At 41.8% G+C, this 571,313-nt stretch overlaps 13 protein-coding genes across 27 annotated transcripts; 6 read left to right on the forward strand and 7 right to left on the reverse strand.

The window, feature by feature from the left end:
- Window positions 1–21,430: 21,430 nt before the first annotated feature.
- On the forward strand, window positions 21,431–114,090 carry LOC141017408 (zinc finger protein 521-like). 4 transcript variants are annotated; one of them, XM_073492116.1, is made up of 8 exons: window positions 21,431–21,491; window positions 29,175–29,228; window positions 37,227–37,427; window positions 62,662–66,161; window positions 66,335–66,419; window positions 95,233–95,364; window positions 101,685–101,800; window positions 112,604–114,090. In XM_073492116.1, the coding sequence occupies exons 4-8, from the start codon at window positions 63,018–63,020 to the stop codon at window positions 112,631–112,633; spliced, it is 3,507 nt and encodes a 1,168-aa protein (XP_073348217.1). In that variant the 5' UTR covers window positions 21,431–21,491; window positions 29,175–29,228; window positions 37,227–37,427; window positions 62,662–63,017; the 3' UTR covers window positions 112,634–114,090. The 4 variants fall into 4 exon arrangements, with proteins under 4 accessions (XP_073348217.1, XP_073348218.1, XP_073348215.1 ...); XM_073492117.1 differs by having other exon boundaries at window positions 21,441–21,491; window positions 29,172–29,228; XM_073492114.1 differs by lacking the exon at window positions 21,431–21,491 and adding an exon at window positions 21,772–22,225 and having other exon boundaries at window positions 29,172–29,228.
- A 10,241-nt stretch (window positions 114,091–124,331) lies between these two features.
- On the reverse strand, window positions 124,332–129,693 carry LOC141016184 (histamine H3 receptor-like). Its single transcript, XM_073490417.1, has 3 exons — window positions 129,447–129,693; window positions 127,893–128,059; window positions 124,332–125,115 (listed from the first exon to the last, which is right to left on the reverse strand). The coding sequence occupies exons 1-3, from the start codon at window positions 129,691–129,693 to the stop codon at window positions 124,363–124,365; spliced, it is 1,167 nt and encodes a 388-aa protein (XP_073346518.1). The 3' UTR covers window positions 124,332–124,362.
- A 12,666-nt stretch (window positions 129,694–142,359) lies between these two features.
- LOC141016183 (oxysterol-binding protein-related protein 1-like) lies at window positions 142,360–164,780 on the forward strand. 3 transcript variants are annotated; one of them, XM_073490414.1, is made up of 28 exons: window positions 142,360–142,480; window positions 142,805–142,942; window positions 143,019–143,104; window positions 143,192–143,266; window positions 143,463–143,574; window positions 143,663–143,748; window positions 144,288–144,432; window positions 144,554–144,621; window positions 145,520–145,564; window positions 145,887–145,960; window positions 146,843–146,906; window positions 147,071–147,172; window positions 147,283–147,402; window positions 147,523–147,601; window positions 148,182–148,288; window positions 155,064–155,232; window positions 157,395–157,587; window positions 159,523–159,598; window positions 160,272–160,406; window positions 160,525–160,622; window positions 160,737–160,919; window positions 161,027–161,134; window positions 161,404–161,493; window positions 161,721–161,847; window positions 162,336–162,452; window positions 162,621–162,744; window positions 162,836–162,926; window positions 163,523–164,780. In XM_073490414.1, the coding sequence occupies exons 2-28, from the start codon at window positions 142,819–142,821 to the stop codon at window positions 163,623–163,625; spliced, it is 2,901 nt and encodes a 966-aa protein (XP_073346515.1). In that variant the 5' UTR covers window positions 142,360–142,480; window positions 142,805–142,818; the 3' UTR covers window positions 163,626–164,780. The 3 variants fall into 3 exon arrangements, with proteins under 3 accessions (XP_073346515.1, XP_073346516.1, XP_073346517.1); XM_073490415.1 differs by lacking the exon at window positions 142,360–142,480 and adding an exon at window positions 142,561–142,634; XM_073490416.1 differs by lacking the exons at window positions 142,360–142,480; window positions 142,805–142,942; window positions 143,019–143,104; ... (11 more) ...; window positions 148,182–148,288; window positions 155,064–155,232 and adding an exon at window positions 155,910–155,926.
- A 619-nt stretch (window positions 164,781–165,399) lies between these two features.
- Window positions 165,400–175,993, reverse strand: LOC141016811 (tetratricopeptide repeat protein 39C-like). Its single transcript, XM_073491361.1, has 14 exons — window positions 175,582–175,993; window positions 172,566–172,614; window positions 170,557–170,685; window positions 170,261–170,375; window positions 169,757–170,162; window positions 169,220–169,388; window positions 169,018–169,111; window positions 168,825–168,932; window positions 168,628–168,737; window positions 168,416–168,539; window positions 168,217–168,314; window positions 167,956–168,060; window positions 167,800–167,838; window positions 165,400–166,188 (listed from the first exon to the last, which is right to left on the reverse strand). The coding sequence occupies exons 1-14, from the start codon at window positions 175,731–175,733 to the stop codon at window positions 166,099–166,101; spliced, it is 1,788 nt and encodes a 595-aa protein (XP_073347462.1). The 5' UTR covers window positions 175,734–175,993; the 3' UTR covers window positions 165,400–166,098.
- A 2,977-nt stretch (window positions 175,994–178,970) lies between these two features.
- Window positions 178,971–243,487, reverse strand: LOC141017055 (laminin subunit alpha-3-like). Its single transcript, XM_073491673.1, has 77 exons — window positions 243,224–243,487; window positions 242,265–242,417; window positions 229,823–229,940; window positions 226,998–227,116; window positions 226,749–226,919; window positions 225,740–225,840; window positions 224,433–224,548; window positions 223,629–223,747; window positions 223,052–223,142; window positions 220,273–220,404; window positions 218,172–218,222; window positions 218,005–218,052; window positions 216,781–216,915; window positions 215,748–215,882; window positions 215,226–215,360; window positions 214,085–214,137; window positions 213,497–213,596; window positions 212,548–212,600; window positions 212,322–212,427; window positions 211,665–211,764; window positions 211,411–211,567; window positions 210,692–210,830; window positions 210,329–210,471; window positions 210,072–210,175; window positions 209,739–209,895; window positions 209,291–209,454; window positions 209,061–209,169; window positions 208,890–208,987; window positions 207,745–207,943; window positions 207,487–207,613; window positions 207,059–207,207; window positions 206,226–206,341; window positions 205,768–205,979; window positions 205,476–205,680; window positions 204,100–204,244; window positions 203,841–203,981; window positions 203,361–203,522; window positions 201,239–201,340; window positions 201,064–201,147; window positions 199,102–199,332; window positions 195,333–195,446; window positions 194,569–194,687; window positions 194,396–194,476; window positions 194,207–194,307; window positions 193,519–193,572; window positions 193,259–193,410; window positions 192,661–192,771; window positions 192,451–192,562; window positions 192,107–192,274; window positions 191,795–191,991; window positions 191,491–191,607; window positions 191,104–191,258; window positions 190,804–190,945; window positions 190,599–190,698; window positions 190,398–190,514; window positions 190,139–190,309; window positions 189,890–190,041; window positions 189,613–189,804; window positions 189,383–189,531; window positions 189,078–189,240; window positions 188,858–188,985; window positions 187,941–188,085; window positions 187,741–187,836; window positions 187,472–187,629; window positions 187,246–187,366; window positions 187,017–187,157; window positions 186,760–186,890; window positions 186,281–186,415; window positions 186,037–186,157; window positions 182,095–182,228; window positions 181,727–181,907; window positions 181,479–181,637; window positions 181,210–181,375; window positions 180,237–180,391; window positions 179,901–179,994; window positions 179,678–179,797; window positions 178,971–179,257 (listed from the first exon to the last, which is right to left on the reverse strand). Exons 1-77 carry the CDS (start codon window positions 243,485–243,487, stop codon window positions 179,115–179,117), a joined length of 10,239 nt encoding a protein of 3,412 aa, XP_073347774.1. The 3' UTR covers window positions 178,971–179,114.
- Window positions 243,488–245,321: 1,834 nt separating this feature from the next.
- On the forward strand, window positions 245,322–255,673 carry vps4b (vacuolar protein sorting 4 homolog B). Of its 2 annotated transcripts, XM_073491005.1 has the most exons (13): window positions 245,322–245,791; window positions 247,435–247,546; window positions 247,786–247,886; window positions 250,143–250,254; window positions 250,607–250,757; window positions 250,919–250,977; window positions 251,147–251,266; window positions 251,356–251,512; window positions 251,643–251,791; window positions 253,398–253,479; window positions 253,564–253,783; window positions 253,884–254,024; window positions 254,118–255,673. In XM_073491005.1, the coding sequence occupies exons 1-13, from the start codon at window positions 245,771–245,773 to the stop codon at window positions 254,217–254,219; spliced, it is 1,527 nt and encodes a 508-aa protein (XP_073347106.1). In that variant the 5' UTR covers window positions 245,322–245,770; the 3' UTR covers window positions 254,220–255,673. The 2 variants fall into 2 exon arrangements, with proteins under 2 accessions (XP_073347106.1, XP_073347107.1); XM_073491006.1 differs by lacking the exons at window positions 245,322–245,791; window positions 247,435–247,546; window positions 247,786–247,886 and adding an exon at window positions 248,992–249,203.
- Window positions 255,674–256,019: 346 nt separating this feature from the next.
- On the forward strand, window positions 256,020–262,366 carry kdsr (3-ketodihydrosphingosine reductase). The gene is made up of 10 exons (XM_073491062.1): window positions 256,020–256,428; window positions 257,435–257,524; window positions 257,722–257,778; window positions 257,918–257,983; window positions 258,076–258,171; window positions 258,672–258,863; window positions 259,175–259,258; window positions 259,346–259,429; window positions 259,556–259,657; window positions 259,742–262,366. The coding sequence occupies exons 1-10, from the start codon at window positions 256,240–256,242 to the stop codon at window positions 259,859–259,861; spliced, it is 1,080 nt and encodes a 359-aa protein (XP_073347163.1). The 5' UTR covers window positions 256,020–256,239; the 3' UTR covers window positions 259,862–262,366.
- Window positions 262,367–263,091: 725 nt separating this feature from the next.
- On the forward strand, window positions 263,092–291,929 carry bcl2b (BCL2 apoptosis regulator b). Its single transcript, XM_073491554.1, has 2 exons — window positions 263,092–264,095; window positions 287,931–291,929. Exons 1-2 carry the CDS (start codon window positions 263,547–263,549, stop codon window positions 288,066–288,068), a joined length of 687 nt encoding a protein of 228 aa, XP_073347655.1. The 5' UTR covers window positions 263,092–263,546; the 3' UTR covers window positions 288,069–291,929.
- Window positions 291,930–294,684: 2,755 nt separating this feature from the next.
- Window positions 294,685–324,609, reverse strand: LOC141016644 (5'-AMP-activated protein kinase subunit gamma-2-like). 3 transcript variants are annotated; one of them, XM_073491134.1, is made up of 16 exons: window positions 324,361–324,609; window positions 321,870–321,935; window positions 318,056–318,311; window positions 306,855–307,081; window positions 303,537–303,588; window positions 302,237–302,343; window positions 300,809–300,890; window positions 299,798–299,856; window positions 299,661–299,706; window positions 299,520–299,574; window positions 299,280–299,406; window positions 298,909–299,074; window positions 298,781–298,818; window positions 298,519–298,665; window positions 298,328–298,421; window positions 294,685–296,099 (listed from the first exon to the last, which is right to left on the reverse strand). In XM_073491134.1, the coding sequence occupies exons 1-16, from the start codon at window positions 324,436–324,438 to the stop codon at window positions 296,068–296,070; spliced, it is 1,632 nt and encodes a 543-aa protein (XP_073347235.1). In that variant the 5' UTR covers window positions 324,439–324,609; the 3' UTR covers window positions 294,685–296,067. The 3 variants fall into 3 exon arrangements, with proteins under 3 accessions (XP_073347235.1, XP_073347237.1, XP_073347238.1); XM_073491136.1 differs by lacking the exons at window positions 306,855–307,081; window positions 318,056–318,311; window positions 321,870–321,935; window positions 324,361–324,609 and adding an exon at window positions 304,100–304,151; XM_073491137.1 differs by lacking the exons at window positions 306,855–307,081; window positions 318,056–318,311; window positions 321,870–321,935; window positions 324,361–324,609 and adding an exon at window positions 303,929–304,009 and having other exon boundaries at window positions 295,974–296,099.
- A 3,036-nt stretch (window positions 324,610–327,645) lies between these two features.
- On the reverse strand, window positions 327,646–398,711 carry kmt2cb (lysine (K)-specific methyltransferase 2Cb). Of its 6 annotated transcripts, none has more exons than XM_073491605.1 (61): window positions 398,367–398,711; window positions 391,904–392,104; window positions 382,974–383,062; window positions 381,054–381,201; window positions 379,458–379,664; window positions 377,982–378,091; window positions 377,724–377,833; window positions 376,932–377,094; window positions 376,626–376,797; window positions 374,749–374,863; window positions 372,449–372,624; window positions 371,918–372,291; window positions 367,948–368,028; window positions 366,002–366,729; window positions 364,045–364,167; window positions 362,046–362,162; window positions 361,591–361,695; window positions 360,542–360,646; window positions 360,260–360,441; window positions 359,718–359,882; window positions 359,515–359,621; window positions 359,299–359,370; window positions 358,969–359,181; window positions 358,297–358,419; window positions 357,894–358,019; window positions 357,662–357,792; window positions 356,331–356,523; window positions 353,492–353,584; window positions 353,163–353,210; window positions 351,925–352,065; window positions 351,789–351,821; window positions 350,595–350,744; window positions 350,364–350,505; window positions 349,937–350,172; window positions 349,663–349,736; window positions 348,333–348,530; window positions 346,151–348,103; window positions 344,564–344,877; window positions 342,866–344,442; window positions 342,641–342,752; window positions 342,332–342,494; window positions 342,173–342,233; window positions 341,809–342,041; window positions 338,896–340,563; window positions 338,451–338,642; window positions 336,743–336,907; window positions 336,519–336,648; window positions 336,194–336,341; window positions 335,888–336,072; window positions 335,633–335,769; window positions 334,793–335,075; window positions 334,234–334,373; window positions 333,592–333,702; window positions 332,376–333,492; window positions 332,155–332,291; window positions 331,905–332,047; window positions 331,592–331,766; window positions 331,367–331,483; window positions 331,204–331,277; window positions 329,587–329,695; window positions 327,646–329,487 (listed from the first exon to the last, which is right to left on the reverse strand). In XM_073491605.1, the coding sequence occupies exons 2-61, from the start codon at window positions 392,101–392,103 to the stop codon at window positions 329,395–329,397; spliced, it is 15,087 nt and encodes a 5,028-aa protein (XP_073347706.1). In that variant the 5' UTR covers window position 392,104; window positions 398,367–398,711; the 3' UTR covers window positions 327,646–329,394. The 6 variants fall into 6 exon arrangements, with proteins under 6 accessions (XP_073347706.1, XP_073347709.1, XP_073347707.1 ...); XM_073491608.1 differs by having other exon boundaries at window positions 348,432–348,530; window positions 397,974–398,711; XM_073491606.1 differs by having other exon boundaries at window positions 336,743–336,904; window positions 397,974–398,711.
- Window positions 398,712–422,982: 24,271 nt separating this feature from the next.
- LOC141016763 (A-type potassium channel modulatory protein DPP6-like) lies at window positions 422,983–515,757 on the forward strand. The gene is made up of 27 exons (XM_073491302.1): window positions 422,983–423,647; window positions 423,741–423,816; window positions 482,712–482,826; window positions 485,269–485,367; window positions 491,902–491,996; window positions 492,110–492,184; window positions 492,268–492,320; window positions 492,756–492,837; window positions 496,461–496,581; window positions 500,976–501,130; window positions 502,612–502,709; window positions 502,915–503,041; window positions 503,825–503,863; window positions 503,965–504,072; window positions 504,154–504,245; window positions 504,323–504,370; window positions 505,547–505,659; window positions 506,371–506,418; window positions 506,512–506,610; window positions 506,735–506,804; window positions 511,960–512,154; window positions 512,241–512,295; window positions 512,409–512,511; window positions 512,603–512,658; window positions 512,791–512,863; window positions 512,974–513,047; window positions 514,437–515,757. Exons 2-27 carry the CDS (start codon window positions 423,760–423,762, stop codon window positions 514,581–514,583), a joined length of 2,397 nt encoding a protein of 798 aa, XP_073347403.1. The 5' UTR covers window positions 422,983–423,647; window positions 423,741–423,759; the 3' UTR covers window positions 514,584–515,757.
- Window positions 515,758–517,922: 2,165 nt separating this feature from the next.
- Window positions 517,923–555,038, reverse strand: arhgap21b (Rho GTPase activating protein 21b). The gene is given in 25 exon segments (XM_073491020.1): window positions 517,923–520,991; window positions 521,107–521,138; window positions 524,466–524,571; window positions 525,399–525,566; window positions 525,676–525,765; window positions 525,867–525,940; window positions 526,059–526,095; window positions 526,097–526,138; window positions 526,269–526,427; window positions 526,539–526,681; window positions 526,774–526,919; window positions 527,053–527,114; window positions 528,101–528,400; window positions 528,500–528,625; window positions 529,433–529,478; window positions 529,599–529,701; window positions 530,070–530,216; window positions 533,653–535,234; window positions 539,708–539,762; window positions 539,848–539,926; window positions 540,411–540,503; window positions 546,127–546,148; window positions 546,320–546,499; window positions 553,646–553,845; window positions 554,835–555,038. Coding segments are annotated over 24 exon segments (5,427 nt in total). The 5' UTR covers window positions 553,718–553,845; window positions 554,835–555,038; the 3' UTR covers window positions 517,923–519,428.
- A 2,374-nt stretch (window positions 555,039–557,412) lies between these two features.
- prtfdc1b (phosphoribosyl transferase domain containing 1b) lies at window positions 557,413–566,254 on the reverse strand. Of its 2 annotated transcripts, XM_073492102.1 has the most exons (10): window positions 566,172–566,250; window positions 566,003–566,085; window positions 565,645–565,751; window positions 564,048–564,231; window positions 563,538–563,603; window positions 561,144–561,161; window positions 559,383–559,465; window positions 559,110–559,156; window positions 558,888–558,964; window positions 557,413–558,140 (listed from the first exon to the last, which is right to left on the reverse strand). In XM_073492102.1, the coding sequence occupies exons 2-10, from the start codon at window positions 566,048–566,050 to the stop codon at window positions 558,093–558,095; spliced, it is 678 nt and encodes a 225-aa protein (XP_073348203.1). In that variant the 5' UTR covers window positions 566,051–566,085; window positions 566,172–566,250; the 3' UTR covers window positions 557,413–558,092. The 2 variants fall into 2 exon arrangements, with proteins under 2 accessions (XP_073348203.1, XP_073348204.1); XM_073492103.1 differs by lacking the exon at window positions 561,144–561,161 and having other exon boundaries at window positions 566,003–566,254.
- Window positions 566,255–571,313: the final 5,059 nt, after the last annotated feature.

The raw sequence follows: 571,313 nt of genomic DNA on the forward strand, positions 1-571,313 counted from the left end.
CACAGAAATATCCAGAAGCGGTATTGAAATTGTGAATTTTTAATGCAAATTCACTCTAAAGCACGCTGCAGTCGCCTTGTTTGAAATGTCGCATGTTACAGAACTCCTGGATTTAGTACAACAGTAAGCTGTAATTTCCATTTTCGGATTACATTTTTATTTGTCTGCAAAACCTAGAATTACCCTTCCCTCCATGGCACCGCGGGGCTATTTGAGCCATTGATTTAAATGTATCACTTGCTGGGGTGTCATGCAAGTCAGTAATTATATTTGACTAGTAGATCAGAGAGTGGATACACTGAGATAGAAACACAAACACAGTTATGTGCATCTACGTGCACAGACATAGTTTTAGTAAAGACCTTTTTGATTGGTATTCCCTCTTTTTAACCGACCACAACACACCTGTATGACTCATGCGCCGGCTTGACCCCTGCACTTTTACTTTTGACACAAATTGTGATTTAAAATGAGTTTTCCAGTTTCATTTCACCTCTACTCCACGTTTAAATGTCACACCCTTCCCAGAGAGCTGTTCTACGCTTAAAACCCATTGCATGATTAGTGTTTACTGATCAGTAGAACCCATGCATCTCTCCTAACAACACATTTCACCAGCCACGCTCACACAGACGGAGACACTTTGGAAACTTTGCCTCTTTTTTTCTCAGCCTGCCCTAACAGTGGGAAGCCTGGAAGTTCTCTGCCCCAGTTCTCCATGTCCTTGAGAGTTGTGCCTTCGGGCCGGGGCTGGTGGGGTCCTGCGGTGCACAATGTGTGCTTCTCACTCAGGCTCCCGCTGTACTCCGCCGCCCCTGCATGGCTCTGGAGAGTTGCCAAACTCTGAGGGGTTGTCCATGCGAGTGGGGGAGCGCGCATGTTGCCACAAAACCGCTCCAAACATCTCACTTCCTTCCCCCATGACAGTCGACCGGATATAAATCACTTTCCCGGATTGGCCGACTACAATGGGATGCTCGGGAAGATGTTGTTATGAATAATCAGACTAATTGCAATAAACAGTGTGAAGTGATGTGCAAATGACTGAGGATCTTGTTTTTTCACATCCTGCTTTTTGCAAAGGTTAAACCATAGGGTAGAGTGTGTGATGCCAGCTCAGTGAAGTCAGCAGAAGCCTGTGTGAGATTCGTTTGAAATGCGAAGAAAATGAAATTCTTTATGATGAAAATCATGGTAATATGTTTCAGCACTACTTTACTTTTGTTTGATGATTAAATTAACATAAGAAGAGACAATTATAGAGGCTGGTCATAATTTGTAGCTGTATGTGTTTGACAAATCTCTTTATATTTTATTCAGTACATATGCAATGTTTTTTTTGTAATTAATATGGATATTGGCCGAGAGCAAAGATAAAGATCCATTTTCTAATATTTTGTCCTTGGATTGTGCGCTCAGGGAATTCACTCCCCTTTTTCTCTTTCGTTTCCCTGGCTAAGGCATGGGGAATTGGTGGGATAAGAGGCTATTCCCTAAATAGCCCATGGCAAGAGGTATCCTGATTAGCATGCTGCCTGCTCTCTGGCAGCAGTCCTCCAGGCCACCAGCGCTATCACTTACGTGCTGTTTGTATTTGTAGTTGATAGTGTGTGCTGTTATAATTGGAATGAGCTCAGGAACCTCGTTTGCTTTTGATCCGCTGCCAGCCACTCAGAGTGCTACTGGGCCACAGCTCTCACCTCAACGCTCCCAGTGGATTATGGGAAACTGCAACGCTTATGTTCTAAAAAGCGCCTGACAGCATCTCACTCAAGGTCGAACAATACAATGGTAAGTGTGGGGAGTAGAACAAAAAAAAAGATGGAGGAAAAAGTTGAATAGATATTTGATGCAACACTGGGTATTGAGTTGGGAACTGGGAAAATGGTATTTAAGACTTGTGAAACTAAGAGGCAAATATCAAAGGACCTGTAGGATTGTTTGGGTAGTTTCAATAACACACAAGGATATGTGGAATTATAACTCTCAGAGGCTTCAGCGTGAATCTACATTTTTATGAACCGTAAGCTGAGCCAGTATATACAGGGTGAATCTGTGCAATCAAACATATAAATACAACATTGGCCACTTTCACAGCAGAGTTACTAATAACAATATTATAATCCTTAAGAATTCAGTCCTGGTTGGTTTGGTCAAAGCTGTGGTTATTGCTGGTACCTTACTTTAGAGTAACTCCTTTATCTGTTTGGAGTGCAACCAGATGTTCTTGTTTTGTGACGATCCCTGTCATCCCTGACATCAGTGACAAACACATGACGCTTCCTGTTACTGCTTCACAATAAAAGCCACCCCATGTTTCGCTGGTTTGAATGCTTTTAATGTGAAGAAAGCAGAAGGACGCATTCTAAGTGCAATTCAAGTAACTTGACACAGCTGATACAGCAACAGTGAGTAAGATATAGTGACACTGCATGACATGTTCCATTGTTTTCTGTGAAACCTGAGCGGGAATGGCGGACCCCGCCACTAACAATGAAAGCTACTATAATGAGAGAAAATTACAGAATGCAGATACACTAAATACCCATCAAAAATGTAAACAAAAATGGAGTTTGATGGCATGAAACTATAATTATCATAATCATTACAACTTTAAAGGTCCAGTGTGCAGGATTTAGGAGCATCTATTGACAGAAATTGATTGTTTTCATTAGTGTACGATCACTTGAAACTAAGAATCATCGTGCTTTTGTTAACTTAAAACGAGCCTTTTAAATCTACAGAGATGGCGGGTCCTCTTCCACAGAGTCCGCCATGTTGTCGCCGTCATGTTTCTACAGTAGCCCAGAAGGGACAAACCAAACAAAAAACTAAAAAGGGCATTTCCTGTTTTGTTTTTTTGTTTTAGTGGCTGCCATAGAGAAAAGTGGGGTGAGGGGTGTTCAGTTGATTGCAATCTGCAACATCACCACTAGAGGCCACTAAATCCTGCACACTGGAACTTTAATAATTGCTTTGTTATATTCAAGTGTCCAGCCTGCTGAGCCAGCATGAAACTAAAGCAATTAAATGGAATTCAGTCGTCATTAATTTTATTATTCTATTTTATTCTGTATTCCATTAATAAAGCATATTACAACAAATCCTAATTACTGGACGACCAGATAACTTCAGTGCCGAACACATCATAATACTGTGATTCAACAGGCATGACCCAGGTTTACTTTCCACTGTATAACTCATCTGAAACTAATATGTCAGATGTGAAGGAGACTCTCAAATTGATGTATGCCTGTGGTTCTTTTTCTTTCACTCCATGGCATTTCTACAGTTTGATCTGCCGACTCAGCACTTTTGCAGAGTGGACCAACTCCGGGGGACTTATGGGAGTTTGATGCTCCCTCGCTGCCAAATGCCAGCAGGCCGATGAAAAAAGATACCTGAAACTTCTAAGCTCAATATTTAATCAAGCGCTGGGTTACATTTGCTGTTTGATTAGGTAAGAGAATTCCACCTCCCAGAGTCTTTGATTGCTTTGAAAATATTTGGCCGAAAAATTAATACTCCTCTTTGAACTGTGTGCTCTCAGCACTAATATCCGAGCACCAGGAACAGTTCATAATTGTCATGGTTACATTTGTATTCTGTTATAGATGGCACTGACTTACTGTTTTTCCTCTTCCTCTCCTTCGTTCCTTCTCCTCTTTAGATTATTAGCAGCATTAATGTTCATATTATTATCATTATTATGGATGTTTGTTGTTGTTGTTGTCCTATTCAGCAGCCTCATTACTCCCCTCCTTTTTTTTTTTGACCATGGGTCCATCTTGTCGCATCATAATCATCCAGGACTGCAGAGATCCACCTGAGAATAGCCCTGATGAGCTTGTTCCAGGAGGGCATTACCACTGGTTAAGTACAAACACCTGCTAAAATATTGGCAATTAGGACATAATTAGCTGCTAATGTATTTCTAATCCGAAGCGGGCCATAGATTTGTCTTTTTTTGCGTAGACTCCCCTTTTTTAATGTTCTCCGTTGTTATTGTTTTCCTCAGGTATTTGTATCCCGAGAACATTGACTAAGTGCCCTAGTTCATCATATGCAAATGGCTTATTAATTACACATGCATTATGCCCGTATTCAGAAGACATCAAAGGGCCTGCGAGTCTTCAGATGGTCCCCCTCTGTAACACACTCAGGTTACAAATGCCTGCGTGTGCACTTTCCCTGCATGTCTTTTCAGGCAGAATAACTACATCCTCAATTAAAAATTTTCACAGGAACCTCTTTTTTCTTGCCTCCTAATATTTGAGAAACACCTCCGGTGGTCTGTGGTTTGTTTGGTAACCGCAAATTGCAAATAATCATTTGAGCCTAGATTACATAGCATTATTAGAAAGCAGTGAGACAGAGAGTGTATCTTCGTTGCAAAGCCAAACCAATATTTGCTTTACTAATTGAGAAGTGTCTATAGTCGTTTAGTGTATGACCCCGCTTAGTTGTCCCAAATCTTTTCTATTGATCAGCTCCTTGATCACCATAATAGTTGTTTTGGTATCAATGCCTTAGCCTGAGCTTCAGACATTTCTGTTCTGTGTGTCTGCATGTTTGCTCTGTCTATTCCTCCCTGGTGAGTTCTCTGTTAACGACCCATACAGCAGGTGTCAGAGTGTGATTTATACAACCTATAATGCCTCACATTGATTAGCAATAGAGCTCTAATGGGATGCCAGCTCTCGAACCAGGGTAAAAAAAAAAAAAAACATTGCACGCCACACCTTCTTAGTGCTGTTCTATATCATTATGCATCCTATTTTTTGCACAAATTGCTGCAACCAAACCTGTCCAATGAGATGGCGTGGAGGGAGTTTGTGGTGTGCAATCACCGTAACCCTGGGCAGTCCGCTGTTATCAGTCTCTGGTGGGCTGCTCTGACTGGGTGCTGCTAGCATAATTAGCACAGCGCTCACTTTGATGATAAAAATGGGTAATAGGGCATTCATTCCCTCCCCTGCCTACCTGATTTTACCATCGTTTATTGATCTAATTAAAATAATTCTGCTGTTAATGGTGTGGTTTTTTTGTTACGGGAAGGAAGTTTTGATTACAGACACTCACAAAAGATTACGTGTGCTGATGATATCAACGGCAGACGCACTCAGAAGACATTTAATTTGAAGGTAGATTTCTTGACGAGAGTTTGTTGCATTAATGCTATCAGTGCTTAAACGTTTAGACTTGGGGCTGAAAATAAATGTCTTCTGAAGCCACTCCTGAGCTGACAGAAGATGTTCAAACCACCCAAGACAGCTGAAAATAAATCTCTCATTGAAGATATTGCAATTATGCAGAAGTGCTGTGGTTTACTGATACTGATGTAGAACATTTTTCATCCTCATGTATAGGAGAGTATGATGTACATCAAAGCCACCAGGTGGGGCTGATTCTTTCATAAATGAATCCCACTTTTGGCATTTTTGTTCAGGATCAGAGCAGAAAATGCTTAAGTGAGGTGTATTTCTACGGTATTTCTGTATGGCACCTCCAAAACTATCATTTCTCATTAGGAGACCAAACTGTTTGTGGTTGTCCTCATTACTAAAAAGATAGAGCTCTACCCCCAAAGGTAACTTCATCAACACCAGAGACAAATCTATCTTAGGTGCTCTATTTATATTTCTGACTCACTGCCACAAAGATTTATTCTGCACTCCTGTCAATCCATCTCTCTAATGGGCAATGGCATCCTTTTTAGTTTAGATGGCTGGTGTGTGTGTATGTGCATGTGTGTGCGTACACGCATGCATGCACATCCTTTAGCACCAGGATTTTTTTTTTCTTATCAGATGTGCACACAAAAACAAGTACCTCGAAGTCACAGAGCCCGCCTCTTCTCTAAAGAGAGTCATCGTTAGATTGAGACCTCAGATGTCATGTAATTAAGATGATAAAAAAAAAGCTATTTGCACTTCCATGGGTTATTAATGTGGACTAATGATGCTCAGATCAACTATAAGATGTCTGCTTGTTATGGGGTTAATCTCCTCATTCTCGCAAAAGCCATGAAGATAAACATCTTTACATAGAAATGGGCTCATGGAAATCCCACGGGGACCGCATCCCAACTTCATAAGAAAGTTTGAAGGGCCAAAAATAAAACTGCTGTGCAGACGGTCATTTTTGCAAAAATCTTTATACAAAGCTAAGCAACCAAAGCATTATTAGTGAATAGAATAATCTTGGCTTCTTAATACATGAACAAACACATAATATATATGTGCCTGAAGGTCTATTGAATACAGTCGAATGTAATGAGGGTATAACAAAGATCACCATTTAATCTACATAACCACAAAACACACTTGTTTTCAGATATTTATGTAGCTTAAGTTGAACTTGCATTATATCACAATAGAGATATAAAAATTAGACCTTCTATTTGTAATTAGGCTTAATGCATATTTTTTAGAGGGGGATTATGTTTCAACCCACAAGGGTCAGATAATTATTTATAACCTTTAGGGGAGCTTAACCCAGTATAAGACTCACTAAAACTGTAGATAGTTTTTCTGTCTAAGAAGTGCAGATATGATAAGTTGTTTGTTGTCGCTGAAGGTCACGGCTCTAAACTCTAAATCCAAGTTTTTAATAACTTCTGAGTTTCTCAAAAGGGTAAAGTCATGAGGACGAACCTGCGCTTCACCTGAGTGTATGGGTGGTAGAGATCCTCCTGACACATCGGATGTGTAAATGTCATGCCTTCTGATGACTTTATCATGAATGCTGTGATCATTACATTGTCATTAGTTAGCAGACATGGTTGCACCTCGTTAATGCACACCAGCAATCTGAGGAGCAGCAGATAATGTTGTGTGGTGGTGTTGTTTAATGAGGGTCCATATTTGCATACTGGCCTCCACCCCCACTTGCATTCCCACCCCACTCTCATTTATAAAAATAAATCACATTAGAACATCACCAGCTAATAAAGTCGACTCCGGCCCACATCCCACGTCCCAGTGATGGCCAAGTCTCAGCGTAGGAAATACACAAAGCAGTCTCTCAGGATTAGAGGAAACCTATTATAGAAAATTCTCATATGGCAACATTCTTCATATTAACACCACGCTGCTGAAGTAAATTATGCCAGTTGTTCAGCATGCCACAATCAAATACTCTATCAAAGGATCTCCTCTGGAAGTTGGAGCAAATGTTGAAAGTCAGCCTATCAAATAATGCAACCGCTTAGAGAAGTCAGATTTAATTACATATCGCATCACTGAAAATAGAAGTAAAATAGGAATGCGTTTGATTTTGAAGGAGTTTGTAATCTTGATTGCACGTAATTGTACAGGATACCACCTGAGGCGAGCCATTCTTCGCTGCCATTTCTGCATTATTGAAAAGCTTTGATTCTGCGAGGAAAAGATTGGCTTTGATTATGAAACAAATGCAATTAATAGCAACGCTGGCATTCTGAAGTCAAGCGGCTAAGCCTGCTTTATATGCTTTCCTGATACCATGCAGTGGTGACTATGAACATCACTAGCACAAACTTGAGAGGTCAAGAGCTACAACCTTGTAAGAGTGTTTTGTCTCGTGTCCGTGTGTCTGTCCAAGTGTGCACATGTTTGTGCCCCCCAAGTCAGAGCCCGCTAAATAAACAGTGTGTTTCCTGATGCCTAACGGTGTGCACGGCCCATGCACCGCTGATGTCAATCCGCCCAGGACTACCAGTGGCCCCACTCCGCTCACTTACTTACTCTTTGGCTCACTCCATCCTTCCTTCATGCTCAAATTGACACTTGGTGCAGAGGCAGGCAGACAGGGGGCCTCTCCACCCTGCGCCTCCAGAGATGTGGCCCAGCTGTCAGCCGTCTAATCCAGTCCAACCTCCCCCTGAGCCAGGCAGGAACTCCAGGCTGCTCCCCCTCATCCTCACGCCTAGAGGCACAGCAAACAACTCAGCCCTCGTCAACACTACAAACAGCAGGCCGGGAGGGGAGCACTTTGCTAGTCAAATCAGTCTTGACCATTCTTCATAAATCAGGTACAAGCTTGTGACGGCACACCCCGAAAGCCTGATGATTGTGTGCGAAAGACAACAGGTTTTTGACGTTATTTTGACATTGTCATTATCATCTATCAAATAACACTTTGACAAGAAACTACTGCAAGAATTTTGTTTTGATATTTAATGATGCCGTGCTGTTTGTAGCACCGAAGCCCTGCAGACATTTTAATAATTTTTGTTTTAATCAGTGCTCACAATCTGAACAAAGAATCCCCTGGCTATACCGTCTCCTTTTACATCATAGGTGTTACTGTTGGCATTGTTACTATGGAAACAACTGTACAAAGAAAATGGCATATTGGCAAATTTAGATACAGTGCTGCAGGCATGAATGAGACACTATCCAACACACTGCTGTCTTTTAGAGATAAACTAATTTGACCTGACTTTGCAACCCTATACAACCATGGACAGTTTGTTAATACATAAAAGCAGTGTTTTAAAAATATGGATTTTATTTTTGTGTGGTTTGTGAGTGCTCATGGCGTGGGCATGTGTGTTTTCAGGAGTATGTCTGTACCTTTTCGTGGGGCTCCCCATGGCATTCCCAATATCAGTATTCCTGTAGATGTGTTTGATGTGTTTGAAGCCACGTAGCATACCTTGGAACATGACAGTAAACATGGCAGAGGCTCTCCCTCAGTGGAGCAGTGATGCACATCACCCCTCAGAAGTGTGTGACGGGTGTACAAACCAAACCCACCGGGCCACGTCGTCTCCTGGGATTCTCCCTTACTATGCTGCGCTGACTGGCTGCATGTTGCTTGGTGCTACGCTGGCTGTTCAGAATAATTCCACCTTCAGTCTGGAAAACAAAAGAGCAAAGTAAAACGGGAGGCAAACAAAGAGGGAGAAATGCAAAACATGGACGCGTGACAAGTTATGGCACCCACTTAACTGGTTATCTGACCCAGCAGCAGTAGATGTCATGATATATCCTGTTCTAATGTTTTCCCTGTGTTTCATCCCTGGAAAATCACTAGTGTATGTTTCCTGCATGCATCCCTGGGGAAATTAAGAGGCACACTATGTATCTCATGAGGATTCCCCCAAGAATGAGAATAAAGCAGGCAGCATGAAAGAGTAGTGTTGGTGTGAGGGAGTTATTGGTCTGGCAAAGGGATTGCCAACACATCAAAATAGCATGGGTGTTGAACAAGACAGAAACTTGCACCATTTACACCTGCCAGCGAGAGGGAGAGAGAGCGAGAGAGGGGGAGTGCCATCCTGACATGGAAAATTTCCATAGCCACATACGCACCGCATGATGTGAGGTGCAAGAGTTGACGCTTCATGTCAGACTGAATTTCATGAAGTGACATGTACAACATGTTCACATGACAGAGGGGCTTTGAATGTTGTTTTTGGGTTGGTAAGATAAGTCATTTGTATACAGTAGCAGTTTATAATGTCACACAGGCAAAGCTTTGAAAAGAGAATCCTATGATCTGAGACAGAAACATTTGAGTGCTTCAACAATTCAACAAAATAGTCAATAGTGCGAGATATTACCAAGCTTTTCTCCATGTGCTTTGACAATGAATACCAACAGTGCCAAGAGCAATGCTACAGCATAATGAGACTTTATTAGTCAGAATAGTGGAAAATTGTCTTTGTACCACCTGGGACATACTGTAACAGCAGACATATGGCACTGATTAGTAAACATCCATTCACAACATCTTTAAAACACTAAAGTACCTGCTTTTAGGAGGGAAATCACATCTACAAAATTATAAAGCAAAAAAAAGTTTTTACCTTTCAACCTTATATCTTTCATCAAGAGACCGTGACATGCAGTTAAAAGCTCTGGTGGATCTACAAATTAAATTGCACGTTGTCTATTACTACAGCATACAAATATGCCATATAATAGCCAGGAAATAAATATTAGAGAAAGGATGAATTTTCTGGCAATACTTTTAGGTTCAGTTTGTGTGTCAGCAGGATTATGGAATAACTACCGGTATGGAAATGAGCAGCGAGGGCCAAGGAACAAGTCTTGAAGCACAAATCACAGGATGGATGGAGGAGTATTTGACCTTGGTGGAATGAATGCCGTACATCCTAAATTCCAGCAGATAGTAGTAAAGTTTAATAGTGATGAAACAGCCAGTTGTAGAAATATGATGACCAGTAATCGTCTGATGTAGCCTGTACATGTATTGTCACAGTTGTTATGGAGCACTTGGGAACAGTGGCCTCACGCAAGAACCGGTACAATTGTAACATCACCACAATTGTTACAAAGCTTTTTCTCAATCAATCATCATAGTAATCAAACTCTTACTCACATTAAATGTAAATGTCTGCTATAAACTCCCCCAGACATATTAAGGAAAAAAGTTTGAATTTTGCAGGGATGGAAAAGCTCCAGCTTAAAACATACATATACCATATGGCACAACCATATTTGAATAAAATATTTGGAAAATATATCCAGACATGTTTAGTGGTTGTGCTTGCAGATTTGCATATCATAATAGAGTGTACTGTTAGCCTTGACTGAGGTCTGTGCTCCCTGATTGACCTTCAAATTCTGTTTTCTGCACTACACAAAACAGTGTGCGAACTTCTTCCTGCAAATATATCACTTTAGTCCATACTGATGTGGTCTTTACTTGTCAGTACGGCTGCTAACAACACAAGACCATGACTTTTAAACTACAGGGCAAGTTTGTTTACTTTGACTCTGTGTTCCCCTGCAGGGGCTCAGCCTGCCAGCTGCTGTCAATCAAACACAGACACCCACATGCCCCTCCAGCTGACTGAGAGGAAAAAGGAGTATTTCTGGTATTTACAAAGACCTTTATGTCTTCCTTTTAATAATTAATATGTTATTGACGATAAATTTGATCTAACAGCAACATTATTTTTGACTGCAAAAAGGGATGACTACATGTGATGTTAGTTGGAAATAAATGACCCAAAGGCAGTATATAAAACATCATCCAAAAAAATCTTACGGATCTTAAAGATATAAAATGCAAGATATGTGTATGCAAGCACATTTCTGCATTTAAATGTCTAATATCGACGACACCTTTGTTAAAGATTGTGTTGAGTCAATTATCCCAGATGTTTCCAGCACAATTCAAACACAGAGATATCTCTTATTTTATTCAAGGTAACAGTGCATTTCATTTGGTTGCCTATTGCCACAACTTCCAGGGTGACATGACTAGATACAACAGAGTGTGAAGAAGGAAGCTGAGCTTGACTAAACATAACATAAAAAAACTTTAATACATCAACTTGTCCATGAACATTTGTGCCTCAGCCACGCCAAATAGGCTTTTGTCAGCATTGGTGGTTGTTTAACAATGAATAATACAACCTCTGTGGTCCCACGCTACATCACAACATCAAACTACGTCATTTGTTTCCATTGTTTTGATTGACAGACCCCTAGCTGTAGAAATTACGTACTGTGCAGTAATTGGTGAAACTAAGTTTCAGAATACACTGATAAAAATATCCTGCTTGATCTATTTTTTAAAAATGAGGGCAACTTTTGGCATTAGATTATCATGTATATCAAGCAAGACATTGTCAGTCATTGTATAAAACGCTTAACTTTTTGTATTTATAAAAAATACATTTGCAACTTCATTTTTGCATTTCTCTGGTCCAGGGATGCCCATAGTTTGGCCCGCCACAGGAGAAATGAAAAATAAAATAAAATAAATTAAAATATGTTTCTAATATAAATCAGTTTATGTCATTTGATGTTTTGTGAGGTAAAAAATGCTCCATAAATATGAAGGGTCCCTAATTATCTATTATTTTTTACAATCTTAGCATGGCGGGCAGAGTGACACTTGTCTTGAAGTCAGTCAGTTAAGGCAATTTCAGATCCTAGTACCATTTTTGCATCATAACAGTTCAATACAACATGATAGGGGCTTGCATTTGGCCGCTTGTCCACCATTAATTTGTAGTTTTCGCCCCTTTATGGGTAAAAGTTTGGGCACCCCTGCTCTAGTTTTTCGTTTAGTTAGTTTTAGTGTGTGCTCTACTTAACTGTAAGAGTTCAAATGTCTATTTTTAATTGAAACCTATTTAATTTCTAAACTTTCCTTATTACTTGAAGTGGTGTCTACTAATCATACAAACTTAATTCTAGTGTTAGTATCACACATTTAATCATGCTACGTTTACACCCACTCAGATGTATGTAGCTGTACCCTAAATCCATATCAAATGTTTGCAGAAGATATGCTATCTTTATAGCATACCATTTTTGAAGTTAGCATACAAGAGATACATTTACTTACTTAATATATTTCACATGCAGTACTTTACAGAAATGATACGTCAATCAATCTGCGATTTCCAAATTCAAAGAGACAGCAAAATGTTTTTACAATAATCTGGTATTCTGAGGTGTTCCTGGAGCTGTTTCAACCCGCCATTCACATCAGTTTGAATTTTTTTCAGCCGTGAGTAGCTCCTCCAATCCTTTGGGGTATTGCATTGTCGGAAAATAGTGGCGTCCATCAACAGCATGCTCAAAAATCAGTGGGTTTTTTTCATATGCATTGTGACTGTTTTGGGTATACTTTCCCCCCAGTGTGAACACACTACATACTCAAAAGCTGCTCAGAATGAGTATGTAGTATGGATTCATGGGACAGATACAGACACAGCTTTCTTGTTATTGTTTACAGTAGGTGATACTTATTTGACTGTATTTCAGTTTCAATGATTGCCAAGAAAAAGTGAACGCAAGAAAGAAAGCCAGACAGGACGAAGTGAAGGGATGCTTCGGAGGTGTTGGAGGAGGAGGGCAGTTCATTGAGGTCAGGATGACAGTAAAGAACAGATGAGATGGGGCGGCTGAGGAGTGTTTTGTAGGTGGGATGTTGTAGGAGGGGGTGTTGGCGGGTTGAGGAGGGGAGTGGGGGGGGGGAAACTAGGCCAGTGTCCAGACTCAGAGCACCAAAGGCCCCGCGTCCCTGGATGCCCCGTGTCAGCCCTCTGACAGGAGAGATGGGACTTTAACACAGAGTTTTTCACCACCAGACGCTCCCCGTCTCCTCTGAAGAATACCCCTCCTCCCCGACGCGCTCACCAGTCAGAGTTTGAGGAGAGAAATGCACTCGTTACAATAAGGAGGGCACGTGGCATGGGACCTGAGGCTTTGAGTGCCGCCTCCTCCACACTCTCAGTAGAATAAGGATCTTTCCTGCAAGTACTGTGCATTTCCAAAGTTGACGTGCAGTAAATAGAATTTTTGAGGCGAGTTCACACTGCTGAGGTGCATGACCATACAATATGTTTCTCTTGTTGTTGGCTGTATAAAAATAACAGCCTCGTTGAGTATGAATACATGACTCGCTGATAGATGAATTTCAATATTCCCCCTCATCCCTGCAGTCTTTTCTGCTCGCTCCTACCCCACAGATAAAACAGACTTATTGTCAGGCTTAATCAGGTGGTCTGTTACCTTGGCAATTAAAGCCTTGTTAGAGATATAAAACCTTGAGACTCAAATGGAGAGTCCCTGGCGAGTCAAACCACTGAGCAAATCCTTAAACCAAACAACCTTCCAGTGGGAACACTTCTTCTCTGAGGATAGATGTTTAATTATCTCTGCTTGTTTGGGGGGGAAAGGAAGTAAAAACTGTTTCACTCCCTCTTGTTTGTCTTAAAAGCTCAGGAGTATTTATTGGAATTAATTTAAGTGGCAATCAGTGTGCTATGTTTGATCATCACAATGTATTGACTGAAGACAGACAATATGGGGAACCATTTGTGTTGTCGTGTTCACAATGAACAAAAAAATTTAATCATGGATTTGGAACATTTAGTTTTATTTCTGGAATAATAAACTGATTTAGTTTTCTAAATTTACCTTAATGAATTAGTTGTGTAATATATTGCTGCTAAGGGTTATTCATCATTAATTCCCAATTGAAGCAAAACACCTATTCGATGTTGGCTCTCCTAAACTAGGCCAGCTACTTTCCCAAATGAATATTCTTTTTTTGAACATAATGCTACATATTTGAGCAATATGATGTGATAATTCATCATTATTTAATGATCTCCCTCAGACAGTACATCACACAAGGTGCAGTCAGCGACAACAGCTGTGCCGTGATCTTGATGAGCGAATTCTCCGAGATTCAACCCGTGTGCGAGCTCAGCCCCACGTATAACCCTCTGACCTCTTCGTTGATGTCCAGCATGACTTTTTCCTCTCATTTCTGCTTGTCTCCTTTCATCCCACACTTTGTCTGTTTCTCCTTACCTCTCACTGACACACTCCTCTAAATGGGCCTGGCACGCGTCCCACTGTCTAACGAAGGTATGTGTGTGTGGGCGGTGTTTAGGGAGGTGAGACCTTCTCTGGGACACACTAATCAGCTCCAAACCAAGGCCTGGGCAGGGAGGCACTGGACAGGTGAGTGGAACCACTCGCTACACCCCCCTGGCTGCTCCTTAGCAAGAGGGTCAAATCAGCTCCATCCTTTATGGGCCAGTCACTCCTTCATCTAGCCGTCCCCAATCAACTGGCTTCCATCCCTGGTCGCTGGTCCCTTCCTGGTGGCCTCTGAGGGAGGAAACAGCGAGCAGCTGCTCTACCAAGGGAGCCTCCTGAACGTGCCTCCTGCCAGCCCCGTGTGTGTTAACCTTTTCTTTTAATTAACACCGTCCCAACTCCCAACTCCCGCCACCGTGGTCCGGAGAGAGGTTTTCGGGGGCCTTTGCAACTGTCAGGGAAGTGGGGAAGTCATCAGGGAGCGAGGAAGGTGGTGGGCGGGTGGGTTGTGATGAAGGTGAGAGGGGTGAGGAGGAGGAGGAGGGATGAATAATGCGTGTATGGCCTGGGAGTGAGGGGTTCTTCTAATCCTTCCGAGCCCTTTTTTATCCACATGCCTTCACACGGCTACAACACTCCAGTCATTCCACACAGCTGCCTATTTTCCAGGGACGATCCCGAAGTAAATTGGACATGCTGATGAGAAGATGGCTGCTCTTAATTTGCCCTACAGCTCATTACTCTGCAAGAGAGTCAAAAAGCTTTCATTCGAGCTGTAGTCATTGACTAGGCAATTGTTCCCATTTGTAGAAACTCACAAAGGCATTAAGTTGAGGGGTGATACACGTTTAGCACATGTGATTCCATTTCATGGAGTTTAATCATCAATATAATCAAAAGCAGTGGCTAATTAGCTCTAGCCATGTTCTTCAGCACAATGTTTTTTTTTAAGTCTGAAAAATATGTGTGACAAAATTATTAAATTCAGTGTGAGATCCAGTGAACCCGGTAATCATACATTAACACCACTGCGAGGTGATTCTGGCTGATCTGTGTAAAATGTCCTGTATGACAAGGGGCTCTGTAGCACAGTTACATGCTGCAGCTCAGTTAACTAGCAGCACATAGAGAGGTGAGCAGGCTTGATCTCATCTTACAGAGAAGATCTCCTAATGAGAGAGTGGTAATGAGCAAGAAAAAAATCACTCTCATTTCAGCAAAAAAAAAAAAAAAAGGAAAAAAGAGTGAAAAAGTGTTGAAAGGTTTGCAATCTCTTCCTTTCATCTTGTGTGCCAGTGCCAAGTGGAAAATGTCCATCTTTCACCGGGAGATTTTTATGTTCTTCTTGGCTCACGGTAATGCCCCTGTGGGATTCTCTTTCTTGGCATGTTCATAGTGGTCACCATTTGCTGGAGACGGGCTGTGGAGGTCAAAGCCATTTGAGAAGGACATAAAACCCCTAGAATGATTTTTGATCACACTATGAAACCGTTCCATTGTGGTTAAATGGTATTCTTCATGCCAATAACACATCTTTGTAGAGGTTATTGTCACGACAATCAATTTAAAGTTGGTCTAAGAGAATATATGTAAAGTCGATAGCTGTGCGCTTGGACATTATGCCTGTCAGTGAGTGTAGATGTTGTAGTTTTACCAGTCATCCAGCTGATGACGTCAAAATGTCTTTCAGCGCTGGATCCTGTGGCGCAGGTGATATAACCGTCGCCAGAGCCACGATAACACCCTACAGCTCGGGTCGTGATGTTGCAAGTTAGGCCTACGTGAGTCTAACATCTTGTGACCTCAGTTTTATGATGGAGTAAGTAAGGGGAAAACTGCCAGGACCTTCTCCTCATGAAGACCCAGAGCAAGGGCACTGTCTCCCCAGCCCCATAGATCAGCCAGCCCTGAATGTCAAACCGCACAGCAGCCGCTGCAGTGCCAGGAGTCCCCCTCTTGCTCCCTCTCTGGCCCGTGATCTGCTGTCTGGTGACACCACTGCGCTAATGACCCGGTTTGGGAGTTGCTCCACGGGGCTCCTTGGCTTGGGAAGATGGAAGTTGTGGATATCCAGCTGGAAGGTCACCGTTGACGAGGACCGCTCACTCTACATTCCCTCTACTTTGTTGACATCCTTCACTTTGCAAGGATGGAGAGACACAGAGGCTGTCATTGACCCTTTACTTAAACAGGCGTGCAAAGTTGGGTAAGCTTCTATATTTTTGCAATCTACCAATCTCACACTGGAGGAAACTGAGCAACAGCAAAGGGAGAAATCTACTTTCTGAATGAAAATGTCTAAAAACAACTACCTTTGTTATATATTGTGTTGAGTTGTGTACTTACATTATCCCAAATGTCTCCAACAATGTTCAAACCCAAAGTAATCCACAGGTTACTCAAGGTAATATCGCCCGTCGCTAGTTCCAGGATAGGGAAATTGATAAACAAGACTAACAACGTCAGATAGATTTTCATCAACAGTGGCTGTTCTTTGATGGCGCATTCACCGCAAGCAAAGTGATCATTTGTGTTTATCCGCCCCCAAACAGCCAGATCACTATACTGTACGTTAGCTGCAAGCTGACGTTAGTGAGCAACGGCACATACTCACCAGAGACTCCGCATATGTTCATGAAGTAAATTTCCACTCTAGCTCCAGACGGTATCGTAGATCATTGCTGCAGTCAGGTTGATAAACAGGAGTGACGATAAATCCACATTTTAATCCCAAAAGCGAAAAAGTAATCTTTGAGCTCTCCCCCCATCGGTAAAATCAGAGCAGAATCAGATGTGACCTCTGGTGTTAAGTTTCCAGAGGGTCTGGCTCTGGACCAAACTCTCTATTTCAAAATACTTCAAGATCAATTTGACAATGTAGGCCTGCATGTGATATGAAATTCTAACAAAATATATGGAAAAATAGAAATCATTCCTTTTCTTTTTATTGTTGTTTGTAGTTTCAGTAGCTAACTACGCAAAAAAACACAGAAAAAAGTAATTTAACTACTTTGTATGTATGAATGTAGATGAGGCTACTGCAAAATGTGGTTAAACTTCGCCTCCCTAGCGTTTCCAACAACTCCCATTGTGTCCCTTTTCCTCAGAGCAGCAACTACCAACAACACAGGACAGAAATGCCAGTTTATTCATTCATTTACTCTATAATATACATGTGAAAGCAGACAGAAATGGTGCCAGGTTACCAGCCTGACTGGATCGCCAGTCGGCCTTCACTTTCATGGAGAAACTTCGTGCCCGGTGGCAGACAAAATAGCGTAGTGAGAGCGAGGCTTAGAGGGAATCTAAACGCAGATGGTGTCATTATTCTATAGCCATTAGATTGTGCAATCCACATTTACTTCATAATGATAAGTTAAAACAAAAAACTTGTCTTTTGCCAGTTTAAACTACTTCAACTAACTCACGGCTCCTCAACACTGCAGGCGTGGTTCAAATCAGGACTATTTTTCTTATTCTTATTTGATTTCCACACTGTTTTGGTCAATATATGCAGCAGTTCTTGGTCGAGACAGACACAATGTTTATATGAACAGCATACATATGATAGGGTTTTTGCTCCAGTGTTTAATTGCCCAACAATTTGGATAACAGTGAAGTTGGAAAGCTGCACTCACCCTCGCTTGCCAACTCTGAAGCCTTCTGATTGTTAGCTCTCCGTGTTGTTTTTGTTCTTTTTTTAATCAGTTTAGTATGTCTCAGTGCTCAGAGAGGGCAATGTTTTCAGTCACTCGCTATCTTGACTTTTTTTCCTCAGCCTCAGGAGTTTGGCTCGCTGGAGCAGAGTTAAGGTCCCCGGGGAGCGCTCCTCTGGTGATGGGGGCACTGCCTCGACCTCACTCATGCCTGGTGTGGGTGGCATCCAACCAGGGAGACACACAATGGAGAGCAAGACTGGAGATGGTGATGCTTCTAGTGGACTCTCCCAGGACTCAGCCTTATTCTCAGGGTCATGCATTCCAGCAATCTCTGTAATTATAAGCAAGTGAGAAAAAAGTTGAATCTTCTGCCTTTCTCAAAATGAACGTGCCCCCCTCCTCAAGGGAAACATTCACATCTCTGAGTTCTAGTAGCTGGATGGGTTTTAATGAGGCAAGTCAAGAGTGTGTGTGCATGCATGTGTGTGTGTGTGTGTGTGTGTGTGTGTGTGTGTGTGTGTGTGTGTGTGGTTGGTGTACATGCATGTCTGTGTATCTGCCCTCCTCTAACGAGCGTAATTGACCGACTGTGCTTTTAAGCTGCCGTTTTTCACCATTTGCGAGAGTATTCTACTAAATAGCCTTCAGTGATTATTATTTCTACAGGAGACACTTCATTGGGATTAAAACTTTCTCTGAGTTTTAAAGTTCAGTTGCTACTTGTTTTTTTTTATGTTTTATTATTGGACAACATGCTGTAGGAGCCAAATGGGCAAAGGGCGAGCAGGGCCACAGGTCAGCAAGAACTGCTGAAGGGTCCCACCACCCGAGGGCCACAGATTCCACTGGGGAACGTTTCGCCCTGCTGAGAGGCAGAGTGAAATCTCTGATGCTGCGGCACACACGCTTGCTGCGGCGTCTCGATGTCTAACTAAAAGCTATGGGTGGTGAAAAAATCTCCACTTAACTGCTCAGTTTTACTACAAATACTGCAGCAAGAAGCTTAGGTGATCTGAAAACAGACTGTGCCTTTGTGCGTTTGATAGAATTTTCAAAGGATTGCAGTCTGCACGCAGCATTTTTGAAGGACGACACAATTAGAGATTCGATGAAATCGTTCATGTGAATGACTAAATATGAAGGAGCACCAACAGAAATGAATCAGTAGCTTAATTTAGCAGGATCATATAGGTACAAGCTGAATAGAAATTTCCTCGCTGGTGTTGTTTTTATGCCAGACATGTCACGTTTTTTATTTATCTTTGTTTGATTCCCTTTTTCCCTCACGCCCAGAGGTGAGACTTGAAACAAAACCATTTTTGTTGATTTTCATTGTGCCTATTTGCTCCCAAAAATGTATATTTGATTCTCCTCTCCATATTTATAAAGTCACCCCCGAGGGACGAGCGGTGTCAGACAGTTTTTGGAGCATCATGAGCAACATTCCTCACATGAGGTTTCTTCCACTTGAAGAGGGGAAAAAAACAACTTCTGAGCAATAGTGTACTGTAACTTAGAGACTGAACTGTGCGAGCACTGAGTCAAGTCAAGCCTTTTCCCAGTTACTTTGTCACTAATGAAAGTAGCAAAGAGCCCTGGAGGACTGAGGAGCACTGTTTGTTTGTGTTTGAGAGAGCATTCGAGAGGTACAGGGGGGGAGGCAAGGTGGTGAAACTTTGGGAGAGCCGCCTGACAGAGCGCTGAGACAGAGAGGGGGAACTTTGGAGCATTGTTAAGATTGAAGTTTTAAGGCAACTGAGACCTCCTGACAGATTCCAAGCACCTACAAATAGATGTTTCATATGTGTGTGTTTACCAACTTTAGTGTAGTTTGCGAGGGCTTTGAATTTACCAAAGCGCATCACGTCAATCTGTGTCATACTTTGTTTTATTGATCTTTTCGCACACATTTCATGGCAGCGTGTGGGTGGGGGGAATTATTTGAAAACCACGAGGGTGCAGGCAAAAAATTACAAGATACAAATTGAGCAAACAAGAGTGGAAAAGCCTTGGCATCATATGTAGGTCATAAGTCCCCGCTTATTACGTTAAAGTCTCACTGATTAGAGACAGAAGATGCAAAGCAACAACAAGGCCTGTTTAAAATGAGAGGCTAATAATGACAGCTAATGGATAGCTCGTCTGTAGTCGGTGGAGTTTTTCATTACGTTCACACGACTTCATGCGAGGTGATTACCTTAGATGTCTGTAACAGTATATGGCCTCATTATGAACTCCAAAGTGATACCCTATAGAATAAGAGCGGCCTTATTATGTACTCACATCATTAACTTTTATAGTTAAAGTTAACTTTTATGGGGAATTTTCTCCAACAAAGTTAGATTCCAACACAGTAAAGGCTATCAAAGGTTGTTGTTAATTTTCTTCTCCTACACCAGCCCGTATTTGGGAGTTGCCCTATCGACTGTTTCTCTCCTTCCCTAGGTGTGCGGCGAAAAAAAAAAAAGAGGAAAAAAACCCTCGGTCTCCTCTTACATTTGTCTCTGTGAATCAGTCAGGAATAGACTGAAAGTGGGAAAAAGCCTTTTTGCGTGACTGTGATTTTTTTTTAGACGAGGGGGGTGGGGGGGCCCTGGCAGAGGCTACCTCCAGGCTGCGGTAGGGGCAGAGAGCAGAGTGAGAAGCCCACCGCAGGACTCCTCGCTGGATCTCATTTTCACATAGCAGGGGTAGGATGGGGGCCTGGACGTCCACATGCACATGCAGGTGAGGGTGTAGAGAGGGAGAGGGAGAGGGAAACCATGAAAACAATTTTTAACACAATAATAAGCCTTACTTTATAAGTTTGCAGGTTAAAATTAATTAATAAAGGTGCACTTGAGTATACCTGAAAGGATTAGTATCCATATATACATATACAAGTCCTAGATAACATTAAAGAAGAGGGATGAAGCTATGTTTGACTCAACAAGAAAAAAAAAATCCACATTTTACATTAAATCTGACTTTTTTTCATACTATTATTAATATTCAAGTAATTAAGGGAGGCGTAATTGTTTAATTCTTAATGAAATATAATAATGAATGGAGGAAAAAAAAAAATCTCCATCCATAATAAACAGATCGTCCCCGATTTTCTATGCGTGCCATTACATGTCATATATGTCAACAGCCGCAGTGAAAATGTCTCTCTGCTTAACCATTTCTACCAGAAGGGGGACCAGTCCGTCTGCCGTAGACGGAGAGTGGCCGACGGCGAGCTGAGGCAGAGGAGACGCCAGGGTGAGCAAGCCGACTTTGGGTTTAGAGTTCGACTCCGGATCCGGGGACCAGCAGATCCAGCATTCCGCATCTTGCCATGATCCCTAGGATTTTAATCATGCCTCTCTGTCTGTGTGTGAGTGCAGGCAGGCTGACAATGATTTCCTCAGTGATTACGTACAGAGCGAGTCCCTGCGGGGTAGGGGCCCCCTCTGGAGCCATCCTGATGGCTTTGGGGGCCTTGCTTCCATTTTCCATTATTATGTGGACTACCGGAGCGACAGCGCAGTCCAAGACCTTGCAGGTTTGTGATGAGGAGGGAGCTTCCATCTTCTCTCTGCTTCTTCATCCTCTTTTAAGGGCAATTTAGACGTAGACTTAGATCAGATTCCGAACCTAATTCATGATTAGCTGACTGGAGTGAGAAAAGGAAGAGTCTATAATAGTTTTGATGCTGTTAGGTGGATATGAAGTGAAAAGTGTTATTATCATTTTTCCTCCTTTTTTGGGGGTTTTGTTGCAATTTTTTTCTTTTTTTTTCTTTTTTTTTTTGCACTCTCACAGGAGGCGTTTTGCTGATGTCTTTCTCACGCGGATGCATTTGAGATGAGAGGCGAAAAGCAAATATTCCGCTTTTATTCCTAAACGAACATCATGCCTGCACGCGTGTGCGTTTTCCCGGAGAATGGAAGCGCATGACGGGATCACTATATTCTCACACTTTTCCCGATACCGAGCTCAACTAAATAGAGTCGCCTATACCGATCGGGCTAATTGGATTTTATAACATCCACCTACTCATCACAAAATAACAGCAAACTCGTGTGTGTGTAGACCGCGCGGCACAGGGGGGGCTAAGTTGCATCTTTTTCTGTGATGGTAAAAAAGCAGCCGCGATTTCGGCCAGCGAAATTTGGAGAGACTATACCTTTAGACTATCCCGTCATACACAAATTATCAGGCAGAAACTGAGCAACTTCAGCGTTTTTCTCTGTAGGATGTCGCGCCGCAAGCAAGCTAAGCCAAGATCACTGAAAGGTAAGTGATAAGCCTATTTTTGGATGGCTCTCAGAACATTTTTTTATTTTAAGGTGATGACAAGTCTAGACGAGCATGAACTGAACTTATCGCTCACTGAAATGTAACTGTCTCCCCCCCCCCCTCTTCTTGTTCTTCTTGTTCTTCTTTTTTTTTTTTTTTACGCATTTCCAAGTGTTCCTTCTTCCTGCTATGTTGCGCATGAAATCGACTGCATATACGTACTTGGCACCGGGGGAAAGCTGGTCGGCTTCAGCTCAGACTGTTGTTTGTAATGATAGTTAAAGTGCAAGGGTAGGGCATGGGTAATTTAGAGAGCAACAGTGCAGCGCGCGTCGCTGGCAAAACATCTGGATGTGTTAAAGACGCTCCTGGTCGGAACTTAAGCCGTCTGATGGAATGGGGTGCAGAGTCACGTGACCCCCCCGTCTGAGAAACTAAAGGAGGAAACATTTTATATGTTGGGGGGGAAAGGGAGGGCTGTGATGTGTGTGTGTGTACGCACACTAACAGTTAAAAGAGAAATTAAAGGGCAGCTTTAGTGTCGACTGCTAATCGGGGCACGTTCATTTAAAAAAAAGTTGTAAACATCTGGATTTATCAGCCAGGAAGCCTTAAAGCTTAAAAACAACTGAACTTTGTGATGTTTTTATTATTATTATTACAAATAAAATCCCGGCACAGCAGCTGATTCATGTGATTTTTTCAATTTTTTCTTACTTTTCTCCCTTTTTTTTAGAGAAAAAAAAAACAGCTGGACTGGCGGTAATTCGATCGTGCATTTGTGTCTGAGTGTACATGTGTGTGAGAGGGTGAGAGAGGAGGGGAGGGATGGAGGGAGGGAGGGAGAGGGGAAATAGAGACAGAGCAACATGCTTGAACACACACATGCACACACACACACACACACACACAGACACACAGACATATTCACACACTACTTTTCTCTGTAGCATTTTGCTGGGGGGAGCTGCAGGGTTTCAGAGGGTTGAGCTCCAGTTCATCTGGCAGGCATTGTATTTTGCTCAGCAAATAATTGTCCACAATTTCACATTCCCAGCTTGTGGTCGGTGGACCCCTTTCTCTCTCCCCCCTTTCGTTCTCGGAAGTCTTCATCTCAAAGGAAGATTACATGGTCTGCGGTAGTACATTCATGCAGCCACCATTTTAAATCAATACCCAGGAGAGGGTGGAAATGTGAGTGCATGCACATCTTAAAATTGTCACATTCTGTTTCCAGACCTGCACTGCTCTATTCGCAGTAAACAGCTCTATGCATAGATTTCCTATTTTCCTCACACCAGATTGGCATTGACTGTTTTTTTTCTCTTAGTTGACATGACATTTGCTTTTCTCAAAAGACACATCACTTATATATAATCGTCTCCTGCCAGCGTGCCTACATGCCACAAGTGTGTGTGTGTGTGTGTGTGTGTGTGTGTGTGTGTGTGTGTGTGCATTCAGAGGAACATCTGTCAAGATTTGTGTACATGAATGTGTGCGAGGGAGAGGGATAGAGAGTGAGCAAATCAGTATGCAAATGAAGTCAGAGTGATGACATTGTTTGTTTTGTTATTGTCACTAAAATTTAAATTGGAAAAATGTGGTGCACAAAACATCCCCGACTTTTATGTCTCCATCCCGGCTGCTGAAGCGGAGCTGTAATGCAGATACGTCATAGATATTTCCCTGTTTTGGATCAGACCCAGGGAAGGCCAGGCAGATGTTATTTATTGTTCTTTGTCTTATGTCTTTCCGCGGGGACAGAGATACACTTATACAGATGTCCACAGTAACTTTGCTTGTCATTTTTTAAAATAGTTGCCTGACACTGTTGTCCTCATTGTTGTTTGTGCAAGACAGGATTTCATTTTTTATCATTTTTATCCTCAGACTTTTTTTTTTTGGTATGTGTTGTCAACACAAAAGTGGCACCTTTAAATCCGTGCTTGTGTGTGAGCCTGTGTGCCTTTTCATGAACGGAGCGGGGTTGCAGAGTTCAGGTTTCACTTTTATAGGTTGTCTTCTGCCGACTTGAGGCACTGGTCAATGTGGACGGCGCTTTTTTTGCGCAAGAAAGAACACTTTGTTCTGCGGAAGGGAAAATAAACAAGAGGTGCCGATGGTACATGGAGGGAAGGGAAGGTAGAGCGGGCATCAAGTGCGGCGTTTTAGGGACTGGTATGGACATGAAGTGTATGTAGAGGAGATGAGAAAATAATGCTGTGACAGTTGGCACTCTTTTTTTTTTCTCCCCTCTGTGCACCCCAACACACACACCCACCTCCTCTGTATTGGCTGGTTGTGGGAGTCAGAGGTTATGTTTTTGGTCCCATCGAGGAAAAGGGCAACATTACAAGTCCCGTTTCAATTAAGTCTGAGAGACAGATCCGGCTACGTTATTGCTTGGGGAATAAATGGCACAGGACGAGACCATACATCATTCGCTTATATGCAAACACTTCACCCCAGCCACTGACATTTACTCAATCCTGAGCCTTCCACATTTCTCGACTGTAGGCACATTGTAATTTTGTTTTGATGTGCAGAGGCTTTGGGTCAGCACATTGCCTCAGTCGGTGGTTGAGCAGCGAGGAAGGAGGATCTCGCTCCAAAATCCTGCATGTAGAGTGTGATGACTGCCACGTTGCCTGTCCTACAGCACTTCCTGAATAATGTGAGTGAGGCTGGGTTTGATATTTTCATTCGGAGCACAAATGACACTCACAAGCCTCCAGTCAGTCCTGATGTGTTCATTGGCTGAGTTGGAAGTTTCCAGGTCTGTCATCCGCATATATAAATATATTTTCTGCGCCATTTACTTTAAGTACAGCGGTTGTCATGAAATCAGCGCTGTGTCATGTACACCTTAAATATTTGATGCTTCTGAGGAGCTGAATTTTGCCGCCACATGAGTGAACTCTGGAGCTTTGCTTGGCTATACATGAAAGAAAATATTATGTCACACTTTAAATGTAAAAGACACAGAACAGGATGATTTGTGAGATGTGTTTCAAGGCCTATTAAAAATACAGCTTATAAGTTAAAATTCCTCTGCTCGGACGTAAAGTACATTTTTATTTCCTTTCATGTCAGGAAACTGAGAATAAAACTACTATTTAAATTTGGCCTACCGAGAAAAATAAAATGTACCTTCTTTTTTTTATAAACCCACATTTGTCATAATTTGAGCTTTTGCCTGGAAGAAGGAGCCGAATGACGTTTTGCAGAGTCGCATACACTCGTCACTCAAAATAGCTTTTCATAAGCACAGGCCTGTGCAACTAAAAAAAAGTATTTTGGTCCGAGGAGCGACTCAAAAACTCATTCGGCTCCTTCTTCCAGGCACACGCTGTATTCAGTATGATTTTAAATGTGTAAAAAAAAAAAGACCCCTTCTTAATTTGAACAATTACAAATGCAGAAACACGGCGTAATCCGCTCTGATTTTTCCTCCCCTGTTAAGATGTCTATGAACAGTTGCGTCACTCTTCAGTTTATAGGAAGCTGCAGTATTCCAGTCTGTTCACAATTAATGATCTGTGGCATAACACCCATTAACACTTTTCTAATGTGACACAAAAATATGGTTAGCATTATCATTAAGGAAATTATGATGGAGCCGTGGAAAAATCCCATTAGCACGGCTGTCAGTGCTCTTGACATGCGGCTCAGCGTGTTGGACTGGGGTGTCGCGGGAGCTGGCCGATATCTCTTCTTACTCCATGGCATGTGTCTCTCTTGTTGTCATGGATTGTCTGCCACATGGAGAAAGAGTTCTGATTCAGAGACAGTGATTGATTCGCGCCACTGTTGCAAATGAAATGATACGTTTCCTCGGCTTATCTCATTTTCCTGTATGAATAGCATTAATATTTTTTGGAAGCTACATTTGCAGTAATTGCATAATGAGATTACTGATTCTTTTTTTTTATTCCTACTAGTGGATTTTTTTTTTTTTTTTTTCGATTTGCAAACAGTACATGGCAACATTCGAAGGATTACAAATATTATGCAACGTGATTAACATGCTCCTCTATTGCAAATTATTTATGACACTAATCACCAGTTCAAATAATGCTCATTAAGAAAGTTATTCATGTGCAGTGTGTGTCCTCCTCCCTCCCTTCCAGCCCTAATTGAGGAGGGTTGACCTCTTGACCCGAGCTAAATTGAGTTGTAGTCCCTGTGGCGAGCGTCTCCTTCCCGGTCAGTCAGGGCGGATTACACAGCCATTGTGTTCGGCACTGTATCGTCCAAGCTGGCTGTAACCAAGCAGATGAGTCACGCATATCCAGGAACACACTCAGGGCTTTTTGTGTGTGTGTGTTATGTCTGAGAATTGCTGCGAGATGCCCATACACACAAGCATGCACACACACACACAAGTAAAAGCAGGGGAAATGTACAGTATGTTTATGTGAGCACACTCTCTAACAGGAATTCATTTGATGGATGAGGAAAGGTCCAACCTGCTGAGAGTTTGTCATGTTTTTGCTTATTCATGTCGATGAAATCATTAGTTTTACGAGGGTGTTCATGCGGTGATCAATCTGTTTTGTTTATAATTTTGTAATTTTTTTTGTTTTTGTTTTGCTCCCTAATCTGTAGAGAATTAATTCAACCTTAAAAAGGAAATGCCCCGTCTTGGGGATTATCACTCGGAATAAAATGACAGCTACTCTACAGTCATTTTTGTGTGTGTGGCCAGTGTGTTAATTAGTGGCCTTTAATGCGGTGCCACTTGTTGTGTGGGATTACTTTTTTTTTTCCTGCTCGCCGTTTTGAAAATCAAAGGAGCAGTGCTGAAACGGTCCCATGTGTGTTTGGTATTGTATCAACAAAACCTAGCAGCATGATTACAGTTTGTCACTGACAGAGTGATACACTGTACCTTGTCAAACATTAATTAACTGATAGCAGTGACGAATTAACAGCAGTGTGGACTGGGTTGTATTCAGGTATAGTCTTTGTGAGGTGATCACAAGCTTTAGAGTGCATTAATTAAAAAACTGTCCAGCCATTTGTATTTGCACTGTGTTATGATTGCTGATCAAATGTCCAGCTGCTACGAAACATCACAGGAGTTTGCCCCTCACTTGACGGCTCGCCCCTCCGCCATCGCTCCTAGCCAGCTATTAATTATCTAGCAGACAGGTGCAAATGAGAAAAAAGCATTTGCACTGTGATGGAAGTTGTTTACTTTTAAATGACAAAACTTTTAATAAGTTCACTGTGGTGACAAATCGCTGCAAACTGCCATAATATTTAAGTTCTTATGGCATTGTAAGATAGAATTTTCTGCCTGAACTCCCCCGTCTCACCAACAGGGACGGTAATCAAAACAAAAACTCCAGCTCCCACCACCAATCTCTGATAGAACCATGGGGGATTTATTAGGACCCCCTATCCCTAGCCCATTTAAATGATCCTGGATGCAAGGCGCTCAACAGCGCTGGAGAAACTCATTAAACTCTCAGGGCGTCAGTCACTAAGGCCTCCTTTAACAGGACAAGGTTCCTGCGTTGGCTGATGCAGTCCTCTTCGCTGGCTCAGAGGGATATACCTCCACGGCGTCCAACTATGTCTATTCCATCACTTTTTAATTGATTTAGTTAATTAATTGCCAGACCCATGACCGTTTGTTTAGCATATTAACTAAAAATTGTTACTAAGGGGAATATTTCTGATCATTTTTTTGAGTGAATAGTGGCATTTCAAATAAAAGCGGCTTCCCTGGGTATTCGGTTTTGGCTGGACAAGGCCCGACAGCGAAACATGGTTGCTCCGTCGTTTGCCATCTTCATAAGAAACAGCTCAACACTTTCCTCTTCATTTTTCACTGAGGTTTGACACCCTGCTTGACACTGACTCGTGCTCCCCTGAGGGAAAGGCTTCTGCCACCATAGGATCCTGCCTTAATTATGCAAAGTACAGGATATTTTGTGCGATTTTAAAAGTGCGCCAGTTTCTGCTTTGGCAGTCACTGCCACACTCCCCTACTGGGAGGTCCTGTCAGACTCCCCCTTCCTCTTTGCCAGGAAAATGAAAGGCTAGAGAGAAAAGACATAATGGAGAATGCATTTCAACTGCAGGGGTGGAAGGCAGAGGCGTAAGAAGTCCTCAGTGAGACCCCTCATTTTACATGGAACAGGTGGGAGACTCTTTTGTTCTCTTCCCGCTGTTAAAATCCATTTCATTTCTTGTACTTGACATGCCACAAGGAACTCTCACCAGTTCCCAAAAAGGCTCCAATGTAAAAGGTTCCTACCTTTTACTAAACAGAAGTCATGTTTTTCAAGGCCAGCGCTGTTGTCAAAAAAGTCAAAAGTGGTTTAGTTGCCATGCGCCTAATGAGCAGATCTGAGTGCCGATCAAGCCGTCAGTGTTTTGTCAGCCATCCTGTTAAAGAGCAAAAGCACTTTGCGGCTTTGCTTTGGCTCGTATGACATGTAGTGTGAATATGTTTATTTGATAAAGGTACATTTTCTTTGCATTTAAGTTTGGATCAGCGTGGGGAAGGTCCATGTTTATTCTGGAATCTACAAATTTTCTTTTTGATACCCGTCTAATTTAGCTAACCGTGGCACTGTACAACCTCCTCGCTCATGCAGTCATCAAGGTGTTTTCTACTTGGTCACTGTTGATGTTGGGAGGACGTTTCATGGGAGACCTTCATAATTCATCAAGTCATTACCCAGTCCAATATGTTATTTACGTGGGTGGTTGTTTGCCTTGTTGCCAAACCTCATACATATGAAAGGCTTGTGTGGATTCCCAAACCACAGGTTGAGCTGTCGAAAGCTGTTGAAATCTCCTGGAGTTTCCATACAGAAAATCTCAATAGTAAATAATAAAAAAGAAGGAAATCTCAATGTGTCTAACTTGTTTTTCACTGTTAACTGTTTCTTTCCCTCTTTTTCTCCCCGTTCTCTTTTTCTGGCAGTAGAAGACAATGTGACAGAGGACCAGCACAGTCCCGGGCAGACTGCCATTCCAAGCGGTAATGCTCCATTTCATATTTCATCATTTTCGGCTGGAAAGTGGATCATGTGTCTGTGTGCGTGCGTGTGTGCGTGTGTGTGTGTGTGTGTGTGTGTGTGTGTCTGTGTAAAATCTTTGTTGGGCTCAGAATGACATAAAGTATGTATTTCCTGTTTTTGAGGTTTTTCAGAATGTAAACTGCATGGTTGCATGTGTTTTTATAGCGGTGGCAGAGCGGTGGAGCTCCTTTTCTTTGTTTGTGTGTTTGTGTGCATGCATGCATGCAGGTGTGCTTAAAGCTGTCCTTCTGTGTGTTCCTGCCGATTTTTTTTTAAGACTCTTTGTTTCCCAACCCTCTGTATGATGTAGAATAGAGCTACCCAGATGAATGTGTCCTGTCTGCATGCGTGCCATTCACAGTGGCCCTCCAGGAACAGAGCGGTAATTCAGGTCAGGCTAGCAGAAAGCCCCCTATGAATGAAGCCTGCTCCTGATGCACCACACTGTATATTTTCATTTCATTTGTCTCTGGTAAAGGTTAAGTCTCAGGCGTGGTTATTTTAAACCCGATATGGATGGTTTTGCCCAGCAGGCTGGGGACCCTGGATACTCCTAGGCTGCCACATTAGTCCGGCATTTACCCATAGCTTTCAGAGTGCAAAATACAGATAGATCCCGGCTTTTCTCAGCAGCCTTTGACTACAGTATTCTTGTTTTAAGGGTCTTTAAATGTAGATTCAAGTTTCTTGAAATGCAGCAGCAGCAGGCCTCACACCTCAGACATCTCGGAGCACAAATAGTGCAGTTTCTGATCTCTTTCTCGTGTGTTTCTGCTTGACCCCTGAGCGTGTAATGCATCAGATATTGCGGTAAACACGTTACATTTTTGCTCATCTCTGGAAAAAAAAAGCAGAGCGATATCTATCTGCTGCTGTGTTAATGTGTATCGATGGCTATTGGTGGGTGGTTCTGTGGAAAAGAAACTGCCTGTTTAGCCCCTCTCAACCCCAGCTCAAGGGATGAAGGACTGGGCATAAAAGGCAGACTTGCCTCGGAGACCTCCTGTCATCCAGAGCCAAAGTAGAGCTAATGAGTGTGCCTGATTACAACGACCCCCTCAGACACACGAAGCTCCCCTCTCCTCCCCGTCCCTCCACCACCTCTATCTCCAGAGTGAGGGGAGACAGCCGCCACATGATCGATGTCTGCCTGTGGAGAAATCAGGAGGGCGCACAAATTAATTTCTCACTTTCCTCATTTGACTTCGTCTGACTGATTTATTTTTTAACCCCCTCGACGAATGGTCAACGGGAGAAGCGTTTGTGTTTGTGGCAGTAAACTTTTAGGATGCTGGGGTTTTTCTCTCGCTATTTGGCCAATTTGTCACCTCTAACTTTTTAAAATGCCCCTCTGCCGCTTGTGTGTCAGACGGTCTTTTATCGTGACAGCAGTAATTCATCCTTATGGTTGGTTATGGCCCAAACAAGCTCTTTTTAACGTCAAATTGAAAGGCAGTGGAAAAGCTTACCTGCTTTTCATGCATTTGCCACTTTGACAGACACGGCCACAATAGCCATTAGTCTCCTGACAAGCTAAGGGCTTAATCAGACATGGTGTCAAGATCTGCCTCATAAGTAGACCCCCAGTCGTGCTCTTCTGTGACTCTGCAAGCGTTCTGCAGACCCTGCATCCTGTTTCTCATTCATGTTTGATATGTGGCAAAGGCAAAGGAGAAATGCTAACAAAAGAGACCCTCTAAAAGACAGACAGTATTATGCATGGTATAGAGGGGCAGGAACAGTATGATATCTGAGATTTAATGAGGCAGTGTGCTTTTTTACACAGAGAGTGTCGAGCAGGCTTAAGATCTGCAGCTTGGCTTTACCACTGCGCTGCCTGTGTGTAATTATAACCACATGCTCCTCGCTTTTTCTTCTCTCTTATATATACATCCCTTTCTTTTTTCTCTTTCTTTTCTTTTTTCGCTCTCGGCTATGTCAGATCGAGGCTGCTTTTTTGGAGCGGGGTGTCAGCTCTGTCAAAGTGGAGTGGACTGAGGCAAACAGAAGTGTTCTAGAGATCTGAAGGGGCGTCTGGGTGGCAAGGTGCCGTAGCGTAGAGTAGCGTAGCGTGGCGGTGTGGTGCGGCGCCTGAGACTGGAGCTCTGGCTTAGGCTGAGGCTGCCCCACAGATCAATGTGCTGCAGGAGCACACTACAGCAGGAAGAGGAAAGGACTCTTTCACTCCAGCACTTCAGAAAATCATATTCTCTATTATTCATTTCCTTTGATGTTTTACTGCACTAATGGCATAGCAAGGCGCTCCGTTCAATATTATCACTCCCTGTGAGAGAGCGTGTGAGACAGGGTGAGGGAGAGAGAGAAGGAGCATTTGGTGTGTTCAAATGTTGTTCCCCAATTCAACCGCTTTGATTTCCGTTCTTCTTTGGATGCTTTATTTGGCGTCGAGACTTTAACGTCTGCGTACCTGTGATTATATCTGCTGCTGCTGCCTTTCATCGCTTGTTTTTGCTTCTCCTGTAATTGTTTGGCATCTTTGCTACTCTCATTTTTGCACGCATCATAAAATTTTCATAAATATACTGCATGTTTTTTTTTTGTAACATACACAACAAGGTGGGCAACATTTTCTGCCATCACTTGGCGCTCGTAACGTGCTTAGCGTTTTGAGAGAAACTGCTTTTGACAAACACCTCTGCTAATCTACTTTCAGATTTCAATGCATCATGCATCAAAATATTAAACAGCAATTAGTCCTTAATATGAATCTGGGGGACTTGAAGCAGATAAATCAAATTGCACGCACCAACCATATGAACACAGACATCCCCACCGCCCACCCACCCCCATGCAAATTCTTGACGATCGTTAACAATCTGGCAAGTGTCGAGCTCACAGTCTCGTCGTCGGATCATGACATTCTTTAATGATGGGGGATCAGTGGATGTGACGGTCTAAGTGGAGAGCCCCCAAATCCCATCCACACAGAGGAGGATACACTCGGAGGCACATGTGGCATTAGAATGTAGTGTGACCTATATATGGCGGGTGCTCTGCAAAAGTTTTAGATTTTTAAATAATGAGGTGCCGGCAACCGTGTGAAGGTTATTCAATCTTAATGTCCTCCTATTTCTGACAGCCTCCCTCACTCTGATAAAGGAGCGTACTCACCTTTGATCAGGCCCGCCGACATGTGTCGACAGAAGCTGCTCGCTGGTTAAAATAAATTCTTAATTCGAACTTGGGGGTGGGTGGTTGTAGGGTGGGTTGCAGGGGAGGAGGGGCATCATAGGATCAGGATCTCTGGGAGATGATGGGGAAATGAGGAGATGGGTGAGCTGGTAATGATGTTTTTCGACACTGAGGTCTTTCATTGCACAAAGACAGACTGAGGCTAAGCCCTGATGGAGCCAGACATACTGTATCTACAGGCAACGAAGAACATCGCCCTCAGTGATTTCACACTTCACTTGCTCAGTGATTTGGGGCCGTATCTGAATGAAGTTCAGTATGAAACACTGACATCCATCACATGTTGCATTCCAAAAACTGCTTTTGTACCCAACAACAACTTTTCCTTGTCTGAGGCGCTTAATATTTTATTTCATCTTTAAGATAGGGTTAGACAGAAAATCTCCAGTGAGGTTAAAAAGCAGGGTTCATGGTAAGAGTTAACTTTTCAGAGCAAGATTCGACCGATTTCTTTGTATTTTTTTCCCCTTGAGAATTCCTGTACATTCACCCCCTCCCTCCTCTCCCCATGGTCAGCGTCTCCACCTGTCTCAGTGTGTGGGCCAGACAGTGGGGGTACAAGCGCAGTCTCCCCTGCTGGGGACCACGGGTCCCTGGTGGGGCTAATGGAGCAGAGAAAAGAATATCAATTAAAAGGTTATAAATATTTAAGAGCAGAAATATTCAATAATATAAGGGTGGGGGGTCCAGGGGACTCTTCAACTCACAAGATGAAAGTTGTGGCGTGATAAATGTCACTGGGCTCCATAAGAGACAAGAGTGTGTATGGTATGATGGATGGACTCGGACTCAGACAGATATTACATGCCTCTAAAGATGTCAATCACCATTCAGATTTCCACTTTTTATTAGTGCAGTACTAATGTGGTTTTAGTACCTTAAAGATTGAAAATTCATCTTTAAAACTCTTTCAGTCTGATCTTTATTATATTCCCAGTATGAATAATTTCTCAGTCCGAGCTACGATCATCCAACTTCGAGCTGACCTTATCAGAATATGGATCAGCGGTCAATGAAGCTTCCCTCTTGTCTTCACCTTCTCCAGCGACATTGTCAAGCTGATTAACAAAATTAACAAGCGCGTTAGGCACGATGAAAAATTTCTCAATATGCCACACATCTTCTCCCCCACCATATTCCACATTTGATTGTCAAGATTTCCAAGCGTGCTGGTATTGATCTGCTGTCCAGCCTGTAGAGACTGGTAGAAGAGGATGTCCTGATCTGATGGATTACTGTATGAGGCCCAAAGGCACAGGAACCTCAGTATTGACGTGGCTCCTTTAATCCCAGGGTTGGACGTGACCTTGCCATGTCAAGCCACCCCCTCATTCCCCGCTCCCCCAACCATCCCCCCCACAAACATGTAGCAGTTTACACTTCCAGCAAAGCATCACAGTGGTGCACCGGAGGTCACTCGGCTCGACCAAGAGCGCCGACCCAGGTTGGATTCACTGGAAGTTGCAGCTGAAACTTGTCACTCGAAACAAGAGAAAACAAGGGAGTGAAAATCAAACTCATGCATAAAGCTCTTCGGGTTTTAATCTCTCAGTGTGTCCAAAATCGTTTGTCATTTAGTCGTTAGCATAGATCTAATACCCTTAAAACAGCAGCTGCGGTTACATGAACGATAGTACTTCAACCGGATCTGATCATTGTGATTAGAGATTTAGGCAGATGCTAAAATTAAAGGGTAACCTCAACAATTTTACACATTAAAGTGTGTTTACGGGTCTTCAGGAGTACTACTTCATACTGTATGTAAAAAAGTAGTATTAGTAAGTAGTACTTATTCTTCTTTCTTTTCACAAACCTGGCGCCTCCATTTCCCAAAACCCAGCCACTGGAGGTTATTTATCAGATTACATGCATCTTCCTCTCGAGCCACAACAGACTTTTTTTTTTTTTTTTTTTAAATATGCAGTAGCACTCCCCAATACCTTTAAACACACTTTAATGGTTTAATTGGTGGAATTACCCTTTAAGTGATCTAATAAGATGTAGGTCTACATGCCCTTAATCGATAGCAATCAATTAAGCACTAAGTTCCTGTAAATTCAGCATACGTCTTATTGACAAAGCAACAACTATTTCAACTTTTAAGGTGATTTACCGGCTAGATCAAAAATACAAGTGAAGGTATTAAGTGGTGTTATGTTATGCTATCCCAATGCTTCTGTCCCTACCGTAACCTTGTTCATGTCACCTAGCATTACCATCACATGGAGCAGAAAGAATATATTTATTTCAACCAGAGAGAAATGATCAGTTTTAGCATTAACATGGATGTCAGCCACTAATATTTTCCTATTGAACTGATTATCGAGGATTTACACGACCAGTCTTAACCTGACTGAAAATTCTTTCTGATCGGGGCCGGATCAGGGTAGTCTCTCCTAGAGCCCGACTGATATACCGGTTGGCCGATATCAGCCTGTCACAGATATATTGATACCAGTGTATATGTTGTTGATATCGACCATTTATGAAAACTTTTTGGTTTTGAAGAACACAGTGAAGATCACGATGCTTGGGGTGATTTACAATTATTAAATTTCAGGGGAAGTTTGACGTCATGTTAGACAAAAGTTTATTGTTACTCGTGAACTTTGTAATATCCTACTTCCATTCATTTTTTTGTCACAAGTGTTTGATAACCACATTTGTGTGTATACTGGCTGATATATATATATGGGAATTATTTTATGGTATTGGCATCAGCCCGAAAAACTGTATATCAGTCTGGCTTTAGTCTCTTCTGATTGCGGTGGTTACATGAGGCATTTTCATTCTGACTGGGCCATTATTGTCTGTCAGGGCAATATTAGGGTCCATGTAAGTGCAGCTAATGTGAGGACATCAACCTAATGAGCATCAGAATAAAATGCATCTGCCTTCTGCACCGAGAAATGCATTTTTACATTTCACTTAAAAACATAAAAATGCTTGAATGTAGCCATCAGTTGTTTTATCTGACAGGCCTGAGCTGTAATATTAGAGAAATTAATGATTCATAAACGCCGTTGGAAAAAGTCTTGGAAAGAGTCTTAACCTCCTCCACAGGCACCTTGTAAAAAAAAAGACATGAAGTGTTCACATCACATTTCGGTGCATATTGTGAATTCCGCGCCTGTGTGTGTGGATGAATCATAAGTCTATATTGTGTGGCTTTTGGCCTCAGTCAGAAGTGTTTCCCCCAGAGCAAGAAAGGCCTGCATCTGTGAGGATTGGGTTGGGATTTTCATTTTCTTGAAACACCTTCTGTTCTGTTCTGCATGGTCCCACCAGGGACCACAGTGCTGATATTTTTAGAGGGCATGTTCCGAGAGCCTCAGTCGCCAAGAGGGAAGGACAATGGAGGGTGTGATGTTACATCAATACTTGGCGCAAGAGGGGGAAAGGAAAAATCCTGGGTGGCCTTGATGAGTTCTGGAACGTCTTTCCTCAAGGAATTACACAGAGCACCCTACAGAACGAGGACTTAAAATGGCCGCCCATGTGTATATACACCCGGTATATATACACCCACACCTGCACGTGTCGGTGCCACACACTCCTTTGTCCTGAGGCACTGTTAACTGTGTGCTAGGCGAAAAGAAAAAACAGGCTTCCTCCTAACGTTTTCCCCTCCAGAGTTTTAGGACAAGCTGAGGAACACTTGCATCAGTGGGGCTTAAAATGGCTGCCAGTGAAGTGCAAGGGCTCTTCTCCCCCACAAAGCCTTAAACCAGGGTGACATGATTGTTTGATTGTAAGTATGGCTTTTTAATCAGTCTTATTGTGAAGTGTAATGGTCACAGCAGGAGGAGAAAGAGGGCTGCAGGCTATGCTGCCTATTTATAAGAAGCTGCTGCAAGACAGATTTGCTTTACCGTGCTTCTGAGCGAAGATGTTTATGGTTCGCTGCGAGGTTTGATTTGTCGTCCGAATATTTTAGCATCACGTGAAGAACTTTAGATTATGCTGGTGTTGTGAAAGATGATTCCTAGTCCGGGTTCAGGGTAGTCAAGTCACCCACCCCTGGCACTGCTGCAGCACAAAGCCAACAAGAGACAAAACTGCAGATGGATTGAAGAATATTGATGTGCGCGACCCGCGGCTGCCTGCGAGCAAGGCTGAATAATTTAGGGAAGTGTGTCGTGACGACAGCCTAACACACACCAATCTCAGCTTTGTGTGTGTCTTACTGTGCTACGCTCCATACATCCACTGTTCTTCTGGCCTAGATGTCTGGGTAATATGGCAAGGTCTGTCTCCTTGGATCGACGCTGACTGATGCAATTCAGCACTCACTGGTGGAATTTCATATTTCTTTGGTCGAGCCAAAACTGCAATCCAGGATTTATTAACTACACATATTCCCATCAGTCTAGTTTCATATACTGAAGTTTTGCTTGGGTGAAGCAGGGCAAACACAACGTAAAACCATTTTCTAATAACAGAGCTGTGTGTGTGTGTGTGTGTGTGTGTGTGTTAGATTTGTGTGTGCGAGCATTGTGCCACCCTGTCTGTGTGTGCCTGTATATCTCTCACCCTCACCTGCCCAACAGTTCTGTTATGGCATGAGTGGTTGAGTTACAGAGGCCCAAATTGAACCTGCATTTTTATTACAGCTTTTATTATTGTTTTTATTAAATCCAGAGTCTAGAAATCCATTTTATTGTCACCCAGAGGAAGCTGTAGTGCCTCACTGTGTGGGTCACCCCTCTGACTATGTGGTGCTGTCATTTCCTGTGGCTCGGCAGATCCAGAGTGCGCCCTCGAGAGGGCGGCGGAGGATGGTGAGACCGGGCGTCTGAGGAAGAGGCTGCTCTCTCCAGAGGAAGGAGAGGAGGGAGAGGAGGAGGACGAGGAGCCCGCGCTGCACAGCTGCGACAGCTGCCGGCAGGTGTTCGAGTCGCTGAGCGATCTCACCGAACACAAGATTAATCAATGCCAGCTGACAGGTAAACAACGTTCAGCCCACCGAGCCTCCCCTCCACTCTGCCACTCAGCTCTTCTCCCACTCCCACACTCGCTCTACGCCTTCACCAGAGAATATGCCACACTATGTGTGTTAGTACACTGCACCAAGGGGAGCAGCAGACTACCAGTCTTCTTGGTAGATCTCCAACAACACAGACACACACAGGCCTCACACACATCGCACATTATTTAGATGTGCTGTGCATCAATATGTACAGACGTGACATACAAATAGGCCTCCATGTGTCCTCATAATAGATCACCGTAGGCTACAGGATGTGTATTTATAGTATGTGCATTGTGTCCTTGCCTGTTTCAGTGTAACATTTTATACAGCACTATACTAATTCTAACATTTCACTAGAGAGCAGCTATGAGGTCCCAGAGTAACCAGACCACCAACTGGAAACAGATCCTTGCTCCAGGAAAGTCCCTTAGCCGGTCCCAACGCTAGCTAGCTGCAGTAGTAATACGTAGTGGGACTGAAAGAGAAGGATGCCATTGGCAGACTGTGTCATTGACCTGTTGATGGATGAATAGGGCTATAAATACCCTGACAAGGTGGCAGACAGAACTAATGATGTGAACTGAAGGTTTCCATGTGCTTCTCCTGGACTTGCTGTCCTCCTTTACACGTCCTGATGGGCCGCGTCGAGAAACACCATCTGACACACATTTCCTGATGTTTGGGCACAGACCCTGTGTCTTCTCATCTTGTTCAGAAACAGAGCACGAACAGCCTAAAATGTAATGATCCCGTTTCTGATGTAGTACAGAAGCGAAGTCAGTCAAGTCAAGTACACACAAGGCATGCTAAACAGACATTAATTGGTTCAGACGTTAGTCGATACATAAGGCAGCTTTTTACCCTTTTTGGTGTCGTAAAGTAGCTACAGTTTATTATCGTGTTCTGCTTAGAAGAACACTGTGTAGTCTCAAGTCTGTTTACATTCAAGCACAGTTTGATTTCATATTTTGCAACCCACAATCAGCAAACCACAAATTATGGGGTAGATATCCCACGAGTTTTACAGAGATTTTCCATTAACTGTAAGCAGTTCTCCCAAACTGGGTCTTGTGTTTGTTAGTCCGTGTATATAACCATGCATACGTGCATCCTGTCATGCCCCCGTCAGTGTTCATTTAAGCACAATTGCATGCACGTCCGTCGTAATAGAGTGACTTTGCACGTGCAGGTGCTCTTGTTTACAGGTACGTGCGCCTCTGGTGTGCTCATGTGTGCGCAAATAAAACGTGACGCTCAGTCGACGAAAGGTGTGAAAATCAATGCACTGTTCACTTTCCCATTACTGTCATCCAACAAAAGCATTCATTGGTTTGAGAAAAACTAAGTGCTGAACCTCCTGTCACCCTTTTTTCCCCCGATGTAACACCCAATTCCATCAAGCCGACACAGATTCAGTCTGTTTGGGAAATAAAAACACAAAGGGCATTATTTAAAACATAGGGGGGACTGCTTGAATTGAAATGATCTTTTAATTAGAAGTATTCGGCGGTGTAATACTCTGGAAATAGTAATGTGATTAAAAAATGTGTATTTGATTCAGGGGCAGGCCTTTTATGTCGTCAACGTGGTCATGACTGACTCAGCCATATTCCTGCTATAATTAAGGCTGGCTTTTATAAATGTCAATCTTACGGACAAATAACTCTTAATTGCTCAATGATGAAAAAAAACACAGTTTGGATAAGAGCCCCCGTGGAAACCAAACAAAAGAATCTAATTGCCATTAGGGTATTGTGATTGTGCAGAAACACTCTATTAGTATTCAAACACAGTGGGAGAAAAGAAACTTCTAGATGGCATACTAAGTACTTTGAATGTGTGCGTGCGTGTGTTTGTGTATTCGCCGGAATATGGGAATATGGGAGGAGATTTCCTATGTGGCATTATGTAGACATCCATGACCAATTAATCTGCCTTACATCAAGTCTCTACTCACAGATGGATCCTTTATTAGAACCATTTTCTAATCAACCAGCAGCACCTGCTAAACCCTCCATTTTTACAATTTCAAATGTTTTATTTTTGGTAAACAAATTGCAGAGCTTGACTGGAACCAATCCACATATGGAGATTTGCTTGCTGTTCCCTGACAGAACTCGGCTCGTTTTCCCCCCCAGCTGATGTCCCATAAGCGCATACAGTGTATTAGTGGAGCCAGACATGCCCATATACACCCACTTCCTCACCTGTTTTATATCTGGGCCTTGTTATATGCTGTGTCTGGGCTCTACAGTAAAACACAAGTTTCACAACAGGAGTGAGACAAAACAGACTGAATAAAGTCTAAACAGATTCTAGCTGCATGTCGACCACGCCCGATGGACGGAGAGAAAGAGAAAGATGTTACATGTCACCGCGATCAATGGCGGCCATTGTCTCCCCCCCGTCTGGCAGAGGTATAACACCTTTCCATGCACTTAAGCCGTGACCACTGCAGTGCGCTAAGGGAGCGCATGGGTATGGATTGCCTCGTGTCCCTGATGCGATCGGTGCTATTGATCGCGCTAATGCTGGACTGCGGAGGAAGGCGAGAGTCTGAGAAAGGGAGCGAGGGAGAAGGAGGGAGATGGGGAGAGAGGAAGAGAGAGAGAGAGAGAGTGCTGAAGGAATGCGTCCCCAGGGAGCCCGTCTTGGGCTGGGGCAGGGCTTCAGGAATGCTCCCCAGGAGATCCCAGTGAAGGCTAGGGCAGGGCTGGAAGAATGCTCCTCTAGAGAGTTGAGAGTGGAGGCTGGCTGGGGCAGGGCTGGAGGAATGTTCCCCCAGAGCACCCCTTTAACTCTGGAGCAGAAGTGGAGGGGCTCCACGGGGGGAGAGCGCTCCCCCGTCCACCCTCCGGCTCCAGGATGGCTGCGGATCAGGTTTCCGTGTGGGGATCAGCATCCTGCCGACAGGGCTTTAGGCTGCCCTGGGGAGGAGACAGGAGGCTGAAGGCATTGCTATTCCATAGGCCTTTCCAAAAACACTTCACGATTGCTTTGTCTCACTGTCTCACTGCATTGTCTGTACTGTATTGTTACCGATCCTTCATGGGGAAAGAGAAACAGTGTCTGTAGTTTGACTTTTGTTCTCAGTTGGCACAAGACATGTTCATATGATAGATATGAGATTGCATCGGCAGGCACGGAAGCATGCCTTCAGACCTGCTCGCCAAAGAAATACCCCGCTCCTCAGCTCATTTCAACTCGTGTTTACTAGCTAGCCCACACTGTAAATAAAAATAACACATCTAGCTCAGAGTTTAATTCAGAAGATTGCATTTCCACAAAGCCTTTCACTGTCAGTTCTCCAATTCCGCGTCTCTGAAGGTATTTGAATAGCCCAGTGCACACATGGGCTGTCAGCCTGGTGGCCATTCTTTCATTACGGGTCCAGCTCCCTTGAGCAACACCTTTTCTTGTGTCCTTCACTAGAGGAGGGGCATGGCTGCTCCCCTTAGAGAGATCCGTGCCCTGCTATTTTAACCCTCTGTGAGATGACCTTTTTAATAAGTGTCTTTCTCTGTTTTCCTGCCGGCCACTGTGCGAGCAAACAGAGCATGTCTTCTGCTTCCCTCAGATAAAGGAATCAATCAGAGAGGGTGCAACAGAGAAAGAGAGAGAGATAACTGGGCCATATATGGATTTATATTATGTAGATTTCCCCTTTCTTCTTCCCTGTAGACATTGCAAAATGCACTCAGCTTCAATAAAATACATTTCAGATTTATGAGAAAAATACAAATGAAATATTAATACTGTGTGAAAAACAATAAAATCCCCGCACAATGCAGGAGATGGTAATATGATAGAAATAGTTTAGACAAATTTCTAATATGAGGTCTCTGTTTGCGACAGGGAACTAGACAAATTTTTTAAACCCGCTGATATATGTTCTCCTCCTTCCACTCCAAACCACGACATGTTTGTTTGAAGTGTTCGGATTCATTTACATCAAGTCTTTGGGTCAGCAGCATGGAAACATTCAGTAATACCCTCAACTATGAACAGGCTCCTGGCAGTCCATGTTTTCTACAAACTGTTTCCAACAGGCTCTATTGGTTGTACTGGGTTTCCTTTTTTTTCAACTAACTTTGTGTATTGATCCAACAGCTGCTTTGTGGCTGCCAAGAAGAATGTGCCAAACTGCAAAGACTTTATTTGCTTCAAAAGGCCTCACATAAGAGGAAAGCGACATGAGCAAGACCTGATTAGCCGAACTCTGAGCCACTGCCGTTCATCAGAAATTCTGCTGTGTTTTTGCCGGAGCGTCTTGCGACATCCTGGTACAAAGAGCAGCACACTGATTACAAGGCTTTGAAAGGAGGAGAGGCGGTCAGGGGAGAATAGCTACTTCTGGCACAACGCAGCCACTGAAAAGAGACCTCATGCTAGAGTGAGCTCTCAGAATTGGGCTTGAGTCTTTCCTGTCTGTGTGTTTGTGTGGGGGGCAATATTCAATGTGTCTATGGGAGAAGGAGAAATAGGTGGGGAGAGACAGAAAGGCAGAGACGGAAAAGGGGAAGAAAGGGAGTATTAAAGTAGATGTTTGACTCCATGGCGTAGCATCCCCCGTGCGTTTCCTCTCTGCGCGACAGTGCCAGTAACGTTAACAGGAGTGTCATTAGGAATTCAAAGCATATGCCCTCGTGAGGACGCCCTCCTTCTCTCTCCCTTGTGCTTCACACAGCACACATTATGCACTGTATAAAGTATTTATTGGTCTTTGTCAGACTAGGACTGCATTTTCTGCAGGAAAAACAATCAAAATAAGAATAGAGGAGCCTGTATTTTTGTGTTCAAGGCAGAAATGACAATGGTCAGAACTGAGAGCCACATCCCCCTCTATCTAACACACGCTGTCTCTCATGGATTTGCTTGCCCAATCAGTCATCCGCTTAGGCATGCAAACATACACACACGCACACACACACACACACGCACACACACGTATTAACGCACACACGCGCACACATGCTCGCAGCACCTGCGTGCTTGCACTTTGCATTTTAGACGACACATAATTCATCGCCCAAGAGGCTAAACACATGCTGTGACTTCATCCAGTTGACCTCTTTCTTAAGTAGGTAGCCACAATAGCAGGGGATGACATGTGGACAAAACAGAGATAATCTTATGTCCTCACCTAGAACTACACGCGCTGAGCGAACACACTATATCAACGACTCTGTTGTTATTTCCCCCTCCACTATGTAGCATCCCTTTGAAAATACTGACTTCAGTCGTGTGACAAAGACCTGGCCATGGAGCGGTTGTCTCGGTTTCTCTTGCTCTCTTCATCTCTCCCTGGCCCTGGCTCTGCCTGCTCTTTGTTCACTCTCTTCCTCAGCCTGCAAGTCTTTTTCAGCGGCACAAGCAGAAGAATGGCACATTAAATCTTAATAGGACTGCGTCTGGCCGTGTTGAATTGCAGAGCGTGTTAAGCCGGCGCTTTCCTCCCCCTTGGCACACGCTCGTGGAAGTGGAAAACAATTGAATAAAAGAAACCGCTCCCTCCCTCTGTAACACAAGTGACTTCGGCTGCCCTGCTGAAGCTATGAGACTGAACCGACTCTGGCTCACAAATGGCATAAGCTCTTACTGAGAAGCTGTAACATAAATGACATTAGTCCTTTTCAAAATACGTACGCTGGAAGGTAGACATAGGATTTACCTGACCACCCACCATGTAGCTGTTGCGTATTCCCTTTTCAGTGACAGGTGGAAAATACTGCCTTAAAACAAGACAGGAGAGATGTGAAATGTATTAAGACATGGGAAGGACAGAGAAAGAAAGGGGAAGTTTAAATGGAAAGGGGGCTGGGCAGAAAAAGACAAAGAGGTAGAGAGAGACACAATCAAGGTAGGGGAGAGTCAATCTTAGCAGCAGCAGCAGCGATGTGAGTCCAGGCCTGCTTTGTAAGGCAGTCAGAGGTGGTAATTAGCCAGTGATGAGTTGACTGGTTGTGTGTCCAGTGCACGGCACTGCTGGGTGGGGCTGTGGGAGGTAGATAAGGCCAGCAGTGGGCTTATCTCTGAGAAGGACAGGCACCAGGCCTGCCAGGCAAATCCACCCACAGACCAGCCGCATTTTATTAACAACATCATTAATGCCAGACAGGTTATGTGCGGTGGCTCGGAAGAGAGACAGGAAAAAGTAAAAAACAAATAAAGTCTCAATTCCTGCTTGGCCGGCCAGTCTAAAGTACATAGGCACCGGTTGACGTGTTTTGAAAGCAAGGAGCTTGTGGAGATGTTTACCAGGTAGGCAGCCAACGGAAGGGCACGGAGAGCGAGCTTGGATCTTACCTCTGGGTTTTGCTCACTCTCCTCTGGGTCCCTAGAATTCAAATGATTTTCTTTTTTCTCTTTCAAACGTGGGACTGCTCACCAGAATAATGATGAAGCAGATACAGAGAAACATAACTAGGCACAAAGAAAAGGCAAAAACGTATTTTAAAAAACTTTATGGATAGTCTGGGCTCGGATTTCTGACAAATACTTTGTGAAAGCTTGAGTTTTTTCCTCTCTTCTTTGAGTATGCATGTCAGGTGTGCATGTTATGATTGATTTTTTACTATTAATTCATTAAATACAATGTTAATGAGAAAATACAAAAATGCAAATACCTTAAGAAGGTTTTCTTTATACTTTCGTTTTGCTGTAATCTGATTTCCTCCAATCAGGTGGCACCTGAACAGGTGTCTGGCATGTTGTGAACGTTCTCCCACTCTGGTTTGATTTTATAAACAGTCGTGTGAAGTGCGTAACATGAACAAACACTTGGTTTGTAATTAACACTCTGTATTAGCATATCAAATGCCAAAGAGCTTTTCAGTGGCATGTTTCCCTCCGTTAATTTACACCAGGAGTCGGCAGGATGTAACATGGCTCCGAGACAAAGAAAAGTTCAACCAATCAACATGTACCTCATTCACAGACACCTAACAGAAACATCTACAGGCTTTTGAATCCTGTTAATACTCCCTAATGAAAAGGTCAGAGAATTTTTTGCTTATGCCTGGGTGGAAATGTACTGCACATTGATCCCCATAGGGCTTTTTCCTTAGATGGCTTTTGCCAAATTCGCCAGTAATGGGAGGAAAGGAAGGAGGGAGATGGAGGGCGGTGGAAAGAGTGACCAGTCCGACAGGTTTATGTCTCCCAGCAGGCTGAGCTCCGTGGAGCGGGCCCACAGGAAGGAGCGGAGCCAGCTGTGACGGCATCCTGCTAGCCACTGTGGTTTAGTTTAGGAACTTTGGGGCTACACTATCACCGACTCAACATTTCCCCCTCTCCTCTACCCCTCCCAGGGGTTGTTTTTGTTGGCCAGGGGGTAGTGTTTGGGTGGGGGCCGCTATAGGGCTCTGTGGAACAACCACTCCTATACTTCAGGATACGGCGAGTACAGCCACCCACAAAGACAGGGATTCTCAAATATCGTGTGAAGTAACACGTTTGTTCCTTAGTGCTAATTGCCATTTTCGGACTGGAAGGTGGGTTCATAAATTTAGTTTTATGGGCAGGATGGGTGTCGTTTAAGGCCTCCAAGGCCACCAGCTGGACTACACTTTGGCAGAGGGAACATTGTGTGTCGGGGCAGAATGTAATGGCTTGACAGTAAAGCCATGCTGTCAGGTAATACAGAGATGTCCTCTTCATGTTAAGAGCAGTGGACAGTAGGGGGGGTCCACCACTGCTGAGAATGTAAAGGTCATCTAATCTATTCCACCTCCAACCTGCCTGGCTGATCGATCATCCTGGAGGAGTCAATCGATTTGATCAGAGAGCTTCTCCTAAGAGATGGCCTCCCAAAGAGTGGCTGGGATTCTGGCTAGCAGAGCGTGCCAGCTTGGTACATGTCTCTGTGATAAACCAAGACATTAAAATCCCTGATTAAATAGTAACTCACCACCTGTGGTAGCCATTCTCTAAATAAGCTGCTGATTTAACACAGCAAAGAAACACAGAACTGTTACCGTCACTTCATCGTCTTAGCAGGCTCATTCTATATGCAACGCATGTCCAATAAAATCAGATCAACAAAATCCTGCAGGACTGACTGACAGTCAAGAGAGATTGGGCTGTAGTAAACAGAGTGGTAATCTTTATATTAGGACATTATGTGCCCCCAGTCAAAGCATGATGCATCTTTCTCATCATGAACTTGGTTTGTAGAACATACCCCACAAACAAAGTCAACAGACAAAACCATCGTGTGATTGGATTTTAATCCAATTGCATTATTATTCAGGCCTCCCATTGGCCATTCATTACTCTCACATGGAGCCTGTGTGGGTTGTTATCACCCAATCAGGCTCAAGACTGTATTCTGGAGAGCATGCTTTCGTTTGCATCCTTTAAACCCTGTGAGCCTTCCCTCTCTCCGGGCCCGCCAACGGAATACCTAATTCCAAAGTAAACTGATTGCTCTCTCCAACAAGATTACGCTGTGATGATGTTAGCCAAATGAGACCGCTATTCGGATGCAACCGGGGCAGGCAAGGATGCTTACTGCAGGATGACTGATCAGCATGTTAAGAGAAACGAGGTTGGAGAAAAAAAAACGGAGGAGAAAACGAGGGATAGAAATCGAAAAGAGTGTGAGAGAGTTGTGCGCGTGGGGGTGAGCAGAAATGTAATTTGCTTCTCACCTCAGGCGACTGGGCTCTGAGGCCAGTAAATATGCAAACAAGCTGAGCCTGGCCATCAATATGAAGACCCTAGATGATTACTAATCTCCACCACAGAAGTAGATTGAGGTCTGTTGAGCAGCGCCAACATGAGGGAAAAAAGAGGGAGTCCAAACCATATTGGCATTATGCGCAACTTGGAGTTGTGGGTATATTTGACCTTCAATTTGAGATGATATACACTATTTATGATGCATACAAATCAGCCATACAGCACCATTAAAACTATTGGTGTCTTCAACCTAAAGGATTGTACTGTATATACAATTCAGAAACTATTACCCTAACTTCTCAGTACCTTTGAACCTTCCTCTCACCTCACCTTCGCTCTTTTCATCATGGAGAACTCCTTGTCTGATGTGAGCTCTTAGACGTGAGGCGCAGTAGTTTACCAGCCCATTGTCATTCCCCATCCGTAATCCGGGATAAAAAAAACCTATGGGACACGGACCAGGCTGGAGTCATTAGGTGTGTGCGTGGCTTACCCAGACAGCCAGATAAACCAGATGCCTCGGGATGGCCAGGGGTCATCTCTCTGTGAGAACACGTTGTTGATGTCCTTGTTTCTCTCTCTACCTCTTCTTCACCCGCACTCCTTCTCTTCTCGTAGCCATTCCTCCTCTTGCTTTCTTTCTCCCCCTTGATTGTTCTGCACAGTCATCTCAAACACAGAGGTCCGTGTTGGAGCTTAGCAGTCGAAGAACCTGTCAGCTGAAGGGAAGGGGGAAAGACAGACAGGGGAGTTGTCTGTGGCCCTAGGTTGAATGCCTGAGGGTGCACTACGTGTGGAGGGTAGTTAGTGCAGAAGGACGCACCGCAGTCTGCAGGTGAATCCTCTCATTTTGAGAGACTTAATGCATTTGAATCATCACCTCTAGGGGGGAGTGTTATGACTTTCTGTTACAGGAGGAACCTTGATATGAAATGCAGCAAAAAGTTGTCTGTTTTTTAATTTTTTTTTTATTTCTAAATACAGCAGGAGGGCCACGTAAGAGGAATATATATTCCAAGAATGTCTTCTCAGTCCTAAACATAATTGACTATTCCTTGTATTTTAGAGTGTATTTCCAGCATTGAGCTTTACCCTCTGCAGTGAGCGCACAAGGCTTGAGGATGTTTACCTGGCATGGTGCCTGTTGTAGCTGCCCTCCTGTTGAGGAAAAGCAGGTCAGGCTATAGCTTTGTGTTTGTTTGTTTGTGCATGGAAGAATTTTTGTAGGTGTGTATGCGAAGTGTGTGTATGTGTGTGTGTGTGTGTGGATGAGGAGGAGGAGGAGGAGGAGGGGGAGATCATTAGGATGGAAAGGGTCAGAGAGCGCGTTACATTCAGCCTGGAAGAAAGCAAGATGTATCTCCAATGTAAGCATTTATTTTTCAGGATAAGGTGGGGTAGGTTGGGGGGGTGCAGGGGTTGATGGGTAACTGGACTCTCGATCCAACTAAACCGTCCATCTGCTCAGCCATCAATCTTCCCCCTCTCTATCCCTCTGTTCATTTACTCATCCAGCCATTTATCCTTCCTCGCCCGTGGCCAAAGGGCCATGTCTCTTTGTGGCCCTGATAATCTGGACCAATTTCCTCTGCAATTTATTTCCCAGCCAACCACCCACCTGGTCAAGCAGCATCAAGCTTCTCAAGGTAGAGCCACTCATCCCAGCAAGCCCCTTCCCACCAATCATATCCTGTTTTTTTCCTCCTCAAGCCTTTGTCGTTTGAAGTTTCAGTACTGGCATCCTTTCCTCCTTCCTTTACTGTAAACTCTGACACCACTCAGCCGCCATTGTTTAACATCCTTCTCTGTCTTTATTTCCTATCATCAGCTTCCATTTCTATCCGCCCCCCCACCCCTCTCTCTCTCTGCTGCCTCCTCTCTTTCTCTTTCTTTCTCTCTCCCTTCCTCCCTCCATCCTGTCATGGCTCCTCAGTATTCTGCTGCTGTCTTGTGTGGAGTGATTTTGCCCAGACACGTCTGGCTCTGGGTAAAGTGCGGTCCCCAGAGAGCGCGCTCCGCAGCCCCCAGGTCGCCGGCACCATGAATACATTATGATCCCCATTTCCATCCTGTTGCCACGGCAGCACTTTTGGAGCCGCAGGGCGATTAAGACGTGTGCTGTCGATATCCTGATAGGAGCAAAAGTTGGATCTGGAAGCTGGCCTTTGATCAGAATCCATCCTCCCGCCTGCTATTGGTGGTTTCAGTGCAGGATGACAAAGAGATCTTTTGGCTTTTTTTGATTGGTTTGACAAGCTCACCTGCATACATGTACATAAGCATACCATGCATCCTCCAGCTCTTTCTCCCACCTCTCCGCTTTATCTCCGTCTTTCCTGCCTGAAACCATTTCCCTCCCTTATTCGCACTTCCGTTGCTCCTCCCCGTCACCGCAGTTCAGCTAAGGCAGCATTATACGCAGTCTCTCTCTGCTCTCTGATATTCTGCTTCCCTCACAAAGGAAGCAACTCCCTTACCTTTTATTGTTTCCTTTTTTTCTTTGGGGGATGATGTATAAAACATGGTGCCTCAGGTAGAGGATGTTGGGTAGGAAGCCATGTCCCCCTAAATGGCCAGCCGTGTGCATGCGCCTAACACTTCACTGAGCAATCTGTCAACATGTCAGCAACACATGTTTTGTAAAAAGCCTCTGGTGGGAGCCAGGGGAAAAAAGGCACTCCTGCCAGACCAGAGAGGAAATGCTTTTTTCTCCTCTATGCAGTGGATTTTCTATTGCTGGTGCTCAGTCCCACGGGCCCCCCAGCACCACCCTCCCCTCCCCCACACATACACCCGTTGTCTGCACTTCAGAAATTTGAACTGGGGACCCTCGAGGGGGTTTACTGGGAGGGTGGGGGTAGGCTGCGAGGGAGGGGCTCCCTCTTTTTCAGAGCGTATGAAATTGTGAAGGTATATTGTGGCAGGTCCCCAAGCGGTCTTTTCTAATACCTGAGTTTCTGGCGAAGCTGGAAATTACCAGCGGCTCCCCCGAGGGACGGCTTTATCCACACCAGGAAGGGGAGCAGAACTCAGTGGGGAGGTTACTTAATGCATGGCTGAAATAAAAGAATTTCTGAGAGACAGAGGCTGAAAAGCTAGCTTTTTTTTCTCCTTCTTCTTAAACCCCCCCTCACCCCCGTTCCCTCTCCCTCTCTCTTTTCCTCCCCAGTAGTATAGTTTACTACTCTCTGCCTTCTCTTGAAGGGTTCTAGTTTAATAAACTTTCAGAGGATCCTGCTGGTGCAGACAGCTAGACAAATACCCTTGTGTGTTCTCTTTTGTCGGAGATACAGCTTTTTGTTATGTTCTTGCAAATTTGATTTCTCCCTCTGTCTTTCGTTTTCTCTGCCGCCCTCTGTCTCTCTCCCTTTCTGCATTTGTCTTCATCTCCCTCGTCCCTCTCTCTCGCTTTCTGTCTCTTTCCTCAATACACACACACACACACACACACACACTACACACACACACACACACACACACACACACACACACACACACACACACACACCAAGTCAAACTCTGTCTCTTGTGGTTGAGTTTATTGTTTGGTCTGTCTCTTCGTTCTCCCCCTCTGTGCTCCCTTTTGTTTTCTGTATGTTTTGTTGTATTGTGCAGAGAGGCTGAGATGCAGATAGAATGCAGACAGTTTGCCCTGGGTGAAGAGTGCGCACACGCACCCTCGGTATCTCTTTAACAAAACACATTCATCTGTTTACACATGAACAAATGTCGAAAACTACCTACATTTTAAGCGCGGGGTGTAAGGTGTTTTTCATCAAAGAGATTAAATGTATCATGTTTTGCAATTTACTCATCCCTCTGTGTGGCCTTATTTTCCATTCTCTGTATGCCAGGGTGCCCTTTTCTCTGGTAATCAGCACCTGTATCTGATGTCCACGGATCATTAATCTTGTCTTGTTCACAACCTCAAACAAAAAGAAAAAAACACAACACAAAAATCTCATCCCATGTATGAAACGCCCCTCTCTCTCGGTTTCTTTCTCCCTCTCTCTCTCTTCCTCCCCCTCTACTGTTGGTAAATAATTCAACCTTTTCCCTGTAACAAGTGCTGGCCTTAATAGGGAGCTGTACCTGTAGTTGGGATAAACAAGGCAGCCGGCCTCACCAGTGAAACAGAGGGATTTGGGCTTCATGAGGGCAGAGGAATAAGTCGTTTCCTTGTGAAAGGCAGAGTAGACTGGCTGACATTAATTAAACCCTATAGGATAAAGGTTATCTGAGGCCCAGCAAAGCAGAGACCGTGCATGCGGGATGTTATGTCTGCCGAATTCTAATCAAGACTTCTTATTAAAGCGACACGTGTGAGCTCAGGCATGTATAATATGTGTGGTATGTTTGTGCTATTATGTTCCAACATCTGTGTATCTCAGGGATCCGCTGATATAAGGGGGTGACAGCGTTTCATCCAACAGAAGAAAGGCGTTAACATTTTTGACCTCCCACCTTCAGCAGATGCAAGCTGACAGGGCTGTAATTATAATATATATTGGGGAGGCACATCAACCCCCTCCCCCCATTATATTGATAAAAAAAATACAATTATTAAAAATACTTAATGGAGTCATAATTATAACGTAAAGGTACAGTAGTGGCATCTGGCGGTGAGGTTGCAGATTGCCCACCTCTCACCTCCGCTAACTACGCGAAAGGTCTTCTCTAGAGCCGGATCGCTACTACAAGGAAAAATGTACACAGCATTGAGGGCATAAAATTTGATATTTTTGTTGAAAGATAAATAAAAGACGGATTGTGTGGCGTGAGTTGAGCACAACAGCATCTAATTTGATTTACTCCTGGAGGATGCAGGTCGGAGAGGAGAGCGAGGAAGCACAGCTGGTACTGGTCTATCGATATTGTGGAAAATGAGTATTGAAACCATTTCAAATGTTCTGAATAAATGTTTTTGGTTCATCGATATTTTAACACTAGTGAAAAGTAATACTTGAGTAAAAAGTCTACAAGTATCTGATATGTAATGTATAAGTATCGGAAGTAATTTTCTGGCAATAAATATATTTTGTATATATTAATATATACTGTATACTATGGGTCGATGCAATTTAATATTCAGCATTTTTCCAGTTACCAGAATCAAGGTGCTTCTTTTGTTTGCCAATAAAATAAATTAATTTATATATGCGCTACTTTGGCTCTGATGCAGCATGCAATCTACAAAGTAACCAGAGACTTAAGTTACAAAATAGGTAGTGGTGTTAAAAGCACAATATTTGTCTCCAAAATGGAGTGGAGAGGAAGTATAAAGTTGCTACTCAAGTACAAGTACCTAAAAAATGTATTTAATTACAGTACTTAGGGTAAATGTACTTGGTTACTTTCCATCACTAGTGTTACTGTACGTAGGATACATCGCTGTCGATTGTTATTGTGTTAAGTGTTACAAAGCAGAGGAAAGGACAGGAGAAGACTATAGAGCAGGAAAGAGGGCATGAGACGACAGCAGAGGAAATCAGATTTAGTCCTTCTCACTCTTGACTCCATGTCTTTGGCCTTGCAAGCTGATAATCCAACTGAATATACTTTTTCAAAAAATACAAAGAGCAATCTAGCAAGCACCTCTGATACATTTTCACTCTTCTTCACATTCCTAAAAATAAAGTCTGAGATAACTGGCTAGAGACTTCCATGTTTAGAAAACATTGTGTTGCCCACCATGCTCTGTGCCTCCTCACCAGAGATCCTCCCATGGTGCACCTGTGACTGAGTCACCTGACCCGAGCTTCAGCATAGTGCTCGGGTGCCATGGCTCATGTTTTACAAATTACCCAGGGGTTTCTTGCGCCAACTCTGTGCCCATCTTTTCCTCCCTTGCCGTATGCATAGTGCGTGGGATTATATTCCCCAACTCCAACTCCTCCCTCAGACAATGAAGAGCCGCAGAGACGACAGTCACCTCACTAACCCAAGAACGCCAAGGAAAATACAAATTAAGATGGGGAGAATGCACTGCTCTGACCTATTGGCTGCTTCTTTTGTTTGTGCTGGATGTAGGCTGGTTAAAGGAAGAAAAAAAAACAGCACAGATCCTGTTACAAGACGGATAGGGCTCTGTGTGTAATGTGTGTGTCATCAGGACTCCAGCGGTAATCTTAGAACATCTCTTTCTCTCACTCTCATCCTGACTCGTCAACTTATTTGCATGCCAAATGTAATTAAAGGTCACCTTATTGGTAATATTCTCCTGATATTTAAAGTAGCCAAGTGAGATAGGCGCTGGAGGAGTGACGTGGGTTTTATTACCATGCTATTGTATGGCGTTTCTATATTAGAGCTACAGTAACACTAGCTCCTTTCACAGTAATGGCATAATAGTAATGTCTTCTCCTTTCATATACAGATAAAGGCCGATGTCCTCTCGTCTACAACAGCCCAATGAAAAGTAATTAGCTGATATGGATGGTGCTGTCAGTGATAACTGATATTGGGGGACTATTACATTCACTCTCTCGAACGATGATCCTCGAAAATGGGTTCATCACAGTAAGCTGCACATTCAGATAGACGTGAGATTAGCGCGTATAAGAAGGAAAAAGTCCTCATTGCTGCAGGAGGGTTGCGTATACTCTCAGAAATGAAGATACTTTAATGAACTGCGGTCTTTTCCTTTTTATTAACACCTCTAATATTTGATTTATTTGCTTAATATTTTCAAGCTGATTCCGTATGTAAAGTCATGCCGAGCACCTGAGGCCTTTCCTAAAGTTTACTTGTATCGAGTGGATGATAATTCATATGGGGGGGTTTGTTGGCAGTCGGACCGAGTTCCTCTCCTGAGAGGAACATAAATAGCCTCCTAGGTGGTGGTGTGTAACTAAGTAAATGGTTACTAAGCCAAGCAGTGCTGGGCCTATGTAAATAGGCAGAGGAGAAGTATCCATTGAGGTGCTGGAGTGAGAGGAGGGAATTCAAGGGTAAGATGAACCTCAGTAATCCCTTTTTCTATCCTGACCCTGAAAGTTTTTCACCGAGCACGTCAGCATGCAAACTTTTTAGCAAAACAATCCAAGGGAACTTTTTTTTTCCAGCTGATAAATAGATAAACAGGAATAAATCAATGTGAAGTGATGAATGAATAAGTAAAATGCCCCGTAGTCATTTGTCTGGTTGTATTCAGGCCTCATATTCTAGCCCTGTTCAGTAAATGAAGATGAGGGTGAGGGCAGCGAAGGAGCTGCTTCATTCGCCAAGGCGTGTGCACGTATCGGCGTGTGTTTTCTTAATGCTTAATAGTATTAAGATATGATGATGAGCTGCCTGGATACCAGCGGAAAACAATAGAAGGGGGAAACAAAGCAAACCCCTAAATCTGTCTGCCATTTGCGCTCACATACTGTACACACATGTCATGAGTATTCTGGCACAGTTACTGGGCCAGGGAAGTGCTGGTCTGGGGCCTGGCCCATTCTCCAGAGACAACCCCCCCCCACCGCCTCCCTCCTCGCCTCCTCCCTCTCCGCCCCCTTCCCCCTTCCTGTGCAGTCTGTGGACACAGTCTGAGGCGACAAGGTTGCACAACAGCTCGCGAAAAAACCTCCACTTCACAAAAACACGATCATAAAAAAACACAGCCTGCCATTAGAAATCAGTTTAAGAAGAAAAAATAATTAGGAGGACTGTGATAATTGTGTCAAGGGGGAGATAGATCAGACGAATTATGGGAAGAACCAGAAAATCTTGCCGTGGCTTTGTTACTTTGCTGTTGGTTCATTTCAAAATTGATCCACCCTTCCATCTGTCATCCCTTTTCCTGTGCTCCTTCTTCAGCTCTCCATTTCTTTCTCTCTTCTCTTTCTTGGATTCAAGAGCGGAGGAGCCTTCTGGCTTTAACGTGGAGGGGATGAAGATGTTTATTCATCTGGAGGGTATTAGAGCCATGATTAAGGAGAGGAGGGAGTAGTACGGCTGATGCGACGTCTGCAGCGCTCGTTCGTGGGCCGCCTGCGGGATTCTGGCCAACGCGCGAGGAAAACAAGAAATGAAGGGGAATGAAAAAAACTTGTAGTGAAATTCGACTCTCCCGGGAAAGGACAGAAGTTTAGATTTTAGCCGTCTCGCTCGCTCTCTCGTTCGCAGTCTCACTCCTTGTCCTCACAGCTGAGCTAATTATTAATGAATGCGGTTTCTGTTGAACCTTGGAGAGGTGTCAGCGCTGCAGTCACTGAGGGTTAAGAAATCTTGACATTTAAGACAGGGATGCATGAAAATACATCGTCTTGCTTGAGTTGATGCTTGTTTTTCTTCCCCTCCCGCTCTCCTCTCCAAGATGCATGTTTTCTTCTCCCTCCTGGGCTGTCTCCAGTTGTTTTACCACTGACAAGCTGGGATGGCGTTGAGGAGATATCAAATAGAGCCACAGTGTATTAATCAGGGGAACTGAAGGCCGTGGGTCAAGAGGCAGGGTCAGGCTTTTTCTGATAAATGCTAATGCTAAAGCTAACACAGAAGTCGAGGGTTGTTTGGACATGTGCATGTGATTTTCGTCGGAGAGAGAAAAAAGAGGTGTTGATATAAGACTTTTTTATGGCCATTTGGCAGACAAACTGAATATCCCCAGTGTACTGAAACATAGATCCAAGCGTCTGAAGTTATTCTTAAAAAGTGAAGTCTCACCCAAGTTTTATGGGTCACCATGAGGTAGTTTGATTAAAAAGAATTAGACCCTATTTTTCCGAATTCAGTGTGTGCTGCGCTTGGTTTTAAGTAATGGATAGCGCCTCTTGAAACTTGCAGAGCAAACCCTATTTTAATGAAGCAGCCACACAGTAACTCAGCATATTTCTGTACGCACAACAATTTTTTCTTCTCCAAGATGATCACATAAATCACATTTCCGTGAGTAACTAAGAGCGGGGGAAAATAAGAAGAGCATCCAAGTAAACTCTCGTGCAGGGAGGAAATGCGAACAGTAGTACAACACGACACTGCAGCATCCCTCACTGTGGCTGACTGACTGACTGGCTAGCTGACTGTCCACTGGGTCCTGCGCCTGGTCTGCCGCAGTGTTGAGGGAACAGCACACACACATACACACACACTCACACAGAGGCTCCCCTGCCTATTGAAGCCCAGCCCAGCCCAGTCCCGCCTGGCCCAGCACTCCCTTAGAGCCAGAGCAGTGAGGCAGGCGGTGAAGGGGGCATGCTGGGGGACAGATTGTCGTCCTCCTCTCTCCCCCTGGGAGGCTCACTGTGGCTGCTGGTCCAGCCAAGACCTGGGGAACAGCCTCCTTCCTGTTTGTCTACCTGAAGTGGTCAACTGTCCTTCCTCTCCACACCACGAGCCGCTGTGTCCTGCAGGAGATGACAGCATAACCACCACACACAGACTGCTCCACCCACACCTACACCTCCGCTCTACTTATGAATAAACACTGTACAAAAAAGATTTCACTTTACTAAAATGTAGTTTTGCAGCTGTGATTGTGTCCATGCAACGAATTCACATTTATGTATAATGTAAAAAAAAAAAAAAAAAACCCTACATCGAGTGTCACAGAGGAGGTGACCCCTGCTGTGAAGTGCTGTGTCACTTTTAATAATTGAAACACTTCAAATCAAGTAAAATTCAACTGAAACAATGAAACATCAACATTAGCCCTCCGGCCCACCCGCTGCACTCTGAACAGTAACCTATTATGAATGCCAAAATCACCTTTCTTGAATAATGGTGTAATTAAATATCACCCTTTTCTTGCTCCCTCTGTAATTCTTCTCTCGCTTTTGAGAAAAAAATGACTTAATTTTAAAAAGAGGCAGAATGAAGCCCTGACTTAACCCTTGCTTTCCCGCAGAAAGAGCCAAGACGGCCGAGCTACGGACTTTATGTAGTTTAGGAGAGGAAATTCAAACTCTGTATTTTAATGTTATGAAGAATTAATGAAGAAATAATACAAATTCAGAAATATTTATTTTTTTCTTAACTGAATAAACAAGCTGTTCTCAGAGGAAAATAAGGTCCCCAGAACACTGTTTGAAGCTCGAAAGGTGGCAGGGTCCGCCAAATATAAAGTATGAAATTGTGTTGTCCTTTAAAGTCAGTTTGTTTATTCAGTCACGAAAACAAAGAGAGTTTGTTTATTTAGATTGTTAAGGCATAAAAAAATCAGTCAATGAAGATCTTCCTCTACTAATTACATCTTTTCCCCCAAAAACGACATACTGCACCTTTAAGTGTCTGCTCAAATGAAATGTTTATTATATTTCTAAAGCAGTTAAATATGCATCTAACAGCATCTTTAAAGGTCTGTTCGTCCATATCTGGCATTCATATGATGTGTTAAAGTGCATTTGTGACCTCAGTGACCTCAATGTGTTATTATACAGAGGATAAGAAGTGTGTTACTGTACCACCAAACATTGCAATTATAGATTGTTACATGAGTCCAATTTTCACAGGAAGAAAGGAGGCACAAATATCCGACATTACAATTGATTGGCATCATTAGTATGTATTTCCGTTTGGTGTGAACACATCAGTGTAGCAGGGGCACGTCTCAGCGATAACTAATGGAATTCCACTCCTCATCGTGTCGTGCTATCACGAGTAGAAAAAGCCTATAGTAAAGGATGACTGGCCGCCCTACTTTTCCTCCTCTGGCCTTCCATTTGTCTAACTTTCCTGGGACGCCACTGGGGCACTGTGATTTCTGGGACAGTGACCAAGTGCTCCTGTCTGAGCTGGGGGACGTGGGTAATGTGGACAAAGTAGTTGACAGTTTGCCGCTTCCCCATGGTTGAGAGACAGAGCCATGAGGGCCAGAATAATGGACACCCAGACCACAGAGTCAGGACAGCGCTTGATGTTCCAGCTCTTTGTGTCAGGCCCTGTGTGAAAAAATCCCCATTGACTGCAGTTTGGTGGAGGATTGGCTGGGGGTGCGTTTCTCTTCCAAGAAATGTGTGTACATGTTGTTAGGCCAGAGTAACTCGCGGCTACGGCACCGCTGAAGCCCCGGGAAGTGAATCCGTATTTCATGTACAGTTTTTCTACCTCGTTCAGTAAAAGATAGCATCCTTGTACGCTGCTGCTGCTGCTGCTGCTCCAGTCGTCTCGCACAACCCCTCCTTCGCATCCTGTAGCATAGTGGATTTGATTGATCTGTAGCAAGGGGGGGCAGGGACCTGACATTTCTCAGTGATGTGTAAAAAACATATTGTGTTTGCTAAGAAAAAAAAAAAGAGGAGAAGAGAGAGAGACAGGCTGAGTATACACACAACACACACCCACACACGCATAGACAAAACTACGAATGTGAGGTTGAGTGTCTAATAGTAAATAGCAGCTCCTTTAAATACCTCCGCTTGTGCTTATTTGTGTGTGTTAATCAGCTTCACGGTGCAAAAAGCCACATCTAGCCACCTGGCACTTTTGTTGACAGCCACTGGGAATTATCAGTGTTTCATTTTGACTGGATTTGATGTCTTAAAACAGGGATGTAGCAGGACTACTGTGAGTAAAGCCCAGCACTGGGCCTCTTCCAATAGCTCTGTGTCCTCTGAGCTGTTCGGTCCTGAATCAACTGAGTGATTTGTTCATCTGACTGGAATTAGTCCCAAAAAAAATCGACCACCCCCCTCTCTCCCTCTCTCTCTCAGTCAGGGAGATTGGAGTCCTAGCTAATGTAAAAATTTCGCTCAGCACCTCCTCTATTAGATCTTAAGTGGTTGTGTCACAAACAGGGCCGTACATGATAGTGCGCTGTTCAGACACACATTGCTATTTGGGCATCAGAACAGGAAAAGCGTTGAGATGACACATGCATTGTCTCATGGGAGAGGCTCACTACTTTTCCCAGTAACTGTAAAAAGATCCCCTCTCTGAATATGAAGTGGGGTCACGGTGTTACATCAGACAAGTTGTCAGCTTTTTGTTTATTCATTGAATCCCCAATCCCCAATGTGCCACAAATACACTCACACAAACACATCTCTTATGACAACCACTACGTACAGATCTCTGGTACAACACACAGGAAGATAAGGTTTGGCGGCTGAAAGCACGGCCATGCTTTGCTTCACTGGAATGGCTTTTGAACAAAGTGTAGCTTGCTGTAGAAGCGGCAGATGACTGATAGCAAAAACACTTTTCTGATAAGATAAGGTCCTGGACCTGGATAAGAGTTTGGCTTCCTAAATAGAAGAGATGTACTCTGTTGCTGTTAGGCAGTGATAAGCCATCTTGAATGGCTTCCAGGACCTCAGACACAAAGGTCCGGGCGCCAGCAGCGAGTTATTCCCAAACCACGGCCCCTGAAAGGTTTCAAGAGGGAGTATTACTGGATTAAAAACAATAGAATGGCAAATGCCTGTTTAGTTAGCACTATGTTAAAAAGTGAGCTTTGTCCAAGTTTTTCTGTGATGAAAAGTAACTCAGCCTTTAATTCTGTAAGCAAAAGTTTATGAATTTTTGCACTTTTCAAAATATTGTTTACGAGGTGCTTCACAATGCCAGAAAAAAAACTAATCAGATTCGGAACAGCCGTCAATGCAATTATAGTTTCGAACTAAATGAACGGAATTATATTCTGCGTATATTTTTTGTGGCATTTTTATTTGAAGACATCATTTGAAATTGGCAAGACAGATGTGTGTCTGTGAAAGTAACAGAATACCTTTGCTGAACACTGTGCACAAAGAATTTTATGGTATTGGCAAGAGGCCATTTCTGTTTTAAGGGTTTAACGCTGCCTTATATAAAAAACAAATATCCTAGCATTTAACAGGAGAACTAATTATACCTTGTTGTTTGTCTCTTTCTTTTTTGGCATGTATGCATGATAGGCATTAAAGCATGATGTAGTTTTAGAGAGAAATTTTAATTAGAAGAGAAAGAGAACTGAATCTTTTATGCCTAAACAAACAAAACAACCAAACTGTCTCTGTTTTCACGACCGAATGAACTGAATAAACAACAAAATGTCATACTGAATTACTTTGTTTATATTTGGCGGACCGCGCCACCTTTCTAGCTCCACACAGTGTTCTGGGGACCTTATTCTCCTCTGAGAACAGCTTGTTTATTCGGAAAAATATAGATATTTCTGAGTTTGTATTATTATTCATATTGAAAATATTTAAATTCTGAGTTTGAATTTCTTCTCCAAAACTACATAGTGCCCCTTTAAGGTTTTCTCTAATCCATTGTCAGAGAAATTATTCTCAACAAAACCAAACTCTTACATTGATTTTTGTTGCAAACTTTTTGCATATAACTATCTATAACCAGCCATAAATATACGTGAATTCAATTGTAATAATTCTTATGCATATTATCTAGCATTCAAAATTTAGAGACAATATTTGCCACCATATGTGTTCTACTCCAAAGGGAAATAATGTCATCAAGTAAATTAATGACTTCCTCTTCTACAGATATATTTATATATCTCGCAAATTCTCAAATACATTAATTGCACAAACTAAAACACTCTTCAGGGGATTTGAAAGCTGTGCTGCTGTGTACAGAATCGGCAAACCTACCTGTTCTCAGCATTAAGGATCTTATTTGAACAGGAGTATTTACTCTGGGAAAGGGTGCTATAAATGAACATAGAGGAAGTGGTGCACAAAGAGTAGTTCAGACTGGCTTGGAGGAAACTGAGACCTGCGTGTGAAGGGGGAATTTTTAGTGGTTAGTTTTGCAGTACAAGAAAAAAGACATTTTTATAGAGCTGTTTCAAATGTCTTTATCAACCTTACATATATGGATTCCTTGAATTTGTCAAGCTCTGTTTTCAATTCTTTCAAAAGTCTTCATACTGCAGTTTATCTTCCCAGTTGGCTAAATATTGCTATGGCACATTTTATGCCATTCCCTATAGAAGCAGTCCAAATGAGGTTGTTTTGTTCCATATAGGAGACATTTAAAAGAGAAAGAGGGAGGGGGTAGGGACAGAACTCCCAGAGAGGGACAGGCCTTAAGATGGAGGTCTTCCTCCCAGGACGTGACAGGCTGTTGGCTGGAGGATGCTCAGGAAGGCCTTGGCAGACCAACAAAGACAGCCCTTCAGCTGCAGGGTGTAGTTTTTCAGGCCCCAGCATCCCCTTTGGCAGCAGCACAGAGAGTGCTGGCGTGCACAGGCCCCCGGCCCGAGAGACAGGGAAGTAAGGCCCGTTCTTTTATTTACTCAGGCTGCTGCTGAGGCCTGGGCATTTCTTGTCTGGGTGAAGAAGGAAAAAAAACAAGTCTCTCTCTCTCTCTTTCCTCTTGAGGTCTCCTGAGGAAGATTGCTCTTTCATCTACAGTTGTTCACACACTTGTTTCGGCCATTGGGCCCGTAGCTCTGTATTCTATGTGTGCATGTATTTCTGCACATGTATATATGTTTGTTACTGTGAGTGTGTGTGTGCAGTGTGTACACGCTTGCTCTCTTGTGTGTAGTGTGTGTGCGAGAAAAACTGTAGTAAGTCTCACTATGTGGGATAATTGTACCCGCCATGTACAGTTTCAACTATAGAAGCCGTGAAACAGATGTGATCTTTCTTTTTTCTTTTTGAATCAGGCGTTTTGACAGCCATTACAATAAGACAAAGGATTTACTGACAGCAGCAGGAACATATTTAACATATTTAATTCATATTCGTACGCTGATACCTTGAGTTTAGGTTCTAAACAGATAAAAGGGAAAGGAATGAATTACAAAATTACAGTGCAATAGTAACATTATGGCATTTTTTATGAAGCTTCTGTAATATTTCTCAAACCTACTGTTAACATAGCTATTTGCTCATCTAAACATTCTGCTAGTTGAACTCAAACAATGTCTGCGACTCCCACATGTCCCCCACAGATACGATTTTATGTATGTGTGTTATTGGAGTAAAGGCACTAAATAAATAATGTACATCAAGTAAACAAACCAAAAAAAAAAACAGAGTGAGGTTGTCCTGGCAGCTCAGTAATGTCTCAAGGCAAAGACATCCTCATTTAAGACCGTAGAATTTAATTTAGCCTTTGTATACAGGCCCATTTATTTGTTTGTTTTATACTATTGTCTCGAAGCCAATATGTTTGACTGTAAGGCATTGGCTGGGGTCATTCTTCTTGCACTGTCTTCTCCTCCTATACCCTGAGAGGCAGTGTAAGAGAGGGCAGATCCGCCCCCTCTGTGGAGGAGGGCATAGCACTGAGTCACCCATCCTCCCTCAAACCAGAGAGAGAGAGAGAAAAAACATTGAGACATGTATGAGAGATAAAGCAAGTAAATCAAGCAAGGTTTGCTCCTTGAGTGAGATGTGTGTGCAGAGTGGGCGCCTTGCCAGGGGTGGGAGGTTTCCGGGAGGGCCACGGTGTGGAGGTGGGCTCTCAATGTGCCGCTTTCAGCAGTTTGGAGGGGCAAGGGAATGGCCTCCGACCCCATCTGTTTCCTGAAGATAGGCCTGATGGGGGTAAGTGCTCAGAGAGGGCATGATATCCTGACAAAGGGCAGATCTCCCAGCAAAAACAACAGAAAGGGGGAGAGAGAGAGAGAGACTTAGATTTGTCAGCTGAAGGGGAGTACAGAGGTTGGATCCTGGAAAGAGCTCGTGCTTTTCCTTCGTCCCTCTCATAAATCTTTGCAGTTTCCTCTTGTTTTTCCCATTCCAAGTTTTGGCCTTTTGACACAGTTTTTTTTCTTCTGAAGGGGTTGGGATTACGTTGTTTTATTTAGGTAAGGAAGTTCACAGCACTTAGAATTCGGCAGCGGGAAGAAGTGGCCTGTAACCTTTTGAACTTGTGGAAAGTGGTGCTCTGTGTTTTCCATTCATATCACTGTACAGTGAACCAGTGGAAAGGAATGTCGGCAAAGAAGTGGCTTGAACAGGGACTCATGAAAGTTATTGTAAAAAGAATGGTGCTCCCTGGTCATTCTCTGCACCTGCTTGTCCTTGAGTGAGACAGTTAGCCACTCGCTTGTCTTCCCATTTCCGTTTCCCTATCCCCTCCTTGATTTAATCTTCTCCTTCACTCCTGAGAAAAGCTTTTCCCTGTTTTTCTCTCTCTCTCTTGTCTTAAGGTCATTTCAAGGGCTCTTGTTTTTTAAAAATATTCTAGTAATTGTTCAGGAATAATAGAAATGTTTTAATTTACCTCATGCCGGGCTTACATTCTAAAGTACACAAATTGTCTTGTGTTGGCTTTAAATGTCAGAGAGATTGTGTTTTGAGTCACAGTGGGCTAAGCCATTACATGGCCACATACAAGGTTAATTGTAGTAAAAGTATTTCCACTCATTCTCTTCCCTAATTATACTTAAAATTGCATATTTAAATGTAACTTTCTAGATAACACCTAAGGAGAGGTATTGTTTCGACTGAAGAAAAAAATGTCCAAGTTGAAAAGTATTCTAAGTTCATACACCACAATGTTATAATTACAAAGAGAAATAACACCATGGTGGCCCACCTTTTTTATTCAAAAGAGTGAGATAAATGAGTTGCTAATACATTCTTACAGAACACCTCTCTAATTCACTTTCTCCTTCCTTTTCCCGCTTTGTTCCTCTCCAGACGGTGCTGATCTTGAGGATGACCCATCGTGTTCTTGGCCAGCATCATCTCCCTCCAGTAAGGACCAGACTTCTCCAGGACACTGCGAGGACTATGATTTTGGCGAGGAGGAAGGGGGCCCTGGGCTGCCATACCCATGCCAGTTCTGTGACAAGTCCTTCAGCCGCTTAAGCTTCCTCAAGCGTCACGAACAGAGCCACGGCGATAAACTCCCTTTCAGCTGTACCTTCTGCAGCCGCCTGTTTAAGCACAAGCGCAGCCGAGATCGTCACGTGAAGCTACACACCGGTGATAAGAAGTACCATTGCGGAGAGTGTGACTCTGCCTTCTCCCGCAGTGATCACCTCAAAATCCACATGAAAACTCACGCCTCTAACAAACCCCACAAGTGCCCTGTGTGCCGCCGAGGCTTCCTTTCCTCCAGCTCACTCCACGGCCACATGCAAGTACACGAAAGGGGCAAAGATGGCAGCAGCTCAAGCCTTTCTAGAGGTGATGAGTGGAAAGTGAAAGAAACTCGCAAATGCAGCCGTTGTGAGGAGGGCTTTGATGTCCCAGAGGACCTCCAGAGGCACATTGCGGAGTGCCACCCTGAATGCTCACCATCCGAGGATGGAGGCCTGGGTGCCACCCTGCAGTGCATCTACTGCCATGAGCCCTTCAGTGATGAGGGCACCCTGCTGACTCACATTGACCAGGCCCACAGCCGAGACAGGAAGGGCCACAACTGTGCTATCTGCTCTGAGCACTTTCTGTCTGTTGAGGACCTCTATGCTCACATGGACATCCACCAGCTCCCTGAATCAAGTAACCACAGCAACAGCCCTTCCTTGTTAACTGTAGGCTACACCTCTGTCTCTAGCACCACTCCTGACTCCAACCTTTCTGTCGATAGCTCCACGATGGTGGAGACAGCACCACCTGTGCCCAAGACAAGGGGTAGGAGAAAGAGGGCTGCTCAGAACGCATCAGACATTGGAGGACGTTCCTCTAAACAGCCCAAGGTCTCCTACAGTTGCATTTATTGCAACAAGCAAGTTTTCTCCAGTTTGGCTGTACTTCAAATTCACCTGCGAACCATGCATTTGGACAAGCCAGAGCAGGCTCATACTTGCCAGTTCTGTTTGGAGGTTCTGCCCTCTTTACTTAATCTAAATGAACATCTTAAGCAGGTCCACAATGCAGAAGACCACGCTGCCCTGTTAGCTAGCTTGCCTGATGCCCTCCTTCAGTGTAACTTCTGCCCTGAGGTGTTGAGTGACCTCAACGCCCTCCAAGAACACATTCGCTGCTCCCACGGCTTCCCCAGTCCGGTGGCCAAGGAGAGCAATGCCTTCTTCTGCCCCCAATGCTTCATGGGGTTCTTGACGGAGGCTACCTTGGAGGAGCATGTCCGTCAGACTCACTGTGATGGGGGAAGCCTGCGCTTCGACTCCCCCTTGGCTGTAACTCCCAAGGAGTCTATAGTAGAGGTGTACTCCTGTTCGTACTGCACCAACTCCCCCATATTCAACAGTGTTCTGAAGCTCAACAAGCACATCAAGGAGAATCACAAGAACATTCCACTGGCACTGAACTACATAAACAATGGAAAGAAATCGCTGCGCACTCTCAGCCCTTCTTCTCCGATATCTGTGGAACAAACTGCCATGCTGAAACAAGGTGGTTCACGCAATACCAGTGAGTTCATCTGTAACCAGTGTGGAGCCAAGTACACCAGCTTAGACCTTTTCCAGACTCACTTAAAGACTCATCTGGATGGTCTACAGCCTCAACTCACCTGCCCACAGTGCAACAAAGAGTTCCCCAACCAGGAGTCCCTGCTGAAGCACGTGACAATTCACTTCACTATTACCTCCACTTACTACATCTGTGAGAGCTGTGACAAGCAGTTCACCTCAGTGGATGACCTGCAGAAGCACCTTCTCGACATGCATACCTTCGTGTTCTTTCGCTGCACTCTGTGTCAGGAGGTTTTTGACTCTAAAGTGTCTACCCAGCTACACTTGGCTGTAAAGCACAGCAACGAGAAAAAGGTATACCGCTGCACCTCCTGCAACTGGGACTTCAGGCATGAGACTGACCTACAGCTACATGTCAAGCACAGCCATCTGGAAAACCAGGGCCGTGCCCACCGCTGTATTTTCTGTGGGGAGTCCTTTGGCACGGAGGTGGAGCTGCAGTGCCACATCACCACCCACAGCAAGAAGTACAACTGTCGCTTCTGCAGTAAGGCCTTCCATGCCATCGTCCTTTTGGAGAAGCATTTGAGGGAGAAACACTGTGTGTTTGATGGAAAAACACAGAACTGTGGTGCTAACGGCTCTGCTATGAGTGGTGGGGATGGCCAGCCTAAAGAAGATGCTGAGCTACAAAGTCTCATAACTAACAGCCATGGTCCAGTGGCAGCAGGAGGAACGGTGGTGGAGTCCCACAACAGCCATGATGGAAGTGAGGAGGAGGTGGACACTGCAGACCCCATGTATGGGTGTGACATCTGTGGGGCATCTTACACCATGGATTCGCTCCTCACTAACCACCAGTTGAGGGACCACAATATACGCCCAGGTGAGAGTGCCATGGTAAAACGGAAAGCTGAAATGATCAAGGGCAACCACAAGTGCAATGTCTGCTCCCGTACCTTCTTCTCTGAGCCCGGGCTGAGGGAACATATGCAGACCCACCTTGGGCCTGTCAAACACTATATGTGTCCCATCTGTGGGGAGCGCTTCCCTTCCTTGCTCACCCTGACTGAGCACAAGGTCACCCATAGCAAGAGTCTGGACACAGGCAGCTGCCGCATTTGTAAGATGCCACTGCAGAGTGAAGAGGACTTCCTGGAGCATTGCCAGATGCACCCTGACCTGAGGAACTCCCTGACAGGTTTCCGCTGTGTGGTGTGCATGCAGACAGTCACCTCCACATTGGAGCTCAAGATCCATGGTACCTTCCACATGCAAAAGACAGGAATGTCCAGCAACCAACCAATGGTCCGCAACAACATGAACTCTCACAACCAGCAGCAACACCACATCCAAAAACCTTTCAAGTGCGCCTCTTGTCTGAAAGATTTCAGGTCAAAACAAGAACTGGTGAAACTGGACATCAACGGATTGCCTTACGGACTCTGTGCATCCTGCGTGACAGCAGCTGGCTCTAAGAGCTCCAGCCCAACAGTGAATGGAGGACGGCAACAGCAGCAGCAGGGTGGAGCCATCACTCCAGCAACTACAGCCGCATGGATCCAGGGGGAAAGTCTCAGCCCTGGAGATGGGAAAGGCAAAGCCGTCTCTTCATCCTCTTCATCCTCTTCAACATCCTCATCACATGCTGCCAAGACACGATGCTCCAGCTGTAATGTGAAGTTTGAGTCTGAAGCAGAGTTGCAAAACCATGTCCAGACAGTGCATCGGGAACAGGCTGGGGACAGCAACAGCGGGCAGCTCAAGACCCCCCAGGTGTCCCCCATGCCGAGAGCCAGTCCCTCACAAACTGAAGAGGTATTGTTAATTAGTGTTGTATTGAATGAAGTTCAATAGTTCATGCTGAGGTTCACAAATTGTTCTGCATTGCTTTGATACATTGGTGAAAGCGAAGTGATTTCTAGTTTGTAATGATATTTTTTATTCAAAGCTGACTTTAATAATCCCTTTCCTCTTGGTCTTATTTATAGAAGAAGACATACCAGTGCATCAAATGTCAGATGGTGTTCTACAGTGAATGGGACATTCAAGTTCATGTGGCCAACCACATGCTGGGTAGGAGATAACTCTTTTTGTTTCATTCATTATGCTCTCTGTTGCACTCCTGGAACAAAGTCATAAAAAACAGTGCTTGTGTAATATCTATGTAAATATGTTTTTCTACATTTCCCAAAGTATTTCTACGATGTAGCATAGATTTAATCAATGTGGCTTTTGGTGTGTGATTTCAATTTTAGAGGGAGTTATATTGTGTGTCCGCCATCGATACAATATACAAAGCATTAAGGAAAATTCACCAAATTTCACAACAAGTATTTGATAATTTTGAAAAAATTTCAGACGTAGTCTTTTCATACTTTTTTACAGGTGAATCAAATACTAAAGACTGATGTGATATATGTAATAAAATATTTGACCCTGTCTCATTCAGGCTCACAAGTATCTGGATCACATCACCAAATAGGTGGAATTATTTTAATATTTTGACCATTGACTGCATCCCCAGTGTTGTGCATTTATAAACCCATCATCTTCATTTCCCCATGCATGTGAATGGTATAATATAGTTCGTGTGCATGCTTGTGGAGCACAATCTCTCCACTTCAAACCACTCTGTATGAAGGTAGTTTGAAGTAGTGGAAACAACAAGATTATTTAAATATTAAAATCCCAAAACAGATTTAATTCAAACTGTTTAAAATTCCAAATATAATTCCACAGTTTTAAAAAAAAATCTCCACATTGCTACTGTATATTATTTTGTTTGTTTGTTTATTGTGCCTTTTCACTTAAGTCTGTTCAGATGACTGAGATCTGAACGCAACATTTGATAAAATACTTTCATGCTCCCTGTATTTAATGACGTCAAATCAACTGAAAAAATGGATATTTGATTTTGTTACACTGTGTATGACAAATTTATTCCAAATTCTCATTTTCTTTCACAAGATCCCTAAACAAAGAGTGCTGGTGTAAGACTAACCTCCACAAAATGTCTTTACTTTTGGTCGTCATTTGTATGCAGGCAGAATAATTTGTAGAGAACAGACAATTGGAAAACAGGTTTTCTTGCCTGCAGTAAGTAGGCGTCTGAATTCCGGTCTCACGTTCCTTTATTCATTCATTTATTCAGCTCGTTTGGCGGCTCTTTCATTACACTGCATTATCTGTTGTCTTCAGTGGGAGAGAGACTCATTGATCTGGAACCAAACCGCCTCTCTGTTTGGGACACGCTTCTAGGCGCAGGTGAATTTAAACACGGTGGGCAATTCTATCAGGACCGGTAGGCAATTCTATCAGGGACCCACTGTTTGTGCATAAACAATCAGAAGCATGTGATTTGTGATTTTGATGCTTCGGTGTATTTGCAAAGGAGAGAGACGAGCTCAGAGTGTGTAGGTGTGTATTTTGTATTCATCTTTGCGATCTGCTCACCCACTATTCTACTGGGGGTGCCTAATACAGTACCATGCCAGCATTAGTCCTTTCTCTCGCAAAGGCAGGCACGGAGCACACTGGGAGGGTAGAAAACAAACCCCCCTACTGGTTATTTTATGTCTGTCAGGCGCACAAGCACACAGTTCCCCCATAATAGTGGAATTCAGACAGCTTAAGATAACAGGAGGATAGGTGATTGGGTTATTGTCTGATGTCTTACTTCTCTGATATGCCATTGCTTTGTATTCAACATGATCACGGGTTTCATCAGACTCCTCAAAAGGGTTTCTGTTAGATGCATTTGTTTTGTGCTTTCTGAAATATGGAGAAAACAAAACTCGTCGTAATGAAAATTTGGTGGAAAGATGAGGTTGTGACAAAAAGGAAACTGAATCGAATAAACAGGAATAATGAAAATATGTTTAGCTGGAGGGGAATAAAGAAAAACATGTGCACCGGGTTAGTCGTGTTGATCTTATCTTTTTATATAGCTTCTCAAGACTTGGCCATGTTATCGTAGAATGGGGTTAAATTCAATCCAGCCGGCCTGTAATCACTGCAAAGCCAATTTGGGCCAAAAACACAGAAAAAAAATACTCATTTGGAAAAGCTCTAAATACCTTCTCTTCTGAAAAAAGGGACACTTTCTCCTTTTAATGGCCATCTGCACAGGAGAGGGGAAACAGGGGGCTGGGGTCATCTCCGCTCAGCTGTCAGCGTTATTAGCGTAGGTAATGGAGCAGACGCTGGATTCATAGGGGTGTTGTTTTCATCCATGCCCCGCTCCATGGTGTCAGTTCACACTGATAACTCTATATATAGTGATGTGCCGTGACATAACCATAGTGCTAAGTGTATGGAACAACAAAACCTGAGCCTGTCTCACCCAGACAAGTTCATATTAGCTGCCTTTGTAATACAATAGTCTCACTAAACCATGTGCACTCAGCCTTCACCCACACCTCCTCCCAAGTGCTCGTGGATGCCTCTTCTGTAAGACTGCCAGCACATTTTGATGCATGGATATTACAGATGATGACGGTCCTGCTTCAGACATAAAGCGCAGCTCTGGTGCCCAGCTACTCAACATTTACTATGATAATAGAGGTAAATGAAAAGGAAGGAGGTGGCAGTGGGTGCAGACGGGTGTGTAGCAGACCAGCCCCAGCCAAGCCTGTGAACGGCCCCACGTGTTTTAAGATGGAGGCCGCAGCCTGCTAGGGCCCAGATGGATCAGTACACATTTGCTGTACAGCTGGTCGCTCTGTTTGGGGACCTGGTGTGATACTCCTATGGAGAAAAAAATGATATCGCCACCATCCAAGGAGCAATTTAATAGCAGGCCAGAAGACAGCTGGCCACTCTTTAGTTTAGAGTTTTTTTGGCATGGCTCACTTACAGAATTGAGGGTGTCCGATTTTTCTCCAGAGACAAACAGATTTATACAGCTTTCAGCTGCTGCAGTCACTATCAAATCTTTTTATTTCTATTTTTCTTTCAGATTAGAAAACAAATCTGCCCATCAGTCCAATTTGCCATCTTGATGTCTGCAGTAATTGCATTGGAAAATGTATTTAAAATCACAGTGCTTTTCACAAAGTCGTCTGTCTTTTTTAAGAGGACCTTTGAAGGTCTTTCATTGACACAAAAGACTGTTTGGTTTTATCAGCATGCCATCATGCCACCCCATTGCTTCACTTTGACCCCACTGTAAACTATGACATTTGGAGCCTCATGGGGGGCACGTTTGGCCCATTTATCGCACTGTTTCAAATGTCCCTGTGTGGATTTTCAGAGCCCTGACATGTTTTGAAGCAGAGGCTCTGTCTTAAAGGGGTTTTAAAGGTGAAAAGGGTTTTTGCTTTTCTGTTATATCTGCTCTCAATCCAATTCTCGTCTCACTCCTGTCCATTCCAAGCAGCTACTGCCAAGGTGGCAGAGCTCAGAAGGACAATTGTAAACAAACAAACCAAACCACATCCCCGAAAAGTGTTTTTGGGGTCACCTCTACGGATTTTTTGGGCTGGTGACAGCACTGAGCTTGAAGCCAAGTCAGGGAGGAGCCTTCGCTCACAGAGAGGAGCCGGTGGCCTGGTCGGCCCAGGCAGAGGGGGGCACTGGAGGGGTGGAAAGGTTCGGGGGCGGAGAGGGAAAGGCACATTTGCTGTACAGCTGGCCGCTCTGTGTGAAGCAGGCACTGTGGGCCGTTACAGAGCTGGAGAGGAGAGGGAGTGAGAGGCCTTTAGCTCTCCTCTAGTTTCTCCTCCTCCTCTCTGTTCTCTCTTTCCCCCTCTGTGTGTCCACTATCTCTTCGTTTCCCTCTCACTATCTAGCTCCCACATTTTCATATTAACCCCGCTCCAACCTGGCAAAACACACTGCATTGGCTGTTAGTGGGGAACAAACAGGAGGCACACTGTAACAGTATTTGAAAGCATTGTTTTGTTTCTTGCTAAGGGCCGCAAATTATCCCCGACACATATCCTCTTGTCTTTGGCCCCTTGAGCAACTTGGCCAGTGTATGCTGATTACATGGTCTCCATCACTGTCTCTGCCCTGGTGGCAACACATTCACTATTAAATTAAGTGCCTTTTTTTACTCTCCTCTTGCATAAACAGAATATTTTATTTTTTATTCTTTGTTTCTTTTCCTATAATCCTCTTTGATTAGGTGTGTCTGATGGTGTTCCCTCACTTTCTGGGACTCATTCATAGAGCACATACACATGTAATCTGCTAACAAACATGGCCAAACACTCCTCATTTGACTCCTAGGGGGCTGGATCAGAGTCAGAACTCAATAGACAACACGGCACAGGAACAGGATCAATCTTATGAAATAAATAAGAGAACAGGCTTGGACCAGCCAGTGGAAACAAAGGAAACCATGCGTGCCCTATACTGAGTGTGATATCTGCCTGCTTTTATTAATTGGTGATTAATAACGCCTCTCTGTTCGTTAACGCAGTCACCTCCCGTGCAGCCAAGTGTGTTGCTGCTAATATGCAATTATGCGCACCTTACTGCTCGTTACATTATACCTCTCCCTGACTAATGTGGCGTCCATGAGGAGAATAGAAAACAGAGTGAGCTGCAAAAAAAAAAAAAAAAAAAAAAAAGCTATCAATAAGATTCTCACATTTGCTGTGTTACCTACCTTTCTGGATGGAAAACAACACCAAAAAAAAGAAGTTTCTTACAAATTCCTGGATGTAACCAGGAGACTGCATTAAAAGTTTTACAGCATTGCAGAGGACTGTTTTGCTCTTCCTGGTGTTTTTGTTGTAAAGCAGAGGTAATTGACATCACCATGGGGATGCTCTGTTGCTAGGCCAGACAAGCTCAGTCTGATGTGGTCCTTATCTATTGATTTTCCTGACATTTCCCCGCACTTCACAGACTAGGCCAACATGTGAGAAAATGTCTGATGCTCTCAGTTCATACAGCCTGTTTGTACAAACTCGGAGCGAACACTCGCTGGCCCTTACTGCATTGCAATTGGTAGGTTGATGTCACCATGGTGAATTGGGTTGAATTCTCTAAGCGATTGGTCGAAAATGTGCTCATTTGTTGAGTTGATAAATTAAAAACTAAATGCGGTAATACAGATTTGCAAAATCCTTCAAATTTTCTTTGAATTTGAAGACATCATCTAATGATGGGTTCATTGCTTTAGAAATCCTCCCATGCAGGTCTAGAGCTGAATAAATGTAGGCTCTTCCTGTGCTTCTAGCTATGTTTTATTGATATACAGGAGGGATGTCTCCTTTAGAGTGTTAATGCCAACCCTTGTTCTGAAGTGAAGCCCATAAATACTAGATGATCAGAATTAACCTCTGCATTACTCCACCTCCCCATGGTCTCCGAGATGTCACCAAGGCCGTAGGTGCATGCGCACCCCTGGTCTGATGGGGTTGCTTAGCAGTCTGACTGGAGGGGGGCTTATGGGAGAAGTGCAAACAGACAGTCCTGCCTTAGTAAAGGTCAGAGCTGCAACCTACACCTCTCAAATCCCAGCCTGGCCCTGATGGGACCCGGGTTCCAAGCGTGCCTAGAGATGCTTGCGGTAAGGGAGAATTGCAGCGAGAGTGAAGTTGGACTGCATTGCTTTTAGAGGCTGTCAGCACCAATAGTGGTGTGACAGATCTGATCTAACTTTGTGTAGTGGCTCTTACCTAGTGTGGTTTCGGAATGACATACATGCTGGGACAGCAGTAGTTGTCATATGCTACTGAATGGGCGAGAGTTTCGATGATGTTCTCGAAATTGTTGTGATGTACACTTCATAGGCGGAGAGAGGTTTAAGAATACAAAAACCCAGAGTAAAACCCAAAAAGTTTTAGCTCTCTTTATAGAGCACAGTGGTGGTTTTTGCAAAGTACCATGTAACGAATGACTATCCTCATCGAACTTTGGCTGTGTGAATGGCAGACAGGGGAGGAGAGGGGAGGGGGATAGGGTTCTGAAAGGCCCCCCAGCGTCAAAGCCTTAATAATCATGTGAGCAGCGCTGGACTTCATTACCCTCCTGTTCGACAGGCCGAGTGCCAGCCTGGATTGCTGGCTGGCTGTGGCAAGGTCAACGGCGGAGGAAAAACCAGTTACTGTGTTACTCTGGAGCGGAATGGAGAGGGGCGGCCATCTGTCAGCTCAGGCCTGCCATACCCGCAGAGCAAATGGACACGGGCGGCCAGAGGAGAGGCCACAGACACCCATAGAGCTAAACCCAGTGAGCATAACACGGAGGCATGGACGAGGATCCAGCCAAAGAGATGGGCCTTGATACCACTAAAACACATATATACACACACATTGCGGAGGAGATAAGGCTATCTCCAAGAAATTTGGCAGCAGGTTGTGTGTGTTTATGCATGTTTGTTTTTAGTGTCAGCGCACTATTGGGCCCCTACTGTTTTAAGTCCAGATGGCAAACCATTTGATAAAAAGTTGATAAAAGTTTTGCTTTGCTTGCCAATGTTAAATGTTTTAATAATAGCGTTCCTTTATTAGACGAACTCCTGAGGAATCCTGGTGCAGGAAAATATTATCACCGCCTTTGGACCACATTTTACATGTGTTCCTCCTCACGACAGTACAAACAACCCCTCCGCTCTCTTTCATATCAGACTCTTGTTTTAGTGTTTCACCTTGCTGGCTGTTTGTCGGCGTCTGAGTCGCACCGACCCTCTCTGTGAGGACCTTTACGATGCCCTCTGGCCAAAGTGGAAGAACCCTGTGGAATGTTCCAAAGCTCTCTAATAGGTTTCAGGTGCTGCGGGCCACCGGCCAGCCCCCCACCATCACCCCACTCTGTGTGTCTTGTGTGATAGGACTCCCTGCTCAACAGTCAAAGCACCGCCATTTCTCCTCTAAAAGGGACAGGGCAGAGCTACGAAATGGATACCTGTTATTGTTTACTGCAAAATCTTTCTGATACTCGGTTATTTACTCTTTCTTTGGTGCACTTTGAGCCTAGTGCATCTTCTCTAACAGGTCAAATAAAAGTGCAGCCGTTCTCTCTTGCACATGCGGTTGAAGTTGAGGCACAATTTGCATCTCAGCACAGCTCAAGTTCCTCCTTGTTTTCCCTCCGACCCCCCCGGCTCGAGCGTCAACGCGCTCCGGAAAACAGGGAGATGGTCCTGGGCGATTCCCCTCCCCACATTAATGGAAATCACACAGGAACTCCCTGGATGAAAGCTTTATTAGTTATTAAGGTTTAATGTTGATATCAGTGCTTATATGTTTACTGGAGTGCACGGTGCTGCTGATGTGGAATTGTCAGTGAGGTGCAGATTTAGTAAGGAATTAGTGTACACCCAGGATTTAATTAAGGGGATCTATTTCCATCTTGTTAGAAAGAGATAATGTGAGTACTGCATGCATCATAGGTTACCATATTAAATGCTGCTTCCTGTAACGGCATTATATCCACTGCAGTAGTGCTTGTAGATTATAGAAAGGAAACAACATTATAGATCAGGCTGGAAGAATTGTAGCGTAAACACAAAGCTTTAAGCACATAATCTCTCACTTCTTTTTGACATTTTTGAATTTTAAATAGTACTTAAAAAGTGTATTTCTCCCGTGCCTGTGCGCGTCTTTCCATGTGCAAACACACGTGATGTTCATCGGAGGTAAAAACGCTCACACACTCGCACTTTTTTCACACGTCTCGTTCCATTTCCAGCTCGACAGCGGAGTGTGAACACCGAAGCGACATGGCCTCTTTGTCTCTCCATTTGTCCCACCGCTGCCTAGAGACGTAAACCTTAAGCCACTCACTCTCTGATTAATCTTTAACATTTATAATTACTAATTAAGTTAGTAAGAGACTTTTAATGTAGTCCTCCTTCAATGGGGAGCAGAGAGGACAACAGATCATTAGCTTCAATAATGAACGCGGATGAGACAGATAATGGCCTATGATAGGTGAATACTGACAGTTATATTAAATGAGGCGAGTATATGGGAAATGCTGTGAGCAAGTGGCTCTGGGTGGATTCAAAGGCACGAGGAGACGATGTAGTGAAGTGCTCCAGTAATTCCAGAAAGGCCTTAAAGCATGAAGAGGAAGTTTGAACTAATTAAAACATATATCCGTAATGTCTGTAGCAGCATGCAGTATGTATCGTATAATGTATGTCTGCGGTGGTAATTGCGTCAACCCGGGTTTCAAGTACAGATTTTATTTATTCATTCACACTGGTTTTCATTGAGTTTTTGGTCTCCCTAATGTCTTCGGTGTATCTCATTATCACATTATTACATTAGTGTCTGCATTATCCTGGTGGCTGTAAGTTGCTGCCCATTAAAAGAGTCATTTCATCTCCGTTTTCTTTTTTCTTTTTTTTTTTTTGTACCTTAACGACGGTGCTACTCTGGCACATTCCGCGAGCCTCTCCCACTTTGGGGAAGGTGCTTATGCCATAATGATTATTATCATTAAGAAGATATTAATGTGCTTAGTGTTTGCGACCCAGCTGCTCATCATGGCCTGAGCTCCCCGCCGGCGAGGGGAAGAGAGCTGCTGCCAAAACGGACAGTGCACGCAGGCCACCGCCCACCTGTCCAGAGGTTTCAGGGTTAGTGGAGGTCACACCTACCTTCCTCCCCGCCCTCTGCTGAAGTGGAGGAGGGATGGCTCGGAACATAAAATTGGAGGAGATGAATTATTGTGCTGAAGAGCGCTAGTCAATGAGTTCAACGTGCTCATATACATTATCAGCACGCATATTAATTATAGTTAGTTACGTTACTCTGCTGTGAAGGGAAATGTATGTTCTCCCTGCAGAGATCCAACCACATAATTATTCATTGAATTTCAATCTCGCTATTATTCAAACCAAACTAGATTTTTTGCATTAAAGACTTTGGTAAATAAGTTGTTAGATTTCTTAATTGACTGAATGAAAAATCCTGTGTTACAGTGGCTGGATGTTGGGTGATGACTCCTGTTTTTCCACACAGATATAGACGGCGTGGGGATGATTTCAGCCTGGCTCAGCCTCCTCTAGTCTCTCAGTTTCAAATTGCTGCTTCATTAGGGCTTGGAAAAGAAACCCATGGTTACATTTAATCAAACGAATCGGTATGGCAGACCCACATAATCAATCACAATCCTTATCCAATATGCTACATTCTGTAACTACCAAGCTGGCTTGGAGAAAAGTCAATTACGGCCCCTCTCTCTGCTCCTCTGCCGGCTTTGCTGTGATATTATACTGTTGCTGCAGTTGTTTTCATTATGCAAACATGGGCCGTCTCGCACATACAGCCTCTTCCTATTCATACGGTCATATCCTATTTCTCCTTTTCATACTGCTTGTTCTTGTATGATACATGGGCTGAGGGTTTGTTGGGGAGTATGCTGCGCCATATCTGGAATAATCAAATTAACTATTAATGATTTTTGCTCTCAAACTAACACTTGTGTTACACAGTGGGCTGCAGTCAGTGATGTTTCGTATTTCATATGTTTCGTGTCCATACAGATCTGTTCTCACTGTCTCCCTCTGTATGAAACCGTTTACAGTTTGTTTCTGTACACTTTCTCACCCCGTATCCCCGAGCACATTCATGTGCATGCAAACATGCACTCGCTGCACGCTAAGGAATCACATACTGTACACATACTCAATCCATCAATCCTTTTTTTTTCCTCGCCTTGTGTGTTCTTTCTACTGACGTTTTTCACTTCGACGCTCAGCCTCGCGCGCAATCAACGCGCTCCACATAGCACACACGAGCGGGGAAGCGCACACACGCACGCACACACAAGGTAGCTAGGTTGGTGGGGGCCATGGCTGCAGCTCTTCTGCGCAGTCCCAGAGTGGCTCCCGGGGCTCGGCTGCCAGTTGTTTGCCAGCGTCTCCGGGTGGAATTCATTCAAATTAAAGCGGTGGAATGAGGCCCGAGTCCCAGAATGCCTCGTCCCTCTCCTTCATCAGCATTCCGCCGATGAGAGTAATTAAAGCAGAAATTAATTCTGCTGTAAGCAGAGGAGCCACAGAATAACTGATATTAGAGGCTGGATGATGAATGCTTGGCATCAAGGGAGGTCTCAGGGGAGGAAAGGGAAATTCACAGATCTCTTTTTCTTTCTTTCTTTCTTTCTTTCTTTCTTTCTTTCTTTCTTTCTTTCTTTCTTTCTTTCTTTCTTACTTTCTTTCTTTCTTTCTTTCTTTCTCTTTCACCTTTTCTATGATTCCACTTTCCCTATATTTTCCTCTGTTTTCCCATTTTCCTCCTGTTTTTATGTCTTTGGTTTATTTTGTTTACAGTCCTCTCGTGCTATGTTTCTCTCTATGTGTCTGCTTACCACTTGCCCCTTCTCTTCTTTACATGTCTTCCATCCTCTGTAACAACGTTTGTCCTTCTGTGACGCCTAAAAATTGCCACCAAGAGCGAAAGCCATTGGTTTTAAGCATGACTGAAGACATCACCACTAAGCCTCAGTAACAGAATTTCACATTCTGTCAGCACTGGCGCTCTCATTTTCAGTCAACAGGCATATTAGAGTGTACTGATGCTGCAAATGCTAGAGCTTTGTTGTATGTCAACAGAAGCAAAAATGGAGAGAGCTTCCAGGTAAATTCTTTAATACTAGGGGTTTTCTATTAAATGTCTATGAAAACATATAAATCAAGGTAATTGTTAATCAGAATGTGCGCAATAATAATTGAATTAGACTGTGTACATAGAGTGGCTTGGAGCTAAACACTGTGTATTGTTTCCAAGACAAGCTGCCTTTTTTTTCTCAGGCATAGTTTGAGACCGAACCTTGAAGCTCTCCAGATGATGTGATATTCTACCCAGGATGATTCAATGATCCCCCACGTCCCCTGACGCTTTATTTTTGGAATAGCACATCTTTAGCAGGAGCAGTCACAAGACTAAAAGACAAACAACTGAACTCATGAAACACTGAGGGTGGATGAGGCTGTCAGCGAGCCTGTTTTCCTCTCTTAGAATCAAATGGAATTGAACAAAGGTTAGCTCTATGGGGCTTTATGGTAATGTGATATACGATGCTGCCATGGAATTTGCCAATGCATGTCTTAGCACTGTCTGACTCCGAGGAGGGAGTGAATGGTAATTACGCTGACCTCTGCCCCTCCCTCTCTTATTCTGCCCTCTGGGTAAAAAGCCTGAGGAGGTAATAAACAATAGATAGATTTGTCTTGTTTGTATTGCAGCTGCCGCACTCTTAATGACACATGAGATTGGTCTTTATTTTGAAAATAATGCATGCCCAGATTTGCAGGTATTGCATTTTTAATTGGTTTGTTCAAGAATATCTCAGTCAGATGTAAATGAATGGGAGCTCAACCTGAGACTGTTATTAAGAATTTAGCAGGCCGGCATTGGAGTTGAAACGCAGAATGAATGACTAGAAACAATAAAGGGCCCAAATGCAGATGAAAAACCAAACCAACCTCAGACCTGTTGAAGAGCCAGGATGGAAGGCTGAAAAGCAGAAGGAAGATTTATTGGTACCCAAAAGTCATACTTTACCGAAGCGTCAGTATTTGACCAAATGGGAGTGAGACTCAACAATCAGCTATCTCACAAATTGGGCCTTTAATATCAGATATTTTAAGACTAAGATTTTCTTGAAATAACAGTAAAGAAAAAAGGAAATTTTCAGCAACATATATTTACATCAGGGCTGGGCAATATACTGTATCAATATTATTTTGTTATCGTGATATGAGACTCTAAAGCTTCTTAGATTTTGGATATGTCCTAAGTGTTGTCTTTTCCTGGTTTTAAAGGCTGTAATTATCTGAACTTACCAGACTGTTCGACTTCTTCTAATACTTGTGAAAGTACCACATCCCTACAATATTGTCACAATATTAATATCGAGGTATTTGGTCAAAAATATTGTGATATTTGATTCTGTTGCCCAGTCCTAGCATTTATTAAGTGCTTTTGAGGAGATTTCAAAATATCAAAATATATATTGTGTATCGCGATATAGCCTAAAAATACCTTGATTTTATGTTAAGACTATATTGCCAAGCCCTAATTTACATGTATGTCTACACTTTATACTGTGGGTTGACAGATTGTCGACCAGGTCAATTATCGGATCCGATATTCAGCATTTTTCTGATTATCTGACTTTGTTTTTTGTTTTTTTTAATCACATTGCCGATAAAATGTATTCGTTTAAAAATGTGCTGCTTTGGCTCTGATGCAGCTTGCAATCTGCAAAGTAGTTTATAATAAAGCTGTGAAATAAATGCGAGTAAAAAGTTCAGTATTTGCCTCAAAATTCTACTTACAGTAAGTAGAGTACTTGAGTAAATGTACGTAGTTACATTCCATCACTGCATGCAGATCATTTTCATCAGTGATTCCCAAAGTGTGGGCCGTGAAAGTAATGCAAGTGGGCCTTGAGAGGTCATTAACAATAAATCAGATTAAAAGTTTTCAATATTCAGTTTTACAAAGGATTTAAATGACCTGGTATATATTTTCTGACCTAAATTATCTGTTGTTGTGTTGAGGTCTGTCAATTAATGTGTGCCATCTACCAACATTAACCTGCATCGCTGCTGGGTGACATTGCAGAAAAGATGGATGGATTAAATTATAGATTTGCTTTGCATTGCCTTCAGATCACATTCACATAGAATTGTTCTGTTAATGACATAAAAAATATTTAGGGAAATATTACATCTTAGTCTTGTGTGTTGATCAGAGTTGTGATTAAAATTCAAATGAGGTTGCATCATTCCTAAGCTTGGGAATGGCTGATTGACATGATAAGTATACATAATGGTTTCATTCGAAAATACAACTTATACTTTTTTGAATTTGCTCCATGAAGTTCACCAGGAAATCTTGAATAAAGTTAAATTATTGCCCTAAAAAAGTAATTTTAACTGTAAGTTAATTTACAGTTACAGTAAAAAAAAAAAAACACACTCAATAACCATGCATGATGTGGAGAATCTTATTGCTGGCATTCGATATAATAGAGAAATAGGTGGATTTCATTTAAAATGGCGGCTGTCTAATATCACAGTGGCACTCTTCAAATCTCGAGTATGAAAGCTCAATATTATTCCACCCCCAATCCTCTGTGTCATTTAGCTGTTTCTCTTTCCACTCTCCTTTTTTTTGGTTCGCCTGCTTCCATCTTGAGCAGAAATAGTAATCACATAGTAAAGGCATTTCCTCTAAATGATTTAGTATAGGTGCCTTTTTATAGACACAAGGTTTACCTATGGACGTTCCTAAAAGCTTGGTACTTAGCAGCAGTTTTAGAGTGAACCACTACAGTGGATCATATTGCTGTAGCGCATGATATTTCGCTCTATCATTCACAATGGCGGTGCCGTTATGAAAAGGGAGGACATGTCTTGATGTCTGCCATCCTGGAAATGGCGGCGGCGTTGTTTTGTTTGTCTACTTTGTTCCGTACACCAATAAAAATACACTCAAAATGAAACCTCTGTGTAACGATGACCTTAAACGCAATGACACTCTTTCCCATAACATTGTCCTGTCCAATAGTCCAGAACTCCCCAAGAGGCTTTACAGCAAGTCTAGGAGGAACCAAATGAGAGAGAAATCGATTACTTCCCTCTCTCCACTGTCTCTGCCCTGGCTGAATTACTGAAACAAGATGCTGCACTTAGAGGAGTCTTTGGAGAGGCGGAGGGAGAGAGAAAAGAGAGGTGGGTGAGAGAGAAACACTTTTAGGGACATGGGTGCCATTTAGACTAGGGCCATATTCTCTCAGAAAGCCACTAAAAGCAGTGAATGATCCTCTTCCTGTCCCCGGCTGGGAGGCGGTTAGCCTCCTGTGGTTAGGTGAATGCAGGACATACACTCTGGTTTGAGGTCAAAGTAAGATCATTAAAAAGAATATTAATTCCTGGAGTCAAAGCATGAAAATCATACGCATATGACTGCATCATTTCATCCTTAACTTGAGCTAAGCATATCGCAGTTATGGTGCAACTAAAATCATAAGACCAGGCCGTGAGGACCCAATCTGATGTTGTTTTCAGATTTCCTAATGTCAAATGGGTGTTGTTTAACATCCACACCAGGTTTTATTGTCTGAACTATGAAGATGAAAATGAATCCCGCTCGTTTGGTAGACAGAACGTGGTGCTTAAGGGACCCAATCCCTGTAAGTGCCATTAAGTGGAAATTGCCGTTCACATATTCCAGTGGTTTGATTAATTACGCTCTCTCATGTGCTTTCATAAAGGCCCAATGAAATATGGGGAGCAAATTGCATTGTGTTCCTGTATCCTGTTATGTAAAAGCAGTTTAATTATTGACACATGTTTTGCCACCTGGCTGGGGGAAAGGATGGTCGGACATGAATAGAAATCATACAATAGATATTATGGACGGGTACAGCTCGCACTCGAGATGCCATGTGTTTCCCTATCTGCGACTCGATTTATGTCCTCACCTCGCCTCAGGTTCCTCCCGCTGAATCAGAGGCGTGATCAGCTGGATACGTCGCACTTGTGAGGGAAAGCGTTTTGTGAGAGTGACTGCACTTTTAAACCTGTTTAACTTTGTGCAGGCAGGACGGCTTTTTGAAAGGTCTCTTCTAATAAATATGTAGTTAAGGAGATATTTTGTGAAGGCTACGCAGACTCTCTGGGGGATTAAAAGATCACTGCTGGCTTTGTGTGATATCTTAAGATAGCTCTTTTTGATCAGAGTACAGGCTTAGACGCTGCTTAGTTACTGACACGCTGCTACTTTGAACTCAAGGAAGGAGCATTAGGAAGACAACAAGCAAATTTGCAGTTTTAACATAAATGTCTTTATTCCCTTTTTTCTGCCTTTTTTCTTTGTTCCTGGGCAGTGTTTTCCGAGCGCAGTGCCCTCTGCTGCCGCGGAGACTGAATAACATCAGTGTCTTGTAGCCAGTACTACTTAGGCTTCCCACTCTATTCTGTATTCTACAGTGTATGTGGAGGTATTAGCTCATAAAACCCTCCTACTGTCATATGAACCCACTGCCGTCCCTGAGCTCTATATGAACAGCAGGGCTCTGATACTTAGTCCCAAGCTGTTCCTGTTTGCCCAAAACGATCAGGCCTGGCCTCGTGCTCTCTACCTGATCTAGTTGACTGGGCTGTGTAAGTTAGGTAGGCAGTCCCTGTCTCCATCCCCCCTCCTCCCTCCCAATATGCACTTGGACCCGGGCTCAGGCTGCACCTTTTGTGTTCCACAGGGATAGGGGGGCCAGATGGAGGAATTTGATTAACCAGCAGTGGAGGACCAAATGTTCAATTGGATACAGAACCAGTTGGAAGGCGGGAGGGAGCGAGGGATGAGGCAGGGGTAGAGGGAGAAATCTAAAATGGCTGGTCATGTGCGCCGGCCAACACTTTCCAAAGGGGAGCCCAAACAGACACTGAGGTGTAGTAATGCAGAAGCCCTTTTCCAAGTACCAGCTGGGCCTTTTAGGAGCCTCTATCCCCACAGCAGACACTCGGCAGCCTCCGAGCAGCTTGACTTTACCATATGTGGAACTTTTTTATGCTCCACCTGGTTTCCCCAGGGGACCTGTGCCGCTGGGACGCCGGAGGCAGGTGAATTGCTCTTAATGCAAGGCACTGAATCACTGGGCCAACAACATGAGGGAAGTGCCTAGGGAGAGGAAATGGATCTGCAGAAAGACTGGCGCGGACTGGCGCGACCTTGGAGCTAGTGCCCGCTGCGGAGCAGAAAACGAGGCCGCGTGACGTGTCGCTGTGCCTCCACCAGGCACACACCTCCACTTTAATATTATCCACGCTTGTATTTCTTACATAACATTATGTATCATTTCACTAAGTGCTTTTTTAAAATGGAACTTAATCCATTTGTGAAGTGAATGCCTCTCTCAGCTTCCATTTAGAGCCTTTGCCTCTCCCATTTCCCTTTTAGCTGTTTCATTCGAAGCTGTTTCATATAAAAATCTATTGATGTAGATCTCACAGTGTTGGTTTAGTAAATGCAGTATGACTGTACTCTGCTATACAGTCACAATCTAATCTTAGCAAACACTAATTCACTCAGTAACATCAGCTGTTGCAGCTCTGTTTTTTTTTTTTGCTGTGTATTTAGTTTGAGAGTCCAGACCTTCAGGACAGGTAGGTCAGATGAGGGAGATTTTGCTGGACAGTGGGGGTGTGGTCACTCTCCTGCCTGCACCTGTCTCACTGAGTCTGTGGCACAAAGCCAGAGGTCAGGGGTCACCACAGGGGGCTGTCAAGGTCAAAGGTTTATCACTCTCCGAGGGGTCCTGGAGCCATCACTCAGACCCTACAGCACACACGATCTGCCCAGTTGAGTTTTTTTCTTCCCCCACTTTTTCTAATCCTTCCAAATGGCTCGGGCAAAACTCCTGACAGCAGCAAGAGAAACAAACTGTGGGGTGTGGAGCTCTAAGCCATCAGCTGGAGATTTCACTTTGAAAAGATTCCCTTTTACTCACTGCCCTTTCCACCAATCAGAAGGCCCGCCAGAGTCCAGGCACCCAGAGCAGCTGCCCTCTGACCCTGCCAGCGGTTGTTGGTTTATTTTGTTTGGGCGTTTTAGAGAGGATGGGGCTGCTTTTGACAGGTCAGGCAGCAGGACTTGGATGAGGTCTTTAGCAAAGACAGCCAGAGAGGGAGAATTTCACAGCTCGAGAAAAGACTCAAGCTACCCCTGGCTGGTGTTGCGGTTCCAGTATTACACTCATATTGCTGGAGAGGTTGTCATATTCATTGAGACATGTGGAAAATGGCCCATTTCAGGGGGAAAAGAGGGGCCATTCATGCAAAGTCAATTCCATCAAGCAGACAGAAATTCCTCGATACCCCTGTTTATGCAGCTGTGCCCTCCGATCAAATTACACCAACCCTCCTGCAACACCCACGCCTCCTCCTACCCCTCCAGCCTCCTGTGAATGTGCCAGGAGCCTCAGATAGGTCTCCCACTCACCGGGGAGAATGGGAGAGGTAAAGAGACATGTGGGGGCACGTAACCCAGAGTTCCACCTATCTGCAGCGGTAATTGGGGCAAAGCCACGGTGCTTCCATGGGTCAGAGGAGGGGCCTGTCATGCAAGGGGCACGCAGGGGCAAGCAAAGGAGGCACATCCCCAGAGAAGTACTAACCGTCATGCTGTAGCACCAACTCTGACAGACCGCAGGGAATGGACCCGCCGCATTGAGCCTGTCAGCTGTTCCAGCAGCGCAGAGCGATCGTGGAGCCCTCCACTGGGACTGTATTACTGAAGGCTTTTCTTCTCTGCCTCTGTTTTATTTTTTTGGGTGGGGAGGGCAGGGTTTGCGAGTCAGTGTGCGAGAGGGGGTGTTGAGGGGTATAATTGAGAGCACAGAGGGAGCTTCGTCTCTCCATCTTATGATTTGGAGGTGAAGACAAGCGCCCTCGGGGGCCCCCTGTCAGAGCTTTTGGGCGCGCTCAGTGCAGACTTCAATAAAAACACACAAAAAGAATTCCCCCACAAGGGCGCCCGGCTGAATTGCTGACGCCAATGTAAAAGATTCCGTTTTCTGTGAATCATTTAGTACGCGACCCTGAGCTCTCTCTACACAACGTGACAATAACAGGAAACCCCCCTCTGTCCTCCTTATCGTGAAAAAAAATGAAAATTGCACAAAAAAAAAACCCTGAATGCCGAATTACTTTTTTTTTTTCACACGTACAATTTCACACATCGATCACCCTCTGCCACTCCTCCATTTTCCTCTTCCCCTCCCACCTCTCGCTCCTCTTTTCTTTTCTCCTCTCACTGTATTCCTGTCATGACAAATGTCAAACACAGTCCGTTAGGAGGCTGTTTTTTCTTTCTGGTAACCAAGAGCTTGCCAAGTCGAATGTGCGCTGGGACAAGACTGCTGCGGAAGCATCACATTGGAGCATCAGCATCAGATATTTCTGTGAAAGTAACAGAAATGTTTGAAGGTGTTGTCACAAGCTCACAGGTTCCTGCTGTTTGTGTGCACCAGAGGGAAATGGCGCCTTCTCACCCCTTTTGTCTCCACCCTCCCTATTGTTGTTTTTAAACTTATTTCTCTGTTTAGTTGTTATCACTTTTATTGTAGTTAAGAATCTCAGCATGGCTGTTTTTTTTGTGTGTTTTGACAGAGGGGGTCGGTGTTGTAGTCAGAGTTAAAATTAGAGGAGTTGCTTTTCTGTGTGACTTGGAGACATGTCATCTTCTGGAAGCGGTGGGGAGTCTGTCAGTCACAGCCATGGTGTGTTTTAATCATCTCTGTCCCACTTGGAGAGGCGCTGACGGTTAGAGTGAGGGTTCCCTCCCCTGGACAATACCAGTATGCTAGAATCTCATACACTCTGATGTCAGACGTAGCAACCAGTTAAGAAATATGAGACGTTTCTTCCTCAAGTTAATCCTGCAAATTCAATGGGGGAATCAAGCGATGTCTGGTGAATTTGAAGACATATCACAAGTGCGTTTGAAGGTTTTTGTGATCTTTCAAAAGATGTGACAGCTGGAAGGAGATTGGCAACAAAATAGCAGGAGTTTGTCACTATAATAAAAGAATGAAGCTGATAGAATAATCAAAACCCAAGACATCTTAGAAGCTTAATGAGCGAGGGCTCCCCCCAAGCGAGCAATAATAATAGTGTTTTGTAATTCTATAGCCCTTTTAATAATACTCTGAGGAATTTTAAATAGACATTTCTTTGTAAAGCAAAGTAGGTTAGACTGCAAATTATATTTTCCATAACGTAGCAGAGATGATGGGAAGTGTGTCTTTACAGTACGCTGCTGACAGAGTACGAGCACCCCAAAAGCTAGGAAACTGTGCAGCCGATTCCTTTAACCCTGTGCAGATTGGCCAACACGCTCCACCCATCCTGCTCACTCTCCTTTAACCCCAGCCCCCATCTGTGCATGCTCCCTGCAGACTCCTCCAAAGATACGGCCTCTCGTTTCTGAGAGCATCCTCTGACAGTCTTAATGGACAAGTAGTCTCTCTACAAGGCCAGGAGAGCTCTCGCTGAAAAGACCACTCTGGGCAAGTCTGGGATAAGTACTGTTTTCTCTCGTCTCCGGCCCACCTAAGGTTGCGTTTATGGGCAGGAATTAAACGGAGTCATCAGACAACAGAGGACACGGAAGAGAGGGGAGGGGATTCTTTTGATGCTGCACAAAAGCTGTACAATTGATGAATTTGGCCATGAAATGTGTGAGAGCATCTGATAGTAGGATATATATATATAAGTAAAAGTTGTGAAATATGACTCTTAATCATAACATCCTTCCTAATTGCAGCTGGAGTGAGGAGATTAACATTTTAGGATGTTCATCAGAATGACGCACACGACTTAAATTGAGCTTTAAACAGAAGTACTTAGAAAAATATTCCTACAAGCCCCCAAGCAATTAGTCCAGCTGCCTGCCTTTGTCCACCTACCCATTGTGTTCTTTGTAAAAACCATTCTCTTATACCTCCACTTACTCCATCCTTGGAGACGCCATTGGAAATCCAGGGCTCGGAGTTGAACCCACAGTTGGTTTAAGTGTAATGAAATGTATGTCATGTCTCTGGCTCGCTCCCTCTGGCTTCCCCTCACCCCTGGCCCCCTGAAAGCACTGCCTTTGACAGGAAGGCCTCTGTGGCTTCTTCTGCAGTGATCTTTCGCCCCTTCAGGTCCCATTGACTATTTCAGGACGTCCCTGCGATTCGAGGGTGGACTCAACCGTTCACGCGTGCTTCAGAACATCGAGTGAGGGGGAAAATAGACAGATAGATGGAGTAGAAGCCTTGTGCAACCAAACCAGCCCTCTGGGAAATCCTACCCTTAAAAATACAGATAGTCTCTTATTAATGTTTTACGGTATGCTTATTGAAAAACACCCAGTTGGCAGGGCTTATTACACCGCACATGCTGTGGATCCAGCTTTCTACTCTTTTAGTTTGCAGTTTGAATTTTTTTTTTAGGTTTCGTGTTCTGTCATATCACATAATAGAAACTATGGCAACAGAAGTCAGGTGCGGTTTTTGCAGAAGGACCCAAGCTGAGCCATTTCAGATGATGCACATTTAAATTTGAACATATATTGACTCAGTTCCTGGTATCTGTTTATCTATCATACATTCAATCTTTATGCAGATGAGGGCGAACAGATCATGCATGGAACACTTACCTTGCATCTGTATGTGTGTATGTTTATGAGGCTGTGTATGCGATTTACCTGACAGCGCGAATGCGTGTTTGTTTCCCCCCGTGTGTACATCTGTGCGTGGAACGTGTGTCCGTGCATGGATATTGCAGCTTGGCGAGAGTGTGCATGTCCACTATATTAGACAGAGCGTGTGAGGGGTGCCTCAGCATGTGTGTGCTGCTGTCTGTTCGGAGCTCTCGGCGCCAGCAGGGAGCGCCATTCCAATTTACCCATCAGCCGCGGAGGTAGGGGGTAAAAGCGCGGGGCATCGCTGTCGGAGATTTCACATTCGAGGGACGAGATTACCAGTCAGGGGACCCCTGTGTGGAGGTGATGAGGGAGGGAGACTGCAGGGGCACAGTGTGGGGGAGTCGGGACTGTTGGGGGACGGGGGTAGCGGTGAGAGGAGGGAGGGCAGCACGACTCAGCGCCACCCTGGAATCCGTGGGCTCTCTGTTTTCTGGGGAGCGTAGCTGCCAAACTGCACATCTGTTTGACACCAGGCGCTGTGGTATGGCAGTCAGGGGCTGTCTGTCCTGATTCACATCTCCTCGCTCGCTAGTTTTTTCTAAGGATCTGGACAAGCGTGTGTTGTGAAGAAAAGGAAGAGGATGCAGGATTATTTGTCTGTTTATTTCATTCTACCTACTGTAACCACACGCACAAGAAAGATTTGTGCATCTTAAATCATTGCATTGTAAAATCATAGAATAGTTACCTCAGAGCAGTCTCCTGTCGGCCGTGCTCGCTCAGTCTGTGTTTGAGTGTCGGCCAAGTCAGCTATGGCTGCTCCAGAGGCCCTGAAGCCTGTTGGGGAGACGGGACATTCCAAACAGCATAACTCATTCCTTACACCCTTTCTGCTGCCATTAGTTAATTATATGCAGGTGTTTTCCTCTCTCAGTTTTTTTTTTTTAACTGTAGATCTAATAAAAATGTAACCATAAGTGCATAAAGCCAGATAGACAGAGAAAAGGAAGGGGGAAACAGTGTGGAGGAAGTGGCTGAATGTGCTGTGTGAAGCAAATTATTGCCCCCATGTAGATTCATCAGTTCTCCCTGCTGGATTAAGGAAGGGCCTTTCTAATGAAGTTCGCCCCGTCAAAATGAAGGGACTAATTCTGATTTAGCTGAGGTAATGAACTTCCCCTCTCCTAGTGAGAGCAGCACCATGGGGCGAGGAGAGAGGGGTGGTTGTGCAGGGGGGAGGGGGGGCGGGGGCAAAGGAGAGTGGCAGCAAGAGAGAGAGAGAGAGAGAGGAGGCAGGACGAAGACGAGACAGGAGAGACACATGGAGAGAGGACAGAGAGAGAGGAAGCTAGGTGGAGAATGAGAAAAAAATTATGCAAAACGCCTGTCTCGTATTTGCTGAGATGTATTAAATTTCCAGTGCGGGTGCCTGTGTTATATAAAATTATGCTAATGTCTCATGGCCCGCTGCGAATGGCGGCTTGCTGGTCCTGAGCATGCGTGGCTGGCCGCTACATGGAGCGCACTCAGTGGGACTCAGCTTTTCTATTAAGGAAAACCTCTAGACACCTGATGATGAATTCTCTCTCACCAAATGTTCCCCCTTTTTTGTGTCGAAAATATGAGCGCTTTTCTAAATGACTTTGGAGAGCCCGGCGTGGCACTCGGCGGCCTGCGTCGAGCAGGGGGGGAAGGGGGTATGAGGGGGGGGGTCCCTCTGCAGCAGGCTAAGGGAGTCAATTAAGGCAAGCACTGATAATTATAAGCCGGCAGAACGCAGGGGCTGGCTAATTGTACAGTGTTCCATGCCGTGAGCTCAGCCAAGGGGCCTCTCCGCAACGCTCTCTTCCCCTGCTCCTTTGTGTGGACCACAGACCCCATAGAGCCACATACCTCAGCCTGACAATGCCACAGTGAGGCGAGCGAAAAAAGCCGGGCATGTGCCCGTAATTAACTTTTTACATTCAGGCCACTCACTCTTTTGAGAGCTGAAAGAGATTCCGGTTAGATTCACACCTCATTTCTTCTCTCCTCTTTGCGAGCCACAAAGTTTTTCTTTTGCCCGTTTTTACTGTTTCTTTGCTTGTTTGTAATTTTTGCACTTTTTCAATGAGCACAAGAGTCTTGGAAAGTCAGGGCGTAGTCACTTGACCTTTATTTCCTTCTAAGAAGAAAAAGCCCAGCAGTTTAGAATAGGCATGTATAGAGTAAATTAGAGCATTTCAGTGCAGAATGGTGTTTGTGTGGCTGCAGGGGGTCCAGGGCTCCCATGCAATCCATCTCAGCAGCCTGCACTGTTTGTCCCCAATGGACCTCCATACCTGCCTGCAGCTGCAGCGCCTACACATCATTCGTTAACAAGTATTCGGCTCTTGCCTTTGTTGTTGTGGATTTCTGCCTTCTCTCTTTATTTTTTTATTTTCCTCTGCCTCTTTGACCTACACACTGTTCGTTTGACCGAGTTTCAGCCATTGTGGGTTTCAGCTGTAAGAATAGCAGGTAACGTGGTCCGGGCCAAATGTAAAATGGAAGACTATCCTTCAAAGTGAAGAGTAGCGCCAAATCTTGCTGAAACACCAGCTTTGACTAGTTTTACCTCGGCAGGCAGCAGGGTGATACATGAAATTCAGTGCAGTTTCAAATCTACAAACACATTCGGTATACACAAAAATATATGAAATATACAGTCTTTTTACCCGAAAAAAAATCATATTTTCATACTTGTGTTTTTCTTACTCTTTTGCATCAGGATCAGAGTGATTTACTTACGTCACTAGAAAAAAAGTATTTTAAAAAATATGCTTGTAGAAGGATAAATGTCAAGATATTATCTATAAATTCTACTGGCTTTTTCACAGGCTTAAGTGATGTGAAAGAAGTATAATTTCACTCTCATTTCCTCTTTAATATTATGTCGCTGTTTGCCATGTTGCCACAGCACAATTGAGGGATAAAGGCTTATAAATGCTTATGTAAGCCATGCATAGAGCACAGCAGGTTCTTCATAAATGCCAGATTCCTTTAAGGAAGTTGCACATGCCTTCATTTTATGCAAACCTATCATTTACACACCCAGCCTCAGGTCTTCTTGTATAAAAGGATAATAATAATAGTGCAGCATAAAACTGAGCCTTTTGTCTCCTATATCTCTAATATTAATGCTTCACCAACAAGGCTTCATCTTCTTTATTTTCTGCCGCAGAGCAAAAAGTCTGAGTATCGCTAAACACATGCACAGGGGCTCTTGGCAAATAACTCAAGTGGAAATGTCTGCTCAGTGCGTTTATTTTAGGCAGAAGAAGTGTCCTTATGTTTTCGTCCCCCATGTTTTGTGAACTCCAAAAGGTGTTCTAGTCGGCTAAACCTTTTGTAACATCCATTCAAGCGTTACGCATGTTTATCTCGACACAAAAACCTGTCAGTTCGCTGCTTCTACCTCTGGCCCGGTAGCCAGGGGAGCTGTGAGGCGGTTAATGTAGGCGCTGAGTGGCTGATCCTAGCATGAGCCTAGCCCTGCTCTGATTAGCACCTCCAACGAGCTGCCATGCATCAGAGCTGACATTCTCCCAGAGACGTGTTCCTCCGGAATCCGTCGCTCTGGCTGTGCGCGGGCGTCGCCGATGCTGACATGTCACAGCCAAGAATCTCGCCTCAACCCTCCTTCCTCACTCTGGAGGTGGGAAAACAGCATCAGTCAGGCACCGAACCTGGGACCCTGACGTGAGGACACAGAACCTTTTACATGCCCACTTCCCCACAGGCAAACTGGAGTAAAGCATCTCCTTTCATGCTGTGGTAGTTTTCCAATCTCTTTGATTTTATTAGCTAGCACTCGACCACATTTCCATCACTGTTCGTGTAATACATTAACTCGTTGATAGAATGGGGTGAATTTTCAAGGTGCCATGATTAAATCTAGTCCTTTAATTTTTTTACATTTTGCACTTGATTCGTTCTGTCCTTCTCACACTGCGGAGACAGGAAATAGATATTAGTAATGTTCCCCCCAGGCGCCAGTTCTCCAATCAGCTCCGGTCCAGGGGGAGTCCATCCCTTTGCGCTCCCACCTACCACCTTCCTACCCCCATCATCAGCAGCGTTCTCCAGGCCTTAATGGGCCTTGTAGTAGTTCTGAAATGAGTTTGTTCCTTATGAGCAGTGCTTCCACCTCAAGAGAGCACACCACACGGAGGTGGAGTCAATTTGTATTCACCCATAATTCCCTGGGCCTTAATCACTCTGATTTTCCCCCCATTATCTGTTAATGGATAGTTCCCGCGGAGAGAAGAGAGAAGTAAACCCACCTACTGTTTACAGGCCTGAAGCTGTCTACTCTGCTACCATCCACAATCCCACAGTGGGTTGTATATACAGCAGCGAGTCCACTGAAAACCAAATCTTCTCAGTTTATTAACATACAGCTCCAACATCAGGCTGAAACAGATGGTAGAACGGAAAGCGAACTCTTTCTAAAGGTGAAATTCCTCATAAACAAGATCGCTCCAAGCAGGTATTTCTGCCTTTATGGCGATGTTTGGCAGTTTAGAAACTTGCTATTACACCGGCCTGTTAGTTTGACTGGACGAGCTTCAACTGCTATGTTAGTTCCTTTCTGCTGCTTTTCCAAAACAACCCATTCCAGCCCACTAAATATTCTCAATTTGTTCCCCCACTTGTTTACTCATTACTTTCAGCAAAGAAGTGCCTTGATTGATGTCCTTAATATCATTTGTTAGAGTGTGCTGCTTTGGCGACACAAGCAGCATGGGTCCCTCTCAGAGTGAGCTTCAGAGAACCATTTCACTAAACCCCGAGAGAGGAGTGTAAATCTAAGTATCAGATTTTTTTTTTTTCTCTTCCGAAGCCAAATGCTAAAAGTGATCCTGAATTCCCCTCCAATTCAAGCGGCTCCTCAGCAGAATTGTTTAAATAGAGTAAGGGGCAGCAGCGGCAGCGGTGGTGGTGGTGGGGGAAGCGGTGGTGGTGGTGTTGGAACGGAATAAGCCGAGGGAGAGTTTTTAATTAAGCAATGCCCTGCGTTATACTTAACTACACACTATTATCAGAAAGTTGGACTGTCTTAGTTACTTTAGTTGCAGCCTGTCAGTTGGTTGGCTCTACGCGAACGAAGACGTCTATCAAATTCGCTGCCTTCAACTTACAGAATTCAATATGCTGCAGCTGGGTTACATAAAGAGTTCACTAAACTACGCAAGCCAGACCTGCAAGCCCCAGTGTCCCAAACAACCTTCAACAGCACATGAACTTCAGCCCGGATAAAAAAAGTAAACAGCGCCGAGAAATAAAGACCATTCTTTTTGAGAGTAGTTCCTCCTCTCTCCCTCTCCCTCTCCTGTCCTCCACATGGGAGAGATATTAGGCGTTTGTGTTTTAAGGAGCTGTGAAATACATAAACCATGAGCCACAGGAACGCAAGGCCCTGTGGATATGCAGATGGGCTTACTTTGCTGGTGTCAGGGATGCTTTAGAGGGAGCAGTCGCAGGAGCAGTTCTCATCTAAAGGATTTTCTTAGGAGTGCAGAGGGACAGGGTGGTGGCAGCGGAGAACACTCGGGAGACTCGGAAACAGAGAGTCGGAGGAGGGAGAGAGAGGGAGAGGAGGGGAGAGGGAGAGAGCTGACAGTCCCCCGTGGCCCTGTAACTATATCCAGAGTCTGCTCGGCGCGCAGAGAGGGGTGGGGGCTCACGCAGGGCCGTGCTGATTGGGCAGCCCAGGAGAAGGGCTGGGGGAGCGACAGGAAGTGACCTCAGTCCAATGAGGCAGCTATAGGGGCGAGCGAGCTGACTTCCTCCCTTGGCTCTCACTAAGAAACAGGCTGCCAGCTTGATTCAACCCCTGTTACACTGCTGAATACAAACCCAGCCCTACTCAGACTGCTTTACAGGGGATAACAGAGCACAATTTACTCATTATAAATCTCTATTTCTCTCTCAACCACTTTTCTCTTTCGTTCTTTCTTTCTTTCTTTCTTTCTTTCTTTCTTTCTTTCTTTCTTTCTTTCTTTCTTTCTTTCTTTCTTTCTTTCTTTCGATTACCCAGCACTCTTTCAGTTTAGGGTTGTAATTAAACACATAAAGAATGTAGTTGAACTTTATACTTAGTAGAATTTAAACACATATCACTTAATATATAGTCATCCTGTATAATATACAGTACAAATTAAAAACTTTTTTATCATTGATGAATCCTATTAAAGGTCCAGTGTGTCAGATTTAGGGGCAGAGAGGGACTGTAATAGTCATTAGTGTATCATCACCTGAAACCAAGAATCGTTGTGTTTCTGTCACCTTAGAATGAGAATCTTTTATATCTACAGAGGGAGCGGGTTTTCTTCTAGGGGAGTCCACCATTTTCTACAGTATCCCAGAAAAAGAGGGTGAGGCGAGGGGTGTTCAGTTGGTTGCTATCCAACACTGAATTATTCTTACTAACAAGTGTTGCCTGTGTTTATAAAACTCATCAGCTCCCTCGTTGTCCACAAACAGTTAATCCCATTAATCCATGAAAAGTAGTTTTTAAAAAAAAAACTACAATGCCCAGCTGTTTTCATGAATTACTGAACCACTTTTTTTTTTTTTTGAGGAAAACAAACAAGATGGGTCAGTGTGGGGAAGTTGGAAAGAATTCGGAGTAAGACTAACACATTGTCGTTTTATGTATATTTAAGTTATTGGTTGGCAGTCAGAAAAACATAGAATAACACCAACCTTATTCTTCAATTTTCTGTACTGTATTAACATCCCTTTGCCATTTTTCCCTTGGTGCACCTGCTCACAGACATAAACACACACATGCACGCACACAAGGTCAGTCAGGCAGGTGCAGAGTTATCTGCATAATGAAGCAGGCCAGGTCTCCAAAGGGACAGCGTTGTGCACTAGGGTCAAACGAGGGCTGCGCATATGGCAGCAGAACAGATCTGTGAACCCTGCAGCAGGCTTGACCTTAGTGTACACCCTCACACAGACAAGCAAACTGAATGGTGATCAAAGAGGGCACTGATCCTCTTGCACGGCTGCGTGGATGCCCTCGTGCCACCCTCCTCCCCCTGTTTTGCTGATGCCTGCTGCTACACTTAGATGCACATGTAGGCTACACAATATCTCATCTGTCAAATGCGCAATTGCAGAACACACCATTAACTTGTTCCCTTTTAAATGAGCTACCTTGATCAGCCTTTATCCTCTACCAGACAGTCACGTGAGAACTTATGGTTTCTAATATTTAATGCTGTAGACACCGACTTATGTATTCAATATGTTTATGCTATTGAGAGAAGACTGTAAAAAGAACTTGAGAGTTCAATATGCACACAATCCTATTGTTTCTTTTGGCACAGCAGGAGATGTTTCCATTCCCCTCTCTTCCTGGAAATATCAGGGGTCAGTGGGTTGCAGTTGTCAGAGTAAGTCAGGATCAATCTATGGGTGCAGAAATACTACCTCTTTTAATACCTCCAAATAAGAGACAAGTTTACATGTTTACCGTTATCATACAGAATTTTTAACTATTAAAACAGCTTCTGTCATATCAGTTGTGGTTTTTAGCACAACTTCCAAACAGAAAAATAGAAAGTTGATGGTGAGCAACGAACAGATACAAAACATACAAACCTAACCTGAAACAAAAGGTGAGTTTCAGATGAGTTTTTAGTAAAAGAAGGGAAGTTTGCTAAATTTACAGAGCAGGAGGTGCCTTGTCCGTTGCAGGTTACTATGTTAATGCACATCACCGGTTTCCAGCTGACATATTCTGCCAGATTTGCCTAAAGCGCCTTCGATTAACCCTCCACTCGGATCCTCCAGGGCTTGAGCCGGGCACAGCTGGCTAGGTGGATTGCGTATTTGTGCTTCTGGTACCCAGGGCCTATGTGGTGGGCACTGGGCTGTAGAGACCTGGGGATAAACCCTAGATGAGTCCCTGGTGTATCACCCCAACCCCCACTCCCCCCCTTTTGCAGTAGCTGGCCTAATGTCAGGTTTGGCAGGAGTTTGATAGAGCACTAGTCTGGCCCCCGTGGCAGAGTGTATAGGCCTTTTATTGACGCACTGGAGATGGGCAGTTCTCTGGAAATCTGAGTCAGCAGATCGTTGTGCTGCAAACGACAAGTGTGCAGGTTCACAGTCTGAACGACATTTATTTAAGCTATCAGTGGCCTCGGCTGAGGTGTGTTTAGATGGACGTGGAGGGAATTCTAATGCCAAGCAGATAAACTGGGAATCTGTCATGCTCTGTGTTCAAAATGTTGACATGTGAGCATGTTATAAATGAGACTCGACAGTGATCAGATGGTTTGGTGACATTAAATGAGGGTTTTGGAAACTATGTTTTGAATGATTTTTTTGTCCCTCTGCATTTGATTTATTTTGATTCACCTTCTGCCTTACTTTCATTTTGATTTCTTTGGAATCCGTTTTCATTTGCAGACGCTGAAAAAAAAAAAATGATTTTGCGATGTATGTGACTTAATCAAAAAGATGACGCTCACCATGTTCAAAAGTGTGAGGCCTCGTCTGAGCGATTAGGACCCCGGCTGGCCATCTAATTTCTGCCCGATGGGAGCAGATCACACGTTATATTTCTTCCTGTCTGAGTCATGAAAATCACAGAAGGGACTCTTTTGCCACAAATTTGTTCAATTCAAATTTCATGTGAAAGTAAAAAAAGACAGAAAAGAAACGAGGCCTCTTGACATTCACGCTCCGCTTATTTTCCTTCTTACGATTTTCTGTGTGTTTTTGTTGTTTCTTCTCTGCAGAGGAAGGACTGAACCATGAATGCAAGCTCTGTAGTCAGTCATTCGACTCACCGGCGAAGCTTCAATGCCACCTGATCGAGCACAGCTTTGAGGGCATGGGAGGAACCTTCAAGTGTCCGGTCTGCTTTACAGGTGTGTACAGTGCATGTGTTTGTACGCATGAGCGCGTTTGTGCATCATGCATTAGCAACCCAATGGACCTGATGAAAGGATAAAAAAGTTGTTTTTATTCGCATCTTAACTTTCCAAAGACTTCCACTCACAATATGCAAAGCTTTGCATTTCCATGCACTTTTTGTCTTATGTGAAAAGCCAAATGGGTTCTAAATGAGTTGGGAAAGGTCAAGCAAGCAGCTCGGCTAAAGCTGAGAGCAGTTTGCTGCATGTGGCTTTTTTATTTAGTCAAATTGCCTCCAAATCAAGGCTAGAGGAGTGTCACGAGGTGAGAGGGGGGAAAAGAAAGAGAGCAGGGGGGAAGACAGTGTGAGCTGAGAGGAGATGGGGGGATGGAGGAGTGGGGAAAGAAAAGGAGATGTGCTAATTGTGGATGGCAGTGGTGCTGATAGCTGTAATGATCTCATCTGTCTCTGTGCGTGGAGGTGGAAGGACCGGACTCCTCCTGAGAGGATAGCGCCCTCCTTCAGTGTCAACAGGGTTAACTATCTCTATAATGAAATCTGCAAAGTCGTTAACTTCAGCTCTTCACTCTTTCTCCCTTCTCAGCTCTTTACTCTTCCTCGCCATTTTTTGGGTCCTCAGCTCATTTCCGTCTTTTGCGCTTCCTGCACCCCCCTTTGTCCATCCGTCGCCCAAAAAAACTCATTTGTATCTCCTCCAGTTATTACACCAATTAACATCATTAGCTCGCATTTTGAATTTTTTCTCAAATATCCGCATTTTTTACCTCTTCATCCACCTCACTGCTCAGCTCCCTATTCATTTTCCTCATCTCTCCTTCCCTCCACTCCCCTCCCTCCACGGCGCTCTACTTCTCTCATTGCTGTTTTGGCCTTATCTCTCTTTTAGCAGAAGCCTATTGATATATCCCCACCCCGAATCCCCCTCCACCCCTCACAGGGGTCTGGGCATTTAATATACAGAGCATGCCTCCTTCATCTGAGCCTTCATTTTCCACCGCCGGCTTTGACAGACAGGTCCCCCCTCTCCCTCCGCGTCCATATCGATCACGGCGCATGAGAGAGAAGGATGCTGGGAGGGGAGGAGGGAGGAGGGGGAGACAGAGTACACCCTCAGGACAGTGGTCGCAGTGCAGACAGACAGATGGGCGAAGGGCTACGGCGGTGGGGAAGGCAGGCTGTGGAGAGTGCGGATGGACTGAAAGGCCTCCCTCTGTTGGGGATGGAGGGGACAGGCAGACTGGAGTCAGAGTACTCAGAGGGAAAGGAGGAAGTGAGAGTTTGGCTGACAGCTGTCCTTGAATATATTTCAGTTGAGCCTGGCATAAAGTAAAGAAAAGACATTACTTTTACACCCTAACATAAACTAACTATACATTGTTAGGTGGGGTAAGCAGGCTTAATGTGATAGATTTCATTGTTACCTTTAAGATATGCAATGCGGTTTTTCATTTAAAAATTGTACTCCCACCTGTCTCTTTGAAACTGTGTTTATATATCACTTTATTTGCAAAAGCAATTACATTTTAAAGGAAATGTACAGACACTTTTTATGATTTTTGTCAAAATTATGCAAATGAGACTGAAAAATGTTCACTGACACATTATTTCATTTGTTTTCCAACAAAATTTGAGAGGAAAGAATGATCAATTTAAGCATTTCATTAGTACAACTTTGTTAGGGAAAGATGGTTAAATATTGAACTAGTTGCCTTTAATTCAATCAAGCCTAATCAAATATCAAACTCTATAACCCTGTATCACTCTAAATTTTAAATGAACCTAACTGCTTAACCATAATTTAGACTCACCAGATCTAGGATCAGCATCAAATTGTACTCACTCACAGATACCAGCCACCTAAATACGTGTGATGTTTTTTCATCAAGTTCTGTCCCTTTATCTGGATCCACACCAAAAGTTAATGGGGTCTGTTCTGGGCAGAGATCCATCCTCCATCTAAGTTTCGTGGAAATCCATTCAGCAGTTTTTGTGTAATCCTGGTCACAAACCAACAAACAAACGTACATGAGTAAAAAAACAAGACATAATGTCTTTCTTTTATTCAAAATTATCTGGAAACCCCATTTCTTTCTTTCAACATTAACCAAAGTGCTTACGATGTATAAACCTCATATATGTGACCTTTAAAAAGTAACTGTCAAAACAAATAATCAATGTATAAACATAATTTCTAGGAGGGTTGAAGTATTTAATTGTATTTAAGTATAAAATCTATGAATAAATCATTATGCAGAATTACTCTCCATATACAGTATACAATCTATATCTTACTTGATTGTTATGTATTAACATATAAACAGTGTTTTTATTTCATAACTTGCTCAAACTGGAGCTAATTTGAACAATTTTATAAACCTTTAGGTCATTTAATCTATACCAATGCATCATATTCTATTTTTGTATGTTTTTAATCTGAAAATTAACAGCAACTGGGAATAAAAAGTAGGTGGTATCTCTTGGACATGTAGCTGAGTAGAACTACAAACTTATGTTAAGTACAAGTGCTGTACTTCAAAACTGTACTACATGGGAAGATTTCGTTTTAGCCGGTTTTGTTTTGTCAGTGCCGTTGAGATGCTGTTGATGAACCACTGCGTGCACCATTGCAAAAACTTTATTTACAGATTAAAAGGATCCCTATTACAGACTTAATGAGTCTGAACATAAAAGCCAAACTTTGATCAAACTAGGTGGCGGCAGTGATGGTGGCTGGGTCACTGAGTTCACTCGATTAACAAGGTTACTCTTTGTTTAAAAGATCATCCCCACTCGATGCCCGTGTTTTGGTTTGATCTACCCCCGCGTGACCCAAAACTCGGTGGGAGGTGGGGAGTGATTGTCATTCTTTGACACACCTGATTATCCTCAATCCACATCGAGGGGAACGAGGAGAGGACAAATCATGCCACAAAACAGACCGCCGGAAAGTGTTGGGGGGGGGAGTAAGTCGTAGACGCTAGACGAGGGGAGACAAAATAGAGGAGAAAAGGAGACAAAACTTGGAGGAAGCCGAGAAGGTTGCAACTGGCAAGTTTGGATGTGAGATGAAAGGGGGGAAAGAGAAGGAGGAAAAGAGAGCTGTGTAGGGGAGGGAGGGTAAATGGAGAGAGGTCCATAAGCCCCTGGATGATGAGAGAGAGGCTGACTCTCCCAGGACAGATTTGACAGGTTTCAGAAGTGGGGGAGCCTGCAGCTAGAAGTGTCTGCCTGCACCCTTAGGAGCAGCAGCGAGGGCTGGTGTGGAAATTGTGATTGGGAATATGTGCTTAAGACAAACAAAACAGAAGAAAGTGTGCCTGATGAAAGTCGTACGTGTGTGTGTGCGTGTGTGTACGCTTTTTCGTCAACTTATGTCACAGCAGGAAGTACAAACTTGAAAAACTACAGGATGCTCGGCTTTCAAATCCGCAAGAGTCTGACAAATACAGTAGTTTAATTGGCTTTTTGTTTAGCTGCTGCCCACGTTCTGCTGGTGCGTGTCGTTAGAATTATCCCAACACCCCAAAAACATAGGCTTAGCTTTAACTCAAAATTACCAGTTATCAGCTTGCAGCTCCAAATCAACTTGTTTGTGTTGCCTCAGAACACTTGGATCAGCCTCTGCATTGTGAACTCTTGGATTAAGCAGAAACGAACACATGTAGGCTAGACGAATAAATAAATGAAAAGGAGAAAGGGGGAAAAAAAAGGATAAACTTTTTTTTCCCTCCCCTGCACAAACAGCTTAGTATTGGTGCAGTGCAGCCTGCAGAGAGCACCACCCTGCCAAAATAAAGATGAGCTGGGGCCTGTAGTAAAGGAGACGTCTGCCATGGGCGGCCCCTGAGATCTAATCAGAGGGCTTAATATCCCCCACAGCGAGGAGACCTTGGCCCCTCAGCCCCCTCAGCCCTGACACCCCTGACGCCCAACCCGGCTCAGTGCTCTGTTCAGCTCCGCTCTGCTCTGGCTCCACGGCCAACAAACTCCACAAAGTTCTCTCTCTCCCTCTCTCTCTCTCTCTCTCTCCCTCTCTCTCTCTCTCTCTCGCTCCCTCCCTTATTCTCTCTCACTCTCAGCAGGGAGAGACACAATGGCCAGCCACTGATCCTGTTTGGATGTGGTTTTGGATTATTTCTTCCTCGTTTCTCTATGTCCTCATTTTAACCCTCTTGGAAGACATGCCGCTGTCTCTCCTCTGAATGGGCAATGCCATGGCATATCTCATATGTGACTCGCGCTGCCAAATAGCGATACTCTGTCCCCTCATTTCCCTTTATTACAAGTTGCATGCTAATTTGAAGAACGATGATGAAGACAAAGAGAGTCTTTATTTTAAAACGCTGCATTTCCCAATCATTTTTAGCGATCATAAATATGGCCCAAGCATTTTAAAATGTCTAACTGTTGTACATAAATTAGCTGATAAGTTGTTGAGCTTCCATTTAAGTCTTTAAGTCCATTCATTATTTATTGTTCTTACAGGAGACCTGCCCATTAGTGCATTTTAGGCTCTCACACTTTCAATCATCGCACACTTGCATATGAATGAATGCGGAGCTATAAATGCATATAACTGATTAAATGCGTGTCTTACTGGAGCTGGATCAGATACACATGTAAACAGCCAGAAACAGCTACCATGACATCTCAGTTGTGTTGTGCCCTATTGTACAGTATTTGAAGGCCCCCCAAGTCTCAAATCCATTTTTATTTTTGCTGTATTGACTTTTTCCTCCTCTAGCCAAAGACATAATGAAGGCTTCCTGCAGCTGCTGTGACCTGCTTCTGTACAGTATATGCAGACAAAACACAGCAAAAGAGAAAAGCTATTGTTTATCAGCGCTTTTTTCCCCTAGCAGAGCATGTATCCCCCACAAAGAAAATTGTCATCTTTCTCAGAGCATAACAGAGGCACAAGTGTGCGTGATAGCCGAGGCCTTAACCTTGAGGGTAAATGTTTTGTAACCGACTGTAAAAACCAGCCATCTATCTGGAATTATGTTTGTCTTCATATTGCTGTGGTCATTAGTTTCAGAAATGGACCATGGAGTTGTTGTTTGTTCATTAGCGGAGGTTTGTTCATTTCTGGTTAACATGCCGCCATGTTCCAGAGACAGCTGTCATCCAGGCATTAGCAGTCTGCAGGCATCCCCACCAGTGATTCTGCTTTGAATCTAAACTTTTATTTCCCAGGTCAGGAGTGTGACATTCAATGAAGCCGAGTTCGTCTCAAGTGTGCACGGCTCAATAATTAATAACCGCTCTCCCAGGTGAGCTCAAATTGGGACACGTTAATGTTGCAGAGGCCCCGCCACGGGGCTGCAGCGACCCCAAAGCCATCTTCCGACAGACACCTCACCTTTTGTGGCTGTGCTTTTTCTTCCCCCCTCCCTCTCCTCCTGGCCCCACGGTGCACGCATTAGAAGAAAAGTTATTTTGAGCCGTAAGAAATTCAAATGAAGCCCCCACATGCTAACTTTTCCGGAGCATCCAGACCTTTGAGATTAGACAGCCATCCTTAAAAGCACAAGGGTCCGGGATAACAAACGGCATGTTTGAAGTGCTCCTTGGAGGATGCAGACACACACACACACACACACACACACAAACACACACACAAACTCAAGACACACAATTGCATCCCCCTTAGCTTCTCAGTGTGGACTATGACTTAATTAAAGCACAAATGTATGGTATATGTTTTAAGTGCCAGCGAGTTGTGTGTTTATATGACGGTGAATGGAGTCTGTGTCTGCATGAATAAGTAGTGCAACATCATGAATATTTATATTGTCAATATAATTAGCTATGTAGACTAATGGAGGCCATGTTTTGCACTTGAAGCCATGCCAATTTTTTGTGGTTGTTTATTTTCCGGCTTGTTGTCCCCACAGTAGCGCTAAATAAAGAGCATCATTATTCCCAAAACATTATGCATTCACTCACTCTAGTGCCATGAATGTGACCACTCTAGTTTCACTGTTAACATCTAAATTGTTCTCTGTGCTTTTTTTTCAATTATATATCTCATAACAATGTTTTTTCTCTTATTGTTGATAGTGCATTCATTTGTTTGTAATTAAGTAATTTTCCTTGCCATTTGACATAGTCTGTCTTCAATTTTTATTCAGGCAGATGCAATTATGCTGTTGCCTTTGTTCCCTTAATGCAGGCAACGAGGCCCTACTCTAATTTGCACACAGTCGACAATGAGTAGCAGAGTAGAGGCATCTTAGAGCGGAAGTTTAAAAAAAAAAATTTACTGACATTTATCTTCTCCTCTGTCCCCATGTCTCCTCTCCCGTGCAGTGTTTGTCCACGCCAACAAGCTCCAGCAGCACATCTTCTCAGCCCACGGCCAGGAGGATAAGATCTACGACTGCTCGCAGTGCCCACAGAAGTTCTTCTTCCAGACAGAGTTACAGGTGAGCCTCAGGCTGGCTGAGCGCAAAAAAAAAAAAAAAAAAAGGCCACCAGCCCGAAAGCGCGACCGCTAATCACACACGACAGCTTAACAAACACTAAACACCGCTCGCCTGCACTCCGGCTGTCCCCTCCGTCCCGGCTGGGATGAGAGACTCAGAAGGAATTATTTCAGTCCGTTTCCAAAACTCATTTGTGATGTGCAGATATGATTTGATTTGCTTATTAGACCAGCGGAGCACTAAAATATCTGGAATTAGAGGATTAGTGGAATGTTCGTTTTTGAAGAGGTAATTACATACAGTGCAGAGGCAAAAACACAGTTGAGTCAATATGCCTGCATCTCCCCTCCTAATCACAGAGGAGGCCTCATGGCTAAATATGAGCTTTGTCCTCTGGGAGACCGTATCTGCCCTTCAACAAAGTTAGTAGTTGGACTTATGAACTCGCAATGTTCGAGAGATAATCCATTTTCTAGCAATCTTTCTCCCAGGTCCTTTGAGGGCCTGAAAAAATGAAAGAGACCTTATTATATTATTTCACTGCGGTGGTGTTTTCAAGCAGCTCTGTTTTGTTTGGGGGATCCTCTACCGTGCACATGGCGCACTTCTCATATCCAGATCTTTTTTCTATCGCCTTCTGAAACTGAATCATTAAAACATGAGCAGTCTATAAGCACCACGTTCAATCCAATCAGTGAAATTGTTCTTAATTCGCCTTAAAGCACAGAAAGAAAACCAGACTGCATCCTTCAAGTGCATCTACCTTAGAACTTGGATTAGCAGCAGTATGTATTAACGGGTAGCCAGAGGAAGCATCCAGGGCTCGGCCGCCCATTGATCGGCAACGATTTTCATATTGAGATTCAGGTTGTAAACACAGAGGCGTGTGTCTGCCAGGAGGAAGGTGAGTGTGATCATTATCTGCTGGTCATTTGAGCACGGCAACCATGAATAAAACAATCCACCGTCCACCAACATGCAGCTCCACCACCGAGAAGGTTATTTAACAAGCCTCGTGCTCCACCGAACTGCCAACGTGGAGTCTTTTCATTCATGCCAAGGCCTCCTCTTTATCACATTTTCATCTCTCATTGGTGCTCTCTATACAGCGAGGGTTGTTGCAGGTACCTGTAAACAATCTCAAATAACCTGGGGATGTTTTCCTACTTTTTTCGTTTGACATTTTTTGGAATGAAGTGATCTCCACCTCCCGGAGGTGTTGTTTCATGCATGATTATATTGTTTTACACTGTGTGTGAAGAGACAAGAGTAGAACATGAAAGACCTATGGCACTTTGTTGTGAAACGGGGGGTTATGAAAGCCGAGCAGGAATGAGCTTTGGGGATAAGGCGATCATTATGCTCAACCTGTGTCACGCTCTAAAGGCAGTCCCATGTGAGTGAATGCTCACACTGTATCTAGTACATATATAATGTGCACACATACAGAGACATTCACAATGTGCTGAGTTTATTAACTGTGACCAGCTCAAAGTTTCCATAAGTTTTTCAAAGATCCAACATTATCTTAAGATGGAACTCCTGAACGTAGTGTTGGATGTAAGCTTATAGTTAAGCCTTCAACAAACAGTGCAGGTTGGAGACTTGTTTTTAGTAGTTGTTTGTTTGCAGTTGCCATTTCCCATGCATCACACTTCAAAATGTCTCACTGACACGGGGCAGTCGTTTGTCAGTCTGTCTGAAGTGGAGCTGTCTTCCAGCAGCGAGAGAAGTGGAAGCTCTCTCTCTTTGCCAGGTCTTGAGTTTGGAGTTTCTCCCTGTTTCTCCCTGACACTCTGGCCCACTCGCCGGCTGCCTGGGCTCCTCATCTCTCACAGTAGTCGGAGGGGTCAAAGGGCCAGTGCAAGCTGGGAGATGGAGCAGCGAGAGGGAGAGCTGCCACGGCAGGTAAAAGGAAGCAGGAACGATATTTTATTAATTTGCTGCTGAGATCCTGAAACAGACCAAAGGCTGTGACAGGTATCCAGTGCACCGCTCCACATTCTCCCCCACCGCCTCCCCCCGTGAACTCTACCCTGCGAGGGGCTAGCCAATTTTCGCCAGCCTGTCGAGATGGATGATGGGAGAGCATCCGTCTAATCAGCCCTCCTAGGACCCCCCGCCCAGCCGCCCCCCTCAGACTGGCCAGATTGACTGACTCCTGGGCCTGTGTGCCCCAGAATCCAGATTCCAAAGGAGAATAATCTCTCTTGCTCTCCTTCTTTCTCTTCCTCTCCCCTCTTTCTTTCACAGACAAAAAAATAAGCACTGAGATGCATAGACCACCATTCCCCTCGTAACTCTCCAGAGGCCTCCCCTCCACCATCACACACGCTCACACAGCCTCCACCCTGCGCATTCCTCTCCCTCACCCCATTAAAATATGGAGCAAAGTCTAGATATTTCATGAGGTGCTGATGGGGAGGGCAAGCGGGCTGGCTGTGCAGCGCTCATCCTGACCCTCAACTACTGCCCACCCCTTGAGCAACTAGGAGACGAGGAGACTTTCCTGCATCCTCTCTCCCAAATAAGCTCCACAGTCCTGTCATTTTAAAAGCAGCTACCCCTTATGAGAAAGAAAAATCTCTCCAGGTTCTCGCGAAGGCCACATTGCAATGTGAAACTTGATAATAAACTTCCTTCTCCCCTCGCGTTGGCTTCAGATACAGTAGCTTTTCACATTTGCAAAGGGAACTGAGCCACTGACAATGCTGCTAGGCTGGATTAATTAGGCAGATTCATTAACTGATGGGTGCGCAGTATTAGCCACAGCTTAAATCTGACATTTCTCTGAGTGCAGTTCATTTGTGGAGAAACGCGCAAGTTCAGCTCCTCCAGCGATGCGGCGGTGGCGTACACTGGAGGGGCCGCAATCGGAGACGCTCCTCTCCCAACGATCCCGATTCCTCCATAGACGAGAGAATGAGATTGAAGTTACACAACAGCGAAGATGACATTTTCAGCGTGAGATTCCCTTGTTTCTTTTAAGCTGGGCTTTCTTTTCTCTCCCCCCCCCTCTTTCCATCCTCCAATTTCATTATCATTCCTTGGAAGTGACACGAGATTGTAAGTCATGTGTTAAGTCGACGGAGGAGTGGAAAGGAAGGACCGGGGTGCCGTACGACTGCTCCCTCTCTCCTCAGACGCCCGCAGGACACGTACCTTAATTGGAGTGTCTTTTAAAAGGATTCCTTCAAAGACAATCCGAAGCTCCCTGGCCTTAATGAGTGCCGAAAGTGACAAGAGCACATCTGCATCATGTTCTACTTCCACACACAAATGAGATCCTCCTCTCCCCGTGTGATAGCCATTATTGCCAAGCTGTGACCAATTCCACTGTTTTAATTAAGCATATTTATAGGCTTCACGGTCAGCAGGTGTAAACAGCTATGCATGTCATAACGTGCGTCAAAGACTGAAAACGAGAGATGGACAGTGGGAGAGAAAGGAGGGAGTTTTATAATATTATAATGCAGGAATTACTAAAGTTGATCCTCTCTCCTCAATATTTCTTTTCTGCTTTCCTTTTCATGAAATCTTAAGAATCCTCCTCACGCAGCACAGAGACTTAATTCCCCAGAAGTTTTTGCTTCTTGTTTTTTTTTTCTTCCATGAATTTTAAAATATGCCCCGAAAAACGCCCTAACTGCCCCGCGTCCCAAAAGTGTCTCACAAAAAGCGCAGCTACGTGTGTTTGTCCCTAAGCGGCTCTCAAACACCCCATATCCTCTTGAATATCTTGATCTGCCAAGTGTGACAGCTCTTCACGCGTTTGAAAGTTGTATATATATTTTTCTCCCTTTTATATGACAACTTGTTTTCTTCTTCATCACCCCAGGTGCTCAGAATTCTGTCACCGTTTCAAAAAGTTGCACTACAAAATAAAAGAACAATGAATTAGAAAACGGAAAAAAAAAAAAAACAGCTGCTTGTGAGGCGCCATCATTAATATTTAAGCTTATTTATAATTATGTACAACACTGTACACACACTGTAAATGGGGACATAAACACCCTTAGATGACGAGTGATGTATCACAATAGTGGTGTTCTAGTTTTGTAGGTGGATCAGAATTAGACAGCATGACAGACCTAATGATCCTGGGAGGATATTCTCTTTCTCAGTGCGGGCGTGTGTGTGTATACATCTGTGTGCGTGCTGTATGTATTTGTCTTTGTGTCTGTCTCTCCGAGGGTCTGATATGTGCATGCAAACACTTTGTCTGGAGGGAGACATGACAAAAACTCCCAGAAGCCTTTGAGCTGTTCTTTTTTTCTTTTTCCTGTGTTGCACCACTGGGGAAAGTTAAATCCAAACAAAGAGGAGACGCTCGGCGTACTGTGCTAGAATCCATCACCGGATCTCTCCCTCAAACATGTCTCCTTTACTTTTTCTTAGTTGACTTTTTCAACAACTTTGATAATGCCATTTTAAGCGCTTCTCAGGCAGGAAAAAAAAAATAAAATCACTACAGGTTTAATTTGCTGCCTGTAGTGATTTGATTTTCAAGTGTCTATTACGCCGTTGATGTTAACAAAATGCAGCAGAGGCCAGAATAAACAGCATTAGAACAATTATTCCCTCTCGAATTTTCCATGTTCGCGCAGCACAACAGCAAAGTAATTTAACTCTTCAGTTAGGAATTTGAACGACACTGGTCAATTAAAAGCTAATTTTCTGATTCGCTCCTCCATTTCGGTGGGAAAACATGAGAGTGCACATCGACTCTCGCCTTCTCATGCGGACGCGGAAAATGCGGGAGAAAATTTAGTCCTCAAAAATCTCCGTATTTGTGAAGTGGCATATCTAGCAGCACAGGAGAGGAGAGGGAGGGAGGGAGGGAGGGAGGAAGGGAAGGAGGGGGACGCTCTGTAGCATCCCTAGTCAAAGTCTGTCCCTGACTGAAGTGGTTAAATGTGAGAGTAATTGTGTTTTGTTTCTGGGACTGACATGTGGAACCCCATGGACCCCATCTCCCTCCCAGTGACAGGCAGAGATCCTCCCCCCTCGCTCTGTCTAATTAGAGGATGTAGCCCAGGGCTCATGTCCCAGGAAGACCCATCCCCCTCCCAAGATGGCTCCCCTAAGAAAGCCCTTAATTGGGTTCTTTAGTCATAGTCTTCATTTTGGCTGGAAAGGCATCTGTGTGTTGCTATCACCTCAGAATACAGTTTGTATCGCTCTCTTGTGTTTTTTTTTTTCCTCTCCCTCTCGCTGGCCCTCTCTCTATTGCTCTCCCTCTCTCCCCTCTCCCCGTCTCCCACTCTCTCCTCACTTAATGAGGCCCCATAATAACACAGCAGTTGTGCAGTTGTTTTGCTACCTCAGTCAAACAGCAGGATCACTGCATAGTGTGTTTCTAGTACCATTCACTTGTCTACTTAGACAGGGTAATGAGTATCATTTGGAGCTACAAAGCACCAGCCCACAAAAAGGGTGGTCCGTCATTTCTGGTTACACCTCAGAAGCATTTGCTCGGGGTAGTTAGACATCTAATCAAAGCATTTGAAACATTATAGATGTATTATATATTTCTTTTTAACAGCGCGAAAATGACCGGACACAAAAATGACACACATGGAAGACATTGAAATCCACGGCCGAGTGCTGTTACTGTATGACCACGACTCCCCGGGCACCTCACTTCAAACAAGACAGTCTGTTACCAAGGAGACCAGGCCGGTTGTGGCACAACAGTGTTTGGGGTCAACCCTCCCTACGGCCTGATAAGTGATGACTGTGGAGAATGCCAACTGCCGTATTATTTATTTATTTGATTGTGTTGTTCATTGGCTAAACTAGCCAGCAGTAAGCCTGGCCTGAGGTCAAAGCAGGAAAGGATTACTCCCTCAGTGGACTGGTCAACAGTAGGGAATGCACAAAGGGAGGACTGAGTCAATACTGGACCGAGTTCAACACACCATTAAACATCAAGGCAGAATGCAGCACTCTTGTCCTTCTCCACAGCAGTTTGGAGCGATAAGAAAACACATGGTGTCAGATTTTTTTTTTTCCCCGAGAAACAATGGGGGTCGGTATTGATTGAGGTCCATTGTTCATCTTCCAATCACAACGCCAACATAAATTAGCCGAAAATATCCGAGTGGTTTCATGGCTTAAAGTCACCCTGCAGTTCGGAGCCTGGAAGAAAGACCACAGGTTCTTTGTTTTAGCATCGTTTGATGACGTTCTCGTCTGCGTTAATTAAATTCCTGAGTGATGAGTACGGGTGCGCACAGGTCTCAGTGGTTTTGTGCACACTCCCCGTGCTCCAGATGCAGCTTTGCAGACTTTACTGTACGTCAGCCATGCGGGGTAAAAGAGAGGAACTCGGCACAGACTGATAAGACTTTTAATCAGAGCTTAGAGAGGGGGATGTTTACAGTTTAGACGGTTCCTTTGAATTTTTTTTTTTTTTTTTTGATTGCAGATAAACTAAATAAGACACTTTAGCCACAGGGTTAAAAATGAATGCACTTAACTCTTCTGATTAAATCGTTTCTTTATTGAGTAAATCCTTACTTTAAGTAATACTTGACAATAGCAAATTAATGGTTTGCTGCTGGACAAGTTTGTCAAAGGACATAAATAAATGTCTTCATCATTGAAGTAATCATTAACGAACTAATTTAACTGCAAAATGTTAAATATTTTTCTCCACAATATTCTCCAAACTGTCCTTTTGAGTCTTTTTTTTTTTTTGACATATTTTGAAAACAACATACAAACCACGTACAAATCAATACCCAAAACCCAACTTAAACATGCGCCCACACTTGCACACAGACCAAACTCTCCTTAACTGGGACATTTACAGTGTGATTGCTACTTTACATACCATTATGACATCTGGGCTCAAGTAAGAGTACAGTTACATTCCTAATATATTACTCAATTTAATGTCTTGCTGAATCAAAAAAATACTTAAGTAAAAGTACAGAGTATTCTTCTCAAACAGTACTCAGAGTATTAGTTACTTTTTAACCATTGTAACGAGTTAAACTATAGAATTAAAAAAATAGTACCCAAAAAATTACTTAAAATGACAATAATTTGAGTAGCTGTAATTAGCTACTTGCACCCCTGCATTTTATTGCAGTTCTTCCGGCCTTACTGTGCAGATCAATTACATTTTGGGTTTGATTCTTACTGCACATGAGACTAAGATACTGACATACAAAGAACTTTGTCATTTAAGCAATGTAATTAAAGGATTTGATATTAGTTAAAAGCTGCAGTATGTTAACATTAACGCATTTATTTATGCTTTTAGTATAGTATAATTTCATGCATTAATCTTAATGTGGGTGCAATTTGAATGCAATTAATAATACATGTAATACTTACAAATAAATTGCTAGAATTGAAGCTGCAGTACTTTGAGTTTGAAGGCTAAATAATGCGGCAAATTCTGGTCAGCTCACCTAATTTGTTTGAGAAGCCCTGAAAAAACTAAAGCTTAAAAAGTCGTTATTGCTCACTCAGCTCTGTAAGCGCTCGATGAAGGCTGGGTTTAATGCTACATGCGAGATAACACCAGGTAGAAGAGCAGACACAGTGTGCATACTGTAACATGTGCTCTGCAGGTATTAACACCGCGCTAATCAAACATAGTTAGCGTTGCGATTAAGCTTTACATCTCCTCTCTGTGATGTTGGACAGTGTGAAGATTGTCTTTAATACAGTGAGATCAGATGAAAGAGAGGACGTGTCTGCTGGTCTATTGGCCTTCCTTTTGCAGAGCTGATGTAAGAGATGCACCTCTGTTGCCTCACTGGAGACCGGGTGCTATCGATGGAGACCAGAGCAATGGGGAACGACATAAAGAATGATTAGTTAATAAATCAACTCCCCGGCCTCCTTGCACTTTCCTACTCTCTGCTGCTCTTCCCCAATCGTTCTCTTTTTTCCTCCTCACCCTCTCCCTCTCTGCAGCCGCGTTAAATTCCTAAGACATGTTGCACCTGTTTGCATGGGTACACAAGACCCCTGCCGGATGTTCCCCCTCCTCCTCCACCACCCCTGAGGGCGTTGCAGTAGGGTGATGTAATCAGATGAAAGTGGTGGTTTAACGGTGGCACAGAGCCGGTGAGAGAATAGGAGAGGAGGAAGAGGCTCGCTCCGAGCCAATGCAGCCAAGTCTTCATAAGGGAGAAGCGGGTGCGCATTATTGATCAGAGCAAAATTTAATTTAGTGGAGAATTGACTGCTATGGTTTACCTGAACACTGTTGGTAACTGGGCCCTGCAGCAGGCCTGTGTGGCCAGCAGGTGGTTGAAAGGATCGAGGAGGAGATTAAGGGTTGGATAGAAGGGAAGGAAATGGATGATAAGGGGAATGGCAGAGTTTCAGGGGGAATAGGATGGCATTGAAGGAGGGAGTCAGGATGAGAGCTAAAAGGCTTAATGGAGGGCATCTAATCCTAAATTGCAGTGATTCTGGTGTGACACCATTAGTGACATCCTCCTTGCCGGGGCAGTGGACATTCGGGTCATTTTCCCACACAAGATGTGAATTTCACATCTAATTTGACATTTGTGGTTGGGTACTGTAGGTATTTAACTTACACAGCGCTGGTGCAAAGGTACTTGAAGAACTTGACAAGGATGGAGATTGGAAAGTGAATTTCCGCCCTCCCTCCCTTCTCCCACCTTCCATAGTCATACACAGAACAGTTTATAGCTACTCTGCGGAGTTCGGTATCCACAGAGATAAAGGTATCAGTTTCATTTTCTTTTAACGTTTTTTTCCCCCCCTCTTTTCCTCTATTTCCCTTTAGTCTGCATGGCTGCCACAGCCGCTGAAGTCGTTTAACACCGTCCTTGAGAAAGCCCTCAGTGAGAAAACTCCTGGCATGTTTAAGAAAAAGGTAGAATGCAGTGTGTGTCAGACAGAGCTGGGACATGCAGTGGGGGGAGCCATTCCCCAGAGGGGTTATTTTCCCCTCTAATAGCTGTTACGAGCCCTACATTATATCCAAGGAGCTACGTTCCTTTGGGGTCCACAGACACACACACACACACACACCTAGACGCACTGGCACACTCACACAAAGGCATGCACACTCAGTCGAGCACAAATTTTCTCTCTCTGTTTCTCTCTCTTCCACACACACACACACGGGCACACACACTCAGTCCTAGCCGCTTTGCTCTCCTCGTGTCAATATCCTGCCATTTGAAGTCACGTACTGCAGGGGCTTCTGGGAGTCGCCGAGGAGCCAGGCTGACGGGTAATGGGCCGCATTCATTAATAAGGTTGCCGTGCTCCTGTCCCTCCTCAGCAACGCCAAGGATGTCTTCACCGGGGGGTAGGGGGGGGTTGGTGGAGTGTAAGGCGGGGAGGAGGAGGTGAGGTGGGGCGAGAGAAAGAGAGAGAGAGAGAGAGAGAGAGCGTCCCGTGGGGAGTCTCCTCCCAGACTCACTTAAAGGAGCTTTATTTCAGCAAGAGGGGAGAGAGGGAAGCAGAGGAGCTGTCCGGGGCCGCCTCTTTAAAAAAGGGAGAGCAGGGCCCAGGCGAGCCACGCTAACCCTTACAGGGGTCACACTCCTGCTCCCCGTCAAACAGCTTATTACCCCACCTGTCGGGGAGTAATCGCCCTAGCTGAAAGGAAAGCTGTCGAGGTGTTTAAACGCTTTATATGGAGGCGGCCGAAAGGGTAAAGAGGGAAGGAATGAATGCAAGGGGGGCTAATAGTCGTCTCCTAGCACTGCCCGAGGGATTCTGCACCAACAGGACTGAAGGTGACTGCTTTGGTAAACCTTCTCACTGAGGTTGCAGTAATCATTTCAGATCTCGCTTCCCGTAGCCGAGCAGTAAACACGTCATTTCACATACTCGTGCACTTAATCCTGCTCGATGAAATGTATGTGTGCACCGGGGTGTGTGTGTATCTGTGCATGCATGCGTGCTGATGACTCTGTGACAGGTGTGTCTAGTCCATGCCAGTTTAGAGAGTCCAAGGCCGTGTTTTAAACAGAGCGCAGCAAGTGGGGCATGTAGTTTGCATTAAAGGGATTAGCAGTCACTTCAAAAGATGACCTGGATTCAGCCCACCAGGGACACCAGTTACACACCCCCTGGTCCACACTCCCTTTAAAGAACCTGGCACAGCTGCCCCACTACAACCACTCTCAACGGTCTGTGTGCGTGCCTGCATAAATTTGGGAGATACAGCAAAACAGGGCGATATTGTCAGCTTGTTATCCTGTCATGGTAAATTGTGCACCGTTACATATTCGCAGCGGGGTGGAGGATCAAATCATCAGCGGCCTCACCTGCACCTATTTTTCAACTTTTTTTATTTTTTTCCTGCCCTGTACGTTAGCAGCACATTCAATACACGGAGGCGCTGTATAAACAAGACTCTCAGGATGATATTCCATCAGGTGTGTCAGTGCCTTGTTATGGATTTGTTTCCATGGACACAGCCTTTGATCGGGAGGCAGGATTTCTGAAGAATGGGATGTTATCTGTCAGTGGTCCAGTGCCTTTGTGTTAGACTAAGACTTAACTACGTTTAATCCCAAAGCCAACTGCTATTGATCCACAAACAGATTTGCGTTGCGTGTAAGTTAATTGGATCTGGGTAATGACGAGCTAATAAAGATGATGTTCAAATGCCGAGATAATCACAAGCCATGCTTGTCAATCATAACATTTCAAGGTGTAGAACGTTAGTGTCCTTGCTATGGAAGATTAATAATGTTCCAATGTCCTTTTAATGAAAGGGAAGGAAAATGAAAGATCCATTTGTTGTATGTGATCATAATGTTTCCCCTGTCTCTTTTTGTGTCCTTGCAGAACCACACGTTGACTCAGCACAGCAGCTAACATGGCAAAGATCAGTGCCGCGGCCGAGAACAAGGATCGCATGACGCGAAGAACAATGTCTGACCGCCAATTACTGCCGGTGCAGTTTCCCACTGACTGTCTTGCACTGAACTTTCGATTCAGTTACACCACATGGAATCATGCCACAGCAAGAAAAAAGAAAAGCAAAGCAAAGAAAAATAAAAGAAAGAGGGGGAAAGAACATGAAACGAACCCTCTCCATTCTTTACTAACCATTATTTCAAAAATAAAGAAAAAGCCAACTTGTTTGTACATAGAATTCTTCATGTGTTGCTTAACTACAGCTATATTGCAATCTTATACAGTATTTGCCAATGTACAGTTGAAAATGTTTGTCCAAAAAAAGGAGAAGGGGGTAAAAAAAAAAAAAAGGTCAATAACATTGTCGAACAGACCAGATGGGACTCAACCAGTTGTGTAAAGGAGAAACAGGGTGACACGGAGAGCATAGGAAGCTGTAGGAACCGGCAAGTGTTGTCAGGAGGACTCTTTTCATCAGCGCTACTCCTACCGCGCAGTATGTCACTCTGTCTCCTGACATGGTCAATCATTACGGGGGTAGGAAAGCTTGATTCACCAGCATAGGCTGAGGTCTTGTCTGCGTGTCCGTCGTAATATGGCTGCCAGAGGACCAGCTGAGAACGGCGGTGCGACTAATCTGCACTGCCTGCGCCGGAGTTCAGACGAGAGAAAAAAGGAAAGAAAAAAAAAACAACAGAGAGAACAGAAAAACAGGACAGGATGCTGATATATGCAAACGCAGTGACACAGATTTGGAAAAGGCTAGTTCCTCTGGTTGGCTCGTGAACAGAGGCGTGAAGCTCCCATGTGGCTCTCAGAGCATGGGGAAATCTCCAGCCCACTGACTCAACCTGTACATTTCTGTTGTTAATGTTTACTGCTCGTTGAAGCCTGGAGATTACTGGAATTTTTATTTTTTTTTTATTTTTATGTTTTGTTATCTCTACATATTTTTTCGCAGTGGGGGAGTTAATCCATTCGGATTTGGGGTCATGAAGACAGAACACAATTTCAGTCTGTCTTAGGGATATGCCCTAGTTACTAAACTCTGTCCATGGCTCTCCTGGAGAGTGCCCGAGTACTCCTCTTGTTGCTTCGCAGTGTCCCATTGCTGTCTGCTCAAGCTGGAAGCCACTGTGGCATCATACGAAACTTTAAACCATTCTGTTCTGTAAATGTTTTGCATTCAATGAACCTGAGATGCACTTTTGTATAAAACTTTAATGTTTTGACCTTTTGATTGAGAATTGTTCGTACACAGTTTACAGGAAATCACCATCTCCTGCAGCAAAAGGACGGTTATCTCTGATGATATTAAAATGTATTGTACAAAATATGGAGTTCTGTATTTGGCAGACCTCGTTTTTTTGTGTTGCACATGTGATGGAAATATTAAAAACTGTATGAGGAAATGGCTTCATTGTCCCTTCATTATCTACCTAAAATACTTGTGTATCTGTGTGTAAGTGTGAACACAATTAGCCCATCAGACGAGACCTGTGACAGCATAAACACGATCATCATCAAAAGCTTACACTGCTTTTTTTCCCCCCCTTGTATCAAATTGCATCCTATTTTCCCCGCTCCCTCGTGGCTCTCGCTAACAAACATCTGAGCATCTTAAGGGAGGTCTGTGTTATTAATGACTCCATTACCCATCACCCTGTGCGGTCCCATTCTACACACCCTTGCGCTAGGTCTATTTAGGGAGCCTCCAGCGCTCCGGGAGACCGAGGCAAAGATTCTCCTGCCTTTGCCGGATGGGACAAAACCCTGCAAGAACATCTGTCTGTCCCAGCAAATGATTCATCAATGGTGACACGCGAGCAGCATAACATTTGTTGAAGCTTTCAGTTTTGTTTTGAAAAGGATCAGCGCTGCAGCACATAGCCTTGTAACTAGGTTACACTGTGAGTAACAAATGAGCGTAAACTGATGCTTCATTTGAGATACACAGTAGATACTATCTTTCATTAAATGCTGTGTGTATAAAATAAAACCCGATAGCAGAATAAATGTTGACAATATGCAAACAACAGATTATGTCGAAACTCTACGTTGCTTCATGTTGCAACGTTTCTCTTGCTTTAATTTTATTGGTTTATCTGACAGGGATGATACATGTTGGCATTGTTACATCTAGATAAAAATGCAACCGATGCAATGCATATACTGTATGACTTCTAGCTTTGGCTAATTTGCAGTTCTTTTCAGGTATATAAAACACATAATACAACACGCTAATACAGGCATTGACAATAAAACATTAAAACAGACATCAGACGAGACAAGCAGCCACTACAACCAACGATTGTGCAGTGATTTAGGTTCCATTTTTAATTTTATGTTGTGACAACGCTGTGCTTACGGTCTGATTAGGTTTAGGCAAAAACAACACTTGGTTAGGGTTAGGAAAACATCTTGTTTTGGCTTACCTGGTTGTGTCAGATTTAAAGCTCAATATTCATCTATGTTGCTACTATACATTTGTTCAGGTTCAATTTCAACCCTGTGCTTCTGGTCTGCTGAGGTTTAGGCACAAAAAACACTTGGTGAGGAAAACATCATGTTTTGGGTTAAAATAGCCGGCTTTAGTCGCCACAAAAACGACTGTAAATCTCCCCACAGAGTTGAACTGCGGTCATTTGCTTGGCAGCCATGTGGCTTGTACTAACACCACTATCATACCTTCCACCTACCGATGTGAAAGTCAGTTAATAAGCATATAATGTGAACATGATATGCCACGTTGGGTACAAATGTCAACCTTTGACTTGGACGTATCTGGGCTGAACACAGCGGGAAAATGTCCTGAAGTCTTGTTAAAAATATCTGGTTTTGTTGCCACTAACATGGCAAAAAATGTCCTAATATCTCATTAAAAATATGCAGTGGTTTCACGTTTACAATGTTGAATCGCTGTCTCGAATAATGCTCTCTCACTTGGCAGACGTCTCGGTCACCGCCATCTCCTCTTCCTCTTGACATGAACATCAGCTCATATACATATAATCTTAACGTTATGTGACATGTAGAAATGTTATAATACGATGAATTTAATGCATCAATGGTTTGCAGAAACGTAAAATGCCGACATTTTATTTTTGCGACTGGGCTGATAAGATAAAACAAACTTAACCATACATTGTTTGCATGATTAAACATAATTAAGAATACTAAGGGAAGCACAATATTAGTCCTGTATATACTGTTTTGATCCATTATGTGTAAGTGTATAATATAGATGGATCACATACAGCATTTTATAGTACATCCGTGCAGTCGGGGTTACTATGGTTTCTATTATTGGATTTTCTTATTCAAATCAAATGTGCATGTTGTCTCTGTCATCTGTTAGCTTGTATTACATTACTATGACAACAATCAGATGAGGGATGGACAAGATTTCCACAATAGAGACACAGCCCCTCATCCAAGTCAGAGATGGTACGGCCCAACATTAACTGTCATACTGAATGCAAGCTGGGCATCCATTAAACAACTTTGCTAGCATCTCCCTGTGCCAGGCACTTTTAATAAGCTTCAAGGGCATTTGAACGGGTCCAGAACTTTGCTTTGCCAGAGATGGACTGGCCCACATCATCCATTACATTAAATTGGGTGGCGGCCTCCAGCTCATATTTATGATTTAATTAAATTCACTTGTGAGGCGTATCAGAAGCAATGCGGCCTCCCTTTTAACGCCAGCCTAAGCAGCAAAACACACACACACACACACGCATGCATGCAGCTACACACACTAATGCATACACAAGCGCTGCGTTTCTGACACTCGCCCAAGTGTGAGACTTTGTGGGCGCTTTGGCAGGAGCATTCTCGTGGGTTCATTTAAAGCAATATAATTACACAGCCCCCAAGTATTCTTCCATCAGAAAGCGGCAGAATGGATGGCTTGTTCAGAGATAACTTAGCCTGGCCGATCCTCCACGGTGTCGTCGCCTGAACATAACCTCCATGCAAGTGGCACTCGATGCTGCTAAGAGCCTGGCCAGTCCTTAGTGGAACTGGGCAGTCGGGCCAGATGTTTGGGAGTAGCTGAAATGCCATTGTTCTTGCCCAGGATGTGTGTGAAATGGCATTTTGTTTTTGTTTTTTTCATTTGACAGGCTAATACTCATAGCCCTCCGGAGGGAAAGAGGCAAGCTGTGTTAAGACTTTATTAAAGAATTATGAGATCCTACTGAATCTGCGCAGTGCATGTTGCAATCCGGGAAGCCAAAAATGTGCCACTTTATCCGATACGAACAACCTGCACGAATGTAAGTATGCATTCAGCGGTTGTCCCTTGTGTTCCGGTGTCCTTGCTATAACTCTTCTTTGGTTCAAAATTTAGTTTGGTGAAAACTCCACATTGTTAGGCTGCGCATTCCTCCCACTGAAGGAGACCTCAGAGACCTCTTATGGCATTCAATATGTGCGCCCAAGCGTGAGATCCAGATCCATTTGGCCGGGAGATCCGCTGGGAGTGTCTGGGGTAACCCAATCTCTCACACCGGCACTCTCCACATCCAGAGAGCCATCTTTTCACTTCAGAACTGTGTCAGCAAAATGGACGCCTCAGCCCTACCACTGTGTTTATGGATGGAGCACAAGGGCATTTGCTATTGTCTTTTATGTACGTGCCGTGTTATTTTGTGTACAGCCTGTTTCTGTGTCTTTGGAATATAATTGTAGGAATGAGAATAACAGTTTAAAAAAGACAGTTGTGGAATCCCAAACTGTCCTCCTCGGAGTAAAGTTACTTCTGCAAATGTATCAGACAGTTCTCAGATAATAATTAGAGAAGGGGCCTGGTGCTGTGAATATCACCTTCAGAGAATACTCACCCTTCAAAGAAAATGTAAACAAATTGTATTTTAAAATAAAACACTCATTCACTGTTGTTATTTGAAGGGAAGATGCATTTTTCATCCCTCCGTCCTTTTCATTGTCTCAGGGGACTTGAGCCCATCCCCGCCAGCACACATCGGGCACGAAGCAGGGTACACCCTGGAAAAAGTCGCCAGTCTATCACCGAGCTAACACACACATAGACAAACAAACACACTCTTCACACTCTTCCCTCCACTGTAGCCCCTCCTAATGATCCCCCCTGTCTCCTGAACTGGGAGAGCTGAAGGTGAGTATCCCCCTCCAGTCATCTCCCTCTGCCTCACCCAGGCAAACACTTGAAATAGACAAGGCACTAGATTCTTTTTTATTTTGGGGTATGAGATGGGGGAGGATTTTCAAAAATGTATTAAACGCAAAGCAATAAAATATAGACCAGGTGGGGTCAAATTCACTGCAACTCTCCAGGCTCTTGCAGCCAGTGTGGCCAGTGTGATGATATGAGGACAAGGAGAGAGTCTTAACAAGAGGAGGAGAGGAGAGGGAAGGAAAGTATCAATAATGCAGAGTACACCGTATACAGCTGACAGTAAAAATGGAAAACACACAGCCTGAGAGAGAGGAGGGCACACCGAATTTCTGGGCTGAGTCCCCTGTATCTAAGTGGCAGAACATGAATTCATTGGTTAAATGATTTGAGTTCATTGTGGCGGCTGAAGCCAGTTCAAACGTTCCAGTGCTGTGGGTGTGCGTGACCAAATGTGCGGAAAAGTTAACACAGATTTCTGGTGCGTTCGGTGTCTTTAGCCATGTTTTATAATGAGCAGGGAGCTCTGTATATGTACATGTGTGATGATGTGATGTGAAATCCTCTTTGCTCACTGACATCTGCCATGTGTTTATTTAATGAACCCGTGGCAGATCAACTCTGATGAGGAAAATGTGGAGAAGGAGGCCAACAGACGAGCTTCCTTTTTGATTTTATTTTTGTTAATGTTGAATCTATTTATTTTCCGGGATGTCACTTAAACACACATCGTCTTTTTCACATTCATTTTCTCTTATTGGTGATGAACTAAAAAGATGCTCCATAATGGAGACCCCTGGGAGAACAAGGTCTTCATTCTCCCATTCTGTCTCCCATCTCTTTCCCTTTCTCTTAATTCTATCCCTTTTTTTTACAAATTTTAAGAGCTCTTGCTCCTCTGTCGCCCCTCCTCTCCCCCTTGCATCTCTTGTATTGTAAACAGCTCACAAAAGCATGACAAGGTCTCTGCTCATGTTCCCCCTGCCTCCCTCTCTGTTCTCCCAGCTATTTGTTATTGTCTCCTCGCTATCGTGTGTGTTTGTCTCTATCACGCGTTCTTTATTCTGTTTTTCCTCTGCGTCAGAAAAGCAAAAGTTAATTAAATATGGAACGAGATGGAGCAGCATCTCTTTAAACCATCATGTCATTAAAATGGCATCCCTGGGAGATCAGCTTAAAAGGAGTCGGAGAACAATGTCTTCTCCGTCAGATATTTATGGGCCTGGTTATGTAAACATGCTCCCTTTATTCTCTATGTATATTTCATGTAATTATCACTTTTTGTAGCGCTTCCCCCCTGAGATTCGTAGAGGCAAGAAGTTACTAGGGGAATGTCATTAGAAGAGACTATTGTTACAGCACTGCTATGATACTGCACCAGGAAAAAGGCAACATTCCCGTCCTGGTGAAACCTTTTATCTATATTTGACTTCATCATATAAAAATCATCAGTGTCTTGTAACAGTGTTTCTGCAGCTCACACTAAAACTCGTGGCCCTTTCTCCGCAGCTGCCCATCTTTATTAAAACCAAGAAACACACTGACGAAAGCATTCAACAGTATTTCTTCCCACCAGGAAATTCACATTGATGATTATTTACAGGTTTGCAAAAAAAATCACACTCAGGCCCATCCACGTATCCATCTGTTAGGAAAGCTGAAGATCTGGAGTGAACTGGATTCCTTCAGCACCAGAGGCCAGCGACTGATGCTTGAAGGCCTGGGTGCCAGCTGACGGAAGACGCTAATTAAGAGGGCTGGGGAGCCGGTGGGGTGCCTTATGAAACAGGGGCACCTGGGTTTCACAAGAGGGGGCCGGGTATCCATCGCATCTCATCTGTGTTGCACAGAGGAAGACTAAAGTCCGCTCCGGCACTCCGCCGCTGCGCCACGTAGCACTCCTTCGCTGGAGTGTGGTGTCAAAAAAGCCCTCCTCCCCCAGTGTGTGCCCTCTCATTGCTTGTTTGCCATCACAGAGGGAGATGTTATTGCATGGCATGATGAAATTGTATATGTCAAGGTGCATTTCATTCAAATGTGCAAAAAGAAATAGCTGTGTATGAACACAAATGCACATATATTAATGTACACACACTCACACTCAAGCAGGATCTGGGCTCCCACATGCATAACTTAATGTCCCTCTCCTTTCTTTTGTTCCTCGAGTCTTCTTTGCTGCGGGGTCAAAATGTCTCCAAGTAATCTAACTAGCTCCGACTTAAGGGACAATATAAGGTCTGCCATGAGTTCTGTCATTACTGTTTTACCCACCACAGGCGGATACGGCTCTCGACCACCACTGAACCTGCCATATTGCTATCCAACCTGACCCCACAGATGCAGTAAACCTAAGTGAACCACAGTTTCAGAAAGTCGACAGCAATAACCACTGCAGAATTGCTTTTAATCAACGTCTGAAATGAGGGTGACTTGAAGCGTCGCCCCATGCTGATTAAATGTAATTGTTTAATTGCCAAGTGCTGGGAACCCATCCTAAGAGGATTCCAATGGAATTATTTAATCTCTAGTCAGGAAGTACACTGCAGGAAAAAGGCAGAGGGAAAAACGGAAGAGCGGAAAAGGCAAAAAATCAAGCAGAAATAGTCTGTTATTTTTTTCTTTTGGAGTATGTCCCTCATGAAATATTAACTCTGGTTTACATTTAGTTAGCTGAGAAAGTGAACAGCCTGCACAGGGACGAAAATGTACTAAGTGATGCTACAACTTCAGAAGAGGTCACAGTTTTGACCTGTATCTGCAGACTAAAGTGGTTTGGTCTCGTCTGTCGGCTCACTTGTATATTCCAGCTTAACTTTAGGCTATTAGTGTAGCATATTGGTCATTGGCTTGTTCTAAATCCCACCGTCCTCTGTGTTTTCCCTCAAGCCAAACATTACAGTGGCTTCATTCCACATCCGTCCCCTTTTATTTATCTATTGCGCTGACCAGAGGTGTTACACAGTTTGAAAACAGGATATTTCAGCATTAAGTCATCCTAACAAAGTGCTAAAGGGGAGAGAGTTTAACTATTCAGAGACTCTCATGGGGGAGTTATATGGGCCCTCTCCCCCCGCAGATCACTGACTGACTCTGTGCTAATGGGGCTCTATAAACTTAAGGGGCACAGGTGTACTCAATTTGGGGTCACAGCTTTTAGATACATTGCTTGAGGTCACAGACATCCAAACCTCCCATAAACACGATCACTTATACACACTGAATAGGATTAAAAGGACACACATACACCTTTGCATGAGCATATAATTAAAATCCCTCATCTGTATTTTTCATGTTACGACCAATTTACGCTGGCATGATCCCCAGAACAGCCTCAGTCCGGTTTGGCACACATGCCATGACATTTTAATATATCAACAAAATCAATAGCAGTAGTCCCCCTCGTATAACTGCACACAGTGCAAGCGCTCCTCGCAGTGATACGGCTCTTGCTGTCACATTCAGATACACAGGGAGTAAACCCAGGCTCGCCATTCTGCTGATAAATGCAGTTCTGTCACCCCCAGGGAAATGTGCCTGCATCCCTCTGGTCAGACGTGTGCTTCTGTTCCCCCTCCACCACACCACGGGCGGAGAGGGAGCAGAGGGGGGGTTTAGCACAGGCCTGTTCCCTGCAGCTGTGCCCTTATTCCCAGCACCTGACCAGAGGCCCAGATGTGCACACGGGCAACAGCAACAATTTGAGCAATGTAAGTCCCCTGTGGGACCCAGGCACCTGCAAACGTAACCCCGCTATCCAACATGATGGCGTAATTACAGGTCTAATAAGTCTACATCTGGAAAGAACTCATTTAATCGATCAAATCAAACCTACCCAGACTGGGGAACAATACAAAAATGGTATTGCACGCTCAGCATTTCATCTGCACATCAAACAAAAGCCACTCTGCACTTGGCACTGACCCAATTAGCCATCAGGTAGCGACTACATCACACAATGCTGCCACTTAAAATGCATCAGATAGCTTAATCTATTTATTTATATTGTGCATAAAGATCCTCAGCAGGTAACAGAGATGTGTTTATTTTTGGAAAAACTTAAATAACCAAATAGATGATTATTTATTTTTTAGTTATAATACGGTAACTTTCTGTTGAGCCAGGAGAACATGAGCTACGACATTAATATTTAAGTAACACAAACAATTGCCAAGTATATATAGCAAAACAGCATTTAAAACATTTGCTTAAGCATATGACATACTGTAACTGTCCGAGTTTTGCAATTACAAGTGAACCAATGTAGCAGTCAAAGGTCTCACTGTGAGAGCACCATCCAGTTTTATAGATCAATGATTATCAGGTTACATTGCTCTGCTACAATCTGAATCAATCAGGGTCCTAGTGCGAAAAAAATACACACATTTAAACACAAATGATGAAGTCAAACATTTAATGGAAACCGTGGCCAGTCTCAAACACTGTCTTCCCTCTATGATGAACTGGAGCTTAATGCTCAAGCACTGCACACACAGGAAGCTGTGAAGGTTAATGGTGACATCTAGTGGCGCAGAAGTATACATACACCTGCTGATCGCAGTCAAATTATATTTCGGCATTGTTTGTAAACAGATTACTTCTCTCTGTCTCTTACATGAGGAAGAAGAAGAAGAGTGTTTGTGGTACTGCTGTCGAGGGCTTTAGTGGCAATAATCACTCACATGTAATAACAGTCAAGAAATAAAAATGTTTACTTTTGGTTGTGTTACAGTACACAAGCCATTTGTCTTTTAATGAGGATTGTGCAGTAAATGTGCTCACTGTGTGGAGATATTGTTGTTTTACTTCCTCCACGTTCGTGTCCTTTATTCTAATTCTGTCCCTTATTACCTCCACTAAAGAGTTTGTTGGTTGTTTTGTTTGTCAACAGGATTGCACAAAAACTACAGAAGCAAGAACAGATCCCATTATCTTTGGTGTGGATCCAGATACCGGGACTGATCCATTTTCTTTTCTTTTTTTACTTTCTTTAACATTGTGCTGTAGGGTGTTTTCATTAATGGATGGATTTTGATGAAAAATATCTGGCATATTTAAATGGCTGGTATTTCTGAGTGAGTACAATTTGTTGTGGATCCAAACAAAAATCTGGATATAGCGTATCTAAAAAGGGACTGTTTGGCCTCGGCGGAGGTACACTCTCTATCGAGTTCCATTCTAGTAATTTTATCTGCCTTGTCTGGTTATTATCTTTTGAAAAGTATGTAAAATTTTTAGAAAAAGTGCTATTATTATTATTATTATTATTATTATTATTATTATTACCTCTGCCAAGGAGGTCATGTTCTCACCCATGTCTGTTTGTTGGTTGGTTTGTCAACAGGATTACACAAAAACTACTGAACAGATTTCCACGAAACTTGGATGGAGGATGGATCTTGGCCCAAATCAGACACTATTGACTTTTGTTCCGCATCAAGATAAAGGGACGGATCCAGGGATTTTTTCTTACTTTCTTTAACATTGCAACTTTTCGTTCATTTCTCAGGGAATAACACATGGATCTTGATTTAAAAAAAAAAATCAATTAGTGAGTACCAATGGGGACCGTTAGGCTTTAGGTTTTGCGCTTACTGACTGCCATTTTATTAGTCATTATTATTATTTTCATATATGTATCCCACAACTGATTTATTGTAAAACAATATCCCCCCAAAAGAGAGAAAAGAAAATGTTCAGCTCGGTTATCACACATCCTTTTTCATACATTTATGCTTAATGGCACTTTATGTTTTTATCACTGTGCTTCTGCATTATTAAGAGTAGGCTAAACTCTCTAACAGCAGAGGGTGACAGTGATCTGTTTTACTTCAGCTGAACCTGGGAAGTCACAGTGAGGGCAATACTTATCTTTTTATGATTATTATCATGCATCCCATAAAGAACAAGACATGAACAGCAACATGAACGATGAATTGCCTTCTATCCTGTTTGGTATACATTCAATTCTAATATAAAATCTAGTTGTGTTTCATTATCTACAGTCTGTCTATTACATAACTTACAAAAGTTTAACAATGCATGTGACAAAGAATGAGGCCGTGAGTCGAGGGAATGCATTTCCTGACCTTTTGTCTAAAGATACTTACAGTACATGAGCCACAGCTGGCAGGTCTCATTATTTCATTGTCTGCATTGTATTTCACTCTTTTCTGCCAATGTTTTTCTCTCCCAACACAACAATGGTAAACTTGTCCAGTTCTTATAGCATGTGATTCTGTTTTATTAATCTTCATAATATTTTTGTTGGTATATTCAGATTTTTTTCAAGACAGCTTGCTTTAGATGTGAACACAGTGAAGTGATTAACATTGCATTACGTTATACTTCACAGAACCAATCTTATACATCCAAACACTGGAAAGCACAATTGAAAACTATTAATTATGGTCTATATGACAAACTGTGGTGCACACAGTTTCATCTTGTGAAACTGTGGAATATATGGGCTACATATGAATATTTCCATCCATAGTTTTGGCACACTGTTCACCCCCTATCCATTCACTCCTCACTGGCCAGGACGAAGCACAGATGACGGGGGAGTCGTATGTCGCCGTGGGCAGAGAATCTTGCTAAAGGCCCGGCGAAAGCTACTGTGGCAAAGTGGGTACAGGAATGGGTTAATAGCAGAGTTGAGCCACAGGAGCCAGAAGGTGACCTCGTACCAGTGATGCTGGATGCACCGCCCTCTGCAGGCAGCACGGATGATCATCAGTAGGGTGTACGGTGCCCAGCAGATGGCAAACACACACACTATGATGGCCAGGGACTTAGCAATTTTCTTATCCCTGGACAGACGGCTAGGCTGGGCAGCCCTGCTGGTTGAGGGATCTAGTTTACTCAAACTGGGAGAGGAGGTCTGGGAGTGGATAGAGCCTCTTACAGCCAGTTTCGTCCCTAACCCCCAGTTGTGGGACAGGGGGATACCTTCCCCCTGGGCAGAGGCAGGTTCGTTCAGCTGAAGGTGGAGCTGGGCCTCCCTGCTGTGGAGCCTCCTCCTGCGTATGCTGAGGTAAATGCTGAGGTTGAAGAAAGCCACCGAGATGAAAGGAGAGAAAAACTCCAGCATGGAGGCACTCAGCAGGAAGTACCAAGAGTAATAGAACTCCGCGAAGCACTCATCCTTTGGCACGCGGCTCCTGCCCATCGCCAGCTCCCAGAATATGATCGCCGGGCCATACAGGACAAAGGCCAGCACCCAGACAGCAATCATCTTGATTATGGCTTGATGAGTCATGCTCTGTCTGGCACGGTAACTTACCTGCAATAAATATAAGCATAAATCAGAAAATGCACTTCGAGTAATGCTGCCGTTCAATTTTATGTGCGATTGCTGAATCCCATCATTATTGTAGAAACTGTTAGAGGGCAAAATAACAATTTATCCTCCAATAGTACAGCCATTAAAAGGTAGGCGATGTTCATCTAACACTGGTGGTGGTGGTAGAGGTTTAATCCTAGCACTTTTAAAAAGCAACGCTGATCTCCTTGACCTGATCACAGCACAGGGATGCAATGAATAAAGAGGCCAGCATTCAACCAGAAGCCATAGCTTTAAACCACCATGTTCACAAGGGCTGAACAATTCATCAAAATATTGTCGAAATTGCAATTTAGCCAAGTGCAATATCCAAATCACAGGAATCTGTTACAACATACCATTGGTGTTGCTACAGAGAAGCCCTGGTTTACAACTCATATCCTCCTGATGTAAGGGGACATGGCTGTCTGGACTACCACCCCCACTTAAATGTGACTCATATCAATGCAATACATGTCAAAATAATTGCAATATATTGCAAAATATTTTTTTTTTTTTAAATGCTGTTCTGCCTAACCCTCAATGATGTATTCAGCTGCTGGAAGATAACTGTGGCTACTGTCTGGGTTTCTCAGCTTTTGAGTGGGATCACACATGTCTTGTTTAACCACTCAGGGGCGGCGTCCTGAAAACGTAATAACCCCATCACATCCTGCAGAATTGATTCGTCAAGGAAACAGGAAGTGGTTTCTAGGCCACCAGACAGTGGTTGTAGCAAAGCTACTTTTGCTGTTAATGTTCAATGTGTCACTTTTGCTTCAGTGCTCTCTGTTATGATTTATTAGCCTTTTCACTGAACTTTTTTGGACACATCTACATGGTCAGTAAATCAAATATAGGGTTACACCTGTTTTTCACTGAAAAATGCAGAGGACAATATTATAATGCATGGCTGCAACTTGCTTAGATTAGACAAAAAATCATATTGCAGTCTAAAACATCTTTTTAAATAAGATGAGATAAACACAGGAGAGTCAGGCGCCCCAAAAATTACTTTACTTTGGGGATTAATGTCTACAAAATCCTCCAGTTAAACCCTTCAAACCGAAGGACACTGATGAGCCCCCAGCTGAGATTTGTACCATCTGTATCTTCTGAAAGATGCATAACCATATGTTAGTGAAATCACACTGAACATACGAACTATTGTTTCCATAACTGTGACATGTCACATGGTGCTCTGCAGAAAAGTGTCTGAATGAGTGTAAAGTCTATGGAGCACCTCTTGTGACTACTCTCAATTAGCGTCACATCCTACGTCCCTGTCCACATTCTTGTTCAGCGGGCAGTGCACTTTATGCCCTCTCCAGCTGCTCTGAAGATGTGCCCCTGCTCTGAATGACAAAAAATTAACTGCAGTTCATCTTCAAAGGAGATGAAAAATGGCTCCACTTATGTTTGTATAAATTAATTGGCATACAGTACTTCTTGCCCCCTCTTCATGTAGAGATGCGGCACTCGACGGAGAAGAATCAGGTGTGCTCATGAATCCAATCTGAAATTTTGCATTATCTTTTTAAATTGTTAGACTCCTCCTGAGGGCTTCTGGGATTCATCTCAATTCGTTCTTGTTATCATAAGTAACACATGACACAGGATCTTGTCTCTGACACTCTGCAGTTAGCTGTTAATGCGCTGACATGTCATCTAACTGCCAAATATATGCATCTAATCTGACTCCATCTTTTCTTCTACAAGACAAACTTTGTCCTGTGGCTGTTGACAGTCCTTTGTCTTTCAATGTTCAGAGAGAAATGCTTTTAGGAAAATGCTGCTTTGGCTGCCAGTGGCCTGTTTCTGGTATGATTGATCTCTCCAGGTTGGAAGGACCACAGCATAGAGAAGGATCTCTATGATCAAAGCTAGCTAATTAAAGAAGAGGCTCTCTCTCTCTCTGGTGTTATTTGTATTCATTGCTCTGATGTTAAGTGTTTGCTTGTGAAAGGAAACAGAACACTCTCTTTGTCTGCTATGCCAAGCCTCGTCCCACCTTTCAGTTAACACACCAGTGTATAGGACACAGTCAGTCGGCTAATGCACAGATAAGCTTCAACAAAAGGTTCAATGAGCCTGACAGCAGCAGAGGTTTGGAAATATATGTTAACTACTAGGCAGTAGAGTTAACTATTATTGCCAAGACAGGCAGAAAATAGAAAATCGACATCACTGGCGCTGGATTTCAGAAAAATAAAGCAGCGTGGAGCTAAATTATTTTTAACTGCTGAAGCAGAAATTAAAAGTACTTAAGTTGAGTTGTCTAACATTGGATTTTTGACAGTCGTGTGTTGTTTTCGGAGTATTTTCTGAAGCCCAGTCCCTCCCAAAGTCGAAATGTGACTTTTTTTATCTTCGTCATGGGGAAGGGCTATAATTAGGGGTGGCACTGGGCCTGGATGGGTCAGGAATGATTAACCTCTGCAGATGGGCACATTTGGGAGAATGAGGTTGCACTGCCCCTACCAATGACCTGGGAGACTCACCAGTCTGAAATTAAGCCACAGACCACAAGCAGTGAACAGTTGTGTGGCTACAAGTGAACTTTTAACATCATATCTTAAAAGCGTCATGGGGGAAAAAAGTTAAACTAATACGTGAAACTGATCCACAGCAACATATTCTGGTTTCATTTGACTGAGACTGCATTTCTGATTCGCCTGGCCACTTTTCTGTGGGTCACAATCTTACTTTCACTTTAAGGCTCAAGACGTTCCACTCACCGCTCTGGTGACTGACAGGAAGCGGTCGTAGCTGATGAGGACAATGTTGAAGACAGACGCAGAGCAGAGCAGGTAGTCCATGACCAGCCACAGCTTACACAGCCTGCGGCCCAGAGTCCACCTGCCTGTGAGGATGTACGGGATGTAGACTGGGATGCAGAAAGCCCCTACAGGAACAGGTATTGGAAAACTGATCAGAAAGCAAAACATATACACACTTTGTCCTGAATTTGTTTATTAAATTCAATCTTGAAACGGGCTACAGACTAATTGTTCACACTGGTTGCACTGGTGCGCCTAACAATTACAAGTAGGTGCACCAGCACATAATTTAGCACCAACACCCAATAATACGACTTAACATTTCTTGGCACATTATATAAATGATTGTGAAAAAGGTGGAAATAGATGTTTTTCTCCATTTAAAACACACACAATAAGGAACTGCAATAATCTTAATTGTTTAACAAATAAACCTCAGGCGCACTGGTGCAGCCAAAGAAAATGTTTAGTTGCACTGACAGATTTGTGATGCATGTGTCACCAAAGTCATCACACCCTGGGGCCCTGTTTAATAATAAACCTTCATTAACACTCACTGAACAATATTTGATATTTATTGTCACTTTATTGCCCCAAAAGTTCAGAGAGATCAGTGTTAGTTGTTTTGGTTTTATGGATTAATAACTCTGGATTGGTTGAGTATTGACGTGTGCCCTTCTGGCAGCAGAAAGAGCTCAGCAAGATCTTTCACTTAATGTACATAACTAATTTTAATCCAAAATGTCATATACGCCCCTCCGGTCCCACCCCTTCAGAATCAGAATTCCTTTATTTGTCCCGCAAATGGGGAAATTTCTTAGTCACAGCAGCCAAAGGACAGTGTCACACTTAAACAATAATAAAAAGTAAAAAATAAACAACATAATAAGAGATAAGAAATAGAATTAACTCGTATATACATAGGGTCATTACACACTATAATGATGTATAAAATAAGCAGATGTTAGTATTTACTAACAGAGGCATGTGTATAAACAGAAAACCACTGACAATATAGTAAAACACAGTTGTTATAATAACTGTAATATAAAATAACAAATAATAGGAATATGTCTTCATAGGAGAGGAAATTACTGCACATTAATGAACTCTTACAGGTCTACTCTTTTTATAACATTATAGTGTTATAAAAAAATGTTTATATATTGCTTATAAATGCTAAATAGGGCGAGACTAAAGCTAAGTGTTACTCCTTCTTTCACTTTACTGAACTTTAAAGGAAGGAAGCTGACTAATAGTGATGAGTGAGAGCAGATCATAGAAAGATTGTGTTTACAAAAAAATAATTAAAGTCAAAGTGTATTATTTCTTATTTGTTGCAGACCTACTGAACTAATGCACTTAGTAGCACACATCTACAGTTCAGGGAGACTGATACTGAGAAGCATGGATCCATACAGCCCTAATAATAGCCTTTATGACAGCAGTAAGACATTTTACTCCATCTTCTGTTATTCTATTTTTTTTTTAAAAGACTGAGGTTGAACTTACCTACAAGAAAATCCGATATTGCCAAATTCAGGAAGTAGTAATTACACTGTCTCCTCAAACTCTTGTCCACTTTAAAAGCCAGAATGACCAGAGCGTTACCCAAAACTATCACAACAACCAAAGTCACCATCATCACCATCAAAACGACAAACATGGGTCCTGAGAACACGAAGCTGCTCTGCACTCGAGTTGAGGCATTGCCAAAATAGTACCGACTGGAGTTGGAGCCACTTTCCTCCTCCGACATGGTCCTGGTGTGTCGTTAAATCCTCAACAGACCAGCGCTGACAGTAACGAGCCAGCAGCAACAGGTGCCAGGCGATAAGACGCTTCTGCACCCACCACCCCCCATGTATCCTGTCAAAGCGTCGTTTTTCCTGCTGCACCCGAGCTCAATGCCGCGGAAAATCCACCAGAGAGCGCACCACGCTCTCCACAAAGCGCCGTCTGGACAATTACGCATTTGACAGCAGCGTCTGCAGGTTAAGATTTTCTCTGTCTGAGTTTACTGCTCCGAGCAATGAAAGAACAGATTGTGTTGTCACATATTCTGAGTAATGCAGATTATGGTTTCAGTGAGCTTCAAAGAGTAGAAACACCAACAACAACAAAAAAGTTTAGGTTTCTGCAAAATACTGTGATGTTATCCCAGCAGCATCAGTGCAAGAACAGCAGACCTGATTATTGTCTACACTGAAATGTAAAATAAGACTGGCAATTGTGAATAATTTGGCTGACGTCAAGGAGTGTTTTCTTTTGACGTCAGTGTATTTTTTTTGTATTTTATTATTTCCATGCTGTGAATCCAGTCTCCAGGCTCCAGCATGTTTTTTCCCTGCTGAAATCCATTCTCACAAAACTCATATTTGATGCATGAGCCCCGCACCATACAAGCAGCCTACCAATTTTGCCTTTAAATGAGCACGCTGTGGGTGTGTAGAGAATACAAGACGAGGCATGCTACAGGCATGGCACAACCGCACTGTGAGGACCCTTCTCTCACCTAATCCCACAAGGTATTAAAGGATAAAGCGTCCAATTTTTCACGTCAGGGGGTGTTTACTGGTTTTGGGGAGAACTAGTTGCATATCCGAAAAAAAGTTGCATAAAACCTTTCCTTGCTCCGTAGCATGAACGTGTAATGAGAAGTGGATACTGAGTCAGAGACGGCCCGTTTATTCCTATGACAGCTGCTCAGTGGCACATGAAGCTAAAAAAGTTCGACTTCCCGGGTATAGAACAGGATGTTGAACCCAAAGATGGAGAACTGATCGTCTAGCACATATGCCAAAAATATGTGCAGTAGATTTTCTCCCGCTAGCCCTGCTCACGAGTTACCCCCTGCCTTTACATTGTTATGATGTCACAGACTTTTAAATCACATTTCTTGGCTATACAAAAATCAAAAATTCACACCAAAGAGTCGTCATTGACCTTGTTTGCAGTTCGAGGTGTCATGTCAACAGTTTTGCCGGCCTCTCTTTTATATGCAGGTCAATTGGGAGCGGGAGTTTTTACACTGCAATACCGCGTGTCGCCACAGGGAAAAAATTGGACGCAACGTTGAGTGGCGGCCTGGCTTGCCGGACTATAATACATTCATGAAAATTACTCGGATCGGGTGAGCCAGACATGCAGTGTTTTTCGGTCCTGGTGCTGGGGCCTCCCTGCCCTGTGTGTTTTACACTGTATGTCTCCCTGCGCCAACTCACCTGTTTCAGATGAGTAGCTCGTTAGCTGAAGCCTCATAACGACCCGTTTATTTGGATCAGGTGTGTTCAGGCACAGCTAAAACATGCAGGGCAGGGAGGCACCAGGACTGGGATTGAAAAACACTGCGTGAGAGAATTCCGGCTACCTTCCAGTTTAGCTCCCGGCTAACTTGAATGGGCATAAAATGATTTAATTGTGCGAGTCAAATTATGATAGTGAAATGATTCATTTCGTGGGAGGCTGTGATCCTCAAAAAAATGTGTCCACAGTTTTACAGCTGCTTCTTTTACAATGTATGCTTATTAGAAAAAAGTCTTTTTTGGCCTCAGTGCATCACGTGACGTTGTAATTACACGGTTTGGCCACTACTTGGCTTTAAACCTGGCGTTGTCCTGGGGACTCAGTCGATAGCCACAAATTTGCATTGAAGAAAATTACCTTTGAGTTATAACCACACAAAAAAACTTTCCCTTCCTTTCTGATTTATATAACGGGTTATCCTAAAATAAATCTCATATTTTTGTTAACACTTTTCCTCCCTTCCTCCCTGGCCAGCAGCCAATACCTTTAATCTGACTGACGTGCATAAAGCCAGCAACAGCATGATGGACAAAACAGGAGCGAGTGGGAGGCTCACATACTGGAGGTATCTCTCTGAAGCTCTCATCAACACTCCTTGCGAGTTTTTACCAGTAATTAAATAATGAGCATCCTCGCCTATGGCACCTTAAAGTCCAGTATGTAGGAGTTGGTATATTTCATGTGCCTGTGTGGCTACCTGTTTGTTTATATATATGTATATTTAAGCTCCCTCTGGCACACAGTGGAACAAGCTGAAGGTCTTATTTGCATTCTGATACTATCCTGTCGTTCCCCCAGCTGTGGTCCAAGAGAAATGAGAAACACTACAGAACAGTAGAAGTGACTGAAGGAGCCGAGCTTGAATTACTGTTATTTTCTCACAAATGGAACCGCCACCACTACCTTTCAGAGTTAGCCACATCACAGTTGTAAGACAGGAGTAAGTGCAGGCACAGACACACGGCAAGCGTAGGAGTTTGAATGAATTCAGTCATTCAGTCTACTTGTGCATGTGGATCACAATGAGTTTAATTAAAGAGAAATGTCTGTCCAAATCAGCTCTTTAGAAATTTGACCATGACTGCTTTTGCAGGCTCTCTTAATTGGGTGGTGTCATCATATGCTGTAATTTGCTAAGCTAATGTGTCAGTTTTGACAAAAGGGAAATGACAGAGTGCTTCATCATATCACAAAAATGAAACTTCAGTCATCATCTACTCACCCACAAAATATTTGTAGAGCCTCACAGCAAGACAGCGTTGCAGGATTCTGCTAAACAAATGAAGTAAATGGGGGCTTGTTTTTAAAAACGTAGCTCATCAGGCGTTATCCAAGTCTCCCGGAGATCCCAAATTGACTTGAAAGGAAGTTATTTACACTCTTTTTTACAGCCCAAATCTTTACAGCTGCTAAGCTAAAAGCGTTAGCATTCACCTCGCCTGAAGTGTGTTGAGGGTGTAAATCTTGGGGCATCAGGAGACTTGAATTACAGGGGTTGACCTGTATTTAGCCTATTTTTTCATTTTTAATTTGGATAAGATAATGACTGAATTTAAATTTTTGGTTGGTCTCCCTTAAAGGCTAAACTCAAGTGTTCAGGGAATTTCCAGCTGCTGGTACAAAAAAAGGCTTGTGATAGTAATTTATCCTACAGAGATGTCAGTTATTCAAACGTGCAACAAAAGCAGGGAGATGTCATGGAAACCTGCATCATGCCGTCATGGAAACTAACAACACTATTTACAAGATTTACACCAGTGCTGCACTATTGAAGTGCATTTATTTTTGAAAGGAAATGCTGTTTTTCTTGTCTGCCATCATGAGGTGCATTTGCACGACTCATAATGTAAAGATCATGCAGGTGTCTCACCCCACATTAATATTACATCATTACTCCAAAGGTCTTTTTATAGGTGTTGTTGATGACATATAGAGCGGAACAATGAACTGTAGGGAACATCACCTCCACAGCCCCTGTATGATTTATTTAAATACAATCATGCTTTGCCTGTGTAGAATATGTTAAGCTATGACATACATATTAAACAAATGTGAAAGTGTGTCAGGGAAGCAATTAAACTGGCAGGTGCATTGTCGCTGGATTTGGAAATACAAGTGCAGTGACTCATCTGAAAATGGAGGGCACTCAGAAACAAAGCAGTGCCACAGAGGGTACACAGAGGCTCTAGTGTTGCCGATTATACAGCGCCCTGCTGTGGCTCTCCATTACTCGAGTACTCAAGTGTTTGCGTTTGGATGCTGGGCTGGAGTACTGATGCTATCATACTGTAACAGTGTGCCTATCCGCATTAATCACAGCTAAAATTAAACAATCACATGTACAGTGCACGTGCTAGTTCCCCCTTAAAACCCCACTGGAGGCTTTGCTCCGTATTCATAGTACAGTATTTTATTTTTTCATAAACAACAATAACTGCTGCATACTATTTTATATCTGTTTTTTTGTATACTTATATACTACTGATGAGTGACTTTTAGATACTAGACAAAACTGAAGCTAAACACGAGAATGCAAACATTCAGTCCTGATATTCATAATTGTTGTGAATAAAAACACTTAAACTAAAAGCCTTTTGTTAAATTTGGTCTCTATCCTTGAGAGAGTGAAAGAAATTGCAATTACAGACCTTCCGCTGACTATACTTAACTAGCTGACTGTACCTGACTTGGATCATTTCTCTTTGTGTGAGTCCAGGCTGCCCTTGAGATTTGACTTTTGATTTAATTGAATTTGTGAGGCAGCTGGATTGAGCCTCCATATATTCATTTGTGGCCAAATACACAGTGGTTTATACATATCACATCCTATGAGGAACTACTGGCAGCTGTGGCCGTGGTTAAAGTGTGACGACAAGCAAGAGAAGTGCGTTTCCACTTGTCACCACTCGTTAGTTTATGATTATGATTACATATGCTAATGATTATTTTGGACAGCTTCCAAGTACAATTTGTCCAAATATTTGGACCGTACACAATAACAGCAAAATAAACATCGACGGCCGTCTGGCATTGTCATTAGCAAATGTAATCATAATCATAAAGTAACTTCATAAAATTTCCGGTTTTACCAAAATTCTGCATGTTGTTTGGTGGGTTTGTAAGTGGTGTTGTCGTACCTAGCTCTCCAAGATGGAGGACGCGTTCATGCATGCGCTACTCAGATTCGGCGGCTACTCAAATCAGTTAGTGACAATGAGAATGTTTGGGTTAGCACCGCAGCTGCTAGCATCAGATCAAGCATCAGAACTGGAGAGTGTTTCTTAAATTAAAGCAGAGCACAGAACGGCATTGAAGTTTTTTCTCGATAGAAAAGATGTTTTCCAATCTTCTGACAACTGGCTCCACCAAGAGTTTGATTTACCAACAGGCTCCACTGGTGGTGCTCTCCTACTGTTGATCTGATTGATTTAAGTTAGCTCTTGATTGACGGTGATGGACAGATGGCTCGTCAAATAGCCTGCCAAGTGTCTGCTCTTTTCAAAAGAGTTTCTAGCATTGCCATTCCAGATGGATCTGTATAACAAACCATCTGGGGCGTCAGCTTATAGCCATCAAAATCAAATTTTCAAAATGTAATGTTGCAAATCTATCAGTAACACCAATAAAGGTCTCGTGGATGGCATTATAACTATGGCAATAAGCACAGGCTTGAATGTTTAATCATCACATTTCACCCACCTCTGGCCATTTTGCCATTCAGTGATACTCTCATGTTCAACAAACAAAAGTATGAACACACATTATTTTGGATTACCTATGTAATGAGTCCTAATCTCATTGTGCAAATTTGTCGTGACTTGGCTCCGTTCAGTTCTGACTAATGCTGGCAACTACGTATGCTCTGATGCGAACGTCACATAAGACAACAAGCATTTACAAAAATTTACCGATGCTGAAGTGAGGAGCATGACTACTTGTCCTAACAAAAATGGGATCTGATTGTTGTGAATCTTCTGAATGTTATACTATATTATATATATTCACTTGCAATGGAAGGTGATGGGAAATTAACACAAAATAGCAATGCACTTAGGATGATAGAGGAAACGTTTTGTAAAGAAAAGCACACTCCAACTGTTGCACATGCAGGGCTGCATCAATATGCTGGGTTTGGGCTAATTGCCATTTGAACACAACAGAAATATCCCCTGGTAGTCTCAGTCTCCACATCACATCAGAGTTGTCACAGTTTACACAATAAATGCTGATCATTAATGAGAGAACTGAACTCGTAGTTGGATGGCTTCACAGTCTCACAGTCTGCTTGGCAGAGCTGCTTGTGAGATGAAGGGCGCTGGCATTTACCTTATGCTCCAGATCCACCAACAGAAGCTCATTGAAATGCTGTGGGTGTGCCTCTTCGTGACTGTATACTGACTTGTTAAATTTTTCATCTCATTTTCAAAAGCTCCAAGCTGCTTAATCCGTCTATCGCTGCACCCGCCCTCTTGTCAAAATTGAGCCAGTCGTCACATTGTAAACATCACTGAGCGGGAATCATTCCTGTAAGAATGATGTTCACGTTAAAAGGAAACCCTACATGGAAAGATGGAAAGTGGAAAGAATGCATCATGTTTCAGCTAACAATGAAACTAGCAAAAAAATGAATTGCAGCCGACACATTTTGAGCTGTTTGGATTATCTGAAAAATTAAGGCAATTGTATTAATGCAGTCAGTCATTGTTGCAAAGGGACAGAATTGCAAATAAAATGCAGCATGAAATGTAAATATTATGTAAATAATATGCAAATATTATTTTTAAATGCTCTTTTCCACTATGATGCATGCAGCACTGTTGGTTTGTTCTACTCAGAGGCTTTGGCGAGACTTTCTGCTTCCACTTACTTTTTAATACATTTCACTGATTGTTATGCAAATTAAGGAATTAAGAATGCTTTAAGATGAGGTTGTTTACTTTAATTTTCTCGCTAAAGATGAGACACACGAAGAAAAAAAAAAGGTAATTTATCCCAAAATAGTGTCACATCTATTATGTAGTATCAAGGCGGTATTAAAGCAATTATTTTAGAATAATATTCCTCCTATGAATATAAATGCGCTAGGATCTTAACACCTATCAGTGTTATTGACAATCCCCCTGTGAAAATAATAGCTAAACCTGACAATCCACTGGGGTTCATTCAAAGAAGAGACAATGCATTTGGGAGCATTTTAGACTAACAATGCGTGTGTCTGGAGATGAGTCATATTTGAAGTGAAAGTTCCTTCATCAAGCGTTGTAAACTTTGCGATAAATGTGGCACCTGGGCTCATTTCCATATAAAAGACTATAACATAGGAAACAGAAGATAAAAAATAACTAATTACTTGCACCATTTAATTCCTAAAACAACTTCAGCATCAGTGGTGCAATTTAAGTACAGTGCTGTAAAGTAGTTTTTAAAGGCCCTGTACAGCTTATTTTGCCTGATTGTACTTCACTTGGCCGTGTACCAACTGAGATTGATCGATACATGTCTGATCCTCCAATTAGTTTTGTTGTGTTGATGGTGCTTTGGTGGGGGAGCTTACACCTTTATCATTGTGAGGATACGCTCACACATGCACCTCTTCGCTTCACGTGGAGTTCAACTTTGGTGAACTCTGATGTCGCTTCGGCTGGTGAAGGTCATACGCCTGAATTTGTGCATGTGTGACCTTACCCCTATAGATTCATTAAAGCCCCATACACAGTCATGGTGCATCCACACAGGTGTTTTCACCTAATCTACCTGATTGAAGCTCTTCTCACGACTGTGTGGGTGTTCACAAGCTGCGCTCAAATGTCAACTGATGCATATTATTCTTATATAGAGTTTTAATGGCACTACTTAACTCCCAGCAGAGCTCCAGCCAACATCCACCTGTCAAGCGGACAAAGTAATCACAAACACCCATGTAGCTGTGCAGGGTGTGAAACAACAATAAACATCAGCACAAAATATTCAGTTTTTTACCCTTATTTTGAAAAAGACAATATTCCCACTAAGCTGTTTATACATGGCTAATGAAAGTTAATATTCCACTAATAACCATTTCCTGTCCGATTCATGTGCCCTACCATGTCGTTTATCATATCAATATATGGAAAAGTAGAATGGCTGGAGCTGCTTGTGCCATTTTGTTTCTTTGAGTCGAAATAACATTTTTTCTACATTTTCCAGCAGTGGTGGACTTCTTCAAGTCTGCCAGCACAGCCTCCCCTTTTCATTCCAACAGTCTCCTTTAATTCAATCAAGTTTAATCAAACTCAATAGCGCTGTAAATACCAGCCACCTCATGTACACCTGATTTGTTTTATCAGCATCCATGCATTATTCCCTGAATTGACAATAATGTTGATAAACGCTCTATCTCGCAATGTTAAAGAAAGTTAGAAAAATTCCTTGATATGTCCCTTTAACCGGATCTGCACCAAAAGTCCATCCAAGTTTCATGGTAATACGTTTTTATGTAATCCTGCTGACAAACAAATGGAAAACATAACCTCCTTGATGGATGTAATAAAAGTGTACATAAAAACGTGTTGAACAGTGACCTCGTAAAGTTTACACCCTATGTGGATTTATATCTGGATAATGGCATCCAATTGATGAGCCTTTGCATTTACTGCTTGTATTCTCATTATCTTGATTCTACACACATTTCGATCATATCTCCTGTGTTGAGGCTGGTGGACAAATATTGTGTTCTTGGTCAAACGAGGTGATGCCACAGGTGGGTAACTTTTTTTAAGTCACTTTTTGCGAGTGAAGATCTGCTAGTTGGTGCTGTTACTCGTAGCTTTTGCCACGCTTGAAAAGCAAAGTCGGGTGACTTTTACTGGATTCATTTTGTGGACTGCACTTACACCTGGCTGACATCCATTGTACTCTGGTCATTTGCATGTTAATGTAAGACGTAAATGGGGTCAGTATTTCCTATCATTCTGAATGTATAATGGCAGCACAATTATATACAGTGTTAGTATTAGACATGCTGCAGTAGACTGTCACGTGTTATCTGCCTTCTTCCATCTTTTCTTGAGTCTTGAAAATAATTAAGTTGATGAAAACTCCTAGTACAAAGGAAAAACCCATGTAATGTGTGAATCCACAGGTAAGCTTACCACATGTTGGACTGTCTTATTAGCTAAACCATCCACTGAGCTCGTGCTGTACATCAATAAATAAGGCAGAATCCAAATTATGTGTTAAAAGAAGAAATGCCTGTCAGATCCATTTCCTTTACTAAGCAGTCAAATGAGCCTCCTCTATTCAGACGGCTCTATGCGGAGGGAATACATGCTGTACTTCTTTCCCCTACCTTTCCCTCACTCACTGTCTCTCTCCCTGCCTGTCCCTAAAATGTCCCTGCTGGGGATTCTATCTCCTGGTTCCTTTTGAAGCAGTGGCCTCTCTTTGCCTCCATTATCTTGTAATTTGTGAGGGATTACGCTCTGGAGCACACACAGTCCACCCCGTTGCTTAAGAACTGTGACAGCTTACAATAATTGCCATGCTAATTAGCAGGAACTAGCCCAGTGCGCTTCTTTCCCTCACCAGGCCTGATTTGATGAATATGCTTTGATTAATGTCTGTGTTTCAATAACTTCCGAACCAGTGTAATTTAATATATCAGTGATGATAATGGCTGACTAATATATATTAACAAATAAAATGTAGAAGCTGTTGTCTTTGAAGGACAAAGCGAAAACCTGCTCTCAATCCTGCCACTGAGGAGGTTTTATGTAGGTGTTGGATTAATGCAAAGAGCAACGCTGTAATTGCAATAAGATCAATACAAACATCCCTGGAGTGAGGAGAAAATTATGATCACTTTTAACCCATGATGCATTTCTCAGTTGATGGAAAAGCCTTAGATCTCCATATAGAATATGTTGCAACCAACAACCCTTACACTGGTTGAAAATTAGAAGGAAGCTGTCAAGTGGCTTTTTCTTCTCCCAGCATGAGCCCGTTCACATCGCCTTCCCTGTGTAAACAGGTGAGAGGGCTAAGATTGAGCACATTTTGTCTCTAATAGTCTGCAACATTATTTTAGCTCAACAGACATACTATTATGAAAGGCTAATGATGTCTAGCACTGACAAATGGGTGACAAACATCGCTGTTTTCATCGATGATTGCTGAGCGCAAAACAGTCAAATCATCATTTTTAATAGAGTAGTGTGTCTTTGTTTGCCATAATTGTGGTGATTTGTAATACTTGTCATCCCGCAATGATGAATTCTGCCGTTTATTCTGAAGGATGCATCTGCAATATTGGCCCAGCTCAGATGGCCTCTATGCTTTGTCTCATGTTGCTTTGAAAACTCACAAACATAGCCTTGATACACAGACTTATTTTACAGCTGACAACTGCCGCTGTTGTAGGGATGCATGATAATTGGGCATGGGACAATATGAAAATGTCTTGTCACGATTATCCTGTCTGACATAATTACGCTTCACAATATTATCCCTATAATCATCAAATTATTCTTAAAACTGAAAATAAATAAATAAATTGCACTGGAACACACTGATAAAAAAAAAAAACTGATATTTTTATTGCATAACAGAGAGAATTTACTCTTCGTTTTTTAGTTTGTAATCTGTAGTTTTTGTACACATCCAATTTAACTTGTTTTGTGGGGGATACAATGTGCAATGTGCATGTCACTCGTGAGGATATTAACGATTATCTTGAGTCACCTTTATCCTGATAATGAAAATTCACCACAATCAACTTATTGTTAGTTGTTTTTTATCGTGATCCGTGATCAAATACTTTATTGTCCCATCCCTAATGATAATATCCCCACATCATCGGTATAAGCTGCTTGAAATGAACATTTCTGCCAATATAGATGATTCTTACCACATACACATACAACGCGAACTGTTGACTAAATTGTTTGTTTTATTTTGCACAGTAAATGTGTACTTTTTGAAAGGTATTATATGTCTGCATCTGCCAGTGGGCCATCTTCATAAGAGCAGACATAATAATATGTTCATTCCATTACGGGATCATTGATGTTCTCTGCAATTAGGTAGAAAAACATGTACATATATCTGTATTGGCATCAGCAATCACCCAGAATGAGTTGGAAAATATCAGCATATCTGTTATCCAATATCATGCATCAAGGCTGTTGCTAGTTTCTTCCACATCCAAGTCCTATTCCACTGGGTGCTCATCTCATTTATTGTACACAATGTAACTCTACTGTGTATTAGCCTTGGCTGTGATAAAGGTTCCTGGTCAACACGGCCACTCAAAAAGACATCTCTCTTCTCACAGGTGACTAAGTAACTCATTTTTGAAGTCCTCCCTGACACATTCATTACAACCATAACCTCCCATCATCCTCTCTGCCAGATATGCACACACCTCAGGGGACCTAATTGCTTGAAGGGCCTTCAAAGACGCTCACAGAGAACTGACCTTCAATGCCTCAAAAATGTCTGCAGCCAGTTTTCTGCATAGGATAGCAGGGCCCAAAATGTGTGGGATGGATGACCTTTAAAGCAGAGGTAAGGTACAATTAAGGGGGGAAGGTTAAAATGTGGCAGTGATGTGTGCAGGTTTCTGTGAGTCTTGTCCGAACTTTGTCACTGTCTCTCTGTCAGAAGCTGCAAAAATAAAAACAGCTCTAAGTTGTGCAGACATCACCTGCTGCAGCAAATACTTCCATCTAGTGTACATAAAAAGAACTGGGCTCTGGTGTGTAATTAAATTCATTAACACAATAAATTCAAGACCAACTAAATATTGTGTCGTATATATAATGACATGCCATGAGAGGATTTAATGTCTGTAGGTAAAATGTGGCCCAGAATGAAAATAATATTTTTAAACAAAATAAAAAGTGAACCTACTCAGTCGGTAACAGTAGTCCAAGACAGGGTTTTGTATTTTTGTTTAAAATATGGATAAATATGCTGCTGAATACAAAGAAGAAGAAAAACAAACAGTCTCATTGCCTGTAGTCTGTTTGATCAGTATGATCAAATCCAAGGTTACAAGAATGAAACATTTAAGCTTTTTCAAGTCTTTGATCACAGAGATACGAACAGAATAATATCTGGAAGAGGAAAAAATTCTATTACATAGAGAGGTGAAGTCATGCCCCTTCTGGTCGACCACCATGGGACCTTATTTCAGAAACAGTAATCAATGTAGAGAGACAAATACTATTATGATCGAGTTTGAATTTTGCCATGAATTACATATATGATGTTTGTCCATTTTTAATGATATTTTGTTAACTCATAGTTGCAGTTTGTCATAAAACTAATCTAGTATAAGACTGTGAAAGTAGGTTATTACAAAGACTACAGACCCAAAAGTCGCTTAACTGATGTAATCTCATTTAAGGCTCACTAAAAACCATAACAGAAAACCTTTTAGAGCCAATCCCGTTTATTAGATAGCTTACTAAACTGACTAACTCTTTTTTTCACATAACAGGGCTGCCGATAGTCCTGCTCATGCCCGGGACAAGATGTTCTCCAAAGGCCCCTCCAGCAGATTATTTTGATTGCTTAGGGCTGGGACAACTGACCTGTATAATATAATAAGATTTTTTTTTATCCTGTTTGAATTGTGCCCTGAATTATGATGTTTGTCAATTTAAAAGATCATTTTTCCGAGTCAAGAAAGTCAAAGTTTGAAGTACAATTCTGTTAAAACAGTCGCGTTGGTGACGTCGTCTCGTTGAACGCTCGCAATAAACCCGTAAATTAAACATTGTAGAGCCGGTCCTGCAGTTGTTTTATTCTGACTTTCATCTTTTTTCAGTACCTTTTCTATGCCGAGTTTGGCGGCCATGTTGGTGTTGGTGACGTCTGTTGAGCGAGATGTAGTTCACTACCATACGTATTTTTTCTGAAATAAGTTCCCATGAGGTCCACTGGAAGAGGGTAAAAAAAGTATCTTGTATTATTTTTTTTGCTTGTTGTTATGTAGTATTTGTTTATTTATTGCTTGTTTGTTTGTGGATTGGGGGGGGGGCACAGGAGTATTTTGAGGGGTGGGAAGGAAATCCTGTAGCTAGCTCCGTCCCTGCATTCACCTGTTAGCTGCCTGGTCACATGATGGACACCAACAGCTGTCAGCTGCACATGATCACACTTCGGCCGTGAAGTGTGTCTCTCGACTCTAACTAAAGCAGACGGAGGTCTGTGAAAGTTGGGTGAAGTAGGAGTTGAAAGTCCTTACCTGTAGCTCTGTAAGTCTGAAGTTGTTGTCTCACTCTGTTAACGTTAGCAAACAAGCTAATTAACATAGCTAGTTAGCTTGTATACAAGTAAATAAGCCCCTTATTCGGTCGAAACGTTGTGCTGGTGTTCCCCTCCATACTGACGGTAAAAGAAAGTAAACAGGTTTGCTAAATAACCGACTAACATGCCATGTAGACAAGTCAGAGTTTCTAAACTTTACTTTTTCCCACTTTAAAGTCTTAACTTGCCATATTCGCCTTAACTGTCTAACAATTAGCATTCCTCTACGCAAAATGTCGGACCGGGTTTTAACCCTTAACATTGTGCCAAAGGAAGTGAAGTGGTGATGGAGGAGGACACACTAGAGGACCAGCTTCTTTTCTACGCCAAAGGAGGCAGTTTTTCTCATGTTCAGAGCCTCCTCCAGTCGAGGGTCGACCAGAGCAGCTCTCTGAATGTCAACTGCAGATGTAAGTCAATAGATGATGCTAGCATGGCTTCTGTTAGCTCGCATAGGAGTGTTCACGTTGCTGTCTGCCACTGTAGCCAGGTCCAAACCCAGTTCAGGATGGACACCCCTGCATCTGGCCTGTTACTTTGGACACAGGGATGTTGTGGAGGAATTGCTCAAGGTAAGAGCTCATTATATACTTTGTTTATTATGTCACAGTGCATATTTGTGAAGCCGGTGAAAGTTACTCAATGGGACACATTTGCAGGCAGGTGCTGATGCAAATCTGCAGAACAGCATGGGTGACACACCTCTACACAAAGCAGCCTACACTGGGAGAAAGGTAAGACTACAAAAAAAAACAGAGTCGGCTTGTACATCGTAATGAGAGATCCTGTTTGCATTGATGTCCCTTCCTCTTGGCCGCCCTCGTGTCAGTTGGAATTACTGTCACAGACTTCCTTTCCCCATCTTGAAGTTTTTGAGTGATGACAAGCGACGCTGTCCTCTTTCCTTTTTCTTAACTTTGGACCCTTAAGGAAATTGTTCTGTTGCTGCTGCGGTATGATGCCTGTTCCAGCATAATCAATGGAACAGCTCAAATCCCTAAAGACGTCACAGAAGATGATGAAATCATTACAATGCTGGAGGGTATGAAATGATTGGAGTTTTTTTTTCCTTTCAGCTCATTACTGAAGATCAGTGTCCATTGTTCTCAAACAGTATTTGGTTTGTGCAGCTGCAGAGAGAAGAGAGATAAGGCGGCGGGAGGAGAAGCTTCTGGAAGCAGCCAGAGAGGGGGACATCTCCGCACTGTCAAAGATGGTCAGCGTCCAAGCTTTCTAAGAACTTTTGCAGAATATATATAACACTTTGACAGCATCTTTGCCTTTCATGGGCTCTGCTGTCTGAGGTTGTTTGAAAGCACAAACGGCAGGATTACATCTATATTTGTACAGATTCTAGTCGCAAAAACCCAACATGTTTCAGCAGCTGAGGTAAAAAGTGTGAATGAGATAAGATATAATCCTTTATTGATTCGGCAGATGGTAAATTCCAGCGTAACAGCAGCGCAAAGTTAAAATACCCACAGATACTGTATATGGAGAAACGTAAATAGAATAAAAAGTTGAATGTCTACAAAACGAGAAGATTTAATAATCACCGGAATCACAGACAGCCACAAATAAGAAAAACATTGTCACTACTGATTCAGGATTATAATTGACCTTTTTTCTGTGTACTGTGTTGGTTGATACTGTAGATATTTAGATATAGCTACATTTCTGTTGCAGTTATATGTGTAAATGAGGTAAATGTCACTGTCTTCTGCTTCATTAAGATGTTTGTCTTCTGATCTTTAGCTCAGTGAAAAAGAGGCTCCAGATATTCACTGCAGGGACTCGGTGGGAAATACGCCATTACACTGTGCAGCCTACAGAGGGCAGAAGCAGTGCATAATAAAGCTGCTCAAGTGTGGAGCCAGCCCCAGTATTAAAAACAGCAATGGTATATCACTTACTTTCAGCATCATCTCTTGTTATTCTGACTAATGTATTATTAGAACAGTCCAACACAATTTCCTCTCAGAAAATATACATTTTTATTTATTACATGCCTTGTATTGCAGACCAGACCGCATTAGACCTGACCCGCAATGACGAACTGAGACTGATTCTAGCAGCCTATCAAGTCAAGGTAAGGGCAGAAAGGTAGTTAATCATCCTAGTAAATCAACTTAGTTAATCGCCCTGTTGACTATGAAGTTTTCCTTTTGCTAGAAGAAGAAACGGTAAGGTACATTAATAAGGGTACAGTAGCACGTGTCTACCTCTTTGCATGTTATGTAAAAAAATGGAATGCATGTATCCTGAGTCAGTGTCATTCAGTCAGTCTGTTGCTGTTGAGTCCAACAGCTCTACACCACATGTTAATGTTAAATTTGGTATTTGATTCATGGTTGGAAGGAATGAAAGGATGATCCTCTGGCATCACCAACCACCAGCAGAATCTAGCCAGGAAAAATCAAATCGAACAGACTTCTGAGCAATGTACTGAATTCATTCCTGTTCGCCAGGAGATTCCTATTTCTGACACACCATGAGCGAATAACATCTTTTATATTTTAAGTCAATATTTGGTGTGTCTAGCACCATTAATCACAGATGAGATGTTTGCATTTTCTCTTTTAAAGAAGTTGACTTTGCTGTCCTGCACATACCCTTGATACAGGTGCCAAAAATCTTTCTGCAGGTGCTCTTTTCATACATTTCTATACATTTTCACTTTAGGTCTGGGGACTGTGGAGAAAAAGCAATGCAAGTCAGCAGTCCATGCTCTTGCTTGGATGTCTGATTAGTCTGGCACAGCTTCAGAGCAGAGTATTGCATAGTCATGGTGGAAATAAATAAAAAAAGGCCAGGCACTAAGCTGTTAAGTAAATTAAAAAATATATTATTTACCTCTGAAATTAGGCAGGTTTTTACTGAAATACCAATCTGAGCTTCAGGTTTCCGCTCTCACCAAAACCCTTTAAAGCTGTCGATCAGATTCTGTCTGTACACAAGCCTGAGAATTATTATTTATTCCCACAAAGGATGCGAGCAGTGGGGTGCAGAAGATTGAAGGCCCTCTTTGGAAGGTACCCAGATGTTGAAGTGTATTCTTTTCTACACTTAATATGTTGGAAAGTGTTTTTGTTCAGACTCCACACTGCATGATATAGAGTTGCCTTTTCTTCCCTTTCTCAACACACAGTATCATCATTATTACATAGAAAAAGTTTCTTCAAACCATTTAATCCTTATTATTCATTGTTTTTGTATTTTATTTCTTTAAGCATTATCTGTGAGTTGTACAATTGTATTTTGTTCTCTCCATCTACATAGGATATATTTATGAATTTCTGTGATTTCAATTCGCTACGTAGTTTATCTGTTGTTGATTTCATGTTTTTCTGGCAGAGTTCACGCTTTCTCGGATGGAGATCCCACTGGGTGGTAATTGAGGATGGAACTCTCTCCTGGTACCACAGACAGTGAGATAACTTTATATGTATGCAGTTTTCTTAAGCTAAAAAGTATAGACCCAATCACAGTCACTTCTGGGTAAACAAATGGTGATTTGCATTGCGTAGATATGTGAAATCTACAATCATATATTTCTGTAGTCATTTTCAGCTGTAGCTGTAAGTTTAACAGTATGTCAGGTAGTTAAACACTGTGGTACGACTATCTGACATTGCTTATTTTATGTATTGTGTTGGTTTGCTCGAGTTTTTAATCAACAAAATCTCAAAAAGCGACATCTAACTGGACTGCGAGCTTTGGGTAAACTCAAGCTTTTGTTTTCTTTTGTCTTTAGCCAAACAGGTAATTTAGTTTTTAAGAACGTAACGTTAGTGATGTTAGTGTTGTTATTGATGAGCTATGAAAGGATCAGACATTTTAGATGAATGAGACACTTTGCAATAACATCAAGAAAAAATACAATTTTATTTTATGTAAGCTCTATACGAAAGCTAACGAGATGCAGGAGTTTTCTACCCGAAAGTTAATGTAAACAAACATTGTGATTGGTTCTATATTGTGCATGCGTAGTTTATTTAAACTCTGTTTGTATGCTGGTGTTTGCATGGTAGATTTTTTTCACTCTTGCTGCTCATCATCCTTGATCTGTTGAGTGTAAAAAGCCACATGTAATCAGGTAATGCCTTGTTACCTGCTGTGGTTGAAATGAAATCAGTTCCTCAGTGCACTTACTCAGCGCCTGCAGCAAATACTGGAAGTTTAAACAGTTACTACATCTGAACTGTAAGTGGATTACTTCTGTGTTTTATTTTAAACAGTGCGTGTGTGGAGTCTGATGCCATGTCACAATGCCTTTGCCTGTGTGCTCTCTCATCTGTTCCTTTTTCTAGGGCGGATGCACTGACTGGTGTCAGAAAACAGGGCTGCAAGTCTCTTACACAAGCCTACTGCATGGTTGGTAGTACACGGTAGAGGCTCATGTAATTAACCTTTGTGATTACACAAGGATGCTCAGTCCTTAAATGTTTCAGTTTCAGTCACATTGTACTTGTACATGATGATGTTTGACATCAAGTGCAGTAAGCATGACTGAGTGTAATTTCATTTTGTCATTCTAGGTCAAACCATGGGATCATTGCTTCTTCATGCTCAGGTGCTTTGATGACACTGTTCATTATTTTAAGGTGCCCTCAAAGACAGATTCAGTGGCAACAAGAAAAGTGAGATGAGATTCACCTTCTATGCTGTTGCTATTTCCCCACCGCCTGATTAATTTGCTTAAGTGTGCTTTCAGCAGCATTGTAAATCTTAATGATATTTGTCCCCTTAGAGATGGTTGGATGCTTTTGAGGCACATTCATCCTATAGCACTCGCCACTGCACACAAGAAAAGATAATCGATGATGCAGATGGTGACACGGCAGTGAGGAATCTGTCACACGCCCTTCAGGTGAAATTAACTGCAGACCTTTTTGATAATGTGTATTATTAGGTGAATGTAGAGAAGAAGTGCTGTTGAGGGAGGAGGGGTCTGATGGTTAAGTGTCTATTTTGTCCTGTGCTCTTGCAGGCAGCCAACACTCTCCACCAGAGATTGGAGAGTGAAGTGTCAATATTTCTATCGATGGTGAAGAATGAGGAGAATTGTGGTAGGAGTCCTGGAATTGGTCACATATCTATTTAGCTAATCCTGTGTCTTTCTTTTGTTGTTGTTTTGACTTTTGCTAGTTTTATACTGGTGCTGAAAATAGTTATAAATTTAATATTTAGTTAATGCACAGAAAATTAGGTTAAATGCCCTGACCATGTGGTACCAGGGGACAGTACTCCTCCAGTTGTCCCAAGATAAATATGAGGGGTTGATTAGAATGGAAAACATCACCTTTAAATGAGTTAATGTAAGTAGGAGACTTGGTCACAAAAGTGTCTGTTCTTGGCTTTTTTAAAGGTGAGAATGTTCTGCTTTTCTCTGTTTCATTTCAGTACATTGCAAATCTTTAGGTTGTGGATTGTTGGTCAGACAAAACCACAAATCTGAATACCTCAACATGGGTTCTGGGAAACTGGGTTGAGCATACGTTCACTCGCATGTTTATTTTCTGACATTTTGTTGACTGAATGATTAATAATAGTCAACAGATTAATCGGTGTTAAAAATAACTGCTAGTTGCAGCCACATTTATGCATCTGCACTAAAAATATATATTTGTTTTATTATTTTTTCCAAAGCGTTGGCTGGCCCTCTGTTACTGAAAGCCAAAGAGACCAGTGAGCTCTCCAGTGAAACCTGTGCTGCTCTCCATCTGTGCCTTGAACTGCTGTCAAAACAGGAGGAGGTAGGAAAGCATCTTCATCGTCTTAATTTAGCCTGTATGAGCATTTGCACAAGGTTTGGCAAACTAACAAACACCAAACAACACAGTTGACTTTGGACTGTGGGCTTTTTTTTATCCATCACCATACCATTCCTCACACATAATTAAATGCAACCAGGGCCATTAAAACTTTACAAAAATGTATCTAATAAACTGTATAATGTTTGTTTTGGTTGTGAAACAGTGTTGGCAGTGTGATGCAGGACACAGACACTATTTTTTCTTTTTTCAATTAGCTGCAGCCCACTGAGCATGTATGAATCTTCATCTCATTGACACCCATACCCTCACCCATGTGCTGCGCTCCTATTGGCTGTCTAAATTATCTTGAATGATTACCAAATCCTCAAGCTCCTCCTCTTTACGTTAGCCCCACTCATACCAATCAGGTTTGAAGTTTGTGCATGCAAGCGTCCCTGTCCACCTGTCCCAATGGCTGTGCCCTGCCCTTGCGGGAGCAATTGAACTATGTGGTAATCACTGGCACGTCTGTAGGAAGGACACAGGCAAGATCCGCTTTTATGCTTAGGTCTGCACTCAGCTTGCGGATCAGTGTAGACATACATACACACACACACACACACAGACACCCTTGGACTTGGATCCACACACTCCCGCTCTAGGGAAAGCCTGTGCATTGAGCGAGGCAACTGAAGCGCGTGCATATTCACAGGCTCAGCTGGAGATACATGCATTCGCCCTCACACAGTGAAAACACACGCTCGCAGGCACACTTCCACATGCCAGAGCATCCGAACACAGAGGGAAGAGGAGACAGAGACGACACTCTCATCCGATATCTGCTCAGGTACAAACCAACACTTGTGTCTTGTATCTCATCGTTTTTTATAATCTGCTATATGACCTGACTGTGTTGGAACTGTGCTGTTCCCTGATGACTTACTGTAACGTGTTTTGAAGTTTGGCACTGATGAGATTTAGTATCATCTTTTTAGTATGTTTTAGATATTAAATCTGGTCTGAAGCATTGGCATAGGCGAAAGCTGTTCATCAATATGCGGAGATCATTCCTAGGACTTAATGAACTGAATTTAGCATGTGAAAGTGAGCATGTTTGAAGTGATGCTGAACACTACACTGCTCAGTGCATCTTTTTTTAACGAGATCAATTTATAATGTAATGAATTCAGTCAAAGTAAGAGCACAATGAAGGATGGATTAAATTGCATTGTGGATTATTTGATATGGTGATATGTAAATATTGTGTGTTTAAACATTTTTGTGCATTGGTACTTTTGTGATTCACACAATTAAGACCTAAGAGATGATAAATTGGTCTCACACTTCTTTGTCTCACTACCAATTTATTTGAAATTGACTCAGCACAATAGCACACTGAGATGCTGAGACTCTCTACTAATTGCTGGTTATATTATGGTCTGTACTGCAGCTCTCATATTGTAAAAACCATCAGCAAAGCAGAAATTAAGAATATATAGAGAGAGAGAGCGAGACACCACTGAGGACTCTTTTGTCTCCACGTGTGTGGTTTTGTATAACAAGGTGAAGGTAACTGAATTAATTCCGCATCAGTAGAGTAAACTCTTCTTTGCAAGTCAGCTGGATATAATTTTGCACAACAATGGCCAAATGCAGCATGTTAATGTGAACTGGCCCCAGCTGCTGTCCTGTCACAAGAAATAACCCAGCATTGTTAGAACAGGGAGGCGTAGAACATTCATAGCCGTGTAGAAAGCATTTAAATCGTCATAACAATGGACACTGAATACATCTCTAACAACCAGATGGTATTAAAGGAAGAAAATGGCTTAACAAGCATGTTGAAACATGCATAACATGCATGGGTCTCATGCTGATCTGGCGCTACTACGTGTTCTAACTGGATTATATTTCCTACACTGCTGAGATTGGCTGTATTAGGCAGTATTAACTCTAATCCCATACACCCATTGTCCCACCACAGATGTCTCTATTTGCTGCCACGTACATATTTGTCTCCTGCAGTACATAAAATACAGTAGTCACGTGCGGTTGTAATTTTGATTTGAAATACGGGCGGATGTGAAATAGTCTGGTAGCGGTTACAGTGTTACCCTTCAGCAAGAGTGTTGTGACCCATTTCAGCATCTGCTGCAGAACTAAAGTATGCTAATGAGAGTGCCACATTTATACAGTACATGCAGGGCACAGTGTGACTGGTTTGTGACTACACACAGCATCCAAAGTGGAGACATTTGTGCTGCTAACTTTGCTTCTTGACTAAAACGTTGTCATGAAGACTGAGCTGCGGATAGACAGTCCTGCACAGAAAGTCTCTTGGGGGTTGTGACAGTAACGCACACAGATTTATAAGCCAAACCTAGGTAGCAGGCTTCCACACCTGTCAAGAAAACAAATGGAGGCTTATAGCATGAAACCATTAAGTGGTGACACGCAGATAAGCATATCTGTCAGTTTGTATTGCTCTGAAGGCAAGAGAATGGCAGCATGGTAGCCTTTTTTATTTTTTCTCTGATCTTTTTGTCTGTAACACCCCATTCACACTGGACGAAAAAACTTCTAACACTACTAACATCTGGCTTTTGTCTTTAGGGGAAAAAGACAAATCAGCATCCGTTCTCAGGTCAGATAACTAAAGTATTTATTGGCTCAAGCTCCGATCAGTTATGATGGAAACATGACACCCGGATGGACACGCTAATTATCGCTCCTTTTCCTGCGCAACGCTATGAAGCACTTTAAAGTCAAAGGGCCTCTGTGGAGCTTCTGTGTTGTGCTGGAAGCCAGTCCTCAGTTTACAATAGCGGACTCCATTTCTAAACTAATGTCAGTTACTGGTGCTCTTTGTTAGTGGAGCGGAGAGAGGCACTGAGAAGCGGCACTCGAGCCTGCATAATGTCACCCTTTGGACTGTCGCGGAAAATCAGATCCAAGTCCTTTACAAAGAAGTCCACAGTCCAACTTTGCTTAGCTGTCAAATACTGACACTTTGGGATGGCGGCTGACCTGACCTACAATCCCAAAGCGTCAGTATTTGACTAGTTTGGAAACTCAAAGCATAAATATTAAAAGAGTTGGGAATGAGGCTCAAAAATCAACTTTCTTACAAATTAGACGTTTAAACAACTTTAACAAATCATCAATAGGCTAATTTTTCACGTCACGTTACAATCCACTCACATATGTCCAATAAAAAAATGCTTTATACATGTAAATTGCTACAAATTGTTAGGACGTTGGCACATAGAGAACTTTTCCATCTGTCAGCATCCAAGTAGCACTTAAACATAATTCAGTCTGCATTTATAGTTGAAAGAGAGACTGAAGTAAAATATATATTAAAAAAAGTGGCCACTGTAGCATTGTCACCTGTTCTACTGTTCCCATGATGATGACACACCAGGCAAAAAAAGAAAAAACAAACAGAAAGACAAACTGGTCTCATGGCAGTGGGAAAGTATTCAATCGTCTGTTTTACCTGTTTTTCAAAAAACCTGCATCTACTTCCCAATTTTGGCATTAAAATGGTATCGGAAAGCAGGCTGTCCTTCAAACCCTTGGGGAATTGAGGGAACACAAAGTACCGTTTGACCTTTTATCTGAAACGTCACCACATGGGTAACTGACCGACTGACTGTCATCTCACACCCAGGAGAGACTTCACTGGGCACAGCTAAATGTGCTTAACTCCCTGCACTGACTTCCTTCTTTATCGGGAGATATGTATAAGAGGAGAGAGTGTCAACCTTATCTCTTTGAATTCTGACCTTTCAGCTAGGCGTGTATGGATAGAGAGGTACCTGCGAGTATTTCTGTGTAATTGGTTTCTGGGTCTCTTTGCTGCACCGGTTCTCACGTCACGCTCGAATGGAATCATTTTTTAGCTCCCAGCCATCATAGAGTCATGTACAGTTTGATACAGTTTGTTACAGTTACAGAGTGCTGTAAAGAGCTATAATAAATTTACCTCCGAGATTAGTTTCCCCTTCAGCAGAGAAAACAACATTTGGAACAAAGTGAAAGCTCTACCCTATGGGGTGTTGGCCAAGGAGAAGCTTCCCTCCCAGGCTTCAGCAACAGCAATCGCACACAGCCTCAGCAGGGCTTAAAATAGCGCTGTTTGTGCTCAGACGAGAGGATGCAGTGAGAGCAAAAGAGCTGGGATAGTTACACAACAAAGTGTTCTGTCCCTGGATGGGCTCTTAAGCCAAGTGCCTGGGACAGACACAGCGAGCTCATTTACTTCACACCATACATTTAAAAAGAGGCTTGCAAGGATGATCCCCCTTTTTTTTGGACACACACAAGATATGTCAAGTGGTTCTCATTTGCCAGTCTCTGTGTGTTTTGCTGTTGTTAATTGGAAACGTGTCAGAAGTCCTATTTTGCCACATTGGCAGTTAGTAACAGATTTTAAAACAATAGGATAACAAATAATTTCAAACCACTAGATGCAGTCTTAGTTGTGTTTTCCTTAGCATTAACCTGCTAATTCATTTTCTCAGAAACGTGACTTTTTCTGCACAGAACCTGCACATCTTGAGTGATACTGTATTTATATATTTACGCATAACAAAGAGGAAAATACAGTATCCCAAGTGTGATGACACCAAGAGCAAGTGTGAAGTTCATCCTTGACTGTAGGTGCTAGACAGCTGTCAAACCTTGTGTGAACGAAGCTGTTTATTGGCTTCTGTCACAGTTCCCCGGTGTGTACAGTACATTGTCTTATTTCAAGTGTACAGAGGTCTATGTAAAGTGATCATGGATAGCCTTAGTGTGATTGTGGTTTTCTGGTTACATCAGACGTGTGTTTTTGTAGAAAAATGGTGATATGTGGCAAGGTCATGAATGCATCAGCTGGGATAAAGTTAATGTAGCTTGAAATGTTCTGATGAAAGGCGTTTCATTTCTCTCTGCAGAGTTAGGATCTGCATATAGCACGAGTCATCCTCACCTTTCTGTACTGTATGTATAATGAAGGTTTGCTGAGTCAACCCTTGGGCACAATAGAAATCACATTATACATTATGTATTTAAATCATTTAATTCACACAATAAACCTTCAGCTGGTATTAGAGGTGTGCCGATCAGATGTTAATGGATTGGAATCAATCAATATTCTTTAAAAAAAATGGCTGTATTGACAGCCTTTGAAGTTTGCTGATCCGGAAAAACAAAACTGCAAATATGTTATTATGTGTCTCAATATTTTCACTGCCTCATCCATCATGTGTGGTTGGAATCTGAAGCAGTTTATGTTCCATCATGGAAAGAGCCACAAAAAACTATTTGGTAAAGGGTAGGCGCTCTCAAAAAATACTTGGAAGGTGATTGGATGAACCATCTCTCTGTAACTGTCCATCACACACCAACTTCAATCAATCAGATCAACAGTAGTAGAGCTCTACCAGCTGTGCCATTGCTAAATCAAACTCCTTATATATAATCCAGATTGCAAAACAGTTGGGGTGATGTGCGAAAGGTAAATGAAAATGGAATGCAATCATTTGCAAATGAATTGTGTTTACAGGACAACAGTTTGTGAACCCATGTGGTAATATCCTTTATATAATCATGTGATTCACAAAGTGGTGAAACTCGGCCCATTCTCGCTGAGCCTTTCAAGGATGCCCCAATCATGATACTATCAACCATTACCAATCAGCCTCCGATTAGCCTGTTTACCTGTGGAATATTCCAAACAGGTGTTTTTTAAGCATTAAACAACTCTCCCAGTCTTTTGTTGCCCCTGTCCCAATTTGTTTGCTGGAATCAAACTCAGAATCAGTATATATTTACTGAAAAATCAGTGAATTTGATGAGGTAAAATATTAAATATATTGTTTTTGTACCGTTAGACTGAGTATATGTCAAAAAGGTTTAGCAAATTATCACATTCTGTTTTAAATCAGGGTTGTATAATCTGCTTAGAGCACACAGCAGATGCGATGGCAGGTGTTTCTTTATGCGCAGCTGTGCACACAGCACATAATTCTTCAGGCATTATAAGAGATGAGGATGAACTTTTCGTCTTTAATAGAAGACATAGGCCTTGCTTTGCAGTCTCAGATTTACTGTACAGTGTTATTTACAAGCTCCTGTTTCTCTCACGCTGGCTGCCTTCCTCAAGGTGACTCTGGTAGTTTCTCTAAACCGTGGAGGCTATGCTCCATTTTTATGATCAGTGCCTTTTCTTTGCTTTGTAGATGCTTTTTTGCTCTGTTTTTAAAACTTAGATATTGGACTGACTTCATAGATATCATTTTGAAAATGTTGTTGTTATAGCTATTATCTTATTCTAAATCGTTTTTGGTAGCATCTGTGGATTTGTGTTACGTTGCCCGTCTTCGGTTTAGATAGTAAAGGACGCATAAACAGTAGCGTTTGACAATAGGAAACACTGATCTGGTCTGTCCCACAGTGGCCTAGCTCAGGTTGCTCTGAAGGGACACTCAATCCTGGGCTACAGAGCTCTCGGAGACTGGGGTATTTGGTTCCGACAGGAGGAAACCAGATCTGTAGGCAGGGTTAGAACAATGACCTGCCATCAGAACCACAAAGACGCACACAATGTGGTAGTGACAGCAGCAGATCAATACTTTCATATCAATCAAACCATCAGTCAGTCACTAATTTTCCAGCAATACTGTCTACGCTGTATGCATGTAGGGTCAAAAATAAATTAGCTTATCCGCTTCATTTACTGATCTTGTCTCTCTGTTTTATCTGACTGGTGGTCCTGTGTTTGCAGGGGTGGAGTCTGAAGTTGGAGCAGGAGGAGGAGAAGAACAAAGCTCTGACAGAGGCTCTGCAGACATTGGCAACCGAGCACCACGAACTCCAGCAGTCCCTGTGTAAGAGAACGAGGTCGTCTAGTCTCACTACCCTCACTGGAGATGACTTCTATGACGCTGTGTCAGGTCAGCAGCCTCTGAGGTGGACAGTCAGTGAAGTAATCAAGAAGTCTTTATCTTACTGGGGTGATCAGACCATCATTACAGTGCTTCATACAGTGTCCGTGCCAGATCATAAATTGGACAAATTAAGTCTGAAGCAGCATCTGAAGCATTTTATTCTCAAGTAATTTTCTGCCTCTTACTTCTTCTACTAATGTTTCACATGCTGAGCTAAATGCCTTGTTCACAGAGTAGTGCTTGTTTCTCCCACTGCAAAGTTTTCCTTTAAGGTATAGTGTAGAGATTTTGTTGTCTCAAGGAATACTTCTACATGTAGGTCCCATTTTGCTCATACCGTGATGTGCGCGTGCGTACATGCAGACGACAGACAGTCTGGAGCCTATCGCAAGTATATCGGTATTCGCATATATATTGTCTGACATGCAATGACATGAAGACTTTTTGTTACCAACTATAATGCAGAAAAAAAAGATGCTTGGGCTAATTTATAATTACTAAATTCCCAATAGGTTTACTGTTTCAGTGCTTTGATGTCATTTTGGACAATAAAGTTTATTGTTAAACTAAAATCTTAGATATTGAACAGGTGATATATCCATAACAGCATTTTTTCTTCCCTAACATAACTCTAACATATTCTTGCTGAATTGATTTGTTGCAGCAAAGCACAAAGAAGCCCAGCAATGTGCAAAAAAAGGTAGGGAAGAAGAAAAATGCTTGGTAGCTTGCAAATATGGATGTAAACAAAACTAAATTTTAAACAAATGGGCACAACAACAATTTTGTCAGGCCTGAATGTAAACATAACTTCGAGAATTGTCATTACATACATTTCTCACTTTACTTACAGAGTAATAATAAGCATAGCTTTACTGTGTGTGTGTTTGTGTGGTTGTACAGGATGCCACGTCCATTGGCACTCTGTCTGTCTCTGAGATTGCCCAGACATCATTGCCACTGTCCTCCTCTCTTATCCTCAAGGGTAATGAGATGGTGATTAGCCTGACACTCTTACTGCTGTAGTTGTTCAAGTACAGTCATTAGTTAAAGGTCCAATGTGTGCCTTAAGTGTTTTTTGTGTTTTTAATGTTCATCGTAGGGGAGGGTGAGGTGAAGGGTATTCAGTTAGTTGCAATCTGCAGCCTCACTGCCATTAAACCATACCCTTATTTGACAGTTTTTACAGCACTGTACGTTTACTATGTACAGTATTGTTTATAGTGTGTAGTACACTTCCTTCTGCAAAATGTTTTGTAAATATTTATATAGCACATTCATGCAAAGCACTTTATAATGACTTTGCTGCTCATTCACCCACACAGTCACTCACCGATGGCAGTGAGATACCACGCAGGGTGCTGGCCTGACCAACTGTAGCAATTTAGGGTTCAGTGTCTTGCCCAAGGACAATTGGACATGTAGACAGCAGGAGGTCGGGGATTGAACCTCCAACCCTGTGATCATTGGATGACCCGCTCTGCATCCTGAGCCACAGCCACCCACTGTGGACCGATCTTTCTCTGGAATTATTGCATTATTCATAGATAGCTCTGAGTTATCTACTAGCCAGACACACACTGCCCGTAGACTCCAAACATAGAATTACACACTGAGCTGAGTGTGTAAAACCCAGTCACGTGTTTCTGTTTGTAGAGAGGATCTTTATGAAGCTGTGTTGTATCTCGAACACAGTACATAGGGTAGAGCCATGCAGCTGTCTGAATTTTTTATTTCTGTATACATGTGCATACATTATAAGCACTCAGACCAGCATATACAAACACTAGACTATTCCCCCCTTTATTTGTGTATGTGACAATACTTATACCGTCAAAGACAGGGCTGGATAGTGGGAGGAGTAGCATTCAGCGAGCACAGAGCAAACAATGTTGTAGGAAATGAAGCCTCTGTGTGGCCTCTCATTGGAACACAATCCTCAGGTGGGGTTTGGCTGGCAGCAGGGAGGGGGAGAATAGAGAGGAACTCAAGCACTCAAGTGCTTTATTTGCGGACAGTGTACTGTTCAAGCTGCAGCTTTTCTGAGCCAGGCTACTCAAACCTGTATGTATGTATGAATGTAATGTATGTATGTATGTATGTGTGAGTGTTCTTGACCTGGCACACTTGGCATGACCTGGCGTCTGCCCCCTGTCGTCATCCCACAGAGTCGGAGTCTGAGCTCTCTGTGAGCGGCTTCCTGTCTGTGGCCAGCTACTCCTGTGAAGAGGACGAGGGGAGAGACACCCCCCTTCTCAGCAGCCTCCGCCATCCCAGCGCACTCAGGGGGCCTACCGGAATGTCAGGGGAGGGTGACCATGGCAACCAACCAGCCCAGTACAATGGAGTCAAGAAGCACAGGTGGGACACGCTCCAGTTATGATGTCATGCTTGTTTACTGGCTTAAATGAAGGGAAAGAGCCGAGTGGAAATGTAATGTCGGCCATGCTGAGTGCTCTCCAGACAACCTGTTCACTGTTTGTTATATGCAAAGCTTTGTTTTAAGATGATTATCACAACTATTAGAATATAATTTTACATTGCTGAGCAACTGAAAAATCATACATGTGACTTTTTAGCATGTGTGGTTGATGACAGGTTGCAGACCTCAATCAGCAAGACGATAGGTCAGTGAATGGCAGAGTCTGTGTAATGAGATACCACCTTTCCACTCCGGTCTGTTTTTGTCGTCAGGGGTTTTTGTTTGAGCACCCAATCCACAGAGAATAGCCTGTTTTGTTTTTCCTGTTAGATCCAACTCTCCAAGTGAACAAGTAGCACTCGGTGCTCGGTGGTGGTATTGGTGGGGGTTTTGTGAAGATTTGACAATCTCTTTCATTTCCGCGGATGCTGATTCTGGCTTGTCCTCTCTTCCTTAATCCAACAAGTGATCCATGAATAATTTAGCATGTGCTGGCTCAGAGTAGGAGTTGGAGGAAAGAGGACTGACTGGCCGGCTAGTTCTGTGTGTGTGTGTGTGTGTGCGTGTGTGTTTTGTGCATTAAAGATTTATGAGGTGTCTGTTTATTTGGAATTACTCCTGTCATTCAAAGTCTGTCCCTGGTTGCCCGCAGACAGGCCTAAGTCTAGTTGTTGAACATTTCTCTCAATGTTTACCTTTCTATGATGACACCTAACCACAAAATAACTTGTTGTTGACACAAGTGTACAACAGTGCCATGTTTTATTCTATGCATGTTTTGAAGAGCTCAACCATAGACAGTATTTGCTTCAAGAAATACATGCAAAGCATGTTCACGTGTATGGAAAATCCTATCTGATTTCCATTTATTTTTTTTAGAAAGCCTGAAATGTGAGAATGACAAATCATGAGGATCATCATTTTTGTGTTCCAATGACCAAAGATCTCTAGACGTACAAGTTTAGTAGAAAGGAGCGTTTCGTTAGAACATAGAAAACCCTGTTACCATATTTCAGTTTTTCAAAATCCGGGAAAAGAAATCCATGTAAAAATACATTTTTGGGGCCGAAGCTGAAGGAACACAAACTAGGCCAGAAGTACAGTCTGCCATGCATCAGTGCTCTGCTCATCCTACAGATGTAGCAACCCCCCCCCCCCTCCTTCCTCTTTGTTTATTTAGCTGAAGTAATGGCTTTTATCTGTGTTGTTGCCTCAGCTCTCAATTTTAAACAAGGACACCATCTGCCTCCAGCCGGCATACCTGTAAAACAATCCACACTACAGTTAGCGAGGCTCGAAGATAAACTGAGTCACATAACAGAGCAGATTAAGTCATGAAGCAAAGGCAGAGGAAGTTTGGTGTGAATGTAATTATCTTGTAAAAGTGAGTGTTTATGTGCCCGGTTTCATATGCAAAAAGACCAATTTAAGAGCTCTTATAACCACAAAACCAACATACACATGCAGTTGTACATCCTTTCATGAGTATTGCATGAGGGTTGATCAGAGCAGCTGAAAGCTCATTAGCTTACAGGTGTCAGATGACATTGTTCCCAAATGGTGGTTCAAGCTATGTTGTCTTCTCAGCATGCAGCAGACAAAATACTGGTTTTACTGTGTGGTTTACCCAATACTTGGATGAGGTATTGGATTTTTGCTCAGTGTCATATTAGAACAGTAAATAATTTTGAGTGTGGAGGAGATGAGATCACACGCCCTCAGGCTTCAGCGTCCGCCTGCTATAAATTGCACACCTGACACAAAATAAACAATCCAATGATTCTCATCGAAGAAAATTGCTGTATTTACTCGTAGATGGATATTACGGCACTGATGGAAATAGTTGACGGTATTTCTCCCTCGCTGTCCCACAGATCATGTCTACCGACTCCCATGTTCTCCAGGAATGATGTCAGCATCTGGAGTATCCTGAAAAAATGCATCGGCATGGTGAGAACAGACAGATTTATTTATTTGTTGTGCTGACTTCAGATATAAATGTAGGTAATTGTGAAGAATTAGTTTTTGTACTTCATCCTTAACTTATGGTGGCTTTAGGAGTATAATAGTCATTAGTATCAGTGTCTTTGAGTCCTAAGGGCTGCAGTCCTCACTCACGCCCTGCCTGGATGTAATTACATTTAATAATGTCTATTAATGTTTTATTCCCCAATTGAATGTGGCTAATGATTCATACATCAGCACTTCAGTGGACAGTTAGATACATATACAGACTCACATGGGGTATGCATGAAGAGTGTTGAAGAATGCAGTCATGTTGTTGTTTTCAGCACATTTTTTGCAACACAACCAAAACATTCAATTGAGCTTTTAATGATGTGAACGATTACGCCCTAAATATATTTAAGTCTAAAACACCCAAGAAACACTTTAACCTGACACTTCTGATATTATTATCTTTACCTGTGTATATGTGTGTCAGTAAACTGATTTTTACTCCACATTTGGACGTTTGACAGATGGCATTCAACTCTGTTGAGTTAGATTAGATTTTAGAGCTGCACCTAATTACATGGAAACTCAGAGTAGAAATGCACACAGTCCTTTGCCTGTGCCTCTGTGTCTTCACAGTTTCTTTTATCTCCTCAAACATCTTTTTCAGGAGTTGTCAAAGATTGCCATGCCTGTGATATTTAATGAGCCTCTGAGTTTCCTGCAGCGGTTAACTGAATACATGGAGCACACCCACCTCATCCACCAGGCCAATGCCACCACAGACTCTGTCGAGAGGATGAAGGTAGCACAATGCCCACCTTTACTTTCTTAAATAATAACAGAGACACAATATTTTCCATCATTATAAAATATACAATGTGTTAACTGTAATTTTGTTATCATAAGTCGCTGCTCTGTAGTGTGTTGCAGCATTTGCTGTGTCGGCTGTAGCATCGCAGTGGGAGAGGACTGGGAAACCCTTCAACCCATTACTTGGAGAAACCTATGAGCTCATCAGGTAAGACAGTGGGCTGATCAGTACCTTAAATGCACAAATGCCTTCAATGAGCACACCTACACACAAAACATTTCACTTTTAGTAATGACGTATAATGTCCCTGTTGTCCATCAGAGAAGATTTGGGCTTCAGGTGGATGTCAGAGCAAGTAAGCCATCACCCTCCAGTCAGTGCCTTTCAAGCTGAAGGCCTCAAGGACGATTTTGTCTTCCACGGCTCCATCTACCCCAAACTCAAGTTTTGGGGAAAGAGCATAGAAGCCGAGCCCAAGGGACTCATCACACTGGAGCTGCCCAAGTGAGTGTAATGTCTTCAGACTGCTTTGTAAGTCTGATTTGATCCCTTCTTTGGGGTTTGCATCATCTTATTTTACTTGTGTACCTTTTGCTTTTTTGTCTATGCAGATATAATGAAGCCTACACCTGGACAAATCCCACCTGCTGTGTCCACAATATAATTGTTGGCCAGCTTTGGATTGAGCAGTACGGCAACGTGGAAGTGATCAATCACAAGTAATTAGAAATCTCCCTTTTCTTTGTGCTGTCCTGTTTGTCTGGAAATGCGTGTTTGCCTGGTGCACTCGCGTGCATGAATATCTTTCCTTCTGCGCTTCGCAGTGCAGTGTTGTTCTACTTTCAGATTCAGCTTATTGATCATGGGAGTAGAACTGGGACAGTTGCCGTTAGAATAGGAGAGCAGGATAATTAATGTTTGAAAGCCTCAGCTCGCAGAAGGAGAATAGTGAAAGAGAATTCGTTAACAGTCTGTCATCCTGTGGTAGGACCGGAGAGAGATGCAGCATGACGTTCAAGCCCTGTGGCCTCTTTGGAAAAGAGCTCCATAAAGTGGAGGGATATATTCTAGATAAAAGGTATCTTCTTCCTTTTAATTAACAGTGATTTCATTATTAATTGGATGTTTAACATTGCCTGAAAGTTATGTACATTTGTCATAATTGCTACATTGTTAATTATCTTATGTTACATAACAAGACGGTTTCTATCAAAGGAGCTTTCCCCATTACAATTGTCGGAGCACTAACGCTCAGTGATGATGTATCTAAACCTGTTTTATTAATATTTGTGTCTTTGGTTGCAGCAAAAAGAAGCTCTGTGCAATATACGGCAAATGGACTGAATGCTTGTACACAGTAGACTGTGCTTCCTTTGATGCCCACAAAAAGACTGACAGGAAGAATTCAGATGATAAAAAGGGAAATAAACAGGTATTCAGTTTTAATGCTTTTAAAATCATGTATGTTCTGTCTCCATTTGGTTCAAATTAAAGGGACAGTTCACCCAAAAATACATATTTTTTCTATTACCTGTAGTGCATTTATACATCTAGAATGTTTTGGTGTGCGTTGCTGATTTTTGCCGATAGCAACAACTTTTTGTGAGCAGTTTCATGTAGGAACTGGGTTTCTTTCGGTATCACCACGCAGAAGAAAGCGTGCATCTACTCATGGATGAGAGGCTTCTTATTGTGACAGTGTGGGGTGTAAACATTAATGCCATTCATGAGTAGATGCTTGCTTCCTTCTGGGCAGTGATAGGCTTGGCAGGTGTAATTTAAGGTCTGTGGATTTTCTTGTGTCTGGGTCATGATTTCTAGAAAAGGGACATTGCTGTTGAGTTTTTGCCATTTAGTTTTTGGCTCTTTGAGCACAAAGTGCCATCTAGTTCCACTTGTGTGTGGTCGTGTGTATCTCAGAGCAGTGTGGATGAGGAGCCAGAAGAGATGCCTCCGCCTGATGCTGAGACAGTCCAGGTCATCCCAGGCAGCGAGCTCGTTTGGAAGATAACGCCTCGACCAGACAACTCAGCCAAGGTACGAGGAGACAGGAGAGGGTGGAGGGAGAAAAATGTGTAATTCTGATAAAGAAAAATCCGGCATAATAGCTGGACATGAGGTGTTTTGTATTATTTTGTCAATTTGTCATCATTGTGCCCTCTATGCCAGCTGATATTTTATGGTAATTTCTTCTCTGTGTGGCAGTTCTATGCATTCTCCACATTCGCCATGCACCTCAATGAGCTGGAGAAGAGCATGGAGGGAGTTATTCCTCTAACAGATAGTCGCCTCAGACCTGACATTCGCGCCATGGAGAATGGAGATATAGGTACAGCGTATGACCTTGTTTTTTGCCACACCAGCTTAAATACCATCTGTGGTGGTATCCAAGTTTTCTGTATCCATGCTCTGCTTTATAGATTCGGCAAGTGCAGAGAAGAAGAGACTTGAGGAAAAACAGAGAATGGCCCGGAAAAACCGCACCAAATCATCAGAGGACTGGAAAACGAGGTCAGTCACAGGGTAATATGATGTAATGCCATTGCCTTAATGATACGTTTTTACTAATTGCCTCCCTATTGTCTCGTTTTGCCAACTATGCCGCCCCCTTTATTATACTTGAGAAGGAATGCTACACTTGGCCCAAGGTTTGGTTCAGAGCTTTGCTTTTTTGCTGTTGTTTTCTTTGGTGTGAAGTGCTGCACTACACCGCCCTCCTCAGGACAAAATGCACAACTGCAACTGTCTGTTTGTCAAGATTCTGGCAGTCATGACTATGCTGATGTTTGATACTGGATAATTTGTTTGAACGAGGAAGAATTGTGTTATGCTGTCTGTGCTTGTTATGACTCATCTGTGGTTCCAATAAGACATAAGACACTTTATTTGTCATTGTTGTCATACAACAACTTTCTTTTTGGTAGCTCCCAGAGACCAGCAGAGATAGAGAAGATAAAAAATATAAGAAAACAAGAGTAAAAAGATAGGGAAAAACAAGATAAGAAAGATAAGAAATGGAACTGTAATCATATTAAATAAAGCTGTATTCACATTACGTAAATCTGTAATCATATTAAATGATTATTCTCGTTGTTCAAACTCTGCAGGTGGTTTCAGCAAGGACCCAACCCTCACAACAAAGCTCAGGACTGGCTCTACTTGAAAGGCTACTGGGACAGGAACTACACTCACCTGCCCGACATCTACTAATAAGTAGAAATACACTCAGATCCACAGATCCATCCAATCGGATATCTACTTTTACCACCTTTTGGACTTTATCTGCTGTTCTGAGGTGTCTTTAAAACACTGAACGGACCCAGAGGCATATATTCTTAAATAGATGTGTGTGAACAAAAAGCACAAAAACTCTCTTTTGCTTATTTATTATGGTCCTTGACCACTTAAGTATGGTATAGGCATGTATTGGAAAAACTAGAATGTATTTTAGAAATATTTATATAAATATATATGTTAGATAGATGGAGTGTTTAAACAACAACAACCTTGGTTTTGTTTCTGGTAGTTTGTCCGTAATTCCTGCTGGTGATGAAAACATTTTACTCATCGGCTTCAGTGCAGCGAGGCCACTGCAAACAGCTACAATGGAGTGCATGATGCATCTGGAGCATACTGATTAGACGTTTATTTAACTCTTATTCTATTATTCTTTCTATAATTCATTGCAGAGTATTAAAAAAGAGAACAGTTTGGGAATACTTGCCTTTGTTTTCACTTTAAGTACAATGAGTGTTGCAGATAATTAGTATTTAACTGGATGTGTTCAAAATCTGCTTGCTTGCAGCTGATTGTTAATCTCTGTCTTGCCATTTCTCTTCAAAGCTGATGATGGCAAGTAAAATGTTACCACATCGGACAAGAATCATGGACACTACCACAGAAATAAGACTTAGGTTTTCACAACAAAATGAATGTTTAAATCATCATTAAGCCCTCAACTATGTACTGTATAGAAGTGTATAAGACTAACAGCGTTGCACATAAGTCTACCTGACTGTAGATACTGTAGCACTTTTTACTCTACTGAAGCAGGGACACTGGCTCTGCACTTATAGATGTGTGTGTGTGTGGGTGTGTGTGTGTTTATAAGGTCTTGCCATAGTTAAAGTATAATTATATTCCTAGTGCTGTTGATCTAATTGAAATCTAACCCTCACAATAAATGCATGTGCGTCACTATAACTATGCAAGCCTTACCTCCTTCACAATCAAGCACTGAATATACCTTTTCTCATGTTGTGGATAGCTGCTATAAGTTTTAGTTTTTTTTCTGTTATCACTCTTTTGGGTATCAAAACAGAATTTCTATTGTTGCTAAATAAAAGCTTAATGTTAGTTGAACTATTTTGGTTTTGTGCGATTGTCTGTCTTCTAGATTAATGCACATATTTTACTGTATGCCATCTACCCCACTGCCTTGTCTACCACAGGCCATGTCCTACTTATCATGCCCCTAGCGACCCATCATAAAATTTATCTTGGCCTTTCTGTTTTAGTGATTCACCTCCAAATTATGCAGACTGTTCTTTTTCAAATTCATCCATGGATCCCTCGGGGATCTGAAAAACCCAGATCGAAATTCCTGGCAGAGGTTCAACCTACCTGTATGAAGAATTATTTCTTTGCCATTTTAAAATACACAGTAACTAGTTTATCGAGTGCACCTGGTCAAAAATGAATACAGCCTAATACAGCAGTCTTGCAATAAATCTATCCTTCGTAGAGGTTTTAATATTCAGGTTCAGTTTGAACTCTTTCAGAGGTGTTGATTAAGTGTTGGTGTGATGCAGCTGAACTGTATTGCAGTCGGAGTGAAAGGTGATTCTTATATTTTGTCCATGCCATTAATATGATTGAGGGAAGACTAATGTATTAAAGATCTTAAAATGTGTATTTATCATGTGCATGTTGGTGTCTCACTCCAATATGATAACCCTAAACAAGTGAAGTGGATTAAATAATATTCAGTTTTACAATATTCATTTTATTATCTTAAAACAAACAATATAAAGGAGAACCAGTTTACAGTCAATAGTGGCACAACCTGATGTTGGCGCATCTATTAAAACTCGTGTGCAAGACATTTTTACACTGATAAAAACAATTCTGCTTAAAAAAGGCTACACTAACAAAAACAATGGATTAGCAAAGTCTTTACAGCACAAATCTCAAAGTCAACAATCAAATTGGAGGTGGTAAGAACATCAGCTTCTCTAAATCAGTGACTGAGTCATTCATTTCAATTGCTTTCAGTTAATACGTGATATGTGCCATTACTCTACTTGACCCGTCTCCATATCAGAGGAAAAACTGTCCCTCTGTGGAAGCAATATGATTGATGCTTTTCAAATTAATTCATAGATTTCCATCTCATTAAAATGCCATCCAGTTTTGAAACGAACCATGTAAACAATAAAGCAAAATGTGTTTAATTTATCGTGAAATATAGATTAAAAAAGTAAAACCCTCTTGTAACTGTTCTCCCATAAAACATTTACAATATACAGTATACTGCACAGATTTTAAAATGATAAATTGGCTCAGAATATGAAAATAAATTAATTAAAACAAATAAAACAGTGTAACATAAGTGCCCAGAGTGGTGTTGTGGCTGTCTTGAAGAAATGTTTTCCACTTCTTTCTGAGGTGCAGATAAAAAAAGTCAAGGCTGAACTTCAGCCCTCGTGGAGGCGAGAGCTGAATGAATCCGAACATGGAGCCTGTTCTCAAAGTCATAGCCAGCGTAGTCCTCCTGCATAATCCATGAAAAAAGAAGCGTTAATAAAATAAAGTTTTATTTTGTTTGCACTCTGCCCTCCAACAAGCTATGTAGTCAGCACACTTGGACTGATCAATGCCCTCGCTGCCCAATCATGCAGCAGCATACCCATTAGATAAACGGAGAGCCCGCTGCCCAGCTCCTCCTGTGCTCCTGTCAGACACTGCTGCATCTGCTCAGGCATGCATGTCAGCCGTCACAGCAACAGCAGAGAGCTAGAGATCTGTGCTCCGTCAATGTCAGCTGCGCATCCACTAACAAAGTCAATAACGCTGCGCCAGATGTCTCTGAGGCAAATTCAGGTGGGTGAGGCAGCACCCGGTGCACCTCAGGCAGTGCAGACACCATTCACTGTACTTTAGTAACACAGCCATTTGGTACTTACTTCACCACATATGGAACAGGGTGTAACCAGGCAATTCATTTCTAATAATAATTTTAAAAAAACGGGTTCACGAGGTGAGACTCGCTCATCTGTGTCATGACCTCTTGCTGAGGTCAGACACCTTACCTAAACCAACAGAGTGCAGTATGCAGAACAGGAGACGCCCAATGCACTTGCCTCTCCATAAAGATATACAGACAGGTACCTGGCATAGCTTCAGGCAGCCACTCTTATTGTTTTAAGGAGTATGAGAATGAGCGTTGCCCCTTGTTAAGGTGGAGTTTTCTATTTTGATCTGAGGCAGGGGAAAACAAGCCTCTCTTTAGGTATGGAGGCAGGTTTTTTTTTTCAGACCAAACAAACCCAGTCTACATCCATGATTTTTTTCCAGCTGGAGTGAAACCATCAATTCCCCCCTCCAGTTCAGAGCCCAGCCAACCCACAGTGAACTGCACTCAGTTCACTGACTCTGAGAAGAATCCAGCAGCTGGCTATCCGTTCCATTATTTGGTATGCTATAACCTGATCAGGCAGTGGGCGTATTGATCCGTCAGAGTGTGCACATCCTAACATCTTCTATAAGTCCTTTGACTAAAAGCAGAAATAAGACGAGATACATACACTCTAGATACATTTAATGAGGCTAAAACCAATACATAAAGCATGCGAACAATTACTTATAGTTTATACAGTAAATAAACAAATGAAAACAAGTATCAAGTACAAGTCATTTGAAAGCACTAAAGGATAAGTTCACCCAAAAATGAAAATTCTGTCATTATCTACTCACCCTCATGCTGATGGGAAGTCGGGTGAAGTTTCGTAGTCCACAAAACATTTCTGGAGCTTCACAGCAAAACAGAGCTGCAGCATTCTTCTAAACAAGTAGATGGGGGGCTTGTTTTAAAACGCGTAACAATAACTCGATTTGGGATCTCGGGGCTTCTGGAGTGTTTGATTATGCCAGATGAGCTGTATGGAGCCATTTTCTGGTGTGTTTTTTCTGCTGCTTTTCTAAATTTTAAAACAAGTCCCCATCTACTTTGTTGTTTTTGTCGTGAAGCTCCAGAGATGTTCCTGTAGAGTACGAAACTTTACCTGACTTTCCATCAGCATGTAGTTGAGTAGATAATAACTGAATTTTCTTGTTTGGGTGAACTTAGGTGAAGATGTAAATGATATAAAGAAACCTACTGTACCTTGGCCTGAAGCATTAGCATGCGGCCCTTCCCTACAGACTGTAAAACAGGCAGAATGAAATATTTATTAGACAGTGTGACTTCTCCACCACCTCACACAACACAGTCTCTCTCGCTCTCTTCTCTCTATCACACACACATACAAAAAAAACTTGCCTCTGGGGTGTTCAGCAGCACACAGCCCAGCTCATAGCAGGAGTAGGGCTGCACGTAAGAGTTGCTCAGGCGACCCACCTCATCCCTCGCAGCCAGATGGAAATACTGCGAAATAACGAGTGATGACACACCAGATAAATTCAGTCAAGCTCTTATCACCACAGTATTGACTTTTGTGTGATGAGTACATTGTTTCAGCAGTGTATTTTGCAGTGACTCATATTTCCGAGCATTATACATTCTAATTAGACACGGGAGTACCTGAATGGCATCTTTGGTGTTATGAAGACATTTGTTAATGGCACCAAGGAGAAGGTTTTTCAGGCCTGCGCATGAGGCATCGCCAATCCCCTGCAGGACTAGGAGGAAAGAAAAAGTGAGTTAAGCTTTGCCAAATGACACCGCTAAACAACACACAAAAGAGTAGTTTGGTGATATAAACATTTTCAAATTCGAGTACCTTGTGTCATTGTCTGCAGCTTGGCGGTGGAGCAGTTGGCCAGAGCTTTCCACAGATAAAGAATCTCGATCACCGACAGGATGCAGAGTTCTTTGGATAGACTGGTGGTCCTCAGCTTCTCAGCCTGATAAAAATGCATGCATACACACTTCACTGATTTTATTTTGCACCAAAACTTTGCATGAGAAAGTCAGCTGGATATTAACACTCACCCTCTTCATGGAGAACAACTCTATCTGATTATTCTTGCGTTTGAAAAGCTTCTGAACGTCTTTGAACACAGAGACCGCTCCCTCCAGGTCACCTGTTGCTCCTTGGCACACTACACAACAGCACATACTATGGATTAGGAGTCGATACCAAACTCATGCAAAATGCCTTTAAAGCCTTAAACGTGTGTGGTCACCACCTCCAGTTAAATAGGCGTAGTAGCACTGAGACCAGCGAGATTCCGTCTTCAGTCGCTCAAAAGCTCTGTAGGCTTCTCTGTAGTTCAGTTCGATCATGCTGCACCAACCTAAAACATCCAACAATCACAAATTATGATGCAGACTAGCACTGAGCAAGGCGGTTTGAAATGTGAGAGGTAAATTAGTAGCTACCTATTTCATATAAACACACGTGTTGAATCTCCCTCTGGTCAGAGGCCAGATCTAAGGCATCTCGGAAGGACGTCAAGGCACTACTGATCTGGCACTAGAGAGGGAGACTTTGTGGTGTGAGTTACAGGCTGAGACAAAAACTTTCCTAAGTCAGGAGAAAAGGCCACATAGATAATAAGATCTATTCTTAACATGTATTTACCTCAAGGCGTTGAACTCTGCCTTTGAAAAACATGAAGAGGGAGGAGTTTGGATATGTAGCCTCCCTTTGCTGGAGAATGGATTTGGCTTCCGTCAGGCCTGCCTGTGTGTCTGTGCCGTCCAGTGCGAAGAAGGGCTGCACTACTGTGTGGTACCACAAGAGGGCCAAGCTGTAAGGGAAGCACTACATTAAGGACACTGTACAGCAAAAAAGAAAGTATTCTTTTAACTGTTATGATGGCATCATCTGGTACAAAAAAAGGGAACAATTTGCAATAACTTAACTACATTTCTGGTATGTATTTGGCAGATTCTGGTCAATTTTGAAATTCCATATACCTCAAAAAACAGATGGATAATGAATTTCCTGGTTATCAACAATCAGTAATTTTTTACTTATGACATAATTCATGGTAGCCACCAACAAAAGACGTCTCACAAAGAAATCCATTACTTTCTCCTAATGTTTACAAATTAATTATCATGTTTCAGTTACAGCCAGAATACAGATGCACAAATAACTCACTCACATACTCACGTAGCTAAGGGGGCCTTCATGTCCTTACTTTCACTGGCGTACGTGAGCGCTGACAGGCCTTGAAGACGGTCGCCAGGGAAGCCCAGCAGGTTGACGATCTTCAGCAGGTGCGGCGGAACCATCGAGATACAGAGGTGGAAGAGGCCGTAGCCGAAGCTGACCGAACCTTTTAGCCGATCCAGAGCCTCCTGGCTGACGCAGTCCAGTCTCTGAGACGGGCTCGGCCCGGGCGAAGAGGAGCGGCTGTGGTGGGAGAGGTCAGAGGAGGAGGACAGAGATTGAGACGCCATTGCTTGCTGTTCCGACGCTCTTCTTCTGCTGCCCTCCTGCAGGTGTGTGATGTCGCTGTAGCACTTGTTGTACATCTTCCAGGCTTTACGGAGGATCCAGCCTCCTTTGATGTAGGCTGTCAGCAGATTGAAGTTGAGGTTAGTGAAGGTGAAATCCACACTAATTAATGTGCAGTCTTCATATTTAACCAACAACTACTAAAGGTTCCCTTACATGACAGCTCCTGTTTGATGAAAGACAGCACTGCGAGGTAAACCTGGCAGTCTGCAATAATGATCTGCCTCTGGAGTCGGTCCACTGCAGCCATCCCCGACCTCTGAGAGTCCATCTGCCCACACAAACAACTCACACTTACAGATTGATGTGAAAACATGTCGGCAGGCTAACGAACCTGGACATTATGGTCCAACATAAAACGCTCCTTTACAGGCTGATGCATTTGTTCTATATACGGTATACAGTTCATTCAATTATCGTCAATGAAATTATGTGTTAAAGAAGTTACTCACACTCCTCTTGATCTTGTTTTTGATGGTTTCAATGACACCAGTGTTTTCACTCTCACACAGTCTCTCTGTAGCTTTGAGGTCCTCAAAGGCCATCTGCATTTTCTCTTCTTCAAACGTCATCATGGCATTCTGCAAAAAGGCAGATAGATGAAAACTACTACAACTACTCCAAATTAAATGCTGGTGATCCACAGGTTTTCAAAGTTAAGCAGAAAGTCTAATCCTGGATTAAACCCTGGACTCCAGAAAACAGGAAAACTGTACTGATCTGTCTTCTTACTTTTCAGGTTTCATACAAACACGCAATGTGTAGGAGTGCTTTATTTGAGATCAGTTTGCCATGACCTTCTTTTTTTAACCGCTAAAGAAAACATGAAGCCACAAAACCAAAAAAACAGGTCAGTTTGGCCACTAAAAAATGCTTACAACTAAAGTTGTTAAAGCAGGAGAGAAATGTACTGTGAGGTCAAAAATGGCTGGCAGATACAAGTAAGTAAATTAAATTTTTGTGATTACATTTTAAAAATTCAATTATACATTCATGACTTAACAGAATAAGGAAGTAGAATTCTAAGTTTTGTATCGTAGGCAACTGGACTTGTTTCAGTTTTTGGTTTCACCTCTCATCCAAGAGGCTTCTTCAGTTATAACTTAACTGGAGGGGAGTTTGCAGGCGTTTAAACTATGTGTGGGAGTGTCCTTACAGAGTCGTTAGGGCCACTTGTGGGTCGTTGACTTAACCGGCCTTCATGTAGCTTGCTAGGGCTAGGTGAGCCCAGGTGTGAATGGTTGTTAAGCTGTCTGGGGAGATAACTCAGTACTGCATTGTAGGTGGATTGGATTCACAAAAATAAGTAACATTGTTAATTGGCAAAGATACTGAACTTTTTGCATTCTTCTTTTACTTTGGGTTTTTATAGTGCATCATTTACATAGTTTTTTAATCAATCAAGTTATAATAGACCTGAATTAATTTTTAATGAGACACTGTAAAAGTCCATATTTATTCCATGTGCACACTCCAGGCTCCAACTATTGTTGCACTAAGTGATACATTAAGAAGGGAAAGAATTATCCATCAAGATAAGGGCATCTCTGTTACTTTGCCTGCACTAACGTTTGCTTTATTTCTTAATTTTTAGGATTTTATTGAGAGTTTTTCTTTGAATATGCTGAGGTCCGGGGCACTGGCAACTCTAGCCAACTCAAACGGGTTATTTTTTTTTTTAAAGATAAGATGTGCAGTACAGAACAGTACACAGAGGAACAAAACTGTGTTACTCTGGTACAAAAACAGAAATATAAATGATGCAACATTCAGTGGGAGTGAAGAGAACAAACGGACTACACTTAAGGTGAAAACAACAAGATGTACAAACAGGTACAAAATATGACATGAAACAAAGTACAAACACATTCAGTGCAATATGCAGGACAACTACAAGAGTGTAAAAGTATATCTGTAAAAAAATATGTTTTGCACTGATTGTGTTTCTGGTAAATAGTGTTACGCTGAGAGGTATACACAAATAAACAGTAAGGAAAATGATGAAAGATCTCATCACAGTCTGGTTAAGTTGTACCCCTTGTGTGTACGTCATTCTTCATTTGCTCCCTTTGCCATAGAGGGGTCGATCTAACAAGTCCTACTGAGTTTTGAGATTCACAGAACAACATTGAAGGTAGCTGCAAGTAGATAAGCTTAAATAAAGAAAAGCTTTGTTGAATGACTTTTAGATCTCAACAGCTACAGAGAAGAGTTCAACAGGTGGTGATGACATCAACTGACACCACGTAGCAGTCAAAAGGAGGCTAATTTGTTGCTAAAAAAAGGTATATTTGTCCTTAAAAAAACAGAAGTCTGCCTTTGTGCCCAGCAGGGAAATTCCTTGAACCTATATTATGCAACAGATGTGGTTTTTAAAGCGACATTTACAATAATTGTTGTCAGCACTTGTGTATGAGTGAAACAGCAGAGTGCTGCAAAAACAGGTTGCCTCTGGACTCACCAGAAAACTGACAAAACTGGCCCCGAAACTCATCAGAGGACTGTGGTTTCTGAAACAGAAGATGAAAAACAGGTGACACGTCAGACTGAGAGACCTGCTGAGTGAACAGGCGACATATCTAGAGGCATTAAAGCAGTTCATGGGTGGAGTGAAGTGACAAAAATGTGTTAAGCCTGTTTCATGCATCACGCACTGGATTGATTCGCTGTGGAGACATGAACAAGGTGCGGCACAAGATGACTGCCAGAACAAAAGCAACTTGAGTCAAAAGGAATGTGGCCATTTTAATGTGGTCACACTTCTTACTACACTGCAGTATGTAAAAATTGGACACCTGTCAATTACATACTCACAACAAATGGGAGGCAGAATATCACCAGATTAACCTCTAACTGCTGTTATACCTTACACGTTTACACATTCCCATTGCACACTAAAGCCTGATCTTAGCGGGTTTAAGTGGGAGTTTTGACAAGTGGAAAAAGGGTATTAGTGACACTGCACCATCTTGTTATGCTGAAAGGTCTTTTCAGCATTTGTTGAGCCACAATACGAGCAGGCAATTATATGTTTTTTAGTGCAAATTAATCTGGCTACTCACTCATCCTAATCCATCCTCTTACCCATCGTCTTTTTCCTTTCTCCTTTTTTTCCCACTGCACGAACAATGTTGACTGCTTGGATCGCTTCATTCCCGTGTCACGACTCTTCTGTGAGATCTTGTAATGTGTGACCCCCTGTCACCAATCAGTCATGTAGTGTTCAAACCAAAGAAAGTAGTGTAGTGTGAACAGCACAGCTATTTGACGACTTTGAAAGTCATGTAATGTGACCAAGCCATTAGCCTGCTAGATATCCAGCAGGCATCGACAAGCTCCTGAATCGAACAGTTCACACATACTATGCCAATCGTCCTTCACAAGATCTGGGACTTTTTGTCAGCAAAATCCAAAAACCGTCAGCAAGTTGAAGATCAGGGCTAAAATCCTGTGGTGTGAACTCAAACCGTAGCTGCTGTGAGCTAGTTAGTCCTGGGAGAGGGGTGACCCAGTGGGGAATGGTGGCAGGAAGTGGTGCCTGAATCGGCACCAGAAACGTAGCCGAACAAGCAGACAACAGAAGCGGGCTCAGCAGCCTCCCAGTGAACACAGCTGGACCGGAACTGAACACATCTTCCAAGACCGATAGAGGCCAGTTTGACATCAGAAAAAGCAGTGCCTAGGTGATTTACATGGGCTTTCCGGGACATTGACAATGAAGACACGGCAGGGGAACAGGAGAGGAGTAAAGCAGGAGAGGTGCAGGAAGGAAGTTGGGCATCAGTCGGAGCCCACCAGTGCCTTTGATATCTACTGGACACCAACATCCTGGAGCAATCTAATTTTGTATAAACTCAGGTTGTCATTTTCTTTAATTTGAGGGCCGACAGTCTCCAAACCAATGTTAGTGAAAGTGTTGTTATTATTGAGAAGTCTAAACCATGCGTTTTAGATGAATAAGAAGTATTCACTTTGAAATAACACTGTGCATGTCAGAACTGCTATTTCTTCACATTCTGTTGATCATTTTTTTTTGCTTGAATGTTTTAAACTAAAATTCTTACACATAAAAATTAAATCAAGTGCTGCTCAGGGTCGGGATTAAAAAAAAATGGATGTAGATGTCAAATATCAGGTGCTTTTCAAGGATGAGGACACAGGAGGAATGCAAATGAAAGAATGTTTCAACTCAAAGAGTTATCATCAGGGCATAATGGATGCCGTAGGTGTATCCATTAATTTAAGTAAGGATTTTTAACTATATTAGAGTGCCTCACATTTTTTGTCGGACTGCCTACAAGTACCATTGACTTTGTTTGCAAGCAAGCTGGACAGTCGCTGTTTCTTCATTTTTCATTTTCCGTAAAGTTCTTACATAATGCATCTTTAAAACAAGTCACAAGCTCGTTGTCAGCTGCTGTGTACATGTCTTTCACTTCCCTCCATCTTTGTTTCTGAGGCAATCAAAGCAGGGGGACACCAAGTGTTCAATGCAATTAGTGGAAGAGGTGACATTTAAGTTTTCACCAGGGGACAGGACACATAGGGGGGTTGCCCTTCTGTGGCATCTGCACTCTAGTTGAAAGCAAACCCTACGTAGAGATAACCGGTCCTTATAATAAGATCACAGCATGGACTGTACAAAATCCTGCAGTTTTGTATAAGTGCATATGGTTACCAGCGAGTGGACTACGGTCAGAGCAGAGGTTCACAGCCCTTTTCACTTGCGAGCCATCACAGCTTGCTTATAATGAGTTCAACCACACCAGTTATCTATTACCCTAAATGTATTTGAACAGAACTTACAAGGAAAAACAAATATCCAGTAACATATATGCAGAAAAGGCCTGAATAAGTAAAATTACGTGTGAAAAAAATGTTAGAGCATGGCGTAAATTATTAATTTAGTTTTCCTATGCTATTGATTGACTGGCAGCTCCTCAGCTTGGGGGGGTCCCAGCCCCCCCAGGATGGGAATGAATAGGTTGGAGGATAATTTGCAGGTTTTTATCTTTACATTATGACAGTACATCACATCTAACAAATGCAGCTGGCATGCCTGGAACAAGCATTTCTTCTTTGTGCACATCTCCACTGATGGTGGCCAGCATTATCACTACATCAAATAAGTCATTTGACTGTATGTTTGTGCATCACAAGTCCTGTCCTGGGTGTGGATATTTGCTCAGGGTATTCAAACACGATTCACCCTGCTTGTGACCTGATCATATGGTGCTACCGTGCAAGCGTGACAAGGATGTTGAGGTTTTGTTTTACAAACTAAGCACAGAGGGGAACTAATGTCTTCATGGCGTCTACTCGTGCTGGGTGACCACTGTAGTTTGGAGACATAAGCTACGCTTGTCATCACATTTGACAGCCCCTGGGAGAGACTCTGTGAATTTACAATCAGTGAAACGTCAAAACAGGCGCACAAAGATTGTTTAATGTGTCTTTAAAAAAACAGACTGATGTACCTGTATGTCCTGAAGAGCTCGTCGCTCTCCTTGAAGCCATTGTTGAGGAGCATATTGATTCCTTTCAGTGCCAGCTCTGCGTCGTTAATGCGCTCTGTCTTCTCATCCTCCACGCTGCTCAGCCCCGGGGTTGGTTCTGTCGGGTCCGCCATTCTGATACCCGATACCGGAGGAGCCAAAGGAGGAGGGAGGTGGAGCTGCGGTGTGTCTCGTTAGTTTACTTACAGGTAGAATAGTCTCAGCCAGTGGCGCGGGGTTTTTTTTAAAGCAAACACAGACATATTCTTACCCTTACATGAGGAGACTAGTGAGCGGACGGGTTAAAGAAACTATCGGCTAACAACATGAGTGTTTTTGCTAGTCGTTCATCCAGCGGTTCCGTATTCTGCCGCCTGACCGTCGGCTCGTGTGCTCCTGCGCAGACAGGAAATGTGCTGCCTTCAGGTGCTGTCGGAATTAACGCAGTTCTGTGGAAGCCCACTTCCGCTAGTTCAAGCAAAAAATATAAATAAATAAATATTCCCATGGTAAATTCAAAATAATGAGATAAAAATTCATAGTTGTGAGGTAGAAGAGTTTTTTAAAAGTCATTATTAAAAGATAAAAATGATAATGAGACAAAAAGTCAAAATTAGCAGATGAAAAATCGAAATTATGAGATAAAAAGTCATAAGTGTAAGATAAAAAGTAATAATGAGGTTTTTTTTAAAAAAAAGTCTTTATTATGAGATAAAAGTGATCATGAGACAAAAAATATTACATAAAAAAAATCATAATCATGAAATAAAAAAGCTGGAAATCCTGAGATAAAAAGTCATAATGAGATTTGAAAAAAAAAGTCATTATTACGATATAAAAGTGCTAATGAGACAAAAAGTCAAAAATTATTAGATGAAAAATCGAAATTCTGAGATAAAAGTCTAAATTATGAGATTAAAAAAGTCAGTTATTACATTACCAAAAAAATCATAATCATGGAATAAAAAGTCAGAAGTATGAGATAAAAAGTAAAAATGAGTTTTTAAAAAGTTGAAATTATGAGGAAAAAGGTCATAATTGTAAAATATATATTCAATAACTAGAATTATTAATAATGACTTGTAATTATGACTTATTTTTTTATCATGGCTAAGTTTTCATCCATTTTCATTTTCTTTAATATTGTTATAGCTATGTCTCTGCAATGTTTTATTTTACCTTGTGATTTAAATTGTTATGACATTGAGAAGGCATTTACACCCATTTCTGTGACCCATCACATTCTGTCACCAATTTAGAAATTTCCTCCTGGCCAGTATTTCTGCTACACGCTTTCTTTCATATTTAATCTTTATTTTGATAGCTTTTACCAAATGTATTTCTTAACAGCTGTCAAATTTATTACATCAATTATTTTTCAGTCTTTTTTCTGTACAGCTGGCAGTAGCCTACCTGAATCTGGTAACACAGGATAACTAAAACACCTCCTTCTTCTTCTTCACTTCTCAAATAATTAGGTGCAGCACCTGTCTGCACGACTTTGCAACTTTCACTCATGACTTCACAAGGTCCGTGAAGGCAGCATCAGAGGGGGCGTGGTTGTTTCTGACACTGAGCTAGTTAAAGGATAGCTGCAGTCAGGAGACAGCTGACCAAGAGGGGACCAAAGGATCCAGCAAGTTTATATTACTCCTTCTCAGTAGCGTCCAAACTACCCCTTAGAGGTTTTTAACTTAATTTAAATAGTTCTCAAACAGGTAATTAGCAGAAAATAATATTAAACAGTTGGGGGTTTTGGGTTTTTGGGGGTTTTTTTGTAAATCTTATCTCCCTGCGTGATGGTTTAAATCTTAAGTATGGTGGAGAAATTTTAATTTCCCTTTCCCCCCCTAAATTCTTAATTGATGTTCCATCTTAAAAAAGTCAAATTTAAATATAGTCCTTCCAAAAACTATTAAGTCAGTTTTGAAAAAGAAGATGTGTGTTATAGTAGAGCTGCAATGGCTAACTGATTCGTTGTCAGCTATTAAATTAATCAGCATCTATTTTGTAAAGCTGTGTGAGTAGTTTCTTTAAAAAAAAATAAACCCAAAAAAATGAATTTCTCTGATTCCAGCTTCTTAAATGTGAATATATTCTGGTTTCTTTGCTCCTCGATGACAGTAAACAGTAGATCCTGTTTAGTGTGATTTCTGAGCACCATCTCAACTTATTCCCATTCAAGCTAAATGTGTGCATATGTAGACAAATCAACATTATGTACTGTATTCCAACACAACAGATGTGAATCACCATTTTGTCGCACCAAATATTAAACACGAGACCTATTCAAAAACATTATATTTGTCTTATCTCACAATCAAAAGTATACACATTGTGCTGAGCATAATTCAACAATTAATCCTGGATGTCTGAGAAGATGCATGTCTTAATACATATATCATAATAATGTGAGTTGTTATCATGATCACAAGCTGCACTTATGGCACTAAGAAGTATTTATAAAGAACATGAATTGAACAGATTACAAAATGGTTTACAAATCAGTGGTCACGAGACAGGAATGCATCACCAATCATCATGCATATTTTTTTCACACGTTTCCACAAATGCAGGTAAGTAAACACTTTCTGGGGAATTTCAATACATCAAATACATTTTGTTATATTTCTTGCAATTTTTACAGAAATGTGGGCTGAATGGTCCCAAACATGACTGACCAGACTTGTGAGACTTACGGCCTCTAAATTGGTTTTCAGCTCGTAGACAATGCTCCACATGTTGTTTTCTGCACAGTATAAAGCCACACAGACGTCCTCGTGCATGAAAAAGGAATGCAACATGGAAATTGGATTCAGAACAACAGCAATAAAAAAAAGTGGGAAAACCATGTGATTGCATGGCCTGCGTGAAGACTCCACATCTATATTCAACCAGTTACAATCCAGACTTCTACATGCTGACATGTGCATATGGTTATAAAATAGCCAGGAAACCCCTTAAATGTCACTAAACCAAGCACCGTGGGTGTAAACATAATTATTCTAGCTTGAGTCCAACAGACAAAGAAACAAACAAAATCAACTTATAATGTTGATCTCCGTTAAAGCACCATTACAAAAGGTGTCATTTGTTTTCTTAAAGTGCTGGGTTGCTCACACGGAAGCCCTGACCAATCACAAGCATACTCAGTAGCCTTTGATTGTCAACAGAAGATGAATGGACCAACACATCGGACTGTAAAACATCTGTTAGAATACGCATTTCGATACATGATTTTATCAGAAAATAAATACAGAAATTTATATCTGAGCAGCAAATATTATGAGCCTGTTAGCTGCTGCTCATACCTCTATTTCACACACAGACTCACACACACACACACACACACACACACACACACACTCTCTCGCACTGAAACCCACTCCTCATACCGTAATGTACACATTCTTACACACAAACACATTCTCTGTCATGGTAACAGATTGCACATGGTTGGCGGTGGACGTGGTCCCAAGGATTGTTCAATTGATGATGCAGTGAGACGCATTCGTTCAGCCTGGACACTCTCTGAGGTTGACTGGACCGAACACGGCAGACAGCCTGTCGAAAGAGATCGGGTCGCTGTTGATCCTCAGGTCCTGGATGCATCCCACAAAGGACGATGTGACGGGGAGCATCTGTTGCATTAACATCTCTGTAAGAGAAAGGTAGATGGTGGTGAACAGGTAAGCGATTGATATTGCCAAAAATTGGCAACTAACACCAAAACAATCTAGATGGATAAATAGCACTACAGGTAAGAAGGAAAAATGTGTGTTTTTGATTTTAGGTTGAACTGTCCCTTTAACTACCATGTGAGCATTTCAATCATTTCAGTTTTTAAACTTTTCCTCAGAGTTTGTGAGAAATAAACATAGAGAAATCCTGAATTTATAGCTTTTAGAATCATTTCATGATGTATTTTACATTATTTTATCGTTAAGTAATTTACATTTATAAATAGTTTGATTTTAAAACCACCATAGTTTGGAGTTTATATCTTTCAGTGAGTGAATAAATTTAACCAAAATTTCACTGAGTAGATTAACTCTCAGATTAACAGATTAACACTCACCAGGAATGCCACCCACATACAAGGAGTCTTTGGTCAAATTTGGAGTGGAAGATGGTGGTCCAATCTTGTAGTTGTCTACTGTGTCCACATGAAGCTGCACAACATTTTTCCTCTTGATTACTAGAAGACAAACAGACAGCGATTTCATTCCTTTATATTCATGTTCAAATAGCTTCTTTTGTGTTAAATGACGTCTTTCATGAAGTGACTTTATGCATTTTACCTGAAATTTTATGAAACATCCCATCACATAAAGAAGCTTTTGGCTTTACCGACACCATGAAATCCCCATTTCCGTTGTTCACTTGTGCCACCACCTGTAAAAAGGAGCCAGACACAGTACTTTTAATCACGTGCACAGAGAACAAGCTTTAGGTAAAGACAACTTTTCACTCGACATTAAACTTAAAATCTGTCCTCAAAACAATGAAAAAGGGGGACATGGAGTACAACATTAAAGAAGCAGTTGACTGAGAATAATGACTGAAAGACACAAAAACCAAGAGATGTGTTTTTCCAATCCAGACTGGGCAGGAAGAACAACTGAGCCAGGCCTCACCTCTCCTCCGAGCATGTACACACTGAGATATTGGCCCATCGCAAGTCCATACTGGCTCCTGCTGGAATCACCGACATGTAGCAGGAGTCCGGTCGGACTGCGTGGACGAATGTTGAACAGCAGCTCAAAGCCGGAGCCCACAACAAAGGAGTCATCTGAAAAACAGAAAACAGATATTATCTTGTTATAAATATTAAACTTTAGATCAACTGTATCAAAAATAATTAGGAGACAGCCATGAAATTAACATATCAAGGAGACTCTTTCTTACATGTCTCTTAGTTTCTTAGAAGGAACTGACATGTAACTAATTTCCTGGACGTGTCCTTGAAAGGACTTTCTTTTTTGGTACTAATTATAGAGAAAATGGAGACAAGTGTTTTTTAATTAATTAGTCCCAATTAATATCTAATCATAGCTGAGCGGGTGCTTTAGCCAGTGCACTGCAAGTTGTACATTCGTCGCATACAGAAGATTTAACAAATATATGTTAATTTGTACAATAAACATTTTTAAATACATGAATATTAAATTAGGTTAAATGGATTTCTGTTATTTCGCATTTTTTAAAGACATTACCAGTTTTTTCAATGAAATATCTTCACAACTGCTTCTAATATCAACGGTTTCGCTCTTCTTTTTTCAGAATGTAAATTTATTCCACTCAAAAAAATTGAATTGTTATCAGGTTAAATTATACAGAAAGACATTGTCCTTTCCCAGAATATGATTAAGAAATTACTAGACCGGTAAAATAAGTCATTACTGAAAATTACAAGAATATTTCTGAGAAATTACATCCCTCTTTTTGGACAAATTTGCCTTTGTTGGGGGGAAAAAAAGAAGGGAATGTCCATGCCTATTCTAGCGCATGTTTGGATCTGTGTAAGTGTTTTTATTTATTAGGAGGAGGCAAACTGAGACTATTATATTCATTAGAAATGCCTCTGCAGAATTATGAGATTGTACTCACTGATAATGACATGCGCTCCATTCCCTGAGAAATAGGCCCCTCTTTGTGTCTGTCCCTCGAAGCAGGGGCCAGCACCGTGGTTTGTGGCTGGATTTGACATCGGTGCTCCGTTCATTTTGAAATTGCGGATACAGCCGGACACACTTTGCTTTGGAAGGGCCTTGGACTAAAAGTTGAAAGAAAAACAAAAAAAACATAAATATAGACATTACAGCCGGTGAATGAATTGTTTGTGTGAACTGTCCAGTCACTATTTTGATTTATTTTACCTTCAGCTCCTTGTGAAAGGGCTCTGGAGCACTGCCCAGGTACACAGGTGACACAAACTGCTGCATGGACGTCAACTCAGCATTTGTCAGCTGGCCATCCTGGGCTCTGATCCCATCCACAACCAATCGGAATTTCTTCTTCTCCAAACTGAATATGACCTACAACAACATAGTCACCATGCTGATAAATAATAATATTTAGCTTTGTTAGTTAATGTGGGTTGAGTGATTTCATCAAGTCCACTGACCGAGTGCCACTTTCCATCATTGTACTTCTCCCTATTGAAGATCTCCTTCTGTTTGCCCACAGACAGTCTGATCCTGCCTTTAGATATGTATAAAGCGAGATGAGAGCGCCCTCCTCTGGTAGTAGCATAGAACAGCAGACCCTCAGCAGCTCGAGTCCTGACATCCAGAGAAAAATGGGGCCTTGGGAGGGTACAAAACAACATAATCTTTAATGTTTGTGTGTGTTGGTTCTGACTATAACTGCAGCATTGTTCTCGAGATGATGGATTCAGCCAAGCACACTTTTCATGCAGAAATCCCCCACTGTAAGTTTCATGTGTGTGCATGCATTGTGAAATGGTGCGGTGAGGTAAGACAGGTTACTCACCTGGGCTGCAGGACCTGTAGTGGGAGGCTGTAGCTGAGGCTGCTAACAGGGCCACCCATGCGATAAGAATTTTGAACCAGGGCTGGTAACGGACACGCTGATACAGTCTCATTTATCGCCTGCATCACAGCATCCTAAAAAAGCACAAAAATAAACAGACACTCAACACAAGGCAAAAAGATGGCTCTTGAATCACTGGGAGTCTCCAAAGGGGTTCCACTCTGTCAGTAAATAAACATGTGAGGGTACAACAGTGTTTAGTGGTTAGAACAACGTAATTAAAGGAGACATATTATGCATATTTTCTGCTGCACATGTACTACTGGAATAGGTCTACATGCTTTAGTGCTTAAAAAACACTGTCATACTGTACACACTGAATACGTGGTATTCCCCCTCTGTCTGAAATGCTCTGTTTTAGCTCCTGTCACTTTAGGACCCTCCCCCTTCCTTAATACCCAGTCTGCTCTGACTGGTCAGATCACACACGCTTGACCCAGCACCGCTAACAACAACAGAGCAGCTGTGCTAAATCACGTCTTGCGTGCCAAACTAGCCTGGAGGTATAAATTATGCAAACGTGTGACTCTGTGACATAGTGTGATGTCACAAAGTCACGGAATTAAAGGCGGCACTACTGACGAGGTGTTTCAGGAGCAGTTTTTTCTGTGGGAGAGAGGAGTTTCTGTTGGTCTGGACTTTGACCTTTATAACTTTCAAGATCTTTTACATGCACAAGAACAGATATAACTCACTGAAGGAAAGAAACAAAATGAAAAAGCATAAGTCTATGTCTCCTTTAACATATAAAAAAAATTTCTATACTGTATTCAATTGCGGCTCGACAAAAGACAGGGAAAGGAAAGATTTTCTGACCAAAGTTTAACCCACAGATGAGAGGATGTGCTGGTTAATTAAATAAATGAAAGCAAGACTTCAACTAACAAATATTTAATAGCCAATAAATGTCAATAAAATTGTGAAAAATGCCCATCAGAACTTCCCAAAACCCATGTTAGGTTCTGTCTATCCAATAGTCCAACAATCAAATTTGTGTTGTGTGGATTACTTATTTAATGCTGTTACGCAATCCAGAAACACAACAGCGTTAACCAACATTTAGTAGCTTAGATAAATAGCCACATATAACCTGGTAGTTGTCTCATATATCTAGAATCAATGTTAACTGGTGGGGCAGCATTGACTGTTTGATTACAGCTGCAAAATAATACATCAGATAATTTAATTCTGTTATACTAAAGAAGTAAAACAACACAAACCTTCTGTCTACTCAGAGGTGTGTTTGATTTCAACTTTGTTAAAATACGGCTTGTTCGGTACACCATGCAGGAAATTACTTGCTTATGTGAGGTGATTCAGTTTGGCACACACTCAAGGACAACAGGGATGAACTAGTAATAAAAGTGCTGAGATTATAGAACCTAAAACCTTTTTGAAATGGCTCATGCAGCCCTCACAGAAAACACAAAGAATGGACGGTTGTCTTATGACACAGATTTTACGTGATGCAACATGAGAGCCCCATGAATCACGCTTGAATTTCACAGCATGTCTTGTGATAGTGTTCTGTAGTGTCGACTGATTATTGCACTCGTATGAACTTGTGCAGCAGCTGAGCATTCATTGTTATTATTCGTTCTAATCTCCGGGGTTATTGGAGGATAGATTGTGGTAGCGATCCAGCCTCTTTCAGTCAGATGCTCCAGAACAACTACACAGAGCTTACTAAATTATGATGGACAACAGCGATCTGAAGAAGTTATGTAATCACACTTTCGAGAACACAGAATTAAGATGTGTCTGAACATGGTGTGCTCAGGAAATGCTTCCAAACTTTTTATTGGTAAGATAAATCATAAAAAAAAAAAATAGATGGAAGACTGACAATCTTAATTCGTTTGTTAAGTCATGACATGTATGTGTAGCCTCTTATTACAAAATATCACAGGGCTTCACTGGCCCATATGAGCCATTTATCATCATTTGTTTTAATTCAAAATGATTAAATAAGTTTGAAATATATATCATTTGTATTCCTCTTTCTCCTTAAAGGTAGATTATAAAGCTATAAATAAGGACAGACAATATTGAGAAACTCTGATGCGCACCCTGTTGTGTTTATTGGATATTAACTGTAGTAATGGGATGAAACAACTGTACACTTGCTCATTTTTAAGCACTTGTACTTTACTTGAGTATTTCCATTTTGTGCTACTTTATATTTCCACTCCATCGCATTTTGGAGGCAAATATTGTACTTTTTACTCCGCTACATTTATATAATAACTTTAGCTACCAGTTATTTTGCAGATTGCTGAGTTAAAGCAGCACATCTTTAAATTAATTTATTTCATCTGCACTCTTTAGAAAAAAATTCTGATACTGATAATCAGAAAAATGTTGAATATCAGATCCGATAATTAACCAGGTCAATACTGTCAATGCCAATAACACCAAAGTAGCGTATTGTATATTAATCTATTTTATTAACAATCAGATTTCCGTGCTAAATACTGGATCCGATAATCAACCAGGCCGACTATGAGTTGACCTATAGTAGACAGCATATACATATATGCAAATATATGCCTAACTTTACTTTTACTTGTAATTTTGATACTTAAGTACATTTAATATCAGATACTTCAAGACTTTCACTCAAGTACTATTCGTATGGGTGACTTTCACTTTTACCAAAGTCATTTTTTAACACAATATCTTTTTGCTTTACATACTCAAGTATGACCTTTGCGTACTTTGTGCAACACTGATTAGCTGTAATGTTTAGTAATTTAAGTCAATAGTTAACATTTATAGCATTATTACAATCAGGCATGTGAGTGTTATGATTAGGTCTGACAATGGTGAGTCAGAGGACACGTGCTTGTGGATGACTGTTAGAAGGTGGTTCAAAGAAAGAAAAGAGACATGAGTTGATTTCAAGCTTGTTATTCACAAGTTTTTGTTTGTAATGAGTGGATTTTTAAATAGAATAGACAATAGAGATACAATACATATAATGATTCTTATGATAATTGGGAATGTTCATGCAACTTATTTTATTCAAGTACACTGCAGATGAATGAGCTTGTAAAAGAGCAACAGAGCATTGTGGTGCGAGCTGCCAGTTTTGTCATGTCAATATTAGATTCTTGTCAGCATCGGCAGGTCTTAGGGCTCCTTCTTCTTCATCTCTGGAAACAAGGCAGCAAAATATAATGTAAACGGTGTCAACACCAGACAAACATTGTGATGGTTATTCACTCGCCTTCAACAATAGCAGTTTCACCGCAAAAATGTATAAACGTTACAAAAAAGAAAAGACAAAGGTAGGTATGACTTACTGCTGGTGAGCTGACTCAATCTTCAACTCACCATGTTCATAGTGTTGACAGTTATATTTTAACAAGCAATAATGTCACTTAAGTTTCACATATTCTTCTCCTTCTTATAAATGTTAATTAATAGGTAATAAGGCCCTTATAAGATGCTTATCAACATTATTATGCGTTCTAAGACTAAATGTGTTAATAATAGCATCATAAACACAAGCATTTGTAACAAACGTGTTACCAGTTTAACTGCTTACGAACGTTACTAAAATGTTATGAGCTCCTTATAATTGTTTATGATAGCATTATATTTATTAAGTTTAACTTACATACCTTTTATGTCATTGTTTAAGCTTATAAATGTCTTAAAATCAAATGATAAAGTGGTTATGATGCTATTATTAACACTTATGTTGTCTTATTGACACATAATGATGTTTATAAATGTTAACAACCTTATAACAGCCTTATTACATTATTACCTAGCCAACACTGTTACAATAATTAAAAGCATTGCTCAATTATTTCATTATCATCTTACTTATAATATGGATTAGAGTATTAACACGCATGTAAAACAAACACTCACCTTCTTAGAGATGCGGTCCAGCATCTGTTGAACAGGACTGTCAGCTGTACACACATCCAGGAAGACATCTCCAGAAGCCTGGAAGTTGCTGAGGTCCTCAGCTTTGTAGAGATTGCCTGGCCTGCAAACAGAACACATAACAGATATGAGACAAACAATCATTATGTGACTTAATAACAAATCATAAAACCTGTGCATTACGTGAAATTATGCAGCTATGCAGCGTAAAGTGGGGAAATCTTACCGTCTTGTGTAGAGGTTGGACACACAGCCCTTGAACTTCTTATTTCCCAGGAACATGGAGCCGCCTGTGTCAGGTAGGTTAGCGCTGCCACTCTGTTGCTGACCCTTGTCCTCATCATCGATAACCACCTCAATCCTGTTTGGAAAAATCGTTATTGTATTTTTTTGTACACCAGCTTTAGATTCATGCAGCAAGACTTTATTTTTGAGCAATGTATTTGGCTGTTTGATTTCTACTGCTGGACAACTCATGCCAATGTCCACTTTTATTTATGTGTAACGGAACCCATTTCCCTGCTATATTAAAGGTATACTATGCACGATTTTCCTAAAAAACAATGTATAGACTGAAATGTGACTCAAAAGTCAAGTCTTCACACCTTTGAATGGTGTGTTTACCAGCAAATCCTGCATACTACATCTTTAAGTATGTACAGATTTATCATATGTTTGAATGTAAAATGTTTGCCTCCTTCATACCTTGCAGCACTGTTTTTTACAGTCAAATAATGCCACTGGTCATCATTATATCGTTTGTTTGATTTCCAGATCTTGTCGTTGAAATTCAGAACCACGTAGCCATTTTCTAACATGAGATTCAACCCGTTAGCCTGGAAAACAGTAAAAAAAATAAAAGGTTTTAAAGTCTGTGCAAGTTCAACATGTTTTCTCACACAAATCAGATCTCAAAAGACACAATTACAACATCATATTTCAAAGTAAATGTGAGGACTGACCTGCTGTTTGTCCTGCAGAATGAGACCCTGATTCTCTGTGCTCTTGAACCCGATGGACACAGTGAAGTCGTTAGCCAAACTGAAGCCTGTGAGGTCGGATGACAGGGAGCCTCCCAAGCTGAACTCTGCTTTACGAGTGACCTGGACGAGGACATGGACGTTATGCATCAGTTAATTAGTTGACACACATAAGTCTGAGTGAGGTTTTCGACATGTGAGGTGAACTTACCAAGGATTCCATGGGACAACTTTTGCTGTTGATGCCCACTTGCTCAGTAAGCTGTACATGGTTATTATTCAGCTTCAGATCCTTCAAGCATCCCTTGAACGGCTGCATGGTGATGTTATTTCTGTAGGGAGGAACAGAAACTCAAGTTATTCTTGATAAAGTGGGAAAGGTTGACCATCTAATTCACCACACTCATTGATCAAGAGGAAAATTGAACAGCACTTACCTCTCCCTCAAGTCTTGTGGGATACCGCCGATGTAGTATTCCTTAAAATCGCTGTTAGTGAACGAAACGTCGGCTTTGGCCGCTTCATCGCGGGCAAACCGGACTGACAATGCTTTGTTGTTACTGATAAGGATGAGAATGTTTGCCCAGTCGCTTGTCTGAAGGAAGGAGCAGGAAATTATGCTTAATTTACAAATGTTATCTTGTTGAGCAATGAAATTATCAAGGAAGAACCTGAGTGATTGCAGAAAACAAGAACAGCTTCTTACCGGGAACAGCTTCTTGCCATTTGTCGCTGGGGTGTCAAGCAAATTGCTATGTATGAAGATGACGCCCTTCTCCATCGTCACGGTGAAGTAATAGTCCTACAATGAAGAGGAAAAACAGTATTTAAACTCTTGTAAATAGTACATGTATAAATGCATAAAAACATAACATTTATAAAGTAACCACATGAATGATCATTTACCTCACTTCCGGTGTAGAAGAGCAGACCGTTTTCTGAACGAGCATTGATGGACATACTAATGCGGATGTATTGAGTCGTTCTTTCAATATACCCTTTGCCGTATCCAGTGCCTTCATAGTAGTCGGCATCTACTTGATTTACATATCTGCAAGAAAAGTAAGAAAATAATATTTTAAAACACATTTATTCTGTAACAAGTCAGTTACAGAAGTCTGTTTGACTTCAGAGATTTATTTTAATATCCCTACATATTCAGGATCACTGTGGGGATGGGGCCCACTCAGGCTTCCACTGGACAAGAGGTAAGGAAAAGGAGCTCGCCAGTAAAAAGCTACAACAAACTGACCTACATATCTTGAGAGGAAACACCCGAATCACTACGGGAACATAACAATCCAAACAAAACAGGGAGGTTTTCCACGCTCCACATAGAAAAGACCAGTGCAAAGTTTAACACCCTTGTTCGGGCCGCTAACAAAGACGGGTGGGATGAGATTTTTTGTCCATTCATGCCACAGGGATGACATCAACTACTGGGGTGGGGTGAGGCCGAAAATGTCAAACACCAGATGGAGGTACAATTAAAGGACAGCATGCTTTTTGAAATAATAACAACAATAATAATAATAAAAGAAAAGCCATACACTTTGAAATTATCATTTGCTTTGCCTTCTTTCTCTCCATATGTTTATTTGTTGCATCACTGTGAACTGTAAAGGGATTCAGCGTTTCCTCAAAGGTGTCCGCATGTATGTAATTACATGGATTCAGTGACGATGTGTTGCAGTTGTTTGTATTATATCGAAAAGCGTAATGACAAATATTTTGGGGGAAAAAACAGAAAAAGGCATGGAAGGTAGCACGTTTATAATGTCTAGACTTTAGTTACTCTCAACACCAGTCGTAACAGCACCTACCTCTTGCATGGAGTCTCCACGTTGATCTTCTCCGCCTTTTTGAAATTATAGAGACTGATGCCTTTGTCGTTAAATGAGGATAACTCAATACAGCCCTTGTACATTGGGTACCTGAGAGAAGGTGGTGGCTGAGGAGAAGCAAAACAGAGAAAGGTATTAATTAAAAGTAAAAAATATAACGAAATAAGAACTTTGCTATTGTTATTTCCTTGCTGCTTACAGTGAAGTTGGAAGGGTAGCCTCCAACATAGAAAACCATGTCACTGGGAGTGAGGTCCAGCAGGTTCTTGCTCTCGTCTCCTTGTCTGCTGCTCTCTACTGGTATACCGGGTTTGTTTGAGGAGATATCTTTGGTGAGGACCATCTTTGCATCTTGGTAAATTCTAAATCATAACAGGGGAAAAAATATCCACATTGTCATCAAATCACACTCTTCACAAATCACTTTAAAATGCAGACAGGGCTACGTAGAAAGTGACAGAAGATTGAGAAGTGAGAATGAACTTTATACTGAATTCAGTTTACCTGTACAGATCCACTCTGTCGAACGTGGCCGGCTCAGACGGAGACTTGGTGATGTAACCCGTTTTCATCTCGTGCTCTTTTCCGTTGAGCTTGTACACACCGTGCAGCACGTTGTCCCTCAGAACCATTCCAATGTAGTTTTTAGTGGACTACAAGACACAGTTTGTTAATTTGGTGTGCAATTACAAACTTTTATCAAAACATTCACATACGCATTTGCCGTCACTTACATCTCTGTTGCCGAGGTACAACACGAACATGTCTTCTTTTTCTGTCTGTCTGCGTCTGCGTGTTCCATCTCCCCTGCCTTTTGGTCTCTGCAGCGACAGAGATAAAGCTGTGTAGGCCTTCAGATCATCCATATTCTTTGGCGCACGCAGCTCCACGTGACCATCACCTTTGAACTTCATCGGGATCTCAACCTGGAGGGGTAAAAAATGGAAATTAGACCCATGGAGGACAAATAGGGTACATATGGATGGATGTATTCAGAGAGTGGGACCTCACCCTGTTCGCTGCGTCACGGGCTTGTTCAATCAGGTCCTTGATCTTTTTGATGTTCTCAGTTATGTTGCTGATGGGGGAGAACTGCGAGGTGAGGTTCTCCACCTCTGAGATCTTATCGTTAAGAGATGGGATGGTGTTCAGCAAGGTCTTCACTGTGGGCACACGGTAATGTCATTTGTTATTCTGTACCTTAAAGTTAAAAAACAAGCTTGATATGTCTCAAGACATTTGTTTTTTTTAAAATCTCACCTGTCTGGTCCACATCATTCAACACACCACCCAGGTTGGAGTTCCCAGGAGTGACACTGATCTTGTCCAGTTCATTTTTGATGTCATTCAGTTTGTCCATAGTGTCGCTGGATGCGCCATTGGCTGCAGCTGCCTTCCTCTTGGCCTCGTCAATCATATTAGCGATGTCATCTGATACAAAGAAAAATAAATATGAACTCTGGCAATCGACTGAGAGACAGCTGAATAGTCATGCTAATCCTATAAGGACCAGTTCTACCTCTCTTGACGTCATTTAATTCGTTCTGTGCGTCAAGCAGGTCTGTCTGAAGAGCTTTCTTCTTCTTGTCAGCGTTCTTCAGGCGCTTCGTCAGGTCAGTGAGGTCTTTTTCAGCAGCTAACAAAGAAAATCAAGAATTAGTGACTTAGTGAGCTTTTGGATTATTTTAAAAACAAGAGTTTAACAGTAGGGCTGAATTACCTTCACGGTCTTTATCTGCATCCTTTGCATTCTGCAGTAGGTCTTCACCAGTCTCTTTCAGGTCTTTTGCTCTTTTTGTCAGCTTCTGGTTTTTTACATTCTAAAGAAAGAAGAAACTACTTGGTTAAACATTTTTTATATATATATTTCCAAGGCTTTTTAATCATAAGTATATCATGTTTTTGGCATCAAGTCTGTGGCTTACGTTCAAGGCGGTGTCTGCTGCCTTTTTGGCCTCATTAGCTGCAGCCTCAGCAGCATTGATTGCATCTGTGATGTTCTTGTAGGCATCGATAGCGTCTTTGGCGTTACGCACCTCAGGACGTCCACTTGCGTTCTTAACAGTACTGTAATACACAATTAGGAGAGGAAATAAAACCCAAGACACATGGAGAATAGATGTACAAAATCTCAGCTTTGAGTTGCACTGAACAATCAGACATATCGCTGAAATCCACACATTAGACCTCAGGTTGTAATGAGATTGTGTGCATAAAAGACCTACTTCTCAAGATCCTCTGCCACCTTGTTGAGGTTCTTAGCGTGTTCCTCAGCAGCCTCCACAATGTCCTCCTTGGCTGCCGCCTTGGAAATCTCATTCACCTTCTTGGTCAAGTCAGTCTTGGCACCATCCAGCTGTGCTGCCAGCTTTTCGTATTCCTATAGAGGAGAAGGGCAGGTATATCTATATCATCATCTATAGGAGCAGGAAATGCCATTTACATCACCTCAGGGCACAACGAGCAAAAAAACCCTGATTGTTATCTGAGTAGACGGCATGTTAGGACCCGACGGCTCGCTGGTGCGGGACCAGAGATGAGGCCGCTCATTATATCATGGCTATGTGTGTCAAAATGTTTGGGCTCATGAACATGCAGTTTGTCATACGTACTGTTTTGCTGTCGGTTAGCATTTTATTCAAATCCTCTGTCTTCTGCAGCTCATCTTCTGCCAAGGTCATTTGGTCCTCAACTCTCTTCCGCTCCTTTTTTAAGTCTTCAATACGTTTCTGTAAGAGGAAAACGAGTCAATCCAGATTACACAGTACCGCAGGACGCTGTTTACTTTATATAAACCACAGTAAAATCTTACTGTGTGTGCACATACGATCCTCATCACCATTTCTTTCCTTACTAACTATTAACCAACAAGCCGACGTGTTGCTCATAACTGATTAACTACTTGAGAGTTAGTACCTGCAGACTTCCCAGTGCCTGAGCATTGAGTCCGTTCTGGCTGTTGGCTTTCTTCACCAAGTTCGTCGCGTCTTTCAGAGCCTTGTCCAGGTCCTTCAGCTTGTCCTCGAAACCCTCCAGAAGGCCCCGTATCTTCTCTGCCGCAGCCTCGTTCTGGTCACACTGCTTACTCACATTGGCCTTGATGTAGTCAAGCACTGGAAGATAGAATAGAATAGAATAGGTGAATGGAAATATTATTGACCAGTAACTTTTTCTCCAATCAGCATCGGGGATCATAAGGTTTTGGAGGAATTTACTGAAGTATCTTACGTTTCTTGGCCTCATCTCTTTCTTTCTCAGCCGCCGTCTTCTGGGGGGTGAAGTTCCTGTCCTCCATCTCCTGCACCATGCGCTCAGCATCTTTGAGCAGTTTTTCCATGTTTTCGTTGGGCAACTTGGTACCACTGCCGTCTGCGTCGTTCAGCTGGTTCAGCAGAGCTTCAAACACACAAAAACAAATATTTCAGCTGTGACAGTCAGTGACATCAGGTTTTACTGGAGACAAGACATACTACATATGCTGATGAATTTTAAATACATGCAAAAAAAAGGAAAGTCTGAGGTTAAAAGACTTAAAGACAGTGTTGTGGTGCTGAATTGAGGTTTCGCTTTACCTTGGATTTTCTTGAGTAGGGTTCGAATCTCAGAGTCCAGATCTTTAGCCTTCTTGTGGGTTTTTTCAACACCTTCCACTGCCTTGTCGGCCTCACTAGCCCGTTTATCTGCCTAAATAAGGAATACATATGGACAACACACATTTACACCCTCATTGTTGCATGTTGACATTTTATTAAAATGCTGAGGCCTTGTCTCCAGTACTCTACCTTGTCTTTGAGGGTGCTGATGTCATCTGACAGATTGATCGTGTCCTCTTCCAGCTGGCTGACTCTGGACTTTTCGTCATTGATGGCAGAGCTGAATTTGTTGACAAGATTCTGCAAATAAAGGGCAGTAGCAGAAATGTAAATGAAGCTGCACAAAGTCAAAATGGGATGCCGTAGGTGGAGTGTCAGAGCTTGATTCTTTTTTCAGATGGTGCCGTTGGAATTACTTGTGTCTCATGGATTCACACTCAAATGAAGTGGATGTAACAGCTGAGATTATGAGAGAATGAGAAACGACGGATCGGAGCAACAAACGCTGGCATGCAGTGGTGTGGTCCCTAACTCGTGTCGACACACAGGCTGTGGGACAAAATTCACCGAGATTGCTTATCAGCAGGAATCTCAAATGTTTAAACAAGCACACACCCATCCTGTGCCAAACTGTTTGTGTGTAGGAAGCAGACATGCAGAGTGCAAGTTATAATAAAAAAAATCAAACATTGTATCTCATTGTGCCTGTGGTCATTCATTTTGCATCAGGATTTGGCATAATTTCTTGACTTTTGTGCCTACACTGAATTTATGGCTTTCACAGTACCTTGGTGTCCGTCACAGCCTTTTCCAGCTCCCTCAGCCTTTCTTGAGAGGAGGAGCTGGCAGAAGCGTTGTCCAGTTTAGCCTTGATCCTCTGCATCTCATCATCCAGCTTCTCCAGATCATGTAGTAAAGTCTGGGCACAGTTGTCACACTCTGGAATAAAGCAAGAGACGATTGGATTAGCAAAGGATCATGTTCCATTTATTGCAAACTACATGTCACAGCGTCAGGCCTCAGTTCTTTTTTTTTTTATCAATTTACCTTGGCAGTTCTCATCAGTGTTTGTGTCTCCTGGCTCCAGTCTGTTCCTGCAAACTGGAAAAAAAAGAACATTTTAATGAAATTCATGATGGTGCATACGAATTTAAAAACAGTATGACTGAACTGAAATGCCATATTTCCACAACTAAAAACCGCTTGTCAAATATTAGCATGGTCCCAAATAGTAGCCTAGGAAAAAACAAGACTGGACCTCCCGATGGCTGCCATATTATCTGTAAAGTATTGTAATATTATTAAGTATTTTTGTCCGATTTCACTCCAGGTGTATGTGTGTTAATGTTGCAGCCAAACTGTATTTTGGACTAATATACACATGCCACAAGATGGCAGTAGCTACATTTCAAGTGCAGTATGGTAACCTTGTTTTCTACATCACGTTCCTGCAAATGCTTCACAATAAAAGCCTGCATAAGAAATGAAGGATTTCTGTCCACTCCAAGGGCTTTTAATTTGAAATTGATACAGGAAGTGTTGAGTTTGTATTACCGGAGTAAAGCAGTAACTTTAACACGGCAGCTGCTCAAAATGAGGCTAATTGTACTTATCGAAGGCTCTAATACAAGCCTGCCTCAAACAACGACCTTCCATAGTAAAGGAGCTGGTCATTATTTGAAGAATTACAGTGATTTAACAGTGGATTAATGAATTGTTCAGTCAAGAATCTAACCTCCAGTCTTGGGATCGCAGTTGTTTCCATTGCCATTGCAATTACAAGGCTGACAACTTCCTCCTGGCACCAGTGGCTCACCATAGTAACCAGGAGCACAGCTATGGGAAAGAGAAATAAGACATATTGGCAAAATAGAAATAAGACTACATTATTCCAAAGTACAGCTTAACTGTTCGACTGACTCACCTCTCACACTTGTCTCCGGTGTAGCCCGCTTTGCATATACACTGGAAGTCTCCAAAGACCTCTCTGCAACCTATTGCAAAACTGCACATTGATAGAAGGATCATGATTTAATTCCTGACATGCACTTTTTGATTTAATTATATTGAAGCTGTTTGGAGCTGTTTTGTACCTACCTGTTTGTGGACACGCTGAATGGGCATGGGCAAACTTTGCATGTCCTCTGGGCTGCGTTTCCATAATAACCTTCTTTGCAGCGTTCACATCTGTCTCCAGCTGTGTTGTACTGACAGTTCTGAAAAGACGGGATGTACTCTTTAAACCACTTGTAAACAATATGTGAAGAATAAAGGGAGCAAACAGGCAAAATACCGGATAGAGAACATATAAAAAACAAAACTCAAGTACTGTCTGCTCACTGCAGCCAGCCTTTTACACACACACTGTACCAACTCGACCAGTCTTTCATTGCACTGAAACAGAAAAGAAAACATCTGGGGGCAAAAAAAACTGAGACATCTCCCTGCCAATCCGTCAGAGCGAGTGTGTTCAGCCCGCTAGTGTCCATTCTGCTTTGAGCTGCTGGGGTGTGGATTCATGAATGCATTGCACACACAGGCCCAGTCCTGAGTGTCTTGCATAACAGTAACACAAAGGAGATGGCTGAGATTTTGTGAGGCGCATCGTCCCATCGAGGAAAATAAGGAGCCATAACAGAAAAACAGGGACCTATATCAAGTAATGCTTTTGATATGGTGATATAACAAACACAAAGTGGTGGGCCCACAGATGTAGCCTGGAGGTAAGAGATCTAGACTCTGACTAAACTGTGGCTCACAGCTGGGATGATGTAATCACTCTTTGTTTTAGGTGTGTGAGGGTATCTGTGCTCTACCTGTGGTCACGATGCCATTAATAAGGGTAAAGAGTTATTTCTTACCAGGCACCTCCCTGTCCTGTCCTCACACTCATCAGACAGACCGTTGCACTGGCAGGGCACACAGCGGCCCAGGAAAGACCCGCTGTTGTCTCTGTAGTATCCAGGAGAACATTTCTGGAAAAGAAAAAACAGAAATATGAAGGAAAAGAAACGTTTTGTTGTCGTTTGTTAATTTGTTAGACTGTATTTTTCTTCTTCTTTCTCTTTCCACAAATATTCTGCTTCTTTAGATGCACTGCAATGACAACGACATATAAAGCAAAATATGTTTTTCCTTTTTGTCGTTGTTTGTTTGTCTTCATATATTTTTTCTTCTTTCTCTTTCCTAAAATGTCGTCTTCTGTTTCTGTGTATATATTGGGAGTTACCCTTTTGATGTTATGCAATAAAAAAATAAGTTAAAAAAACCCAACAACACATAAATAAAAAAAAACATGTTACCCGATTACCCGATCTTAAATTACTACTTAAAAGTTTAACTCGTACACCCAGTTGTACCACTTAATATCTGAATTTTAAAGCAATGTTATAAAAATATCATGATTTCTTTCTGGAAATTACAACTGAGGAACATTTTATAGATTTTTTGGCTAATCCAGTGAATTAAATACCTAAAAAAAAAACAAAAAAAAACTAAGGTTGTTCATCACAATGATGTAAAAATCCTATAAATTGTTTAAAGGTTTCTTATTTTGCCTGTTACTACACTGGTAGACTAATGATTTTAAGTTGTTACAACTTTTTAGCTCATACAATTTAAACGCAACAGTCTACTTTACTTGGTAATCTGTTTTCCTGACTTTTTACTACTTGAGCAGACATATTTATGAACTGTAAACACAGAATTTGTTTTATTTTAGCTATAAAAAAAAAAAAACCAGGAGGATAATTAAAAGCTTTTTTTTTACCTAGACAGCACTTCAGTTTGGTCATTAAGTGCACAGCAGTGAACTTGACCTGAAGTGAGTGTCACTAACAATTATCAGTGAAGGGCCGAAGCGCGCCCTTTGCTTTCAGAGATAACAGTCTAACAAGCCACACCTGAGACCCTGAAAAGTGTATCCTACAGCTAAAGTGAAGCAACATCCTCTTAAGAACAGGATCCTAACAGACTTTTACCTGAATCTGAGAACCGGCACTACTGTCATCAAGAGAGGGAAACTGAACTCTCTGTCCTCCGTCATGTACCGAGGGGTAGCGTTGCTCCTGGGTACCCTCATCGTTCATTGACGGATACACTATCCTCTGAGTTCCCTGGTCATTAGGTGAAGGGTACTGGACCCTCTGAGTCAATCTGTCATGATGCCTGGCGTGGCGGAGACGCTCCCGTCTGGTGAAGGGCCTGTGGCCAGCGCAGCAAAGTCCAATCAAAGTCCAACATATCAGGATCTGTAACGAAATCCCTGTGCGCCGCCGTCTATCCATACGCGTTTCTAACATTCCTGTTGTTTAGTCTGTGTGAAATAATGCTCCACTCTGCCCTGCCTCAGCCTCTTAAACACACGCTCATGCTCACGGAGAGGACACGCCCCGTCACCCACCTGAGTCAGCCTTGCAGATCAGCATGAGTGTATTCAGGCGCACAAGCACACACATGCATGCTCGCTGTCTCACCTTTCCTCTCCCCCCTCGCACACACACAATCAAAATAGCTTGAGACACACTGGAAATCCACTTTTTATCATTTCTGAATAGAGAAAAGGAAAATCACAATATTGTAAATGCTGCTGTGTTTGCTTAAAGCTGCAGGGTGTGGCGATAAAGCCTCTACTTGACAAATCGAATGAAAATATAACAGTGTATTTATATTCAGTAATATTATCTGTGTAGGTGTGTGTAATGTTGTTTTTGTTTGTATGTGTTTAATTTAGGGATGGAATGTAACTAAGTACAGTATTTGAGTACAACTTTGTGGCACTTGTACTTTACTTGAGTATTTCCATTTTATGCTACTTTATACTTCCACTCCACTACATTTTTAGGCAAATGTTGTACTTTTTACTCTACTACATTTATTTGATAACTTTAGTTACTTTGTAGATTACATGCTGCGTCAGAGCCAAAGCAGCACATTTTTAAATTTATCTATTTTAACCGCAATCAGATTTAAAAAAAACGTTGCTGATTCTTATAATCAGCAAAATGCTGAATATCAGATCCAATAATTGTCCAGGTTGATGATGACGCCGATAACGCCAAGTCAACACTAAGCATACAGTTTATACATACATGTAAATGTATGTTTATTTACTTTTACTTGTACTTTTAATACTCAAGTACATGTCATATCAGACAATTTAAGACTTTTACTCAAGTATTATTCGTATGGGTGACTTTCACTTTTACCAAAATAATATTTTAATAGCATATCTTTACTTTTACTCAAGTATGACTTTTGGGTTCTTTCTTTTCTCTTCGAACATTAGATGCTACATCTCAAGTGCCTATCCTTATTAAAAAACAAATCCAAATATAAAACTCATATATGTGCATATGTGGTTTATAACAGGGTTTGTGCAAGCATTTATGACAGGGAGGAAAGTCTGACTTCCTCAGACAACAAACTCACACCTGAATCACGCTCCCCAAACACACAACAGACACAGTTGGGTGTGTCATTTGTCCTCACAGACACACGCACACACTCTACCCGCACTGAGGTAACAACACTCAGGTTTATGAGTAACAGTGTGTTGCCAGCTGCCACACCCCACGTGTCAAGGCGCGGCGCCTTGTCATACCACCTCGGGCTGCGTATAATCAAACTTCCTTTAAAACACTCCCCGTCTGATGATGGCTGACGGATACACAGACATCTAACCACAACTATGGCAACAGAGACGACTGGAAAAAAAAACTAATTTAAAAGTTTTATTGATATTACGGTTTCTCTCCACTAATAAATGATCCGTTACAAGAGGAACTCCCCTCAGATAAGTGGTCGCTCTGTTCTCATTTTTAATTAGAGCTGCGTCAATCATGTGTACACAAATCAGATCTGAGAAGAACAAACATGCTCAGTCCAGCCGGCAACATTCCCAGGATAAAAAGAATTTGAGTAAAGCTTTTCCTTAGCAACTACATCACGGTTGTTTGCACTATGAGCTGTAGCCATGCCAGTGATTATAGCTGTATAATCACTAATATTATGTCTGCGTGATTGTGCAACATATCCCAGCCTGGGGCTACACAATCTAGCTGCGTAGCTCTCTGGCTGGTATTTTCCAGTACATTCCACCCAAGGGTCCTCTGATGATGAATTTTTCCTCTAGGAATAGGGTGTGGTACTTTGCTCAGGTGTGTCAGGACACCCTAAAAATATGAGGAGGAGGTCCGGCTTCTTGAAGATGAGAAGAGGCCTTGCTCCACCCTGCTCATAATCTCTCCTAACCACTCCTCACACCCAACAATATAATATAAATCTCCCCACCCTGTAACTATATTTTTCAAGTTTATTGACACACCTGCGCAGATTTCAGACATGAAAAAATAAGTTTTTTTTCGGTATGTCAATACCGATGTTAGCTGGATTCCTTCCAAGTTTTGTCCACACCCAAGACAAGAATAACTGTGAGCATGCTAAGCCTTCAGTGATGCTACACTTGTTTGAGTTTCTTTTAACCACATCTGCTTGTAACCTATCAAGTTTAATAAAGACTGAATTTTTGATTTGAAAAAGACGCAAAGGGTTGAAGGTGAATAATCATGCAATCATTGTTTAATTCAATGAAAAGTAAAGAGCAGCAGTGTTGAGAGATAAACTCCTCACCTCACAGGAGTCTCCGGTGTACTGAGGGGGGCAGGAGCAATCCTCCACAGTGTTTCCAGGACCGCCCGTCCCGGTGTTGGTCGCCCCCTCCAGGCCCACCTCCCCTAAGCTCAGTCTCTGGCTCTGAGTAAAGTACAAGGCTCGGATCCTCAGGCCGACCAGACCGGCCAGGACCATCATCAGTTCCTCTCTGGAGACGGGCCTGTTGGTGACAGCATGGCGCCAGTTTCCCTGCAGATAACAAATACATTATTTTGTGATATTAAAGGTCCTGTATTATGCTCATTTTCAGGTTCATACATATATTTTGGGTGTCTATTAAAAAATGTGCTTTACTGGTCAAAAAAACATAATATTTTTCTTGTACTGTCCATTGCTGCAGCACCTCTATTCACCCTCTGTCTGATAACACGTTTTAGACCCTGTCTCTTTAAAGGCTCCCTCCAGAAAAGCCCAGCCTGCTCTGATTGGTCAGCTCTCACAGGCCTGAGCAGGAACCTTCCACCATGCATCTGCATCGGCTCTGTCTGGGTTTTTGCAAATCCTGACTGCTCATTTAAAGCAACAGTTTCTGAATACAGGCATTTTGGATTTCTCAATGGATTGAGCATTTTTTGGATACTTTCACAGTATTTATATAGCTACGGAAGCCCTAAAGGGCCATGCATTCATACATTTTATTTCCTCCGTTTTCCCGTGATAACGAGTTAATTTCATTTGTTTTCTCGAGATCTCGAGTTATTATCTCCAAATAACAACTGCCGTTTTCCCGAGATAACGAGATAATCTTCTCGAGATCTCGAGATAACGAAACTTTGTTTTCTCGAGATAACGATATAATTAATTTGAGATTTCGAGATAATGACTGATATGATAGGCCTGAGATTATGGAGACGCCCGGGACCTCGTAGCTGGTCAGCTATGTAGTTAACGACGACATCAGGCTCACTTAGATTGTGCCCCCGATATAGCTGAAGCCTTGCTAGCCGTCTTTTTAGATTACGCACACTAATGTGTATATTATCTCTAATAGCAAGGCATAATGCTATTTCAGCCTGTGTCAGGCCTTGATTGAAAAGATATGTGACGCGGTGATCGATATGCTCCTGCTCCTCTGACATTGCTACACTGAATGATGTTTCCTGCAGTGATTTAATATACTACACTATCGTTTTGTTTTCTCAAGATCTCGAATTAATTATATCATTATCACGGGAAAACAATGTTTCATTATCTCGAGATCTCGAGAAAATTATCCCGTTATCTTGGGAAAACGGCAGTTGTTATTTCGAGATAATAACTCGAGATCTTGAGAAAACAAATGAAATTAACTCGTTATCACAGGAAAACGTGAGGAAATAAAATGTATGAATGCATGGCCCTTTAGGGCTTCCGTACATAGCATCTAAACCTGCTTTAATATAATTAAAAAAACATGGAAATCTCACTTTCTACAATCTGGGACCTTTAATATGGTATAAAAGACCAGTATCTGTCCAGCTGTTTAACACGTGGATATTTCAACAACAATGAACCAAACTTTCTTTTAACTTGGTGTTAGTAATAAATGCTCCTGAAGGTTGGGATGACTCAATGAACTTTCATCTAGCACCATTATCATAAGAAAATTTCAATCATACCCAAAAATAACAAAATCTAATAGCAGATTTCTGTGAACTTAAAAAGAAATCACATTTAGAGTTCCTTCTCGACATTCAAAGCTCTTCACTCACCCCAATTTCAGGTGAAAATCTACTTCACACAAACATATCTTATCATCGAATAAACAGCTTGTACAGGATTCAACTTGTTGGTCTGAAATACCTCATAACTGATAAGGCTTTAAGAACAAAGAAATACTCAGTCCGTGTTCATCCCCTTTCATATCATGTGGTAGATTTGAAATCAATACATAGTGATGTCTTAATTGAAGTCGAACAGAGGAACTGGTGTGTGCTTTACCTCCAGGAGCTGGACTCTGCCCTGATACAGCCTGTCTGGAAGTGGGACTTGTGAAGCCATGTGGATCAGAGTCATATCCTGACCCTAGGGGGATACAATGAGTTAAATAAACTGTGTTTCTGACAATGAAAAAAAAGATATGTGTGATAGTGAAGAAACTAGTAGCACTACACACAGTCAGCACAACATCAGGTCTTCTGTCCATCAGAGTCATCCCCTCACTGGGAATCCCAAAGGATTTGGACTGGTAGGTGAGGAAACCACCATAAGATGAAACCTAAGACATGAGGGGAAAGCAGAACTATCTGTTAGCTTAACTTTAAAGGACTTCAGAGCAACCTAGGTCTTATTTCACAGCGTGGCAGTAATAATTAAGGCCATCATTTTTATCAGTTATATTAGTATTGCATTTTACCTATCTAACCAATTACGAAGATTTTAGGGACGTTGCAACAGTTCTAAAAACGAGCCCATAGATGCAAAAGACTTTGATTAGATAATGCAAAAAACCCAGTTGAACTGAAAGATCTGAACCAATGTTTTCAGAAGTAAACACGTCCTAAAGGTGTGACGAGGAGGTGAACCCAAATGCCCCCATATCTTTACGTAACGTATATTATATATTTACACAATCATTCTGAACTGACAACTAACATGTTAAAACTACGGAAGCCCTAAAGGGCCATGCATTCATACATTTTATTTCCTCCGTTTTCCCGTGATAACGAGTTAATTTCATTTGTTTTCTTGAGATCTCAAGTTATTATCTCGAAATAACAACTGCCGTTTTCCCGAAATAACGGGATAATTTTCTCAAGATCTCGAGATAACAAAACTTTGTTTTCCTGAGATAACGATAAAATTAATTCGAGATCTTGAGAAAACAAAACGATAGTGTAGTATATTAAATCATTGCAGTGTAGCAGTGTCAGTGAGGAGCAGGAGCATATCGATCACCGCATCACATATCTTTTCAATCAAGGCCTGACACAGGCTGAAATAGCATTATGCCTTGCTATTACAGATAATATACACATTAGTGTGCATAATCTAAAAAGACGGTAAGCAAGGCTTCAGCTATATCGGTGGCGCAATCTAAGTGAGCCTGATGTCGTCGTTAACTACATAGCTGACCAGCTACGAGGTCCCGGGCCTCTCCATAATCTCCGGCCTATCATATCACAGTCATTATCTCGAGATCTCGAATTAATTATATCGTTATCTCGGGAAAACAAAGTTTCATTATCTCGAGATCTCGAGAAAATTATCCCGTTATCTCGGGAAAACGGCAGTTGTTATTTCGAGATAATAACTCGAGATCTCGAGAAAACAAATGAAATTAACTCGTTATCATGGGAAAACGGAGGAAATAAAATGTATGAACGCATGGCCCTTTAGGGCTTCCGTATAAAACACCAAAGTCACACAATAACACAAACTAACTAACCGATTAGTTTGCAGTAGCCAGCAACACTGGTGTTCTGCGAGGTAGAAATTACCGTTTTTGTTAATGGAGTCTGGTCACTATGAACAGAGTGAGTTAATGGCTGTTTCTGATTAAACAAAAAGGATCTTACTCTTTAATAAAAAGGTCTATCTCTGTAGGTATCATTTCCATAATGTTGTCAGACACTTTAACAGTAATCTGAGCATGTCATTGGGAAAAAAAATGTTAGTGAACATACTTTGAAGGGCACATTTGCTGCCATTGCAGCCCGAGCCTGATGAGATTAACCAAACCAATTCCCAAACTAGTTTGTACTAATAATTAGTCATTTAGGCCCTAAAATATGTAAAAAATAAAAGAAATGTAAAAAAAAAAAATAGGCCCTAGGTTTTAAAAATACCAGTATTAGCCAACAAATTATTGGTCTGAAATGACAAGGCAGATTTTTGCATCTTTAGATCTCAACAATTATTGTAAGTTAGAGAGTAAAACAGGGAATGCGGACAAAGCTATGAAAATGAATGAAAATAAGCCAAGAAATCTAGCAGCAATCTAGGAACTGGGAAAAATGGAACAATGATGCCAACAAGTAAGTAGTATGGAACAATTGAGAATAAAAAATATACAATAAATATATGTATAAAGTATAAAGAAGGAAAATAAGCCAAGAAAATACTGAATTTTCTTGAAATTTTGCCCTTTTATTTTGGCTTTATTTCTCAATAAAAACAACCATAAAGCTTTTACTCTGGAAAAACTGTGTCTGCTTCCATGTTTAAACATTTGCATTAGTATTTATTGACAGCAGCTTTCTTGTAGTCATGATATTCTCCCCCCATCTTGGACTCACCCTGTCTCCCAGGTAGGACGATGGTGCAACCCAGTGTAGAGTCTGGACTGTGGGAGAAAGCTCCTGGATGTCTGCCACCACTGTGTTACTGGCCGTGTTCAGCACAGAGGTAACCTCCTCCTTGTCGGGGCTTTCCAAACGCCAGGACTGCATGTCAACGTACTAATAACGGCGAATAAATGGGGCATTCATTGAAAAAGCAATCTTAAAACCTGGACAGTTTTACAACACACAGGTGATATGCGGCTCCACTGGCTTATAACTTATAAATATACGCATAATATTGCAAACAACTTAATTTCACTTGACAACAGAAGTGACTGTGTATTAAGAATCAACTGTTTTCCTGAACAACAGACTCATCTTAATTTAATAAATGATGTTATTCATCATTTAACTGCTACCAGCCAGAAAAGCTTTGCAGGCATAACATTTCCAAAGGCATTCACAGACATGCACGGGCACGAAAAGCAAACACACCTTCCCCCTGCGCTTGCTGGAGCTCTGACACTGGTCAGTCGCTCCGAAGCAGAAGCAGCTTGTACAGCCGTAAGGGTTGGAGGGGTCAAAATAGAAGGCACCTTCCCGACAGGTATCACACCTGACACCAGCAACGTTTCTCTACAAAACATGGCAGCAACACCAGAGAGAGAGAGAGAGTCAGAGAAAGAAAAGACCAAACAAACAGAAATGTGTGAGAGGGAGTTTTGAATCCGCAAGCTGATGAAATGGGACTCACCTTGCAGAGACATCGCCCTGTGTCTGGATGGCACATGCCAGGTGTGACACCACCTTGGTTACAGTTGCATGGTAGGCAGTCAGGGAAGCGATAATAACCTGGAGCACAGCGATCGCACTGCCGCCCCCCGATCCTGGGCTTACAACTACATTAAAATAAAAAGGCACATTGTCTTTAGTAGAATTGTGGATGTCATATGTGGTTTATACATTTATAAAGTCAGATATTAGCAAAAGGAACAAACAAAAAACATTTACACGTACAACTATAAGATTTTTGTTAATAGGTAAATACAGCACAATCACACATTCTGGTGCTTTATGCTGCTATTTCTTCATGCATTCAGTTGTTTCTTCATTTACAGAGACATCAACTGAGTGCTGGAGCTGATTTTGACACTAAAATCAAGACATGGCAGAAAAGACAGGCTATATCAACATGACTGGACTGTGGACTAATCCCCTCGTCAATCACTTTAAGTGGCTTGGAGTTGTGTTTCAGTTTCACCGTTAAGAGGCTGCAGGCCTCACATACCAGCCCTTTTCATCAACTCAAAAATCATGACAGAGGGCATGAAAGAGAGAACGCTCTGGAAAAGGATATCCATTACTTTTGCAGCTCTTTTACAAGAACTGTACATGATTTAGTCAAAAATGATATACAATGATATATTAGAGCACCTTTTGTTATATGTAAGTGAAACATCAACTGTACAGAAGACTGCAGTAAATCTATAGCTCATCAAATAAACAGAAACATTGCAAGTTATTATTGAGTTTTATAATGATATAATAGATGGTCATTGTCATTGCAAACTGAAGTTAAAATAATGTCCTTTGTGGTTTGATCTGTACTTTGTGTTTTAACTGGGAGAAATTCAGAAACCTTTTGCTTTCAGTCGGGTAAAATTTCAGCGACACAGCAATACGTGTGTTTACAGCCCTGATTGGTTGTATGATAAACAGGAACCAAGAAAAAACCTACATGCGAAAGCTGCAACGATTAACGGATTAGTCGACCGCAAGAAAATGAAATGCCAAATATTTTGATCATCAACTGATCGCAAAGTTGTCAAACATTTGCTGGTTTTTGCTTCTTAAATGTAAAGACTTGCTGCTTTTCTTTGTCATTATGACAGTAAATGAAGAGTCTTTGGGTTTTGCACTGTTGGTTGGACAAAAGAAGCAATTTGAAGACGTCCCTTTATTTTTTTTGACATATCATAGACTAAACGACTAATCAATTAACTGTGAAAATAATCAGCAGATTAATATAAAATAAAAATGATCTTTAGCTGCAGCCTTGCCATATACGGTGTAATTCTAACCTCCAGCTTAAAAATTGTGCAGCCTTGTTGGTAGGAGCTTTTCACTGACCTGCACTGTCCGGTGATGCGATCACATTCGGGCCCTGCGTCGGTTTTGATGCCATTTGGAGAGCATCCGCAGCCCTCGCAGCCCAGCAGAGGGTGATAGCTGAACGTCTGAGTCTGACACACCTCGCAGGCTGGTTTGACTGTCTGAGGAGGGCAGATGCAGCGTCCCGTCACCTCGTCACACAGTCGGCGGCCGCACTCACACACTGCAGAGGGGAGAGAGAGGGGAGATTTCATTTGGACAAATAAACTAACAAGATGTCAGCGAGTGGGGAGCTCTCACTTTCACTCACGCCTGCAGTAGGGGAAGCCGTAATATCCCGTGGCACACTTTGTGCACTGTCGTCCGATGACATGCTGCCTGCAGGGACACTGTCCTCCAACCGGATCACAGGCGGTCCCTGTGGAGCCGGACCTGTCGCAGTTGCAAGGCAGAGCTCCGTCGTTATGGGCAGCCGCAAGAGAGCGAGCTGAGTCTCTGCAGAACTGGGAAGAAGTTCTGGGACTGAAGAGGCAGAAAAATAAAAAGTTCTTTAGATGCAGATGTGGTTTTGTTCTCCATTATCACAGCTAGAGGGCAGCATTTACACAAACTTCCACTGTTCATTTATTATTGTAAGGCACTGATGACTAAATCAAACACAGCATCATGATACCATAGAGAGAAGAGAGAACAGCTTCAACAGAAATCCACAAACAAGTGATCACATCTTAAAAGTGTCAGTTTAAAGTGGACACGGTGGATACCTACTCAATATAGAAACCTTCTCCTCTGCATTGTTGTATGAAATCTGCAGATTTATCCAGCAGCTTCTCTTTCAGGAGATCTGGGGTGTAGCTGCTATCAGGAACCAGCAAGATATAATCCTATACAAAAGATACAAATCATAAGAAATGATCAAAACATCAGTAGGATAGAGAGAGTTATAAACAGATTAACTGAGGATTTGAGATGTTTTAGCCACATTGTACTGCTTGATTTTATCTGAAAAAGGAAAAAATAAAGTAGGTGAACAACAGGCAAGCAAAGCCCAACCTGCCCCCGCCTCACAGAGGTTGGAAGCTTTTATAAAGCTGAGTGGGGCTGCCAGGTAGAATACAGGCCCTTCATTGTTGTTTTCGGGTATATGGCATAACACTGAGGAGAGAGGACCTCAGCATGCCAAGAACTGAACCTGAACAACTCCAGTACAAAAAAAGCGAAGACTCCTTTTTTCTATGATTTAATTCTCATATAATTGAATAAATTAAACTTATCTAAAGATGTCCAAATAACATTTTTTCCTTCCTGATACTGATTTGGATACCTGAATACCTCGCTTATCGGCCGATACGGAGTAACAATCCAATACCAGTGCGCTTAAAAACAGCTGCGTATTACTCCCGACCCCCAAAGGATCTTTTTTGTGTGTGTTCAAATTTCTAAATAACTTTATTTTTTTCGCCACAACAATCTGGCAACACCTGGAAATTAACTCGCAAAACCCTAAGGGGTAGTTAACTTTTAGGCCGCATCTTAGCCGGTATCTGAGGCATTTCCGATACTGGTAAAGGCATCAGAACAACCCTAAACTCATCACTGACCAGAATAAGTGTCTTCCTTGGTGGCACGATCACAGAGATGGTGGGCGGCTGCCAAGAATTCTGGTCAAAGTCGAGGGCAATGCGCCTATCAGCGATCACAACCTCCCTGCAGCCTGAGACCGCGGGGCAGAAGGATGCATTTATCGAACCTGCAAGAGATGTTAAAGGAGTTAAAGTTGAGGAGGAAAAGAAGAAGAGACACAAGCATGCTGCACAATAATCCATTCCTCCTTTACAGCCATATAGGGAAGTTTGTCCAAGGCCTTTGATCATCTTGTCATGAACCCCAGGAGTTAATCTGTTCTTAAGGAGGAATCAGTCTTTTTCTCACTGCATGAGTAACCTCACTTATATCCAATAGGAGCCAGTAAACTCTTTAATCTATTTCATATGACAGGAGTAAGCCTGCCACTCCCTCCCACACTTACCCTTCCACTCACGCCCTGCGTTCACTCGGACCTCCACGGGGAAGGAGGGATGTTCAGGCTGGTGATAATGGACCACAACCACATACGTGCCCGTGAGGGGTTCCCTGGGCGTGAAAGTGATCCCCGTCTGGGAAAAAATGAAGGTGTGTCAAACAGTCATGGTGAAATTGAAATTAATGTCAGAGCAGAGGTTGCTCAATGAATGTCTCCCAGCTGCACGTCAAGTTCGGAAAAGCTCAAATTATTCAAGGTTTTTACCTGAGGGAATTTAAGCAGTACCCCATCACTCTGAGGTTCACGGACAGGGAACACCCCGGTCTGTCGTCTCCGTCTCCAGTCCTCATTCTCTCCTCGTTGGAGAGAAGCAGCTGGCGCCGAAGATAGCTGCCCATCACGGGCGGCGTACAAAATCCAGGCTGAGGCCGGCTTGTCGAATTGCCTCAGAATGCAGTGTCGACTGAAAACGTTAAAGAGCAACAAGATGTTGTTACTCAAAGTCTGTTGACAGTGTTTGAGATGATTGCCAAGCACTGTTGTAGCAGAACAATGTGAGCTGTTAGGAGAGGGGTCAGCGGCCAGTCAGAGACCGCGACCAATGAAAAGACCTTAATCTCCAATAATCCTTTTTTAAACCTTGAAATCCTCTGGTTATCACACTCTCTCTCATCAATGTGCAGAAATCTTGACATCACACACTAAATATACACACACTTCTGAGGAAAGCTGTAGTTTTACAGGTTAACAGGCTGCATGTGCTCCGTCTTCACTCCAATATTTGGACAAACTTACTTCAACTTATCCCGCACCTCTTGGTCAAATGTTCTTTTATTTTTAAATTCCAGATTGGTGCACAATCATGTACCATTTTTCATACTGATCCCTACCTTTAGGCTCTAACTTTAAGAAGATCTTAAAAGTGCAATATGTAGCAATTGTCCACCTGTCGAATTCATACTCATAACAAACAAGAGAACTTTTGCAGTTCCAACTATTTCTTCGTTGACATCTTTTTCCCTGTTAGGAAAGCTTTTTCTACACTGTTCAAGGCAAATTACACAGTAAGTGACAGGACTGCATGCTGACAGCTGTAAATACAGTGCACGTGTATCTGTAACATCTAACAAGGTCATGAGGTGGGGAGTGAGAGTAAATTGAGTGTGACAAGGTTATTTGGGTCAAAGAGAAGTCGTGACCCAAAGTTCAGCCTCAGGTGTATGACTTTTTCCAACTGGAGGAATGCCATCACACCTGGAAAACAGATGTGTGTCTGCATACTCCAACACAACAACACAACAACACAGCATGGAGTTCGTGTCTTGTAGCATTGTCTCCTTAACTGCAGCTTACATTCAAAATGATCTGTTATTAAAAGCATGCAATGGGGTTCATTCAAGGTGACGTACCTGTCTTCAGTGAAGCGGCCGTGACTGGAGACACAGAGCACCTTGGGGTCTACGTACTCAATGGAAAACTCCTCTGCAGGGACTGCGTACACTTTATACTACAGAGAGAAACAAATGTATTACAAATTGCATGCTGCTGTCTGGAAACCATTGTGGAAACATTTCCCTCACCAGCAGGAATGACGCAGTGGAAGTTTGCAGAAGGACGTTTGTCTTGTGAGAAAGCTGCAACACTGATACGTGATTACTGCTGTCCACTGCAACACTCCGGCACAAAAAGCTGCAAGCGTTAAGACACACAACAGCTGAGAAACAGATTCTACAACGTTTTAATTGTAAAGACATAAATCAACTAAATAGATATGTTTTTTAATGCTGGAAGCGACAGATACAAGACTCACCTGTAGGCACAATTGTAAATGTTGGCCCTGGCTGGGATCTGGCCACCTGACTGGCCACTGATGAGTATGTTGACATTCTGTACGGTGTCCACCTCGCTGGCATACTCCAAGACAAGAACATATGGGCCAGGACGAGGCACACGTAGACTCAGTTGGAGCTGCGACTACACGACACAGATCATACATTTTATTTTGATGAAAGGGCAAACGTATTAAGGGAGGTGACAAGCAATCAGTATACGATTATAAAAGAATGTTCAAGCGTTAGTTAATTGAACAGTAGTTCCACAGTTCGGATGCCAAAAGCCCAATCTCGTGCCTTTAATCTGGACTCTGAAACAGCTGATAAGATCCTTCCTAATGACCTCAGCTTGTTTTATAGCTTTGTGTTGAACCTGTTCATCCTTTAAAGGTGAAACCAACTCAATATCCAGGCCATCTTCTCTACCTGTCTGCCATTGATAGCGGCCATCTCAGGGTGATCTGGGGTGAGACGCCGCACACGAGCCTGCCTCCTCTTGCGTCCGCTGCGGTTAGAGAGTTTTCCTTGCGAGCCCAGTGCAGAGCTGAAGCCGTCCATGGCCACATGCTTATACAACAAACAGCTGAGACAGAGACAACACAGGCAGAGTGAGCAAGAATGATTAGAGGTTCACGGTCATTAGGGCTGCAATGGACAATAACTTTTTAGTACTTAATATTATTTTATTTTTATTATAAGGGTTAGACCTTAAAAACCTAGAAAAAACACCAAAAAAACACAGAAAACTTAGAGATTTACTTTGTATCCCTGTTTGCAGAGGGTAAGTACGTGCAGGGCTGGGTGATCTTTTCCTGCAGCAGAGGTGCCTCGTAGTAATCCCGTGGCAGCAGCACTAAATAGTCCTGGAGAGTGAGAGGGACAATATGAACTTGTGTACAAAGTGTACAATCTATTACACATTTGCTTTTTCGCTCTAATAAACAAATAAAAAATATCACACAAGAAGACTTTAATTGTTGTCCTCTTTACTTTTTTAGTATTCCTCATAAACTCACCAACAGAACCCCCTCTGCCTGAATGTGAAAGAGCCACTTCCCAGGGGTCAATGCAAAGGGCTCAGCGAAGCCCTCTCCTGGGACAGTGAGGAAGGACGGGGAGGGACTCTCAGGGAATATTACTTCCTTGCTCTGATCTGACCCTGCCGAGCAGCAAAAATGTTACACACTCACAGCTGAGAGCACGGAAAAACAAATGACGAGCGGGACATCATCAGCAAACAGTTAGACACACCACACACTAGCTTACATGTAAATGTCACAAAGGAAATTAGTTATTTAATTGATTTCTTCAATGATGAGATAGAGTTGATTATATGATATGGACATGAGGAGCTGACTGAATGTCAGAGGCAGCCTTACCTGCAGCGCCTCTGTTATTGGTAGCCTTGATGCTACCTGTCACACTGGTGCTGCTCGGGTTAGAGAACCGCAGAACCACACGGAATAAGTGCTGCCTCCCATCTTTTGGGTCAACATGCACTGTTACTCTGACCTCACTCTGCAGGGATGAGAGTGACACACAGCTGACTGCAGTGGCACAGGTTTGAGTAGACGATGAGGGTTATAATGTTTAGAAAAAGGGTTAGAAATCATGTCAGGCGGGCACGTGAGCAAACAGAGCGGGTTAATCAACAGACAGCAAGCAGAGGTGAGGAAAGGAAGGTAAAGCCAAGGGAAGGCAGGCCCTTCACTTACAGTCACAGCAAGACTGAAAGCCAGCTTCGTCCACCACCAAGATCCTCGCTCTCACTCGTGCTCTCCCCTTGTGTTTGGGGGTGCAGTAGCGCATTACAATATGGAAAGGGCCAGGAAAGCCGAGGGTAAGCGTTAGGATCACCTCCGGCTGAAGAGAGAAAGTGTTACAGTAGTTCTACAAAAGCTGGTGTCCACATTCACACATGAGCTTGGTGATTGTGTGCTTTAAGCAGAGTGCAGAGGCAAAAGCAAAACAATCACGGTGGCATCAGAATAGACTGAAAAGAAAGCTACAGCGTTTTGAGGTCAAGTTCCCCAGCCATATTGTGATTTATTCAAATCATTTCATCAATATCAAGGTCCTGATGTTAATATGTACTGACCTGTGCAGGAGACATTACAGCATAACCTCTCCAGCTGAAATCTGGGAACTCTCTGGGGTCATAACCGAAGCGCACTGGTCTGGCGTTTGGTGTGGTGCCATCCTCAATCTCAAACTTCAGTTGGTGGAGAGTAGGAAAATAGTAGCTTGGTGCTGGCCTGACAAGATACATGAACATTTTGATTTAAAAAAAATGTATTGTAGGTCAGCAAACACTGTGGAGAACCTTGGAAAATGACAATGTAGATATCTCACTCGGTGCACTGACGTCCGACTACATTCCCCCGACATCGACACTGTCCCGACATCTCATCACACGCCATGCCAACGGCGCCGCCTACATCACACTGACAACCTGTCACAGAGAGCGGAAAGTCATTATTTTTTATTCAAAGCAGTGTTTCCTGCCCGCTCTGGTTGAAAGTTTGGTCTTTAATGAAGCCTGCTATTTATATGTGTGGGTTAAATAACAGTTTCCTCATATATTCAGTATTGCTGTTATTATTTCACCATTAGTATTTTATCATCACTCACACACTAATGTCCTGTCTGCTGTAAAGCACTATGGATGAACTGTGTTGTGTGTAAAGTGCTATGTAAATTAAGTTGAACTGAATATCAGATGCTATAGTAACATATTCACATGGATTCAGGCAGACGGTAGACGGCAATCCGGATGTCTTTTTTGTGAACGAGAGCAGGACGGTAAAATTAGGTGAGGCCATCAAAGAATGCCAGCGATGGTAAAATTGTAATATTTCAACTTTTTGGTGTCTTCCGCAACATCATTTACAGTTGGACTGTTTGTTTGTTTTTCCTGCTCCATCCACAGGTTGATGACCGTCTTAATCCATGTGAGTACAGAGTAAGTGAGATGTGACATTACAAGTTTAGTCGAGGAGGATGTCTTACCTTGACAACCAAAATACTGCTTTTTCTGCAGCAGGAAGTATCCGTCCTTACAGGTGTCACATGCATGTCCACATGCGTTGGGCTTACAGTGACACTGTCCACTTTTCTAAACATACAGATAAATTAGGAGAATATGAGACTGAAAATAAATGTAACAAAACTCTGTACCGTCTGATCTGAATCACAGTTTGATTAATAGATGTGTATCGGCCACTGAAATTCTCACCTGTTCACACTCTCCAACACCACTCAGGGTCCCTTTCACGTCACACTGACACTCTGGTATGAGAGAGAGGGGAGAGGTTGTGTAAATATAAAGGAGGATCTACGGTGAATAGACTCTGATTACAGGATTTTGTCACTTTCATGGGTGAAACGCAGCAGCACAAAACCCCACAATCTTCAGACATCTGCACATCAAAGGTCCAGAGGAGATTTACTGCCACGGCTCGCTTTCAACCCCGTGAAAAAAACTTCCCCTTAATGTCCGGCCACAGTCAACCAGAGGCATTCTTAGGATATTAAAAGCTCTTTTTTCCCCTCCTTCTTGTGTCTTCAGGCAGCGTGGTAGTGACAACATTCTTGCTTAAGAGCAGGACTGTAACACTAGACAGGTATCTGGACAAAGCCTGACGCTGTTCTCTCACTGGCTGGATAATGGGAGCTGACTTATTTTTCTCATATTAGGTATTTCCAGTGGATTAGGACAGAGTTATTTTCCGTGGGGGTTGGAGAAGGCACAAAGTAGTCCAGAGTTATTGTTTTTAATGTGCCGCTGGGTACTCATTACTGCAGAGTCACAGCATGAAATCTCAAAAGGTTGACTTGCAGCTCCACGCTCAGAGCGGTTAACAGGAATTTGCCTGTATGTATGTGTTATTCTTCAGCTCCCCGCTGAGCGACAGGAAGGCAGATCTGGCCTTGCTGACAGCGGTATGTTGACATATCCTCTGGGTAAGAAGGGCCAAGCCTCATATCAGTACCTTGTCAGATTGCTACTGGTGATTTAATACCAGTGGAACAAAAATGGGGTCAGTGATCAGAACTAATACCTCTGGGGATGAAAAATGAGACTGGGGGACTTTTGGTTGACAGGAGATCAACAAGTGAAACTATTTCTTACACCTTTTTCCAGTCAACAATAGTTTCCATTCTTTTTTCCAGATTTGTCTCACCTATACAACCACGAGGGTTGTTTGTAACCAGGTTCCAGTAGAGAGGTTTACACCTGTCACACAGCGTTCCCTCCACGTTTGGTAGGCAGCGGCAGGAGCCCTGAAACAAAAGATAAGGAATCAAAGGATTGTTGAGACTGCTAGCTACTGTTCAAAGCCAAGAGATGTGTTTACAATCAGATAGATGGAAATCAACCACATGCTGTTGCATATTCTACTACAGTGTGAAAATGTGCAGTTTTTCATTCTTTCAAACGTAGGATATGCTCCAAAACAGAGGTGAAAACGACCTTCCAGAAACTCATTGTTGTTTTTCTTCCTCTTCAAAATGAAAGGAAGTCTCTTTTCCTTGCTTTTAATTGCATTTACATTTCAGGGGGAAAAAAACACTTCCGTTTAAAAATCTCCTGCAAGACGTTTTAGCGGCACAGCTGTGTTATCAGTTATTTGAGGTAATGTAAATCCACACCCAAAGCACCGGATTTAGACTGTGACCCTGTGACCACTTCTGTTATCAAGGCTAATAAAAACATGACCAAGGTGGAGCTTTGGTCAACAGAAAACTAAGGTTTATTGAGAGTGACACACCGTTTGAGGATCAGCAACCTCGGTTCCTGCTGGGTTACACACACTGATGGGTTCTGGAAGCACAAAATGGATACAGAACAAAGGGAAAAACATTAGTACATCAAATTTTATAGTTTTATTTGATAGTGTACTATCAAATATTGCACAAAGTTAGTCAAATATTTTATTTTGAGAGGGACTAAAGAGAGAAGAATCAACACATTAAAGACATTGTATCCTTCAATGATGTCATTTACCGACGCTATAAAAAATAACACTGCCACATTCAAAATTTTTGGCAGAGGTGGACAGTAACGAAGTGCCTTTACTTGACTACTATATGTAAGTACATATTTCAGTTATCTGTACTTTACTTGAGTATTTTTTTTTTTACTTTTTTAACTTTTACTCCACTACATTTAAAAAGACAAATATTGTACTTGTGACGCCAGTACATTTCTATGAAGTTTTCCGTTACTTTGACCTGAGAAAGCATGGTGAGATAAACATTTGTTTAATTAAAAATACACAAAAAGCTTAATCAGAGTTGCCTACACTTTTTATGCTATGGTTGATAAAATCAAATGACCTTTTGTGGATTTTCATGGATTTTCCCGCCAAGTTGTCATAGTGGGTCCATTGCTGATGTATACGTATAGTTAGCTAGCAAAAATGCAGAGTTAAAGGTGCACTATGTAAGTTTTGGCACCTGTAGAAACCATAATCCAAACAGATAAGGGGCAGCATCTCACTAGAGTAACAGCTATCTGCTGCTAACAGTAGTGGCCGTTAGCTACATAGCTCAGTTAGCCGCAGTCCTATTAGCTGACTCTGCCCTGGCTGGGAACTCAGAGCACCAGTGCAGTGTTGTTGGTTGGATTGCTAACTGGTTAGCATGCTAACCTCAGTAGATATTTCTGCAACACAACACATAGACATCTACAGTATTTTTTTTTAATCTAGTACTCTAGTACTTTAACTCAAGTAAAAAATGTACCCACCAACTTTCACTTGGAGTAATATTTGACCAGGATTATCTACATTTTGACTAAAGTAATTGAGTTGTGTACTTCGACCACCACTGATTGTTGGTCTCACTGCTGCTCCAGTTCAGTCCCAACATGACTTCATTTCTGAGTCTGATGGTTCCTGATGTGTTTACCTGAGCACTGGGGGAACCTGAGTCCAGAAGCACAGCGGTCACACTGCTGGCCCACCACCCCGTGCAGACACAGGCACTGACCCGACACTGGGTTGCATATGTTGCTATATGAGCCTTCCTGTGAACACCGGCAGGCTGGGGACAGGAAACAACGACAAATGTGAGCCTGTAGTGTCGTCATCATACTTCTTGTTTTATTTCCAGAATCAGAATTTCCTTCAGTGATTCCCAGTTGTCTATTCTTGGGAATATGATTCCATATAAGGAAGAGGTCCATATATATCTCATGCTCCAGCACCCTGTTGAAATGTTGTAAATAAATCAATGTGAACATGAACAAAAGGTTTTAAACATACTGTGGGAGAATGAGGATGCTTGCTCCACAGAGTCATGAGAAGAGGCCACAGTGAGCCCAGTGAAACCAGCAAACATTTTTTCCATCAGCACTCAGATCACATGGAATCCAACTGGTTTGTCTATTGTAGTTACACTGGTGGACATACAGGGTTCAGGACCACTCACCAGCACAGTCTGGGTATCCATAGTAGCCGGGTGCACATTCGTCACACTCCTGCCCCCCATAGTTGGGAAGGCAAACACACTGGCCACTTGGACTGCACACGCTCTCGACCACACCAGCGCCATCACAGAGACACTCTGGAGGAAGAGAGAGAGAGGGTCATTGGTTAGATATTCAAATCAACTCATTCATTCTATCTGTACAGCACTGCAGGTTTCCTTAAAGGGTTACTAGGGTATCTTTAAATCTTGGCCCTATGTTTACATATTTTGAGGTCTAAAAAACTAATAGGTACAAAATCTGGTCCAGTCAATCATCTCAGCTCACAGGTGCAAAATGGTCTACAATGTCTGAAACATAATCCTTAGGGGCAACTGCGCCCGTCAAAGTACGTCCACTTAAAGTGCTTGTTTTTGCCACTGACGTGTCTGACAACCTTAACAACATTATGGAAGAGATCACTACACTTTTGTTAAAGGGTACGACCCTTTGTTTAACTGGAAACAGCCGTCAAATCACTCAGTTCAAAGCCACCAGACTCCAGTGAGAAAAACTGTAATTTTACCTTGCAGAACACAGGTATCGCTGGCCTTTTGCTGCCTCAATTGGTTCATTTGTACGTGTTTTAAAGGGTTCAGATCCAAACAAAACACTGTCAACATAAACAACTACTAAATAACTTAAAAAGGATAGGATGACATAGTAGATAATAAAGCAAATCTGGGCTTCTCAGGAAGAAAGTCAAGGTTTAAATGTCAAAAGTCCAAAAATGACCAAAAAGTGCATGCAGACAAAGGGATTTTTGTACACAAAAGTAACAGTAAGAGTAAAGCCTGACACACTTTTAATATTCTTTGCACAACAACCCTGTAACTGCAGTTAGTCCAAAATATCACAACAGGTTACAGACTACATTTCAGCATCCCATGGCCATCTCTTTCAAAGTAAAGGTCATGTTTCGTAATCATCCAGGAAATAACACTGACGAGGTTGTGCTTCTACAGCCTGTGGGGAATTAATACTCTTCTTTCTCACCCTGGCAGTTTGGGAAGGAGTGGTATCCTGGTCGACAGCGGTCACAGCGCTCCCCCTCCACTCCCTGATGACACAGGCAGCGTCCTGAAGCATCGCACACCCCGTACGTTGTCCCTCTGTAGTCGCATATACACCCTGTGCACAAACACAGTAGAAATGTTAATTCTAACAACTAAAGCAAACAAATTAAAGCCTAACTAATAGATATTCAAATGAGTAACCCTGCTGAACCCTAAAGCCTGCTTATAAATGAGCCTGAGCTCTTTCTTGGGTCCAGCTAAACAACAAGGAATGACAAATACTTCCGCCAGTTGGACTGTTCTCATATTGTGGCACACAGTGGTACAGCTACACTGGTGGTCAGGTCTTGCCAAGCCTCGCCTGATATCGGTATGTGAATAGACTTGGCACTAAGACGAAACAGCCACCAGAGAGGCTGCCACTGTTTTCTTTGCCCCGCTGCAGCTCCAAAACATGAAAATCAGATTTAAAGAGGCTGCTGACAAAAATTCCTTCTCAGTTATTGTTTAACAAACGACAAGACAGAAAAAGCCAAGGGGTGGAGGTCTTTGTTTAAATAGAAATTCCATCATACTAATAATTTGTTTCCCAGCTTAGAGGAAACCAGAAAAGGACATTTTGAACAGGGCCCATAGTTAATAATAGACTGGTTAGTTCTCACTGAACAGTCCCAACTGACTACTGCTATCAGGAGAGAACAGAGACCACTTGGACTTAAATCCCCACTGACGCACATGATAATCTAATATCATCAGGGCTCAACAAATGCTGGAGATCTTCTGTCTCTGACGATATACAAGTATCTTAACCATCCCATCAAATCCAACCCCATTATACAGCAAGTAATAAAAACATGATCTGACCTCATGTCGTGCCTACGTGCATTAAGCCTTTTCTTGACTGACCCCTGTCACATGTTCTTAACATTGAACTCTGCAGAAAGTCAGACTCACTGGTGCCTTACATGGTCCTCTAAAGCCCTTTTTAACAACCTGGGATTCCTGTAAGTAAATGGGACTCAGGTGACAAAAAAAAAGTCAAGGACTTCCCTGTAAAAAAACTCTACAAGAGGATACAGTATCAGCAGAGACTTTTTTAGACACAGTAAATGTAAATGAGAAGAAGCAATAAAAGCAGTTAACACAGCGCAGCCGTGTAAACGACTCTATAGTAGCACAACATATCAGGTCTAATCACACTCACGCTGACAGCTTGGCGAGCCGAAATATCCCGGAGGGCAAGCGGAGGGTACTGAACAGAAAAGGATGGAGGAAAAAAAGAGAGCAACAGCATTTTAATGACTGTTTGAAAACTTCTGTGGAGATAAATTGCGGTATGAGAGACTGCAAAATCTTGTTTAACGAACGTACCCACAATAGGTCCTGCAGGGGATTTGGTGGTCGTCTGGTATACGGGATATCCTGATTGCAAAGGAAGCGTACAAAATAAAGACCTCCACTGATGGGAAAATGTGATCAAGTAAAACCACCCAAATTTATTGCAGTGGAGGATTATAACCAATAAAAACAGGAAGAAAAGCAGTTTGAGGCAAACATTTTAAGTAAAATCACTCATTCACTCTCTTGTCAAAGGTCAGATGAGACAGTCATGGTGCTTATTTGTCTGTACAGTAAATATGTTGTAAGAAACACAACTTATCATTTTTGTACAGATGAAACGACCAAGATATTACACGTTAATTCATGAGCTTTAGAGGTGCTGGTAGGTGGCTTTTGGTACCTCTGAACAGAGTCCCGCTAGCTGTTGAAGAATATCAAGCCTCTCATTTAACTTCAAACAAAAAAGGGTTTTCCCCGAACAAGTTCTTAAAAATTGTAACCCCCTATATGTAAATAACCAGAACCTTCTGCCCACAATAAACTAAAGGGTTCATTTGGGTTCAGAGATGAATGAATTAACCAAAATAATTCAACACACGTGCTCGGATACGAATCAAAGAGGTGATTTTGTTTTTATGAGGTGAGCTTAGAGATACTGATCACTGTTAATGTGTTGTGATGTAATTTTAACGTTATTTAGCTAACGTAGCATTAGACAATCAGTCTGACATCTATGTCAGACTAGGTTAACGTTACAGATAGATCAGTAAAACTTTTAAATATGGCATAATAAGCTATTGATGTCAACTGTTGAACATTAACCCATGCAACAAATGACCAAATCACATTAATTCATACAGAAAGAGGACGCTCTACTTCTTTGAGTAGCCATGCTGGAGTCAGAATGGATTTGTGATTGACATTGATCTGCTGTATCATGACCACAAGTTAAAGAAATTTCATACAGTGACACAAAACTGCAGAGAAGAATCTCTTGAAGCCTCCTAATGACTCTCCCAGCATGTTTAGACTAGTTCGTCAGTGCTAAGAGCCTGGAGACGACAGAAATATCTTCTAATAATAACTTCTAGTAATAAATCATTCTCTTGCTCATATATTGAAATGTCTGAAAGGATCCGTCCAAAATTAGTATCATATCAATATGTAATTTATATGACACAAGATAAGAGATTTGTTGGTTTTTCTTCATTAGTGACTGAATAAGACGAACATGGCAGTTCAAGATGATACCATAAGTCAATCAAAGTGGTTTAAAGTGAAAGGCAAACTTAATGTACATCTGTACATGGATAGGATGCCTCTCTATTGGTTGAACTAATCCTGTGAGAAAAACAAGTGAATGTGAGTTGGATGTTTATTGAAATTCCAAGTACACAGAAGCTGAATACTGGAGCAAGTTGATGCAGAGAACCTTCAAAAAGACTTGTGTCAGTCAGTCTTAGGACAGAAAAAACACTGGAAGAAAAAAAAGCTGACTTAAAAAGCTGAAAGATGAAAGACGGGCTGGCTTATCTCTACACCCCAGCAGACTCCTGAGTCTATAGCCAGATCAGAGCGAGATAAGACGGGGAAACTTTCTTTGTGCTGTTAATATCTGCATCTATTTGTTTAGATGGAGGTGCGGCATGTGGAATGTGTGTTAGTCAGTACTGTAGCACGTGCATACATCCTTCTGCGTGTAGCCCTGCAGCATTAAAGGCATACTTTGCTGCGTATATAATAATGATAAGCCTCGTTCAAAAAGGTGTTATTCTTCCCTCGAGGTGAAAAACTGACAGACTGAAACACAAACGGTTAAAAAGGGGGGGTGAACATGAAACTGACTCCTGCCATCAAAGGGTGGGTTCAGTTTTCATCATTTCATCAAATAATAGTTTGATAATTAGAGTTTTCTGTGTTGCCCATGATTCAAACGGTCAAGGAAGGGTTAACTGCAGCTTCCACTTTCGACAAGGCCTTTACTAGCAGCTATCACAGATGTTATTCATGCACACAAGAATGACATCTCTTGCATTTTCACCCCTATGTTTCCCAACTGCCTATTTATTCATCCAGCCATCCATTAGGTAAACTTGGTACGCAGTATGTGATAAGAAAACACTGAACTTACGGATGCACTGAGGGTAGTAATAGTATCCGTCAGCACAGCGATCGCAGTTCTCTCCAGTAAACTGTGGCTTGCAGGTACACCTTCCGGACCCCATTTCACATCCGGCCGTAGTCCTTTCATCGCACCTGCAGGCTGGTGGAGTAACATGTTTGTTTTTATTGGAATATCCAGACAAATGTGCTCACATGCCAACAGATGCATTGATGTAGACCAAGGAAGCTTTTCTCATTATTTTATAAACAGAACAATTCAATGTGAACGCAGGCCTGAGGCAATTCAGCGCTTATTAATAATGCACCAGACTACACAGAGCAATTTGTAAACTGGCATATCTTTCAACACATGCGATCACAACACGAGCAGTTACAACTCCCCCGTCATTGATGTGATATAAGGTATGTTCCAGTGTCAAAATCTGTTCCCCAGTCAAATAATGTTAGAAATGTATGTTGAATTTCTGCAGGTTACGGATACAAATACTTAACCTAAATGAATAAAATGTAATTCAACATATTGTATATTAAATAATATGTAAATATTTAATCATCAAAATATTTTGTGGTAATTTCAAACTTAATGACAATTTATTTTAAATGCATTCTTATGACCTCTCGCAGCCAACCTGCAGTAACTTCACAGCCCACACTTTGGGAATCAATGCTATAAAAGAAGGAGTGGATTCATCTCCCTCTCAGTTTGACAGGTGATCCATCTAGGCGATTGGCGGAACCTTTATTGTGTTTTGGTGTTTTCGTTAGCTAGTATTTCATATGTTTTCAAGGTACATTTCATTTGATTTTTGTTGTAACAGACATAAGCTGGTAAATTAGACAAACTGTGATAACATAACTCTGAGCACAAAAGCTAAGTAACATAATCTACAATTTTTGATATAGTGACCAGGCGTTAGGTATTAGCCACATGTTGATTTGAGATTGATTTATTCATAACTACAACCCATCATTTACTGAAGTTTCTAACTGCCATACTGGATAGATCTGTCGTTTTATAGCAAAAGTTAGTTTAAAGCACTATTAATAATCAGAGGAAAGTTTCATTTGGATATGTGATATTCTTTTTTTTTTTTGCCCTGTCAATCATCATAAAGCCGCCTCCGTTTGAAATAAAAGTAAGAGAGAAGGGATGAGGAATACAGATGTTGTAACATTTTCAAGGGACACTCACGTTGAGCCCTGTAAATAATCATGTTTGGACATTATTTAGAGACCAACAGCAAATAAACTAAGTCATTAGCCTATTATCTGAAGTGTTTTTTGTTGTTTTTTAGAGACATGTCTCTTATCAAAGGTCATACAACACAGATATGTTGGGCTCTAGTTTGTTTGTCCATGCATCTCCCATTGACTACAATAAAACTGGCACCATGACGTAATGTCCCTTCTTTCTTTAATAGGTTCCTTGATGTAGACTAACGTGGACATGTATAAATACGACACAGAATTATTGACAGTAAGGCTTTACTGCACACATCCGTAACAAGTACAGAAAGCTTTCAACCGTCCATCATCTCAAAATGAGAGATCCCAGCAGCAGATAATGGTTATTGAACTTTTACCGACTGTTTTTGCCAAAACAGACACCTTCCTCTGACTGAGCTCACTTAATTGAGTTTGTGGGTTTTATGGTTTACTTTTCAAAGCGCTCGGGGCAACCGGTTTAATTCCACTACTTTGTAATGTCCAAACACAAGTGGCGGCTATTTATACGGCGGGGAACAGCCACGGACCATTAAAGTAATGTAAACAGGAGTGGAGCCCAGTTTAGCAATAATACAAGCGCTTGGTGCCAGTGGTGCTTGTGCAACGGTGCCATTTGTGTCTCGCTCAAACAAGACGCTGATGCCTCTGTTTGAATATAACCCTGTTTTGGCTTCACTTGTTCAGCGTTAATACTGCAGGTCAAATAACTACATGGTGAGACATTATTTAGTTCACAAACGTACCTAGAGCTGCTTTGGAAATATGACAGACGTCAAAGTTAAACAGAAACAAGAAACAATTTTGTAATATGCTTTCATTGCATTAATTAAAGCAGTTTCAGAAATGGAGTTTTAACGGCAACACATTTTTAACATCAACATTTTTGCTGAATGTCTCTCACACGTCTCTACATTTGCAGCCTTAATGGTCGTTTCTATACTCATTTGTTTACTCAACCGTAATTTCCACCCCCGTATGTTTAAAGATGCGAAATGAAAAATGACTGCAGCACTCGCACATAAATCACAACGAGCATTTTTGGAGAGAACACGCTGGAGAGAAGTATTCCCATTTCCTGTGTGAAGTTTTAAAAGAAAAGGGGCTGTTACATCTGCCACGTGGATTTTTCTGTCAATCACAGGGGTCACACTGTGTCAAACCCCATCGAGAAGCTGACAAACACAGAGCAGTGGTGCACAAAGACTGAATGACTGAAAGTGATAAATGATGAAATTATTTGAAATAAAAATGCAGTTGCATTTTAAAAATTATTTTGTTGTTATCTTTTCACCAAAATGTAGGAAACTCAGTCCTTGAATCTTACATTTTTGGGGGATACGACCCCCACAACCCCGCTTTGGTTTTGAAAATCCTCTCTATTTTTGAGGTCTCAAGGTTGGCAAGTTTGCACGTACATTCAGCCAACATTCCCCTCTGACACTACCTGAATAGTCCAGAAACACTCAGATGTTTTTCAAGCAAAGTTTGTTCAAAGGACAAACTAGCAGCAAGAACAATCAAAAAGTGGAATAAAAGGCGTCAAAGAAAACGCAACTCACGTATGCATCCAGTGGGAGACTCAGGAGGTACTCCGAAAGGTCTGAAGAAACCTTCAATGCATCTCTCACAGTTCACCCCAGCTGTGTTGTGCTACAGAAAAACATGTAAAAATTTATGAGCTTTAAGTCCTTTATTATTGAGCAAGGAGAACAGAATACAAAACGTCCTTGGATGAGCAGAGGTCCTCTTTGCTCTCTGAAGTAGAATCTCTTGTTTCAAATGCACATTGATAACAGGATGTAATGCTTTCATATACCCTCTGCATCATTATCATATTCCAGAGGGATACTGTATCAACATAACACTCATTACAACCTTTATTTTGGCAAACAACACAAAATACATTTTTTGGCCTTGTAGGAGGAATGTGTGAATGTAAAATTTGTTTGGCCTCACGAACCCGTTTGCACAAGTTGCAGAGTAAACGGTGGAGTATCAAATGCTCCACAGACACACACAGACAACATGGAATTTTTCTTCTTCTTCTTTTTTTTCTTTTTTAATACCCTCCTCCTCCCCTACAACCACACACATTCACACACGGGAATCAGTTTAGACTTGATGTGCATTTCATACCTGGCAGTTGCTGCACACTCCTCCTCCGTCGTACCTGCCGAAGGTGTCTAAACTTGCTCCTCTCTTTTCCACCTCTGGGTCGTAATAACAGTCAAAGGCATGGGAGAAACACTGGCAGGCTGAGGAGGAAACCCCCGAGACACACACACAGAATTATTCTATATGCCTCAGCAAATTACCTTTGACTCCCCTGTCTGTATTTAAGCACCTTAACCTACTAATTCTCCAAAAAGGAGTTATAAGTCTGGTGGTTAAGTGCTAAGAGAAACTATTAAATCTAAACTAAACAAGACAGCACATCCTCTTCCTGTACACCACCCCTGTCTCTCATTAATGTTTATGACTGGTGAAGTCCTCTTCATCTTTCTCTCTCTGCTTTTGTGGCGTCTACAAGGTCGTGTTTCATCGAGGGAAAATTTGTCAACAGTCCAAAGCAATTAGATCCCAGCTGACACGGGCTCTGCTGGCTGACTGGATGGCTCGCCGATAAGCAGGCATGGGGGACTATCTGGTGGGCTGGCGCGGGCCCGGCTAGGCTAGCTGGCTAAGATGACGAAAAGCAGTTATCCTGGAGCTAGTTGTGCACCGTGCTGTTCATCACACATACCATATGAGGAATGTCCTCTCAACTCTTCACTGAGGCTCTCCACAGTACCATATGAGGGCATCCAACAACAGGGTTTAAATATCAGAGGACACTTCAGTCCACTCTGGGGGTCGTAATTCAAGGAGCCAGGAGTGTGGGAAGAAAGAGAGTGTGGATGTGTTTACACACTGAATGAAGCATTGTACGTGTACACTTACGATGACACTCGTTGGGGCTGTCAACAGTTGCGGCACGCCATGGCTTCTGGTTGAAGCCCGGGCAGCAGCGGTCACATGACTCACCGCAGGTGTTGTGTTGGCACTCACACTGGAGTCTGCAGACAGGAGATGAGACACCTGGTTTTAGTAACTCTCAGAAATCACAAAACTTTCTTTGAACCAGCACTTGAGGACGGCAGAACAAACTGTACCACTGAGATATTACCTAATTAATTACATACAGTAAATCAATTGTCAGAAACAGAAATGGAAAAGCTGCCTAAGATGCAGAGCAACACGCATTCATTTCAAGTCGTGTTCCAGACAACCTGATGAGTTAAGTCCAACATTCAATCTGTTTTGGTCTCCGCCAACTCCAACTCTATCTTGCAAGCTAGCTAGTGTTAAGTTTGTCTGTTTGTTAAATGGTGTCTATCAGAGATTTTTACTCAAAACGGCTTATTGTAGCACAGGGAAACGACTCTGTTGGGAGTGAGATGGAAACAAAACAGTAAAGCTAGAGGAGTGTAAAACCAAAACAATGAGCCGAAAGACACTAAAACGCTCTGTAGAGCTCAGGGGAACTATCCTGATATCTCCAAAACTCTGCAACTCATGCCAAAATAATGTAGATGAATAAATAGCACCACAGGTAAGAGTAAAAATATGTATTTTTGATTTTTGGCTGAACTGTCTCTTTAAGCCAATGGGAACATTTATTTAAAATGCCCAAGTTGCTCGCAAACAATAAAACACAAATGCTATGTTGTTCTGTTGTTACTTTGTTCAGAATACAGAAGGCAACTGTGGTTCAAAGCAGCATTGTATCACACATATCTCCCTTTGACCAACTACTTACAGTGTCACAGGCTGTAATCAGAACAAGTGAAGCAATGTGCTGCCCTTTACAATGTTGATGCCTATGTACAAACATATGAGGTAACCTGTCCTCTGAAACAACTACCTATCACTCAAACATATGAGGTAAACCGTCTTCTGAAACAACTCCCTATCACTCAAATCACTAGATTTGCCGGCATCTCTGTTGTCTTCGCCTCATTGTTTTCAGCATTAAGTCATCTCAGTACACTGGTTACACACAGGATGCCATTGTACAATAGGACTATTCAGCTTTGTAAATGAATAAACCAAGGAGATGGGGTGAATGGTTAAAGCTATACTTTGAAGTCAACTTCTGAAAAGCTTATGAGGAAACAGTTTAGTTTGTAATTAATAAGTGATGAAAAGTGCCTGAGGAATCGTGTCAAATATTTATTGTATGGCTTGAGATAAAGAGCACTGCTTACCTGTTTGGGTGGTCCTGGTTACGCCCCCCACCACACACCTGCGCGTGCCCGTGACACACGCAGCGTCCACCGATGCTGATGTCTTTGATGCTATAGTAATACTGCCAACAAATAAGGCAAGGCAAGTTTATTTATATAGCACCATTCAGACACAAGGCAATCCAAACTACATTACAAAGACAAAGAGATGCATTAGAAAAAGACTTCAAAACAGACCAAGCCTATTTGAAAGCCACAGTAAACTAACATTGTAAGCCTTGATTTTAATGAGCTGGCAGTTTTAGCAGACCTCAGGTATTCAGGAGGTGTGGTGCCCAGGTGGAGAGCATAGAAACTAAAAGCTGATTCACCTTGCTTGGTTTTGATTCTGGTAACATTGAGTTATCCTGATACATGATTCACCTAAAATAAAGTAAACGTTATCATTAGGGTTAGGGTTTATGTGCTGCCACACCACCCGCCCCCTGAGCAAATGTCTGGTTTCACTTGGCAACAGAAGTCAGACACACATCTTGACAAGCACAAGCTTAAACCCTGATCCATGAGCTGAGGCTAGTTTCATGAGGTGAATAAGTCCATTATATGAACATAAGTACGATAAGAACAGCTGACATCACTGATTTTATTCTCAGAATGTCAAATAAAGAAGAATTAATGAGCTGTTTTGGAGGTGAATTTTATCTCCATACAGTTTTAATAGTTGCACTAAAGCAGTGTGTTACAGGATAGCCACTACTGCACCTGCAGCCTGTGGGAGCCGTCCAAGCCGTCCCAAGCCGCTGTCTCTACCACATGAGTTACCATGATGCAGGACAGACTGACGGATCTGGCATTAGGCCTTGACAAAGATGAATGTGTGAGCAGGAGGGAGCAGCTCAGTGTGATTGTGTCAGCAAAAAGGAAGTTGGAGGGTAGGTGATGCAGAGCTGTAAATCAGGCTTTCCCAAATGGGGAACAAGGGTGTGCCAGCATGACACCTATGTGTGAGGTTGTACAGTATGTGCCTCACCCTGCGTGTGACGGTGGGGTCTCTCTGGGCCTTGGAGATCAGGTGGCCCAGCAGGGTGCTGGTGCGCATGAAGCGCAGGCGGATGTTGGTGGCCTTTGTGAAGTCTCGCAGCACCGGCGAGTAGGTGAAGTTTTTGGACCCCGGCCGACCGTTGACCAGAGACACCACAATCTAGACAACATGTATTCGTTTCACAAAGATTGTTTTTTGATACCTCATACAATACAGCAGCTCGATATGATGTTTTACCTCTCCGTTCTCCAAAGGGACGATCCGTGAGTATTCTGTGGTGCAGAGCTGGTCGTCATCATGTATTACACGACCGTTGGGCTGCTTTCCGAACCTTTCAATACACTCGTGCTTTGAATCTGCGCGAAAAATGAAAAATAAAATTAATCTCTCACCACATATTCCATTAATGTTTCATTGTAAATAACAATAATATCATCATATGGTTTCTTTTGTAAAGCTACTCGCTATCACCAATTGATATAACAAAACACTGACGACTGTTGCGTTCAGGTGCTTGCATTAAAGGTGCAATATGTAAGAATTGTCCGGCATGCCTCGAGACAGCCAATCACCAGCACTGCTCGATCTTGCAAGCATGCTGCATGCTTACTGGCTCACTGACGCTGATGAGAATAACTCCTTAGGTATTGAAATTTTAGTAATGACAAGACATTACATATTAGATTTTTAATATGTCTTTTTGTACTTTTTTTAATTGTACAAGTGATGTAGTGTCGATAAAGATTAATATCACAATTACAGTCTTTGTGAAAAAGGAAACAAAGCCAAATAAGATTTGAAAAATGTCTGAGTCTGGGCTGAACTGAAGATCCTGAATGAACATGAACTTGGATTAACAAAGAATTATGGCAAAGAGAAGCTCTGAGATTGTAAATCTGATGAGTCACAGCCGTGTCTTCTGGCAGGCTCTTTGCACAGGTGCCTCCTGGGTGTTAGTCGTCATAATTCAGATATGTCAACTCAGCAAATCAGCAGAGCGTGTATTCAGGTATGTAGTTCAGGTGATTTGGAAACGATATGACATTACAGGCCTAGTAATTAAGTTTGAAAATACACTGCATGTCACCACTCGCTACTTTCTACTCTGAAATCTGCACCAAAACATCAAAGTTTCCAGCCTAACATTTAACCTGGGATTCAGTCAAAGGTAAAATCTTCTGTTGTTGGTTTATGTTTCGTTTTAATCCAACATAAACACACACACTTCCTGTCTTAAATGCTTAAGCAGGGTGATCAGTGTGCCAGGATTAAATGTGTGCTAGTGAACACATTTTAATCCATCTTCACAGTCGCTCTTTTCCAGAGGAGAAATTGTGTTGACTTGGCAAAGCAGGAAAGAGACATGTGTACTTTATAATGATAATAAAAACTGCATTCCTTACAGCAGTAATTGTAACAATTACTTTCTATCCTGCACCGCACACACAGTCCTGCACACACACACGGAAATGGCAGATATTATTTTTGACTTACAACTAAGACAAAGGAAATCAGATATGGATAATCCTCCATATCTTTGTTTTTGTGATTTTTACAGGATTTTGTTAATGAATGGTTACGTCTGTAGTTGTGATTTCCACGGCACTTCTTTGAAATCACTTTCCAATCTCTTTCTGTTTATTCCAAACACACCACTGTTGCATCTGAAGAGAAATCCTGCTACCAGGTGCAAAAACAAAAAGTGGAACTGATGTCTTCATGTAGGGATGAGTGAAAATGACTTTAAAAAAAAAAAATACAAACACGAATTTCAGATTTACTAATAATTCACCTTAAGTACAAGTTTGTGTGACCCTCATTTTACTCGTGTAATTCCATTTTATAGTACTTTATACTTCTGCTCCAATATATTATTTGATAACTTTAGTTCCTGATTACTTCGCAGATTGCATGCTACATCAGAGCCAAAGTAGTGCTTTTTAATTTTTTATTAATTCGTATAATCAGAAAAATACTGACTATCGTATCCAATAATCAGCCAGGCCATTAACTGGTTGACTCCTATACAATAAATACATGTAAATATATGCATAAAATACTTTAACTTGTACTTTTGACACGTACATAAATTTAATAGCAGATACTTTTACTTAAGTACTGGTCATATAGGTGACTTTCACTTTTACCAAAGTAATATTTCAACATGTTATCTTTACTTTTACTTGAGTACTATTAGTACTAGTACTAGTACTAGTACTAGGTACGAGAACTAGTATTTTTACAACACTGCAAATCACCAGAGGTTTACGAAGTATTCAGGTCCTTGTATGTATTAATACAAGACTGTGGAAATACTACACTACAAGTAAAAGTCCAGCATTTAAAACCTTATTCAAATAAAAGTATCTGCATATTACCAACAAACTTAACTCAAAAGTAAAAGTACTTATTGTGCAGTAAAATGTTGCAGCGTTTTACGATCATATCTAATGTTTTTGTATTAATATTACTGCTGCATTAATGTGTACTTTGCATTTTACTACTGTAGATGTTTAAGGTTGAGCTAATTTATATACTGTTGGGTAATTTAATCATCATCTTCATCATATTCTGTAAGATCATCAAATGTTTGTAGTGTTGCTGCATCTGTAAAAAGTCAACTTTTCATGAGCTCAGCCTGTTTCAGCCTTGTGACAATGCATTTTCCAGGTAATTCACATGGTTTTCACTGGACAGAAGGAGAATGAAAACTTGAAATCTGCAATGTAACTAGTAACTAAGGCTGTCAGACAAATGTAGTGGAGTAAAAAGGACAATATTTGCCTCTGAGATGTACATAAAATGGAAATACTCAAGTGAAGCGCCTCAAAATTACCCTTACATACAGTATTTGAGTAAATGTACTTAGTTACATTTCACCACACAAATCACTGACAGTTGAGGGACTGGCAGCTTCTATGTGGAAGCAACTTTCGCTTGATTTTACTCCAGAGGGGAATTCAATCAAAACGTCTCAACATTTGACTGTTGGCACAAGTAATAAGGCAGCGTGCAGGAATAGAAATAAAAACATTGCAAAATACAATTACTTGAGAACTTACGTGCAAAATACTGCCAGGGGCTGAAGGTTCTCCCGTTGTCGACAGAGCGCTCCAGCACCCAGAGGTCAGGCCGAGGTGAATTAGCAAACTTGATGAGGATGTACGCCACATGGAATAGCTAAAAACCAGAACACAAGGAGCAGGCGAAACAAAAAGCAGTCACTGCACTGAACGGATTTTGGCATAATGTTGTCGTTTCCTGTGCTCCACTCGCTCTATCAACACATGTAAGCCTCCAGTCTTGGCCAGCAGCTCTGACAATACTCTAATTTCCTTCTACTGTGAGTGCAAGGGAGCAACATCAGTTTGGTTGTTGTACATCTGAAAATGAAAACTTTAATGAGTATTTAATGAGTAGGCATGATCAAGATCAAGGCTTTCTGAGGCCTGAGTTTCGATGAATGCTGCTTGACTTCTCTTCAGCCATACAGCACAGTACAAACAACTCGCCAACATATGTCAGCATGGAGTCAATAAAAGTGGTGCAGGTGCAGTCAGGTTAGTGAAAAGACATCAGCTAAGCCCACATGATCCACGTCTGTTCTCTGAACTCTCTATCTTCACCCTCCATCAGGATACACGGTGCATACAAGGGCAGAAAATGATGCCAATGATTGTTTCTGCCAACGCGGAGCTTACGATGCTCAGAATAGTATGTTTCCTTTGCAGTTGAACAACATCCTCATCAAGCCCTGAAAGCTTCAAGCGGGTGACTTCAGCTTGATTGAACACTGAACAATGGAAAGGTAATTGGTGATAAATGAAGGCCCTTATTGTTATGGTCTGACGTGGACTTGGCGTGGCTCGGAAGTTAAACCCTGTGACACCGACATGCACGTGACACCTGCAGTGTCAACAAAAAGCCTCGCCTACACCACCTGACCACCCCACCCCTGTCTTGTTTTTGTGTTATAGTTTATCTCCGTTCAATTTCAATGCTGGCCCGGATCCTAAAGCAACATTTAACGTGTTTCAAAAAACAGGGTACTGTATTTGCTAAACTTAAAATACCTGCCCTCAGGTTTGAAGCGATGAATGGAAACTGTACCTGAAATACTGTGTGCTATTTAAATAAAAGACATCTCTATAGACGGTCTTCACTTTGAGAGGGATGAAGGCAGGCCCACACTCGTCTAGCATCCCTCAGCGCCTTGATGAAAGCCCCCACGGGCATTTGAAACAGTCAGGTTGCTATCTCGTCTTGCATGAGGCAGCTAACACTCAAATCAAAGCAAGGTGAAACACGGCAAAGGCTCGCCGGCGGAGCGATGGACTGTGTCAAGAAGGATCCACAATTATGCTGATTGACTTCTGCCCCAAGACCCTGAAAAGAAATGACCTCAGGTTCAAGTACTTCTTCGGTTGATGAATTATGAGAGAGGTCAGAGGTCAGGTGGGAGACTGTCTGGTCTTGCTCTCTGAAAACTGTCAAAATCCTGAATAACAAACAACAAAATTATTAGGTTTTAAATAGCCTAGAGTGGCCTTTTTTTAATCACTGTTAAAATCGCCCAGAATGCCTGTTTCTGGCCTCAGCTTTGAATGGGGTGTGTCTTGAAATTAATCAGTGAACACTTCCACCCACATGCAACAGGATGTGCAAAAAAAGATGAATGGCGCACCCAAACAAGACGTGGGCTGTCATCTGGCTAAAAACAGAAACAAGGCTCTTCCAGAGGAGCTGCCTTCTATCAATACGTTGGCTCTGCTGAGGACCAGGAGGAAGTTTAGTTCACACGGGCTGCAATGACACGAAAGGAGGTCCAGCGGAAGGGAGGCTGGGGGGGAGGGTAAAAGGGCACAGGGGTGGCTAGAGACATGCTGGCTGGCATGCGGACCCATCTTAGATTCCAAACATAGCGCCACATTCCCCGTCCCTCCTAATGCCCCCAAAGCAGAGCACGTCACTGCCTTCAGGAAACCGTCGCCGACAGCACGGCACAGCAGTGAAAATCTTCTCCACCACTTGTCATGGGTACAGATAGAGAACATCACTAGAAGAGATTCTCCATTCTCTGAAGAATAACAATGTTCTTTATCATTCTCTACAGTCTAAAACCAAAAAATGTGTTTTCTCAAGATTTGTGGGGTTTGCTAGTGGAACATTTACATTAGTTCACCTGTTGTTCATCGGAAAAGATACCTCTGCTACAGTAGCTAACTGAGGAGTCTGCATGTCATTCAACCATCCAACCAACTTGTCTCGGCACACCATATAAACATTCACATTTGGTTGATTCTCCAGACAGTGCCCTTGACCAAGGCCCTGGCTAAGATCTGGAGTTGGTCCGCGGGCACGTATGCTGCCCACTGCTCCCTCAGGATGGGTTAAATGCAGAGTACCAGTTTCACTATTTTGTACATTATATGACGTGTAACATGAAGATTAAAGATAAAGATCATTCTTCTTCTTATGTACAAGTTTTATTAAGTGGACTGGTGAATAGAAACTTGGTTAGAGCTACAGCTATTAGTCGAAAACTAAATGCCAACTGTTTTGATAATCAACTACTAGTTTTAGTAATTTTTCAAGCAAAAGTGTCAAACATTTGCAGTTTTCAGCTTCTAAAACCTAAAGTTTTGCTACTTTTCTTTGTTATTTATGACAGAAGATGAAGAGTCTTTGGGTTTTGGACTGTTGGTTGGACAAAAGAAGCAATTTGAAGTTGTCACTTTGGGATCTAGGAAATTGTGATGAGCACTTTTCACAATTGTTTGTCATTTTTTAGACTAAACAATTAGTTTATTAATCGTTTAAATAATCTGCAGATTTATCATGAACAAAATAATTGTTAGATACAGGAGAATCTGACAAAAACAGATGATGCCAACCTTCTGTCAGATGATGCCAACCTTTCAGTAAAGTCACTTTGTCAAATTTTACAGTCACTGAATTGGTGAATACTGACAGAGAAAGGTGCTGCATCAGAGCCACAGTAGTTCATTTTTAAATTAATTTATTTTATCAGCAATCGGACAAAAACACGGATACCGATAATCTGAAAAAAATCTGAATTTCGGCCCTCATAATCAACCACATCACTAATCTATAGTCTGTTCCTATTCTGTAGGTCACTTAATGGACATTTCAGTCAGTACTAAAGACATACTGATGTTCAGTATCTCGGTCTACTAGCAAGGAACCAACACTGATATTGTTCAGAATTGCACTGTACATATTCAGTGAAAGATAAGGCGCAATATAATGACAATCTACAATGAATAAAACTTCATCAGAGAAGACTGAAATAAGCAATCCAACCACTTCTTATTTACTCTCACTCCTGTGAAAACTAAATTCTGTTATCTCAAGAGGACTTCATGCTTCCAACTTCACTTTTCAACAAGCCTGAATGCGGTGATGCCCTTCACTGTTGTATCTGACTTGATGCCAGTCAACTGAGTGATGGCGAGAAGAATCCTCCGGAAACAAACCCAGTCAGAAACAGACAGCGAGATCTTGGAAGACGGGGCCTGTCCTGGCACGGCCCTCCTTAATTTCAGGCCTGTCTCTCCGACTGTGTCCTGCCAGTCTAAACACACACGCTCTTGAAATACGGCCAGCACCTACGTATTGTTTGCAGAGAGCATGAAATACCATGATGGCATGCTAAGCACATCAGCGAAGGATTCCAGTGGCGTAAAAGACATGAAGCAGATTGACAAGCTTGTGGCAAAAACACTCGGAATAACACTTGAGCAGAGCCATCTTCCTCTGCCCCTCCCTGTATCTGCAGCCTTGGGCTTAAGATGAGAGTGCCATGCCAGGAGGTTTAGTGTAGGAGGCTGTGGGTGGGTGTCAAAAAGGTCAGGGGTTGAGCTGTGGCAGGTATGGATTGTTTGACACCCACCCTTTCTCTACCTTCTCACTGGAGCTCAAATTCCTGACCTTGACCCCCCTAAAATAGTGTCACATATACAAGGTATAAAGTATCCAGGTCTGCTCTAACCTTCTAATTAACACTGCGCAGCAAACCAACTCCCTCATGACCGAACACCATTTTAACAACAAGCACATTAACATTTCTTTCAATGCGCTTGTAGCAACGTGTCATACAATTTGGCAAAACACACACAGCCACATTCCCAAAATCCGTTGACAAGTCATGACCGCAGTGTGTTTGTGTGTGTGTTATTATTTCTGGATTATTGACCCCTGACAGTTCGTGCCAAGCTTGTGTCCGTGTGCGATGGCTCAAGAGTGATGAATGTTCACCCTCAAGTGCGAGTCCTGCCCTCTAACTTCATACATGCGCCTGCGCTCATGTTGTTTCACTCATGGAACGATTAAAAAAACTCAAAACGAGGCCCTGTTGCGTGACACATTGCAAGCTGTTCTCGTTGCTGTGCCTGCCACGTGGATCTCTTCAATTATAATCTCTTTGTGTTGATCAAATGAAGTGTACTGTAAAATCGACTGGTTAGGAATTTCTTACAGCCTTCTCGATAAGAAAGTGTCTGCAACACTTATGGTACCTTTATTTCATAATCCCTGTATATGACATATTATATATTATATTATATGTTATCTTATTGCCTGAATAGGTGTTCCATAGGACCCCCACAATAGATGCCCATTAGACCACAGAACCCCAATTTGACAGGATTTTGTGTTAAGAAAATACTTTTTTATTTTATTTTTAGGTTTGAAGATATAAAAAAGTCTTTATAGTCAATCAATAATCAAAGGATCACTAAAAATTACAATCAAAACAGATGACCTATTTCTTTCCTTTGTATTTCCAACTTGCAAATAACATGATAGAAGGCAAAATATTCTATTTTTCCTTTCTTGGGACCCCTTACAACCCACTCAAGGACTTCTGTTGGTCCCCAGACCCCAGTTTGAAAACAACTACTGCATGCCATCATTTGTGTAGACAAAGCATAACTAATATAAATTTAAAGGTGGCAGTAGTTAATAATATTTACTATTGTTACTGTTAGAAAGTCATTTTTGGTGTACTTGTGTACTGTGACCGGTGACTACAACAACAGACTCCCTGACTGTTGCAACTTCTAATGAGTGTTTGTGGCTGCTGTCGCTGTGGAGTTAATATTGTTTATAGATCTCTGTTTTGTCTGCATGGAAGATGTTTTATTCTACTGCTAAAGGCATAATATGTAAACAAATTGTGCTAAACAAAACACACGTTGGGGCCGAGCCGCTGCTCAGCTGTTCAGAGCCGGCCAACTCTGGAGGAGTCGGTTGTAGAGCCAGACCTTCTGGAGGAATAAACACCTAAAGTTGTGAAGTCTGAAGCCGTGTCCCCAAAGAAAGTGAGCTGAGAGATTACCTTTAAACTTTTAAGATCATAAAGTGGATTTATCTTCACTCCTGTTTATCAACCTGACTGTAGCAACGATTCGCAGAGTTGAACTCCAATGTCGGGTGTTTATGTACCGTAATGTTGGCTGCTGACTGGAACTGGTGGGGAAATGTACTTTATTTCATGAACGTAATGTTATACAGAGAGGAGAGGGGAAAAAGAAGAAACACAGAAAGCCTCTTGTTTGCCGTTGCTCACTATTTTATAGATAATCTACAGCAATCTGGCATTATTGTGGCTTAATAATGCTTGTTGCACCCTCCGCGGTGAATTTTAGCCAGTCATTTTTGTTTTTATTGTCAGAGTAACGAGAATTAACCAGAAAAGAGGGTTGATTCTAGTTAGGATATGCTGAAGAAGCCAGTTGTGTATTCATAATTGATAATTAGTTGTTTGCAGATGTTGCAAATTGCATAATTGAAAGGAATGTATTGTTGGACTGAACTCTAGTGCTTGGATTGCTGTACTAGTGTGTGCATTGACATTAAATGCAATTTATTTTATTAATTAACCAAAAGGTGAACATATTAAATATAAAAAAAAATGTAACACATTAATGTTTACACAAAGTACTTTTTAACCAACCTATTTTCATTTAAGTACATTTATACACTTGTACATTTTCTTTTACTTGATGCAACAGTACTTTAACTTGGGTCTGCTCTTCTAGTATTTTTTTCCCATCTGTGTCTAAATATCATATCTACCATTATCTGATGTTACAGTCAGGAGATATATAAGCTAACAAATATAACATCAATAAGTATTTTCAGCGCAGTCAAGAAGGAGATACTGAAAAGCCGACCGCCAAATTCCAACCGAAGGGCACGACATATAGCCAAGAGGAGTAAATCTACAGTGAGATCAGGATCCTGACAGATAGAAGCCATCTGAGCGAGCTCCTGAGAGGTCGATGTGAGATCAGAGGAATGCAATTCAAAGGAGAGGAGGCATTGCCTTCTGTTGGAGTGGATCAGCCCTGCTAGACGGAGCAAACTGCCCCCCCAGTTTGTAACAAAGCAATGTACAACTGTTTGTCTGTGTGCGACAGGTGGGTGGGGGAGGGGGGAGAGGGGCAGTCTGGTGTATTTTTCTCTGTCTCCATGACAGAATTAGTTATATGGTAACAAAGAGGGGTTGGCCAAAAGTCAGAGGAGAACTGTAACAGAAAACATACAGTATACTCAAGTTTCTACTTGTTAGATATTGTCACATTGTAAAAGCCTTGAGGGTGCAGCTGCTGGGTGCAGTGGGTTTGTAAGTTACACTTACACTTGTATTTAAGTATAATTTTGAGGTTCTTGTACTCTAATTGACTATTTCCATTTTCTGCTATTCTGTACTTCAATATAACTGCTTTTTCAAGGCAAATATTGTACTTTCTCGTCCACTACGTTTATTTGATAACTGATTCTGATCATCACAAAAATGCTGAATATCAGATCTGATATATGACTTTTTATACTTAAAGCTACAACAAGGAGCTGTCATTTTTTATTGATTCGGACGCTGTGAACAAAAGAGCAGACTACAGAGCAGCTTCTTTCCCCGGGATGTGAGACTCTTCAATTAATCATCAGCAATGCGCAATGAAAAATTATTTTAATTTTATGAGTTATACAACTCTGACGGGGTGACAGTCATTAAGAATAACTATAATGTGTAATGTGATAATAAATGATAGAAATAGAAATATCTAATCTTCTTGCTTATTGTCTGATTTGCTTATTTAGGTCATATAGAGGCATCAGAATTAAATTGGGATAGTTTTATAACCACTTAAATGTTCCTTGTAGAACATTTACATACATTTATTGACAGAAAATTACCTGTGATACAGAGACTTAGAGCTTTTATTCAAGTATTATTCGTATGGGTGACTTTCACTTATACCAAAGTAAAATCTTTACTTTTACTCAAAGGTGACTTTTGGGTACTTTTTACAACACTGCCTATTTATAAAATGTCATTATTAAACCTATTATATTACACCAAAAAAAAAATTCTTTACTAAATCATCTTGAAATCTGAGAACAAAATACAAAGATCCAGACACCTATATTTCGATACAATATACGATTGTATTGTGTTATTATTCATAAAAGTCATAACCATTAAACACATCACATAATATTCTCAGATGCAGATCTACGTTAGCAGCACACTGATAGACTGATGTTTGTGCTGAAAATGTGTGGGAAACTATTGTAATATTGCAATGTTACACTGATTCAGCGTTTCCTTCCACCTTAATCAACGACCTTAACTGAAGGCATGCATATGGGTGCACTCCTGTCCATGAAACAGCCCTATCAAATGGCTCTAGGAAAGTCCTGCTCTCTAACACGTCCCATTGCATCAATGCCTGCGTCAGCAAACCTGTGACCACCGATTAGCATCTCCTTGTATGAATTGATGACAAAGGCCTTGAAAAGGTGAAAAGATCCCACATTAACCCCCACGAGCCTTTCCACATCGGAGCTCCAGATTTAGGAGGCACTGCAGTCCAAGTGTCACCCGCGATGCACCTGCAAGGCCAATAGCAACTGCTATACTGCTAACTTGCACGAGGTGGCTGTTAGTGGAGTAGTAAATATCTGCTGGGTTGGCCTGGCGCCTCGGGCAGCCTGGCTAAACACAGGCACTTACATCACCTCCATCGTCACCACAGCAATAGGCACATGTTTAACAGCCAATCTTGTCACTAGGGTCTGACTGAGCCAGCTGCACTGTAGGAACAAATCCTTATTACCAGGCATATACAACAATATATCAACAGAAGGTTAATCTATTCTTTGCATCAGATTTTTTATATTACATATCCAAAATATGTGACACTGAATTCAGTTTACGGCCTCTATTTGCCAAGATCTTAGCTGACTTAGAGGGATGCAGCCATGCTCAATTAATCTTTCTATCATACATGCATGAAAGCATCATGCTAATCTGAACGTCTACTCAGTAAGAGGGCACATTTCAAGGTAAAATGGAATGTTTTCAGCCTGAGACTTGTCTGTTTGTGTGTGTGTTTTCTGTTTAAGTACTTTCTCACCACCAAATTACACCACCTCTCCATTTCGAGCCATTTATCCAGTGAAAAGAGGGGACTGGGTCACTTTCAGAGAGGCTTAGAACGAAGCAAACTTTTGTGAGAGTCTGAGCTTGCAGAAAGGATGTCACACAATACGGCCTGGAAGGCTTCTAACACAAAAGGGGGCGACGGCTGCAAATAAAACATTCAAACCCAACTTCAGTGGGAGGTTGGACCCCTGAGAGAGGGGATTAGGTTCCAGGGGAATGTCTCTAAAATTGAGTTCTTGGAAGCTTTGTCTCTTGACGATTGCAGAGCTGTGAGCAGTGCCAAAGCCACTGCATTAACCTGAACCAGATCATTCCTGTCTTCAAACTTTGGCATTCAAAGTCACTGTTGTTGCACTTATTCACACCCCCTGACGAAGTGAAAAGTTTGTATAGTCTGCTGTGCAAATGACCTATGAATCACAGATGAAAGATAAGAACTGCAATCTGTCCATTTAAAACCACAAAGCTCCATCATCAACACAATCAACACCTGTTACCCACAGAAATAATCTACAGCCTTAACCTTGACACAAAAAATACAAGTCAAGTCCCTTGAACATCAATCCACCAACTAATCAGGACTTCAGTCGAACCAATGACGTCCAATGTTCATTCAGTGCCGGACACCGACCAATCAAAAGCCGCTCAGTCTCATCAGATGTGAGACAGACAGCAGTAAGCCCCGGTATGTTTGCCTCACATGGTCTACTCTGGGCTCACTCAGGCAGATAAGCACATGTGGTCAGGGCTCCTAAAATACATTCCCCAGAAAAAAGGAGTGACTGGCAGTCTGATGCACGGTGTAAATGTTTACCAGAACAATGGCTTGCCTACTGTGCTCTGTAAATAGTTTAGCAGGGGCAAAAGTTCCTGGAAAAGTAGCCAGTATTCTGGAGGGGACAAATGTAGAATACATTTAGGATTGGATGGACAAGAAATGCTTTACAGTACTTGTTCACACGAATGGCTGAAGAAAATGGCCAAGAGAGAAACATACACAAGGTAAAAGGTGCATTAGTGAACATCATTTGAGATGTGATCTGTGCTGCTATGTCAAATTTAATCATTTTGGGTCAGTTACTCTGAAGGTAAACAAACCATTTATGCCAAACATCATCTTTCTTCACACAGAAGCCAACTGAAGATCCGTGAAGTGAAGGTAGGATTTGTCATGGGTCGAAAGACAGGAAGTCACAGAGCTTATCCAGAGGAGATTTCTGAGCCGGAGGTGATTCGAGAGGTGATCATGTCACAAGAAGCACTCAGCCTTAGGACTAGCTAATGAAAGTAGCAAAAAGATGTGAAGATAGGTTGCTTGAATGAAAACAAACAGCCCTGACAGCAGCTCTGTGAGGCTGAACAGCGGCGCTAACGGGTAAATGTTAGCATCATCGTGCTAACACGCTCAATTTTTTAGTATTACAAGTTGATAGATCTCAAATAAGTAGAATCTTGTAATCACAAATATCCATGCATTAATCATCACAAACCTGACAAGAAAAAAACAGAGGAAATAAGAGCATTAAGCATTAAGATCATGCTAACACGACAATACAAACATGCTGGTGTTTAGCAGGGATATTGTTTACCATGTTCACAGAAATCAAGCCGTGGCTGATGGAAATATCAGTAGTTTTTAAACATAAACCAAAGTATTAGAGAAATTAAACTTCAGTCTGTCCCAAATGTTAATGGCAGTCCCTCCGAATCTGATGACTTAAACCACCCTGTAGCTGCCAGTAATTCCTCATAGGACACTGACTGGTCCAAAACCACAAGCGCATATCTTGAAGACTGGCAAGATAGATTTACAAGGTCACATCATGATCAGTTGAACCGCCTAATCCGCCTGAAGGTTTACCTCGCAAGGTAAAATCTGTCCAAAAGCTGTCAAGATATTTGTGTAAAACTGAAAAACTCACTCATGGCGCTAAAGGTAAAGTCTTGGCACCGTCTAGGTTCAGGATTTTTATGTGAAGCAACAGACTGTACCACTGTGCCCAAGACAAACTCCCCCTCAAGGACAATAATGTTTACTCTACACTATCACCAGTCAATAGGATTCCTCCTCGGAGCTTCATGAATGCACAATGTTTCATGGCTATCCATCAAACTGTTTTTGAGATATTTCAATCTGGACCAAAGCGGTGGAGCAACCGACAGACCGACATTGCCATCCACAGAGGCCTGCTGCTGGTGCAGCAAACATATTGGAGGTTATCTTTCTTATATTGCTGTTTTTTTATATAATGCTCAAAACTTATTGAAAGCTCAGGTGGGATTTGTCTGAAAAAATTCTTGCACTCAGTTTTTCATCAAGTCCCGATTAGTCTTACTTCAGACCTTTCTTCAAACAATCCTCTTGACAGACAAACCGGAAACAGCTCTGTCAAAAAAAAAACCCCTCTGTCTTTGAACCTCACCATTTTACATAAACATCAACTGTGCCATTATCTTAAATATCTACTGAGAGCTATACAGATAACAGAAGAGCAGCCACCTGCACTGGCCTTGAAAGAAAAACCACAAAACCCATTCAGCTGGATCTAACCCACACATTTCATTGAGCACATCATTTATCCTGTGGATTTGAAAAATAATCTACAAAGCAAAGCCTCACATGGAGCAGTCAAACATCTTGACAGCTCTAGTCCTCTCTTAGACAATGCATGAGCTTGTATTTGTAGGGTGGAGGAGGGTGATAAAGCACCATAGAAGGCAAATAAAACACATTCAAACTCAGGAAGACACCTTAAATTATAGGTTAGTTCAGATATAAGCAGTGAAATTCATATTCTGTAGGTCTTTTCTCTCAATTTAGGCTTGTTTTCTTCCATTTATGGAGCAAAATCTGTTTTTTATCAGTGAGCAAGAATGCTCAGTATGCTGATTTGATACACCAGCGGCTGGCTGATTGAGTGTGCATTAGTAAATCAAAAATCTGCTCCCCACATGCCAAATATTATCCTCACGGAGTCAGTCTGCTCTGCTGCTTCACTCTTCACAGAACAGATCAGAAGATTTAAGTTAAAACAACTGTGTGCCTTAAAATGCAATAGCAGCAGGTGAGCATTGTTTACACTCTTGGTGGTAGCATCAGATGCCACGAGAAGAAAAATGTGCGTGACAGGTGTGTGTGTGTATGTGGTTGATGTGGGGGTGGGGGTCTGCAGGGTGTTGTGCGGTTAGTAGTCATCGTCAGAGATCCAGCCGTGCTCTTTTTAGCACGCCGTAATGCAATAATGCTGCCTTCCCCGGCTCCCAAATAAACTGAGCATTACCACGTATTAAAGTCAGACATCCCCGATGGCCCTACATGTGTCCATCCTCCTGTAAGTGAGGACTATATTTAGCCACGCAGGATCTTTGCTCAGCTCAGTCCGTCTAAAAACAGATATAGAAAAGCCAACACCCATTGTCTGACGCTGTGCCCACTGGGGGCCATATATGCAACACGTGTGGAGAGGAGCTCTTTTGTTTGCTCTCTTTTTTGAAGTCCACTCCAAAAACTAGTCAAAGAGGTCCACCTGCACTCCTCCAATCTGATTCTACATCCTTCTGATCCCTAATCCCAAGACAGAATTCCTCTCTCTCTGTCCTCACAGTGGATAATTGAGCGTGAGGTGCAATTTTATGGGCCTGGAGCCAAACCCCTGCCAGAGACGGGTCATGATGGAAGCATGTTTGCCAGCCAAAGGGGGCGTGAATCTGATTCCTGGCAAGCATCCAGCTGCAGCGCATTATTCACATGATCACTGCTGGCTGAGGTGATGAAGCTCCGACTGAAAATATGATCATGCATGAGTATTTTTTGTGAATGAAACACCAAACTTCCTCAACAAACCAGCAGCGGCAAAACTCAGCATAACTCATCTTCAGGCAGCAGAGCAATAACCAGGACACAAAAACACTTTCCCTCTGTAACATCCAGGTGCTGCATTTCACCGTCACCACACAGCAATCATCGTTCAACCTGCAGGTATCAGCAGGTACACAGCTGTTCACAGCAGAGTAAGGTATGATAGTCTCACCTGCCCAAGGTCCAGGGTGACGTTCACCTCGTTGTGGATCAGTCCCCTGGAGAGAGGAGGGCTCTGCCACCACCGCTCTGTCCCATCGATGGCGTAGGTCACCGGGTGAGCTTTGTTTGGGTCGATGGCGTTGCAGTAGTCGCAGAACTGACCCTAAATAGTGTCAAACTGTCAGTATGTGGAAAAAACCTCATCTGAGTCTCAGCTTCAGATTCTCATATCATCCAACAAGAAGGCATCAGAAAAAGTCTTTGTATTTTTTTTTGGTAAATGTCAACTCTTAGCTCATTATTATATAGGATCATCTTCATCTGTACCTCCAGACACCCACAGTCCGCTATCACAAGTCCACCATGTGAGAAGGACAGTGAGTAACCACGTCAACACACAAATCAAACACTCTTATGAGACACAGAACCAAACACGAACACACATTCTTCCCACACATGCACACCCAAATAATTGTTGCAAACTTCATGTGGGTTTTTATAATAGAGGCAAGCACTGGCAGATGCCTAACCTAATGCAGATATGGAAAATATTGCAACCACAAGTGAATCTTGAGTTTGGAGCAAGGCTTTTGCATGTCCTTTAGCAAAATGCTTGTTCCTACAGTAATGTAGTGGCTTGCAGGAGAACTCCTGAGGGGACAAGAGCACTTTTGAAAGGGAATTTCCTTTAAAGAAAAAAAACAAAACAAACTACAATGGTGTAAAACTATTTCTGGCAGTTGCACAACTTGATCAGAGCAGGCAGGATTGAGACACATAGAACATTTAAAAGGGAAAAACAACTAAATATACTTTCTGTCGTTAGTTATATATTGAATAAAAATGACTGTTCACTATATGTATCCGACTGTAATGTAATTCCCTGTTCCAGTGCCTCCATGTCCTTGTTATTCACCTTTTACGCACGAACCAAAGGCCAAACATAGACCTCATGCAGCTTTTTCTTACCTGTATATTGTGAGAAAGAACTCCGTTGGTCGGTCCTCCGACAAGTTTACAGTATAAATCAGATCTCGGCGTCCCGGACTCATCCTGTCCGCAGGTTGCTGTGGCAGAGATAGTAGACCCCGAAGCGAGGTTGAAATACGGAGGACTCAAACTGAAACCTGTTAAGTCATTAAAGCTTCCTTGTCCATCTGCGTCCCTGAAAAGTGTTGATGAAAAGGTCAAAAATACAGCGAGGAGATGAGCTCCTCTCATCCCTCTCGCCATGTTCCACAGTGGAGATCCCGGTAGATGCTGAGAGCGACCCGCAGCGTGCAGGTCTTGTCATCTATAGATCTCCATAAAATGCGCCCATAAAGGGGGCTGCGCGATGTTCTCTCAGTAGGACTCCGCTGAAGTCACTGACAAATCTTCAAGTTGATCTCCTGCTGGTGACGGTGTGCTCTCTTTCCGCCGCATGTTTCCAAACTAACGACGGCGGCTCTCCTCTTCCTGACCAAACTGTGCGCCACACTGACTGCAGCTATCAGGTGTCAGGCTGTCGATGGTCTGAGCTCGACGCTAATCCACAGAGAGGGGCCAAAGGTCTGCTGTCACAGTTTACACTGCGTGGAGCAGCAGCACGTCCTCTGTCCTGTCTGCTTTCTTCTGTCTATAAAACACTATAAAACACTGTAAGTTTAATATAAATATATAAATATGCTCAAATATAAAACTTTCCTGTTTACTATAATTTTACAATCATCCATCAGGAACCACTTTGAGAATGTTATTGTGTCATTTAAAACAGACACACAGATTATAATCACTGTGAGGAGTATCCTGCAATTTCTTAAAGGTGCACTATGTAGTTTTGGGGAATATTATTGAATCATTGATTGATTTGTTTATGCCAAAAAACAAACTAAATAAACAAACTCTCTTTGTTTTCATGCCTGAGTAAACTGAATAAACAAACTGACCTTAAAGGACGACACAGTCTCATATTGTTTTACTTTGTTTATATGTGGCGGACCCTGCCACCTTTCTAGCTTCAGACAGTGTTCTGGGGACCTTATTTTCCTCGGAGAACAGCTTGTTTATTCAGTTATGGATACAATGAATATTTCTGAGTATGTATTATTACCAGGGCTGTCAATCCATTAAAATATTTAATCACGATTAATCGCATGATTGCCCATATTTACTTTGTGATTAATCTCAAATTAATCGCACATTTTTTATCTGTTCTAAATGTACCTTAAAGGGATATTTTTCAAGTTTTTAATACTCTTATCAACATTGGACTGGACAAATATGCTTGCTTTATGCAAATGTATGTTTATTATTATTGCAACAATCCCAAACAATGACAAATACTGTTCAGAATATTCTCAAAGGTACTGCATGCTCAAAAAATATGCTGAAAGCAAAACATTCTGCATCGCTTCCTGATTTCCCAAACTACGGCACGGGCCGAGGGTCAAAATGCGCATGCGTTAACCGCGCGTCAAAAAAATTAACAGCGTTAAGAGGAATATGCGTTAATATCATGTTAACTTTTACAGCTCTAATTATTATGTTATTGATATTGTAAATATTAAAATTCTGAGTTTGGACTTCTTCTCCAAAACTACATAGTGCTCCTTTAATCACTGCTTCCTGCCAAGGAGGTTATTTATCCAACCATGTCCATTTGTTTGTTAGTTTGTCAGCAGGATTACACAAAAGCAAACTGGACGTATTTCCATAAAACTTTTATTATAAGTACCTCCTTAATCTTGTAAATATTAGTTTGGATTTCTTCTCCAACACTACAAAGTGCCCCTTTGAGCATTTAAACTGGCTGACAGATAAGTGAAGGGCTAAACAAAATATCAAATATGTTCAAATAGAAATGTTAGATTATAACTAAATGGTAAATGTGGAAGCTGGTGTATGAAACTGTATAAACTACTATTCAAAATGCGTAATATCATATTTATATTATATTTAAGTTTTTGATGCACATCTTATCAATGATCTTTGTATAATGATCTCGGGACGACCTCTAGTGGATCACCTTGTCATCACATGATCGTCATTAGTGAAGTTTAGTGACGCGCATGCGCACACAACATGAAGTCTCAGGTTTTCCATGTCGCTACTGTAACAAGAGCAGCCAGACTTGTGTTACAAGTAAAAAGACTCTTTTCCGTCTTATTTATGCGTGTTGGTGCTGTCCACGGCCTCAACACAGGATTCTCAATAAAAGCTAACGAGTGCGTAAAGTAGCTGTGTCGTTGACACAATTGGCTGAGCGACTTGTTGTTGTGTTGTCTGTAAAACTTGTACGACAACAATCAAACGTCGTGACTCAGTGGCAGGAGGGTTTCCGCGTCCCAGCAGCAGCAGCAGCAGCAGCAGCATCGCTCTCATTCCTGTGACCGGGCAGGCTGCTTTCTCCGGCGCTGTCAGTGCTCAGGAGCTACCAGGAACTGGTTGTACAGTGACATGACTGGATGAAACGAAACTGGCAGGGATCACAGGTCGACTTTGTTGCGTCTTTAATCCCCACAGGACTCCGCATGAATGGAGCCCACAACTCTACAGGTAGGGCGAATAATGATCGATAAGAGTGGGAGATTCTTGTTTGTTTATGGGGTGAAGTTTGGGAACAAACACACCGAGTGTGTCATGTAATCTGACAGGTTTCACTTTAACACGCTTTCTAAAGGTATTGTGCGCTGAGTTTAATGCCCCCCTGTTTAAGCAGGCCTTACTTTAAATCTAGGACATCTCTCTTAAATCTAGGACATCATGTCAGTATTTCTGTTTACAGCTGACTGAACTCCCATCAGTGACTACAAATAGTGATCCACGTCAAGCTGGCACATTCAGTGGCAGTCTGTGAGATGATTCATTCACAGTTAATTAAATGTTTCACTCGGGGAATGTGACCAGTCATGATATTTTATCTGTGATCTGAGAGGTTTGTATAATGTTTTTGGTGCCCTACATAGTACATTTGATATGCAGTGTAGATCTCGTGGTCTCAATCAGTGTTGGCAAAAGTACCTAAAAGTCACACTTGAGCGTCAGTGAAGTCAACATCACAAAAAGTACTTGAGTAAAAGTCTTAAAGTATCTGATATTAAATGCACTTAAACACCAAAAGTGATTTTCTGACAATAAATGTACTTAATTATCAAAAGTACAAGTAAAAGTAAACAGTAGATGTATTTACATGTATGTATAAAGTGTATGTGTCAACTGATTATCGACCTGCCAAAAAATGGGATTCGATATTCAACATTTTCCTGATTATTGGAATCAATGTTTTTATTAAATTGCCAATAAAGACAATTGATTTAAAAATGTGCTACTTTGGCTGTAATGCAGCTTTTAATGTGTAACATAACTTGTAACTAAAGTTATCAAATAAATGTACCGTAGGGTTCCAGCGATGTACCAGTTACAATATTAAAAATGTTTCTGATCATTGGAATCAATGTTGATTTTATCCGATTGCCAGTAAAATAAATTGAATTTAAAATGTGCTATTTTGGACGTCATACCACATGCAATCTGCAAAGCAACTTGAAAATAAAGTTAGCAAATGGTCAAAATAGACAATCTGCTAATTTTAATATCTTATTTTTTATATACTATAACTATAACTCGAGTAAAGTCTATGTGTGGGAAACAGTGTGAATATTATATGTTTTATAGGCTACGTGTAATAGGAGGTTTAAGGTGCCCTGTGGGCGACTTATATGCTCACCGTGGGCTGCCAGGTGCTCACGGGCACTGTGTTGGCTGTCCCTGAGTTAAAGGGTTAATCTGCTTAAGCAGAAGCTAAGTTGAGTTCCCTTTTACTTTGTTTTATTACACAAAACAAAATCACCATTTAACTGAAAGGGGGAATAGTTGGACACAGACAACAATTCAGCAGCAAATTTAGTCCCTAAAATCATTCTGTCACATCAGAGAAAGTAATCATTTATGACTTAATGCTGATGTCTGTGAGCAAATACGTGGGACAGACTTTCTGCACATCATTAGCTCCAAAGCATGTTTAGAAATGATGATGATTTATTTTTAATCTTACTGCCATTAGTATAACGACAACACTGTACTATATTACTTTTGTTTTGGTTGAAATGTATGCACTTCATAGTCAGATTATCTGAATTTACTGAGAAACATAAGGTGTGATAGTACCTGAAATATTAATTGATTTCCTGCTCTTTCAGAAAGCTATTGCTGTAGCACAGAAGGCCTCACAGGAAGATCAGGATGGGAACTATGAGGAGGCCATCCGCTCCTACCAACATGCTGTCAAGTACTTTCTGCACATTTTAAAACGTGCGTCACCATGACTGGAAACAAAATGCATCCAATGTCAAACTAAAACATCACACCTACACCAACAGTCTCTACATGGTATCATCACTATGAACGCCTGATGGATAAATTAGCATCTAGAAATAAAATGACTTGACTATTAATGTTTTTTGTTGATGTGCCAAATTTAAATTTTGCCATCCTTATAACTTGTTATGAAAGCCTGAATGGTATTAAATGAATGTTCTCCTTCCCATCAGGTGAACCCCAGGGTAAAGATGGCAACCAGAAGATCAGAGATAGGTGTAAACAGTACCTGGACAGAGTGGAAGAACTACAGGAGTACCTAGTGAATAAAGAGGTTGCTATAGAAATTAAATACATATTTCCTTTACAGATATGATTATTTTTCTTAAAGAGGTCATATTATGCTAATTTTCAGGTTCATACTTTTATTTGGGGGTCCTAGTAGAATAGGTTTACATACTTTAATAAAAAAAAAAACATTATTTTTCTCACATGGTGCTTTGCTGCGGCATCCCTTTACACACTGTGTCTTGAACGCTCCATTTTAGCTACAGAGTGAGACACCTCGCCTCTGTTCAATCTTGGTGAGAGTTGCACATACACATTACTTAACGGGCAGGATGTAGCCAATCAAAGGCAGAGTAGGGCGTGTCATGCCGAACAAGGTAGTGTGATCTAAAATAACACTGCTACAGCAGTAGCAACTGTATGTCTGCTGACTGACTAGAGTGTATATATTTTATAATAAATATATAAAAATCTATAATTATATAACGCCTGTTACATAGTGATGCACATAAGTTACAGATGTAAAGGCTCAACTCCAAACCAGGCGTTTCAGGCAGTGCAGGAGCAGCATTTTCTGTGCGAGAGAGTAACTCCCTTTGGCATGCAGACCTTTTACATGCACAAAAATGCTACATAACACAATAAAGGAAAGGCAAAAACCCACAAATCATAATATGACCTCTTTAAATAGTAATGGCACAACGGTCTGACTGTGCTGCAGCATGAGTGGACTATTGTCAATGTCATTTTCATTTTTAATTTTCATTTTTTCAACCTGGTAGATGATAGATAATGCTAATGCTGATAGTTAATTCATTGTCTCGCAGTTTTTTGTTTATTTTTGGTAAAGCCATACACTGTATATAAATAAGTAGGGGTGTGGCCAATGGGTTCACCCATAGCCAAAGGCATCGCCCAACAAGCCACATGAAAGGCAAAACATAAAAGGATTATAAAATAGGATTAGGGTAATGAATGTGATTTAAACAGGAGCCAAATATAGTCCCAGTTAATCCCCAATCTTAATTTAATAGTCTTAAAATAGACTGACTCAATAATTTCCCATCGTAAACGCGCAGTGAGATTCTCTGAGCTGTACCGAGGCTACGTCTTGACGTCATTGCATTCCGTGCACGCGAGTATCGACTATTAATGCGGAAGTTCCCTCCTCGGTCTTCCTCGGCAGCGATCTAAGAAACGAAAACAAGCCTGACAAAAACCTCGATTGTCGCGCTAAGAGTCGATTTGAAAGGCCACAGTCTAAAGAAGTGTGTTTAAAAGTTGTTTACTCACGGCGGCGTTACATTCGTTTCGATTATTGGACAAGTGATCGGCCGTTATGGCTACCAACAATAATTTACAGGTAAGTTGAGGACCAGCCCCGGAGCTGACTAAAGCGGGTCGCGTGAACTAAATAAGCTAACAAAGTTGTTCGCGTCTCGTACTAAACTGCAAAAGTACACTAGTTGTTGATAATGTAGACGTCTCACCTCATTTTGTTGGCTGGCGTTCGGCATATATGCGTCCAACGGCATACAATAGCTTAACGTTTTCAAGACTAGCTGCTAATTAGCATGTTTAGCTAACTTAGCTAACCAAGGCATGAATTCGGAAGTTAACTTGTGATCAACAAAAGGAGCATAAAAGGTGACATTGTGGCCCGTATGTAATATAATACTGCTGTTACCCGCTGATGCAGTAATTTACATGCAGTTGTGGCAATTTCGGCATAACATGATCACGAACTTGTGTTGTAAGATCAAGGGGAGCTAATGAGATTAACGTTGCTAGCTAGCTAACTGGTTTTATTTGGCCTCTCAAAAGACATCCTTTTCAAATAGAAAGCAAAATTGTAACTGATATATTCTGTACAGGTTGTGTTACGAGTACTCAATATGTTGTAGTTGCATTTTAAAGCTTCGGTAACAAGAAGGAAGTGAAAGAGTGCATTCAAATTTAGGTTGAGACAATACATGGTATGCGCAGTGTCACCACACAGGACAGGAGTTGTATTCAGTCTGATCTTTAACGCTATATATAGTACATTACGATAACTGCATAACATTATGTAGGAAGGTTGCCTGCGACTGATATAGTGACTAATGTAGGCCTGTTTGACACTTTTATTCAGTCAATTTCATAACGTACACGTCATTTTGTATTGATGTTTGTGTTGATGGGCATATATGACTTTCATAAGTCAAAGACATTTCTATAACTCCACATTGTTGTCTCTATTCTTCATTCTAGTGCCTACAAGTGTCAGTATAACTAACACTGAACTGTGTCTCTGTAATTCTAGAAAGCCATTGATCTTGCCAGCAAGGCGGCTCAGGAGGATAAAGCTCAGAACTACGAGGAGGCTCTGCGCCTGTACCAATCTGCTGTTCAGTACTTCCTCCATGTGATGAAATGTAAGGCATAAGACAGCACGTTAGTATAATTGTATGGCGTTCACGCTATGATAATCGTAGCTGTTTGCCACAACATGATAATAATCCTTCTTGACCTGGCTGTAGCTCGTTGTGGGCTTCACATCTCTCAAAATGACACACATGCTATATTGTTCGCTGTCATAACAAAGACAACGACAGGAACATTGAAAAGAAGTGTTTAGATAATAGTTACATGTGATTTTTTTTTTTTTTGTTCTTGATATACTTACCAGTTTACACTAATGCTGAAATGCCAAGAACAAGGGTGATGGCTCTTTTGGGAACAAATATTCAAAGCTGAAATAATTGTTTTTGTGCTTATTCCTGACAGATGAAGCCCAGGGTGAAAAAGCCAAGCAGAGCATACGGGCAAAATGTGGTGAATACTTGGACAGAGCAGAGAAGTTGAAGGAGTATCTAAAGAAGAAAGAAAAAGCTCCTCCCGCTAAGCCTGTCAAAGAATCAGGATCTGAGGACAAAGGGTGTGTTTTGTGGGTGGGGCAGTGGAATATGTGATGTCATTCAGACCTGTATGGGTAATCAGTGTTGCTTTTGATTTATAGGAAAATATAATAGATTATTTTTAACTTGTAATATAGACTAAATTATATCTATTTTTATGATTACATATTTGTGTTTCCAGGAATGAAAGCGATGAAGGTGATGATCCAGAGAAAAAGAAGTTCCAAAATCAACTCTCAGGTTTGTAATATTCCTTTTTGCTGACCATTACTCCTTCTGCAGGTATTTATTCAATCTCAACTGAGACGTGTCGTAATATTTGTTGATTTCCTGTGAGCTTGTTACTTGCAATCTGTCATAATTGAGGCATTATTTAGACTCCTCAGTAATGTAGTGTTATTTTCTCCAGGTGCAATTGTAATGGAGAAACCAAACATCAAATGGAACGATGTTGCTGGTTTAGAGGGAGCCAAGGAGGCACTGAAAGAGGCTGTTATTCTTCCAATCAAATTCCCCCACCTTTTCACAGGTATTATATATTATTTAAAAGGGAGACAGTTAATGATTTTTGTTGTTATTTGTACATATAAACTAAATTACCTTTTGCTTGACTGACAGGAAAGAGAACTCCATGGAGAGGGATCTTGCTCTTTGGACCTCCAGGTACAGGAAAGTCCTATCTGGCTAAAGCCGTTGCCACAGAGGCAAACAACTCAACCTTCTTCTCCATCTCCTCGTCTGACCTTGTCTCCAAATGGCTTGGAGAGAGTGAAAAGTAAGTCATATAAACAGGAAGCACAAAATCAAAGGTCAAGCTTAAAATATACTGCAGCCAGCAGCATGTTGATGTTTAATATTTCATACATATATTTTATATATATTTCAACATCCCTTTTGCTTCCCAGGTTGGTGAAGAATCTTTTTACCCTTGCAAGGGAGCACAAGCCTTCCATCATCTTCATTGATGAGATTGACTCCCTGTGCGGCTCAAGAAGTGAGAACGAGAGCGAGGCTGCTCGCCGTATTAAGACAGAGTTCCTGGTTCAGATGCAGGGTAAGTCAGAAGAGCTAATTAATTACTGAATCATTATACATAAATGGCACGGGATAGACAAATGTATCGCTATAGAAACTAGAGCTGTGCACAGGAAAAAAACTATAGCTGCAGTGGAAGATGCCTCGAAGGTACTTTTTTACGTAACCCTAAAATGTTTAAGGCTGCCAAGACCTTTCAGATTAATGTTGTATCTGCAGCAGCGCTTTAAATAGAAACAACCTTTAGAGGCATGCTGATTCACACCCATAAACTGATGTCAGAGCAGATATGTTCTTTGACGGGTGAGGGAAAACACCTGCAGTGACATCACTGACAGGTGTGGCCAGAAGTGCAATGTGTTTTTAACAACCCCACTTCCAAAATAGTTTATACGCTGTGTACAACATAAATAAAAATCGGTGTGATAATTTGCTAACTTTTTTTGACGTACACTCAATTGAAAACAGTACAGAGACGATACATTTCATGTCATCAACTTCGTTTAGTTTTGCAAATATTTTTATCCTGAATTTGATGCCAGCAACGTGTTCAAAACAAGACGGGACAGGTGCAAAAAAAGACTGAGAACGTTTGGAACATTCCAAGTGTCATTACAAGTGAACGGGTTAATTGGTAACAGGGGATGGTATCATGATTGTGTTTGGAAGGGGCATCCTCGAAAGGCTCAGTCGTTCATAAGCAAGGATGGGGTGAGGTTCACCACTTGGTGATTGTATAACGAGTATTACTACCATGTTCTCTTGAACAGTTGTCGGCAAACACTGTTTGTTTATCAAAAGATTGCCTTCTGTTTTTGTTTATGTTTTAAACAGCGCCCCAACCTTTTTAGAATTGGGTTTGTAGACGAAAACCCAACAATGGCGGTTAACTCAAAAGTGAAGGAAAATATAGATACTTTCTTCAACTAATTTAACCAAGGGGAACACTAAAGGTGAAAACAATACCTTTTTAATGCGCTGGTCAACTTTCAATTTTTGTGTTATTTTGATTTCATTATATGTTTCCTTCTGATGAGTGGAAAGAAAAGGCCCAAAATACATAGCTAGGTATTTACTTTGTTTATATTTCCTGTTTTGGAAATGTATGCAAATGAGGGCATATGTACTTAAATAGCATAATTTGGATATTTGAACATTAAGTATCAGAAAACCTGAGATAGGAAAAAAAAATTGTCTTTAGTAAGTCATAAACTGGGTTTCATGGTGATTTCTATTAGTTTGTAGTTGGTAATTTCTTTAATAGTAATTTTTACCCTACTCACCTTTAAACCGCATCCCAATAATGTGTATCACAGAGGTACACTTCATGTGTTATCCATCCATGATGATATGGACCCAACTTCCAAAACATTGTTAACTATATTGCAGCCTATTACCCAGAAGTTCAGCATCCAGTACTTTTACAATAAATTGTTAAAGTTGCTTATCTCTGAGCAATACTGATTTATTTTTTTCCTTACACTTTTTATCATATGTCAGGATCAGGCAGCTGCCTTCTGTTGTAACATGGGGGAACCATCATGTGTCGGTGAAAGCAGCAGCATATCATTGTTTAGATGTTAAATATTTAGGTGTGTATTTACCCTGACTTTTTTGTTTTGCAGGTGTGGGGATTGACAATGAGGGAATCCTGGTACTTGGGGCAACAAACATCCCGTGGACCCTCGACTCAGCCATCAGGAGACGGTAGTTGTTATTTCTTGGTGAATGTTGTTAGTACCTGTTTTGTAGTTTACTTTTGCTTACTGTGCAACAATAATACTTTCTCAGATTTGAGAAGAGGATCTACATCCCGCTGCCTGAGGAGCACGCCCGCTCCTTCATGTTCAAGCTCCATCTGGGTTCCACCCCCAACAGTCTCACCGAAAGCGACTTTGTCACTCTGGGCAAGAAGACAGAAGGATACTCGGGAGCAGATATCAGTATCATTGTCAGAGATGCTCTTATGCAGCCTGTTCGAAAGGTCCAGTCAGCAACCCACTTCAAACGGGTACGTCTTTTTTAAAATATCTGTCTCTGTTTTATGCTTAACTGTTGTAGTTGACTAATTACCTCTATTTTTTTCTCTCTTCTAATTTGATTTAAATAAGGTACGAGGACCATCAAGAGCTGACCCCAACGTTGTTGTAGAGGATCTCTTGACTCCCTGCTCACCTGGCGATCCCAACGCGATTGAAATGACATGGATGGAAGTCCCTGGAGAGAAGCTACTGGAGCCTGTAGTATGCATGGTAAGGATAGAAAATGCAACTGTACTATACACGATATATTAGAGCCATAACATTAATACTATATTGCTGTAACACTGTTTTTCGTCTTTTCAGTCTGACATGATGAGGTCTCAGGCCAGCACAAAGCCAACAGTCAATGAACAAGATCTGGACAAACTGAAAAAATTCACAGAGGACTTTGGACAGGAAGGCTAGGTGGGATGAAGGAGCCAAGCCAAACCAAAGCAAAGGAATTGTGATTGTCTCTCTTTACTGTCCTTGTCCTGTTATTCTGTCTCTGTCTCATCATAATCATTCATCAGGCCTCGTGGTTTATCATGAATGGGCAAGATCACCACTCCTTCTTGCCGAACTGATAGCCACATTAAGGGTGGAGAACTTAGTTTTATTCGACATTCACCATTTTCCAAAGAAAATTAAAGACCTCCCAACTGCAGCTGATCTAATAAAAGAATTAGTAGATGGTTGTTTGAGTTATGCACTAAAGACTAAAGGTATTAATGACCAGAATACCCGAGCGACTTACAGAAACAAATGGCAGACATACACGACAATTATTGCAATTGAGGTTATTGAAATCAAGGTAATTTATTTTAAGTAAGGCCTAGCTCTCGCGTCCTTGTTTTCCAATCAGAATACATCTCACTGGACCATAAAATACACCTTATATCTATTTTATTATGAAAAAACAAGCATCTTGTAGTGTATACTGTACTTTGTGGAATGTTTAAATCTTGGGCTGGTGGATTGAAGTGGGTTCGTAGGATTTGCTGTGGTGAAATATGTCAGTTGTCTCAAGGTGGTGGATGTTTAGAGTTTTGAGGCAGAGATACTCAGGATGAGAGCTGCATTAGGCCCTGTGGAAATTCAGGATTATTCATCCAGCTTCCTGATAAATGACAAATTTTATTTGTTTACTCTTTGTCATTTAAATCTAACATGATTAATAGGTTGGATCACCAATGGTGCTGGATCAGCATATTTTACATTTTTTCAAGAACTCCATAGCTCTGAATTGCTATGTCACACAGCTTGCGAAAAACAAACAAACCATGGTTTGTTTTTGGCAATCTACTGTACATATTTACCATAACTGACTGTGGGCTTCGCTGATTATCCTTATTGCAAACTGCAAAAAACAAAGCCTTATACTCAGATAAAGTCACATTGCGTATTTTGATAAAATAAGACTGAGGTGTTGAAGTTGGGCACTGATGGCTCAGGTGGAGAGATCATCTTCTTGTATACGTTACTACATAGGAATGCATCTCCAAGCATGAACTTTATGTAGCCATAAGTGGCAGTGTGCACCATGTGCCTTCTAGAAAAGCTGCAAGATTCTTTTTTTATTGTTTTATTTCTAAATTGGTCATACTGCGTATATCCAGTGCTTTGTCACTACAACTAAGAAGTGTATACTTGCACATTTCATGTAAGCTCTTTGAGAGCTTGTATACATCTGTACTCTTTTGCTCCTACGGTGTGAAAACTGTCTCTTCTGAGTTTTGATGGTCTTTTATTTTACTGTAAATGTCTATACATATAGCCAACTCTTGAGCCTTTTCTTTGTGAAGAGGTCACCCATGCATACGATTTTCTGTTTTTTTCATTTCCATAATGTAAATAAATAAAAGTTATAGCTACCTTAAGTGAAGCCGTTTTCTTTTGTGTAACACATTCACTAGTTGTTCACAATAGAGATGTAGGTTCACAAATAAAGATTACACAACTCAGGACGGGTCGTGCTACTGTCTCATATCAGTGAACACACACCTGGGGGCCGGCTGGGTGTGAAGCAAAGGTGTGTGTACCTAACTGGAACGGATACGACGAACGAGGGGGTGGAGCGTTGCATTGTGGGAGTTGTAGTTGCAGTGCGCCCGAGAAGTGTTGGGATTCTAGAGAAACGCTTTCGGCTTCAGAACTACAAGAACCAGGTGCAAGCAGTAGGCGTCCGTTTGCAGTGCACAGTTCGATTTGTTTTGGTTTATGCAGACTGCGCTTTGTCACGGGGGAGCCGAAGTCCGCCGTGATACTTTTACCTGGCCTTTCCCCTTCTGACTCACTGACAAACCCCGGAACAACTCCTCCTCCGAGGTCTGCGTTTCGCCACCCCCCCCTTTCAGGGCCGCCGCCTGCCTCGTCGCTCTGTTATCGGACCCCAGAAGCTGGCCTGCTAGTTAGCAAGCAAGCTAACGATTGCCTGATTTCACCCATGTCCTCTGAAGAAGGGTTGAGCTCATCGATCACGGATTGGTTTTTCATCAATTCCTGGTGGCTCCTTCTACCATTCATAATGCTTCTCGTAGTCGCTGCCTTCATTGTGGCTTTTGTGTTGCTGTTATACATGATATCGCCCCTCATTAGCCCCAAACCTTTGAAACTGAACGGGGCCCACGTCGTGGTAAGTGCACCACGGTGCTAAAACACTTCGCTAGTAAAAGCTTGTAAGGGTAGCTAAGGTTCCCCTCTGACGTTCTAACCAAGCTAGCTAGCTGAGTGCACGTCCTAAAGTTGCGGTGTTTAATATTGTGCCTTTGACACTCGCATTAATTGTTACAGTTAATAACCTATCATAACTTTTAAGCAGGAAATTGTGTGTAGAATTTGTAATGATAATCAACTGTCAGCTATGAGGAGTGACACACCCACATGACGAGTTAACGTCAAGTAACATTAATGAGCTAATGCTAACATCAGAACTCACTGCTAACAGACACTATTTCATAAGACTGAGATTCAGCTAGGTAATGCAGTCTATCCTGGCTGTATGCTCCCATCATGAAGGTTATAACATGTACCTCTAATTCAACATGGTTACTAATCAATTGTACCAGTTTGAAAAAAACCCTCCTCAATATAACCCAATACATTTAAATAGTGGTACAAATAAAGAGGCCTACTAAATTACTATGTTGTTAGTTGTAACAGCACCTCTCTCAAACAGTTTGACCAAACTGGCATGCCTGTTATAGTAAACTGCATTAATTTTTGCTTAGTGTACCTAAAAAAAAGTCAACTGGGTGTAGTTTGACTCATTTCATTGTATAGATGTGGTAACCCCACAGCAGAATTGACTAACAAATGTCTAACTTGGTGTAGTTGCGCAACAATCTGGAAACATAAGCAATACTACTCAAAATGAGTTAGGGATGTTGGGATATTTTAGTGTTTCACTTGATTGTTAATTCTGTAACTTATCAGGATTTTTATTTTGTGTTTTGTGAATATCTTTGGTGCTCAAATGTGACGCATTTCGTTTGACTTGTGCACCCATATCGCAATATCCGTAACTCATTTTGCGTAGTATACATTTCCAGTTTATCTCCTCCACACAGTCTATTAGTGGCAAATCAGCTACACCACATTCGACCTGTAATTAATTATCTTCTTACCCTTTGAATTTTCAGGTGACAGGAGGCTCAAGTGGGATTGGGAAATGCATTGCAGTCGAGTGCTACAGGCAAGGTGCATTCATCACTTTGGTGGCACGAGATGAGGTCAGCAGCACAAACTACATTCAACCATTCATTCCTTTGTGCCTAGCCTAGTAATAACTTGTTTGTTGTTGCAGTCACCTGCATTTGAGCATTCATATTCTGATGATTTGGCATGTTTTTAAGGTGAAACTTGATGGTATATTAAAGCGTTTGCACAAGATTTTGTAACTGATTAAACATGCACTTTGTACCTTTAGGCTAAATTGCTTCAAGCAAAAAAAGAGGTGGAGAAATTTGCCATCAATGACAAGCAGGTATGGGTTTAGTGTTTATTTCGTCATTACAATAAAAAGATGTCACTTTCAGATGTTGTTTTAAACCTTCTGTATAGTTGTTCACACAAGCTTATAATGTAATATATTGCATACAGTCATGTACAATTTGCTCACTCAGGTGGTGCTCTGCATATCAGTGGATGTTTCCAGTGATTATAGCCAGGTGGAAAGTGTGATAAAACAGGTAATGTTACCCTCGTATCAGCAGTGGAACATCTCAGATTCCTTTAATAATTCAGTGGTGAAGTTCTGAATTGGCTTTTTCGTGTCGTGCAGGCCCAAGAGAAGCTGGGGCCCGTTGATATGTTGGTGAACTGTGCTGGAACGTCCATTTCTGGAAAGTTTGAGGACGTGGAAGTGGACCGTTTCAAAGTAGGTACCCGGAAATTTAACGAGGACACGGCCATGGTGTTGCTTAAGTTCAGAAGTCAAAAAGCTTCTCTGAATTACTAAACACAGTTTTAATAGAAAAATATTCTCTGCTCGTATTCACACCTGAATGATCGAAAAGAGTCATCGATAAATTTATCATACTCTCTTTTAACAAGTTCACATGTTTCTGAGTTATTGTGGAAACAATACTTACACCACTCTCCTGAATTTTTCTGGGGATATGAGAATAAACAATATTGATCATTTTATTTTATTTATATCCATAAAACATTGCCTTTTGGTCATCAAACTATTTTATTAAAACAAATCTATTTCACCTAGACAAACCTGGTAAACTGCTCCCTAAGACCACATAATTGGTCTGTATGTGTTATATACATTCTGTTTTACCAGAAATGAGCTAGAAATTGTTCATCAGCATTCAGGTCACTGTGCCCAGTCTTGTTATAATGTGTAAACTTGTGTCTCGTTTCAAACAGAAACTGATGGAGGTGAACTACCTGGGCAGCGTTTACCCAACACGGGCCGTCATAACCACCATGAAGGAGCGAAGAATGGGCCGCATCATGTTCGTGTCCTCCCAAGCGGGTCAAATTGGCCTGTTTGGATACACTGCCTACTCCCCATCCAAGTTTGCCCTGCGTGGTTTAGCGGAGTCGCTGCAGATGGAGGTGAGTTTTTGGCCTCTCACGCTTGAATGCCCCTTCTGTACAGATCTCCACTGCATACCAAGCAAACAGGCTGCATTCAGTCAACCTCATAATGCATCTAGTTAAAATAATTTACCTGATATGTTATATTTTTTTGTCATCTTGCTGCTGAGGGATGATGAGTATTTTTGGTGTTAATATTTTAACAAGGATTCCTGATTTGTCTATATGAGGCAAATTTATTGCCCAAAGACAATTTGTATTAAACATAGTCATTAAGGCTCAGTGATAGGACTTAATGCTCAGTGAGTGTTGTTGTTCTTCCACTCCAGATAAAGCCATACAATATCTATGTGACTGTGGCCTACCCCCCTGACACTGACACTCCAGGATTGGCTGAGGAAAATAAGACCAAGGTAAACATCTTTTTAACACAATACATAGTAACATCATTTCACTTCTATTTGCCCCATATTTAAAGGCTTTTTTTGATTTCTTCTTAGCCTCTTGAGACCAAATTAATTGCTGAAACCTCTGGAGTTTGCCAACCGGACCAAGTGGCCAAAATCATTGTTCGGGATGCAGTGGTAAGAAATCCAGTTCACCTGCCACTGAACCCACCAAGCTTTTTTTTCCATTTTAAACATAAAGTAAACGACTTTGGAGGAAGATGGACAATCCTGAGGTGCCTGTTTTTTCCTTTGGTCTTGTAGCAGGGGAACTTCAACAGCTCTGTGGGACCTGATGGTTACATGCTGTCAGCCCTCACCTGTGGAATGTCACCTGTCACCTCCATCACAGAAGGTCTCCAGCAGGTAAAGCCTGGCCTTTCATATTGTCACATTGGCAGAAGCACTGTGAAATTTAGAAGTTCCAACATCGATTTCTCTTCTGCACAGATTGTTACCATGGGATTGTTTCGCACCATCGCCCTCTTCTACTTGGGGAGTTTTGACAGCATTGTGCGCCGCTGCATGATTCAGAGGGAGCAGTCGAAAGCAGCTGATAAGAGGGAGTAACAGCAGCCTTACCTTCTTCACAGCCCCACCTCTTCCTCCTCCTCCTCCACACCCACCATCCCACCCCCTCCTCCAGCCTGTACTAGTGCACAACCGTAGGTGGGGATAAAGGCCAAGCTTTGAGTGCATTTCTGATATCAACTTAACAGATGGGATGAAAGAAAACGGTAGATGTTTACTCTTTGCTTGTCCAGTTATGTAACACCTCCATAGACTTCACACTTTATATTTTATTCCTCTCAAAGCATTTCAGTGACTTCTCAGTTAAATGTGTCCACCTGCTTCATTTTGTGGGAGCAGCCTTACTTTAAGGGAATGAGGGCAGACTAAACATCCCACAGCCTGGTTTTAAAGTAGGTATCGCGCCTCCCTGTCTCCACTTGCACGGTGCTGGTTTTTTTTTCTCATCGAGAGGAAAACCAGCCGATAGCTTGTCTGACCGGTTGTGCCAAATATGGCTTGATGTCCCTTCACACCAGGGGCTATATTGAAAACCAGAATGGTAATGCTCTGTTTCATTTATTTGTTTGTTTTCCCTTAATAATTCCCTCCTTCTCTACATTTTCATACCACAAGTCTTTGCAGGCAAAGCACCTTCCTGTTTGACTGAGTAACCTCTGTGTGTGGAACCAGTTGTGACCCACAGCGATTTGTTTATGCTGTGGGATGTTTTGTTTTTGTGCTCTGTGTGTGAACCAAGCCAGGATGTGATATCGGGGAGAGAGAGAGAGAGAGCATGTGTGATGTATTTGATTGTTTGTTCAATTTTACTAATGCAAAAACATGATTCCAGAAGATAATAATATTCAAAAAATGTTAGAGGCACTGTTGAAGCAAAGGTGTTTTGTGTAAACTCTGTGCAATGAATGTTGTTTTTGTGTGTGTGTTTGCTGTGACTGAGCCAATCCCCTGGGGAGAGAAAAGCCATTAGATTATATTGTCTCGGGAAGAAAAACACCAAATTATTTCTCACAATCCCATCGTGTTGCATTGAGAAAGGAAAGCAGGTACTATGAGTCGAAGCCATGGAGTCAGAGCATTGTGAGGAAAGAAAAGACAAGCACAGGTAATTTCACTTCTCGCCTGTGAATTTGACTACGTAGAATACTTATTTTTTTCATTCAACGTGTGAAAGCAAGCGTTTCATTTTTACATGCAGTTCTATGTGTCAGTGCACATACTCAGCCACCCTGGTCATGATCCAAGTGGGATCCATAATCTGTTCGGGTGGTGCAAGTCAGGGCAGGGCAAGACTTGCTGGTTCGAGTCATGTCCCTGTAGGTCTAGTGAGGGCGCTAGAGATTTGTTTAACATAAAGGCCAAAATAGTAGAGGGGTGAGCATATGGAAGTGTGATCCTTGCCCCTCTGCTGTCACGCTGTCATGCACAGTTGGGACTTTGTAGCTCCCTTAATATTGATTCCCTCCTGATTTCTGTCAAGCCTTGAATATCTTGTGTTCACTATGGTTTTTTTTTTTTCCTATATGTTTTGCATATAGAGGGAGGAAAATTACAGTGTTGACTCTTGCAAGTCTTCCTTTGGTCCATCACAAACGGGGAGAATGTACTTTAATACAAAGCATACAAATCAGAACATGAGAATATTATTTTTAAATACACCAACATTTGAATGCCAAAATGTGTTAAGACAATTTGTGTAGATGCAATGCATTTATTTGAGATTTATTTCGATGTTGCTGCTCTGTTGATCTTAGAGTTAGTTCGTTGAAGCTGTGGAGCAGCGTGGGGACCCATTCTGAGCCTTAAGACGTGACTACTGATGAAGCTAATGCTATAAGAATGGACCTGTCCACAGAGCAATGTGGCTTAACCCACATGTTGTTTACCAGTTCATTTCACTTAAATCTTTAATACTTTTCAGTGTAAAATGCCAGCTGTTTTTTCTTTTTGTGTGTATTTTGTCAGTTTCCAGTCTTTGTATGACAAAAAGAAGCCTTACTGAAACCCAAGATATGAAAGTGAGAATGGATGACTGATGTTGGATGATGTTCTCATTTGATATTGGTTAAAGGCATACTGTCCTGCACTCAAAAGCTTTTCATTATTGTACATTTATTGCCATTCAGAGTTCTGTTTTACCTTGAGGTAGCGACACGTAGTTGATAGAACATGTAGCCCATATAATAGCAGTTCAGTTCGGACATTTTGTTTTAACCTTTTAAGCTATGCAAATGAAGCCTATGCTTACAGTATGTTTGAGCATACAGTCGAGATGTAAGTTCTGTAACAGTCACGCTAGTTTTCCCCCCATAGGAATGGTGTCATCATCAGATACTTAACGAGGTTTTAAGTATTGAACATGAAAGTCATAATGCACTCTTTTGTTTCATTCTTCTTTCTTGCGTTTCTTTTTTGTTTTTCTGCCAAAAAACTTAACACCTTCACCTTGTGTGCCATTGAAAGAAAATGTGAGAAGTGGAACGTTTCTTTGTCTTATTTTCTTACATTATAAACTAAATAAATACCTGTGAAGAAAAAACAAAATCTAAGTCTCGATCTTTGAGTTCTTGGTGTGGAGTTGAGATGTCATGCATGCTTTGTGACAGCCATTTTCCTCCTGTTATGTGCTACTTGATATAGCTGCAGGAGTGCTTGCAATAAACATTTTGTATTCTGTTTGAGCAGATTTTAATCTTCCATGAGGGAACTTTCCAAAGCAGCTTCTCTCCCACATTTGCAGGATTTTCGACACAGTGTGTCCCATTAGAGAATAAGAAGGAACGCGTGATAAAGGAGACTAGATAAGGAATCAAAGAACAGGGAAACTGTATACACATTGTTGTACTGCAAGGTTAGATCTCCATCCACAAGGGGGTGGATGGACCACATCAAAGCAACCCCTCAGCAGAGTGAGATGCTCCAGTTCCCCTCATGAATTAACCAGGATCCTCCAACAGCTCTCCCTGCGCATCTCTAGGTTGAGCATTGAGGAAGTTGTCTGGATTCCACTCATAAAATTGATGCTTTAAACATGCAATCATGAGACTAGAGGGCTATTAACGATTTTTTTTAGTGCAGTTCCTCGTGTGCACTTGGAGTCTCAGAGCGCAGCCAAAGGAATTACTTTGCGTAGCTGACGTCAGGAAAATACCTCACCAGCAGAGTGCGGCCAACTGGCTGAGAGCAGGGAGCTGCTGAGGAGGATATGAGGAGCAATCGTGGAGGAGGACTCTCAGTCCGACCTTGTCTGGCTCACAGTCCCGCGCCTGGTTGTGCGTAAACGCTGCTAAAATAGTTGGCGGCGTTTAAAGCCCTTTCAGGCGCGTACAACTTTGGCCCTCATTCATGGTTTTATTCGCACGTCTGGGTGATGTGCACAGGAATAGATCAGCACTACTCCAACCTCTTCCGCATATTGGATTTCTATGCAAAGAGAAGGTCGCCAGCGTCCCTCCAAGGATTCGGGAAATGAAGACTGCTGCTGACACGGACTCAGTGTTTTTTGACTTTTGAGACGTTTTCCGCGCAGTTTTGATAAGGAGCTTTCCTTCAACTCGCGAAGCATTCCGACCCTGTGTGGGATTATCGCTGCATTGCTTATATTCAGATATTCGCCGAGTTTTGGATGAGCCCGTGCTGTGCATTGTACAGCGCGCAAATTCGATCATAATGCATTTAATTTAGGAGAACCTCTGTGTGTACAAAGTGCCAAAATTGAGCCGGAATGGCGAACGAGTGTAATCGCAACATTGTGGAAAAGTATATCTGCCATAAACTCTCCAAGCAGGGCTACGTGTGGGGGTTTGAGGATGTCCGGGATGAAGATGCTGCTAATAATGGGTCAATAGTTGCCCCTCCGCCGACTTTGGTGCGCCGGTGCCGTGAGGCCAGCACCGGGCCCGACAGCGAGAGCATCCCCCACCTCCACAAACGGCTCCCCGAGTCCGACCCGCACGCCGCCTACCACAGAGTCCTGCGGGAGGCTGGAGACGAACTTGAAAGACTGTACCAGCCGGACTTCACGGAGATGTCTCGGCAGCTGTATCTCACCTCCACCACGGCGCAGAGGAGGTTCGCCGAGGTGATAGACGAACTGTTCCGGGACGGCGTGAACTGGGGCCGGATTATCGCTTTCTTCGAGTTCGGGGGCACGGTGTGCGTGGAGTGCGTGTCGAAGGAGGACATGACACCGCAGGTGGACAACATCGCGGAGTGGATGACGGAGTATTTAAATGGACCTCTGAACAGCTGGATACAGGATAACGGGGGATGGGTAGGTCTCATTCCGTCTAGTTGAGCGCTTTGCAGCTGTGTGCCACGGGGGCGCAAAAGTCCCCTTTTGCTCTGGTTGAAGATGTCTTAATCAATAGATTCAGTCAGTGTGAACATGTTTGACGGAGATCAAAACCTTCAATCTGACACGAGTTAACAGATAAAATCGAAACCGCAGCTGTAGTCGATCATTAATTTCATTAAATTCTCCAGATGCACCCATTACGCACGACAGCGCCAAGGCTCGAGATGGACGGTCTCACTTATGAGCCGCTCTGATTGGCTGTTCGCGGTGGCTGTTAAACTTGCTTGACCAATCAGACAGCGTGCTGTGTCACACCTCCCGACGCTCTAGATAAATGCCGCCCTGTCAACTGCAGAGCCAGTGGTGTCCACGCTGCTGTCATGGAGAGGAGAGGAGGGGACAGAGGGAATTAAAGTTTTAAGAAAGCAGTATTTAATGCGTAATACAACAACAAAAAAACGTCACCATCTACCTGTAGACAAAGGTTTATGCAGCAGAGTGCTCAGGTGCTGCTGTGGTGTGATGCATTAACAGGAGGAAGGAGGCCAGACACACGTCACCAAACTGGAAACTATTGAAATAATGTGTCCAGGCCTCTGGGCACGGCTGGACAGGGCATCAGCACATATAAATGACACGTAAACCTTCAGGTAGTAATAAGGAGAGGCATCCACACTCTGCCTTTACCTGCACACACACACACACACACACACACACACACACACACACACACACACACACACACACACACACACACTCATTCACAGAGAAATTAAATGAAAGTTAAAACAGTGCAATATCATATCTATTTGTGCAACAATTCTCCTTTTCTGCACAGCCGCCTCCTCAACATCTATTCCAACCAATCTGCCACGAATTAGCCTCTAATTAGCAGAATTGCCCTTAATGAGAGCATAACATTTGTGTTGCTGTGTTATCGTAGCCGGAAGGTATAAGAATTGGGTGTTGGTGGTGGTGGTGGTGGTGGTGGTGGGGGTCATCAATGATTCATATCGAACATTTCATCTCAAAGGGAAGGACCGTTTAACATTCCCCTTGAGTCTGCCTTGCCCCTGGAGGTGGCAGGTTGTGCCACATATCAAAGGCAGGCAACAGAGGGAGGGCCCTCCAGGAACAGAGCGCGCTAATCCACAGCCACCGTGTTTAACATACAGTCCTCTGTGCATCGAGGTTGGAACCCTTTTGTCTGCTTCTTCTTTAGACCTGTGCCTTGAAGCCGGCGCAGGCTGGGCTGCTCGAAGGTCTCCTGAGCCTGTGCCCACTGTACAATAATGTAGGTCATCATAGTCTGTGTTTTCCAGCTGGGCGGAGATGGCTGTGTCTCTGCTGCTCTGCATCCACTTTAGAGGGAGAGAACAGTCTTTTAATCCAAAGGATTATTCAGGATTATTTGAAAGCGTATGTTTCCACTTTGGGGTCATTTTAGTGGATTTCTGCTCTCAGCGCTGAGGGGACCATATGCAAGTTATTGAAGCTCAAACTAGGCTCTCTAAAACAATTTTAATACAGTATTTATTAACATTAGCTCATGGAAGTTTATGCCTTGAGTGTTTTGAGCTTCAGTAAAGACAGAGAGGAGTCTAACTGACTGTGTTGATTCAAACAGGCTAACCATTTGAATGCCCTTCAGGTGGGGAATTTCCTGAGCTGTGTGTTTGTGTTTCAGTTATTACCTGAAATATAATAACCGACACTGTAGACACAGCGTTTTGTCTACGCTCTATGCAGCATTTGTGAAATCCAGCTTCTCCTTTTTGTATTGACTTGTTGCCAAGTGTTTGCAATATGCAAAATTCACTGTATCATTCAGGTTTCCCACATTGTTAAACCTAAAGAAGCTCTCTATATATAACTGACGGGGGTGTTTCTTGTATAGCCAGTAAAAGTTTGTTGTTTTTGTACTGATTTCTTCCTGAATTATGCATCCACACCCCTGGTTGCTGAGAATATCTTATCAGACATTCAGACATTTCCGCCTGAGTGGTCTCAGGGCTGTAGCCAAGCCAAGATTTTAGAGATACTGAGATCATGAGTGTCTCCCCCCAGTGCACCCACTCCAGGAGTCAAATTCTGGACTGGAAACAGTGAATCCTTTTTCTTTTTTTTTGGTCATTTATTGAGTCTAAAGATACTGGAATCATGGAATAAATACCCCCCCAGTTAGCAATGCAGCTAGGAGTCCAGACTGGGAGTTTGGAGAACCGGGGTGCTGAAGCACAGCAGCTTCAGACCAGGACAAGTCGGGGCTAGCTGGTTAGCATGCTAATTTCAGTATATAGCTTCGCAACACACTACATAGACGTCAGAACTGTTATTCACATTCTGTTGATAATTTAAACTTTTGAATGTTTTCAAAAAACAGTTTTTACCATATGTCAAAGACATCAATAGACTGTGTTGCAGAGAAATCTACTGAAGTTAGCTACTTTGTACCTCAGGAGTTGATAGTCCGATAGTAAACAACACCTACGCTCCCCGGGCTTCCAGCTCCCAGTCCAGGCAGAGTCAGCGAATAGCAGCACTACCTGCACGGCTAATTGAGCTAATTAGCTATCGGCAGCTACAGTTAGCATCAGTTAGCGGTTACTCTGGTGATATGCTGCCCCCTATTCACTTGGATTATGACTTCAACGCGTAGGAGAGTCTTACATATTGCACCTTTAATTTCATCCGCCATCATTGAGGTGTCTCGGAGAAAATGGGATAAAACACGTTTCAATCACTGCAGCACTGTGAGGGTACAAACTATAACAATGAACACATTGAATAAACACAGTTATATGTGTGTTTTGACAGGTTGTGTTTATGGTCACTTACACTGTCCATTGTGTTATTGTATGAGCAAGAGGTGAGTCTTGTGTTTTTAAACAAAGGTGGGGGCTAATCAACCTCTTACTGACATTTTGACATGTGAGAGTGGTGTGGAAACAGCTTTTCTATCAGCCACCCTCTGTTTCCTGTTGTTTTTGAGACAATTTGGGCCTAAAATAGGAGTGCCCACTAATCGTTGTTGAGTCTAAGCATCACCGGTGAGTCAAATATTCTTTCGGTTAAACAAAACTATCTGCCCTTTAGAAATAACAAAGCCGTTACTGTATTTGCAAAACCCAGCTGAGGGTGAAACGGCTGCCATCCTGTACTGATTGCTTCCCACACTCCGGGATGTAAAACACTGTCCTCTCATTGTCCTCAACAAACTGTATGAATTCCTCCTTTGTGGAGGCTGAGATTGCACTCATCAGGGGACGATTGCATTTCGGCGGCAGCCTCACCCACACACGGTGCACCTGTGTTTATTTACACGCCCCTGCAGTAAATACCAAGTGATTGAACAAAGTGGCAGACGCCGTTCGACTTCTGAAATTACATGCTTGACCTCAGACATTTGACTGACTGAGGGGGCGGCACCGAGCGAAATGCCAAAATGAAAACAGCGGTTTCACAACTTTGGAAGGGCGACTGAGAACAGTTTCAGATATGATGTTGAGAAATGACTTTCTTTAGTCGAAAGTGTAATATGTCACAGGATTAATCCTATCAGCTTTGGTAATCCCTTTACTCTTCCTGTCGGGCCACCACGAGGTTGGCTTCATGATCTCATGACTTTTCATCGAGCATCGTCATAATTTGTCCAATACTTTGGTTACCTTGCAAAGTAGTTAAACTTGCGGGATCACATGATCGCGTGGCCGACCCACAGTGGTTAGGACCAGTCAGCCTCCTGTAAGGAACTACTGGCAGCTATGGGCGCGGTTACATTGTGAGGACCAATGAGAGCAGAGACTTTTCATTAGATACCAGTGGCGGTTCCTAAAGAAATAAAAAGAACGGCACTGAAGGTTTTTCTTGATGAAAAACATGTTTTCAGTCTTTTGTCGACTGGCTTGATTCACCTACTCCGTTGCTAGCGCTCTCCTACTACTTCATATGTATGCTCACACTCTACACCAGATGACAAACGTGGTGAACATACCTGCTGTTAGCATGCCATGCAGACATGAGCATTTAGCTCTGTGCAGACTCACAGAGCGGCTAGCACGGTTGTGTCGTCTTTTCATAGACGAGAAGAAGGAGTTGAAAGCCTTTTTTTTAAGTCTCAAACAGCAGGATCATGTGTCTGAGGAATGCTGCTAGCCAGGTGGCCTATTTCTCTGTCTATTACAGGTGTGTGTCTATTTGAAAGGAAAACAATGTAAGTTGGCTTGGGTTGGGTCCATCCTGTGGGGGATTCCCTGAGCACAATCTGCTCGTCCACGGGTGGGACCTGCATGTTACTACGGTATTTGCGGGCATCTGGCTGCGCCCCTCTCCTCCCTTGTTGAGGCTGAGTGGATCTGGGACAGCGCGGGGGAAGTCATTAATCTCCATATAGGTGACATGTCTGCCGAGTAGAGGAGGGAGGGAAAAAAAACCCAAGCAAACTCACTCACAAAGGAGGCACATGCAGCTAAAAAAAATCTCTCACTTACAAACAATTTGTGTCTTCAAGATGCAAATTTGATCCGTTAAACACCAGGCAACACTATCTGCGGCTACGTTCAGGAGGTGCTCGTGGGTTTCCTCATGAACTGTTTTCCCAACAGAAAGAAGTCTGCATTTTCAGTGAAAGGAAAGCTCCGCGTGAGGAATGACCATCCGTCCTGAGACAGAAATCCTCTCTTTCCACTCTGCGTGCTGCCACAGTTTCATTTTTTTCATCTGTTAATTCGTGGCTGTTAATCACACAGAATCAGTTTGCGAGACGAACTCCACTCTATTATTTCCAGCAATCAGACAGAGGAACAAACGATTACTCATGCAAATAGCATGTAGGGTGTTTCCCTCCCACCCCTTCATTTCAAAACAGAGAAACAGAAACATAATTTCACTGCGTCTGACAATGTTATCTCCTCATGTGGACTCTCAGCTCTGTAATGGAGACTGCACACCACAAAAGAGCAGCCCAGCGTGGCGAGAAGCAGCCAAGATATTCCCCCTGTACTGTACCCCTTTTGCTGCGCAGGCCTCGGTCGCTCACCATCTGCCGCTGCTGTGTTTACATCCATCAGCCCGGCAACTGTAATCTCAGAAACATTTCCTGCAGACGCAGGCAGCTCTGGATCGGTCTGACATGAATACTTTCTTTCACGAGCAGGCCCGAGAGATCTCGAAGTCTTGCTGCTAACTGGGTCTCTTAGATGCTCCGAGCAGAAAGACCTTTGTTCCAGATATTCAGTCCTGCGTGTGGAAAGCACATTTACCGTGCCTTGACAGTTTGGGTGATGCAGTTTGAGTGACTAAGAGACCGATTTGGTCAGTTTTCATGCTGAGATCACCTACATCTGAATGTGTTCACAAAGGAAAATTGTAGATTTTTAGTCCTTTTTGTGTCAATTTCCTCCAAAAAACACATCACCCCCAGAGCCTTTCAATACATAGAACAACAAACATAAGGTTTTCTTGCAGCTGGATATGATGCAATGAATAATTTAGCTATTTACTCGAAATTTGAGCTGCAGTCCTTTTATTTTCTGACAATAAAATCAAGTTGTTCCTCAAACTGTAGACACGCTGTCAGTCTTAATTACAGAAAAGGCTGCTATCGTGAAGACAGAGTAACACTCGCTGAAGCTAAATTCACCCAAACAAAGGATATCTACCATACTGTTGACTAGATCGTGAGGTCAGACATTCAGTTCGATCTCTTTCCAGCTTGACATGACACTCCTTGCTTTTTATGTCGTGTGTACTCCATTCTTTACCATTCCACACATGCCGAGCATTTCTCCGACACGACGTAAACATGCACCTTTGTTGTACTTGGAAATCACGCTAGCAGCACACAGTTGTGTTACCGTTTCTACGACATCATTCTGGTGCTTTGTGAGTGTTGTGTCTATTTCCACGACCTCACCTCTCCCCCTGAGACCCTCCACCCCGTCCTGTGAGCTTATTTCTGGGCCTCCTCAGGAGAGCCGGAGGAATGTCTGCTGGGGAGCAGCGACTGTAAATAAATAATGGAGACGACCTGGGTGTTTCTTTCCTGAGCGGCCGGTGAGGGGTGTGAGTGATTTTATCAGTGGATAATCATGACATGCGTGTGTCTGCGGTTTTTGCTTGTTTATTTTGTGCCTCGTGTGTACGCCTCTGGGGCCATGTGAGCCTACAGATTGTGAATCCAGCCATATGATTGTGTTTCCTTTTATTATTTTGCTCCAGTCGGTAATCACCTCAACCTGCTGTTTTCCTGTTTCATGAGGGACACGTGCCTGAGCTGTTTAAAAGCACTGCTTTCCCAGTCAGCACACACACTGATGAATAATATATGGAGCAGATAAACTCGGACACTAAATGGATGTCCCTCAAGTAGAACCCCAAAGGCTGTCTGCGCTCCAGTCGAGAAATTACCTCTTCTTCATCCTCTTTCTCCCTCCTGTCTGTCACTTACCCCACCGCCATAAACATACACTCATCGACACACATCCACGTGCCCCAATCCCTTCACAAACAACACACTAATACCCTGATTCCTGGCTTTTAGTGTCAGGTAACGCTCCACATCCCTGAAAAATGCAGGGACACGTGAGAGGCCTCTAAATATAGACGTGTTGCCGTCACTGCTCCCGTGTGGTCCTTTAATTGTCATGTTACACATAAATCCCTGCCCTGTTTGCTTCCGTGCTACGCTCACATCACAAACCCGCCGCCAATCTGCATGAAAAAAAAAAGTCCTAATGAACCATTCGAGACGGCAGATGAAAAGGGTTTTCCACCTTTCCTGTCATGGTGGGAACTGGATAATGAGAAGCCTACCGAGACACTAGTTGACTTTGCCACTGGGCACACCCTTGCAAGCTGCGCAGCATATCAATATAGGGCAAGGTTAAACGGTTCCTCCCATTGTCTAGCTACCGTAGATATTTTTGGGACAAACCCCCAAAAGGGTTATAAAAGAGATTTGATATTCTCAATTAATTTCGAGAGCAACAATAGCCGCTGCTGTTTGAAATGCAGCTGGGAGTGTCTCGTAAATGACTTTCTCATTCGCAGACTGAGCCTGTTGCATGCATAGGACAACCTAAATAGTTGTTAAAGGGTCAGTTCGCCCAAAATCACAGACACAGGATTTTCCTCTGGGAGCTATTTCCTCCCAATATAAAATGTAAACACAGGCGTTTGGGGAATTACCACAGTATCCGCTACATTGTTTCTGGGAAGCCTTTCAAGAGTTTTATTTTCATGATGATGATAAATACATTATCATTCACCTCCACTGTATTGTTGTAGTGGCAGAACACTGAGCAGAAAAGATTGTAAAGCAGTAATTACCAATGTTTTGGCTGCTTGGGGGCAATCACAGAGAACACTGGAATTGGTAGCTTTCCCTGTTCTGCCATTGAAAGAGCCACCTCTTTAACACTCTGTAACAGTGATTACTCTTGGAATATCGAGCTATTTAACGCTCATTTTAACAAGAAATTAATGCTTACAGCAGCTTTAACTTGCGTCAATTACGTAATGTAACCCAAACCATCATCTTGTGCTACCGTTTCACAACACTAACCATGTGTTGGAAACGCTTTCTGGTACCTTGTGTGTCAAAACGTCATCAATGACGTCCTGACATAGACATATCTCCTGTTGTCTTTTGGCTAATAACACACTTAGCAGTCGCAGAGCAACATCAGCATTCATTTTGACATCATGAATTTTAAGTTCAACACTCCCTTTTGCTTTTGGTTCTGTTTTGGTCTCCACCAACACCTGGGGGAAATATCTCTCTCTTTAGCTGCTAAACGCTACACTGTTCACCAGCTAGTCATTGATATTGTCTGCTCGGCAGGTAGCATACAGTGATGAGGTGGAACCAAAACAATATAGTTGCAGGTTCTTACATCAAAACAATGAGCCAAAAGTAGCTAAAATGCCCCTTAGAGCTAAAGGGAAACTGCAGTCGGGGGATATTTCATCAAGCGTTAATAAAAATATGGACTGTTGCAGTTTTCTGAAATGGAACCATGTGCACAGCTAAATACCACCAGGACTAAATTAAAAAATATGTTTTCGTGATTTGTGTGAACTGACCCTTTAGGGCCTGTAGAGTTTATATATACACACAGAGGCAGGCAAACACAGAAGCGGATGTACTGGTGCAAATCAGTTATTTGCTTTCCACGAAATGGCTGTGTACACACTCACGCGCATCTGCATACACACATGTACTGTGGCACATCAGCATGTACACACAGAAGCGGATGTGGGAGTGTGAATCAATAATGCTGTGTTGTCACAGGGTGACATGTGAGCCATGGCAGGGAGCAGATGGCCCCGGGGTGCCTAGCTTCCTGTTAGCCATGCCATTCAGCCTCAACACACACACACACACATACGACTACCATCTCCGCTGGGATTTCCCGGTGCAACTAGCCACAGCACTGGCCATTAACAAACAGCATGCCATTATTGGCTCGTCTCTGAAATGCTGAGTACATGCCCTCCCAAAAAAAATGACAACAGCCAGATAATGGTAAATAGATTTCGGTGCCTCGTCCACAGAGGTCTGGGGTAAATAATTCTCTGGACCCCCTCCCCAATGTGATTTTTTGCCAGCAGAGCACATAGCCCCTAGGAAATCTGATCTGTTCCAGTGGACGCTGAGTGAGGTCAGCCGCTGCTCGGATATCACTTCGACTATGTTGTATTGATTGAGCATTTCCGATGGTTTGTGTTGGTATCTCTGAGCAAAGACTCAATTAACGCAGTGAACCTGTGGCTGTGAATGTCAGATTGTATATGAGGGTGATTCATCCAAATTGATGCTGTAGGAGAGAGAGTCTCTGTGGAAAGACCTTGGCGAGATGTTTTAGCACTTTTATGCTGACGGCTTTCAAGCGGTGTGTGTGTGTGTGTGGGTGTGTGCGTGTGCCCTGACTCCTGGTAAGACAGCACCACCCTGCTGGCAGTCACCTTTGATGCCGACTGATTAGGTTTGAAGTGCAGAGAAAACTATACGCCCCTGATGTTTGGAAGATAAAAGCTTAGCCGAGGGAACGTTGCTGCTACGTATTGTTTCAGGGCAGCGAACGGCGCTCACGAAACTCCTCGCCATTCTGAACTCTTGATGTTCGCCCATGCCAACAACCAAATCTTGTCAGCATGCTGCGATGCACAGACATTTTGTCGCTGTCACAGATAACCCCTGTTGTTTTCAGAGGACTACCACTGCATGCTGCTTCTGACAGGGATATCTTGCCGGCAGAGGCGTAACCCAGTACTGCCACGGCGTTATATTACATCAATTTCACTGGGTCGACTCTGATGGTTTGCTGCCTTTAATTGGTTGTTGGGCTGTCATTACAACTTCAAATAGTGACAGATACTTCAAAGACGGCAGGGAGAGTAGAAACAAGGAGAACTGACAGTGATTCCTTTTCTTCTTAGGTATTTTGTTGAGCATTTTTTGGTATTTTTTGACAATGCAGTTATGATTTTTTTGCAGGATGCAGTCATCTCAGAGCAAATCTTTTATGATGCCTGGATTCAGTTATGTCAGGCGCCATTTTTCTTTATAGAGGAGCATTAACTGTGACATGTCTAGACGAGTCTAATGTCGGCAAATTTAACCACCAGAAGTTTAATTAACTTTGCAAATTGACCTATAAAGTGCTTCATTTATCTTTCACATTCTGTGGTGAGAAAAAAAGAAGAAAGAGGCCATAAGTGTGTATTTTCTCTCGTTTAATCAACAGAATTAAACCATACATTGTAAAAAAAAGAGATCTTTGATTGTGCCTGCCAAATTATCAGCTAGCTTTACGAACTCATTTTCTGATACCAACCAATCTATCACGGCAGGCACTCAGACCCATCGACCTTCAACGTCTCCAGATTTGAATTAATGGTAATCCACATTCCTGCACTGCAGGGAGGACAGGGGGTTAAAAAATATTCCTGGATGAAATGACTGGACTTCACAAGGTGTCTTTGATCAAGAGGTGAGGCTAACAGGGAGAGATGGAAAGGCACGCAAGCAGAGGAGGCCTATAAAGCCAGAAACAGGCAGTCCAGTCCTTCTTTACTGCCAAATGTGCTGCAGCCAGGTCGAGACTGCTGGAGTAATTGCTGGAAAAAAAATGTATGGATGGCTGGCAAAATACGATCAGGCCACCAGGGCTGAGGCCAAACGGAGCTAGTAGAGCAAATGGCTTTGATTTCTTTGAGTTGGAGAAGTAGGAGTAGATTTGCTCACTCCATAGAAATTTATAGAGCAAACTTGGATAAAGTTGCCTGTTAAAGTCATCTGACTCAACAATCATCTGATTCTCAGCTGATCCATCTGCTGACTTAGAAAACAGAGGAATGTACTCGTGAAAACATCCACATGGGCATTACGTAGCACAAAATAAAAATAAAAGACACATTTTTAACAGCTGCAGCTCAATATACAGTATTAAAATCCCCCTCCAGTAAAAAATGTGTTTTTCTTCTTGTTCCTACAGTTGAATGTTTGAGCTTCACTGTATACAATGATGTATGTGCAGAGTTCGACACTAGAAGGTTGTTTCCACATTAATCTACTGTCTACCTAAGTGTTAATTTTTTCTGTGCTCACTTAAAATCTGATTTTAAGAGGCGGCCCTACGAGCATGATTTGTGACATCACAAATAGTTTGGAAGCCAATCCTGGTCCAATATTTGTATATTATATAGGTGCAATTTAAAGGATTGTAATGCCACAATTATACTTTTGTTCTGCAAAAACCATGTCAGGCACACATTGGAGAATTTTAAGCTATGGCCAGAGTTTAAAATATTCAAAAAATGAACCAACATTATCAACACAATGTAAAGAAACAACATTATTGATGTGCTACATGCTAGTTAGCCAACCCTGGCCCGTCATGTCTCGTACTCGTATCTTGTATACCCCTTTGTACCTCAAGAGGTGATTGTTTGATACCCCCTAGTTGATACCCCACCTGCTGTGTCTTCTCGTCCTCAAAGTCATAGCTGCTGTAAATCGCCTCCTTACTGTATCCCTTGTCTTCAAACCAACCTACACCGGTCTCAGAGGCTGTGTTCAGTCCAAGTCTGGTCCCCAATACCACACATGATTCTTGCCGATGTCGGCGCGAGTTACCTAGAAAAGATGTAGTATGGGGAATGTTTGCTAACTGGGAACACGTTGGCGAGACGTCTGCAAGTGGGAAGATGTCTCTCAGTCGGCAAATGCTCTCCGTACTACTTCTTTCCAACGTTACTTCCCTTCATCAGACCAACGTCTGCTAAACGTATATGTGCTATCTTGGATGTTAAGTTGTGCTCACTGTTAGGCGGCTGAACCCAATTGAGCTGAGCCCTGATGCCCGAATATTACTCCCCCTGTGACTCGAGGACATGATCCAGGCAGACTCCCGTTAGCTAAAGCGGAGAGTATGCAGTGCTGCCCCTTATAGTTGTATAGAAATACCTTCAAATTCTGGCAATTTCTTACAAATTACAGCTTTTATACATGAACGGAGAGGATCTTTATATTCTGAGGCAGTATATTCTAATATTCACTGCACATCAGCATCAACAGCTCACAACAGGCAGTCAGTGAACGCCACTAATGACATTTTCCATGGATTATTCCAGAGAGAAATGCCAAAATACAAAAAAAAAAACCCTCCTCTATTATGAAACTGACATGTGCCTTATTAGCTTTCTGCACATTTTCACAGCAGACCTTCAGTGTCACAATAGGCAACTTATTATCATTCATCAGGTAGGCTGTGCTTGTTTTCCTTTGGCCTCAGCACACAGACAGAGAAGGTCACACAGCTCTCAGCGAGTCAACCTGCTCCAGATAGTTCAAACAATCGGTCGTTTTTTAAAGCGCGCTGCTCGACACAGCTCTCTCCAAAAGTCTCATGTGAGTCTCATTGAACTCAGAGGATCAAGGACCAGAAATAGAAGTAGTGTCAACCCAGGCATTTAACTCCTTGATTAGGTTTTAATAACATCCATTTACATCTATAAAAAAAGATTTAATGTAGTTATTATGTTACATAACGCGAGCGTGTGTTGTAGCTGAGTTTCTTGCAGTCCGCTCGGTTATCTCAAGGTTCATTCCTTCTCATATCAGGCCTCTCGAGCGCACACAGTGCAGTTGTTTGTCTCCACACATCAATGCATTCCTCTCATTCCTCTCTCCCCCCGGATGAAAATCAGCTGGTTGCCTGAGAGAGGTCATTGAACTTTTCCCCAGTATTCCAACACTGAGAAGGAGAAAAAAGGAGGAGGAGGAAGAGTCTTCTCAGTGTGAAGAACGTCGGAGTTCATTCGAGGAAGTAAACATAATAACAGGCTGTGGATTTATGCTTAGATTTCTCAGCCGGAAGTTAAATTGCATAAGAATGACTATTGCTTCCCCTTCCCCCCCTCCTCACAGTGACCTCATGTTCCATAGAGAAGTTTTGTCACGCATTTCACAATTTCAGCCCTCATTCTGTTTCCGTTCCCGTATTGAGTTTTGTCCTCCAACACGACACCTTCTTTTTCAAATTCTCTGACGCAAATATGACAGCGGCAGACGGAGGTGGAGGAAGTGTGAACTACCAGTAAAACACTGTGAGAATACTCCATTACAAGTATCCAAAAACCTGCTTATTCAATTAACTTTTCAGCTCAGTTTTGGTTCTTCTCAGGTGAGATGATGTCATATAACCGTGCGTCAATCGGGATTTAACTGTATTTGAACTGAAAATGTGTTGACAGTCGAGCGGTTGTTGGTTCATGTTGTTCACCGTCAATCAAATCTGATCAATCTACACCCACGCAGTCCAGATGAAGCACATTAGCCGAGTTCTTGACGGTTTAAATTATAATAAATTATACATTTGGATTTTTCCTCATTTAATCATGAATATTTAATACTATATAGAGATATTTAAGATTTGACAGAAGGGTTTCAGGGGCTTTAAGTTGATATACAGAAGTATTATTAGCAAAAAGTACTTAGGCAGAATAGCAGTCCCTGTGACTGATAACATTAAAGTTAATAATGGGATTGGTTCCACACAGTAGATTCATAGTTCGGTTTCCTCTGACAACTGCGAAAAATGTATGAATGGTGAAAGAGAGAGACAAATGGTTTGACTTCAAATAACTACTTCCTTAAAACAATCAACACTGACTTTTGCTGTCACACAGGAAATTAACCCTGGTCTGCTGTGTGAAAGTCATGTGTGTGATACACCCAGAAACCTCACTAAACTGCGCCTGTTTCACAATGTTAACATCACATTTATTACATAACCTAAAGCTGCCGTTAGCAATTTATACATTTTCTTAATTAAAATAAGTGTTAAATAGCTCCATATTCAAACAGTAATCACTGTTATAGAGTGTTTGGTCAGTAATTCACAACTTTTTTCCTCCTTAAAGTCATTTTCTGGTATCCCTGCCCACATTATCCAATCAGGACAGAGAACTACATAAAGAGGCGGTCCTGTCTGCCTGTGAACGTGCAGAGCGGGATCCTCGGACAGGAAGTTAGCTAAAATGACAGCAACGCTAACAGCAGCTTTATCTTACGTACGTTTGTGAACAAGCTTCATTCTTACCATGTTTTCAGGTACTGTGTTCTCAGCAAAACGGATACACTTACTGTATGTTGAAGCTAGTTTTAACTACATGACAGTTTGATTGTTTAGTCGCGTTGTTCCCAAATAAGGAGTCGGTTCCCTCCAAAGGTTTCGCTCACGAGATAAATCTAGGGGGTCATCAGATGATTCATGAGAGAGGAAAGAAGAAAAATCAAAGTTTCTGCAACACAAATTTGTGTTAATTGTTTGCACTTCTCTCTTTCTCTTTTAATTTGACTTCTTTAGACCTTTAGCACTTATTGAAGTGAAACCATGTTAAAACATCTCTTTTATAAGCCTATCATACAGTTTTATAAGGTAAAATCTTAAACTGAAAAGTAACTACAGCTGTCAGATAAATGTAGTGTAGAGAAGAGCATAATACATAATACCCTTTGAAATGTGGTGCAGTAGAGAAATATAGTACAAAAACCAAATACTTCAAGTGCCATTAATGTACATAGTTACTTTCCACCACTGGCAGATGTCCCCACTTTGACTTTGTGGAAAATTTTCATTGTGGTTCGGCTCCTCTTCTCTCCACTTCAAAGGTGCTCCTGAGGGAGCTGCACCTCAAGCGGATTATTGTTTTCTCCGACATTATCGGACATCTGAGATCCTCGATCTGCTCGGCCCCGTCCCCGACTGTGGCCTCTCTCATTTACATGGGTACACGGAGGAACACTGCTGAACCTGAAACCTGGCCTGCATGTTCTCCAATCACGTAAACCGCTCCGCTATCTTGTTGCCAAAACCGACAAGCTTTTTTCATTCAGCGGCCGACGTTACAAGACGTCTTCTGTATGAAAGAGGACACCCTGAGAGGCACCTCGCGTGCGTCGAGCTTTGATGTTCTCATACTTTCTCCTTCGCTGACATGTTTTAATTCTCTGTTAGATGAGTTTACGCTCCATTTGTTTGGCGGCGCTTCCTAAAGTACAGGGGGAAACTTGGAATTTCATCAAAGGGAAAAAATCACAACATTCCTGCTCGTTGTGATCATAAACTTGCCCCTTTTGTTGCTTTTTCTTGGAGCTAGGATTTAGGAGTCAGTTAATGGTTCAAAACAAATACAAATCTCTTAGTTACAGTGTCTAACCAACTGTAGCTCTCTCCGCTTGCCGCTCCCCCTCCCTTTCTCCACGGTATTAGTATGACTACATGTTTGGCCTGCCTCTAGTCTTTCCCTAGTTACCCGCACAGAGTCTGTGATTTAACCATACTTGGCTCTACCACAGAGAAGCCATAGTCTCAAAGCAGACAGTGATGTCATACCCGCAGCATCTGGCACAGGAAGTGACTTAACGCTAACCGAACTGTCAAGCTCTTTTACAAAGACGTCCACAATCGCCGCCTCTGTGAAAAGCCCCTTTTTGAACATCATGATTGTGTCATTCTCTTACACTCGGCCGTGAAACAAAAGCACTTTGATTCGAGCTTTAAAAACCACAACAGCAGAAAAAAGCTGAACGCATCGTTTCAAGAAAATCAAAAACCGAGTGACTTCATTTCTTGAGCTGCAGATGGTGTTCCCACACATCCCATTCATTATACAGTAGTCGCCCGGCTCAGATCAGTCGGTCTATTTTCAGCTCCGCTGCATTTGTGGTTGTGTGGTCCCAAGGTCTTAAGGGGTCAGTGGATACGACTTTTTAAGGCTCCAAGCAGCGTGCCGGCGCGTTCACAGGAAATGAGCCTCTCCCTTGGGTTGTGTTTGTCACAGGAGAAGCAACAGGCCACCTGGGAATCTGCTGGTTCCCACGGTCTCTATCAGAGGTTGCTATCTGTACCAATCAGGCAGAGCGGCTCAGTTATGGGGTGGGCTCCCACGCTCCCTTGTTTTTCTGAAGTAAGAGGCAATCCGAAGCTGATTTAAAGCCGATAGAGCAAATGTGAAAGTTTTACCTCGCTGTTTAATCATTAACCCAAACTGTGGAGTGAATGAGCGCTTCGGCGTGTTTTAAATGCCACAGATGCTACTCCAATTTACCAAGTGGCCCTTTACACGAGTGCCCCTGCATTCCTGAGTGCAAAGTTTTGAAACAAAACGACCCGAGAGCAGAAAAAAAGCACCGCAGTGTTTTGACTTTCACGTGCTTACACGGATTGTCGAAGCCACAAACGCGTCACTGGAACAGACGATGTGCCATGCGAGGCTTCTTTGGAGAGAGCACACAGCTATTAGACACCCAAGTGGCAGACATCCTGTCTTTACTGGAAAGCCACTCAAGCCAGGTTTAATGCACTCCAAACACACCAGCCTCCACAAGCGTGGATGATGACTCAGCGGCCCCTTTTATATTCACCCCTCCTGCTCCTGCGCGTCATCACTGGCCTTTTAAACGGGCCGAGCAGCGGTGATGAGGGTTGTTTTATTAGATCGGGCAGCCCTGAACCAGGAGCTCACATGAAGCCTCCGGATATTTATAGCTGCAGTCTTGCCGCTTCTGTCCGGTTCGTGTATTGTCACTTCCTCCTCCGCTGAGGGGCCGGATGGGCTCAGCGCAGACATCCTCAGACGAGACATCCCCTCTTCTATTGTATCTATTTGAGGAAGCCATTGTGCCACATTTTGGGAACCAGGACAGATTTTGATTCAATTGTTGAGGTTGGAATAGGTTTGAAGGTCAAAATCACAGGACTGGCTTCCTTTATAGAAAGACACATATTGACTGAGCTGTCTGATATATTGTGAGAGCAAAGGATTATCTCGGTAGCTCTCCCTTTGCTTTGATGCCCCTTCTGCATGCAGAAGTAACTGATTGTAAATGATACAAGAGTGCAGGAGGAGAGTAAACACAGTCTGAGTCCATCCACTCACCCTCACCTCTCTTGAGCCCGCAAGGTCACCCACTCCTTCATTTCACGTCGGATCAAAGCTGTTCAACACAAATCAATCGGCTCAATAAGAATAAAGAGCCCGCGAGGATCGTGTAACTGCTCAGGCAAGGTTAAGTAAAAAAAAGATCGGGAATGTTTTTCTATTCAAAAATCTCGATGCTGCTGCTGCACAAATTGGGAACGTTTAACTCCAGCGGTTCTCCTCCTCCTCCTCCTCCCGCCGCCTCCTTGATGGGATAAAAACCAAGTGAAGCGTTCCTCATCTCCAAAGAAACCAAAGTCTCATGTGTAGAGTTACAGTCCTCATTTATCTGGCGGGACGGACAATGAGAAATGGAGACAATAAAAACAAAACAAAAGTGTCATGAGGAGTGTGGGTGATTTACTGGCTATCACGTTTCATGTTCCAGTAGAGCAGCCTCACTCCCACGGGAGAGCGTGCTGTTTTGTAAACACACGAATGCTGCTGCCGCTGCTGACGCAAATTTGAATATTTATGAGCCTTTAGGGTAGCATCCAATGTCAATTTTGTTCCTGCCTTTACAGTTGAATCCAAGGAGAGCACACCGCCGAACATATGAAACCTGAGTCTTCAACGACGCCCAAAGTGAAAGCAAATTAAAAAGCTTTCCCGTTTCTTCTGTTTCAAGACTCACTTTCCGTTCCCTTTTAATCAGACGGACTGACGTTACTCCATGCTTACCATGTTGTCCCGCCATTTAAAAGGCTGTTAATCCCTTGAGTGAATTTATAGGATTATTTAAAAGGCCTGACATAAGGAGCTGATGTCATTGTATCAGCTGAAATGTTTTCAGCTTATTTAGCTGTACTCTTTTCATGTCTCCCAATAGCTCTCTGTGCAAACTTTAAAATAATATTTTCCTGATTCATTTAGTAATCATTTGCCTTATATAATGCAGTGAACATACCCATTAAACAAGTTCTCAGAGCCTCGGTTGAAAACCTAAAAATGCTTTGTTTTACGTGACCAACAGTCCAAAACTGAAACCAGAGAAAAGTTGTCCTTTTTAATTTTAAAAAATGTGTCAAAGGGAAAGATTCTTGGAAATATGCTTATCTATATTTGCATTCTGGCAGAAGGTTAGATAAGAAGATCGATAACGCTCTCGTCTCTCCGTCAGCTACGTACAATGTGAGCTAGCTAGCTTGTAGCCGGTTAGTTTTATCTTTACAAAGACTTGAAACGAGCAGGAACAGCTAGCCTGGCTCTGTCCACAGGTAACAAAATCCCCTCCCAGTTCTGCTAAAGTTAACTTATTTACAGTCTATTTTGTTAGCCAAAAAACAAGGTGAAAAAGACAGTTAGCCTAGCCATTTACCAGAGGTTAGCCTATGTGCAGGACCATTTCTTGACCGGAACCAGTAACGTCTCTGCTAGCCTGACAAACAAACAAGATATCACATATGAATCGGTGTGATTTTGTTAGCAGAGGGATGTTGTTACCTTTGGACAGAGCCAGGCTAGCTGTTTCCCCCTGCTTGTAGTCTTTGTGCTAAGCTAAGCTAACCAGCCGCTGGTGGTAGCTTCATATTTAGCCTATAAACATGAGATAAATCTATCCATCTAAACTGTCTTACCTGTTTTTGCATTCTGGCAGAGAGTTAGATAAGAGGATCGATACCACTCACTCGTCTCTCCGTTAGCAAGCTAGCTACAATGTGAGTCCACAGCCAGCAGTCGGTTAGCTTATCTTAGCACAAAGACTGGAAACAGGAGGAAAAGGCTAGCTTGATTATGTCTGAAGGTAACAAAATCACCTCCCACTCCTCTTAAAGCTTGTTCAGTCTGTCTAGTTTAATTAGCCGAGTAGCAGAGGGATGTTGTTACCTTTGGACAGAACCAGGCTAGCTGTTTCCCTCTGTTTCTAGTCTTTGTGCTAAGCTAAGCTAAGCTAAGCTGCTGGTGGTAGCTTTGTATTTAGATTCCTAAAAAATGTAACCATCCCTATTAGAAAATTTTAGCCAAATTATTTCCGGTTGATAGGCTAATCAATATTAGACTGATTATTTGAGCTCTAAGTGTTTGTTTCAAACCCTGGGTGCCACACAGACGTCTGCACAAGCAATCTTGTTTTGTCAGTCCGAGCAGCTCTCTGTCAGTCGGTGAATTTATGGGGCATATTTTCCAGATTTGTACAACCTCCCACCCAGTTTGTCAGCACTTGGCTGTGAGGTTGTTGTTTCCAAGTATTGCAGTATTGTCACAGCGCAGTGAAGGGCTCAGTGCCCTCAACTCCAAGCTGTTTGGCGCTGCTGACACAGGAGGATTCACTGGGTAATGAGTATTGCAACAAACTCCTCCGTCATCTCATTTTTTGCCGGGGCGAGTCGATGGATGACACTCCGGAGACTTGATCGAACCTGACCTTGCTGCCAGACGAGAGCTCGCTGTCTTGACACCTATTGTGTCTGCAGAGTGGTGTTCTGTTTATCTGTGTATGCACTGCAAACAGATCAATCGGAGGACATTAATGCCGTCCTTGCACCTTTTTTTTTTATTTTTATCCCCCATTACTCCCCTCACAGCTCCTGAAATGGGAGTTTTGTTTGACTTTAATTAGCTGAAAGAGGCTCATTATAAAATCAAAGAGGGGCGGCGGCGGCAGCGGCGGCAGCGTATGCAATATTATAAGTATGTTACTATGTGAATGCTTAGGAAATAAACAGAGCAATGGGGAGAGGCTCGGTTCAGAGGTGAATATAGCAGCGAAGCCACAACAGGCACTTTAATTAGAAGTTGAACTTTAACCCACATCCCTTTCTCCCAGCCTCAGTCTGCCCGCAATTACCCACAGAAATGTCCCAAAACAGAGATGACTGCCTAATCATTTTTCTGTTTTGGCACAGCGCTGCTTGGGGTTTTAACAGAGTTAGTCAAGCACACAAGATGACTCATTATCTTCCACACAAGTAGAGGGATCATTCCCAGTAGCAGGGGGATACCCGAAGGAACTGGCAAATGTTTGGTATTTCCTGTTGCCCTTAAGACAGCATAAGACAACAGTCAAAAAAAATATCTCTTTGTGCCCATGAGAAAGACACTGAGCAAAACCCAGAGGTCTAAATCATGTGAAAAACAAACCAGAGGTTGAGGACAGTCTCTCTCCCGCTGGTGGGAAAAGCAAATCATGTGTGAAGCTACCAGCCGGGGTAACCATGACACTCGGGGCAGCGAGTTGCCACCCCCCCGTCTGAGCATGGGATCCTCTCAAGTCCTCGCTGTTCGGTCGGACTCCTTTACACTGTCTCCGAGGGATTAATTGTGTGCAACAAAAAGAAAACGAAGGAAAGGGAGTGTGTAAACCTGGCTAGGCATTTTCCCTTTTGGATTCTTGGCTTCTGTATGGTGGCTGTGACCTTTAACAAGCCATTGATCCAAAAAATGAATACTGTAGAGAACCGCAGCCTGGACTTTATTTCCCAGATGCACACCTGCTGTCGATGGCAGATGGTTTGCTGCGGGGCAATGAGATGACTTTTTGAGGATTATAGAGTCTTTTGTTGATGCGATGAATGCAGATGTTTTGTCCTTTTCCTGTCCCTGTCAACCTTCAGTGTCCTCCTTTGCCAGCTGCTTATTATTATTTTTCTTCAAAGGCTCAGGTTTTTTAATAATGACAGTCAATACAGGAGGAGGAGAAATAGGAGGGGAAGGAAAAAAAATTGTAGGTACCAAGGTTTGTATTTCACACTTACTCACGTGGTTGTGGCAGCACCGTTTGCTAACGTGTGGCTGAAAAAGTTCCCAGAGCTGAAGTGGCGCATGCCTCAGTCTCATGATATCCACCTGACACCCTTCCTCCCTCCTCTATCTCCACTCCCCAGCCCTCCCGTGGGTCAGTCTGGAGTTATTACCGTCCATGTCCTTGTGGGATTCTTTGAAACATCCATCACTGCTGTTATGAACCTCTTACCGTAATTGGCCCTCTTTTGTTTCAGACTTAAATAGATGATAATCTATGCCGACTGTCTGGGGCGTATTGAGGACATGCATCATGAGTTTGCCATTTAGTCGAGCCTTGCTAGCGGTCAGTCACATGCACTCGCTGCTGGACTTGGTGGCAGATTTGTGTTGTTGCCTCAGCAAACTGTTATTTTCCTGATGTAGGTGGAAAAAATGGATGGAGGCAGTGTTTTTGCCAGCTAACACATTCCCCTCAGCTGGAGGTTTGACTGAAGAGCTTGTTCTCTAATTAATACCTGAATCCTGTTGAGGAGGAGGAGGAGGGGGAGGGTATTACGACTCAAAGACCAGGCTTGTTAACTGTTCTCTAGATTAACCTGTCTGACATGGTGATCTTTTATTTTTAGCCATGATGATATGGCTGTAGGATCTGCTGGCCCAGATTTAAATATCTCAAAAAAACTGATGGATCGTCGGGATCGTCTGGAGACGTTCATGGTCTCCAGAGGATAATTCCTAATGACTGTGGTGATCCCAGACATTTCTACTAGCGCCACCAGCAGGCCAAAGTTTTCACTCCTACTGAAAAATATCTCAACATGCACCAGATGCACGGGTACAAAATTTGGTAGAGACATTTGTGGGTCCCAGAGGATAGTCCTAATCACGCCCCCAGAAGTTTTCGCTTATCCTATAAAATATCTCAACATTCAGTAGATGTATGAGCAAAAAATTACGTTCATGGTTCCCAGAGGGTGAATCCTAGCTATGGCCCCTTGAATTTGTTATTTTGCGTGACATATCTCAGCAACTATTGGATGAATCGGCGTGATTTATGAATTTAGTTCAGACATTATTGCCCTTTGTGTTTAGTACTACAGTAAATAGCACTTGTTAGCATGCTGTTCCTGCTGTCAATCTTGCAAACACCCACTAACATCTGCAGTCAATTCCATCATCCGCTCCAGAAAAAAATCGATGTGTCTAATTCAGAATGTTTTAAGGCTTTTAAACATCTTGCGGATGCAGCCTGATGAGATATATGAACTGAAAATAAAAACAGAAAGGCAAACACAGAGTCAGATGCCTGTTTGAGCTGATTAACCTTTAAACACCTGCATGTTCACACTAATTTGGCGTAAAAATGGTAAATGCGGGTGGTCAAAAGGGTAAACATTTCACCTGGCTAGAATGAGCACGTTAGCATTACCACTGTGGACATGTACCGACATAAGCAGTTAGCGCCTGGCTGTGTCTGATGACTTTAGTCTCAGAGCTGCTACCATGGCTGGAGTAGTCATAATTTTAGCCCTGGATAATTAAAAACACTCAACACACAAAGAAAATACTGTGTGGTTAAAGATATTGTCGTCTGATTTAAGAGCGCAGCGTGTTTTGACACCGGAGGGCCTAAAGTGGGAAGAAACTGCTGATCCTTCCTCCTGTGTGACACCGACTGGCCCCCCCGGCCTCAGGAATGTGCCAGGACGGAAAGGGAGGAGAAGGAAACAGGAAATACTTTTGTCTCCCCGCAGCACTTCAGAATTGATATCTCCTCTTTTAAATCCTGTGTGGGCCTTTGTTTGATAAAAGGAAGCTGTGTATTAAAATGTGACACTTGTGAAAATGAGTATAACGACCCAGTTTTGCTTTGATCAAGGTCGAGTAAGACGCGTGGAGTCTGGTTAGAATTACACGAAACATAATTACCGTAGGTAAATTGAGTTAAATCAAGACAGATTAAAATAGAATGATAATAGATGCCCATGGGAACTGACACAGTAATGTTGTAGTGGATTAAACTTAACAATTCACCATTGTTCACAGATAGGTCAAGTTACAGCTAAAACAGAGGCATCAAAGGAGCTCAAGTGAACACAACACTGCCACTAATGTGGTTAGCTTCACAAAAGAGTTGATATCCAATAGGAAAGTGTTGATATATCCTCTTTTAAACCTTTTAAAATACTCTATTCTAGTCGGGTTCAAGATAATCTACGTGTGTGTGTGTGTGCGTGTGTGTGTGTGTGTGTGTGGGAGAGCGAGGAGCTTAGCACCACGACTTCCTGTCCAGCTGTTCCTGCTGTCACTGGCTGTGAGCAGATGTCTGTATTTCCTTGTCTACAGACACAGAGCCGTGGTATTTTCTCCACAGATCTTACACACACACACACACACGCACATTCTCAATTCGTAACAGACGGCTTTTAAAACTCCTGTTAGCAGCAGAAAGCAGAGCCCCCTCGGACCAACATTAATATATTTATGCTTGAGTGCTGCGGCGCTCGTCCACGTGCTAAAAAAACACCAGAAATCTGTTGATGTGCGGTTGCAAATGGGCTCCTTTTTGGTGATTCCCATGTTTGTTTTAGTGTGTTTGTGGGTGCGCTGCGTCCCTCCGCATGAGGTCGTGCGTAGGAGGGTGGACATTAATGGATCTGCTTGCAAAATGGGTGTAATAACACTCTATTTCCACCCATATTTAGTGGTGGCGGCCAAGGGATTTAAGGGTCGGTTCACCCAAATTACAAAAAAAACCCAGAAACATATTTTCTCTCTTACCTCTAGAGGTATTCGTGCAGAAAAATGTTGTTTCACTTGCTCAGATATTGAGAGATTTTGTCCGCCACTTCAATACAATCAAGTTGGAAGTCTATATTTTACCCTCCAATAATGGGATGAAATGTTTTCAATGTCGTGATTGTCACAAATGAAATCCAATTCCCCTCCGTGGTCAAATCTCGAAGGATCTCAAAATTGTGTATTCATCCGCAACTGAAAATAGTTCCCAATTAATGTCGTCTTGTCCATGTAAAAGACAGCACCAACAAAAGTTCCTCTTTCCCACAGAAAACACTGCTCCTGAAACGCCTCGTCAGTAGTCCCGCCTTTAATTTTGTGACTTTGTGACATCACACTACGTCACAGAGTTAAACATATGCATAATTTATGCCTAGCGGCTAGATTGACACGTCAGAATTAGTTTACCTCCAACTTGCTCCAGCTGCTCTGTTGTTGTTAGCTGTCCTCGCTCAGGCGTGTGTGAGCTGACCAATCAGAGCAGACTGGGTATTCAGGAGGAGGGGCCTTAAAGAGACAGGAGCTGCAACAGAGCGTTTCGGACAGAGGGGGAATACAGAGCTGCAGCAGGGGACAGTGTGACACTGACAGTGTTTTTTGAGCATTAAAGCATGTAAACCTATTCTAGTAATAACCCAAAATAAAATTATGAACTTGAAAATGAGCATGCTGTGTCTCCTTTAAAGATTTATTCTTCTGTAGGAATAAACGAGATGCCAGCCTGATCCTGTGTGGTGTTTTCGTTTGACCCATCAGATAACCAACTGATGCAAGAACACACACATAGGTAAACACATAACTAACTGTCTGTCTTTCTTCTTCCTGTCTCTCTCCCAGGATGCCTTCGTGGAGCTGTACGACAGGCAGAGGGACTCCGTCTTCAGCTGCTCCTGGCCCTCCATTAAGACGGTCTTCGGCATGGCTGCGCTCGGGGCAGCCAGCCTCACCATCGGAGCCTACCTTACGCAGAAGTGACCGAGCCCTCCTTCTCCTTCTACCAGCGTGACTTTCTTTCTCATCCTCCTCCTCCTCCTCCTCCTCCTACCCCCTCTCCTCGTGCCTCTTCTTTTTCCTTTTAAAGACGCCCCTGACCCCTCAGAGACAACCTTCAGACTCTTCTGAATTTGGCTCTCTTCAAAGCCCCCTCTCTCTCTCAAGAAAACTCCCTCTTCCTCGCCCCATCCATGTCAAAACAGACACGAATCAAAACAACTGAAGCGGCCCACACGGCGCAGAGGACGTCTCGAGAAGAGCCAGCTTAGATGTAATCACACTAATCTGAGTACAACTGAGGAGAAGTTGTCTTTGTCTTTCTGCCTGCTTCTGTACTAGTTATAGCATGAATGTTGAGTGTTAGTGTAGACGTTGCATGTGTCAGAGCTCATGTGGGGCCTCTGTTCGGGAGGCCTTGATGATGGGGGGCCCGGGGACAATGACACGCCACGCCGGAGAGGAAGCGGCCGCAGCCCCGCCCCTGCTTGTTAGGGTGAAGAACCCCGTTTGAACCGTGGACTCCGGTTACCCCCCACCCCCTGCAGCCAGCCGTCCTTCAAAGGACTTCCTCCACAGAACAGCTGCTCAGAATGTATAATGGAAACAGCTTGCTGCAACCAGCGAGGTTGTGTGTCTACGGCTTTCACTCCTCAGACAGCTCCAGTGAACTCTGAACACACTGCACCATTATACTCTCCCCTGGCCTTTAATAGGAAGGGCCAGCGAAGGACTGAGGTCTGCTGATGGTTCTTTTGAGAGCTCCTTGATGGCGATTTGTATGTTGGTTTTCGGTTTTCGCAGCACAAGCTGTGCAGTTTTTTACGGCGGAAAAAGACAATGGAGTGGAAAACATGCCGAAGAAGCCTGTCGTTGCATAAAAATGTCAAATGGTGGTGAGGAAAATGTTGAGCACAGCACAAAAGAGCGAGGTAGAAGTAAACATTGAATTTTGCATCTCAAGAAGGGAGTAAGCCCCTGCAACAGAAGATTTTTTTTTTTAAAAGTGTGCATTCCTGAAGCAAAGTGATGAGAGCGCTCCTCTGCTAAAAAAACGACTCCCCTTTAAAAAGCATCCTCAGCCAAGCAACCCCTGAAGCTATCACTTCTTTTCTATTTTCTACCTCTGTTGCAGCTTTCTTTACTCTCCACTCAGTCCATTTGCGGCCAGATTGTTTGGGCTCACGCGGGTTTCAGAGCTGACCCCGTCGACATGCACCCTCCAGCTGCCGAGGCCCCACAGCCACTCGGTAATGCTAGAATCCACTCCGACAAAGACCTGACTTGTTGACGTGGACTGAGAGAGCCTCGCCTGGCCGCAGACGACTGAGCGGATCACCACGGCAGGCAGCAGGGTTTCAGTTCAGGAACTAAAGCTCAGTCAGCGTGTCCCCGACTGAGCGCTGGAACCTGAGATGTCCCCCCCCTTCTCTCCGCTCATTGATTCGTTCCTTTCAGCCTGTTTTATTGATGTTTGTCTTGTGTTACAGTCGGATAGAAAATTTTTGGGAACGCTCGCAGGCTCCCAAATATTTTGTTGTACACAGTACTTAGCAAGTCGGTTATGGAAAAGTGATTTTTTTCTTTCTTTCCTCTGTCATTAAAAACTTCTTTGTCGCATGAATGATGAAAGATACTGTCTTCACACAGCAGATACATATATCACCGTGTGTAACCGTATTTATATCAGATAGGGTAGAAGATAACAAATAACAGCAAAGAAGTTGCATTTTTCTATTTATTAAGAGGTACCAGATCACAGATTCTTTAACAGTAACTTTGATGAGATTTTTTTTTTCACTTTTTCTACTTCTATGGAATCACACTGTAACTACATTTTTTCCTGGCTGCTATTATAACAAGAAAAATGTTTTAAAAAGTGAATTTCTGTGTCGTATTAATATTGGCTTAAGGCTGCTATACTGTCGATTTTAACTTTTACTTACAGCTTAAACTGCCACAGATTTACAGTATAGTCCTAGAGAGCTGGAAACCAAAGTTAACTTGTATTAATCTTTAATTTAAAAAAAACAAAAACAAAACAAAAAGTAGCTTCACGAGAATACATGTCGCTTCACTCAGCCGAGTCTGTTCAGTGAGGTTTGCTGATCTCTCTGTCGAGGGTTTGTCTAGTGTTACTGTATAATATCAGCTTAACCTTTGTCAACTTTGTGCTCCCATGATAACTCAGTGCTTATCTGTAAAGTGTTGACCTGCCAGACATAAAGGGACAGTTCAACCCAAAATCAAAAAAATACACATATTTGCCTTCGTACCTTTCGGGCTATCTATGCTTGTAGATTGTTTTGGTGTGAGTTGACGGGTTTTGGGGATGTCAGCCAGAGACATGTCTGCCTTCTCTCTAATGTAATGTGTAGAATGAGATAAATGGACAATAGATTGTCTCTCTCTACAAACCGTACAGATGCGTATTAGAAGTGTAACCTGTTGGAAAACAGCATCTTTCACCTTGTTTTGGGGCAAAGTAACTCGCTTTTTCTTTACTATCAGATTTGACTTTTGATTCTGTGCATGCAGTTTTTATGTCCCAGTGACCATCGAAGGTGAAGTTATTGCCCTCTGCACAATCATTTAGACGGAAGCCTGATCTTGTAAAGCCAATTAATTACCTGCCCAGGGGCGTTGCCAAGATGGCTGCTGAGTGGCTGGCTTAAAATAACTGGTAACAGCTCAGTCCTGGAGGTTGCAAGCCCCCAGGAAGAGCAGAAGGCTTTGAAGCCAATTTCACACAGTGAATTACAGTGTAATTACACCTTCACATGATGCACAGGGGCCCAAAAGACAATGGCGGACTCAGGGTGTTTAAAAAAAGGGCACCAGCGTGCAGAATGTTGTAACATATTTATAGTTTGCCACTTTGCCACGTTATGTCCACGGGAAGGGCGATCGCCTCCCCTGAACCCACCTCGAGTCCACCAGTGCCCGGAGAAATGACTAGTTTCACCATCATAATTGGAAAAATCCTGTCCGATAACATCTGGAAAGTCTCGAGGAGCTTCACGATTAAATCATTTCATCCCCATACAAGTTAGCCGGGGGCCAAACCGGAAGTTAGCCAGCTGAGCAGGCGGAAGTCTCGTGTGCACACACCATGGGCCCCACAATGTGTCAGATCTGAGTAATTCTATACCCAGAGAGTCAAACTTTTTTGTCTTCATGCAACCCTGAGTAGCTTTCACTGGAATGAACAGGGCTCCGCCTCAGTCGCTGTATCCAGTTCTCATCATACGTTCATGGGAGGACCTCATTAATGTTTACATCCCACACTGTCACCAGCACGAGCCTCTCGTCCATGAGTAGACACAGAAAATAGTTCGTCTGTGGATCATCTTGAGTAACCGGGTCATGATTTCTGGAAAGAGACATTGAGACATTGCTGAGCGCCGTCTAGATTCACTGTATTTCAAGAGAAGGCAGACATCTCAAAAACAATCTTGATAGATACGTAGCACGACAGGTAAGAATGAAAATATGTGCTTTTGATTTTGGGCGAACCGTCCCTTTAAACCTTGTCTCAGTTACCACTATAAACCACCCCATTGTCACAAGAACAGTGTGTGATATTCCCAGTGATGTGTACAAGAGACAAACAGAGGGTTATTCACAAGCAGGAACAGTTTAACAGCAATATACTGTAATTTTTTTATATTCTCTGTGCATATATGAATGTAGGCACTATGGTTGCTGTACTGTTTTACGTCTATAATCACAAACCTGTAGCACTTAAAAAAAAGTGAATCGTGTTTCTGTTGTTTACTGCTATATCCACAATAAGCTAGTGGGATCATATTGTTCCTAATAAACCAGATTTCTCAAGCAGTCCAAGTTCATGTTACGTCTGCTTTCCCTTTTTTTTTTTTTTTTTTTTTGTTATTGATTCTCAGCTTCATCTGAGCTTGTCAGCAAGACAGAAGGAGAATAAGAGATGTTTAGACGGAGAGTATCAACAGTGCTCTTTTGATTATCTGTTATCTATCCACAGCTAGGAAACTGTAAATACGAGCCTGGCTGTGTCAACGTGACGAGTCTCCTTGTGAAGGACTGTGCATGAGCAGCAGCCGCACCCCATCAGACATCAAAGCTGTCCCCAAACACTGCACTTGTCAGCCTCCCTCCTCTGCTCCATACGCTGCTAAACACGAGTGCAAAAACCCAAATGCCCTGCGGCCAGGTTTTTTTTTTTTCTTTACACCCCCTGCCTCTGTTCTGATCACACTTGTCTTCAAAGGCTAAGGCACTCTTGCTGCTCAGTGGAATTTGTGAAAAGCATGATGCAGTAAAACTAATGTTGAAAGAGTTGAGTGGGTGCGAGAAAATGAGGGGAGAGAAAGAAAGAAGTGTGTGTGTGTGTGTGTGCGTGTGTGTGGATATATATCCCCGAGGAGACCAACAGCGTAGGGAAGTTCATTTGGGCTGGAGCCCCACGCAATCCCTCCTCTTCTCTCCCACTCGCCATGCATATAAAATGCATGACACGCTCTGAAGAGGAATTTTAAATCAAGCCCTAGACTTTCAAAAGAGAGTCCAGTGCGGGTGTGGATGGTGAATGTGTGTGTGTGTATAAAGAAAGATGGGCAGTGCGAAGAGGAGGAGGAGGAGGAGGAGGGGGGGGGGTGGATGGTAGTGAAACCCTCCTGCCTCATCTGCTTTAGGGCTACAAGGTGTAGAGGAGGCTTTCCCAGCACTGGGTATCACAGGGGAGATTGGGAGATCAAAGCAGATTGTCTGGAGTAAGTCTGGTCCGGTTTCAGCCCTCATTTGGAAGTCCATCAGATCCGCTCGTGGTACCTTCGCCCCTCATTTACAGGCAACCTTTGCTGCATTAGAAAAACTTCCTGCTGAAGTCGAGCAATTTCCTTGAAAGGGAGAGAGAGAGAGAGAGAGAGAGAGAAAAGCACTGCTTGGAAATCATTCATCTCTTATTGGGATGTAAATATTCAATGAGAAAGAGGTGGTTACTCATTACACCAGGATGGGATCAACTGCAGGAGCTGATTCTTGTTGAGGCCCTGTGCTGCCTGATCTGTGTACTACAGTGTCACCTTGTGGCTGCAGCACAAACACAAGAAAAACGTCAGGCAAATCGAGGGGCCTGCACATTTCTACCTCATCCACAGGAAAAACGACAGCTGATTTTAACCCAGCAGATCGTCATCAGCTGCTGAAATAAAAAACCAGCCTCTTCTCGGCACACTCTGGCACATGCTCGCCTATCCCTGCACTAAAATATCCTCAGGGCAGCATGCCACGAAGAGCTCCGGGGCTGAAAGCTCCTCTACAGCTCACAGCTTCGGGGGATGCCGTCTGTGCTTACTGATAGTCTTTCTCAGTAAAGTCTAATGAAAAAAATGCAGGGTCGTCTTAAATCTCATGGTAATCAGCTGGAGAGAAGACATGGAGAGCGTGTGGTGTAACTATCAACTACAAATCACGCCTGTGATCAAGTGATCAGCGGGAAGGCAGCAGAGACGGCTTGTTCAAAGCTGTAGACAGTGAGATAAAAGTCTTTAATGTCTGATACAAGGTGAGGGTAAACTGAAGGTTGGTGCATATTTGTTTTGTGGTGTTGCTCTTTAGGGTTTTGGTTGAGAGAACACATGAAATAAAATGCAGAATTATGAAAGTATTGCAACACTTGTACTTATTGTGGTCCACTAAGTGAAAGTGTTGTTTAGGTGGAACACACATTTGTCTGGTCAAACGCCGAGTACAGACGTCATCACAGAGTTATTGGAACTTAACAAGACCGTCTAAAGATCTGCAGATATTTGAGGCTGCAACAATCATTAGCAATCTCGCTCTACAGAGGGGCTTTCAAATTTTTAGCAGCCGACTGCTGCTAGATCCTACACACTGGACCTTTAACACGTCCATCTGAAGATCCACAAAACGCTTCAACAATCGTCTTCATTTGTGTCGCCAAGTGTTGTGTTTTTGTCCAATCAACAGTAAAAAACCAAAAGACAGTCAGTCCTCTATGATATAAATCACAGATGAGCAGAAAATCCTAACAAACAAAAAGCTAGAACTAATGAATTATGGCATTATTGTTTGAAAAGGTTGAATGAATGATTTAAAACAGTTGCAGTTTAATTTTTTGTCCGACGACTGACTGTTTCAATTGTATAAAGCTGTGTTTGCTACAGTCACCAGGGGCTTTTGTGAAGATGGTGGATGAACGGCTGGTTGGATCGCTTCACATACTTGTGTGTTGGGAGGTAAATAAACAGCGTGGTTGGATTACGAATTAGGGTGAGGCTGAACTTTTGTATATTTATTGGCACAATAACCAGGACACGCCTCAGAGTCAATTGTTTGAATACCATACATTGCAACCGAGAGTGCATAAAAATGAGCTAACAAAGAAGAAGAAAAGTCTAAATAAAGTAGAAAGTAAATAGGTAAAACATCACATTTCTGCCACCCTCAGTGGTGGTGTGAATGTCAAGACCTAACCATGTGAGAGGTGTGATGAAGGGGTGTTTGAGACAAAAAAGGTTGGAAACACATCCTTAGATCAATAAAAAAAACAGGTAAAAACACAGTATACCTGATTAAAATAAACTAAATCACACAGATATAAGGTACATTCAGTGTCCATTTATTTTTCTGCAGCCAGAAAAATAGAAAAAAAGTAAAACAAAAGAACATTCATACTGCTGAAGTGTAGTTTTTCTCATGCTTGCACATTTACAGTACATGTTGATCAGATACAAAGTCTCTTTGAACCGGACATATTGCCACAAATATATTTACAAAAATAACGTTAAAACTGCAGTCTCTCTTTTTAAACATGTTGACACATTCATAAAAATAAAGCTTTATGTGACACGTTTCCCCAAAAAACGATCCTATTTACAGTCAAAGATGGAGATGAGTCCTGTCGAAGCTACAGCTGAGAGCTGATTTGCATGTTTGTGTGTATCAGGTTATCTGAAGCGTCCAAAACTGAAAATAAACGTTAAAAAAATGTTTTTTAAACATATAAAAAGACATTTTTTGTTGTTGTAATACCAATAGAAAAATAATCCTTAAGTTGCAATGATTCTAAATCACTACTCATGTAAAATGAGTGAGAGGGACTCGCTCATAGTTCTTGGCTGACAGAATCCTTTTTCCAGGTGTTTTCTTTGTGTTTTCCTTCGACTGCTGCAGATGTTTGTGCTAAATTATTTCGAATTTGATGGAAATTCTTGAGACTAAAATCAACCAAATTTTAAGTAGAAGGACGAAATAGTCAACTTCTTGTATTAAAAAAAAAAACAAAACCCAAATAATTGCATTCGTTTGACAATTGAACGTCAAAGGACACAAATACAGTCAGTCTGAGGGAAAACAAAAGGCACAAATATTGATGGGGCATCGATCCCTCCGTATTGGCACTGGCAATTTTTTTTTTAATGACAAAGAGTCATAAAAATGGCCACATTGTAGGTGACGTGTAGTTTTGCTACCAAACATTACGTTGCATCTGTGAATGGTCATCATTCTACATCAAATAGTGAGCAGAACGAGAGCTTTCCTGGAGTTGATCACATTCAGTATCGACGACAAAATGCGACTAAAAAAATCGACTGATGACAGCAGCATGATCAGAACTACACCGGAACCTTAACTCATCAGTCTCCACGTTCCCTCCATCTCCCCGGCTGGTGACCATAATGCATCTCTGTGTGTTTGAGAGTGCGTGTCTGTGTGTACAAATACAATATGCTGTGTGTGTTTTTTTTATCTGATCAGTGTTCAAACAAACAAACTAAAAAAAAAAAAAAAGATCAGAAAATCAATCCTCAGTGCAGGAACTCCACTTCATTCAGCTGTCTAGCTCTTTGGTTTCTAAGCCTCTATAGTGCATCAGTTGCAGGCGTCTCTGGGACCTTCAGACTGACTCGGCTCAGCCTTGCGCTCCCAACCTCAACCTTCAAACTTATTTACTCCCACTGTCTCTCCTCTTCACCTCCTCTCACTCAGGCAGGTTCTCCTCCTTACAGGCGTCTACGGAGACAAAGAAAGAGCACAAGTGAGGACACGACGCACAAATAAACACACCACAGCATCCACAGGATTTGTGTTATTTCACCCAAATCTTGCTTAAATAGTTTCATCCGTTTTCATCATTAATAATTATGCATGACACGATCTGCTGTAAGATCTCACTGGCAGAAATAAAAAACAGCATTAACGTCTTCAAAACCATGAACATTTTGTGGTTAGACATGCAGTTTCACAAAACATTTTCACAAATCAATGTTTCTAGTTTTACTGACTTATGAAGTCAATAAAAGTCAGAATTAGTAAACTCTGCCTGCGTTTTATCTCTACAACATGTAGACATGTCGGTCTAAATCGAGCTTCCTGTTTTCAAAAACAAGATTCATCATTCTTTTTGAAGCCGCGACCCACCGCCCCATCGGACGCTCTTTAAACTCAGTGTGAAGCTGCAGCCGACTGGTTATTTCCACAAAATTGAAGTTGCGTTATGCAGTGATATAAATGATGATACAAACATCTCGATTAAAGAAAGCGGAGCTGAATGCTCGTGCATCATGTTTTCCTTCACAGCATGTTGCTGATCTGCAGCCTGAGCAAACCTCCGACACTGAAATCATTTAAATGATGCAAACATCTGTTATTTGTTTTCACGCGTATCAATACAAAACATATTCAAAGTAGAGCCAGCTCCTGGCAAAATGCAGCTACGTCTACTAAAAGCCAAACACAACTGAGCAGAATTTATAATACATGAAGCCTCTGGACAGGACAGGTTGTGTCAAACCTGACGTTTGTGATTCAAACCACTGTGGAAAACTTTACTCTGTGGAAGTTTTGTTTTTTTTTTTGTTTGTTTTTGTTTCACAAAGCTGGATTCTAACTACAAGCACAGGCTTTAAATGTAATAACAATGGACTCATCTTGTATAAAAGGACAGTGTGGGTAACATACCATCCCAAAAGACTGATCACTTTAGAGGGTAAAATGAAAACAAACCAAAGTCTATCAAATGTTACCTGAATGTAGCCTGATGAAACCTGTTCATGCCATTCTTTCTGTAATTTCACTCTTTTCTGTACACAGTTTTTATACAACTTTACACACTGATAATTAACTGAGAAATACATGTAGGGAAAATTTGATATGAGTATCAGCGCAGACCCGAAGCTGTAGTCTTCATCGATTCGTTTTGCCACCAGTTTGTTCTCCGCTCAGTTTGCTCTCTAAAACCTGGATTATCCTCCCAACCTGTGGACGTTTAGGAGTTCTGTTACTCCCTAGAGTCTGCATATTCCAAAGCTTGTTGTAGTCTGGTGGCATCACAATTTGGAGGTATGTGGACGTCAGCACATGATGAAATGTACATCTAGCGAACCCTAGTGGACCCTTGCAAGCGTGTAAAGTTTTATTCCAGTTCAAAATGTAAGTACACCCAAAAATTTAAATTTAGTCATTACCTACTCGCCCACATGTCGATGGAAAGTTGGGGGAAGTTTCAAAGTCCACAAAAAATTTCTGGAAAAACTGGAGTAGCTGTGGATTTGTTTCCATACAGCTGTGGGTGTAAGTAACAGCTTTTCCCACAGGATGCATGCTAACACCTTTAGCTTGGCAGCTACAGTGAAATTTCGGCTTATAAAAGGATGTAAATAACATCTTTTCAAATTCCTGAGACTTGTATTACACCGGTCGAGCAGTATGGAGCCATGCTGTTTTTTCAGTGGTTGTTTTCTGTTTCAAAACAAGTCCCCATCTACTGCAGTCGTTTAGAAGAATGTTGCAACACTGTTTTGCTGTGAAGCTCCAGAAATGTTTGGTGTCTACAAAACTTCACCTGACTTTCCATCGGCATGGGAGTGGATAATGACTGAATTTTCATTTTTGGCTGTACTTATTCTTTAAGTCCATCTGTTTTGCAACGATTTACAAATGTGTGACTACCCAACGGGCTTATACCAGGTATATTACAATGCATTGGTGAGAGCAGACACTGGACTTGTTTTTCAGAGGACGACAGCCCTTTCATCCTGACACAAAAGTCCACACAACACTGCTGCACACAGCGGCCTCCAGCAGGACAGACAGGACGTCAGGCACCATGCCAGCTACAGGCGACAACCAGCCGGAAATAAAATGCGAGTGTTTCCTACCCGGGACAGGGTTAGAGGGCGGGGTGGGGAGAGAGCTCAGGGTCCAGGAACAGAGAGGCTAGCGATGCTGAGCATCTATACCTGCAGGGCTGAGCACCAGAGCCTGGAGGATGTCCGACAGGGAGACGATGCCCTCTATGCTGGAGCGCTCGTCCACCACCACCAACCGATGCACCTGGAGGAAAACACAGAGAGATGAACTTGATATCAGTCCAAGGTTATTTCCAGGCAACAAAATGTCTGTACACGTCTTTATGTTTGAAAATTCTCACTTCAGCTTTGACTATTCTGTCCACAATGGTCTCCATCGTTTCCATTTTGTGGCACTTCATGACTCCTTCGAAGTACTGAGAGCGATGTTTCAGAGCCTGCGTCACTGTGATGTCCAGGTTGTTGTACGTCTTCTCAGCAGCCAAGTTCTGTGAACAAACATGAATACACATTGTATAAAGTAGTGTGACAATAAACCACAGAGCAGTTCATCCTCTAATATTTGGTATATTGTCTCTTAAAAAACATGAAATTTCTACTTACAATCACGTCAAACTTGGAGTAAATATCCACAACTTTGCCTGTAAGAGAACATGAAGGACTCCATTAAGTAACTAACTTAATTTAGCATTATTACTAAATTTCATCAGCAGCGGAGTTTCTGATCTTACCAGACTCATCCACCACAGGCAGGGCAGACACTCGTCTCTCTACAAAGATGTTGAGTGCTTTGATGATGGGTGTGTCCGGGTGGATGAAAGCGATGTCGTGGTACGTGCCGATGCCGAGCTCCCCGAGAGTCTGCTTCATGAAAGCTGGCTTTGGCATTTCACACATCTAGAGAACACAAACACACACACGATGAGGCAGAGACGTGTTCTGTGTGATCACTCTCAACCCAATTCATTGTCACATTTCATTAGTGTCCAAGTTGACCACAAGGGGGCAGCAGACAAGTGAAAGTGGGACAAGTTCTCATCAGAATCATCCGTCATGTAGATTAAAATGCTATGCAGACTGACGGTGACGGTGCTGGACTCACAAAAAGCTGGAGGAACTTGAGGATCCTCTTGTGTGTGAGAATATAAAGTGCGTTCCCCGTCACAGGGTCGATGACAGGCAGGCGGTGAATTTTGTTTTTGATGAGGGTGTACACTGCATCAAACAGGCTGCAACACAACAAACACAATGGCCAGTTACAGGGAGGACGAGAAATCAGATCACATACACACAAACAGATGTAAAAACAGACAGATTCATTATTTACAGTCAGATACCGCACCTCGCATCAGGTGATATGTTGACCAGAGGTTTGAATGTAGCTGGGAGGTAAACCTCTGTGTAGAAAGAGATGAAATATTCAAGTTTATATATTCTGCATCTTAAATATTACATTATACATGCTACAAAAACATGACCTCACCTCTCCACGTCTCGAGCTTATGTTCCTCTAATTCGTAAATTTGCACCTGAAATAAAAGAAGAAATAGAAAAAGGTTTAAGAAAAAAACAAGAAATCCTCAAAGAAAGAGGCAAATCTCATCTGTCAGGTGGACCTACCATCGGTGACTTATAGTATCTGTGCAGTATGATGATGAAATCTGTGATTGTCAGCATTCCTGTAATGAAAAAAACAGGTGTTAATCAATGTGCAACATGCGGCACCGTTCCTGCAGGCATTGCACAATTAGGTAGAAGAGACGGCGCGTACAAGGGCGTGGTGCCAACAACAAATCACTGACCCCCACCCCCTGTTTATCCTAACGCTGAGTTGGCATTCATTATTCATTGCAGGCTGACTTGCAATAAAGTAATCGCAGGAAAAAAGAAATCGGCACAACAAACTCAATTCACAGCTGGTTTGACTTCTGCCTCCATCTCTGCATTGATATTTCTTTTTGTTAAATATTATCTTCACTTCTCTCTGAGCACTGGTCAATGCAGAGAAGTCATTGCTGTGCTTAATGGTTTATGACAGCTCTAATGACTTCTGCTCAATATAGCATCACGCTCCACTAGCCATGACCAGCGGCATTAATACACAAAAGTTTCCTCTGGGCTCATTTAGCACAGGCGCACCAGCACAGCACGGACATTTTCCATCTCTGTCCAGAGGAATTATGGACTAAAAATATGTGGTCTGCATGCTGCAGTCTCACTGTGTTACTAGAATCAAATATGTAGAGTGAATAAGAAGACTAAAGGGATCTAAATATCTTTAATTCTACATTTTCTGACTGGAAGCTTGGCCAATAAAACTGCAGAGTGCGTGGAAGCACTTTTCCTCTAAAATGGTCCAAATACTTGCAAATATTCATGATTTAACAACCTTTTAAAACTTCAAACTCAGAGTTAAACACATCTAACTTCGACCTGAACAACAAATATCAGAAACAAGAAACAAACATTGAAAACAGCAAACTGGAATAACTCTCTCATACTCAAAATATGACATATACCAAAGAAAAAATGACTTCCCACATCTATAAACCCAATTATTTTACTATGTGTTATGAGAAAACACAAAACAAGGCTATAAAGTCATTCTATGACAGGTTTTGGTGCTCTTACCCACAAAGCTTTGCTTCTCTGTGTCCCATAGTGGAGCAGCTCGCACACCGTTGGCTACCAAGGCAAAGAACGCTTTCTTAACCTGCGAGCAACAGTTGAAAAGAAAAAAACAAATTAGATTAAACACAATACTTCACTGCATGATGTGATTATCTTCTCTGGAGCTGAAGCTTTTGATCCATTACTCTGGTCAATCAATAGCATATTAAATACCAACGATTCTGAGAATCAGCAAACCAGTTTAACAGATTAATCAAGCAAAGATGGTCAATATTCACTGGTCTGAACTTCTTAAATGTAAACATAAGCTGTTCATGAGTGTTTTATATCTTTTAAAATTGCATATCTTTAAAGGATAAGTTCAAGCCAAAATGAAAATTCTGTCATTGTCTACTCAACCCAAGTCGGGCGAAGTTACGTCCACAAAACATTTCTGGAGCTTCACAGTAAAACAGTGTTGCAGCATTCTGCATAACAACTGAAGTAGATGGAGACTTGTTTAAAAATGTAAATAAAAAAAAAAAAAAACGTAAAACTGCTCGATACAGTATATCCAAGTCTCAGGAGGCCGAATTGATTTGAAAAGATGTTATCTACTCCCTTTTTTAAGCCAAAATCTTCACTGTAGCTGCTAAGCTAAAAGCGTTAGCGCACACCCCGTCTGAAGTAGGTGCACGAGCTCGACTGCGCGTAGAGGGTGTTAATAACCTCTTTTCAAATCAATTCGGGATCTTGTGGCCTCTGGAGACTTGGATTACGCAGGAGGAGCTATAAAGAGCCATTTTATGTTTTTTTTTTTTTTTTTTTTTTAAACATTTTAAAACAAGTCTCCATCTACTTCAGTTGTTGAGGAGAATGCTGCCAGAAATGTTTTGTGGACTATGAACCTTCACCTGACTTTCCACCAGCATGGGGTTGAGTAGATAATGAGGAGTTTTCATTTTTAGGTGAACTATTCCTTTAAGTTTTGGACTGGTGGTCGGATAAAAAAACAAACATTTTCTTGACATTTCACAGAGAAAACAGTTAAGCAAAAGAAATTAACATCTGAATCAAAAGTAATATTTGGTTGCAGCCCTTCTCCTCATCTGACGAATTCTTTTGACATATTCTCACGAGTAAATGAGCACCAATCTAAACTCTCGACGTCTTTGAGTTGGTTTTAGTATTTCCGCAGCTTTTAGATAAGGATTCCAACTCTGAGCTTCAGTGGGTTTAGTGGTTAAGGATCTACACATCAAAGAAGGTCAGACTTCCACAGGATTACTGTTTAACAGCTTTATGACAATTCCACCAAACATGAGGCTTATTTTATTGAACATTAACTTAGGCTGAACGTCTCTTTTGATTCTCGAGCCAAGCAGCCTCAATATCATATGAAAGATTAATCTGCAGGTAAAAGAAACTTGATTTTGTCACAGTACTAACTTGGAGCGCCGTGTCGAAAACAACCAGCTTGGAACTTGTGGGGACGATGTCGTAGCACTTGTGGGATTTCATAAAGCGCATGTAAATATCACTCTCAGGTTCAGCAGCTGTAAGAAGAAAAAAAAAAAAGCAGGAAAATACTTTTAGAGGAAGGAGAAATCTCACAGGGAATATATAATGAGAGCCTGGAAACAAAACACTCTCTGAGCCTAAACAACCATTACGGCTCTGGACCACTTCAGCCACTTCACTGCTCCATCTTACTCATAATTAAGCCCTGCGTTCGATCACACAAACAGTGGAAAAACACAAACAGCAAAGTGCTATAAGAGCTTAGGTCCTTCACAGATGATTATAGTAATTTTCTTCCCACATGTGGTGATTAAAAACAGTGTGAGTGGATTAATCTATTAGTTTACTAACTAAATCAAATCAATATTTATTTAATTATCGTTAAGTGAAAATAAAACATTTGCTTTAGAGCTGCAACTATTAATCGAGCAGTTGACGACAATTGAAGTAATCGCCAACTATTTTACTAATCCATTAATCAGTTTGTGTCATTTCGAAGAAGAAAAAGCTCAAAATTCTCTGATTACAGCTTCTTAAATGTGATTATTTTCTTTACTCATCATCTTTGGAGACAATTTTCAACATTTGCTGACATTATACAGACCAAACAAGCAAGTGACTAATTGAGAAAACAGATAAATCGACAATGAAAAAACTGTTAGTTGCAGCTACAATTTGCTTGTTCATGCTTGCTCCTGAAATGTAACGATTTGGTGCTTTTTCTCAGCTTTGTATGACTGTAAATCAAAAAATTGATTGCTGATGACACAACTGAGCAGCCTGAAGACTTATCTGGGGTCTCTGTGCTTGTGACGAGCATCTGTCCTGACTTTTCTCTGATATTTTACACACCAAATGAATACTCCGTCAAAAATATTCACAAGTTTTAGCTGCAGCCTTACTCATATGCTGCAAGACAATTAGCTCAAACGCTTTAATTGCCATGATGACTCTTTTAAATCTCCAGAATGTTATAGGTATCTCTCATCATTTCATTTCATTTCAAGAGCCTTGCGTAAATATCTGAGACATTGAGACAAATGGGTCTGTTATGATGACAAACAGGTGAAGTCAGCCTCCTCTGTGGGGAAACCCCTTACAATTTCTGACACAATCTCTGTGGAGAAGACTGAGCAGACACATCTGTAGCTGGTCTGACTAAACAGCTGGGATACCAGAGATATGCCGATGTTATGGAGGTGACTAATTCAAGGTAGGCAACACTTACCGTCGTCATCTAGTTCAAGTTTCTCCAGCATGCCTTCGAATAATCCGTAGACCTGTGAGAGGAAAAACGCAGAAGTTTGCGATGAAGATGCGCAACGGATCCTCACAACAACACACGGCAGCGCACCACCAAACTTTGCTGTGAATTGTGAGTGAGCAGCAGCAGCAGCAGCAGCAGGAGGGTGAAGCGACTTCTCCCCGGCGGCCCCAGCAGACTGTGAACACACCGAGAGCGATGCGCAAAACACCAAAACCAGACGACAAGAACCGTCGTGCGCCACCGGTGTGTTACCGGTTACATAAAGCTCCTCCAAGTCCGCTAAATATACACAGGTAACGTGACAAAAAGCCTGTAGCAACTTCAGTGGCACATTATTATTAGACTACACACACCCCTTAAAAGTCGGAGTGGAACAGTCCTGATCCATTTGCTGCAGTAGGAGGGGGGGACCAATGCGTACGCGCGGCCCGGACAGCCACAACACAGGCGCGTGTAAACTAATCCCACCACAATAACTCGGTCGACTTCATTGTTGGAGTTATAATCTGCCGAACGACACTCACCATGGGTAAAGTCTCTCACATGAAGCGCGGAGAAAAAGCAGGAAGCTTCGCGAGTTGTGGACACACCCCTCCATGCGCAGCGACCTGGTCCCTTCACCATATTAGGAAATCCCTTACGTTGCTAAGCAGCAAGAAGCTGGGGATGCCTTGTCACATCTTCAGGGTTAATTTCTTCTGACAAGACGCGCAAAACGACTCTTTGTAACCTCGGCGTCAACAAAAAATACATGCAAATTGTTGTATTTGCGTCCTGTGCACAACACAGGCGAGCTCCCAGCATGAAATCTGCTGCGTCATGCTGGGAGATTTGCATACTCAAAGCCTGCTTGTTGATACATGACTTCTCTTGGTCCTTTATTTGCAAGTTGTGTCCACAACAAGCCACTGCAGCAGTGTGAGAAAGCCTGCATACCTGCTCTGGGATGCTGAACAGTCCCCAGTGTGGCCCTGCTGCGATGGTGACACAGCGCTTCTCTCGCCAAAAGACTACTCCAGCGCCCTCATAAATCTCGCCCTGCTGCATCACAGCGGGCATGCAGCCTGCTCCGAGTATTACAGCAAACTCCAGGGGAGCTGACATACACAAATCCATTAAATGAATTGCTTTTGAAATTGGTTTTGGTAAAAAAAAAGTAACTACAGCATCAGAAGATTATTTGTGAGTTTCCCTTACGTGCGATGGAGGGGCTGACAGGCACTGACTCATCAGTCTTCAACCTCAGCCATGAGTCCTTGGGTGTTAATATCAACAGTATACAATGTTGGTGATGGAATATTGATTTGCCCTCTCTGGCTAGGATCCGCAATCACTCACAGCAGAGAGGCTGAGACAGGCTTTCAGATAATTATTCATTAAATGGACACAAGAGGTACGTCCTCACTAACTGTGGGGAATCTGGTATCACACACTGAAACCCACAATGAAAATCCTTGTGACAAAACCATGAGCTACTTTCACAGTTAACTGTTCATCCGCTATCGGTGTTTGAGATATCGCCTCAATGCCGAGACAATATTTACAGCCTCTCTTCTGCCACTGTTGCTCAGAGCAAATAGTGCAAACACAGCTCTGTTGACACACAGCATGCTCGAGTATCAGAGCTTGAATTAAAGATCTGCATCCTCCCTGCCTCCCTCTCTCTCTCTCTCTCTTCACCACGGTCCAACCAAACCCTTATGACACTGAGGAAAGTAGCGCATGACTCATGGACAGAAGGCCACTGTTATGTGGCCTCAAAGGAAATATAGTTATTAGTTTGAACATCTTGTGACCAGTATTTTCAGAAAATATCAATTGGCATCACTGATATTAGATTATAGCAAAGATACAGCAGTTTATATGCAAAGTTAGACACATTCAGTCTTATTTTTCAATAATAACAGACAAGTTGACAAGATGTGAAACTGAAATCAGGTAGTGGGGTTCAGGTTTCTTATTCCTAATGTTCCTCACTCCAGGTTCCCAATGCATTCTTTCAGGGCATTGTCCGCCGCAAGAAGATTTTAGTGATTTAAAAAACACAAAAGAAGCCTTGTGAGCATTTTGAGATTAGAATACACAGAGAAAACAACATCATGTTTTGACAAGCAAAATCGGTTTTATAGCTTTTTCGATTCTTTTAAACACAATGTAAAACAGGCACGATAAGGCTGAGGAGAAACTGGAACAATGGTGGACACACACACACACACACACAGGAGAGAGCACAGAGGCAGAGTCAGAAGAGGATGAGATCGAGGAGGAGTGAGAGAGAAATGGAAAAAGTAGACAAAAGGGAAGGAAGAGGAAGAACGCATCATGCTATACTACTTCTTCCACAGAGTCTGCCATGTTGCACCACCCATGTTTCTACAGAAGCCCATTAGGTCTAATAATTGATGCATTAACATGCTCATCGCACATTAATGTGGGTCTTATTCTTAATTTATGTATAATTTGTAGATTTCTTTATATGCTGTTGCAAAGTAACAAGTAACTAGAGCTGTCACATAAATGTAATGGAGTAACAAGTTTGATATTTACCTCTAACATATAATCAAGTGTAAGTATAAAATGGCAGAAAATAGAAATGCTCAAGTAAAAGACAAGTACCTCTAATTCCTTCTTAAGCAAATGAACTTAGTAACTTTCCACCATCGGTAACTCAGTTGAGAAACGCCATTAAATTAGCTTATGCTAGCTAGTTTAGCTGAAATTAAATATCACAAAGGTGGCTTTAAACGGTCTCATTCCCAGGTTTTGTGCTGGTAGGTTGGGCCCTGCCAACAGTGTCTTCAACAACCAACTATCTTAAAAACTGCACCTTTAACATTCTCCACTAAAAAAAAAAAAGATATCCTAAAATAAGCTAAGATTACTCTCTGGATCTACATGATTGACGTATATGACCTGGTTGACACTTAAAACGGCATTTGTCGCCGAAAGGCAAAAAGTTTGCAGGTACGGTAAAAGCAGCAAGTATTTAATGGATTCTGGGAATTCACATGCATGTGTCATGCCTTAGAAGAGTTCAGTCATTACTTGTGAACTCGCAGCACTCTCTCTCACTCTCTCCTGAAGCTGAAACAGGAGAGATGACCTTTGAACTAGTTTTGTATCTGTGATGTGAAAGCTCTCTGCTCCATAAACAACAACTCGCCACATTAATTTATAGTTCAGAGTTCAAAAGCAACGAGTGAACTGTCCCAAGGCAAACAAATAACATTCATTTTTATTTTTTCTTGATATGAGAAAATTTTTTTTCATGTGACTCACTTGATGTGAGGTAGAGTAAGATGGCACGGGGCTCGAGGAAGGGATCGGGGGTTTAGCAGAGGGAAGGCTGAGACGCTGTCCTGTGTCTGGAGGCGTGGAGAGCGAGCGGGATCGGGAGCTCGTCTCCACACGCTCGGGGCTGGGCCTGGCCGGCTGGGCCTCCTGGGTGAACACAGGTTGGCTGGACGACTGGGTTGGGGTGGTGGGTGGTGTGGAGAGTCCTGAGGCTGCAGGGAGATAAAAAAAAATAGATACCACAACTTATCTCTTGTTTCTCTCAATGCTGTCAATCCACACTGCGTTTCGAGTGATGATTGACGTCGTTGACAGGCTCAGTGTAGTTGGTGAGGCTGAGGTGCTACAATTGTGACTTCTGCAGATACCATCAATGATGTGACAAGCCATAACAGAGAAGGAATGCATATCTGATCCATCAGGGACTGAGTCCTGGGCATTGAGGAACAACCAAGATACACAGAGATAAAGCCTCAGCTCAGGCGGTGACAGACAGAGATGCACTTGTACAGCTATTATAACTTGACGTGACTAAAATTAGCATGTGTTAGCTTTACCAGTTGTCTTAATCATACATATACACAACTTTAAGTGTCCAGCTTGTTACAGCCTCAAAGAAATCACCCATAAATTCAAATAAACTGAATTATAAAAATTATTCATCCACTGTAAATGAGATGTTCAAAAAACCCTCCATGTTAAACTGTCTATCTTTGAAGGGTAGCAGAACCCCAGCAGATTATACGGATTATGTGGTCACATTAGGTCTGGGCAATGTATCAATATTATTATTATCATGATTTGTGTCCACATCCTGCAGCCTCAGTCAGGGTGACCAGCAGCAGCATTGGAAGAGCAGTACAGGCTCATTGTTTCCGTTTGTCTTGGATTTTTAATTGTTTTATATTATGATATATAATGTTAGTTTGTGTGGGGCCCAGGAAGAGTAGCTTTTACCTCTGTAGTGGCTAATGAGGTTCCAAACAAGTATGAGACTATATATCGTCTAAGATTGTGGATATTATTACATCATGATATGGCATAAGTGTTGTCCTTTCCTCGTTTTACTTCAATCGTAGTAATATTTAATTATACCTAGTATTAATGAAGTGCTGTGGAGGAGATTTCAAAATATCGAGATATATATTGTGAAAAAAATTGGGATATTTTTAAGGCCAATTCGCCCAACCCTATTTCACCTCTTTAATGAACAGACACATTTTTCATGATTTTCAAGCTCATTTCAAAATGGCTTTTACATACTAAAGGCCCTACATCCCCGTGGTCCACTCACACAGGTGTTTTCACTTCATTTGCCTGATCAGCCCTTGTTTGAGGACTCTGGTGGGGATGTTGCACCATTAAAACAGAGCTGCACTGAACTTAAAGTCTAATTAGCAAGAAGTGAAAACACCTGTGTTGGTGTGCAAAGCCTTTATTTTTTCTTAATCCATCCACTAGTTTGCCTTCCAGTTTTACACTTGTTTTGTCTCTTGCTTCTTCGTCTCCATCCACACTCTTTAGCGTAGGAAGCGGCGGCTTGAATTCTGTGTGGCATCCAAGAGTTCACCGGTGAGAGCTCCCGTTAGGTCTCTGTGGGTTAGACCTCATTACGTTTTTATTGTGACAAACTGACGGCATGCCTCTACAGTGAAATGTGGATGAGAAATTGTGGAGGCTGTAAGCAATAACAAATAATGAGAAAATAGAAAATGTTTATTCAGATTAGTGGAACTGAACTATGAGGTTGCATATTTAATGATGGTTTTACTTTATTTTTACTTGGTTTTACTGTATATTTTAATATAAACACAATTATCCTCTTTTAAATAGTCTTCAAAAATGTATTAATTAAGTACGAGTATATTTAACAGCTAACTCTAGGCTACAATTGTTATTCCTGTGGCATATTCCTCAGTAATACTGCAAAGAACTGACAGCCGTTGACATCTGCAACACTCTGTGCGAATGAAAAATCCCTTGATGGTGCTCCAAAGCTCGACTCATCTAAATTAGCGGCCTAAAAGCAATCAATACTGGATCAATATAGGAAATAGAAACAAAATGAATCATACAGGGTGTCTTTTTCCTCCTCCTGACTCGCCTCCACAATAACTAGGTCGATAACAACATATGCAGCCGCATTAAACTTAACTCCAGTGTCAACAGTCAGCTGTCTGTGACACAGCTCCTCCTGCAGCAGTGTCCCGTTGACGGTGTCTATCACATGACAGCCCCTCACATGCTCTTTCACATCAGGCGTCACAATCTTACGCAGGGTGACATGCGACACTTGCGCTGCCCCATCTCTGCCTCGCTGACATATTTCTGATGCCAGACAAAGAGCAATATGGGTGATGTGGACTAAACCCCACCATGAGACTTCCAGTTGATTTTTATCATGTCCAGATATCCAACACCGGTGTGACATTAAGGACAAGACTATGTCAATGTCATGTGAGTAAACCCACTTGACTCAGTCATATGAAACAAACTGAGATGGCTAATAAGTAAACACGTGCCAGAGAAATGGAGAAGTATTAAGGATCATCATTTAAAGGTTAAGAAGATGCCCACACTCCTAAAAGAACAAGGACAGATTTATTGATTGATTTTAATTTCCTGTGATAAACTCTTTCTGCTATCTAAACATAATCTTCAAAAAGAGAATTAAAAAATCTAGTTAGGAGACATTTTTCTCAAACGAAGCCCCATTTTTCTCTGGTTGTTCCAAGTGCACTCCACACTATCTCCTGACATTTAGTTGGCATGCACCAGCCTTGTAGCCTGCTTCCGCTGTGTGGCCTTCTTATTTTAGCTGCGCTGTTGTGGCACATTCCACAGGAGGAGATAACACCGAGGCCGGGAGCCCTCTCCTCAGCCTCGTGAATGTGGGGCAGCTAGACGCCACCCAGGAAACAGGAAATGGATGAAAGCAGTCCAGCCAATCTAACTTTACACACACAACATGACCCTTTACAGTGCTCAATAACACATCGGTAACTGTTTACTTGGCTAGTCTGCTTCATATCTCGACAAAATACAAAAAAAATCAGCAATGATTATAAGGTAATCTCTCCTTAGCCTGTAAATCTCCATGTCTGTTTCGCTTCATGAGGCATTTTTTTGTATTAGAGATGAAACAATAATCAAATTAATCAACTCACTGAAAATTAATTTTGATAATTGGCTAATTTTATCATGTTTCAGATTCTCAATTGTGAGGATGTAATTGCTTTATTTCTATCATGTGATAGTAGGTTTTTGACTGTTCAGATAAAACAAGCAATGTAAAGATAGAATTCATTTAAAAATGCGCACCCGGGGCGCCCATAAGCTCAGTTGGTAGAGCGGGTGTCCCATGTGCAGAGGCCTTGTCCTCACTGCAGCGGCCCGGGGTTCGAGTCCGACCCGTGGCCCTTTGCTGCATGCCACCCCCTCCTCTCTCTCATCCTGTTTCCTGTCATCTCTGAGCTGTCCTATCAATAAAGCCACAAAAGGCCAAAAAAAAAAAAAAAAGTGCACCGTTAGCTCTGATGCTCCGTAGTCACGACTCTGCGGTCTCACTTACGTCACTCACAATGTCTCTCCTACAACACTATCTGATTGGCTGACATCACAAGTAATAGCCTATCAACTCTGAATAATCCGAATCTGCAAAGTAACCAGTAACTAAGCTATCACGTTATTAAACAAAGGGGTGCCTGTTAGCTCAGTTGGTAGAGTGTGCGTCCTATGTACAGAGGCTCTGTCCTCACCACAGTGGCCCAGGGTTCAAGTCCGACCTTGTGCCAAAGAACAATACTTGAGTAAATTGTATGAAGTTGCATTCCATCAAATTTTGCCACTAGCATTCATTTTCACTGCAAATGTATACTGTTTCCAAATGTCTGAGATTTTTTTTTTTTAACCACATATAACCGGGAAGATTGAGTCATCATCTTCCAGCAGGTGCTGGAGGAATTGCAAAGAAACAGGTTCCATACGGTCTGATCATGCAACAAACTGAAGTGATATTCTGGGATAAGCTTTATATAACTCTAAATTGAAATACAAATCTCTTCAAAACCACTGGTTGCTTTACTGGCAGTTGTCCCCAGAGGAATCAAAAGCACAAGGCCGCAGATATTCTTGTTTTTTCAACGCGTTGGTGTACGCATGATGGTTGCCTCGTGTATCCTGCGTCCACTTGGAGCATCTGTTTTGCACGTCCTTAGGAATTAACGCTACGCGTTCGCAGGATGCAATACACAGACAAACAGTAGGGGCAATGTAGGGCCAGTGTGGGGATGTGACACCGCCATGGGTCAGTAAGGACACCGGTTGTGTATGTGAAAATGTGGCTAAAAATCAATATCTTCAGCCTAAGTCCTTCATATCGTCTTCAAACTCTCCTCATGGTAGCAACTGATAGAGAATCACTGTGACGTCACCCACTTGTTTGTGGACTGCTGTTTTCAAGCCTCAATTTTGGCATTATAGCCATCACCATCTTGGTTTATTGGAGCCAGAAGTGACCATATTTGGACAAAAGAGTGGAGCAGGGGAGGTTATGCATTGCTACCCCCTCTATCCTGATTGGATCTGACTGAGAAGTTGAATTCACGTCATGATGGCAACTCGTGAGTCACAAGATAGCCACTTACATATGCCCTAAAGCATATCCGGCTTTATCTTCTATTTTACTCCACAATTTACAAAATGAACATCATGCTGTATTGAACTTGTTTGACTGTGTGCACATTGGTCTTGGTTGTACTGTACTGATTTGCCTTTAAAACCAATAAACAATTAGTTTCAAGTTAACATTAGCTGCAGCACTATTTGAATCCTTGAAAATAAATCTGAGATGTGGGCAGTGATTCAGAGGTGCAGAGGCAGTAGATCAGCAGAGGCTAATCACAACGGGTTGTTTGACTGCAATTTACTGCATGTTGTGTTAATGTAGGACCCATAAAAACAGATCCTCTCAGTGTGGGTGCCCCCTGAGGGGTCGACAGGCTGTTTTCAGTCAAGTGGGGCCACAGTGACTCTGGGAGCAACGTGAGCCTCACTGGTTGATGTCAGAGTAGTAGTGAGACGTTTGTATAGACACAATACAGTTTCAAATTAATTTGTCATGTACGCAATGATACGGCTCGCTGTAACAAAGTGCCTGACTGTTCAGCACTTCAGCGATGGCCGGATCACAAACTCACATAGGTGTGCAAACTGCATCATGGCAAAACATTCAAATGAGCAGCCACTAATCAAACTGACATACACAGTGCAGCTGAGAAGAACTGGCAACTACTGAAATTTCTCACATAGACGTCAGCTTCTTAAAATGGTGCAGTGAACAGAGTTGCTCCTCCATAGTGTAGAGAGGCTCTGGATCAAAGGACATGCGGTTTAGGCCCAGGTGTCACCACGTTGCATACAGCCTTTACGATGAGCTCTACATCTTCCACAGCCACAAAGGGATGTACGTATATCATCATGACAGGACTCTGCTCCTCTCATCTACTCCACCGAGGTCAGACTGGCTCTAAATCAGGAGCTGTAAAGTCGGTGCACTTGAACGCCACACGGTGCGCCACTCACTCATCGGGCATTATGAGCTAACACTTTACGATAAATGCATTAAGCCTGCATGCTGGTCTGCGCATCCATCTTTTCTGTCACTGTTGATCGCCTGAAGGTATGTAATGTATGGAGACACTGCCCACACGCATAAGGGAAATATCCGCTTCTACTTACGGTGAAATGCTTCCTGTCAATTTTAATAAAGTTTTCAAAATGGAGCAGCTATTCTGAAGTGACTCCCAAAGGATGTGGGACAGAAATAATGACACTGAACTGACACTGTGTCGGCTACAGCTGCTATAACTCACGTTTACATAATGACAGGATTACTACAAAATAAAAACAAATTTCACTTAAGCTGTTCCTTGTGATTCAGACATTATATTAACAAAACTACATTATGTACCCTTTGCTGAACATTACTCTTCTTTTACAGCTAAATTACTAAAGCATCATGCAGTATGTGTAGTAACTGGTAGTGGTAACTAACCTCTTGCCTCAGGTCAGCCCCTCACAGATACCTTTACCATTTTGGTCTGTGTCCTATATGCATTTGTGAAACCAGAGACCGGCCACGTAACCAGCACCTAAACTATAAGGAGTACCTAAGGCCATACAGCATTCATCACCTATATATATTTAGGCTTAGAACAGATTCATACCAAATAAAAATAGATGCCCTCTCTTTGTGGCATTTGCTATGAGGAGAATAACTCAAATGCTCAATCCTAAGAATATTTATGCAGGGTTATTGGAGTTTAGGTGAGAAAACTTCAAAATATTGTTCTTAAAAAGGTGTACCAGCATGCGATGGCATTCATTCGGATAGTAGAGCGGGTGAAGAGCACAGCATATTACCAGACAGACATGACGCCTCGGACTGATGCCTCCCTCCTAGCCCATCTTGCTCCTTCCGTTTCTTGCTTCTCCTCAGGCTGCCAAACCTCTTCATGAAACGCAGTGGGTTGTGGGCTCAAAACTAAACTTGACCATGACCATCCGCATCACGTTATGAGCGCAGAGATGTCGCAAAGCTGTGCCAAGTGAGAGTTACCCCATTTGGTAGCTGAAGAAGGTCGTACAGAAATTAAGTTGAAAAGTATTTCCAACGGATCTGGAGATTTGTTAGTCTTTGAGGCTGTTTAGCCTGTCTTTAGGAGAGAGATGGTCCTTTTTATTACAAGACGAAACTTGTCACCTTCAATCTTTGGATGAAGAATATATGTTGATGGTCTTCTGGCTTCTTCTGCAGGACAAAAACTTAGTTTTCCTATTCCATGATAATTAATTCCTGCTACAAACAGAAAACAAAGCTATCCTTGCACATCCAGGCAAAAAAGCATATCCTCAAGGACCGCAGAGCACAAAGTCAGCAGGAGGGAGTGTGCACTATCTGTGTTACCTCATACGTTTGATGGAAGCACGAAAGCGGTAAATTCCACACAGCTTCAGCTGAGAAATGTCTCTCTCGCGAGTGATGCAAATAACAACTAGGACGGGAGCGCCTTTTTTCCCTGCCTCTAGTTCGGTGTCAGTGTTGTAAATTGTCAGGTGCAGCTGTGGGTGGCGTCTCTTTAATATAGCACGCATTTCAGCAGCCTCTAAAAGGAGGCCAGTCTGTGAAGGATACACCAGCGATTGGCTCGGGCTGCACATCTCCCCGCCCCCACTGCCCTCTCTCAGCACAGGCACATCTGTCTCACTCCGTCATCACACAATGTAACACAAGATAGAAACTCATTGCTAATTTCTCTGAATTTGCAGTTAAAGAGGACGACAAATATACACATAAAAAGGCTGTAGTTTTGAGCTGCAGCTCTGCCATTCGTATAGTCAGCTGTCTGTAACTTTTGGGGGCCTGACCTTTAAGAGTGCTGAGGCCAGCCCACGTCAGATGACAGCAGGGGGACATCCCATGTTCTGTCAGCTGATCAGAAAGACTCCATTCAATACCAGCAGCCTCCCCTACCCATAGCAGATGTCCCACTCACTATCTGCTGCTCACATTAGTGACAGCATGTCCAGTACTGATCTCAATTAACATGTTATGCAAGTGTTCCACCACTCTGCTCAGTGGGTCAATGGCCAATGATGAAATCAGTCACCTCAAATATCCTGCGATGCTCTCTGTGATAAGGTTTTCATCATCCTCAGAAAAGGAATTCACTTCAGTTTGTGTTGAAGGTTGCTAAGGTTTTAGATCCATGAGGATTTTAGATACAGTGGTGTATTTTCATAAGACCTTTCCTAGCTTAGCTTCCCCAATCATTCTGCCCTTTTAAGGCCGCCGTTTTGCGAATTTGGAAAGTCAAAACTGCCCGGTTCCCTTTATTTACTGACAACATACAGCACACAGTAGCAACAGACAGAGTGAGGAGGGGAAAAAAGAACTCTGCATGGTTGTATGAGGAGCTCCTGAGAGTCTGGTCACTTCCAGATAAGGGTATGAAAGTGCTACAGTTGCCTTCAGCAGTGAAAGACTGACAATGTCCAGGCGATGGGAAAACACATATTAAGTCGAGACTGGAATGAGAAGACATTCTGATCATATTTGTAGCAGATATAGATACAAATGTGAGAAAACAACTCAAACATTGAGCAAATGATACATAATCTTAAGTCTGGAACACAAAAATTCTAAAAAATGTTTACTAAAATGTAAAAAAAGAAATAAATACTGACACTGATAATGTAGGGGTTGTTAAATCACCAGCTTGTTCAACACTAGTTAGACAACTAAGTCAAGACAAGACTTTGCCTTCAGCACACCCTTGTGGTGAAAGTGAGGTGTCTACAAAAACATCCCACTAATAAAAATAGAAAAGATGGTGTCCCCACTCAGTCTCTGTATGATACTCCTTTATAAGCATACTTTGTTGATATTATCATTGGCCACCGTTCATGTAAAGCCACATCATTAGTACAGAGAGGATGTAACGTCTCAAACCACATCAGACTCAGAAGGCTGCAGCAGATTGGTGTGTTTTCATGTGTTTCACTTTGGTAACCATCAATAACAACTTCCAGAGGAAACTGAGCATGCAGACTCTTGAGGTCTGGCCCTAACAGAACTTTATTCCACCAGCCACTGCCAAACTGACCCTCCGCGAGGAAACAGAAGAATGGGTGTATGTGTGAGCCAAAAACATATGACTCATCTTTGTGCCGTTTGATGCTGCTTCCAGCAGGGCTGTTGCCATGTAAAACAGGCTGGTTTTTGTTATGTAATAATCAACCGCTTAACTACATGGAGACATGAGAGCTGAAAATCTGCCCGCGTCTGTTCTTTATAAAACAAGGCCTTGTTCTGACTAGACTTTCCACTATTTTGTGGACAGCACGATTACCATTATGCCATTAAGGAGTTTAATGTTGACATGGAAAATGTACTATGGCTGGACTTCCACCTGTTGGTAGGACTGTCATGATCATTAACTTTTAGTTGGAGATTGTCATATTTTTGCCTGTAAAGAAAAACTGTACAAGACTGATATGACATGAAATAAGAACTTAAAGGGTAATTTCACCCAAAATGAAAATTCAGTCATTATCTATGCACCCTCATATCGATGAAAATTCTGATGTTTTGTAGTCCACAAAACATTTCTGGAGCTTTACGGCAAAACAGCGTTGCAGCATTCTCCTAAACAACTGAAGTAGATGGTGGCTTCTTTTATAGCGTGAAAAAAACAACACCAGAAAAACAACATAGGCTATCCCGGCCTCTGGAATCCCTGAGCTCCTAACTTGATTTGAAAAGATGTTATTTGCACTCTGTAATCTTCACTGTAGCACCAAGGCTAAAAGCTTTAGTGTGCACCCCATCTGAAGTGGATGCCTGAGCTCAACCGTGTGTCGAAGGTGTAAATATTGTCTTTTGAAATCAATTTCAGATCTCAGGGCTTCTGGACACTCGGATTAGGCCAGATGAGCTGTGTGGAACCATTTTATGTTTTGTTTTGTTTTTTAAAGGCCACAGTGACTTCAGTTGTTCAGGAAAATGCTGCAACACCGGTTTGTTGTGAACCTCCAGAAATGTTTTGTGGACTACAAATTCCATCTGACTTTCCATCGGTATGAGGGCGAGTAGATAATGACTGAAATGTCATTTTTGGGCGAACTTATCCTTTAATTACACAAAGCGTATCATATAAACTACTGGCGGGTAACAGTGATCAAAATAAACATGTTCTATAGTCAAAACTGGCCTTGTCCTTGTTGGATGTGGGACAAAACATTGATGCGGGAATACATCGTGTCACTTCCACTTGTGATATCTTATCGATACACTGGCGCCAAATATCTATATTTTTATGAAAACCTGCAGGCTAAACAGATTTCCCTGCCGATTTGACTTGCCAGACTCACAACGACATAATTGCTTGTGGTGGTGCTTGTCAGATGAATGAGGGTAAAGTGAACGGAAGTTACCTTACTTGTGGTGGAGAAGAAGAAACTCACAGACGAAAAAAATGGCAGGCAGTGCGGAGTTGAAAAGACTTTAATGAAGCTGAGTTGTCTCCTTCACTTAAACATGTTAACTCCAGAGCTGTTTTGCTCTCCGTCCGTTTATGGCTACTGAATACTGGAATAATGGCACACATGGATATGAAGAGGTTGAAGTCACTGTGTTTGTGTTAAAGAGGACTTTTTTGAAAAATCATTGTTATTGTGGTCAACATATTGTTTTAATATCATATCTTGAGTTACTCTGCGATTCCCTGCGGCCAAAGAAAATCAAGTATTGTGTGTTTTCATCCACTACCATTACTGTAGGTGAATATTAGAAGTTAAGCACCTCCAGATAAACAGTTGGTGGTGCTTATTCTCCACTCACGTTCCATTAAACTACAGTATAGCAGAAGAATGGGGTGCAACGAGATGACGTCTTTTCAAATAGCGACAATCAAACAACCTCAAACTGTGGAAAACAATATGGAAACAGTGATGGATATATGACAGTCCTGTTCGAAATATCTGGCTGTTTTTATACAGGTGACTGGAAGTGATTACGCAAAATGACTGTGGTCGGCTTTAATAACTATGATCAGGCGATTATGTAATAATAGAGACAGGCCTACCTGTAGCATGCCAAATCTGTAAGTTAATCTGATAAACAAGTTTTGAGATGCACTGCCTCATGCTAGGAATTTGGAGCTAAAAAACAAAGTCAATTAATTTATTTTCCTTGAGAAAGTTGAGATTTGAACAGAACCTCATCTGTGATCGCCTATCTGATAAGGCTCATGATCGAGTTGGCTCACAGGACGGCACAAAGCAAGCTATGGATATTTATGGATAACCCTACCCCTACTTCCTCGTACTCCTGTTTTTATAACTTACAAAATGCTGCCTGACATGTTTTTATGTCAGTTCTCTCACAAGCAAAAGATTAGATCAGATAGACTCAGGTTCATGTATGTGGCTTTGTGTTGCACATACTGTGCAGCAGGAAACCCAAACAATCTTAAAGATAACATACTTTCATCGATTGTTTCCTACTTCCTTTAAAATCGTCTTGCACCTGGATCTTTTGCACAGCGTAGCAACAGTAACAGATTACATACTATATTTCACAGCCTTCCTTGGGCAGTCAGTGCAATGTTAGCTTTTTGACTCACCTCTCCTGGTCCTGGAGAAGATTTTCATGCTTGTAGGTGAGGAGTTGGATGAGGAGCGGAAGATACCAGTGAAGCTTAGGCGACGGGGGGACTTGGGTGGGGAGTCCTGGTGAGAGGGATAGGGGAAGATAGTTTTGGGTGAACCTGAGCTCGTCTTTAGTTGCACGGGAGCAGACAGAGGACACTGGGGCTGAAGAGCCGGGCTCCTCGCAGGCAATCCTTTGACGGGGCTGGCTGAACGGGTGCAGCGTTCTCCCTGAGAGAAAATAAGGAGGCAGTTTTATTTTCATGCACTTCTGTAAATGTGGGGTTTATACTTAGTGAGACAGTGCTGTGAAAAAGTCTGTACATAACAAGATCCAAACCAAAGGGCCATACTGAACGAGCAAACAGAGAGAAGAGATTTATTGTGAAATGATGGCCGCTGATTGCACCTTTTAGTGTGAGTTTACAATTTCGGTTACTTCTTCTTTTTCACATACAGTATGAAACACTGTTTTGTTTAGTTAGCTACATTGGCATCAACACTTAATGGCATCTCATAAAAATGCAGTATGATAATGCGAGACTCATGGGCAAAGTGCAGTGAAGCAAATGTTTTGTCATGTTCCAGCTTGTAAACAAGGGAATAAAAGTTACTGAAATACCAACAATGTGATAAACTGTGTGACAGAAACATCTAACTTTGTACAAGACTTTCTTTGCAACTTCACTGTTCATGCTCCATTCACAATGTTTAGCGACTGAAATGATTTTAAAAAACATTCAGTCTTTCTCTGTATCCCTCTAAGACATAATGTCATGCTGCACGGTGCATTCACAGGGCATCATGTGGCATCACACTCAATACAAGAACTATCAGGTTAACATCAGACAATCAGCACTTCTTTCCAACATGCCTCCAGACTGCGACCATTTAGTCGCATTTTTTCGGAGACAGCACAACTAAATTTTATGACTAGGAGCACGAGTTCGACTTGCAATTATGCCCCCTGTTTTTGTTTTTTTGTTTTGTTTTTTAAAAACTATTATTGTATAACATGTGAAAACACCAGGAGGGAGTGAGAGTGTATGTGTGGGCATAAGTGACTTATGTTGGGGGAGATAAATAAGTGTACACATGGACAGGGACACGCCTTCCTTTCTGGGACAAAACTCAGGTTCCCATAACGTAAATCATAACATTTTAGTGTGAAGACTTGGGTTAAGGTTAGGGTAAGGTCGACCGCACACTTTTAACATGAAACATATGTAGAGCACAACAACAGCCTGAGGCATAAAGTGTGCAGGAACAAAGGGTCTGGTGGAATTGCAGCATCTCTGCCAGCAGCATTTTGAAGGCAGGAATCTATTAATGGGTGTGCAGAAAAGGCTGAAAAGACAGCAGTGTGAAGGAAGAACTGCCATTCACTAAATTCAGGGTTTGTATTGTTAGTCTCACATAGCAAAGCTCTGTGGAGAAAGGTCTGGCTGCACCAATTCTGATTCTAGTATAGGGGAAAAACTTTCTGGCTTGCTTGTATTTCTTTAAACCAATCATAATCGTGTTTGGACAGCACTAAACCCAGGATGCAGCGACAAGGTTAGGGTTAGAGGAACTTGACATTTTCAGTTCAAAAAGTGCAGATTGCTAGCTCGTACGCTGCTGTTGTTGTTGTTTCCCATAGCAGTGGGGATTTTGAAAACAGTCACAAACGAATAGTAGACGGGAGAGCAACGCCACCTGAAATAAGCACCCAATGTCGGGCTTAAACCAACAGTGTACACGTGGTGAGTCAATCTATTGAATTGTTTAAAGAGAACCGAGTTCAAGTGAATCCATTTTATTTCAAGGACACAGCATGTGACCAGTTCATTGGAGTTATTGCATTATCACTGAAAAGGAAGACAAGTGAAGAGATAAAGGACTTTTATCTGTCTTTCTTGATTGACGGCGGCATTGAAGCATCAGCCAAAGAATGTGGTTGTCTATGCAGAGAGCCTCTGGTATGTTAATGACAGAATAAGCCTATGGGACGTGTGTTTTCTTTAGACAAAGAAGACACATTTGGTATTTATCAAGGTCACCCCATTTTAAGCTTAATACACCCCCATACCTTTTGTCTGCATTTGTAAGTTTTTAATTCGGTGTCTATGTTTAAAAAGGCAGTTTAGCATAATTATATTTATTATTAAAGTATTTCATCAGTAATGCAATTAAATGCACAGTAAGTAATATCTGCCAAAACAAAACAAAACAAAACAAAACAAAACAAAAAAGACATTAGTAGACTTCAGGAAAAGGCTAACTAGCTAGCAAAAAGCCCCCGCCAAGGGCTGACTAGCTGCGGGACACACCGCAGCAACTATGGCTACAGGTGCTTAAACTACCACCACTGCTGATGAATTATCCATGTGACTTCAAAAATTAGGTTAAATTTTTAAGTTTTATTCCCTTTTCATTACGTTACGGTAGCCAACTTCCTTCCTCACTCTATGACTCTCCAGGAAATTATAGCAACAGGCAACCTTACCTTAAATACCTTTCTATGGTTTGAACATTGCTGGAAACAACTGAATAATGTAAGTACACAACTCTAATATCTTTAAGATGTAAAAAAATATGAATACGTCGCATTGCATGTCGATTAGGGTGTGAAAAGGTTCGTCTGGAGTCCTGTTGAACAATAATGATAAAAATTTTAATTATGACTTTGTGTGTTTATAAGTCTGTCTTTGCAAGGTCAATATCATGTAAACAGACTGAGAAATCCTTCTCTATTCGCAGTGCAGATACCAAAACAAAACATAAGAGACGGCAGCCAATCTAGCTGGAGACAGAGAGAGCCTCCTCCCACCACCGACTGCTGCTTGCTCTGGATGTGCCAACAACAAATCTTTTAACCATTTGTGGGCTCTGATACAGCGAAGCATTATGATCTCCAGCTCGGAGGTTGTATTTACAGAAAACAATAAAATGTAACAGGAGTGTTTTGGTAACATTGTTGGTCGATTAAAGCCTGCATAATAACCAGTCTCATCAAAACAGAAAAGCTGCATAATGATATGAAGTGGAAGAGGAGCCACCACTGCTGCATGGGAAAGAAAATGCACTGATTATAACACTTGAGGCTCAATCACTGTATTTGTAATAATTCAAATAGAAAAGGGGAAGAAGTGTTGTTTTGTCCGGTCTCTTCAGCGAGGCTTCAGGGTGGTGTTTGCTTAAGGCTGGCCCTGCTCCATACGCACATTTCTGTCTAAACCAATCCTGTGACAAATCTGAGGGAACGAGAGCACACACCCATCTTTTCTGTTTGCCAACAACTCTGTCATTGTGTAAGAGCTTGTTACGGCAAGTGAATAGCCATCAGGGTTTTGTCTGGATATAAATCAGCTCTTTCAAAACGCAAGAGAATGCAGGTTTTATTATCAGCGCTGCAGAAACATTACTGATGCAAAACTGAAATATGTGTTCTGGTGCATGTGAGGTAATGATCAATGATCACTCCTGTTCAAATCAATTAGAGCAGACAGTAGGAAGAGGTCGCTTTCTTTTAGAAAAATCAATTTCCTGTATGCAATCCTGCTATGCCTGGACACAGTGGGCGTAATGTTACTGTAAGCCAGTGAGGGTTGGCAGAATAGGAGAGGCGGCCTTGAGTAATATTTTGCTCTACCGAATCCACGTCTAAATATTCAAAGCCAAACAAACAAGAGCCAAAGAGACAAGATAAATCATGTGCTGGAAAGAGCAAGCTTGAGAAAACAAACAATTGGCAAGCACATGAAAAATCATGACACCAAAATCATTAAATGAAAATAATCTCTGTACCGTCTGAGCGCCACTTTTGGTCGAGCCACTCGTCTCCACTTGTGAGGAAGTGAACGCACCAAAGTCCTGCAAAGAACAGAGATCTGAGAGTCAAGGGTAAAGCTAACCTTCAGGAAATAGAGCAGAAAAAACACAATGACATGCCATGACAGGTAACAAGAATGCCTTTGTAGACACTACATGTTGCTCTAACCATTTTTAAAACTTAATGGACATTGTAGTTCTTCATTGCTTGGAGTAAAAGTGAAAACAAAAAACATTTTTAAGGTTAAACATGTAACTCAAAAAGAAGAGAAACATGTTTCACCACCACGGAAACCTTTGCAAGCAAATGCAACACATAGCACACTCCTCCGTATCAAGGGTTGGGTTTTACATTCCACTTTTGAGAGATGATGCCATGCATGCTTCAGCAGAAAGTCAGCTTAATTAAACAGACAGTATGATGTGACCATGCAAACCTGTTTGGACATATTTCACGCATCTGTATTAATGTTTCCTCCTAAGTTCATGAAGTGGTGGAAAGCTCCAACACACAGAGCTCGAGAGCTGACCACAAAAACAGTGTTGTATCAGCAAGCTTACTTCCTATTAGGGAAGTGGTTTTTTTCCAGAACTCAAATGACATCTTGGACTGCATTTTTCTTACAAAGTTTTCCAACAAAATCAGACAAATTATTAACTTTATTATTAAACTATTTTAACAGAATCTCAACCAGGACCACAGATTGTGTCCAATCCGTTCACGAATAAGATGCATTATGAGGGACTGATGGATGCCATCCAAAAAATACATGCCTGTTAGCAACAGTAACGTGGCCACACTTCAATAAAAAACAAATTAGCTGTCACCAAAGTTCACTTTGTTTTGATCCTGAAGAACAGATTGTTCAATAAAGCTTTAAAGTCTACAGTGGCATTATTCAGTCCACAAGTGTGTATAGTAGGAGTTGAGAGATGTGGATTTTTCATGGCTGATACAGAATATTAGAAATCAAGATGACTGTTAACTGATATTTGGGACCGATATTCATTTGCAGTAAAAATTAAAGTCTTTAATCTCAAGTACAATTTACTCAAGCACTGTTCCTAAGTACAATTTGAGCTACTTTACTTGAGTACTTTTATTTATTTGATACATTTAGTTACCAGTTATTTTACAGATTCAGATTATTTGACGTGTTACCAATCAAAAATTGTTGTGGGCGGGACATTGCATGAGAGGACGTTGCATCTGAGCCAAACAGCCCATTTTCAAATTAGTTTATTTTATCTGCAATCTGACAGAAAAATCACTGATGCCGATAATTGGGGCAAAATACTGAATACTGGCCCGATAATATAGCTGAGAGTGTAATCCTAGGCCCGTGGAGCAAAGACAAACACAATCCCAGGCACTGATTGCTCAGATTGATGAACAGAGGCGACTGTGAATCAGGCCGGGCCACTGAATCCAAGTTAAATAAACGAAAGTCCCCGGTGTAGTAACCATTATGAATCATCACTTGCTGGTTTGGAGCAGGCTGCTTTCACTGAAATGTGACCTGTTTTTTCTCACTGTACTTAAAGGGGCACTATGTAGTTTTGGAGAAGAAATTTACAATATTAATGAGGTAATAATACAAACTCAGAAATATTTATTTTTTCCATAACTGAATAAAGAAGCCGTTCCCTGAGGAAAATAAGGTCCCCAGAACACTGTTTGAAGCTAGAAAGGTGGCAGGGTCCGCCAAATATAAACAAAGTAAAACAGCATGAAATTGTGCTGTCCTTTAAGCTCAGTTTATTTATTCAGTCATGAAATCAAAGAGCTTGTTTATTTAGGCATGAAAAGTCAGCCAATGAAGATTTTAAAATGGTCTTCCCCAAAAACTACATAGTACACCTTTAAACCCACAGGCTACATTAGTTTGTAGCTGCAATGATTAGTCGATTTACTGATCAGCTGAGCAAGCAAAAGTTAATCAGCGACAATTGTGTGAATGATTGGCTGCTTTCCTCTGTTTAACACCACTGTCATCTGGATATCTTATCCCACATCTTTTGGCTATGTGACGGGCATTCTTCACTATCGTCTGACAGAGCAATAATCCGCTCTGATTGATCAATAATGAAATTATCTCCAGTGACAGCCCCACATAGCAGGGGAGTTGGCTGCAGTGACATCACATTAAACGGTAACAACCAGACATCCTCACGAACGTGTTTGAGGTAGTCTAAAAATGTATTTCTAACAGTGCAAAACTTAACGTGGACCTATGAAGACATAAATGACGTGTATTTTGTGGCAGGCGACTGACGAGCCGAGAGGTCGTGATACAGACAGCTGTCACTCACGCTCGCTACGTCAACCAAAATGGCTAATAACGACTGAAAGTTCGAGCGCTGATTTCACGAGAACTTCAACAACAAACGCCCAAATTAATTAATTTATTTATTTTTCCATTTTTCGCAGCAGGAAGCCAAATTAGTTGATACTTCACCGACTCACTGGCATGTTAATCCGCAGACTTCTCCTCTTCTTCTTCTTTGAGCTCTCCTTGCTGGACTCCATCACCGTGCTTCCCATTTTTTTTTTAAATTTCTTTTGTCGTCAAAGCACAAAAAAAAAAAATAATAATAACGAAAAAGAAAAGAAAGGAGCGTGTTCGTTAGCAAACTGCTCTATGGCGATTGCAGACCATCGACAACCGCCTCCACCTTCACCTCTGCTGTCCAGTCTGCTTACTACGACAACACTGAGGCGCTGCCTCATCCACCAGGAAGTAGGCTCGGCTGTGAAAAGAGGCAGGGCACGCATCTTCAAATTAGACTCAGCGCCGACTGTTTACAGGTGTTATGTCGCAGACCGCGCCCCCGCGAAATGTGTGTCCCCCGGCCGCGTGTTCGTCTTCGCCAGCGCCGGAACGAAAAAAAAAAAAGAAAACAGCGTCGCTCCGTCGTGTTTATGGACCGCACAAGTCCAGTAATCTGACTGCTGTTTCTTTAAAAACGACAACGTTAATTCAACCACAAGCTAATGTGTTATATAAGGAGGCGGGACTGTGAATCTACCGCGTTTATTTGTCATTTCTTTTCCCTCCCAAAATCTGAAAAGGCAAAATGGAGGGCACACAGCCAGGAAGACATGTTTCTGAAGGGGAAGCCAATTACGACACAACACCAGTGAGTGTCACACGTGTACAGATGCTTCACCAACAGATGTCAGTACGACTCAGATTTTAACTGGCCTGAATGAAATGCAAATTGGACCGGCTGTAAACAAATTGGCCAAGGAAATGATAATGATAATGATATAATAACCCAATCATATAATTACCTAACAGCTCTTGTTAGACCACAGATTAAGTAGCAGGAGGATGGATATAAAACAAAAATAAACATTACAAGTATACAGTTAACTATTATATAAAATTACCTTTGCTGTTGTTCTGCTTGACCACAATCTAAAATTTACAGTTTTCAGTTAAGAGAAGAAGCAGTGTCTTAAAATCACTTTTTGAAATCCGGGAGTCTGCAACATCAATCGATTAATCGATTAGTTGTCTACTATAAAATCAATCGCCAACCACATTATTTCTGATAATTGGTTAATTACTGTGGTTTACTGTATAAGAAGGCTGATTCCAGACTCTTCTTTCTGGTTTCTTTACTCCTCTGTGACAGTAAACTGAATATCTTTGGGTTTTGGTAAAAACAAGACATTTGAGGATGTCATCTTGGTCTTAGGGAAACACTGATCAACTGATTTTTTTTAATTTATTTTTTTTACCATTTTCGGACATTATATAGACCAAACAACTAATCGAGAAAATTAATCACCATCAAAAATAATCCTTAGTTGCGATCCTAAGATCCTAAGTGCAAGGATACTAAAATTTGGCACATGTGACCAATTCTTCAACTTCCTCCAATATAAAGATTATGAGAAAGATATTGATATTGAATTCTCAGTTGATGGAAACATGACAAATATGTCAGATAGCCTATTATGTCTATACAAGTTTGAATTATGTTCAAAAGTTATTCCAGCATTGTTATAGTAGAAAAATCACCCTGATGTTGCTCTGTGTTCAATCTACACAATGGCCACTTATTCATATTGAGGAAGCTAAGGACAGCCACTTTTAATGTCAGATGGGCAATTCTGACAAAAGTCAGTCTGCTCACTTGAATCATAGCCTTAATGTCGAATGTGACAATGAAACAGAATGATGTTGCTCAAGGGCAGCATCACAAGAGGGCCTAGAACAGAACCTTGAGGAACTCCACAGTTTACCTCAGAGGGAGAAGAGGTGGGAGTGCCTAAGATAACTGTCATAAGTAGAGTTATTCTTTTTGAAAACCCACTCCAGGCTGAAATAAGGACAGATGGGGCCCACTGAAGGACCACTCATAAGTAGGTTGTTAAAAACGCTGCCTAAGATTGTGATGTCTTTTGAAAGTAAGAGTAGTGAAATATCTCTTTCTAGCATTTTTGCATCATGTCTTTAAAGTGTGGCTAATAAACTTAAACTTAAGCTTTGGTCTTACATGGTCATATGAGCTGTAGGTCCGTTCTGCAATGGACATTTACCTGTTACCGTTAAGTACAGTACCCATCAGGTACAGTGTACATAGTAGTCTATGTTTATTTAATCATAGTGTTTGCCTCAAAACTTATCAGTACTACTAAAATGTTATCCAACATCAGGTTTCCTATGCATTAAGTTGGTGGTAATTTAATTAACCACACATGTATTAATATGCACCATGTAAGCATAATCTTAACGGAAAATCATTGTTTTCTTAAAAGCCTCTACTCGTTGCTCAAAGTGCATGTAAGATGTTAGAAACTTTATGTCCTACCATTGCAGCATCAAGAGGTATCTGCAATCTGCAGGCAGCAGTCAAACCTGCAGTGAGACTCCCTGGAGAGTTTCAGGGATGCTTGATAAACAGGTCAAGCACACAGAGCACGCACATAAAATTCAGTTAAGTTATACCAAAAATGATCACATATCTTTGTACCTAGCAGTCAGGAGCCTCTGTGGAGACTGGAGATGAATCAAGATGATTGAAGAGATACGAATGAAAAAAGTCTCATCAAAATCAACCTCATTGGAGTTTTAAATTCTTTAAATGAAACAATCTCAGCAGGGAAAATAGCTTCCCTGTTCACAACTCAAAATCACATTGAGGTCATAGTCTATGAGTAAGTAGATAGCAGGTAGATATCTTCATTTAAAAGGAGGACAGGGCTTAAACTATTAGATGATTAACTGATCAGTTCAGTCAAAGAAATGGCAAAAGGCAATCAATTTATCTTTTTTTTTTTTTTAAGACAAAATGCCCAAACTTGATCGGTTCCAGCTCCTCGAAAGTTAATATTTTCAGATTCTCTCAGTCTCCTACGATAATAAACTTCGTATTTCTGAGTTTTTAACGGAGAAAACGCAGTCTAGAAATGTCAGTTTGAGCGCAGACATTTCATAGACCCACATTTTCATAGAAAATAATCATTGGTTGCAGCCCTTAAAAGGTTGGGAGCCACTGATGTATTTGCTTGCATACTTGCCAATAAAGTGCCTCTGTTGAAGATACAGACCTTTCTTAGGTAAGTAACTCATATTGTTAGTTACTCTGCTAATCTTTGCTCGGCTTCTTTTTCAAAGTCAAAGATCAGTGGGTCATGCAACAATATTTTATCATCTGTTGCTAGGGAAATTGAAGATTTCTTATGGCTTAATATCTTCATATTTAACAATAAATTATTTATATCACATACACGAGTGGCTAACATGTAAAATAGTTTATTTTTGTAAATGTTTCTAAATTCAATTCCACAAACTCCAAACCTCATACTCTGTACACTTCAAAAGGCATTTTCCAAAAAAAAAGAGAGGAAAATAAAATAAAAACAAAATGAAAGAAAACAAAATCTGACTACACGACCAAGAAAATGTAGCACAAACACACTGGCAGGATGATGTAATATCATACAAGAGAAGAAAAATATCCAAGAAACAATTTTGTTACAACCATTCATTGAGAAAATATATACAATTGAGTCTTCGGAAAGTTAAAAAAATACATGCCATATACATTACAAGTTCTAAGACTGTCTCCAAAATTTTACAGTCAACTTGAAATTGTGCACGCAAAAACTCTTCCGTTTCTAAGCATGTGTGACTTGTGAAGTGTCAGTATAAGAAATATTTCTGATTAAGGAGAATGCCATCTCTATCCAAAAAGGTAGAACAACCTACAGTTCCAAGAAAAATGAGTTCCCCGTACGATTCTGTCACACACTGGCTCGTCTAACTCACAACATCATTAGACGTTTGCACCTTATTTTAAAAGCAATGTAAAAACGAAAACAGGTAAATACATGTCGGTGTTTCCTACTCGTGTTAAAAAGTTAAAAAGTTGTTTTTGGGTTTCAAAACCTAATTCACAGTTCTTTAAAATCAAACCTGATTAACAGCAAACAGATCACACATGATCTCTTACTATTTGAAGAGTCTTTTTTTTAATTCTGTAACTGATAGCTCGTTACGTTAGTCAACAAAAATATTTCTTTTTTGAGTGGTCAAAGTATGTGTAAGTCACAAAAACACTACGCTACAATACCTTACTTTTAATACAACAAAAATACTTTGTGAATTATTGTGGTTATATTACAAATTCTGTACAGAATAATCATAATATATACTCTCAAACTGAAATAACGTCCATCTTAAATAAATTTCAATGACAAACAGAACAAAAACGATTTAAAAACACCCAAACATCAAGAAGGTTAAGGTAGTATTTGGTCGGTTATTCCTATAGTTTTCTTTATGTACATTTATACAAAAGTAACAGCATGTCTTCCTCAATCTTCAAAAACAATAGCAATCTAGCCTTCTTTAACTCAATCTCATCATTTTGAGAATAAAATTCATTCACTCAGTAATAAATACAAAACCTCTCGAATTCCACACAAATCACATGACAGAGACCTATGATAAAACTGACTCATGGAATCAAGTATTTTAAAAGTTTTCGTGTGTGTGTATGTGTGTTTTTTTGTTTGTTTTCTTTTTTTTAGTGCAAGTTAATATTCCCTTCGCAGTATTCATTGCTGTACATTCCTCATTCAGTGATGTCTACATTTAGTCATACGGTATACATTAACAGTATGAAACAAAAGGGCCTGCCCTTAGTAAGCAATAAGGCCGCACCCTGCACAGTGCTTTCTCATTCGCTGGTGGATTCCGCACCCCATGTACACCAAACACACAGATACATACAGACAGACAGACAGAGGCGTCTCATACAACAGAGCCTCCCACATATGGCACGAGTCACATCCTGCTACTGTGTTCCCTTCCTCCACCCGTTTGTTTTCCTTGATCTTGATGAACCAACATGTAAATTAATTTATCTCTCCAAAGGGTTCAGGCCTTCTGCTCATTCATAAAATGACTTTAGTGTGAAGCCCGCAGAGATCACAGCATCCACACTCTATAGCAAGGAATGCATTTAGATTTGTCGTTTCTCCTCAGTTAAGCCACTTCCTGCATTCGGGAGCGCCGCAGTGGCAGGCGATCTTGTGCTGACTGGCCACAGTGTCAAACTGGTAGTCGAAACACAGCTGGAAAACAGGGAGGGAAACGTCAGTTTCTGAGCAGCACACCAGCACTTTTAACACTTGTGCACAAGTAAGAGGTCTCATCAAAGAACAGATATCTACCTCCTCTCCTTTGTCAATTCTGCGAATGCAGCTGATGATGATTTTGTAACCTCTCTCAAATGTGACCACCTCAGCAACACAATTTGGGGCACAAGAGTGGTTGATATATCTGAAAAACAAAATAAAAATGAAAAGAGAGTTATTTCATATTGCACAACATGCTACACACGACCATAGAGTTGTAAATTATATCATAGTTTCTGATTTATTTATTTTTTATGTGAAATTTATGTTGTATTTACTTCAAATCCAGATTCTTTAAGAGGCTGTTTAAATCCAAATATGCTTGCAATTAATGGGTGCGGGAACAACGCCAGGCTCGGAGGAAAGGACACTGGCATAGAAGAATGAATGGGGCGCCATTTTGGAAAACAGTATCCTTCTGTTTTTTTTATATATATATATATATATATATATATATATATATATATATATATATATATATATATATATATATATATATATATATATATATATATATATATATATATACATACACATACAAGAACAAGGGCTGATAGGGATTTTTTCAGCCAATTCCTGCAACCAATAATTAGCTTATCATGGCCGATACTGATAACTGATGATTTCACATTTTGTATTTTAAAAAGAAATTCATAACCTGTAGTTTTGGACTGTGTAGATGCTGTGCTTGGTAAGTCAGTGAAAGCAATTTAGCTTTGGAATATGGGCTCTATTTTCATCATCGACCAATAGTTGACAATATAAAATTCTGATTATCGTGCATCCCTGAAATCCCTGAAAATCCCATGAAAAGTAGCACTAGATCTGATTGCAAATGGTTACTCTAATTGACCGTCTTAAAGCTGTCTACTTGATTGGATCGGATCACTTAGGACGGATGGTATCACCAAATGTGAAAAGCCTCATTCTGAGCTGCAGGACAAAGACTTTATCCCACACATCAATAACATATTATTCGAACCATTAGTACCAGTATACAGTAAACATAATTGAAGTAACAACAGCTGTGTTTAAATGTTGCTTCAATGTTAAATGTTTGTGTGCAGGCGAACACACTAGCTCCACAGTGTGAAACTAGGAAGGAAGTGAAGCAACAGAAAGTTTGTGTGTTTAAGCCGAGTCAGCAGCTTTCATTGAAATGAATGGATTGTCATGTTTAAAAACCCAATCCTTTCTTCTGTACATGTTTTGCCAAAACATAAAAAACAAACCGCCCTCGTCTTTTATTTTATCTTAACAAAAAAACAAAAAAGACTGACGCATGTAGCAGTTATAAAAAAACCAATGCTGGTCAATTGTCAATAACCACAAACAAGCCACCCACACAAGTATGCAGGGTCTTTGGTGCTGTGTTGGGAGACTGTTACAATGGCAAATCAGATGCAGAGCCACAGTATGTTCTGCTTTTAAGACTACATTTTTCCTGACTGGCTAAAAAGGTAGTAAAACTGTATGTGAAACTGAATGGCATTGTTCAGATGCTTATACAACCTGCATGATTTAGATTTAAAATGCAGTGTTAAAATTCACATCTTAGTAAGAACAAAACATTTAATAAAGAAAGCACTTATTATTATTAGTTATTTCTGTGTTCTCATTAAATGTCAAACAACCAGTGGAATCTCACAGTACCTTGCAAGCCCTCCAGTTCGACTGGCATCAACAACATGTTCGCTGTCGATGCGGAACATGAACACTGCTCGGTTCTGTAGGGAGGAGAGGAAAATGTACTCACGTTTTGTTTTTAGATAAATAAGGACTTCCAAATCAAACAGTATCAAAAACAGATGTTTACCTGAATTCTATAGCTCTTCTCCTTCCTGGTGGCAACCTCATTTCGGAGGATGGTTCCATTGTACTCAATCACCATAGTTTGTTTTTCCATGTCTCTGGCAGCAAACAGCCCCAGGCCCTGTGAATACATTACACATGTTGGTATTCATTATGTCCACAGGAAACAGAATCTAAGAGAGTGTCAGCCTCACTCAGAAATAAATCAAATAACTATGTTAACACTGACCTGGATGCGGGAGCGGGCCAGGTAGACGTTGGCTCTCCACTCACTCTTCATCCAGCGGTACTGAGAGGACCTGGGGTGCACTACTGGAGGCTTGCTATGGGCGGTGCCACCTTCTCCTTGGGCTACATTCTGGTTAGACCTGGCACTGCTGCTGGATACAGCCTGTGGGTGTGGCCTTTATGTTGAGAGAGAAGGAATGAAAATAATTAAAATATTAAAAACTATCCAAATAAATAATGAATAATTAATGTGTTTTGCTTTGAGATAACATGCGCCCACAAAGATAATTAATGTCAGCTTCACTCAAAGTTACCTTATCACCAGTGAAGTGTAAGGAGAGCTGGTTCTTGGCTGGGCGCGGGCACTGCCGGCTGGATTGAACACGAGAGGCAACTCCACAAGAGGGTTGCGTCCATAACGGAATGAGTACCTGTCACAAGCCTCAACTCCTGGGAGCTGGAATAAATCAGCACAAGATGGGTTATATCACACAGCCTCTACAGGATGTCATCTACACATTTGTTCAGTAATTTAACTTGAGTTAAGCTAAAGCAGCTACAAACCGATTCACTGATCTTGGCGACTGCAGGGACTGTGAGTCCGAATAAGTCCTCTCCTTTCAGGTAAACAGGGAAGAGCTTCAGAGTGCTTGATTCGCTTCTTTTCTCCGCGACAGGACCCAGAACCTTATCCCATACTCCTGATTACAGTGAGATAAGCACACGCAATGATTAAACTCTGAAAAGCCTGAAACACAACAATAATATTTCTCCAAAGAACAAACCTTTAGGAGAGGTGTCAGTCAGAACCAGGTCTTGGTAGCCCTGCTCGATGACTCTGATGGCAAACTCTGGCAGTCCCTCTCGCTCCTCAACAGAGCAGATGTAGCGGCAACGGCGGTTACCATGGCGCATGCTCCAGTAAATGCGGCAAGCCTCGTAGCCAACTGGAAAGATGGCTGTTGGGGAATGGAAGGCTGCCATTTGCTGAGGGGTTAGTTGGCCCATTGCATGTGACACCAGGCTGCCAACTCGAAAGGTGTAGCCTAACTCGGGCTGCCGTACAGCGGTGGCAATCTGACGCACTTCGTCTCTCTGGACGTAGACACGTCGGAAGACGGCAAAGCAACGCAGCTCATGCTCCAGTGCTTGTCCAGCTGTTCCCCTGGGCCTGTGGGCATGACAAAGCATGGTCTTGTCTTTGAAGAAAGTGCAGTGAGCTTGCAGAGCACAGGTGAAATGGTAGACATTGGTGCAGCGTAGGCGGTGGCAGCCGCTGGTAGCTCCAGTCTGCTGGCAGTAGGCACAGCGAACTGTTTGGCCACGACGCAGTGCGAGCTCCACGTTGATGAGGGCGCCAGCCTGCGTCTCATAAACCTCAGTCGACCAAAGGGCGCAGTTTAGGTGAACCCATACGTCAAGATCTAGATTAAGAAGCCTAGCAGGGCCATCAGTGATTCCATCTCCAAACTGGTGGCAGAAACAGCATCGCCTCAGGTCTCGGAGTAAAGCAGGAGGGCGCAGGGAGGCTCCGAGTTTCTTCAGAAGCTCATCGATCTTATCCTCATCTGGGAGTTGGGAATTCCCTCTAGGCACCACCACCTGGACAGTCCACTTCCTCCAGCGGAGACCTTTCTGTCGCTTCCCCTGGTGCCAGCCGTCATGAGACCTTGGCCGGGCCTTCAGCTTCACTGTCACCTTGATGGCATCAGACTTGGTCTCTGACTTGGATGTCTCGCCTGCTGTGGGGAAGGGGATAGGAGGAGTCGAGGGGGGAGACTGCTTGGGCTGAAGCTGGGCCAGACAATGCACATCCAGCGACGACATGTTGTTACTGTACTGGTGAAGAGTTTTCGAAAGGTTCTCTGTTTGCTCAGAGGCAGGGAGAAGGGACACCGATTCCTAAAAAGAAGAGATGAGATCCATGATGTCAGATAAAAACAAACTGCATGTTATTCAGGCTCACAGTGGTGTTTCTATGTTTGTTACAGTAGTACAGACCTTAGTTTCTGTGGTTGATCTGGATTGCAGCGGTGATGAACAGTAGAGAAGGAAGCAGCTGTGACTGCAGAAGACCAGGTCTTCTTCAGATTTCAAACGGCCTTCAGATTCCTAATGAGAGACATCAGTAGTTTTAACAGGCTGAATACGGAATGAGGTGTTAAATCAAAGCCTGACGTTAAAAGAATCTATAAAATAAACATCAAAAACATACAATATTTAAATAACCAAAATACTCTAGACTGGAGTCATAGGGTATGCTGTTTAACCCACTAATTGATCCGAAATGGATTTAACTCCAGCAGGCAGGATTTACATAATCAGAAGATATATGCAGTATTACTGTGCTGCTGCTGTGTGTGTATAGATGTGTACAGCCTTCAGGCTGAAAGTAGATAATATATCCTCTAAAGTAAGTCTGGGCATCCAGTCATGACTCATCTAGTCCTCCCACAGGGAAATCAATGATAAAATGATCCATAGTTGTTTGGCAGAGAGGACTTTTCATGAACTATCTGTATTTAAAGCCTGCTGTACTTTATTAGCATCAGAATCATACTTTAAGCATCCAAGTTGGCCTGCCTACTTAAATACATAAAGTAGCAGCAGGGTAAAATATATGAAGCCTAATTAATTCTGTACCTTCATGTGGGCGGGGAGATCTTTGATGGATTTCTGCACTCCATTTCCCAGAACCACCACCTTACAGTGGCAGCACCAGTGAGGTTTACATCCAGGGCTGGCAGGGGTCTTCTGGTCAAGCCCTCGAGCTAGAGCTGCGCCTGCAGAAACAGACAAAATGTTTGGTTTTTTCAATGATTTCAAAATGCATTCTCTGATAGTAGACCTACAAGGATATGATGCTTGACTTCATATGTTAGCTTGTAAAATAAAGCATTTTAAAGGTCCGATTCAAAACCTGGGCTGCTGAGGCAAGGACATAAGTCCTACCGACTTAGCTACTTAGCTTAGCTGCCCTGAGCTCCAGAATAGTAATGATATGCAAAACAAAATGGCAGTTTGTAAATTAAGAAAGTTAATAAAGGTAATTGTTCCTAAGAATAAACAGCAGCATATTGTGAATGTGTTGCTGCTTTGTGCTTTTTCACAAGAAGTCATTATGCTTAGTTTACATCAGAAATGACATTTCAATTACAGGCTGTATTACAGTACTACATTTAATTTAGTTTTAGTCTCTCACCTGGGCTGTTGGGATGGAAACGGAAATGATGTGCATGCTGCTGTTGCATCGTCCCCTGTGCTCCACCGGGCCTTATCATCTGCCCCGGCCGTCCGTGAAGCCCTCCGTTGTCTCCTTGTCCGTGGAAGAGCATGGGAGGCCGAGGCTCCATGCCATGGGGGCCCATCCTGGGACCACTGAGCATTGATTGGGGCCCCCTGTCTGGGGTGCTGCTGACCTCGTAGCTACTGGGGATCTTCACGCACAGTAGGTCTGAAATGGCTGCCACTACACCCGTGATGTTCTGAGAACAAAGAAACATTGATTAGGTCTCGGATTGAAGCTGTCCATGATTTTTGATCAAAGACTGGATTTTTGGCATGTTGTCTGGCCCTTTTTTAAAATGCTTTTTTGATGGTATATTTGGTGTTTTTCTCAAATTAATTTTTAAGGTAAAAAAAGGCTTCTATTGGATGTTTCGAAAAATTATTTGGTAGGTTTTGAGGAAAATGTATTAGCAGGTGATGGTACTTGCTTTGGTTTGCATGTTGGAGTGACGTTCATGACAGAAAGTGGGCCCTCACATTACCTTTGAGCAGGCTAGCGACTAGCTGAAATATTTATTTTCAACCTGGGACACATAATGAAGTGAAACTGGTATGTTTTTTTGAACTAGTGGAAAACATCTGTCAAATGTAAGGTTTAAAGGCCCGTATTACTGTTATGATAAATTTGGTATAACACTTGTTTAGAGCAGTTATTATTTCATCCTTCACTAACTGCCCAGATGTCGGCCATGTTTTACTCAGTGTTATGGACTTAGGTCTATGTGGAAACAACATTAAATTAAAGTATTCCTACCTCTGCTGCAGCTGGTCTCAGTGTGATAGCTACAGACACCAGCCCTTGTTTGGAATCATTAGACATGGGGCCAAAGGGGGAGCTGAAGAACATCGAAGAAGGCTCCGTTTTGATATCCTGCAGTTTGATTTGTGAACCTAGAGAATGAAAAAAATGAGGACAGTCATAAAAATGTGCTGCACAGTTAAGGCATGTCGGATCATGTTTAAATTGCATACACAAAAACATGATTATGTTGGAGTTGTGTTTGTTTACCTTTCCCGTCAGGAGGAGGGAGCATGGGGAGGACAGGGGACAGACAGGGGGATGGTGGCTCTTCCTTCACCAGAGACAGGTCTGGGTAGCGACTGATCTCCATGCCGACAACGCTCTCAGGTGATGAGGATGGAACAAAACTGTCAGGTGTGTCCCTGTCCTTGCAAGGTTCCTGTCCTCTATTACTGGAGAAAGAGAAAGAGACCTCAGTCAAGACTGTGCAGCCCAATTGATTATCATAACATCGTCACATGAATAATCAACGCAAACAAACGTTATGATGTCACACAGTTATCTATCGGTTACCTGAGCTCCTCTTGGTTGTTGTGAGGAGGGGTGGGGAGGGAGGCTGGAACATCCACAGTTTTGGGTCCCTGTGCGATGGCCCGGGCTAGTAGATCTTCCTCTGTCCTAAATGGGACATGTAGCGGCTTTGGGACCAGTCCTTTGGACACTGCAGAGAACACAATGAACATAAAGCACAATGTCAATATGAATGTACATACTATGCCTGCATGTAGTGATGGAAATACTTCATATCTGATTTCTGTAATTTACCTGAACCCATTTCCTGATTACAGTAGTGTGAGGGAGAAATGTGACATTAGGGTACATCATCATGAATGCTTACCCATGGCAGCAGCTTTGCTGGCCAGCTCTTCTGTCGTGGCAAATCCATTGATCATTTTCTGTCGGTTCACAGGTGGTGGAGTGGGAGGAAGAGATGCCGGTGGTGTTGGCGGATTACTCAGGTTACTCTGCTGTAGAAATCACAACAAATACACTGTCAGCACATCATGCTGCAGACACACAATGTTTATCCTGTTCCAACTGAGTGAGGTAAGCAGATCTCACCTTGTAGGCCAGTTGGGAGTAATAGTCAGAGACTCCATCAAGTGAAGCGCTGCCAAAGGCACCAGACAGGAGGTTCTCTCCATTGAGCTGGCCGCTGCCATAGGGAGCGAAATGGGCAAAGTTGACCCCAATCAGTGGCTCCATGAGGGGCAGCAGGGAGAGCTGCTGTCAGGAGAGAAAAAAAAGGGACCAGGGGAAGGGACAGGAGTGAAATCAGTTCAGTTCAATCAATGTTACTGCAATGGATGTTTGAGCACAAACCACCTGCAGAGAAACAGAATCTTAACGATACAATATACATTTGTATAAAATAAATAACAAAGATGAACAAAAACAACAAGACATAACATAGACTACACTATATCTATGTCAACCTAGCATACTTAGCATCGTTAACCAATTTATTTATTAGTTGTCGATTATAAAATTAATCACCAACTACTTGGATAATTGAGGAATTGGTTTGAGTAATTTTTTAAGGCAAACTTCTCTGATTCATGCTTCTTAAATGTGAATATTTTCTGCTTTTTTTCCCTCCTCCATTATAACAGTAAACTGAATATCTATATTTGAGGATGTCATCTGTGGGTTTGGGAAACGATGATCAACACTCAACACCAAACAACTAATCAACTAATCAAGAAAGTAATTGACGTTTAATTGACATTGAAAATAATTGTCAGTTGCAACCCTACTTGTAACATAATGTTTAGGTTACTCTGAAGAATCTGTCATGATTGCCTTTTTTGAATGCAGCAATTTTTTTTGTAACCCTCTCTCCGTTTAGTTTTCATGTTTTAATAAAAATCACAGGTAAAACAGACAAAGGAAAACATTTTTAAAAAAGACCTGAATTGAGTAGGTGGTCGGCATTCATAAAGGAATTCCCCACCAGAGAAGCCGAGAAATGAATAATGCAGGCATGTTCATCTTTTTATAAGAATGTAGGTGCACTCATTTTAAATTTTTCCTTAATCAAAAAAACCTGTTATTAAAAAATCTTTCAACATCACCATGGCAATTCAAGGAATAACACTCATTGTGGATTTGGTATGTCGGGTTACATCATCATTACATAGTTCTTTCATCTATAAAATTGCCCAGTAAAAGTAACCTCAAATAGCTTGTTCTGCCTCAATTGCTATCTGAGAATGTGGCCTTGAGTTAGAGTGAACACTGGAAGAATAAAGTCTAATCTCTACCTCGCTGCAGACTGCAGAGCAAGGCAGGAAAATGGGGGCAGAAAGGCACACAGTCACAGTCATGATTTCTCTACCCAAATTAATTTTATACTTGTGAGAAACTAGCATGCAACAGTACATGCTCATTATTTCTGCTATGATGATGAAATGGTATTGTACTGCATCTCTAATGAGCGAGGCAGCTTCATAAAGTTGAAATCAATGAGAGACTTGCAATATAATCATGAATCCTCTTCCATTGTCCTGAATAATAACAGCTTCTAATACCTGTGTGTGCAACTGTCATCTAACTAGGACCTAATTACAGTAATATGCTTATGAAATGTGAAATAAGTGTCTCTGCATGTGGTGGAAACAATCTTCTATTCTGGCAGTAATGAATACTTTAAAATTCTGAATAAAGGATTCAGATTTCAGGCTATAATTTACATTCCCAAAGACATGAAATAGTGCAGCTCCAACCAATTCATAACGAGCAGGTTATAAAGTGGCGAAATCAATCTTACCTGTTTGATTTGGGTCATTACAGTGTCAGGGCCAGAGTGCATCAGCTGTCTCTCATCCCCCTCCTTCTTTCTCTTCTTGTAGCGAGAGGCGGGTTTGTCTCCTCCTTTCGGAGCCCTCTTGTTCCTCCCTTTCTTCTTCTCCTGTTCAGGGAGCAGAGGTCCGGGGAAGTCTGGGGTGCCATCCGAGTATGCCTGGAGATGAGATAAAGATTGTGTTTCATAAAAGGGCATGATTTAACTTCAAATTACTTGAGCAGCATTATGGCTTCAAGTTAGATGTTTTCAAACACACAACTATGACTCATGATTCAAAAACTGACAGCTATGACTCATACCAATTTAACAATGACGCGCCTCTCATCTGAATTACTTAGTCTGTCTATGACTCACTATGTTGGTCAGCCCCTCAGTGCTCTAACTGTGTGACTAACACAAAAACACTGACCCCGTTGCTGTCCATGGAGCACTGCCTCAGCAGGGATTTGCAGTCCGCGGGATCCTCCTCCTCTGAGCGCATACTCTCCTCTGACCTCTGTTGGGAAAATCCAGGTGGAGGTGTGCTCTTGTTCTTCAGAAGGTGCTTCAGTAGTTCATTGCCAGCCTCCCCCTTGTTTGGACTTTGCCCTGCAGGGAAGGGAGACACGCTCCCTTTATTACCCTCTTCCTTCACAGAGCTCATATCAGAGCCAATGTGCCCTTCTCGTGGCCCATGACACTCGCTGACATCAGTCTGCTCCAGCTTTATGTTGTTCAGGATCCTGTCATGTTCCTGAGCCTGGGCTCTTGCTGTGTCTGATGAGAGACCAGGTTGTCCAGATTGGCCTCCAGAAAGCTGCCTCTCCAACTCTGAGTGACTGGGGGTGGAAGATCCCAGTAAGGGGGACCTTGACAAGTCCTGGTCACCAAAGAGATGGGTGTTTCTGGTTGGAGTTGAGGAGGTGTCAGAGACACATGGTGTGAGAGGTGCTGTAAGGTCTGAGTGTGGAGTTGAAGGAGTCTTGACTGAATCTGCATCGTCATCTTTCTTCTTTTTGCGGTTCCTCTTCTTTTTTCCTTTCTCGTCTGGGATGATGTTGGAGTAGAGCTGGATTAAAGATTGACCTGAGCCCGGAAAGTTAGACGGTAGAGGTGTGGCTCCGTCACCTCCGAATGGTGGACCCTCACCTGGCATTTGAAGCATCATTCCTGGTCCACTGAATTGACGAGGTCGGGGTTGACCCTGGGGAAAGTTATGGCCTTGTAGGGGAAGATTGTCAGGCCCAAAACCAGGCCCCATGTCACGGGGCATCATTCCATTGCCCATCATGGCCCTCCTTTCACCTTGCATGAACGTCCCTGGTGGTGAGCCCATACCAGGCTGCATGCCCTGCTGCTGTGGGAACACTGGTCCAAGTTGTTGCTGTTGTTGCAGAGGAGGCCTCTGAGGCTGCATGAAGTCCTGCGGCAGCTCCGCGTTGAAAAATGGCATCTGAGCGAGTGGAGCCATATTCCCGTCTGGCCCCATCATCCCTTGTTGCTCCATTTCCATACGGTGTTTCAGGGCTCTCTGTCGTTCAACCTCCTGCATGAGCTGCACCCTCTGTCTCTCCTGCTGCTCCCGAAGCCTCTCCCTCCTCTCCCGCTCCTGGAAGCCTTCACTGAATGGGTTGTTGTCATCAAACTTCACACCACCTGCCTGCATGGGTTTTACACCACCTGGTGGAGGTGGTGGTGCCTGCGGATCCACAGGCATTTGTGAGTGTTGAGGTATGTTACCCATTGGCATCTGATGAGGTTGGCCTGGATTTCCTACAGGTACCTGCGGGGGCATCATAGGTGGCATTCCGGGTCCGCTCATGGGCATGGGAGCACCAGGATGCCAGCCAGGTGGTGGGTTGGGCATACACGGAGGAGCATTTGGCTGGCCAGGATGAAGTGGCATCTGCATCATGGGGTTCATAGGAGGTTGGACCATTGGTGGTCCACCTGGTACCATTGGTGGTCCACTGGGCACCATGCCAGCAGGACCTGGCATTGGGTGCATGCCAGGCATTATGGGTGTCATGTTGTTTTGTTGCTGTTTCACTCGGTACTCCTCTATAAGCTCAGCATGCTCCTTCTGCTGCTTGCGGATCTGAAAGAAAACACAAGACATATTCATTAAAAAAAAAGGTGAATGAGGATCTCTGTGAAAATTACAAAGAAGTTATGTGTTGCCTGCAAGTCGTTTTTATCACATTTACAAGACAAAATTATGAGGACACTGGTTTACCCAAGGGAGAAAATGAATTATTTTACTTTCAAACAGTAACTAAAAGAATTGAAGATCTAATGAATTTAACTTTAAAGCCAGAGTGAGAAAGCACAATCAACCAAGCGTTTCTTTTTTTGTTTTCTTTTAGCTGTGCTTCTTTAGGGAGTCAAACCAGGTTGACCGGTGCAGCGCACACACAAGCTGTTATGTTTTGACTTCTTCAGTTTGTTCAGATATTGTTTATCATTTCTCCTCAGAAAGAAAATGGCTAAATCTATACATTCAAAGCATACCCTCTCTTAGTGTTTATGAAAATACTGATTTAAATTTAATTTTTACTATAGTCTTTCTGCTGTTCTCTGCTACTAGCCCAGATAAGAGTATTTTAACCCCTCAATGGTGTGTATAAGTATTGTAGTATTCTAGAAGTTAGATATTCAAGTATCATGACAACACTACTGTAAATCTACAGTATCTGTTAGATCAATTAGCCTAATTAATTAATATTAGTGCATCATATTCCGATTTTTGAACAGATGCTGCGTTATGATTCAAGATTAGTGGAATTAATTAGTTTTCCATCATAAATTTTCATTTTCACAGAATAAAAATCCTGATTTGTTGATGTACATAACAAACTGACATGTTTTCTTACATCTGGAGATCTCTGCATCATGACAATACTTCATTATTATGCTGTCTCGTTACACATTTTTCATTTATGAAAAATTGCAGTTTCTTGCGATTTGGATATTTTCCTTGATCATAATGTGATTTAGATAATATTTGGATTAATTGTGCAGCCCTAATAAATATCTGATACAAATTATGTCTGCTATAAAGTAAAAATACAGGCAAAGGCAGCTTCTTTTCTGCCCATAAAAAGAAATGATGTCGCTCCTAGGAGTAAAAAATAATTGAAGGTAATTAAAATGATGAACATACATTATGTCTTTTTGGTAAATGCTGATCAAGTTTTTTTAAATTTCAGCACCATAAACTGTCCTTAACATGTTCCAAAATCTGCTAACTGGACCAATGAAAGGACAATGCTTACGGCAGCCAGTGTGCAGAAGAGGGCTGAGACAGAATTAAGTGGCAGAGCTTGTCAGGCCGAACATTTACCTGCTCCAGTTGTTTCTGCACTACACCCTGCTGCTCCGTGACATGTTTGAGCTGCTCAGCGTCCTCCTCGGGGAACTCTCTCCCTGCCTTCTTAGCTGTTCTCTGTTTGGCAGACAGGGCTTTCTTAGACTTCCTGTGAGCTCCAATCTTCTCTTCCAGAAACTTCTGCTGCATTTGAAGTAGTTGCTGAGTCTCCTGGAGCCACTCCTCATACTGAGCCCTCTGAGCATTGTCTGAAAGAAGAAAGAGGCTCTTTTGTTAGCAATCTTGACAGCATGAAAACACAAACATCTTAACATTTCTAGGTCTGACAGACCTTCAAACCAAAAAGCTGCAGATGCATATACATTTTTTGAGAACTTACTGACGAATCCAGGTCCAAAGTTTGGAGGATTCGGTCTTGCTACTTGTGTCAATTTGCCATCCTGAAAGCAAGGTTGACAAGTAAGTAATTATATTGCAACTTAGCTATTTTTATTATATAGTTTCAAATAACATCTGAGCAGATTAATGATTCAATTACCTGTCCAACAACTTGTGGAGGAAGCGGAGCACTTTCAGGACAAGGTTGTACAGGAACAGGAACAGGAACAGAAACAGGAACAGGAACAGGAACAGGACCAGGAACAGGAACAGGAACAGGAACAGGACCAGGAACAGGACCAGGACCAGTACCAGGAGGAAATCTGCAAAACAGCAATACCACGGCAATGCACCATTTAGTCATGTAATCAGTCATGGTAAAACTAATACATACACTGCAAATACCATTATTACATTTTGTACTGAAGCACGAAAATGTATTCAAGCGATAACAAAGTGAATTTTTCACCTGTTCATGACCATTGGGGTCATTCCCATGTTGTTCTGAACCATGACTTTGTTGATGCCTTTCAGTGCAACCATTTTAGCTTTCATGATGGGGTCAGTGATGGCATCAAAATCTGAGAATGAAAAATAATGCACTCAGAACTCACTTAGAAATCATCACAAAATGCTGGTAATCTCAAACATTATCATATACTAAAAACTAGAAGTTGTGGCCAAAACAATTTACCAATATTAGGGAAGAAGGAGTCGCTGGAGCGCTGTCGTATCATGGCTTGCATCTGCCTCTGCTGCTGTTGCTCCTGCCTCTCCTGGTCTAGGAGGTCCTGCAATAGGAGTGGCTGCTCTTCCAGAAGAAGAGGACGATGCTGGCCGTGACCCAACGCCTGGTTCACTGCGTTCTGCTGAGCCTGGCTCAGACCACTCTGGTCCACTCCAGGGAGTAGCCCCACCTGGTGGTCTGCCCCAAAGCCAGTCAGAGAAGCTTCTCCTGCAGTGGTGGCGTCAGGTAGTGTTTGAGTCATGGGAAGTCCAGGGGTATGGTGAGTGTCAGTGACTTGGTTCTGCTGGGGCATGAGGTTACCTCCTTGATTGACAGATTCAACAATTGGATTTAATGACTGCTCTTCAGGCTGCTGCTTAATGAGTAAACTAGACAGCACTGGGGTGGAGTCAGAGAGCACTCCCTGCTGGTTTGAGGTTAAGGTGTTTCCAGCAGCTTGCTGGTCTACCACCTCAGGAGGTTTCTGACAGTCCTTGACCTCTGTTTTAATTTCCTGCCCAGGTGCCAAAGAAGCAGCATCCTGACTCCCAGGGGCTTCCAGCTTGACTTCAGCTGAAGACTGCTCACCTGAGGCCTCTGGCTTTGCCAGATCAGACGTTGAACTGGATGAAGCCTCAGTTTCTGTGTTTGGATTTTTGTTCATGTCTGCGGTGTCAGTATGATCATCCATAGGATCACTGAGATCCAGTTCCTCATTAAACATGTCTTTCTTGATGTCATCTAGGTCAGGGTCTGTATAGGCAATGATGTCAAATTTCCCAGAAGTTAGGAAGTCATCAAGGTGTAGGTCATTTGTCTCAAGATCTAAGTCTTTGCCATCATCAGGATCTAAATTTAGGTTTTCCAAGTCTGCATCTACCAAGTCTTTCACCTCCACGTCCTCCAGATCTTTCACTGCTGATTCTTCTGCATCCAGTTTCTCCTCCACAGCTTCACTGCTTGCCACTGAGCCCGTCTCAGTGTGCCCAGCAGGGGGTGCAGTCAGGATCATAGATGCTTCCATGTTCTGGGTTACACTTGAAGCAGGCTGGCTCATGGATCTCATCAAAGGAGATTGTTTGAGTGTGCCGTTTCCTGACATATGGACTTGCTGATGAAGATTGTCCATGCTGGCAGATAGATGTATTTGGCCAGTCTGGCTGGCCATGGGGTCTGCCATCCTGAGCCCCTGATTTAAATGGAACCTGGGATCTCCTTGAAAGCCTGGGGGCCTTTGACCCTGCAAGTTAGGGTCCATGTTTCCTTGCATGGCACCTGGAAGAAATGGCAAACGTGGCCTGTTTTCTATTGCTCTGTGTCGCAGCTCAATAAAGGGCTGGCCCATTATGTTGTGCTGCTGCACTGGCATACCACGTGGTGGGAAGTGCTGGGGCAGCCCCATAGGGTTGCCCCCCATACTCTTTGCCATTTCAGCAGACATGGATCGTCTCATTTGAGGAGGGACATCCTGCATTGGGTGTTGCCCCCGTGGAAAGAACTCCTGGGGCCCATGAGGTCCTAGAGCCCCAGGTGGAAATGCAAACCTAAAATAGGATGAAACATTTATAAATAAGAGAGGAAGGGAATTCCTAGTGTTGTGCAGTGTTGTGCTGTCAATCACAGAATATCAGCAACACAAAGGTGTAATTAAAATATCACACCAACCTTGGTCCCTGATGTCTCAAATTAGGATCTCCAGGATGTGGGCCCCGGGGAATTTGTCCCTCATTAGGGAAAGGGGCACGCTGATCGCCTGGAAAAGGTCCAGGAAACCTCATTGGTGCTCTCATGGGTCCTTGTCCTGGATAAGGTGGAGGCGGGCGGTTAAACATTTCCCCCTGCTGCCCAGGGCCCTCCTGGGGCCAGGGGCGTGGTGTTCCTGGGGTTATGTTGCCAGCAGCCTCCTGAGGGCCCCTCTCCTGTCGAATAGCACTCCTCTGTTGCTGTTGTTTCAGGATTAGTTCTCTAATTCGTTGTCGCTACAACACACAACAAACATACAGATATTCAAGCCTTTTCAGACACAATTTCAATAGGCCACAATAATACTGTATTTTTAGCTGTTAAGAGAGATTTTCAGTTCAGCAAGTATGTCCATTTTTTACATTAACCACCACTGCATACTTTCAATTCTGCACACAAAGTTTTTGCTTCCTGTACCTCACATTTTCTCATATAGTAGGAACAAAAAATACAATAACATTTAGTCAAGATAAGCATACGATTGCAATTGTTTTCGTAACGGATGTATAACTGGCCTATATATATAATTTATTGAAATTGAACTGAAATCATAGTTGGTCTTCCATTTTTGCAGCCAGAAATAATGTGAACATGTTTTTCCAATGTATTGTTTATATTTGTATATTCTTAAGAGGGGAGAAAGGGTCTTTGGGGAAAAAGAAATGGTCTCTGTGTTTCAGCTGGCCGGAGGGCCATGTCTGTGTTTGATTGAGAGCCGCTGGCAGACTGGGCTCGAGACGGGACAAGAGTGTGTTGTCAGTATTGAAGAGTAGGGACCACACAAGCATCTAAACAGACCAAAGTGACATTTGCAGGCACGTTCACACTCTGTTTAGTTTGCTGCAGCTGACCAGTTAATTACCCATCTAGCATGCAAACTGATGTTAGCAGGGCACTTTTTCCCTGTGAATGTTTGTTTAGTGGCTCTTTCAACAAGCTGAGGTGTAAGACAAGAAGTGTGTTCATATTTGAAAGTTGGATAAGAAGGGAACTTTTGTGGTGTGATTGTTGTTTAAAGCATTTTGTTGATTGGCTGTGACTATCTGCCAGTGGTAGAAGGTCATATTACAGCTTTATGTAAAGATTTGATTGGCTGTTTAGAAACAAGGTCTCCATCTATGTAGATGGAAAACATTTTTTTTGTGTAATTTAGCCATCATTCCCTTTTGGGCCTTTTTGTTTTATATACTGTTTATAGTTTGTTTTATTTCGTATCTTTTTGTGTTTATTCCTGTCCATGTTTCATGCTGGATTAAATCAGTGTTATGTTTGTTTGTTTTCGTGAATATTTGGACAAGTGTGTCAGGTGTATGTTCAAAGCAGAAAGTCAGGGTAATTATACATTTTTTTCTATCAAAATCTATCTCTCATGTCTTTCAGGATTTTAATAACTGACTCTGTGAGTAAACTATTATAAACTATAAAAAACACTGGCGCATAATTAAATTGCCATAGTAATGCATGAATGATGAGATTTAGAATAAAACATGAATGACTGTATTCATGTACCTGTCTGAGTCTTTCCTCACTCTCAGCGAGAGCAACACCCTGAGCCTCAGAGGAAGCACCAAGCATTTGTGAGTTAGACAGTTGGCCTGGGTCTTGAGGGACAGTTCCACTGTTAACCACACCTGACTGATCTTTCATTTCCATTTTCTCTGTTGAATGTGGACGAGGGGTCATGGGGGCTTGTTCAAATGGGTCATGGCCAGGTGTTTGACCGGGCCTTCTGGAGGGAGACTGAGTAAATCCATCTTCTGAAACACTAGGGTGTTTTGGTGTTTGTGAGCCTGGATGAGGGAAGGGCTCTTGAAGCCTGCCTTGAGGCGGGGAGAAAGGATCCTGGCTTCCCATTGGTCCTAGCCTCGGCCCTTGTCTGTTTAGCCCATCAGCACCAGGCCGTGGGGTCCCTGGAGGCTGGGCGTAGGGGTCATTAAGCATTGGTCTGGGCGTCCCAGGCTGGGAAAACATGTCACTACTACCTGGTCTTGATGTCCCAGGTGTACTAGTAAATGGCTCCATTGGCCCCCTCTGGCTACCTGGTGACTTGGAAAACCTCTCTCCTGCAGAGGGCCGTGGAGTACCTGGTGGCTGAGCATAAGGGTCCACTGAGTGGGAGGGTGACATCCTCTGTCCAGGGTGTGACTGATGAGGGAACTGGTTCATCCCACCGGGGCGAGGAGTAGAAGGAGGCTGTGAGTAAGGGTCTGATGATGGGCTTGGGTTTGAAGGCTGACCATAGTTGTCATGTGGACGAGGTGTGCCAGGAGGTCGGGCATAGGGCTCAAAAAATGGCCGTGGTTGAGGACCAGGTTCATTGATGGATCGTTGGTTACCTGTAGGCTGAGAGGGCTGGGCAAACGGGTCATATGTGAAGTGATCAGGCCTTGGAGTGGAAGGTGCATGAGCATAAGGATTTCTAGACATCTGATTCATTGGTCCTGGCTGGGCAAATGAGTGCGCCTGAGGGTGATGCTGCTGGCCCATTCTAGGAGGACTGGTGAAGGTGTCATTCCCAGATGGTCTTGGGGTATGCGGAGGCTGAGCATACGGGTCATTCTGGTGATTCTGGGAGAACCTGTCAGTAGTGTGTGGGCCTGGTCGGTTGAAGGGATCCTGAGCCTGAGGAGGGGGCATAGGTGTTTTGAACAGAGGGACCGAGCCGGACTCATTACTTCCAGGGATTGGTGCTAGTAAAGGCCTTGAGTAAGGGTCAGACAAGATCATTCTGTTCTGGGCCATGCGCTGATAGGCCTCATTTCTTATCATGGGCCTTGAGTAAGGGTCTCTGCCTGGAGAACCCATTGGGTGCCTTCCCTGAGCAGCCTGACTGGCCCTGGGGGGACCCATGGGCTTCAAGAAAGGGTCCATATCCCCAGTTGGTCTTGGGGTGTCAGGAGGTTTGGCGTAAGGATCACTGCTCATGGATGTTGGGGAGCCAAAAGATTCATGAGCAGGAGATGGCCTCCCTCTGTCCTGCTGCTCCATCAAGGAGGTGGGGGATTTTCCAGATTCCACAGGCATTCTGCGACATGCATTTGGCCCAAGATTTGGCGGTCTTGGGGTCCCAACCATCTTGGCATATGGGTCCCATGGAGAAGAGGGTCTGGAGCCAGAGGAACCTGGTGAGAATACCTGTGGGGACTGAGGCTGGGAGGAAGGCCCAGATGGAGGGGGAGGAGGGGGTCGTAAGAAGACATCCTCTGGAGGGCATGAAGTGGGCGTCCCTGGTAGCTGGGGCCTTGCAAAGCCTTCTTTAGAGTTGAGCTGCTGCATGGGGGACATGCTGCCATTGCTGGGCTGGGAGGCTGGGCTCTGGTTGCCACTGTTATTCCCATCTCCCTCTGACAGGTTGCCTTGCTGTTGCTGCTGTTGTTGCTGCTGGAGTTGTTCATTCTTTACTTGCTCCAATTTCTGAGTGGCTTCGATTTTGGCTTGCTGTTTGCTTTTCTGCCTCATTTGCTGTTGGAAGGGCACAGTGAAAAGTGGGATTAGACATCAAAAGGGATGCAGCAAATTATCAGTCTCATGCCAAAAATGAACTGGACCTACTAACCACCAATGTCATCAGGGTTAATGTGGAGGACAGTGCAGTTGTTTAGGGAGCTTTACTAAACCACCACTTCTTAGCTGTCTTAATATTAAGTGGACCTGCCGCTGCATTCGCTGACTTCATTGCATACACTCTTACCTGTCTAAACTTCCACTCTTGTTCATGCTCTGACTCTTTTGGTTTCAAAGGGTCTTTAAACAGCAGTTCTGTGTCTAGTGGTATGTTGGGATCAAACACCTCAGGGGGCTGTTGCTGTGGGTGGTGCCTCTTCACCGTCTCATTCGACATCTGGACTTTGTTGATGCGCAGGGCTGCTCGGTTATCTCTTGCCTTTTGCTAAACAGCAAATCAATCACAATTGGAAAGAAAAAACACATCAGACATACTTACATAAGTAAGAAATTTCACTCATACTACCACTACAACAACAATAACTGGTGTGTGTGTAAAATTCTCTTTCATAGCATTGTTTCAGTATCTCACTATGATATATGGGGTCTTCAGTAGTGGCAGGCAAATACACAAATATGAATTACTTCCAGCTTCCGCATCAGCACATACATTATAAACTGTTATAACCCGAAACAGTGTATAGGAAATCACCAAATCACTGGCTGTTTGTGAACATTTCAATGCTGTTAACCAAACAGCGAGGGACTAGAAAGTGGCAACATCCACAAAGAGAAGACAGCTACTCTCACTCTGACCATATCGATCCTGTTTGTTATCCAGTAACAGGTTATTTGGGATGGAAGTTCCCTTCTTGTTGGCAAACAGCTGACACAGTGAGAAAGAGGATTTTGATAATCAAATCAAACACTTGTTTCGATCAATTTTCGACTAGAATTGAAAAAATGAATTGAAAATGTTCAAGAGATAGGTGCTCCATGCTGCTGGATTTCTCAACTTATCAAAATAAAATTATTTTTTGTTTTGCATGGTGGGTCCTTTGGTTGTAGAGAAAGAACGCTTTTACTCTACTTGCAGAACAGGAAGGAGGTCATCCTGTTACTGTAAATAAGGTATCTCAATAGTTCCCTTATCATGAATGGGATGTGTAAGTGGGATATCAAAAGAGAAAGCCATGAAAGAGAATTGGCACCATGTAACCAGTGACAAAATATCCTTAAAATCTCTAATACTGGGTAATTTTTTTAACCAAGACTAGGTCTTTGAAACTAGCCTCTGCCAGATAAAATTACTTCTAGTGAATTTAATCACTGAGACCATAGTGAGTTCTAACACTGAACAGGGCTTCCTATGTTAATTAGTTCATCTGTGAATGGCCGGATTTCAAATTGCATTGGCAAGAGGCAAGAGGCCAGATGCGATAAAGGAGTCTGCCTTCTGCATACTAATATGTCAGTGCAACTAGTAGTGACAGTTTGATATCTGCCACGGTTCAAAGTGTTTAGGCTTTGATATAGTAAAAGAAAAAAGGCTAATTTAACAGATTGAGTGATCTTACCACATATGGGGCCCTGTCTTGTGAACTAGCTTTCCTCCACAGTTTTGCAATTTGCTTTACTCTTGTAGACCAGTCTGTTGAAAGAATAAGAAGAGGGGTTGTCATGCCAACAGTCTCACAGTGCTTACAAGGTATTTTTGTACTGCTTGACTGACACAGTGCAGTGGGTACACCCAAACAAATACCAAGGCATTAATAGGAATTGGACTGATGACAAAAGAGAAATGGGCAAAGAGGAAAAATATATGTTAAAGCTTCAGAGCCATATACAAACCTGGGTATTCTTCTTTGAGGTTGGGGAAATTGACATTGGTATATAAGACGGGCGCTACAGTAGCTAGTTCTCCAAGTGTCTCCTCCTTCTCCCACTTGAGTGTGCTCCTTTGGGCATTTGACATGGCTTCAGTCTCCCCCTCAGGCAGGGATCCAGGGGGTGTAGGGCCAGGGCCATGGGCAGGGGCGGGCCACGGACCAACTGCTTCTCGAGGCATCTGATTAAACTTTCTGTCCCTGGAATAACAAAAGGAAATCAGCTCATCTTTAAACAAGCCAAGTTTATATATTGCAAAGTTCCACCAAAAGTTATCTTTTAACACTTTTCATACAGAGGTCTAACATTAAACATTCTGATCTCGTGGGGAAAAAAAGAAAAAACATTGTGAGAATATTGAATAATTTCAAGGACAGATGCAGCACATTACCTTGGATTGTCAGTGAAAGGCATACGGTTAAGGGGAGGGAAATTGTCTGGGAGGCAGGGCCCTGCTCCTGGATTTGTAGGGAAACGTTGGTTTGGTCCCATCATACCATTGATCATTGGCATCCTTGGAAACATGGGATTCCCTACACACATGTTTGAAGAGGTGAATTCGATGCATACATTTAAAAAAAAAAACCAACAGAGTCAAATGACAAGGTGCTTGATGATGTACCTGCGTTCGGGTGAGGCATACTAGTGCCAGGTGTGGCAGGGAGGGGCCCTGGACCCTGGGGGTGAGGCACCTGTGGTGGTGGAGGTGGTTGGCTTGTGCTGGGGCTCAGGACTGCAGTGAAGAGATCCTCCACATCTTTGCCCTCCAGCTCTGTAACAGAGTATAACAATACAATGTTGCACATTTGAGTATATATTATACCCATTGAGGTAGAAATGAACAGGGGTAAGATTAAACTGCAATGTCAGAATTCATTCCTATCGTGTGCTACAGATCTGCTGATGCTGAATGCTGTTCACATTGAACAGTAAAGGATGACCCATAACAAAATATTGCGAAAAAAAAGAATTGGACTAAATTAACAAAGACTTTCCAAAAAGAAAGAAACATTGCAGTGCAGTAATATTTTTATTGAATTTATTATGAGAGATAACTAAATATTGGATTTTTTTGCCTTTAAGACACCTGTACAATTTATCTCTATCTGACTGGTAAAACATTAATTAGCAAAATAATGAGGGTTAAGTGCTGTAACATCACTGGGAGTTTACAGTCACATTAATCAGTGTAGAAACCCTTTCACCAATGCACTGCAACTCTGAACTATTCTGGACATTACCCAGAGTCCTAATCAGTTTGATTGGACACTAAACAGACTTTCACCTCCATGAAATGTCCAGTTGAGCTGATGTGTGAATAGAGGATCATTTGTCTGGAAAATTCACAGCAAGTGAGTAGGCATGTTGATGACCTTTCTAAGGCTACTATAATGCGATTGTCGTGAAACTTGATAATTACAAACTTCTGAGGGTGAAGAGGAAGGGTCATTTACACATAGACGGCAAAAATGTCCACTGACTGGAGAGATGCAGAGATTCAGGTACTTGAATCAGTAAGGGCCATACAGAATTGTTGGACAAATTCAAGGAACGACAAGAGACTGTCGTTTTTATGAGCGCAGTGAATTTTTTGCGACATGTCCTGCCTACTGCCTATAACAAATGGAGCATTTTTCAGTATCTGAGACTGCATCTGACACAAACATTCTCCAGTTGTGTGCTACATTTGAGAAAAGGGCAACTTCCGACCATGTCTGGACTTGATTCTCGAGATATTGTCTGGAATTCATATGAGAAAGGCTTAGGACAATGATGATTCAATTCTTACAGTTTTGCAACGGATGAAATTACAAACCTGGAATTTTGTAGAGTTTGCTGAGAATTGATTCTGAAACAAAAGAATTAGAGAAAACAAATCATTATTCATCTTGTATAAAGTTTTAAAATAACAGTTTAAACCTGTGTCTGGACATTTGTCTCCCCCCACTGACCATCAGTGACCATCTTGTCTAGCTCTGGGCTGAGAATGCCGTCCAGGGGTTCCTCTGGGAGGGTTCGAGGTGTCCTTCGGCCAGCCTGAGAGTGGGGCGCCACTGGGGAGCTGTCTGTCAGGGGCCCGATGTCCAGACCAGCTGTGGAAACACACACAGACATACAAAAACAAATCATAACACGCACACATGCACACACACAGACAAAAGCAACAACAACAACAAAAAAAACTGACCAAGAACGTGATCATTAATATAGACTTGAAGTAAGAACATGTTTATTGTCTTAACAGCCTGTGGAATGCAATCAAAACACATGATTACAGCTCCTTGGGGTTCCTGTGTTGTTTAAAAAGAGTGTTTTTGGAACTGTGAAGAGACAGACAGGTCAAACTAATTCTCAGTAAAGGTACACAAACACTTCAATGTTTGCGTAGGAAAATATTGCTTACATTGGTCTTTTGTACTAAAAGCCTTTTTATTTCTTTAAAGCCGTGCAGCCTTCATCAGTTTTTTAAAATGCTGATCTTATCCATGAAAAAATCCATAAAAAGGAGTCTGGGTTAATGCACTGCTTGCAGATTGAATCAAAGTTATGCTGGAATTTCTCAAACTTGTAACACAGAGCCGTTTTCCTAGTCTTGTCTATAACTTCTATACTTTCCCCAACAAAAAAACTTTCTACCAACATACGGATTGTTGCAACCATAATTGGTAGTCAGTATTGGAACAAAATTATAATCAGCCCATAGGGCACTTAAGATGAACAAAGTAGTTCTTACAAAGAAAGAAGGACAAGTACTGCAGTTCATTTTGTCAGCAAGACTTTAATGTCTTGAGGAAAGTGGGAGGACATTTACCAAGGCCTCTTTTTCCCTAAGCTGCTTGATTTTTTTTTATATGCCAGGATGCCCTTGCTGGTTTGTTTCTTTGCCATCATAAACACATCTTCAATTAAGCAGCTACGACTTTGGTTTATTTATCTATAAAAATGTCACCACTGTGAAAGGGTTGAGGAGGCTCACAAACAAAGACTGACACACCTTAGGCATTTGAGTGAATACTGTGCACCGGGTTAAGTAAGCACTAAGCAGTCTATGAGTGTTAAAACATCGGAATGGTTGAGAAAAGCCAGGTACGAAAGCAGCTTATATACATGCACACTCAAATAGAGACACACACTGCAAGAGAAGAAGAATGCACTAAAGCGAGGGATTAGTAGGCCATAGCACCCTTACCAAAAGGAGGAGGTGAGCTGTCAACCTGGAAGGGGCAAAAATCAAGACCTACAAGAACCCAAAACCAGATAAAATGAGTGAAAAAATAGTGAAGACAGAACAAGCACAACACGCTTCAGACAATGCAAACAAAAGATAAAACCAAAGGTGAACATAAAGTATTGTTAAAGAATGTGACATTAAAAAAATCATTAAGTGGTGAAAGCAAAATAAACTTGCTGTCTGAGGAAATCTCATAACCGCGAGGAATACGATTTTGTAAACCCACGGCTAGGTGACTATTAATAAATTGTTGCCACTGTGACTGCCTGTGAGATAATATGACGCACCAGAGTCACCGCTTGGCTTTCCGAGCATTCCCAAGATGTCTGCATCAGTGTTCAGAACATCAGAAAGATCAACTAATGGTTCCTCAGACGTCTCTGTAGATGGAGAAAAAAGGAAGAAACAAAAAAAAGAAAGAAAACCAAACCGTCACAAATCATAATTGATGGCGATGTTGAAGGGACATGAGAATATGATTTGGAACCATTTTCTTTGGATGCCACCTGTAGAATTTGGTCTTAAGTAACTAAGGAAAGAAAGTTTAGATAAAAAAAAAAAAAGGAAAATGTTGAAGAAGGAAAACTTCCTCTCTTAAACATAAAGAATTCATTTAATAAAGTTATTATGGCCTTTGACTTAAAGGGTAAGTACGCCTGAGTTTTGTGTCACTACTATTGTCAAGATAAAATAATTGACTAACAATTGACATATTCACACTCGGTACTACTCACAATTGGTTCTACGCTACAATCATTTCCCATAAGACTGTTCTTTGTCTTTTATGAAATAGAATTTACAATGTCACAATCTGTCAAGGTTACAGAGTTTTATTTCTTAAAACTGTTCAAACTGAAGAAGTGATAAAACTAAAATTTATTTGGAGTTGGATATCTAGTAGCACCACTCATGATACATGTTATTTCTACTACTGGATACGATTTCTTATCTGTCGAACGTATTATTATATAAATTTAGGATAAGCGATTAACAACTTTAAGTAACAAAATAAACTGTTATACTACTTGATATTCAAGAATAAAAAAGAATCAAAGATTGACCTTTAGTGTTGCTGGGTAGATTTCAATAATTCTGTCAATAATAGTTTTAAGTTGCCAAACACTTTCATCACGCAGTTTTTATCAGTAATGTGACAATCTTACTAATAGGCTAATAAAAAAAAAAAAACTACTAATAAAAAAACTGAAATAATTTAGAAAATGGTTGGACTGAGTTGGAAATGTGTAGTTATTAGGTGAGAGACCAGGAACAGAACCAGCAACTGGAGCCCATCCCCAAAACTTAAATCTACCACAGTTTATGAGCTAATTAGGACAAGAAAAGAAATCTTTGGTCTCGTTATACTGTAGTTGCTCTTTATATAAAATTGCACTGGGTGCAGTACTAGATTAGACGTTGACTATAAATAATTGTTAGTGAGTAGTGTGTTCATAAACTCTCTGATGGCAGTGGCTGTGGTCCATTTGGCCATCTTGGGTGTACTAGTCAATATGCAGCACCAGAAGTGAGGACATCTGCATGAATGAGTGCAGGCCGCTGGTATGATGTTGGATCTCTATTAGCTGATGTTAAAACAGTGACAAGTAGTGCGGCTAAAGCAGCTGTGCTTCTCGTTGAGGTGGTGTTGCAATAAGCATGCTATTAACAGGTAACAATCAGGGTACATTCAGACCAAATCAGGTGCTGCGGTGGTGTGAGATCGTGGGATTGTCACTCAATGGTCCGTGTGTGTGACATGTTGAGTACCCCTGCTGATTGGTTTGTCAAAAGGCTAAGCTGCTATGTTGTTATGCTACCATCATGCTGGTCCTACTATTGATCGTTATCCTCATCGATGGGTCAAAAATAATAGTAAACAACCAGGATGTGAGACAGATCATTACTGTGAGTTTTAAACTGGGGCACAAAACCAAACCGAGTGTTCATAAGAGAAACATCGCACTACACAGAGAAATATCCATAATGTTCCCTCTGTCTCATTTAAGCCATGCTAAATAACATGCCCAACTACTGACCCGTTCTACTCTGTCTCTGATCTGCTGTCATGCCTCTTCCACAGTAGCATAAGCATACCAGTCCTAATGCTCGTCGGTATCCACAGATTAAAAAAAAAAAAAAGTAAAGTAAGTAAACTGGTGCACAATGCCAAACTGAGTGAATACACATGAAACATAAAGCTACACTCCACCATGTTTTTAGTCATTCATGCTGCGAGTCTGATCGCCAGCTTATGCGATTGGCCACCACATCGTGGCGTCCGGCGGCATTTCTCCAAAAGTTGAGCTGGTCTCAACTTTTTCGCTTTGTTTTCAGAACACCCTGCAGTCAGCACCGCCACAGCCAAAACAGACCACCCTCATTACAATGAATGGGAAAACCTGTGTTTTTGCCACACCACCTGATTTGATCTGAATGTAGCCTCATGCTCTGCAACATATTAAACATGCCAAACAGTTTGAAAGTCAGTATACCTTTCCCATTTGGAATCAGCCTTGACGAGCCACTGTCGCTACTCTGCTTCAGTCATGTGGCTTTTTTTTTTGTTTCACAAGGTCAGCATGTGAGGGGCATGTGCGATTTCATGTAAAATTGAGAGGCAGGACGAGGGAGCAAGAGATACAGAGTGAGTGGGCGTGCAAGACAGAGTGAGCTTGCAGAGAAAACAGAAACTGGAACTTCGTTTTATTCGCCACTTATGATTCTATGTAATTCCTGAGTGTGGGAGTGATGTGAATGGAGCTGCAGTTGCACAAATGAGTCCATGAAAGCTCATGGCCAGATATTAACCTTTGAATCCTTGACTTCTATGTTGTATGAATGGTTGAAATGCATTTTGAAAATGTGTTGAATAGAAATCTTTACTCGTGTATGAAAAAGGTTAATACTCTTTGTGCAGAGACGAGGGAGAGAAACGCATGGACTAAAAGACATTGTTAGGAGCCAAAATAATAATGTGTCAGGCCTTTTTCAATACCTCCATTGATTCCTTTCTAATGCTTGACTAATTTAAGTCATTCTGAATATTTATTTTTCCGATGCATCCCTTTGAATCAATGAACCATTACATCCCTCGTCCTGGAGAACTGAGGTGTATACAGTACGTACGTCCTGCTGCTGGTCTGGTGGGAAGCGATGTATTTGAGGCGCTGAGTAGAGGGTCAGATGAAGGGTCCAGGAAGCTGGTGGTGGGGTGCTTCCTCTCAACTTGGCTCTGCCCTTCTTCCAATAAGCCTGATTCGACCCCCTGCTGCCTGCTCTGCTTGCTTTTGTCTAGTAGGTCCTTTCCAAAGAACGCCTCCTGAACATGACAACACAGAGCACCGGGTCAATTCTCTGTGTTCACACTTTCCTTCAAGAAATGTCAGCTTACCTTTCTTGACATCATTCTTGGGAAACACATCAACATGTCACATAGAGACTATTCAGCACACATTGACGACCCATGAGAACTGACCGAAGTGAAACAGAGAAGCTGAAACTAACAGTCATGTTGGTGCTGGCCTCACTTTTGTCAGCACCTACCTCCCCCAACCACTTATACCCACAAGTCATCTACTATCCTCAATGACATGCAGCTGCAGCTCCCTGCCGCAACAAGACATTAAAAGCCCAATGTGTTGCCGTTTCAATAATTAATGAAATGTGCTTCACTGTGTCGGACCTTCAGGTTCGACTGAACATCCCCCCACTGTGGTGGGATTAAGAGCAGCACTGACAGCTGCCGGTGGTTTAATGCACATCACATATCTCTGTTTTGGCCAACAAAAGGTGACACTGAGATACCGGCTAGAGACAAGAAGCCTTGAAGTCACCTCCAGTTAAGCTTTTGTATGTCAATTCACAACTCAGACAGGAGCCATTAAAGGAGCATGATCAGAGACTGGTATCCTCCACTGTGACTTCCTCTAGGCTGTTCCTCTTTCAAAAAAGCTCACAGAAGGGGCACTGTGCACCAAAGTTCTGTAAGTGGTTTCCAGGCAATGTACTTTGGAGTCCCAACCTTCCCAAGGGTGGGATAAAACACATTTTAAGAAGATATGGCATGACAAGACCAGACAATCTGCGCATATGAATAAGAGGCTTGCATAACAATAAAACAGGGATACATTTGCAATCGACTGATGAAATAAATTGCTTCAACTAATGCAATACCTCTTTCTTGTTACAACAGTAGCGTTTTAAAATATGTAATGTTTGAAATATTGTACCTGTGTTGGAAAAATTAGTGGAAGAAATTAAGTGTTGATTATTTTTAAAGCTAAGTTGTGTACATATGTAGATAGAAATCCTAATTAAATCAGCTTTTTTAAATCCACTGATCACAAGAGTTATACGACCCTAAAATGGTTACAGTGGTTATACACTATAATATATTATATGCTCATTCTTTTTATACACAGTTTACTTTTCATATCAAACAGTAAGAGGTGACAGACCTGCAGGTAGGTGGGAAAAGCTTCCTCAAGTTTTGTTTTCTTCTTTCGGTAGCGTTTCTTTATTTTCTCTGGGACCTCTGGTCCAGGGGGCGTCTCATCCACAGGGGTATCCGGCAAAGCCTCTGTCCATCCTACAACACAGTAAAAAATTACATCACATAGAAACAAACAGATCAGAGGACAATCTATTGTAAAACAGATGTATGTGTGTATACATCACTGGTGTACAGACCCTCATCTCTTCCACTGGGAATCTCTGACACGGACCCAGAGGAATCCTTTCTGCAGAGGGATCGTTTGGCCTTGCCTGGACCTTGACCGGGACGGTTCCTCTGGCGAACCATGAACCCACCAATGCCTTGAAAGGAATTAGTTTTTGGGAATAAGTCAGTATATTTACTTACAAAAAATACCATTTTTATTATAATTATGGACTGGATAAAATTTGAGATGTATTGACTATTAATTACTATGTTCAGCATGAAAACTCAGTAACACTAGATAGAGACCTTTGTATATCAGAGGCCCTGAGATGGCAGTGCTTTGCTTCAGCTACAGCTACAGCTACAGCGTCGGGCATGTACTGCACCATTTTACGCTTCAGAGGAGCTGTCTCCTTCAATCAGGTGCCCTACCCGGCCGGTACGGTTTCCTCTTCCTCTTCTTGCCGCCGTCGGCCCCCTTGGAGTCGTCTTCTGCTGGCTCTCGCTCCAGGCTCGAGTCAGACTTCGCCTCACAATCTAGGAGCTCTGCCTCTGCTAGAGGGAGAGAGCATTGATGATGAGTGACAGCCCTGCGGCAGACAACACCCCGGCCAGGCCCCTCAACACAGCGCCAGGGTCAATTCTATTTGAACTCAGCTCAGTGGCAGGACATTAGCCTGATTGAAATTAGGTTCACCAGTTCCATTACAGAGGACCTTCATTTCCAGGGAGACTTTGTCTGTTTCCTACACTTAGAAAATAATTTTGATATTGTATGGGTATATGAGAGCACACTAATTATTACTACTAATAGGATGTATTTCGCATTGATCATCCATATCATACCAGGGCTGATCATGACATTTTTTTTTTTGACTGATTGTAGGAAAAAAACATCATTAAAACATTGGATTGTTCTAAAAAGCACAGCAAAATAAGTAGCGCCCAGCAGTTTCAACTACTGATATTCAAATAGATAGAAAATGCCAAAAAGTGAACAAATTCACATTTGGGAGAATCACACAAAAAGCCAATATTGATAGTCCAAGCCCTCTAAAAAACATTCTGAGATGAAAGAAGAAGCCTGTGCTAGAAGACAAGTACCTCTGTTGTCCTCCATGTCTTCATCACGAGAGTGCTCCGAGAGGGGGTCTACAGGAGCCTGAAGCACTGCCACACTGTTCTGGTTAATGATCTTCAGCTTCAGCTTCGGTTTGGGTTTCCTGCGACGTGATGCTGTAGCAGACAAGCTCTGGAGCTGGCAAAGCCCGGATTCTGTCAAGCAAACTCCATCCTGGGTGTAGGTCCTCGACAGATCTGAAATAATCATGGCTATATGCTTATACTGTATAAATTAAAATCAAATCACAGCTTTGTGCAAAGAAAAGACATTTCTTTATTAACAATCCATTAATTTTGAAGCTTTGAACATACCCATTTCTTTAGCTTTTGTGACAATCTGCGTCATCATTACAGGCTCAATAGCGTCTCTGACCTTCGTCACAACTGCAGCAGCACAGGACAGACAAAAGTCATTAAACACAAACAACGAAAACAAGAGGATCAAATGTCACAGTTAAGTCTATATACTCTAAAGCAGACACAAAAAAGAATTTAAAAAATGATTTAGAGGGATATCTGTGCTCAAACCTTTAGTGGTCTTGAAAGCTCGACACATTGTGCAGTCGAAGCTACTGTCTGCAGCTTTTTCTACATCTTCCTCTGAATGGAGACCCTGACAAGACGCATGGAACCATCTATGGACAAAAAAGAAGGTTATAATAAGGGCTAACTGTGCTTAAAAAAGCATTTGCAGAGACCAGTTCTCCTAAGTGGGCAGAAACACTGCACACCTGTCACATTGGCGACACTGCAGAATTGTGGTGCCTTCACTGTAGTCCACCAGGCAGATGGGGCATGTTGCAAGGCTGGCACACGGGGCACACTGGGTGTAATTATTCTGCCACTCACACCTTAGGCCTGGGGTGGTGGCGCCACACTGGGTACAGGACACACACCTGCAGGACACACGGAAAGACAAAGGTCATTCTACCCAGGTTACTTCAAAGAGGATAACGCAGATTAACTGTGCTGCTGAAATCCTGTCCACTCAGTTCACTGACAGCGTGCTGCAAATATGAATCTATGTCCTGTGAAGTTGTTGTTTATGGAGGAAATTCGGTTCTCCATAACAATATTTAAGCCATGCACTTATCATGCCTTTGAATTGCTGGGCTGATTTTTAACTTCATTTTGGTAAATTGTTGGCAAACTTAAGTGTTCAATATGTAGAATTACTTCATGCTTTTAGTAAAGTTAACAAAAAATTAAATTCTAACTTAAACGATTGTCTGTTTGAATCATACTTGGTTGAGACGATCATAAAGTTACTCACCATTTGCACTTCCAGCTATCCTTGGGCACATTCTGCAGTGGAGGGTCCAGGCAGTAGGTGTGATAGCTGATGTCACAGTCGTCACACAGCAGCAAGCGGCCGGGATCTGTGGCCTGGCCGCAGGCCTCGCACACTGTACACTCCAGACAACGCCAGCCTTTACTCAGCACCACCTTTGTGATCTGTGGAAGCAATAATGAGACATTTATATTGTAGGTCTGTGTATGACAGGATGGTATTTCTGCTCTGCACTCAGGTATACAAACTAAATTGTAAATGTACCTTTATGCCAACACAGAATGGATGGTAGCACTGGCCACACTGAGCACAGGCCAAAAGACGGCCCTCTGCGCCAAGGCCAAAACTCCCACACACCACACACATGTCCTGAAAGGAAATGAGAAATCATGAGTTACACAATTTCATGAAAGACACTGAAATGCTAAAGCCATAGTTAGAAAAATACCCCCACATGGTCCCATGTTACCAGTTGATGTCATTGAAAACAACAACAACAAAGATACCAGTCAGCTGGTTAGTTACTCAACTGCTGGACTTTTAACCTTCATCACCCAATCACATGAGTATCAATGTTCTGTATATTCATTCACTGCCTCTGGCGCTATAAGTAGCAGCCATTATATATGGTATTTAATGCTATCCTGAATATTGAAGAAAAGAAAATGCTTCTTTAAACTAAATCCGCTTAGTCAATACGAACATTGCAGTTGCCCTCTATCCTCAAATATAGCTGTGCAAAGCATATTGAAATGCAAGCTAAAAGGAATACATTGGAAACTTTGGTCTTTTAACCAGGGTGATTGAGTGAGCCCTTTTCAGCTCCTGCTTCACACTCACATTCACAGCTAAGAGCTAAACAGAACGGTCTTTTACACAATGACCGGTTCCACTTGAGCCTTTCAGTGGTTGGTTGCACCTCAATTGTATTCTTTAATTCCTTAGTCACATTTATAAATAGTTATTCTCTAACAATATGGGATCTTGATTACTACTGTCTCTAACGTCCTGATGATTATTTTGCAGTTACCATCAGTCACTTATTGTTTACAGAAATGAATTCAGCACAGGAGCTTACTTTGAAGACAGAAAGTAAGAAACAATAAAATTTCAATACGATCCTGTGTTACATAACCAACTGCAATGCCCGCAGGCGGTTGGCAGTATCTCCACAAGAATTAATGATCTCCGGTGGGAGAGGTCTTTAAGCACAGATTTAATTTCAGGGCATGCAAGTGAATGGAGAAATTCAAGGATATGACTCAAAATAAAACACATCAGCAGCATCGTTAAGAATTGAATAAAACAAACACCTGTTTTAGCGTGAAACTGTCATTGCTGGAAAATATGACCACTGTGTTGTGCATAGCATTCTCCTCCTCCTCCTTGACTTGGTACGGGGTCTCTATTGTGATGATCTGGAGATCAGAGAAAAAGATACACAAAATAAACAAATATATCAATCATTCTTTACTCTAAAGATCCACCGTCTGGTTGTGGTAAAATGACTAGTTTGGATACACATACTTTAGACATACAGTTACTTTCTATTGTTCATAACAGCCAAGGAATTATTTGGTGGTATTGAGAAAATAGCCCTCACCAAATGTCTTTACCATAACATGAAACTAGCAAACACTTCACTTTGTTATGAACATGAATGCTATTTACAATACATCAGCCATGTCTTCAGCTGGAGGGAAAACTAACACTGATTTGCATACTGTGTAATATTTGACAAAGATGTCACCAAGCTGAGCGCACATACCCCAGGGTTGATGCTGGGACTTGCTCCATTCTTGCCTCTGGCTCTGCCACGTCCAGCTCTACCTGACAGACCAGCCCCTCTGGGCCTCCTCCTCCCAGGGAAGCCTGAGCCTCGACCCTGTGTAGGCAAGACAACAAATCAGAACATGTGCAGTTTGCCACCTAAGGGGTGGATAAAGATACACTGTAGGGGGAAAACAGGGCCACTCCCTTTCTTACAAACTTAAAAAGACAGGCACACGCTCCACTTGTTTGCAGAAGTTTGTTTTGCTCTTGCACACACTGAATTGATCAAGTCACAGTTTGCTCAGTGAACAGAAAAAAATTTAAAGGAGTTGCCTGGGGAACCTTTCACCCCCACCCACTTTTCAGCTTTTTTCCAGCTTTTTCTGGATACACAGAGTGCTGCAGGAATGACGTGTTATTGTAGGCTAACCTGGATGTTAGCATTGCCCTGGTTCCCTTGACAAAAAGCTTTGACTTTGGATTATTGCAGAAAATAAGCTCTGGGGCAAACAAGCATACGATACACATTTTGTTCAGCAAGATAGTCTCCACAGATGAACACCACTTTTATGATTGTTTAAGCATAAATGAAATTGCCTAAGTAAAAGGCAAATGTTAGGCTGTAGCGGTTGCATGACATCACCACCACTAAGTGTCTTACTACACCATAGTATACACCCTTTACTATAAATTGATCATTCTATGAGTTGTAAAGTTAGTTCAAATAGTCTGCAACTACAGCCCGCCTGTAAAGACGGACTAGTAAGTAGATGAGTCGTGTTCGGTGTAATGACGTTAAATGTCACCAACAACCTCTTTAATCTCATTTTGCCACTTGTTAGCAACAGCCTTTTCAAGACACGTTAGCACTTTTTAATTCAAACGTGGGGTATTTATTTACAGATGTATTTTTATGTCAACATAAAATAGCAGCAAGAATGTTGTTCATCTAGTTCAAGAGAGGTAATTTCATTCTGCAGTGTGGTTTACATGGATGCAAGCAGCACAGCTTGCACAATAAATTCAACTATTTATGCTATGGCTTTGAAAAGTTCTATTAATTTTTAAAAAGGGGCAAAAATAACATCAACTTTTTAACATTTGGAACATGATGCAAATGCCCAGAAATCAATCAACACGATTCCTGACATTTCGACAGTTGGTGGAAATTACTGTTATTACAAAAGGTGCACTATAATTTCTGTCAGACAGCCAGCAAATGGGAGTGATGAGAAAAAGCCTCTGAGCAGTTGTTCTAGCAATGCCAGTTCCACTGTGCCCCCCGGCCCATTTCCGACTGGAGGTCTCTGCCTAATCGTGACTGTCAAACTCAAGTGTAAATGAACCTTGCAGCACCTGCCCCAGAATCCCATCCCATTTACCCCACATCTGACACTGATCCCAAACCAAAGCCCCTCCCCCATCCACTGTGCCTCCTGACAGACACACTGTACGATGGTGTTTAACCTGGACTGGACCCCTGCCGCAGCGTACAAGTTAACCCTCACCCAGCTTTGCTGAAGAGTAATGGCTGTCACCATGGCAACCAACCGCCACAGACTTTTCACCAAGTCAAAAATCAAAGAAGGAAAAACAAAGTACTTGAACAGGTTTAAATAGGACATAAAAGAAGAGAGAAGCAGAGCATGGCTGACAAAGAGGAAAAATGACACCTTCGTTCATGAGTTACAATTATTAACCAAATACTTGTAAAGACTGAAATGTCTCATACCCTTGATCTCTAAATTCATCTGCAAAGCCAGCAAAACCCACTGTCAATATAGCAATATCTTTCAGTTCCACTTCATAAATTCATTAGGTTAGCCATTGGTCTATAAATCCCCCCTTCTCAAAGTAAGATGGTGGTAATTGTTAGTGTTGGCTGTGATATATATCACAGTGACTTTCAGGAACACTCAGGGAGTGCGCGCCACTAGGGTAAACAGAGGGCTAACAGAGGGCAGCTGTTGTCTCTGGTGAGCCACAGTATTTACCACTCTGATGCTCCAGCCGGGGCTGCCAGAGGACTGCCTCGTCTTTGGGATGTCCCACCCCTCTGGCTGGTCTGGCGACCAGGACAAGGGGGAGCTCACACTGCTATGGGGGCTCCATGCACCCTAAGGTAAGGGAGGGCGGGTGAGAGAGTGAGAGAGAGGGAGGGAGGAGGGCGACAAAATGCAGCAACTTAAAAACAAAGCCAGCGAAGAAACAAAACATACAAAGAAAGATGTTAGAGAGATGTGGTGAGCTTCTAATGTTGCCACTGGGGAACGACTCTAGACACATCCATCTATGCAGAGTTACAGTATTAGAAAGCATCTGATGCGCCAAAATATTAACAGGGTAAGTTATTAGGTTATAGTCTGTGTCAAAGCCAGTCCGTAAGAGTTTTCATGCATATAAGTTTAAGAGGAATGTTTCTAATAGACTGTACAGGCAAAACTGGAGTGCACAATTGTGTTAGTGGCATTTCACACAGAATCATTTGCCAGAACATCACGGCACCATACGGCAGGAAAGAGGCCCTGCAACCTCTCGCCATGACAACCTTGTATGCTTGGCATGTTGACAAAACAAGGAGAATTGCATCAGCACATGAGCGCATCAGACAAAAGCATGCTGGACTAAAGAGGAGCAACATTTTACATTTCTGGAATAGATTTCCCCAGGCCTTGTGTAACAAATTAGTTTGAGCCATATAATGTTTATTTAAGAGATGGGATATATCTGGGGAAAAAACACACATTTTGCAAACTAAGTAGTCTACCCTCACCAGCATCATTCATAATATATTATAGCCAGGGGTGAAATTCAATTCCCATTATTATTTGTCTGAGAGAGTCTACTTTCAGTGTCTCTATTATAATTCATATGTTTGAACAATACTGTGACACTAATTCGGAGAGATTAAAAGTTGTTTCAGTCATGTGATCCACTGCAGTAGATGGTGTAATATGGAGATAATTAGGACATGGTAATGGAAATGGTCATTGTAATTTGTGACTTGAATGCTCATTCTCAAAAGGGACAATGAGGTGGTGCATGTTCAAAATGTGGACATGAGATGAACAGAGTGGTTGATGAAAATGCTACTGAGGGGGGCATCATGGTGAGGATTTTCAGTTAAAGGTGTTTCTAGCCATATAGAAAATAAAACATAACTCCGTCTGGAAATAACTAATACTTCAACTGAGTTCTGCATGAACACTGTGACTAACTGGTCATGTGGTGCACAAACATGTGAAGAGAATACAAGGAGTTGAGAGAAAGCATCATTTGCTCAGCTGTCCTCCTGCTATGCTTGCATAGTGTACAGCAAGGTATAACGCGACTGAGACAAAGGTAACACTATATATTAGATTACACATAATTACCATCAACTAGTTGCTTATTAGTTTGCATGTTAGTAGCATATTGGCTCATTTTAAGTTATTATAAAGCACTTATTAAAGCCTACTTCTGTATGAATATATTCTACAGACGGGTTTAACAGGGAATATGTTCCACTGGTAGTTTGAAACGTGTACTTGATTGATTGTATAGTTGTAGAATCTGATCATTCAGAAAAGGATATCGATAAGCGCTTTCTGACGACAATAAAGAGGCAATATGCTACCAGTATGCATGCTAATAAGCAAGAAGTTAATGGATAATATGTGTACCCTAATATAAAGTGTTACTAAGAAGATAATAAAAAAACATAACTGAACCATTTAAGCTGCTTCAACCAACCCAGTGCCATCAAAAAAAACCTAATCAACCGCCATACAGCAGAGCCAACAGGACATTTACACACGCCACTTAGGAGTTCACAAGTTATGAGCACCTACTACTAGCACACACTCCAGGGGTTTATAACGTAGGCTGGGACAGTGAATTACGGCACAACAAGCCAGACAGTGGCACAAAGCGAACCAGTGGTCTTCTGCAGCATGATATCCAGTTTCCTACCTGTTTCACTCGTGGCCTCCCAGGAGAAAACTTCCTCTTGGTGATGGCTGGCTTTCCCATTCCAATCTTAGGGGTGAGTGGTATAAGTGTGGTGGTGGGTATCATACTGCTATGGTCACCCAGCGAAGGTAGGATCTGAGTCTGCAGTGGTTCTCTGGGAGATGTCCCTCGGCCCAGAGGGGAAGAGTGGGAGGGAGAGGCAACCATTTCTGCCAACCTTTCCACAGATGTCTTCAATGGTTTCTCCTCTGAAGACAGACTGCAAAGTGACAGATTAGGCTTGCTCTCCGGTGTAGTGTACATCTCCTCTGACATACAGGCGGCTGAGGGCTTAACAGTCTCTGCCAGGTTCCTGTGATAAATACCCTCACTCCTCTCCTTGTTAAGTTCTTTTGGAGCCGTTTCCAGGAAAGAAGCCCCAACTACATCCATACTCGACGGCTGGGGTAGTGAGACCTCCATTGGTTGGTCCGTGAAAGGTACTGATGCAGTACTTGGTTCTTTGGTGGTTGAGATGATGGCCTTAAAATCCTTTGTGCTGGAGTTGGCCGTACCCTCCTCATGGCAGGCCTCTGTCTTTGCTGGCTTGATTTGTAACGTGGTATCCTGTGTCTGTAGTGACTCCATAGAGAGCTGGGCCGGAAAAGACTCAGACTCCTGGCTGGGAGTTGCTGACGATGCAGGACTCTCTGTAGATGTGAGCTGGGCTCTTGCTGCTGGTTTTGTTTCTGTAAGACAAAATACAGAGTGGTCAGAAGAATATCTGGATATCTTTACATCATTCATCAACTTATTAACGGATCGATGTATCGGTTTCCACTTCTATCTGTTCAATCTGTTAACAGATTGAACAGATAGAAGTGGAAACCGATACATCGATCCGTTAATAAGTTGATGAATGAAAATCATTTCCCCGCTTTAATCCATTAATCTTTTCAGTAATTTTAAGCCAAAATGTCAACTATTTGCTGGTTCCAACTTCTTTGATGTAAGGATTTGCTGCTTTTCTTTGTCATTTATGACAATAAATGAAGAGTCTTTGGGTTTTGGGCTAATGGTTGGACAAAAGAAGATATTGAAGACGTCATTTTGGGCTATGGGAAATTGTCAAGAGCAGTTTTTCACTTTTTATTCACATTTTCTAAAAGAAAAGATTAATAAAGAACAAAATTGGCAGCGCACTCAATTAAAATAATCGTCGAAGCTCTTAGGCCTCGTTTCCACACAGCTCTGTGTGTGTGTGAAAGTCAACCAAAGTCCATTCTTTCCTACGGGAAAGTCAGTTTTTTAGTCTGGTATTTACCTTAAAACGTATTGTAACTTTTGCAGTGTATTTCAGACAGACTGTATGTACTTTGTGCCACAAGAAGGTTGCTTAAATGAATTAGCTAACTGATTGATGAAAAAGTAAAATGATCGACGGCCTATTTAGCTAACATTAGCGTGTTAGCTATGTGACATAAAGAGTGCACGTGGGTCAAACATCTTGTTTACAAAATATTTCACAAATCTGGCCAAAAACCTGGCAGACCAACCTCTTCACTTATTTTTTGCCATGCATTTACAGTTGAGGTTTTGTCTTGATAATGATCCATGTGCATTGAAAACCCATCACAGATGTAACACATTCATGTGATCTGACCGTGAAGATATGCATTTCCTTGTGTTGAACACTGGGGGGCAAAATCCATAAAATAATCCACTGTGTGGAAACAAAGTGTGAATGTCATTAATGTAAATGATGTTGACTTCGAGGGGAGACCCTATGTCAAACCATGACCTGTAAATAATGTTTACGCTGCATTTTAACAGTGTGAATTAACTGTGAGCATGTCAAATAACACATATTTTAGCAGCAATCACTGTTATATTAATACTAAATAACAAAATCAAAATGTGGTTCCACAAAGCATATTTAGTACCAAATAAAGAGACTGTGTACAAACCTGGTTTGAACTCTATTAGGGTTTTGTTGACAGAAGGTTCAGTAACCTGCCTCTCCACAACGTCTGCACCCACTGAGACTTCTAAAAGAGAGAAGATTCATTATCAGGATTATATATAATAAAAAATTATATTTGTTTATAATAGAGAGAACTAGGACTCTAGAGAAACTGTGAACACATTACGATAAAGTGGGAATAAAAGAAAGTGGGCCATAGGGAAATGCTGGGCTTAGATTCCCTGCAGTCAAACTAAGGGAATAGAGATATCTTTGCTTCCACCATTCCCACCCATCTGTTATTTTACAGCTAATGGTAAAACAAACAAGAATATACGATGATGTGAATCCCTAAGTCGTGGAAACTCTCCGTTCAGTAAAACCACAGAGCGTTTTTCTGTGAAACAGAGGTGAACACAGGCAATAATCCTTTACAACCTCTAATAAAAACAGAAAGCCTTGTAATGCAGATCACCTTTTATCTGTTGAGCCGATAAATGTAAAGGGAATTTTTTATGGTTCAATATTAGCATAAGAATAAAAGGCTATACATTTCATATGAATGTAACATTAATTTCCCTGCTTGGATTTAATGAACTGTTGCATCAGCCTTGAAAGGGATGTGACAGAAGTGTTACTGAAAAGCTTTTGAGTAACAGTCACAATGCATACATTCTTTATTATTATTATTTTTTAAATACAAAAATCAGGCAACCCTTTATCATTCATCTTTGATGTAGTGTATCCTATCCTCTCTCGCCACTTGGTTCGTCTCTTATCCTCCCTCTCTCCATTTGGTTTTGTATTAAACACATCAATGCATTTGGCTAGCCTGGTATGAATAGAACTAGTCATTCCTGGCTATCAGGCATCAACACATCGAGCCAATATTCTGCCAGACAGCCTCTGACCGTACAGATAGCCTAGTCTTAACGAGGCGCCCACCATTTCAATCCACAAGTTCCCATGTCACACTGATCCTGACACACGCATGCACCTGCTAAGCATCTCTGCCAGGGAAGGGAGTAACCATGACAACCAACATCCCAGGGTCTGTGTGCTCTGGGCTCATGACTGTGCAGCTTGCAGGTGCTCATCCGGTGCCGATGCCAGAAAGTCAATTAGGAGATGGGCCTCCAACCATCTCAAGCCTTCAACTATTGACCAAGCTGAACACACATTCTCATTCATATTAACACCCTGCTTCCTATATCTCCTACAGTGAATAAAGTGATGGTTGAGATAAATACACGGCTTTGATTAATGCAGCAGAGGCCTAAAGCCAAGTCTAACTTCAACCACAGGATGGATCTAACAGCATCTGACAGTTGAGTCACGTTAAGCCTGCTGTTAAACCCTGAGTGGTGGAGAATCCTGGCAGGTGATAAACAGCTCTGGTTAATGACTTTAATTACATTACATGTGCGGGCGGTTGGCAGCATAGTCACGATCTCATATAACAAAGACAAAAAAACAAAACAAAGAAAATCTGCAAATATTTAAGGAAATTTCAGCGATTTTTGAGGAACATTTTCTCTTCTATTTGGTGCCCAAAAATACACAGCAAAAAAAATAAATCTAAATTGTTAGCGGTTTATTTAAGAAGCTTCAACCCAAAAGCCCAAATGATATCTCTGGCATTATGACGTGTCTTGAAAAAACAGGTAAAGCTTATTTTGAGGTGCTTAACATAAACCTGTAAAAGCTCCTCTTAAATCAATACACATATCTCATGTACACTCTTTAAAACTGCGGAGGGAGAAGCATCGCCTTGCCAGCTAAATCCAATGATGGAGCGGTTCATGACCACAGGAAAAAGGTAGTAAAATGAGAGCACATGTGTACGGAGAGCAAAGTAAGCTGCTGCAAGCTGTGTGAGCGGCCGTGAATGAGCCAGCGTAGCTCCGAGGCAGGTTTGCAGACAGGGGATCTAATATCATCACCATCATGCTGCTCCTATCCAGCCTGCACTGCCAATGGAGTCTGCTGTCTAGACAGAGTGGGCAGTGTGGCTACCACTGGCATCCCCAGCTCACCGTTCATTTCCCTGATACTACACTCCACTTCTGGGAGAACTCACATGGAGTGGAGATGCAGCCCAGAGCTTCACACAAGCGGATGTCAGCATCATGTTACTCAAAGTGTTGGTGTTTACGAAAAAGTGTCTAGAAAAGCTTAGGTGCCAAAAAAAGGAGCTTTTAGTTAAGAGTGCAAGTCAGGTCCCATATCTCCAGATTGGTTCTGATTTGAAAACAATGTGGCTAGTTCAAGAAAGGTCAATATAGTTCATTTATGTTTTATTTAGTTACGGTCTTAGTAGGGTTAGGCCAAGACGGTCTCGCTGACAATAATTGACAATGAGGTCTCAACCATCGTAAATTGGGATTTAAAATACATGAGAGTTGATCTGTCTGCACCCTTTGCTGATGACGGGAGCCAGAGTTTTCTTGGCTAGTGAGAAAGTCAGGGGTTGCTGTCATAGGCTGCACCGAGTGGGAGCAAAAAACAATGTCATTGTCCATTGCAATGTTGCACTGTGGACATCGTCATATGTCAACTCAGTAACTATTGCCCAACCCTGTCTCTTGGGGTATAAAATTAACCACAATTAAACAATCAAGTTCCTCTGTTCAGCCTGAAGGGTTTGTAGTCCTTGAATCCAATGGCCACAAATTATGGTCTTGTATTATGAAACACACTATTGTGTGTATAATATTTCCAGCCTAGTTTAGATTGAACCAGTTCCATGCACATATGATGGACAGTTTGACAGCTCAGTTCCCAGGAACAGACATTAGTGATATGGGGGACTGACTTTGATGAAATTACTGTTTATTAGACCACCAACGGGACAAAAATCAGCGAGCTAGCATGTTATTTCCCAACTATATGTTCAGCGGTCATCTGGTGTTGAGATATTTGAAACATTAATTCTGAAGGACTATGAGTTAACGGTTAAAGTCAAGCAGAGATTAATGTACTATTTATCAGACAACACATGAAACAACAATTAGCTCATAACTGTGGAATGCAGTCAAGTCAAATGCCTTTAGAAATGTTAACTTATTGGCATGACCACAACTGAGGGGACCTAAGTGGAGTGTAGCTGTTTAGGCTTTCGTCATATGAAAGTGAACAGGGTTACATCTGTAGTAGGTTGGGAAAATGATAAAAGCGCCCATATATGACTGACACTGCTTGTTGTCCTTTGATTTAGGGTCACAAACCTGTTGCTGGCAAGCATGCACAAGATATGACAGACAGCAGAAATGGCCACAGTGCTTCAGCAAACTCTCCCTCCGTTGAGTAGTATTAACAAGTCTGGCAGTGAGCCAAGTCAGCAAGTTAAGTTACAGTAAGTATGAGCAGCCAACTCGGGTGCCCATCTCTTAAAAACGTTCTCTCACGTGTAAATCTCATTCACATAGACTGGCAGCACACACTACCTCCCCAGGTGGCATGAGGGAGAAACAAAGTACTTTTTCAAAACACAGAGTTACAAAGACAATGGAGACGCTTTAATCTGTGGCTAGTAGGACACCATCTGGTTATTGGAGAGTCCTCTTAATAAGAGAGGGAGTGCTTCTCTCTGGTCTTAGTCCAAACAACTCCCAATCCTTTCATCCGCAACAACTGTGACTTTCAAAACTTCATCAGTGCCGACACTACAGCCCAATTTTGTATTGCATGGGCCAAAACTTTCAACTGCTTCTGCATGGCTAGAGGCTGTATCAATGAACCCTGAACTACAAAGACTCTTTTATTTTCAGTCCTATACCCTGGTGCTTGTGTGTATGATTCTGTATAATCAAAAGAGTTAGATTACTTGGCTGTACCTTGCAATAACAAGGTATGATTGATATGCTGATAAACAGATTAGATTCTCAGGGGGGGCACTTGAGCACTGAGGAAATAAAGACTCCAGGATAGCACAAGGAAAGAGATCAGAGCATTCATCTTCCTGTGTATCTAACCTTTCTGGAACAAAGACCCACCAGGCTTCTGGGCTGACGTGGCCAGCTTCTCCTCCTGGACGGTAGCCTGAACAGGCTCTGGATCTGAGTGCAATGGAACAGAGAGTAATTCCGGTTTGGGGTCATTGTGCATTTCAGGAGGCAGCTGAGTGCCAGGTTCTAGGTCCGTGTGCTTTTTAGCCAGCTGTAGGCCAGTCTCAGAGTCTGTGTGCATGGAGGCTGGCTGAGGGCTGAGCTCTGGGCCGGTGTCCATATCCTCTGCCTGTAGCGCCTGCTCTACAGCAGGAGACCTGCAGTTGGAACAAACATAGTCCTCTCTGGGGTGGATTTCTGCTTGGCCTGAGTTCTGACGCTCGCACTCCAGGTGTAGCCATCTGAAAGGAGTATGCAGGAATTTTAAGGGATTGTTATGACATATTTATTACTGTGGTTTTCCAAGTGGTTTCTTAGTATTACCAGGGAACACTGATTGCCCAATCAAAAAACAAGAGCGTTGCATTTGGACTAATTACATTAGAAAAATTCTCTTACCTCTTACAACTGTGGCAGAAGAGTATGTCTTTGTGATGCTCAGGGTCCAAGATGCAGGCACACATAGGACAGCTCAGAGCAGGGTCCTGGTTTTGGACGCAGTTCTCACACAGCAGGCTGGTGTGGTGCCATTGCCTGCTGGTTCGTGTTCCACATTGGATGCATACTCTGCAGTTCTGCGGAGCAAAGGAAATCTTATGAACATGACCAAACTGAAAACCATTCAGACCCAATGCAGTATGAAAACTGTGTTTCTGCTTTAGAGAATTGGCACGTTAAGTCATGGAATGGGAAATGAGCATGAAACCTTCCCAGGCACACAGCGAACATGCCTATTTTTAAAGAACATGACTCTTTTCCAGCAGATTCATGAGGGGGAGCTGGGTAATTTTTACCAAAAAATAAATGCAATATTTTTAGGCCTTGATGAAATAGACTTACCAGGTTCTTTTCAAATCAAAAGGATCATTTAAACCAACCAGTCTTTCATAAATACTACTATAGTTACACATAACAGTGCAGACATTCGATTATTGAATATTGTTAAAGACAATTTAAACTTTATTTTGAGGTCAAAAGGAATGAAACATGAAGGTCAAATTAATCAGGTTCTGGCTGCATAGCTGCTTGACTGCGTGCAACGTACTGCTGAGTAGGGTTACGAATGGCAGGCGTCTGAATTCAAAACATGGAGCACATCTAAGAACTTTTTGTTTTCCTGCTTTGTCCTAAACATTTTGGAATCATTTTAAAAAAGGATCTATATCAGCTATATAAAGCACTTTGCTATTTTTTTGTCAGCTTGCATGCCCCGAAAACAATAGTCCCACTGCTTTTCAAAAGTCTTTGGAACAGTTTTGTTGACTGCAGAGTTATGAGCTACAGAGCCACAAAGCAAATAAATGGCAGCCAGCATTTTTGATGAGATATCCATACTGACAGCACGCAACAGCAAGAGCTGCTTTGGGTTAAAAGCAGGCATTTGACTTGTATTTCAGCAGCATTCATTTAATTCTGCTGTTGATTTGCAGTTTTTTGCTCATGTGGAGAACAAAGAGACGCTGATGAAATTTTGACTAAACAGTCATGTACTCCGACAAATCATAAGACACTATCAAATAGGAAACATTGCTCAACCAATTTTGTGTTAACTAATCAAGCTTTCAAACATAATTAAATAAAAAAGAAGTTGTGATGCTGTGTAAGATTATACTTTTTTAATGTAGTGCTACTTTGGGCCAAATATACTCTATGCAGTTGTATTATGAATGCAAAAAATGTCCTTAAGGTCTGGGGGGGGAAAGCTGATGAGTCAATGTCAGTAACTAGTGTTAAAATGACATTTTTTAAAGGGGAGATTCGACATAGTGATAGCTGTTTCCAGTTGTCTTATTTTCCACAAGAAATCATCATGAAATTTGTTTATGAAAAGTGTACCACGACTAACTTTCTCTCTGTAATAAAGTGATTGGGAGTTTAATAGACCAGCTGGCTGCTCAGCTTGAGTGAGCTCGGTGCTCTTCCATGACAGACAATATGACAGAGCACTGAAACTGGAACAGTGACTCATTTTTCATTGATCTCTACGTCAGCAAGACAGTTGCACTCAGAACAAAACTACCATGTGAGTGGGGTATGGGTTGATGGCGAGAGGCAAGTGGCAAGGATGCGTGTGGGTTGTGTGTTCCTCCTGTGCTGAGTCAGATAGAGAAGCCAAGTGTGAAGACCTTTCATCACCTGCTGGCTCTATTGTCATGGCCTTCGCTAACCGCTGCAGCGAATTGCATGGTGTGTTAACCAGCTGCCTGAGAGAGGAGCACAGCATTTACACGGCTGGAGGATGGAGGGGCGGGGCCGCAGTGAGGGATTGCGTGTGATTAACTTGCACACACATGTACACACACTCACATACTGCTTTATCTTAAGGCAGTGAGACTGAACTGAAGCCTTTAAAAGATCAGCCGGTGTGAGTCATTTGTTAACCCCAAGAAGCTCACATACAAACCACCAAAGTCATATTCTGGTGGGTGGTAGACATTTTACTCTGTGCCTGAGCAAAGACTCATACCTTGAATTTTTCCACTGAATATTACAATCCACACAGAGTGGGAAATTGCGATTTTGCTTCAAGGTTACACCTGGTGGAAACAATCTGGGCATCACATTCAACAGTTTGGAACTTCAATCGAAACACAGCTTTAGGATTTTTTTTCCCATACCAGCCAGTATGGAAAAACAATAACCTGTTTTCATACCGTCGTAAAAATAAGCCATCCAAAATTATAGGAAGTCTTTCCTACCTTACATCTCCATCCGTTGGTGGGAAGAGATTCCATAGCAGGTTGCAAACAGAAGGTATGGTAGCCTTTGTCACACATGTCACACACCAGCATTTTAGTGTCCTCTCCTGGGTTTCTACAAAGAGAGACAGAGGGTTGTGCAAAATGGGTCAGCATAAGACTTGAACACATGAACTGCAAAAAGCTACACAGGATTTTTTATTTGGTACAGTAGTCACATGGATGATAATAGTCGTGGGTTTCTCCTTTTGGAACTGTCATCTTCAGGAGGTTTCCTGAACAAAATATGATTTTACACAATGCTTTACTTCTCAGTCTCACTTTCTTCCCTTTGATTTTGCAAGGCAGGTGTATTCTTTGAGATTGTTTTCATCCCTCGTTTGAACTGATCAGTAGTTTCTACTATACTGGATCTCAGTTTTACAGCAAGTATCAGCTCTGTTTGTTACCGTGTTGATGAATGAAGGCATGCATGAATCAGAAGAGAGAAGCAGCCTTTTTCTGCCGTGACTAATATGTACTCTGTTCTGATTTTTCAAAAATAGCAAGAATTATTTGTTGTTGTTTTAGTGTACGCCTTGCCAACATTTTAATATTTTACTTCTAAACCATCTAAAAAACAATAGTCATTCACAATGAAAACCTTATTTTTGCCAGATCAGCTGGAAGACTGGCTGAACACACTGACTACCTATTGTTGATAAGTACATACAGAAGATGAGCACCGCAATAATGTGTAGGTCAGGACATGCAACAAGTCGTCCTGCTATGTTGCATCCAATACCACGAACAATTACCTATAGAAAACCTTAGGGTGAACTTGTTATACCTTTAGATATTAAGGATTTATGTATTTATTTATTTATTTCTGTCAGTAATTTGATACCTGTAAACTATCTTTTCTAATGTTATATGGCCAGCAGTGTAATACTTTTATAAGGTAAGATAAGACATTATTGATCCCTAATCATAAAAATTCCCTTTTTACAGCAGCTCAAGAGTCATAAGCAAAGGGGAAAACAGGGATTCAGTGATAGATGAAAAATTAAACAAGACAAAACAAGATAAAATAGAATAACAGAAAAATAAACTATGTACACTATTCTTCTTTCACATACACATATGACCAAGAAGGACAACTGCACCCAAGGTAACACTAACAACAATATAGAAATGTTAGTATGTTCAAATATTAGCTCAGCTGATATACAGTAGCTTGGGGCGTGTAGCTGTGTGTCTCAGTGTGTGGGGGTGCTACATCTCTAATTGTAGGGTTGGCAATGAGTAATGCAGAAGAATTGGTTGGGGAAAAAACAAACAAAAGGCTTTTTCCTGGGCAAATATGGATGTATTTAAATTAGTTTTACTTTGTTAAACACGGGTAAGATTTTAGATTCGTATAACCTCCCCAATAAAAGGCACAACATTTTTTTTTTAAATGGTGAAATAATAATAAAAAAAATAAGTCATAGGAAGCAGGTCTCAACTCCCATGCCATCCATTATAGTGACAATATATCATGAACCCGTCTCATCTTGAAAAAACACCATGCTATGCAGTAATAACATGGTGCTAGGGTTTCTATGTAAATACAGAACAGAAAGCTCAATGGACATTGTTCACCTAAGGCAAACAGGCTCGGTTGCTAGCAGAGCTCCTGCGCTGTTTAAATAAGGTCAGAAGTTACAAGACTGAGCTTTAGGGTACAACATCCAGTTAGCTCCTCGCAAACCACAGAGGTAAACAAACCAGCAGTTAGCACCATGCCTGATAGCTATACAGAAAAACAGTAAGAAGAAAAGTGAAGGAAAAGCAAGAGACGAAAAAAAATGTTCAGGCTGAGATTCGTTATTTAGGCGGGTGGGAAGGTCACTCACTTGCATGTCAGGCAGATTTTGCACTCAGGGCACTGCCAACCTGCCCTCCTCAGAGGGGTCACGGCCATGTCCAGGCATATCCCATGGTAATGCTGACCGCAACTGGTGCAGAAGAGCTGGTCCAGTAGGTCCCCCGGGCTATCACATAGCGCGCAATTTACTTCGTCTACAACTATGGGCAGGAAAATTAAAGAAAGAGTCAGTTAAGTCAAGGGAGACTAACAGATAAAATGTCAAATATTCCCTTACGCAAATCACTTTATTTTAGCTTTTTACATACAATGTATCCAATTCTACTCAACTTACATTTGTGAATGGCCAATGCAGAGTGTTCTGGGCAGAGGAGCGAGAGAGTCCTGATATCCTGAAAGGTCCCAGCTGCCCCCGCACAGGGGTAATGGTAGAGTTGAGCACATCCTTCAGCACAGCACTTAATGGATGCTCCAAGGCGCTTACAGTATGCACAGTGCTGCAGAAAGAGAGAGAAAAAGAGAGAGAGCGAGAGACCGTTAAATATGACTAAAATGTCTTTATCCGCAACTAAAATTAATACATTCTGTGAACAGCCAAGGTAACAAACAACCTCTTAAACAGGTCCATGGCATTTTTTATGACTGACAGCTTATGTTAAGACAGTACTTTAGCCTGTAATGTCTCTTTGGAAATCATCGGGTATCTCAGATTAGGATCAAGACCCCTGTTTAAACCCCTGTTTTAGCCCCCTGGTGATCAAATTCATGACAGGGCCTCACCCATTCCCTATTTGTCTCAGTTCTATGAGTGTGCACTAATAGCCACTCTGGAGATCAAGTGGAAGACTCGCTGATGGGCTGCACGAGCAATGGGTTGCTAACGCAATCAGAGAGCCGTGCCACTGCTAACACTGGCAGCTAAGCTGCCATGAGAGCTCAGCCCGTTGAGTGGCGTGACCTTTTCCATTTCACAGCTGAGAGATCCGCGCTGCCGGCCCGACCTTTACCAGCCAGTCTGATCCATCAGCTTTGCCGTGCCTCACTGAAGCAGTCCCTCCCCTGCTGCCCCAACACATTAAGATGGTGTTAACACCTATTAGTCCATGGATGTTCTCCCCTGACTCACCTTTGTGCTCCCTGAGTCAATGGCTCTGTCCACATTAAGCAGAGATTGTCCCTCGCCCTCACAAACACCTTCGGACCACAAGGCACAACTCTGATGTGCCCAGCATTGCCCTGAAATTTCAAGACATAAAAAGGATGTGATGATTAGAATCACATAAACATCTGGTGCAGATTCTGCATCAACATATGCATTCATGAGTACTCTCCATTTAATATGTCTGTTAAAAAGCAGTGAAAATGTTTCTTTTAGTGATCTTACCTGACTCAAAGAGAGACTGGACGTTGAGATCTTGTGGAAGGCCGACATGAGAAAGCTCATCCCAAAATCGACTGGCTGGGTCTGGTTCTTCCTCGCAGTTTTCAGACCCACTGGAACAAAGGAAGAGGTTTTCAGAGAAAGCGGGTCAGTGCAGGTTTTTTTTTTGTTTTGTTTTTTAAGAGGAGGACAGCTGACAGATATGCAACGCAGGAGAAGGACAGCCTGAATCAATTAAGGAATGAATCGAGAGCAAAGACATAAAGGTAGAGGACGATGTGCAGTTTTTACAAAAGCAGAGAGATGAAGACAGAGAGAATGAGCTGGGGGAAAATGTTAGAGAGCAAATAAAAAGCTGTGGGGGAGGAGGGAGAGGAGGAGGAGGAGGAGGAGGAGAAGAAGAAGGAAGAGGGCCATCTTGTTTGGTGTGTGCACAAGAGGCTGGCTGTTCAGTCTCATAAAGTCTGTTGAAAAGGATGCGTTTCCCTGAGTCCCTGGCTTCGGCTAGTGAGCTGCATTGCATGCGGAAAATGTGGAGAGGGAGCATTAGCATTTAAAAAGGACCCCAAGTTCCAGTAAACAAACCAACGGCCAAAACCAAGAGACTGGTTTCTGGAAGCATGATGGCACACTCGTGACAAACAGCCTTGACAGCTTATTGTTCACAGCCAAAGTTTCATCACCAATTATATAATGATCTTCTCTCACAGTTTCCCCCTCTGTCCACCACCTCTGCTTCTCTGACAAATCAATATACAATTTCTCCTCCTGCCCTGTGCTCCCTCCTGTGCCTCTGTGTGGCACAGCCAAGGACTGGCCCCAATGACCAATCACACGGCAACAACACAACAGCTACTGGTTGGCTTGGCATGCTGCCAGACGCATACTGCTTCTCACTGCCCATTACATCACTGGGAGCCCGGAGAGACACCCAACTGATTCCAAAGGACCAAAACAAATTAGGCAGCTGTCCAAAAGAGTCCGAGGAGGGTCCTTTGTTGGCACAGTGTGGAAATATGCGAGTGCTCATGCACAAAAACACAGGAATGGCTCATGTGCACCCTTCACCTTATGTGGCATCCCTGGGCATGGGGACACCAACTGCTAAGGCAAAGTGATAATCTAGCCTTCAAATGTAGACAACCTGCTAACAGAGAGAGGCCTGTTACCATGTGAGGTCTGTGAGGTCTGTGTGTGTGTGTGTGTGTAGGTAAATATTGGATTTTGGCCACACACTGCTATGCACATGAGTATCAATTCTGCTTTCCAGGGAAAGGGTAAAAGGTCATTTCAACCAAAATAAAACCATCCATTTTATAAATAGTAAAACAGTAAACAATTTGGTCGTGATGAAGATTTCTACACCAGTTATTTCCTGTCCAGTTTCTACAGGGAGGAACTCACAACAGGGACTCATCACAGATGACTTGACTGAGTGCCAAAACACTTGTAACAACATTGTCAGCCAGGCCTACTTACTTCGTCTTTTCCCTCTGTCCTGAGGTGGTCTCTCCGGCCATTTTTGGCTGAGTGGTTTTATCACCATCACTGCTATCGCTTGTTGAGCCTCCTCCACCCTTGTGGCTGAAGAGTGCTTCAAACTGAGGCGTGGTGCTGAACACTCGCAGTTCCCCCTGACCCAGCAGGCTACGGCCACCGCAGTAACAGAAGGCACAGAGATGCTCGCTGAAACAAAGAAAATGGGTGGAAGGGGGTGTTAAATTATATATACCTACTGTGACTTAATACAGTGCCACACATGTCACCATGAATTAAGGCCTCCTTCTTCTAGGAATGCAACTGTCTGGGCAGCAACATGCATATAAACACATAATGGCTGCATTTGTGAGGCAGGTGCACACACACCATCTACACACACACACACACACACACACACACACACACACACACACACACACATAAAATGAACTATTTGTGAAATCCACATGATATACGAGTAAATGGTCAGACCCTTGTCTCACATGCACCTTAACCTGTCTTGACTGTATTAGCGGGTAAATACTTTCAAATTCCTTAGATTTTTTTTAATCACAACATAAAATTTTTATTTTTCATTTAATCGCAAAATAAAACTAGCAGTTTCTTTTTTAAAACAATTGAGGTTATCACGATTTCTTGTTGCATGTGCTGTGATTTAAACGAAGGAAGAAACAATAATGTATTTGCACCTTTTCCTATTTACACTCTTTTACATGATGTGTTAAGAATTAAATTGAAAGGTATTATTGGTTGCACCTAATGCACCAGCTACGTTCACTGGCTACTTATTGCGTTTAATAAATTATGATTTCACTTACTGCTGTGTTTGTTATGGGCTGAAAACCCTCAAGTTTTATCCTGTTAGGTACTGAAAGGTATTATTGAGTGTGCCTAAATAATGTGCTGGTACACCTAAATGAAAAAGTTAGGCACACCAGTGAAAGCAGTAAAAAGATAGTCTGGAGCCCTGTATACAACTTTGATTATAATGGCATTTTAACTACATCAGATAACTCTACACATTCAGGTTGGTTAATTCTGCATGATTTTTTTCTGCAAGAAGTTGAAAACCAAAACCATCACCTTACAAGAGTAACTGGACATGGAAGTGTTGCAGATTTCATGTGAGAAAAACGTGTGTGAGAAGAGTGATAAAAAGACAAAAGGAGAATAGTAGCCAAAAGCTGGAAAGTTGAGAAACAACATGGGTGGTTAATATTCATCACATTTGTAAGGGATGAGTTGGCCTCGTTAATAAGATCCCAGGAGATGCTGCTGGTCTGCCCTCCATCTTTAACATCGATAGCTGAGACAGGCCAGGAGATTGATTACAACCTTTAACAGAGTGGCACCTGGGAGGAGAGTGCTGCCTCTCTACCAAGTGATGACTCCATTTCAGTTCATAAATGCATATGTACACAGCAAAGAAAACATCATGTCATATTGCTGAACACAAATGCACAATTGTATTCTAAGGCTTAAACATACATATGTACACAATCATAAAAACACTTTAAAAAGGTCACAAGGATCATTATTTCTCAAATGGTTCAGTGGAAGTTTAGTGTTTCTAACCTGCTTTTGACTTCTCTACTCGCTGGGACAGATGGTCCTGCTGAACTCTCAGCTGGAGGGCTCTGGGCCAGAGGGGAAGAGGGCTTGTCCTCCTCTGGCACCTCTGTGGCCACCACTTCCACAGTTTCCACTGGCTGGATTTGCGTTTCTGATGGTAACAAAAACATAAAACGTTAAGTGATTTAAGTAGGAAATGACGAAGCATTAAATCCCCATAAAGCATTTGTGAGCATGTTTAAGGTTGGCCTCTATGCTATTATCTGCTATTCAAGTCATTCCCAAATATGTCTGTAAAATCAGCATGCAGCCTCTGAAAGATACAAGCTGTCATAGGGCAGGGTGATTGCATTCTAGTCAGTTTCCTCCAGGTCAGAAACACAGCCTTTATTAGTGAGATGGATGGTAAAATATGGGTACCATATGCTCAAGCACTGATTACTGTAAACCCACTGGGACCGTCAAGCTCTTGTACAGAATAGCAATAACAATGGAGGCAGGGAAAACACTAAGAATCATGGCATGCCAAAATATCTCAAGAAATGGGGTTTAATATTAATGGGAATTATTTTGCCTGAAATACGACTACACCCAATTTTGTTACCATCATGTGTGCTTTTGATCTAAATTACAAAAAAAAAGAGGCTCAATTCACTGCGTTAATCATACAAAACAACTCCCAAACGTACCTCTCACTGAGACTTTGGGCCAAGCAAAATTTTATTTACATTTCACTGAGACGTAATTAGGCTAATACTGCAATGACTAGCGTCATCTGATGGAATTACACAAGGACAAATTCAAGCTCATTACCTCCTAATAACTGAACGCACCTGTGGAAAAACTTCTTATGGTTATGAATGACGTGTTGGAAATTCTGTATCACCTTTGTTTGTTTTATAACTAAATATTTTACAATAACCTGGTCATTCTGATAAGCCTTTATGGGTTACTATGTGTAGAGTATTATTAAGTGTTTGGGTATTTTTTTGTTTCAAACACATTCAAAATGTTTTCAGAAGTGGTTTGTATAAAACATTTTAGCTGAACTTTACACAGGACACAAATCAAGGGTTATACATGAGGTCAACACAGGGGATCAGGTCTTGACCTTTTCAAACCACAGATAAGTCTGCTTGGTGTATGCAGATGTCTTTAGAGACAGGACTGAACAGAATATGTATATTTCAAATTGACAAATGCCTCGAGGCAGAGAGGGCCACTGAGGGAATCACTATGATTTTGGTGGACATGGGAGTAGACGGAAAAGACAAAACTCAAGTGCTTGCTCTGTTTTTATCTAAGCATGAAAAATAAATAAATAAATAAAATCATATTGTTGGAATGCTCTGAAACTGATTATATTCATCTTTTTTTTATGCAAAGTAAACCCCAGCTAATACAAGTAAAGCTAGCCACTGGCAGAATTTTATTCCCCAATATCTACAGCACAGCAACAGGGCAGTGCTGAGATGTAGGAGAATGGGAGGCATGGTCACGTGATGTGATGTACACACATAAAAAAGCACATAAATGGGTCTGGAGAGACTGATGGGATTTTAAAAAGCTTTTAGAGGGCATTAGCCTTGGGCTCTTTCCCACTGCACCTCAATGCCAATCTCGGAGCAGGAGGAAAGATGGAAGCAGTAAGGGGAGAAAAAAAAAAATACACACCCACTGCAGCTTCACAGCTCAAGCTAAACCCTTTCAATTATAGCCCTGAAGTAGAAGCATGGGGTGCCAAGAAAAAGCTCTCATCCATCCTTCTCCAGGAGAGGGAGACTCCTCTACCTTTGCAGAAATACCCTTTTGAAGCGCTCCCTGCATGAGGCTGCCTGGATGAGCGAGTTCAAGTCTTGTATCAGTCCCAGTATAACCAACGTGTACATAATGGATCAAAAAAGGGGGATTGCAATATCTCACCTGTGTCCTGAGGGCCTATGGACTCTGTTATCTCAGTCCCATCCATGCTGTCCTCCTCATCCAGAACAACCCTCCCTCTGGTGCGACCCCTAGGGTGAGGAAGAGACACAAACAAAAAAATAGAGGCAGTGAGAAAAAGAATAAGACAAGAAATAGTGCCTGGGTTTGCCTCAGGAGGGGGGTGGCGGTGCGGTCATGAATTAGTTAAATATAGTCACAGCTGTCACTGATTTTTAATGGAGGCACTCAAGCCGCTGGGCAAGGCGGAAGGCTGGTAGTGGGGGGTGTACAATAAAGACTGGTAGTTATGTGGAGTTTAAAAGATGGAGGAAGGCCAATCTGGATAACTCTACACATTCAGGTTGGTAAATTAAATAACGAGGCACTAATGGTATTAATATAACATCATCCGCAATTTAATACCTACGTAGGGTGACAGTGTTACAACAAATCAACGTTTACTGTTGCTCATACCATAACTCAGTGTGTGTGTTCAACATGGAGTAAATGCCTTCATCATTTACAGTTCCCTGAGGGATGACGACTTATCAAAGTCCAAGTGAACATGCTCTAGTTTAATTTCAAATCAGAATACAGACATTACTTAATATATGATACTAGTTCTGCAATTTAACACACAAAACAATTGCATTTTCATGAATTTGCATGAATCATGTTTGGCATCTTGAAATAAAGGCTTCCATGTTGTTTACTAGGGGTTGTGATGTACAGCACATCCCACTCCAACAAAACAGACATTGTTCATTAAGGCTGTGTACAAAACCAACATCTCTGTGTTTTTGAATACACGGAGACTTCAGTATTTTTTTGTTATTATTCAAATTACAAAACAAAAAAATATGCATAGGAATGTTCACCCAATGTGTGCCAACTGAATGTCGGGCGAAGTGTCGTAACATATCTTCATATCTCTCGTCCAGTGCAATCTAAGTCTCTGGAAACCCAGCAATCCCAAATTGATTCAAGAAGATGTTATTTACATCTAAGCCAAAATCTTCACTGTAGCTGCTACGCTAGAAGCGTTAGGTGTACAAGCTTAACCGTTCATCAAGGGTGTACATAATGTCTTCCGACATCAATATGGGTACTTAACGCTCCCAGAGACTTGGATTATGACGGAGAAGCTGTATAAAGCCATTTTATGTTTGGTTTTTTTTCACTTGTTTTTTAAGTTTTAAAACACGTCCCCATCTACTTAAGTTGTTTAGGAGAATGCTGCAGCGCAAACAGACGCAGATTAAATCCAAGCAGTGGCTGGCCTGACCAGGTCTTCACAAATGATGACTCACTTGACCGCATCATGTTTTGATTCAGAGTGTGAACAGAGGAGGAGGAGCTATTCACAGAAGGGTCCATTGTCAATGTGTTTGTGTGAGGGCGAGAGCGGGTGAAGAGTGCCTAAATCAATGCGTTACGCAGCTCTATAAAATAAGATTTTACCCATCTTAAAGACTTAAACTCACTATGTGGCGATCAGTGCTGATATTGTGGTGGGCCACCACACATAAATAAATGGGAAACAATGGAATTAGTAGAACAATGCACTCAAACTTAAGTATGCAGGTGACCAACAGAGGCTTCTCAAATCCTGTCCAAAATGTCCTGCCACTACAGTGACACACTGACCCTCCACCCTATAAGACCCAAAGCCTATTATATAAAAGCCATCTAAGAAAGCTTTAAACCAAGTTACATAATTTACTGTAAAGCTATTCAGATGTAACAGGTGCAACATATACAGTACTAAATTTACTTGCACCATGCAGGTTAGGGGTGAATGATATTGACAACAACTGACATTGCGATATTTATCTGCAATATATATTGTGATGTGAAAAAAAACAGTAATTTTCACCTGATAACTTGGATAGTTCTATTTGTGGAGAGTGCATTTTATCTAACCACTAGGGAAGGCCCTGCTTTATTTGATGAGCTGATCAAGAATAATTGGTGATTGTTGGCTTGCTGTGCATGCAGAGCCTGCATTATCACTTACAAGTAACGAACTCTCATGCATCCAAACACCCTTAAAATCGGATTAAATTATGTAATATTAGACGGACGTTTTTGCATTTATATCAAGCAGCAAAAAAAGCTTTAGTACGACACATTTTAGTTAATTTGCCTTACTTGATACTGCACATCCTGCAATGTGACTATTGCGCATGTGCACATTGTGATGTCAATGCTGAAACAATATATACATTGCAGGTACACACAAGTATTGGATCAGAACTGTGTATTAGCAAAAATGTATTACTAAAAAAGGACTTGGATTGAGATCCAAGGCAAAAAAAAAAAAAACTTGATCGGGATATCCCTCCTCATGTGTCTACCTCCTGTTGAGTGACCCAAATATATCTCATTACTGCTCCTTTTCAAGATTTTCTCTCTGGGGTCCCATGTTAAACGCAATCTTAGCCTTTTCTCCACTCCCCCTGTCCTCTCTTTAAAGAAGTCATCACATTTTTAAAACAAGAAATAAATGTTGCCATTACAAAGAGAGTGAAACCCTTCCAATATCTCACTGAATGTGCACTGTCAGCATATCAGACTACCATATGCCTGTGTGCCAACTCATACAGATGCACATACACACACGCGCACACACACACACACACACACCTCTTTCACATACAGTATGGAGAGATCCGTCAGTGTCAGCATCCTCCAATGGGAGCTCTGTTAAACTAATCTTGGAGGCGACATGTGGAGGGGATAATTGTCATGGATACAAATTAAATAGCGTCATCAATTGTTAGCATGCTAAGTGGGGAGAGCAAACACAGGCCAAATGAGAGCAGCACGTCTCAGGGGTACTCAGGAGGATACAGAGGGTTGGAAGTGAGGGAGGAGATGCAGGGATGGAGGGGGGTGGGGTAATTTTCGGTGCCACTGGAGAGAAAAATCACAAATGGCTGGATGCCAAATCAACCCCTCCCTCTAAATGACTTCCATGTCAAGATAAGGAACAACCCTGAAAACCAAGAATGACAGAAGAAGCCTCCAGCAAACCTTGGCTAAAACATAATTACCTGTAAGCTTGAGTCAGACATAAATATCTTAATAAGGTGGAAACAAACGAACAGAGAGCTCTTGCCATGTTATTGTGAAGGTGCAAACAGTAATTAACAACCAAAGATGGGCTGTCTCGCAGATTTGTGCAGAATCTGAACTTGAACAACTGTCAAGAAGCTAGAAACATAGTAGTATACCAGTTTCAAGGTTTTCACTTCCTTTTCATTCCTTTTAGGGGTCATTGTACGATATACATCAGACAGATAAATTATCGGCCCAATAATGGAAAATGTATTTATCATTTATTATCGGTTTAGCGGCAGATAAAGAAATTACTGCTGATACAGCTAACCGATAGCACAAAGCTAAACTGCTTTTGTTGACTTAACAAGTGTGCATCTACACACAGTAGGTTGTGGTATGCACCTTTAAAGTTGTTTTGTGAGCAGCCAATAAACACAAAAGAAGAACAACACACACGCTGATGTCGCACTCATAAAGTTAAACTGCTGAACCTGTGTAGAGCCATGCAGTGTAGACAAGAGCCACACATGTCATCACTTTTGCAAGAACACAACACCAGGGGAAAAGTTTAACCATAAAACCTTATCACAGCTATGGAATATCAAGCAAACAATCTTTGCTCATTACATCTTACACATCAGGTGTGCATTAAAATGTTGGTTTCTATTATCGCTTATTTTATTGGTATCGGCCATGAGAGTCAGGTAATTATCAGTTATTGTAATGGCTGATAAATAACAAATCACGCATCACTAATTGTAACAAAGGTTAAAAATCATAATAATAATAATAATAATAATGACCATTGCAACAGCCAAGCATCTTGTCTGCATTATAATCTCTGAAAAAGGACCAGTTTTCATTGCATGACTCAATATAATATTAGAAAAATAAACCAAGAAAAACAACTGGTACAACTTCGTAGTGTATAGCATCTGTACTGACAACTGAATAAACAAAAATGACAACTAATCAATGTGTAGATCTGTGTTGATGTGGTGCTGATAAATCATTTTTTTATCATCCTCGAGATAGGAACATGTGTCATACGTCACATTGCAAAAGACATGTACTATACATTCACACACAGCATGCAAACATTCGACCTATCAGATGGAGCCCTGGTTGCATGGGCCTAGCATTCACATCATTTGGCCAATCAGATAAAACTTGAGCTAATTAGTGACAATTTGGTCGCAACTGCAGGGATAGTTTGCACGAAAACTGAGGAGAGAAGAGTCAATGTGGACACATAAATATTTGATTATTTATTGCAAATCATGACACCTTTGCAATATTAAACAATGTTATCGCACATTGCCGATTTTCCTCATACCATGTAGGCCTTCTCTGACACAACTTATAAATTTGCCAAGCACCGGTTAAAAGGTCCACTGTGTAGTATTATGAGGGATTTAGAGGGATCTAGAGCGATCTATTAGTGTATATATAATTCTTAAATATGTTTTCATTAGAGTATAAATCACCTACACGTCAGAATCATTGTTCTTTTGTACCTTAGAATGAGGCCCCATTCAGACAGAATCAAGCATTGGAAGAAAAACACCAGTCCTCCCTTTTATTTTAATAAGGTTAGTGTGTTTACGCTGCAGCGGTGTGGACCACAGTGGGTGCCAAAAATTTTTTAGCCGGCTGTGGCAAAAAGGACAACTTTGGAGAAACGCAATCAGACGTCACATTGCGGGGGGCAATCACAGAAGTGTAGTGATATGTTTCACTCAATTTGGCATTGGACATCCTGGTTGTTTATTGAAAATATGTGGGGTTTTTTTCCATCTGTCGATCTACACAATCACTGTAGCACCGACACTGACCTGCAGATTGGACATGTCAGTTGAGGGTGCAAATGTAGCATGGAAACACAACGGACATTTTTTGGTGTACCAGTTTTAAAACCACCGTAACGATATGCCTCGCATCCTGGTTATTCTCTATTGTTTTGTAATCTGTTGATGTGGACAAACAATCACTAGTAGCAGAGCAACACAACAGTTTCTCCTTTGTTGTTTAATGGCGGTTGGCGAACTGCAAACAAATTCGAGGTGAATTACCACCACCTTCTGGATTGGGGGTCACACAAATGAGCCTACACCTTCACACGACCCTATGGCTAATCGCTGCAATGCCTGATTCTAACCTGATTGAGGCCTGTATCCTTTATATCTACAAAGGGAACAGGTCACCTTCCACTGAGTCCACCATCTTGCAACGTCACGATTCTGTAGTGCCCCAAACAAAATTGGCTTTAAAGAGGGCCTTTTTCTTGTTTTTGCGTTTTTAACCACCAGTGTAGAGGAGGGTGAGGCAAGGGGTATTCAGTTGGTTGCAATCTGCAACCTCATCGCTAAATGCCACTAAATCCTACACACTGAACATTTAAATTATCCAAAATCAACTCTTTCAATTTCTCATTTTAAAAAGGTCAAGGCTAGAGGCAAGGAGCTTGTAAATTAAAAAGTTAAATCAGCCAGGACTCTAATTATATAAGTTTCATTACGGATACTTCACCTGATGACACAAGGGGTCAGAGTTATACACAGCTATAAACCAGGACTGAGATAAACAAGTTTTTAGCAACACAACAAACCATTTACATCTTTTGGCCGCATGCTACACCAAGCACCAGGCTGTCTGCACTTTAACCGTCGACAGCGAATGACATTTCAGTTGGTTTTGATTCCAGAAGGCAAATCAGAAGCAGAAATGAGCTGCGTGTGACATTTTCATTTTTACAACAATTTGGTGTACACACATAAAGTAGGTGGTGACGTCTTTACATAGACTGCTACACAACATTCATCTGTAATTATATATAACTACGCTAAAGGCATCAAATTTCAGCACTGAGACAGCTAGTTGTTTCACAAACGCTCAAGACTAACATTCAACCCAATACCCTGCACAACTCACCCCCCACCCCCCTACAGTCCCACCACAGGGAGAGAGAGAGAGCGAGAGAGAAAAAAAAGAAAAGGTGAAAATAATGCTGTGGTAAGTAGTCCCAGCTAGCAGCGTGCTGCCTGGAAAACCCAACAAGGATCGTGCCGGTCAGGATTGGATTCACTAGCAGATGGAGTGTGGGCAAATCTAGTAAATTCCAACAACCAGGTCTACAAGAGCGATTTCTGTCACTTCCTCCTTTGTCACAAGCACACTGGCATTTAACACTTAACACTGGTGATTTTAATATTTATACACACTGCTCATTTCCATCAGAGGGAGGAAGCCAGTTGGAATTGAAACGAGATTGTTATGAGGATAATTCACAGCTCTGTTAAGTAGTTGCACTCTCAATCAGTGTATGTGATTGAACATAGTATGTCACTTATCCTGTAATAGTATAGTTTTGTTTCTAATCTGACAAACGGGTAGTTTTAAACCAGGCAGACCAGCCATGCATTATCCTATTGCTTTTATGACCAATAGCAAGATTAGAAATCGGGGTGTACTGATATGGCTGAAAAGAGATCCATCCACAAAGCTGAGGGGGACAAACTCACTGTAGAGGATTCTGGAGGTGCAGGGAATCTAATTCAATGAAATCTAAGATGGGATACATAATTTTGTCATAGATATTGAACAAAAATAACTCTGATAACCTTTTTTAGTCTCTCTGCAGCCTTAGAAAAGCCTGTTTTTACATAAGCAACTACAGTCTTAATTCTGACCATTCTACAGATACTTTTTCTACATGTGAAGTTTCAAATGAATTTTTTTAAATGAAGCTTCGGATGCCTGCTGTTACATTTTATAATGTCATCACCCTACAAAAATAAAGACACCCTCTAACAAAACCCTAATTTGAATAAAGTGATTCATTGGATTAACTGGAGTAGCGACTGCCAAGCGAACGCAGATACATAATAACATTTTTTGGAACAACCTCGAACAAAATAGATTTTTTTTTTATTGTGGATACAAATGTTATAATTGGTGATTCCGATTTTTGCTATATCGCCCCGCTCAAGGTGGAGTTTAAGCAATTCTGGTCATCAAATACAGATGCTTTGAGTTGGTGGCTCAGTCCGAGACAGCGTTGGTAATTGATGACCTGGAAATAAGACTCAATCGACTATGATGCAAAAAAACAAATGCCGATTTAGAAATTGAATGTTGACATTATAAACTAAGCTTGGAACTATTCGGCGGAGCCCTGAATAACTCGAAGAAGAATAGCAGATGAAGAATAAAAACACACTGCTGCTGATGTGTTTTTTTTTTGACCAGTTAATCAACATGAAGTAATTCCAGTCTGTACCCAGGTCATCCTTCTAGCGTAGCATTAACACATCGTCTGGATGCTTGCAGATTACACGATCCATTGGGAGCAGGGTATTAAGATTGATTGAGAGGACAGACTAAGGAGAGAGTTAAGAACCTTGCAGGCATTATATTACAGAACAGCTCTAAGCTGCATTATATGTTGCTACGGAAGTCACAAAGAGGCCAGGCACCTCGTAGAATTCCTCACTGGATGTTTCTGTGCTGGCGTAACCCAAAATCGAGCTTCTTTGTAACTGTTAAAAACCCCTATATGACGAGGACTTTCAATCAACCAACCAAGACATTTGATTAAAAATCTGCATCCAGCTTAAACAACTGTGATGCCCAAAGCGTCAACAAATATTCTGTATTTTATGAGGAACACAGTAAATATACCACATATAATAGACTCGGTAACACTAGCTCTTAGAAATGAAGACAGCCACCTGTAGTGATTGCAAAAACTGTTTCCATCGCAACACCTAGATATTTTTGAAAGTTTTGGGAATGCTTCATAACCATGTCTGTCCCTAAATATCTTCACAGTCCATTTAAGCCATGGTTAGTTTAGCTGTACCAGTTAACTAGTAATGGCCTTGACACACCGGGCCGAGCGTCAGCCATCGGCATTGTCGGTGCTGTCCATATAGTCCTTCGCTCTAGTCCGTGCAGTGTGTTCCTCACGGCTGGCACTGGACGGCCATTGTCGGCGGCTTTTTGGCCAACTGAGCATGTAGAATCCACGGCAGTTCATCTGTGAGAGAAATCGCTCTGATAGGCTGTTTAGGTAAGCAGAGCAGTGCACGATACGAGGAACGAAAATTAAAGGGAAAGCCCCTTGAGCGTGTTGCTGTAGTATCTATGATATAATCCATTTAGCGCAGGTTTCTCCATATTTCTCTCCTCCACCTCTTCGCCAGTGCCATTTGCAACTTTTTATCAGACATATTCTCAAATTAGATGTGGTCATATTTGCAAGAGTGGTCAAAAAAAAAACACTGCTTACACTTTCTAACAGTTTATATATTCGCAGAGAGGTATTACCTTTCAGCAGGCACAGAAGACACAAGCTTGACGGCTGTTAGCTGTAGTATTTGTGTTCAAGTGCAGCGTATTAGCCGAGACGTAAGGGGACTCAACCATCGACCTTTGTCACTCTTTGATGTCAGTTTGGTGGGTCACGGCCTTAACATAGCATCAAGCAAGTCAACGTGCTTATCCAATGTTTATTATATGATTCCTCATGCACCGACTGGAACTTCATTTGAAGAGTCATGACATACAATTTTAACTGATGTTTGTCTAGTATCTCTTTTTGGGTTATTTTCAAGGTTCAACCTAATTGTACACAGAAGAACAATGGATTTTGAAAAGACTATAACTTTAAAGTGTCATTACGAGGGCAGTGACTCCATACACGTATAGGTAATCTCAACGGGTCAGAAGCTCCACCGCCTACTATTACATCAAATAGACAACTCTCAATATGCGAAAAAAGAGCAATGGCACCTTTCTTGCTTGAAAATTCAATTAGGACTTAAAATATAAAAAGATTACTTTCAATGTCAGAGGTAAAAACCTACTTTTTCCTGTTCTTAGACGTAGATGAGGGTGGCGCCTGGGGTAGGATGGTGGCGGCGGCAGCAGCAGCATCCTTGCGCGGCCTGCCACGTGGTCGCTTGTCTGCGTGGGCAGGACTTCCTGTGGACGTGGCCCCTACACTGCTGGAGAGCGGTGAGGGTCCCTGGTCAGAGGGTTCCACAGTCTTATCCTCTGATGACATTCTGAAAAAAAAATTTGGTAAGAAAGATGAGATAATGATAGGCGTTACCAAGTAAGATCGAAAATTTACTCTTTAACTTTTTAAATTCTGAGTGGGAAACCTCTGTTGTGTTCATATTGTTTACAGAATGGATATTGTCAAAGAGTGGATAGGAAAAAGAGGATGACATGTCATCATGGGCAAATTTAAACCCTGGATGGTCGAAGAAAATGGCTTGCAGCTTCGTTCACTGAAATGTCCATATGTTTTGAAACAATTTAGATAAGCCGAGTGCTTACATAAGGAGTGTCACCAAACTAAAACACCCTGGACATCCTCTTAGCAAAGAGAGACACCCAGCTCTCACCATGGTAAATGGGTGCGATTTTATGCCCAGGGTGCATTACCTATAACCACCCCACAATCCATGCTTTACTTGCACAAACCTCTCTGCACCTAAAGTTGAAAAGTGTCCAACTCTGAGCAGACAAATGTTGATCAACTCAGCTTCTGCCCAATGTGAGCGGAGTGGAACGGCAGCAATTTCCACTTCTTACTCATAGCATTCTGGGATCACTCCACAGCCAGCCGCTCCAGGTTTTCTATTTGCTGCAACCCACCCACTGAAAGAAAACCCACTACAAACCGCTCAATGGTAAATATGGTGAATGCTGCCCTTTAGTTGCATTTTACAATGTGAAGAGAGATGAGGTGGCATGACTGCACTGGAGAAACAAAGGCAAACAGCAAAGATTTGCTTTAGGTTTGCCGGCACCAGGGTTAAGTCGACAATATATACCATACGAGGATTTGCTAACTAAGATTGTTCTATACATTTTTACTGAGGTATCTATCCCTCGGGTGTCAAAAATGTTGCAAGATCGGTGAACAGGGATGCTGTTTGGCAATACTGGATTTTCAGGGTTTTGCATCAATGTGATGAAATGCCTCTGTCTCTGAAAAAAAGTATTTGATTCACTGGAGTATATGGAATATTTCCATCTGCTTATTTTGTCAGGAAACAGTTTCTCAAAAAAAGATTTTTTAAAATTAATTGCATCACATTTTGCATTGATATCAGGCTATAAAAATGTAATATACTGTGAAAAAAGATTACCGTCATATCGCCCACCCCTAGCACAAACTGAGGAAAAAACCAGTCCACAAGTATACTTGTAATGAAAACGTTTGAACTTCAGTGAAAAATTCAAGGTTGTCTTGTGCTCTATACCTTCAGCTAATTATTGTACAGAGGCGGAGGAAAAAAGGAAAAAGAAAGTTCCTGATAAGCTTTGAAGCCAGTTTGAATGGCTGTACAATCAGGTTAAAATATCCATAAGCTGTTTATTAAGGATGGATGTAACGTTTAACATTTTACCAAACAGTCATTGAAAGCCCAACAACCGACGATTGCATATATACCCCCCACCTTTTCAGCTCAACAGAAACATAAAAGTGAACTGTACACACCACCGACATTATAAAAAGGAAACTGAATCATATTTAGGCATACATTTTCTTGTATTCCTTCTGATGTTCTTCAGTTGGTCTGCCTTTAACTAGTCTTCTCAGTAGCTGTGCTGCACTGGGGAATTGTTGTTGTTTAGAAAGCTAGCACAAGAGTATTGGACTGCCCGGATAAGTGGTTTTTCAGGCCCAGAGGAACGACTGCTGGCGGGGAATTCTGACGGGGAGCAGCCCGTGAATGGGCACCAGAACCAGGCTAGCGGGCAACAGAAATGGGCTCAGCAGCAACTATGGGCAGCATGGCTGAGGCGAAGAGACTTAAGAGAACGTTGATGGAGGAAGCGATGAAGAGAAAAAGAAAGTGACCAGGCAAGAGGCAAGAGTGAATCTCAGACTGGCTTTTTGTTGTTGGTGAGAGCTTCGCTGAATAAAAAGCTGTTAGACACATACCAAGCTGGTTTTCTTCCTGTTGGACTGGTAAGTAATAATGCCTGGCTTGCCATGTCTTGTGTTGTTGCACTTGGTGTTTGACTGGGTTGAAATGTTGTCAACTTGCTAGTAACCTAGTTTTAAAAGAAATTAGTTATTCACCTCTCCCATTCTCTGGTTCAATCAGCTAGATTCATTCTACTATTGGAAAAAGGCAAATTGAGAAATTGGTATGCTCTATTCCTTACACAAGTTTATCTCTGATGAAGTGTTGTTGACCAAATGAGTATGTTCTTTAAAAAAAAGACACATCCCTTTCTAAAATATCTGCAATGCAATGCATTTTCAGCCACTGAATCTATAGGTGGTGGGGAAACTTTCTTGCTTGCTTTCTTTAACACAGTGGAACATCTCTTTAAAAAGGTCACCTTCCTTTTTGAGTTTTTAGTACTAATCCTCTATTCACACAATGTCGTCAGAATGGGAAGTACAGAATGAACACCCCTTATTCGACTTGGGAATGATCGTGCATTATTTCAAGGGGGTTAGCTCTAATGCTAACCTTGAAGTCAGGTCAGACAAGTTGTCTAAATTAGCTACTTTTGTTGGGTAATGCATTTGTAGCAGTTTGTTACCAAGTGAAACAAGATATAAACAAACTGTATAGTGCCTATAAAATTAGGTGAATTGGTTGAATTAGTGTTAGTATGGATATTTTGATGCAACTGGCAGTGGCTTTGCGTATGGAGCCATTCTGCCAGCAGTTTGTTGACATGTCTATAGCTCTTCTCATTAAGTGGGAGACATCATCCCTATATGTCCGACTCAGAAATCCAAATCGGAAGTTGACGTGAACAGTTCTTCTCACATGGTTGTCCGTAAAAGATATAAGACCAAACCCAATTTTGACCATAGGCCACTTCTCATGGATTTCTAGGAGTTTTTATGCAATTCCATTGTCAAAAGCTCACCAATGCCAGTTACAAAATAAAAATGTCTAATATATGTCTAGTATGTCGTAATAAGGTTTTGAGCACTACAGTAATTCATTTATGGTAAATAGTAACACATTTTTTAAAAAGCAGCTCCTGCAATTTGACTACTGGCACTTGATCTTAATTTAGAAGTTATTTAATTATACAATCTTAGTATGTTGTCTGCTCATCTATTGCACAACCTGCTCTGAAAGGCAGTTTGCCCGGGTAGCACATGTGTGTCTTGTGAACATCAGGCCTCTCTCAACAAGCCAGTGCAGTAAGACTTATTCTGTGCTGCATGAGTTACCTGCAGCAAATGTTTTGCTCATCACTGAGGGCTCCACTGTTGCATGATAGAAAATTTGAATCAATAAAAGATTCACTGAATTTTTTTGTGTTTTTGGGACTGCAAGCAATGTCGAAATGTTAATTTGACAGCAGTGCTGTGGATGAATGCGTCTGGTTTAGACAGTGATGGCTGACTGCAGCTTCTGCTGTTGTGCTGCTTCGGCTACATAACCGACGTATTCAAGGACAAAGTTAACAAGTGGTTGGTGAAAACAGAGCATCTAGCACGGTAATGACTAGATCTTTGACTTAGTGGCTGGTGGAAAAAAACATAAGTAAATGAGGTAAGAGAACACTAGATTATAAGTAACATCCAATGCGATGCTTTTATTGTTTTTTGTCTGCTGGACAAGTAAGCAGGTGACCGTTTGCTAACACACTATTTAACTGTTTGATTAGCCCATAGTGCTGTATATAGCAGTCGTGTTTCAGTGAGTTATTTTCTCTCTCAAACCCTGCTGAATGTGTTAAGATAAGAGATTTAGCCAAACATTCCCATTAAAACATCTTGATGGTGACAAATTTAACCATTTGGGGGCCTTATGCATGATTGAACAATAGCATGAAAAATGTAAGTTAATTGTGTCTTGTGACTGGGCAGTGATGCAGCCTGACAGATGTGAAAATAGCATTAAACCGTAGTAGAGTCTAGCTGGGGTTTTTAAAAAAAAATATATATATATATATATACATATATATGTTGCAGTAAAGTCATAAAGGACAAGAATATTTGACAATACAGCTGACTAAGATTAAAAATATATTCTTCACTTTGTGATTAAAACCTAGGTTAACATCTAGGGTGATTTAAGTAATCAATTATAAAAACCCTTTCACTATTATTATTATTTTACCAACAACCCCTTGACGTTCCCAGAATTAACCTGGAAAGAAAGAAAAATAGTTCCTGTTTTTTTTTAAAATCTATATCACCATTTTCAAAAGCAAACTATTTCCAGACAGCAACGGTATCATGTTTTTTCACCCACCAGTCATAATAATTGATGATTTCTCTTCAGAAAGATGGAAGCAGAAATGTGTACAAGACTCTTGCTAGCTTGTTTTTCTGATCCACCATGCAATTACATCAGACTACATTATGACTAATCTTTAGGATTAGTCATGAGAAAGTCAAGTTTGCTAGTTTATATTTTCAGTAAATCAGTTTATAAACCATGGTGGGCCTGATATGACAAATGAGACTGTTTCCTTTGCTATTTAGCTTTTTTGCACATGCGTAATATTATACTGCAGATATTGATGGGACACGTTTGCATAAATTTGTTTTTTAGCACATGTTGCTGTCCTAAGCACCAAGGACATTGCATATAGAGATATTTTGTATCAGTAAACTGGGGGGAGGGTCTCAGTTTGTGATGTTGGATATGGTGGAAGTCACACCATCTTTTGCTGCCGATCTGTGTTAATTCTCTAGTTCTCTTATATCTATATTGGCCTCCACCAGCCTCCAGGCTTTGTGGACAGATGGTGGTCCAATAACACCAAACAACACGAGAAATATCAGTAATTACAATGGTTAGACTGTCAGTACAATTACCCAGAAATTATGAATCTGAGCTTAAATCCCTGGGACAAGAAACAGGGGCTTACAGTGTTCCCCTAAACACTGTAAGCGGTGATGTAACATTAAATTAGTTGGATAAGGACCTTTTTATAAACAGATTTACAACCAGGTAAGCCTCGACTGAAAGTAGCGAGAATAAGGTTGATTGTTGGGGCATCTGGGGTTAGGATCCGGTGACTACTATGGCAGTCACGACCACCACAGGCACAATTGGGAGACATGCTAACGTTAGCTTTTGTTAACTCAAGCTCGGGCACAAAGCAGTTGCATACAGCTAACGATAGCTAGCCTGTTGTGTTGAACTCTTGTCGCCTTTTTCCTTTGGCGTCCACAACACAAAAGTAACATTGACGTCCTCTAAGTGTGACCGTGAAATTTGAAAAAGACACGAATCCATCTTTTATTTTCAACTAGCAACAGCAGATTAGATATCGGTGATACAACTTTGAAAAGGGGGGGTTCACATATCAAACAGGTTACCTATGGCTGCAGTTTAGTTGGCCAACTCGTCGTACTAGCTTTGGATTAACATTCACGCTTCATTCTTTTGTTGTCCCACAGCTACTGTCAGAGATAATAGTCTGGGCTTGATGGCAAACTTAACTACGCTATCCCCTTAGCCATTTTACAACAAGGGTACAAGGCAGGGATGAGCATTCGTGCCCAACACACACACACACACACACAAAGGCTCCGTCTATTCAATGAAACGGAACTGTTCTGGGGAACTACAACGCTACACAAAAAGTGAAAATGATACCTTATACAATGACGTAAGCTTTTATATCTGCTTTTCAGTAAAAGCCACCGTTCGCAGCGTGTGATACGTGATTGTCTATGCTGTGTTAAGCAGTGAAAATACAACGTTAACCCCTCGATGTGTGATTGTGTAGCACCCGTGAACGGTTCAGCTGAATGTTCTGTTCCGTTGAATAGTCTGAGTCATGAAAGCCAAGGCGGCGACAAACCCCCAACATCAGACTGGAGGTGGATAATGTTGGCTTCACAAGCTTTACTTCACAAGGCGAAATGCAAAACACACCTTGCTCGCATTAAAAACAGTTTAACATCACACTGTGGCTTACCTTCCAGCCCTATGAATAGCGAATTATCCTCTTCATGTCCAAAATACTGGGGGATGAAACGTCGCACTTTTATCACCCAGCTAGCTAGCAAGCTAATTGAGCTAGCTAGCCTCTCTCCAATGAAGCAACACCACAATTCTCAAAAATGCATAACGCATAGCATTATATTCCAACGTTGCAATGTTATTCCCAACTTTGCCCATTTGATGGAAAGGCAGATGATGTAAATCCAACAGAAAACCGCTTCACTGGCTCACGCATTTGAGGATTGGGGGGGGGGGGGGGATCACTTTCCTTTCTCCAATGACAGCTGTCGTCGCACGAGTTCGGCTTATATAGCTAGTTGGTGTTAGCCACCCAAGACTACGGCCAACAATTTTTTTTTTTTTTTACCATTAACGTATAAACAAATCAAAGCCGAAGTCCAGGCGGATGCAAAAGTCGACACTCCGTCAACGAAACTTCAAACGTGAATCCTCAGCGAATGTACAGCGACGCGCGATGCAAATGTTGGGTGCCGACCGACCGCTTGGTTGGCAACTGGCTCTATTTTCTTCGGCATCGACAAGCTGCGGGACCAAGCGGCCAGTTAGGAGACTCTCGCAGCCAGCCTGCCACGCAGCAACAACCGCCTCCGAAGACAGGTAAAAACAAACGCTAGCATGCCAGAAAAAAATCACATTCCGCCTGCCACGGTGGCCGAGCTGCGAAATCGCTGTGAAATATCACTAAATTAAGTTGAAGATGACGCTTCGGTGTACTCTATAACGGTGGCCATATCTAATGATAAGTGGCACCGAAGCACGGCCCCTCCAGGCTCCTCAAAAAGTAGACCCACCTCCCCCTACCACAACTACGGCGCGCAAATCTCTCCAAATCGGCGTGGCCCGTCGGGAAAGCGATATTTCGCGAGCGAGGCCAATGTTTAATAACATCGACGAGAAGACACGGTGAAAAATACCACGCGAACCGTTTGACAATTTCTTCAAAATACTCTCTGACCCTGCGGAGGGATATGGGCATTTGGTAAATAAAATAATGGCTAGGGAGGCAAGGAAAAGATGGAGAACTGGAGTGGAGCCGGGCTGGATGCGGATTACCAACCTTTGGTGCTCCAGCTCATGCAAATCTTCTCCAGCAGCAGCAGCAGCAGCAGCTGTGGTGACTCCAGCAGTCATCAGCCTTCTCCAGAGGAAAGGGGAGGGGGGACACAAAGATGGATTAACTTTTAACACACCAGTGCGGTGGTGGTGGTGGTGGTGGTTCACGGCTCCTCCAGCTAGCATCCGTTCAAGCAGCCCAGGAAAAAGATGGATCTCCACCGGCTAGCTCATGACTACATCCCATTTCCTGCTTTCTTTCTCTCTCTCTCACACACACACACACGCACGCACGCACGCGTACGTATACTGCTGCAGGCTTTACACTGGGTGTTTGGTGGAGGTAGCCTGAAAACTGGCAGACATACTGTACACGCAGGGGTTAAATTTCGGAAAAGCCCCCAGGGGTCGGCTTCCAGCATCTACACATAATACGTAATAGAGCCGGTGGGTGTTACGTATTTACGAGCATTATGCTTTTTTTTTGGAGGGGGTCGCTTTTAATGACAACTTAGGCCTGCTGAGTTTCTTCGAGTGAAGCCCCAAAGAAAATGAAGTGGGAATAAACACAGCCCTGTCCCTTTTAATGGGAAAGCTTGGTCCCTCTTTGCTAGAGCAAGAGCTCCCCCTGCTGGCTCACACAACAGAAGACACACACACCCACACAGTGTTTACATTTTTTGTTTTGTTAATTACAGTCATTTGGAGATTCAAACTAATCAAATGGCAGATGAGTGGCAAAATAAAAGGAAAACATGAATGAATTAGTGCAGAAAATGACACGACTCTTACGCCGTGGCCTTTACAGCCATAGATGATCAGCGTCAGAAGATCACATTTGGGAATATCTTTTGGATGAATGATATTCATCCATCCTCCAGTCGACTTACAGGGACTTGCAAACCCATGCAGGACTTCTCGTTCTTCTAGGAGCTTGTGGCGCAACAGTAAAACCTCACTAACACGCTTAAAGGTGCACTATGTAGTTTTGGGAAATACATTTTAATCAGAAGAGAAAGATCTTCATTGACTGTTTTTTGTTTTGTGCCTAAACAAACTAAATAAGCAATCTCTCTTTGTATTCATGACTGAAAAAACAAACCCTTAAAGGACGATACAATTTCATACTGTTTTACTTTGTTTATATGTGGCGGACCCTGCCACCTTTCTAGCTTCAAACAGTGTTCTGGGGACCTTATTTTCCTCTGAGAACAGCTTGTTTATTCAGTTATGGATAAATTCAAGAGTTGGAATTTCTTTTCCAAAACTACATAGTGCCCCTTTAATGTTGGTTTTTACTTTAATTTGTCACTCATCTTCGGCTTTCTTTACATACAGTGCTCAGCACAAACAGATGCTACGTGTCCATTTCAAGATAGGACACGTAACACCTTACAAAACACTTCATATTGGTTAATTTGTCACCGATCTGTACATATGTCATGTACAGCATGTGTAACACATGACACATGTGTGAGACAGTAACATGAAAGAACCTAAAAATCTACAATATAATAATAACAATAAAACAAGTAAATGTCATTGAGAATAAAAGGCAATGGGAGTAAACTGAACCCACGAAAAACAACCAAAATGTAGGAAAGTAAAGGGAAAAGTATAGCACAGAAGTGTGTTGTATAAGAGAAAACAAGTACTGCAAGTAGAGAGTAGTTATTGTCAGGAGAAGTGTTCACCAACATGTTTCCCTTTTTTTCATTATATATTTAGTGAGCATCAACATTGGACATTGTACAAAAGTTGTACATTCACAAAAAATACAAAAAAGCAGAAGTACAATGCTCACCTTGTCTTTTTTTTGGTCAGAATCTCAGCTTCAGGCAACAAACAAAACAGAGAAGGTAAAAGAAAAAGAGAGGAAAAAAGGTACACAATAGGGAAATATGGAGTTATACAACCCAAGGAAAATTAATGAAATCATTAAAAGATAAATAAATAAAAAAATGCAAAAGGAACAAGAGACAATAAAATAATACAGTTCAAACATATACATAAACATATTTTACCAAAGTTCTTTAGAGAACCCAAAAAGAGAGAACCTCAGTTTTTCCAGCTTTACATTATACAGAATCAGTCGATGTCGGGTACAAACAGAGTAAATATGAACTAAATCAAGCATGTTGCCCCATTTAAAGAAAGAAACTCTTACCTGCAGTTCTCAAGTTTAATAAATAATGTCAGTGTAACTTAATTTCTTAAATAAACCATAAGTAAAGTACATATTAAGCTATTTGTTGGTGAGCAGGATGGACCTTTACATGCAGGCAGTGCAGTGTAACCTATTGTTAGTATATAATTTGGCAATTTCAGTGGCAATTTCAGCTATTTTACTTCAAAAATCAATGGATTCGACACAAAAAGGTTCACTGGAGTTGAGTTTGGATTGTTATTCATCACAGAATTGATCATCAGCTTTATTTCATGACATGGAAAGAGTGTTCCCATAATTATTCAGACATCATAGATGTATCCCAGTCATCTGTTGCAGTAAACGAATAAACGTACCACTGTGCACTGTGGTATCGGAAGTCTAATTGTAGGTCAGGAGTGCTGCCTGATGTCAACGAGGTATGAGTCACCGTACGTACGGGTGTCACTTTCTTAATTATGACCTTTGAGTTGGTGTATGTTTACACGTCTAACCACCATTGACCTAATTACCTCAAACCACACAAAGCTGCTGTTTACTGTTGTCGTGACACTCTTGTCGACCTGATTTCTACGTGTGTGGCTGATGCAGACCTGCTGACCTAGACTCAAGACTTTAATTACCATCAATGATGACTCAATACTTACAAAAAATCCGATTTAGTCATTTTCTGCTCACCGTGAGGTGATAGAAAGTCGGGTTAGTAGTCCACAAAACATTTCTGGTTGCTGCAAATAATTTAGATCTATTCATGTAGATTTTCTTCAATTTGACATATTTGTTTCACTTTCTGTTCAAAATCATCATATGCCATTTTTATAGATGACATTTTTAAATCGTCATAGTTGGAAAAAACACACAAAAGATGGTGTTATTCTATTTAATTGTGTCAATAACTCATGACAGTGTGATAGTGAGCCAGCATGCACAATACCAGGAACCTGTAACTGAAGCAGCTAAAGAGAGTTCAGACATTAATACTGGTATTATTTTCGTCTTGATGCTTTTTACATCCAATTGATCCATGACCTACATCAAATTTTAATTTTTGTACAACAAAGTCCTTGTATGTATAATAAGGGATCCATTTTACCACCATTATATTTTTTATAATCTTAACTTCACATGAAAAATTAATACATGGCAACTCATCCAAGTTTCTTCCAAAATATTATCAAAAATGTTCATTTGTGTCAGGTAGAGACAAAAATGGTAAACGTACTGTGTGTATCCCTTTTCTAGTCTTAGCAACCACTCAAAGCATTTCAGAGCACAAGTCAGCATTCACCCATTCACGCACACATTCATACGACCTGCTCATCAGGAGCGATAACGCACTCATACACCGATGGAGAGACACTGGGATCAATTTCAGTGTATTGATGTCATTTTAGACAATGAAATATATGGTTAAACTGTATAATATCCTGCCACTGTTACATATTTTTTAGTATTTAGTATATTATAGTATTTGAAAATCCCATTTAAGGGACCATTACAAAAAAATGTGTGTATCGATATCATACTTTTTTACTTCTTACTTACTTACCTACAAATTATAAATTATGTAACGACAGTTAACACTTGTTTTTAATTAGCTGTCTATATTGTAATAAAGACATGTATACATGCACACTCTGTACCTAACGACCCGCTTTATGTACAGTTACTGTTATTTCTTTGCACTGTTTGCATTGTTTACAGAAACACTTAGTAAAAACGTTTATGTATTTGTACATGTATATACACATAGCTTCTCCGGTTTCCTGTATGTACAGAATAGTACTGTGTTAATGTTTACCTACAGTATCTTTGTTCATCTTTCTGTCCCATTCCTTGCATGTTTTACACATAAATGTCTAATAAAGCTGATTTTGATTTGAGAGAAGAACAATTTTGATATATTACAGACAGAGGGCAGCATGGCTCTATTTTATTCAACACTGGGAGTAGTGATCAGATCAAATTGCCCATTACAACTCAACATAAAAATGCAGTCTGCCTGTCCAACATCTCTCTTTTCTATCTCTTTAGCCTCTTCTTCATCGACTTGTTCAAGTGATGTACAGCTTGTCATCTGAACACATTTTATCTACAGAAATGAGAATGAGACTATCCCCACATTTTCACACTCATCTGAATCTCTTTACAATGTTAATTTATAATGTAGGTTTATATAATTAATTATTTGCAGATAAATGTGTTTTAATACAATAAGTCATTTCAGCAAAATAAAACACAATTACATGCTGAGTGGATAAATGCTCAAGGAACTCTTTCTGGTTGTTGGGTTTAATTGATCCCCTTCGGCTATCAGCATTAAGGACTAATTTTCGACAGAATACTGAAGCACTGTGACTGGGAGATAAAATAGGCTTTTTCCTGGCTAATGACCTGCACTTTGCTAGCCATGCGAGCCATCATGTGGGTGTTAAGTCTTGAAATGCTGGGGATCCGCGCTTCTGTTTCTACAAAATAATTGCCTTCTGTTTATGTTGGTGGTTGTTTTCCTTGTGGTAATTTTGAATTCATGCTATACATGGAGTTTACTGATCATTATGCTTAAACGCCGACATTGTTAGTTAGGTCGTGCATTCATAAAGCAAGAAATACCTGGCAGACAATCCACATGTATAAAAGATGTGGTCTGGCTCACACATCAGATCATTATTTTGCTCAAGCAACAAGAAAAAAAAAAAACTGCTGATAACGAGTTTCAGGATGACAACGACCTTCCTTTTCAGTTTCCCTGTATATCATTTATCAGAGGCTTTTAAAGACAAAGTACTGATACTGCTCAGGGCAGGGCAAGAGGCAGCTGCATAGACACTTTCAGAATAGCAGGACAGACAGCTGCCAGGTGAGCAGATGGAACTTATTAGTATAATAGAGGAGACAAGAAACATGAAACCAGCTGCTGGCTGGATGGGCTCTTTGTCTGCCGAAGAACAGGTATTATAGGATTCAGCTCATAATGATTCACTGCACAGCCAGATAATTATTTTCCGTGGTTGCAAGCAGAACGCATCTCAAAATTTTAGTATGTTATAAAAATTAGGCTCAGTGTGAGTCCTGAAAAAAACGCAGAGAGTACACAAACTTCAAAAGGCTCCAGGAAAGGGAGTCTGTTTTAATCTTTAATTTTCAAAGAGATAAAATGTTTAAATATTTCAGGGACAAATTTGCATCATAATTTCATCTGACAACTGGGAGTTTAAACTCAGTGTGGAATGACTGTTACTTACCTTTTTTTAGAGAGGGGTTTTCATCACAGTCTAATTAAAGCACAGAAATGTGAACTTTTAAGAACAAAACTTCGAGAAGGACTTTGTTTGATTGCGGTACATTAAAAACAGGCAAAATTGGATAAGTGGATGTGAGAGAGAGAGACAGAGAGACAGAGAAACAGAAAGAAGGAGTCCGTCTCTTCTTCTGGCCACATCTCAGAAATCAAGTCTTTGGTCTTGACAAGCTTTGAATAAAGTGGAAAGTGTTAGTTTTTTTTTAGGCCTTGAGTGAAATTAGAAAGTGCACCAAATGAGCTGGGATCTTATCAAAGTGTGAAGACACTGGAAAGCTACGAAAAGGATTCGGAATCAATCAGTAACATTAATTATCAGCTCAGAGATGAAGAGACACATGGAGGACTGACAGTCAGGGAATGACCCTCGTTTCAGTGTTGGTGTAACTCGTTACATTTATTCATGTAGGGGAGACCGGGGATGGTTGAAACAAAGGGATAGTTGCAACAGCATCACTTTCACCAATAAGGGATAACATAAGAGTCATTTGATCAATTTCATGTATAACCACTCCCTCCCTGATCTTGCATGTGAATTTGCATGGCTGTGAGAAGAAGTGTGCAGATTTTACAGCCAAAACATCAATTTTCGGTTAAGATAGTAATTTTTTGGACCAAGTCTATATTTTGATTAGTACTGATACTGTTGAAGTTTGAATTAGGTAACTTGTATTAGTTTAAAGAGTAGGTTCTTACGTAAAATGTGAGTCATTTCATGTATGCTAATTTCAAATCACCATGCTGATACAGCTAGCTAAACAATGGTTGACAGGGGTGGGGATGGTTGTAACGCCTTATAAGAAAATGTTACAACCATCCCCATTATCACAATTCACATATTTTCTCTATCCTACTCCTTTTTTTTCAGTATGCCAAGACAGTTGGTGAGGAAAACGATTAGGGGTGTGTCTGCACGTGTACTTAAAGTTGCATCAGATGATGTGAGGCAGGGAAAAACAGTGAGGTCAGTCGCCAAAGACTACTCCATCTGCCATGTGACGCTGAGCAGGTACTGCAAGAAACTGCAAAACCTCAGAGAACAAGGTTCAAGAAAGCTGCCCAGTGTGGGCTATCACAGCAGTCAAAAAGTCTTCGATGCACAGCAAGAGGAGGTGTTGACTGGCTACTTGATTGAGGCAGCAGACTTGTACTATGGACTCACTCCACGTGAGGTAGGCCTACTGAGCATTTGACAGGTGCAGATTAGTGTGCCCTAAGTAGGAATTAGTTACTACTGTATGCATCAGTTCTTTATGTATATGTATTTAGGTACCATGGGGTACAACTAACCGACTAACTAGTTTTACTTTCTTTTAGGTCAGGAAGTTTGCATATCAACTTGCGGTGGAGTATAACATCAAACACCCCTTCAAAAATCTACATACATCCGTCACCACTGTGACTGTGATCACTCTGATCAGATTGATAACACGCACAGATACACACACTCAAGTTCATGTTTTATCATTTAAGACAGACACAGTGTTCATATTTGTTGTTTTACTAATTGTCAAACATCTTCCTGTAATTTTACGTGGAATAGATAGATAGCATGTTGCATTAGAGCCAAAGAAGCACATTTTTAAATTAATTTATTTTCTCAACAAATCAGATTAGAAATGACACTGACTTTTAATACTTAAAGGATAACCACCAATTTTACACATTAAAGTGTGTTTACAGGTCTTAGGGAGTGTGACTAAATATGTGACAAAGTAGTATAAAGCCTGTTGTGGCTCTAGAAGAAGCTGCATGTAATCTGATAAATTTCCTCCAGTGATGTCACTCAATGGCTAAGTTGCATTGTGGGTAATGTATGCACCAGGTTTTGAGAAGGAAGAAGAATGCTCTCTCAGGTTCTGCTGTATTGATTTTGATCATTTGTTTTTAAACTGTCGATAATGAGTCCAACAGTGTTCTGAGTGCAATGCTAGACCAGTGGACTGCTTTTCAAAACGTGGCACCTACATTACCCACATTCAATTTAGCCACTGAGTAACATCAGTGGAAGAAATCCATCAGATTGAATGCAGCATCCTCTGGAGCGACAAAAGGCTTTATACAACTTTTCTTTTGTACATATGCAGATGACGTCTCAGCAGTATGGCGGTGCACATAGTAAACAATTACTTTTTATCTTTTTATCACTTTTTACTTTATGTAGTGTTTGTGTTATGAAATGTATTTGCACAACTTTGTAGCTGCCATTTGTGAATACCAGCTCGGACATATCGATTTCTGATTTTGCAGCATAATCTGATAAATTAACTCCAGTGTAGTCACTCAGTGGTTACACAGCATTGTGGGTAATGTAGGCGCCAGGTGTATGAAAAGACAGCCCACTTGTCTAGCATCGCGCTCCTATAACACTGTAGGACTTATTTTGGAAAGTTTTTATAACAAATGATCAAAGTCATTACAGCCAAACTAGAGCTATTACCTTTTTTTATTCCACTCATTCTTCTTCCTTTTCAAAACCTGGCACCTACATTTCCCACAATGCAACTTAGCCACTGAGTTACATCACTGGAGGAAATTAATCAGATTACATGCAGCTTCCACTGGAGCCACAAAAATGCTTTATGTTACTTTTTCCACATATGCAGTAGTACTCCCCAAGACCTGTAAACACACTTTAATGTGTAAAATTGGTGCAGTTACCCTTTAAGTACATTCATGCCAGAAAAAATACTTTTGTTACTTAAGCATATTTAATATCAGATACTTTAAGACTTTTACTTAAGTACTATTTGTATGGGTGACTTTTCCAGAGTAATATTTGAGCACGATAACTTTACTTACTTTACACACTTTAAGTATGACTTTTGGGTACTTTTTACAAAAAAAAATCATAATCCCTATATTTTATTAATTAAAAAAAAAAAAGGTGTGTGCATTTTATTTTACTACTTTGAATCACATCAGTGCCCTCTATTTTCTAACCTTTTCGTCATGAGGTTGGGTTGACCCTTCCTGGTCCTCTCCACCCATGAAGGAAAATCAATTGCATCGCAGAATTATTTTTGAACTGATATAATAAAGGAAAATGAATCCCTGCTTTGCAAAAAAAAAGGAAAAAAAAAAAAAGAAATTGAGGCAGAGGAGGGATTTGCTATTCTTCTGACTTTTGTGCAAGCTTTAATGTATAAAGGCCTCTGAGTGCAGTCCCTACTTGATGAACAATTATATTGCCCATGGCTGGAGGAGCTAATTAGAATCTATTTATAATCATAGGGGAATATATCCAAAGAGCTACGAGTGTGAGGAGGATAGTGAAAGAGAGAGGGGGCTAAAGGAGAGAGCGAAAGAGGGGGGAGGGCGGGTGTCATAAAATCACTCGGCATGCTGTGATATCTGAAACCAAAGAGCCAGACAAAACCAAATTAACAGGTTTGCACCGCAAAGACAGAGTTCCCTTCTTTTCTTCAGGCTGAAGAGGAACAGCAGTTTACAGCACACTCATGACTAACAAGAAGTCTTGAGTAACACAAGGGCATAAGCGCTGTGATGAAGAGGAATCGCTTGATCTTCAAGTTACAAGTTTCAGAAAACTTCTCATAACAGCTCTCAGTAGTCAAGTCTTATGTAAAGCTCTCAGGGGCCAGTACAGAGAGCCCTCTTATGAGGACAAGAGGAACAGAGAGCGAGGAAGCAAAATGTGTTAACCTCACTATCACAACTCATTTGTCAAAATAATATTAAGATACTTTACATATTAAACAGAGGAGATTGTAATTCTGCTCTCTGGCTAACCTTCATTTGCACTCAGCGGTTGCATCATCAAAGATTCCCAACCAGGAGCCGGCTCTGCTTCACCACTGTGTGCAAAAAACACTACCATGCTGGCAGCTCTCTGCAGCCAGCCACTTATGTTTATGCAGTGATATGAACCAGAGCAGAAGCAAAGCAGCGAATTCAATGTGGACCACCCATCATCCACTTACAGAGAGGCATTAATAGTGCGTCTGACCGGACCTGTGAAGCGCTAACGCACCCGGTCAGATGCACGCTGACAAAATAGGACACAAGCATGGGCAGACAGGTCGATACGCTGTGCTTTTGTCGCCATCATATTAGTTTTTTAGCTCGGATGAGAAACACATTTTCTCAGCTGGTGTTTATTTAAAGGCGAGGATACAAAAATAGTACAAACTGAAATAGCCTCTGATCCACTTATAACAACCTGATCTGCTCCACAATGAGCAACCATTGATTGATGTGACAGGATGAAAACATCTGACCAGCGTATGAAATGTAACGTTTTTTATTTATTACACATGGACCCCTTCACTGCTCCTCTCTGTCACATCATCTCCATGTTGTCATCTTTTCTCTCCCTCACCCGAACTGTCCCTTTCTCCCCCGTTGTGTTCCACCTTGGTGCCTCTCCACTCTCGCTTTTGGAAAAGCAAAGCGCTACAGTGGGCTCCCTCACCGGCATACCCAAGAGGCCTTATTAAAGCCTAGGTCAAATCCCACTCTGCTCGGTCTCACACTTCATACTAGTATCCACTCTGAGAGTTCTTTAATATCCTGGATTCTCTGCAGCACTCGAACTCCTCAGAGACACCCCCTCACAGCACTGTACAGGATGGTACAGCAATCCCAGCAGTGCTACAGCGAGCCAAGGTGTGATCGTTCTTTGCTTTTGCTCTGAATACCCCGAGGAAAGAAGAACAATAGGCCATCTAAAGCTCGCCTGGCTCGGGTCAGAGATTATTTCACCTCATTATGTGTTATTAGGAGCTGTTTTTCTATTCCACGCAGCTGCTTTTCGATAGAAGGAGGCAAACAATGTTGTTGCAATCCCACGTGTACCTTCAGCACATCCCTCCTGCAGCGATTTACTCACTCGTGAAAAACTGCAACAGAAAATCTTCCATGTCAGATGCTTTTGTTTTAGCGTTATCTCCCGCATCTCCGAAAAAATGCCATTTGGTCGTGTGGCACCATGAAGCAGCCGCTTTGCTGCATAAATCAGTTGTCTGACTCAGATAATGCCTTGTGGAATCTCTCAAGCTTGCTGCAGCAATAGAGGAGATGAATTCAAGTTCCCATATAAACCCGGGGGAAAGGGTAGTGGGCCGTGAGACACCATAACTGATGCTCTGTCCTCAAGCCATATCGGGGAGTGAAGTGAATGTGACAGAGAAGATTGAGTTGGGCTTAACTTCAGAGATCCCAGGCCTGTTGACATAGTGGACTCTCTCTTCTCGCAGGGAAGAGTAGAGTCGGGGCACCATACCCCTAAATTCACCAAGAAGGCCCTTTGAAGTCTACTTTATGTGGAGGACTTTTATGCATCGGCAATAACCTCATAATCATCATTTTTGTGTGACAAAACCCTTTTAATACACTGTTTGATGAATTAAATCCCAGGCACAGGCAAGTTCATGCTCCTTCAACTGAGGGGTGACCAACATTATTAAGATTAGTAGAAATTCAAATGGAAGGCAGTTATCCAAGGTTAGCCTAAAGATAGAAAACGAGCTAGCCTAGCCTATTGTTGTTTAGTCCTTTTACATCTCAGTTTGCGTATGGATTAAAGAAATGAGATGAAATGTGTGAATCTGTGAACTTTGAACAGAGCCAGTCTTGTTGCATCATTGAATTTTTTTTACGTTTGTTTTTTGGCTATTTAGGCTAGTGTTTGTGTGGCATATGTCTCATGTTCCTGTCTTTTCTGTCTCCTTTTATTTGTGTTTTCTGTGTTTCCCTCCTGTGTTCCTGCTCCTCCCCAAGGAACCTAAAAAAAGAAGTAAGGGTCATTACGTCGATGAATCACGCTTTGGTGCCACACCGTGGCGCCGGCTTTATTGAAGTCAATGGGAAATGCATGGAGAAACACACTAAAACCCAACAAAACTTCTGACGAAGAAATGCCTCCACAAAAGGAAAGAACACGCTTCAGAGAGTAGGTTAACAAGATTCAAGGATGTAACGACCGTTCCTTCTTTTTTAGGTTCGTTGCTCTTCACCAGCCTGCCTTTCCCTCCACACCTGCCCTGTTCCCCGTGTTGTTCCCAGCCCAGCAGCTCCTTTCCTGCTCTTTTGCTTTTTCACGATTCTCCTCATCTGTGCTTCTCCACCTCTCTTCACCTACAGTACGCCTCCTCCCCTCGTTAGTTTTGTTTGTATTTCAGTCCAGTCATTAGTTCGGTCTATGTCGAGTTGTCTGGTTGTGTTTGCCTTCTCCTGCTGTTATTTTGAATAAACTTGCATCTATTGATCGGCCCGCTGTCTTCAGCATCCACTTTTACTGCTCTCAGTGTGACGGTATGTTTGTGTTTGTTATTGTTCCTATTATGGGTTCTGTTGTTTGTTGTTTTTTGTGTAGTGATTTATATCATTTGTTTTCAGATCTTCATGTTTAGTTTATATTGATACTATGCCATTTTAATTTGTATGTTTTTGACAGCAGGAAGATTAGCGACCACTTTCTGGAGGCTAATGGGTTTTCTAATAGAGAATAAAGAATTTTCCAAAATGTTAAGCTATTCCTTTAACAGTAAAAAAAAAGAAACATAGTGAACTTAATATACAATGAGGAGGTGATCATTACAGATAAATAATATATTCGAACATTACAATAATCAAACGTGCCTTGAATTGAATTTATCATTCTTGGAGCCATTCCTTGTCGGGTGTATTTTCTTGTCATGCTTGATAAAAAGAGTCTCATTCCAAAATGAGACAATGATCCTCACTCTGGTAAGATAAATTACAGAAAATCCAGGCAAGTTATAAAAAAGTTCATTTAAGTTTTATTATTCTTCTCATTTGACAAAATTATGGAAATTTATGGACCCAAACTTCATGAATTTGGAACCACAATACTCAACGATTGGTGATGTGTGAATCCTAACAATTTCCTCTGCTGAAGTGTTCTTTCTTTCTTTCTTTCTTTGAGAAATTTGAAATACTTTCACTCAGTTTCGCATATCTCTGTATGACAGTCACCTGAGAAATTTTATGAACAGGGTATCAAAGGAAAATGAGACATATTTGTGTTTTCAGTGTCTGGCTTTCCGTGACAATGAGAGTCCAAATGCATTGCATATTCACTGCATGGATGCTTGTCAAAGCTATTGGAGGAAGGCTATAACATTATGATATCGCTGTGCCAAAAAATGTCAAATCATCCTTCAATTTATTTCTGGTTTTTGTTTTTTTTTCTCCACAGAAATATGAATCCTGGTAATAAGGGAGAAATCTGTGACAGTTTGTCGCAAGTGTGATACTGAATACTAGACAGGTAATACAGCTACTCATGCTTTGTGTTATCAAGCTGTCATATTGTTTGTTTACATCGCAAAGAGCTATGATGAAGTGTGGGTCGTGTTTTGGAAGTGATTTACAGCCACTCATATTTGTCCTCATCGCTGCTCGACACTGGGCATAAGAAGAGAGAAGAGAGAATAAATAAAGGTGTCAAAAATACAAAAATGGACACAATGCTGTGCGCTTTAACCTAATTCAACTATCATTAACACCCCAAAGGAACATATGAATGACACATAAACCAGGTGATGAGCACATGTGAAAAAATGACACAAATGTTCATGTGACTGGTTATTTTCACATATAAACTAAAGTTTTAACACATGAAAAGAAAATAATTTCACATGCGAAACGCACATTAACAAATGTGATCGTCTTTTCCACATGTAAATGGAGTTTTCCACACGTTAATTACTTACATTCACATGTGACTGGCCTTTTTTCACATGTGGACTAGAATTTCCTACATGTGGGAAACAAAACATGGCGCATCAAGTCAGCGGGAATTTGCTTCTTCACTTGTGTATTCCACATTTTCACACGTGATTTGCTATTTTCACGTCAACAAAATTTTTTATATTTTAAATCGAAACAATGTCACATGCGAAATATACATTTCCAAATGTGGGAAGTAAAACATGGCAGATCAGACCAGGTCAGTTTTGCTTCTTCACATGTGGATTCCACATTTTTATACTTTTCGACAGGCGATTGACTATTTTTACTAAAATTTGAACATGTAAAAATAAGATGCCACATGTGAACTTCAAATTTTCTCAAGTCATTGTCTTGGGAATTACACACCTTCATATGTTTTTGCTAACATGTTCATTAAAATCTCCAAATGTGGGAAACAAGACATTGCACATGGAATCAGGTGAAATTTGCTTCTTCACGTGTGATTTCCACATTTTCACACATTATGAAATGCGACCGGATATTTTCCCATTTTCTACATGTGAAAACAGAACATGATACTTGAAATCACGTGCTTCTTAACATGTGAGTATCACATTTTCACACTTTCTGACACGTGATTGGCTATTTCCTATTTATGTGAAAATAAGATAATGCCACGTGTAAGAAAATTAAATTTTCATGTGTGGATTACATATGTTCATATGTGATTGGCTTGTGGATTAGAAATTCCACACGTGGAAAATGTTTTCTGTGTATGATATACAGTATATTTGGATATAAGGCCTTCCCTTTCTGCATTCTGGTTTAGGTTATGTGAAGAGAATATGGAAAAGCTGTGGGTCAGTATTTTGTGGGAAGGACAATCAGTCAAACAGAAGATCTCAGTATCCATCCATCCATCTGCTTATGGAGGCTATGTTAGCACACATTGGGAGAGAGATGGGGTTCATCCCGGGCAGGTTGCCAGTCCACCACAGGGTGCACACAGACCTCAGAAGAGCCAATTAAATTGTGTGTGTTTCAGTAGTTCACCAAGCCTCTGCTGAGAGCTGTAGCCACACTTTTAAAGATGGCCTTTTACATTTGAATAATTAGCAACTGTCCACAAAGCTTTGGTTTCACTCTGTTATTTGATAAAGTCTGTGAAAGAACACGCCGATTAAAGTTTGTAATGAACTAAATGTTCCAAGTAATGAAAATATCAGACCCTCACTGATTCACTCTGCACTCTGAATTCAGCAAAGTTAAAGAATGTAGTCAATAAAACTGTTCATGTTCCAGTCAGATAAATGAAACCAGCAATGAAATGACCCCAAAGATGTGAATCATGTAAGAACAGCTTGGGGGGAAAACATGCAATGTTCAGCAGAGGCAGTCCAGGTATTCATTGCAGTATATGCCAACAGCATGGCTCCTGGGATGGCAATGTCTGTCCGTCTGTCACCACTTTGATCCAGACTGAAATATCTCAACAACTATTGGATGGATTGTCATTTAGTTCAGACATTCATGTTCCCCAGGAGACAAATCGTATTTGACGTTGGTGATCCCCGACTTTTTAATCTAGGGCCATGGAGATTGAAATATTTCATTTCAATGATACATTTTCATTAAATCTAGTACAGACATTCATGTGTCTTTGAGGATGAATTGTATTAAAGGTGCAATATGTAAAAAAAAAAAAAAAGTTTAATACATTCAAAAAGTAGCTAAAACTCTCAACAGAATGTGAAGAAATTACAGTTTTGACCTTTTATCATGTGTTGTGTTGCAGAAATATCTTCAGCAGCAGTTAGCGGCATATCTGCTGATATGCTGCGCCCTGTTTTTATCGCCTTGCAGAGCCACTGTAGTGTGGCTGTGGACTGTCCTTTTAGACACTACAGCAAGGTCAGTGCACAGTTATTTTTATCAAAGGTGTGTCAGTCAAACAAGTAAAAGATTTTTTTTTTCAGCCGCCCATGGCTAGGTCCCCGTCCTTCCTGCAGATTGTCGAAATGTTTTCTCTTTGTGACGTAGGAAAATGAAGCGAGGCAGTAAATTTCCAGGGAGCTTCATTAGTTTAAATGCTGTTGCTCTGTAGGTCAGAGCACACTAATCAGCCGAACCTTTCAATGATAGGTTGACAGTTGCAGGACCATCATGAGTGTTAGATCATGTTTCCGTCAGTCTTAACTTTGCATCTCCTTTACAGTCAGATGTAAGCGTCCAGATGGAGTGTTTATTTCCAAGGAGAACAAGGCCACCTTTTCAAAATAGGCCAGTTTCATGAACCAATAGATGCATCCGCCCTAAATCTTTCAGCTCGGCTCGAGTCCATCTGTCAATAATTAAGTGTGTACTCACAGGAAAGAAAGTTTGCAGGTAGTATTTAGGTTACTCAAGTGTTGAAAAATCTACATCACCTTCTTTACTGTTCACTTATGCATGGTCAAAAATCAATTTATCTATTGACAACAATCCTGCAACATTCCTACACGAAGCAAGCAATTTGAGGACTGAGGGGGGTGCCATCCCACTTGCTAACCTGCTCACCATCCCCTTTTAGCAGAGAGAGTGCAGGGGCAGAGGGTTTGTTTAGCTGAATATGTTAGTCTGGTCTGGCTGACTCATTGATCCTTTATCTGACTGAGGTTTGTGAGAGTTTGAATCTATGACCCCAACCGTGGCTCTGAAATATAACTGTGTTGTGTAGTGATGAATCTATGATGCTGTCTGTGGTGCTGAAGTAAGATTTGTAACTATGCTTTTTTTTCTCTCAGTCCTGCACTTCTGTTCGTTCTCTGTACGTATGTATGTATGTATATACTGTATGTTAAAGGGGAGTTGGGGGACGGTTGTCACCCGAAAGCATTGTCGAGTTGGGAATGAGACTCAATAATAAACTCTTCTCACAAATAGGACCTTTACGTGTTTTATATAGGTTCTTGTGCATGTAAAAGATCTTGAAAGTTAAATAGCTCAAAGTCTACACCAACAGAAGCTCCTCTCTCCCACAGAAAACACTGCTCCTGAAACACCTCGTCAGCAGTCCCGCCTTAACTTTGTGACCTTGTGACATCACAATGTCACTCATAATTTAGACCTAGGCTAATTTGGCGTGTAAGAATTGATTTAGCACAGCTCTGTTGTTGTTAGTGGTGCTGGCTCAGGCGTGTGTGAGCTGACCAACCAGAGCAGGCTGGGTATTCAGGATGGGGCATGTAAACCTATTCTAGTGGGAACCCGAAATAAGGAAGAAGGTGCTGAGTTCAGCAGCCCAACTCAGACATCCTCATAAAGAGGAATAGAAGCGGATTTAACATTCCTGCTGGCTTTTCAAAATATGAATCATAAATCAGTGTCTGTCTATTTGGTCTAAAATTAAAAGCTATGTGCACCCTTGAAGGTAACTGGAATTATCAGAGAGACTAATTAGGATAATATACAAGCTGTCGGAATGAGGCCACTTTGGGTATTTGCACTACTCTTCTAAAAAATACAGCCAGAGGACCAGAGAGCAGACCTTCATGTAATCATGTATTTTAGAACAGGGTCTTTGACAGTCTGGGGAAAGATGCAGTGAACCAACATGAAATAGGTGAAAACTATCCCAAATTCAGCTGCTGGGCTGAATGTGAGGCTGCTGAATAAGTCATGGCGTCCGCGTCCATTAGGGAATTGACAGAATTCTCTTTGCTGGCTACCAAGGGATCACTTCAAAGTTTGATGAGGCAGACGATGAGACTGCAGGCGTCACACAAACCTGACAAAGGTTCTTCCAGCTGTCGTGAGCTAAGTTATCTCAGATCGCAAGCAAAAAGGTTTAACGATTGCTGTCTGTTCTGTTTTTAGTGACTCATTTACACCTTTTTGTTGAATGGCACAGCTAAAGCTAGATGCCATAAACAAATAAATTGCACCTGTGTGGGCAGCTGTAGCACACAGGCAGAAAGAGTGGAAAAGACAGAGCCTCTCAGATTCTGAAAATTAAAAGGCAGAAAAGAAAAAAATCCCTGTGGTTTGGCAGATCACATGCTGTTTGAAATGTTAAATATAATCTCAGACATAAAACAGTAAAGATCTTCTCTGATCCTCAAACAGAGTGGTTATCAGGCCAAAAATAGTGCACCACCAGTGTGGGGAGTAAACAGTCTGTGACATATACAAAACTACAGTCTACTGGTTTCAGGTGAAACATCATCTTTGTTTAGCTGCAATGATTTTATGTCTGAGCAGTATACATTAGAAGAGTGGTTCCCAGCCTTTTTGAGTCTATGTCTACTTGCAGCCATTGTCACCTTGTTGTGAAGTTTCGAGAAGTTCAACAAGTGATAATTTTCATTGTTTTAGGGGAACTATTTTCAGGGTCCCGAGGAGGGTATGGTTGTCAAAGACAGGGAGATCTGGAGGGAGGCATTCTGGGTTTTACTGATGAGGTTTAAAGCAGCATTATGTAGAAATTCATATTGTGCAATTTTGTAATACAAAATACAAATAAATACAAATCGCTGTTCTGGAACAATTTGTCAGTTGTAGTCTAACATTATATGCTAACTACAAACAAAAGTCGTCCATCATAACAATGTTATGTCTTGACAATAACAACCTGCCAAGCTAACGCAACCCCAACCAGAGACAGTAGCACCTGGCTATATCATGCTAATGGCTAAACCTCTGTCAAAATGGCTTGACTGGGCTTGTGATAAAAAATGAGCGAGTTGACAACTTTGCTGGCACGAACATCGAGCAAATGCAATAACGGACCTGAAAACCTCCTCCCCCGCTTTTCAAAGCTGCTGTGAAAGCGGTGTAAACACCAACACTTCCTGGCAGCGCTCCGAGCAGAGTCAGCTAGCAAAGTTTACTTGCAGCTAAACTTTCACTTCTCAGGAAACTCCATAAATCACAGAGTTGAGGCAGGGCGTCCCGAGGAAAAAACCAGAAGACATTTTCTCCATATAAATGATCCAGTTCCACCAAAATCAGTGACAGTTGGTGCTGTAATTAAAAAAAAAAAAAAAGTTCCATAATGTTGCTTTAAATCAGACTTATAACCATGTTTATAGTCCACTATACCTATAGATAATGCATATATGAAATACTGTATATATAATTAAAAGCTTTATACAGCCTAAACTACTGGAAAATACATGTGAAAATGTAAATAAAATAATTAATTTTTTTACACTTTAATGTTAAATTAAAATTATTTGCTTTGTGATATGTAATAGAAAGGTTGCCTTTTCCAGGAAAATAAATAAAACACAATGCAGCACATAAATGACAATTACATCATCCCTGGTTTTCGTGGCCTGGTACTGAACAACCCGAGGCCCGATCCTGGATCACGGCCTGGTGGTTGGGAATCCCTGTAATGTACTATATTTGGTCTCAAGCAAAGATCAACTTGAGATTTGTTTCAGGGTTTAATGAGATAGGGTGAACTGCAGATTGACTTTCTAAGAGATGGAAGATCTGAGTTAAGTTTGAATACAGAATCCATGGAATGCGATTGTGGCTGATGTATTAGAAAGTATGGTGCAGGGCCGCTGACCTATGTTACCAACTCGATGAACAGTGCTATGAGCAGCAACTTTTCTTTTGCTGCCGTGAAATATTTACACATGCAGGACAGGTTTGTTTTCTGAGCCTAAAGAATCATAAATCATGAACCACAAATCACCACCGTCTCTGAGCCAAAGATTCAGCAGCTCTGACTATGGCTGCATATGCCGAAGTACAGTATGGTGAAAATTCACAGTGTCTCCCTCCATTCATAGTGATGAATGGTCCCCTTCTCTTTGTCAAAACAACAAAGCACGTACAGACAAAAGGCTCTGATGATGAGTAATTGTTTTTGAGCTGGAATATGTAGACCTTTGTGTGTGCAGAGTATTTCTGTCAACGTGAGATATTTTGCTCACTTTTCCCTTTATAATCCCTCTTCATAAAGTACATAAGGCTTAATGCGCTGCCAAGGTGATGCATGATGCTGGGCGTCCCCGGAATAATGTGATGGGAGCAACAGTATCTCCGAGTGGTCGTCTCCTTTCTGCTTGGATCTGATTGGAGTGTTGATAGAACATCTTGACCTCTTGTCGTCTATAATTGACAGCATTTCAGAGGCATCGCAGAATTCAGCTGGGATGGGAAAATGGAGAGATTTATCCGTGCTGCATGTACCTTACATGACAGCCACTTACTCAGAGTGCATGCGCGTAATGTTGTTTGCTTAGCTCTTCAGAACAAAACACAATGTTGTGAGCCCACTCAAATCTGTCCAAATCAAATCTCTCGCAGGCTTATTTTGTGTACTATCTTGTCTCCGCTCGTCCTCCTGTTGACAAATTCTATAATAAAACATGACAGTTAGCACATAGACCGTGGATGTTATTGAATTGTTGGCTCATTTTGAAGATTAATCTGGGCCAACAAATTCCTTGTGGCGTTTTGAAAGAGCATAGCCACTAATGGCATGATTTATCCCTCTAATACAGCCATGTCACCGGCTCTGGGCCGAGATTTCCTCATACCATTGTAAAATTGTCATATTGCACACCATGTGATGAATGTTTACCACGCAGGGCACGGGTGAAAGCTCTGACGAACAAATGGCCCCACTGCATTTAATTGAGCATCGCTAATATCCCCCAGAGACTTTACAATGGATTCCACGTTACAAAACACATTCGTTCATGTGAGTTATTTTGAGCTTTTCTCACTCTAAACTGTTTCTGACACAGTTTTGATACACACAGTCACACTTTGTATCTCCCAACAGCCAATCTTCCTATCTACTGGCAACAAATGGCTCAGAGAAGAGGAGAAGAGGTTTCACTTTCCAACAGTCGCCAGAGAGAGATGAAGACACACACTTAAAATGTAATATACAGATAGGATGTACGGACTACCTCCTGCAGAAAGTCTGTACACACTTTTTCTATGTAAATTCAGAGAGCGTAGCCCAGTTGTGGTCCAGTGTAATTACTGTATAGATGTCAGTGGCGTGGTTAACAGGAGCTGTGTGGACCTGCATGGCTGAAAGGCAATCCGACAGGAAGTCGCTCTTCACCACAACCCGAGATAAAGAGGCTGGAAGTCTGAGACCTGGTCCTGAAAGCTGATGCAGTGCTGTGGGTCTCTGTAAGTCTGTGTGTGTGTGTGTGTGTGCTCTCTCGTGTATGTCGATCTTTGTGAGGAGCAAGTTGACTTTTAGACTGTGAAAACTCAAGGACAATGTTGCAAAGTGAGGGCATTTCGGCTGGTGTTTCTCTGGACCGTTTGAGGGTCAAAGGGACGATTTGTAAGATATGGCCACAATTTTATCATAAAAAATTTTTAAAAATGAAATTATATTATCAACAAAATGTGAGGAACAACAGTGCTCACATTATGTCAACAACATCTATGTACTGTGTTGCAGAGATGTCTGCTGAAATTAGCGTGCTAACCAGCTAGCCAACAAACAAAATAAACTCACAAAATGTCAAGAAGGGAAACACTCTCACATCTGTTTTCCTCACAAAACAGAAAAATTTCACCCGTACAGCTTCTGAGTTCAAGTGCCTCTCTTTTACGGATCGAAGACGAGCTTAATTGCCTCGTTAACTCGTCGAAAACAAACTATCCAAACTTGACAAAAGCAAAATAAGGCTCTCCAAAACAGTCTTGATTTGTCTTTCCGCAGTCACCTCTGGCTTGGTCGAAAATAAATCCACAATTCACAAAGTAAGATGTGAAAACATTTCAGCTCTAAATGCCATTTTCACCTTTGCTGATGCGTGACTCTGTCTTGCTCCTCTCCTGCTGCACAGCTCTCCTCCTCTTCTCATCCCTTAGTCATATTAATGGTCAGAGCTGCTGTAAATCGCCTCCATACTGTGTCCCCTGTCTTCAAGCTGACCTATGACGGTCTCAGAGGCTGTGTTCAGTCCTGATTGTGTCCACTGTTTAGGAGTCCTTAAAAAGTCCCCAACAAATGCACAGTTTACTGTTTTAGGAAATTATTATTATTAGTATGCCTACCTAACCCTTGTAAGGTAAAAATGTATATTTGTGAAACTTTTTAATAAACGTTTGTCTTCCAAAAGAAAAATAGGGCTTGTGTCTGAGATGCATTGCTGTTTTGGGGATTTGTTGACACGAGAGATTTGTTGAGATTAACAAAAATATAAAATATCGCCATCTTTATAATTTAATATATTTGATGGATGTTTTTTCTTCTTATCGATGTGTTTTTTCCTTCAAATAATTCTTATTTGATCACGAGCACTTCAAACATCTCTTTGGGCTTTGTAGTAGTTCCTCCCCTCTCTTACAAAAAGGTTTTTGGAAAGTGGCTCGCCCTCCAAAGTGCTACTCAGCAAGTCGGGCACTACAAATGTATTTTAGAGGCATTTTATAACTCATGTTTTTCCTGGAAACTACGTTTAGTAATTCCAGGCAAAGTGGGGAAGTGGAAATGAATGTCAGTGGCCACCCGCTGCTGTCTGTGTTCAGTCTTATGTCACGCCAACCTCATGTAAGCCCTTCAGCAGCCCACACATCATTAAGTGGAGGATGTTTTTAAGCTCATGGTGGTGCTTCCTCTGGTCATTCAGGTCATTATCACTACAGGGCTTGACGTTCCACATGCTCCCCGAGTTCCCCAAAACGCACAATTCCAACCCCAGAGTTCCTCAGGTCCATTAAATCGGTGGCGCTTGGAACAGAGATTTATTTATCGCTTCACAGCCCATGTGGTCAACTTTGTGATAATCTAATGTGGAAAGGGGAAGGCCAACTGGGAGAAAAATTGGATTTTCAGCAAGAAGTCTATGATTTATTCTGCGTCTAGATTGCTGTTTCAGAGGTGGTGATGGAATAAATAAGTCATATGCAAATCTTTGAAGCCCATTTTAGAAATAAATTCGCCTTAGCAGGCATGTTTGGTTTGAGCCTTGTCAGTATTAAAACTGTAGGAACTTTGGATTCTTCCTCCAAAAGCCAAAAATATTCAAAACCTTGCTCCATCAAGATGTCAAAGATTTTGATCTTGAGCACATATAAAAAGCAACCACTGGCTGACCCATATGCTGCCATGCGGTATGTCTATTTTTTAATGTCCCAAGCGATTTAGCTTCACCTAAATAAAGTGCTTATAGACCAGAGGAGCTGAAACAAGATCTGGAAATGCAGCAGTGCTCTCACATACCATCTGACAGGAAATGCTTTATTGATAACACGATCTTGGGAACACAGATACTTGCAGTGGTCAGCTGATTTCTTGCTATAAAGATGTAATTCAGTACAGATAATCAGTCAGCTAAGAGCTAGAGTCTTCACCTTTGTTGTAACGCAGTTCTACAGAGAAAGAATGGAAACGAACAATGAACAATGAACCGATACAGGAAAGGTTTCATTTGTGATTTTAGCAAGTTCGTCTTCATTTTTGAACATGTTATTCTTCTACAACTGCAGGTAACTCAAGTCGTACCAGACTTTGGTCGTCTATGCTTCCCAGGTTGTCTCTCTGTTGTGATGAAAGTACAAAGCTGGCTCATAATCACAGACACAGGAAAAGACAAAAACAGAGGAGCATCATGATGCACATCTGTTATGCAGATTCCCCCTTGTCCATCCACCCCCGACTCCATTTCATCTGGCCGATTTCCAATTCATTCGGGCTTGGTGTAACTCAGCTCCTGGTCTAAAAACCCACTAAACTTCACTTGAGCATTCCCACAACAGTGTAACAACTGTAATTGGTCTCCTGTGGCTTTAGAGCCCCTTGCCTGTTCTTCCATTAACACCACCACAGAGCTGCCTGGCTGCTGTCCATGGTGTTGATCTGTAAATGATGGCTTTGTGATGGAGGATGCCTCCATGCTGCTCAGCCCTCTGTCACACAGACACACACAGAGACACTACTTCATACTTTCTCCTGTCTCATGCATGATTGCTTCTCTCGAAAACACAAAAGCATCATGAAAACTTCTTCTTCTTTTGAAGTAGTGAAATGGGAAAAAGGGAGATTCGCCTGGGAGGTGATGCACCAACAAGAAGAAGTTCTCACACCGGAGAAAAAACACAAAACACAAATTTTGTATTTAAATGAATTTGCAATTAGGACTTGGATCTTCCTATTGCCTCAAAAGAGCACAAACTGTGGCTGCTTTTGTTGCTTCATTATCTGCCTTAAAGAGGAGGAGATATGTGAGTTTTGTGTTGCCTTGTTACTTTATCCCAATAGGGAATTGTCATACTTAAACAGTTGCATGTCTTCGGGTATTATATACCACATTTCTGCTGCTCTATTATTTATGACCCTACACCAGTGCAATGCGGCAAAAAATAAGAGTAAGAAAGAAAGTTGGGGATTACAGAATAGACTTTTTTTTTTCCTCTCCACACCTCCTCAAACTCTCTGGAGAGAAGTATTGAAGTTGCCTTCACTGGTCATCAGTCATGTTCCTTTTTGTTATTTCTGATTTCAACATCACACAAGTCTGCAGAAGAAAAGGAGGTGGATGAAACAATCTTCCCCTCACTGGGATTCACACAAATATCCTCAGCTAAATATCAATCATGTTGTTCTTGCTAACAAAAGAAAAGTCTGTCCTTTTGTTCCCTCTAATTAGCTGCAGCTGAAGTTGGAGAAAACTCCCCAGCCCCGGATCATTAGTATTTGCAGAGTGCGCCGCTACTTTGCTCCCTGTGGTTTTTACTAAATTCACACTTTACTCTCTGTAATGAACTCTTTTGCATCCCTACCTCATTAGGCCTATGGAAAAATATTAACCGCTGAGGGGGCCAGAGGGCGACACGGTTTCCACTTTGATCACCACCCACCGCTAAAAGCGTCTAATTGCCGCCTCGATGCGGAAGTTTTATGCCCTCAGACGGCGAGAAGGCACAGCACAGGTTAGAGGCTGCGCGCAAACTCTCCATAATCGAGTCGTGAAAGCGGAGTCAGATGTCTAAACCTCTCCTGATAAGCAGAAGCCACACAGGTCTGAGCTGATTCTGCGCCACAAAAGCGCTCTTAACTTGTCACAACCCCTCCTCGATATGTTCTGACACGCTGGATGGGGCGTGAACGTCTCCAAAAGGCGCAGATGAGAAAGCCAATACGGTCTCTTATTCAACTAAGTGGATTGAGACTGCAACTTAACGGAGACGCATATGCAATCTGCTGATAAAGCGTCTCCCCTTTTCACTTTTTTTCTCTATATTCTGGCTGGCGGATCAGCTCATTTTCGAGCAACACTTCTGCACGTAGCTATAAAAGAAAGTTCCCCCGCAGACTGGGAATCGTCTTGACCGGAAACTTTCTGCTCATCCTCTGGCTGCGCGCACTTGTATAGCCCGTACCCAGACAGCCAGCGCCTATAGCGCTTTGATTTAGCACCGGACCACTCTCTGAGAAGGCATTACCACTACAGGTGGGTGGTGTTTCATCTGGGAAAAAAATCAGATATTCTCGTGGATGTTGAGAGACAGAGAGAGATCAAAGTTGATTGTTCTTTGTGTTGCAGACTCTTTCTACATGGGACCATGAACTCATCAGCAGGTGCAGGGAACTACCGCAAAGCATCCACCAAAGGAGACAAGGTAATTTATATGTGAAGCGTCCTCTGTTGCTCACATTTCTTTCCTGGAACCATTACGCGTAGAAAAATCCACCTTCGCCTGTTTGGCGCAGTGTTGTTGGAGTACTTCTGCAGGCGCTGATGCGCAAGGAGACGGTTTTATTTCCCTTTTGCAATGGAATGAAAAAGAAGACGACCAGAGTCGTGTTGCATGTTGTAGAGATGCTGGGGTGTTGCTGCCTTTTGGGTCTTTTAATCTTGATTTTTAAACTTTTTCCTGCCTTTGTCACAAATGTCACTCCAGCTACATATTCAGCGTTTCAAGTGCGTAAATGTGGAGACTAAGTGCCACTGTTTCCTCTGTTGGAGGTCTCTCCATCCTCACTCGACTCGTTTGATAACTTGTTTGCAAACTTCATGGCCCAAATTGAGTATCCGTCTGCAGCTCGTGCAGTCAAGCCAATTAGGCTGTCCTGATAAAAGTCTGAGTATAATTTTCTATTCCCTCACAGCTCCGACTTGATGTTTCTACCAACTTTCACTCTGTACATCTGCCAGATTACCCACTTACTTCAGCTGAATGGAGTGCTGTTTTTTCCTGCGTACTCACAAGGAAATGAAACGTCTCAAATCAACCCATAGGGGTACAAGAGAGAAGAAAAAGAAAACATCTTGTCTGCCAAGTAATGCCCCCGCAATAGCACTCCCATAAAGCCATTTCCCAACAACGCTCAGGCAAGAGAGCCAAAGTTAACTTGACTTACACAGGCAGACGCATCGATTGCTTTTTTGATAAGGGACAAAAATATGTTGAATCAGTCTCCCTCCGTGTGTCACTCTGAGGAGGAGCTGTGAAATATTTAATTTGCGACAAAACTGTCAGCCTCTAGGGGGCATGTCATCCCAAAAATTGTTTTTCAGATCACAGGCTCTATATTGAAGGCTATTTATATCTGTTTCTGTGAGTTGAATGAGACCTATGCCCCATGCAGTTCAGTTTTTAGAGATGGATTCTTCTTTTTTTTTGGTTTTAGATTAAAGGAGAAATGTCTCACTCGTCACTAATGCACCAAGGACAACGTGGAAACTCAGTATTTTGCTCCATCGGTTCACTGGATTCATTTAATCACATTCAGATTTCACAGTTCTGCATGCTTTGTTTGATATAACTCAGTCTTGTCAAAATGTGGATGGGTGGCTGCTCTCTGTGGGTGCTCACTCATTTGTCACATAGTACACTTGACACTTGATATCATCCCATGCTGGAGCTAGTTTGCCCTCTGCTGGAGGCACGAAGACGCACACTGACTCCTGATCAAGCATCCTCCACAGTCTTTTCCTATTTGTCGACATCTTGACAGATTTTTTCTCTCATTACTCGGGCTTTCGAAGCCTCCAGTCAGTTTCTCTCACACAAATTTCCACCACTGCGATGAGAAGGATACCTCTATACATCCCAGATTTCTGCTGACTCCAATTACAGCTCATTGCAATGAAAGCCCCCCCAAAAATCCTGAACACAGAAGTTTTCTGTGACCAGAAGTTTGACTCTTAAACGACTCGCAGGCACAGCCTATTAAATTCGCACATAATCTGTGTTCAATTTGCATAGAAAAGAAATCATTAAGTCTGGCTATCCGAGCTGCCCTCCCTTCTCAGAGGATTGAGCGAATTTGGAGAAAATGCAGACATGTCTTCACTAAAACTCATTAAGGCTGATGTGGTTGTTATGATCCTGCCCTGAGAAAGAGAGAGCTCTGACTTACTGACACTAAGAAGCTGAATATGCATGTATTCTTTCATAATTATAATTTTCTTAATTCCCCTTTTTCATCTCTTTTCTTTTATTTGATAAATGTAATGCAGCAGTCATCGAAATTACACAGAAAATTTACTTTGAACAAACTGTCTTTAGACCCTCAGTTCGGATGAGGAAAAACTCCTCAAAAGCTCGTTGATTAACAGCGAAAAAATGGATGAGACCTCAGGAAGAGTAACAGGGGAGGCGTCCATTTCCCCAGACAGACGGACATGTAATAGATGTCTCGTGTGCAGAATAGAGAGATTGTAAACTTGTATAAAGAATAGATCTGTGAGGACGTTGAGCAACTTCAGGTGTCGGCAAACAGACCTGAGCCATCTGACTTCCTCTCCACCGTGGAGACCTGGAAGACACAAGAGCAAAACTCAAGCTAATAATTCACACAGACAGCTGGAGAAGAGACAGACAGACAGACAGACAGACAGGCAGACAGGCAGAGAGAAGAAGAGAGAGGATGTCCCAGAGGATGAAGATCCAGATCTAAACATCTGCAATGAGGCAACACCAGCTGGGGAAGAGAGAGAGGTCTTTAGGGAAAGAGAGAAGAGATACCTGCTGCTCTTCTCTACAGGTGCATCTCAAAACATTAGGATATTATGGCAAAGCTAATTTTTTTCTGTAAATTAATTAAAAAAGTGACATTCATTACACATAAAGTGAAATAGCTTTGTTTTAATAATGACGATTATGGTTTATAGCTCATCAAAAACTTATCAAAAATAATCCAGTATCTCAAAATATGACAATATTACATAAGACCAATCAAAAAAAGGATTTATAATATAGAATGTTATTTATGCACTCAATACTTGGTCGGGGCCCCTTTTGCACGAATTACTGCATCAGTGTGGCGTGGCATGGAGGCGATCAGCCTGTGGCAATGCTGAGGTGTTATGGAAGCTCAGGTTGCTTTGATAGCGGCCATCAGCTCATCTGTTTTGTTGGGTCTGGTGTCTCTCATCTTCCTCTTGACAACACCCCATAGATTCCCAATGGGGTTGAGGTCGTGCTCAAAAAGGAAATCAGCATCTCCATACAGTGCTGAGATGCTGATTTCCATATCCATTTATTTATTCTATAATTTCCTCAATTTATTTATTCCACATATTCTTCTTACTTTTCGAAACCTGGTGCCTACATTACCCACAATGCAACTTAGCCAATGAGTTACATCAGTGGAGGCAATTTATTAGATTACATGCAGCTGCCTCTGGAGTCACAAATGGCTTGATACTACTTTGTTCTCAAATACATTCGTAATCCCCAAGACCTGTAAACAGATTTTACAGTGTAAAATTGATGGAGTTGCCCTTTAAAGTTTATTGTGATTTAACTCTCTGTGCCCTACTCTTTACTAGGTTAGGGGTTGCCAGAACTTAACACTGTGGACTGAATTGCAGATGTTCTCCATGCAATAATTTCTATAATTACATTTTTAATTATTACGGTGTTGATGACTGTTGTCCATGGTTACGCCGCATTAAGCTTTTTGCGGTGTTTGTTGTCAGATCGTAAGCTGCCAATGCTGCTGCTGCTGTGCTGAAGAGTTTTTGATGTTTTCCATCAAAGGTGTTCGCGACTGCTTTTATAATGAAATCACACCCAAGAGCATAAACAAATCCCAACATCCATAAGTCCTCTGTAGAAACTAGGCTGTAACATGGACCTGTATGTTTGCTGTCTCTTGTATCTTGTAGTGTTGCAGGGCGTTGTTGTTGTAAAGTCACAGAGAATCATAAGCAACCTTTCATTCATCATTTTTACTCAGCATTCAAAGTGCATCTCAGATCCCCGATTAAAAGTGCATTCAGAATCAGATGGAAAGACGTGGCCCAGATTGAATCAGTGGCAATCATTTGTACCTCCTACACCACAGAGCAGAAAATACACTTTGTATTTTGCCTTACGGTGACTTGTCTCATCTGTTGTGGTGGCTGCCTCTGGTGTTGCCCGTTGCCTGACGGTTTCAAGGCCAGTGTGAGTCTAGACTTCCATCATTTGCATTTGCTGAGAGACTGAGAGGCTGACAGAGCTCTCTGTTTCCAAGATATGAACGGTATTGTTTCACTCTCTGCGGAAATCTCCACGTTGCAGTTACTATCTCGAATGTTCGGTTCAGTCAAAGTTTTCATAAAGGTGTCCGCGGGGTCATGATGCATGTTCGTATTCAAATATTTTCTGTACAAGGATCGGCGCACTAATCTGTGTGATCAGGTTAGTTTGGAGCGAACCGGTATCAGAGCTGTTTGGAAGGAAGTGTCTAAGATTTTCTGGCACCCTGAGCTGAATGCTAAGGTTCCCTGGAGTCAGATTGTACAGACAAAACTTTCACTGAAATGATTTGTATGCAGCAGGAATATGTTCAGATGAAATGCCTTTCAAAAACATTCTGTATTCATCCAGTGAGCCTCTGTGTTTCTGCATTGAACCATTGCACTTTGAATTGCCTGCTTAAAATGTTTGTATTGCTGCCCACAGCCGCTATTAGCCGTTTGAAAATGACTTTCGTTTTCCTGATGTACGCATATGTACGCATACGATGCGCACATCTCAATACCATCTGTTTATTCCAGGCAATGACCGTATTGAGAGCGATAATCCGGCGGCGAACAATAGTACTTTGTTCAATGAAATGAAATTTGGAGACAGAGAAACAACCAGGGGACGCATGGTAGCGAGGGACAACACCATTCAGCAGCAGTCATTTGTCACCACTAACTGCTGTGCGGAGGGTTTGGCTCTCCGGGGAAGGTTTGCTGTAGATGAGAGCCATGTTTATGAAAGCTGTCTGGGTTCCTGGCCACCCTCGAGCACCCAGAGTTCTTCATCCTGGACACAATCACGCTCTTGCATTGCTCCCTGGGGTGCAGGTTTCATCTGTACCTGTCACTTGTAACAGATGACCTGATAGAGCTCCGTCTGGAGTGAAGCCGCTTGCATCTCGCTGATAAAGACATACTGAAGCCTGATATGCACACATTCCTGGACTCATTCCAATTCTGACAAACAGTGTTGTGTTCTCTATTCATATCTTTGCACCGCTGCCCTTCCCTGAGCTCAAAGAGGTGCTGGTCTGAGAAGAATACCAAGTACGGCAGGGTGAATCCGTGGGATCCACAGGGAGGAGCACTGGTGGAAGATGCTCGGGGCCTTTGAGGCTATTAGCCGGGGATAGGTGCTGCGGTGTGGCTGAAGGTCAAGATCATAGCCCGGCTGAGGACATGGAGGCATCATGGGACATACATTTCTGATATGAGTTTAGATTACGCTGTGATGCTGCACTGGAGCACAGAGAAAGAAACACTTATTCACATTTCTCCACAGAAATTCTTTGAATGTCCATTTGGGTTTGGACCTTAGCCCAACAAGTTTGCTTAAATAAACATTATGTAACATTTCTACCCTAAAATGACAGTTTCTAAATCATGTTGATGGCACAGTGTCTTGTAATAAGGTGAATGGTGTCTCTGTCTCTGCCACTCCGCCCCCTATCACTTGTTTCGAGAGGGTAGGTTCACAGCGTTACATACATGTTTACTTCAAAATACAAGTGTTCAGGCATAGCATTGTTGTGACGTAATGAGTTTTGTTTGTACTTAGCACCTACATTACGTCTGACCTGGGATTTATATTTATGACAGTGGTGTTGCACTCAGAAACTGTGGGGGGCGCCAAATCGCACAGAATTTCTACGTAGTGTTGCTTTAAAGGAGACCTTAAAAGTTACAAAGGTCAGTCTGTGCCAACAGAAGCTCCTCTCTCTCACAGAAAACACTGCTCCTGAAATGCCTCGTCGGTAGACCCCGCCTTTAATTCTGTAACTTTGTGACATAACTAGTCACCATGTCACACTTTTGCACAATTTATGCATAGCAGCTAGTTTGGCACGTAAGAATTGATTTAGCACAGCTGCTCTGTTGTTGTTAGCTGTGCTGGCTCAGGCGTGTGTGAGCCGACCAATCGGAGGAGACTGGGTATTTGTAAGGAGGGGCCTTAAAGAGACAGGAGCTAAAACAGAGCGTTTCAGACAGAGGGGGAATACAGCGCTGCAACACTGGACTGTATGAGAAAACTGATGTGTTTCTGAGCATTGAAGCATGTAAACCTATTCTAGTAGTAACCCTAAATAAAAATATGAACCTGATAATAAGCATCATATGTCTCCTTAATCTCTTGCTGCTCACAAGAAAAGGAACATGCCATCGCGGATGATTTGCTTCTTCCAATCCACATATGGCTGTTTGGTATGGTATTTACCAGCCTTATTTATTGATCAGTTTATGATTTATCAGTTTAATTCAGCAGCTGTAGACACCAGTTAGGCAGACACTCTTAGATAAGCCAAAACCAAAACTGATGATTTCATTATCCCTGTGGCATCTGGTGATAAATCCAGCTTTCTCCCTCGATCTCCAGAGCCATATGCGCTTGAGGCGTTTCCCTTGAACATGCTGATATGCGTGATTTAAAAAGACCAAAACACACACTGTCATTGGGATATAAACTAACGCGTCTCCTCCGGTTCATCCGCGCCATCGATCACTGACTTTATTAATGACGTTGTTTTGACACCAGCTCTTAAAGTGCTTTAATGGAGGCCCACGTTCTGCCAAATCAGCAGGAGGTGACAGACGGAAGAAAATTAGTAAATGAGTGTAAACGGCGCTGCGTAGTAAAAGTAAACAAGCAAAGAAATTCAAGACGTGCACTGTTAATCTTCTGTCAGCGTGATGAAACACCACATCACCTCCGTGTTTCGCAGCAATAACGGCACTGACCTTTTGCACTAATTGCAATTACAGTGACTTACTGTGAGCCAGCAAGGTTCATAATCATAGGAGTGTATGTCACGGCTGTAAATGTGACAAAAAACCAACGCGGGAAACGACCAATCAGGGGCTTGTTTAAAGGACCTTGGGAAAATGTCATGGCACAAAATCAGCTTGTTAACAGCAACGGCTACGACTAAAACCACCACCTCTTGTATTAACTCAAAGGACTTTATTATTCCCCGGCACAGTCACCAGAGCAATTATTCTCTCAGATGAATCTCCTGTGGTGTGCATGCAAATATGAACTTTGGATCTTCTTTGTCCTCCCTGTAGAATATGACTTTATATGTTGGCCTAATGAACATGAAAACAGCCCTAGTTGCTCTTTTGTTCTTGTGTTTTTATCTTCTCATGTCTCATGTCATGTGATTATGCTACCTAGCTTTACAGAAGTGCAGCTCTTTATCACCTACTGCTGTCAACTCAGGTTCATCGCCGACATGTAAAAATATGAGCAGAAGAAACTCGGCAGTCATTAGTGATAAACTGCCGCAGCTGCAGGGGGAAGACTCTTGCTTTAAACGGGTCCATGAGTCACGGTCAAAAAGAAATTCAGCTGACTTTAAATATAAGTATTTATGAAGCGCCGTGAAACCTCAAACCAGCTCTTGCCACAGGGTATAAAACATACCGCTGTCCGTGAAATGAGAACATAGGCATTTCGACTTTACTTTATTCACATTTCCAATGAATAATTGGCAAGGTCATTTTAAGATAGTGCACATTTTTTCCCATGAATGTTAAATTAGAAACCAGCCTATACAGCTGTGAAGTGTAAAACCCAAAGCAGTGTTCTGAAACGTGATGGTGCTTTAATGACTTTGCACCACATAGTTTACATCTTCACTGTTCTGACAGCTTCAGCATCTTGATTCAAACCAAAGAAAAATTTGTGAAATGCTAGATTCAGCCTCGCTACCTGACCAGGACTGGAGTGTGGGTAGCCTTGAGATTCACTGCTCTTGGAGCCCTCCCTGCAACCGTTTCAGTGAATGAGTTATGAATGCTTTGCTGTCTGTGTCGGTCTTCTCAAGGCTCTGTGTATCTTGCCTCTGGCTTCTGTCACATGAGCACTTGAGCAGCTTAGATTAAAGGGGCACTACGTAGTTTTGGACAAGAAATTCAAACTCAGAATTTTTCGTAGTCACAACATTAATGAGGTAATAATACAAACTCACTCACTTCCATAAGGTCCCCAGAACACTGTTTGAAGCTAGAAAGGCGGCAGGGTCCGCCACATATAAACAAAGTAAAACAGTATGAAACTGTGTTGTCCTTTAAGGTCAGTTTGTTTATTCAGTTTATTCAGTCATGAAAAAATCAGTCAGTTTCATCCCCAGAACTACACAGTGTACCTTTAGACAAGAATCCATTGAGAAATATGACTAGTTCTAGTTTTATAAATCCATTTCATCCTCTGCTTCCTCATGGCTCCCATGCTGTGGTTTGCTTGTACAAACTGGTTGCTCAGTCTCAGCCCCGGGATTCAATACACGAGGCACAAACGCTACATAAATAAAGCAGCAGGGTGGCTCGTGCCAGGCTTCTGTCCTGTTAGCATGGCTTGATGGGTGTGTGTGTGTGGGTGTGTGTGTGTGTGTGTGTGTGTGTGTGTGTGTGTGTGTGTGTGCATGTGTGTGTGTGGTGGTGGTGGTGGGGTTGTATTTTATGACGTGGGAGACAGGCAGCATAAATATTACTCGCGCTTAATCACAACCCAGCTGCAAAGACGACTGAAATTGATCCATTTCTTGGTAATATGTTCTCACACCCCGATTAGAAAAACACACACACACACACACTCGAGGAGGAAAATGCCTCGCAGGCAATATCGGTACTGAGAAACAACTTGTATTTATTGTTTATATATATACAGTATGTGTAAGAAGTGTGTGTGTCTTATTTTCTTACACTATTGAACTCTGCGCTGATGAAAGTCTTCTTGAGATAGTTTGAGTGTGTGTGTGAGAGAATGAGGGAGGGATGGTGTAAGGACGGGAGAGATAAGTAGCATTTGGAGGAGCCTGAGCTAACCCCGCACCACTTCCTCTCCCTCCCCATGTGGAGGCGATGCCAGCGTCTGTGTGATTGATTCACCCTGCGAGGAGAGAGAGGGAGGCGTCGTGGTCGGGGCTCCTGGACCCCCGGGTCATCCTCTCCCTCTCTTCTCTTAGCCGTAGGGGAGGGAGAGAGAGGAGGAGGAGGAGGAGGAGGAGGAGTGGGTGTAGTGGTGGTGGTTAAGGGATGGGGGGGGGTACTTCTCAGACACCTCCAGCAGCTCCAACTTCACAGCACAAAAGGTGTGAGCACAGCGAGGAGGGAAGACAAGTGGCACTTTTCAGCATGTCTGTCCTCATAGCCACCCAGCTGAAGATAGACACCAGCACTGCTTCCAGAAGGGTAAGGGGGGGCCCTTTTAGCATGCACGGCACGCTGTGGGGGAATGTCTGTGTTTATGGGTGAGTCTCCTGCTCCTGACAGAAAAGGCTGCTGGCTGTTTGTGATAGCAACCGGACAGGCGGGGGAAAGGGAGCGGTGGGTCCCGACGTCCCCGCTGAGGATCTTGATGGACAAACGTTTCCCATTTCAATTTAAAATCGCCGACTTCTCTAATGAACGGTTGGTTACATATGCTGCAGAGTGCCTCATTGTTATTCTTTGTGATGTGTTGCCAGTTAATGACTTCGGTGGGAAGTGGCCACCGTGGGGGAAAAGTTGGATGGAAGTACGTATGTGAGATATTTTGGATTTTTTAAATGATTGGTTTTGCAATTCTGTCTGGAATGTACTGAATTTAAACATCTTGTTTACTCTTTGCTCATTTGGAAATCATTTAGATGGCTTTGAGGTCAGCTAATTGCTCATTTTTGGATAAATGCTGACGTTAATGCTGCTCTCGTGCTCGCATGCAAATGGTCTGCAGGGGAAAGTGATGAGAAGTTAGAAGTTTAGGACAACTTTTGATGTTCTCAAGCTATTTAAGTGATGAAAAATGTCAGAAAAGACAATCTGAAGGTATTTATCTGAGGTTTCTTGTCATTATTAGTCAAATTAATGGCACCTAAGTAAACACAAAAACTCTGAAATTTCTTAATGGCTCAGAAGACTTGAGATGCGTTATATTTTGTAGCTCCCTAAAAATCATGCAACCAGTAACGGAATGAAAAAAGAGCGGGAGAATCAGGGCAGTTCACACTTCTTATGCGATAAGCTCCTTCATTTCTTTTTCTCGCTACACACTCTTGCTATCTATTCCCACACAAACACACCTGTGACAATAAATTCTTAGTGACACGCTCTCTTGTTCAGTTTCCCCGCTCCCTATTCCCCCATCCTTCCCTCTTCCTTCCTGCTTCTCCCCCTCATCATCTGCTGCTGCCACAACTGTTACAGTACTCTGCTGCTCCCCTCAAACGTGGCCACGCTCTATTCGACCACATCAGCCGGCATTAAACTCCATTTCCTCACTGACTTATCTGCTACCATTTCAATTTGGGCTCACTGCATAGCTTCCCCCTCATCTGTAATGTGCTGGAAGATTCAGCACTTATTATCTGTGGAGGATAATAATGTGCCAGTTCTGACAGGCAACATGTTCAGAAAAGCAGTTAACAAAGTTGAATTTTGCACACGGCTCGGTTTGAAATGAGTTTAGGGCGAGTTAGAAATGAGCACTCATGAGAATATTTAGCGTGATGTGAATTTATGGTGCGATTTTCATAAAAACGATGCATGATGTGTAATCTGCATGAGTCTCCGTATGTGTTTATGGTGGTTTTATTAGCATATTATCAGGTAAATATGACCTGAACTGAAGTCAACGTGTGACTCAGTGATTTGTGGAGGCCTTCTGCTTTTGTGTAAAGCGGCCACAATTGTAATTAAGTGTCACGACATGCATCGCAGGTAATTGAATTTGCCATCGTTACATGGCCCAAAATGAGCCACGTGCTGTAATGTAGTGTTAAGGTGTAATTCAGTGATAAGGAACGTATTCCTCTGCACGGTCTTATTGACTTTGGCCTTCAGTGAGGCATAATTGCATTTTGATAAACACTGACAGAGGAAGATGTTTCTACCCTGGGAGCAATGAGTGTTATATCTAGACATGTTTAATATAACACTGTGATCCTGATGGGAGAGGAGTCATGAGACACACACCCTGACGTTTGTTTCAACCTGACATTGGTTCACTTTAATTTGAAAGAGGAATATGGAGATTATCTATCTCTCCATCCAATTATCTGTCGGTCTGTTGGTCCACTCATCTATCCTTCTATCTATCCATCTTTGCCATGGAATCAGTGAGTTGGCTGCGGTACTGACAACTATCCCTGGATAACTTTGATACTCAAGAAAACTTGAAAACATAGTGATTCTCAGGGAAGTTCTGGAGTCTTTCAGTGTTTTTACCTCTGTCACCATGTCCATAGAGGCCACTGTGCATGGTTCTGGTAGCGGCACAACTCCCTACCAGCATTCCCCGCTCTGGGCCTGAAAACCTCCTGCTCCCGGCGGTCCAAAGCTACTGTGCTAGCGGTGTAAACAAAAAACATTCCCAGTTTGGGCGGACTCAGCTAGCTGCATGGCTAACTGAGCTAACAGCAATTATTTGCAGTTAGCAGCTACTTTAGGTGCAGAGCAGCTGGAGGAAAACTAGAAAACATTTTCAGCATAAAATAGGATCCAGTTGTGACGTAAAGTGCTGTAAAACTGCCTTCTTGCAGGACATAACACCTGCTCAACCTAATAACATGGCTAAAAATAGGCATTCAGGGTGCAGACTGAGGCACCACTCTTCCTACGGTCCAGTCGGTACCATCAAAATGATTTTGAAACTATTGCTCTTTGTATTAATGTTAGTAATAGTTACCTCGCATGATTTAGTGGGAGCTAACAAGCTTATATTTTATCTAATCTCTTAGCTGCGCGCTAGTTTAGCACGTCGTCACACATTTCGTTGCTCTATCTAGTTGCCTCATGAGTAAGTTCCCAGGTAGAGCACCGGGACTGAAGCCATGCCGGGTCACGTGGTGCATAGACACCCAAAAAGACTTTTTACCATAAGCTTACATGGTAAAAGAATCGGCTGTAAAACGGTCGATACATCTTTTTGAGTGCCACAACCCTCATTTCACTATCGGAAGTTGATCCATTAGGTCCAATAACATTTTGAATTAAGTTAGCGGAGGCTATAGTGGAAGTTAGCTGGCTCAGCTGGCAGAAGTCTAGTGCACAACTAGTCTAGGTGGTAATTTTTTACCTGGACATCTTTTACTTTTATGGCTTCATGTGCCACAGAGCAGCTTTCATAGGATTGCACAGAGCCCCGCCTTCTATCCTGTATCCAGGTTTCATTATACATCCCTGGTCTCGCGCCTCTTTGGCATGCGCATAATAATAACGGCCCTTGGAAAGTGAAAATGAACTGAGAGGTTTTAGACTAATTCACATTTGGGAATTGGTCTGCTGATGCTAGGTTAACATAATGTTGCTTTAAAGTACCAATTGTGTCACAGCCTCCGCTGCTGCTGCTGCTGCTGCTATTGACCGCGTTGGTCAGTGGGCCAAATTACTATAACTGACTCCAAGTTGCTCCTTACACCTCATGCAGTTTCTCGGCTCACACCTCTTCCCTCTCCCTTCACACTTTAAAAACCTCTGATCTAGAGGGATCATCATGATGATTTATGTTGTGTAGCATTTCCTGCTTGAAGTCTGGTTCTGATAATTGGGACAATTTGATGTACACAACTCAGTTTAAGTGAGTCTATGATGATTCCAAATCAATGTGAGAGTAAACTATTTATGCCCCAGCAATGGACTCTGCAGAGGACATAAAATATATGTGTTCAGTCCACATCAAAGCCGGGGCATGTAATCCAACACAAGCAGCAGGATGATTAAAAAAAACTTGTTGCCTCGGTTGGCTCACTGCAGCATCAAGGGAAATCATTAGCGTCCAGCTAATGCCAAATGGAAAATGGTGGAAAATTGTGTGATTACGGTGGGCTATAACTAAATCCATTCTGTTACATGCGTGTAGAGGGGCGCAGTAATCTCCTTTCTCAGCTGACTGATGTTCACAGGAAATTAGATATTACTGCGCTTCCTGCGGACATTGATTGATTGATCTGTTTGTTCTTCCATCCAATTAATTTGTGTGTCGTTGTGTCGTTGTGTGCAGAATGCAGATGGAAACAAGGTAGCCTCTGGTGGCATCTCAGCTAATGTAAGGACATTAATGTGTGCTGAACATTATACATGATATTATGAGTAATGACAGGTAGGATTGCTTTGAGACACTGAGCTACGCCTCAAGCAATTCACCCCACTTTATATATTTTTGAGCAAGACAATAATATAATTGGGCTTAAACATACTTTTTTTGGTTTTGTAACAGAAAAAGGCAAAAAGGACTGGTGAGGGCAACGAGGGTTGAGAATATTGGGAAATTTCAGCCTTCCGCTATCTTTATTTTTCAGAATCGAAGCAGAAATAATGTAAACTGGCGGCCATGACATCAATATATCATCTTGTTGAATCAGTAAAGACATTTTGGGGATTTTTTTGTGGAGAAATGTTGAGGATATCATGAAAAGAAAACCTTATCATGGTGGCAATGCACCAGTCTGTTGGAAAACCAAAGAAGAAGAAATACGTCATCACTGGGAGAGTCCAGGAAGTCCGCCCGACTTTTAAGCCAATTTAAGCTAAACACAAATAACATAAAAACTTAGACGAAACGACGAAGACGATAATTAAAATGTGGAGACTACGCCGTTTCAGAGACAGTCCATAGCAACCAGCATAGCAACAACAGAAAATGTTGCATTACAACAATTTTCTTGCGAAACCTGCTTAAATCTTCATAATAACTAACAAATTAAAGATAATACACACTCACTGAACGAATTTATGAAAATAAAACATGCATTTTCTCACTTTCTGGTTCCCTCGTCATGGGGTCTATGAGTTTTTTGAATGGGTTTTCGCTTAAATGCCTGAAATAAGGTCTGTGGTTAACACAGGCTTAAGATATTTGCATGTTGTTCTCTAGGACATAAAATACATCATTAAATGTCCCACAGTTTAATCATGAAGCACTTGCCTGTCTTAAAAATGGCAGTTGCTAACGCCGAACAGGGAGACTCATCTACTCACTCGTCCTTCTTTACAGGCCGACTTTAGTCACAAACTATTCTAACTCTAACTTTACGACTTGTAGATTGATCCATTTATAGAAAACGTGTATAGTAATTTTGTAGTGAGACGCTTAGTGGTGGTGGCGTTTAAGTCATGCGTCTGTTTACAGCCTGACGTTAGCATTTTACTTCTAGCGATTTAAATTACCCTGTGAAAATCACAAAACAGGTGTTCATCTGTGGAGATTATCTTACTGAACAAAATGTAAGTATCATAAACTTGTGTTTACACAGAGATTTTAACGGTGATAATCCAAAATCCAATTCAAAAATCCCATCGGCTTTTCGTCGAGGGAACCAGGGCGATGCTTCAGGGTTGTTCTACGGAAATACGTCATTCCTACACCGCTCTATAAAAGGAATGTCCGCCATGTTTTTTTGTTTCATAGACTGTCACGTGACATGGATGCAGGACAGTAGAAAATGTAAGTATGATGCATTTTTAGAGCCATTATTGTGAAATGACTACATTTTGTGCTGTGGACCAGCGTAGCTATTACACATTTTGATGTGAGTCTGGGTTGAAGAGGAAATGGAGAAACATTATAAAGCTTAATTTGCTTCAATATACTACTTATTATTATTTATTATTCTATGCTGGAGAACAGTTTGGTCACCATTTTGTTTCTCAGACGTCTTGGTTCCTGATTGATCTTTCATGCCGTGGTGGTATTTGACCTGCAGGCTGCCTCGGAGTACTCAGAACTCTGTGGAGCATGTGAACACTTGTATTTTGAGATTATTGCATTTCAGCAATGAAGGGAGAACAAATGACTTCCTTCTGGCTCTTTCATAATAAGATTACATCTGTGCCTTTTCAGTTAACTTCTTTGGTAACTTTTGTTTAAAACTCTCACTGGGATCAGAAGTGAACTCACCCAGGGGAGTTTATTGCACAGCGGAGCCTCACAGAGCCAGAACCGACCAAATGTGTCTGTTATAAGCTTGAAATATAATGACATGGTCCCCTATCACAGCTGAAGTAACTTGTACCGGCTACAACAGCACCATTAGCTACCTGCAGAGGTATTAGGTATGCTGCAGCTATCATTATCATTATAGCTGTTATTACATGCCTCTCCAATTTTTTTGCCTCTTAGAAGACAGAGCATGACTGCAGTGATGTTTGTGAGAGCTGCTGTATCTGCAAGGAGGCGATAGGGGAGTCAAGCTGAGCCCAGACTCCCCGGCACGGTCCTGAGGGGAGCGTTAAAGCAGCCAGGCGGATCACAATAGCTCCCCAACAAGGTGAGGGGAGATTGGAAGACATCTATCAGAGAGGCTGGGATGGATGTCAAGTGACTCGGACCTATTTCCCCCGGGGTGAGCAGAGCCAGCAAAGGCATTTATGAACTAGAGAAACAAATGATGACAGGGACCAAGGCGAGCCAGCGTGTTAAGAGGAGCCCAGATGCTGAGCCCACGACATAAATCTCTGCTGCAATTAAAAAGCATGCAAAAGCACGGGACAAAGTTGTGGTTGAATGGATTTGTGAATCATTTTCAGATCCAAAGGGAAATTGATTCAAACTGAAGAGAGAGGGGAGGGATAGGGACTCAGCTTTAATTAGGCAAAGGCAGTAATGTCCTACGTCCTTGTTTTTGAATGAATGTCCAAACCTTTGAAATCAATACTCTGTATTCCAGATACATATCCTATTATAGAGGTTACATTCATAATTCAAGCTGTGAATCAATGAGCCTCCAGCAGTTTCTTTCAGAGCTAAAGAGATGACTCACCATTTGTAAAGAGGAAAAAAAAATTAATTGAAACCCTCTCGCTCTTTGTTCAACGTCCAATATGTAGAATATTTTCATTTCTGCTGTTGTAGTCAGTCAGCCCTGAGTACTCTTTGCAAACGACTACAAAATAAACTCGATTTGAATTAATGGGAGATGCAAAACAGCAACAGAGTGTGTGTGTGTATGTGTGTGGCCGTTCAGAGCCACGCTTTTAGTGCTGCTTTTGAAGCCGTACCCCTGTGAAGATGACCTATTTCCCAGAAATACAGCTCGGGCCCTCACAGTGAGAGGCTGAGGGGTGTTCGCCGGTGGCATTCATGACAGGGATGGCAGAGATTTTAACACTTCCACTCGAGAGCCTTTCCTCCACTGCCCTCCAACCACATATAAGCCAATATTCTGCATTTACCAGAGAGCTGCATTTGCCTTGGCCTCTGTGAGCATTTCAAGCATGAAATCACTTGCTGTGTAGTATATGAGCCGAACAACACTTGTGGATGTGGACTGACTGAAAATATATGATAGAAGGAGGCAAATTCATAAATTATGTGGAGGAAGAGACTCTTTCATGTTTGAGTTATTACTATAAGATGTGACATGAAGGGGAGTATTTATGAGACTTGAAGGAGAGAGTTTGATGTAGCAGCAAAAATAAATTCCTTGCATTTCAGCATGTTTTTGCTGCATTTTCTGGTTATTTTTTTTTTTTTTTTTTTAGGAAAATGCGAAATGAAAAAGATCCCCTCACTTTGCAAGAGCTGGATTTTCTCAGCAAAAGCAAGATTATTTGTTGCCTCACACCTGAAGTCGACCTCTTTGGAGGTGTTTGGCCAGCCTGCCCTAATTCTGTGCGCCACAGAGAGGCACTCGAGCTCCGCCCTGGGACCGTATGCAACCATTTGGGGAATTAAAAAAAAAAAAGAAAAAGAAAAACACATGGCCCTGTTCCCGAAATCATAAACGAGTGCCACTCTCTCATCCGAGGTTTTAAATTAAGCTGAGCACAGGTGGAAGTTGTGCATGACTGGTGCGTGTCTGTGCGTAAAAAGAAAGCACCCAGCAGGAGCGCAGTGACAGTAAAAGCTGCTCTGTCAGAGCTGCTGGTCACTTCTCATGCAGAGCGCGTCTGCGGAGAGCACCGCCGGGCTCGCTGCGTCCTTCACCACTCTCCACGCGTGAGGACAGTCCGCCAAAAAAAAAAAAAACACACAGCAGAAAGTGTCGAAACAGTATCTTTTTCGCGCTTTTTTTTTATTTCGCGGACAATCGTTCCCGGAGCGTGGTGCGGGATCGAATATCTGATCGGAAACTCAGCGCATCCGCCTGCTATCTCTCTGTGAGGAGGCATCAGGGAACTGGAGAGGGGAGACAACGTGTTGTGAATACAGATGAGAGCAACTATTGACACCTTCAGCCCACCAGTCTGCTGCGCGCCTGGACAAAGCTAAAAGGACATCGCTGCGAAGGATCCCGCTTTCTATCGGTCTATCAGTTCAAGCCTGTGAGTCATCCGCCAACCATAGATGTTTATTTACTAGCAGAGCATCTGCACCTTATCTTTTTTTTTTCTTTTGGCTCCATCCCGGAGGTGAAAGCTGGCTGCCTGCCATCGGTTCTCCACGAAGCGCACATAAAACCAATAGATCTGTCCTGAAAACACCCGTCTGTGGCTTGTGTGACATGCTGTAAGTTGCTTTTTATCTGGACTGGACCTATATTATGGCTTCGCTGTATCAGAGATTCACCGGGAAGATCAATACGACCAATTCCTTCCCGCACCCACCTGAGGCCAGCCACCTTCTCGGTGGACAGGTCGCAGACGAGGAAAACGCAACGAAGACCCCCCAGCAACTCGTCGACGGCAAACCGCACATCCAGTACCGCAAGAAATGCCTTCAGGAGGATGAGGATGTAAGAACACTTTGACTTTATTTACCAACGTAAATGCCAAATCTCCAGATGTATAGTTTAGATGATTCCCATTGACACTCTCAGACACATGCACATATACTCAGACAGTCCTCACAGGCCTGTAGAGTACATCCCTGGAGCTATAGAAGCTCTCTGATTGGTTCACAGAAAGTTTCAAAAGGTTGCTTTTTATTCTGAGCAGCTGGAAATCTTTGTGGGTTTGTGTTTCGATGAATTATGGTGATTTTTTCCTCTTCAAGCTCTTCACATCCGGTTAGATGAGCACTTAAAAGGGTCTGTGGAAGCTGATGTGATGCTCATTATAGGCAGGTGTCTAACAGATGATGATGATGGTGAAAATCATCCCTGTCTGATGTGATTCTGTGTTCCTCCTCCTGGCGCTGTCCCTGGTGCTGATTGCCAAGATCTACACAAGGTTTTGGTCATAGACTGTTGCAAGAGCATGGATGTAGTCTGTGATGATCGTAAAGCTTTGATTCTTGGTTTTGTATGCTGCTCACCATCTTGGCAGGTAATGTACCAGAGCCAGAACATCTGAATTTAATCAAGAGGGGAAGACGTCCATGGGGAACGGCAGCTCCCGACAGCTTGTATTTTGAAAGATAAGTTGCACTTTTTTGGATAGCAATGGAGCAGCGACGAGAAGATCTGTAGCTTCAAACACTTGTGGCGTTTGCTTGTTTTGTGACACACGATTGAATCCAGTTCCCTCATGTGAGCCAGCATGTGACCCGATATTGACTGATATTTGTAGAACGTTGTTCCACTTTGAGTTGACAGTGTCCAGCTTGTCTTTCCAACTGTTTCTTTCGCTGAGAACACACAAGCAGCAGCACGCAGACCAGCAAATACGAGTTAAACAGGTCATCAAAATTAATCACACGGCACTCCTCCCTGACATGAAATGCTTTAATCTCCAAATGTTTTTGGCTTTTTTGCCTTCATGACGGCGGTATCTAAGGTCACCTGTGGTTCCTGGTACACTGCAATGGTCATGGCCATTGTTTTGAGAACTGTGATTTTGGGATTCGTTTCGGGAGTCGCTGGCAATCAACCTATTCAAATCACTGCAAATCGCAGATATGTTGAATATCTACGCCTCAGTTTTTATGATGAGACAACACTGTGGTGAAAGTCTGATTAGGTTTACGTGCAAAAACCACTCGGTTAGGGTTAGGAAGAGATCATGGTTTGGGTTAAAATACCTGCGCTAGTCATCACAAACACAGCTTGAGATGTCCCGAGATCTTGTTAAAAACACCCGGCTTTGTCTCCACAAAGACGGCTGGAGACGTCCTGACTTACCATTAAAAAGAACTGTTTTCTTGTCGGCATAAACGCGACCAGTAATTGCCTCAAGGTCTGCTTTAAAATATCAAGTGGTGTCACGCTTACAAAAGTTGAAATACAGTCTCGAACTGCGATCACTGGCCCGGCAGCCTTCTTGCCTGTAACTCCACCACCGTCCCCTCTGCCTCCTGATATGAACGTAAGGTGACAGAATGTAACGTGAACGTGATATGACACGTATTGTAGAAATGTCAGTATGGTACGTAGCCTATAACACGCACAAAAGAGAACGTATCAGAAACGTTAATCGACCACACTTTATCTTAACGACTGGGGCTGGAAGCAGATATTCCCTGATTAGCCCTCAAGCCAAAGAGGAGAAACCAACAATCGACACAGCTGCTTTAGCCTTTGGTTTGCCTGTAAACTCTTAACCTCCACTAATGCCCGATGAAGAGGCTTGTTAATAAGTGCGCTGCTTGTCTCAAGATGACAGCAGTTCAAACCTAGAGCAAACACAAGTACACTTGACTGGCCTTTTATCTTTAAATAGCTGCCAACACTGCGATGTTCCTCTGAATTATTGATGTCTGTCACATCCAGAAGCAAGTGATAAGGTTGGCAACAGGCTGAACGCCGACACTGCTCTGGCTGTCAACAACAACACCTAGGGTGGACCCAGTGCTCGCTGTATTTCCCTCATTTCATTTAAGAGCCTTGATGTTCATTTTACTTCATTGCTGGAAAATTAGAAATCACCATTTTCTCCGGCAATTAAACCACAGAATTGCATTTTAGGAGTGTGACCAGGATCTGTTATTGTACTGCCGGGTTGCCAATATATTTATTGGGTTTGCACTGTTAACCTTGAGGTCACCTTTGGTCCTGATGTCCCCCTGAGTCGTGCTGGAGCATGAAATTGCCTTTAGCCTCAGGAGATGGGGAGACCATTTCAAGGAGTGCTATTTCCAACCCCTCGCCCTTCTGTAAAAGTTTGAAAGCGCTATTGTTGTTTTCATTTATTTTCCAGAAGGAAAAGGGCAAAAAAATTGATTTGGAGATGTCTTCAGAGCCTTTAAATCATCCAGATATTTACCTGTACGGTTGCCAAAGCTGGTAAAAGGAATGGAATTACAGTAATTAGGACTTTTTGTAAACAACAGTTTGATTTGCTCGCTTCTTATGAGCTCTCACAAAATGCAGGCACTGCATAGTTTGTAGGAGGTGTGTGTGTGTGTGTGTGTGTGTGTGTGTTTGTGTGTGTGTGTGTGTGTGTGTGCGTGCTGTGGGATTGATTAATTGTTGCTGTGCTCAGTGTGTATGCATCAGTGTTTTGTGGCAGAGTTTGAGTCACCCGGGGAGACATCAGCAGTCGTTCTTTCTCCTCCTCTCTACCCTTAACTGCAAACAGAAACCTAGTAGTGCTCTTAATTGATTGTTGTTGTACATAAAGGTGAAATATGCTGACATTTCACCTTCAGACTGGAGCCCAGGGACACTTTCATGCCTGTGTTGCATTTTTTCTTTATGCACAGCAGAGAAAATGGAAACATATCTCTTTGTGAAAATTACAGCTGACACGTGAACATACTATGGTCTCAGTCTACACATGTATATCAAGAGACAATTATTCATTCAGGGTTTCTCAGACTCGGGACATGAAGGCTCACCTGTTCCTTAAAAGTTTGACTTTACCTGGTTACGAAACAGTCTCACTTTAACACTGATCCCTCTGTATGACCTACATGTGCAAATGAGACCATTACCGAGAAGATTGGCTATTTCCGTACAGTTGATATTCTTAATGCCTGTCACAGCGTCAGAATCCAAATGATCCGATCTGTGTTCTGGTGGCACTAAAACAAAGTTAAGGCTACTTTTGTCTCAACCTCATCTTTTGTCCAAAGGAGCAGCCAGAATCAACAAAAATAAAAACTTCCTTGAAGTAGCTTTAAGTGTTTCTGTTAAAGTTTCTGACAAATAGACGACAAAGACAGAATCTTTCTGGAAATCATTAAATAACAGATACAAAAAAAAATCTGTGTGCATAAAATAAGTAAAACCAATAACCATAAAAATACATCGAATAAATAAGTACAACTAAATTGGGTTGACAGAGTCTCATGGCCTGGGGAGTGAAGCTGCTCGGTAATCTGGTGGTACAGCAGCGGATACTTCTGTATCTTTTTCCAGATGGCAGCAGGGTGAACAGACTGTGGCTGGAGTGGGTGTCATCTTTTAGTATCCTTTAGGCTTTGTGTAGACGTCTCACTTCACCCACGGCGTTTTTGTATCATCCGCGGTAGAGCCTTCCTGTCCTGGGCCGTGCACGACTCGCGCCAGTTTGTGATGTTTCCAGCCAGGATGCTTTCAGTTGCTCTTTCTGTAAAAGCTGACGAGAATTTGGCAGCTACAAAGAACTTATTGCTGATTTTAAAAGTGGTATGAGCACCACCTTTGTTACTCAAGGTTTTGATGTGGCTAGTGAGTGAATTTGCTTTGGAAGCAGGTGAAAGAAAGCAGCCACTTATTTTTAATACTAGTTTTCATTTTTTTTAAACACAGCTGTTTGCAGGATGCATGGCGATGAGGTCATGTACGTGTTTGTGGGTAATTAGATCCATAACTGTAATACGACGATGGTGAAACAGAAAGTAAGGTTGGTTTTAGTGCCGTACCACCAGACTAAAGAGCAGCTTCTCTCCTCAGACTGTGAGACCCCTGAGTTCGTCCTCAGCACATCACTGATAACTTACATTATCTGCTGTAAGCGATGTTGTCGTTTTGGCTAACTTCCCGTCTGTTTTGCATTTAGCCACCCTCCTCTCTACTGAGACTGTTTCATAACCAATTAACAACTTCATGTAGTATGTTTCGGATATGAGACTGAAATTAAAATAAATGATTGGCTCTTACAATCACATACTTGAAAGAGGTAATTCAATGAACAAATCATCCTTAAAGTACCTGTAAAAATAGTTTGACTCCTCGCTTTCAGAGCCCCTTTTTTTAGGTGAAAAAGGAGCTTTTTAGATTCATTACCCATTAGTTTCCCGCATGAGTTTATCATTTCACTGATTATAATTAAGGCATATTAGACGTTCTTGCCTACAGCGAAATCTCAGAGATTTTAACACCAACTGAGCGTTAATCACTGATTTAAGCCACTGGGTGTGTGTCATAATTACACGGATATTTTTTTTATACATACTAATTTTTGTACTGTTAATCATCACAGAAATGCTATTTTATAAGCGCACATAATATTTTTACTCACAACACATGAACCCTGCTGCCTGCTTACAGTGATTTTCTAACAGCGGCTGTGAATTCATGTTTAACTCTAAGCACTAGTCATTAGTGAAAAGCTCATTTCCCACCGGGCTACCTTAATCTGAGACTGGCATGCTGCTCTATAATGCATTAGTCATTTCTTTTTACCTCTGCCTAGGCTATAGATTTTTGATTAAAAGTACACTGGAAGTGTGTTTTTATATTACTTTTAATGGGCTGCCTCTGTGTGAAATTTACTTAGCCTCCAACAGTGCCCTCGTGATAGAGAGAAAGTGCAATAATGTTCCCTCAGGAGGCTGGTGGCATAGATGGTGGTTTGGAAACATCAAGGTTACTCAGGCTGCATCTGCTGGGATGAGCACGAAGAGCTATGAGCAGCCTGATTCCTCTGTAGAGATTACTGGAGTGTTTTTATAGCATAGCCATTGTGTCTAGGGTGTATTCTTGGCTGGGTATCTTTCATCCTGTAAGGCGCCATTACACCTGCATGGCTGTTATCTTTAAATTAATTTGCTTAAGTTTCATGTTGGTAAAATTGTGCTTTATCAAAGGTGAATTCCCTGTCTCCATAATTGTGTTATCCTGTTTGGGATCGCAGGAAATTGGAGTTCAAAAGGAGTGAATCATAAATCATCTTGACTGTGATCTAATTCCCGTTGGGTACCACTGCCCAGGGCTCACACACACATGCACACACACACACACTTCCTGCCTGTCCTCATATGCACTGAACTGTGCCTTCTACTTAGAGATACTCCAGATCTGAGTAAGACAGTCTGGCCCGGTTCCCAAGTCTTAGTTTAGCTCCTCTGTGCTTCCTTTGAGGTCCGGAGCTCAGATAAATCAGCCAGACGGAGCTCAACGAGAGCAGCCAGATAAAAGAAAGAGAGAGCGGCGGGATGTGATGGGCTGTCCCTTATTATCTGCAGCCGGGGCTAACTGTGTGCTTCAGGTGATGACTGCTGACTGAAGACTGCCACTGGCTTTGTTACCTGCTGCACTGCAATCTGAAATGATGGTCTGTCCTGAGATGACCTCCTTCTTACAACAGAGCTCAGTACAAAGAGTGCGGTTAAAGCTGTGGTCAGAGTCAACAGTTGGGAGATGACAGGAAATGAGAGGAGAGAGATGAAACAAAGGTCCCTGGCTGGATTCAAATCAGGGGCTTTGCTTTTCATGTTCCTTTAAACACTCAGGCCAGAAGGAAACCTATCTGCATATAGATATTATGGAGGCTGCCATTAGACGGTGCTCTCGCTTGTTATATAGGTAAAATATTTTCCTAAAACTTATGGGTTTTTTTTCTAAAAGATTTAGGATTTTGTTTACATACTATAAAGTTATGACTTTGTTCCTGTAACATTCTCATAATATATGTCTCGTTATATTTTGACCTTGTTCCTTAGACTTTTTTCTTGAAATATTATTACTTTATTGTCATAATAATGTGACTTTTTTCTCTTAAAGTTACGACTTCATTCTTGTAATATTCAGACTATATTCTCAATTTGGCTCCGATATTCCGTCATAAAAAAATAGATGAAGTGCACAGAAATAAAACTGTGACACGATTATGGAAAAATCTGGCATGACCTCATACTATATGAGCTACAACCTGCCCTGACAGATTTTTTTGGCTGCTTCGGGGCAGCGAAAACAAGCTGTGAACACAACACTGACATATCATCACCTTTTAATGTGATGCAGTCAACTACCAAACAGTGGCTTACTCATGAATCCATGAACCTTGTATGAAGCAATGTTAGCATTCATGTTTCAGTCCAACTGATAAGATTAAGTCCTTTACTAACTAGGGCTGCCCAATTAATCAAAATATTATTGAAATCTTTTTGTCCATCTTTTAATCCATATTTTTTGATAAAGCAGAAATGTGTGTAAACATGTTTGTTTGTAACACAACCAAACAAGTTTCATATCATCATGATTGTAATGAATTTATTCAGTTACCATTTCTCAGCTCTAATATAAACACTGCTTTCAACTCTTGGGGAAATATCTGTTTTTTTATCACCTAAATGCTTCACTATGCTTACCACTCAGTCGCTTACTTTGTCTGTCCGCTGTCAGGTGCTGTGCAGGTAGTGTAAAGTGGGCTTTTAGAGCTTTTCTTGCTAAAAAACAATGCTATGAAAGTGGTGAGAGTGAAGAAAACAGTAAAGCGGCAGGCTCAGAAAGCAAAACAGTGAATGGAGAAATGTTGAAATGCACTGCAGAGTTTATGATACAGTATCACTGATGACCCCTTTTACATTACATGCTGACATTTGATACTTTGTCAGTGTAAAAATATTGATTGTAGCAGCCTTAAGGTCTTGGCTGGAACATAAAACTAATCAAATTTGTAGTAAGTAAAGTCATAATCTTTAGAGCCCTTTTTTTAAAAAGACAAGATACAAACACAAATATAAAACGTTATTTACTGGTAAATAAGAAATCCCAGAGTGCACTGAATCATAAAATAAGGTAAAACAAAATCAAATGAAAGAAAAAAAAAATCAATTTATTGTCGCTGACTGTCCAAACCTTCATGTAGGAAAGGATACACACAAAGCAAATGTGCTGTCGCCCAGTGCAGCGCCTCCCCTCAGGACAGCACAGCATCCTCAGCAGGACCTCTTGCTCGGCGTTGCCATGGTTGCAAAGGTGGAGAGGGTGAGGCTGTAAGCTCTGGGAATACACACACACACACACACACACACACACACACACTTACACACACACACACACACACACACACACACACACACACACACACACACACACACACCACACATCCATACACATGCTGCTGCTCGCTGGTGGCTCTGACCGCCATCTGGAGATGACGTTGCTCACTGAGCTCGCGTCATGCAACATGTAACGACCACTGTAACGAGCGTGATGTGTTTTTTTCTCCCCCTTCACTCTATAAACAGTCGTACCCCTGTTGGCTCCTAACGAGTATCAGCCTCTACTCCTGTTTCTTGGTAGCTGCTGACAGACTTATTCACTATCGACCTGCTCCTCTGCTCCCAGAGGGCGTCTCAACAGGTCATCCATCCCCCGCCCAGCACCTCGACGCTCTGTTGACACGCCATCGATCACGCCGCCTTCCCCCCACCACCACCTCCGCGGACCTGTCAACAGCACGTCAGCAGGCCGCTGCCTCGCTGGGAGACTGTCCCTCTTCCTCTTGATGATTTACTGTATTATTACACAAGCTGACAGTGGGCATTAGTCAGTGTTTAAATACAGAGAAGCCTTATTGCTCCCTGATGAGACGAGGATCTTGCAGAATGTCTGATGCTGAGCTTCAGTCTCCTGTGGTAGATTTTCTGCTCTGAAGATCACGCAAAGTAACAAACACATCATCGGCTGTCATCAAGGCTCCAAGTTTTGCTCCTATCATGTTTTAAATCCCCTTCACTTTTCACAGATATTTTCATTTTAACAACAGTAGCTGCGCGGGTTGAAATTCAACCGATGAAATATTCATGCGGCAAGAAAAAGAAAAAAAAAATCCTTTTGTCAGCCTTCGTTTTTTGATCTTCTGCTTCCTGATGACAGTCACATCGCCTCTCTGCTTTTCACAGGAGATTAGCTCACTCCACAGATGAAACTTCACTTCACTGTGGATCTTACAGATTTCTGCAGCTCTATTTGAACTCTACGCGAGTGTGCAGCTAAATATAACTGTCTTTTAACCCGGCTCGTTCCCATTTCCCTTTCTCCCCGTTGTTCGTGTCTCTGCTTTTTATTTATAGGATAAGTCGAGGCTCTTTTCGATGTTTTTTTTTCTTTTGAGGATTAGCTTTATTAGTCGCATGGTTGATAATCAGCAGGAAGCTCTTTTAGAGGGAGGAAAGAGCAAGTATTGTAGATCAAGTGTTAGTTTGCTCCTTTGTCTGCTGTTTGTCTAAATAACAGGGTTTTTATCCATAGACTGTGTCAGCTCATTGATGCTTAAAATGCCAAGAACATGCAGGCAGCAAAAAATGTTTTTCCTTCTGTGTGCACTGTGTCTGTTTTGCCACTAGAGACTGTTGTGATCCAATCAATGCAGCAAACCCTACACTGTACTGTAGACGTGAACGTACAGTACAGTAGGAGAGCTCCGGCTCACTGCTTGTGCCGAACACAGACAGGATATCTGCACCAATAAAGCCACAAAAACTCAAGCTGCTTCTGTAACTAAAACCAACCAGCTGGCACAGATAAAGTGTCTCATCCGGCTCCAAGAAGAGGAACTAAATGTCACCTCTCATTAGGATTAAAAAGGTCATGCTGCCACCTCGCAAAATCAGCCACATTGAGGGATTTCTGACCTGCAGACGGTGGCATCATCAGTGGTAATTCAAGAGGGGGAAAAGATCAAATTATCATATTGGTTGCAGAGGGTTTATTTCAGCGGCTTTATCTCTTGTGTTTGGACGTTAGATCCTCCCTCTCCTCTCCTCTCTCTGCTGAGACTCTCATCTTCTCTCACTGTGCAGCAACGCTTCATGTTTACAAATGTTCGCCTTTCTCATCAGAAGAAAGAAACAAATCCGAAGTGGAACAGTGGTAATGAAGACAGAACTTTAGAGCGAGCGCAGGAAATTTCTCCTATAACGTTTCTGTCAGCCAGAATTAGAGCGGCAGAGCGGAGCTGCCATTTCTCCCGGGTCCTCTCGCAGTCTTTTTCTGTGCTGAGACCAGGCAGCAGTAATCTGTTGTGTCACACGGGCAGATCCCCTTATCGACCACGCCATGATACAGCAGCGACACGCCCCTGGGAGACACAGGCACACACACAACGACATCATTTCTAAGTAGTACATAAACAAACACATAGGAAGGGTGAAGGAAAAAGGCAGCGCTGCAAAGTCAACAAGGTCATATTTCAGCGTAGTACTCTAAATCCTTGAGGGAGACAACATCAGAAGCAACAAGTAGGAGTTGCTCTTGTACAGTTGTAGCAGCGGGGTCACTGCAGAGGAAAAACATACCAGCTTGTGTTGGTCTTTACATCTCTGTCTGAGTGAATGAGCTGGAGAGACAGAAACAGATGCTGCAAAAACTCAGCTAACAAAACTAAGATGATATTTACAGGAATAGTTCTTCATTTTGATGAATACCCTGACTTTCTTTATTGAGATGAGAAGATTGATAGCACTCTCATGTCTTTCCATTAATGATGAAGCTACAGCCAGTAGCAGGTTAGCTTAGCTTAGCACAAAGACTGGAAACAGGGAGAAACAGCTAGCTGGCCCAGGTGGCAAAATCAACATTTGAAATATGCCATGTGGGAATTAGTTAGCTTTGGAGGTGGAGGTAATTTTGACATTTATATAATTTTTATATTTAACAGAGCCAAGCTAGCTGAATCCCCCTGTCCTTATCAGCTAAACTCACCACCAAGCTAGTGGCTGTATGTGGTATCTTCATATTTACCTTACAGACGTGAGAGTGATATTGATTTTCTTATCCAACTCTATGAAAAAAAAAAAGAGAGAATACATGTATTTCCCAAAATGTCAGACTAAAGCACAGTTATTCTGAATGATTTAAATGTCAGCAGGCAAGTTACATCAACAGAAATAACACATTTAAATCTTTCATCAACTAAAACCAGGAATATTCTGCGGCTCTAAATATATGCAGTGATCATGCCTGATCAAACTACCAGATACTATGTGGCAGTGAGAGAGGTATCCAGATCCTTTACTTAAAGCAACATTATGTAGAAATTGGCATTTTGTTCTGTGTGATTTGGTGCCCCCCCCCCACAGTTTCAGAGTGGAACACCACTGTCGTTAATACAAATCCCAGGTCTGTAACAATCTGTCAGACGTAATGTAGGTGGTGACTACAAACAAATCTCGTTACGTATGTTGAAGTAAACAACATAAATACCACCATGTGAAAATGTACACTATGAGTAAAAGTCCCTGTCAGTGTTTTAACATTATATATGATGATTCTTTAAAGAGACAGGAGCTAAAACAGAGCATGTCTCCTTTAAAATAAGCCTAAGAAGTTTGAGAATTTCTTCACCTGTAAAGGATCGCTTCTTCTTTCAGTTGACCAGAAAAATTCAAACGTCAAAATCACAAAATTTGGAGGTACATAGCTTTCACTGGACAAGAAAGGTATGAAAATTTGATATCTGGAAAGGAACAAGTAACTAAAACTGTGAGACAAATGTAGTGGAGTAAATCAGGCACTTTGTCGCCTCACTTACAGATAAAGCACAGTTGTAACTGATTATTAACATTATTGATGGCTTCGTTCTGTTTAATCCATACCATTAAATGAACATGTCACACCAGGGGCCTGGATCCACAGGCAGCTAATGTGATTGTAGCTCGTTACACCTGTGTCTGTCTGTGTCTGCTGCTGTGATACCAGTCTGCTGGTGTTGGTTCACTCACAGAATGATGCCACCGTGGACCCTGTCCTGCCTCCAGGCTCTGGTTTAATCTTCTGAATAACACATGAGATAGGTTTTCATGTTGCATCCTCGCCAGACCTTTCTGTGCGTTCTCGTCTTGCGAGGAGCGTCAGGAGAGTAAAGTTTTGTCCCTCCAGCCATGAAGGTGGGTTTGTAGCTTGTTACTTTTGTCAGAAAGCTCAGCATGAAGGTGGCCAGTCGGTCACAGCACAGAGAAAGAAGCTGTTTGCTCCGAATCGGTAGTGTACTGTGAGTGTGTGAGTGCGTATATCTGCTAACTTACCTCTTGTGTACAGCCACATGTAGGTCGCTGTTGTTGTAGAGAGCCTTTTTTCTGTATTGGGGAGCTTTTCCTGCATGTACGTCATCACCTCCAGTCAATAATTCTCTCAAAGCCAGGAGTCAGGAGTCTGAATGAGCCACGGAGCTCGAGGGACGAGGGAAGAAGATTGCTTTTCCCCGAGCTGGGAGTGAAGCGCCGACTTCTGTGATGATGTTTGGTGTGGTGCTCACATGGAGCAGAACAGAGATGGGGGAGATAATGATTGTTTGGTGTAGCGGAGGAGGAGAGAACGGGGAGAGCTATTGAGTGAGTCGCTCTTCTGGAGCTGGCAGCCTGTCAAATCGTAACCCACCAAAGACAGGAAAGCCGAACCACGTTGATTGATGTTCCTCCCCTCGCCAGATTGGCTGTTGCATCATGGGAACACAGACTTTATTGCTGAGTGTGTTTAGGAGGACGTCTCACTGCTGCGCTGGCATTATGGCTTATGTGTTGAGACAAACATATACACCTTATCAGCTTCACCGAGGAAGCTGTTTGTCTTTCCATCACTCTGACTGCCTGTCAGCTTATGACTCGGTACCCATGATGTTTTATTGCTGGATAGACCTCAACGTGCATAACAGTTGACTGGATCTTTGAGCAAAATTAATGTAGATTTAGTCCTTTTTCCTAGCCTCCTATATTTTATGCAGAGAAGATTGTTTAACTTCGAATTAATTAAATTTTGGGGGAGCAATGGTCTTGTTTTGGGAGCGGTGATATATGTCGTTTTGTGAGTGACTGGCAATCAACCTTTTCAGCCGTTTAAGGTATGAGGATGTGTTGCCTATGGTGAACAAAATAGCCTTTTTACTCATCAAAAAGGGGAAATATGTTGTTCTTCAGCAGCTTAACGCTTTACCTGCTACTTGCTAACTTTGTTTGTCTGTCGATTGGTGTTGGGCTAGTAGTGCATGCTGGGTTTTAGAGACTGTTGAAGCTACAACGAATCATTAAAGCTGTGGGCTGTAAAAACAGAATGATTAACTAAAAAAAAATGCTAAAACTTTTCAGAGAAGCTTAAGGGAACTGCAGAGTCGGTTGAAAATTATCTGTGGGTAGTCGGCACTTTCAAGTTACACGGCATCATTTATTATGTGTGTGTATAAAAGTATCGATTAGCGCTTTTAGTTATAGGAACTACTTTTGTTGGTGTTTACAACAAAAAGAAAAGAGGCAAAAATAAGCAACCATCGTCTTTCCATCACTGATGATCAGACCCATGACCACAAGCATTTGTGAACAGAATATTAGTGGTTTTTTAATCATTCACAACACCATCTCTGCTTTTGGCATTCCTGTCAAGCAAAGATAGTATATGTGCCTTTACTGATACTTTTACAGGTATTCACAGGCTTCACTGAGACACAGTCTTCGTCTATTTGACCTCTCATACTTCTGTCCTGCGTCAGCCTGTAGCTGTATGAGCAGCGCTTTTATCACTCCAGAAGGGTAGTATTGTGGGTAAATTGCTCCTGGGAGAAAAGCAGAGGGGAGACAGGATAAACAACCCTGGGTAAAAAGCGCCATAAAGTGGCCCAGCTCTGCGTGTGGTGTGTAATGCTGATCTGTGCTGAATGGCAAGATGCAGCTAATGGCCCAGGTAAGTGGTTCAGTGCTGATTGTTGTGAAGGGGTTGAGCGCTTTGGATTTATCCTCCTCGCTCGCTCTCTTCTTGGGTTGTGTTTCAGAGATTAGTGCGGCTGTCAGCGGCTGTCGGACACCCTGTTCCGTCTGATCCTCCCTCGGGGCTCTGACGTGACCTCCTGCGGCGTGACGGCAGCGGTGTTGAGTTCTCGTTGGCATTCTCTGGGGTCTGCTTGCTGAGTTTACTTGAGAGAGCAGGGCAGTGTTTCAGTTGGAAAAAAAAAAAGTCTGCGCCACTTGGGCACTTCCTTTGACGTGCTGACTGTGGGATTATTCTCACTGAGGGTTGAGGTGTGTCTCCTTTATGACCTGGTCATTATTCACCATCTCTCTCCCCTTATCTACATCCCTCCTCCTCCTCCTCACTCCTCTGACACTCCATATGCAGCCACTCCGTCACAATGAAAACACGCAAGTTGTCCCGCGTGGAGAGACTGTGGAAGGTGAGTGTGTTCAATCTTTTCAGGGACGCGTGTGAGACCGTGATTGCAATTTGTTAAACGTTTGCCATGTGAAGCATTTTAGCGTCTTTCTTCCTACTAATTATGCCTTTAATCAATCTGTTATTGAGCACTTGAAGGACATTTTCAAAAGAAATTACAAGCTGTTTCTTCGCTTGAGGAAGTGTCAGAGCTGTTTATTTATTTATTAAGCTTTCAAACTGTCTGATGATATAATGAGCACTTCAGATGACAGCCGCGCTGTAAGTTGTTGTTGTTAGAATTCACTTCAAAATCATAGTCATTATATCTAAAAACTTGTCAGCTGGTAAATTTCGACACCAGGTCTTCTCTAAGGAGATGCTGCCGGGCAACTTTTGTGTTAAAACATGTATTAAATGGTTCTGCAAAGCTCTTAATATAAAGTATTGTGGAGCAAAATAGATTTTTGGTTGATTCGCAGTCTTTGTCACGACTTGCTCGACTGCTGCAGTGAGACGTGGAGACTGAAACCAGACACACAGGTTCCAGCACAGATACACCTTAATGCATTTTCCTTATCGGCTTTAATTGTGGTTAAGCAAAGGTTGCAGTTTAATGCAGAGTGCTTCCCCACTGCCTTCATGCATCATCAGCTTTTTTTTTTTTTTACATACATATACATATTTAATATACAGTACACCCCGCTGACAAAGTTGGACCTCAACTGCACAAACATTTAGTATGAGGCCACTGTCGGTGAGAAGAGGTGACTCGACTCATTTTCTCGTTCATTCGTTTCTGATGAAAATGTCTCAAACTTTTGTTGGATCTTAAAGCATCAGTTTATTTAAAACTGTTGCAAGCTTTACCTAATATACACTGAATCTAGTTTCTGGATACTATTGTGAGTTATTTCACCTGAATGGCAGATTTTTTTTTACTTCTTTGGGTAGTTTTGGGGGAATCCTAGTTGCCTGATGAAGAAATCAGGACATCCCTGATTCTAGACTGTAATCTTGTAGTACTCAAGATTGATCTTGGTCTCGAAATCACTTTTTGAAGGTGTCTATGGAAGCCAAATGGCCATTTCTCTTATTCTCGACACACTCTGGTCTTGGTTATGACTTGGCTTGGTTTAGGTCTTCTTGACTGAAACACTGCTGGCCATTGACCTTTGTAGTAAACCCCACTACCATACTGTCTTCTAATAAGTTGGAAATAGCATCCCACAAAAATACTTAAAAATACAGTTAACTGAAAAATGCTCCAATTTTCCAATCCAGTGCCCCTGTGTCAAAGCTGATGTAAGTGCTGCTGTCGTTTTAACAAACATTCCTATTGGTTTTGCAGTTAGTCACCACACGAACGCGCAGCAATAATCGGCCGACATAGCAGCAGACGGGAGGATCCTGTGTTCATGAGCACGTGTTCAGTTCTCTCATTGGATAAAGTGGGCAGGGATACCAGAAATTATTTTTCTCTTTTACTGCACACTTACTACTTTCTATAACAAACCCCTGTCTTTTCTCTGCTTGTAAGACAAGAAAATACTTCTAATGACTCATCTTGAACTCAGGGGCGGTTACAAAACTGTATCCAATCAAATGTGATTAAGGGTGTCTAATTAACCTCACCCATCATGTAATTGTCCTCGTCCTGAGCTCATTAAGGGGTGAGGGAGGTGAAGTAGGGAGGTGAATGATCCTACAGTTCCACCTCTCTCCAAAACTTTTTTCGTTTAACTCACAAATCCGTCACATTACAGAAGCTAAAGATGCTGTTTCACTGCTACTTTCATTAAAGTCAAATTTAAAATAAAATGTCAACAGAATTTTGTCTACAGATGGAAAAGGTTCTTCCAGCGCAGGTGCACTCAGGCGTTATATTTCATTAAAGACAGTAATACACATATCTTGGAGTTGGTAAACACTTTGGAGCTCAGCGGGGCAAGATGTTTCACTTGATGCTATCAGCGTCACACAGGGAGCGGGAGGCATCCACGAGACACTTTCTGCCTCTGATAGACTCAGCTGATACTGATCTAGCTGTGCACCCTGGCGTTTCGTCCTTGTGGCCACCTTGATGCCTGAAATATGCATTCGCTTTGACAGGATACCAGCTCGACGCGAGCGTTTCAAAACTGCATCCAAATCCCCCGAGAGGCTGAGCTCTGGCAGGAGGCCGGCGGTGTGCAAGCTGTCACAATATTTTCATATCTTCTGTGTTTCAGCGATGCCACTGCTGCTACTCCTGAGGAATCTGCGCTCGCAGAATTCCGACGACAGCTGAGCAGATTTTCAACAAAAAGAAACCCTGCTTGTGAAACTCAGAGCATTAACACATCTCCACCCCCCCTTGTGCACGTGTGTGACAGTCGTGTGTTGTTTTCAGTCAGCTTTGAGATCACAGTTAGTGGTGTGGCGTGACAACATGTCAAACATTAGATTTAATGATGAGCTAAGAGGGACTTTTGATGACCGATGACGTATACACAGACAGAGGAGGCAGACAGTGCTGGAGCGTCATGTTGGTGATGAAATAAAATCTGAAAATCAAATGTTCTACGAAAACCTACTCAAAATTAATTGAAGCCTGCTTGAGGCAGGTTGTTTTAATGTTTAAGTATGTCAACTTTTTGCTCAAAAACAATCTTTGTTTTTGTCTGCTACTCCTACTACATCTCGACTGCTGCCGCTAATTTTATGTGTGGTTGCAAAGATTATGAATGCTGATGTCTTTTTGAGAATCCACCAACCTTTCCTTTACCATGAGGTCGTCATTGATGGGTTTGAGTGACATATCTCAACAAAAATCAGATGTATGGCCATGAAATTTGGTACAGACATTCATGTCCACTTCAGAATTGTAAAAACCTTGGTGATCCCTTAAAGTTTTATCTTCAGGTCAAAATTTCATTTGTCCAGTACTTTGTTTTCTGACAAAATACTGGCAAAACAAATGACATTCCCATCATCTAAGTATCAAATGTTATCATACTAACAGACTAACCTTGTCCTTAACAGTACGGATGTAAAAGGCAGCTCTTACCTTTTTTTTTGTGGGAGTTTAGACATTTTAATGCAGGGCTCGCCTCCCCGTGTGCAAAATCACCTCACTCCAACACTATTTTGCAGCCAGGGACATCCACTCTGCATCCTGGGTTCAGTGTCGCCCAAGGTGATTGTGATTGGTTTAAAATGAATACAAACAAGCCAGAGCTTTTTTTATTTCCCCTGTACCAGAATGAGAATTTGTGCAACTTGTCGCTGACACAGCGCTGGAGAAAGGTTTGATTATATAAGTCTAGATCAGGGTAAACACTAAACCTGCTTAGTATGAGCAAATTAGCATGCATCACTGTGTGCCTAGAGCTGCTAGCATTGCTGTAGAGTATAGTTACAACATTTTAAAAGATCAAATAAAAGGGATGTTTCTTTTAAATCCCAGAGTAAGACATTTTTTTCACCCCCTGCTAATGCTATCCAGCTATGAAGGTAGTTTTGGTTAAAAATGTCCAAGTTTAGAGGTTTCTGACGTCTGCATTCATCCTGATACAGTGGAGGTAAAGTAGTTTTGCATGGAGTTTTTCCGTTCAAATTGAAAAAAATTACATTTGAAGATAAGTTCACCCTTAAATGAAAATTTACTCATCATCTATTTAGCTTCATGCCAACGGAAAGAAGGGTTTACAAAACATTTTTGGAGCTTCAGAGCAAAACAGCGTTGCAACATCTGAAACTAAAAATGTAATGAAATGGCTCCATACGGCTTGTTCGGCATATTCCAAGTCTCTAGAGGCCCCATATTGATTTGAAAAGATGTTTACACCCTTGACATGCAGTCCAGCTCCTGCACCCACTTCAGACACTTTCAGCTTGCCGGCTACATTGAAGATGCCTGAGAAAAGGGTGTAAGAATGAATGAATTCATGTTTTGTGGACTACAAAACTTTCCATTGGCATGTGAAGGGTGAACTTATCTTATTTTTTGAAAATTTCTCAACACTGTAGCACCACAAATGAAATTTCTTTTTACCTCCATATATCTGGGGATCTGTTTAAAACATGAGCAGATAAGACCAAAACTAAGGGTGTGACTAGATACTGGACCTCTAGAGGTAAGATAATGAAACATTTTCTGTCATTTTGGATGAACTGGTCCTTAATAACACCAGAATATCTTTGTGTTTAGTCTGGGTGGACAGCTTCTTGGATTTCTGTCTTTATCTCTGTGTTTCTGAGAGAGATGTCTTTTACACACAGTTTAGCGTGTGTGTGAATTTCCTCATTTGGGTCTGCAGACAGATAGAGAGAATAATTAAACATAAACTAGATTGTAATTTTTTTTTGTTCGTTGGCGGGGGTCCTCTGAGACGTGGAGCAGCGTCTGTGATGAAAACCCGCAGTGAATATGTAACGATGAGGCACTATTGAATCAGATGCCTCTAATTTGCCTTTAATCACTCCCCTCGGCGTCTCCACCACTCCATTCTTAAGAAGGACAGAACAACACTGATGGATTAATTATCCCATCCTTGCACATGATTCATTATCGTTTCCTTTTCGCCCACTGAATCACACTTTTTACACCTGTGACTTTTGTTTATTTGATGATTTGTAACTCCCAGATCTGAACACACAGCGCATGATGCTGCTAATTCCTTGTTTATCGCCCCGTGGCTGTGCTTTATCTCCAACTAATTTCCATAACAACTTGCCAAAATTGCAGCGCTGTCTTCAAACTTTTCATTTTATGACCCTCTCGTAAGCCATTGATGAGCACACATAAAGTTCATGAGGCTCGTAAGTCTGTTTTACGAGAACTAGATCAGCAGATGGGTTAATGCTCTTTAAATGCATGCTGACTCATCCTGCGTGGCCCCTGTCTGTATACATGCCAGCTGCCCATGTGCTATACTGAATGCGCAACTTTACTGTTTTCCTTGTTGACATAATTTTCTCACAGTTGTGTTTTATTACTCTCATCCACTCAGTTGAACTTCAGTTGTCTTGATTTGTTTTTGACCATGGTTGGATAAAGTAGCCGTTGGGTATTTTTGTAAATTACTACAATCTTCAAAATACACTTTGATGGAATGAACTCATCAGGGGCACCAAGATGTTCTTTTACAGTTTCTGTAACTTTCATAGAAAAACTTTGAGTAATCATTTGTTTATCACACTCTGATCAGCTCGCTCTGCCCCAGTAAATCCTCCCTCCGCTCCAAAATGTGTTTTGCTCGGTATGGTTACTATGCAGAATAGTTCTGCAACGATAAATCAAACGAATCGTCTAATTGATAAGTTGTCAGCGTTTGAATAACTCGCCAACTATTTTGATTAGCACATAATCACTTTGAGCAATCTTTTAAGAAAAAAAAAGCAAAGGTTCTCTGATTCCAGCTTCTTAAATGTGAATATTTTCCTGTTTCTTTGCTCTTCTATGACAGTAAACTGAATATCTTTGAGTTGTGGACAAAACAAGACACTCGAGGAGGCACTGATCGCCATTTTTCACCATTTTCTGACATTTTATAGATCAAACATCTACTCGACTAATCTAGCAAATAATCAAACAGATTAATCTGCAAAGAAAATAATAGTTTTTTGCAGCACATAGCATGAATACAAATGTACAGTATCCTTTCAATATACATTTATTCGTGCAATATGTAGTGTCCTTCATGAAGTATAAACAGAGTGTGCAATTGTGGGTGTGCAGTCTGTAGTGTGTGTGTGGAATGGGATTAGTTTAAATGTTATATATAAATGAAAATATTTGCTTATTCATACTCTGGGAGAAGGAGTAGTAGTATAATTATGAATACTATTTAATGAGATAATTTTACATTTTGTGGGAAAAGACACATCAGACATAAATTAATTTTTCAAACCAAAGTCTGTTTTTGCATTTCCTAAGAGATGTCTGGAGGGGATGTTTAGGGATCATTTGAAATAAGCCCGACACGATGTGTGAAATCAGTGATGAGGTGTGAGTACGATGAAAACTGTAAGCATTAATAGCCTGAACAAAGAATAAACCAAAGTCAAACACAATTACTGATGTCAATTTTAAACATATAGTCGGCTGCTCTAACAATGTATTAGCAGTAATCATTAATAATACATGAAATATATCGAATATTGTTTTGTTACCCTCCATCGTTTTAATCAGTGACTTGATTTATGTTCGATGCAAAATCAGTCAATCAATGCAGGCTACATTACAAGTTAAAACAACAGATAGTTAGCGCAGATGAATCGATTAATGATATATATATATATGAACGTCCCTAAACCCAATGAAACCAGTTTAATTGCGCTTTATGGGAAGAAACCTGTCGGTTTTCATGGCTGCAGGTCGTCTCAGACTTCTCTGTGGAGATTCCTCTTTTCTGAGCACGATAAAACCATCTTCATTGCTCTGCAGCGTCCCATAAAGGTCTCATCCTGTCAGCACTGAGACTCTGTTAGATCTTGTCTTTATTACTTTATATTTAATAATATCATAATATTATAACAATAAATTATGTATACAGCACCTTTAAAAACCGAATTTTACAAAGTGCTTTGACAGATAAGCAAAAGCAAAAAGACAATATTACAGAATAAACACTCATCAGTCAAGTCAAACACAAGGAAGTCACAAGGAGTCTCAGAAAAAACAAGACGGCAGAACAGAAAATGTAAAAACACACAAAAAAATATGAATCATTACAAGTAAAATGCATGAAAGCCACGGATGATATATTAATATTTATGTATATGTTTGATCTTTCTGAGCAGTCATCGTTATCCTTCATGTCTTGCATTCTGCAAAGTGTGACAGTTTGGTTTTGTGTCTTGTCTTCAGGCCACAGACCCTAAAATTTAAGGACATTTTGTTCCCAGCAGCCTTTCGGTAAAGTTAAAGTGTGTGATAAGTTAAGATAGACAATTTAGAAGTAAGAAATCCTAAAGGAAACACCCTGCTCAGGATGGGAAGCTTGTATCTGGTACAGCTGTGTTCCAAGTCGTATAAACGCTTTGAATCTGACAAATTGCTGTCATTTCACCGCCTACTGATTGATCATCAACTGAAAAGACAATGCAGAGGGAGGGACATCGGGCCATACTTTGAGGTAAAACAACATCTGATAACCACTGCCGCCTCACCCACCTCGAGGTGAAACATGCTGGATGTAATCAAACGGTAATATTAATTAGGAAGTCGTTGAAGTTGTTTTACCTTCAAATATGATGAGATATCTCTTGACATTATTGCTACTCATCATCTTTTCAGTTGCTGATCAATCAGGATGCTGTGAAATGAAATGAAATGAAATGATAACAATTAGTCAGATTCCCTGCATTTATACGACTTGCAACCTGGAACGCAGCAGCAGGACATTTGAGCTCCCCACCCCGACTGTGATATGATGATAACATTATCGCCCGATAGAGCAACAATAAAGTAACATCAAATCAGTACAATAAGTTAACTAAAATAAAACTAGAGTAGAAAAAAAGTAATATTGCGCATCTTATCATCAGTGTCCGACGTTTCAACTCGCCTTGCAGGAGGGGGAGGAGGCTGAGTGTTCTTGGTCAGCGTAATGTCACACTAGTACTAAAGGAAGGGTTCAGGGTTTGGACTTCCTATAAATGGACTGATATCTTCTGCGAAGGCCAAACTGAGTCCACACTGTGAGCCTCCATTACTGGCGACCTGCAAAACTGCTTCCCTCATACTTATTTTCTCCAGCGGTGCAGTTTTCTCTCAGAAGAGTCCCACTTTGGTCCCTGAGGCTGTCAGACAATGATCTGTATGGATCTTTTATTACTGTTTGAGTTGGGAGGCACTCACTGAAAAGTCTAGTTCGGCGCTGCTCTGTGGGGTGTTACGCAGTCAGGATAATCTTTTTCCTCAGGAGAGAGTCTCTGGTTTGAAAGCTCTGAAAGGTAGCGGATAGCTTTTTTGGATGTTGTTGTTCGGGGTCCGCAGGAGAAAATATTTTTGGGTTTCCGAAATGGTGGCGCACAGCAACACAGTCGTCTTAAGGGCGCAGTGAAAGTACAGTTGTGAGCCCGAGTCAGTCGGAGGAGGTGATGTGAAACTGCTATAATGCAAAGTGAATAATGAAGCTGGGGGAAAAAAAGCAGCACATAAAATAAACCAATTTCATACTCTGTGGTCTTATTTCACTACAGACATTAAACAATGCTGTTAAAATGATAATAAAGATGTTCTGTACAAAGGGCCCTTTTAAAATGCAGCTCAAATACTGTATTAACAGCGACTCCATTTAAATATCCATTATAAAAGCAAATTACAGTGCAAACTTACAAAAAATTACACTTAAAGGGACAGTTCACCCGAAAATTCTTCAGAAGGTAATATTTGCCTTGGGTGAGTAGAAATTTCTTTAATCATCAAAGGGTTTCAGGTTGGTGGGGGGGAGGATGTAATGGCCTCATTTAAGTCATGTTGGATTTAGTGTAAATGTCAGGAGAAAAAGGTTATTATAGGTTTGAGGCAATAAACAAATACAAATAAATGGTTATATTTATACAGTCACTTCACTGTATGTAAGCAATGGCATGTTCAGCTTCACATACTGTGCAAGCAACTAACTGCACGGTGTAAACTATAAAACAATATTGATTTGACGCTTATGAACTTAATATCTGTATGCACACTATGTGATACGAACCCCCCACAGGCTTAGTGTCACTGAATAATGTAAACCAACTGCTTCTGTTATTATATCGAGTAAGCCGACCAGCTGGGCAGCCTTCTCCCAGAAAAACACTTAAATATTGAAGAGGGTCAAGAAGTGAGGTTCACAGGCGAGGGAACGCTGCAAAGTTAATGTGTGTCTGTACGTGTGTGTGTGTACCCAAACAATCCCAGACAAGACAATGGTAGATTAATTGTTTCCCCTGAAAGTCGTCTCTTGGTAGAAGCCCAATAATGAGTCTGATTAAAGACTTGTGGACTTGTTAATTACCCCTCTGTAATGTCCAGACAGTGAAAAACTGCCTCCGCCTGCAGTCTGAAAACTTCTCTGCCTTTTTATCACTCCGCAACACACGTAGGCGTGTTTTTCAGGGCCGAATTCATGACCTTTAAGTACAGTAATGATCCGTGATGAACCATGCAGCGCTGCCCACATGCCGGCTCCATCCTTAACCTGTGATTTACAGCTGCAGCACAGCAGACGGGAGTGGAGATGCAAACAGCAGTATTTACACTAAGCGAGGCAGGTGTGCTGACAGTTGGACAGCTGAAGGAGTCACGGCAGGCCAGAGGGCGACGGGGACGTGACTGATGATTGAGTTGGCCGGGCTGACAGCTGGCACCACGGCTGAACGGAAACAGCTTGTTTAAATCAGCAGCCGTCATTGATTGATGGGATTTTATTGGCATTGTGCATGAGGACAAGTTAAGATTGCATCCATACTGTTTTATTTATTGTGTTTGCAGGCTTTATTAACTTATTTGAGTTTTGCTGGCATCAGTTCAGTTCTGAGAATCAGGGCTGTAGCCAAGAGATTAGAAATGCAGAGGCACAAGTCCCCCAACACATACCCTACATACTCCATCCCTCAAAATGTTGACCAGACTCTGGAAATAACATCTCCGCATTGTTTTACTTGTATTTGTCAGCCCTGGATGATTTGGCGACTCCCATCCTTACAGGAGGTTCAGTTTATTGCTACAGCAAACACGCAGCTACTTTGTCAGACATAGAGACAACAAAATGGCAACCAATGTATCTGTTTACAATGCAACCAAACAAACTTACTTTATTTTATTGAATAAGTCAGTCAATAGTGATCACAACTGTGATCTGATTTCATGATGTGAACGCTACAAGTATCTTTCCAAACAGCAGGTCACAGTAAAGCTGGTTGTCTTGCTGAGGAGTTGGAAGTGTGTGCGAGAGGATGCAGTAATCATCCTCTCTCCAGAACTGACCATGTCTCGTTTTATAGAAGAATTTTTGATGAACGATTCCGGTCATCACAGGGACAAATACATCGCATTTCTTGTGACTGCTTTAACAATAAAAGCCGTCCCACATTTAGCCGATTAAATGCTTTTAATGTCAAGGAGCAGCAGTGAGGTTCTCTCTTTGCATTAGCAGTAATTCAATTATACTGTAGCTCTGATACGGCTGTGAGGAGAGTGAACAGTAAATGCTGAGGCTGTTTTATGCGTGCATTGTTTTCCTGTGAATCCCTTGTGTTTAGGTGGGTAATGAGGGGCAGAGTCCGCCACTGCCAACAAAAATGACTGTTTACTGTAGAGAGATAATTACCGGATGCTAATACATTGCATGGCTGTTGCAGAAAAACTGAAACAGGTTTTGATTTCATTTAGATCTAAAGGATTCTAACTGTGACCTACTGTACTTGATTACATTCGGTAACAGAGTAATAGAACATGTTTCTAACAGGATTTGCAGTAATATTATTACAATTTTTAAAGGTTTTTAAAACCTTTGTAAAGTTGTTATAGTCAGTAGAGACCAGGTTAATCTGAGGCTGTAGTAGCGAAACAGCATTACCCTCTTACATTTTATTGTACCTAGTCATACTTCTGTGTTTTTTTTTTGAAAAAAGGTAATGTAAAATCACTATAACTAGTAATGCATGACTCTACACACAGTCATATTGTAAAGTAACTTATTACTTTCAAATGATAGTAACTAGTAGTAGATAGTAACATTTTGTAACTAACTTGCCCAAAACAGGCTATAACATTCTGGTTGGGAAATGCTACATTTTTTATTTATTTAAAGCTTCAATATATAAGAATTGACCACCTATCTAAATCATACTCAAAACAGGTACAGTAGGGTTTAGCACTATAGCTGCCGTTAGCAAGTTAGCTCAGTTAGCCGTGCAGCTAGCGGTCGACTGGGAGCTCGGAGACCAAGTGTTTACAACGCTAGCACAGGTCCTTCGTGCGGAGCTAGCATGTTAGCATGCTAAATTCAGTCGAGATATCTGGAATACAACACAGAGATATCTTGACGTCAGAACTGTGATTTCTTTCATCTTTTCAACTAAAATCTCACATGTTGCACCTTTAAAGACAGTAGTCCAAAAAGGGGGGATGAGAAAACACTGGAACCAGCCTATAATACACTGTGCCCGCCATGTTGGTGTTATTTTAATCCAAGTGTAATTGTCTTAGGCTGCTAAAATCCTTTAAATTCCCAGAAGAAATACTGGAGCCTGAGCGACCTCAGCGTCCTCAGTGGTTGCTGAATCTCTGCTGAGAAGTTTTTCCTGCCAAGTATAAACACAAGAAATTCTGCATGTGAAAAGGTCAAATTTTAACATGCTGACCGTTCGTACGCAATATTGACCATAAGAAGTCAAGTCCAAATACGTGGGTTGCAGATTAATAATGACTGAAACATTAACAGCAGCACTACAATAATAAAAAGTACCACACAGTTGACATCACTCCTCTCTGACAGTTTCGACTAAATGGGGAAATTATTGGCTTCGCAACGGTCATATTCACTGCAAATCTGTTGTATTGCTTTGCATTAGATTGCACAGGTGTTGATGACATTTTGTGCTTCCCTTGCTCATCACCGTGGCGTTATCGTGCTGTTTGTGCACTGGAAAATAACCCTCAGGGATGCATTTGTACAAAAACATGGCGGATAATGGTGTGCTGCCTGGCATTGTTGGTTTTAAGTGGCTGCGGCCGTGTGAGGCTTTATGCTCTGCTGTTTGGACTGTGGAGAGAGAGAAGCTGATAATGATCGGTTATCAAACAAAACTGTCCTGGCCTTTGTTAGGTGTCCTCGCCTCTCTGTCACTCTCTCTTTTTTCATCTTTCTTTTCCAACAGGACTGATGGCCATGACTGGAGGTGGAGTCCTTCAGGGGTTCAGGCTTTCATATTCTACATCCACAAAAAGAAAACATTTCCTGCTGTTTTCCAGGGGAAATTATTTGTTTTCTTTCAGTAACTGCACAGCCGCACCGAGCTGCAGTTAATGTCTTCATATTAAACTCTAATTTGCGTCTGTGTTTTTCCTAATAAAATAAACACAAGCCCTGGAGTAAAAACAATTAAAAGAGAAAGAGAAGTTCACTGAAAATTGATTTGTTTCTGACCAGCGTAAAGATGTCAGACAGCTAGTGATCACTGGGGGGAGCTAGCATGCAGTTGAAGACGTTCAGTTCATTGACAGTTGAATAAATGACTGTTTTTGGTCCCCTGGAAAGAAAGAAGAAGAGGAAGAGACAACTCCAACATCACTGCACATTCACTGCTCAAGTGCTTGTTTAAGGGCCTTGGAAGGTAGGATTTATTTGACAGGTGCTGCCTGGAGAGGCTGTCTCAGACAGCACATAAACCGCTAGATGATGAAACGGAATATAAATGAAAACGATGTCAATTAGCTGATAAAAATGTGCTTTGTGTTGTAAAAACAAAGGCTCTGCTGGCACGCTCTGACCCCACATGGCTGCGTTTTCTTTTGCTTCTCCAGTTAAGCCTGATTGTCTGCTGTTTCTGTGGAAGGTAATTGTTGCCAGGAAGCTACGTGCGTCGTGTTGTGATGATCAATCTTTGCACCCCTCGCTGTGTTTAGGTTTTCTCCTCGTGTTTGTTAATGCTCGGCTGGTCTCTTAAGCTCTCCCCATGTTTGCTTTTTGTTTAATGCGGCGTTTATCTTGTAAATGCTGCCTTGTTGCCTTTCACTCCTCTCAAAACTTTGTTCACATTTTCGTGCGGCTAATTGTCAGGAGCGAGGTGAGTTTAATCTGCCACCGAGCGACTGAGGAAAGCACATTAGTGCGAGTGTGAACAGATAATAGGGAGAGCGGAGAGACTGTCACACATTTGGAGGATTAAACTGTAATCTTGAATTGGGAAATTCACTTATTTCAGAGCTGTTTTCTTGTTTATTGTGCTATCTGTGCAACACAGGCCCATTTACACTTGTTTTATTCGCGAGTTAGATGATTTGAATGTGTTCTGGTGAAAGGTAAACAGTCTCATGTGTCAGAGGAGCTGTCCACAGCGGTGGTGCTGAATGAGTCTTGGCAGTGAGCGGGTCGTGCAGCTCCCTCCGGCCATGTGTGGAGCTGCACAGTGACAGCGCTGCAAAATGTGGTGGCTGGTGTTTGTGAGTGTACGGCCTTTTAAAGTCCACTCATCCTGCCGCCGACATGTGTGTGTTTCCACTACAACATCAGGAATCATATATCTATATTGGTTTAATTTATTTTAATTTTTTCCATTTTATTCTGATCCCACAATGCTGAGACAGCAGAACTGGACTGACTAGAGCCGTGACCTCTGGTGGTATGGACGTTACATGCCAACTATTATTTAATCTGTGTTATTATTAATTCTCTGTTATCGCTAATGTGCGTATCCATGGGCTTGTACTCATGTAGTCATGTAGTCATGTAGTACACATGTAGTTGCTTTTTCCCTAACTTTGAAATCTGTCTACCTCATTGTGAGGAAAATATGATGAGATCAGACAGAATTTTTATTCATCACAAGGGAAATTGTCGTGCAGCAGTTGCAGCATGCAAAATCCAAAATATACACAAAGCCTAAAATATAAACAGGGTTAGCGTTAAGGATTGTAAATGGAAAAGTGATTAGGATTAAGATTTTTTTTAACATGAGGACGGAGATTGTTGTGATGGAGTCAGTGTCCCCAAACGACTAAATGAATTTACAGGAACGAATTGAAATTCTGGATTTTTTTAATGACTTTTAATGTACATCTGTCACGTCATGATCGACCAGATTCACTTAAAGGTCCAGTATGTAGAATTTAGGCGGATTTAATCAAATCAAATACATTTTATTTATATAGCCCAAAAACACAATCACATTGCATCAGGGAACAGCATCCTCTGACCTTAGACTGTCGATTCGAATGAGGAAAAACTTTTAACAGGGGTAGAAAAAGATGGAAGAAACCTCAGGAAAAGCCACAGAGGAGGAATCCCTCTCCCAGGATGGACAGACGTGCAGCAGATGTCGCATGAAAGGCAGATATATTGGCAGTAATGGAATATAATATTCATAATTATGTTTATCACCTGAAAGATTTGTTGTGTTTCGGTTCCTCAGAATTAGACTTTTATATCTACAGAGAGAGAGCGGGTCTTCTTTCACTGAGTCTGCCCTGTTTCTATCGTGGCCCAGAACGGACAAACCAAACACTGGCTCTCACAGCTAGAGGCTACTAAATCCTAAACAGTGGACTGTTGATAAGATATTGCTGCTGGTGTATCTGATATCATCGTGTTGGTGTGCATGTGAAGCCAGCTGTTGTGGTTGTTGTGGAGTGGGTTAGGTGTTGAATGCTCATTTAGGAGACTGTTTTTTGTGTCCTGTTTGGAATATAGGCTATTGTTATAGTGTCCACTTATTATTTTCCATTTCTTTTCTGTTTTCTGTCACTGTTTGGTTAAATTTAGGCAAAAGTTACTAAGCTATGACATTACCAAAAAGGAGATTGGGCTGTTTCAACAATGGCAGGTTGCTGCATGTGTACTTACATGAGCTTCTGTGGTTATGGCTTTCTCTTAATGGCTCAACTTTCATTTAATTCAAACATTAGCAGGAAACATTATGTAGTTCCTAACATCTAAAAATCTGAATTTTCGGCACACAGAAAGATTTTATGGGACCTGCAAGAGTTCATTCTTGGAGGATTATTTAACCAAGTAGTTCACCTTATGATGTGCACTTGACCCTAACGTTGATGATGATGATGATGATGAGAACAAGAGGATCCTTAAAGATTTTATAATCTGAAGAAATCTTTTAAAAAACAAAGGCGCAAAAGCCCCCAAAATGTAACTATAATTGGTCCTTTTCCAAGTGTAACCTAGACTGATAACAATTACTATATTCCTAATCTGACTCTTATGATCTGGCGGCACTTTATATCATCATGTTCATAATTTGCAGGAATGTAATAAACAAAGATGTAATCTGAGAATGAGATTCATTGGTGTTTAATTTCCTGGAGCAATCAAAACAGTGCATGATTTACTGCATCGTTTATTATAATCATCGCGCACTCTTATGATTTCAAGATAAATGGACAATTTTAGCCTGAAGATTAGATTTTTCTCTCTTCTCTCCTGTTAATTTGTAGATCCACAAATGGCTCAGAGAGAGTGCGTCATCACCGAAACAATAATTCCCCCTTAATATGGCAATAAAGGTACCGCCAGGCATTACACTGAATACATTAAGGTAACAAGGGATTGTTTCCCTCGTGCTGATGCCAAATACATCCTCCTCTCCGCCGGCGGTGACTCACATCCCGGACTTTCTCTCTTTCTTTCTTTCTGTCTTATCTGCGATTGTTCAGTTCCTTTCCTTCCAACAGATGACTGGTTCAAAAGGCCAGGAGCTCTGCAGAGACTGTGCATGACTTCTGAAGAAACGCTCTCTCCAGAAACACAGCGCTGTGTGTGCGTGTGTGCAACACAAATAGGCAGACAAGCTGTGCTAACAAGAGTGTGGATCGTGTGTGCACAGAGATGTGACACACGGTGAGAGAGATACAGCACAAACAATGTTTTGTTACGAACTGGAACTATTTCTGCTGTATGTGGGAGGACGGTAGCACTGCTTCTCAAGAGCCAGGCCAGCAGCAGCCCTTTGTTTTATTGGCAGACAATACAGCAGCGTTGGCACAATATAGTAGAGTGAATATGATTTTTATGGGTAAAGACACATATGCAAATCTTCATACTCCCCAAACTGCCGTGCACTAGAGTACTTTTAGTCATGGATGTACTCTAACTTAAGTAATACATGACCAAAAATCACCCCGGAGCAGAACTGCACTGATACCTGAAAGTATTTTGCTCTACTTGCATTGATTCCTGTTTCCATTTCCTGTGTAATGGACTTGCCAGTAATGAGTGCCCACTGTGATCTGATCCAAACTGACAGGTCTCCATATTATCAGTGGCTGCGAGCTCGGAGCTGAGCGGTGGGGAAGTGGAGCCTGGTACGACTAAATATAGGTCCAGGTGGAAGGACAAAACCTTGAGCTCTCCTTTTATATTACGGAGGATGGGGAGGGGAAATGGACATGGTGAAGCTCTGCAGCTTCAAGGAATTCAGAGAAGACTTCCGCACCACCTGGGGCTGCAGTTTGGTTAATGATGTCATTTTACTTCAATGTGTGCTTCCTTTTTGGCTTCATTCTCCGATGTAGGCCTATATTTTTTTTTAAGTTTCAGGCGAGGGCTGGGAGAAATGGCCTTCAAATTATATGACAGTATTTTTAGGCTGTACTGCTATTAGGCATGTCACTATATGTAGTTTCAGCAACGACATCACAATGTGCACATGCACGATATCATCTGATACGTGCGATGTCAAGTAAGGCAAAATCTCGAATACTCAGAAACATCAATTTTTTTTTTGCTGCTCGATACAAAAGGGAAACTCACACTCATTTTCTCATTTTCCATGACTAATCCACAGGACAACTCTGTCTAATATTACATAATTTAGTCCGAGGGTGGTTAGATGCATGGGGGTTTGTCTCTTGTCATTGGCATGCAGGCCCTGCGTGCACAGTGAATCATTTTTGATGAATTTATCAAACAAAGCAGAGCCTGCTTCACAGAACGCACTCCCCTACAAAAGTTATGATGATGAGATGAAAATTCCTGTATTATTTCATCTCTCAATATCCCCCAATTGCTACACACAATATTTAAATTTATGTCCGACTTCCCCTCAGCAGGCCACTTAATATAAGTGAGTTGTTGCAGCTTAGATTTCCAATTTTATTTCAACATAATTTACCATTTTTAATAAACTTTGAGGTAATTATTGTGGTAATCGTGGGGTAATTTCAAAGAAATGTCAAATACATTACTTGGTAGGCCTAATTACCACCTACTTACAATGAATTTAAACAGACCTGGAAGGATTTGTAGGGGGCAGGCTATTTTACGGGAAATTAACTTAAATTCAGAATACGAGAATATGAATAACAGTTTTGGCATTGTGTCAGGGACACCTATGTATTGAGTCAGAATGTTAACTAGTGAGCTAAATCTAAAGCTCCTGTGCAAGCTGTGTAAACAAGACCAACACTCCCCTGTTTCTCCGAGCTCCCAGTCCAGACCACTAGCTGAACGTCTTACTGAGCTAACCAGCGGGCAGCAGCTACAGTTAGCTGTTTCTCTAGTGATACGCAGGTCCCCTAGTACTCCTTCTTTGGAGGATGAATTCGCCTGGTGGCCAATTCTGACATAGTATAGAGACCTGTCAGTTTGGATATACCTTTAACTGCACCAGTTCACTGAAACAGTAAACTTAACTGGAGATGTAATGATTATAAATTCCCCCGAGCGTCATATTCTGCATTATAATCTCTGAAAAGAAAAGATATATCTGTGATAGTCCAATATGGACGATTAGAAGAGGTGGAACAGTAAAGGAAGTTACATCACTTTACTGTAATGCAGGCTTTAAAACCAGGAAAAGACCAAACTTATGCCATATGCCCATATAGCTCAAATTTAAGACGCTATATAGTCCTGTATCGTGATATTAAATCGATATATCGCCCGGCAATGTTTGTCTTTGCGGGGAAAATTTAATTTTGAACATAATGATGGGGGAAAAAAATAACTTTGACACTTGTTTTTACGGGTGAAAGGATGTCTTAGCCTCCAGTTTGTGCTCAACCTTTTTTTTCCATCTCTGCCACATAAATAGCACAAATTCAGGTAAAACTCAGGTATCGGTGTGAGTCTTCGGATCCCATCGAGCTGTGTTGTGGTGACAGCGCCACTCTTGAGAGACAAACTGAACCTCCCACATGCTCGAGCTGGTCCACAGTTTCCTGCACATCAGCTGAACCCTGCGCTGTCTGCACCCACACGGTCTCTTCATTGTTTCAGCAAATCACTGGATACCCTTGAACAATTTGTACGCCTCTCTCTCTCGCTCTCTCGCACTCTGTGTGTGTGTGTGTCTCTCTCTCTCTCTCTCTCTCTCACTCTCTCTCTCTCTCTGTGTCGCCCTCTCTCTCTCGGTCTGCGTCTCTCTCAGCTTCATTATTCTGCACCTGTCAACAGCGGACGCCGGTGCGCTCCTCTCTCCTCTCTTCCCTCCCTCTTCTCCTCTCTTTTATTTTTTACCGTCATGACTTCTGGAAAAGACGCGAATGGGCCGGTGAAAGCGGCTCAGCAGCAGCAGCAGCCGGACCAGGTAGGACTTCAGACGAGCTGTACTCATATGATCATTATGTTTGTGCGGGAGCTATTGCAGGAGGAGCAGCAGCGGCTAAAGCAGCTGATTTGAACAAGATAAAGAAAATATTTCTTGTGAGCATTTTTCATCAGTTTTTGTTTGTCTTTTATTGGATGTCCTGACTATAAATGCTGCAGTTTGAATGTATGCAACAACTTCTAAACTTCTTCCTACATATTTAATGAACTCCTATTGTAACCTCAGCCCACAGGTGTAGCATCTGTACCATAACAAGCCCCTGCGGGTGGTGTCCTGTTGTCATTGAGCAGACTGTAAAAACAACTTCTGGTTTTTGTTTCAGGGACAAAATCTTTAATCTGTTTTTTTTTAGTTCGGAACCAAAGATAAAAGTTTGCACAGCCAAAAAAAGAGAAAAGAAAGGCAGAGAGTGGGTGTTAATTGCTTCTGTCAACTCACTGAGTTTAAATTGTGCCCAGTATGAGGCCACAGGGAACACTGTGAAGTGATGTAATGGCGTGTAGACACACGATCCACTTCTGGGTTTACGTAAGCTCCTGGCAGTCATGCCATAATTTATGTGGAAATGTGCTCCACAGAAATAAACTCATGTTTGCTGGTATGGAGCGAGAACAGCTTGACAATAAAGCAAGTTGCGTAACCGTTGTTGATTGTTGAGTATGTGGCTCTGCGCTGAGTGTGTCAGACTTTAAACAGAAAGGTGAAAGCTCTTCACTCGACATAATTGTTGCATGGGCAGGATGAAATTAAGTTTGATATTTGTCAAAGTGGGAAAGTTGCCTTCAGAACCTCACCTGTGTTTTCACCCTTTTCTAGTTTCCTTTCTCAGCTGAGTGAAGGTCTCTTTCTTGTGTCTCGACGCAGTCAGCGCATTTTTAATATTTTAACTCTAAAGTGTTTATTTTTCGCATCCTATTCATACATTTATGAAAGCAGGAGTGCAGAGTCGACAGCAGTTCTACAGCAGATCCTTAACCATGTTCACATCAGACAAAAAGAGGGGGAGTACGAGCTCTCTTTTGATCACTGAGAGGAAATCGGATGTCAGACTTGAAAACGAAGCGAACTCACACATGTGCAGAACACCACACAATACTGATTTTCATACAGCCTTGATTTCTAGCGCACACACTTTGCACAAACACCGTTTCCTGTTGGATAGAGGAGCTCGGAAAACATACTCCCCCACCATAGCCTCGGAAGTGACCTCGCTTGCTGGTAATATCAGTTTCAAATGCGAATGCCAGCCTGTGCGTCTACTCTTTTAATGATGTGGAGACAGGGGCAGAGAGACGAAGACATCGTAGCACAGGAAGCACCACGCAGCTGAAGAAGCACATCTGAGATTTGAACTCCAGCCGTTTGGACTGAAACATCACTGCTGCTGGCAGTGGAGGATCTTTAATGCAGTTGAGCAATGTGTTGCACTCCTCTCTTCTTTATCCAGCTCAGATCTGAAGATATAAGTGAATAAATTGAAGCTATCTCATCGTCTTCTCCATTAAGACACGCTGCTGTCTTCATTAGGGCAATCATTACAGGCTCGAGAAGTGCACTCTTTTTCCGATATGCCATCACTGTCAGTCTCTTTTGTTGAGCTAACGATGCAAACGGCCCTCACATTGTTGCTGATTGTGATGCTTTGAAGGCGGACATGGAAAATGTTTTGTTGCTTTAATACTCACATTGACGCTTATTATCGTATCTCCTCTGTTACTGTACTCGCTGTTATTCAGCTTCAGGTTACTAGCCCGCTCAAGGTAGCAGCAGAGGAGCCTGTCATTTAAAAACCCAGGTACCCATCCAGACTGAGGGGATCAAGGGTGACTCATGCAGTATAAAAAGAACCGTTACAAAATGGAAGACATCTGTAGACCTACAGCACATCCACCTTGGTGAAAAAAAATTCTGCTGTTATTACATTTAATTTGAATGTTTTTGTCATTTTTCTCCCCCCCCCCAGTAAAACTTTCATCGTGCTATATCCATTTGGGCCGCACATAATTATTCTGAAAGGATAATAGGTCTCTTATCTTTCCTTTTAGCTCAGAATGGATTTAATTTTCAGGGACATTTTGAGGGAAAGATTTTTTTTTTTTTAAACAAAGCGAGGGTTACTTTAAATTGAGCCGTCCTTGAATGAGTCAACTTCAGTAATGTTGTTGTGCTCTACAGTTCCTCTGATGATTAGAAGATACTGTAGTATGTCCAGAGGCAGGCGGTATCTCACATTTCTTTTTGCTCAGTCCTGCCTTTTTCCTGTTGATAGAGTCAGCAGAAGTTAACGCCACCTTGTATCTACTTTTTTCATCTCCCTACCCTTTTCACACACTCGGTACAGCATGTTATTAATTCTTACAAAGGCCGGTGAAAAGCTTCACAAAGCCCAGAAAATATCTACTGATAACTTTATGTTTTGTTCTTTTCTCTTTTTTTTTGTCCTGTCACAGCAAATCACATTCCTCAGTTTTATGAATCTCTTCCCGCAGACTCCTGATCTCTGAAGCAAACGCTCAAATATTTATTTATTCCACACGGATTGGGATGGATTCCCTCCCCGTCTGTTTTGTGGATTATTTCAAATGATCGACTTCAGGAAGGGACACCCAGGGCCCAGGGTATCAACACACTTTCAAATATGGCAACACAACATAGCATATACACTAAGCCACTTTGCTATGGTTCCCTTTGTTGGGATAAAAGGACAGATGAAAGTTTGGATTTGCCAGATCACAGGCTTATGAATGTGTGTTTGTGTATGTGTGTGTGTGTGTGTGTGTGTGTGTGTGTGTGTGTGTGTGTGTGTGTGTGTGTGTGTGTGTCTAATCACCCGGGCTGCAAATGTTAAACAAATTCAATTTTCCTCGTCGTGATATGAGACTATATATTGTCTTTTTGGATATCATTATATCCTAATATGGCTTAAGTGTTGTCATTCCCTGTTTTTAAAGGCTGTGTTACGGTAACCTGATGTACTTTTCTGAATTTACCAGACTGTTCTACTTGCCTTCGTCATTATATTCACATTAATGCTATTTATTTATCAAAAATCTCAGTCTTAATATCTTGTGAAAGCAACAATAGTCATCCCTACAATATTACATTACGTATTTGGTCAAAAATATTGTAATATTTGATTTTGATCGCCCAGTCCTAGCACTTATGAAGTGAAATATCAAGATATATATCCTGTATCAAGACAGCCAAATCTATTGCAATATTATTGTTCAGACAAAAGACTTTCTTCAAAACTAGACAAGACTGTATCATCTAATTTGCTCGATACTTCAGTGTCAACTGCCGGCTTTTTTTTATAGCTTGATATAATTTGTAGCACCTTAAAATATGAATGAGCACGAGTGATAGTGAGTTAGTTGCTACATACAGTTGCATTTCTTGTAATAATGAAATGGTGAAAAATCAAAGGGTGGTAGAGAAAGAGCGGTGGAGAGGTGTGGTTGAGCGTTGGAGGGCGAGTGGTGGAAAGTGGCTGTGCATGTGAGCAGAGTGAAGGACCAGCAGTGAAGCTGTCAATTAAGCAGTCTATGCTGATTACAGTGATTACAAACATTACGTTTCTAAAACCGGCCACCGGCGACTTGACAAGCTGAGTCGTAGGCGACACCATCAGCTGGTCTCTGACGAGCTGCAGCGAGCCGGTTCACACTGCTGAAACTTCCTAAAAAGTTTTGTTGCGTCGGTCTGAAACACTGATGTGTTCACATTTGTATGTTTCATAGGCTACGTACCATACTGACATTTTTAGAAATAGGTGTCATATCATGTCTCCATTACATGTTTATGACCTGACTGTCATCTTGTGAGGCGGAGGGGATGGTGGTGGAGTTACACATTTAAACAAGTGTGAAATGACTGGATATTTTTAAGGAGACCTCAAGACAATTTCCATGTTAGCATTGACCAAAACAGGTATTTTAAGCCAAATCATGATCTCGTCTGAACCTAAACAAGATGTTTTTTGCGTCTAAACCTAACCAGACCATAAGCCCAACCCAAGATATCTGTGGTTTGCATTGCCAGCATTAAGTCTGGTGACTGCGTCCCAACACTCTTCTGTTGACTAGTCAGTGACATTTCAAGCGTCTCAAACTTGCTTCTGTGTTGGAAGAGAAACTCTTCACCCCCAGCTGCTGCTAAATGCTGGAGGACAGCACTGCTGCACAAATGAGCAACAGGCTTTTGAAAACATTTTGTTCTCATGCCAGAGTTGAAAATGGCAGGGCAGTGTTGTTATTACTGATTATGATTTTGCATAGTGCTGTGTGATTGTCGTGTTGTCTCTCTGCTGTAATTGCTGAATTATTCAATGGATATTTTTAATGTAAGAGGATCCTTGAATTCTTGTGTCTTTATTTATGTTTTGTTATAAGTTCTTGTACACACAAGACATATTCAACGCTGTGTGTTCTGTTTGTATTTGTCTGTTCTTGTTTTAAGTCTAAAAGACTTAAAAAGACATCAAGGTATATGCGAAGGGATTTTGAGGTACCACAATCAAACACACACACACACACACACACACACATTGAGATGATATAGAATAGATCCCTCGGAGCTCCTCCCACTCCTGTCTGGTAATGTATCTGTTCAGACAATAAGACGAGTGCGGCACTTATGGTATTTTCAAATGAGACACGCTGACTGGGTGTAATTTAATTTAAGATTGTCAACATACAGAAGACTGTGGCTGACTGGAAGAATTTAAGTGTCTGAGCCATGGAAGAGAAAAAGCATCTCATCCGATATTGAATAATTTATTCCCAGGTGAAATCAGATAATGGCATAAAAGGCAGGGGTCTGAATCATTTAATATTATTTTGACTTATTGTGAAAGAACAACACAATGCACTTGTCTCCCCTCTCACCTCCCTTACCAATATATCAGTGGTGCCACTAGTGACAATACTGCGCTGCTACCACCACCACCACTGCCACTACCACATATACTACTGTTCATTCAAACAAGTAAATAAATGTTAAGGATTTATATGTTAAAAGCTGCACAAATCCATTTTTTAATATTTACAGTTGGTCAAATGTGTAACTTGAAAGGAGTTGCTTGTAATGATGAACCCACAGAGAATTATTAATCCAGATCTCCTTAGCTTTATGGAGAGTTTTAGTGTCTTTCAGGTCGTTGTTTTGCTTTTACAACCTTTACTGTTAACTGTCACTGCTCTCATCCACCTTTTTTACAGCAGCAAGCAGCAGTTTTTAGAGAAAAATGGTCTGATAAACCCACTGTACATTAACTGCTGAGCGTCAAACAGACAGACGAAGTTAGCGACAAGCTGGTGAACATAGTGTAGCATTTAGCAGCTTACGAGCTAGCTCGCTTATAGCTTTAGCAATACATCCGCGTGACCTTTTGGAATAGTCCCAACATGAGCATCGAGTGCGTGGGCAGAGGTAGGTACATACTGTAGGTAGACAGACAGGTAGCCTGTCCAATCTTTTCTATTGGGTCGGAATGAGACGATTGGATGGCTTTATTAGAGGCCTGCAACAGCCACAGATACTGGATTTTTCTTTTATGCATCGAAGCAATTGATTTATTGACTGCTGAGTTTGTTTTTTTCTACAAATCTAACAAAAAATGCTTCTAGAGTAACTCATGAACCCCAGCTTTAATTCACAATTCCACAAATTTCCTTTGTCTCCTCTGTTGAACGTTACCCTAACACTTTACATTTTCCCAACTGGACAAAGACAGGCTGGACAGACAGAAGCAGGCTTGTGCCCTACTATCCATGAACCAAAAGCCAGCTAGCATGAATTCTTAATCTCACTCATGAATGCCCATAATTTATTGATGCTGTTCCAGAGGAAAAGTTTACCCCCCTTGTCCAGAGGCTACTGCTTCACTCTCGAGTTTGACTGTTGTCAGACAGCGACTGCATTACAGTGGAGTGAAATATCGTGTGTCAAGTGTCCGATGTCTTTTACGCAGCTGATGTTTGCTTTTCGTTTCAGATGTCCAGATCCCCACAGTGTCTTGTTTTCTGACTCCTGAGTTAATTTCGGCAGCCCCCGGGCACATTTCCCACATGACACTCATTAGTCCCCACTGTACTGTACTGTACAGCAGTGAGCACCAACTTCACTGCAAATCTGACTCAAATGACTCTCTTGGTTCCCTTGGAAACCAGGTGCTCAGATCAGGAAAGATCCATTTCACACTTCAGCAGCGAGACAAAGAGATGGTTAGACGGAGGGAAAGTGGGAGGGAGAGAGGATTAAAGAAAGGGAGAGAGTGGGGGGAATAAAGGAAGCTTGACCTTAAAAGATGCTTCATTCGTATAACCCCTTTGTCCTGAAATAGAATGAAAACAGAAAGAAATGGATTGAAAAAATTGTGTTGCTTCCTCTCATGGGATTTTCTACCCTTTAGAATCATCAGCACCGAAATGCACAGGGTTTGTTTAGATGTGGTGTCTGCAGAGAAGAGGGTGAAAATGGCTCTGGCTCTCATTTATTAATGCAGCTTTTATTGTTATCAGCTGGAGGGGATGCATGCCTGCCCCTAACACAGCTAACAGAAGGAGATGGCTTAATGCAGACAGGCAGGTGTATTTTCCCATGTCTGAAAACACTGCCAAAGGTCAACGTTTGCTTTCGCACACAGATGCACTTTCGCCTCGTTAAGAGCTCCTCTGAAAAAGTCAGCATCCGGGGACCAGTGAAGTTTACAGCTGCAGAGTTTGTTATAAGCTTAAACACACTGAACATCGGGGAAATCAAACAATTCATCTGAAGTTGGGTTCTGTACGTCTCTTTAGGGTTTTAATTTGCTAGATACAACGGAGGAGTTGATGATTTTCATATAGTTTATGTGAGTGAATTCAGCCTGAGTTTGGAGCTCCCTGTTCATTTGTGGTTGAGTAGGTGGGTGAAATGTTCCACATTTCACACAGGGATAAAGCAGTCTGCAGGGATAAAGCAAACAGAGCGAAGACACTGTAATAACAGTGGATTGTCAGCGCTATTTTAAAATATATGGTGCTACTTTTCGAGTCTAGGTTTTAAATACATGGACTTAGCGTGGGAGCAGCAGGTATTCTGTCTTTTAACAAGAAAGAAATGACTTTAAGAGTTATAAGGTTTAACCAGAGGAGCTTTATGAAGAATTTACCGACATTGGAGAGGTGTTTCATCATCAAAACCTTCCAGAGAGTGTTGGCATACCAGCTTCATTTTCAAACCAAACATTGGATAATTTTTGGGGTTTTTTTCCTTCTTCAATCTGAAATTCTTACATATGCATTTTAAAACGACTGCATTTCAATATGAAGCAGATCCTTAATACACATGATCAAAATACAGTTGATAAAATGATGTTTAAACAATTGTTAAATGTGACCTAGCATGCTAACTTCAGTCAACATAACAGAGGGAGGGAGGGAGAGAGGGAGGGAAATGTATAAATACATTTCCGATGTGGTTGGACAACACTTTGTATAAACTCTGTTTGACCATGGACTGACCCTCAGACAGATCAGCCATCTCTATCTGCCATTAATGTGGTTTTCACACAGTCTGATTCAGCAATGACAGCGCCGAAGAAGAATAGTTTTGGAAACTATTCTCAAATCTCTCTCTCTGTCTCTGCAATAGCTTTTGTTAATTGAGAGGTTTGTATATCAGTGACAGCTGTCCTGGTGGCTCTGTTGACCACTACAAAATAAAAATAATCATAAAAATTGATCACATTGTTCTCAAGTCGGTGTTATGTATCCAGGATAATTGACAGTGAAGGTTAATGGTTGTATCTGTTTCAGCTGGATGCTGTTTTATTGAGGACCTCGCTGTGAAAAAGGCAAATGTCCAACAGTATTGGATTGTCTATTGATGTGAATTGTGGAAAATCTCCCTGACCTCTGATTGAATAATTGGGTGTCTGTTTACAGAAATGCTAAGCTACTCCTGCTCATCAAGCCGTCTCCATCCTACAGTTCTGCAGCCTGAATTAGCCCACAGGGCTTGTGGGAGATGTATTTAACATTCGAAAAGCAGGCTGTCTGAAATAATTTTACCTTGTGCCGTGGTAGCACGGTGAATTTTTCAGGGGTGGGACAGAAATGACTGGAACTAAATATTTACTCGCATGCCTCCCAGGCTGGCATCAAAGTGTCTGGAAATATTCTGCTGAGAGACACTTTTCCTCTGTTAAGTGGCGTTGATCCAGCTGTCACATGTAGAGAACTGTGCCTCTCCGCTCCATCAGGTACAGGCTGCGATGAACCGGATGCTGGACGGGGTTGCATTTAAATCACCTGCCTGCACTAAAGTCTTTGGCATTTTCAGTGCAGATAGACGGAAAAACAAACAGAAACAAGGCTGTTATCTGCACGCCTGTCAAAGCATCTCTTTGCTTTATCTCCAGCCTCGGTCAGAGGTCTGTTGATATCAGAGGCAACTTCAACAGCATGTCTTTCCTATTAGAGTATGATAACACAGGGACATTAATATCTTATGAATCCAGTATACAAGTCCATACACCTTATCATGAAAATCCTTACCTCTGCAGCAATAAATCAGCTTATTGATGCGCCTGCTGTTTTTCTACGTGTACTCACTGCCTTCAGTATCGATTCGCTTCGCTGCGAGACAAACTGTGCAGAGACATTCGGCACACAGGCAGTCGGAAAAAACAGACAAAGGCACCTCAAACATTTAAAATGTAGCTATTTCAAGTCTTTAAAGATAGAAAAAATTATCGTCTTTGCCCAAGAGTTGAGCCGTCTCACGTGTACACACACCCCTCGTTAACTTGCAGATGGTTCACTGAGCTGCTTCACACTGTATAACAGACAGAGACCAGGTCTAAGTGGCAACAAGGATATCAACAGCTGGACTGCTGCGGGTGGCTGGAGCCGCTCATGTTTTTCTAGAGATTAATGTGCACGTGTGTGTCTGTCTGTAATTAGACAGGAATTAGACCGGACAGAAACCCTGATGACTGACCTGAACCCTTCACTAAATGGAGTGAGAGTTCATGAGGTTAACCTACAGCTACAGTTATTCTGGAAATCTGTCTGTTCCTGTTGCTTTGTAATGGACACAGTATGGCAAGGACTGGATGATGCTGTGTGTTTGTGCCCAACAAAGCCCAACAGTAAAATCACACAGTAAACTCCTTAAAAAGAAGGATTCTAGATTAGAAGCGTTTAAGGTCTGTCTGCTGGGCAGCCTTCAGGGGGCCACCTGATTGCCGCTTCCCGCTCTCCTGCAGTTAAAATGTTTTGTATGTCCTGTGGATTTTTTGCAGTACACGTGTTCCGTATAGCGCTGATTAGCCATCTACCATCTGCTGGGCTGTGTGAGGAGAGCAGCTCATTATGCTGCCTGTTGTGTCTGCACTGAAGTCGTAGCACCACTCCAGCTATCAGGCAAAGCTGCAGGGACTCTTCGTGTGCGAGCAGCAGGGAGCAGCTGGAGGATGCAGTGCTACTGCACACAAGTGGCTGAGCTGTCGGCAGAGAATGAGCTGTCCTCTGGCCAATCTTGGGCTCCAGCTGTGTCACTACAAAACACATCGAACACCGTGCAGCCATTTTGATATAAAACTCGACACCTGGAGGTCATCATTCTTCCTCTTTGTCATTTTATCTGTTACCCAAATGCTTGAAAGTTGATGTTTTTCGCCTTATTGTGTGTGCATGTGTGTAATGTAATGTGAAATATTGTTTTTCAGGATCTGGTGGGTAGCGCTCCACCACAGAGGAACTGGAAAGGAATAGCCATTGCCCTGCTGGTGATCCTCATCATCTGTTCCCTGATTGTCACCTCCGTCATTCTGCTGACCCCTCGTATGTACAGTACACACACACACACACACACACACACACACACACACACACACACACTCACATACACCTATGCTATCATTCAAAGAGTGCACTCCTGCAAGGATGCACAACCCTCTTAACTGAAAAGAATATGTGTAAGCTTGCATTGTATTAGATAAAGACACCACAAATTCATCCAAAATCAATGAGGACCTTGTCTGGCAATATGGATGCAGGATACACATGTGTTTGCAAAGAAAAGCAATCCTGGATCACCTCACCAACTACCAAAGACTAATTACTGTTTCTTGGGACATGAACAACAGTCCACCAGATTCAATGAACTCTGTTTTTGACACATAACAGACAGATAAATGAGATTGAAAGATTATTTCCCTGTCAAAGATACCAACACTTAACAGTTGTTTACTGCACTTACATACACACCTGTGTAGCTGTTTCCTGCCTCAGTATGGTTGGTGTTGTTCCAAGAAAAAAATTGTCCTTTACACTAACACTCGTCATGGTCCAGGTTTTAGTTCAGTCGGTTTCCTGTTTTATGTTGAAAGTTTATCCTCATGTGCCATGTTTTTCTTTCCACTTCCTGTCTTTGTCTGTTTTCCCACCCTTTTTTGTGTACACCTATGTTTTATTTGTTTATTAGCCCTTGTGTATTTAAGTGTGTGTTTTCCCCTCACTCTTTGTTGGTTTGTCGGTTCGATCCTGTGTCTCTTGTGTTCCTGTGCCTGCCCCTCTGTGTTCCCACTTTGTTCTCCGTGGCTTCTGGTTTGTTTTCAGTTTTGTATTTCTCTTTAGTGTTTCCCTCGGACTTTCCTTTGCCTGCCTTTTGTTGTTTGGATTTTGGATGTTGGGTTTTTGACATCTGATTTCAGCTGTCATCATTAAAGCACGTGTCTGCATTTGGGTCCATTTTTGACTAACTGTGACGCTATTTTGCAATGTTAACAACTAATTTTAAAAAAACTTAAGTATCCTCATCAAAAAAGACGAAAATCTGTCTTGGATCATAGCCCAACTTTCAACCTAATTTTACTGAAATCCGTCAAGTTTTGTCACAGTTTGCTAACAGACTGGGGGCATACACACATACACCTGCGTAGCTTCCTCTGTATACATGTACTTATTTTAGTCTAATCAATTGGTTATTTTAACAGCGGAAGATGTTTAGAAATCTTTCTCTGGATGTCGATGTGCTGCAAAATCATTGGATACAAAGTGCCAGATGTTGCAGATGTTGAAAATTAGATACATGTGAAAATGTCTGCATGTTGAAAAATGCCATATTTCACAATGGATTTCTCTGTAACTCATTAAAAACTACTCAGTGTCCCTCATGAGTTGTGGCCTAATTTTACACCAAACTGCACTGAAATTTGTGAAGACTTTTGGATTTCCGGTCTCAAAGCCAAACAACCTACACAGAGTATTCCCACAGACACACACACACACGGTTCAGTTTACAGTCAGGCTGCAGCCTCGTTCTTCCTCTTCTTCTCTTTTCCTTCAGCACAGGCAGCTATTAACAATAACCTTGTTTCAGGGGGCAAGGTTTTACAGATGACATGATGATGGTGTATCGGTTTTACACAAAGGCGAGGTCATCTTCTCTCTAGGTAATGGGACTTTTTACGTGTAATGCCATTCAGGCCTGTTTAATGGAGATTATTATACAGTCATAACTTCAGCCATTTGTCAGATTGGCACAGCATCAGAGATACCATTTGCCTCGTTTTGAAAATTAGCTTTCTCTACTGACTCTGCTGCCTCTCGCCAGACAGGAGGATTTCTCCGAAAGTCAATAAACGCTTTACAATGTCTGACGTGGTATTTACCCACTCAGATCGCGCCGCTCAGTCACAACGTGAAGCCCTGCTGAAGAATCTGTCACTGCACTGTTTTGTACAGTAACACCGGGCTGTCAACCATCCTGACAACTCGTGTCTGCTGGTTGTTTCCTGAGTAAATGTGCGGTAGAAGTTTCCCCCTGTTGTCGGCTCCACCTGCAGTTCAGCTGTCAGCTTCAGATCTCGTTTTGAGTTTTGGGGATGGAAAGAGTCGCCCTCCCGCTGCGAAAAATGAGGCAGCGAGATGTGAACTGATGCTCTCAGATCAATAGTGCAGTACCAGGGGGGCTCTTTCTTGTTTGTACCTTGCGCTAAATTGCTCTACCTACAGTGCTGAATAGTGGTTTGAGGTGCTCTCTCCAGAGATAGAAAAAGAGTATAATAAAGTGCATTGATGGCAGTCTGAGGTATGAGGCTGCAGCCCCCTGAGCAAAGCAAAACGGAAAAAGTTTTTCTTTAGTTTTTTTCTCTGAAACTAGCAAAACTTGCACTTGAAACATTAATAAATCTCACAAGTTTTCACAAGAATCACTTTTAGGTGGACATACACGTCATATTTATGTGTGTTTATTTATCTTTTTTTTGATGCACTCGACAGGTGAAGATGACAGCCTCGCCCTTAAGAAGAAAGTGACTATAGACGATGTTTTCGGACCAGACCTTCAGATCCATGACCCAGACGCCAAATGGCTCAGCGGTGAGTGAACGCTTTGGCATTTAGCATCTGCCTCTCATGTCAAAACACAGAACACATCCAGGCACATTATGACAGGCATCATTGTTGCCCATGACTCAGAATATACCATCAGTATTCAAATCTGACGTCCTTTCTGAAGCTCAAGAAGTCAAATCTGCCTGTTTCTTCGAATCATTATTACAAGAAAATGTAATCAGAAAAGGATGTTTAACTAAAAGAGTGTGGCCTTTAAATGACAGTATAACTTACTGACTTTATTTCATCACTTAGTTTGATTAAGAGAACAAGACACATTCATTGTCAGAGAACCACACAACATTCATACAAGAGCATCAGGTCTAAAGCCAGACATCCATCCATCAACACAAACTAGAACTCATAAAAACTAGGCATTCACCGATATTCACCTTGTTGACTGCTATTAGCCTGTATAGAAATGAAGACTGATAGAAGTGGCTCGTGTTTTTTTGTTACATCAATTTCACGCGGGCACATTCATGAGTTGCTGCCTCTTAACATCCCTGCCATCGGTTTGTAAGGCTATGCAAGTACTGAAAAACCGTTATCATTGAGTAGTTGGTAGTTGTATAGCAGGCTTGAAAGGCTTTTGAAGGAGTTACTTTTTTCAAAAATGGGATTTTATGATGTGCGAGAAGGTTAAGGTTAGAGATATGGTTGTTTCAATACAGTTGTATGATCTAATTTTTACCATTTTAAAGATAGTGAAATGAAGGGCTGAATGACTTCAAAACTGTTTTGTTTTTTTATAATGAAGATTACGTTGTTTCTCTGACACCAAAGGGGGAATAAACATCAACAAAAACAAAAGATCAGGCTATTGGCTACAGGGTTTTCACTACTAGGCTTTCACAATCGGTGCATCTCCAATAAAAACAAATAAGAGTCATGAAATAACATTGGATCGTAAAGACGTTTAACCTCTTATCCAAACTGAAGAAGAAAAAAAAACCCAACAAACTGAAACACGTCCAGTTGCCTACAGCACTTAGAATTACCATGACCTGGATGACTGAGAACCTTCATCAGCATTGGATCGTAAAGTATTAAAGCCTCAGAGGGGAATGTAAGAAGCTAGCTTGAGGTCAGTTTCCAGTTCTGCTATTGTACTATTTATATGGTACATTATATCAGAAACTATAGTTCTGCGAAAGTTTATATGTACATATGTAATATCTGAGAACAATTAGTTATGGGATTAAATGAGAGGAGCGTTGTGAGCCATAAGAAGCTTTGACAGCACATTTTTATTTATTAAAATGTGCAATAAAATATAAAATTCACTTTGTCTCCGATCCAACTGAAATCACTTCACAAACAACACATTTGCTCTACCATTAACCCTACATGTCTCCATATCTAGTGGTAATGTACCTAAATGTAACTCTTAACACAGAGTTGACAAAATCTTGCTGAAATGTTTCTACATAAGCAGCTCTGTTGGGTTTATTTTTATGATACCTGCAATCATCCTCTTGATAAAGCTGTTACAAAACATCATGTAGATGCACATCAACTCACTCTAGCTGTGATTTTTTTTTTGTTCTGTCTCCATGGCAAACAAATGCACCAGTTTTCAGCTCATCTTGTATATACTACAAATTCAGCATGCTGTGTACGAGCCGTTCGGTAAGATGGTCTAAATTGAACAGATGTACAATTGAGCGGGTTCGCTGTGGCCTCTCTAACCTTGACAAAGTAGTGAGTAGGAAGCTGCCACCTGAGCTCATAAATGTTGGATCAGCTGACACGGTGCCCTCTGGTGTTCGACAGGAAAAGTACCGGAGAAATCTTTCAGCTTCTGCATGATAAACTGAATCGGTGATACTTTATTTTACATGAATAATCAGATCTTACTGTGCACTGTGCAACGGTCGGCGGTCTGTTGGTGGCAAGTACATCTCTTTCTGCTGGTGCAACCACTGATTACTTATATTTTTTGATCGTGGTATGATCACCGACTATTTTTTTCTTGTGTCCTCATGACTTCAAGGATTTAAATAACTCCATATGTTTGTAATGTTCGAGGAATGCTTTGATTCATCCGAGGATAAAATACTTTAAAGGTGCACTGTGAAAAACATTTTAATCAGAAGAGAAAGATCTTCATTGACTCACTTGTTTTTATACCTTAACAAACTAAATAACCAAACTCTCTTCGTTTTCATGACTGAATAAACTGAGTAAACAAACTGACCTTAAAGGACAACACAATTTCATCCTTGTTTACTTTGTTTACATGTGGCAGACCCTGCCACCTTTCTAGCTTCAAACAGTGTTCTGGGGGACCTTATTTTCCTCTGAGAACAGCTTGTTTATTTAGTCAAGGAAAAAATTAATATTTCTGAGTTTGTGTTATGACCTCATTAATATTCTAAATATTAAAATTCTGAGTTTGAATTTCTTCTCCAAAACTACATAGTGCCCCTTTAAATATGTGACTGTCATGAAGTAGTTTTATAGATTATTTAATTGGGGAAAGTAAGTTTAAAGAGCACTTCAGTTAGCCGCAATAGAGGACATCGTATAACATATCGATGGTAATATGCAGCAAACAGGAACAAATATAGGCAACCTCTTTCTAAACTTTGCAAAATGCTGTCTATAACAAATTCTTAACTATCTGGGCTGTCTTGTTAATTCGGCAAACATTATACATGAAAATGTTTGTGCAAAAAAATGCTGCATCGATTTGTTGCAGCGATGTGGGTGAATATTTGCATATAAAGCAGGAGAGTCAGATCTGATCAAAAGAGGTTACTTGAGTCGCATGTCGAGACGCATTTACTGCCAGGTGTGAACTGACGGGCTTAAAGCTGTCACATACATACTGGGTTTTTTATAATGATTATTATTATAATGGTTTATAAATAATGATTTGCATGGGGGGGGGGGGCAACTTTACATTTCAAGTTGGACATCAAGCGAACACTGTTCATCAACTCTGACTGCGTGTGAGCACCAAGCATGAGAGATGCTGTGGGCAGTAGTCCTGTCAAAGTCTGCTGCTCTTAAACCAAAACTCGCTCTTTCTTCTCCACTGTCCTGAATTTTAATTTATTTCTGCCATAGGCCATACTTGTTTCAGCAACAGAGGTTAAAATAGCGGTTGTTTATTTTTTTTTGTCAAAAAAATGCTGCAGGCGCCACTGTTGCCATGACAACATGTGTATAGATAGGCCTTTAACAACTGCATTTGACATGAGGCTGGTTTCGTGTTCTCAGAGCTCACCTACACAGCGCAGACAGCCTTAATCAAGCACAATATATTTTATCTAAAGCTTTTTTTGGGGACCTTTGACCGCATCTCACCATCTTCCTCTTGCTTCGAGCAAACTGAACAAGTTGAAGCTCCAGAAAAGTGAAAAGATTCTGATATCAAAAATGAACTTGGGATATTTTTTTGTTTTTGTAGCATGAAGGAGTTTACAAAGTTTCGATAATCAACCCTGTGTTGTATAATGACAAATAAATTACCTTGTTAAAAATTAAGTATCAGCAGCGGCCCAGAATGAACATTTCTGCTGATGTGGCAGGACGATAAGTTGACACTCAATATTAAGTGCACACCACAACAACAAAGTAGTTTTCTCAGTTTGGTCAGTGGTCTTAAGCTTTAAACTGTGATGCTTTACCTACCCCTCTAGTGTCAGTTTTACAAGCACAGGGCACCACAGTCAAGTTTGTAATTAATACATTCGGGTGGACTTTCAAAATAAAACTTGCTGACGAACAGTTCACGTGTTGTGACTTTTGGAATGTGATTAATGTTGTTAAAACGTCAGGGATTGGTTAGGTTTAGGCAAATAAAACTACTTGGTCAGGTTTAGGAAAACATCATACTCATGGTTAAAATAACTATGATCAGTAACAGAACTCAAGTTACCGAAGTGACGTCATTTACATACGTTTACTTACTAACGTTACATAACTTCAAAACAAATCAATCCTGACTTTTGGTTGCAGTTGGGAAAAAAACCCCAGTCCCCAGGGGGTACAGTACAGTACCCACAGTTAATTACTACAACAGCAGCTCCGAGGCATAGGAACACTGACCAGGCTTTTGTATTTGATGTGTTGAGAGTGACAGCAGGCTGAATTTGTACATATTGAAAAGTATTGTATGTCTGCATCTGCCAGCGGGCAGTCACAGAAAGAGTAGGAATAATATGTTTATTTCACTACTGGAGGGACTTGATGTCCCCTGCAGTCAGGTGGAAAAAATCAGTGCATACATCGATATCGACATCAGGAATCGACCCTAACGCGTTGGAAAACATCAGCATATCCAATATCAGCAAAAATCCATATTGTGGATCCATTATTTTTTATCCAATTGTACATAAATGCACATAATACACAGAAATTTGAAATCTGATGAAAAAATAGAAAGGTAATAAATAACACTCCCATTTGGTCTGAATCACAAAAATATTTAAAGCTTTCTTCAAATTTAGCAAACAAGTGATTTTTTTGTGATCCCAATCAATTTCCCTTGAAGCACTAAACTTTATAGACCCTGTTCAAACTAACAGAAATATTAAATATGCGTTGTGAAATTGTCATGTTGTACCAATTTGTAGCTTTGTGAAGAAAAGTGCCAGATGTATGTAGGGTTATTTCAATCATCGATATTAGTTTCCATTATAAAGTGTTTTAGTTGAATTAGAAAAACAGTTTGAACTTGTTCAGCATCTCCCACTACAACCTTCACACATTCACAGACAGCTCATGCATGAATACACCGGCTCACTTACTGTATACATTTGAATGCAGCAGCATCTATGAATAAATTCACATTACAAACTGCACACGTGCAAACTTCTGTCTCAGGCTTGTGTGACAGACACGTTACGACCTTACAGCTGTCCTTTTGTTCCATTGTGGAGACTGCTCCCCTAATTACTTACATTACAGCCTTATTAACATATAATTAGTTAAGTTTCTGTGCCCTTCGTTCACGACCATGATGAAAACGTCCTCAGCACCTGATGAAACCCGGGCAATCAATTGTGTGACATTGCATCTTGTCAGCTAAGTTAATGCAATCAAGTCCCATTTGGTGCTAATGACCTTCTGATAAGAAACCCGATGGGACAACCTCACACTTCAGTAGTCCTCATCAATATTTTGTGGGCTTCATTCACAGGAGTCCGTAATTGATCCCTGTTGCTCTTTGATCACCGCTTGCCTCAGTAGTCTTTGGACTCACCTCTGAGTTTCTCACACTGACTCACATCCAAAGACAAAGGATTCAACCTTCAGACCGAACTCTGAAACAAAGCGCTGCTGCTGTCTGTCTGACGCATTCACGTTCGTGAGATACAACAGAATAATATTTTGTCTAACAATGAAAATTAGGTGTCAACAACTGTAGCTCAATCAGCCTTTGTTCTAGGCAACAAAAGCACATACCCTTGGTGATTGAGTCACCATCTCTTCTCTTTATAACACCCTGCGCATATCTTCTCAGGAAAGTAAAAAATCAAAGTTTCCATCACGAACTCTCTGTATGCACTGACATTTTCAACTCTTGCGTGTGTCCCTTTTCACAAAAAAGCCTGGCCAAAACACTAAAAACTGGCATTTTCACTGCACTGTCAACAGGTGGTAATTAATTTGGCTCAGGTGTCATGGCTGTAACAGTCCCATTTTTTCTTTTTAGATTACATTTTTACATTTTAACACAAGACAACAGATTTGACATGCTTCTGAGGACATCTTTGAGTTATAAAACCCAATCTTCTCTCTAAAAAGAGAGTTTGTGTTGATAACAAAAGATGCACAACAGAAATCCTGTAGTTTGGCTTTCAAAACGCTGGATTTTTTATTGCTACGGTAACCAGAGGGAGAGACTCTGGCATTTAATGGAGTCTTCCCACTAAAAGATGAGACTGTTTTGTTTGTCTATACAGCAGGATGAAAAGGACAAGAGCATACAATGGGGTAGACACACTGTTCTGAGTGCTAGCCTGTACAAATTAAAAGACTGTTTTACTGTTTGTATGATATATGTAGCAGTTAGCAAATAAGCCAGCATTAAGCAGATCAGCAAGGGTTAGTTTTAACTGCTTGAATTTAGCAGGAGTGTTTGCAAAAATCCTCTTTATAATCATCTGCAACCACACACAGAGTTAGCAACTAGCTGGTGAACATAGTGGAGCATTGGGCATGTAAAGAGCCAGATACTTCCCTCAAAAAAAATAGTTTATATTGTAGCCTAGCTTTCTTGTGTGCGTTTTAGTACAGAGCTGAAATCAGCCGAGCCTAGCATAAAGGGAAAGAGCTATATTAGTCTGAAAATCTAACTGCATTGGGTATGACAACAAAAATAAACACGTTTGCCGATGTCACTTATCTCTGCAATGCCAAGTCAACCCAGAAGTGGCTGTTGTTATCAGCACAATGTGGTGAATCTGTCTATAAAGGCACTGTGCAGTATGAATAGAAACTCTATCTTAGTATAGTTTCCACCATCTCCCTCTCTGATGGTTGCTTTTTATTTGTCATCTACAGACAATGAGCTGCTGTATCGCACAAGGGATGGAGATGTTGTCAAGCTCAACGTTGACACAAAGGAGACAACCGTCATCGTGCCGAGCCAGCTGTTTGTGAGTATCATCGTTCTCCGGCATTAATACTTCAAGAGCAGCAAGTACACCCTCTACTGCCGCTGCTGTACTGGGTGTGTTACGACTGCGAGTTTGTTTTTGATCCCATCCAGGACAGATCCAGAGCTGCCAAGTACCAAGTGTCTCCAGATCTGCAACATGTGTTGTTTGCCTTTGAAGTGAAACCGGTGAGGAACATCTCGAGTGCTGTCTCGCATTGTGTCATTTTCAAGTTGTCCCTCTTTAACTGTGATGCGGTTTGTCTCTGCAGATCTACCAACACTCCTTTGAGGCCAAGTACATTATTTACAGCCTTGTGACACAGTAAGACCCAACTCTGTTGTGTTTTCTTTCATTATCTGTGTGTGTCCCTCGTTCCTCTCTCTGATCTGTGACTGGACAATAATATGCCCTCGGCCTGACCTCATGTTACAGTCCACCGACGTCCGCCCTATTTACCTGCTTTTGCTACCCCTTTGTGGGAACACATTTAAGTTCAGTTTAGTTTGTGCACTGCATTATACCTGGCCTGTTTTTAGCCTTTCATCCATCTTTGTCTGCTTATGTCCCTACTGTTCCGTATTTGTAGTGAGCGAAGCAAAGTCAGCTTGTGCTAAAAAAAGGATGTGGATGATTGATGAAGCCTACAGTGAGGGAACAAGCCGAAAAAACACATGACTTCCTCGCTCTGACTGTGCATTGTACATGCAGTAGAGGCAAATACTGCATTGCTTCTTCATTCATGTGTTGTCTCCACAGGGAAACTTGGCCTCTGAATCCCCCTGAAGTGCATGAAGCTGTCCTGAAATTTGCTGGATGGGGACCTCGAGGCCAGCAGTTGGTAAGGAGGCCGGACCCTGGAGCTTACTCACACTGGTGGAGATCTGTCAGTACCCGCCTGGCATCGCAGACGAGGCAGAGTAGTGATTTATAGTGGAACAGATAGATGTTGTGGCAATAAGAGGTTTATGGTATGTGTAATGGCCGCTTTAAGGGTTCCTGGGCAAACATCTCCTTCATTTGACCTGGATCAGCGTCGCTGTGAAGTCAAATAATTTTTATTTTGACAACTTTGTGACAACACATGCGCTGGTGAGAGCAACAGTGGCAGATGGCATCTCGGTGGCACAACCCGAGGCTTGGACAGTCTGGGGTTGCTCGGGGGGAGAAAACACATGGCACTGACTAAAGTGTGTGTGTGTGTGTGTGTGTGTGTGTGTGTGTGTGTGTGTGTGTGTTTGTGTCTGTGTGTGCGCGCGCGCGCGCGTGTGTGTGTGTGTTTGTGAACAGATTTTATAAAATGCACCAGTTGATGTCCAATTACGCAAACAAAATTGCTGTTTTCAGTTTGTTTTCATTGCAGTTTTTAGAGCTGAAAGAGAGAAAATTAATTAAAATAGTAGCAGTAGAGTGATTCAATAAAACATCATTTCAAATTTTAAAAACGATACTATCCTTTAGCAAATACCCATTGACAGCGCCTCATGTGCCCAGAGGCATTATAACGCTTATCCATCAGGAACAAACGGGCTGAGTAGTGTTACGTTGTTGGAGGATTGGGATGGACAAAATGTGACTGAATGTAATTGAAATGTGATTTCAAGTGTTGCCTATTATGACAAAGGTGTTGACTTAAGCGGTTATTTTACCCAAAGCCACAACATTTTCCTGACCCAGCCCAGTCGACAGAATACAATTTTGGTAATTAACATTTCTGCAACTCATACGTTCACATTTGTAGATGTCATACCTTGTTGCCACACGTTGCGGTGGCAACAAGGCTGATTTTCAGTGAACACAGAGAATTTTCACTTTCAGTAGATTAATATGAAAACAGCCTTCTAGTGTCATTCAACAGAGTGAAGCTCAAGCATTTAGCCCGAGGAAGAACAAGAAAAACACTTTTGTTATTGTCAACTAAACTAAAGACTCCAGAGCTTGATATAGCCTCCTCCTCTGTGCCATTGACCTCCACTGTTTCTCAAATGAACGCTGTTCTTCAGGAGGACACTATGGTTTATTTTGAGTTGATCCCCCATATTCCTTTTCTGCTGCTGTAAATACTCACTTGTGCACCAAGTGTGTATTCATCCACCGCTGAAAATAGTCCCTAAACAAACATACTGTTTCACCAAGTTATTTTGAATTTTCTGTGTTAAAACCAGTTTAGAGTTTAGAGTTCAGAGCTGAGTGGAAGAAAGCAAAGTAAACACTGTTAGTTTTAGGCTTTTCACGCGATTTGTTGACAATGAGAATAATGGCAGCCATATCCTTTAATAAGCTTAAAAGTGCAATTGACCCAAGCACTGGTAATCTTTTTGGCGTGTTATCTCCCCTAATGCAGTACTTCATGTTGACTTTAAATTAGTTTCTGTTTGGGTTGCGGTGCTCAGACAACAGACAGACCCGTGTTTCATCAGCTATCACTTCAAAGCTTTCTCTTCCTCCATAATTGTTCTTATCGTAGCATTTGCTTAAATTACAGAGACATCGCTGTGAGAAAATATTAACATTTCAAGTGTGCGATGAGAATTTGCCTGCCCAAGGAAAAAAAGAAAGCAGATTAATTTGCATATGGTAATACCTGACTGTTGTTACTGTCGCTCCGTGTTTGGTTTAATGAACAGCTCGGGTTATTCGAGAAAAATGAGATAAGCTCTCGTCTTTTGTCTCTGTCTGACCCGCCGATGTCGGACTTGTTTTCTTTTTTTTTTACCCCCCCCCCCCCTCACGGTTTCTGGGTGTAATGATTTTCCGAGGTTGATCAGAATTGGGGCAGTTCATCATCAAGTACTTCATCGGCACACAAAGATGAGAGGCGTGTGTGAGTGTTTGTGGCAGTATGGCTGTGTGCAGTGAGGCGTCATATGTACAGTAAGAGGAGAAGGGAGATGAATCCTGCGCCGCTCCCCTCATTAAACAGCGAGCAATTACTCTACCGTGACAAAGCAATCAGTGGGACACACACACACACACACACATACACACACCTGACAAAGAGGTTATATTGACAGAGAGGAGGAGGAGGAGGGGGAGCGGGAGAAGCAAAGGGAAGAATGAAATGAATATACGAAACCTATGAAAGTAAAAACACACATGTACACACACATACACAAATAAGACGCCCTGCTGATCGAGCTTCACAGGTATCTTTGATGTTGCTGCCACTTTCATCTCTCCGCCCATTTGAAATGACTATTCTCTCGCCTTTTCGCCTATTCTCTCTATTTTCTCTCATCTGAATCCCTTGAAGTTTGAAAAGTCGTTGAATGAGTGAGCAGAAGTCAAGAGATTGCCACCTGCTCTGCTAATTATTCCAGTTTTCAGAGGCCGTTTAGGATCAATTACCACTAAATGCTATAATGGATTTTTCTGCTGACGGTGAGCCCCTTGAACCTGGAGGCTTTATGTATCTCATCGAATCATTTCGTGTTAATATTACTTTGGCGCAAGGTTTTAATTCATAATAATTAGAATACTGAGAATTCAATTTTTATGTAAGTCTTTGAAAGCTGCGTATGATTTTCCTTCTGTCCCGTGGCGGTTTTGCAACATTCGCCAACTGGCTTTCTTTGCTTTACACGGCCGTGCATTGATCTGTTTTCCTCAGATGTTGATCCCTCAATATAAAATTTTGATTTTCTCAACAGCAGCCACGGATCAGAGCAAAAGGAGGCCTGTCTTTCTATTTTCTGATTCTAGAGGCTTAGATTTAGCTGAAGAGGTTTCAGCTGACAGCCTGGTCACACCAACACGGCCTGAGCTTCAGATACAAATCAATCCCACATTCATCTCCCTCATACTGGCACCAGGCAAAGCGGCGAAAAGACTGGAGTGGATTGACAGAGGGTTTTAAGTGTCACACACTCATCTGCCAGCGGTGTGTCTTAATTCCCTCAGGCGATGCTATCGTCGGCGCTGAGGGCTTAAATCAACAGTCGAACCCGCGGTTCAGCTCAGCACTCGCGCTCCCCCAGCAGGCAGCACAATGTCTCAATAAACAGAGGCTGGGAAAATGGAGTGCTTGTGTATGACTTCCAGGATGTGTGTGCATGTGAGTGTGTGTGTGCCTGCAGGGCCTCAGCCAGCTCCAGCGCCTTGATTAGCAACAGTAATGGTTTCATACAGCCTTGGAGAGGAATCCAGCTCGAACTGTAATTAGGCAAATATCCGTTAATACAGCGCTCAAGGCAGGTGTTGACTGGGACTGTATTAGCTTGTAAGTGTCATTGAGTGGGTAGATGTGTGTCCGTCTGGATTAAGATGAAGTCATGTTGTGACAAGAAGCCACAGGTGGATTTGGCATACTGTGTACGATGTGAGAGAGCTGAGGATAAAGTATTCTCAGCTTTGCACTGCAGGAAATGGAAAATTCGGTGTAAGCCAAGCGATGCACATAACGATTCCAGGCGACATACTGTGACACAGAGATTAATGATGGCTCTCCTGCTCTTCTCTGTCCAGATCTTCATATTTGAAAACAACATCTACTACAGAGCAACAGTGGAGAGCCGAGCAATCCGCCTGGTTTCCATTGGTAAAGAGAGAGTCGTCTTCAACGGCCTCGCTGACTGGCTGTATGAAGGTAAGACGACAGCAAACAAAGTCACTCACATGTGTTCACTGAACGTCTCATGGGAATTAAAATACTCTTGAAACACCCTTTCAATCCTCTTGGCAAGGCTTTCATCAAGATTTTGGAGCCTTGCAGGGATTTACCACCATTCAGTCACAAGAGTGTACACTTAGTTTAGAGGTTAGGCTGTGATGGTGGGCGATAAGGTCTGGCTCATAGTCGTCGTTCCTGTTCCATTTAAAAGTTGTTAGACGGGGTCAAGGTCAGCATTACGTGCAAGCTGGTCGAGTTCTTCCAAAGCAAACTCTGACAACCGTTTCTTTCCATGCTCGGTGCTCGGGGGCATTGTCGTGTTACAGTTGAAGGCCTTCCCCAGCTGTTGCAGATCATATCATTGTGTGCAATAGCACCAGGATTTACCTTAAACCTGCCTTCACTGATATTTGGTAACTTGAGGTCAATGGAAACAAACTATAGGTGAAACATTCACACATTTTAATTAAGTTAGCGAACATGTTAGCAAACAGCTTATTTAGGGAATATGACAAAGTGTCCTATGTTCCCCAGCTCAAGAGTACTTGACCCAAACTCATGAGGAAGGTTAACGTGCCTTATGTTTGTTAACTACTCTGTCTGTATTTTTGTTGAAAACACATATATTTTTACTTGCCATTAAGTAAACAAACGTCCTTATTAAATTCATTGATTTGCTCTTGCTGTTCTGTTTAATGGCTAATTTGCTAACTGCTAGGTCTATCTTAAAGCCTTATGTTTGCCAGCTAGTTGCTAACTTTGTCTATCTGCCTTTTGGTGCTGCAGTAGATGTTTTGGCCATTTTCAACAAAAATGGCCAAATGTCCATTTCTCAGTAAATAAGAAAACACTCCTAAGCACGTCTTGCTTTGAAGCTGGATAAATTGCAGACTGCTAGGCCTATCTTCAGTACATGTTCATCTCAGCTAGCAGCCAACTTTCTCTATCTGTATCTTGTTTTGAGAACAGAGACTGAAACAAAACAGTCCCAAAACCAAAACAATAAGCTGAGAGAAGTTAAAATGCTTTGTCAATCTGGGAAATGCTTGTGTTTGTGTCACCCCTTTCATATACAAGTAGCCATGTGATCAGCTGTGGAAGTATAATTATTAATTACAGCCTCTGTAATTGGAGCCACAGCGCCCAGAACGAACCATGAAAAACACTCCGAGTATAGATGACGACCATTTAGATGCGATCTTGTGACACCTGCCCCCACCTGGAGGCGTGTTCGTGTGCCTGATTCCATTTGAAAGGGCACAGCTGGATACGATTCAGTGCCCCTCCTCCTGTACACTTCCCATAGCTCGTCTTTGTGTTCAGGCAATTTTAATTAATTCATGTCTGCAGCGCTGCAATCTCACTCAGCAGATGTTCAAAAGCCTGCATACTTGTAATTAAATATGAGACATTTTCTGATTACTGCATATGTGAGACAGACCTTCCAATTACATCCCACTTAGATATGGCTTTGTTTACGGATGCACTGCCATGTTTATCCACTGTGCAATCACTTAAAATAAAGTTTATAGTTTTCTTGTTTAGTTAGTGTGGATTTCTGCTATGATTATTAATTTTGGACTTTACAGAAGGTGGTTTGGGATAATTATTGCAGTGTAATTATATTATGTAATTGCAAAATGCCAGTTATTCTGAGAGGAATTCTGTTACAGTGCATGAAAGCTTCAGGGTCGGCTGTAATCGGTCTTTCATTAATGGGATTATTTCTTTGTTGTAGACACAGAACATGACATGAAAGAAGTAATCCATTTTCACCGCTGAAGAAATATTTGTCATGCTATGTTTTCCTGTCTTTCATGGATTTATCAGTGCAACTCGCTGTCTGTCATGTAACTTACGGTATGTCTCACACACAGTTTGTACTGTATTGTTAAGGTGACTTGGTTTAGCAAAAGTTGTATGAATACGGTTCAAGGTGAGGCAGCCGCGTTTCTCTCAAGTATTTTTAAGTTCTGCAGTGAAGCATCCTCAACCTTGAGTCAGAGAATTTTAACTTTGCAAGCAGCAAATGTTTCCATCGTAGTGTTGTTAGCGGCCTGTGATAAAGAGGTAAAACAGGTGATCTCAGGGGAATTGTAGTATCTGGATCTTCATGTTACAACATGAAACATTTTTTGTTTAGTTTTTTTCTGCTGCAATCAATGAATTTCCCAGAACGGCTCTGCAGAGTTATAATTTCTAATTCCACTCACATGCCTTGAATAAAGGGAAATAATGTCTTTACACATGTATGAAGGTGCCATATATAAATTATTTTTTAGTTACAGTAAATCCTGCAGTCATTGTTGAATTATTCAAACAAAACATGCCATCACATCAAATGGAATATTTTAGATGTTGCACTAAATATCTTATCTTATCAGATAAACTCACTGTTCTCTGAGATCTGAGATCCAAACTAAAATCTGAAATAAAGTCCTGTGGGTTTGAACAATGCTTGGCCAAAAAAAAAGATAATTATCTGTGAGGCTTTGATGTTGATCAGAGCTAATAATTAAACCCCTCACTTGTCATAATGATGCATCAACAAACATGTGTGCTCTAACTTTGATCGAGAGAATAAAGATAGTGAAGTCGTGGGATTGAAGTCGGGATGAATGTTTCCTGTAGAGCAGTGCGTTTGGGAGGTGTTGGAGATGAAAGAAATTGATTTAACAAGAATGCAACATGTGAGTTTGTGTGTTTGTGTCTCTGTAGTTAGACTTATCTGTCGAGATAAATGTGGGTTTATGTGTCTTTTCTCCAGCGGATGGAGGTTTAGACCACTGTTTGCCTCTAACAGCTGATACAGTGATGTTCAAATTTTCTGTTTTATGCTGTGACAAGGCTGTGCTTATGGTCTGGTTAGGATTAGGCACAAAATCCACTCAGTTAGAAAACATCTTGTTTTGGCTTACCTGGTTTTATCACCACAAACACCGCTGGAGATTGTCTCAATGTCTTATCAGAAATATCCAATTTTGTTGCCACTAACACGGCTGTAAAATGTCCCAGCGTCTCGTTAAAAATATCTGGTTTTGGTGCCGTGAACACAGCTTGAATGTCCTGACGTATTGTAAAAATCGTATCGTTTTGTAGCCATTAACACAGATGGAAAATTTCCCGACATCTTGTGAAAATATCCGATGAATAGTGGTCTCTTGCTTGGCAGCCATCTTGCTCACCACCACCACCCCCTTCACTTTACATGACATGAAAGTCAGCTCATGTACATCTAATGTGAACGTGAACATTTTGATATGCGTACAAAATCTGAACATATCCGTGATTTGCAGAATGAAGGATGATGCCAGGAGTCGTATTAAATGCTCCAGCCTTCAGAGAAATGGTGTCGGCTGATGTTCTGTGGGCACAGGCCTTGAAAATCCTGCTGCACTACAACAAACTTGTTGGCCTTGCAAACTCGATCAAAATGTTGAGAATTCAATGCTGAATAGTGTCCTTTACCCACCATCCACCTTTTCATTCAAAGTAATGTGAAAAAAAAATAATCATAGCCTGACAAATTATTACATCGAGGCTGAACTCATCATTTCTGTCAGGAAAAGGCTGTTGTTTAAAACCCTGCATGTAGATACAGTGGAGTGTGAACTGTGTGCTTTTCATAGAGCTCTTCTGCCCCCTGCTGGATAAAAGTCACTGCTGAAAGTAAACAAAGACTGAATGGGAAGGGAAAGTGTTCTTTATTTGTCAAAATAATATAAAATAATTTTCCTCATGAGGATGTATTTCTGCACTTTTAGGCAGGAAGGAAGGCAGAAAGAAAGAAAGAAAGAAAGAAAGAAAGAAAGAAAGAAAGAAAGAAAGAGGTCTGACATCACCTGGACAGCCTCTGGCTTCATGTTTTTGGATTTTAAACTGTCAAAACTGAATATGAAGAATTAATTTATTCTTCTTCAGTCACAGTAATTAGCACAAAAAATCACGTATGCTGCAATTGTTAAAGCAGTGGCTGTTGAAACGGTGACATATTGGAAACAAGTTTATCAGTGTCAGACTTATGGGATATAACTGCATACAGATATTACGATGTAAAATCTTTATGTGACACATTACATTTTAGAGACTTCGTAGGGCCGCGGCCAAATGTGTCCAGTCTCAGGAGCCAAGAGTTTTTATGTTACGATGGATTTTTTACTCGGATGTGATGATTGTGTTCCTGAATAACTTTAGGATGAAAGCCCAAAGTCATTGACAAAGACATTGTAGAATTTATTGTCATCCTCTCCATATGCAGTACTCAGTATACAGGGGAACAACAGGAGAAAATGGGAAACAACAAACAGGCCGACCAATAGAAATACACCAGTATGAAAGTTCACTTTAAATGTGCTTGTCCTGTTTCACAGAGGAGATCCTGCAGACCCATGTCGCCCACTGGTGGTCTCCAGACGGGCTGCGTCTGGCCTACATGACCATCAACGACACGCTGGTGCCGAAGATGGAAGTTCCCTTTTTCACAGGAGCACCTTACCCCGCCAGCCAAGAGTACCACTACCCGAAGGCAAGTCTCTGTTGTTGGGTTTTAGTTTAGTTGTTTTCAGTTTATTTTGAAAGTTTCTGCTACGTCTGTTCCCTTGTCCTGCATTTGCTACTGGTGTTCCTTGTGTCTTTGTGGTTTGTACTCACTCTTGGATTGGTTCTGGACACCACCTGTCCAACCCTGAACAGCTGACAGACAAAGTTAGAGACTAGCTGGTGAACAAAATGGAGTATACTAGACTTAAATTCACCAGGTGGCCAGAAACACCAGAAACGTTGCTCTGTAATGAGCCCGTTTGTGCCTCTCATGTTGTTATTTCCAGAGTCGGGTCACAGAGGTGCGCATCAGTTTTGTTTAAATGGAATTAACCGGCAAAGTTTGTCAAACCCAAAGGGTAGTATAAAAACACTTACCGCTGCTCTGACAGTATTATCAGAATCCTCAGAGATTCTCGTTAACATCTGGATGAAAAAATATTCCATCTGCTGCACAATAAAAAAGATATTTAATCAGTTTCAAAAGTTATGAGTCTGTTTCCTATTCAGGTAGCTGGCGGACTGCCGTCTTTGGCTTGATTCAGAAACAGACTCATAACTCGGGAAAGTTTTCTGTCGTAATATTTTTTTCATCCAGATGGTTAAAGGAGCCTTTGAGGATTGTGAAAATGATGTCAGAACAGCGTTTTTAAACAACCGTCTGGGTTTTTAAAACTGATAGTTACCTCTATGAAGGTAATTTAATAACTACATGAGAGACAAACCGGTGGATGTGTAAATCAACAACTGTTTGTAAACAATATGAACTGAAAAGATGATGATATGTGATTGTTGTGTGCACAGCTTGTTTCTGCTTCCCCTATGTGGCCACAAAATTAAATATTCTACCATGCTGAAGTTTTACAGGACTCTGATAGACTTCTAACCAACTTTAAAGATAGCAAAGACGATACAGTGGAAGCCCTGAGGGGCAAGTGAAGAATTTTTTTTTTCCCTGGTGATCCATTTTCTAAGTCTGATCTGTGAAACAGTGAAAAACTTTTTTCCACAATAGATTTTTTTTTTTCTGGTGTGTGGAACCGAATGAAACATTTTTCTGGTAAAAAAATAAGTTGCACTTGGTTTCACACAGAAAAACATTTTCTACTGAACACATTAATTTTTTTCCTGCTGAAATTTTTTTCACGCATGATTTTTTTTTTCTCCTGGAAGAATTTTTTTTTCCTCCTAGAAATTATTTTTCTCCTGGGAAAAAAAAATTCTCCTGGAATTTTTTTTTTCTCCTGGAAAATTATTTTTCTCCTGGAATAAAAATGTTCTCCTCAAAATTGTTTTTCACGGATGGAAAAATAATTAATGGACCTTAGAAAGATTATCCTGGCAAAACTTTTTTATCCCACCAGATGGCAGGTCATAAACACTTGCCCCTCAGGGCTTCCGTACAGTTCCTCACTATCTTAACTGAAATCCAGACTGACCTATCTAACTTCCTGTTTGCCCCTGCAGGCTGGGGAGGAAAACCCTGTAGTGCACCTGTCAGTGGTGAGCCTCAACGGTCCCCTGCACACAGTGGTGATGAAGAAACCTGAAGACCCTCGAATAGGGTGAGTGACAGCCCAGAGGCTGTTAATGAACATCAGCATGAAAACACAAGATGTAAAAATGCAGGATTTTAGCAAGACAGCTTGTTTAAATCCACAGTATTATAAAGATACAAGCACTAAAAATCTCCCTGGGGCATATTTCTCAAGGTAGCTGAGACAGAGGTTGTCAGTGGTTGTGATGTATTCGCTCACCTTGTGGTTTCAGGAAGGAATATTATATCACCATGGTGAAATGGGCCACCAGCACCAAACTGGCTGTCAACTGGCTGAACAGAGCCCAGAACAACTCCATCCTGACACTGTGTGAGGCCACAACTGGAATCTGTATTAAGGTGAAACATTCAGCAATTTTTACTTGACAAATGATGAAGTCTGCTGCCACTGTTCATTCTGTGTTTGTTAAAGGTGATAGTGTGTGTTTTGTGTAACTATATAGCTTTGGAGAAGAGATTCAAACTATATTAATGAGGCAGTAATGCAAACTCAGAAATATTTATCTTATCCATAACTGAATAAACAAGCTGTTCTCAGAGGAAAATAAGGTCCCCAGAACACTGTTTGAAGCTAGAAAGAGTAAAACAGTATGAAATCGTGTCGTCCTTTAAGGTCAGTTTGTTTACTCAGTTTATTCAGTCATGAAAACAGAAGAGTTTGTTTATTTAGTTTGTTTAGGCGTAAAAAAAAGTCAGTCAATGAAGATCTGTCTCTTCTGATTAACATTTCTTCTCCAAAACTCCAAAGTGCACCTTTAAGCCTGACAAATCTTATTTCCTTTGAGCCTTAGACCTCTTTTGTTGTCCAAAATTGATTAAAACACATCACTTCCTTAATCAAAATGAACATGGGCATTGTAGTTTACAGCTGAAAATAGTCCATAACAAAAGCGCTGCTTTGTCCTGTTTGGGTATCGTTTGCTAAAAAACTCCAGTGTCCTGCTGTTTTGGGAAATTATTTAGCTTTTGTTGAAAATGAAAATATACTTTTGTGACCTGTAGAAATTCTATACCGGGTTAAATATTGAGATTTAGAGGTGTTGGTAGATGGATTAAGTTACCTGTCACGTAATTTCTTAGATTCATGAAGACATTTGACTCGTTCTCTCTCCTTGTTTTCAGAAACATGAAGATGAAAGTGAGAGCTGGTTGCACAGACAGGTACGTGATGAAAACACTGCTTCCCTGTTGTTGTGCAGTAGTCAAAAGCCCTTCAGGCAGGTTTTGGGCTACATGCAGATGTCTGTCTCTCCTCTCTGCAGAACGAACCGCCGCTCTTCTCCCAAGACGGACACAAGTTCTTCTTCACCAGAGCGATTCCTCAGGGTGGGAGGGGGAAGTTTTTCCACATCTCGATGTCCACCTCCATGGTGAGCGGCTGCACATTTATCCTTGTTATATTTGTTGTTGAGGGTTTGGTGCAGTGTGTTCAATGTTTCGTTTTCTTCCAGCCTAACACGAGCACAGACATACTGCAGTCCCTGACCTCTGGAGACTGGGACGTCACCAGAATCTTGGCCTACAATCATGAAAGAAACCTCATGTAAGACATTTTGATGCAACAATCAGTGCTGCCAAATAATCTTTGTTATTTGTTAGTAATGTTCGGATGTTTTCCAGATACTTCCTGAGCACAGAGGACGACCCCAAACGACGGCACTTGTACAGGTGGGATTTTAGCAGAAGTTATGAGTACTAATGTGTTGTCTGAAGGCGCTACTTAAAAGGATAGTTTGTGTTTTTTGAAGTGGGGTTGTATGAGGTACTTATCCATAGTTAGTGTATCAACAGAAGTAGATGGCTGTCGGCTCAATCCCCGTTTGGAGGAGCAGTTGGAGTACAGGTGTGTGGATGGGGGCAGCAAAACATGTTTTAGCCAGCTTTAAAAAGGCCCACCTCAAAACATCAATATCAGTTCAAGTGTATGCTATATATAGCACTTTTTCACCACTTTACCGTTCCCTCAGACAGGCCTTTTCGGTGGGAAGTTGAAGCCATTATCAGCTCTTTTCAGAGCCACCAGACTCCTTTGACAAAAACAGTAATTTTACCTCGCAGAATAAGGACGCTGCTGTTCCACCGCTGACTTAATTGGTTAGGTTGTTTGTGTTCTTGTGTGACTTCGGTGTTTAAGAGAGTTAATTCTGATTCACCATAGTCACACAAAACACAAACAAGCCAACCAGCAGACCAGAACAGCAACTTCTATTATTCTGAGAGGTAAAATTGCTGTTTTTGTCAAAGAAGTCTGGCATAGATGGATATAACCATCTTCAGTTTCCCTTCAGAAATAGCTGTTTGATGGCAAGGTGAAGTGGGGAAAATATTCTAAATCAGAGCTGACCATAGTTGGCCCGCCATAAGGTATAATTTTCATTCTGATGTCTTAAGATAGGAGATCAAGGGGCCCCTTTGAAAATGGCCATGCCAGTTTTTCCCTTGCCAAAATTCAGCCTGAATTTGGAGTGTTATTAATCTCCCTTCTTGACAGGCTTCTGTCAAGGTAGCATGACATGGACATGGTAGCTTAAAAACTGAGCGTTTGTGAGCAAGAAGTGCTGTAGCAACAATTAAAAATCAGTTTTGGTGATTGGCTGTTGATTTTACACCTATTAAATCATTATAGTGCATATCTGTCCCACGTTACCTGAGCTCACCCTACTCTCGCTGCTGTCCCCACCCACAACAGTTCATCGCTTAGCCTCTGTAAACTGGGGGTGTGCTGACCCATCTACTGTAGGTAATACACTGACTATGGATAAGTACCTCAGACAACCCCACTATAAAAAACCCGGACTATCCCTTTTATGCTACACAATGATACTTAACTGTGCCATCCCACAGTGCCGACACAATCCCTCCATTCAACCGCTGCTGCCTGTCTTGTGAGTTCAACTGCGGCTACGTGGACGTTTCATTCAGCCACAACATGCATTACTTCGTACTCTACTGTAAAGGTGAGCGTCTTTGACCTTGAACCTCTTTTTTTTATAACAGTGGACTGAGAGCGTGTAATTGAATTAGTGCTCCATGTCAGGTTGAGAGCTTATATCGAACTGGACGTTAGCAGATAACCTCAAACCGCTGCTGGATGCCTCTGATTAGCCACAGGAATAAATGTCTTGTCTGACTGCACGCCAACAGTCATTTGATCACAGCACTGTGTTGTCTCTTTTAGTATTTGAATGAAACACAAGGCCCGGTGGTTAGCATTGTGTTTTAGTATTGTTTGCCTTCCTCAGAGACTCTCTGTCATTGTTTCTTTTGCCCTCGTGGCTTCGACTCAGGGGCACAACAGTGCGGTGTCTGTGGAAGCTGATTTGTTTAAAGGGGCTCACTCCAGAGAGGAAAACTGCCAGTGGCTTTCTTCATTAATTGGACCTTTGAAGAGTAGTGCCATTGTGAAATAATAAGCTGCTTCCTCATGGGACAGAGGTAGATTATTAACTGTAGAGCTGGCTGGGAGGGTTGTTTCTGAAGTCTGTTTAAGATGAGACAAGGTGATACATCTGCTGCAGAGAAGGATTGTATTTCAGAGGCTTCTTGATTATTGATACGATGGAGGCATTTGAGCCTATTAACAGTGCCTTGTTAGATGAAATTTAAAGTATCAGCTTCTATTTTTGCTTTCCTGTTAACTGTTTTCTCTCCTGAATTGTTCTACGTAGGTCCACAAGTGCCAAGCGTGGCTATCTACAGCACCAAAGACAAACAGAGTGAGTGTCGTCCTCCAGTGTCTAATTATCTGCACTCAAATTTCACTGATGAATAGATTTGTCATAAAACCTGTTTCATCTGCTCTGCTGCAGAGGTGTTCGACGTGGAGACGAACGAGAGGGTGAACGACACATACAACAACATGCAGATGCCCAAAGTGGAGAACAAGACCATCATCATAGACGACTACAGTACGTGCCCCTGCTCATGTTTAATCAGCGGATACACAATTAACCTGTGTGGACATCCTAATGACATTACAGCCAGTCATCTTATATTATGAGATTCCCATTAACCTTGTCCTGTCTGTTGCAGCTCTGACGATGCAGATTCTGAAGCCAGCTGGATTCGTAGAAACAGCTCATTACCCCTTACTGCTGCTGGTGTACGTATGAATACAAATGTTTTTATTCCGAAAGAGACAAAATATTACAGTTTTACAACAATTGAAGTTGAAGTTTGCACATTGCTGTTTTGAGGGAGATTCACAGCAGATGTCTTAAAAACAAAAGTCAATAAGGTTCTGTTAAAATTTTTCAATTGTTCCTCCAGGGGGTGTTTAGGAGCATGTTTCAGGCCGTTTGAAGCGTGCTGGCACCCCTTTGTATGGACACTTTTTTTGGATCTTGGGTCAGGGTTGGAGGCAGGCCCGCAAAGTTAATGGGATGGATCAGAGTTGAAATTTGACAGTGTCAGGGGCAAAATTTTTCAATTGTTCCTCCAGGGGGTGTTTAGGAGCGTGTTTCGGGCCGTTTGGAGCGTGCTGGCACCCCTCTGTACAGACACTTTTTTCAGGTCTTGGGTCAGGGTTGGAGGCAGGCCCACAAAGTGAATGGGATGGATCAGAGTTGAAATTTGACAAAGTGTCAGGGGCAAACATTTTCAATTGTTCCTCCAGGGGGTGTTTAGGAGCGTGTTTCGGGCCATTTGGAGCATGCTGGCACCCCTCTGTACGGACACTTTTTCGGGTCTGGGGTCCGGGTTTGGTTAGACGCAGGCTTGCAAAGTGAATGGGATGGATCAGAGGCTAAATTTGACAGTGTCAGGGGCAAAATTTTTCAATTGTTCTTCCAGGGGGTGTTTAGGAGCGTGTTTCGGGCCGTTTGGAGCGTGCTGGCACCCCTCTGTACGGACACTTTTTCGGGTCTTGGGTCAGGGTTGGAGGCAGGCTTGCAAAGTAAATGGGATGGATCAGAGGTGAAATTTGACTAAGTGTCAGTGGCAACATTTTTCAATTGTTCTTCCAGGGGGTGTTTAGGAGCGTATTTCGGGCCGTTTAGAGCATGCTGGCACCCCTCTGTATGGACACATTTTCAGGTCTGGAGTCAGGGTTGGAGGCAGGCTTGTAAAGTGAATGGGATGGATCAGAGTTGAAATTTGACAAAGTGTCAGGGGCAAAATTTTTCAATTGTTCTTCCAGGGGGTGGTTAGGAGCATGTTTCAGGCTGTTTGGAGCGTGCTGGCACCCCTCTGTATGGACACTTTTTTGGGATCTTGGGTCAGGGTTGGAGGCGGGCCCGCAAAGTGAATGGGATGGATCAGAGGCTAAATTTGACCAAGTGTCAGGGGCAAACATTTTCAATTGTTCTTCCAGGGGGTGTTTAGGAGCGTGTTTCGGGCCATTTGGAGCGTGCTGGCACCCCTCTGTACGGACACTTTTTCGGGTCTTGGGTCAGGGTTGGAGGCAGGCTTGCAAAGTGAATGGGATGGATCAGAGTTGAAATTTGACAAAGTGCTGGCACCCCTCTGTACAGACACTTTTTTCGGGTCTTGGGTCAGGGTTGGAGGCAGGCTTGCAAAGTGAATGGGATGGATCAGAGGCTAAATTTGACCAAGTGTCAGTGGCAAAATTTTTCAATTGTTCTTCCAGGGGGTGTTTAGGAGCGTGTTTCGGGCCGTTTGGAGCGTGCTGGCACCCCTCTGTACGGACACTTTTTCGGGTCTTGGGTCAGGGTTGGAGGCAGGCTTGCAAAGTAAATGGGATGGATCAGAGGTGAAATTTGACTAAGTGTCAGTGGCAACATTTTTCAATTGTTCTTCCAGGGGGTGTTTAGGAGCGTATTTCGGGCCGTTTAGAGCATGCTGGCACCCCTCTGTATGGACACATTTTCAGGTCTGGAGTCAGGGTTGGAGGCAGGCTTGTAAAGTGAATGGGATGGATCAGAGTTGAAATTTGACAAAGTGTCAGGGGCAAAATTTTTCAATTGTTCTTCCAGGGGGTGGTTAGGAGCATGTTTCAGGCTGTTTGGAGCGTGCTGGCACCCCTCTGTATGGACACTTTTTTGGGATCTTGGGTCAGGGTTGGAGGCGGGCCCGCAAAGTGAATGGGATGGATCAGAGGCTAAATTTGACCAAGTGTCAGGGGCAAACATTTTCAATTGTTCTTCCAGGGGGTGTTTAGGAGCGTGTTTCGGGCCATTTGGAGCGTGCTGGCACCCCTCTGTACGGACACTTTTTCGGGTCTTGGGTCAGGGTTGGAGGCAGGCTTGCAAAGTGAATGGGATGGATCAGAGTTGAAATTTGACAAAGTGCTGGCACCCCTCTGTACAGACACTTTTTTCGGGTCTTGGGTCAGGGTTGGAGGCAGGCTTGCAAAGTGAATGGGATGGATCAGAGGCTAAATTTGACCAAGTGTCAGTGGCAAAATTTTTCAATTGTTCTTCCAGGGGGTGTTTAGGAGCGTGTTTCGGGCCGTTTGGAGCGTGCTGGCACCCCTCTGTACGGACACTTTTTCGGGTCTTGGGTCAGGGTTGGAGGCAGGCTTGCAAAGTGAATGGGATGGATCAGAGGTGAAATTTGACTAAGTGTCAGTGGCAAAATTTTTCAATTGTTCTTCCAGGGGGTGTTTAGGAGCGTGTTTCGGGCCGTTTGGAGCGTGCTGGCACCCCTCTGTACGGACACTTTTTCGGGTCTGGGGTCCGGGTTTGGTTAGACGCAGGCTTGCAAAGTGAATGGGATGGATCAGAGTTGAAATTTGACAAAGTGTCAGTGGCAACATTTTTCAATTGTTCTTCCAGGGGGTGTTTAGGAGTGTATTTCGGGCCGTTTAGAGCGTGCTGGCACCCCTCTGTACAGACACTTTTTTCGGATCTTGGGTCAGGGTTGGAGGCAGGCCCACAAAGTGAATGGGATGGATCAGAGGTGAAATTTGACAGAGTGTCAGTGGCAACATTTTTCAATTGTTCTTCCAGGGGGTGTTTAGGAGCGTATTTTGGGCCGTTTAGAGCGTGCTGGCACCCCTCTGTATGGACACTTTTTTTGGATCTTGGGTCAGGGTTGGAGGCGGGCCCGCAAAGTGAATGGGATGGATCAGAGTTGAAATTTGACAAAGTGTCAGGGGCAAACATTTTCAATTGTTCTTCCAGGGGGTGTTTAGGAGCGTGTTTCGGGCCATTTGGAGCATGCTGGCACCCCTCTGTACGGACACTTTTTCGGGTCTGGGGTCCGGGTTTGGTTAGACGCAGGCTTGCAAAGTGAATGGGATGGATCAGAGGCTAAATTTGACAAAGTGTCAGGGGCAAAATTTTTCAATTGTTCTTCCAGGGGGTGTTTAGGAGCGTGTTTCGGGCCGTTTGGAGCATGCTGGCACCCCTCTGTACGGACACTTTTTCGGGTCTGGGGTCCGGGTTTGGTTAGACGCAGGCTTGCAAAGTGAATGGGATGGATCAGAGGCTAAATTTGACAAAGTGTCAGGGGCAAAATTTTTCAATTGTTCTTCCAGGGGGTGGTTAGGAGCATGTTTCAGGCTGTTTGGAGCCTGCTGGCACCCCTCTGTACAGACACTTTTTTCGGGTCTTGGGTCAGGGTTGGAGGCAGGCTTGCAAAGTGAATGGGATGGATCAGAGTTGAAATTTGACAAAGTGTCAGGGGCAAAATTTTTCAATTGTTCTTCCAGGGGGTGTTTAGGAGCGTGTTTCGGGCCGTTTGGAGCGTGCTGGCACCCCTCTGTACGGACACTTTTTCGGGTCTGGGGTCCGGGTTTGGTTAGACGCAGGCTTGCAAAGTGAATGGGATGGATCAGAGGCTAAATTTGACAAAGTGTCAGGGGCAAAATTTTTCAATTGTTCTTCCAGGGGGTGTTTAGGAGCGTGTTTCGGGCCGTTTGGAGCGTGCTGGCACCCCTCTGTACGGACACTTTTTCGGGTCTGGGGTCCGGGTTTGGTTAGACGCAGGCTTGCAAAGTGAATGGGATGGATCAGAGGCTAAATTTGACAAAGTGTCAGGGGCAATTTTTTCAATTGTTCTTCCAGGGGGTGTTTAGGAGCGTGTTTCGGGCCATTTGGAGCATGCTGGCACCCCTCTGTACGGACACTTTTTCGGGTCTGGGGTCCGGGTTTGGTTAGACGCAGGCTTGCAAAGTGAATGGGATGGATCAGAGGCTAAATTTGACAAAGTGTCAGGGGCAAAATTTTTCAATTGTTCTTCCAGGGGGTGTTTAGGAGCGTGTTTCGGGCCGTTTGGAGCGTGCTGGCACCCCTCTGTACGGACACTTTTTCGGGTCTGGGGTCCGGGTTTGGTTAGACGCAGGCTTGCAAAGTGAATGGGATGGATCAGAGTTGAAATTTGACAAAGTGTCAGGGGCAAAATTTTTCAATTGTTCTTCCAGGGGGTGTTTAGGAACGTGTTTCGGGCCGTTTGGAGCGTGCTGGCACCCCTCTGTACGGACACTTTTTCGGGTCTGGGTTCAGGGTTGGAGGCAGGCTTGCAAAGTGAATGGGATGGATATAGTTGAAATTTGACAAAGTGTCAGGGGCAAAATTTTTCAATTGTTCTTCCAGGGGGTGTTTAGGAGCATGTTTCGGGCCGTTTAGAGCGTGCTGGCACCCCTCTGTACAGACACTTTTTTCGGATCTTGGGCAGGCTGATGGATACCTCTGATTGTCGTGCATAATTTGGGCACATGAAGCAGTCGGTGTGATCGCTGTAAACATAGAAACACTGCAGTGGCACTTGTGCATAATGCTGATGGATGCATGCAGCTCAGACACATACAACCTGTTTTCTGTGCCAGAAATTTAGGACATGAGTTGTGGTGCACTTCTGCCTCTTGTGGTCAAAATGAGTATCGCAGAAAGAAACACTTTCAAAACAAATTGCCTGTCGCAATTCAAAAGGGCTCAAGGTGAAGCTGTAAAATTGTTTATGTTCAAAACCCCAAGATATTCACTTCATCTTCTAAAAGACAGAGAAAAACAGCAGATGCTCACATTTCTGCAGCCACAAACAGTAAATCTTTTAAGATTTTTGCCAATTAATTCAACAAACGTAATCATGTATTGTTTCAGCACTACAATAAACTGTAAAGCTTGAATATGATGTAATAAAAACTTAGAATATCCTGCACTAGATGCTATATTTGTAAAACACATATAGTACTCATGTGAAAGTATTTGTTAAGATTTGAAGATTATATTGCGAGCTGTTCCTTTAACCGTCTCCACTCCTTGAAGCTCTCTTGTAAATAAACATTTCTCCTAACGTGTAAATTCATTTTGATTCATTCATTTCATCTGTTCTTGTCCCGTCTGTGTTCTCCACAGGGACGGTACACCCGGCGGGCAGATGGTGTCGGAGCAGTTCCGGGTGGACTGGGCCACGGTTCTGGTCAGCAGCTTCAGCACCATCGTCATCCGCTTCGACGGCCACGGCAGCGGCTTCCAAGGCACCAACTTCCTCCACAAAGTCAAGAGGAAACTGGGAAAACTGGAGGAGCGGGACCAGCTGGAGGCACTCAGGTAACATCCTCTGCTTTAACTGCAGGCTTAACGGTCGCCAGGTCCTCAAAACTGTGGAGGTTTAATCTGTTTTCTTTCATTTTTAGGTTCATATCCAAAGAGCCGTACATTGATAAGACTCGAATGGGAGTTTATGGAAAGGTAAGGAGAACAAAGAGACTCACGGCAAACAGCCTCACATGGAAATTCCCATCATACAGTAAAATTAATTAGACTTCTCAGTGTCTCTCTGTGCCTCCCCTGTCTTTGTTCAGGCCTACGGAGGATATTTAGCTACGATGCTCCTGAGCTCGGAGGAGTTCAACCAGCTTAAATGTGGAACAGCGGTCTCGCCCATCACAGATTTTGAGCTCTACGGTATAATTTTCCACACATTTTTCAGATGTCGTGCTCTTGTCTGAAGAAGCCCGACCTTTCTAACTCCTTTATCCTCTTTTCAAAATGGCAGCATCTGCGTTTTCAGAACGATACCTCGGCTCAAAGACAGACTCCCGAGTATACACGGTAAAATTTCAACATTTCAGTCTCGTTATCCAACATGTTTTTGCTAAAGTGGAATTTGATGGATCTCAGGGTGATTATTAAGAGGATGCTTGTGACATCAGTGTTGGATTTTCCTTCTTCTCTTTCTTTCAGGTGGCAAATTTAGCACACAGAGCAGGTCAGCTCCTGCAGAAGCAGTACTTGATAATTCACCCGACTGCAGACGGTAACATGCTCTATATTATGCCTCCATACTGTACTGAGTGAAACGCCAGCTATATATCTGTGTTCAGACCCTAATGTGTCTCTCCAATCTGATCTTCTCCACTACCACAGAAAAGGTTCACTTCCAGCACACGGCCAAATTTATCAATCACTTAATCAGCGAGAAGGCCAATTACACTCTACAGGTGAGCTGCAGTTTCCTACAGTCCACAACGATGATGTTCATTTGCGTGTTCCTCATATCATCATTATAGCTCTGATGAAATGATAAGTTGCTTCATTGATTTTAATGTTTTGATGTTTGGTTGTTTTTTGTTTTTTTTAAACCTTTTTTAAAGTCTCATTCTCAAAGCAGCACTCACATCATCATCATGCACATTGAAACATTCTTCCTGCAGACCTAAAGGAAGAGATCCTGTCCTTTATTTATGGTTTATTGATAGCGAGAGGTAGAGTATGTACAGACAGACTGAAATAGCTTTCCAATCCCAGTATCATAGTGTTTATAAATTTCAAAAAGAGAAAGTGAGAAAGCTGACATTTAAAAACATTTCCTGAGTACAGGTTTGTCACTGAAACAACCAGAAATCGGTAGTTCTTATAAAAGTGGTGAGGTTTGCAGGTTTAGTGACAGTGGACAAAATCCACGTCATTCCCTCTTTCCTTTTTACCTAAAAGTCAATGTGGAGGATATCCGCTGGGCTTTTATGTAATTCAGACTGTTGAAGCCTCGTATTAACTGTGGCTGCAGATTGCATTTTTTCACAGAATAATGTCATTTTAGACAGAAAAGTAAAGATTATAACAAAAAAAAGGCACCACAACGTCCATTAGATTCAAGATGTTTATTGTCACTCCAGTTGTACAAGTACACTCTTTAGCTGAGAGACTATATAGAGAGTATATAGAATAATCTACAAGGATGTATCTGTTGTTTTGTGCAAAAGGCAATAAATGTAAACATAATATAAATAGCAATAAAACTGTATCACATCAGAAATGTATAAAGCAAAAAGTATAAAAACAGCAATAAAAGCTGTGCTGCTCAATGCTGACTGAAGGCGTCATCACTCTGAGCTGTTTCTGAGCTTTCAATCACATCACAGGATGTTTCTCAGCAGATGAAGTTTGCCCAGTTGCCATGGAAACGTAGATGTACAAATTCCTGTTTTCTGAGCACTTTAAGGACTTCTTGATAATGTTGGCTTAAAGTCTGAGTCGAGCAGATGAACTTCTTCTCAGGAAGCTCATGTGGTACAGTCGAAATCACAAAAACAATCTCCGCTGGTGAGATTGTTCCCACAACTTGTTTCCAAGACTTTCCAGACATAAATAATGCTACTGGTTGCAGATTAATATTCTAGTGATTGTTTCAGTTCCGATCTCGATGTTTTATGTACACGTGGGCATTTAAGTAACGTTTCTAGACAGAACTTAAGAAATTGTGAACCTATCCTGTTATTGTTGAAGCCGCAGAGGATATGCTTCATTTATCAGTTTTATTTTACTGTAAAGGATATTATATTGGAGTTTTGCAGCTCTGTATAAATCCATCCCTGTGTATGTATCTACAGATCTACCCAGACGAGGGACACTTCCTACACAGTGAAGGGACGCAGCAGCACCTGAGCCAATCCCTCGTCAACTTCTTCGAGGAGTGTTTCCGGGTGCCGGAGATACTGACGGAGGAGCAGCAGGAAGAGGACGAGGACGACAGTTAAACCTTCCCCCTCTGAGCAGCCCCGCAGCCAGCTACTACAGCACAATATGCAACTGATATTTCTAATCCGATCGACCCACACCACCTGCTGTCCAATCAGATTTTAGCTCCACTCTGACATCGCAGCACCTGCATGTGCAAAGGGGCCTTGGCCTACACCACCCCCCCATCCCCATCCTCTCCTCACACCTCGTGCTGACGAGGAAACCAGCCAGAAAGACAAAATAAATCTCAGACATGAACAGCCCTTATCTCTCTCTACTATTGGATTATACGGACTGGCGCTCCCTCTGGTGGACAAACAGAGGATCAACATAATGTCCATTGAGCAATGCGTCTCCATTTCAAACCAGGCACATTAATCGAGCGCTCTGCAGCACAAAATATCCCCCCCGTGAAGATCAGTTTATCGTATCAAGATTTATCTTTTGAGAGGCTGCCCGTTTCTGATTACCTTTGCCGACCAACCTGCTGATAATTGTGTTCATGAGTATGATTACTGCTACTTGTTTCTCAGAATTTCTCTGTTCAGTGTCGTGTCTATGAGTGGATGTCTGGCTGCATCAGTCTTTAGTTGCTTGACAAAACGAGGGCACAATGTGTGTTGTTACTTAAAAAAAAACAAAAAAAAACAAACAGTGTCTATACAAAAATGCTATGAAATCATATTTTCCCTCATCATATTTCTGAATTGAACTCTTGTTCTTTTAGTCACTGTGCCTTACTGTGGGTGAAGTGTTCATGTTAGGAAGCCCACATGACACTGAAGATGAGTAAACGTGGATAGGCCTTGTCTGAGCTGTGTATTCTGTTGAAAACTCAAAAACCAGATCATGATTTTATTTCCCTCAAATGTTATGAACCAGTTATTAGTGAGGGGAGTTTAAAATCGCATCTTATCTGAAAACATGGACAGAACTGAATACAAAGTAATTGTATGTCTGCTTGAAAGATGGTATTATACTGACAAATAATGTAAAGTACTTAGTTTGCAAATACAGTTCTTGATATTTACCTTCCAGACTGACATACTGGTGAGTTACTCTGCTGAATTTTCATTATTTTGTGAATTTCTTTGTGTGTTAAATGGCTCGACTCTCTCCTCATGTGACTTCTGTTAGTATTGTCAGTGGTTTCTAGTCAGCTGATGTACAAAGTGTATAAATCTTATATTGTTTAAGTCTTTATGTTGTATGTGCAACTTGTATATAAAGCATTTTGAAATGTACCTTTAGTTGGCGTCATTAGTCACTTTACATCACTGTAGTGTGTAAATCAATAGAGGACGTCACTGCCCTCTACTGTGCAGAAGAAGTTTTGCAGCACCGTTGAGGGCTGAGATTTTTGTAAAGACTTCATGCTCGGCTTGTAATAACAGGAAAATATGGAGGACCAAAACTGCCAAAATCAAAAATAAATATATGACTCAATAAATCAATTAATATCATTAAATGCACTAAAAATAATATTAACAATAAATGCAGGCATTAAAAATGTATTAAATAAAAGTGACATACATTGATTTTTTTTCTTTCTTCATTTTTTGCTTCTGTATTTATTTACCTTCACCTATTTCTTTACTTCTCTATTTAATTGGCTATTTTATTTATGAATGTATTCATTTTTAAATTCATTTATCTATGTTTTCCCTGAGACTGTTGATGATGGCCTCCAGTGTTGGAGCAAAATCGTTCTATGCAGTCTGGTGTTGGTCAGCCAATAGGCAAAAATGTTCGCACCAGTACACATTTTGAATCACGGCCTCCTTATTTGCTTGATGCATTAGGAATGCATGAAGAAATGTAAAAAGAAAATGAGGAAATAAATACTTGGGGAAATAATAGAGGGAAAAATGCAGAGGGAAAATGATTAATAAATAAACACATTTAAAAATGAATAAATACAATGGAAAATTAAATGGGAAAGTAAATTAATAGGGGAATTAGTACAAAGGTAAATAATGCAAAAGCAAACTAAAACATCAATTTTCAATTTTTTTCAAAATATTTAATCCCTACATTTATTTTGACTATTTCTTGTGCATTTAATGGAAAATTAATGTATTTATTGAGTCTTTTAATCATTTCTTTATTTTTGATCATGAGTTTCAGTCCAGCACAGAAAAAGCAAAGGTGGTGCTGATTATATTAACGATGGATCATTTCTATTCCAGTGTTCCAGTAACTCATTACAGTGAACCAGCATGCCCAGTATCATGACCCTGAAGCTGACGCAGCTAAATCATATTCAGCATCACTAATCTGATTATATTTGTCTATTACTACTGTGACAGTCTTGGAAAGCCAGCTGAATAAGACACTAAATGTATGATAGCATTTCTACTTTTTTCTTTAAAAATCATCCATCTGAATTAATGTGATTCGAGTCCCCCTGTTTCAAATTTCCAGAGGAAACTAAACTGTACAGAAGTGCACACATTTAGGTCACTTTTTATCTTAATTTTCATATCAATCCTAAACAGCAGTCTGCTGCTTGGATTAGTGCAATTCTGACATCAAAATTCAAAGTGAAAAATTCCAACTTGATCATCCACACTGCTCAAGAGTGATCCGACCTGATCAGGTTATGTTCTGTCAGTCATACGATCCAAGAAACTGAAAACTTCATACGAGAATTATCCGTCCAATTATCTTTAACTTCATTTTTTTTTATGCGTTATACATTTAAAGAAAGGCCGTGACAATTTAAATCTTATACTGAATAATTAATGTTGGATTTTAAGTAGCCCTTTACTTTTTTTCTGCTATGAAATATATTTCTTCTTAATTTATGTAGTTTGAATTTCCTTCTTTCCATTTTCAATTTAATTCAACTTGATCGTGAGTTTTTTCTTAAATAAAGGGTTTCAAACAATTCTCACAGAAACTGAAGTGTTCAGGGTTCAAGTTGCCTGAATTCAGTTGCTCCTTTTTTTAAACCAGACAACTCAAGATCTGAGAAACTCTGGTTCAAGTACTTGGAAAACCTTCAACCCATGTTTCATGTTTCACAGATTTTTTTTTTTATTTTAAAATCCCTTCTAATCCCACAATGGGGAAATTCTCTTTTTTAGATTTACACCAAAAAAGATGTGATCCGTCTTTTTGGATATAATCAGTGAAAACTGATCAATAACTTTAAATTAAACATAAAATAGTGTCAAAAAGCCACATTAAATCACATTAGATTCAATATTAAAAGATAACAAAACTTTTGAAGGCTTAAATTTCAAGAAATTTGATGTAGATATTCAATTTAGAAAGAAGATTTAAGCGATTAAAGACTTTCTTTGTTATAAATACTCCTGTGATTCAGTAAAAAAAGAAATAAAACCACCATCTGCCATTGACAAAATTTATTTCCAGTGTTTCAGGAGTCTGTGCACACCCCTCTAACAATCAGAGGAACACAGCATTGGTACAAACGCTCCAGCTCAATGAAGTGTTTCCTCATGCAGGGACCTCTCCACACAGAGAAGTACCAAACACAACACCCACACAGGCCACGAGCATCATCATCATCATCATCATCTTCATCAACTCACAATACTGTACTGAATCCTGCCAACTGATGGAAATGAAAAGTAAAGCAGCTAAAACATGGCATTTATATGTACATTTAAGTTACTTATTTTACAAGGAATATTTAAAATTCAAGTTCTGTTAAAATCAAAAAATGAAAAAACAGGAGAGAACAAAAAATGCGTATAAAACATGTTAAGACCAGAGTGGAATGCCTAAGGAATGGAAGCTCGGCATTTTGTTACAGAAACCTGGAGAATGACTGAGAATCGACGATAAAAATGTCATTCACAGTAACATCTTCGTGTCTCATCAAAGACAATATGGCACCCTTAACATTTCGTTGTGAGGCACTTCCTATTGAGAAGAAACATGATATTCTGATCTGATTACCCATTTTCTTTTTTTTTTCTTCAAACTTATTCTTCCTCATGCTGCCAGACAGATGTGTGAACCACGAACACTAAAACATAACACTTGCATCAGAGGGATGTTGTTCACTGCTCTTTAAAACCACATAACCGGGATGAATAAGAACTATGTTTCCATTTTGCATAAGTCCAGTGTCTCCTCGTCACCTTTGTACCTTTGGAAAGGCCCCTTTGACAGCAGACGGCTTGTAGGCGGTCCACACACACAGGCTGTACCAAAAACACAATTCAAGTACACAGAAAAATAGGGATATGTACACTTTAGAGTGAAACACAAGCATCTAAAGCTTTTAGTCAGTATTACAGCAAGCATGTCTGTACATTCTTCATTTGGTTACTGAGAGACTCACTGACTCTGAACATCGTAACTTTCTTTACACAAAAATAGTTCCTTTGCAATACTAAAAATCTCTTTAACTACTTCCTATTCATTCTAAAAGTCAGTTCATCCTTAAAGCCACTTTACTAAAACTCAACTCGAGTGTCATAGTTCACACTTCCTTGCGCAGACTTCACAAGCTCATCGTTTCTCGAGCCACAGGTCCTCTCAGTCTTCAGCATAACAGGGATTTGTATTAGGAGGGAGGAAATCCTCCTGCTCAGCCATCCCAAAGTCATTTGTCATTAAAAAAAAAAGAAAAAAAAGAAATTTAAAAGGTATAAACAAGATTTTGTTTCATGCTTCTACATGAGCAAGATCAACGATCCCTGTGTGCAGTAATTCTCTTTTCACAAGCACACACACAGTTACAGACGCACACACTCCAGACAATTTTTGTACAACATGCCCATTCACGAACATTGGTCACACAACAAACATTACACTGACAGACTCCCAAGTAGGTACACATCTCACAGACGAGAACATACACAGTCACGCACGTCCAACACTCCTCACAGGTACTGATAGAAGCGCGAATGGACCACCTGGGAACTCGTGAGTTTATGTGGGTGAGCGGTGGCTGAAAGGCTCAGATTCTTGCTCTGGGAGACGTCCCCGTTCAGCACCTCCGCTGCCCGATGTGGGAGTTCAGACGAGGACGAGGCGCCGAGGTTCTGGGAGCTTGCTCTGCACAGCGCCTCCTGCTGATCAGAGAGGTCCAGGCTGACCTCGGGATTGCTGGTGCGATGGCGCTCACGGGCAATCCAGTCCCTGATGGAGAAGTCTTGAGAGCTGCACTTGGGCTTCAGCTGGTCCACAGCAGACAGCTCAGAGCGAGAGCCTGAACCGATACCGACCTGCCAGTCTCCCAAAACGGACAGCTCGGCAAAGTCCCTCTGACCGCCCATGGTGTGCCTGCGTCTGATGTTCTTCTTCTTGCTGCGGCCCTCCGGGGACCGGCTCCTCTGGCTGCCCACACCAAACATGTCATCCACAGACATTCGCAGACGCACCTTCAGTCTGTCGGTGATCTTCAGCTTCCACGCTGGCTCAGCCTTATCTAACTCGCTACGAGACGAGGAGCTGAGGCTGCCTGTGGAGCGTCCTTTGACCGACCCCAACACACGTGACAGCCTGTTGGAATCTTTATCGCTCCACGCTCCTTCCAGTGAAGACTCGCTGTTGTGTTTCTGTTGAGCAGCTTTCTTCCTGGAAAGCGTATCACACTCAATGAGTCTGTGTGAGGGGAGGGGCCGAGGAGCTTCCTGAAGGTCACGCTGTTCCGCTTTTCCGACTGTAAACACCGACAGGTCGCTTTCACTGTCCGTCTCCATCGGCCTTCCCTCGCTGATCAGCTCACTCCTCTCATCGTCAGCGTCGTCTCCACCCCTGCTTTCTGCCACAGACTGCACTTCAGGACTGAGAGTGTTGAGCTCAGCTCCAGTCAGGAACGTCATGGAGGAGGTGGTAGAGTAGTCGGAGGTGATGGAGCAAACCTCTGCACCCAGCCCGCTCGGTCCTGCCTCTGGAGCCACCATCCTGCCTCGCCTCATTCTGGGCACCGACGCCTGAGAGCTGGTGCTGTTCATCGTACCGAGGTCGGACACCGTGTCATCATAGTTGGAAGGCGGGTCTGACAGAGAGGACTGGTGAGCCATCGGCATGCGGTAGCTGAGGTTCGGGGAATGGGAGGGCGAGGCGTAGGGTGAGCCGGCTCGAAGGGCAGAGGAAATGTGTTCTGTAGGCAGGGAGGGAGAGGGCTGTGATGTCAGGCTGCAAGAGAGAGACTCTTTCCTGTTGGGTGTGTTGAGCTGTTCCTCTGAGCTGTTCCTGTGCTTCTCTTTCTCACTGGCTTCATCCGTCTCCCCCTCCTCCTCGGTCCGGCTGTCTGGGGACCACAGAGGGTGCTGCTGGCTCTCCTCTGGGAGCTCCTTCTTAGGGAACACAGCGTCCAGGTCATCGTCTGAACTGCTGGGATGAGCTTTGTCCTTGGGCTTCTTACGCTTGCGGCTGGCGAAGAAGGAGGAGCGCAGCATCTCTTTGCTACACTGATCCTTCCCTGACCCCCACAAGCCCTGCGGATACAGAACAAAAACAGCATCGTCAAAACAAGACTTGTGAATATAAAAACAGCAAAGACAAAGGAATGAGGAATTTGTGTGAAACATGAGGAAGTGAGGAGGACATTACCTTTGATTTGGAGGAGTCACTACATGCTGAATCTGTATTAAAAAGAAGAGTATCATTAGTACAAGTCTGCCAACCCTCTGACTCGCTAAAAACAGTCAACAAGAAAAAGAAAGAGAAAAGGCAGATTAAAAGTTTGTACAGAGTGAAACTGGCACACATGACGATTATAATGAGAGCGGCTGAATGGAAGCAGATGACACATTTTCGGCTCAGAGAGAGAGACAGCAGGACAAGTAACCACACTAAGCACTATATGGAAAAGTGTAGAAAGCATCAGAAGAGGCCTGAGATGAAGGATGTGAGGAAAGGAAGTGAAGTGAAAACCCAGCGGTTAACCAAGACACAGAAAGCGGCTCATGCTCATGTATCGATGGAAACGACGGCACATCACGGACAAACACGTCAGTCACAGAGCATCACATGTAGCCACCAACCAGCTGTAGGCATTCTTTCCCAACTCAAGACATCACAGAGGAGAGGGAGTGATGAGGTTTGCTCTGACTGAGAGACTTAAGGGGCCTGAGCTGAACAGATCAGTGAGTGTGTGTCGTGGTCGATACAGCTGGCGCAGGCAAGCCTTAGTATAATGGAGAGGTTTCTCTTACTCCGAGCTAGATTAACTCCTGTGGGGGCTCTTTAATGTGTCGTTCTAAACAAAATAAAAGGCAAAACAAAGTTCATAAAACTTCCTTATCTCACTTTACAAAAAGAGGAAAACACGCAAACTGGAGCAAACAAAGATAAGCAGACCAATAGCCCATTTCGACCAAATAGTTACAGGAACCGCAAGAACTAAACTCAGGAACTGAATGTCCTCTTTAATGCATTTCCACCACATCTGAAAAACCCTAAAGATTCATCCATTAATGGATTTAAATCCATAATAACATTTGAGATACAATTTATCATGTTGTTGCTTGTATTTAAATGGATATAATGAATGGTTGCAAAGGAGACTATAACAGTTAAACAGCAATCAGCTGCAACACCAAAAAGACTGGCATGTTAAGTGATAACGTTGATGAGCTCATTACAATGCAATGTTCTGCTGGGAAACCTTGGGTCCTGGCATTCACGTGGATGCCACTGGACACACACTACCCATACAAATAAAGGTGAAGAGCAAGTACATGCCATCATAGCTATGGCCCACCTAACAGGACCGTGTGCCCTGACCATCCTAAAAACTGCTCAGGAAAGGCTTGAGGAACATGACGGGGCCTCTGTGGATCTGTTTCAATCCGGCACATCCCACTGATGCATGATCAGATTGGGATCTGGGAAAGTTGGAGGCCATGTCGACGGCTCAAGCTCTTTGTCACGCTCCCTTGGACATTCCTCCTGAGCAGTTTTTTGTTTTTGTGGCATGGAGGTGCACATTGTCCACTGTCCCAGGAGTGCCACTGCCATGAGAGGTAGTTCTTGGTCCACAATAGTGGGGGATGGCTGGTGCATGTCAAGTGGCATCTACATGAATGTCAGGGCCAAGGTTTTCTCTACAGAACATTGCATTTTAACAAGATGATCAACATCATTCACTCTAACAGTTAGTCCGACTCATCCTAATATTCTTCCAGTGGGATCAAGTGCTTGCTTACTGTTTGAATAAAGGTGTAAGTAATCTTATGAGCAGCAAGGTTCAGTTCAGCAATCAGTGACGCTCAGTTCAGCAATCAGCGACATTCTGCACTGCCCTTGCCCTGGAGTATTAGATGCTCTTTCAAAATGAATGCAACATTCCTGAGTTCCTGAAGGACCCCTGAAAGAGTTCCTGCGGTGGAAACGGGCTATTAATGATCTAACGTAGGTTCAAAACGTGTGTGTGTCAGTGTGTAGCGCAGGGCTGGATAGGGAGACAGTGTGAGGAACATGTTAGTGATGGATGTAGGTGTTCTACATCATGTAATAGCGGGAGATGTGGAAGTATGTGATGTTTCTAATGTTGAATGAGGACAAAGATCTTGTAATAAAGACATCACAGACAACAAATCAAACAAAAAGACACAGGAGGAAGCACCTGAAACAAAAAAAAAAAAACCTTCCTGTCCCGGCAAATACCACTACATCTACATGTTCCATCCACTGCTCTGTGACTGCTTGTCAACAAGCCATTAAGTCTTGAAGCAATACGTCGTATTAACACGTAGTTGTATGTGTGGGTTGTATTTGAGTGTAAACGCATGTGTGCTGGGGGAACATCCAGCTCAGTCCCACCACTACGACCCCACCCCTCAGACATCATGACAGATTATGCCACATGACCGGAGAGGTTAACCGTACCATGCTACTTGTCCTTGCGATCAGCTTTAGAGACAACAAGAGACAGCAGAAGGGCTTTCAGAGAAAGTACAGCAGCATCGCTCTGTATCCCCTCAATTTAGGGTATTGGTTTATATATGAGACGTGCACACCACAGGAAAAATGACAAACATCGACTTCTCTTTCTTTCTTTTTTATCTTTTTTCCTCCTTTCGCCCAAATTTAAAAGAGCTGCGGGTTTCTGCAGACTAGGCAGCTACACTGGGCACAACACTCGTCCTTCTTCCTACAGTCCCAGCTGTCCATCACTGACAAAACAGAGTCCATCAGTGACATCATCGAGTGATAGACGCCGCCCACTTGGCCTGTGTCAAGATTGGGTAATGTGTGAGTGCTGGACAGGGATAAGGGAGAAAAACAACACACTACACACAGAAGGGCAGAGGTCAGAAGGGTTAAAACTTCCATCGTTTCTTTTTTGTCTGTTAAGATTTTCTTTGGGAAAGAACATGCCGGGATTGTGTGAGAGACGAGGAGGAGGGGAAGAAAAGAACTGAAAGAAAAGGAGTCGTCGTCTCAACACAGGTAAAAGCACAGGGAGAAAAAATGACTTGAGCCAGAGGAAATAAAGAGTAAAGCAAACAAATGAACGGAAATAAAACTTGAGGACAATTTTATCTCTTTGGGCAAAAAAAACGAAACATTGAAACAAAACAAGACTTTTATCCAAAATGAATAAATTAATAAAAACAAAGCTCTACATACTGCAAGGTATTTTTCAACAAATTTCCAATGGTTTAACCACAAAATATATTAATTGAATAATTGTTGAAAAAGCCTCCATTAACATAAACACAAATAAAACTTATTAGGCTTCTTTTTGCTCAAAGCATTTAAAATTATGGCAAATAGGCATGATGTTCATTGTCTTAGCAATTAAAATTGACACACTGCTAACATTCAATCTTACAATAAGCCTTTAGCACAAATATTTAACAGTTTTATCAACTATTTATGAAATCTATTATTGCTGCCATGATAATGTATTTGCTGTGGTAATGCTGGATGCTGCTCCTAAGAGAAAACTTTCTCAGATTTACCTGAGACTTCGCCCGGTGACGGTGCGCACCGTCCGATGTTTGAGAGCAGGTGGTCGATATTGGGCACAGGCTGAGACTGCACTGTGCTCTCCTGCTCAGCTGTGGTCTGGAGGACAGTACACACAAGGACAAAAAAAGAGAGACAAAGAGGAGATAAAAGACTGAACACAAAACATAAATGGAAAAATAGATAAACAACCACCATAAATGAAGGAGATGCATTTTATTTAAAACTGCATTAATTGAATTCCTGAAGCGATTATCTCCAATTCATGAGAGAAATATCTGGTTCTTAAGCTGCAAAATGCTCCACTCTGTCCATCAGCTGGTCGCCAACTCTGTCTGCAGTTTGGTGCAGGGCAGGTAGTGTACACTGGCTTAATCAGAGCTTTTTTAGGTAACAATTGCTGCCTGCTGCAGCTTAAAGCGGTGAAATTGAACCAAATAATAAAGTTGTTGTAACTAGCGTTTATTTTCATTGCTAATTATTTTCTCAGTCGACGAGTTGTTTAGTTTATAAACTGTCAAATAAATGGTGAAAATCAGTGTTTCCCAAAGCCTGAGATGACATCCTCAAATGTTTTATATTCATATTCACATTTAAGATTCACATTTTCTTTTTTTTAAAGACTCAAAATAATTAGTTGATTATTAAAATAATTGCCTTTCAATTTAATAATTAGTAACTAGCTCTGGACACCTCATTTATGTTGTGATAATTTTCTGTGAGTTCATGAATATGAGTGACACATTACTTACATTACATCACACTGAGTCATTTGAGCCATGACGTGTACAAAATATTGATTAATGCAGTTTTAAATACCCATGTGTATAAAGAGAACAGAATGAAATTAGGTTATCTATGATGAGAGTTGTTATCTTTCGTGATCCTAACAAAAGAAAAAAGAAAACAAATGAATTGCCACATACAACAGGGTCGTCATCACAGTCATCAGTGAAGAACCAGTCGTACTGCTGGATAAGGTTCTCAACTATCTTGCACTGGTCCGGCATGTGATTGACCATGTTGGCCATGTTGTCCTCAGAGTTTCTGACGAGCGTAGGACCAAACACGATCGCCAGATTACGAGGCTCCATCTAAATAGATGAGGTTAGGACGAATCAGCTTTAATGACATAATCCCCGAAGGATTGGAGGGTGTTAAACTAATGACATTAACACTGACAGATCCTGTTAACGGTCGTACCTTGTTCTTTTCACAGTTGTCAGAAACCTTCTTAAGGTGAGCACAAAGGTATTTCAGAGTTTCAAAGTGATGATCAGGTAATTCATGGATCTGCAAGAATTGACAAAAAGGGGAGAGAGTCTCAGGATTAATGGTTTGCTTAATGTAATGCCATTCAATTAAATGCTGCTCATATTAGATTTTTCACTCACCAGCCTCTTGAGCTCTTTTAATCTCTCCACTGAGTCTTCTGTTCTGTTGGCTTCAATAAAATCAGCATACTTTTCTGTGAAGAGAGCAGGAAAACCCTCACTGTGAGCTGCAAAAAGGAGCAATCTGACAGAAAATCCAACACTGTTCCAGTTTTTTTCTTGTTGACTTTCAATGATGTTACAAGTTCTCACCATTTGTAAACAGAGGGTCAGGAAGTTTTCGGAAAAAAGGACTTCAGTAAACTACTGATGACATTGAGGTCCCGCCATTTCTGCAGAGAAGTGAGAGATTGTTGGAGCATTACGTTAAAGCACTCCTCACATTGTAAATCTGTCACTGCTAAACGATGTTGTCAGCAAAGCGGCACACCGTACTCTGCAACCAAACTGTCAGTCACTCACGTCTTCCTGGATGTCGATGTCATTCATGCCTTTACTGTTGAGCTCCTCCTGCATGCTGGAGATGGCAGCGTTGTTCCCAGGGACTCTGTAGATTCCCGTGTACTCCAGACCTCTCTCCTCCACCACGTTACAGCACACTTCCACGATCAGAGGAACAAACTGCACAACACACAATCAGCAGGAAGATGTTACATGTGACATATGACTGATGTCATATTTTTAATACACGGCCTGCATCGTGAGATTTGTTTCTCATTTCCTCAGACTCACCCTGTTTGTCTGTGCAGCTGGACAGTCATCAAGCCGCACCCCAAACGTGACCCCAGCTGGAGTCTTTTTTTCAAAGGGCTTCCTCATGATCCCTGCGATGCCAATTTTCCAAGCACCTCTGTCCCGTGGTGGACTGGAGTCATCTGACAGAGTAAACACACACAAGAGGACATAAAATAACCATGTAATGTCAGAAATGCCCTCTGATTACACTAAATGGAATTATTGTCATTACCTTTCAGCGCCCTCCGGTCCTCTCCTGTTTTGGGTGAATGAGGACTGTGGCCCCTGCCGTCTGCTTTACCTCCCAGGAAGGCTTGTTTGATGCTGAGGGACTGGCGGGAAGTTTTGGGGGACGGTTCAGACCTGCTGCTGGGAGCGCTGATCCAGACAAAGAGCAAAAAAACCCACATATACAGCAATATTAACAGTAAGTTTGCATACTATAAAATGGGTAGATGAGTGGTCAGGTACTTTGACGGATCCCCAGGGGGCGATGTGGAGTCCTGCATACCTGATCATGTTGTACTCTTTGATCTTTCGACTGATCAAGTCCTGACTTGTTACAGCAGCATTCTGTGATGACGGCAGAAACACATTAAGGATGGTCATTAAATACAGTTATAACTAAGTTTCTTCTTCATTACAAGCAAGTTGATTTAGATTTTTATATTTAATATGATTGAACATAATTGTTTGGAGAACTACTTTGTTTGGTTTACAGGCAATATCAAATCACTAAAAGGGCCTTCCCAGTCATTATACATAATAATTTATGCATAATACATGATATATGCTATACATACTGCACATCTAAACCTGTGATATAATATAATACAAACATTCACTTGACAGACTGGATAACATACTGAAGGTAAACTGCAGACAGGCCAAGAACTGTACAAATGTCACAAGTGAAGTAGTTTGCGGTCGGAGTCCCTCATCCTCTGAACCCAAGAAAGAATACAAGAGCTTCAACTTTATTCAATTTATCCAAGGAAGATAACTCTGCCTATACAGTCTAATAACTCAAAGCATGACAAAGTGACAAAATAAAATTGAAAAAGGCCCGGATTACAGAACACAAATATTTCTGCGTTACAGATTTGATTTAATGTTTTGATCTGTGGTCAAACTGGTTTATGTTGGTAATAAGGGCAGTCTCAATGGGCAGTTTCACTACTATAACTCCAAGTGTCTCAAAATAGGTGCTACTTTTTTTACAAAACATTTCTAATCTTACCTAATTATGTGCTGCCAGACCTCTTAGGCATTTCATAAATAAAGCCTGTAATCCTCTTCATCTTCCCGACGCCTTTATTGTGTTTTACTCAAAGACTAACTTTGTTTTGCTTTGTTGTGAACCCGACGGGTGTGCTCCTAATTTCTTTCAAACCTCTGGTGAAGTCTGGTCTAAACTTGTTGGTTTTTCCTGTAACCCTAAACAACCAACAGTGCTACGCTTTGTTAAAATTTTCCAGACCGCATTATTTTAGCTAGACGTGAGGCTACAAGAGATCCTAACAACTTGGCAATGCTACATGAGTCTTGCAAGAACACACCTCTTCATCTGGGTTACTGTTTTCCTGAATGACTCGGATCCAGGTCAGCATGTCGTCCCTCCCTTCTGCCTGGAATAAATACTCGCAGTCTGAGGTGGTGAGTCGCAGCACGTTCTTGCGCCTCGTGTCGCTATAGGAGATGTCAATCAGACAGGCCTTGATGCTGATTTGCGGCGGCTCCTCGTCAGATTGCGTGGAAGCATGAGACTGTGCATCTTTCCTGTCTTTGAAGAGAGTGAGGGTGTGACCTTGTAGAACAGCGTACATCTGCTTCCACGATTTCATTCCTCCACCGACACGCTACAGAGGCAGAGACAAGAGAGAAAGAGAAATACTTAAACATCATAACGTTAGTGACGTATATGGCTGTTAAACAAATACATGAGTGTGCAGGCATACCTTGTTTTTATCTGTAGTAAGTTGCCTAAAATTGAGATAACCTTCTTTGGAAGAATCTGCAAAGATACCCGAAGAAGAATCCCTTCGAGATCCAGAATCCCCAGAAGATTTATGCCCATCCAGAGCCTGCAAGTGTGAATTCATGACACATTGTTTGTCATTATTAGCTGACAGTGGAGTGTGACATGAAGCATGAGGAAAGTGAGAGAAGAAGATGACATGCAACAAGGATCTTTGAGTAGATTCTAACTGGGGATCTTACAGTTACATGGTCACCAAGACATCCCAATATCTAAAACATCTATGTCTCAAAACACTTCACAAGGAAGCCAGTGAGGTAAATTGAGAGAGCATCAAACCCTGCCTGACAACATCCATAAATCAAAACTGTTTCAGGAAACATGTCACATACCATGTCAAATAGATTAAAATGACTACTTTAAATTCATTGGACCTGTAGGTTGTGTTATATAAAGAGCAACAAGTTTCCTACTTCGACCCATTTTGACCAAACAACCTGAGACAAAGATTCATTAAATTTAGATTTGTAAAAATAGGGATCAGGAGGTTTTTAGCTCTAGTTTTCGTTGGTATAGTAATGGTTACTTCCTCAGTTTTTCTCAAAAACTGGATCCCATTTCTCCGTTAGCCTTAAGGTTTCTGTAAAATTTGGGGTAAAGTACAGACCATCTACTCAGATTGTTGTCTCATCAAATTTTACTTAAATCCAAAGCAGTTAAACATGGATTTCTATTTGCACACGTGTAAATAAATTACTATCTGGTCATTCCAAGTGTATTTTAATGCTAGGTAAAATGGAGCCAGTGTCAGAAAACAGAACAGGGTAACAGGGTAAAAGCTGGAAAGAAAAAAGAAAAAGAAAAAAAGATAACATCAATCTGGCATTGTGCGTGTAATTCCATCGTTCCTCACCTTTCTCAGGCCCCTGAAACTCGGCATATGCTTACTTGAAGATCTTCTGAAGAAATTGAAGAACAACAGAGACGGACATATTTCAAGTCAGAGACCAGGTTGGACTAATTTACAACTCAATCCAAATGTTAAAGAATAAAAGAATCTAATCCTAATATGCGCTCACCCTCTGCCCTCCTCCTGATAGTTATCCAGACCCTCATCATAGGACTTGGACCGCTCTGTTTTACTGGCTGTATCAGACTCCAACAATGCACTTCTCAGTGACTCTATACAAGGATGAAAAAAATGAATTTGGAGGATGCAGGTTTGGAGCTTCAGCTGTCGTTTAAACAAATGTTAAGGAAAATCAGTGAAACTATAACATTTCAACAACACTGTGCTGGGTTAAGGTGATTCACTTGTATTTACTGAGCATGTAAATAGATGGACTTTAGGATTAACTGAACACTACACCGAAAATTTCAAAAGTTAGTGTTAAAATGATTAGTTGAATAGTCAACTGAAAGAAAATCAATCCATGATAACTTAACTAAGTGTGTAATCAATAAGGTTATACCATGGAAAAATAAAATAATTCTTTAGAGACAAGCTCTGACTGACATATACATCATTCAACCAACCAAATGTCGTTTACCTTGGTCATGTGACAGCTGACGACGAATGGGAGGGCACGGTGAGTCAGGGCTGGAGGGACCTGTCATTATGGATGGTGCAACAGATATCACAGCGGAGGGTGGAATAGGAGCAGCGTTGCGGTCGACACTGGGACTGATTGGCTCATCTATGATGACAATACAACGTTCAGTGTCAGCACAGAGATGAAATACATCTTTTGTTCTATTTGCACATTATGTCTCCGACTGGAAGAATGCAAGCCTGCTCAACATTTATCTTTACCATCTGTATATCAAAGACAACTTCATTAACTATAATCATCTGTGGGATTTAGGAAAAATTTAAAACAGTCTTCCTGTGACTCACATGGCTAACATGCCTCACCACAGCTGAGATTCATAACAGATCATCTTCTGACATGCTTTCTGAGAGAGAGAAGGAAGTTCTTAACTCATGAGTACTGTACGGCCCACTCCTGGCACTTCAAGCCTGAAACAGCTCTGAGTACAAAGCTGCTCTCTGCAGCCGAGGGGCTTTTGGTGCTAAATTTAAAAGGAACTGTCCTAGTTCTAGCCTGCACCCAACTTTGAAACGGGGCAAAGGAAAAGGATGTCACAATCTCCACAAAAAGGTCCATCAGGCTACCTTACTGAGGTCCTGCCCATCACTGATAAACCTTATTTAGGTAGAAACAACTTCAATTTTTGTCAACTGTCTCTTAGAGATCAACAGTCTCTTTCACTAAACTCTGCATACATAAAAAGTCCATGACAAACCTAAACTTAAATGCACACAGTGATCTTTTGCATATGATGCACAAATACAGCACAATGATCAGAACAACTCTTTCTTCAGCTGCTGGTAAAACGCTCACAGTCCTGACAGGTCCTACACCAGGCAGCTTGCTACAGCAACACTGAAAAATTTCTGCCCCAGGCTCAAACTGTTCACCAGCATCATCATGAAGGACTCCAGTACAACATTACTCCAAAAGACTTGGACACACTGCTACTGCAAGTGTATCCAAAATTAGACTGCATAGCTACAAATATCCATGGCCAGACTCAATATTTACTGTGAAAATAAAAAATAAAACCACAGCGTCACCATCTAAGGAAGATATAAGATAAAAGATATGACCTGCCTGTAGATTAGCTAAAAAAAGCGATGGATTGGACTAAGTCCTGGACCAGTGGGCTTTCAAACAGGCTATTGATGGAGGCCGAGAGGCTTACACAATCAAGGCACTGTTCTCCTGGGCCGGGGCACCAGTCCCAGAATGGTGGTGTTGCGGCATCACCACTGTCACTGCCTGCTTTGTCTGCACCTGGCCTGTCAGGCCGCCTTTACTTGAACGGTAGAAACACTGTAAACCAAAAGTGTAGTGACCTCAGATACTCTGCACATGCAACTGAAAACTGTCACATGTTCCCTTAATTCAAGAGCAATAACTTTTATTTAGCACTGCAGAGGGAAGTGGGTCCGCATGACTTAGAGTAAGAAGAAATGAACTCTAATAAACTTACACTTCTAAACAAGTTTACATAAAAAAGCCATTCCTCCTGCCCATCCCTATCTATATAAATGGGGTGGACAAAATTAAGCCCTGTTTGCACAGGACTAGTATTACCTGGAGATCTCTAGTAATTTGTAATAATTGCAGAAGTCGTCTATGATTTTAATCCTGTGTGAATCTGCCATGTCCGTCATTGGTAAAGTAAAAATTCCACTGCATATTATCAACCATATTTTGCCAGACACAGTGGTCATGTGGGGCGAATTAGATGTTGGTGATTTGCTTTGTAAAAATCTGTTTTCTGTTGTCAGAAAGCTGAACAAGTAAGAAATTTGATCGCGACTCATAATAATGTTAGTAAATACGTGTAAAATACAGACTTCGCTTATCCAGCGTAAATGTGCTACACAAACACAGACGTGAGGTGGCTGTCTCTATGAGGTGACCTGGTAATACTAGGCCCATGCAAATAGGGCTTTAGAGTGCATTGCTTTTAAGTGGTGTACATAATAAACTGACAGCTGCATGTATATTATTAAAGATGTAAACTTAACAGAAGTGAGCAGGCCTTTGAAGGTTAATCTTTGAGATTAGTGAATAAGAAACATCTTTTAAATTAATTTGTACCATACGTTCGATTTATCCTACACCAAACTGCTTCAAAAGACCCAAATTAAACTCAGAAACTAACTCTTCTCCCATGGGTCAAACTAAAACCTTCCAGTACTGTCTCTGCCTGTGACCTAGTTCCTCCATACAGGCTACCTGCAGAGAACAAAACGTTTCCTGTACTGTGCGACCTTCCAAAGCATAAGTAGATCGGAAGTTACATTACGCTGATTCGTGTCTTTTGCTCGGGGACTGACCATTTTTCTGATGAACCAGCCTAATCATACAAAAGTAACACTAAGACCTAAGACAAATACAGAGAAGATTAAATAACAGAATATCCACTCTCCCAGAACCTGTAATTTCCATTTTACATTACTGGTAGAGAGGCAGATGGATAGACAGACACCCAAACATTCATAATAAATATAAGAGACAGATGGGGAAAGACAAACATAAAGACAGACAATATAAATCCAAATATATGATGTATGTTCAATCTGACAGTAGATTTCAAGATGACATTTAAGAAATATAAAAGCTCCTCTATCTCCATACTGTCTTGCCTCCAGCAATGTAGCTATAGCGATGCTCTCATCACACCACACAAGAAAATATGCTGAGAGCTCCTATCAATTATGAATATTGTCTCACTGCTGAACTGATTACAACAGATTCTCTTTAAAAGCCTGAATACACCGAACATATTTGCAATGAAATTCAGACTAGGTTTAGAAATGTGTTTTTCAAAAGGGCAAAACACAGCATTCTGATCATCTCTCTAAGAGTATGAGTTCAAACATTTTATGAAAACAGCCGTTTAAAGCACCGCCAAACACTTCTTATGTGAATGGTAGGAGAGTTGTTTCGGAGATGACTTCCATTTAATCACCACAAATGCATTATGGGACTAGTACTGAACCACAATGCAATCCATCCCGAAGCGAGACCATCTAAGAAAACAATGTATTAAGTAAGAGGAGAAATTCAATATATTTCAAAAGGCTTAAGCCATCCTTCACTCTGCACCAGTTAAGCCGAATATCCCACAAAACATCTCTGAATGCCACAAAACCTGATAAATAACATCTTCCCAGGAAGATTAATTTATTTGCCATTTGCCTCTGCCATCAGTGTATGAATGTGTGTGTGAATGGGTGAATGTCACAAGTGTTGTAAAGCGCTTCTGAGCGGTCTGTAGACTGGAAAAGTGCTATTGAAATGCAAGTCCATTTAGCATTTATCACGGTAACAGTAACAGTAATACACTGAATCAGATTAACAATTAAACTATAGAGTTACACATGCTCCACAGTCCTATGCATCTATTTTGAATTGATTTCTATCAGCATCTATGGTAGAAGCCTTTCAACTAGCTACAGTATCAGCACGGCCTGTCTCCCTCACGTTACTACTGCCTGCTGCCGTTGCCATGACAACGTGGGGCGTGAAGGTTTACAACTGATTATTCTCTTACCAATAAATGGAATTGAGTCCAGAGACTCGTCCAGGTTGCTGGAGCACGAGGTGTGACATTGTTCCCCAAGGCGACGTATGCGTATCTCTCGGCGAGCATCGTTGGGAAGCCAGCACGCCGCCACATCTGCTGTAGAGTCTGCTCCATCGTCAGTTACTGCCAGAATGTAGGAGGGGTGTCGCAGAGGGCTGGGGTTCTTTCCAGAGGGGGGCTTTTCTCTAAGAACGACGCCGGTTTCCGTGGGGCTTCGCCCGTTGACCTGACTCTGTGGGTCTAGGGGAGGTGGTTTGAGGATGCTTGGCCTCTGAGGCATCTGTTTCGGGGTAGAGCACGAAGAAGACCTGTGTCCTACCAATGCTGCCTCTCTGCCTGCCTCAAAAGGCAGCATGGTTTCAGCCCGCACCCTGCTTAGGCCTTGTTGGGAAGTGTGGGCTGCGTGGTTTCCTTTGACTGCAACTCTTTGGTCAGTAAGAGAGTGTTCTGCACTTGTGCTCTTTCCAAAATGTGAGGATCTGTCTGAGAGCATGGGTGAGGAGCGGGTCTGAAGAGAATCTGGTCCTTTAGAGTACAGAGAGGGGTTGGGTGGCCCCCTCATGCCACCACTGTATCCAACAGAAGGCCTGTGGAGCATGGCGTGTCTGGGGGCAGACTGTCTGCTGGGCCTCGTACCTTGGTCTGCCCTACCATACCCTCCTCTCCTCTCACTGGGCCGAGCCAACTCTGCAGGGTCAACATAGTCCGTGGAGCGTGCCCGGGCTTTGTGCATTAGGCCATCTTGGGACACACTTCGAGGAGGCCAGTTCCTGGTTTGGTTCATTCTCTCCGCACCGAGCATGCGGTCCTGTGATGCACTGCGTGGGGCTATCTGAAAGTGGGGTGGAGGTCCTTGGTATGATCGTTCATGTGAGGTACTCCTCCGTCGTATCCCCTTAGGTCCCCAGTCTCCTCGGGGAATGTGATGAGCAGCGCCAAAGGCGGTCTGACTAGTAGCCCGCAAATTATCCAGCCTCTCCTGGATAGTCCGACTACCATGGGAATGGATTCCTTTGTTGTCAATGTACTCCCGGTACGTTTGGTAAGTGCGCCAATCAATGTTTTGATGGTTGGCTGGGTAGTGAGGTGCCTGACCTCCATATGGATGCATTCCTGGACCACTGGGATAGACGTCAGCCTTTCGCGGGTGATGATACTGGGCCAGTGACCCAGGCCTCCCCCTCACAAAGACAGGGTCCATGTAATCTATCCTATGTGCTGGACCCATTCGCCCCATGTGGGCTGTATCAGGAGGAACCACCACTGTCCTCACGCTGTCGTTGCGCATGCACACTTTCATCTGGCTTTTTGGATATGGTTGAGGAGGAGGAGGAGGAGGAGATGGGGGCACGGTGATCTCCTTGCGGTATCCATGGTCAGGGGGTGCGGTTGGCCCTCGGCAGACCTGCTCTGCGGAGTCTGTCGCCTGGGCCATGCCCGTAGGCTTACAGTCTACTCTGGGGTAGCATACTGGGGGTGGTTCAGGAATGTGACGAGCATTTCCACTGTAGTTGCTGTGGCCACGGAGGTAGGCATCCTGGGAGTAGGCCTAGAGACAGAGGAACAGTAGTGTTACAACAGATCAGTAGAAGCTGCATTTCCAAGTGTGTGTAATATTCAACAGTGTACTACTCGGTGCTTGCAGAGAAGTCAAGCGTGATATTACAAATGCTACCGGATGCATGTGTGTGGGCAGTGCATGTTGCAGTATGAGTGAGCGGAGGCGTTAGCAGTTCAGGGGTGTCAGTGGTCTTCATCTGCTCCTTATTTAGAGTTCTCATGGTTATGTTCACTGTTCCATGACTGGATGGTGCACTATATACGCTAACATAGAAAATATTTTTCACTAACTGAGACTTAGGATGGTGTTGCAACAATATGTTTATGGTACAGCAGTCTTTCTCCACCATTCCCACCTGTATTCTCCGCAACAATGGTTTGTTGCTACTGTGATTTCCAATGTCAGAAAAAACAATTTAATCTATGGGAGAAATGAACAACTACTATAACTGCAAACTCCATGAGATAAATGTGGAATGGTGTTCATTTTTACTACACCCAATATTTAGCCTGTACTGTGACATTTTCAGCAAAGATTGTGTAATAAATCAATAATGTTCCGATGAGGCATTCAACATATTTGAACAAACATGTTAACATTAAAAATGTGCTGTAAAAATTGACAAAGATTTTGACAGGTAGCTGGTAACTTCATTTTCCCACGTCAGACTGACAGACTATAACCTCGGACAGACAGGAGGTTGCCCATCCCTCATAGAGAAAGTGCTATATTTAGCCTGCCTGATTATCGGCCAAGGTTTGGAAGCCTATACTATTTCACTGCAGATACTAATTAAACCCTTTTCAATGAATCCAAAATTAATGCTGGATATTTCTATAGACTTGTAAGCCTTGCTACATTTATCTGTTTTACTCATATCATACTGCACATACAGCAATCGAGAGACGTGTGAAGGTATGAGGACTTTGATCCTTCTACCTGGTGTCAAATTACAATCTTACATAAAGCTGTGAATGAAATCAATGCCAGTTGTTCCTCCCTTTGTGCAAACATTATTGCAAGAGAGTTCAGAGGTCACTGGCCTTTATCACACTAATGACATCTGGCAGCGAGGATGAAGAAGGGGCGAGGCTTCGCTGAGATGCCAGCTGGATGCCAATTCGAGTGCTCAATCTAACAGGTACTGCAGACACAGTCCATCGGCCATTTCTACAGTCTACACATTTGAATCACCAACACAGAGCTGACCGTTAAACGGTTAACCACGGCAACTAAATAGCAATGATGTACAACATGAACACCACATCCTGAAATGATGATGCTGACATGCATGACACATGCAAAACGAGACAGCAAGCACAACATGTCACTGTCAAGTGGATACCCAGTCTGCTGTTTGCTTACCAGATTAGTAGTTTCCAGAGAAAAAGGCTGCCGTTACAGCATGTGAAAACGACAAATCAAGGGAGAAGGGTGGTAGAGATGCCAGCAGTGCAAAATGCTCACATTGTAAAAAAATAAATAAACGGCCACAGCAATGCCTGGGCTTGACATGCTAAAAATATACTAGAGCTGCAACAGCATTACAGAGGGACGAAGAAGCAGAGATGAAGCAGGGGTTGCCACGTTACAACCTGCCTGTGCCAGTCTTTCCTGGGTGAGGTGGCAGGAGCAGAAGCTCGCCTCTCATGCTGCTGTTAAGTCTCCATGGTTCTATCCATCTTCAGCCAGAATATTACGCTAACTGAACAAGGTGCCTCCAGTCTATGACTCTCTCTCCCTCCCTCTGCTATTGCTCACATGACAGAAGCAGCAGCTGCTGATTATACATTCAGCTCTGATGGTACAGCTCCCCCCTCCCACTGCTTTCTCCTCCCTCCTTTTCCCTTAGCATCAACCTGTTCAAAACACAGGGCAGTCAGCTGATTTTATCTGCTCGGTTTCAGCTCATCATTCATGCTGTTCCCTCTTTTTTTCCCTGCTCTGTATTTCCTCTGCTTTCCTAGCGTACAGTTCCCTCCCTTTTTTTCTTTTCACTCACTGGATGTACACTCTCTCCCTCTCTTTGCTAAGCAACTGCTGCCTGTCTCCTAGCAGTCAGTGTGTGCTGCCTCCTACAGTGTACTGTCATCCTGCTTGCATCTCTACTAATCCTCTTGTTCTTAAGGACAGCCGTCGTCAGTTTGCCTGCCAACATTAATAGATTTTTTTTGTGTGGCTGTTGGCTGTTTACTGTGCAATACTGAGGCCAGTGTTATCACAACACACGTGTAAGATACAGAGGACTGTGTAAATGGGTGGAGAGGAAAAATGGCAAGAGAGGGGGAGGACCTAACAGAGAAGAAGGGTGGAGTAACAGTCCATTGGTCATAAGAATGAAGAAAATTAACTGATAGTAATGTGAGAGGAGGGTCATGAGGATGTGAATAATGTTTGATTTTCTGTGACATTACAAGTTTAATTTTAATTGACTTATGATTGAATATCATTCTTAAATAATTAAGATCACTGACACCCTTTTTAGTGTTTCAGATGAATATCTGCATGCATATATTTAGGAGGGTGTGGTGCTTAAAGAGAGAGATTAGTGGTTGTTACAACAATAGATATTGATTATACAATTCCAGATGCAATACTCCTAAATAATTCATTGATTTATCTATAAAGTTAATTATGAGGTTTCAATCTGGACATAAAGGATCCACAAGGGAATATTTCACGTAAAGCAACAGCCAGACTCTATTATTATATAATTCATAAACAGGCTATCAGATAACAATAAGCTCTTGGGAGAAGATGGATGAGCATCCTGACAAAGCACTTAATACAACGTGCTATAGATATGGAACAGATGAGTGCACATTCGCTTTGTACTGAATGTGCAGGATGCACAGTAGCTGCAAACAGCTGCCTGCAGCATGCATTAAAGGTTAATGAAGAGATCTAAAGTGCTCACAGGTATGGGGGTTTATCTCTGCAATGGAGGAGGTATTTAGGGACAGAAAAACCGCATTACATTTTTTTTATTTTCTAAAAAATTTTGGCAGAGCGAGGTGAGGATGAAGAAAGATGAAGACATCATATGAAGCCTGATTGGATTAGGGGTGAGTTAGAAATGTCAAACAATTTAATATTTATTTTCAGAGATGAACATTGTGTTTTTAATAAGACAATTACAACTTATATATTTAATGACTAAAAAATGATAGTCAAACTAGAAAAATAACAATTGTGTGAGGACCACATTAGAATCTCTCCCCTTTTATTTTGTTTGCACTAGCTGCTGAAAATATGCAGCTTATATGTAGGATGTGCCAACACTACAACAATGCAACTCAGCTTTACATTTATAAATTATTATACTATAGTTATTTAAATTAACAAGACTCAACACCAGACCTTAAATCAGTCAAAACCTGCCTGATGAAGGCCTAGTAAATGTATCTTTGCAAGTTAGACAATGTTCAGGATTTAGCTTTCAACTACAGATCTACTTGGCCCTCTCCTACGCACATGTCTTATGAAATAGATGTACAAGGTATTTTTTCAATTTATAATATTTTTTAAATGGTATTTCTTTTTTTTTTACAAAACATATTTTTTTCTGATTATCAATCTATAGCCTGAAGTTTGCTTATTTAACATTCTGTATTTTATGAAGACATTCCAAGATAGTTTTGAAGCTTTCACGGTGGAAGTGGAACAGCAACTGTATTAGCCAACTGTTTCCTTGAAAGCCGTCATAGTTACCACAGTCATAATGGAAAGTGCATGTCACTACACAGTCACCTGATGATGACATAAACATTAGTTACAAGAAAAGATCTTTTTCTCCCTTAATATCCTTGTTGGGTTTCCATTTTCCAAAATTAATCTCCCTTCTAATTTTGTTGGTTCTTTTGATAGTTAGCAGAAGTTAATCTGCCTCTGATAACGAAACACTGGGGCAGTCATATGTAACCCAACATGTGAGGCAGTGATGTTTATTGCCTAAAATATTTAGGACTTAAGATGCAGTCAGAGTAATGAACACAACAACTTTTTCTACAACTCAGCTGTTTAATGTAGGTCTACTCCATATAGACCTGAGTTTGAGGACAACTCTTTAGCAAAAAAAAAACTTCTGTGCCAGTTGCAAGTCATAATATATAATCTATACGAATAGATGTGTCCATGATATTATGTCGGTGTAGGTATTTTAGATGATGCCCGCTCTGCCAATCCAATTAGGCCATTTCCGCAGTAGTGCCAGGAGCGAGTTGAGGACAGAAATGCTGCTCTGTCCTGATTAGGAGGCCTAGATAGAGAGCTCTGATGGAATAGGCAGGCTGCCTGCATCTCATGACTACTGCCTCAACATGAACACCTTAAACTAGAGCAGCTCTGTGAGATCAGATTTAGTGAAGATTATTGTGGGACTGGAGCAAACAGGGTGCAGTTTTATAAACACATTTAAGACAGAGCTTTTCTGTTTCAAAAGGGTGGTAACGAGAAACTTACCAGTTGCAGAATATCCTCATCTTTTGGCATCACACAAAGTTCAAGAAATTCACCACTGTTGGGGAATGAAAAGAGATTTAAAGCAGGGAAAATACACCAACTGGCCAGTATCATCCATACAGATATATATTTAAACTTACCTTTCTTGGATCAGGGCTATGACCTCACAATAGGCTTTCCCGATGATGCTCGCTCCATTCACCTTCACTAGTCGATCACCTGAAAGACGTTAAAACAGCAGTAATGACATCAGTAACAGAGAGAGGCAGTAAAAGACTGCAGGGTGTTTTTCTGAAGACAGGTTCATTCACCTCACCTGATGTTGATGTTTACAGTTACTGTGCTGATGGTTCTCTGTATCCACTAAGACATAAAATCACTGGGGATTCTACTCAATAAAAGGGGAACTAAAAAAGAGCACTTTCCTGCAACTACATGGCCCCTAATGTTTTGCTTCACAGCAGGAGTACTGTCAGGCCACTGCTGAAAAGTGCACTCCTTGCACTTTTTTCTCTTCTGCTTGCAAAACTCTGAAACATCAGTGCACTAGCTTAGAGGAAGTTTTCTGCTCTGTGTGACATCATTTACAGGATCATGCCTGGGATGGTGTAACATCATGACTACTGAGTACTTACAACATCCCAGAAAATCTCTTATAGATTTTGGTTAAAGAAGGACCGCAGAGTTTGAAAATGTATATTACCTGTACAAAGACCAGCTCCGTGAGCGGGGCCACCTTCCTTCACTTGCTTCACGAAAATGGTGTCCATTGGTTCTAGCCTATTCCTTTGTCTCCCTGAAAGAAACAGGTCAGTATACATTATACAACAAGTATACAAAGAAGCATATAAAATCAGCTCGTTTTACCTGAAGTTTTTTTTCCTACAAATAAAGCAAGGATATAAAAAAACACAAATAACAACTTCATATCTAATACAAGAAGCGCTAAACTGAAGGTTCATTTACAACCGCTCACTTGCACCAAAGCTGAACCTGAAATGTGAAAAACAACACCTTCAAACCCTACCAATGAGCACCAGACTGAGCAGTAAATTGTTCCATGACATTTAGGTGAGAAGAGAGGCTGTGCTTCAGAATGAGATAGAAACTGGGAGGTTTGTCACAAGGTTTGGAGGCATGTGAATCAACATTATGACAGCAGAACAGACTGTGGTTTGGCCAGTGCGTGCCCACATTATACCGGCTTTGAATAGATGTGATCATTAATAGGTTCAGAGAAAAGAAAGATCTCAATAGGGGGAAATGATGTGGTTTTAGGGAGGTGGATAAAAGCGGCTAAAGAGAGGAAACCTGTTTGCTCATGCTGCTCCTGTCTCCTAGCAGCTGCATGGCTGCAGAAAAAAAGAAGGAAAGAAAAGAAAGAGGGAGGGGGTGAGAGAAAGAGACTGAGAAAAGGTAGAGTGACAGTGTGCTCAGCTGCACAACTCCCACTCTTTCCTTATAAACTGAGAAATAGCTCTGGGCACAGCCAAAGAGTGGCTAAAATCCTTCCCCAGTAGTTAACATTCTGGTAGTGAGTCAGTGCACGATGGCTCACAAACTACAGCGGTTGGGAAGGCCAGCATGACAACAGGCGTGAGAGTTTTAAAAACAAATGTAGTAACAAAAGTTGTTTAAAATTGCTTACATGATCACTTCAAGAGTTTAAGCATTATTAGTGTCAAATGAAACACAAATGAATAGGAAGCCAGACTTTTGGCGCTGTGAAACACACAATATCACCAGCTGTTTTTGAATGTTGTGTTTTAGGCACTGGAGGGGGAAACAAGCAAACAGGTGGCTTAATATTACTCTGTGGTTAATTAAGCAATAATAATGAAAAAATTATGTGTCAACCTTTGAAATCCTCACAAAGACAGACGGACTCCATTTTTCTCTCTTCTACACACAAGATTACTCATGCAGAATCACATCCTGGGGACTCACATTATGTAATACTGCAACAGGAGTCCCATATAACTACAGCAAAAAGACATGCTCCCTCTGGTGGCATACAGTAGAGCTGCATCACCATCACCATCTCCACAATGGAGCTTTTCATATATGAGCCAGCTCGAGCATTTAAATGTATAGTGGCAGGCAGCAACTCAGTTTTTGCCTTTGCTAGCTTACATAACTTGAGATAATACAACTGTACAATGTGTACAATGGTGCTTTCTTCTTACAGTACTCTAAAGCAGTCAGACTAGATTTATCTTTGCTCTACAAGACTGCCCTAGGCAATAAAAATGTCTTCTTTATAGTCTGCAGCACCACCCAACATTAAATATCATACATAAACTTATCACCTAACTAGCGTTGTTGACACCTTACCATTTTTTTAAAAAAACACTTAACATTTTTGGGAATGCTTTTTGTTTGCTAAAATTACCCAAAGTTCAAAGATCAACATTGTTTTCATCTGTCTGTGTTCAGGACAGAGACACAAAAAATGTTTCTTGAAAACCAGAGAAAACCCTGTGCAGGCAAATTAAAACATTGCCAGGTTTCATTTGCACTGTTTTAATCACTTGGCAAACACAGGGAGATTAGGCTTGGTAAAGAACATGATATGCCTGAAGTGACTACAGTTGGCTCATGTTTGTCACTGTAAAGCCTATAAAGACCATTTTAAAAAAAAGTACTGCAGACTGATTTTTGAAAAAAAAAATCATCTTAAAGCCTTCATTAAATTACCTCGTTTAAAATTCAACACCAACATCGACGCCTGAGCACTTAGAGCAACGTCAGGCTACGAGTCAGCTGTAATTGAGGTAAAAGACAGCCTTTCTCCATGTGAAGGAGTGAAGAGTTGACAAGAAATCATTAGATCACAAGTGCACCCAAACTTGACCCCAGCGTTGTGACAGAGGAGCTTTGTATTGGGAAGCAGCAGACTCTAATACAATAAGAGAATTGATGGTGCTGCTGCACTGTGGAGGAATGAGAGTGTAAAACTCGTAACTCTGATGCAATACTTGTATTCATAAATCCATGTTTTGACACATATTGCCCTCTTCAGTATAAAACCACAATTCATCTGAATGATCAGTTGTGTCCAAGGGCTATCATCACAATGACGTCATTAATCTATTCAGGAAGCAACAGTCAAAGGAGGAGATGATCCCATGGCTTAGAGACTGTTGTAAAATACAGAGCAGTTCCAAGTTGTTGTTTGGTAGATACAAGATTTTTTTCTACACACAAATGTCCAATACTGAACATAATAAGAATGTTTTGCCCATGAACAACCCATTTCAACTTTCCACACCTGCTATAAATGTTCTTACAATTCTTAAATGTCACATGGACATGTGTAGCATGTGTAGTATGTATATTGTTATTAACTTTCTGAGCTGATGATACAGCCTTTGTAAAATTATTAGACCCACTCTCAGAAAAAGGACTTATTAGTTACCCTTGATATACTAGTAATTAGTATTAGTATATTCATATTAGTATTAGAAGAATTAGTATAAAGAAGACATTGCATTAGATGAATTAGCAATATGTCAGCGGGCTCTCTCCTCATTCCTTTTGATTGCTGCTTATTGCTAGCCAGCATCTCTATTTCTTTGGTGTGATACTGTGAACAGACTAGCCCAGTCTGGACTTAAATTCATCTCAGGTCGTCTTTTTTTTTTTCCTTCCTCAATTCTGGCTTCCTGCCTACCAGCCCTGTGTCCAGCATTACGCAACTGCCAGGATTCTTTAATATTCTCGGGCTTACTCAGACCGAAACAGCAAAGCTCCAACCTAAAAAGTCTAGGTCTTCTACAGTGTTTTAGTTTTGGGTCGGAATATAAACCATTACTGCTTTAACTGGAGCTGGCTCTCCTGTAGTCTATCATAAAGTTTTAGTCTGGATGATAAGCAAGCTCTGTGTTCAAGCTCCAGCACTTCCCTGTTGTTACAGAAATCACAAAGGAGGTCACATAAACAAAAACTCAAATTTGGAACTGGGACACCACATAACACCATTTCATCATGTGGTTATGGAGAGATGTTGCAGAAACAAATCATTTTTACAGCAGTCTCTATGTTGTGATGTCCAACAGCCTGCCTGTGTCTTGCTGGATAAGTGTGCATGCGTGTGTGGCTATCTACTCGACACGCTGCGCACATACATCATACACAGCCCATTCAGGATTTTAATTGGATGAGAGCTACAATTATCATTAGCACTGGACAGCGAACAAATTCAAGCATGTGTCGGCGAGTGTGTGCAGATGGCCATGTGACTGATGTCTGCTTTCTAACAAGGGGTATATTTCATGTCGTACTACACAACAAGCCAACATGATCCATTGAACCATACAGTTAATCAACTGGGTCGCTTGGTGACAAAGCATTTTAACATCAAGAAATCTTGATGGATTTTGGTTATTATTTTACTGCTTAGTGTATCTGACTTTAAAAATACTGCTTTACAGTCATATGACATTAATATCTGAGCTTGATTATCTTGTGTGTCATTAGTTATACATGCCTTTACCTGTTAGAGTTGCCATATTTCATTACTGATGATTTTCATTTATCAATTTTCATGGGAAAGTATCTTCTCAGAAGCACCAATAATCCTGTATTGTGTTACATGTCAATGCATATTGTGCAATTCGGTAAAACATACTGTGATCTTGACAGTATCACTTCTTTGCCATTTCACAACTGCACATGGCGAGCACTGAGGAAAGCTGGAACAGATTCATGGGGTTTTCCAATGTGTAATGAAAACAAAGGTATTACTTGTGCAAATAATAATTCACTTCCTCAACATGTGCAAAAGGAATTACAGTGTTGCTTTCCTGTACAATTTTCCTCCCCAAGAAAAATAAATGTCTGATAGAATTACCGACGTCCACCTGGACGAATTCCAGTTACAGCAACCTCTGCGTGGTGAACAAATGGCAACAGACTAAACAATGTGTTAAGCCCACAAACAAGCAACAGGGATATCAACTCAAAGTTAAAAGAGAAGGAAAGAAACCCTATCACAAAATCTAAATAAAATATACTCTACTTAGGAAAGCCTAATTAAGTAAAGTGAATCTTTTTCCATCTTTCATGAGGAATTTCACGTAAGATTTCACAGTTTAAAGCTTCCCTTCTTGGCAACCACACAGAAATACTTTCAGACTTACAAATTGCTGGACAAAATTCAAATTGTGATGCATTATAATAACGCAGTGCGCACACACACACACACCTGATTTAAATGATCAGCTGGTAATCAAGCTCTGCTGAAGTCTGATAATGACCTATATGTTTGGATCAGTTGTGTTGGGGCAGGGAAGCATCTAAAACAAGCAGGACACGAGGCCTGCAGGACCAACCCTGGCATAAAGCCTGACACTGGTCAAAACTGAACATCATAGACATACTAAGGGAAACATATGACCATCATATGTTCTCTGGATGTATATAACTTAAGTCAAAAATGATGAGCTCTGTGTTCAGCAAAAGCAGAGTCATGATAAATGCAGTTGTCATTTCTATAAAAACATCAAAGTTCAATGGTATGTATACACATTATTAAACTTAGGCTATCACCAACATAAACCTTGGATAACTACAATTGTAACTTGAATTGATGGATAATAGAGGAGGTGCTTCCAAAGAATTAGAAAGTATTGTCTACTTTCCTATGAAGTACGCAATAATATCTGAGTCATTACCCAACCTAACAAGTCACAAACTAATGGTTCTTAGTTGAATTGATGGGTACTACTGGATGTTTTTCTTAGTGTTTCAGTCTTTAGTCTCTCAGTTATTACCTACTTATTACTAGTGGTCATTACTGTATAATATGATATTATTTACCATATTTACAGGGTACATACTTTCACATTAACTGGCTGTAAAAGGAAGGCATACCGGACTGGAAAACTTTTAAAAATGACCAGATTTTATCACCTTTTAATAACTTTTTTGCGTTCTTGTGAAAAATGACAAAAGGAGTAAGAACCAAAACATTTTTTTTAAAATACTGGGCATGCCAAAATGGTGACCGAATCAACATTAACTTCTGCCAGAGGTTTGTCCCTTATGAAAAGGGAAAAACAGAACTGTATGAGAATAACATGGGGAAAGAGGGTCAAACACATGCAACCCAGTAAAATTGAGGCCATCTCTTTCTGACAGCCTTTCTATGGTAGGGGAGAAAAGCAGCAAGAACAACAAAGTGAAACAATATGAAGAGGTGGGTCGGTGCAGGACAGAAACAGGTGGTGCTGACCAAACCTTTCATGCCTCCACAAAGGTCAGTGACACACAGGAGCTACATTGTTCTCATCGCATAAGGAAGCAAAGAGAGTCAAAGAGTGGATGGATTAAGAGTCATTAGAAGTCAGAGGCACTGCTCTGACTCAGCAGTGCTGAAGGGCATGCATGACGAGGAACAGTTGAGTGTTTCTGCTTACCTCTGCGGCCATGATCTTCCTCCTGTAAAAACACAGAAATACTCAAGTGACTTTGGTGCACATGGTAATAGAATTTAGGTTATCAGGCTTTTTGTTGACTCAGTGTAATCTTACGTGATGCGTAAATAATACTCAAGAGTATGAATCTCATGAAAGCGTCTGACAAGTTTAATATCAAAAGTCTGAAATTTACCAGGAAGCAGTGCATGGTCGACTCCGGTGGATACACGATGAAGTGGCGCAGGGTGAAGCCGAAGCCTTGGGAAGTTCGACGCAAAAGCACAGTTTTAGGTCTCGGCCATGAGAACTCCTCTTCTGTTTGGTATTGCGCTGCAGGAGAATCCGGCAAGCTTCTCCACTCTGGAGATTCATTCTACACAAAGACAAAAGAGGAGAAAAGAACTGAAATTAAGAAGTTCTACTTTCACTTTTACACTGACAGTAGATCTGAAAAAAATTTAATGAAGAATTTTGTGAAATCTTGAAATTGAAAGTGTAAACACTGGAAAACACCAGTTCGAAAATCCAAAAAACAATGTATCTAAAACTATAGCACAAATAAAGCCCCATATCATTCATAACAGGTGAACATGGTTTAGAGGAGAATGGGAGAAATGTCCCTAGCTGAACAGTGTTTACAGTCAGGTCATGATACTCTATTTTCACAGCTGGAGAGTAGAGCATGTCAAGCTTCAGGGCTTTAGACACCCACCCTTGTGTTTACTGGCTATTTATAGCCTCACACCTTTGTGGTATCGTGTGTGCGGCAACACCCCCCTTTACTCTGAACTCCCTGTATCATATTCCCTGCTCCAGTACAACTTTCAGGAACACCTCTGTTCAAACAATCTTGTATTTCCACAGTGAAAAAGTATTTTTCCTCACCCTGTCTCAAACAAACCCTCCCCCTCCCCCCTGAAGCATAGACTGTTCCCCACAATGTGAGGAATTTGATGAGCTTGCATTCGCGCTATCTCTGCCTGGGCAGATATGTTGAGTTAAATGTCAGTAAATCAGCGTGAATTACCTGCCTGTTAACATAAACAGAGATAAACCACCACTAACAAAGAATTTTGCAGGAGGTTTGTCTACTTGTAATAAATGCAGTTACACAACAAAAAATCCTGAAAAACTGAGAAAAGAGGAATAAATAAATCTGAACAGCTCTCCCACTCGATCCAGCTGTTGCAGGGAGTAGCAAATGAGCCAAAACCACATTTAAAAAAACAAACAAACATGAACAGTTTGCTCACACCAACTTAAAACCACCATCTCATTCAACTGCCTGGAATATGTCACAGGATGAACACTCAACCTGACACTCACAGGTTCATGAGAAATACATTGTGTGCCTGGAGGTCTGTACCAAGTTAAAGCATGTTACTCTCTGCAGAAAGTTTCAATGCTTCTCAGCAAACGGCAACATGATTTTTAATCATATATTCCAGAAAGAGGCAATAAAACAAACTACTTGGATGAAAATGTATTTGAAGTAACAAGCACAGCTTTCGAATAGATATATAGAGTAAAAACGTACATACTGTAGAGCGCATGGACCCACTGCACTGCTGTGACTGGCTGGGAAATAGAGCTGCAGGTGCAGCTGACACCCATTTAAGTTTGATGAAACTAGCAAAACAGGTTTTACTGTGCATAACTAAGCTTTGGCTTTTCTGTGATACTGGCACTCTCATGCTGCAGCCTGTGTCTGTACGAGTTCTGGGTGCTTTAATGCAGCTAGAAAACACTCAAATCCAGACCTGGAGACGTGCTTTTGGTGATATGACAATAGATCCACTGGATGTTTGAAATGCCTGCATAGCTTCCCTCATGTCTCCGGGTCAAGCCAATCCCAGTCTACTGGAACTGATTTAGCAGCCAGTGCAACGGGGCAATTTCCAACCCTCTGATCTTTAGATCTGGACGACAGCAGGGGGGTGTGGGCCTCCTGACAGACGCATGCCAAGCAGTGTTATCATTGCATAGTTAATACTGCTGCGACATTCCAGGTCAATAAATTCCAGACCAACATTTCCCTCACTGTCTTCCTTTCCACTTATGTAATAAAAATCTTTTAAAATCGTGCCATTAAAGGATGGAGAACACAGCAAGGCCCTGGTGTAGATTAATAATGCTTTCAAATAACTGTGACAGAAGGTCAAAAAGGGAATCAACACAGAGAAAATTATGAGATTACTTACAGAAAATGGTCTAAAAGCACATGAAAGGAACACCCACATCAAAATACGCACCTGTCCTCTCCTGCCCACAAATGAATGGCTCTCAGCCATTTATGAATCACCAGAATGCTAGACTGATATTTACACTGGGTGAGGCAGCTGGGAGAGAGTTTTCAGAAAGCATTTAATCTTCTGCTGGAAAGCGCCTAGATTCAAGCAGTGACCAGTCCTGTGTCTCAGAGTGGGAACAGTAATTTCAACCACCAGATCCCAGTTATTCTGGTGATATTCTAGGTTTTTTTGGTCAACAAATCACACAGGAAACTGCCTGTGTAGCAAAAGCCTGATATAGTGTAGATCATTCCTCTATTCCATAAACGTCTGTTGATGTCCAAAAACCATTAAAAACACATTAATAAACCAGTGCAAGGATGTGCTCTGGTTGATATGTTTCTTCATCATTCTTTATTGAGTCAATCCACTTACATCATCCTGCTGCCATAAATATATTTACTAGTACACCAAATGTGAATTAATCTGCAGCTGAAAATAGTTCCCATCAAATGCACTATTCGAATGACATGCTACAAAACTACAGTGCCCAGATGTTTTAGGACATTGCTGAGCCCTTTTTTTAAAATTGAAAGTACATTTGCATTAGACAAGCAGGAAAGTTGAAAAGACTTAAGGCCCAGACAACTAGTTGAGGTGAAGGCCCAGAGTTGCGTCACCTCACGTCACCTGTGTCTCAGCCAAAAAGCTGCACTTGAACAAACCGCAAAATTTTCAGCTGACAGCCAACTACCTTGTACGTTCTGCACCTGCATGAGTGGAAATAATTCTCCAAGCCACCAGTTGGAGAAGCTGCCAACAAAGGCTGACTAGTGCAAATGTTGCGGGACACACAGCAAAAACTAGGGCCACAGACACTCAGCGGCGGCCCAGAGATTGCTTAACGGTGGGCCTGGTGTCAAGGCCCTAAGACTGTTGATTTGGGCTTATGGGGATCTTTCTAGCTTTATTCTGTATACACATCTCTAAATAACAAAACACATAATGGCATGAGTACAACTACAATGTCAGTGTTTTTATTAGATTTCTGCTCTTCTACATGGATGGCTACCATACAAATGCATGGAGATGCCTGTCATGGACAATTTTTTGAAAAATCTTATTAGATGCATTTTGCCATGAGCAATGAATACAAATCCAGACCCACTGAGATTGAAGCTCTTCGAATTCTATTCTTGTCCAACAAATCGTGCACTGTTTGTATCATATTAAGTGACATGGTAGTACATGTGGTCATTTTCAGAGAGATTATAAGGTGACTACATCTGTGGTTCCCTCACCGCAGAGATTAGAGGGCAGACAAAACCAATACCTCCTACCAACATCAGACATTTTAGGGGAAACACTGTGCGTGCACAGCTGTTTACACACCACAAATGTTGATGTCTAGAGGCCATGTGCACACTGAAAAAGAAACTGGAATTTCCACCATTTTCAACAAATATTATAAAAACCACACTGCATGGACTGTATGTTTAAAAAACCTCTGCTGACATCACCAAATGACACATTACAAGCACTGCATGACATCAGCTCTCAAACATCGGTACATAGCCTTAAAATGTGAAGAAACCTAGTTCTCTGTGGGCTGCTACATTCTACACCACATCCCATCCAAACCAAGCACTTAACTGTGAAAAGCCTAAGATAATGATACAGAGGGCCACTGGTGAGCCCTGGGCGTTCCAGCCTTTTAGTGTAAGACAAGGTTAGGGGCATCATTACTTGGCCTATGTATGGTCGTGGTGTGTTTTGTGCAAGCCGCACTTCTAGTTGTAACATACAAATGGGACAGAGAATTGTCATGTGGTGGCTGTTCATGAAGGGTGTCTTTCCAAAATGCTTTTTCATTAACATTCTTTGAGCATCATTGTCCAAAAACAGAAAGATGACTTAAACTTCCCTGGTGGCTCCATGAGGGGGGGAACATGACTTGTATTTTACCAGTTGTAGAGTTGGACGAGAACCAGTTTCATTCAAAAACTAAAATGTATGTTCATAGTTCAGAGATTCAGAGACTACTACTTGCTCTAATACTTGCCTTTAACCACATTTCTGATGACTTTTGTGAAAGTACAAATAGGCATCCCTACAATGTTGTTGGAATACAGATAATGGGGTATTTTGTTCAAAATATTGTGAAAATTGATTTTGTCATCTTAGCATTAATGACGTGCTTTTGAGGAGATTTCAAATTTTCAAGAAATAAATATTGTGTATCAGAACATAGCCTACAAGTATAGAGTTATTTTTTTAAGGCCAAATCACCTAGCCCTATTTGTGATCCTTTACAATATGTCAGCCAAACACTGATTCAACGCTATGACCATTTATTTTTCTGGACAAAGAAACTGCCCATCCAAAAAGGGGCTGTCATAGGCAAATACTGAAAGTAAAACTGTGTTTCAGCATATAAACAGATAATCTAACAACTGCAGGAAATGGTAACACTGGATGAATTAGAGATATGCATCATCCTTGTATAAGTCTAAATGCAGAATAAAAATTAATTAAAAAATAAACATAAACAGGCCAGCAACTATGCCTTCTCAGAGAGAAATAGTGCTGTAGTGACAAGACACCTGTCTGATTTATTCAGCCACAACACTGGACTGTTTAAACATCCCCACTCTCATCTGTGGGATTAAATTACTGATGCCTTTGGTTTCCTGAGGAGAGCGATTTGAGAAACACAGCTGTTTATTTATTTTCCTCACAAAGCTCTACCAAAGCTGTGCATTGAGCACTTGGATTGGAAGGATGGATTTAAGATGACATAGCTGTTTTTACCGCACAGAATCTGTGCACCGAGGAAAAATAGAGTCACATCGCCTATCTCCTATGTTTTCCCTTGAGACATTGCAGACAAAACCATAAGGCCACAGGAAGTAACAGACTTCTTCTATCCAATTGACTGTCAATTTTCCCTTCCGATTGCCATCAGTAAGCCATACGATGCCTGCACAGGGGGTTCTGTGAAAGGCAGCCAGCCTAAATGAGATAAACGCTGAGCTTTAATGAGGCCAATAATGGGGGGACGGGGAGGTCTGTTTGTCAATAGACCCGTACAGGGCTTAGTATGGATCATGCTTCATCATCCAAAACAGTAATTCATCTCACTCTCATTTCACAACAAGCTGAATGCATTCCTGAAAAAAAGCTCAGGTCGACACATTATATGGAAAACACAAATAAATCATATGATGTAGTTTGATACAATAAAAGGCTCTAATAGAAAATCCTGCTACAGATATATCACACAACACATCTCTGGACTGAAAACTCAATAACTGACCAGAGAAAACAAGAAGAGGAAGGAGACTTTCAGAAAACCCTGTCTGCCATTTGGATTCAGCTGCAATGTTTGAATACCATGCACTATTCAGCTGATAAAGCAGACAAACACTCCAGTGTAGAGGGAGAAAACAAACCACAAGGCACAGACAAAATCTTAGATTTTAAAAAAATATAATTACATATTATTATATTATTATTACTATACAAGCTAACAGACAGGTCATCATATTATCATAGAAAAATAGGCATCTTATAAATATGACTGAATACTATTTTCTGTGATACAGCACTGTAAAATTGTTATTTTTAAAGTGTTTAAATCCACTTTGAATTCAATTTTAAGATCTCAACTCCTGCTCATTTAAAACTACTTTTTTGTTGAAGTTAGCTTTGTGTTTCACTACATTTGAGACAGTAACCAATCCTCCTCCTGCAATAGCAACAACGCCATGCTTTCTCTGAATAAAAACAAAGGCACACCCATCTATCATCCACATCTCTGATGACTGAACTCTGTTAGCTGAGGCAACCTTACGCTGTTTTTTGGGCTTTTTTTTTGCAAAAAGTGAATTAAAAAATCATCCAGTTAACAAACTTCTGAAGTCATTAATTCCACAGTGTCATCATTTCCAGAAAATCCCAGGACCAAAACCTCCAGGGGGGTTTCCGGCTCAAAATTAGCACATGAATTGGTTTGTGTGGTAGCCTTATTAGAGGGGCTGCTAAAAGAAGGATTTCCACTGACTGCACTGCGCTGAGGTTTTTCCCTCACACCGTACTATCATTTAAAAAAAGAAAACACTTTAAGATAGAACATTTTTCATAATGAATACTAACACGGCATACTGCCTTGAGTACTTTCAGGGAACATGAGCACAGTTTCTGCATCAGAATTGTTAGGTGCTACTACATTCATTCATTAAACCTATTTAGAAATTGTGAGGCTGTATCCAGATTGACGTAAATGCAAAGGTAAGCACATCATCTCAGTTTGTTTTGTTTGTTTGGCTGTGACACACAAGACACAAGCTGTCTCTTCAGCATGGCTTCTGAATGACATCTAGCTGTGTTTAATACCAAAAATCCACTTTCAGGGCTCTAGAAAAACTCAAAAATATAAACAAATTAAAAACAAACCCAATAAAACTGAGTCTATTACTCGCTAAGTGACTTAATATCTTCTTGAGTACCAAGATATGCTTTGCTCTCCTCAATGGTCTAAAATCAAATTTAGTTTAGTACATCGAGTCTGCTAGAAGTAACAACATAAGGAGCTTTCAATCCCTCATAAACAGACTATTCACAGAAAAGCAGGGAGGCTTAATTGGAGAGCTGAATATTAGATTAAAGGCAATCGAGAAAATGAAAGAAAACTATGGATTCTATAAATAGGCGCCCTTCCATTTCAAAGAGTACGGGCTGGCTACCTAGTTTACCATTGAAGGTCCTCATTCAGGAGACAAGCTTTCAGAGGAGCAGATGGTGTCCTGTCTGGTTTTACAGGGGTCACAGCTTAAAATCTGGAAGACGGGGTCTTGAATTATCTGCTTCAATGCCATTGTCTCCTCCCACTTCCTCCAGCGATGAGTTTGATTAAAATTTCTAATATAATTAAGAACAGATCTGCGACTGAAACCTGTAATCGACAATGATCCACCCAAGTAAAAAATGGGAGGCATAGACAAACTTCTGGCATATATCTGAGAGCTATGATTACCAAAAGAAGCAAAATAATGAGGCACTGGTGAGATAAAGAGCAAAACAATGCAACAGGAGTTGTTACAAGCACAGACAGCTGGGCCAAAGTGTCAAACACATTACTACCCCCACACCAAGACCAAACTGAGAAGACGCAGAGACCAGAGAGTCAGTTGCCCCCAAAAATCACTTTCATGATCACCATTTGAAAAATGTCATTCATCATTTGACAAATAATACACAAAGTCTGGGGTTGGAGTTGTTGTGTTTACCTCACAGAAAGAAGATCTCGTTTGTTGTCTCTCATCATCTTCACAAGAATGAACCCAACGTGATGCCATCATTCAAATAAACTTAAAATCCAGTTATCCGTGATCGGCCACATCGAAAAGGTAGCTCCAGCAGGATGCAAGAAAATATGTTCCACTTTGTCCGATTTACACCTCCATTCTTGCTTGATTCATTAATCCACCTGTTATTAAAAAAAAAAAGAAAAGAAAAGAAGGGAAGAGATAGATGTGTTATTGCTGCATTTTGTTTTGTTAAAGTACAGACATATCTTAAAATGAACTGCTCAGATATGGTATCTCAAAACAGTTAAAAACCAACATGAATCAATACCTCTGTTGTTGAGGCACCTAATAGTAGACCATCCGTGCTTAATGCTGGACAATCAACATTATGCAACAGGTCCTAACATAAAGCTATTTTCTACCAGATGCTTGTGTGTCTCTTGTCTGACTTAAAGCCTTACACCGAGCCTGGCTTGGATTGATTATATCTATAACTTGATGAAATGTGAGCACAACTTCGTAGTAACTGGTTCAAAAGTACTCTTAATAATAATAAAGTACACTTTATCGAGTATCACCTTAAGTTTCGTGGACATGCTTAAGACACATCGTCACGGCGTTATTCACACAACAAGAATACCAGCTTGTTGTCATCGGCATGAAGCACAACAACGTGGAGAGTCAACACTGCATAATGAATGGCCAGCAACAAGTGGACTACGGACGACATAAAGGTCCGTCACATTTAAAATTAAGTTACAACACACCTACACAACCGAGAATATAAGTTGAAGCACGAGTCGCTTAAAGTCATTACAATGGTTTCGATAGGACAACCCCACTTGAACGTGTGATTTAAAGATGGTGAATTTTGAATTTCTCTTGTTTGAGATCGATGGTCAACTCGAGCAGAGCGTGTCGAGCTGTTGTTCTCAGGCGACCAACAAAAGGAGCTTTTGCTTTGTTGTTTTTAAATAAAATACCACCACCACAAAAAAAAAAAAAAGGTTAAAAGGATGGTACGAGCTGTCGCGGTCACTTTCTGCGTTACACACTACGTGAACGAGTAAAAGCTTGTAAAAGTAGGCAAAAGCCAACAACCAACTGCGGCAACAGGCTTGCTAACGCTGCGGTTAGCATTAAGCTAACGGAGTTAAAACAAAGTTACCTGTGTAGTTGTGAGGAGTCCTACAGGCGGGCAGCGGCGGCGGCGGTGGTCCGTAAAAGCGAGTAGATGAAGTAAAATCATAGCGTGGGAGCACCAGGACGGTCAGGCGTTGTCATAATTTAATATACTTTGAGTACAAGCGTCTTCCCGGTGATTATTCCAACCCCACTCAGGGGAGGCGCATGGTGTAGTTTTGTAGCTGGAATTTTTTTTTTTTTTTTCGCTTCCAGCGTCCCCGACTCTCTGGGAGTCCACCTTCGGTCAACAGGACACTCTCGGCCAATCACAAGCGGCGTTGTATTCGAGCGAGCCAATCAGGCGCGAGTTTACAAAAAAAAAAAAAGAGTCGCCGCTCGCTGCACTGCTGAAAAGGTGGTGTGTTTTCCAAACCGTCTCAACGGAGCTCAGCGACGCGAAGGGAGCACGGAGAGAGTTTCGGGAAGGCAGAGTAGAAAAACACACTCGACATGTCACATTTCAGGGGTTTTACAATCTTACTCGCCTTCGTTTCACGCCAACAAACAAGGCTGAACGAGGAGTCACATGTCTTGGTTCACAGTGAGGTCGAGCAGGGCTGGCATGTGGATGGCAGTGGATGAGGAATGCGAGTTCACACATACCACACTGCGTATAATCTCAGCTCTCATCGTGCTGCCATTGTATCCTCCCCAAAGCAAATTATTTAAATTAAATACACCACACACACACACAATCGTAAACATATTGTAGCTGTGGACTAAAATAAGTGCTGAGATTCTCAGGGCCCTGACAAATGTCCCCTTTATTCCTCTCCAACATAAGGGACCACCTGTTCCTGGGATTGGCAGCTTTTGTTGCAGAGGTCAGTCTAGGGAGGAGACTTTCACAAAGCTGTCCTTCCCAGCCACTTCTTCTTCCAGTGGCTCTTACTGTGGATAGAAACCTTGGAAAATAATTTGTAAATGTTACAGACAGAGCGATACTGTGAACTACTTCTAAAATTAGGTTAAATAACCAGTTACCACTTTTTACTTTACTACATTTTTGAGTAAAAATATTGTTATTTTGTTCTCTGCTGTAATTATGTGAGAGGCCCCTTTCTCTTTGCAGGTTCAGATTCACATACAAATCAATCAATCAGTATTTGTATAGCGCCAATTCACAAGTTATCTCATGACACTTTTCAGTTGGAGCAGGTCTGGACCTTACTCTTTAAAGCTGCATTATGTAGTTTTGGAGAAGAAATTTTCATTCATTGACTGATTTTTATTATGCCTAAACAAACTCTCTTTAGTTTTCATCTCTAAATAAACAAACTTAAGCTTAAAGGACAACACTATTTCATTACTATTTTACTTTGTTTATATGTGGCGGACCCTGCCACCTTTCTAACTCCAAACAGTGTTCTGAGGACCTTAATTACTCTGAGAACAGCTCGTTTATTCAGTTATAGAAAAAAATAAATATTTCTGAGTTTGTATTATTACCTCATTAATATTGTAAATATAAAAATTCTGAGTTTGAATTTCTTCTCCAAAACTACATAGTGCCCCTTTAATTAATTTAAAGAGAAAATACCAGCTTTGTTAAAAAAATTAAACCACCTAGCACTATTGAGAGCAGTTAAAATTAGCTCTACCTAACCACCTACAACAGTAAAAAGGTATTTAGACATTAAGGCAACAATAATAGTATAATATATAATACATTATTCTAGAAACCTTTAATAGTGCATTTATAGTGTGGTATTGCTACTTTAACTTAAGTAAAGGATCTGAATACCACTGCTGGCAAATACTACAGACTAAAACCTAGGCTGGTAATAATGCAACTCTATGGGAGTACTTCATCAAGTCTTTAATTCTTGGAGCTAAATTCTGTTAAAAGGTCAGAAAGTCAATCCACTGTAATCCCCAGCAGACCTCAGTCCCAAGAAAAAAAAACGGTTTTGTCTTCATAGCACTTTGTGTTCCCCGGGAGTCATATGTCAGTTGTGTACAAAGAGCACAGCAGCTCAACACAACGGACTCTCTTTTGTTCCCTTTTCTAGTTCATTTGCAGTTAACCTATTTTTATTTAACCAAAGAAAGCAACGGTAACCCCATGTTTCAGGATGCAGCTTTGGGCCAGTCTTGAAAACAGAAAGGTACAATCATACACCAGTTAACGCAAAGTTTAGGAGTGTTGGAAACTGAGGAGGAGATTTGTAAAATAATTTGTCCCCAGCAGCTTTTTATATATTCAAGGATTGTTTAAAAATAAATGATTAAAACACACCATTCTGTTTCTTCCATCTTTTTTTCCCCCGTTAAAAGGTTTTTTTCTCAATATGGCAAGTTTTTCCTCACTCAAATCGAGGGTCTAAGGACAGAGGTTGTTGTTTTACTGTACAGTTTGTAAAGCTCAGTGAGGCAATGTGATTGTGGGCTATATAAATAAAACTGATTTCATTTCATTTGAACATTCAACATGCTGTTTCAATGACTCAGCCCTCCTTTGTGTATCATTAGCCTGAAAAAAATGTGAGTTACAAGTTTTTTTTCTATCTCACAAGATAAACCAAGACAAGTCAACCGAGAGAGTGAGAATACAGAACACAGACATGTTAAAAATACTTTACTGATATGTTGAATTATAAAAGGAAATACAGAAATGTCAGAAGTATCTCCACTACACCTCAAATACTAAAAACAAGAGGTAGTTAGCACTCTTTGCTAGTGTTTACAGAACTACTATGTTTGCCCCTGAGCATTAAAAGGTGGCAGCAGGAGAACTACCAAAAAGGCAATGAACAGGTTAAGAAAATGTAAACTTCTATCACTAATTTACTAATAATAATAAAAAAAAAAACAGCTCCCTTTCTGTTGTTCCCTCATCACAGACTGACTTAAAAATCACATTCATACAGGTCATGATTATCAAGTTCTTTACATTGCATAAAAGAGGAAGTAAAACTGAGACGGCATTCGGTGTTAGAGTCAAACGACAAACAGAAGCATTAAACATGTTCCATGTGAATTAGATCTGTAAACACACAAAGTAAGGTTACAACTTTAAAACGATGGCGCCGGCTAAAATTAACAGTTAAATGTCAGTTCCTATTGTTAAACCAGATGAACGTTTCGTAGAAGGAATGTCATAACAAAACAGGGATGCTCAGGATCAAATGTCACGATAGCAGCTGTAAGCGAACGGCATCTCGGGGAAAATATTCAGGCTTGCTGTTAGATGACATCTGTGTAACAGTCGCCTCTTTCGCAATCCTGTGGGGATTTTTTTTTAAATCTTGTATTTCATTTTCCCGCTTTCGCTGATCACACAGATATGCTAAAAAAGAGAGAGACAGGAAAAATGACAGTCAAAAGGCAGAACATGACCTTCAATACAAAAATGTCTTCATCTGATGCCTGTTTGATGGTCAGTGTTACGAGAAGGGTTGTTCTCAATGACTTATTTCCCTGAAGTTTAAATTTAGACTAGTCGACTAGTCTGAAAGAGAGAAAACACTCAAAAAGGTTAAACATTGTCCCAAGCTCTTCTCTCCCACAGCAAACACTGCTCCTGAAACGCCTCATCAGTAGTCCCGCCTTTAATTCCGTGACTTTGTGACATCACACTACGTCACCATGTCACACATTTGCATAATTTATGCCTAGCAGCTAGTGTAGCAAGTAAGAATTGATTTAGCACAGCTGCTCTGTTGTTGTTAGCAGTGCTGGCTCAGGCATGTGTGAGCTGACCAATCAGAGCAGACGGGGTATTCAGGAGGAGGTGCCTTAAAGAGACAGGAGCTAAAATGGAGCACAGGGGGGAATAAAGTGCTGCAGTACTGGACAGTGTTAGTAACAGATTTTTATTTTATATAAAAGCAACATTTGTCAAGGAAAACATTACCTTTCAGTAAAAAATTCTGTATAATAAAATAATTTGTTTAAACGATGAGTATTTCTGGGGCTGACTAACAAGGGTATCAACGTTTAATCCGCACATCTCTAGTTTCGAGGCAGATATTATGAACTCTTCCTTTAAACTGACTCACTGTGTTCTCTCACATAAAAACAGGCACCGACTTACATTTAGGTCTCTAAAATACTCATTGTAGTCTAAGGCATATCCAACCACAAACCGATTGGGTATCTCAAAGCCGACATCTGAAAGAGAAAGATAAAGAGGAACTTTAATTGCAAGTATTTCCATGGTCCACTGACTCACTGACTAACAAGCTTCAACAATTATTTTAACTGTGAACGAGCCACTGAGTCATAAAGCAGATAAAAGGGTTGGTCAGGTACATACAGTCAGGAAGACATGCAGTGTTATGTGGTACTCTCTTCACCAGCAGTCTGTGGGAGAATAAGAGCAGACAGTAACATACTATATCTCTTTCTACATGTCACGTAGGACGTCAAGGGGCAGTATTCATTTTAAAACAATCAATTATTCTTTCTTTGTCTCTGTCTCTGTCTCTCTCTCTCTCTCAGTCTAGACTAGGAGGCGGAAATTGAGTGATTCACAAAGCAGGGCAACTGGGCTGGTTTTGTTTTTGAGGTCTTCACAGCCATAACTTACCCTGCTACTTTGATCATTTTGGGCCTGAAGGCTTCGACATGCTTCAGGAGAGTCTTCATTGTCTTTCCGGTGCCTACAATAGCCTGTAATGGAAAAAGATAGAGAAACTGGATTGAGAAAGCAAACAGGGAAATGCCGACCTAAAGCAGATTTCTCTCGAACTGGAGAAAAGAGGAAGAAGTTGGTCACACTGTACTTGTTAATGAGCCCTTTTCTAAAAAATACTTGATGGGAAAAGGGAATTTAAAAACCCACATGTGATGTTTTACACATTACCGCCTCTGACCTCTTACATTGGGAAGAGGTTAAAGTTGTGGTGGGACGAAGCCACACAAGTGTGCCTTGCCATCTTTGTCACATAGATGTAGGTCAACAAGCCCTTCATATAGAAAGGATTGTATTTACACACTCCACTTAACATTTTTCACTTGTGACAGGATTTAAAAAGAGGGTAAAAGCAAGTGGAAAAAAGCGCTAGACGGTTCTGTTAATCATAATACTGTTGCTTAACTTAAATATTACTTAAGCAGAAGTGGGGAAAAAGCAGAAGAAGTAAAATAAATTTCACTTTATATTTTGCCTTTCAGTTTGTTTTCAGTGTTCTAGTGTGTTCTTTGCCACCACCATGTGTAAAGCACTTTAAGCCGCCTGTGTTAGGGAGCTGTTAAACAAATAAACTTGCCGTGACTCACATATGGTCACCATTCAACAGCCAGTCAGTCACCCTGATTGTAACGATTTCCAGTATAAATACACTCTGCCCTATGTCCCTCTGAATCACAATGAGGACTGACAATTCATTTATTATAAGAAAGCCTTTTGATAAACGGTTGTGGCTTTAAAGAAATTTCATCCCAATTGTGGTGTGTGGTTTCAAAAAAACTACAAAAATTAGAAATAAATCAACAGAATGTGAATAAATAGCAGTTTTGACCTTATGACGTCTGTGTATTGTGTTGCAGAGATATCTACTGAAGTTAGCATGTTAACCAGCTAGCCCCAGCCCATCCCGGTCCAAAGCTCCTGTGCCAGCAGTGTAAACACTCGCACCAGCTAGATGCTAACTCTCGTCTACTGTTTGGTACTGAGCAGGTGGCGCACTGTGGTTAGCTTTTTAACCAAAAACAAGGCAGATGAGAGCAGTGAGGCCGAACTAAAACAGTAAATTTGTGAGCCATAAAACCAAAACCAAAAGCTTAAAGATGCAAAATTTCTCCTTAGAGCTGAGGGGAATTGGGAATCTCCCTGTCACGTTATACATGGCCATTTCTGCCATTGTTAATTGAAAAATAATAATAAATATGCATAATAATAATAAATATGAGCTATTGCAGTTACAAACTGCAATAGCAGTCAGTCATGGAATGACTTCAAGGTCATACTGTCAGATGTTTGAGCACTGACTAATGACTGTTGTTTCAAAATGTTTAATCATGTGATGTCTGAGGGTGTACAGAAAGTAACAATCACTGAATGACCTAACTAACTATTTCCTGTAAATGTCATTTCTTCCCTAGTGCACCTCCCAATACAGGACTCAATTATTGTGCTACCAAGGAAAGTTTATGATCAGGATGGAAAAAACAGCTCTCTTATTTCCTAAATATGGGTCAACCCATTAAAAAGTTTCCTTACGTCGAACTCCTGTAGAACAGAGGAAAGAAAAAAAAAACTTTAAATGGCTCCTCTTGACCTGGATAGCCGACAAGGCAAGAAATACAATAGGCCTATTCGGTGAAGAGAAAATCATGGCTGACTCACCTCCACAATCAGTACGTTCTTATGGGAGCATGTTGGGGGGAGAAGAGAGGGAGGGAAGCAAACAATTATTCTTAGTTGGGAACAGATAATAAACTTCTGTATCTTTTGATCAACCACAAACACATTCAAGATAACAGTCGCACGGTCAAATGGAGAAGTAGCTCGTGAAGTGAAAAACAACAGAGTCAAGGTTTTTTTTTGTTGAGAGCAGCAGCGAACAAAATGAAAAACAAAAGTCAGATTGGAAATCTATGCTCCTATGGTCCTTCTTGAAAAGTCACACTGAAATAGCTGAGATTCTGCAAATGTTTATCTAATCAACTGGAGTCACAACTGCTTCAGTTCAACTTAGCTAGGTCAAGATAAACAAAAAACCGTACTGCCATGTAACCGTATGCAGTTTATTCTACTCTTCAAACAAAAGGTTCAGCCGAGCATGAAGTCATGCTTTGTTTAGGCCTCATTATTCATACAGATTTATTTAGGCTGCAGTAAAACCCTGGAGAAATGTAAAAAGGAATGAGCTATATATTAAAAAAGGAAGCTACTGTCAGTCAGACACACTGCAGGGAGGTGAAGGTGTAACATGAACTATATTAATATGTTCCTTGTCACACAATGACTTCACTTCTTCCAGCAAAACATGGCAGCACTCTGTTACAAACAGACGACTAAATTTAGTTGTGCATCACAGGGAGCTCAGGGATTTCACAAGCACACTTAAAATACTGTGAGCACAGCAGCCGGCAGTGACTCAAGCTTACTACCTCATATCCTATTCATGTTTCAGGCATTTATGCCACGCCTGGCTACAGGGCATATTAGTGTGTGTGTGTGTGTGAGAGTGTGCTCAGCTAAAGAGGTGTGTGTGCGACTGAGCGTTCAGATCAGCTGATTTATATTACCTAGAAATACTCTTGCTGACTTATGACTCCTGTAGAAACGAGTAATTCATCCACGTGTACACACACACCCACATACACATGCACAGATGTGTGGAGAGATAAAGATGAGCATGCGCGTGGGCATGCACACTCGGCAAACAAGCTGCGGAGATTCACACTCTCAGCTAAAGAGAAGCACCTGGACAGAAACTAAAATGAAGATCTGCTGTCAGAGTGTGAACGCCAGGTGTGTGTCAGTTGTGCTCGGAAGACCTGAAACAGTTCATTGATTAAATCGAGAGAGGGAGGTTATTTTAAATGCCGTATCAGCTACATGCAAATAAAAACAAAACTTAATGCTATTTAATAGTTTAAATGCCCACTAAGTAATTTCGGCCGCTATAGGGGTCTCATCAAACCCAGGGGTGCCCGAAATTTTCCCTTAAAGGGCTAAAACAACCGCCTAATGTACTGTATTGTCAAAGGAGCTCTACTTAACAACTAGTAACAATTAACACATGTTTATCACATCTTTATTGGCCACATGTGAGCGGCCACGTCTCTCCCGGTTCCCTAAATAAGCCTCTGCAAAGTCCCAAGGACGTGGCTTTATGCACGTTCTCGAGTGACTCTTCTCAGTTCCTCTCCCTGCTTCGCTGACAGAGAACAACAGTAGCCAACGTTATTTTAGAAACAAAGTCCGCCAGCATAAACTTATCGACCGGCTTCCAGCACAATAAAGAAATTCCACAGAGCTCCTTTAAGATGAAAAAAAAAAGGGACTGGAATCCCAGGTTCTCTTGGCTGATTGATTTCCTGCACAGCCAGCCATGCTCGGATATGAAAAATAATATTAAGGGATCCTATACATTTAAAGAGAGTTTTTAGCTAACAAAAACAGCATAAACAACATTATTATTATTTTTTTTTTTCCCCTCTAGAAATCATCTCACAACCCTTTCAGTTCAGCTCGTGATCAGGTTTTAAATTTCACCCACAGTACAAATCAGAGCCGGTAAAAGTCAGCACATAAACGCACACCTGCACATACTCCAGTCAAGTGGCTGTACTGACTTTGATTACATGATAACAAGACAAGCAGACGAAGAGTAACAACTACACCACCGTCATCCTCCTGATCCACTATGATAGCAGGTATATTCTCCCATTTACACTGAATTTCTCCACTGAGATAAAAGCTGAATGGGCCTTTAAACAATTACATTACAACTGTCGGTATCTGATCACCGCTGGGTTTGTCAGAAACTGCCATCTTTGATCTCCTTTACGGAAGCACTGAACCATTTCCTCAGGATGGAGAGGGAGATGGCAGATTAGAGGGAAGGCTGCCCTCTTGAGGCTGACATCTATCAGTACCCTCCATCTCCATGTCACTTGTCAGTGTTGGTTTTATCGCACTAGAGCTTATAATAATGTTCCACCAGACTCGAATGCTGCGCTTGATTAAAAGTTAGGCTGTTTTTAATAGCGTAGATAAGAGGAATATTACCTTTCCAGCTAAGAAAGACAAATCCTCCGCTCCGAGTATGTGGAGATCCTCCGTCGACCGGTCGTTCTGAGGAAATAAGGAGACAAAAAAGTGAAAATAAATGTGTTTTTTTTCTGAATGTTTAAAAAATCTGCTGTCCTGAAAAATCTGGGTCCATTTCCAATGTGAAACAGAACGTCAGTTTGTTAAGTAAAGCACATTATTTTGCTTTAAGGTCAAAGTGTGTTTTATATCACAGCACAATTACATAATATCAGTATACTCATGTGAGAGTCTGTGGTATTCTTTGCCTGAGCTTCATGGTGGCCACATGAAACAGCACATTCAAGTCAACTTTACACAAAGATACCACTGTCATAATGTATGAAACATAACTCATACACATCTTCTGACTAAGTCATGGGACTCCGAACCATCACGACGGATAATCTCAAGCATAAAGACTGCCTCTCCGTTCTCACGCACATCACTTCAGTCAAACTGTGTGTGAAGCAGCGAGCAGCGGCTCACCAGGTAGCTCTTGAGGCGGATGAAGTGGACCCTCATGGGGATCGTGCGGTTGGAGTTGCGGCTCAGAGCCTTGATCCTGTCCACCAGGTCGGCACAGAACTGGTAGCCTCCTTTCAGCACACACAGCACCACGATGTCATGGTCCCCCAGGTCGTCCATGATGTTTCGTGCCAGACGTTCTGTCCTGTAGACAGCGTGAAAGGTGAACTTAAACACTCGCAAGCAGAGAAGTTGGGTTCACATCCACCATGTTTTCACTCCTCTTTGTAAGTTAGCATGTTATCTCAAAAACATAAATTAATTTCACTGGGATTTGGTGGAAGGTTAGGCCATAGGCTAAAGAAAAAGTTTTGGGGGCGGATCAAGAAAGTTTAAAACAATTTCTTCACCATACAAGATGACATTTTGTCAAGATTCACTCCACTACAACTGGGCAACAATGCACTTTCATTGGAATAATATTATCATACTATTTGTCCACAATAATTCTGAGTGGACCTGAAACCACGAGTCAACGGACATAAAATTAATTTCCAACTATTCATTTGTCATTCCTTTGCTGCCTTACAGCTTCTTAAATGTGAAAAACTGTTGCTTTTCTTCATCATACATGATAGTAAAACTAATATATTTGTGTTTTGGACCATTGCTAGGTTAAAAACAAACATTCGATTAACAGAGAAAATGACAGATGAGTTCATCGATCATGAAAATAAGCGTTAGTTGCAGCTCTGATTCTTAGCATTAATAACTAAGATATTTCTTGCTCATGATTTTACATGAACAGTGAAATACAGTTCATTCCTTCAGACGAGGGGTCGACCGTTATGGCTTTTTCAGGGTCGATACCGATTACTAGAAATCAAGGCGACCGAAAACAGATATTTGTTTGCAGTAAAATTGAAACTCTTTGTGCCAAAATTTCGTACAAACTGTGATGAAAAGAACCTAAGTACAATTTTCAGGTACTTTACTTGAGTACTTCGATTTTCTGCTACTTCATACTTCCTCTCCACTACTTTTATTTGTTACACTTGGTTACTTTGCAGATTTGGATATTTCTGTGTTTACAGGCTATTAATTGAGACGTGTTACACATTGTGTGAAAGGATCCCGCAGAGCACATTTTTTAATTAGTTTATTTTATCGGCCATCTAACGGAAAAATCACCGATACTGATACCAATACTCGATAAAATGTTGAATATCAGCCCGATGATCGATCTACCCTCTCCGGACATCAATTTTTTTATTCTGTGTGCTATTTTTTGTATAGTCTTTGTTTTCTATTGTGCGATTTTGCAGAAAAATGTGCCATATTCTGATATATTACAAGCAAAACAAAAGTATTAATAGTCATCAATCAATTTCAACCTTGTCACACACCCTTATATTGCCCCTGACTGAAAAACCATGTATCCTATGATTGTCTCTGTATTTAGATGGAGATAAAGATTCAAATGTACATAAAAATGCAATCAAAACTACATGAACTGTAGAAGGATTGTTATAATTTTACATTCACAAATTGTTCTGTGTGCTTGTCGTTATCAGATCTGTCAAAACAAGCCACATGTATCTTCAGCTCGGTGTTGTACCTGTCCATAATCACGCCATGAGGGATGAAGACACAGTCTAAATCTCCGGAGTAGTGAGCCGGATAGCTGAAGAGGTCTAAACTGTAGCCTGGCCAGTCATCCTCAATCTGGGAGGGGGAAGATAAACATTACGTCGCAGTTTAGGCATCAACAAGTAGTGAAAAACAAATAAATCTGTCTCAAACGAGCCTGAGACACATGTGGCCCTGCAGCAAACACATCTACAAGGTGCGTAAAAGTTGCGTGAATGCGCAGCAGCCGAGCCTGCGTGTGCATCCACGGATCAGAAACTTTTTCTCTGCGCTGTGCTCAGGCGCCATGCAGGACTTGTCTCCGTCGTGTTTTCTCGTTTCATTACCACAATCCCGCCGCTTCTTCCGTCAGGTTGGACGGCGACGTCTGCCATGTTGTTTTTCCGCCGACACAAACGAGCTCTTGTCTCTGGGGGAAAAGTGGCAGTGCAGGTTTTTCAGAGGGATCTGGCACCGAGGGGAGAGAGGAGGAGCATGGGAGAGAAGAAATGTTACCATCAACACCAAACAGTCAGCGTGACCCCCTCTGTGATGTGTTGTTCAGCCCTGCTGCCACCAGAGGCAACATAACACTGATGTGTGACCCTGCACAGAGCTGCTGGGTGGTGGAGGGCCCGTGTTCTCAGTTTGAAGCCAAGCCAGGGCCAACAAGCCAGGGCTGGTTTAACTCCTATGTTAGGCTGTGTATATAACTTACATAACTCAGTACTTAGTTCTTGTTCCTAGTTAAAAGGCCTACGTTCAGATTTTAACTTAAAGGTGCACTATGTGGTTTTGGGGAAGAAATCTTAGTCTGAGGAGAAAGATCTTCATTGCTAACTACTGAACAAACTGTCTTTGTTTTCATGTCTGAATAAACTGAATAAACAAACTGACCTTAAAGGACAACACAGTTTCATACTGTTTTACTTTGTTTATATGTGGCGGACCCTGCCACCTTTCTAGCTTCAAACAGTGTTCTGGGGACCTTATTTTCCTCTGAACAGCTTGTTTATTCTGTTGTGGGAACAAATAAATACTTCTCAGTTTGTATTATTACCTCAATATTGTGAATAAAATGAGTCTCTATTCTCCAAAACTACATATTGCCCTTGTAATGGAGTAACAAGTATTGTATTTGCCTTAGAAATGTAGTAGAGTAGAAGTTTAAGAGGCAGATTATGGAAATAAATCAAGTACAAGTATCTCAAGTAAAGTACTTGAGTAAATGGAGGCTACTTAGTAATATAAGAATAGTAGGAGGAAGTACTCCTGCATTAGAAATGTAAAAGGAAAGTAAAAGTACAACATGATATCAGCAAAATGGATGTAAGTATTAATATTAAGAGTTTCAGAGTTATATTACTTTGTGTGTTATTGGAGCAACAACAAACTAACAACTCTACATACAATTAGACAGTTCAATGGATAACAATACATATTTAGTCAAATCTATTAATATCTATATTGATTTAGCTGATGTGACATAAATGTAGTTGAGTACAAAGTGGAGTAGTAGATACATTGAAATACTCAACAAGGTACCTCAAGCAAAGACATCAGTGAATTATCACTGTTTTAAAATACAGGAACATACACAAACATGTGAGAATGAGAACAATCTGCGTCAGGAACTCACACAAACACAAAAAAACAGCCACAGAAGGGGAGAGGAAAGAAAGGGAGAGATCAGCAGGAAAGACAAGAAGAAGAAATGTCATCGCCCCTGGCTGGACATGAATGTTACACGAGTGAAAAACCCCCCAAAACAAGTGAAAAACAGAATAGAAGCAAAATAGTTTCCATTCAGTGCCAAAAAATAAATCACAACATTCCCAGTGAGCAATAATGCAACTCAGCCCTCTTTGATTTAAATACCACTGCTTATCATGTGGAGGATATAAAACGCGTTCACATCGCCATCTTGTGGAGAGGGACGGACACTTCACACCATGTTTTCACTGCTTTTTGGTCTGTTCTGTTTTTAATCAAATTTAATAATCACATATTTTTGATTCACACACCCTCTCAAACATTATTTCACCCAGTTCGCCAAAAGAAAAGAACAGTCTGCAATTTAAGAGATCCAGATGCCACACCCAATCTCCTGAGCACAATAACATCTGTGTGTGTGTGACAGTGTGTGAATGAGTGAGTTCAGGACGAAGCACCCATGTGGTCGGTGAGTCCAGCAGCAGCAGCAGGGTCTATGCTGTTGTGTCACTGCACATTAAAGCAGTGTGCTGGGCTCCGTCATGAGGGGGGAGACAAGGTGTCTGGGCCACCCACCCATTCTCCTCCTCTGCAGCTGTAATTATAAACAGTGGTACAATGACAGCTGGGGAGGCAGATGTCAACGGCAACATTAGATTTCAATCAGCCTGCACAGTGTCGACACTGCTGAGGAATGAGGAGGTGTAAAAAGCTACGCCGCATGACGAAATCCCTCCAAAATGTCAGAAAGCCGTTATTATTCCCTGCACAACTTATTCCACAACATGTTTGTGTTTCAAAGCAGACTTTGATGTTGTGATAATCACGAGCGTCCGGCAGCACAAGACAGAAGATGTTTTTCAGATGAAGTCTTGTCAGATTGTTTTTGATGCCCCTCTCTGTGGGTGAGAGCCGACCGGCTCCTTCGCTGCCCTCCAGGCGCAGGGGAGCAGTCTGGCTTTGGCATTTCACACTCGCTCAGCAGTCAAGGCCTGTGACCGTCCGCAGTCTCCACAGCCAACTGCTCCCTTACTTACCCTCGCCCCTGTTGTTTGGCCAATTATGAATATTCAGCCGCTGTGAAAGTAATTCTGTCAGACATGCAACTGTCCAGCCGGATAGTGTCAGCGGTGTTGTTTGGTGTGTTTGAAGGGAGAATCTCACAAGGACATGACCATTCTTTTCATTTACTATCAGATTTTTACACATATGATGACACAAAGTGACCATGAGTTGACCTAAATACAACATGTTGGATGTTTTTCTGTCTTTCTTTGTTTAACTAAAATTCGATTTGGAAATTCCTGTGATCCATTGTTGTCAAAAAGCTTGATCACGATGATCACAAACATGAGCTCTGGAGGTTATTTTAAATCAAAGCCACAGAAGAAGAGCACTGTATTAATCCTCAGCTGAAAATAATCCCCGACAAAAACAATATATAGGCTTGTTTGAGTGATATTTGCTAAAAACTACAGGTTTTTCTTTTATTGTTCAGTCATTCATTAATTCGTTCGTTCATGGGATCAGTTGATCATCAGCCTTACAATAGAAAAAAATGCCACTTTAAAATAAGCAAGACAACTTTCATAGTCTTTTCCTGTTTTATTTTGTAGCTTATATTCTCATGTGTTATGTTTTGGTTAGTTAATCAGCCTCTTTGTGTTTCAGTCAGTGTTTTCTTTCAGTCTTTATCGCACTGAAGTGTAATGAGATATTTTTCTCATTTTTTTTTTTATCACGTCGTACTTACACTTACTTTAATTTGCCTGTTTTCATGTATTTTTTTCTCTTTATTCTTCACTTGTAAAGCAATTTGAGCAACACATCCTAAATGAAAGTTGCTATATAGATAAAGTTGGTTATTATTCGTTTGTTTGTTTGTTGGTTTGTCAGCAGAATTAGACAAAAACTACTGAACGGATTTCCACAAAACTTGGATGGAGGATGGGTCTCGGCCCAGAAAAGACCCCATTAACTTTTGGTGCAGATCACTTTCTTTAACATTGCGAGGTAGCGCAACCTTAACTTCTCAATAATGCATGGATCTTAATGAGAAGAAAACATTTAGGTGGCTGGTATCTATGAGTGCGTAAAACTATAAAGTGTGTTTTTAATGTTTTGAATAAATGTTATATTTCATGTTGAGTGTAACTTTGTTTTGTTTTATTTAAAATTAAGAGTGATACAGCGCTATCGAGTTTGATACTGGATTAAGCTTCATTGAATAAAAGGACACTGTTGGGCTTTGGCAGAGGTATGCACGCTGCTGAGTGCTTTTCTAGTTATTATTATTAATATTATTATAATTAAATGCAAATATGACAACTTCTCCAAAAGCAGCGTTATAGCTCTCCAGTTACACTTAAAAGCTGAGTCTTTAACTGACTTATCTTTTCTTCTTTCTGTCAGAGACACTGTTGCTGTTAAACCTGATCTTGCCATGCTGTGCATTTCTTTGTGCGTTTGTCTGAGTGCATGTACTCTTATATGTTGGACCGGAGCCATAATGGAAGGCGGGGGACATGCAGAGCAATAAAAGGGTTGATGTCTAACGGCAGTCACTAACCTTGGTCGACTTTCAGTTATCACAACAGCGACTGCGACCACCGTCGAGCCACATGAAGCCTTCGCTTGAAGAGTCTGTGCTCTCTTGTGAAAACGCCACAATAAAAGATGCTGATGTGTGATCTCGCTGTATTACATATCATTTTTTAATGTGTTGAAAACCCTTTCCAACAAAGCAAGTCAAGCACAATGGTGCACATAAACACATGATGAAAGTTCATGAGCTAATTTCACGAGAGTTGGAAAGCAAAAAAAAAAAAAAAGAAGAAAGTAATAGCCTACATTAAGCATACCATAAAAAAATAACAAAATACAAAAGAACAAATAGGCCACACAACATAAAAAGTGTCTATAAACAGGGTTAGACTGCTCAGGAAACACATTATTTGACATAATGTCCCTTCTTTAGTGCTTAATGATCAACATTTACAATGTCATAAATGTTTGATACTGAAAAAAAGCAGTTTGATAGTACTGAGACAAGCATGAATCCAGATGTCTATTTGTTTTGGCGTCAATTCTAAAGCATCAGCAGAATAATATATCGACTTGAATGACTTATATGTAAATAAACGCCCAGAGGAGGACACAATTCATCAAAACGTTGAACGTATCAGCAGTTCAGGTACATCCAGATGCTTCTTTCATGGCGATGATCATCAGTGACCTGTGCTGTAGATTCAGGAGCAAGGATCCACTGTGTAAAACTCTATTAACATAATGACTTCCCTGTTTAAGTGGATTGTGGTTCATGTACTGAAAAACAAACTCAGTTACAGACGTTCTTGACAAACTTTCTTTTCTGCACAAAGTGATGTTTCTCTCAACCGGACGGCATTGTTCGCTCGATTGTAGCACCAGAGCTAGATGGTAGAGAATGATGGGTTCGTTTTGGTTACATCAGCATTTTGGCATCGTCAAAAACGTTTCTTCTGTGGTGGAAAACAACATAAATATCATGACGGATTCAAACAAATTAAAGGAGACATATTATGCATTTTCATTTTTTTTCTTTCCTTCATTGCTGTATATAGGTTGTTGCGTGTAAAAGGTTTTCAAAGTTAAAAAAGGTCAAAGTCCGCACCAACAGAAGCTCCTCTCTCCCACAGAAAACACTGCTCCTGAAACACCTCGTGAGTAGCCCCACCTTTAATTTGTGACATCACAAAGTCATGTGACAGCTTTGTGACATCACAAAGTCACGCATAATTTATGCCTAGCAGCTAGTTTGGCACGTAAGAATTGATTAGGCATAGCTGCTCTGTTGTTGTAAGCGGTGCTGGCTCAGGCATGTGTGAGCTGACCAATATTCATATTCAGGTATAATATTCAGGTATTCAGGAGGGGGGGGGGGGCTTAAAGAGACAGGAGCTAAAA

This window comes from Pagrus major, chromosome 21 (assembly GCF_040436345.1).
Source record: "Pagrus major chromosome 21, Pma_NU_1.0".
Classification (NCBI taxonomy): domain Eukaryota; kingdom Metazoa; phylum Chordata; class Actinopteri; order Spariformes; family Sparidae; genus Pagrus; species Pagrus major.

Excerpts from the sequence above, each read along its gene's own strand:
- LOC141017408 (XM_073492114.1), top strand. The coding sequence starts at position 22,186 with ATGTCGCGCCGCAAGCAAGCTAAGCCAAGATCACTGAAAG. Across the intron at positions 66,162-66,334 it reads GTCCCTCACAAACTGAAGAG|AAGAAGACATACCAGTGCAT; the intron begins GTATTGTTAATT and ends TCTTATTTATAG. Across the intron at positions 66,420-95,232 it reads TGTGGCCAACCACATGCTGG|AGGAAGGACTGAACCATGAA; the intron begins GTAGGAGATAAC and ends TCTTCTCTGCAG.
- LOC141016184 (XM_073490417.1), bottom strand. The coding sequence starts at position 129,693 with ATGTCGGAGGAGGAAAGTGGCTCCAACTCCAGTCGGTACTATTTTGGC. Across the intron at positions 128,060-129,446 it reads AATATCGGATTTTCTTGTAG|GGGCTTTCTGCATCCCAGTC; the intron begins GTAAGTTCAACC and ends CTGTTCCTGTAG. Across the intron at positions 125,116-127,892 it reads TCCTGTCAGTCACCAGAGCG|GTAAGTTACCGTGCCAGACA; the intron begins GTGAGTGGAACG and ends TATTTATTGCAG.
- LOC141016183 (XM_073490414.1), top strand. The coding sequence starts at position 142,819 with ATGGAGGAGGACACACTAGAGGACCAGCTTCTTTTCTACGCCAAAGGA. Across the intron at positions 147,602-148,181 it reads GAAGAATGAGGAGAATTGTG|CGTTGGCTGGCCCTCTGTTA; the intron begins GTAGGAGTCCTG and ends TTTTTTCCAAAG. Across the intron at positions 162,745-162,835 it reads CATGGAGAATGGAGATATAG|ATTCGGCAAGTGCAGAGAAG; the intron begins GTACAGCGTATG and ends TCTGCTTTATAG.
- LOC141016811 (XM_073491361.1), bottom strand. The coding sequence starts at position 175,733 with ATGGCGGACCCGACAGAACCAACCCCGGGGCTGAGCAGCGTGGAGGAT. Across the intron at positions 169,389-169,756 it reads ATGAAGGCCCCCTTAGCTAC|CTTGGCCCTCTTGTGGTACC; the intron begins GTGAGTATGTGA and ends CTTCCCTTACAG. Across the intron at positions 168,315-168,415 it reads GCTGCAGACAATGACACAAG|TCCTGCAGGGGATTGGCGAT; the intron begins GTACTCGAATTT and ends CTTTCCTCCTAG.
- LOC141017055 (XM_073491673.1), bottom strand. The coding sequence starts at position 243,487 with ATGGCGAGAGGGATGAGAGGAGCTCATCTCCTCGCTGTATTTTTGACC. Across the intron at positions 191,992-192,106 it reads AAGAGATGAGGCCAAGAAAC|TGCTTGACTACATCAAGGCC; the intron begins GTAAGATACTTC and ends TCTATCTTCCAG. Across the intron at positions 181,908-182,094 it reads CTACAGGTCCTGCAGCCCAG|GCCCCATTTTTCTCTGGATG; the intron begins GTGAGTAACCTG and ends TACCCTCCCAAG.
- vps4b (XM_073491005.1), top strand. The coding sequence starts at position 245,771 with ATGGAGCCCACAACTCTACAG. Across the intron at positions 245,792-247,434 it reads TGGAGCCCACAACTCTACAG|AAAGCTATTGCTGTAGCACA; the intron begins GTAGGGCGAATA and ends CTGCTCTTTCAG. Across the intron at positions 253,784-253,883 it reads CAGCAACCCACTTCAAACGG|GTACGAGGACCATCAAGAGC; the intron begins GTACGTCTTTTT and ends GATTTAAATAAG.
- kdsr (XM_073491062.1), top strand. The coding sequence starts at position 256,240 with ATGTCCTCTGAAGAAGGGTTGAGCTCATCGATCACGGATTGGTTTTTC. Across the intron at positions 256,429-257,434 it reads TGAACGGGGCCCACGTCGTG|GTGACAGGAGGCTCAAGTGG; the intron begins GTAAGTGCACCA and ends TTGAATTTTCAG. Across the intron at positions 259,430-259,555 it reads TCATTGTTCGGGATGCAGTG|CAGGGGAACTTCAACAGCTC; the intron begins GTAAGAAATCCA and ends TTGGTCTTGTAG.
- bcl2b (XM_073491554.1), top strand. The coding sequence starts at position 263,547 with ATGGCGAACGAGTGTAATCGCAACATTGTGGAAAAGTATATCTGCCAT. Across the intron at positions 264,096-287,930 it reads TACAGGATAACGGGGGATGG|GATGCCTTCGTGGAGCTGTA; the intron begins GTAGGTCTCATT and ends TCTCTCTCCCAG.
- LOC141016644 (XM_073491134.1), bottom strand. The coding sequence starts at position 324,438 with ATGGGAAGCACGGTGATGGAGTCCAGCAAGGAGAGCTCAAAGAAGAAG. Across the intron at positions 299,575-299,660 it reads TAAGCTCGAGACGTGGAGAG|AGGTTTACCTCCCAGCTACA; the intron begins GTGAGGTCATGT and ends CTTTCTACACAG. Across the intron at positions 298,819-298,908 it reads GCCTGTGGTGGATGAGTCTG|GCAAAGTTGTGGATATTTAC; the intron begins GTAAGATCAGAA and ends GTTCTCTTACAG.
- kmt2cb (XM_073491605.1), bottom strand. The coding sequence starts at position 392,103 with ATGTCATCAGAGGATAAGACTGTGGAACCCTCTGACCAGGGACCCTCA. Across the intron at positions 372,292-372,448 it reads TTCTGCCACAGTTGTAAGAG|ATGGCTACACCTGGAGTGCG; the intron begins GTAAGAGAATTT and ends TACTCCTTTCAG. Across the intron at positions 364,168-366,001 it reads GGAGGCCACGAGTGAAACAG|GGTGCATGGAGCCCCCATAG; the intron begins GTAGGAAACTGG and ends CCCTTACCTTAG.
- LOC141016763 (XM_073491302.1), top strand. The coding sequence starts at position 423,760 with ATGAACTCATCAGCAGGTGCAGGGAACTACCGCAAAGCATCCACCAAA. Across the intron at positions 492,185-492,267 it reads TTGCCTTTGAAGTGAAACCG|ATCTACCAACACTCCTTTGA; the intron begins GTGAGGAACATC and ends TTGTCTCTGCAG. Across the intron at positions 512,296-512,408 it reads GAATGGGAGTTTATGGAAAG|GCCTACGGAGGATATTTAGC; the intron begins GTAAGGAGAACA and ends GTCTTTGTTCAG.
- prtfdc1b (XM_073492102.1), bottom strand. The coding sequence starts at position 566,050 with ATGGCAGACGTCGCCGTCCAACCTGACGGAAGAAGCGGCGGGATTGTG. Across the intron at positions 564,232-565,644 it reads CATGGCGTGATTATGGACAG|GACAGAACGTCTGGCACGAA; the intron begins GTACAACACCGA and ends CGCTGTCTACAG. Across the intron at positions 563,604-564,047 it reads TCCGCCTCAAGAGCTACCTG|AACGACCGGTCGACGGAGGA; the intron begins GTGAGCCGCTGC and ends TTATTTCCTCAG.